The 576,716-nt window shown below is 38.6% G+C and overlaps 7 protein-coding genes across 16 annotated transcripts; 5 read left to right on the top strand and 2 right to left on the bottom strand.

Moving 5' to 3' along the window:
• Positions 1–11,647: 11,647 nt before the first annotated feature.
• On the top strand, positions 11,648–58,505 carry LOC127576748 (RNA/RNP complex-1-interacting phosphatase-like). Its single transcript, XM_052027462.1, has 12 exons — positions 11,648–11,761; positions 11,960–12,013; positions 35,522–35,597; positions 41,442–41,573; positions 41,665–41,788; positions 46,789–46,849; positions 47,573–47,619; positions 47,712–47,787; positions 49,033–49,164; positions 53,675–53,764; positions 57,019–57,135; positions 57,558–58,505. Exons 2-12 carry the CDS (start codon positions 11,985–11,987, stop codon positions 57,862–57,864), a joined length of 1,191 nt encoding a protein of 396 aa, XP_051883422.1. The 5' UTR covers positions 11,648–11,761; positions 11,960–11,984; the 3' UTR covers positions 57,865–58,505.
• Positions 58,506–61,393: 2,888 nt separating this feature from the next.
• On the top strand, positions 61,394–146,514 carry btaf1 (BTAF1 RNA polymerase II, B-TFIID transcription factor-associated). Of its 2 annotated transcripts, none has more exons than XM_052027464.1 (38): positions 61,394–61,778; positions 67,829–67,952; positions 80,750–80,864; positions 82,849–82,992; positions 86,741–86,946; positions 92,772–92,917; positions 98,131–98,260; positions 98,495–98,563; positions 99,681–99,770; positions 101,345–101,440; positions 102,649–102,825; positions 102,919–103,059; positions 106,425–106,549; positions 108,151–108,271; positions 108,397–108,501; positions 109,921–110,070; positions 111,471–111,613; positions 112,546–112,720; positions 113,344–113,547; positions 114,276–114,702; positions 115,168–115,358; positions 115,894–116,047; positions 116,137–116,246; positions 116,587–116,788; positions 118,015–118,163; positions 119,437–119,589; positions 119,814–119,935; positions 120,033–120,200; positions 120,370–120,447; positions 123,313–123,442; positions 125,648–125,789; positions 131,066–131,196; positions 132,248–132,373; positions 134,285–134,437; positions 135,198–135,409; positions 137,434–137,593; positions 142,345–142,515; positions 144,826–146,514. In XM_052027464.1, the coding sequence occupies exons 1-38, from the start codon at positions 61,765–61,767 to the stop codon at positions 144,964–144,966; spliced, it is 5,595 nt and encodes a 1,864-aa protein (XP_051883424.1). In that variant the 5' UTR covers positions 61,394–61,764; the 3' UTR covers positions 144,967–146,514. The 2 variants fall into 2 exon arrangements, with proteins under 2 accessions (XP_051883424.1, XP_051883425.1); XM_052027465.1 differs by having other exon boundaries at positions 86,741–86,904.
• Positions 146,515–150,791: 4,277 nt separating this feature from the next.
• Positions 150,792–236,731, bottom strand: cpeb3 (cytoplasmic polyadenylation element binding protein 3). 6 transcript variants are annotated; one of them, XM_052027584.1, is made up of 12 exons: positions 236,634–236,731; positions 233,991–234,760; positions 215,458–215,617; positions 208,303–208,362; positions 192,591–192,614; positions 189,305–189,472; positions 189,099–189,188; positions 172,901–173,019; positions 172,085–172,199; positions 168,406–168,459; positions 166,170–166,351; positions 150,792–154,231 (listed from the first exon to the last, which is right to left on the bottom strand). In XM_052027584.1, the coding sequence occupies exons 2-12, from the start codon at positions 234,747–234,749 to the stop codon at positions 154,004–154,006; spliced, it is 1,959 nt and encodes a 652-aa protein (XP_051883544.1). In that variant the 5' UTR covers positions 234,750–234,760; positions 236,634–236,731; the 3' UTR covers positions 150,792–154,003. The 6 variants fall into 6 exon arrangements, with proteins under 6 accessions (XP_051883544.1, XP_051883543.1, XP_051883546.1 ...); XM_052027583.1 differs by lacking the exon at positions 236,634–236,731 and adding an exon at positions 234,955–235,046; XM_052027586.1 differs by lacking the exon at positions 236,634–236,731 and adding an exon at positions 235,016–235,045.
• A 194-nt stretch (positions 236,732–236,925) lies between these two features.
• marchf5 (membrane-associated ring finger (C3HC4) 5) lies at positions 236,926–292,466 on the top strand. The gene is made up of 6 exons (XM_052027845.1): positions 236,926–237,375; positions 252,333–252,535; positions 281,494–281,624; positions 282,139–282,322; positions 286,781–286,947; positions 290,183–292,466. Exons 1-6 carry the CDS (start codon positions 237,326–237,328, stop codon positions 290,294–290,296), a joined length of 849 nt encoding a protein of 282 aa, XP_051883805.1. The 5' UTR covers positions 236,926–237,325; the 3' UTR covers positions 290,297–292,466.
• Positions 292,467–312,600: 20,134 nt separating this feature from the next.
• Positions 312,601–408,703, bottom strand: ide (insulin-degrading enzyme). Of its 2 annotated transcripts, none has more exons than XM_052026896.1 (25): positions 408,342–408,703; positions 403,241–403,425; positions 398,570–398,777; positions 397,320–397,489; positions 389,338–389,460; positions 380,028–380,140; positions 373,783–373,945; positions 372,816–372,908; positions 371,766–371,857; positions 370,587–370,667; positions 368,565–368,668; positions 362,546–362,648; positions 357,790–357,912; positions 353,845–353,927; positions 351,043–351,187; positions 345,035–345,145; positions 341,835–341,955; positions 336,772–336,863; positions 335,422–335,533; positions 333,162–333,329; positions 329,820–330,092; positions 328,825–328,886; positions 321,563–321,635; positions 319,567–319,634; positions 312,601–315,703 (listed from the first exon to the last, which is right to left on the bottom strand). In XM_052026896.1, the coding sequence occupies exons 2-25, from the start codon at positions 403,398–403,400 to the stop codon at positions 315,608–315,610; spliced, it is 2,937 nt and encodes a 978-aa protein (XP_051882856.1). In that variant the 5' UTR covers positions 403,401–403,425; positions 408,342–408,703; the 3' UTR covers positions 312,601–315,607. The 2 variants fall into 2 exon arrangements, with proteins under 2 accessions (XP_051882856.1, XP_051882855.1); XM_052026895.1 differs by lacking the exon at positions 408,342–408,703 and adding an exon at positions 408,189–408,322.
• kif11 (kinesin family member 11) lies at positions 408,182–449,588 on the top strand. 3 transcript variants are annotated; one of them, XM_052026893.1, is made up of 24 exons: positions 408,182–408,317; positions 422,447–422,541; positions 423,935–424,067; positions 424,151–424,248; positions 425,083–425,161; positions 426,454–426,639; positions 426,764–426,888; positions 427,333–427,423; positions 428,706–428,851; positions 428,951–429,047; positions 429,252–429,347; positions 429,978–430,066; positions 430,646–430,733; positions 432,541–432,729; positions 435,291–435,498; positions 437,980–438,152; positions 439,352–439,477; positions 439,883–440,041; positions 440,136–440,275; positions 440,513–440,792; positions 441,144–441,366; positions 443,749–443,906; positions 446,865–446,969; positions 448,997–449,588. In XM_052026893.1, the coding sequence occupies exons 2-24, from the start codon at positions 422,471–422,473 to the stop codon at positions 449,123–449,125; spliced, it is 3,189 nt and encodes a 1,062-aa protein (XP_051882853.1). In that variant the 5' UTR covers positions 408,182–408,317; positions 422,447–422,470; the 3' UTR covers positions 449,126–449,588. The 3 variants fall into 3 exon arrangements, with proteins under 3 accessions (XP_051882853.1, XP_051882851.1, XP_051882854.1); XM_052026891.1 differs by lacking the exon at positions 408,182–408,317 and adding an exon at positions 417,336–417,590; XM_052026894.1 differs by lacking the exon at positions 408,182–408,317 and adding an exon at positions 417,695–417,824.
• Positions 449,589–457,404: 7,816 nt separating this feature from the next.
• On the top strand, positions 457,405–462,776 carry hhex (hematopoietically expressed homeobox). Its single transcript, XM_052027471.1, has 4 exons — positions 457,405–457,925; positions 459,957–460,135; positions 460,671–460,721; positions 461,894–462,776. Exons 1-4 carry the CDS (start codon positions 457,568–457,570, stop codon positions 462,134–462,136), a joined length of 831 nt encoding a protein of 276 aa, XP_051883431.1. The 5' UTR covers positions 457,405–457,567; the 3' UTR covers positions 462,137–462,776.
• Positions 462,777–576,716: the final 113,940 nt, after the last annotated feature.

A 576,716-nucleotide genomic window follows, 5' to 3' on the forward strand; every position in this document is an offset into this window, starting at 1 on the left:
TTTTTGTCCCCTTACCCACCCTCTCTCCCTCACCAATCATCATTCCCCCTCCTCTCTTGGTTCAATCCAACCACCACACACACATAGTTCATCCACAGGTTTTCACTACTACCCGCACCAATCTGGTTCTAGTTCCATATGCCATTCCTAATGGTTCCTGTTATCACCTCCTTTACTTATCAAGTTCCAGCATTGGTAGCCATTTGTGTTGCTACTTATTACCCTCCAGCAACTGTCTCCAACCTTCAATCTCCCCTCCCCCCCCCCCCACCTTGCATTTTTATTTTTCCTCTTTCTTCATCTGTCTCCATCTATCATCCTCCTGCCACTGTCTCCCAATTCCACTCCCTTACCTGGTGCAACCTACCCATCATCTTTCACCCCCTCCTCAGTCCACCAATCCTGGCCATCTACCCTCTCCACTTTCAGCCCTGATGCAGGGTTTCAACCCAAAACATGTACAATTCCTTTCACTCCACAGATGCTACTCAACCCACGGAGTTCCCCTGACAGATTTTGTGTTGCTCCAGATTCCATTGTCTGCAGTCTCTTGTGTCTCTAATTTTACTTTCTATAGTCTGAAATTTTCATTGTATTCCATACTCCTCACAAGTGCAGTTCTTGGATTCTTTATGTAACTTTGTAGTTGAGAAACTGAACAGACGCACAATCACCAAGATCTCAGCACAGCATCATAGTTTATTCCAAGGGCACTTTCAGATAAATTGGGCAAGCATTGGCAGATAATTGCAACAACCCTGAGAATAGTCAAAAATAATTCCATGCTTGTTACATGGACAAGTGGGGCTGAAGGGCCTGTTTCTGTGCTGTATTAATTTATGACTTAATGAGGTCTTAATGCCACAGTCCCCATTTAACTGGGAGGCAACAGTCCTAGTGGCTGCGCCACTCCGCCATTTCATTTGGGTAGTGTCGCCGGTTACAAGAGGATAGGGGCCGAAGTGGGGGGGAACAGGGGCCGAAGGGGGGGCCGAAAAGGGGGAGGGGGACAGGGGCCGAAGGGGGGAGGGTACAAAGACCGACCTGAAAGCAAAAGCGGAATCGCCTAGTGTTCAAAAGCTCAAGTGTCCAAATTTAACTCCCAAATAAATGCGTGGTTCCAAGTGGCCTCATGTCAAGACGCCGTAAAGGGAAGTTGGAGCCAGCGGCCAGGTTCACAACGACCTCGGCAGACCGAGCGAGAAGCCAGACTGTGCTCTGGCCGGCAGCGCTCCCGCCCCGGCCACGTGCAGTGCCAACGGCCACCGCGCGGGCTCAGCCGCCCGCCCGCCCGCAGATTTAACTTCGTGGTGATGGGTTGGCAAGTGCAGCAGAGGCCACGTCTGTCCCGCACGCAGGAACACACCAATTACTGGCCCGATCCGATGAGATCCACGTCTAAACGGTAAAGTCAATTCTTCACCAATTGGCGAATATCCAAAACGGCAGGAAAAACAAAACCGTTGGAACTGTAAAATTATCGCAATAACAAATAATAGAATATCGATTTATTTTTCAGGTTTTAATCACTAGATATTCCACCGCCGTTTTCTACCTGGCTTTCTCTCTTGCAACCAAGTCAAGGTCAATAGTCACGCCCCTTAAATCCAATAACAATATCGCAACACCTTGAAAAAAAACTGTAGACGCTGGGATTTAAAATAAAAACAAAAGATGCTAACTCAGTGCAGTCCTGGCACAGGGTTTCGAGCCAAAACGTAGACAATTCCTTTCCTCTCACAGATGCTGCTTGACCCGGCGAATTCCTCCAGCAGATTGTTGCTACACTTTCCTGATTGTTTACTACTGTACCATCATATCTGTTGGGTATGTCCTGACGGTGGAACAGAACATACAGAGTGAAAATCAAGAAATTACATATGGTGAAAAATAAATCCAGAAAATGCTGGAAGCACCAGGCATCTGAAGCAAGGGTCTCCCAAGTGATTCCAAAGTTTATGGAGCTGTTTGATTAATAGATTAATGGGGGCAGTTAAAGCAAGACAAGGCAACAATGGGTTGTGTCCAAGCTCTGAAATAAAGATCAGAGCTGTTGCAGAACCTGAAACAAAAAGAGAAATGTTGGAAATGCCCAGCAGGTCATGGAGTGAGAAAAACTGAGTTAATACTACAAATGATAACCTTGCAACAGAACTGACCAATTCTGATATAAACAGAAGAGGCAAGCTATCTAAATTTGTTGGATTCAATATTATGCCCTGAAGGCTGTAGTGTACCAAGAAAGAAGATGAGGTCCTGTTCATCAAGCTTCTGTTGGGCCTCATTGGACCAGTGCAGGAGGCCACTGACAGGTCAGAGTGGGGTGAAAAATTAAAATAAGAAGCTCAGGTACTTGCAGACTAAATAGAGGTGCTCTGCAAAGCAGACACCCAATCTTTGTTTGGTCTCTCCATTGTAGATAATACATTATCATCACTGAATCCCATTCACCAGTTTGGAAGTGTAAGTGAAACGTTGTTTCAAATGAAAGGACTATTTTGGTAGGAGAGACAAGTGTCAAAGTGGCATTGGATATAAGAAGTGTTATGGATGAAAATGGAAGAGAATAAACAAGGGGTGAAAAACTAGTCATGATAGAAAAAAATGAGATTCTTGGGGCAAAACGAGGCAGAAATAATGGATTAACTGATGCAATCATGCTTATAAATCTAAGGAGGTAGAAGGGAGTTAGGCTTGGATGGGGAACCATGAGGTTTGAGACAGTGGAAGGAAGATCTCTAGACAAAATTAGGTCAGTGACTGTCTGGGAAATGATAGCCTGATGTTAAGTGGCACGGTCATGATACAGAGGAAGGTATGAAGAAGTGACAGAGAACTAGCATTCAGACTCTGTAAAAAAGAGGTCAGTTTGCCCAACAATAGTACTGCCTTTGTCACAGGTTTATTAAAAATGTTGGGTTAGTTCTTAGTGAACAAAGAGCTACAAGTTTAGAGTACGGTTGGTTAGAGTGGGTGAGTGGAGTAAAAAATTGAGATGGTTGATGTCACAACTGAAGTTTGTGGTGAAAAGATCTAGAGGGTAAGAGGGCAAAGACTGAAATCCATGTAGATCAGGGAATCTGAAGATGAGAGAAAAGGTCCACTCTAGGATGAAGACTCCTAGCCAAGTAAGTAGGCACAAAAAAAATGGTGGAGGGAAAGCTGAATATCACATCAAGCTCAAAAATTATTGAGATGAGGATATAAAGAATTGAAGTCAAGTGTTCTGCTGAAGATATTGTTGAGAGTCAGAAAGGGGGATGTCAGAATGAATAGTGAAAATCGCTAGGGACCAAATTGGGAGCAGAGATGGGGGTCAGAAGAAAGTGACATTTGGAGAAGCATGTTGAAGTTTGTGATTTTTGACAACTGAAAAATGTTTTTTCAAAAGTGCAGAGGTGGTAAAAGATGAAATGTAACTGTGATATTCTGCAATCGTACAGATGAAAAGGGAGGTCAGGTGTATGCACGTGGCAGAGCATGGTGATATGCTTAAATCTCAGAATTTGAGAAACACTGAATATCTTAAAAATATCTGTAATTGTGGGTGGATCCAAAATATGAAGAATAGAATTTCAGGTAGAATACACTTGGAACAGATCTGAACCAGAGACATTCACTGAGGTTGCATCTGTGGAGAGAGAAACAATTAGCTTTCCAGCTCAATTTCCATTGGTTCTACTTGTTACAGTCCAACAGGATGAGCAAAATCTCATGCAGGTTACTGCCCTCATTCATGTTTTTCCAAACTCAACAGCTTCTAAGAAAGTTTTCCTGCGCAGTACCATTTCATGATTTTGGATGAGTAGTTCCATTCTTCAGATAAAGCAAGATTGCTGCTAACAGCATGGTCCCAAGCTGAACATCATGATTTAGACTCTTACATTTTAATGCCTTCATTTTTGACTCTTCTGCAGTTGATATCTTGGTCTTATCAATGCTATATAGCAGTATTTTTTATCGTTAAGCTTTTGCCTTCTCCAAATGTTCCTCCATGAAGAAATATAGATACCCCAACTTTTTAATCAGACCCATTTAGTGGAAACATCACAACAAGTCCTTTGTTCCAAAAGATAGCTTTCGATGCTTTAAACCCTTGAACTTTTTTCTTTCCTCCAGATTCCCAATCAGCATTGGTAAACTCAACCATCATTTCTGTTTTCCCTTGTGACAATATTGCTTTAGATTGCATATCTTTATCAACTGCCCCTCGTAGCCTTCTTGAACAAGTGAGCTATCCTTTCTGAAGTTGTGTGCCTCAAGGCTTACACATTACCCATTTTGTTTTTCACTTTATCTGTGCTGTGCACCTTTCCTTTGGCAAGCCTTTTCCTGGTGTTGATTTACGGTTTTGCTTACAACCTTCCCATGCAAACTCCATCTCAGCATTGGTTCACTTGAGTGTCTGTCTCTTTTCTCCATTATGCCAAATCAGAGTTGGAGCAAGTGGTTCTGGAGGGAAAAGAGATTTGACTGGGTCTTCCTCATCATCTTCTCCAATGAGCACAGAGCTTAAAAAGAATATGGTGTTGCTAATGCTCTTATGCAGTCCCTGCTTAACACAGTTGGATTCAGTGAGTAATCTGCCACATTTATGGTGAAGGGTCTAGATCCATAATATCGACCATCCATCTCCCTCTACATATACTGCCTGGCCCGCTGAATTCCTCCAGCGGTTTTTTGTCCCAGATTCCAGCATCTGCAGTCTCTTGTGTCTACATTTATCAGCAGCTTGTTTTCTGTGTTTTCTTAAGCCACAATGCACTGCATCTCTCCTAGTTTTCTCACACTTCTCCAGAGTATGTGCACAGTAGATCATTGTTCTTGGTTGGAATTGGAATTGGTTTATTATTGTCACATGTACTGAGGTACAGTGAAAAACTTTGTTTTGCATTCCATCCATATAGTTCATTTCATTACAATAGTGCATTGAGGTAGTACAAGGGAAAACAAGAAAAGAATGCAGAATTAAGTGTTACATTTACTGAGAAAGTGCAGTGCAGGAAGATAAGAAGGTGCAAGGTCATAACAAGGTAGATAACAAATGGGATAGAAGCTGTCCTTGAGCCTTGTGGTACGTGCTTTCAAGCTTTTGTATCTTCTGCCTGATGATGGCTGGGGAGGTGGGGAGAAGAGAGAATATCTGGGGTGGGTGGAGTCTTTGATTATGTTGGCTGCTTTACTGAGGCAGCGAGAAGTATAGACAAGAGTCCATGGAGGGGAGGCCAGTTTCCATGATGTACTGAGCTGTGTCAACAACTCTCTGCAGTTTCTTGCAGTCATGGGCAGAGCAGTTGCCATACCAAGCCATGATGCAATCAGATAGGATGCTTTCTATGGTTCATTGATAAAAATTGGTGAGGGTCAAATGGGACATGCCAAATTTCTTTAGCCTCCTGAGGAAGTAGAGGCACTAGTGAGCTTTCTTGGGCATGGTATATACGTGGTTGGACCAGGACAGGTTATTGTGTTATGGTTAGACTGATGGTTAAAGTTGTGCCTTTGGGTGCCTTGTCCCATTGCTGAGTGATCTTCTCTGGTGTCACTATTCATTATTATATGCTAACCGTTTATTCTATTGGGTGTTTTACATTCACTACAGTCATCTCCTACATCATCTGTGGAATAAATATCATGCACTCTTCTTTATCCTTATTAACAAATGATATTTCAGAAATCTCTGCCATTTACACTTCTTTTTTTTCCTGCCTATGAGACATATGCATATTATGGCTTTATTCTGCCTGCTTATGCAATCTAGGGTGAGATGCTCTGTTTTATTCCAATAGTGACTATTTTGAATGGACAGATTAAGGCTGCATGATTTCACCACCATTGAAAACAGGACCTACAACCTTTTAGAATCATATGACCCACAGGTTTTCTATCTTTTTGATCCCCATGGTTTAATATTTTCCCACTGAAACCACCTTTTCATTTCACAAACCCAGATCCTGTTGAAGAAGAGTCATTGCGCCATTATGGCCCATAACATTGTACAATGCTCACATAACTGGCTCTTGAGCTGACCAAAACTCTCTCACATTATTTAATACCATTTCCATTGCAATGACACTCCTACTTGCCTTTTCAAACATAAGGTCTGGAATATGAAAGAGGTTAACTGATATTTGCTCATTAGCTAATCCATATACCAAACTGTCCAAGAACATTCTGAAATTTGTGGTGACTCACGGGCTGCTTTAAGTTCACCATGTGACCACCAGTTACCTTTTCCAGCATCCGATTACATGTACTGATTTCGTAGCTTTGAAGTATTTCACATGGCGGTGGGTTCACTTTAATCAAATGGGACACAAGGTGCTTACAAGTTAACTAGAGTCATGTAAATGCTAAAGTCCACTTCCTCTATTAGTATGGATTTCTTACATTCATGGATTACTGTATTTGTTTTTTGGATTTTATGCCTGTGTCTTTTACAGTAGTATTCGATCAAATTATTCAAGTTAAATGTTAAATGCTTTTTATAGTCTGCCATACTTAGCCAGTTTCCTGATGCCAGATTTAACCAAATCCACCTTGACTCAATCCAGCAAGGTGTCCATTTTCATTGTCAGTGAAGTGTTGTGAATTCTGTTTGTAAGTGTTACAAAGCAAAGCTCAAATGCACTTGGAAACAAAAACAGAAGATGCTGGAAATACTCAGCAGATCAAGCAGAATAAGTGGTGAGAGAAACAGAGTTGGTGCTTTAGGTTAAGCACTCTCCATAAGAACTGGAAAAGTAAGAAAACAATTATGTGCTAAGTTGCAGAGCGGCAAAGGGAAGGGTGGAGAGAACAGAGACAATGTCTGTGATAGGATGCAGACCAAAGTTGGCAATGTAACAATTACTTTGAAAAACAACAATTAGTGACAGAAGAGAAAATAGATTCAAATTTATACAGAAAAGTACAGCCACATCCATTGAAAGAAAACAAAAAAGGGTGGTTATCTGGAATTGTTAAATTTAATATTAACTCCTGAGAGCTGCAACTTGCCCACATGTTGGATGAAGTGTTGTTCCTCAAGCTTACATTGGACACACTTGAAAGAATGTAGAAGGCTGAAGTGGTAAAGGATTGGAGGTCCAAGTGTTAATAGAATGGAGAATTAAAGCTCAAGGACACTATTGTGGACTAAATAGAAGTGTTCTACAAATTGGTCACACGATGAACATTTGATTTTGCCAATGTAGAGGAAGCACAATATGAGCATTGAATGCATACACTAAATCGGAAAAAAAATGAAAAGAGATCGCTGCTTTACTAGAAGGATTTGAATTCCTTGGATTATAGAGAAGGAAGATGTAAAGGGACAAGGTTACTTCTTTAGCAACTGTATGGGAAAGTACTGTGAAAAGGGGAGTGGTTGGTGGAGATAGAATGGACAAGGGAGTTGCAGGGGGAACAGTTTCTTCAGAATGCTGATGGGTGAAGAGAGAGGATAACTGTGGAAGTCAGTGGTGGATTCCCATTGAAGGTGATGAAAAGTTATAGAGAATGATTTGTTGAATGTGGAGGTTGATGCAGTGGAATGTAAGGATAAAAAGAATATTTTTATGTCTTGCACTGTCCTGCTGCTGGAAAACAACAAATTTCACGACATATGTCAGTGATAATAAACCTGATTCTGATTCTGATGACAGAAGTTAAGGAAAAGTTAAGAGTCAGAGTTAAGGAAAAGGCAGATATCTTAAAGGTGCTGGTGTGGATAGTCCTGTCATTAGAGCAAATAGTTCAGATACAAAGAAACTGGGAGAATGAAATGGAGTCCTTATGGGAAGCAAAGTGAAAGAAGATGAGAAAAAGATGGGGATAACAAAGTCAAGAAAGGGAAGAAACAGATATGGATCTGTTCAAGTGTGAGGCAAGTGGAAATTCACAGCAAAGGTAATGAAATTTTTGAGTTCTGTATGAATGCAGGACGCAGCATCATTACGGTCATCAATGTGACAGAAACGTACTGTATTTGAGGGAAGGGGCTGAATAGGATTAAAACAAGGACTGTTCCAAGTATCAAAAGAAGAGACAGACATAGCTTGTCCCATATGAGTTCCCATTGTTCCACTTTTGACTTGGAGAAAGTGAGTAGAGTTGAAGGAGGGTGTGTTCAGTATAAGAATGAGTTCAGACAGGATAAGCAGACTGGCTGACCCTCTGTTCAGAGAAGAAGTGAAAGGCCTGATGGAGGGATTAGCAGTCAATTATGAAGATGAGCTGGCTGGAACCAGAGTACTGGAAACTGTCAAAGAAGCAGAAGTCATCAGAGGTGTTATGTATCTAAATGGGAAGGGACTGGACAAGGGCAGAAATAAAAGAGTCAACATAGGAGGAAGTAAGTTTTATGTGGGAAGACCAGGATGAAGCAATGGTCAGACAGCCTGCTTTTGGATCTGTAAAGGTAGATAGAAGTGGGCAGTCTAGCATTGGGGGACCATAAGGCTGTGGAGAGATTGTCTCCTTAGGAAATGAGATCAGAATCAGGTTTATAATCACTGTCTTATATGACGTGAAATTTGTTGTTTTGCAGCAGCAGTACAGTGCTAAGACATAAAAACTATAAATTACAAAATAAATAAATAGTGCAATAAAAAGGAACAATGAGGTAGTGTTCATGGGTTCATGGACCATTCAGATGACAGAGGGGAAGAAGCTACTGCTGAATCATTGAGTGTGGGTTTTCAGGCTCCTGTACCTCCTCCCTGATGGTAGTAACAAGAAGAGGGCATGTCCCGGATGGTGAGGGTCCTTAATGATGGATGCCGCCTTCTTGAGGCACCGCCCCTTGAATATATCCTCGATGGTGGAGAGGATTATGCCCGTGATGAAGCTGGCTGAGTCTACAACCCTCTGCAGTCTCTTGTGATCCTGTACATTGGAGCCTCCATACCAGTCAGAATGGTCTCCCCCATACATCTATAAAAATTTGCAAGAGTCTTTGGTGGCATACAAATCTCCTCAGACTCCTGACGAAATAGAGCTGCTGGTGTGCCTTCTTCATGATTGCATCAATGTATCCTTGGAGATGTTGACACCTAGGAACTTAAAGCTGCTCACCCTTTCCACCACTGACTCCTCAATGAGGACTAGTGTGTGTTCTCCTGACTTCCCCTTCCTGAAGTCCACAATCAGTTCCTTGGGCATGCTCCAGTGGGAGGTGTAAGAAGGTGCCTGAGAGCTGACGTTTGGCTTCTGTGAGGTAATTTTCCAAACCACAACTACACCACCCTTGTAACCATGTCATGGTTGGTTCTTAGTGAGTGAATTTAAAATGCTGCAAGTTTACAGAGGGTAAGTAGAGTGAGTAAGAATAGAAAAATTGAGATGGAATATGTCACATTGGCAGTTATTGATTAATAGATTGAGAGGTGGTAAGAAGCCAGACGAAGGGGTCCAGCTGGATTGGGAATCCTAGAGATGGAAAGAAGTGTCCACAATCTATGGTGAAGACTTCTGGCCAAAAAAAAAGGACACAGAGCCAAAGGCATCAAAAAAAGATTGCAACATTATGTTGGGCTTGGAATTCATTAAGTTGGGGACATATGGGATGAATATGAGGCTGCTGCTGAGAACTGATTGTTCAGAATCAGAAGCGGGGGGGCGGAATCAGAAGTGATAATGAAAACACAGCAAAGGGTGGGATTGGGGGGAAGAGATGGGATCAGAGGAAAGTGAAGGGAGAAAATTCTAATATGACTCTGAGCCTTCTCCCTCTGCAATGAACATCAGGCCATATCTCCCAGACAGTCATGGATCTGATTTCCTCAGATATTCTCTGTACAGCTTCCAGCCTCATGGTCACCCAACCCCACAAAGCCTCATTCCTCCTTCCTCCAATCCACAAGTAGGATTGTCCTGGTAGATCTATTGTTTCACCCTGCTCTTGGGCCACAGATCATATTTCTTCCTAATTTTACTCTTTTCTTTCTTAATATGTCCTGTCCCTTCTGGCCTACATCCGTGCACCTCTCATGACCTCTGCTAGTTCAACATTTTTCATGTTCATGGTCCCAACTGGCTCATGTTTACTATGAATGTCCATTTCCCCCTGCACCCACATCCCACATTAAAATGGTCTGAGTGCTTCTTTCCTGAACAGAGGTCCAACGTCCCCTTACATCACTCTCTCTTTTGCCTGGCTTAACTCAGTTTTCTCTGTCTTCATCATATCTCTTTGATAAAGAGACTATCAACACCAGTACCTTTAAGATGGCCTTCTTTTCCCTTGACCATACTTGGTAGGGCTCTCAACCATTTCTCCTCTACTTTCTGCCCTCCTGCCCACTAGCCCACTGCTCCCAGCCAGAATAAAGTCCAGGCTCCCCTTGCATTTACCTTCTACCCTGCCAGCCTCCACATTCAATGGGACTTCTGTCACCTGATCTTCTGCCCCTCTTGCCTTTCAACATTCTGAGGGGACCATTCCCCCTGTAACTCCCTGGTCCACTCTTCCACCTTCAACTCCTTCTGATAGCATTTTCCCATGCAAATGATGGAAAAACAACACATACCACTTACATTGCCCATCCTCCAGGGACCCAAAGCATTCCAGGTGAGACAGTGACTCACTTGTACTTCTTTCATCTCATGCATTGCATTCATGTGGTCTCCTCTACATTGGAGAAACCAAACACAGATTGCATGACCATTTTGCAGAGTACCTCTGTTCAGTCCACAAGGGTTACTCTGAACTTCCAGTTGCCTGTCAATTCTCTGTCCCACTATCATTATGTACTTTCTTCTTTCATCCTCCTGCATTACTCAACAATGCCAATGCAAGCTTTAGGAACAGCACTGCATCTTCCTTCTGGGCATGTTGCAGCCCTTTGAACTTAATATTGAATTTAACAATTTCAGGTAACTGTCCCTTTTTTTGTTCTTTCTCCAGATGTGGCGGTACCTTTCTGTATCAATCTATTTCTTTTTTCCTTCTTCTGTCACTAACTGCCAATATGTAAAATAATTGCTTTGGTCTGCAGTTTGTCAAATTCCCTCTATAACTCAAAACATATTTGTGTTCTCACTTTTCAATTCCAATGAAGTGTCCTTTATCTGAAACATCAAATCTGTTTATCTGCCCAAAGATGCTGCTTGATCTAAGTGCTTTTATCAGTATCTGTTTTTATTTTGTATTTCATGCATCTGCAGTTTTTTGCTTCAATAAACTCGTTTGGATTAGAATATCAATGAAACGAATCTTTATTATAGTCGTCGATTCTCAGAACGGAACCTAAATTAACCACAACGTAACTTCTTCAGGTAATACCAACCCCATTAATCTTAACATCAAACAATAAATGTAATATACTAAAGAAACAGACACAAACTAGAGTGCCACTAAAAACATTTTGTTTGTTTGAATCCGTATTACTTCCATTGTCTTTAGAGAAAGTTACCCATTATTTAATTTCCTCATTTGCCTTGAAGCTTGGCCATAAGCCTTTATTGAAAGTTTTTTTTTGTGTTCTTATCTTTCTAAGATAACCGGCCACTTTTTTGTGATTTGGCATATGTGAAGCAAGCAATTTAGTATTTTGTTTTGCATCGTGTAGACGTTGCCTATTACAACAACAATCCAACCCCCTCGACTTAATTTACTGAGTCTGCGCGTTTATTTAAAGCCAATGGTTGATTTTATAGCGTCATCGTGTGCATGCGCGCTACTATGTTCTGGAAATTTCTATGCTGGGGTGTTGGTTGTAGGGAATAGATCAGGACGAATAGTTGTTTATTACTTCAAACATTCTATTAAAAAGCTGGGGTAGGTTTTCTATCATACTTCCGCTAATTAAAAGATACTAAATTGCTGCATAAAAATCCTACTTTTGAACTTTGGAGGTTAAGCGCAGTCACGCAGATGATTTTAGTATGAAAGGATCGAGGCCTGGTCTGTGGTGCCTGTTGACTGAATCAAATCGAAGTTAAAACGTTAACAGCGCGATTTTTCTATTTGCTGCAGTGACTTCCATCGGCTCCTATAAGCCATGGTGAAGAAGAATACGGTTCCCGATGGGTAAGTATGATCAGACTGATTTTAGACGGATTTAGTTACAGGACTAAATATTAGGTGAGTCAATATCTAAAATGTCGGCCAACGGGTAAGTAGGAGAGAATCCGCAGCCATGTTAAGCAGCGCTTTAGTACATCTTTTGGTAAGTAAACAATCCCTTCACAACTGTAAGTATCACGCTTGCGAGTTTCACGTTTTTGGAGGATAAAATCGTACAAGGTGGTATATTTACGTGTGTGTGTGCATTCGTGGTTTGTACGTTCTGTGCGCAGAAGAGTGGACTGCTGATCCTTACATGATGCCTAGAAACCTTCAGGTGTCAAGAAGTAGCACAAATATAGGGACTCTGGCTCTACAAGAAATGTTGAATGTAACAAGTTCTAGATCTTGCACATGTTAAGATTTAATTCTTGTATCATCAGGGGGGAAATGACGCCTAAATGAGCTATCAAATAAATTAACATGCAAGCCGTGGTAGGTCAGACTCATCTGCAAAACATGATATTTTAAAAAATTCCTGATGCAACTTTCTTTTTTCAGGAGTTTTGTTTTTTCTATGCCCACCTAGGTGAGATAAAACTTAAGATTAGATTATGGTGTAGTTTAGAATCAATAAATCTCAAAGGCTTAAGAACTAAGAAATGATGCAATTAAAACATCAGTCTTTGTCTCTATCTTGCTGTCCATTGTATTATGTCCTGGGACAGTGATGGCAGAATTGGATTTGCATTCTATTGATTTGACAAGTTATATCTAGGAGTGTCAATAACTGATTATCTAGAGCCTGTAGTCAATGACAGTCTTCATAAAAAAAACATGTATACTAAATACTGATGAATATTGAAGACTAGGAAATACCTTTTGAAAGTAGGGAAAAAATTCTAAATAGTAATAAATCAATTACTATGAATTGAACAGTAATAGTGCAAGGAAATTGAGGGTTATAGACTACATGGGGAAATGGGGGATTGAGGAAATTTGTACAAGAACATGGAACTGAAACCAAAAAAAATTAGATCAGCCCAGAACGTTTTTGGTGTGATAGGCTCTGGATGGGAATGAGCTGTAAAACCATCTACTCCTGCGTCTTATGTGATGCTTGCTTATGCTGTTATGACAGCACAAACAATGCTGAAGGTTCGCCATTTCCTTAAATATCATGGGTACAAAATAAAAGCTTTAATTACCAGGATTTATTCTCAATTCATTGTCATATGCCCTAGCTATTAATCTCTTGTTATGCTGAAATCTTTACTGGAAAATACACAGACCGCCTATTCTGTTTTCAATTTCAAAGTGAAAATTTACTTCCACATACAGGCCAGTGTTATTTGCACATAAACTTGTGAGAATAAAAACATACACAGGATTAATCAGGCTAATAATTAATAATAGAAATAAGTTGATCTAAAAGAGTTGTTCGAGAGGTGTTTTTGCACTCTCTGATTAGCAAAAGATTGGGTTTACGTGCCCAATGAACATCGGATTCACTCACCAAATTTGCTCTTGGTTCAGTAGTCGGTGCTGTGGTTTTATGCCATTGAAATTTTTTTCATAATGCAGTTTTATTTCAAAGCTTTCTTTTACAAAAGAAATCTTTCATAATGTGAATTGTTCGTTGAAGATTTTTTTTATCCCAAATCTGATTGGCAGAACATTTAGTAACTTTATCAATTCCTCTAAATATACTGGCTCTGTATCTTTAAAATCTGATAGTCATGTAGCACGCTTGCACATGAGTGAAACAACTTAGCATGGACGTGAATGTAGAAATCAGTGAAAAGAAGCCTTGATGTTTGGTCATATCCAAAATAGAGATCTTCAAAATTTCACGTTTTCGATAAGCTATAATCTGAAATTCTGAGTTGCTGTCATTAACTCCTGAACATGAATCATTATGCCTCAGTACTGAATAACATAACCAAAGATTCAGTCTTTCCAGTTCTTGATTATTGAAAATGCATCTCTGATATGCAAAAAGCAATGCAGACTGCTTGTATATACTGTCACATTTGCTATTTTGGCACATCACAACTTTCATCAGCTTTAATTACGGATGAGAAATGCTCTTTGACCTCCTGCAATTAAGTGCGGGGTGGAAGTTTAGGAAAACAAACATATCGCATGATTTCAAGCCAGATAAGTTGAATGAGTGCTGCAACCTGTCAGGTAGGCTGAACTATCTATGCCAAAGAATTAGATTGAGGTATATTTTGTCTGTAAATAGTTTCACAAAACAATATTTAAAAATAAATATCGTCACTCAACCATTATTCAACCAGAATAATGCCAAATGACCCAATGGAGGTCACTGAACTCCTAAAATTGACTTGGAAATTACAAATAAATGAGGCTGAGCTTTCCCCTTAATGTGCTTTTGTAAATTATTCCCAGTGAAAGCAACAAAGTATCCAGAACTTGCATGGAAATTCATTAATACCAACAAGAATACAGATCTTGATATTGTCTGTGACCCATCTTAAAATACTGACATTAGGTATTCTAAAGATAACTTGATTTTCTGAATGTGACAAGGGGGCTAGTTTAAAATTTTTATCCTCTGATTTTTTTTTTGTCAGTGTGATAGCCATGTGATCCACTGCTTCCATTGGAATTATTGTGCATATAATGAAAATTTTATATATATATATGAAAATAGTTTGGTTGGAAGACTCATTGGACTTTGCACAGCTTTGGATCTCTGGATATAATTGTCAAATGAATAAGTTCTGAAATTTGCCTGACAGCCAAAAGCACTCAACACCAGAATTACATGTTCCAGGTTTATTAGTACAAGCATTAGTGTTTTTCTTGCATTCATGACAACATTGTTGCTATTTATAATACTCATAAAACAATGTAAACTTGATGGTATACAGTGCAGAATTAGTGTGTAGTTCCTTTAATACACTTAGATTTGAAATTGGTGACTCCTAGTTTTGCTTTTTTTTAAAATAGATTGCATTTTGATTGCAGCAAATTCAACATTTTTGTTCTGAGTAATAAACTGTATAGCATTTATTGCAAATGGAAAAAACTTCGTGCTGGATGCTGCTGAGCTGAGTTTTAAGCTGCCAGTGCATTCCAATCTGAAGTTGTTGGACTAAACAATGAGCAATGATGTTTCTTTGCTATGAATATCACATTTATTGTTACGTTGTATAACATTGGAATAGGATAACATGATCTCCACGAGAGAATTGTTTTTCATATGGCTTTGAAATGTATCACTGTTGTACAGGCACATTTGTCCTATTTAAGTACTCACTTCCTGCTGATCTCTAATTGTAGGTTAGTATCTTTGGATAGTTGTCTCTTTCCAAAGGCAGGTTCTTGTGGGCACAGAGGTCCAAACCACCTTTCCACAACAGATGAACTTCAACTGATGAATTTGGTATTCCAATTCTGTCCTTACAAAATATATCTTCTATTTTAGTTCCAAATACTGCAGGTGTTTATTCAAAAAGTTAACAAAAGGCGTAAGAAAGGGGAATAGACTATTATACAGCAATTTTAGACTTGGTTTTTATAGTTTTCAGAAAGCTTTTCTGATAAAACTTTGCTAACATTGTTAGCATTGTTTTAATAATTGCTGTAAATGTGCTTGGGCATCCAGGCATATGCTTTTGAATCAATAAAAGTTGGTGCTCAGAAGTGTGGTTGTTCTATGTCTGAATGCATTCTTATACAGAAGCAATTTTAATTAGATCTTGATGTTGAGCAGTACTGTTACCTGCATGTAATAGTAAGCATCATTGGATTCAGTTGGCTCATGCCGCACATTTTAGACTTGTTTGGAATTTGGAATCTTGAGTAGATTGTGTGAGTGAGATTCAATGTTACTGAGACACATTAGATTTTCCACAGCTACATCCTGTTTAATCAAATTATTGCCCGTGTGCAAATTTGTGCATCTTATTCATTACAGCAATCACTATACTTAAAAAAAAAACCACTTCGATTTTGAAGCACTTTGAAATAGCATGAAATGGACATGCAAGTCCTTTCAATATGTATTATTTACAACTATCTTGTAGAATAAGGACATCCATTAAAATAACTTGAGTTCAAGTTCTTCCACTGGCTCTTCCAGCTGTTAATTTGATTCTTCATATTTGATTTTGTCGAATTTATTTGTGCACAAAATAAAAAGTGTGTAGTTTTCTCAGGATGTGAAGTATTACATTTGAGCTTTGGTGCCTAATTTTTTTTTAGTAAACTTGGAATGTATATCATCTGGTACCCATTTATGCTTTGCTTGATCCCAATTGGAAATTGATCACATGCAAAGGAACACTTACTGATGTACAAAATCGCTATCCTAAACAATAAAATGATTAACTTTTGAGTTGCCTGGTTCCATCTGCATCAGTGTGCTCTTGTATCAAGTCAAATTTGAATTTAAGCAAGCTTTAAAAAGCTGGCATTTTTGCTCCCTGTAGCCAGTGAAGTCCAAATTAAATGTATCAAGAAGAACGTTGTTTAAAATTATACAAGAAATTTTCATTTGTGACCTTTGGAAAAGGTGAATGGGGGAGGGGAGAAAAATGATTTAAAGCAGAGCAAAAGTTCCCAGATCTCTTCAATTTGGAATATTGCTTGCATTGCAGTAATAAAAGTACTTCTCATATCCAAATATAATTGTCATTAATTCTGCGAGATCAACAGGTTACAATCTTAATTAAGAATTTAACTGTGTTCTTATTTCTGGATTTGCATTACCTAAGTAGCTAGCTGTTGATAATCTCATGAAACAGAACAGATTGATCTTAACACTTCTCATATTAAGGTTAGGTTTTGTAAAAAAAAAATCAATCACTACACTCTTCAGGTAATACTGCTTTAAGTTATCAATTCTCAAACAATTTGAATTGAGCCTAAAGTGAAATGTTGAGCTGCTTTGTTCTGGCAGCTAGTCAGCATATCTATGGAAAACATTGGCTGCCTGGAGTTTATATTTTCTGGATTTCAGTGCCTGCACACTGTATCGTGGAAGTGTGCAATGTGCTGGAATCCAGGGACATTCTGTAACTTAGCTGAGGAGTTGGATGTACTCCGTATTTGGCTGGCATAAAACTGAGTGGCTAAATCTGCCGTATCTAACATGATACAGTTGATCCAAAGAGGGTTTCTGACCCTTTTTTTTCGGGGGGTGGGGGGGGCGCGGATTAAGGTAAGTATAGCTAAGTGATTTATTTTATCATTTCACTGTGTTTTTGTTTTTAATGGCAGTTTAACATTTAAATCAATTTCAGTTTAAATGTCCTGATTAACAGACATTTGGAAGTGGTGAAGCAGACCTTTTTATCAGCAACAGCAAGTAGCTGTAGGGCCAAGGCCTTGATTGGAAACCCCATGGCCATAAAAGGTTATTGTGGCCACTGAAGGACTTGCTTGGTCAGTGGATCATCAAGCATGATCTGACCCATTATTATTGATATTCGTGCAGCTTACAGCTACAAAAGCCAAAACTATCTGAAGACCAGATACAAGAATCAAATTTGTTTAATGATGAAGATTGCCACATTGAGTAATGATGTCAGATTTGTTTGGGACAGATATATATTTAGAGGAAGTAATTTTCAGACTGTTAGTGCCTTCAATTTTTCTTGGGCAAACTCTGTATCACCTTCTACTATTTTCTCATCAGCAACGTCCAACATACCACGACAGTCATTCCCAAGACATACATCTTGCCAAAGTCCTCTTGAATGGCACCAAAATTTACTTGCTTTTTAGTTTCAAATGCTTATCAGTAGAGGCTTGCATGCCACCTGTTGTCTTGATTTAGGGTACCAGATTGCTAATGTTCTTTGGCTTGAGAGGAAGGATTTCTCCCTCTTTTCTTCCCCCCCCCCCAACATCTGAATATCAACATTTAGTAGTCTCTTACCTTTATGGAAAATATCATTTTATCCATTCTTCTAGTTACAATGGATTACTACACTGGATAATAATAAACTAATATAGGTTGATTATAGCCTCTTTGTGCTCTTGCAGCTCTACCATCTTTGTATTGCAGACAAACCTAGACATGCTTGGGTAGCTGAAATCTGAGTACTGATGCCTGACTGTCATAGAATTTGGAGAATTTTTGAAGATCTTAATAAATCAGTCAGTGGTGGGCAGCTGCCATGTCAAAGCTGTTGGATTTGCAAGGTTTTAGTCTCATTAATTTTTCTGATATTTTAAATTCCTCACTCATTACTCCTTTGGATATCCACAATTTCCTGTAAATGGTCTTCCAGTAAACACAAATAGGAAATATTTAATGTCTCTGACAGTTCAATATTCCTTATTATTTCTAAGAACTAACATTTATTTTCTGTAATTGCTTGTTTAAACAAATGCAAATTTTCTTTTTAGAATATGTGCCAATCCTCTGACCTAATGTTCCTTGACAAATTTGAAGGCTTTTTCAACAGAATTTTTCACTTGCAGTTAGTCATGGTTTAGGATCTTGGTTCACCCTGCTTGAATCTACCAAAAAGCAAAAAAAAAATGCTGCATGCACTCAACCAGTTAAGCAGCATGTGTGGGGAGAGAAACATTTGACTTTCCAGATCAAGGACCCTTCCCCAGAACTGGAAAACTGGGGGAAAAAATGAGTATGTTTTAAGTTTGTGTGTGAGAACAGAGATGTCTGTGATAGTGTGTAGACCCAAGATGCCTAATTATCCGTAACTTAAAAAAAATAACGGGGGGGGGGGGGGAATATTGAAACAAAGATACAGTCTCCTATGTGGAAAGAAACTGAGGGGGATGGTAGTAGTGCGTTGGGGGGGTGGAGTGGAGGAGAACATGAAGAGTTGTTGTTAGCTGAAATTGTTAAATTTAATATTATGTCCTGAGGGCTTCATTGTGCCCAGCCAGAAGATGAGGTGCTGTTCCTCAGGCTTGCCTTGGGCATTGTTGGAGCAAAGTAGGCTGAACATATGAGTGGAACAGAGAATTAAAGTTATAGGTGTCTGGAAGCTCAGTCAAGCTTGTGGACTGAACTGTGATATTAGAGGTTAATTGTATCTAAGCATGAAGCAATAATACGTCCCAATCCCTGGAAAAAAAAACAAATGAGGTGCTCACGTGGTTACCACTTGCCTTGTAAATTTATGACTGCATGTGTTTCAAATATTTATCTTGGAAAATCTGAAGTAAGAAAAAAATCCTCAATTGGATTTGAAGGATAAGTTTGTGCCAGACATCCTTGTTGTACTATGTTGATTTTAAAAAAAAAATTGTAGACTGATTCATTGAAGGCTATGGCTTTGAAGATAATGTGATGCTGTTCAAGGAGTTGAATTTATTGCTGTAGTCTGCAATGGAGGAGAGCAAACCAGCTATAAGTACATTCTAGCTGTCTGATTGGATGTTATGTTAACCTTTAAATTTTGGGGGGTAAAATTTCAATTAGGCATCAAGTAGATTATACTTTGAAACTTTCAAACAGCAACAGTAGAGCTTCAGGAACCTTTGCTACCATCGTGTCAAATTTTCATCTTTACATAGTATGTATTTTGGCCTTTTACAGAAGGATTTTATACCAGGAGAATCTTTTCCAGGCACAGGATCTCTGCCAAGGTCAATGGAAAGAAGGAGAACCTGGAAAAGATCTACGACTTTTTTTAACCTTGCACTGACTTTGGGTCGGTGCCACTTCCTTGTTCTGCTGGAAGATGTATGCAAATAGAATTGTTTTATTTTGATGTCAATGACAGATTTGCAAGGCAAGTTACTTTAAGTATATTGTCCTGAATTTTAGTGTAATAAATTAATTTGCCTCCTTGGAAAGCATTGCACACAATGAGTTCTTATTTCCTCAGATGAAAATAATGCCAATAAATGGGTCATTTTGAATCTCAAACATAAAATGTCTAACTGGATCTTAATAAAACAAGTCAAGGAGACATGAATGTACTTACAAACTAATAGCAGGCATAGGCTATCCTGCCCTTTGATCCTGCTTTGCCATTCAGTAGATCATGACTGATTTGATTGTAACCTTGCCTCTACATTTTTTCTTAACTCCAGTAACCTTTCTCCTCTTAATTCACAAGAATCTATCCACGTATCTCTTAAAGATATTTAGAGATTCTGCTTCTTCTCCTGTGAGGAAGAGTTTCAAAGAGAAAATTTCACCTTGCCTTTCTTAAATGTTCGAACTTATTTTTAAACTATGACCCTTAGCTCTGGATTCTTCACAGCAAAGTATCCTCTCCACATCCACAGTCATGCGTCTTCAGGACCTTGTATATCTCGAAGTATGCTGGTAGTGATATTGCCTGCTGTTTGATTTAAGACACAGTATGTGACTTCAAGCTAAAAATCTACTACAACCATTGGAGGAAAAAGGAATGTGAATTTTCAGTTCCATAATTGCACTTATTCCATCACAAGCCAACTGAAATTTAGTCTGATATGTAAACCATAAAATCCAATGCAGTCATTTTCAAACTGTGGTTCTTGCCTTTGAGCATTGAATAAAAGTAGACTTAGATAGTGAAGCAGAACAGTTCATTCTATCACTTTTGTTAAAATCATAGCCCACACAAAGATGTTTGAGGGATTTTTGATAATGGTCACACAGAATCTTACTGTTCAAAATTGCATTGGTGATCAGATTGCAGCTCAAGTAGCATCTCTGTTCTGGTTGCCAGGAAATCGGGGGAAAAGTTCAAGTGCTGGGCCATTATTGAGAAGATCCGAGGGCTAATCTGTCTTACCTTGAATAATATTTTGGCTTTTCTGGTTCAAAAGGCAATACCTGCAAAATAAAACTTTTTGTAGGTGAACAGGGGCATCTGGATTCAAATCATCATGGCAAACCTGGAACCACTATCAAGAGAATGTAATACCAATCAGCTATCAAACAACCAGAAAGAACTTCTATTAAGGGGAGTGAAGCTAAAACCTTGGAATTTAAGAAACGACCAGGTTCAGTGGCATTCTTGGATGAGATGGGAAGAAAATTTCAGCCACATATGAAAGTAAATTTTAATCCAAGAATATCGATTTAATTTCACATACTTTGGCAAACAAAAAGCAAAGAAAATTTTTGAGAAATTATTATTAAAGATATGTTGATGTCTAGAAGAATTCAACTATTTTGTGGATTGGTAAATTCTTTTCCTCAATTCGTTTATTGTGTTCAACTCTTATTAAGCTTAAATTGCTAAATGGTGAGCAACAGTATGCTAAGGGAATAAAAGGGCAGTTGCCAATTTTTGGTGTACTTCGCAGAACTTGATTTTTTTTTAAACAAAGGGAGGAGCTTTGCAGACAACTTAAATTTGCAAATAGGAGAAAGTACAATTTTAGTCGTCTTGAGTATTGGACAAAAATGGTAAAACTTGTCAAAATGAATATTGCTTTTCAGGATGCAGTCAAAACTACATTCTATATCAGTGATTTTCTACTTCAATGAAGAAGGAAGCATTTGTTCAGAATTTAGTGGCAAATTTTACTTGCTCTGACATCAAGAGTTGCACATGAAGATGAAGTAACTTGTAGCAAGAGCAACCTATTTTCTGATGCCTGAAACTATCAAGTTGGTCGATCAACTGGTCACATTAAAGAATTCAAACAAAACAGCAATTTTTAACTTGCAATCCACATGCAGAATGCTAAATGCTGGAGGGTACACAAGTATAAATTTGAAACACAAAACATTTTAAAATATTGTTAGGAAATTACAGTACACAATATCCAAAGTGGCCCTGAATTTCTTGCCAGCAGTGAGCCACTTGTGATTGCTTATCCACGAAGCCCCATTTAATAGATCTCCCAGTGCCTACTTCCTCGCTAGAGCTTCATCGATGAAGCCATGTGCAGTCTTAATATCTGAACCGTGGTGGTGGAGGCAGATACTCACACAACATTGAAGAACCATCAAGACAAGTATTTAATCACCTGAGGTATACAAGGCTCTGAACCTATTGCAGATAAATGAGATTATTGATGGGTGCAATGGGCGTGGTGGGCTGAAGGATCTGTTTTCGTGCTGTACAACTCTGACAACTTTTGGGCGGGTGGGGGACAGTGGGGAAACTTGAGCTGAACTGTGGATTAGTTGACTGACAAAGCGCAAAACACTGAACATTGACATTTGGAAGCATATTGGAGGTATTAAAGAACAGCTGCCATTTTCTTAAAAATACCTTCACCTCGCTTCGATTTTTAGATTGAATTCTGTTTCTTGTCCTTCATAGACATTCCTCTGCATTGAAATCATTGGAGACTTTGATGCAGATTTATCAACCCAAGTGCTGGGTAATTCTGCAAACTTTGGGCTCCCTTGTTGAACTTAAGTATTTGAGATCAATGAACAATGGTTCTGAAATTCAGGACTTCAAATGCATGCATATGCAGAAATCCCAAATTTGCTGAGGAGTGGTGAGCAATTGCTAGTGGAACTACCAGTGTTTTTCAGGAGAAGGCAGCTCAGCCACTTGGTAAACAAGCCAGCCCTGTAAAACTAAGCAATAATTCTGGCAAAAATGTCAGACTTAGTATAACTAAACTTAAGCTTTTCAGAGCACTTTATGTCTGTAGGCAAAAACTTAGACGATGGTTGAAGCTTGAAAACAGTGGCAATGTTTGCAAGGAGCACAACCTGCAAAGATGTGATTAAATCCCTTATTTCCTTTATAAACCTTTCTGGTTTATGCAAGGGTTAACTCTAGTGGTTTACTTTTCATTCCACAAATTTGGTCCCTTTGGATATAATGATAGGGAAATATCAACTTCAACTTGGGCTTGACATGAAGTTGACTCATCCTATCTGTGTGGGTGGTTATTGTGGAACTCCTTGACACACGCATCAGATAGTGGAGAATGTTCAAATATTAACTGGACAAACATGTTCTTAATGAAAGAAAATTATAGTGTTAATAGACTAAATTGGGAGCTAGAAATGAAGAAACAAAGTATCTTACTGGATTCCAGTGGAGGGAGAAGACCAAGCTATGAATTTTTTTAAAAAAAGGATGGGAATTTTACATCTTGGATTGCTGCTTAATCAGGAGCCAAAGTTGTTTTGATACTTTGTGTAGTAAAAGGAAAGCCCTAATGGTGATAACGATGGATCCTGAACTAAATATCATTTGAATTGAGTCAAATGATAGTCTGAAGTTTATATACCAAGTTTGCAAACAATCTGAAGTCAGTTTTAAATAGTCCCCAGGAGAGGGGTGGAATTGATGGCTAGGAAACGGTTTGTTACGGAAGCTGAAAGCAGTGGCCTTTATCTTCCCAATTTTTTTTTCAGTATTCTGCTCATCCTCTACCGAATGTGGATGTTAAGTTTGACCATTTGAAGATAAATTGTGGTGTTAGGTATGGCTGACTATGTCTGGAAATACACACTTCTTTCAATCTTGTGGGCAACATTTAGATGAGAAATGAAAGGTGGCTGGGGGGGGGAGAGTAGCAGAATGGATTCTATTTTGCAGGAAGAGATTTTCTAAGTTCTTTGTGCACTATGTTAGGTTATGAGTGGAAACTTGTAAGCGTGGATCCAGCTAATTGATTTTTGAGGTATTAAAGGATAGTGTAATTGTTTAAATGAAAAACTGCAAGTGGGTTAGGTTGGGAGATGAGGGATATTACCCTGTCACAGCCTAGGATATCATGGATTACTTTAGGAGCTGTTCTTGTACGAGAGCTTGATTGGAGGAACAGTGGTGTAGTGGTAGTGCTGCTGTTGCACAGTTCCAGTCTCCAGTGTCCCAGGTTAGATTCTGACCTCTGCCCTTAGTTTGAAGCTTGTATGTTCTCCTTCTGACAGCATGTGTGTTCCCCTGGGTGTTTTGGTTTCATCCCAGATGAGAGAAATCTGGTTAGGTTAATTGCCCCTGGTTTAGGTGGTGGTAGGAGAATATGGGTGAAGTTGATGGACAGGAGAGACAGAATAGGTTACGGGGAAATGGGATTGCCCTGAAGTCAGCACAGTCTTCATGGACTATGTGGCCATCTTATATGTTATAAGAAAACGTGATTCGAATGAATTCTGGAAAAGTTGGAGATGAGGATGGGAGGCACAAGGATTTTGCAGAGAGAAGTTCAATGGCAGTTTGCAAATTCAACCATGGAGGAGCGAATGACATCTGAAAGGGGAAGAACAATAATTTGAGAGAAAATAACCATTAACGATGTCAATGGGATCAGGAAGGCAAGTTGGGAAGTTAGCAGTTTAGCAAAATCATTTTAAAGGCAGCAGTTTTGTCTGGAGGAAATAATGTGAAGTTTTGTATAAAGCTGAGTTTTGTTCTTGAGCGGCAGTCAAGGACAAGGAAGGAAGCAGCAGAGGTAGTTGATTGGATACTTTCCATCTTGGTGACAAAGGGTCTTTAAAGTATTGGGATGACAGAAGAAGGGTTACAAGTAACAGTTTGCACTTTTAAACATAAGACAGTATTTGCATTCCAGTGAACTGGAACAGTGAAGTTTCTGCAAATGAGAGCAGGGTCTGATAATCTGCAGTTCAGCCAGGTAAGGCAGTGGCTAAACTGAATCATTTGTCCACCATTTGTGTTTTCTGTGGATTTAAGGAAGCAGAGATGAATGACATATCAGGGTAAAATGGTACTGTTTAAATGGAGATCAAAACATCAAGGTATTGGTTTGGTTGAGCAGAATTGGTGACAAGGACCAAAGTTTCCATAGAATGGTCATTTTCATCAGCTGATGCCCTTCTATACTCAAAGTATGAATAGCATTGATTGTCAAAATGAATAAATTGGAGATGGTACCTAAAATCCCATTTGTTGACACAGGTTTACATTTCATAAGGTTTTTTTCAGTCCTCTATTACTTGGGGGGGAGGGGCACACTGGAAAAAAAAATGGATACCAGTTAGATCCTGTTTTAGATTTAAGTTTCCAGTCAAATTAACTTTGAAGAAGTTGGGTATTATATGTACAAAAAATAGATTTTTTTAAGAAAAGGATTTATTGCAAATAGGATTAAATGTATTGCACAACACTAACTGAATTGCCAAGATAATTTGATCCTTAATTATCAAATAGTTAAGGAAAAACCTTTAAGCATTAGACTAGAGCTAATACTGTTTACATTGGATTAACCATTTAACCAATTTTTACAGAAGCAGAAGTCTGGGTAAAGTACTTTTATTAAAAGGACACCATTACTGTCACACAGCTCTAAGGGTTGTGGAGCGATGTGGCAATTGCACTACCTGCTGCATCACTGTGCTGCCCACTTCTAGACATTCTTTCTTATAAATAAAATAAAAATTGTGGTTTGGTATTACATAAGTGTCTAGCTAGTAACCATGATATTAAAATTACAATAATCGTCAGGCTTTTTGAATATTTTAACCTGGAGCAAATTTACATTTTTAAAAATGTGGTAACATCTCATACAAAATGGATCTTCTATGACCTTTTAATTTTGCCATTTGTTTAAAACAATGTTTGTGTTTCCATCTAATTTTGAAAATCATTGAACACAAAAACCTTTTTTTTGTGTTTTGGAATCCCTTTTTTCCATTTTGCCAAGATAATCGACTCCACTGGTCCAAAATCTTAACCATAATCTTTTCAAGCAGTTTGAATTGCTTTGGTATCGCTTTTCCTTTTGACTTCATGTGACTTTTATTTAAAGCTGTGCCTCATAAATTCTTTTCAGAGTGATGTTGTTGTCTTGTGTATGTTGCTAACAATTTTCTGAATAGTTTATAGTTCAAAATCCTGTAAAATTCCATGAAATAAATCATAAGGTGGTTTTGGAGTGTTTAGTGAAACTCTTGCAAAGGATTGAAATTTGGCTTTGTTTTTTGAACAGTGATGCATATGTGTTCATATGGATTTGCAGCATATCCAGTTTTGTTTAATTATTCTTTTTATTTAAGTTTGCAGTTTAATTGTTGGATTATATTCCATTGTGAAACAAAATTTGCCATGCAAATGTAACACATTATTCCAGGCCTTCTAAACTCTCAATTTATCTTTTTTACTTCAATTATCACCAGTGATAGTAAAAGAATGGAGGAGAAACCATGACTGACTTCTCTTTGGCTAAATAAGAGGTTGAAATGTAACTTCACTTTTTAGGTGTTTGGATGAATATTAAAACATTTAACAAATTAAATAGAATGAATTGTTATTTGTCCTTAATGTGAAGGGAAGACTTTTTTTTTTACTTTGTAAACCATCTTATCATTGTCCCCATTCCTCTTCATACCATATCTCACAACTGATCAGAGTTACTAAATGACAGGAGGACTTCATTAAAATTTGAGAAAAAAGTATATTGAATACCTGACAATTTGGCTTTAAGGGGGTTAAGGTTGCTTCTTCTATGTGGCTGATTGAGGGCAATTTAAGGGAAATAACATGCCTGCTCATCATTTTTTTATGGTTGAAATATTTTGAGAGAAGTTTTAAATAGATCGACTCCATAAATGAAGAACTTTTTTTTAACTTGAAAATGAAGAGCCTGAAGAGAGAATTGGTGCATTGAAGTGAAGCCTGCAAGTAGTTTGTTGAATTGCTGTGCCAAGATGCATTTTGACAGCTTTTAATACAAGATCAAAGTGAATAAATTTCCTTTATTGGGTAAATGATGTAAAAGGATGTAACCTACTGTGATCATTTATATTTATCTTTATGGAAAGCATGTCTGTAATATTATTGGGTCTGATATGTTTACTATCCAATGATTTTTACACAGAACAAAGTTGTGACTGTCTCATTCTTAAAATAAAGCTTTTTTACCACAACCTTAAGGTTTGTAAAGTTGCTATATTTAGATCACTATATAGTACAGAGATATCATTAAGATGGTACATCTAATGTAATAAATCTGGAGCCCATGCTGGGTGGAGGAAAATTGACCGGAGATTTTAAGCAAGCCATTGGAAGTGAAGCAGAAATCAACATAATCACATGCTATAAAGTATTGGCTTTCAAATTGGATTATCCAAGCCAGAGAAAGTCTAATCATTTTCTAGTGTACTATTCCTGTGTTATTTGACAGTAAAAGAACTGTATGTAGTATCTGGTTTCCTCAGGATAGGTGATCCCAGGGATGCATCAGTATCTTATTGATACAATCGGTTTGTAATGTGCCTGACCTGGAGAAGAATGAGAAAACTCGGCGCGGTTAAAGGATTTGCAGAAAGTCTCGTCACATTTAAAATCTATCTGGAGGAGTGTAACTTTGCTTGATAGGGATATGGATCAAAAGTTGTCATCCAATGCCATAAGCCTAATTTTGATTTGTATAAATAGAGAAATGTCATAAAATTCCTTCATGCAAAGCATTTACTGTTGAATGGGGGGGGGGGGGGGGGAACAAGTTGTGTGTCAGCAGTATAATGATGGAACTATAGGAATACCTTAATTCATGGGAGATAGCCCTAAACTGGCTTCTAACTGAAGCAATTGTAATTTTTTTAAAAATTTGCCATTTTGGTTTGGTTTGGTTTGGTTTTGCTCTCTTCTGAAGGTGTTAATAATTTCCTGGAGATTATTCTTTGGGTGATTGTCTTTTTCCAGTATCATTTAATTTGTACTAGGATTGAAACAAAAGGAACATGGGTGTGAAATATTGGTAGCCAGGGTAATGGTTAAAACATTAATAGGAGTCTCAGAAGCAGTTTAATTTTCAACAAGATGTAGCCAAGAGTTTAAATGGGTTTAGAGAGTAAAGAATTGACATGCTTAATTGTTTGTTATGTATTTAAAGACCAAGGAAGACAAGCAGATTGAAAGTACCTTTTAATTAGGAAAGAAAATATCACTGGCATTTAAGTGTGTTATTTCCATTTTTCTTCAGCCTTATAAAAGTAGTAGAATTAAATTTGCAGAATTCTTTAAAATCCTGGCATTTTGCCAAAGAATGGGAACTAACCATCATTTGAGTACTTATTTTAAAAAGTAAGCTAGGGAAAACTTGGTTTGAAAAAGGAATGACAACAAGCTTCATGTTCACAGTATGAAACTAATGTCTACAAATGGCTGAAACTAATATCTACAAATGCCTAAAACTATGGGTATTAGAGAGCAGTCCCATGTATTTGTAAAAGATGTGTCTTTTTGCTTAATCAGATTATCCACAAAATTACCAAGCAATTATATATTTGGACATTTGAGACTTGAAGATTAAGACATTTGGCATTGAAAGCAGTGGTGACAGCATAAGGAACAGCTGGAGAAGTAAAAACTAGCAGTTAAATGTATAGATGATTCTTGGACTGGTGGAATTAGATTATACAAAGGATCTGTGGTGGATTCATTCAAATTTGCCTAGTTTTGATTTTTTTTTAAAGTGGGGTAAATGTACCAATGACAAATTAGGGTTAATGACCAGCAAAGCACCAAGAGGATATACAGTGTTTGGGGAAGGAGACAAAGCCTTGTATAGGGAAATGTGAAATCAAACATGACAGAAAAGTGGAGATTGGGAATGACCCTTAAGTCATACAATTTTCTGTAAACAGGAGGCCCAGGTGCCTGTGCTGTTTGTTTTCTAGTTTGTGCCAGGTCCTGGTTTTCAAGCTTATTGGCACCCAATCCAGCAAAGCCTGGTATGTGACATTTTCACATTTGTGTCTAAAATCCTCCATTGCTTCTCTTCCCATTCTATGATTCCAAAAGCTTTGCAACACTCCAAATTTTCTGTTATTTTTGCCCCATCCCCACTTGCCTCTTTACTCTTTAGCAACAATAGTTTCATTTTCATTGGTCATGGACTCCAGAAGTCCATTTGTAAATCTTCTATGTGTTGCTCTTTAAAATTTACTTATGTAAAACTTGTCTAATGATCCTCTGAAATGGCTTAGGAAGTTTTTACTATATTAAGGGGACTTTTGTAAATGCAAGTTTGTGTGCAAGATCTTTAAAAGCAGGATTTGTAGTTGGTAAAAGCATAAATATAAGTGGAATACTGGATTTTATGGAGAGAAATTAAATCAGTGATTTGGCACAAGAATTGTCAGTCTACATTTCCAGTGAAACAGCTATTTTAGGTCATTGTGAAATGCACCCACTAGAAAATTGAAGGAATTATAGATGCAGAAAAATTGCACTTTTGAAAGATTTTCTGAAAGATTATTTCTACTGTTCATTGAATCAATAAGGCATAAATTTAGGAATGGAATACAAAAATGTAAAGGGATTCCTGCAATGATGAACTTTGTATCATTCTAGCCTCCCTTCATGGATTGAAACTGCCATTTCTATCAATTAGTTGGGCAATGATGGGAAGCTTGGATGTTTTTGAATTCTTTTTCCCATTCTAATTTGACAAGTCAGGGTAGTTGAGAGGCTGTGACTGCCTGAACGAGTAATTCGGCCCAAATTTGAAAATGCATCCAGTGTCTTTCTACTCCGTTTGACACTGTTGCCTTATGGGAAAAATCTGACCCTTTTCAAAGTGTTTTATTTTGGTCTTCTATTATTTGTTATACATCATGAGCAATCATTGCTTATTTTTGAAACATAACTGATTTTGATGTTACCTTTTAACACTACCCCATTAATTTTAAGGTTTTGAAGGTAGGGCTGCTTGCTTCACCTTTAGTGCATCTCACATGGATGGATGGATGAATGAAAGAAAATATTTACAAATTTGCTCCTGCCAGGTGCTATGGATGCTCAATTGTTTTATCCTAAGAATCCTGTTGTTTGGGGACTGGATCAGAAAGTGAACGTTACAGGATCAATTGTATTAAATAGTAAAAAAATTGCTCCTCATCAATGAATATTCTTTAATAATGTTCTTTATAAATTACAAGGATTTAAATACAGAAGAGTTAATTAGGTGTGGCACAAGCAGAGTCTGAAATCCACATTGCAGTATTGAAGTTGTAAATGGATGCATTAGAGAAAAAGTGCAAACATTGAAAGCAAAAGACAAATTATAATGACACCTATTGCAAATCAAGGAAATGGTCTCTCTAATCACTTTTGGCAACACCAAAGCTATTATTCTACTGAATATGTTATAGGAATGGCAATTAAAAACCAGCCAGAAAAAAGCTTCCTAAAATTGTTCCATGCAACCACTAAATATTTATTGACTGAGCATTTTACAAAACACATGGCTGACAGTTGAGACCAGTAATCTAGTAACTATAAACCTTCGAACAAAGGAGAGTTTCTTTCGCACATTGATTGTCGGCAGCAATAACTTGTGTAGTTTATGAGAAAACTAGATAAATTATAATCCAGTTTACAAACGCCCAACTTGTGTACTGCCCAGACATCTGAACAAGCAATTGGGAGACTGGCAATATGGATATGCTGGCTGCTGTGGGGCTGCTGGCATTTTCTACTGCCTGGGAACTTGGTTGGCAACCACATTTCTGACTTGTGAACTGTTTGGATTATGAGCAGTTTGCAAGAAATGAACCCTGCCATAACTGGGGGATGACCTGCACATTGAACGTTTGTATTGTACCAGTGTAAAAAAAAAATCATAATTTCACTATCATGCTTATATTTTGTTGTGCTAGTTACAATTTGCTTTCTTCAATCAGCATCTGGATAAATTTGAGTGGTTTATTAAAGCATATGCAAAATTTCTTAAATCTTTCAGAAAGGGTCTACTGGAGATGTATATGATAGTGTATCTTGTTCCGAGATTTCTTCATCAGTAATCCAATAATTTACAAGGTTAATGTATTGACCAACGTTGAAAATATTCAATTTCACGGCTACATTGTTTTCTTATTCATAATACATATTTGTAGTTCTTTAAGACATCATTCATCAAAATGACACCCTAGACCTCGAACTACAGCAAATGTTAAAATTCCAGAACAGCAACACAATTTCAGAGCATATAATATCTCAAATCATATTTAAATGCCAAAATGTATAGGTTGGCAGTCAACTAAATGCACTTTTATCTGTTAATCATTATAAAAATTCTTGATCCCTTAGTGGCACATTGTCACAGGGAGAAAGTATTGAGGCAAATCGAAATTTAGGATTGTTTCAGTAGCTTGCTTAGACTCTTGGTGCTGTGCCCTTAGCTATAGAAAACCTATTGAGACCTTTTAAAATTCCTACAGGCCTGCTCAAAGATGGGTTATATGGGCTTAACTGTTGCACAACTAATAGAGCCACTGCCTCACAGCACCAGAGATTCTGACCTTTAATGCCGTATGTGTGGCGTTTCCCTGTGACCCCATGGGTTTCCTCTGGGTGCTCTGGTTTCCTCCCACATCCTAAAGATATGGGATGTTTGGTTAATTGGGTACTGTAAAATGCCCAGTGTGGAGGTGACTAGTAGAATCTGGGGGGAGTTGTAGGGAATGTAGGGAGAATAAAAATAAATGGGATTAATGTAGGAATAGTGTAAAATGAGCGGTTTATGGTCTGTGGATTAATTGTGCAGAAGGGCCTGTTTCTGTGTTCTTCAGACTCTATAACTAAATTCCCGTATCCTTGATGTTCCTTGTGGATCATGCACTAGGGCATGTGAAAATAGCCTTGAGTTGCTTGAGTTAAAGGAGCATGAAACATTGCAAATAACTAGTTTTGCAAAACTATTCACAGCAGGAAAGATTATACAGGAGATATTCCCACTCAACTAATTCAAAGAATTTAAGATACTATGGTTACCAAAAAGCTGCAATGTGCTTGTAGATCTTCGTGGGGGCAAGTGGTAAAATTTCAGCAGGAAGAACATCCAGCTGACAACTAAGGTTTGCTTTAAGCGTACTACTCTCTGGATTTCCTATCTCAAATTGGAATTTGAAGTCGACAAATTCAAAACTACAAATACCAATATTCATGGCCAGATTGTCTTTGATACCTCTTGTGGCACAAATGGGTAATTCAGCTGATCAAGATTGTGGAGGAAAAGTACAATTTACGGTCAATGAGAAAAAAAATCTCAGCTGTGTTCTTTGCTGGGCTCTAGTTTTTGATAATTTATAGGAACACTTTTAAGCAGAATATCAATATTCATTTAGACTGTTCCTGTTGATCTTGGGCCTGTAGGTGTTTTTGCTGTGCCAATCAAAAGGACTGTTGAAGATAACAATATCTGATAGCTGAATCTGTATGTTTTAAACTAATATACCACATAGGTGTGAAATAAAAATGCTGGAAAGACTCAGTGGGTCAGGCAGGGTTGCCCAACCTGCTGAGTGTTACCAGCATAACCTGTTCTTATTTCAGATTACTAGCATCTGCACCTTTTTGGTTTTAATTTTCTTTTATAATTGATTTTATGGTTGTTCAATTTTAAACATAATGAGAGAAGTAAGAGCCAAAATTTAAATGGTAACCTCTTGGTACAATTTTGTTAATTCTAAACAGGACTAGATATAAGGAATCTTATACTGAAGTACTGATGAAAATGTTCCATTCGTTTAATGGAATTCCAAATGCAAGGTTACACTTTGATTACTGCATGTTGAAAAGCAATACTGAATCATGCAGATGCATAGTAACATTTTTTTCTACAAGTTGCATAGAAAATATAATATGGCTATTAATGCATAGCACAAATTATCATGTGCCAGCTTTCTGAAAGCATGTCCACTTAATTCTGTTCCACTGATCTTTTCCCTACATAAAATGTCTTCTCAAATATTTGCCCTCTTTTTTTTAAATTTAATTTATTTTTGTTCTAACATTCCATGTTCTAACAAGCGCTAATACAAATGGGATCTCTCCATTCTTAAAATAATTTTGTTCTGCAATTACTAATTCACCAATGGTGTAAGTAGCCTTTTCCCTTATTTGCCTCATTAGAATTTTAAAATTTTCTATTTGAAATCTCATAATTTTGATACCAAACAACTGTTTAAAACCTGGAAGTGCATTTGTGTGGGTAAATGGCATGATCAGGATTGATGTAGGATTAGTGTAAAATGGGTGGATGTCAGTGCTGTCTCAATGGGCAGACGGGCCTGTTTCCATGCTATATTTCTCTGTACTAAATTCCCATATTCTTGATACTTCTTGTGGATCAGGCACTAGGAAATGTGAAGATTTGCTTGAATTGAAGGAGCATGAAACATTAAAACTATTTTTCTTTCTTTTTCCCTACCCCCTCCCCCCAACCAAACACACAACACTTACCCTTGAGACTCGTGCAAATAAAAGGGCAGTGTTAGTACTAATGACTGTCCATGGTAAGGGTATCAAAAACTAGATAGCATAGGTTTAAGGTGAGAGGAAGGAGATTTGGGGGTCAAGTTTTGTTTTACACAGTGGCTGATATCTGGGAATCACTGCTAAAGGAGGCGGTGGTCAGATACAATGGCTATGTTTGAGAGATATTTAGGAAAGCACTTAAATAGGCAAGGCATTAAAGGATACAGACCTAACGTGAGCAAATGGGATCAGTGCAGATGGGTAAGAAGGTCAGTATAGAAGTGAGTAGCTGCTGGGCATGTTTCTGTGCTGTACTATTCCATGACACAAAAAACTAAAATAGTTTTTAAGGAGATGAGCTGATATTATAAATTAGAAACTTTTTATGGAAATAGAATATCCCTTCAGTTTGTATTCATGAGAAAGCAAAATGCTATAGATTACAAAACCTCCTAGAAGTAACCTAAACTTGAAACAGCTGCAAGACCATTCAGCCCTTCAAGACTATTCTATTGTTTAATGAGATTGTTGGTAATCTGTTATAATTTGATATACCTACCTTACATCATATCCTTTTTAATACCTTCTTAACTAATATCAGCTTCTGATTTGAAATTCATAATTATCCCAACATTAATTGCCATTTGCAGTAGTATTCACAAGAAAGGAGGAGCAGGCCACCATGCTCCTCGAGTCATTCCATATGATCATGCCTGATCTATACTGGCCTCAACTCCTCAGTTCACTCTAATTCTCAATTCCTTGATCTTTCAAATATATATCTATCTCCACCTTAAATATATCTAATGATCTGTTCTCCACTACCCTCTGGGCAGAGAATTCCTGAAATTCAGTACCTCTTAGGAGAAGAAATTGCTACACATCTGTTTTAAATGACCAGCCCCTTATTTTGTAGCTATTCCCCTTGTACATAACTCTCCCGCTGATGTACTCCAAATTTTTACCACATTTGGGGAAGTACATTCTAACATTAGTCCTGAAAGGCATTGCTCTAATTTTATAGCTATGCTCTTGATCTTAAGCTTCCAAGCCAGTCGAAATAGTTTCTTTCAATCCAGGTTTAACTATTCTCCTCAATGTCTTAAACTCTTTGACTGAATTATTCCTTTAGCGTCCAAGTTTAGGGAAAACTATTGTAGTAAGTGCAGTCTCCCCTCATAATTGTCCTCAGAAGTCCATTATCATGCTAGAATATCTGACCTGTACACCCTGCAAGGCCAAAATCAGTCCTCTGTGTGGTCGACCAGGGTCTTGTATAACTGTAGACAACTTCATATTTGTATTCTACTGCCAGCATCCATTCATTTTTTTGATATTGTACACACCCATAACACACTTTTCCAGATGGGTGAAGGGTCATTGATTGAAACTTTGACTGTGTGTCTCTTCCCACTGGTGCCGTCGGACTTGCTGAATTGCTTCCATCATTTTTCTGTTTCTGTTTTGCATTTCCAACATCAGCCATTTTTTTTGCTGCTCGCACCAATATTATGTTGTTTCATTGTAGTAAATGTATAATTTGGTGAGCTGCAAGCAAACGGTTACTTAGTGTTCAAGTAAACTTTGGAATATGCTAATAATAAAACAGAAAAATGGTCTAATCATTCAGCAGGTCACGCAGCATCTGGAAAGAAACATTTAATGTTTCAAGTTGAGGACCCTTCATCAGAACTAGATAAGCAGGAAGAAAATTCAGATTTAGGTTATAGAGAGGGTGGGGCAGTGGTGGATTGGACAAAGAATATCTTTGATTAGGCAAGGCCAGGATTTCCATGGTGATAAGCTGTATGCAGCATTTTCTGATTTTAAGATTTCCAGAATCTGCAGTTTTTTAAAGAAACTTTCATTTAGAAATTGTCACATAGTTGTAACAGAAACTCTTGTAATCACTCCATGGTCTTGTCTATACAATCTGCAACCTCCTCCTGGCTTGTATTCTCCTCCTCCAGAGCCCTTTCATCTTCGATGACTTTGGGTTTATTATCTTTCTAACTCTTCCACCTCTCCCATTAGTGATGGAGCTTTTGCTCAAGCACCACAGCACCATTTTTTTCTTTTGTGGAACTTATTAACAAAGATTGCTTCAACCAGGCTTGTTTTCCATTTCCCCTGTATATTTCTACCTATGTAAGTTGCTCCAAGATGCTTCATTTAATATATTGTAAGGATCAGCTATGGTATATTTTAGTGAAATGAAAATGAGGCAAAAATTTTGTACACAAATGCCACATACAATTTACAGTGCAGTTTTAGTTTAATACTTCAGAAACTTGACTGGGATTCAATAAAAGTGATAAACCACAACAAAATAGTGTCATGTTTCTTAAATTTCATTTCTAAATATTGCATATGACAACTTAAACACTGATCTGGTATCATTATTTACTAAAACTTTTTTTCCATCTATTTAATATAGATGGAGAGGCATTATACCCGTTGGCCGACGTATACCAAGAACGAGATTCATTGCTTTCAAAGTCCCTTTGAAAGGAGTAAGCACATTCTTGGGGGTTATTTTATATGCATTTTCGATATGGATCAACTTGAATTTGTAAATTCCTACACACAAATAAAACTATTCCAGCCTGTTTAACCCTGAGTGTTGGAGATTTGTGAGAGGTATGAATGGTGAAAATATAACCTAACAGCTGGACAACTTGTTGGGGGAAAAATGCTTAAACTGTTTTAAACTTTGGTTGCTTCCTTTGTCTTATGATAAATCTCACACTGCGCATTGAAGAAAATCTGAAGTAGCAAAGAAATTTGTGCTTTCATTACCCTGCCCAAGTTAGAAAGCATTGTGCGAAAGACTAATGCACTAAACCTACAGAAAGCTAAACATTATATTCCAATGACAGCCTAACTAGTGATTTATGAGGTTACTGCTAACTCCTTGTTTTGTATTCTATCCCTTATTTTATGAAAACAGATTTTCTAGTATTTTTAAAAATAGCTTTTTCTGCTGGCCCTCCCACTTTCATTTGTGCATTTGAATTTACATTATTTTTTTCTGCCAAATTACATAGTTTTGCACTTATGCATTGAATGTCCTCTTAACTCTCCCTTCATTCCTTCAACCTGCATAAAAAGATTTGTTTTATTTCATTTTTTTCTATCTTTAGCTATCATTTTCTGTCCGTAAAATACTTCTCTATTTCACTTTGCTAAATGCCAATCATTCTTAACAATCTTAGTGGTTTAATCTTTCATTTCCCCTCAATTTTCTCTACACTTTTTATTTCCATTGGTGCTAATAGCCCTAAATCTGTTGTCACTAGAAGTTTTGATTTTATTTGAGAAATGCCAGCAGTTCTACAAAACACACTTGAAGGAAGGATGTACTCAAGCTAGAGAGGGTGTAGAAAAGATTCACAAGAACATTGCCTGGATTGGAGGAGTTGAGTTGTATGGGAGAGATTGGATAGATCGGGTCTGTTTTCCCTGCAATAAAGGAGACTGAGAGGTGGCATGATAGAGAGGTATAAAAAATTCTGAAAGGCATGGATAGGGTAGATAGCCAGTGTGTCTCCCTGATGGGGGTGTCTAAAACTAGAGGGCATGGGTTTAAGTTGAGAGGAGGATTAAAGGAGATCTGAGGGGTAAATTTTTCATATAAAGAGTAGTTGGTATCCAGAATGAGTTGCTAGAGGAGGTGATGGAGGCAGGAACAGTAACAACATTTAAGAGGCATCTGGGCAGGTACTTGACTGAGCAAGGCATAGTGGGATATGGAATTAATGCAGGCAAATAGGATTAGTGTAGATTGGCATGATGGTCAGCCTAGATGCAGTGGGTCAAAGGGCCTTTTTCTATGCTGTATAATTCTGACTGATTCTAAACGAGCTTTTCTCTGTGATCAACAATGAATGTGGGATACCCATGTAAGCGTATGTGAACATGAAAGTTCCATACTTGAAGTGCTTGCGTTGATTTCCCAACCATACTTCACTCCCAGACTTTTAACCAAATCCATTAGTGGAGTACACACAGTTCTTAAAGCTTGATAGTGGTGAATTTGTTTTGTAATCTATTCCTGGTTGGACATGACTAGGTTCAGCAATTCCATCCATTTCAATGGAGGGAAATAGCTGCAAAGGAGAGGCATGTATTTGGTTATTTGTATTTTCAAATTAATTGAGTTAAATGTGTTTTATTGTGTCTTTCAATTATTTTAAACAGAAACATCCACATTATTTAGCAGCTAGTTAACTGGCTGTCATAGTACTTATGCTGGTGAAGCTTGTTTAAGCTATGTCATGTGATGTTACTTATGACTGAAGTCCCTGTGTTACCAGCCAAGTTGTAGCAAGGTTCTATAAGGAAGTTGTTGCCAAAAGATCTAAATCAGATAACTATGAACCTGATGGGTAGATACGTGGGCAAGCCTGGGCTGCTCACAGCTGCCATAAATTCTTGATCAATGAAATTTTTTCATTTGCACGGCATCCTTATTTATTGAAGATTTTGTTTAGTCATTTCCACTTTTATCTGCCAGTCTTGCTTCTCTTAACAACTTATTTATCTGAATTAGTTCCCTGGTTGATTTCCTTTCCAGTCAAGTATCTTTTTTTTTAAACTTCCTTTGCTTTTAACTTTCTAACCACTGAAACCTTATCCTGCTTTCTTGGAAGTTCCTTAATTTATCAACTCGTCTTGCTACAGTTAAACCATAGAACCATACAGCACAAAACAGGCCCTTCGGCCCACCATGTTGTGCCGTCCATCAGACCACCCTCACACTACCTAACCCCTTCCTCCCGCATATCCCTCTATCTCACGTTCCTCCATATGCCTATCCAACAAGCTCTTGAACCTGTTCAATGTATCTGCCTCCACCACCACCCCAGGCAGTGCATTCCATGCACCAACCACTCTCTGGGTGAAAAACCTCCCTCTGACATCTCCCCTGAACCTCCCACCCATAACCTTAAAGCCATGACCTCTCGTCTTGAGCATTGGTGCCCTGGGAAGGAGGCGCTGACTGTCTACTCTATCTATTCCTCTCAATATTTTATATACCTCTATCATGTCTCCTCTCATCCTCCTCCTTTCCAGTGAATAAAGCCCTAGCACCTTAAGCCTCTCCTCATATTCAATACCCTCCAATCCAGGCAGCATCCTGGTAAATCTCCTCTGCACCCTTTCCAACGCCTCCACATCCTTCCTATAATGAGGCGACCAGAACTGAACACAGTACTCTAAATGTGGCCTAACTAGAGTTTTGTAAAGCTGCATCATAACCTCGCGGCTCTTAAACTCAATCCCGCGACTTATGAAAGCCAACATCCCATTGGCCTTCTTAACTGCTCTTTCCACCTGTGAGGCAACTTTCAACGAACTGTGAATATGAACCCCCAGATCCCTCTGCTCCTCCACACTGCCAAGTACCTTGCCGTTTACCCTGTACTCTGCCCTGGAGTTTGTCCTTCCAAAGTGTACCACCTCACACTTCTCCGGATTGAACTCCATCTGCCACTTGTCAGCCCAGCTCTACATCCTATCAATATCCCTCTGTAAGCTCCGACAGCCCTCCACACTATCCACAACACCGCCTATCTTGGTGTCGTCCGCAAACTTACTAACCCAGCCCTCCACCCCCTCATCTAAGTCATCTATAAATATCACAAAAAGTAGAGGTCCCAGAACCGATCCCTGTGGGACACCACTAGTCACTGCCTTCCAATCCGAGGGCACTCCTTCCACCACAACCCTCTGCTTTCTACATGCAAGCCAATTCCTAATCCACACAGCCAAGCTTCCTTGGATCCCTTGGCGTCTGACCTTCTGAAGAAGCCTACCATGAGGAACCTTATCAAACGCCTTACTAAAATCCATGTAAACCACATCCACCACACTGCCCTCATCAATCTTTCTGGTCACCTCCTCAAAGAACTCTATCAGGCTTGTGAGGCAAGATCTTCCCTTCACAAAGCCATGCTGGCTGTCCCTAATCAGTCCATGATTCTCTAGGTGTTCATAAATCCTATCCCTTAGAATCCTTTCTAACAGCTTACCCACCACAGACATGAGACTTACCGGTCTATAATTCCCTGGCCTATCCCTATTACCTTTTTTGAACAAGGGGACCACATTCGCAATCCTCCAATCCTCCGGCACCACCCCCGTGGACAACGAGGACTCAAAGATCCTTACCAGTGGTTCAGCAATCTCCTCCCTAGCCTCTCGAAGCAGCCTGGGGAAAATCCCGTCAGGCCCCGGAGATTTATCTGTCTTAATATTATTTAACAACTTCAACACATCCTCTCTCTTGATATCAACAACCTCGAGAACATTACCCCTACCAGCACTCCCTTCCGCATCATCAAGACCCCTCTCCCTGGTGAATACCGAAGAGAAGTACTCATTCAGAACTTCTCCCACTTCCACCGCCTCCAGGCAAATTCTCCCACCTTTGTCCTTAATCGGACCTACCTTCACCCTAGCCATCCTCCTACCCTTCACGTACTTGAAAAAGGCCTTGGGATTTTCCTTAACCCTACTAGCCAAAGCCTTTTCATGTCCCCTTCTAGCTCTCCTCAGCCCTTTCTTAAGTTCCTTTCTCGCTACCCTATATTCCTCACGGGCCCTGTCTGAACCTTGCTGCTTATACCTCACGTATGTTACCTTCTTCTCCCTAACAAGTCATTCCACCTCTCTCGTCACCCACGGTTCCTTCACCCTGCCATTCCTTCTCTGCCTCACCGGGACATATTTATCCCTAACATCCTGCATAAGATCCCTGAATATCGACCACATCCCCATGGTACATTTTCCTTCAAAAAGGACATCCCAATTTACACTCCCAAGTTCTCTCCTTATAGCCTCGTAGTTAGCCCTTCCCCAATTGAAAAACCTCTTGTCCTCTCTGCACCTGTCCCTGTCCATGACAATTTTAAAGGTTATGGAGCAATGGTCACTGTCCCCCAAATGCTCACCCACCAATAGATCCTTCGCCTGTCCCAGTTCATTTCCTAAAACTAGATCTAACATGGCATTCCCTCTAGTCGGCCCGTCAACATACTGCGTCAGGAATCCCTCCTGGACACATTTAACAAATTCTGTCCCATCTAAACCTTTGGCACTAAGCAGGTTCCAGTCTATATTTGGGAAGTTGAAATCTCCCATTATAACAACCCTGTTATTTCTGCTTCTCTCCAAACACTGCCTGCCAATCTGCTCCTCTATATCTCTACTGCTACCGGGGGGCCTATAGAATACTCCTAGTAGAGTAACTGCTCCTTTCTTGTTCCTTAACTCCACCCATACGGACTCTAGAGATGATCCTTCTACAACATCCATCTTTTCCACAGCCGTAACAGTGTCCCTGACCAGTATCGCCACCCCTCCACCTCTTCTCCCCCCTTCCCTATCCCTCTTAAAACACCGAAAACCAGGAATATTCAATACCCACTCCTCTCCTGACGTCAGCCACGTCTCAGTAATAGCCACGATATCAGAGTCCCCCATACTTATCCAAGCCCTCAATTCATCCCCCTTATTCCTGACACTTCTTGCATTTAAGTAAACACACTTCAGTCCATCTACCTTACTACTTTTACAGCCTGTATTCTGCTTCTCCTTCCCCAAAGCCTCTCTACCTGTTTGATCTAACTTTTCCCCATTCCCTTCTTCCTCTGACCTACTCCTCCGGTTCCCTTCCCCCTCACAAACTAGTTTAAACCCTCCTGTACCACCTTAGCAAATCTCGCCGCAAGGATATTGGCCCCCTTCTGGTTCGGGTGTAACCCGTCCTCTCTGTACAGGTCCCACCTTCCCGAGAAGAGATCCCAATGATCCAGAAATCTAAAACCCTCCCTCCTGCACCAACTTCTCAGCCACACATTTATCTGCCACCTCCTTCTATTCCTACCTTCACTATCACGTGGCACTGGCAGCAATCCCGAGATTGCTACCCTTGAGGTCCTGTTCCTCAATTTTCTGCCTAGCTCCCTGAACTCACTCTTCAGGACCTCATCCCCCTTCCTACCTATGTCATTGGTGCCAATATGGACCACAACTTCTGGCTGCTCTCCCTCCCACTCAAGAATTCTGTGGACCCGATCAGTGACATCCCAGACCCTGGCACCTGGGAGGCAACATACCATCCGGGATTCATGCTCACTGCCACAGAACCTCCTGTCTGTTTCCCTGACTATCGAGTCCCCTATCACTACCGCATGTCTCTTTCCCACCCTTCCCTTCTGAGCAGCAGTACCAGCCCCAGTTCCTAGAACTAAATTTAGGACTGTTTCATCTTTCCTTGTAGGACATAAGTGTCTTTCTCTCCCTAATACACAAAAACTAAAGTAAATATGTTTATATTTTTCTCTTTACAGGCAATAAGTCAAAGGCTTACAGCTAATCAGAAGTTTTCTCCAAAAGATCTTATAGCAAAAATCAAAGAGCAAAATGAAGAACTTGGGTTAATAATTGACTTAACATACACAACTCGCTATTATACTGAAAAGGTATAAATAATCTCCAATTTAACTTTAATTTTGGCTTTCATTGGAATTGAATGGTCAACCTGTGTATCCACATATGCTTTACCTTTTTTAGGATTTGCCAAAAAGCGTCCAGTATCAAAAGCTGTATACAGTTGGGCATGAGGTACCAGATGATGCTACCATTCTTCAGTTTAAACGAAGAGTCAGAAAATTTTTATGGGAAAATGCTGACAATGGTAAGTATTAAGCTATTCTTGTTAACCATGGTTATTTAGCTGATATGGTAATTTATACTCTGAGGAAGGTGGTGTGGATTGGGGTAGTGTTCAATCAGTTTATTTTATTTAGTTTCTGAGATTCTTATAGAATTCATTTGGTGGATTGGATTATTTCTTTTCTCAGAAAGCAAACCTATTGTACCTTTTTTTAAATAGATAGTTTTCTGAGACTGAATCTGTGTAGAGTCATAGAGTCTTACAGCATGGAAACAAGCCCTTCAGCCCAACTTGTTCATGCCAACTGTGTTGCCCAGCGAGCTAATCCCATCTGCCCACGTTTGGCCCTTAGCCCTCCAAACCTCTCCTATCCATGTACTTACCTGGATGGTTTTTAAATGTTGCTAATGTGCCTGCCTCAACCACTAGTTCTGGCAACTCATTCCAAATGCACACCACCCTTTGCAAAAAGAAGCAACCCTGATGTCCCTTTTAAATCTCTTGCCTCTGTTCTTAAACCTATTTTAAACCTCTTGTTGTTAGCACCTCCTCCCTGGGAAAAAGACTGCTTTCACCCTGTCAATGCCCCTCATGATCTTGTATACCTCTATCAGGTCGCCCCTCAATCTTCTGCATGCAAGGGAATAAAGTCCTAGTCTATGCAACCTTGTAACTCAGGCCCCCAAGTCCAGGCAACATCCTGGTAAATGGCTGGGTACTCGTGAGGAGCAACCTGTTAGTCACCCCCTTATGCATTTGTGGGATATTAATAGACTGTGGATGAGAAATATGTTGAGAATAATGATTGGAGAGCAATGGGTCATTGAATAATATTAGCACATTTGTCACAAACCAGCAACAAAAGAAACACACTGAGCATGATTCAGTGTTAAAAACTATTTTATTAATCACTACTTATGATAATACGTAAAATAAAAGTTAAAATGTTAGTATGTTAGAATTCAGGAATGTTAAACCTCGAACGTTAAACCCCAAACCTAAACTCTTCGTGTGTGTGTGTGTGACAACGTCCAAAACTCCCAGTTCCGGAATGGTTCTTAAAGTTCAGTTCCGCAAGCCATAAGGTGAAACATGAGCAAGGGCTTCTTCAACAACCACCGTTGTCTGAAGATAAGATGTAGATGTAGAAAAACAGAGAGAGTACATACGAAATCCAAATGTTCCACGATGGAACCCAAACGACACTCCAGTGTTTACTCGGTAGTGACTTCCTCACCCCGAAAAGCATCCGAACCGTGGTCGTCCACACACAAATACCTGTTTCCTTCTACAGGTCAGCAACAAAGTGAACTCCACCGGATTACTTCCAACTTCCATACATGGATTTCAGTGGCAAACACAGTTATTGTTTCTCATCCATCGATAGAGAAAACAAGCAGGCTGGTGTCTCTCTCCCTTCTCTCTCTCTCTCCTTCTCTCTTCTTCAACAACGTCATTACGTCCTTTATCTTCTATTGACGTAAGCACGCCCCACACACACATACACACACACTCTCTATCTTAAAGGGACTTTCACTGAGTCCGTAACACCTCCCACCTAAAAAAAAATTTTCCCAAGAAAATTTTAACCGCGCATAGTTAGTAATGTTAATAATTATCATGCTTCACAACTACAGACTATCAGATTAGTACAGATACATGTTTCCCATTTAACATCGGGAAAGACAATCAGCAATCACATTATCTTTGCCTTTAATGTGAGTTATCATGAAATCAAACTCTTGCAAAATCTAACAGTTCCATCAGGTTTAGGTACAATAACACAGGGCGTCTCTCTCCCTTCTCTCTCTCTCTCCTTCTTCTCTCTTCTTCAACAACGTCATTACGTCCTTTATCTTCTATTGACGTAAGCACGCCCCACACACACATACACACACACTCTCTATCTTAAAGGGACTTTCACTGAGTCCGTAACACATTGGAAAGTTAGTTCTAGTGCATCAACATTAATTTGTGCTGGAACATTCTGATTACTGCTGCCCCTCCTGATTACAATCTACCCCTTGCCTGGTACTTCCTCAATTGGAGTAATATTTCATCACAAGTTTAACATCACATGCAGATTTCCTAGCATCCAGCATCTGGGCACCAAAAGCAATAGATGAAATACAATGGAAACTGAGGGAGAATTATAACTCGCGAGGTACTGCAGTAGGTTGATTACTTTTATGCAGTGAGTTTTAAACTATTCACTAACTACGTGAAACATTTTGTTCACATTAATCTTGCTGCAAGTTTACTTTCCCACAATGGAGATTTTGTGAATCATCAGGTGGAAACGTAAATATCTGTTTAACCAGTCCAACCAAATTTTAGGTATCTGAGCTGATTCATGCAAAGACACAGTTCCTGTGACAGTGCAAGCATGGAAAGAATCATCTGAGAATTCATTATTCACATGTTTCATGAGATTCTGTTGTACATGTGAAGATAAACTAATCATTACGAAAATCATATTTCAGTCCCTGCAGAAGTCCTCAGCATGACTGCGTATTGTATGATCTGTGTGTATATTTGATTCTGTCACCAGATTCCTATGGAATGCCCACTGTAATGGCTTCCAATGCAGGCAGCCCCCAGGCTATGACAGAGTTCCATTCCTGAGAATTGTGCATAAGTTGGAAATGAACAAAAACAGTGTGTGGGAGAGGATCACAGAAACTGCTGTGGCAGGAAGGGTGGCCGCCAGCCAGATCACTGACTCAATGAGCAAGTCTGCTCAGTTCTCCCAGCTTTGCTCAGCGCATCTCAGCTCCTGATTGCCATGACTCAGGGGGTGGGGTGGGGTGAAAATGCAGGTGGAAAAGCCATGTTCTCACCTGGTAGGAGATGCCTGCAGCATCTGGAAAATCTATCCCCATCCATCCCACCAGTCTCCCAAACACTCATCCGTGGTTAACTATATGGTGGGTGTTCATAACCTGGGGAGGACCTGTCTGTCTCTGATACTAGAGTAGTAATTTGTGGAAGTCCACTTCCAGTTCCTGCACTTTCCCTTCTATTTTGCATTCTTATCAAAGGGAGGAAGGCTAGATCACTGCTAGATCTGATGGATGGAGTACATTTGTTGAGGGTGACTAAGTGAAAAACATTGAATTGCATTTAAAATTAAAGTGATAATGTACATTTGGTTAAACTGGCATGTGAGCAAGAAGCTAAGAGAAGAATAAACGGACTTACAAAGTCAATGTTGCGAAGTGTAATGTGATGAAGTAACCCTCAAAATGCAAAATAGAATTGAGATTTTACAGTACTACGCACGACAAAATATAAGTGTGTGTGTGAGTGAGAAACTCTATTTGCCTTTCCTGATCTATTTAGGGCATTAAAGGGCTGCCTGTACAGAATCCAAAGTTCTATCACAGCACTGCTCCTGTTGACTTTTTGAGCTGCTCCTTTTTGTGGCAGCAGTTTCCTTCCTATCGCTGGGGAAGAATGGTTCCTCACTTTTTAATTTGGCATCATGCTCAGCACAGACATTGTGGGCCGAATGGCCTGTTCCTGTGCTGTACTGTTCTATATTCTACTTTCTTCTTCATACAGTAATAAAGTGGGGCATATGATTTGACTTTTCTGAATTAATTCCTGCCATTCAATGTCCTCTTCTAACAATCAACTCTTCCGAATTCCTTCTCTGTATTGATTTGTTTAAATAATGAAGTTAATCTTGCATCTTACAAATCTTCATAGATTTCACAAAGCCACTTTCATGCAAGTAATGCCAAAACTGGAACTAAATTGAAATAGGTTTCACATTGATATGCTAGTAGATATTGCTAAACTTCCAGGTTTCCCATTCGAGAATTGACCTCCTGCACCCATAATGTCCTGTGTTGAAATCAGGTCTATTATTTTCTCAGATGTATAATTTATTTTTTAGTTTCCAGTTATAAAGATGTACACATTGTGCTAAAAATATTAGAAAGCTGTGGACTTCAACTGTATTGGTAAAGATAGTTATCAGTCTTAATAGTTTCAGGAACATTGTCCCATTGAACTGTTAATAATAGCTTGTTCAAATAGCGTAACTAAAGATATTATAAATAAGTTAGTTATAGTAAAGCTCAGTTAATTTGGCATGCCCTGGACTTGGGTGTTGCCAGACTGGCCGATTTGGATGTTATTCCAATTAATACTCCAACAGACTTTTATTTTTAGAAGTTTAAAAGGAGTTTGGGAAACATGGTCCCTGTGAGTTATGAGGGAGTACGAGAAACAGCCATATAAATTTCAAGGCAGCGTGGAACTGGGGTCCTAAGTGAGTTTCAAGGGAATCAAGGCTCCAGGGTGATAGTGAGAGTGTAGGAAATGGCACTTGGTGAGCCAAGTGCCAAACCATCAGGATTTCTGAATAATCAGGTAGCAGATTTTTTGGAGCTTTGCAGTACTTGAAAAATACAAAGCCATTTCTGTTAGTCATTGTGTGGCAGAGTAGTATTGGCGAGAAATCATGTTTAATTTCTGAGCGCTGTCAATTCTTAAGCTGGTGTGGAGTAGTAGCAAGGCAGTTGCCCTTGCTGTGTTCATGACGTTTGCTGGGGAAAATGGGGAAGTTTTGATCATCTATATAGATCCATACTACAGAGTATTGTGTATGCTGACAACAAGGAGTCTCGTGTGCCTTTTTCCTGTTTGTGTCTAGCCCATCATCTCATGGTGAAACAGTTTGTTGCCTATTGTCTACAGTCATGTATGAATGGCCATTTGGGCGAATTGCATGGAGCAATTATGAACACATATCGCAACAGGATCTGTTTTTGCAATAGGAGAAAATAGTTGATGACAAAAATCACAAGTCAAGATGAAAATGACATGTTATATCCCTAGATTGAAGTTAATAGAGACCCGGCTTTCAAATGTATAAGTTGAAAAATAAACATTTTGACTACTGTCTTATGACCCCTGCAAGCACTGTAGAATGTGACGGTACCTTTGCCTTAAATTATTTTGTATTTTTTTGCACTTCACTAAAGTTTCAATCTATTTCATTTTATCTTTAGATAAAATCATTGGAGTTCACTGTACAGGTGGGATTAATAGAACTGGATACCTTATCTGCAGGTAAATATTGTTTAAATTATTTCACTAAGTCTTTAATTTTCCTGAGATTCTCTTTCATGAGGAACTTACTACAAATATTGGATTGTCATTGTTGTGTTTGCCTATATTGAAGTGCCTACTTGATAATTATTCAGTATGAATGAAATATGTTAATTACTTCTATCTGTACAAAGTAATTAGGCTAAAATGTAGGTCTGCTCTTTTAAATCAAGTTATAATAATACAGTGAGGAGTGAGGTCACACAATCATTGAATAATACTGCACATAATGGAGCTATTTTGGCCCATTGCATCTGCACAGGCTCTTTGAAAATCCATCTCATTGGTCCCATTTCCTGCAATTTCTCTAAAGCCTGCATGTGTGTTTACCCCTTCAATTTCTTGTCCAATTCTCCTTTTATAACTTGAATCTGCTTACATAACCCTTCAAGGCACCATGTTCCAGAACTAAGCAACTTACTGCATTTTATTAAGATCTCCCATCTTTTTGCTACTTTTGCCATTTACCTTAAATCTGTATTTTATTATTAACTTGAGGGGGAGCAGATCTCTGATTTTCTGCAAACATTGAAAATACTGCACATGTAAGGAACTTGCAGGAATCTGCAGTAAATACTTTAAAATAGTTTTTAGGTGGTGCCCAGGCTGTTAAATAAAATTTTTATTGAAACATGCAGCTAAAAATAAACTACTTTGCATTAATATGTTTTGTTTACAAATCAGATACCTAATTGATGTAGAAGAAGTGGACCCTGAGACAACAATTGAACGTATGTGTCTTATTTATCTGGAGGACCTTCATTTCCCTTTTAAAAGTGGACCATTCTTAATTACCATTTTTCCATGCTTTTTAAATTTAAAGTTTTCAATGCTGCTCGGGGTCACAAAATGGATGGAGCTGTATATCTGGCTGACCTTCGATGTGGACCAATGAGAAGGTGACTTCTTTTTTCAAAAAATTGCTTTATTATGAAATTATAAAAGCAGTTTAGCATATTATTTGATTGTTATGTCGGCTGATGTGGTGAAACGAGTACCTGAGCTAGTCACGTCAAGAAATTTCAAATTCAGTTCACAGTCAGTTGTGCCACAGGAAATATATTTGGATTTAATATCCTCTCGAAAGGAGGGATATAACTGACTAAATACTTTCCAGTAATTCCTACCAAAGTGCGGCTCTTGGGATTAGAAATTAGAATTTGGTTCACAAATATGCTCGACATTTTCTAAGCATTCCTACCACTAATGATCACTTGATATGTTACCAAATGGCAGTGACTGGCTCTGGAACACATCTCAGTAATGCAGCAGAATCTTATTTTTACAAGTAGCATTGCATTTATTTAGTTTTGTTTTTGAAGAACTTCACAAGTATAGGGAAAACACTAGGCAGCATAACTGAAATTTGGTTGAAAGCAACTAGGTATCTAAAGACTGGGGTACCAATGACAAACTGGAGAGAGGAGAGGCTATGTGAATGATTAGAGTCAGAGGAGTAGATTTTCCAGTTTGAGACATTTTAGAATCTCTAGAATAAAGAATGGTTAGAGTTTCAGCCTATATGTTTGTACTCCAGTCCCTGGTGTGGAAACTAAACCTACTGCTTGCTATTTGTACTAGAATGCTTCTAACTTATTTGCATTTCACAGCAGTATTAGTGTTGTTCAGTCCAACCTTTCTGGATGGTCTACTCCCTATACAGGTCATTGCTTCTGGTGTTGGTATTGCAAAACTTTATGGAGTGCGTTGTAGCAGGGCACTTAAGGAAATTACCATTTATTGCTTTACTAAATACACAGAATTATTATCAGCTGCACAATGACTCCTTGGTTCCACATTTGCATCTGCTGAGTCCCACTCAATCTTTTTCAGACTCCACGTGGACCATCTATAATTAGATTGAAAGGCTAACCCACAGAGGATAATTCCTTGCCAGCTCCATTCTATAGCTTTGTCACCTAATTTTTAACCATTTTTGCCTTGGAATAGTTCTGGCTGATTCAGATGTAGTTAGTAATACAGTGAAGGACAAAAGCTGTTTCTTCATGAAAACCAAATGAGTAATAGAAAGACAACAGTGAATCATGTAGTAAACTAAATACATTCTGTACAATTCAAACTACCAGAATTACCATTTCATATTTGCGTAAAATTTGTTTTATTTGACTTCTTTTGTTTTACAGTAATTTGGGAATTGATGTGTTTGATGCAGAGCCGGAGCCAGAGCCAGAGCCAGAACCAGAACGATTGGAACCTTACCCATCATACTCTTTAAGACCACATGGCCCTAGGCCTATGCTTGATGATTTTCCAGAGTAAGGAACCAACTTATTTTTCCATATGGTTTACTGAACTAGTACAGATGCAGATGAAATACTTCAATATATTATTGGTATTATAATTGGAGAATCATCACAAACTTGAGATGCAGGGCCATTTAGTCCATTGTCTTGGTGCCGGTTGAAAAAGAGCTATCCAGGTTAATCTTTCCTTCCGACATTAGCTCTGTATCGTTGTAGGCTACTGCCTATCCAAGTATTGATTTAAATATACTACGCTTTTTGCCTCTACCATCCTTTCAGGCAATGAGTTCCAAACTCTTTGCTACCCTCCAAGTGAAACTTTTTTTCTTCTCTCCTTGATCCTATTACCATTTACTTTAACCATATGAACCCTCTGCTAAGGAAAATAGATCCTTCCTATTTACTGTATCTAGGTTCCTTATAATTTTATGCACTTCAATTAATTCTCCCCTCAGCCAAAGGAAACAACCACAATCTGTCCAATCTTTTCTTGTAATTAAAAGGTTGCATCCCTGCCAGCATCCTTATTAATCTCCTCTGCACCTTGTATCTTTCCTGTATTCCAATGGCCAGAAGAGTGTGCAGTAACTGAACCTTAATAATGTCGCATGCAGCTCTGGCAGACCCTCCCTGCTTTTGTATTCTGTGCTTTGTATAATAACAGAAAGCATTTTGTTTGCATTTCTAACCATCATATTGACCTTTTAAGCATCCTAGATACCTTTTCCACACACCTTGCTATCCTCCCATTGCATATTTCCTTACCTTGTTACATATCTGCAAATTACCTTGCACTTCTCTGAATTAAATTTCATATGCCATTCTACCTCCCAACTGACCCACCCTTCTGTAGTCACAAGCCATGATCCCCCTCACTGTCAACCACACATAAAAATTTTGCATAACTATATTAAAGCTGAATGATGATCACTTGGTATACTTTTTAAACAAGGAGAAGTTCTATAAAGCTTAAATATCTATTGCAATAAATGAGACAATAATTTTTACATGCATTTAAAAACAGGAGGGAGATTAGGGAGAGGGTAGGACCACTCAAGGATAAAGAAGGGAATTTATGCTTGGAGTCAGAGGATGTCAGCAAAGTACTAAACAGGTATTCACTGAGGAGAAGGACAAGGAGGATAGTGAGATTGGTGTGGGATATTCTAATATGCTAGTGCATTTTGACATCAAGAAGGAGATGGTGTTGGGTCTCTTGAAGAGCATTAAGCTGGATAAATCCCCAGGGCCTGATGGGATCTGTTCCAAATTATTGAGAGAGGCAAGAGAGGAGATTGCTGGGGTTTTGACAAAGATCTTTGTATCCTCTCTAGCCACAGGCAAGGTCCTGGAGGACTGGAGAGTAGCCAATGTTGTTCCTTTGTTTAAAACAGGAAATAGGGATAATCCAGGAAATTATAGGCTGGTGAGACTCTCATCAGTGGTAGGTAAACTATTGCAGAGGATTTTTAGGGATAAGATTTATTCACATTTGAAAGAACATTGGCTAATCAGCATGGCTTTGTGCAGAGCGGGTCACATCTTACCAAGTTGATTGAATTTTTTGAGGAGGTGACCAAGGTGATTGATGAGGGTAGGATAGTGGATGTTGTCTACATGGATTTTAATAAGGCATTTAATAGGGTCCCTCATAGTAGATTAAGATACATGAGATCCATGGTGACTTGATAGTTTGGATTCAGAGTTGGCTTGCCCATAGAAGACAAGGTACTGGTGGAAGGGTGTTATTCTGGCTGGAGGTCTGTGACAAGTGGTGTACCACAGGGATCGGTGCTGGGACCTCTGTAATTTGTGATGTATATGATGTGGACAAAAATGTAAGTTAGTAAGTTTGCAGATGACACAAGAATTGATGGAGTTGTAAACAGTGAAGAAGGTCATCAAAGGATACAGCAGGATATAGATCAGTTACAGTTATGGGTGGAGAAACAGCACATAGTTTAATCAGGGTAAGTGTGAGGTGTTGCACTTTGGGAGGTCAAATGTAAGAGGAAAGTATACAGTTAATGGCAGGACCCTTAACAGTATTGATGTACAGGGGGATCTTGGGGCCCAAGTCCATACCTCTCTGAAAGTGGCAACGCTAGCAGAGAAAGTAGTAAAGAAGGCATGTGGCATAATTGCCTTCATCACTAGGGGCACAGAGTATGAGTCAGGAAGTCATGATACAGTTGTGTAAAACCTTACTTAGGCTGCACTTGGGGAATTGTGTGCATTTTGGGTGCCCCAGTTCAGGAAAGATGTGAAGGCTTTAGAGAGGGTGGAGAAGAGGTTTACCAGGATGCTGCCTGGATTAGAGGGTATTAGCTGTAAGGAGGGTTGGACAAACTTGGATTGTTTTCTCTGTAGCGATGGAGGCTGAAGGGAGACCTGATAGAGTTTATAAGATTATGAGAGGCATAGATAGGGTAGACAGCCAGAATTCTTTTTCCCCAGGGTAGAAATGTCAGATACTAAAGGGCATAGTTTTAAGGTGAGAGGGGGAAAGTTTAAAGGGGATATGCAGGGCAAGTTTTTATACAGAGAGTATATACAGTGGAACACACTGCCAGGGGTGGTAGTGGAAGCAGATACGATAGTGGTGTTCAAAAGGCTTTTAGATAGGCGCATGAATATGCAGGGAATGTAGGGATATGGATCATCTGCAGGCGGAAAGGATTAGTTTAATTTGACATCATGCTCAGCACAGATGTTGTGGGCCAAAGGGCCTGTTCCTGTGCTGCACTGTTCTATGTTCTATGCAATGAGAGGAATGGTGAAACTTTGGAACCTTGGACTGTATGTCCATAATAGGCATACAGAATATTTTCCTTTATTAGCCAATGATCAGAATATAAGAGCAGGGAGGTTACACTAGGTTGTAAATAAGGCTAGGCCGCAGCTTAAGTACTGCATATGTTTCTGGGCTTTGCATGACAGGGAAGATGTGATTTTGCTGGAGAAGGTGTTGTGGAGGTTTACAAGGATTTTGTTGGGACTCGAAATGTTTGACTTTTGAAGCAAAATGGAACAGGCTGGGGTTGTATTCTTTGAATAGAGAGGCTGAGAAAGAAATAATTGAGGTGTTTAAAACTGAGGAGCATAGATCGAGAAAATAAGAAGGACCAGTTTCCCTTGCAGTGAAGTCAGAAAACGTGGAGCATAATCGGTAGAAGGATTAGGAGAGAGATGAGGAAAAAAAACTTTCTACCCATGGGGCAATGGAGGCCTAGAACTTGCTGCCTAAAAGAGAGCATCATTAAGCTTAAAATACGTTAGTGTTTACTTGAAGAGCCTTGACCTGGAGGGCTATGGATCTGGTGTTGAAAAGTGAGATTAGATTGGTTATCTACTTTTTAACGCACAAATATATTGGGCTAAATGGCCTCCTTTTGCATATAGAGCTAAATAGCTTTATATGCAAAAGGCTTGTTGGAAAAAAAATAAAAGTTTATTCCTGTGGTCCTGCACCAAACATCTACTTTACATGTAATTGTATAGTATGGAAGTTTTGTATGTTTTAGCTGAGTGTATTGTGTACTAGATTTGTTTGCAAGGTCTCACCAAAGCCTTCTCAATTTTAACAAATGAATGTTTCAAACTTGACTATTTACTCACTATGACTTTGACTTTGTTAGCAATTCTTCTAAATTCAAAACAAATTGTATTTGAATCTTTGTCCTGTCACGAACCAGCAACAAAAGAAACACACTGAGCATGATTCAGTGTTAAAAACTATTTTATTAATCACTACTTATGATAATACGTAAAATAAAAGTAAAAATGTTAGTATGTTAGAATTCAAAAATGTTAAACTTTGAACGTTAACCCCAAAACTAAACTCTTCGTGTGTGTGTGTGTGGCAAAGTCCAAAACTCCCAGTTCCGGAATGGTTCTTAAAGTTCAGTTCCGCAAGCCATAAGTTGAAACATGAGCAAGGGCTTCTTCAACAACCACTGTTGTCTGAAGATAAGACGTAGACATAGAGAAACATAGAGAGAGTAAATACGAAATCCAAATGTTCCACGATGGAACCCAAGCGACACTCCAGTGTTTACTCGGTAGTGACTTCCTCACCCCGAAAAGCATCCGAATCGTGGTCGTCCACACACAAGTACCTGTTTCCTTCTACAGGTCAGCAACAAAAAGTGAACTCCATGGATTTCAGTGGCAAACACAGTTATTGTTTCTCATCCATCGATAGAGAAAACAAGCAGGCTGGTGTCTCTCTCCCTTCTCTCTCTCTCTATCTCCTTCTAACTTCTTCAACAACGTCATTACGTCCTTTATCTTCTATTGACGTAAGCACGCCCCACACACACATACACACACACTCTCTATCTTAAAGGGACTTTCACTGAGTCCGTAACAGTCCCAACCTCTCTTGTGGATTATTTTCTATTACACATCTCTGAAGATTAGTTTTCTAAAATGACATTTGATGCATTTGGTGGGTTTGATACTTGTATAATATAAATAATGCTGTGTTTCTCATCTCTCTGTCACCTCCATCCAAAAATAGGCCTGATTCAAGACATGGACCATCGTATGGAGCATTGCCTCTTTCTGCTAGAGACTTTGACGTTCCCCCATATAATAGATGGCACGACAGGTAAATTACTATTTTTAATATTCTTTAAAGTGCAATGTTTGCAGTGATTTAAACTTGTCACTCACTATAGGCCTCGAATTACCTTCCAGAAAGATTCATTCTGGCAAAGCTCTGCATGTCAAAAGAGTCTTCTACATCATAAAAGCTATAGCACAAACAGACCAAAATGTGTCCTGTCCGGAATGAGTTTAAAAAAAGAATGGTCAAATCATCTACGTCACATTCCCAGGTTTATCCAGAACTGAGACTGTTTTAAAAATTCAAAAACATAATACCTATATTCAAAAATACTTAAATCAGAAAAAGCTTGAAAACACCTAAATATGATTTTACAAGCCAGTTGTATTTTGAAAGCCATTATCGAAGATTTGCTTATTTATAAACCAATAACTTGTCTAAAAGTTTTTAAATGACTAGACTCCAATCTGAGGTTCTCCTAGCCAGTTCCTTTTATTCAAATCAGGATCCTTCTGTCTAGGTCAGATTTTTAAGGCAAATGTGACATGTTTGTAGGGCATGTTTCTTCTCGAAGTCCAGCGTTGAAGTATAGTCTGCTTAATGTTGTTGAATTTTTGGCAGCACTTTTGCATTTACCCTGCTTTTTACTAACTTGCAGAAGTGCCAAAGTTTCTCAGATATGCAAGGAAATTGTGGCAAATGTAGACAGGTTTGCTGTCATCAACCTGAAAAATTGGGTCTGGAGAGTTTTGTTGAACAGCACAACCTTGACTTTTGTTCAATGATTTGATTTTTTTGGGGTACTAGATTGTATTTTCCATGGACCAATTTCTAGTTCAACCATCCATGTTACATCTTTCAATGTATACACGAGCAAATATTAAGTAACAGCTACATTAATTTTCATTAATGTTAAAAATTACTTGTGTATGTATTTTTTTGAACAGATCGATTTTATTGACACTGTGTCTGACATACCTCTTTTATCTTAACATCTGAATTTTCTTGAAACTAACTGATCCTCAAATGCTTATTACTGCTGCTTCAGGTTTTAGGTTCTGCAGATAAATGCTTGTAGTCTATGTAATTGTCCTTTGACTAGAACTGATACTTGCACATAATGTTAGTTTAGTTTCTGTTATTTGGATCTTGTAGCAAAACCTAGGCCTGATACTGAAAAGCCTTTAATAGAGATTTGGGGGGAGGGGGTGGGCAGGATGGAGAAGAAGAGGAGGAAATTGTTTTCCCAAATGGTCACAAAATTAATGTAATATTTCCTTGGATGTCTTTCTGTATTGGACAAATCTTGATTATGTACTTGAATTACTTTAAAGGAATGAGGTAAATAATGAGATTTTTTTTCTTACCCATTTATCGGTTCTGCACAGTATTGATAGCTAGCTAGTGGTTCCGTGGAGAAATGCTGGCTAGTTGTAGCACGTTTCTGACTATTGTGTCTGTGCATTGCAATGCGGACATCAGGAATGTACTGGAGGTCAGATGCTAGCATATGGTAATCGGGAACATTAAAAGTCAATCAGGGAAGTCTGGAGGTGGAGCCTTGGTCTGCTAACTGAGGCTTTGTTGCCACTCATGAACTGCTTTGCATTGCAGGATTACCACTGCAGCAAAGCAGTTAAGTTTGACTCAAGTGGCTAACAATGTATTAAGTCACAGCAATAGCACAGGGGTAAGCAAGATGAGCAGTCTGAATCAAATATGACCTGGCCTAGTTTGTTTTTGTTTGTTCATTCCTGTCAAGTCTTTTTCTTCCTACCAATCATTCTGTGGAAGTGCAGCTCTGCATCTAGCTCCAATCTCAAATGTGTAATGCTTGATCACTGCTTTATTACTGCTATTTGAGCTGAACCAAATAATGTCTTGCTTCTAATATTGCTGTTCCAATTTCCAGCATTTTATTCAGGTAGATCACTGAGATCATGGGGTGGATTTCCTGCTAAACCAATCTGCAAAGATATGCCAGCTTCTGCAAATCCATAAGATGCTGTCCATATTCTTGCATACATTGCCCCATTCACCCATCACTCTTGACTTGCATTGACTCCCCTCCTTCATGGGAACCTCCAGTCCAGAAAACCACTCTAGCACGGTCCCAAGTTAAGTCATTCAACCATAAATAACTATATTTTCAGCTACCATGGCTCTGAGCTTCAGAATTCCCTCCCTTAACTTTTGCACCACTCTTAAGATTTTCTCACAAAAACTACCTTCTTGGACCAAGCTTTTGGTTATTTCCCCAAAAATCTGCAGCCCGGTGTCATGTTTGGTTGGACAGAATTCCATGAAAGGCCTTACAATATTTAAAGTGCGTTTAAATACCAGTTGTTTTGTTATCAGATAGAGTTCTATGAAAGAATTGCACGTTTAAAGTGCAACATGGTGTGTGGTGTCAGTTCAGGTCATTAACCCAGGCCAGGGCAGACCCAACCCCCCCCCCCCACCCCCCCAAAGACCTTACAGGATATTTTGTCTGATTAACAGTGGATCGGATACCAATTAAATTTCTCCATCGGGAATCCATCAGTGTCATTTATTGCATCCAGTGCTCCTGGTGCAGCCTCTATATTAGTGAGACTCAACTCAGATTGGAGGATTGCTTCATTGAGCACCTTCGCTCCATCCGCCGTAACAGCTAGGATCTCCTGGTGGCCAGCCATTTTAATCCCACTTCCCATTCCCACACTGACATCTCTATCCATGGCCTCCTCTACTGCCAAGTTGAGGCTAGACGCAGAGTAGAGGAACAGCACCTCATATTCTGCCTTGGTAGTCTCCAACCTGACGGCATGAACATCGATTTGTCTAACTTCCGGTATTCAGCCCCCCCCACCAGTTTTCCCTTATCCCACCAGCCCCATCACCCCTTCTCTTTCCCCTCCCCACCCTTTCGATCTGCCCATCCACCTCCTTGAAACCTTTCTGGAATTATGACTATACAACACTACACACTTTCTTTTGATCCACTAATTAGCACAACAGCCCTTAAAGGATTCTGCTAGGTTAGTGAGAAAGGATCTCCATTTTCTAAAGTGCTGCTTGAACAGTTTCTAGCTTTAAAGATAGAAATTTTCTTTTAATCATCTGTCAATTTACTTTAGGTACACATGATCTATGTTTGCCACATACTGAGGATATTGCTAGATCAATTATTCAGTATTGTTTCACTGAGTTTTAAGTTTAGGCAAGGAAATAAGATTGGATTAATTAAATGTACTGGATTTGTAAGGAAGAAATTATGGCCAGTATAATGATACATACAAAATCTTTTTGTTTAGACCTCGACCTCTTCCTCCTCCTCTTCCTCCACCACCACCTTCACTTCTTTACGGTGAACACAGACCTCTTCCCCGTTTTGATGACTATGGTCCAGAGGAATACATTGGACGTTCAAGGTAATTAACTATTTCCATGTCAAAAAGTAATGATAGATACTCAAAATTACACAAAAATGAATTGTTGTCAATAGATCAAGGCTTTGGTTCTGAATTCCCAATCTCCCAGAACTGTTACATGTTGAGAGAATGTCTAAAACATTTTCTGAACTTGCCTGTATATTATTGACAGATGTATGTTGTTAGTCATGGAGGGCTGTGTATATCTGTACAAAATGTATAAACATACAAGTGTACAACCTTTTGCATCAATTTGCTTGGGACTGATAAAGCTCAAGTGAGAATTGGAAGAAAACAGACCCATTCATTAAATGAAAGTACTTCAGTTTTGGGGGCTTATCCTAATTCATTTAATTTAATGAATACTAAAAAGATGTATTCTCACAAGCAAATTTGACTGACATGTGTTCTTTTAAATTTAGGTTTAACCATTTCAATGAGCACAGAGCGATACGTAGTCTGGAAGAAAATTCACGTCTACATAGTAGATATGCTCCGTATTCTACAAGACTGCCAGTGCCTCAAGATCGCTACAGGGAGGATTTTGAAAGAAAACCTTATTCCATAACAGGCAGAAGAGAATTAGAACCACAGAGTTCTGCCCCAAACACTATTTTTACACGTGATTATAATCATGGTCAGCCGCCAGAACGTGGTCCTAGTCTGAGTAAATTAGGTGGTGGATTCTATGACAATTTTGATAGTTTCCGTGACTATGAGTGGAACTAAATAACCACTATCTTTAATGTATATTCATTTGTTTTTACTTTTGGGGTGGTAAGCAAGCGCTTGTATTTTTCATTAGAAGTTTACTTTTTCCAAAATTTTTAATACTGAGGGACCACAAATCTCTCCCCTTCCCCACTCCAGGCCTTTTAATATTTCTGTTGACTTGGCACCATATACTTAAAGAATGCTGCTAGCTTTAGCAGTCTGTAATATGATGCAAACAGAAATAGTTGGTCAATTTCTTTCTATATAAATATGAAAATATGCATATTGTCTTGGTTCAAAGTTTTTTTTAAGATGAATTTCTGAGCACAACAGATTGTAGATAACTTTTTAAAATGAAGTTGGAGACCTTAAATGTATCCTAAAAGTGTGAATTGCACAGGTTGCCTCACATATAATTTACCACCAGAAATGTTTTTTTTAATGTTCTGCACATGTTTAAAAATGCGAAACGCATCACAAAATCAGTTTTTTAAAATCTTGGTCACTTCTTGATCCAAATAAGCTAACTTCTATGATGGAACATGCCGACTAAGTTGTGCAATTCAGTGAGGCTGCCCAGGTTGTACCTGCTGAGTTCACAGAACCATATTCAGTCAAGTGGTACTAAAAATAAATGTTTTGTGTTTTAAAATAAACGTGTTGAGATGTTTCTTTTTTTACTCTTCTACGAAATGTCAATTTTACAGAAGTTTTTTTGCAATTATTTAGCAGCATGTCATATTAACTTGCACATGGAATTCAGCTGGCATGCAGATTCATCAAACCTTTTACATGTTTATCATAGTTTTTGAGCATATTTGGGGTTTGACTACTGACATTTTCTTAACATGTCCAATGGAAGAGCTGAGAATACGATGTGGGTATGTACAAAAATGAGAACAGTGAAGCAAAAATAATCAAAATTGTGGCTCAGTGAGGCAACCATAGAGTTTAAAGTCTTTAAGTCATGGAAGGAGGACAGACTAAAGATATTCTACCAGAGATTAGATATTTGTGGTAGGTGAGGTGGATCAGCAACTTTGATTCTGGGCAGGAAAAAAATTGAGACTGAATGTCTACTTTGTATTTTTAGTTTTACACATGGTTATATTAATATGATTTTAATGGAATTTGTAACATTACAGCTTTGCACAAAAATGATTTGTTGGGATAATGTTGAATAAAGTTCAGCAAAGTTGCTTTTATAGGCTTAAGATGTAAAACATTGAAAGTTTTTAATATTTGACTGCTGAGAAAGAAGCAACACGTATCAATTGGAGTAATATCAAATCAGGGAGATGTATTAGCTGGTATATTGCAAAGGAAGATAATGATCCTGTAAAGAGAAGCAATTAATATTACATGGCAGTGATATTATTGTTCTGAAACATTAATTTGTTTTTCTGTCTCTCCAGAACTAGCATTTCCAGGACTTTCTACGTTTAAGATTTCCTGCATTTGCACTGTTTTGCCTTTGGATTCATGATGTTCCTATTGCATTCAATTGACAAAACTGGCAGAGATACAGAAACTAGCTGAGAATTGAGGAATCCAAATGCAGAAGTCAAGAAATCAAATGTACTTAGAAAAATTAAATTTTGAAATTTGAATAAGTGCAATGGTCTGGATAAGTTTTGTAAAAGAAAACTTAATACTTTGTCTGTATACAAAGGTCCTTAAGAACTGACTTAGATCAAGAAAACTATGAATAATTTCAAAATTGGCAAAACAAAGGAATTGAGATCATTTAGAAATAATGGAATCAATTTGTTCAACTTTTGCTGCCTAATGGATGGGAAGTTAATATCAGTAATCAGTCAATACTTCAAACTGATTTTGTGAATTTTGGTAAGACATTTGATGCTGAGTTTGGAGCCATGTGTTAGACGTATAGGGTAACGTTAACCTATTTTTCATTCACTCTCCCCTCACCAGCTTGATTTCCTTATCCTCCTGCCCCACTCTGCCTCTTCTCCCTCTATCCTTCCCCTCAATTCCCCAGTTGGTACTGCTGAACTTACCCTTGGATCTGTGGCTATTATGCAGTAGTTCTAAAACTCCACTCCTGTTGTGTCTGAGAATTCAATCAATTTGTTACAAAATCTTTTACAGTAACAAACACATTATTAGGGCAGGCAGTATTCAACTCTGGAAAACTATTTAATATATTGAAGTCCTGCAAATTGGACACTCAGAATCAATAGATGTAGTTGGTACTAATGCTTCACACCTGCTCTGGGGGGTGTCATCACCTGAGGCCTGTAGCTTTTATTTTATGCCTATAAAGATATTAAAAGATGCAAAAAGGGGTAAATTTAATTATTGTTTGGTGTTTTTTTTAAACTATTACTTTGGGTGGTTGATAAATGACATCTTTGATACACCTTTTTTTGATGGTTTTTCCTGACTACTCATTGAAATTTGTTTCTATTAAATTCCGATGTAGTTTCTCTTTGCAATTTTCTTCCTGGTTTCCTCTTGATTACAATTTGCTGAAGTTTATAGTTGGTTGGTGTTTGACTTTGTTGACTAGCAAAAGGGAAAGTTTGACAGAAAGTAAATTAAACTTGCAGTAGGCAAGTACCATACGAGTTTGGTTAGGTACATAATCGTACATGTGTACTCTTCAGATCTAGTAAGATTAGAGGCCAAGATATTATGGGATGCAATCTAATCCATCAAAAAAAAATGCTTTTGTTCTTGCCTTTAATTTGCCCTTAAATCGTGTATGCTCTTTCCTCAGAGCAGGGGAAATTGACCTGAAGTGTCAACTCTCTCTCAACAAATACCACCCAGCCTACGAGCATTTCCAGCATCTTGTTTAGAGGTATCAGCAAATCTTTTAAAATCAAACTGTTCTCTTGATGTTAATTTTATAAATTTCTCACTACCGTCATTATGAAGATTGATCACAAAAATTCGGCATGTTACTGAACAAGGTTGCCACTGGAGGTGCTGCAATGCCGCTACCGTCACGAAGATGTAAATGTATTAAAACGGCTATGTAAATATGGAAGTTTAAACTGGGGATCAGGAAGTACACAGAAAATAAAACTTGCATTTGGAAAGTACATCCAGATGCAAATGTTATTTTCTGCACATCACCACTGAGGTTTTGCACTGGAAGTCGTGACTAAATATAGTCCAAGTGAAGCGGCGACGGAGAATAACTCGATCAGAAAATGCAGACTTCAATCAAGTCTTAATATTTCTACCGAAATTGCTCACAGCGGATGCTTCCGCTAATTTTATCAGTGGTTGAAATGTCTTTTTTTTTGGCGGTACGTTCCATCATTGAGAACAATTTCTCAACCACACCGTCTAATGAAGTCGGTGTCCCCTTTGGCCCAGCGCTGTGTGGATAAGGCCCAAGCAGGTACTTGTTCCTCCTCTGCCAGTAACCGCACCGACTCCCGCTGCAGGAAGCGCCTCTCCACCCGCATCGACAGGCTGCTTTCTCAAAGACCCCGACTGGGATTGGCCGTCGGAAGCCACTGCAGCCAATCAGACGGGGGGATACATGGGGATGACAATAAATGCAAGATGGCTCCTCATATAAATCCACGCGCTGAGAGCGGCTTCCCTGTTCGCAAAAAACTCGTTTTTCTTCACATTTTTACGCGATCCGATTCTCGACCGTGTCCTGAGGGCTAGTCGGTAGTTGCATGTTATCGAGCAATCAATCAGAGGTCACAGGGCAGTCGGTGCTGTGCGGGATTTAAGCGTTTTGATCTTCTGCGTCGAGGAGATGAATTAAAGCCCTTCTGCCGGCTGAAGTTGACTGCGCTGCGGCCTCCCGGCTTTGCTGCTGGGACGAGCCCTGCCTGGGCCGCCGGTTGCTGACAAATGCTGGAATAAAGCTGCGAATATTGTGCAAAAGCGAGACGGCGACTTATTTTGTGCTGCAGATCCTTAATGGCGGTTTCGAGGTTGGTGTTTTTCAGTCCCTCCACTAAAATAAAACGAGAAGAGTATGGAAGGGAAGGCCTCTTTGATCCGATCCAAGCCAAAGGGGATAGTTGGAGCGCCATGGCGTCCGCTTTTCGATAGTAAATTATAAATCTGGCATTAAACTGAGCTAGAGCTAGCGAATGACTCTGAAACTTTTTTGTATGTCCGTTCTTAGTGTGGTTGTAAATACTAACGTTGTGTATTAAGGCCTATCCCAGAAATAATGACAAACGATGGTTGGGCCAGCGAGGTCAAAGTTAGTCTTCTGGACGGGGTAAATGTCTTGGGGTGGTTTTTAAATTGCTGATTATATGTAGAAATTCTTGTTTGTTAGATAGCCACACTAGATTAATCTGGGTGCAGGTTTTCATTCACTCGTACTCAATCACCAATAGCCTTCTATTATTCACATACAGTTTACAGTGCATTCCAAAAGTTACATTCATAACCTAATATTATGGCTTCTAATGAAGGATCTTGTAACATATTATTTTCTAAATTTAAAATACAATTATCCTGTGAACAGTCCGGGAATATATTTGGTCTATCTTACTTCAAACTCTAAGAATGCCTCTAAAATGTGGTCTTTGAAGGATTTCCAAGTAACTCTGACACAGCGAATAACCTTATTACTTCCCCGTCTACGTGAGTAGAATGAGCCACAGCCCTCAAAGTAAGAAATAAAATAACAATGCTGGAAGCAATCAGCAGATCAAGTGGCATCTAGGGAAGCTGATCTTTCATCAGAACTCGAGGTGTGATGACCATGTGTTTGATCATGACATCCTCTGAATTCTGCTCTTTTTGGCTGTCTTGCAGCTCGCTATTGGTTGGATAGGTTGAGCTGCTAAAATTCTGTAGTCTCTATCAATATTTTTTAACACCGCAGTCATGTGTCACAAATTTTTCCTTTGTTCATTATCTTAAATGTTATGTATATGTTTACATAAATGGTATGAAACTTAATTTGGTACATCATTTCCATTTCCTCTCTCCTATCCTATAGATTGGATTTAAGTGTTAGAGTGCAAACTATAGGTGAAAATTGAAAACAATAGTAATCTCAACATACATCCTTGTTGTTTATCTCTTCCCTGTACTCCATACACACTAATCATTTAAAAAAAACTTGGACTTATGGTCATGGACTTGAAACCTTACTGTTATTTTTTCAGAAGATGCTGCCTGATCTATAAGAGTATTTCTGCCACTTTAAGTTATTTCATATTTCCAGCATTTTGGTACCATCCATGGCAAGAAATGAGTTAACTTCTAATGTCCACCCCCAACGATTTATTCATTCTTATGATTGGTTCTAAATTCTAGCGGCTTTCAGAATAGTTTTTCCTGACTTTTTCTGCAATGGGTGGCTTGGAGAAAGGTGGGTGGGGGGTGTGTTTGGGTGGGAGAGGGGATGGAGACATATTTTGCATGAGTAAATTTTAAGCTGTTTAGTATGGAAGTTTTTGTTTTGTTTTAATGTTGAGAAGTACAAATGAAACTCCAAATCAACAGTCAAACACTTGTTCTGTACTTACCCGGTTTTAGCCATAGCTCTTACCAGTGGAGTTATTTTAAATTGCACAAAATTTAATTGAAAATCTTTATTCTTTGGATACCTATTCACATTCCTAAAACCAAAAAAAAATCACAATGTGACTGAAGTTACAATCTGCTGCCAAAAGTTATTGGAAAAGTATTTTGGTCATTACAATATTGGGCCTACACCCACTCCATTGCAAAGAAATAATATCATTATGTTGAGCCTTGTGCTTCTGTAAAGTAACCCACAGATGAATGAGTTTTGTACAATTATTACCATTTCTAAGCTGAATGTGACAGCCAATTTAAGCACTAGAAAATCCCACAAATTACAATTTGGTAGTTATCCCAATGTGCTTTGGAAATGTTCGTTGAGTAATTAAATGCTGACTAGAACAGAGATCCGTGGGATCTTCCAGCCTTCTGACCAAGCAAACAGGGACCTGGCTTTGACATCTCATGTGAAAAGTGTCAAAACTGAAATATTGCATTTGCTTTACTTAACTGAAATGTTGGTCTATATTATTTCCTCGTTTGGATTTAAGCCCCACTCCAGATTTGAGCAGAAAATGTAGGCCAACTATTCATCATTCTGAAATAATAATTTGCTTCCTTCAGTTTCTGCTGCTTGTCTACAGCTTGGTCCTGTGTTCAATCCTGACCTCAGGTCCTGTCTGTGCAGAATTGGTACATTCTGTGACTGGATGGGTGTCCTCTGGGGTTTTCGGTTACCTTCAAAGTCCCAATAATATTGAGGCTCTGGTCAGGGAAAAGGAGGAGGTATAGGCAGATTGGATCAAGCAAATCCCTTGAGAAATATAAGGTATCTAGGAGTACACTTAAGAAGGAGATCAGGAGGGTGGGGGAAAAAAAAGGATACAAGATATTCTTGACAGAGAAGGCAAAGGAGAATCCTAAAAGATTTATAAATATATGAAGAGCAAAGGGGTAACTAGGGAGAGAAGCGGTTCCCTTGAGGATCATTGTGGTCATCCATGTGTGAAACGACAGGAGAATTTGAAATCTTAAATGAATATTTCTTGTCTGTATTTACTGTGGAGAAGGTCATGGAAGCTAGGGAGTTCAGGGAAGAGAACAGTAACGTCCTGAAACACATAAACATTATGAAAGAGGTGTTGGTGGTGTTGTGGCATATAAAGGTGGGTAAATCCCCAGGGTCTGACCAAGTGTACCCCAGGACATTGTGCGAAGCAAGGGAAGAATTTGCTAGGGGCCTTACAAAGATTTTTGTATGTTCTTTAGCCACAGGTGAGGTACTGCAAGATTGGAGGGTGGCTAATGATGTGCCCTTGTTTATGCAAAGACAAACCAGGGAACTGTAGGCTGCTGAGCCCAACGTCAGTGGTGGGAAAGTTACTAGAGGAGATTCTGAGAGACTGGATCTATCTGCATTTGGAAAGGCAAAGGCATTTCAGAGCTAGCATGGCTTTATGCATGGGAAATCTAAAATTTAATTGAATTTTGTCAAGAGGTGATCAAGAGGATTGACGACGGCATCAGGGACAATGTTGTCTACATGGATTTTAGCAAGGCTTTTGACAAGGTCTTCCATGGTAGACTGGTTCAGAAGGTTAAATCACATAGGATCCATGGTGAGCTAGCCAATTGGATACAAAATAGACTTGGTTAAGGAGTCAGTGGGCAATAGTGGAGGGTGGTTTTTCAGATTGGCGACCTGTGATCAGTGGTGTGCTGCAGGGATTGGTGCTGGCTCCCCTGTCATATATCAATGATTTGGATGAGAACGTAGCATATGGTAAGTTTACAGATGACATCAAAATTGGTGGTGTAGTGGATAGTGAAGGTTGTCTAAGCTTACAACAGGATTCAGATCAAGTCAAGACAAGTTTATTGTCATGTGCACAAGTGCAGTGGGGTACAGGTACAATGAAAAACTTGCAACAGCATCACAGGCACGTAGGTTCAGACAACTGGGAAAGTGGGCAAAGGAATGGCAGATGGAATTTAACTTGCACAGTGTGAAGTGATGCATTTTGGGAAGATAAACCATGGCAGGGCCCTGGCAAGTGTTGTAGAACAGGGAGACCCAAAGGTACAAGTACATACTTCCTGAAGGTGGTAGACAGAATGGTGAAGAAGGCGTAAGGCACACTGCGTTAATCAGAGTGGAAACTGAGTAAAAGTTATGAGGAGCATAAATAAGGTGGATGGTGATCGTTTTTTTTCCCAGGATAGAGAAATCTAAACCTAAAGGTGAGGGGCAAGTTTTCCACACAAGGTGGTGGGTATATGGAACAAGCTACCAAAGGAAGTGGTAGAGGTGGGTACAATTACAACATTTAGATCATTTGGTCAGGTATGTGGACAGGAAAGCTTTAGAGGGATATAGGCCAAACACAGGCAAATGGGATTAGCTCAAGTAGGCACCTTGGTTGGCGTGGGCATGTTGGACTGAAGAGCTTGTTTCCGTGATGTATAATACTATAACATGCTGGTAGCTTAATTGACAAATGTAAATTACCCTTTGGTGTAGGTTAATGAGGAAAAGAATCAAAGGGGGATTGATGGGCATGTGTGAGAGAAAGTAAGTTGCAGTGTACTGAAAAATAAAGAGAACTAAATGTTTTCTCCAGTGGCCCTATGAGTCACTGTACATATAAGATAAGGTGGAGTGACACCATGGAATATAAAGCTGTCTTGTATTTAAATGAAAGCTTTGCTTTGCTGCAGATAATGCTTGCTCAGAGTTAGACAGGAATAGCATTACCTCAATCCCAGGGATTGTATACAGTTATGTCTGTGACGTTTAACATAGTTGAAATGCTGTGTGTTTATCACCTTTGTAACAAAGGGGACTCCTATTGTATGAAACATTTTTTTATAGATGGCACTCATTTGGATCCTTCATAATAATTTTATTCAAGCTGATGGTGAAGGATTGTTGCCCTGATTGAGACTATCTTTAGTTAATGTAGTCCCAAAAATTGGAACCCAGTGGGCATAAATGGGGTGAAAAATTGTTCAATGTGGGATCAAGGAATCTATTTCTGGCTGGCTTTTTTATTTTATTACTGAATTATAATTTTCTTTCATATTTATATTATTTAAATCAAATGAATTGAACAACTTCAATCTAAATGATGATTTGACAAGCCAAGGTCACCAGTAGGTATCTTTAGGGAAGCCTTGGGAACTGAGAGGATTATTATGACCTTGGATTGGAGAAAAATTATCACTGTACATTGCCTCAAAATTATGAAAGTGATCTGTTGTTGATAAATCTGATATTTATTGTAGGGTGACCTGATGCAATGAATAGACTCCCTGGATAAATGTTAAATCTATGGAGAAAGTTAAATATGGAAGGAAACCAGCATTGTTTATACAAGGGAAAAATTTAATCGAATTCTAATGAGGATCCAATAAATCTTTTGGATGGTGTTGGATAAAGGAGAACTCTGGATGATTATTTTGGTTTTAGCAAAGCTTTTGTCTAGTGCCACCTGGGAAATTAACCCTGCAAGACTGGAAAGCATGGCATGGATGAACTGGTTCTCAACTGGAAAACTTAGTTGAGAACTTAGCACAGCACATGCTGTTTGATCAAAATGTGAAGAAGTAACTAGTAGACTTATTTGTGGTCGTTACTGGTTCTGCTCCTATTTGGATTTGAGACGAACATTGAGGTAGATTTTCCATCGTGCTGGGTGAATGGACTGCAAAGCACTGTTCTCTATATATTCTCACGTAAATATATTTGGGGAACAATGGGTTGTGAATGCATTTTTAACAATGCTAATGCACTAAATAATGCACATTTATGTGGTAGATAAAGTTGCTTGTTTCTAAAATTGCATGATTGCTAACAACTAGCACATCTGTGGGGGATAGTGCTTGTATATACAGTTATCTAACAAAATGTATTTATTACATTACTAAATGGGTTAGCTACGGTGTATCACATTGGGGGGGGAATAGCTCTTCGGATGTGTTTGTTTAATTGAAAGCAATGACATTTGAGCCTCAACATTTTGAGCTAGCTATGGGCTTGAAGTCCCCACTACTGCCTGGTAAACCACACTTGGGAATTGCTTCAGCAATTTCTAATTGCAAGTTTAAGTTGAAAGATATAACTAGTATCCTCATAAATAGCTGCAGCTAATATAGGTGCCTAATTGTGTTCTTTTTCTTTGCCATTACTGTGGTAGAATTTTGCTTTGTGGTGAAAGAGTGGTTAGCAGACTCTAGTTGTTTGGGTCTACAAGACCTATTTAAGTATTGCCACAAAGGCAAGGAAAATAACTGGCCAACTCATCTCCATTAAAACTGGTCTTTCGGAACTTCCACAGAGTTTGTACAATGCTATCATTTTTTAAAATAAGTGATGTAAACAGATTAAAATGTTTAGTTTTAGAATTAGTTCAAATGTTTTGCAGTAAATAATTTTCATGTACAATAGTGTTGCATTAAAATGCTAAAAGCCATTTTTGTTCCTTTTCAATAGGCTTGATCGTCTCTTTATTTTACTTGATACTGGGACTACACCAGTAACTAGAAAAGCAGCAGCTCAACAATTGGGTGAAGTTGTTAAGCTCCATCCTCATGAACTGCATAACCTGTTATCCAGAGTAAGTAGATAAATTAAAACTAACTTGATTAGTATGTATGTACGCACCTACTTTAGCAATTGCAACTTTTTAAAATGTATTTGGCTGACCTGCAATGAGTAAGAAGCATACTTCTACAAAATAAGATAATTTTATAACATTTAGTCATCACTGATAATTGTATCTAATGGTAAATGACACAGATTTTCAATGGCCCAGATTTTGTGGTGATTTTGACAGTGTTTCAGTACTTGGCAAACCTAGGATATTTGCACGTCTCACTTGATGCAGAAGTCCCATCAGTGATCCAGTTTGTCATCACGCATTGTGTTATTTGTAGCTCTCTCCCTGAAGTCAAGCTGAAATCGTATGAGCTGATGTGAATAAATGCTTTTTTTTAATTGAGTCCCTCTGGAATTGTGTACTTATTTTGTGTGCTTGAGTTTTACATGAATTTCTAAGCATTAATAAGCTTTAAGTACTACCTAGCAAAAAAATGGGGCTGATAATCTAATTTTAAGAATTGCAATCTGTTTTATGAAAAGTTCCTTCCTTTCTGAGGATTCTTTAATGTGATTGGCTGCTTCTCCAACTCGATTACGTTATATTGTTGGATGCCAGGAATGTTGTTGAACTGATGACAATGAGTGTCAGAAAAGTGGAAATACTGCCACATTACTAGACCTTCCTGGAGGACTTTTTTCTAAGGCCGATGGGAATTGCAGTCACTTCATTGACTACAGATTCTGGGCTGATGGTTTTGAGAAAATTTGAACTGAATTGGTAGTTGCACAAAGTTGGTAATAGGAGGCAGACAGTGGTGGAGGAGGGTCACTTTTCTGATTGGAAGTCTAGCCCGTGGTATACCACCAGGATTAGTATTGGGATCCTTGATGTTTGTGATGTACCGAAGGGCCTCTTACTGTACTGTTAGACACTGACTGTATGGCAATGAATCTGTGAAGAATCAGAATCGGGTTTATTGTCACTGACATGTGTAGTAAAATTTGTTGTTTTGCAGTACAGTGCAAGACATTAAAAATTACTATAAGTTACAAAAATAAATAGTGCAAAAGAGGAATAACAGTGGTGTTCATGGACTATTCAGAAATCTGATGGCGGAGGGAAAGAAGCTGTTCCTAAAACATTGAATCTGGGTCTTCAGGCTCCTCTACCTCCTCCCCGATGATTGAGATGTGCTATACAGTGCAATTCATATTTAGTGAAATTATTAAACATTTTGTATAATAATTTACTTTTGTATATATTAATTAGGAGCAGACGTTGGCCACTCAACCCCTCGAACTTCTTCCCCCATTTAATAAAATGGCTTAACTGACTAATCTAAATTCTGTAATCCTGCCTACCCTTGGAACCTTTCACATCCTTGTGTATTGTGAGTACATCTAATCTGTCTAACAAATATTCAAAGACTCCGCTTCAACCACCCATTCAGGAAGAAAGTTCCAATGACTTGTGCTTTGAGAGAAAATAAAAATCGCTTCCTTTATCGTAAATGGGCAATCTCTTATTTTTGAGCCTTGACAGCTTGTTTTAATTCTCCCGCAAGAGGAAATGTCCTCTTTACATCCACCCTGTCAGGGCTTCTCAGGATCACATATTTCAAACTTCATTTGGTGCCAATTGGAGTCAGTATTTCATGGTGAAAGTAGATGTCCTCATACCATATAAAAGCAGTATACTTTTCTATGAATGGGATCCTAGATCATGCTTTAATATCAAATAAGAGGAAGAAGTTTTGGGTTGTTTCTCTTTCTGTTATGTGAGAAAATGATAATTGTATATCGCTTGAAGCTTTGACCAGGATTTTGTGGAATGAGTGCATCAGATAGCATCTTATAGAGTCTACTCTTGCAAATAAATGTGGAAATTGGGAAGTTGCTGTCTGATGGACCTACTTCCCCTCAAGCACTTGGCATGTAGTGTGTGCATTTTGCAGTTGACCTTGCTTGGTACAGAGACGTCAGTTTTACAAAAATGTAGTTTTATAACACTTATTGTTAACTTTTCCTTTGTTTCTGCTCTTCATTTGACCTTTCCTTAATTCATTGTTAAATCACTTAGAATGCAAAGTGAAGGAAGAATTCTGATTTCCTAGTTTAGGCAAAATGTTGCTCAATAAGTATTCTTTATCAGGATTGGTTCAAGAGATGCTTGTCTGATTCACATGCGTTCCAGGTCCCCAGCAGAAGGTTCTGTTTCATTCTCCGACCTTAATTTGTAACTAATACTGTAAGAAATCTAAGTATAATTAATGATAAATGCTGTTCGTTTGCCACCCACTACAAAATCACGGCTCATATGCTTTCTCACTTTTAATTCAAACTGAATGTCATTCAAAAATATTGTACCATTATATACAGTTTAATGTGTATCTAATTTAGTAAATGCAAGTTGGCTGCAGAGCACAGTGAAGAATGGCTTTTTTTAAATTCATGGGCTACTAAAGCTGCTGGTATTTCCTGATGAACTCAATGATCATCATAAACAATTATGAAATAAAAATAGAAAATTCTGGAAAAACACAACCCGTCAGCCAGCAACTGTGGAACAAGAAACAGAGTTTATGCTTCAGGTTGAAGACCCTTCATGAACGTTGTTTCTCTTTTCACAGATGGTTCCTGATCTGCTGAGTGTTTTCAACATTTGTTACTTTAGATGGAAATCTGATTTTTGTTTAAATGAACTGTTAAGAGACAACCACATTTCTGTGGTTGATTTGCACATAGGTCACACCAGATAGGATAGAAGTTTTCCTTTCCTGAAGGGACATTTAATGAACCAGATAAGTTTTGCCAATAATCTGGTAGTTTTACGACCACTGTTACTGACAGTAGGTTTTTAATCCAGTGGATTGGTTTAGAGTAAATGGAGGGAAGCTGTTCCCAATGACAAATGCTTCCAGAATCAGAGTACGCGGGTTTAAAATATTGGACAAAAATATATGGAATGCAAGGAAAAGTTTTTCTTATTCAGGGAGTAGTTATGATCTGAAATTTCTTGCTTCTAAGGGTGATGAAAAGGGAATCCATCAATGCCCCCAAAATGTAATTGGTATGTACTTGAGAAAAATTTGTATGGTTGTGAAGAATGAGTGGGGAGAGAGTGGAACTGAGGGGATTTCTGTGCAAGGAACCAGCATAGGCACAATGAGTTAAATGGCCTCCTTTGCTATTATGATTTGGAATTATTTAATTACTTGAATTCCTATTTTGGACTTGACTTTCTTATTTGAGTGTTCATCCTATTTAAATCTTGTGGCTCAGTGGTTTGTTTTGATATGATATTTTTGATGCTATTCCCTCCCTTCTGTGGATAAATACTGAATCAAGATGCTGAAATCTGTAGGGTGTCAGTGTTATCCACAAATTAATAGGAACATAGATTTGGACAAGTCTCCAAAGCATTAGAATGCATGCTTCCAGCAGCTTAAGACAATATAAACCTTCCAATGCACCTTTGGGAGATAATCGAAAACAAATTGGATGCTAAAGCAGAGGTAACAAAGGGCAGTCTTGGAAGAGGAAGCTGGAAAGGGCTCAGGGAAGGAATCCTAGGATCCAGAAAACAAAAGTACAAAAATGAATAGAAGTGGAAGGTAGATGAAGAAGAATTTGAATTTAAATGCTTCATGACCTGACAGATGCTAAGTGTTTTGCAGCCAATAAAGTATTTCTTGAAGTGCTATGAAAAAGTGTGCCAGCTAGCAAACATATGCATAGGAGAGTTCCACAGAATAACATAAATGACCAGATAATGTAATTTTGACTGTGATTATATGAATAGTTTTGAATTAGAAAGTCAAGCTATCTCTCTTCAAATTATTCTAAATGGATCGTTATGTCTACATGAGTAACTGGGTAGGGCTTTTTTTTTAGTTTCTCATTTGATATAAAGTATTTGCGACAAAGCTGTGCTTGCTCAGTACCACACTGTACTGTCACCTAGATTGTTTTCACATTTTAATGTATGCAGTTGTGATAGCTTTAGAGAGATGAAGTGAGAACATCTTCCCACTGTTGCTGCAAATTACACTGAAGATCTTGCTTCATTTGGAAAAGATTGTCTTGGAAAGCTCAGTTGATGAGGTCTTATGGAGAATTAAAAAATATTTAAATATAGCTGTGGTGAATTAAAAGAAATTTTAAAGGAAATTTGATTTTTAAATTGATATCTAGAAGAAAGTTAGCTGGTCTCTCAAATTTACTCTGATATCATGTATTTAACAATTATTCTGTGTTCAGTTTCTTGAAAACAAAAAATAGTTTAGTCCTTTTTGGTTTTAACTTTTGTATAATCTGGTGTATTTTTGTAAGTTTGTTGGAAGTGGCTTTGTCGACCTATAACCGAGTGCTCGAGGTGAGTTGTCCATTTAGCAGCTTCAGAGCTCTAGCAAATGGACTCTTGAACACCAGACAGCCTACTGCAATTATGGCAAATTTCCTTTGTTGCTTTTTGATTTTTTTGGAATTCTTGGACTTGGAGATTGAAACAGATTTTATTTTACTTTTGCAAGGTTAAATTGGAATATCAAAACCATTTTGTATCAGCAATTTGACTTGCCTCAAAGGTTGCACTTTATTGTCCTTGGGACATATGGCCCACAAAGAGAAATGATTGGGTACTTCCAATAACAGATTTTATTTTACTTTTGCAAGGTTAAATTGGAATATCAAAACCATTTTGTATCAGCAATTTGACTTGCCTCAAAGGTTGCACTTTATTGTCCTTGGGACATATGGCCCACAAAGAGAAATGATTGGGTACTTCCAATATTACTTGTCAAAAGTTTCACTTTTTTGGTATTTCTATCAGGGAATGAATTAGACGCAAAATGGGGAGGGAAAGCAGGAAGGAGGAATTCAAAATCAGGAATGTCTCTTAACCTCAAAATTGCCTGTTTTGCTAAAATGTTAATATATAATTGTATCATTCTTACTTTTCTTTTGGGGAAATGATATCTTTAGCTCTGGTGCATGTACTTTTCTTTCAAATGTGCAGAAGTTCAATGTATGCTGTGAATTTCTTTCCAAGCTCTTTGCTTGGTCTCTATTGAATATCATCTAATATTGGATATTTTTTTTATTTTCAAAACTTGCATCAGGTGCAAATTATTTTTGGTTAAAAGTTCAAAAATAGATTAATGAAATGTATGATACAGTTTGGTCAAATGAAAATGTGCATTATACAGTTGAAAGGACCATGTTTGTTTATTGAATGCAACCCAAAAAGATCTTGTTTAAGCCACTGTTTGCTGGAATACTAAGTGTGTGCAGAAGGGAAATTTTTCTCTTCACCTGAACCTGTTTTGCCTCAGTTGTTTTCCTAGAGGTGTACAGAGGAAGGAGCAATTTTGTACTTCTGAATTCATGAACCAAATTTATGTGTATAAAATATTTTTCCTTTTGACTTCCATAACAAATGTTTGATTATGTTTTTGTATTTAAGATGAACAATACAGCTGCCACATGGTAATATATTACAGCAGTAGAAAGTTAACCATTACAGAATTTTTAAACTAGGTAGAAAGCAGGAGATCAAACATCAATGTTGGGATGTTCCAGGGGGAATACTAAGTCAAACTCAAAACCTGCGATAGTACATGCACATGTAGCTCTGGTTTCACAGATTTTCGCATTGCCCCAAAACCAAATTGTGCAGGCATCCCTTTTGCCATGTGTATGGATTTGAGAGTCTGAAATTTAGAAGTTTAATTAAACTTATTATTATTTCATCAATTTTTATCCATCATTGAACAAGTTTAAATTCTCTTGTTATGAAATGCAGGGATGGTCATATAACTAATTAATCTTTATAAGATCTTCATCTTTTGAATATCAAAAGTTTCACTTCATTGTTTGCTGATAGAGCTGACTTTTTTTAATGCCATACTTAGAGGTACTATATGTTGCAGTTTTGAAAAATCCATTAATTGGTTTCTCCTCAGACTTTCTTTTTCTCTGCCCAATGGATTGTAGTAGAATTGTAATTGCATTACTATACTGGTAATGGAGCAACCTGCAGTAAAAATCTAGTGAACAAGTCCAACTGTGCATTTGGGGAATGAAATTGGTATGGTTTGGCCTATATGGGGCTCCAACACCACACTAAGTGGGTCAGGAATGAGGTCCATCATCACCATCTTAGCTTCTAGGTACAATAAATTGTTGGACCTGCTAGCGATCCCAAGAATTGATTTTAAAATCTATTTCTTTAATAGCTTTTCATCTTCATTTTCTACCAATTTTCTCTTGGCTCTCACCATTCCTTTAGCCCATCCTCTCACTCACTTCTTCATGACCTTCCATATTCCATGTGAGCTCTTTGCTATTTTAGCCATGTAGGTTGAGATTTTTTTTAAAACTTCCTTACAGATACTATCTGGCTTGCTGTGTGTTTTCATCGCTTAGAATACAATTGCTTGCAAATAATACTCATGCTAGAGAGATACCTTAAAATGACAATATTAGCTATTGTGAATTTCAGTAATTTGTATATACTGCTGTTACAAGTATAATGATATTTGAAGGGTACAACAAAATACTTCACTGTTTTCCAAGGTTCAAACTGAAAATAAGCTGGAAATTTCTTGTACATTCATTGGAGTTTGTTTTTTTTTAAAGTCATTAAGTTTGAAAGTCATCAATTTTTATAGCAATTTCTAACAATTAAGAGATATCAGCACTGGAGTCATAATCAACTTAAGTTGACTGTAGGCATTTCTTGAACATCCAAAATTTGATAGTTTGCAGAACAGAACTCTACCTTCTCATCAATCTTCATCACAGGAAATGAGTAATAAACTTGAAAACAAAACAATACAGAATGCATTAGATCACTTTTGTGCATTGCTAAATATTGAACCATTTAAAAAGTTTACAGAAGTTTTTATAAAAAGAACTGTGTAGCACAGGAATTTGCAAACTTTGAAACTTTGTTCAACAGTGAACAGTGCAGAAAAGTAGAACTGAAGTGAATGGTTTCTACCGCCTACTAGGTGTCATGGAGTCATTAAGTTGGTCCAGGTGGGAGCTTTGTATGGGCCATATGTGACTGCCTGGTTGTCATGTTGTACATCACAGAATTGGGCACTGACTTCAGTACTCAGTTGTTGGCTATGACTTACTGGGTCACTTGCCTCTAAGACAAAAGGTTGATTAAGTCCCACTCCAGAGATTTGAGCTCAAATCTAAGCTGATATTTCCATAAGACCATAAAACATAGGAGCAGATTTAGTCCATTCAGCCCATCGAGTCTGCTCCACCATTTGATCATGGCTGATTTTTTTTCCCTCTCAACCCCATTCTCCTGCCTTCTCCCCATAATCTTTGACGCTCTTGCTAACCAAGAACCTATCAACCTCCGCTTTAAATATACGCAATGAATTGGCCTCCACAGCTGTCTGTGGCAATGAATTCCACAGATTCACCAACCTCTGGTGAAAGAAATTCCTCCTCATCTCTGTTCTAAAGGGATGACATTCTATTTTGAGGCTGTGTCGTCTGGTCTTAGACTCTCCCACTACTGGAAACTTTCTCTCCATGTACACTCTATCAAGGCCTTTCAATATTCGGTAGGTTTCATTGAGATCCCCCTCATCCTTCTAAAGTCCAGCGAATACAGGCCCAGAACGATCAAACGCTCCTCATACATTAACCTTTTCATTCCTGGGAACATTCCTGTAAACCTCCTCTGGACTGTCTCCCATGCCAACACATCCATCGTTAGATATGGGGCCCAAAACTGCTCATGATACTCCAAATGTGGTCTGACCTACACTTTATAAGGCCTCAGTATTACATCCTTGTTTTTATATTCTAGTCCTCTGGAAATGCTAACATTGCATTTGCCTTCCTTACTACCGACTCAACCTGCAAGTTAACCTTCAGGGAATCCTAAACTAGGACTCCCAAGTCCCTCTGCACCTCTGATTCGCTCCCTGTTTAGAAACTAGTCTATGCCTTTATATCTTCAACCAAGGTGCATGACCATACACTTCCCTATGCTGTATTCCATCTGCCACTTCTTTGCCCATTCTCCCAACCTGTCCAAGTCCTTGCAGACTCCCTGCTTCCTCAACACTACCTGCCCCTCCACCTATCTTTGTATCATCTGCAAATCTGGCCACAAAGCTATCAATTCCATCATCCATATCATTAACATATAACATGAAAAATAGTGGACCCAACACCAACCCCTTTTGCAACACCACTAGTCACTGGTAGCCAACCAGAAAAGATCCCCTTTATTCCCACTCTCTACCTTCTGCCAGTCAGCCAATCTTCTATCCACACTAGTAATACTAGTATTACTTTCCTGTAATACCATGGCCTCCTATCTTGTTTAGCAGCCTCGTGTGTGGCGCCTTCAGAATCAGGTTTATTATCACTAACGTATGTCGTGAAATGTTGTTGCTTTGCGGCAGCAGTACAGTGCAGGACATAAAGATGTAAAAATTACTATAAGCTTCAAAAATAAATAACTAGTGCAAAAGAGGAATAGCAAGGTAATGTTCATGGACCATTCAGAAATCTGATGGCAGAGGGGAAGAAGCTGTTCCTGAAACATTGAGTTTGGGTCTTCAGGCTCCTGTACCACCTCTCTGATGGTAGTAACATGAAGTGGGCATGTCCCAGGTGGTAAGGGCCTTCTTGAGGCACCACCTCTTGAAGATGTCCTTGATGGTAGGGAGGGTTGTGCCCGTGCTGGAGCTGGATGAGTCTACAACCTTCTGCAGCCTCTTTTCATCCTGTACATTGGAGCCTCCATATCAGGCAGTGTGGTAACCAGTTAGAATGCTCTCCACTGTACATCTAAAAATTCAAGTAAACAACATTCACTGACTCTCGTTTGTCTATCCTGCCTCTTCCTCAAATAATTCCAACAGTTGGTCAGGCAAGATCTCCCCTTAGGAAACCATGCTGACTTTGGCCTATTTTATCATGTGCTTCCAAGTACCCTGAAGCCTCATCCTTAGTAATGGACTCTAACATCTTACCAACCACTGAAGTCGGGCTAACTGGCCTATAACTTCCTGTTTTTTGCCTCCCTCCCGACTTAGAGTGGAGTGACATTAGTGATTTTTCCAGTCCTCTGGAACCATTGCTGAATCTAGTGATTCTTGTAAGATTACTACCAGTGCCTCCACAGTCTTTTCAGCTACCTCTTTCAGAACCCTGGGGTGTAGTCCATCTGGTCCAGGTGACTTATCTACCTTTAGACCTTTTAGCCTCCCAACCACCTTCTCCTTGGTAATAGCAACTACACTCACTTCTGCCCTCTGATTCTCTTGAATTGCTGGCATGTTGCTGGTGTCTTCCACAGTGAAGACTGATGCTAAATACTTATTCAATTCATTCGCCATTTCTTTGTTCCCCATTACTACCTCTACAGCGTCATTTCCAGCGGTCTGATGTCCACTCTTGCTTCTCTTTTACTCTCTTCCTCTTTTATCCTCTTATTATTGGCTAGTTTACCTTCATATTTCATCTTTACACCCCTTATTGCTTTTTTTAGTTGCCTTCTGTTGGTTTTCAAAGGCTTACCAATCCTCTAGCTTCCCACTAATTTTTGCAATATTGTATGTCCTCTCTTGCTTTTATGCTGTCTTTGACTTTCCTTGTCAGCCACAGTTGCCTCATTCTCCCTTTTGAATGCTGCTGCTTCTTTGGGATGAACTGATTCTTCGTCTTCCGAATTACTCCCAGAAACTCCTGTCATCCCTGCTAGGGTCCCCTTCCAGTCAACTTTGGCCAGCTCCTCTCTTGTGCTTTTGTAGTTACCTTTACTCAACTGTAATACCGACACATCGGATTTTAGCTTCTCTCTCTCTCAAACTGCAAGGTGAATGCTATCATATTATGATCACTACCTCTTAAGGGTTCCCTTACCTTGAGCTCCTTCATCAAACCTGGTTCATTGCACAACACCAAATCCAGAATTGCCTTTTCCCTAGTGGGTTTGACCACAAGCTGCTCTTAAGAAGCCATCTCGTAGGCATTCTACAAATTCCTTCTCTTGGGATCCAGTGCCAACCTTATTTTCCCAGTCTACCTGCATTTTGAAATCCCCCATGACCACCGTAACATTGCCCTTTTTACATGCCTTTTCTATCTCCTGTTGTAATTTGTACCCCACATCCTGGCTACTATTTGGAGGCCTGTATGTAACTCCCATCAGGGTCTTTTTACCCCTTGCAGTTCCTAAACTCTACCCACCAGGATTCTACATCTTCTGATCCCATGTCATTTCTTGCTAAGGATTTGATTTCATTTTTTACCAATAGAGCCACCACACCCCTTCTTCCCACTTGCATGTCTTTTTGAAAGGATGTGTATCCTTGGATGTTTAGCTCCCAGCTGTGATCTTCTTTCAACCATGACTCTGTGATGCCGACAACATCATACCTGCCAATTTGTAACTACACTATAAGCTCATCTAGCTTATTTCATACAAATATAATTGAATATTCATTCAAATATAACACCTTCACCACCCTTTTCAAATTTTTATCCATGTTTCCTGAAGTTAAATTCTTATCCATTTCTCAACTTTCTGTCTTGCTCTTTATTCTGGAGACTTCAGTAACCTCTCCTGCACTCTCCTTCCCTTTTACTTTATCGAACTTTGCCAATCTGTTGAACCCGCCCCCCCTAATATTTAGTTTAAAGCCCTATCCACAGCCCTAGTTATGTGATTTGCCAGGACCCTGGTCCCAGTGTGGTTTAGGTAAAGCCCCTCCCATCAAAACACCTCCCTCCTTCCCCAATACTGGTGCCATTGTCCCACGAATTCAGACCCATTTCTCCCAAACCAGTCTTTGAGTGATGCATTTAACTCTCTGATCTTATTGACCCTGTGCCAATTTGCACATGGCTCAGGTAGCAATCCAGAGGTTATTACCTTTTTGGTTCTGCTTTTTAATGTATTGGTTTATTATTGTCACTTGTACTGAGGTACAGTGAAAAGCTTGTCTTAAAAACCGATCATACAAGTCAATTCATTACACAGTGCAGTTACATTGAGTCAGTACAGAGTGCATTGATGTAGTACAGGTAAGAGCAATAACAGTACAGAGTAAAGTGTCACAGCTACAGAGAAAGTGCAGTGCAATAAGGTGCAAGGTCACAACAAGGTAGATCGTGAGGTCATAGTCCATCTCATTGTATAAGGGAAGTGTTCAATAGTCTTATCACAGAGGGGTAGAAGCTGTCCTTAAGTCTGTTGGTACGTGCTTTCAGGCTCCTGTATCTTTTCCCTGATAGAAGAGGAGAGACGAGAGAATGTCCCAGGTGGGTGGGGTCTTTGATTATGCTGGCTGCTTCACCAAGACAGAGTCCAAGGAGGGGAGGCTGGTGTCCGTAATGCGTTGGGCTGTGTCCATAACTCTCTGCAGTTTCTTGCGGTCCTGGGCAGAGCAGTTGCCGTACCAAGCCGTGATACATCTAGATAGGATGCTTTCTATGGTGCATCGGTAAAAGTTGGTGAGAATCAAAGGGGACAAATCAAATTTCTTTAGCCTCCTGAGGAAATAGAGGCACTGGTGAGCTTTCTTGGCCGTGGCTTCTATGCGATTTGACTGGGACAGGCTGTGGGTGATGTTCACTCCCAGGAACTTGAAGCTCTCAACCCCCTTGACCTCAGCACCATTGATGTAAACAGGTGCATGTACACCACCCCCTTTCCTGAAGTCAATGACCAGCTCTTTTGTTTTGTTGACGTTGAGGGAAAGGTTGTTGTCATGACACCATTCCACCAAGCTCTCTATCTCCTTCCTGTACTCCAACTCATTGCTGTTTGAGATACAGCCTACAACAGTGGTATCATCTGCAGACTTGTAGATGGATATGAGCAGAATCTGGCCACACAGTCATGAGTGTATAGGGAGTAGAGTAGAGGGCTGAGGGTGCAGCCTTGTGGGGCACCAGTGTTGAGAATAATCGTGCCAGAGGTATTGCTGCCTATCCTCATTGATTGAGGTCTGTTTGTTAGAAAGTCAAGGATCCAGTTTCAGAGGGAAGTGTTGAGTCCTAGGTCTCGGAGTTTGGTGACAAGCTTACTTGGGATTATTGTATTGAAGGCAGAGCTGTAGTCAATAAACAATAGTCTAACGTAGGTGTCTTTACTGTCCAGATGTTCCAGAGCTGAGTGTAGGGCCAGGGAGATGGCATCCGCTGTAGACCTGTTTCGGCGATAGGCGAATTGCAATGGGTCCAGGTTGTCTGGTAGGCTAGAGCTGATGCGTGCCATGACCAACCTCTCAAAGCACTTCATGGTGGTGGATGTCAGAGCCACTGGTCGGTAGTCATTGAGGCATGTTACCTTTAGTCCCTAGCTGCTCAATTTCAATAGAATTATGTTTTACTTTTTGGTATAGTCTTCTGGATAAGATGTTAAAACCATGATTTTGTCTTATCTCACACAAATATGGTTCTGTAGTGCTATTTCAAAGAAAAGCAGCAGAGTTTTCTTGGGTCTCCTGGCCAAGATTTATCCTTTGCTTGCCATCACTAAAGAAAATTAAATAATCATCTTCATGTTTGTGGGACTCTTTGTGTGCCAATTGGCCCCCAAATTTCTTTGACTATGCTTTGGAAATACTTATTTGGCTATAGATGTTTTGTGATGCCCTGAGGTGTGTTGGATCTATAAATGCAGATTCTCCTTGTTTCTTATTACTGTGTTGTTAGTGAATTACTTGATATGTTCGGTTATTGAAATCAAACTAGCCTTCATGTTAACTAAATTTTGTAAATATGTATAAATGGAAATTTTCTTTTTTTTTAAACAAAACTTAGGTGTTAACATATTTACGCAGTCCTAATTGGGACACTCGCATTGCAGCTGGCCAAGCAGTAGAAGCTATTGTGAAGAATGTATCTGAATGGAACCCTACTCCAAAGCTAAAGCAAGGTATTGGGTTTATGTGCGTAATTCCAATAACCACTTCTATCCAGATTAATCATTTTGAGTCGAGACTAATGCAATACAAAAATGAAACAATTATAAGTAATCTTTTGAAATAATTCCAAGTGTATGAAGACTTTTTTGGTACACTTTTAATGTTTCTTGCGTTAAATGGTTGATTGCCAAATAGATTTTAAAATTATAAAATTCTTCATTGTGTCTAACTGTGATGGAAGTACAGATATGTACTAGTAACATTCTGGGAGGTACAGCTGTTCTGTTAGTCTTTGCAGCACTGTATGATTTAAATAACAGTTCTTCTTTCTGAGGTCATACATACTCACTTTTGAAATGATACTAGTTTGTTAACGGTACGTCATCATAACTTATCCCATACCATGCTGTATCCTTAATGATTTTCTTACCTTACCAGATGTTTCTTTGCTTTGCAGTTCCTCATCAATCTTTCTAGTTTTCTAATGCCTTTGTGTCACAGCAAATAGGGCAAACCATTTATTATCAACCTACACAATAAATTTAGGCAAGGCAGAGTTGCTCCCAGACTAGTCCTCCACATAAACATTGGGGTACTGGTCTCCAATTTGGGGGAGAGATCCCATAGATAAGTCAAGCAGTGGCCTGACATAGGCATACTCACAAAATCATAACTTATAGACAACATGCCAGATTCCTCTATTATAATGAACAGTTATATCCTGTTCTGGCAGCAGGTCAGATCCACTGGAGAAGACAGTGTACTGGTATGTAGGTGTGAAGGAGTGTCTTCAATATTGATTCCAGGATCCTACAGAGTCCCAAGGCATCAGATCAAACATGGGTAAGGAGTACTAACAACTGTCATCCCTCAGCTGATGACTTGGTGCTCCTCTGTGTTAAATAGAACATGGAAGAAGCACTAAAAGTAGCAAGAGCACAGAATGTGCCCTGGTTGGGGAACTTCATTTTCTATCACCAAGGTTGGCTTGATGGTATTACCACTGACTGAACCAAGTGAGCCCTTAAGGACATTACTATCAGACCTTGTGGCAGGGAGTGAACCAATCATCATGAGAATGAAACCTACTTGGCCTTGACTAATTGCCAATAAGGAGTTTGGCAGACTGCTGAAGACAAGTTTTCATGTGAAGGGCACCATCCATCATGTTGTGTGACAGACACTATCGTCAGACTAAATGGGATAGACTCGGAACATCTGACAGATCAAAATTGGCATCTGCGAAGTGCTCTGGACAGCAGCAATGCATTCCATCACAAATTGTAACCTCAAGGCCTGGCATAACCTCGCTCTGCTGCTACAGTCAAGCCAGGAGAACAACCCTAGTTCGTAAGTGCAGAAGAGCAAACTGGGAACAGGATCAAATGTATTAGATGCCATTATGACCAAGATGTAACAGAATGTTAAACAACAAAAAACGACATACAGTAGACACAGCCAAGTCCACAGATCAGGTAAAGCTGTGCAATCAACCATCAACATTCTAGAGGTTCCAGTGATGAGAGGTTCAACTGAACCAGCCACAGGTACTGGAGGCCAGAAGCTTGGTACCTTACAGTGAGGGACTCTCCTCTTCACACCCCAAAGCATACGAGGTACAAGTTAAGGAAGAGGCTTGCCATCATTCCCAACAAAGTGATCTGGTTGATTGGTATCTCGTCTGCCCTACGTAATAATTCCCTATCCCACTTGCGCCCCATGACCACAGAGCATGCTCATCACAAAAAATGAATGAATTAAATCAGATGGAAAGCTTGCATTACATAAAATTCATTTTGTGAAATTCAAGCTTGCTTATTCTTTGGATTTAGTTTATTTGATTGCATTTGCATCGATTTGTGCTCCAAGTCTAGAGCTAATTATAGGAAAGTAAATTGTCAAATATAGAATTGTCAGATGTTTCAGAAGTCAAAATGTGCAAATCCAGAATGAATTTTTATAATTATGACTAATTGCTGTTGAATTTAATTTTAGAGTTGGTTTCAGAAATTCCAACAGATGAGACGTCTTTGGATCGTTTGAGCTTTGATAGATTTGACATATCACGCCTTTTGAAACATGGAGCATCTCTGCTTGGCTCTGCTGGTGCAGAGTTTGAAATCCAACAGGAAAAATCAGGTATATGACTATTTCAGTTTATGTAATTAGAAAATCAGCTTTATTTGAATAATGTGTTCGTTGATTTGAAATTTATGTCAGTTACAACCACTTGTTTTTACTCTATCCTTGGAACATGCTGTTTTTGCTCTCATGATCTTCAGCAATTTTTATTATTCATTCATGAAACATGGACATTGTTAGCATATGTCCTTCCACCCTTGAGAAGGTGGTAATGAGCCAGTCATTATCCACATGCAATCCATGTGTGATGCTTAAATGCTGTTAGAAAAGAGTCCATGATGTTGAATGGATGACTGGAGGAACTGCGATCTATTTTCGGGTCATAATGATGTGCAACTTGGAGATAGCTATAAGGGAACATCATCAATTCCCTTGGATGGTAAATGCCATGGTTTTGGGTGACACTACACAAGCAATCGTTGTATTGGTGGAGAAAGTGAATGTTTAAAGTGGTGGAGAATGGGATGCTAATTAGGCTAGATGAGTGTTGTAGCTATAATCATTTATGCAAGTGAGAAGTATTTGTACACACTCCTGTGACTTGTAAATTGTAGAAAGGTTTTGAGGAGTCAATCAGCTTCTGATCTGTTGTTGTAGCCATAGTATTTATGTAGATGGTTGAGTAAACTTATGGCTAATGGTACTCACCAGAAGGATATTGATATGAGATGTGCTAACACTAATGGCTAAGCTCTTATTTTTGGCTATCACCTCTACTTGTGTATAACCTGCCACTTACCAGCACCTGATTTATTATTGGGATACTGCCACATGTGAGTGTATATACTGTTTCTTTACTGGGATTTTGTGAATAGATTTGAACATTGCAGCCAATAGCAAACATCCCCACTTCTGATGGAGGCAAAGTGAAGCAGCTGAAGCTATTTGTGGTTATGATGCTGCCCCAAGCTGAATTGACACTGAAATTGGCCTTCAATAACCACAACCATGCCAAAGCAAAATAGGTCGGGATGCAAGTATACCTGGTGGAACTCAAGCAAATGCTGCTTGATAGTACTCTTGACAGTGCCTCCCATGATTGAGCATAATCTGGCCAGTTGGATTGATTATCTTGCAGGCCTCCCAATGGTACCAAACTGTTATGACAAGGTGTAATAAAATAAAACTGGACGTACTACCCAGCATGAAACTTAGCATTGGATGGATTCAGGCATGTTAAAAGCACAGCCAGTCCAGATCACTCTCCAAAGTGATCCTTATAGCCTTTGGAGATGTGTCTAAATTGGCAGAGCTGTCCCAGAGACTAGTCCAAGTACAGCCTTGCATTGTCATACTGGCATAATCCACTATTTTATTAGCAAATATCAGAGACTGTTCCATCATTATCCTGTACTAGCAACAGGTCAGGAATTTGTAGACCAGCATTAGAAACACAGTGATATGCAATCAGGACAGCAAGACCCTGGGAATCCTAAACATCATTGTAGATCAGGTGAAGTCTTAAAACATCTGGTCAAATACAGGCATGGAAACCTGGTACTAATTATCAGCTACTTTTTGCTCGTGAATAATCAACGCTGCTCCATGTTGGACATCCTTTGGAAGAAACACAGTGGATAGTAGAAGCATGGTATGTGTGTTGGTGGGGTATCATCAAGAGGCTTGGCAGAACAACTACTGATGGAGCTAATCAAGTTATAAAGTACTTGGATGCCAGCCTGGGCTTGCAGTTGGTTGTTAAGAGCCACCATAACTGCTTCCTGTTTCGGTGAGTATTCTGATCAATACACTTGTTGCAGATACATTATCCATGGTAATACAGTAAAACTCTGATAATGTGACATCCAATTATTTGGAAATCCTGATGGTCTAACATCTGGCTTGCTTGTTAGTCCAGAAGTTCAGAGGCCAAGTGGGGTATGCAGAGAAGTGGAGAAGAAGGCAATTGAGCAAGTTTTCCATCATTCTAAAGTAAATTATGTACACATAGTTTCGGATGTCTCCCAGTCTTGAGTTTTACCTCTTGCCCAATTGCGGACTGATCAATATTTCTCCCAGTCTTTTTTGGGAACTGAGTGGTATCTACTATTCCTGTGCCACCCTCCCCATCTCCACTCAAATAAATCTGATGGGGACAAAAGTCCCATCCATTACCAAATGACAATGGTAAACAACCTCCAGAAAATAGAAAGGATGACTAACAGGCTGGGTGAATTTGTTTTTTCCTGACCTCGGTAGATCCAGGAATCCAAGGACAAATTGCTTTAAACCCAATAAATTATTATTTTCAGCATAAGCACATGCCTCGATCTATTGTAGCAATAGGCTCTTATTCAATTTATTTTTAATTATTACTGGCAGGTGCTTATTATAATTTGTTCCTCTAATAATCTAACTTAAAATAAAGCTTTTTCCTTTATTCAGTGAATTCTTGGTGTGTAAATTGGAGTTTTTGTTGATTAGTGAAATATCCTATGGTGATATCATGCACATTATTAATTGGACAGAATGGATCACAGCTTTGTTCCATTTATGAATCTGATCTTTGTTAGAAAATAAACAAAACTGCCAAAACTGATTTAATTTATTCCTGACTAGCCACATCTGGTTTCATGAAGTGATGTGCAGTAACAGGACTCAGGGTCAGTGGTGTTATCTGCAACCTGAGCAGCAACTGAGAAAATGCAAGGCTCTTAAGTTATTAAGAATAAGGAATGTTCTTCAAAATATTTAGCTATATTCATGACATCAACAGTAAATTTTAAAAGCAGTATTGTTAATACGTTTTTAAGATTAGTGTGCTTCCTACTCTTCATTTCATCCAAAAGGTGCTGAACTCCTCCGTGTTCCTTGACAGTGAAAGCAAACATTCAGTTAGGCTTCTGCATTTCAGCATGTGTGACAGCCTGCGTCCTGTTAAAGTTCTTGTCTGAGAACTTTGGCATCATTTGTCATCCATTCTCCTAGTCCCTATTTTAAATGCAGATTTAGTATCTGAGCTGGTGCCTTTGAGTGTGAAATTGGGAATTAGCTGTTGCCTTCCTGTGCTGCCTAATCGGATTGCTGTTTTTTTTATCTGAAATAAAAATGCCTGAATGTTGTAGAGCAAGGAACAGTGGTAAAAAGTGCATGCTTGTACTTTCTGCAGCTTGTAAATCAGTATATGTCAGGGGTGAAACGGGAGTAGAAGGATTCGATTATGAAGTTGTCATATTTTTTGTCTGCTGCCTTGGTGATACAGTTTCCTTCAAGGCTGCAACATGCAGTCATACCCAACTCCCTTCAGTTACTTGCTGCTGCACCGAATTATATTCAAACTTCTGCAATGGAAAAAGAACATTGCAGGTGAGTTTTCCAGTGTTTGATGTGGCCATAATGGTCAAACTGCTGGCAGTCTGCAGGCTATGAAAAATGTGAATATGTAATGAATGTGGGTAATCAGTAAATTGAGCAGTGCTTGATATTAAGCGCAGTTGATAAGATAACTGCAGACCATTGAACTTCCTGCAGCACTGCACCTGGGTGAACCATCCCTTGTCGCAATCTATTAAACTAAACTTCCTATCCCTTGTAACTTGTTCTGTTTTCTTTAGTATTTGTAGAGTGCCAGAAAGCACAGACAGAAATGTCTGTGATGAATAACACATGTTCGTTGATTACTGAGACTGTGAAAATCAAATAAGAGGCCCCATGATGTTACAGTGTATCAGACCTGGGATTTGTATTTTTTCCCATGCAGTTGTTAATCAACTTACTAATTAATTCCCTTTGTGCTTTGTTCCAGGTGAAATTGATCATAAAGAAAGAATAGCTCATCAGAGAAAGTTGTTGCAAAAGAAATTGGGCCTTGACATGGGAGCGGCTCTAGGAATGAACACTGAAGAGCTATTTAATGATGAAGATCTCATTTATAATCCCTCTCCAACTCCAACAGTACTGAAACAGCCTGTAGGTAGAACCTCAGGTTGTTTGACTTCAAGGAATCATGCAGTGGGTTTGGCTTCTTTTGTGCTTCTTGTAGCTTAGCCTGCATGTTTGTACCATTGTTTTTCTTGGCAAAGTATGTTTTTCATTGTGCATCCATTAAAATGAAACAAAGCTTCTGGCTCATGATTTGGAATTTGTGCAGGTTAATAATCTTGTCAAGTTAGTGGGATCTCCATCTGGAAAGCTGGTATTTAGTGCAAGGGGGATGCTACAACTGCACAAAATGGTCTCCTTATTTAATGAGGGATGTTCTTGCATTGAAGGCAGTCAGAGAGGATTCACTAGGTTGATTCCAGGGATGAAGATTTTGAGGAACAACTGAGAAGATTGGGCCTTTGTTCACTGGCATTCAGAAAAACCTGAAGTGACCATGCTGTTACACCAGATTCTGAGGGGGTTGGCAGAATGGAAGGATGTTTTCCCTTGTGGAAAATCCAGAACTCTGAATGGTCTTTCATAATGAGATTGCCCTTCTAAGATAGATTGAAGGTGAAATTTCTTTTCCTGAGATTTGCAAATATTTTAAATTTTCTAATGCAGAGAACTGTGGATGCTGAGTCATTAAATATGTTCCAGTCTGAAGCAGACTCATTGCTAGTGTTTTGGGGAGCTGAGGTTTATGTTGAATAGGCAGGAAAGTAGAGTTATGATCAAAATCCAGCATGACCTTTTTGAAAATGGAGCAGGCTAGAGTTGCTCCATGGTGTTCTTGAGGAAAGGAAATTATTTGGAAGGTAATCATTATTTTCTAATGAAATCTAAGAGTTTTCATTTTAAACTTTAAATATTCTGTGATTACCTGGGTCAGGTATTTTTTAGTGCAAAGTGAAGCATCTCTTTATTCACTTCAAGCACTTAGTATCTTCATGGAGCATCCCAGCAAATCTTGCACTGATTCTGTCACCCTGCCCTGGCAAATACCAATGGTTTCAAGTGAAACTACTACCATATCCATTTTAATAAAGTGCAAGATATCTGCAAATTTATTGGCAAATGTGAAAATCCCAAACTTACAAATTTAGAACAGAAATTGTTTCCATTTGTTCCATGACTGGGCATGATATCAAGTCCATTGACTCAATCGTGACTCATTGACTCATCTGTCTTGCTGAGATTCACCAGCATTTGTCAGAGGATCTAATACCCTTTTGATTTCAGTGGGTTTAGATGATTGCAGATAACAAGCAAAGGAGAAGCTAATATGAAAACAGAAAAAGGTGAAAATACTAGTAGGCCATGAGAGGAGCAGAGTTAACCTTTCTGATTGATGACCCTTAGTCAGAATTAGGAAAAACATTAGAAAAGATGTGTTTTAAGTTGTACAAGAGGGATAGGAGTGGGGAGGACAAATTGAATGTCTGATGGGGTAAACCAAGAGAAAGTGGATGACAGAAAATGGTTGACTGAGAGAGAGTGAAGAAGTATTTAAAAAGCTGCTTTTGCCCCCTCTGTCAAACATTTTTTGTCAACCACTTTCTCTTGGTCTTTATCATAACACAGGCCTTCCCTTTGTTCTCATCATCTCTTGTCCTCAGCAACTAAAAACATGCCACTTCTAACTTTTCTGAATGCTGGTGAATCTGAAACAAAGGGCCATCTACCAGAAATGTTAATTCCTTCTCCACAGTTGCTATTTGACCTGGTGAATATTGCCAGTACTTTGTTTTCAAGTTTTTTTTGGTAGCTCATTTGTGAATAAGCTTGGGGATGGGATCTCTTTGTCTGCCAGTGGAGGCCCTTCTGCTACACAGGCCACACTGCATGAGGCCAGGGTGCTTAGTGGTAACAAGATAAGCCTCTGCATCTGGACAAAGTCAATTTGGATATGGGAACAGAAATTATGGGTGGCAGGCCCAATTCAGTGAAATTCAACCCATTGTGGTTTTGATCTGAACTGAGGTTTCCAAATTGACTTTGCACAATTTCCTAATAGGGTTTCTTTAATTGATGAGCTGAAGTCAGGATAGCATTAGGCGTTATTACTGAGGTGGAAATAGGTGGTTTTGGTGATTGTGCTGACTGCTGGCTCAAAGCTAATCTGTGAGTCAAGTATGATGCGAAGGTTGCAAATAATCTGTAGTCAATGGCACAGGACTTTTTTTTGAGTGAAGATGATGACTTTGGTCTTCCAAACTTTTAATTGAAGGAGATCTAGGCTCTTAATCAAGAACTCTTAATTTCGAAAGAGCAAGAAAAGTAGCCATGAGGCAGAGGTGGGTGTGTTTTGGGCATGTGCAAAACTGCTGGTTTTTTTTCGCCCCCAAGTGTAAACAGTCTGCAAGACAAAAAGATTCACATTCAAACAAGTCTGGCTTTTCTGTTGTCCCCATAGATGCTCCTGACTGGTTCTGAATTTTTAGTATTTTCTGTTCAGATTTTTAATATCTGCAGTATTTTGTATTTAGGGCAATTAAAGTATTTTTCAAAATGTTTTCAGTTGCTGTCTCATTTTCACTGTGCTAGTAGGCTTTGACAAAACCATAAATTCATATTATAAATTTATAACCTAATCGGTACACTTAACAATTGGGTCACCTTGCTTTATTTAAAATTCAGAACTATATCCCTCTCCTGTCATAATCCTCCCCAAATTTTGGTGGACTGTGTTTATCTTCTAAACTGATCTTTTAGACATTTGTGACTTTCCTTCCCACTTTTCTAACAAATGGAATTAGCCCACTGCCCTCTTTTATTGAAAAAGAGTCACTGTAGAAATTTCATTTTATTTCTACTCTCCGTAATTTGTATGAGCAGTTCTAATTTTTATTTATTTTACAAGGTGCCCCCATTTTGCATTGTACATGCTCTTGCCATCATAAACGGCATATATTCAAACTTGAAAATCCAAAAAAAACTGCACATACTGGAAATCTGAAACAAAAATAGAAAATGCTAGAAGTACACAGCAGCCGAGGCAACATCAGTGGAAAGGAGAACCGAGTTAATGTTTCAGGTTGAAGGCCATGAGAACTTCGCCCTTCTAATGAAGACTCTCTCATCTGAAGCATTAACTCTGTTTCTCTTTCCACCACTGTTGCCTCACCTGCAGAAATCTGTTTTTATATATTCTAACTTTTGCAAACTTCAGAATTATTCTGGTACTTTAAATGTTGCAAGCTGGACATTAGAAAAATGCAGCATCGTTGCTGAACGTGGCTTAGCATTAGGGATTAGCCCGCATCCTGTGTGATTTTTTTTTTCCAATTTGAGAATACCTCCTATTTGCCATTCATTTGGATGCTCCATATGTGTTAAACTGCTAAGTGACTATTTTCTATTTCCCTTGCTCAGTGTGATGGCACTTAGCCCTTAATATATTCATCAAGAGAATGAACACAGATTTATTCCAGCATTCTGCTCTAAAGGTTTATTAGTTTTCTTATGCCATGCAGTCTGTTCTTGAATGCTGATTAATACAACTATTTATTTAATACTCAAAAATCTTCCACAACAGTCTTCAAATAATTGAGAGCAGTAGGATTATTAGGTAGATGTGCATTTGCCTGCCTTTCTTCCAGTTACTAATTCAAGGCAAAATGTTCTGAACTAAACTAAAGTGCCATTAAGCATATTTTAGGTTGGCGGATTGGTCCATCTAGATGTGGAACCACAGTTTATAACCTGATTGCTAAGAGTGATTGTGACTGTGTGCAAGATATTTCCACTGCTGTAGTGGGAATAGGATTTGTAAATGTTCTTAAACCAATAAAAGTCCTAAGTTTTCTTTTGTGGTGTGTCTATTATCTGATCTCAAATTGTTCATTTAATTATAGATTTTAAAAAAGGGACATTTGCCCAAAGTAATTTCTGTAAGCAGTTTAAAGATCGATGGAAATTAACTTAGTAGAAATGTAAGAAATTTGAGAACACCAGTAGTGTTTCCAATATTGTTTTCCAACAATAATCACAGTCTACAAGTGTACAGTTTGAAAGTTCTGGCGCGTTAAGGTATTTGATAGCTACTCATAAATCCAGAAGGTTGCTGCCAATGCCACATGTTGCTACCAAAACGCTTGTGTTTGTAGCCTTGTTTCTACCCAGAACTTTCACCAAATGGTCACTGGTGATGTTGAATCTAATTATAGATGTACACAAGTATCCAGTTACTGAGATCATCCTTGATGGTGGGCACTTCAATTTCCATGTTTTTCTGGTTTTGGAAACTGTGCTTAATTGCCTCCAACCGTGAACTCCTGTTCTTGGAATATTATTCTGCTTCAACCAAGAGACTTAATCTAGCAGATGGGGACCAAAAAAATTGAAGGTAAGGATCCACATGAGACTAAATGTCTTATATGGATCCTTGCCTTTCTACCTTCGATTGTTACATTCCCACTGGAATATAGCTTTAACAATTGAAATACCTGAGCATCAGCAATTGGGATCAGTTAACTTGAGTGCGATTTTTATATCTCTATCTATCTATATATATATATATATATATATATATATATATAGACATCACAAAATATGAGAATTTTGTCAAATTAAGTTTTCATTTTCAACTTCATAATCAGGCTATATAACCATCATCACGTCATGGGTAGTTATATTGTGCAAGGTCTCTACCAGTGCTGATGTGAGCTGTTGCTAGAAAATGGATAGTTTGGGGTAACATTTCCTTTTCTTCAGGAAGGTATAGGTATAGCATTCAATGTCTCTGTACTCTTGGCTGAGATTGCACATAGACTGTGCACAGCATGCCTTGAGGTACAAAAATGTGGTTTACTTGCCCTTATTCCATTCTGATGCCTTTGGGTTGAAAAAATTAATTTTGATGACATGAGATCACAATACTAATTTCCAGGAGTTCTATTAAAGTTCTCCCATACAAATCTTACTCTGTTTTATACAAATGAGAAGGAATTTGGTTTCTGTTCTTTTGCATTTGTAGGCACCTCTACAATAAAGGAGTAAATTTTAATTAGGAAATTATCATATCAATCAGAGGTAGAATTGAAGCATTATAAATCAAAAAAACTTGGATTTGCTGTTCTTTCTAATCTATTAAAGAAGTAAACTTTTGAAGGTTCCTGGAGGGCACCTGCAGAACAACATCTAATCGATTTGCTAGAAGTCTCTAATGTTAAAAGAATGTAATTCGTCAACTACTTTAAATTTCTTTCTTGTTTTCTTTTACTTTCTGGAGTGTTATGGAACTTAAAATAATGCAAATATGAAATAATGGAATCTGTTCATTCATAATTAGATCTTGCATATGGATTTGGGAGGGCTTGTTATTCAACTCTGAATTGTTGAGCAAGAAAAACATGTTCTACTCGAAATCCATGCAGAACAGTCTACAGTTGTAACTTATTATTGTTGCATAGTAGTTGTGAGGCAAGATACTCAATTGATATTTATTCTCTTTAGCTCAAGCACTGCAAAACCTACTTACCACTGCTCTCACAGAGAAATTAAATTCACATTGACCATGATTGAAACTATAGACTTCATAGGCTGTGAGACTTAACTGCACATCAAACAGTGTGCCACTTGCATTTCTGCAGCCATTTTCAATCAGTGTTGCAATTGGGGTAATTTTATTACCAGATTGTTTAATTTTCTTTGGCCATATGTAGGCAAATCAGATTGTATGTTGACATCAGAATTTTACACTGCCCTGGCAAAACAGCCTTTGGTTTCTTTTTTGAAAAAGATGAAAACTATCAATTTGAAATTTTAAAGATAAAATAAAACTAGACTAAAAATTGTTTGTTGTACAACATAATTATGACTAATTATATAAAATGCTTTGTTTGCCAGCACTGTATATATTGTGATCATGACTGTCATGCTGGTTAACATGTTTCCCTCACTTTTTGTAGCTTGTTCAGGCTGCTGATCTAATAGAAGCTGAATTTCAACCAGGAATGAGCAGTAGGCAGAAAAATAAAGCAAAGAGGATGGCTAAGCTGTTTGCTAAGCAGCGATCCAGAGATACCACAGAAGGAAATGCAAACAGTGAAAAATGGTATGTGCAATATTTCCTTGCAATGTTTTAAATTGTGGTGAATAATGCTAATAGTTAATAATAAATGACAAAGCCGTAGATTGATCTTATAACATGGCATTGTAGTTTAAGATTTAATTTTGTAACATCTGTGCTGGCAAAATTCCATTGCAGAATTTTCAATTTTTAGCAGTACTTTTTTGTTCACTATAGAAACTAGAATCAATTTTCAAATACTGAAATGTTAACTGATTATATTTTGAACTCTGTTTCATTATGGAAGACATGAAATATAATTAGTATTTCTTTGCACCAATTTATATGCCATGCTGGAAATTTCTTGCTTTACTCTGAGATGTGCCATTTGAGCCAAACACAATAGTTATCTGAACACACTGTTCCAAAGGAACTGAATTTTTTAACACTATTTTAGGTATTCTTTAAATTAAACCTACAGCTTTAGAAACTATAATGCACTACAGCTTATGATGCATCTAGCTTGTTATACCTAAAAGTTGTTTTTGGAGGCGGGGCTTAATTTACTCAGTAAATGGGAAAAGCTAATGGGAGATTTTGTTTAAATGGGATTTGTACTTGTAAACTTTCATTCAGAAACAGGAAGAACTGAACCTAGGATATCTGTGTTTCGCTTAATAAGAAGCTAGCATTTATATGAAGAACACAGATTCAGATGGGTTTGATTTCATCTATACTGAGTTTAGCTCATGTTAGCAACTATTCTGACATTAGACGAAAAAATTAGCCAAAATTACCCAATCAGTGAAAGCCAAAATTAACTTGTGACTTTTTGCATTGATTCCAGCTGCAAAGAACATATGCACCTAATTTGTGAGAGGTCAGAATTGCAGTTGTTGGTAGTTGCAGTTTTTCCAGCACCCAAGCCATTCAAATAGACCACCAACAGTCACTGTCAGGATTTATATGGAGTGCAATTTTGGTAAATGTGAGGTCGTCCACTTTGCAAGGAAAAATAGAAGATCAGAATATTAATTAAATAATGAAAGATTGCAGCATGCTTTTGTGCAAAGGGACTTGGGAGTGCTTGTGCATGAATTGCAAAAGTTTGGTTTGCAGCTGCAACAGGTTATCAAGAAAGCAAATGGCTGCCTTCATTGCTAGAGGGATTGAATTTAAGAGCAGGGAAGTTATGCTACAACTATAAGATAAGATATCTTTATTAGTCACATGTACGTCGAAACACACAGTGAAATGATCCTTTGCGTAGAGTGTTCTCGGGGCAGCCCAGAAGTGTCGCCACCATAGCATAGCCACAACTTCCTAACCCATACGTCTTTATTTGGAATGTGGGAGGAAACTGGAGCACCCGGAGGAAACCCACGCAGACACAGGGAGAACATACGAACTCCTTACAGACAGTGGCGGGAATTGAACCCGGGTCTCTGGCGCTGTAATAGCGTTACGCTAACTGCTACACTACCATGCTGGATGTGCCGAGAGACAGTATTTCACTGTATCTCGGCACATGCGACAATAATAAACCAATTACCAATTAGTTCAAATTGGCATCATGGTCAGTACAGACGTTGTGGGCCGAAGGTCCTGTACTGTACATCACAGTTACATCAAGCAATATTTGTGGCATTTTATTGTTCCTACAAGTAGACAGGGTAATGTGCTTGTCTTCATGGGTCAGGACATAGAATGTAAAAGTTGGGAGATTATATTGCAATTTTATTGGTATTGGTTTATTATTGTCACTTGTACTGAGGTACAGTGAAAAACTTGTCTTGCATACTGATCGTACAGGTCAATTCATTACACAGTGCAGTTACATTGAGGTAGTACAGGTAAAAACAATAACAGTACAGAGCAACGTGTCACAGCTACAGAGAAAGTGCAGTGCAATAAGGTGCAAGGTCACAACAAGGTAGATTGTGAGGTCATTGTCCATCTCACCGCATAAGGGAACTGTTCAATAGTCTTATCACAGTGTACCGGTGAGGCCATACCTGAACTACCACGTGCAGTTCTGGTCTCCTTACTTGAGGAAAGATATACTGGCTTTGGAGGCAGTGCAGAGGAGGTTCACCAGGTTGGTTCCGGAGACAAGGGGATTAGCCTATGAGGAGAGATCAAGTTGCCTGGGATTATACTCGCTGCAATTCAGAAGAATGAGAGGGAACCTTAAAGAAACATATAAAATTATGAAAGGGGTAGATAAACTCAAGGCAGGAAGGTTGTTTCCACTGGTAGGTGAGATTAGAACTAGGGGACATAGCCTCAAGATTTGGGGGAATAGATTTAGGACAGAGATGAGGAGAAACTGCTTTTCCCAGAGAGTAGTGAATCTGTGGAATTCTCTGCCCAGGGAAGCAATGGAGGCTACCTCTTTAAATATATTTAAGACACAGATTTTTGCATAGTAGGGGAGTTAAGGGTTATGCGGAAAAGGCAGGTAGGTGGATCTGATTCCACAGCGAGATCAGCCATGATGTTATTGAATGGCGGAGCAGGCTCAACGGGCCAGATGGCCTACTCCTACATCTTATGTTCTTACTATAAAGAATGGCCATGCGAGTATGAAAGGTTGTTGTGGAGCCATTATAAACAGTTGATGCCTTCTGGCAAAGAAGAGGGATATTTGGAGAGGACCAATTTGAAGAAGGGTTTATAAAGCTCTGCTAACTGTGAGGGAAAATGGTAACAGTAGTTCAGCCAAACAGAATTTTTTTTAGCTTTCACTATGTTATAAGTATTGTGAACAGAGATATTTCTGTGGTACAAGGGAGGATGTGTCAATATTGATTGCAAGCGATTCAAAAGTGGTAGATTGGGAAGAAAAGCTGAAGGTGAATGTGTTTATACATGATCTAATTGAGCAATTGAATGTGTATTTAAAGTATTGTAAGTAGGTAAAATTATATCTGGTAAAAAGCTAGACAATGAGAATTAATTTTAACTGCCATTTTAATTCTAGGGGAGTAGTCACGGAAGGTTCTTGTAGACCAACAGATCTTGCTTACAGCTGCATAACCTATTATTCCAAATTTAATTACTATATTACTTTGCTATCGGTGAGAGCATCGAAGAGAAAAGATGACTTGTTTTACAACCAGATTGCCACCTGTGTTTGCAGTATTAAGAAGCATTCAAAAGCTCATTTAAATTAAGTAAATGATTTAAAAGTGAAATAAATGAACATTTTTTTAAAATCACCTGAAATAATGGTTTTAGTTACTTACAATAAATAAATAGGTGGAACAGGCCTTTCTTTCTCACAGATACCCCAGAGTAATTGCTGGGAAATCTCAGCAAGCTTATGAGCAGAATAGCTGACAAAATTCAGTCAACAAAAGTATGAATTTTGCCTGTAAATATATACATACTGAAGTGCCAATTTTGCTTACATTTACAAAGGTCAGTGCTGGTAGTTCACAAAACTTGATGGCATTGTGAGGAACTGCTGGTTTACCCAGGATATGGCCCAGACATTTCAGCCTAGTGTGACTTTTCTGGGAATGATTAGAGCTAAGCAAGTTGTAAAATGCAAAGAAAAGTGTAAGGGGAGTAAAGGGACAGGTCTGTGATAAGATAAATTGCAGGAAAAGTTATGTGACCAAGAGGATAACAGTGCAAAGTGAGAGGGTAGTAATAGGATAAGAAACAAAGAATCCTTGAGGTGATATGAATTGGAGAAGAATCATTAACAGAAATTTAAGGAGCAAAATATGGAGCAAATTGAAAATCTGAAATGAAACACAAATGTTGAAGATCTACATAAACTGAAATGGTTGACTCAGCTGAAAAGGTGAGTGCAAAAGGCTGCAGAGTCCTCAATCTGAAGATGAGGTGCTTTTTCTTGAACTTGTGTCACTCTTCTTTGGAAAAGAGTAGCAGCCAGAAGTTGCAGAGGTCGGAGTTGGGAGTGCAATGGAGAACGTAAGGAATAGGCAGCCAAAAGCTCAGTCACACTTGTGGACCAAATGGAGTGCTCCATAAAGAATTTACCCTATCCATTGTGGAGACAATTGTGCAAATTGCTTTTTCAGCTGGAAAGTGTGTTTGGGGTCTAGAATGGTGGAAAGTGAAAATGTAAAATGGCAGATGTGGCACCTTCTGCAGCAGCACAGGAAGTGCTTTCCATGAAACAAGTTAGCCTTGCATTTTGACTTTTTCAGTGAATCTTTAAAACCAGAAATTTTTTAACCCACCAACTTCTGATTTGGTCACTGATTGTTCCAGGAATTGGACACATTGTTGTTTATGCATGATATTGCCTGTTTGTTTCAACTGATTATATTTGCAGGCTTGCCATAATTATACAGATTGGCACATTTTGTTTGTTGCAAGTTACAATTTCTTAAACAGGAATGATGGTAGCTGGTATCAAAATAAATAGATTTAAACTTGTGTAACGGCCAAGAAATTTGCAACTTTGATACTTAAGCAATAAAGTCTAATATAGCCAAAATTATTTTTAGAATGGCAAGAGTGAGGTCACGACCACTTTTAAAAATTTAAGAAATTTTAGCTTTTAGATTTGGTGGGCTAACTTTGATACTGATGTGGGATTAACCTACTTCATTGATTCCAGTGTAGGAACAGGGAGTTTCATGTTGAATGAAATTGGTAATTAGTTTATTATTGCCACGTGTAGACTGAAAAGCTTTGTTTTGCATCCCTTCCATACAGATCCTCTCCTTGTTCTTCACCCCTGCCTCCACCAACCGCCACCCCCCCCCCCCCCCGCCCCAAAAAAACAAGCTCACAGCAGTTTGCCCTCTGATACTTAATGTATATGTGCAACATTTTGGAACCAACATGGCACCCATAGTGCCTAATGAATGCATTCTGCTGATCCAGTTCACACTGCATATCCATTAAGTATTGTATTTCAGAATTTTCATAAACAATTATGCAAGTAATATTTCCTTAATTTTTTTTCTGGTGTTATCCAGTTTGCCTCATATCTATACACTTATGAAGACTGAATCCATTTACTCAACATTTCCAAATCTATATTAGAACAAAAGATTGTTTCATGAGTGCAGCATATTTTCTAGGCTAACTTATAAAACACTATCCGTAAGCAAAATCTCTCAACAAGAGTAGTAGGGAAAGATTTTGTACTACTAAAAACGCCTTTGTTTGCTCTAACTTAACTTCAAATAATTGCATACAAAATTAATGAATATGCCTAACTGAAATGAGAAAATGCAACTAAAATAGCTTTGCCGATCTTTATTTTACAGCAATGATAATGTTGATGGGGAGCCAGAAGAAAAACGCAGAAAACTTGCAAATGTTGTTATTGAACAAGCAGCGACTGAATCAAAAGTGTTGATAGACAATATTCTTGACAATTCTTCCTTGTTTGATGAGGTGAGATGAAAATATTTGTGATATTTAGAATTATGTGCAGTGATTGAACAGTGGGTAAAATTTTCTAATTTGGTGTTTCCAATTCATAATGCTAGAATAAAAGGAAGGATTTTAAAACCCCTTATTCGCTGAATCTGCTTAAATAATTGTTAAGATATTTCACAAATGATTGATTCATTTAATGATTTACCAATCATGATAGAATGTGTATTAACAAACAATGTTTCCACTCAGTCAAATGAATGGCCATTGGAAAGCTTTTGTGAAGAACTTTGCAATGATCTTTTCAACCCTTCATGGGAGGTAAGATAATTCTTGTTATAAGTCCTGTAGATTTATTCACAGTCAAATGCTGCACTACTTTATCTGCATAATATTACTTTAAACTCAAATCAGAACTATTATTCTAATTTACCATCAAATAGTATGTTACTGTTTTTTTTTGTTGGTTACAGGAAGTAATACCGCCAAGATCACAAGTAATAAATTCCCCATGAAGCAGGTGCACCAGCCAAAATTGGGTTGGGAAAAATGCTGTTTACATGTTTGTGTACCTCTTGAGATATCGAGATTGTTTGTGCAGTGTCAGTTCAAGTGCAGATGTCCCTGTCTATACAGCTAACACGATGTTAGGTTAAGTTACTCAAGTATCATATTTTGAAATTAATGTCCAATGGGACTTAAGAATGGATAATGCAAGAAATTATGCTTGCCAGATTTTTAGGTCTAGGTTTTCTTTTTGTAGAGTTCTTTTGTAAAGTTTGAACTTCTTACTCGCATTTCCATCACGTTCTCTCCTTTCAGTAGTTTAATGCAAACAAGTCAATGGTGTATGTGGGAATAAGGAATTGATCTATGTTGAAAGTAGGATTTTCCAACTGCATGCATGAATTTAAAATGCAGTTTTAAAGTTGAATGTTGAAGTAATTTGATTCAAATAAAATTTTAAATACATGCAGTTTGAAATTTTAGAATTTTTAAATAATGATGCTTCATGTTTGTAGTAGGCATATCACAAGCAAAAAATATTAGGATGAAGGATTTTTGAATATATTCGTTTAGTTCTCTACCTTGTCTTTTCAGTGGACCCTAACTCAACTTTAGAGTGCAAATACCCAGCTCCATTTTTGTCGCTATATTTCACTTACTTTGTGTCATGACTTAATGGCTCATGGGAGCTAAAATCATTAACGATGTCCAAGAGCATTTTAAAAAGCCAAAGTCGTCATCTTTTCTCACTTTGGAATAATTTGCATTGGGTTCCAGAGATCACAGAACAGCCATTTGTGTTTAACTGCTACCTAGTTATGTTAGAGACCTGTAAGTAATCTATTCCAACAGCATTAAATATGTGCTATAAATTGAAAAATGAATCATTGGATCATGTTACATCTGTTTACTTGTTTTTTTTTGCTATCAGGTTCGTCATGGTGCAGGAACTGGGCTGAGAGAGATATTGAAGGCACATGGGAAAAGTGGAGGTAAAATTGGAGACAGCACTTTAGAAGAGGTAAGAAAATGTGGAACAAAAAACAAAATGCTGGAGGAACTCAGTGGGTTGAGTAGCATCCTTGGAAATGATTTGTAGATGTTTTGGCTCTAGATGCTGTATCAGGGTCCAACAGATGCTGCTCAACTTGCTGAGTTTCTTCAGCAGCTTGTTTTTTGCTCTAGATCCCAGCATTTGCAGTCTCTTGTGTCTCTCAGAAAATGTGGGTATGACTTGCACACTTTGTTAACTTTCATTTTTTTTGATGGACCATGATTTCAAAGTTTGTGCATGCAATTACAATATTATAAATCTATTAAAGACTTTCTGTGTCACATGCTCAATACTTGAGGATACGTAAGATTGTTATTTAAAATAAAATATTATCAATACAGATAATTCATTATTTATTTCATTGGCATTTTGGGATTTTGCTTTGTGCAAGTTGCTTATATTAATTATCTTTTTAACAGCGACTGCATTCCAGAAGTAATTCATCAGAATTAAAACTGAGCCTTAATGTGACCATTCAAAATGCATGGGTCATAATACTATTAGATTGTGCTGAAGTAGTCTAATGCTGGTAGTTTTATGTTAGTACCCAATTTGAAGGGTTCAGTTTGTTATGTATCATTGTAGGAAAGATGTTTTGGAATCTGCTGCAGAAGAAAGAATTCTTAATCAGCACTAAGGCTAAGGAGAGCTTTGCATATCCTTAAAAACATAATGATTGACGTGAAAGCAAAGTCTAAATGAATAAAAAGAATATTCCTAGAAGTGAACCTTTTAAATTATGGAATTCAACAGTGTCATTAGAGTTAAATAAAACTATTGGAAATCCTGTGGCTATACTCATGGTCACTAATCTAAAATATTAGTGAAAGAACTGCAGAAGAATTTTTTCTCGCAGGATTGTTAATGTCTGGTTAAATTATAATCTCCCTTACTTGTGCTTATCTTCTGTCCTCTTCTGTACATTTATATTGTTTATTGCTTTTGCTCTTTCTCCATATTTCTGCCTCTCATCTTGGTAGGTGGTTGTGGGTAGTAAGTTATTAAAGGTATTTAATGTGGTTGTGTAGTTGCCGTGTTACCATTACTGAGAGTCCAGGGGCCTTGTTAATAATTTCTATTTTGGCAGTTTAAAAATGTGATTTTTATTTTAAAATTTAGAATATTTTTTAAAAATTTAAAGCTGCTAGAATGTCACAAATGCCTGACTGGTTCACTTGTGTTTTCAAGGTAATAAAAGCCAGTGCATAATTGTATTAAATCACTACTAGTGGTTCAAGAACATTGTTCACGTTCTGAATGTGATTCTAGGAAAACCCCTGAAAGCAAAATTATCATCTTATTATGGCAGCATGTTTGGAAATATTGGTGAATAAATCTTAATTTATGGTATCAAGAATTTTTTTCTCCTAATAATGCCAGACTTGTGGTGGTTGATAAAAGATCTATTTCAATTCTACATAGGCCTCTATGTACATCATCCAGGCTAATAAATGGTTTTTAGCAGTCCTACTGCTTATCTATGAAATAGTATTTTGTTACTTGTCTATGAAACAGTATTTTTAATATGTATTTTTTTTAAGATCGAACAACAGCACCAGGAATGGCTAGAGGACTTGGCTATTCGTCTGCTTTGTGTGTTTGCACTGGACAGATTTGGAGATTTTGTATCTGATGAGGTAGGTGGTGTATAATTTCAGAAGGCAAGGAATAAATATATATCAAAATAATTTACACCTATGATTAGTTTCTGTTGCTATTCTAAAAGACTTGTAGTATGGCCTCTATTATTTTAAGTAATTGCTGAAGCAGCTATTTATTGGTCAGATCTCTGATTAAAAGCCATTGTCCAAAATAGTTATTGTATGCTTTATGGTCCAGGAATATTGACTTGGAAGAAGATTTTCATCTTAAATTATGTACATTGTCTTTGTTCAAATTATTAAATTTTTTCAGTGGGATGTTTTAACTTCGCACACATTCCTGTTCAAGGTAAACTATTTTAACTCTATGACTAACCATTACAAATCCTGATCATGCTTCCAGTGTGATTAGAATACTCAAAGTAAGAAAGGCATCCTAAACTCAAAGTAAATTTCTCAGTTAAGTCATTTGTGCTTTTCACTTTACGTAGAATTTCTGTGTCTGGATGTAAGGCAACATATTGGTGATTGAAAATCAAAATAAATGCAGATGCTGGAAATCTGAAACAAAAACAGAAAATGCTGGGAAAACACAGCAGGTCAGGCAGCATCTGTGGAAAGAGTCAATGTGTTGGGTCTGTAACCCTTTATCATAACAATTATCAGGATATTGGTTACTGAATTAGTATACAGGCACCTGAATTAATAATACGGAAACTTGAATTCAAATTTAAATTGTTCCTTAAGAAAATCTGCAATAAAAAGCTGCTATCAAGGGTTATGGTGATCATGAAACTACCAGAATGTCCTAAAAACCCATTGGGTTCACTAGTGTCTGTCAGAGAAAGAAATGTGTCATTCCTGCTAGCAGTGGCCTAAAATGAGACCCATGGCTATGTGGCTGATTCTTAAGTGTCTTCTAATATTGTCCAACGAGCCACTTGGTTCAGGGGAATAAATGATAACATTGAGAATGATGCCTACATCTCATCTTGTGAATTAATCTGAAAGAAAGAAAAAAAATTGGGAAAAGGAAAGGAACTTGACCAGAGAGGGATCTATTCCCTTTTTGATCAAGTATATCATATGAAAAAATTAGGAGTAATAACATTTTTATCCGTGGTCATATCCTTGGGCTTGATCATTTCTCTGCCTGCATTAGTGGTGGATATGAGTGGGTAGGTAGTATGGTGACAAAGAAATCTCCACAACATGTAGGAATTGATTAATATTTTCCTTTAAAGGTCGTGGCTCCTGTACGGGAAACCTGTGCTCAAACTCTTGGAGTTGTGTTAAAGTACATGAATGAGAGAGGTGTACATGGAACAGTGGTTGTTTTATTAAAATTGCTGGCACAAGAACAGTGGGAAGTGAGACATGGTGGACTTCTGGGAATAAAGTATGCTTTGGCAATCCGGCAAGTAAGTTGCAATATTCTTTAATTACTATAACACTTGTAGTAATTTAGAAGTTTTGACTCGTGTAGTAATAAAATTATTTGTAATTTGCTCCAGGACTTGATTGATACATTGCTACCAAAAGTCCTTCCCACTATAATTGATGGCCTGCAGGACTTGGATGATGATGTTCGTGCAGTAGCAGCAGCTGCTCTTGTACCAGTTGTGGAAAATCTTGTACAACTTCAGGCATCTGAGGTTAGTTCCAAATCTTTCAAGTGTCAAGTGAATATTAAGATAGAAACGGCCAAGAATTGCATTTAGTTGTTTTTAAAAGCAATATGAAGCTGTGTGACTTCTAAAAAAAAATGTTCAGATCTAGTCTAGGTTATAATGTGACATTTGGAGAGGCCACCAGTCTTTTAAATTTTCATTCATTACATGCAAGCTTTGATTGTGAGGACCTTTTTTAAAAAAAAGCCATAGATGCTTCAGATTATAGTTGCCTTTGAAAATTCAATGTTACTACAGTTGATTTAATGCAAGTAAACCAGAGGTCCAGTTTCTACATTCTTCATTGGCTGTTACTTCAGAAGGATGTTCTACAATTAATTCACTGTACTACCTACCCATCATGAGGTGATGAGAGTGGTTGAATCTACCCATGAAGAGAGTGGATCTATCAAATCTCAGACTAAGTATAAGTGCATCTGTCGATGCAATAACACAAATCGCTTTCCATCAGAAACTTTCAGTTGTCCTGTTTTAGTCACACGTCTTTTACTTTCCTATGTTCTTATGCTTCTGTTAATTTATTATTTTGTAAATTCATCTTCCTACCAGTGGTGGTAATATATCACCTCAATTTCATATATAGCAGCTGTTCAAGTTTTATCTTGCAAAGAAACAAGGTTGTATTGCAAATCATAGAATGTTTACATTGTAGGAGGCCATTCAACCTATAGTGTCTGTGTCAGCTCTCTACCAGAGCAACTCTTTGGTTCTATCTGCTAACCCTTCCAAAATGGCCTTGTAAATTTTCCTCCACTGTATATTTAGCCAATTCTCTTGAATTCCACAATGGAACCAACCTCCACCACATGTTGACACATTGTATTCCAGATTCCAACCCCACCTTCTGTTTTTAAAAAAAGTTTTTCCTCTTGTCATTCTTAATTCTCTTGCCTCTTATTTTATACTTATAACCTCTGGTCTTTGGCCCTTCACCAAAGGGATCAGCCCTACGGTCCATTCTACCCAGAACACCTCATCATTTTGTATACTTCCATCAAATTTCCCTCAGATATAGTTCCAGTCTCTCAGAAAGGAGAGAGACAAAGCAGGAAGAGAAATCAGAAAAATAATAACTGAAATAAATGCGCAGCATAAACAAAGTTGTGGAATGATAAAGGTTGAAGTACAGAAAAATGCTAAAAAGATAAAATTTAGGGCCTTGTAACTGAATGCTAAATTAATCACTCAAATAGAAGTAAACAGGCATGATCTCATTGCTGTTGTGGAAACATAGTTGCAGGGTGACTGAATAGGAACTAAATTTTCCACGGTAATTGACATTTTGGAAGGACAGACAAAAAGCTAAAGCTTTTTCCTATGTTCTTATGCTCAATTCATATATAGCAGCTGTTTCTCTTCCTGCTTTGTGTCTCTCCTTCCTGAAAGACCGGAACTATATTTGAGGGAAATTTGATGGAAGTATACAAAATGATGAGGGGTTCTGGGTAGAATGAACTGTAGGGCTGATCCCTTTGGTGAAGGACTAAAGACCAGAGCTTTTAAACTAAACTAATTAGCACCACTAAAGGGGCAGAGATTAGTACAGTGGTAACAAATGATCTTGAGCTAAGGAATAGCGAAGGGCAGAAAACATGGTGGGAGTTATTTATAGGCCACCAAATAATAGTTGTAATGTTGAGTTTGTCAAAAATCAGGAAATCAGAGATGCATTTAACTGTAATTTTAGGAGCTTTTCGTCTAGACGTACACTGGACAAATCAAATTTACTTTAATAAAGTGGAAGGTGAATTCATGAAATTTATTCAAGGCATTTTCCAACAAGGGAAAAGGCTATTTTGGATCCCATTTTGTGCTATGAGAGGTGGTTGATTGATAATCTTATTGTCAAGGGGACTTTTGGAGAGTGACTATAATATGATAAAATTTCACATTGGATTTGAAAGTGATATAGTCCAATGCAAAATTAAGGCCTTAAATCTAAACAAAGGAAACTGTGAAGGTATGAGTGGAGAGCTGTGAATGGTTGGGAGAATGCACAGGCAGGCAATGATGAGCATTTAAAGAAATAATGCACAAATAACAAAAAAAAATTAAGACACGAAAGCCCAGAGGGAAAAGTGGCTGACCAGAGAAATTAAGGATAATATTAAACCAAAAGAGAAGGCTTATAAAGTTGCCAGAAATAGCAGTGCACCTGAGGACTGGCAACATTTGAGAATTCCTAGGGGAGAATTAAGAAATTGATAAAGAGAGACAAGACGGAATATGAATATTGACTGACGAGAAACACAAGAGCTTGTACAGTCTTAAAGAGGAAAAGATTAGAGAGGGCAAATGTGGGCACATTATAGAGACAAGAGAATTTATAACGGGGAAGAAAGAAATAGCGGGGGAATTAAACTATTAGTCTGCATCCTGCTCCCTGCCAGGTGTATTAGGAAATCGAAGGTCCAGTGGGAATGAGGAACTGAAAAAACTAAGTAGCATCCACTATATCCTAAAAATAGTACTAGAGAAGTTGATGACCTTAAAAGCTGATAAATCCTAGGGACATGGTGATCTGCATCCCAAAGTTTTGAATGGCTTCAGAGATAGTGAATGCTCTTGTTATCATCCAAGGTTCTGTACATACTGGAATTTTTCCTGTGGATTGAAAGATGGCAAATGTGACCCCATTATGTAAGAAAGGTGGGTGACCACAAACGGAAAAGTACCAATCTGTTAGCCTAACATCAGTAGTTGTAAAAATGCTGTAAACCACAATGAATGATTTAATAGCAACTTGAAAAGAATAATAGAATTGCAGAATTAACATGTACTTATGAAGGGAAAATTGTGTTTGACTAATCTGTTCTTTAAGAATCTGACCAGTAGAATAGATAAGATAAAACAAATGGAGACAGTGTACATAAGGTTCCAGAAGGCTTTCCATAAAGTCCCACACAGGAGGTGGGTTAACAAAGTTGGAGCACAAGGAAATGGGGATAATGTATAGAGATGGACCGAGAATCGGTTATTGGACAGAAAACAAAGAGTGGGAATAAATGGATCCTCCTTGGGTTGGCAGATTTTGACTAGTGTGGTACCAAAGGTATCAGTGCTTGGGCCCAGCTGTTCATGATATATATCAATGATTTTGATGAGGGGACTAAGTGTCTTACTTCCAAGTTTGCTGACACAGCTAAACTAAGTGGGATTGTGAGTATGAAGAAAGGTATAAGGCTTGAAGGAGATACTCACAAGCTGAGTAACTGGGCAAGAACATAGATGATGGAATATAATGTAGAAAAATTACTTAACAGAAGAGTGTTGGTTAAATGATGAGAGTGGGTTATTTTAATGCTCACCTTTTTGTTTCATTTTTCTAGGTGCCATTTATTGTCAATACTTTATGGGATGCTCTTCTAGACTTGGATGATCTTACAGCTTCTACTAATAGCATTATGACCCTGCTTGCATCACTATTGACATATCGTCAAATTCAACAGTACAGGTGACTGTTTAAAAGATCTTAATGCCTTCAGTGGTATAACCTTGAAATATCTTGTGTAAAAGGATTTTTGTGTTAGATGTGCTGTCTAACTTTATTTGATCCTTTTTAGTTTTGATTTATTTCTTCCTCCTTGTTTACCATCTACTGTTCCTATTTATGATATTTTGGCATTGACAAAAAATATTTACAGCCCATTATTAGACAATTTAGCCCACTGTGCTTTCTCCAAATTTTAGGACTTAATCCAGTTCTGCTATGCTTTTGCAACATTAATTTGATACCTTTTTTTTCCCAAATGGTTATTTACTTTCTGCTAAAGCCGTTATAAATTCTGCTCTAAAAAAAATTATGATCAGACATTTCAAATCCTGATGGCTTCAGCAATTAACTAAACCCTCCGAGTATGAAGAAGATATTGAAATAATATGAGAGGAATAAGAGTATTTGGTTGTGAGAAGATTCTGAAGAGTAGTTGGAACTATGTTAATCATGAGAAAATATCACTACTGAAGGCTACAATTGAGGTATTCAAGAATTTTAGAATAGACTTCCTTTTTTTCTTATAGCAAAGATCCTTGGAGGCCAAGTTCAGGAATTACCATAGGCCAAATCATAAATATAAACCTCAGTCTCTTCAACTTGAACTGCAGCACAATGGAATATCAATTTTTTTATAGCTTTTAGGAATATCTTGTATAATCCTAAAAATGCAAATTCTGCAGCAAACATTCACAGTTCTTTATAAAATGACATTTTAAAGAACGAGAGACAATATAGACTAAATGGCAAAGTTCTATAGGATGTCAGGGGCAGGGGGACCTGGGCATATATATCCATAAATCCATGAAGTTAGAAGGGCATGTTGAGAATGTGGTTAGTAAAGCATATGGGATCCAGACATTCAGAAGTAGAGGTATGGAGCACAAAAGCAGGGAAATTATGCTGAACCTGTGGAAAATACTGGATGGGCATTGCTGAAGTATTGCATCCAATTGTGGACACTACACATTTGAAAGGATATAAAGACCTTAGGATACAGAAGAATTGCACTTGAGTGGTTCATGGGTTGAAAGATTTCAACTCTGATGCTTGACATGAGAACTTGAGATTGTTCTCTTTGGAACAAAGAAGGTTGAGAAAATATTTAATACAAGATGACTCATTTAGAAAGGGGGAAGCTCCTATTATTAAGAGGTGGTTCAAGGACCACTTGGTACAGGTTTTAAATTTTGGGCAAAAGTTCTTTCTAGTAGTTATGATCTGAAATTCACTGCCTTGCAGTGTGGTAGAAAAGGAATCAGTCAATGTCTTAAAAATGGATTTGGAGAGGCACTTGAGAGAGAATAATTTGTAGGACTTTGAGAAAAGAACTGCAGAATGGAATTGCTGTATTAGGAGCTGTACTATTGCTTTGAGCCAGCATGCACTGGATGGGCCAAACAGGCTGCTTTCTGCCATAACAGGTTAATAATTCCATGACCGATACTGCCATTACCTGCTCAATATTGTATCTATTTAGGTCTTAAGTACATTAAATGTCTCGTGGAATACTACACAATTTTTCTATACTCTTGTATAAAACTACATATTTTAATCAACAGTATCCAGCAATCACTCTCAGTTCTGGTGCCTCGCGTTTGGCCATTTTTACGCCATACTATTTCTTCTGTTCGGAAAGCAGCTTTGGAAACCTTATTCACTCTTCTGTCTACACAAGATCAAGTACGTACTTTTACTTTGAAATATAGATTGTGCAACTGATTACCTGATCTGCAATGTTTTTTAATATTTTCATAGTGTGAATATATTTACACAGAACATTTGTAATGTAATTATTTTCTTTTCAGAGCTGTGTAATGTGGTTAACTCCAATTCTACAAGATGTGTTAAGACATATATATCAATCGTGCATCTTGGAAAGCAATCAAGAAATTTTGGAACTTATTCAAAAGGTAACTTTTTTCTTCTATTTAATATCATAAAGCAAAAGAATTGACTAAATATTAAATGATTATTTCAATAGATTAATGTTTTAAGTACTTTTGTTATTGAATCTTTTGCATTTGATTAAGTAATTTCATCTTTTATTAATTGTAAAATCAAGTGGCCATTTAGTGTGTAATTGGTAATTGTGATGCTACAAGTTTTTGACAGCAGCCTATTTCAAATAGTATTTTTGTTTAAACTTAGGGATGCCATATGTGAGGAGCAAATTCCACAGGAGCAGCAAATAGTTGAGGGAATGCATTGAATAGCTTTTCTATATTTGTTAATTTTGTATATGCTTGTATCAGTTTGACATTGATTTGCTGTTGCCTGCAATTTAACATATAATCAGCAATTTGAAAAATTTTCATTGAAAAGTTACAAGCTCAACTTAGGGGAAACAACAACCCTGTTACAGTAAGCAACTTGCCCGAGTTGCTAGTTAAGATGTATTAACTAAGAAATATTGCTGTGCAACTATTGGTATACATGTGTTTCTTTACTTAACCACTGTTTGGTTAGTTACTTTAATAGGAACCTTAACTATTTTTAATCAAATTGTATAAATTTTGCCCATCCTAATGCATATTCATGGCAGTAGTTAGCATTTGTAGAGATATTGCAGGCCAGGCGCAATCAAGTCCTTAAAAGGGATATTAAGGGACACATATTATAATCCTAATAGACAAAAAACAATGAAAGATTGTGGAGCACCTTATCTACTTAGGGTAATTTAAACTCTTTGGATGGTATGCAAGATGTACTGTGAACAGACTTTTTTTAAAGATAGTCTTTTTGAAGTTTAATGGGATTCAGTGCAAATGTTGATCTTCTAAATTGCCCATATGTGTATGCAATAACATATCCAAAACCATTTGTTTTCTGTTCAATTATATGTAGAACATTTATAACGCAGGGAACCCATTTGGTCCAGTATATCCATGTTTCTTCAACTACACGTGCATGCACTTTTTAAATGTGGTATGGGATTCTATGTCCACTATCCATTCAAGCAGTGTGTTCCAGCTGTCTGTCATCTTCCAGGTGTAAGGAATTTTCCCATGTCACCTTCAGTCCTCCTACCAATTACTTCAAATCAATGCCCTTTGGTTTTTGATCTTTCAGCTAATGGAAATACAGTACTTCCTATTTAACCGAGCCCCCCAAAAATTTTACATTTCATTTGTCTTTCTTCAGCCTTCTCTATTCCAAAGGAAGCAACTACAGCCCATTCAATCTTTCCTCATAGCTAAGATTTTCCAGTCCTGGCAAATCCTTTTAAAGTTTCTGTGTACCCTCTTCAGTGCATGATCGTCATATTTTTATTTTTGATGTAGACTAGTCTTCATGCATCAACAAAGTATTTTTTTTCCTCTTGTATTTAGGTGTGGTTAGAATTGTTAAATAAAGCCCCTCTTCAGTACGTGGTTGCTGCTGCTTGCCCTTGGATGGGAGCTTGGTTATGTTTAATGATGCAGCCTTCTCATTTGCCAATTGATTCAAATATGCTGCTAGAGATTAAAGCCAAATCAAAGGTAATTTTTCTCGGTATTATTTTGAAGGTGCTTGCACTGCAATGCAAGTGTGCACACTTGGAAGCTGAGCTTCATGTCATTGTTGAATCCTTCTCTGAAGCATAAAAGACCATGAGCCTTACACTAAATGTCTGCAAAACAAAGATCCTCTACCAGCCAGTCCCTGCTGCACAAAGCTGTTCCCAGCAGTTAGGGTCCACAACAAGACTCTGGAAAACATGAAGCAATTTCCCATATCTCATGAGTACCTCACAGTGATGATGAAATTCACCACAACCTCCAGTGCACCAGCACAGCCTTTGGTCATCTGAGAAAAAATATGTTCAAGGATGAAGATTTCAAACTCAGCACAAAGCTCATGGTCTACTGGTCAGCAATGATCCCTGCACCACCCTCCACATCTAGTTCAGATATATGCACATTAGAGAGACCACCAACAGCGTCTCTGAAAAATTCTCCTAATTCAGTGTCGGGAGAAGCGAACTATTGTCAGGCCAGTGTTGGCAGTGAGAGGACTCTTGATGCACTTGGTATTGGTTTATTATTGTCACTTGTACCAAGGTACAGTGAAAAGCTTGTCTTACAAACTGATCATACAGGTCAATTCATTACAGAGTGCATTGATGTAGTACAGGTAAAAACAGTAACAGTACAAAGTGTCACAGCTGCAGAGAAAGTGCAGTGCAATAAGGTGCGAGGTCACAACAAGGTAGATCATGAGGTCATAGACCATCTCGTATAAGGGAACTGTTCAATATTTAAAAGAACATTATTAGTGATAGTTAGTGACATAGAGTTTAAATTTAAAAATGTAGAACGATTATAGTAAAGGTAATGAGTAGATCTGTAGGGAGCAGCTTGCAATGTGTCGCCACGCTCTGGCTCCGGCGCTGTCTTGCATCAATCGTAGCCAGAATCTCTAGGTCAAGCGCACAAGCCCAGTGATAACATCAGAATGAGCCTAGAGGGACCGACTCAGAAAAAGAAAAATCACAGAATGGTGAGAGAGAACCAGGAGTGGAGGGTGGAGATGCAGGGGTTGAGGAAAGTAAAACTGCCTTTTCACTTGAAGTTGGAGGGGAAGCTGTGATATTAAAAGGAGATTTTGTAATGATGTTAGTTTTAAATCTGGGTGATAGTTTCAAAATAATGTTTCACTAAAGCAACCAATGAAAATGAATAAGTGAACATAGTCCCGTACCTTTGCAGTCCAGGTATAACTAGATTCATCCAGGTTTGCAAGGAATACTTGTTATTGAACTGAAAAGTGCCTACAAATTGATTCATAATTTTGTCCGGTTTCTTAGGTAGGAATATAGTTATAACTTTAAAATTTGAGGTATGAAGCTTTATGCACTCATCCTGTCCAACTATATGTAACCATTCTTATTTTGATGTAGGAAAAATCTTGCAGTAAGCACCGGCAAGGGCAAGCTCCAACAAAAGAAGTGAGGCAAGAATATATTGCTGGTTCAGACACCATTAATGAGGATCAAGCTACCAGAGATTATGTAGTGACTCGAACACGCCTAAAGGCAGCTAGGTAAGATAACTTGATTTGTATTTTAAAATGATTTGTATTGAGGTTCACAAAATGTTTAGCAGTATGTATATAAAAAAAATTAGAAATGTTAGGAATCAAAGTACCAAAAGCAAACAGAGTGGTTTGATTGCATAGTATGGTTTTAAAAATAATTCTGTCATCCCAATTCAATAAAGGATGGGAATGTTCCTGGAAGAAATTCCAGCTTTTGCTTTGGTCATAATGGTAATTTCATGGTTGTGTTAATTTGCTTATCTCTGCAAAAGTTTAGCAAACTTCCACAATACTCATCTCATCCTTGGAAAAAAAAAAGAACTGGTACCCCACTGAGTGCTGATGGGTTACAGGTTCTCATTGGCCTGTCAACACATGTAGCAGGTGCTGCAATTGTCCAACAGTAGCTGGCAGGATGCAACCCTGAGTCCTGCATCTTGGTGCTGACCAGCTGCTCCTCTCCCACAGGCCCCCCAATACCAACCCTCACACTGAGCCATGGACGCTTTATTGCTGCAAGGGCACCAGAGGAAAAAAGGGATTCATACCAGATTCTTGGGACAAGTGCATTGGAGTTGGGAAGATTTTAATTTTAACCTGTTTAGAAGTTAGAATAAGAAAACAAACACATGCTTAAATGGTGGAAACTATTTTGTAAGCCTTTGCATGCCACATTTATATTTCCATTCGTAACTCAAGTGATTGCCATGCTAGTAATTTTTAAGTTTTGTGCTGGGAATTGGTACTTTTGGGTAACTAGTTGACTTCCACTGAGTTAATAACGTAATTATTATTTCACTCAGAGAAAGCTGGAATATTTCCAAAGCAAGGGTTCCTCTGAACATGTGATAATTCAACCTAAATTGAACTGTTCTACTGTTGTTTGTGAACATGCATTTAATTGAGACAAAGTAAAATTTATATCTTCTTGTTCAAAGGTTGCTAGGAGCACTCTGTTGTTCCATGTGTGAGCCAAGTGTTAACTCCATCAATCAAGAAGTAAAACCAGCTGAGTCTCTAGCTCAACTTTTACTGTTCCATTTAAACTCAAAGTCTGCACTGCAGAGAATTGCTGTTGCATTAGTTATTTCTGAATGGGCTAACCTCAGGAAGGTATGGAGTTTGTCAGAATTTTAAGTTGTTTTAATTTCTGCATTTGTTGCTTGACCAATTTAAGAAAACATTGGAATTTAAGTATACATCTTAAATGATTTCTGTTACAATGCACTGTTAAATATATAACCAAGCTGTCTGAGTCTCCCTGAGCAAATTGTTAAGAAGTGATTGTCATGCTAGTAATTTGTTTTGGATTGTATCTGATTAAGAATATATACTTGAAATATTAACTTGTCTCAGTTTCATTGTATTTTTGCCAAATATAACAGGATTTTTTGTCATAAGACACTTTCATTTAATAATCTTGATCTCTCACACCATTGGATTTTAACCAACTATGCTTATTTGTGTAACAGAGGTTTTATATTGTGTCTGTTTACTAAAGTTAAGAAAAACTTGCACATTAGCAAAAAATCCAGAATTTGTAGGAAGCATGTTTTCGTTTGGAATGTTTGCCTTTTTGGCTTGCAGAGGAGCCTGGATACATATTAGTTAGTGACATTTAAATTACCAGGATCATTTATACAATATTCAAATTGAAGCATTTTGCATGTTGGACATTTTGTAAGCAATTTTAACTTAATGATAATGTTTGAATCTCGGCCTTGATTTAATTCTAGGATTGCGTGGTTGTATCTAGTGCTGTACAGCCACGATTGATGGCTATATTGTCAGAACATCTTTATTACGATGAGATAGCTATTCCATTTACGCGAATGCAGAATGAATGTAAGCAACTGATTGCATCATTAGTTGAAGCCAGCTGTGATGTTGGGAGCAGTGTGAACAACAGTGTATTTACCATAGATCAAGCAAATGAACTGGTAAGTAAATCTGACAATGAGAAGTTCTGCAAACTAGACTGAAAAACATATTTGTCGAGGAATGCATAGTTGTTCATCTCTGTCAAGCTTGTAAGGTTAATTTAAATAAATTCTGAGCATGATGGTTGTCCAGCAGTTAGCTAATTATTTTTTTACCAAAAGGTGGCATTTTAAATAAAATACCTTATTTTAAGAATGTCTAGGATATTTGTTTACCTGCACATCATCATGATGTTTTGTCTTCATTGTATCAAGATTTTTGAAGTAACTCCTATATAAATTTTCTCTAAAACCAGACTTAAGAAAGATGCAAGTTTTATTTAATGTACTTGGAACCTTTCGGTGGCTTTGATTTTCTTTTTTAAAATGTGCTTGTTCTCAAGTGATCATATTGGAGGCGCGTATATTAAAGTACATAGGAAGATCACAAGCTAACTGCTTAACCAAACAGGATTTCCTTATGTAAGATAACCTAAGTAAGTAGAGGCAGAGAGAGAAAATTGCACTATGACACTTCGAAAATCGAAAATAGTACTTGCTAAAAAAACATCTTGTCAGGCCTGGCTTTCATTGCATTGAGAATATTCAAAAGGAAGTATCTTAAATGCCAGATCAGTAAAGGAAAGATTTACAAATTTGATCAAGGGCTATTTTGTATATTATTTTAATGCTCATTCTATTTAATGTAAAATATAAACTAATGTCCTTAATTCTTTCTTTAATTGAAGATCACAACAACATTCAATGAAGTGACATCATCCTATGGTTTGAAGCCCAACATTATCCAGCAATTGGATAGCAAGCGCCAGCAGGTCCAAATGACTGTGGCAGAAACAAATCAAGAATGGCAAACTCTTCATCTGAGGGTTCACATGTTTTCTGCTTGTGCGGTTATTAACTTGCAGCAGCTTCCAGAAAAACTGAATCCTGTCATTAAACCGTTAATGGAAGGAGTGAAAAAGGAGGAAAATGTACTTGTGCAGAATTATGCAGCTTCTTGCATTGCTAAATTGCTCCAACAATGTACAGCAAGATGTCCTTGTCCCAATCCCAAAATTGTGAAAAATCTTTGCAACTCTGTCTGTGTGGATTGCACAGTAACTCCTTCAGCAACCTCTCCAGTACCCACATCTAACAGTGTGGATAACTCTAAAGGTAATAGTATATAAGAGGAAGGTCACATTGTGTTAATGTGTAGAGATATTTCAAATTGAATTAGTTAAGTGTTAACATTTAGCAACCGTTCATTTTACCATTTTCACTTACACGATGTTCTAACTCTCCCTGTGAATGTGGATGATAAAAAGATACCCTACAGCTTTGTACAGTTTTGTGCATTAAATACGTGGTGTCAGTCTTGATGCAACATTTTTTTGTATTCTTCTGCATGAATTAAAGTCATTCTAATAGGAATCTGCTCTTGATTGATATGTTCTGTGCTGAAATGAATAAGTTTAATAATATAATTTAAAAATGGATGCTTAGATATCAATTACACTGGTGTTTGATATCCTAAAGGGATTAATAGTATTTATACTGGTAATTTAGATGTAGTCATTCAATGTTTAAAATCTCATTAAAAAATAATACTTGCTAATCAATTGTATATTTTCATCTAAGGACCAAATTCTGAAAAAGATGGAATGCATCATGCTGTAAATAAGACCAGGGGAATCATCACACTTTACAGGCATCAGCAAGCTGCTTTTGCTTTAACTAGTAGACGAGGGCCAACGCCTAAAGCTCTCAAGGGCTCATCTGCAGACATACCTCAAGGGAGTGCAGGGATTAGTTTGTGCGAACATGATGAGGTAAATGACTAATTACGGATGAAATGTAATACAGTTCAAATTAGTGAAGTATATATTTCTTGGTTGATTACATGCCAACAGGGCAAATAATTAGATATTCTTTTCCAGGTTCTTGGCGTTGTATTAATTGATAGAAATTGTATTCTTGATGCATCTGTGTCCTTTCATTGTTAAATCTAAGAGATGTACATCATTGATAACAGTTTTCTTTAATGGATCAGTGGTCTAGACTTTCTCTCATTAACATTGAGTAGGTGGAAAATTGCCCCTTAGTGTATTTATCCATTGAGTAACTAAAACTTGTAGAGCAGAAAAGTTTCTGGATTAATCTATTCATTAAATTAATCGATAACAGTAAGCAAACATTATCTGGATAGGAGAGGAGCAACACATCGTGCATAGCTGCTTCTTGCACTGTCATTTCAGAATTTTAAGTCAACCTTAGAGAACCATGACTTTTGAATGCAGACGCCCAAAAAAAGTAAGTTGGAAATTTTTTTCAATACTTAAGGAACAACACTTATCTATGTTGCAGACCCAGAAGTCAAACTTAATTCAGAGAAGAGGAGCTGAGTATGCACTTACCACAATTGGAAGGCACTTTGGTGCAGAAATGGCTACAGCTCTGCCTTATCTCTGGGACTCTATGGTTGGACTCCTAAGGACTCATGTAGATGTCCAGAATTTCAGTATGTAGTTGTTCCCAATATCTTTACTGTTTTTTGTTATATAATTCTGTTTTATATATAGAAAATAGCTTACTTATGTTTTCTTACAGATGGAAATGTGGTACTTGAAAAGGGAGATGTTGCTGCCCAGGAATTAGTTAACTCATTACAGGTGCTGGAAATTACAGCAGCAGCAATGGGCTCTGACATCCATGCCCAGGTTTGTCAAACATGAAATATAACATAATATTTTAATGTATTTACAATAACTTTTATCAAACTGATCTCAAAATACTCAACCTTGCACTTCTAGAATTCATTTTTAATTGCTGGGAAAGTTAATTAAAGATGTGTACATTGATGAAATGGATAGTTTACAAGCATATTTGCTTAAAGAATTAATAAGTTGCCTAGTTCAACAAATAATTTGCCCTACACTTTTCAATTCTGAAGTTGAATTCCTATTGCCAATTTATGATTTTATGACCCTATCTATGTTTTTGATGGCTTTAAATTATAATCTGAAAATATTGAAAACTAATTTAAATCTTTTTTTTCAGCTATTGCAACATCTTCCACATCTTTGCACTTGTTTGCGGCACCCGTACACTGCAGTCAGACATATGGCTGCTAGATGTGTTGGTGTAATGAGCAAAATAGCTACAATGGAAACAATGAGCATCTTCCTGGAGAAAGTCCTTCCTTGGTTAGGAGCCATTGATGATAATACAAAGCAAGAGGGAGCAATTGAAGCTCTAGCCTGTATCCTTAATATTCAAATCTAAATCTTGTATTCTAATTGTGAGTCTTTTGCATCAATATTATTCAACCTCCTCATGCACATGATTTTTTTAAAAAAAGTTCAGTTGACTTGTATTTTCACAAAAACTGAGGCTTTCTCAAAACCAGTTGCAGTTACATGTTTAAAATAGTACAAAGTGCTGGGTCACTTTAATGATGTGGAAGCAAGGTCATCAAGATGTCCCAAGAGAAAGAGGGCTGCCTGGTGATTTTTTAAAAATGAATAAATCATGCAATTTATATAAAACTAACTTAATCTATTTTATTTGCACTGTTAACTAATCATAGAATATTTTTGGTTCCACAGAAATATTTTGTAAGTTTGAATGGTACAATGGAAAACCATAGTGAGAATTTTAAATTACATTGTTAGTGTGCAAATTCTTTGGTGGGCTTATCCTTCCTTATTTCTGTAAGCAGTTAGTATTCTTACTGGTTAAGTTAATTTGATAGTGCTTTTCTTATTTTGCTCAATGTAAAGCAAGTTTTGTTTGTAGCAAGATTCTTATTTGAGAAAAGTCAACCTAACCAAAACTCTTATATCTTCTGGTAGAGCAATCCTGTAAAATTTGCATAAATGTTCAAAATTGTTGTCCAAGTATAGTGGGATAATTTGTATTTCCAGCCTCTTCTAGCTTTAAGCTTGTAACAAATTCTGTTGGATGTGCATCAAATATATTATTATTTTTAATTGTTTGTCCAAGGTGGCATCTTTCCCAAAACGCCTACTTTTGTCATTCAGAAACAGAACTGAAAGATTGGTACATGAAATGGACATAAATGGACAAAGTTGCTGTTCTGTGGTTAAGACATGTTGGAAGCACCCCGATCCTACTCTTGATGTGGGGCTACCTGATGTTGATGCTAGCTTCTGTGCGCAAAACTCTAGAAGGGAAATAAAAGCTTCCCTGATTAGTTGGATGGATATAAAATCCATTAAAACTATTGCCACCTATAGGGGAGAAAATCTACAAAGTTTTAACTAGGTAATCTCCACATTTCATAATTGGGGTTTAAAATAAAAATGATTGCTTTTGTAGGTCCTCTGGGTCTTAAAATTGCAGTGGAATGATTTAATATATATAACTAGCTACACAGAATTTGTTATCTTGAGATGTGTTTTTACTTTTCAAAAATATTTTCAATGAGAGCAATCACAAAAATAATTCCTTAACAGCAATATACAGGTATTATGGAGCAACTTGATGTAGATATCATCCCGTATATTGTCCTGTTGGTAGTCCCTGTACTGGGCAGGATGAGTGACCAAACAGATAGTGTACGATTTATGGCTACCCAGTGCTTTGCAACATTGATTAGATTAATGCCACTAGAGGTAAGTTTTGAAAGGTTATATTTTGGTAGCTATCTATGTAGCTCTCTACTGAATACAGAAAATCCTTTGGTCCATTGTGGTCTGACCATCCATTCAACTTTTATTAACTTATCTAATTGTGATGAACTTCACTAATCTACTTTAAAATTGAAATTGCTTTATTGAACATTCCTATCTACTGAGTTGTGAGGTATTTGAAGATTATGTTCTGAATGTGTTGCATTTAAAGGTGAGAAAACCTGAATTATGAACACAGAATTGTGAAGCTGTGTAGTGGAGACATCAGCATGTGTAAAGAATAAAGTTAGTTAGATGCTTTGGGTATAATTAGTGTATTTTTATTTTACTATTAAGTTTTGTATATTCCTGAAATCTTTTGTTTTGGAGTCTTAGAATGAAAGAAAATGGAGGACATTTGACCACTCCAAGTCTTTAATGTAGCTTTCCAATGAAGAAAGCAGGAGAAGCAATATGAACTTAATGGTACAACCCTTTAAAATTGTACCATTTAGGCCATTTTGCTTCTCATTCTTCTGGCTTAAATGTTGTTTTCACATTTGTCTGATTTTCCTTCATAGCTCGTTTTTTTTCTATTAGAAATATATCTTTTTTAAATTTTTTATAGAGACTACATCCACTGCACCAGATCCTAAGGCAATGTGTTTCTGATTGCATGTTGCAGTATATTTTTTTTTAAATGATATTGTCCTGGTCCCTTTACTAATCATCTTAAATCCAACTCTTTTAAGAATTGAATTTTTTCCACAAGAAAACATCTCTATTTAAACCATCAACATCTTCACGATTTTTAACATCTGAAAATAACTGTTTTATACACAATTTACAAAATGTTTCCTCTTGTTCTTGAGAGGCTGGTGGAGAAATAATGAAAAATACAGTTTACAATTCACAGTTTAATGTAGGAAAATGTGAACAGTAACGTCCCACAAACCACCTGGGAGGTAATAGCCTGTGAAGGTGCCCAGCACATCCTCAGGACTATACTGATGATTTGACTCAGGTGTCTTTTAACTCAAAGGCGAGTCTACTACCACTGAGCCACACACTTATAGGATTGTTTCAGCCAACAAACATTAGAGTCTTTTACTTAATATTTGATGGATGATAGGTCCCAGAGAGGATTCAGGATCTAATCCATTGCATTGTTCAGTTCCCCAGACCTTCCCTATGTAACTAAAGGAATGATAGATTTGCATTTTCAGTTCCACAATGGAATACGTGATACAAATCCTAAATACAGTCAATTTTACAGGCTGGCATTCCAGATCCACCAAATATGTCAGAAGAATTGATTAAACAAAAAGCCAGAGAGCGGCATTTTTTGGAACAGTTATTAGATGGGACAAAGTTGGAAAATTACAAAATTCCTGTTTCTATCAAAGCGGAACTCAGGAAATATCAGCAGGTAGGAATTCCCTATATTCTAGTAATCATTCTTGAGAATAAAGTTATTTGTGATTCTTTTTTTGAACAGGTATAGTAATGGTATTTCTGGAGGCAAGTTAATTGTCATATACAATATTTTGGTTTGTGAACTTATGTTAGCTAACATCATTGACCTCTAGTTTGGTATGTCAGTAAGAGAAGTTGTATATTAATAAACATTTTCTTATACATTTCTCATTTAAGGATGGTGTAAACTGGTTGGCATTTCTGAACAAATATAAGCTTCATGGAATTCTGTGTGATGATATGGGACTGGGAAAGACATTGCAATCAATTTGCATTCTTGCAGGGGATCATTACCTCAGGTAATTTGAAGAAAATAATTCACTTTTTTTGATTAAAATCGCATTATTGAAAGTGGAAAAGCTACTAGAATAACAGCCAACTTCTCTGTTTCCACAGAGCTCAGGAGTATACAAAAGCTCAGGCAGAAGATTATTCACCTCTACCATCATTAGTAGTGTGTCCTCCAACGCTAACAGGCCATTGGATAGATGAAGTAGGAAAGTTCTGTTCTAAAGAAATATTACATCCATTGCACTATACTGGACCTCCCACTGAGCGGGCTAGGTAAATTCTAATTTATTATACCGTGACCTCTGTAATTCATAGATGCAGTAGTTTTGTGGCATGTGTTATGTATATAAATCAGCGGTTTTGTGCTATTAATCAATTACACATTTAAAATTTGATGTGAGACATTTTACATCTGATGTTTTTATGTTGCATTTGGTTTCAGGTTACAGCACCTTGTGAAAAAACACAACCTTGTTGTGGCATCATATGATGTTGTTCGAAATGACATTGATTTTTTCAAGTAGGTGTACATTTCTGCTTGCTCATAACAACAGGTGTCCTGTTCTGCTGACCATTAAGAATATACCTTAGAACAATACAGCACAATACAGACCCTTTGGCCCACCATGTTGTGCCAACCTTTAAACCACGCCTAAGGCTATCTAACCCCTTCCTCCCACATATCCCCTTATTTTAAATTCCTCCATATGCTTATCTAACAATCTCTTGAACTCAACCAATGTAACTGCCTCCACCACTACCCCAGGCAGTGCATTCCATGCACCAACCACTCTCTGGGTGAAAAACGTCCCTCTGATAGCTCCCTTGAACTTCCCACCCATTACTTTAAAGCCATGCCCTCTTGTATTGAGCACTGGTGCCCTGGGAAAGAGGTGCTGGCTGTCTATCTGTTTCTCTTAATATTTTGTATACCTCTATCATGTCTCCCACCTCCTCCTCCTCCTCTCCAAAGAGTAAAGCCCTAGCTCCCTTAGTCTCTCCTCATAATCCGTACTCTCCAAACCAGGCAGCATCCTGGTAAATCTCCTCTGCACCCTTTCCAGCACTTCCACATCCTTCCTATAATGAGGTGACCAGAACTGGACAGAGTACTCCAAGTGTGATCTAACCAGAGTTTTACAGAGCTGCATCATTACCTTGCGGCTCTTAAACTCGATCCCACGACTTATGAAAGCTAACATCCTATAAGCTTTCTTAACTACCCTATCTACCTGTGAGGCAACTTTCAGGGATCTGTGGATATGAACCCCCCAGATCCCTCTGCTCCTCCACACTACCCAGAATCCTGCCACTAACCTTGTACTCCGCCTTGGAGTTTGTCCTTCCAAAGTGTACCACCTCACCCTTCTCAGGATTGAACTCCATCTGCCACTTGTCAGCCCAGCTCTGCATCCTATTAATATCCCTCTGCAATCTTCAACATTCCTCCACACTATTCACAACACCACTGACCTTTGTGTTGTCTGCAAACTTGCCAACCCACCCTCTGCCCCCTCATCCGAGTCATTAATAAATATCACAAAAAGTAGAAGTCCCAGAACCGATCTTTGTGGGACACACTAGTCACAGCCCTCCAATCTGAATGCACTCCCTCCACCACAACCCTCTGCTTCCTACAGGCAAGCCAATTCTGAATCCACACGGCCAAGCCTCCTTGGATCCCATACCCTCTGACCTTCTGAAGAAGCCTACCATGTGGAACCTTGTCAAACGACATACTAAAATCCATGTCGACCACATCTACTGCACTACCCTCATCAATCTTCCTGGTCACCTCCTCAAAGAACCCTATCAGGCTTGTGAGGCAAGATCTTCCCTTCACAAAGCCATGCTGGCTGTCCCTAATCAGTCCATGATTCTCTAAATGCCCATTGATCCTATCTCTAAGAGTCCTTTCCAACAGCTTGCCCACCACAGACTTAAGGCTCACTGGTCTATAATTCCCTGGACTATCCCTACTACCTTTTTGTAATAAGAGGACAACATTTGCTATCCTCTGGTACCATTCCCGTGGCCAACGAGGACTCAAAGATCCTAGCCAATGGTTCAGCAATCTCCTCCCTCGCCTCACGGAGCAGCCTGGGGAATATTCCATCAGGCCCCGGGGACTTATCTGTCCTAATATTTTCTAACAGCTCCAACGTGCCCTCTCTCTTGATAGCTGCATGCTGTAGAACATTACCATTACCAACACTGTCCTCAGCGTCATCAAGGCCCCTCTCTTTGGTGAATACTGAAGAGAAGTATTCATTGAGAACCTCACCCACTTTCACAGCTTCCATGCACACCTTCCCACCTTTATCTTTAATCGGTCCAACCTTTACTCTCATCAGCCTTCTGCTTTTCACATCTGTGAGAAAAGCCTTGGGATTCTCCAAGGCCTTTTCATTTCCCCTTCTTGCTCTCCTCAGCCCCTTCTTAAGTTCCTTCCTTGCTACCCTATATTCCTCATGAGCCCTATCTGATCCTTGCTGCCTACACCTTATGTATGCTGCCCTTCCTCCTAACTAGTTGTTCCACCTCTCTTGTCACCCATGGTTCCTTCACCCTGCCATTCTTTCTCTGCCTCACCGGGACAAATTTATCCCTAACATCCTGCAAGAGATCCCTGAACAATGACCACATCTCTGCAGTACATTTCCCTTCAAAAATGTCATCCCAGTTTACTCTTGCAAGTTCTAGCCTTATAGCCTCATAATTTGCCCTTCCCCAATTAAACATCTTCCTGTCCTCTTTGCTCCTATCCTTGTCCATGACAATGTTGAAGGTTAGGGAGCAGTGGTCACTGTCCCCCAAATGCTCACCCACTGAGAGATCTGTCACCTGACCTGGTTCATTACCTAATACTAAATCTAACATGGCATTCCCTCCAGTCGGCCTATCAACATACTGTGTCAGGAATCCCTCCTGGACACACTTAACAAACTCTGCCCCGTCTAAACCTTTGGTACTAAGCAGATGCCAATCAATATTTGGGAAGTTGAAGTCTCCTATGGTAACAACCCTGTTATTCTTGCACCTTTCCAAAATCTGCCTCCCAATCTTCTCAGTATCCTTGCTGCTACTGGGGGGCCTGTAGAATACTCCCAGTAGAGTAACTGCTCCTTTCTTGTTCCTAAGTTCCACCCATACTGACTCTAGAGAGGATCCTTCTACATTATCCACACTTTCTGCAGCTGTAATAGTATCTCTGACCAGTAACGCCACCCCTCCTCCTCTTCTCCCCCCTCCCTATCCCTTTTAAAACACTGAAATCCAGGATATGTTCTGTCTTAATTAGCAATTCAGATTGGTTTTCATTAATTTATATTCTAGTGGGCATGTTCAGTTAGCGTGAAAAATTGAAATTTCCTTCTGTTTTCAGAAACATTAAGTGGAACTATTGTATTCTTGATGAAGGACACGTCATCAAGAATGGTAAGACAAAACTTTCAAAGGCAGTTAAACAGCTAACTGCAAGCTACAGGTTGATACTTTCTGGGACACCAATACAGGTATTTATCTTTGTAGTTGAATAATGGCACAATCCATTGAATTGGTTAAAAAAAATAAAACACCAAATGTATGATGTAAAATGAAAAGGAATTCGTCACCGGAGCCACTTGATGGCAGTTGCAAATGATGCACTGGCCAGGTAGCATGAAGTAGATATATGTAGAGTTATGTCTTCAATGAACAGAGGTATTGTGTGTTTTTTGATTATAGGCGGAAAATTGGCACATTCTGGAAACGTATCTTTTTTCCTAGAATGACCGATCTAAGATGTGAAAGGATCTGGCAGCTACTGTTTTGGGAACAGTGATTCCTTAAGGCACCAGAAACTTGGGCACCCTACTATAAAAAAAATATATTTGTACACAAATATACAGAGATGAGCTATGTTGGACCTTGGGGGATAATACTCTAGTCATTAATAGAAGCAATTGTTTAAGAGCTCAGGTGTAATACTGTACATCCCATTCTAAGTATTTTTCTGATTGCACGGAGCTTTACTCCCTCAAGTTTCCATTTTACAAAGGTCAGGCATGGCTCATCACTGGCTATAGTTCAAAGTATTAACCTTGCCAAAAGCAGTTAATTATGATCAGGATGAAACATGTTAGTGTTGTGTATCCCTACAAAGTGATGCAGAAACTACTTCAAATTGGAGTCATTTTAAATATTAATTAGAATCGCTTTCAAATGGTTGAAAAATTAGAAGTTCCACCCCTTTGAAGTAAGAAATCTGCTTTTTTGATAGATGTGATGATTTTGGCACATTTGGGTCAGGTTAAAAAAAAGTTAAGAAATTACTTTTGCGAATAAGAAACAAAATAAATGTCAGAATTCCAAGAACAAAGCCAGAGTGGATTAAGCAAATGGAGGTACAGGCTAAAACTTTAAAAGGTCTGATGCAGACAAAATTTTTATAAGGCAAATGAAAGAAACAAAAGGGTTGAAGCAGATCAATAATAATGACTTAAGGAACAGTATAAAATAAAGTAGGACTTTTTAACCTAGAAAGGATGTACCATCTGTAATGGAAAAACTGACATCCTCTTTGTTTAATGCCAGGTGAATTTTCATACAGTTGTAGAATTATGAATTAGAAATAAAAAAGTACTTCAAGGCATTCTTCAAATAAATGTAGGCAAATATTACAAAGCCTCGTCTCATTATTGCCTTTTTTATATTTTGTTCTCAATTATTCTTCTATGTTTTTATTTTTTTCTTTGCAGCCATATTATTATAGGAATAATGACCATTTTTTATTTTTAAGGCTACTTGAGAATAGAAGTAGGGAGGCTTGCCTGCAACATTGAATTGCAAATAGTATTCTAATTCAGACGAACCAGGGATTTCATGTGACCTGATGTCTATATTAATCAAAGTATACCCAGAGCATTTCTGCTAGAATAAAATGCTAGAAATAATTACATGAGTGTAAGAAGTAAATGAAAGGGAATGATGTTTTGCAGCCTTTCATTATTTACTATGGTCGCTGCTCTTAATTAGAGGAGATCTTTAATGAAAGAATTATTAATTATTTCATATAAGTAGGAGTGATTACCTTACTTGAATGATTAAAAAGTACAAAGCCATCCTTGATTAGTATAATTAGGAAGAAAGAGTTTTTAAAAATACAAGAATTTGAGAAGAGAACAAATATCAATTATGTTTTAGATTGTAGACTCTGACTATTGAAATGCTGCAAGTTATCCATGAACCCATTTTCATGCTACAGATGCTAAAATGGTGAGAGTATTAAATGGAAAAAAAAAATGACTTATTCAAGATAACCCAAATAATAGGATATTGTTTTATTATAACAAAAACATTTGGTTATAACAAGAAATGCAAAGCCTCAAGAAAATGAGGTAAGATTATTCTATAAAAATGAATTTAGAAGATGGATGTCCATAATAAAAATGATTCAGAAGTCTTTTTATCCAGCTTTCCAAGTGCAATAAAACCTAAGAGCCTCAAATTTAAATCTCTTTCTCCATAGCACATGGACTTCAAATACTTATGTGCTTCATCATTACATCTTAAATATGCTAATCACTAGATAATATATTGTCACTGTGAATTAGAATATATTATTTAATCTCAAATCATTAGATGAATTGGAAGTAAACACTTCAAAAGATTTGATCTGCTGGAAGTTTCCTATAAGCACTTTGGATGTTTAATTTGAAATTCATTTTGTGTCAATGCAGAACAATGTCTTGGAACTCTGGTCATTGTTTGACTTCTTGATGCCAGGATTTTTGGGTACTGAGCGGCAGTTTGCAGCTCGTTATGGAAAGCCGATATTAGCTAGCAGAGATGCTAGGAGTTCTTCAAAGGAGCAGGAAGCAGGTAAGATAATATTTTGAATCTGATATATTGTCTGTAGGGTATGATTTTGTGAGTGTGACTATATCAGGCTGTTGCTTGACCAGTCTGTGGGACTGCTCTTTCAGTTTAGACTCCATTCCCAAAACTGATCTGATTATTTAATTTATAATTGTAGTGCTTTACTGTCAAGGGAAACTTAGGAAGGTAAAAAAAAAATCTCAAAGATCTTCATGCGTGCAACTTCAACCTATATATCCATTTTGTATAATCCTATGATATACCCATGAAATCTGAGCTCATAACATGCATTCTTCATTAAAACAAAAAAAAAATACATGTTGGTCATCCACCTTGAAAATATAAGATTATCAATTTGAGTGATTTGGAACAGGGTGCATATAGGGAAAAAAAGAACCAAAATCGAAAATAGCTTTATTATCCAAGTTGGGAAAAGAAGAATTATTTCACAACTCAGGTGAATAAAATTGACGTAGCATGAATATTGATTTTCTTAGGAATATTTCAAGTAAAATTCAAAATATCATCCAAACTAGAGCAGGAGTAAGCTACATGGCCCTCAAGTCAGCTCCAACATTTAACAAGCTCATGGGTGATCTGACTGTAACTTCGCATTCCTATCTCCCCACAGTATCAAGAATCTATCTACCTCTGCCTTAAAAGTATTTGAAGAATCTGCTTTCATCGTTCCTTGATGAAAAGAGTTCTAAAGACTCTTGGCCTCCTGAGAGAAAAGAAATTTTGTTTCACCTTCATCTGAAATAGACAACTCTACTTTTTAAGTACCCCCTAATTCTTGATTCTTCTACAAGAGGAAACATCCTCTCCACATCTACCCTCTCGACACTCAGGCCCTTTTATGTTCACAAATGATGTTGCAGAGTACAGTGGTGATGCAGTGGTTAAATTACTGAAATAGTAATCCAGATGCCTGGATTAACAATCCAGAGACCAAAATTCAAATCTACTATGGCTGGTAAGGAATTCATATTCAGTCATTACTTTTTTTATTTGGAACAACTACCACTAATCCACAAAACCTACTAGATTGTTTTAAAAGTGATTTGCTGGTGGGGAGGAAATCTGCCACCTTATTGGCCTGGCCTATATGTGACTTTAAACCCGCTCTGAGTGGTTGATTCTTAAAATTCCTAGCAAACCACTCAGTTGTACAGTTACCGTTAGTCCAAATGAAATAATACAACTGGATGGACCTATGCAACAAATTCAGACACAGCAAAGTCATTTCCAGCCCAGTCGATTTTGCAAAGTCCTCCTCACAAGGCAGAGGTAGATAGATTCTTGATACTGTGGGGAGACAGGAGTGCAAAGTTACAGTCAGATCACCCATGACCTTGTTAAATGTTGGAGCTGACTTGAGGGCCATGTAGCTTACTCCTCCTAGTTTGGGTAATATTTTGAATTTTACTTGAAATATTCCTAAGAAAATCAATATTCGTGCTACGGCAATTTTATTCGCCTGAGTTGTGAAATAATTTTTTTCAACTTGGATAATAAAGCTATTTTTGATTTTGGTTCTTTTTTCCTATATGCACCCTGTTCCAAATCACTCAAGTTGATAGATCTTATAATTTCAAGGTGGATGACCAACATGTATTATTTTTTGTTTTGATGAAGAATGCATGTTATGAGCTCAGATTTCATGGGTGAAGAACAGGACCGCAAAGATAGTAATCTCGGGATTACTGCCTGTGCCACGCGAAAGTGAGTATAGGAATAGAATGAGGTGGAGGATAAATGCGTGGCTGAGGGATTGGAGCAGGGGGCAGGGATTCAGGTTTCTGGATCATTAAGATCTCTTTTGGAACAGGTGTGACCTGTACAAAAAGGACAGGTTGCACTTGAATCCCAGGGGGACCAACGTCCTGGCGGAGAGGTTTGCTAAGGCTACTGGGGAGAATTTAAACTAGAATATGTTGGGGGGTGGGAACTGAACTGAAGAGACTGGGGAAGAGGCGGTTGGCTCTCAAATAGAGAAAGCTTGTAGACAGTACGGAGAGGGAGGATAGGCAGGTGATAGAGAAGGGAAGCACTCAGACCAACAGTTTGAGATGTGTCTGTTTTAACACATGGAGTATTGTGAACGAAGTGGATGAGCTTAGAGCGTGGATCAGTACTTTGGAGCTATGATGTGGTGGCCATTACGGAGACTTGGATGGCTCATGGACAGGAATGGTTACTTCAAGTGCCAGATTTTAGATGTTTCAGAAAGGACAGGGAGCGAGGCAAAAGAGGTGGGGGTGTGGTACTGTTGATCAGAGATAGTGTCACGGCTGCAGAAAAGGTGGACGTCCTGGAGGGATTGTTTACAGAGTCTCTGTGGGTAGAAGTTAGGAACAGGAAGGGGTTAATAACTTGGTGTTTTTTTATAGGCCGCCCAATAGTAACAGGGATATCAAGGAGCAGATAGGGAAACAGATCCTGGAAAGGTGTAATAATAACAGAGTTGTCGTGATGGGAGATTTTAATTTTCCAAATATCGTTTGGCATCTCCCTAGAGCAAGGGGTTTAGATGGGGTGGAGTTTGTTAGGTGTGTTCAGGAAGGTTTCTTGACACAATATGTAGATAAGCCTACAAGAGGAGAGACTGTACTTGATTTGGTATTGGGAAATGAACCTGATCAGGCGTCAGATCTCTCAGTGGGAGAGCATTTTGGAGAGGGTGATCAGAATTCTATCTCCTTTACAGTAGCATTGGAGAGAGATAGGAACAGACAAGTTAGAAAAGTGTTTAATTGGAGTAAGGGGAATTATGAGGCTCTCGGGCAGGAAATTGGAAGCTTAAGTTGGGAACAGATGTTCTCAAGGAAAACTACGGATGAAATGTGGCAAATGTTCAGGGGATATTTGTGTGGAGTTCTGCATAGGTACATTCCAATGAGACAGGGAAATTATGATAGGGTACTGGAACCATGGTGTACGAAGGCTGTAATAAATCTGGTCAAGAAGAAAAGAAAAGCTTACAAAAGGTTCAGAGAGCTAGGTAATGTTAGAGATCTGGAAGATTATAAGGCTAACAGGAAGGAGCTTAAGAAGAAGATTACGAGAGCCAGAAGGGGCCATGAGAAGACCTTGGCAGGCAGGATCAAGGAAAACCCCAAGGCATTCTACAAGTATGTGAAGAGCAAGAAGATAATACGTGAAAGAATAGGACCTATCAAGTGTAACAGTAGGAAAGTGTATATGGATCAGGAGGAAATAGCAGAGGTACTTAATGAATACTTTACTTCAGTATTCACTGTGGAAAAGGATCTTGATGATTGTAGTGATGACTTGCAGCAGACTGAAAAGCTTGAGCATGTAGATATTAAGAAAGAGGATGTGCTGGAGCTTTTGGAAAGCATCAAGTTGAATAAGTTGCCGGGACCGGATGAGACATACCCCAGGCTACTGTGCGAGGTGAGGGAGGAGATTGCTGAGCCTCTGACGATGGTCTTTGCATCATCAATGGGGACGGGGGAGGTTCCGGAGGATTGGAGGGTTGCGGATGTTGTTCCTTTATTCAAGAAAGGGAGTAGAGATAGCCCAGGAAATTATAGACCAGTGAGTCTTACTTCAGTGGTTGGTAAGTTGATGGAGAAGATCCTGAGAGGCAGGATTTATGAACATTTGGAGAGGTATAATATGATTAGAAATAGTCAGCATGGCTTTGTCAAGGGTGGGTTCTGCCTTACGAGCCTGATTGAATTTTTTGAGGATGTGACTAAACACATCGATGAAGGAAGAGCAGTAGATGTAGTGTATATAGATTTCAGCAAGGCATTTGATGAGGTACCCCATGCAAGGTTTATTGAGAAAGTAAGGAGGCATGGGATCCAAGGGGACATTGCTTTGTGGATACAGAACTGGTTGGCCCACAGAAGACAAAGAGTGATTGTTGACGGGTCATATTCTGCATAGAGGTCAGTGACCAGTGGTGTGCCGCAGGGATCTGTTCTGGGACCTTACTCTTTGTAATTTTTATAAACGACCTGGATTGACGAAGTGGAGGGATGGGTTAGTAAGTTTGCTGATGATACAAAGGTTGGAGATGTTGTGGATAGTGTGGAGGGCAGTCAGAGGTTACAGCGGGACATAGGATGCAAAACTGGGCTGAGAAGTGCCAGATGGAGTTCAACCCAGATAAGTGTGAAGTGATTCATTTTGGTAGGTCAAATATGATGGCAGAATATAGTATTAATGATAAGACTCTTGGCAGTGTGGAGGATCAGAGGGACCTTGGGGTCCGAGTCCATAGGATGCTCAAAGCAGCTGCACAGGTTGACTCTGTGGTTAAGAAGGCATACGGTGTATTGTCCTTCATCAATTGTGGAAGTGAATTTAGGAGCCAAGAGGTAATGTTGCAGCTATGTAGGACCCTGGTCAGACCCCACTTGGAGTACTGTGCTCAGTTCTGGTCACCTCACTACAGGAAGGATGTGGAAGGTATAGAAAGGGTGCAGAGGAGATTTACAAGGATGTTGCCTGGATGGGGAGGCATGCCTTATGAAAACAGGTTGTGTGAACTCGGCCTTTTCTCCTTGGAGCATGGAGGATGAGAGGTGACCTGATAGAGGTGTATAAGATGATAAGAGGCATTGATCGTGTGGATAGTCAGAGGCTTTTTCTCAGGGCTGAAATGGTTGCCACAAGAGGACACTGGGGTGTAGGTACAGAGGAGATGACAGGGGTAAGTTTTTTACTCAGAGTAGTGAGTGCATGGAATGGGCTGCCAGCAACGGTGGTAGAGGCAGATACAATAGAGTCTTTTAAGAGACTTTTGGATAGGTACGTGGAGCTTAGAAGAATAGAGGGGCTATGGGTAAGCCTAGTAATTTCTAAGGTAGGGACATGTTCGGCACAACTTTGTGGGCAGAAGGGCCTGAATTGTGCTGTAGGTTTTCTATGTTTCTATATCATAGGATTATATGAAGCAGATATATAGGTTGAAGTTGCACTCATGAAGATATTTGAGTTTTACTTTCCTAAATTTCCCTTGACAGTAGAGCAATACAATTATAAACTAAATATTCAGATCAGTCAGCATGCTTTCTTAACCAAACTTTAGAAGGCAAGGTGGTGTACTTGTTGGGTGCGACTGCCTCGGTTGATAGTCGTCATTCAATTATTTTCATATTGATACAGTTGTAAAAGTATGTAATTGTGAATCAAAGTTTTGATACAAAAATATATTCAAAATATGTCAGTGTAATGAAGTTTTAGTTGCAATTTTCTTATTAAGGTAAAATTCAGAATAAACATTGTCCATAATTCCATAGGTGTTCTTGCAATGGAAGCATTACATCGACAAGTGCTTCCTTTCTTGCTACGCAGAATGAAGGAAGATGTCCTTCAGGATCTTCCACCCAAGATAATACAAGACTATTACTGCAATCTCAGTACTTTACAGGTATGTTGTAATATCATGAAGAAAGCTCCAACAAGATCCCTGAGCCTAAAAACTTGTGCAATTATTTTTGTGTGCTGTGTGATTGTAACTTACAGAAATGCAGTTGCTAAATCTGTTCAGATACTTAGAATGGAAGTAGTGTATTTACAATATTTTTTTTACAATATACATGCATGGAGGGCAATGGGAACACATAGTGATACGAAGTGAAGTTGCAACAACACTTAGGCATCACTTGCACAAAATTTTTCCACAAACATCAATTTTCTCACAAAACAAACCAAGCTTAACTGGAATTATTTGAATGGGGCCTGACTGAACCTATCTACTACCAGGAAATCCTACAGTCTTCCACATAGCTTCTGTTTTGTGGTTTGTAGCATAATGAGGGTAGTGGTATTCAACATTTACCCGGGGAAGGCAGTTTGGCCGAATGAGAGATTGGTGTCTTCGCTCCACCATCCTCTTTTCTGCCCTTCCCAGCTTCCACTCTCTTTCCCCCGAACAAACCAAGCTATCCCCGTACCATAGCTGATGTGATCAGGGGCCCCTATTTGCCTCTATGTTTGCTGCTCTTTCCCCTAATCCTCCCCCAAACTCTACTGCCTCTTGGGCCTTTCTTCACCCCTTCCCCTATGGTTTGCATCTTGACTGACTTCCTCTACTGCAGAGGAAGAAACGCCTTTGTACACAATGTCAGTGGCCTGTTCTATAATTGCTCAGAGGATTGCACAAGTTTGGCATAGGCATGCAAATTTAGCATGCAGAGTTGTTTTAATGCTCCTTTGTAGGCATTGCGTAATTTATAACTTCTAATTTTCTTGCTTTGGCAATTTTAATATTAATCAACTTTAATCAAATAAACAGTGGAAAGTTTATGAAATTCAATATTTTAGAAAATAAAGTATTATAAATAATTCTATTTTAGAAAAAAATATTTCCTTGAAATGACCTTCTGACTGGGAATGTTCCGATGGACAAATAAATTTGATAGATGAATGATTTTGTTCCTTATTATGAGCATTGAGATGGTTGAACATTTTATTTATAGGTACAGCTATATGAAGATTTTGCCAAATCTCGTGCTAAGTGTGATGTTGACGAAACAATATCTTCAAGTGCAGTCACAGAAGAAAATGAGAAACCTAAACTGAAAGCCACTGGGCATGTATTTCAGGTAAATATTGTTTTTCTGAGATCCTGTAAAGCTCTTGACACCAGTTGTGCTTGAGATTAATATATTGCTCCAGTTCTGAAAGCAAGAAAGCTAAATGCTTTACATATAGTTTGCTAATTCTTTTTATCAGTTCTGCGTTACTAAATCACTGATGAAAGTTGCAGATGGAAGGTTTGAAATTACAAGTGGAAGATTTTTCATCCTATCTTAATAACCACAGGGTATTCAGTTCCTGATGTGGTGAATTCATGATTTAAAAAGTGTGGCATTAGATTTTGTCAGGCTGTTTAATTTTAAATCGTGAATTTGCACATTGGAAGTTTATTTCATTTTTAATAAATACGCGTCATGTGACTTTATTGCCAGACAAGCTTGGATTTAAGGTAAGAAATGTAACACACAATGAAGGAAATGATTATTGGACATATACCCAGGAAAAGATTAGTTTGCTAAAGGGAAGGCTAAGTATGATGGTAAAACACTACACTCAGAATGATTGAGGTTAGACATGTTGAAGTCAAGAGACAGAAACTGAGCAGATGTGTTCAACAGGTTTAGACAGGATCAGATACATTTTTAGGGCTGAACCCAATATCAATAATGTTGGCGTTTAACCTTAATTCTGATGATTTTGGCAAAATAAATCACTGCACTCACAAGTCATTCTCTAGCTAAATAAGACATCACTACTTCAGAATCCTATTCAAAGCCAATCCTGGTCTCTGGCTTCATCTCCTCTCATCAGAAGAATTGGCTTCTATTTCCATAGCACTGTCTGTCTCCATCCCACTCTCTGCCCATCTGCTGCTGACACTTTCATCCATTCCTTTATCATCTATGGATTCTGCTGTTTCATTGTCTTGGCTGGCCTCTGATCCTCCATCATTTGTAAGCTCAGTAGAATCTTTGCTAAAATTTCAACTTGTGCATTGTCTTCACTGAATTATATGGGCTGATACTCCCTCAAATTTAAAGTTCTCCTTCTATTTAAATCAAAATATAGTCTAGTCCCTCCTCATCTCTGTAACCACCTCTGGTGCCAAAGTTCATATCCCCATACTCACCATTCTTATGACTCTTGTTGTACACTCTTCCACTTTTGGCAGACGCTTAACCATGATACAGAAGTTCCTTCCTAAACACCTGCATTTTTCTGCTCCTTTGAGATTGTCCTGTAAACATGACTCTTTGACCAAGCTTTTTGTTTTCTCAACATGATCCATTTGTTTTCTTGCTTATTTGCAAAGTGATCAGGGTCATTTTTACTTACCAAAGGTGATGTAAAAGTGCTTTGAATCTCAGTTTAATAGAGAGGAAATAGAAATTGAAGGTTTGGGCATGGTAATTGTTTCTGGCTGAATAAAACTCGTGCACAATGGGAGCATTACATGAGGAAAACATAACATTTTCTATTTTGTCCCAGCATCAGTCCTGGGAAATTCAATTGCTAAAGGCCTGGGAAGCAAGATTTATAGTTTGACTGTCTTCAAAACACCCAAGAATAGGGGCCAGCAGGTCTATGGGTGGCAGGGGGATTGAGGCAATGAACGTGAATTGTCCAAGGGAAAAGGCAGTATGAACTACTGATAACGTGAGGACAAGCAGGTGAAGTTGCATGTAAACATTGGGAGCCGTGTGGAGAGATTGATGAGGTTAGTGGTGCCTAAAAGTATAATGCTTTAATATCACCTAATTTATAAACTGAAAGGAAAGCATGAACTCGATATATTTTACAGTTTAGAAATTGTTCATAATATTGTATCACCACCTTATAAGCAGAGGAAATAACTTCCATTAGAGAGAAAATATTTTCCAGATGCCAAAGACAAACTAGTGCATGAAGATTTTGATCATTAACAATCAATGGAAAATCAAGTGGATGTTTTTTTTTTGTTATTCCTTTGTTTCTAGGCTTTACAGTATTTGAGGAAACTTTGCAATCATCCTGCACTAGTACTGACTCCACAACATCCAGAATTTCAGCATATTAAGGAGCAGCTCACTGCTCAAAATTCATCTCTGCATGATATCCAGCATGCTCCAAAGCTCTCTGCCTTAAAGCAGGTACTCTTTCAACTTTAGTACATTTTTCCTTTGTGTTCATTTCATTGTTCTTAGAGACAATTATTGGTCTACACCAATTTGAATTATGTTGCATTACATTTAGTAATTTTAGTATATATTTTAGTAATATTTATTGATTTTAAAAGCTTGAGCATGTGCAAGTGGTTCTAAAAATTGTATAACTATGGCTGCATACAAGACCTGTTCCTCCCCTGGCAGGTTGATTGTGTTGCTGGGGGGTGAGGGGGACTTGGACACCAAGAGGAGGGTAAAGTGTACAGAGAATACAGTTTCCTGTTGAGTACCTGATGTTAACAATGACTATAGACTAAATTACCTTTTAAGAGGAGGAATAACATAGCCTCCTTGATTATAAAAACATTTTTACTAAAATTTTATGTAGTGAATTGGAAAATTTGATTACTTTCCATATTTTTCCTCAAGTTGAATACAAGCAACTACCCACCATCCCTCCCGCCTCCCAACCTAAGTTAGTTGTGAAATTGGTATTAGGTGATACAATATTGTTATTTTGATTAATCAGTCAGGTACTCCCTCTATAAGTAGCACCAAGCTTGCCAGGATTTCATGGCAGCATGCATCTTATTACTGCAAAAGCAAACCAAGAAACAGAACTGTAAGATTTTACTGCCCAAGTCAAATGAATTTAAAAGAATAAAGGTTGAAGATTTCTGAAGATATTGATAACTTTCTGTGGCCAAGTTAAAGTAAAAAAAAATCTTCCTTTCTTTCCCTCAAGCTGCTTCTTGACTGTGGACTTGGGAACAGTGCAGCCTCAGAAAATGGCACTGAATCTGTTGTAGCTCAACACAGAGTTCTTATTTTCTGTCAACTGAAGAGCATGTTGGACATTGTAGAACATGACTTGCTGAAACCTCAGATCCCAAGTATCACTTACTTAAGGTTGGATGGCAGTGTTCCTGCAGGCCAACGACACTCCATTGTGGCAAGGTAGGCGAGATATCTAATAGCTAATGATTGCACTAATAGTCTGTCCAAGAGCTCCCATAGCTTAGTGATTAAGTGCCATGTGCCCTGCAGGAGACAACATTGATTAGAAGACTTTGCCACCTGGTCTATGAAAGATTTTGGCCATGATCTTGACCTAGATTACTACATTTGGTTTCAGCAGAGGAAGAAAATGATTAAATGAAAATATTCACCATAGCCTCTGGTTCCTGTGTGGGGGGATAAAAGTGTGTGTCTCTCAGTAGCAAGACACAGCATTCTTGAGCCTCGTGCACAAAAAAAGTCTACTTGTGTCTGGTATCAAAGGACTGCTGGAGCTTTTAGAGGCATTCACCAGCAAATGTCACCACTTTGACAAGTGAGGAAAGAATCACTGAATAAGTGTTTTGAAACAATTCACCTTTAGCAGTCTGGAATACCATTTAATTACATCAGCAATGTTACCTGTGTGGAGTGTCTTTTCCAAACTTATAGACTATATCTCCTGCTGGATACATGAAACAAAGTGTTTTCATACAAAAGTTTGCACAGTGGTACCAGTGGTAGTTTTGGGCACTCTGTGTGTCACAAACTGCCACTCAAACTAAAATTATTTAAAAAATCAATTTGTTCACAGGCATTATCATTACACAGCAAAAGTATGAGCAAATATTTACAAAATGTTGAATCTATTAACATGGCAACCAATTAGGGACACTAAGATAACAGTGGCTGTGCTGGTAATGCTCCTGTCTTAGCTTCACTGACTCAGGTTTGATTGTGACTTTGGGTGCTTTCTGTGTGGAGTTTGCAAGTTTCTCCTTGTGATCATGTGGGTTTCTGCTGGTTGCTCCAGTTTCTCATATCCTAAAGATGATGTGGTGGTCACGTTACTTAGCTGCTGTAAAATATCCCTAGTGTAGGTGACTATTGGGAGTATGGTGCGGTGGTAGTAGGCATATGAGAGAATAGGTTGCAAGGAAAATCAATTGAAGGAATGGGTTTGACAGAAAATATGATATGAAAAAAGAGAAAATAACCCAAAATTTTCTGCGGGCAGCAACCTGCTTGTTGGCTAATTATGCAATAAGTTCACATTTTTAGCAGATTCCTGGGGCTATATCCTGCAAAGTACAAGTCCAATCCTAAATAAAGCAGCCTTGCACGGTGACAAGGTTTGCTTATGCAAATCTTGAGATGTGAGTTTTTGGAATTGTCTTCTCTAAAGGACAGTGGAAGCAGAGTCTTTGCGTATTTTTAAGGTAGAGGTAGGTTAACACCAGTGGAAGGGAATATGGAGTCAAGGTTGCAATCAGATTAACCACGATCTTATTAAATGGCAGAGCAGGCTTGAGGGGCTGAGTGACCTATTCCTCCTAATTCACGTGTATAAATCTTTTCATGTCGAGGGTTGCAGGAGTGATGTTTGGAACAAACTCTCTCCATGAAGCAGCTGAAGAAAGTTCTGACAGCAGCTGGCTTAAATGACTAAGAACTGTCAAGAAAAGTGAATTTTTCTGAATGTCTGGCATTTGAAAATGTTTAAAACATTTTGTTAAATCAACTAAAAATATTATATAAATTAAAAACTAAAGCAGTTAACATGAAGCACTAATAAATATTTAACTAAACTCATTTGTGTTTTATTTTAATCTGAACTACTAGTACTTGATCCTCACAGTTGATCCTTTTCATTCAACTAACTATTGGAGCTCACTGAGTAAAAACTGATAAATAGCTGTGAACCGCTTCGGCCATTCAGATTCACACATGCTGGCATTCGTATGGAAAAGTCCTGGCAATCCCATATGGAACTGTCAGCACTTTCCCCTAAAATCAGAGCCAATGCATTCCTAAAATTGTATTACATTTTGCCTGTTAACCAAAAATTATGTGAAGTTATTGTGATTTTGCTTTTAAATAAAATATTTCAGCATTGGTTGTGAATATAGAATGTTGAATATAGCATATAACACATTCAACGCTATGTTGAATTATATATTAATTGAGTATTTGCATTTTGTTAGGTTTAATAATGACCCTTCAATAGATGTCTTGCTGTTAACCACTCATGTGGGTGGCCTTGGTCTTAATCTTACTGGAGCAGATACAGTGGTGTTTGTTGAACATGACTGGAACCCAATGCGAGACCTGCAAGCAATGGATCGAGCTCATCGTATTGGACAGGTAAAGCACATTTTAATCTATTTGAAAATGGTTGGAATATTCAACACAACAGAGTTTTAAGGCTTGACAATTAATTTTTATGTGCAGGTTAAGAATAATTAATTCTCAGGACCACATTTTGAAGGGATGTCAATACGATTGATGTGTAACCTATTCTAGTAAACAAGAATGTATTTACCTACTTTATTTTACTTGAAATGCCTTCATATATTGTCCTTTTAAGAATTGGAGTGATTTACCATTTTGAATTTGTGCAGTCTTGTGAAGGAAGTCTTTCTAAACAAATGTAGAGATTTTCATTACTTTGTTGTTGTCCAACATAATACTAAGTCAGAAGTGTATAACTTGAAGGGAAAATTGCAGATTATGATTCCATGCTTCTGCTATCCTTGTGCCTCTGGTGGTATGTGTATATTTGGAATGCACTTTGCAGCTGCTATGCATTCAACAATGGTGTCCCAATGAAGGAAGGAATGAACATTTAAGGTATAGTTGCATCACACAAGTCCTAAACCAAGCACACTTCTACAACTCTGATGTGGGAAGTGATTACCAGAGAACACACAGAAAATACCTCCAGGGTATACTCAAAGCCTCTTTGGGGGGGGAAAAAAATGTCACATCCTCATTGACTTGTGGGAATCGCTGGCCCATGATAGCTCAGAATGGAGGAGGAACACCAGAAATGCACCTGAGTACATTGAGTCTCTTTGCTAGAGGAAAGGAAACCTAGCAGAAAGAGCATTGCACCTACCAACCTACCCACCCACGCACTGTGAAAGAGCCTGAGAGACGTGCTTCACTAGCCAATTCGCAACCCACATAGCTGGAGTTTGAAGGCAAGTCATCCTCAAGACCAAGGAACTGCTTAAGAAGGAGGAGGTCATGATGGTTGCTGAGCATTCACAGGGAAATACAACAATCAAGCCACATTTCTACAGCATGTACAAGATCTGCAACAAATGGGATATGTAGGATTTACATGTGTCAATTTTTGCATATTCTTCATCTTCTGGGTTGAATATGTGAATACATATCTGTAACCTTCAGTTATGCATTTTTGTTTTGGATTATTTTAGGGGAAATCATAACCCCTCTTGCGCCCTCGTTGCACATTCCCCTGCCATATGTAGATTGAAGAGCAGAGGCCCATAGTTTGGGTGACCCTAATTTACACACACTAATTATTATTAAGACAAAAGAGACTGCAGTAATTCAGGCAGAATCTTTAGAGGGACAGTTGAAGTTTCAGGTAAAGACCCTTCATCTGAACTGGGAGAGTAGAGGGGAGGTAGCCAGTATAAAGAAGGGAGAGGTGGGGCAACCCTCCCTCTCACCTCTACTCTCTTTGGAACTCTTCCCTAAAGGCTGGTGGAAGCAGGGTTTTTGATTTTTTTTATATAAGGCAGTGGTTGGTATATTTTTGATTTTTTTTTTTGTAATGCACTGTGCTGCTTGTAATGCACTGTGCATCTGCTGCAAAAAGCTAATTCTCATGGCATTTATACCCTGGGTATGTTTGCCCATGACAATAAACTTGAAATTAACTTGATCAGCCAGGACCTGAAAGGTTATTGGTGGTAAATGGAAATGCAAAGCTGAGGTTACAATTAGATTATCCACAAAGCTGAGCAAGCTCAATGGGCTGAGTTGCCTGCTCCTGCTCCTATGTTTGTAACCTCAGTGACACTGCCCTGAATTTTGTAGATGTGTATATTGTGGCCATGGTGCTCTAAGGACGTAGGGAGTGAAGGATTAGGATGGTGCCAACCAATCTGGTGTCTTTATCCTGGATGGTGTCTAGCTTCTTGAGGGTTGTTGAGGTTGACACTTCGGACATGTGGAATAGATTCCATCGCACTGAAGACATGAATCTTGTAAATGGCAGTTTCTAGGGAGACAGTTTCTAGGGAGGCAGGAGGTGAAACTCTCACTCCAGAATATGCATCCACTGACCTGTTGGAGGTATTATGTAGTTCATCTAGTTATTTTCTAGTTAGTTTTAACTCCCGGGGGTTGATTTATTTGTGGCAATATTGCTGAATGAGGTAGTTAAGCTTGCTGACATTTTCATTGCCTGGCACTTATGTGGCACAAATATCATTTGCAACCAAGTAGTCTGTGATTGAATGTTGTCCAGCCAGTCCTGCATGCAGGCACAAACAACCTTGTTATCTAAGCAATTACAAATGGAGCAGAAAGTTCTGCAGCTATCACTTAACAGAATCACTTGCAACATACAATGGAGAACATCTCATTGAAGCAGTGTATGATTGGACTTAAAAGCTACCAGATGACTTCGAGATAATTGGCTTCCCATAGCCACCACTACCCTATTTTGTGTTAGGTGTGACTCAAAGCAGTGGAGAATTTCCTAAATGTTTTATTTTATTAGGGCTCCTTGCTCACTTTCTATCTTCATGACAAAGACAATCACTCTTCCTCATTACTTGAACTTGGAACTTCTGTCCACGTTTGGACTAAGTCTGTAATTAAGGCCAGAGCAGAGTGGTCCTAGTGAAACTGAAACTGAACATTAATGAGCAAATTATTGGCAAATGCCAATTGGTAGCAATGTCATTGACACCTTCCATCACTGCTGATAGACTTGAGTAGACTGGGGTGGTAATTAGCTAGATTGACTATAACCTGGTTTTTTTTGGGCACAATGTACCTGGACAACTTTTCAAGTTTTCTGGTAGACACCTGTGTTGAAACTCTGCTGGATCAACTTGTCTGGGGGTACAGCACAAGCATTCGCCAACATAGGATCTTGTTAGGGTTCATAGAACACAGAACAGAACAATTACAGCACAATTCAGGCCCTTCGGCCCACAAAGCTGTGCCGAACATGTCCCTACTCTAGAAATTACTAGGCTTACCCATAGCCCTCTATTTTACTCAGCTCCATATACTGATCTAACAGTCTCTTGAAAGACCCTATCGTATCAGCCTCCACCACCATTTCCGGCAGCCCATTCCACGCACTCACCACTCTCTGAGTAAAAAAAAAACTTACCCCTGACATCTCCTCTATATCTACTCCCCAGCACCTTAAACCTATGTCCTCTTGTGGCCACCAATTCAGCCCTAGGGAAAAGGAATTCCCAAGCACCCATGTTTTTTTTGATATATACACTCAAAGTGTGTTGACTGAAAACTGGAAAAATGGAGGTGACCTCATGATATGAAAGATTCACACAGTATTTTTGGTTAAAGACCTGAAATACTTGCAATTGTACAACATTAAAGATAAAAACATTTGCTTCTGGTACTTATAGTACTTTTCTATCTGAATGTATTGCCCTCAAGAGGTAGAGTTAATCCATGAATTTTCTCTTGTTTCCAAATATGATCATTGGCCAATATGGATGAACTTTACTTGACATTTCAATGAGTTTCCATGATGGTTTGCCCTTCATTTTTTTCAACGAAAGAATATTTGCATTCTTGCAGTTGGTCAACTAATTGTAGTCAAAATTCTTCTAATTCCACCCTAGTGTACCCTGAGTTACAAGGTGTCACTTGCATTAGCTACTGATAATTCTGTTGTATGAAATTTGCCTTGTTAGCATGTTAACTGAGCAAATCACATCACAGTGCTCCATCTTATAGGTTTCATTTGTAATATTTCAGGAATTTAAAAGGATTTCTTCCATACTTATTTTTAAGTACTGAAGGTACTGTATTATGTTTTATTAATAAGATCTGTCTGTATTGGTTTGTAATTTCCCTCCCTAAATTTAAACAGGGAAGCACTGACATCATCAGCCTCTTTTGCTGTGCTATGTTGAGTCCAGACTGTTGTAGAACCAGGTACCCTTGATCAGATGAAAGTTAATTGCAAGAAGAGTTTGAAGAGCATACAGAAGTTTTTTTGAAGAACAATTCCAAAGGTTCAGTTATTAAAATAAATTTTGACTGACTAAAAACTGCTCTGGGTTACGATGAGTCGTTAGTTCTATCCATCAAGGCTGGATTCCAACTCAACTCAAAAGTTGTAGGTCAGAACAGAAAATTAATCACAGTTCCTTCCTCAATATGAAGTCAACTGGCACTAAGATTCCCCATAATTTTTGCAATTTAACATAAATTTTAATGTTCTTAACTCCAGAACCAATATTTTACATTGGAAAGTTGGCAAAGTAATATGCAGTTTTTCAGAAGACTTGTTGATTTGGCTTCAGCCTATGGTCTTTTGTTACAAGCATCAGTGTGGCCTACTTCTGCCTAAGTATCCTTGGCTGATTCAGACTTAAGTGATTTGTTTTGTTCTTTGTGACTTGCATGTTAATTTGAATGTGTTGACTTTGCCCTGTTTTGACAGATTTCTAACATATAAAAAGATTTTAAAAAAACACTCAAATCATTCTGATCTATGTAGTTAGTATTTCAGGTGCAGCCTCTTTAATATTTTAAGATATTTCAGATGACCAACGTAAAAACAAATAGAGGAGGAGAGAAGTAACAGTCAAGTTGAGTACATATGAGGGAAGCAACTGAAGTACTTGTAAAAGTGCTCAGATGGAAAACAGGGTTGGCTTAATTGTTGGTGATGTATACGAGACAGTACAAACATAAAGAGAAATTCAACATCTGCAAGACACTAGTTTTGAATAGGCAGGTTAGCATGGGGAAATGAGCATGTCAAGTAAATGGAAGCATTGAAGACTGCCAATCTGGTGCATGCCAGCCTAGAATGAAAAGGTGTTGTGTTGATTATTTAACCATTTTTTTCTTTATCTCCCCAGAAACGTGTTGTTAATATTTACCGATTAATAACAAGAGGAACCTTAGAAGAGAAAATCATGGGATTGCAGAAGTTTAAAATGAGCATTGCAAATACCATTATTAGTCAAGAGAATGCAAGTTTGCAGAGCATGGGGACAGATCAGCTTCTGGATTTATTCACTCTCGATAAGGTAATGTGGAAAATTATTAAATTCTTTTCTCCAAACATATGTTTTCCATGTACTTATTAGTTTAAAGGCAAAAGAGAACATTTACAAAATATATTATTCACAATATACACCAGTCTTTCTTTGCGTCAAAATGAATTTTACCACTTGCATGGAGATCTGTCAAATTAGTTTGCTTTGTGCATCCATTAGAGTGCTTATCTGATGTTCCCTGTGTATCATGAAGCAGTCCAAGAAGTGCAAGCACTAATAAACCATTCAGTTGAAAGTATGAATTTCCAAAACAAAATCACTTAATATTTAAGATATCCTTTAAGCCACTGATGTTATCTACATACTAGTTTAATGCCTTCCTTTGATGTTTGTGTGCTCAGTGAATTCAAATGAAACAAACATTAAATCTTTCAATTTAGTTAAATGCTTTATTAATGTTTTGTGCATACACTGACCTGGCTGGAGTCCATGTATGTTGAGGTGTGGACCAACCTTCATCCATAAATATTTCCATTCATGACATCACTAAAGATCATTACATTGAGGAGCCTGTAGATTCTTGGATGAGCAGTATTTATGCTGTGGGGTTTTTTCCCCAACTGGTATACAGACTACATGTTGAATGAAAAGAATATCTAGGTTTTCCTTTTCCATCAAGCTGTATGTTGTGAATTTGGAAAGGAGTTAAAACCCATAATATTAAATGTACTACCGCACGAATACGCAGAACCTCCGTCAAGGCAGTTAACCATGGCTTTTTGAGTGTTCTTGTATCTTAGCACCATTTTCAGCAAAACTACAGTAGCAACTTTTCCAAAATATTCACCACCTAGAAGGGTTAAAGCCAATAAGAGTTTATAATTTAAAAATCATGTACTTATTTATTCCATCTCAAATGAGCATGAATAGAAATGTCAGTAATGGTATGTGTTCAGAAAAAATATATTGGTTTATTGTGAGGGGGGAAAAACTTTAACTTTAATGCTTGTTTTAATGGGATCATTGTACCTCCACTGAGTTCATTTTGAAAACTGATCTGTAGTCATTGCTATCCCATGAAATAGTGTGACGTGAGCAGAAAGCATCAGTCCTGATGCAAGGATTTCAACCCAAAACATCAACAATTCCTATCTCCCTCCTCCACCACCACCCCACCCACCCCCCCCAACAGATGCTGCTTGACTCGCTGAGTTCCTCCGGCAAATTGTTTGTTGCTCCAGAAAGCACCTTTTTGTTTTTGGAAAACTGATGTGCTTGAGGGGAAGTACATAACACACATGAAAATGTGTGTTTGTAATTTTGGGTATCTAGTGATTAGAACACTGATAACTGTAACAACTATAACTGGGGTTATATTTGGTGAAAATGTGAAAACATGAAAACAGCACTAAATGAGTGCTATGCTAATGAGGCACCTTCATTTAAAAGTCTGGTTTTTACTTGCACTTTTGATCATAATTCAGAATGACATTTTAATTTGCCTGCAGAGGACTGATAAAAGGTTACTTAAAAGTTTAGCATTCCATCATTGTTAGGCACAATTTTCATGGAGAAGTACACATGGCCTCCACTCTGTCACTCTCACTGAATATTTAGAGAAAGCTGGTGGACAGAAATGTCCTACCCCAAGGAGGAACAGAGTGGAAAAACTGTCCAGGTTCTAGGATGCATCATTGGAGGTTCTGGTGTGGGCACTTCAAATAGGGAAGGGTATCCTGTATTCACGGGGGAAAGGATTCCACTTCTTTCCCTCCTGCCATAGTTATTGCTTCTGGACATAGCCTTCCTTTTCTCCTACAGTCCAAGGGCCAATCACTAAGCTGCAACTGACCAAACATTCCCTTCTCTCCTGGTGATTCCTATTAGATGAGCAATAAAAAGCTGGTGTACTTTTATGTAGAAAGTCTTTAGTAATAAAAAAATCTTGTCAGTTGCTCGTTGCTCAAAGAGGGTATAATGGACATACTAGCTATCAGACTAGCTTCCTTAATGACTGCCACTTAAATTGCCTACTAATGATCAGCCTACTGTTTGTAGCACATGCTTCAGCTCAAGCCAAGGTGTGTTATGGAACACAATTTAAGTCACCACTTCTGCTTATAATTTCACCACCTCAGGCTATTTGGGGAAATATCTTTCTGCAGTCAACGGAACTCTGAAGGTAAAACTGCAATGTACTTTTCATACATGGAACCATGGCTCATTGCTAGCTCATTAAGGGACTGGGCTACTTACAGGTCATTGCTTATGTTAGAGCTGATGTGTGATTTTGATTGTGCAAAATGCTTCTTTCTGATTACACTTTTTTTTTACTTTAAGGATGGCCAAGAAAACAAGGGATCTGGTTCCACAGAGAAGTCATCTGTAAAGGCAATCTTGGAAAACCTTGGAGAACTTTGGGATCAACAACAATATGACACAGAATATAATTTGGATAGTTTCATGCATTCATTAAAATAAAATTACTTGGATAATTGCAGCTAAGCCATGAGCCTTTCACAAGATTTTTCTGCTGATATTCAGCAAGTTTTGGAGACAATGAAATGTTGAGAGTAATGTGTAAATACAGGCAGTTGATAAGATGGATATTTTGGAAACCAGTGGTTCAGAAAAGGTAGAGCAAATAGTTACCCCAGCTTAGTTTGCACAGTTTTACATTAGACATTTATTCAGCGCAGTTATACTTGAAGCAACATTCTTAAATGTCTTAGGAAACAGAAAAATTGTTCTTAAGGAAAATATTTTCCTGTAGTTAAGGAAATATGCCATTATGTGACATAGTATGATAATTTGCTGTACACAAGTGCACAACCAGAATTGATTTAAAACGTAGACCACCTCCACTTTTTCCATAGTGGAAATTGACTGATTTTTTGCTGCCTATTAGTGATGGCTTTCAGTTTACTTGCAAATCTATGATAATTGTAGGTGTTACATAGAAATAACTTTGTATTTGAGTTGAAATAAAATTTCTGAAACCTCTACAATCCATGGCATTCCTTGGATCAAAAATAAAATTCAGGTGGAAGATTTAATTCTTTGAATTTTCTATGTGCTGATCACACTTTAGTGTTTAAGTCATTTACATTTATTACTTAGAGATTGCCTTGGGGGGGAATAAGCGTGCTGCCATTGATCATCCAGTGAGGAATATTATGACACAGACTTAAAGGTTACAAAAATAAAATGCTGGAAATAGCAGCATCTGTGGAGAGAGAAACAGCATTTCAAGTTAAGGATCTTATCAGGAAGATCTTGTTTCATGAGCTTTGTTATAACAGGGCAATAGGCTAACAACAGAGTCAAAATGTCAGTTGCATCTAAACTGAATGTTGCATATACCATGGTAAAGGAGATGACAGACTGGAAGTAATACAAGCAAACGTTTCACTCAAATAACTTGAGTTTTTCCAGCATTTTCTGTTTTCATTACAACTGTTTTGCATTCTGGAGAGTGAAGGTGCTACTGTATCTACTGCTTGAGAATGTGAGCAGATATGGGGAGTGTTAATGGAGGTCTTAAATAAAAAACAAAGTGCCAATATTCAGGCAACATCTCTGAAGAGAAATTTGTAGTTAAAGACTGATGAATCCTAAAAAAGATAAAATGCAGTGCTTGTGGTTTTGCTTTGGAAGTAGCAGAAGTGGCATGGGAAAAGAAAACTCTGAGGTTCTGGAAGAGAACACAAGGAATCGGGGTAGAAGTGTGGGAAATGGGACTGGCAATGATTAAGAGCATTGATTAGTGTGGTGCAGGGAGTATCCAGCTGAGGATAAAGCATTTCAGAAGCTGCGGTGTGGAGACTTGCATTAGAGTTGAATGTACTTGAAGAAGTGGCCTATATTCATGATATTCTAGATCTGAATGTTACATTTTTCAATGTTTTCCAAAAAATATTTAGATATATTCCTTTTGATAGCTATTGTTTTCAAATTCCTTTAAACTTAATACTTGGACGATCCAATGTAATTCTATTGTTAATTCATTCAAACAAAATTAAAAGGAGGCTGCTATTAATGCTTGCAGACATGTTCTTATGTGAAGTATTTCTAATGACTTATTTTAGATTGCTCTTTTAGATATTTTCATTGCCTTCATCCACATCCAAAGATATTGACTTGGTTTGGGGGGGTATTATTCTGGTATCTCCCCCCAACTGGGCACCTTCAAGAGCAAGTGGTAAGTATTTACAATGGGAACAATATCAAGTTAAAACTCAATCTGATGTCTGCATTCAGAGGTCACAAATGTTAAAGAGCAAAGCTTGGTTGACAATGTCAATTGCCCACCATCTTCCCCCACCACCACCACTGCCCTCATGCAGATGAGACATTTATAACAGCTCTAATGCAGTTCTGTTTCCATATTAACTAGTTAGAATTTTTTTTTAAAAAGGTGCTATACTTGGTAAAATATGCCATATAACAGTAGACCCCATGTATTTTTCAGCATTAATGTTTTGTATTTATAAAAGCTCAACTTTCCTGTGGCCTTGGCATCATTATACACATTGTCAAGGGGTTAAACAGCCACTTTACAGAAGCAAAAATTACAATTACATAACATGAGTATGCATATCATTAAAAATAAACAAGAGCATGCCTGTTTAATGAAAAAAAGGTTTGGATAGATGTTGTTCAAAAATCAAATTCCACAAAAGAGGAAAAGACTAGTCCCATTAAGTGCTTTAGCACAGATCAGTATGTTTGTTTTAAGCAATGAATGCACAGCTGTAACTTTGTTCTTTCAGCAAGAATTAAATTGCCTGTTCTCTCTGTGATGTGTGACAGAAACACAATTGATTGGGTATTTGCCATAACTTCAATTTAAATTTTACTGCAAGTAATATGCCAAAAAGAAAAATACTTTTAATTAGTACCTGTGAATTTTAAAAGCAAACTGCCTTTAATAAACCCTTGTGCGTTTGGGTTAGAGAACATACACTAGTGCGAGTGACAGATAAACTGGTATTTTCTGTTTACTTGGTGGGCAATTTGTGGAAATGTTGATGGGCTCAAAGTCCATCCTAAAGTATGGTAGAGAAATCTACTGTAATTTATATAAACAAATCTTCAATGGATTAGAATTACCTATATGTTGAAAGATTTACACTAAATTACTATTTATTGTTGAAATATCACCATGAATGACACAGGATGTCAACTAAATAAAGTCTAATCAACCCCTCCTCACGTGGATCCACCTATCGCTTGCCAGCTCTTGCCCCACCCCTTACCCCTCTTTATACTGGCCACCTTCCCCCCACCTACCCACTCAGTCCAGATGAAGGGTCTCGACCTGAAATGTGGACTGTTTCCCTCCACAGAAAAGTAACTAATATGGAATCACAAAGCAAAGCATTGGATGCTATTCAAAAGTACTGGACCTGTGCCAGCTCTGGAAAAATTATTGGAATTGTAATGGTATTTTGGAAGAGGAAGATTAAGGGCCATAATGTGTGGAATTTGATTTGATAGACAAATGGCTTCCTCTACTATTGCAATATTCAATGATCGTGCAACTAAAAAATGAAGGGTAGCAATAATGGTTTTGGAAAATGTACAATATTCGCTATTCTTACCTCATTCTGGCAGCTTGCAGTTACACACTGTCTTGACATATTTGTATTCCATCTTCAGCTGCATGCATGCAGATCCTTGCAGGGGAGCCTAGTCCCTGGAAGTCCAAGGTATTGAGGCCATACTTCTACCACTTATTATTCTTCAAGTTTATCCCAGAATGTTCTGAAATTATGTGGGTAGATGGTATACCAATTTAATACAAAGGCACCAATTTGTGAACATAAGTTCTTCAAATTGGGGAAGTGCAAAATTGAGGCCTGAATGTGCAAGTCTAATTGCATTGTGTTAACATATCAATTAATTGAATAATTAACTATATTTGGAAGATGGGAGATAGTTGGCAGAAATGCAGACAAGAGAATTGGTAAGGGGAACCAAGGATAAAAGGGGAATTAAAAAAAATCAGGATTGAGAGTGAACTGTATTATTTTTAAGTATTTTGGGCTGTAACATCTGTTCAGAAGTTATTGGATAGCAGTTAGTGCTTCCTAATCATTGATATTGTCAAGCCCAAATACCTAATGACTCTAATTGGGAAATAACAGCTTAGCAGTTTCATGCTTCTTACATGTATACGACTACAAAACTAAGGAAATCAAAAATAGCAAAATAATCATCGAGAGGTATAGGAATCTAATATTAATCTCAACTTTGCATTTAATGAAGGGGAACTGTTCAAAACATCAAAAGGGAATTTACAATGAGTTATTGATTGAAGGAAATGACCACAGCTCAAGTCCTTCAGGTGGACTTTTATTATGAATGTCTGAATACAGTACAGTTCAGTACAGGCAAAGTACATTTGTGCTATTCAATCACACGCAGACATAATCAACTTTTAACATTCTTATTTTTCATTTGATGTTGGAATTGCTTACTCAAAAGTGCCAGCCTTGGATGGAAGTATTTTGTACTGATGCTCACAGTTCAGTGGTTTTATTTGAGGTAGGGAGGGCAGAGAAATTAGAGAAGAAAAGTGAAGGAAGTAATCCAATCCAACAAGCTTTGACTGGATTATTTGTATGGTCTCTATACCACGGCCTCACTCCAGTAGACCTACCTCTAACTAATTCACATTATGGATTAAATGTGCCCTTCAAGTTTGAAAGTGATTGACCAATAAAAGCATTGCGCTCTGCATTAGTATGATGAAACAACTTTCCTTGCTTCCTACTCCTTATTGCTCAGTAGACTAAGTGCCTTTTAGGCATAATTCTAACAATACAGTACAGCAGAAATATGCAGTTACAGTGTAATTTTTAAAACAATTATATTGACAGCTTCTATTCCTTAGTGTGCAAACTTCATTGTGTGAATTCTTACAATTGCTACATGACAGTTCTTAACTACATTTGAAGATATAAAGATAGCAGGACATCTACTTTCTCTCAAGGACTGGGTATTGTGCAAGTTTGTTCAAATTCACAACTTTATGGTCTTCAGGGAGTTGGTTAATTTGAACAAAAACCTTGCACAAGGGAAGAATGATTTTGTGCAGAGCCAATTAAACCACTAGCATTCACCGGAACTGAAAACATTTTTCAGTAATATAGTCAATCACTTCCTTTGTGAAAAAATTAGAATTTTGCCATTGTGCTTAGTCAGATAGTTTATTAATAATTGTCTATTGAACTGGCTAGTTTTTAAAATTTGATGTTCTGAGTAAATTCCAGGCAGTAAGCACAGCAGACCTATAATCAGATGCAGAGAATGCAATAGATGAGTATTGCCTGTAGATGGTGCTGCTTTGCAAGTTCAATGTTCACGGACCCAAGATCTTTTGCACACAAGAGCTTTCAGCCAATTAAACTACTAGAGGCTTCTGTGGTTTTAATAACAGCTGCAGATCATTCCAACACTCGTCAATGATCATGCAAAATCATGACAAATGTTACTGCTTCATACAACTAAGTTTAATAATGTTTACTTGTTAGTACAGAAAAATTAAAGTCCAAACTACAAACTTAAGCATTGGTAAGCAGTAGCAGCATTGATTGAGCTCCATGTTTAGTCACAGTACTGCAGTTCCGTACAAGCATTAGTCCAAGCCAAAATGTATATGCTGTGTTAAGAGTACTAGCTAAACAATCTAGGAGAACAGTAAAAGATACATTTAAAATTAGTAGTTTGTTTAGAAACAAACAGACATCCTAGCTTTGAACACTCTAAAAATGTTTTCCATTATTTAACAGCAAAGTTACAAATACTTGTACTGTATACCCCAATACAACTACATCCAGAAAAGTTTGGCTATATTTTTAGTAGTAGCACCTTAATGTTAAGTGAACGTACTCAATACCAAAAGTGGTGCATTAGCTATGAATTTTGTGCAAAAACAATTGCAGAATTCTCACATTTACCTACAATTTCCGGCTAGCTACCCATTTGGGGTATATAGTAATCGCTTGCATTTATAAATACTTGGTGGCATATTTTCAACACTGTAGCAACTAACTGAGACTGAGAGGAAAAGATAGGTTAGTAACAGAAAGAGATCAAGTGGATGTACAAAGCAGTACAAAAAGTGGTTGCTGCAAACAATCCAGCCTTCACAAAATAAAAGGCATTTCCCATCTCCAAAAATCCATGCCTTATCACTCAGCAAGACAGATAGACTCCCCACATACAACTAAGGTTTCGCACACCACCACCGACGTCCGCACTCCCCCCTCCCCACCCCCTCCCCCAGCCTCCTTCGACAATAGCACAACATTTTGTCTGCTCCATTCTGATCATTTTATTGCCCATTCATTCAATTACATCAATCACTCTACATTGTCAGCCGTTTGTCATTACCACACTACTGTAAACCACTTCAGCAAGTTAATACATGAAGCTTTGCATTTCAAAACTAGACACTTTAGTAACAATATTACAAATGTTTCAGCTCCAAAAAATAACAAAACTGAAAATAAAACTTTAAAGAATTAGCATCATAAAATTAATTTATTCCAAGTAAAAATACAAAATAATATTGGACATTGACCAGATATGAAAGTCTCTCCCAGAAATGACTATTATGGTGAGAAAAGCAGTCTGTAAAGAAAAATAACTAAAATAAAAATGAAAAATATGCAAATATGTTTAAATCCTCTGGTTTTAGCAAAAATCTCTCTAAAAATAACAATGAATATTTGTATCAGTACAAAGGCTACATTACTATTGAAAAAATACTAGCATGAAGAAAAGTTACACATTTGACAGTAGAAAAATGATTTAGTGAATCGCAATGTCTAAAGTTTGCAATGAAAATAAATCTTCAATAAAGATTTATGCTTTTGATTTTTTTTTACAAACAGTACAAACAGTATTGCACATTACAACAAAGAGTTGAGGTTAAGTTAGCCTTCAAAATTGACTAATTCAAGTCTCCAATATCAAGAGAAGGCCGCATATGGACCTGTTGCACCAAGGGGCTCTTAATCAAGTTACAATTTGAACACCTTAGAAATAACATTCTCAATCTGAAGGACCTCATTTATATTCATTAACAAGTAAACAAATTGGGGCATGTTATAACTTAACATAAAAAGATATTCATACAAAAATAACATGAACAGAAGAATTCTTTCACAATTCTGGTCAGTCGTACTTAAAGGGTTAATGATAAATATACAAATTAAGTGATTTTTTTTATTTCACTTTCTTCTAACAGCTTCCAGCACCAATGGAGATGTGTCTATTCTAAGCCATTTTTTTTAAACTATTTCTTTACATTCCAGCTTTCAAATTCATACATTAAATTATATTAAGAAGGGGAAAACGGTTTATAAATGTTCACTTTTCCACATTTAGGTAGATTTTCTTTAAAGTCTTGTACTGTAGCTAACTACAATTCTCCATATTAAAGTTATAAAGCTCTAGCTCCTTCAGTTTCCAAAAAAGCAAATAAGCATGAAAAAAATAAAATTACCCATCTGTTAAATCATTTCCTTGCAGAATTAAATTAATATATATTTTTAGAATAAACTTACTTAGAAAATATCAATTTCTTTCCTATATTTCAAAATTGAGGTATTGCAAAAGATCATGTCAGTCAGAAAGCACGCCTTAAAAAATCAGCTGACTGTTGAAAACTGTCCAGATACAAAAAGTAGTGCATAACAAATGTCTTATACAGATAATGAAAAAACATATAGAAAAACATACCTGGGCAAGAAAGCAATATCACAAAAAGCCCAGAAGTTAACCTCCAAAGGGATAATAAGCAATTTACCAGTAAAAAAGTAATTTCTTCTTTTTTGAAAAAAAATCAATTTCAATGCCAATACTTGCAACTAAACACTGAAAAAAAACAAACTAAAAAAAGAAAGTAAAGACTTACTGGACACAAACAGACATCACAACACACAAATGACTCAACAATTAGTATCAAATCTACTATGCGGTGTCATATCCAGTCAGATTGTCCCCAGAGCTGCTGAAGGTCACTGTGTACAAACCCCCACTATTGGTACACTTAGCCTGTGTTTGGTTGAAATCTGCAGCCCCACTGTACATGCTAAAAAATGTCCACTAATTAGCAGATCTTATTAGAATTCAAGCTTTGCAGGATATACTCAGGGATTTGGGGAGTTTATTCTGAACCAGAAAGCAGACATCTCCATTTTGACTTTTGTGCAGACAATTCTTTAGCATTAGTTTCCTTTCCCAATGTGCCTACTTGTCAGTCTGACAAATATATTGGTAGTGTATGAGCTCTTTGGTTTTCTGGACAAGGTCTGAAGCTATGTAAATGGTGCAAGCAGCAGAATTCTTTTTTTAAACTGAGCTCACTTTGTTTAATACACTGGTTATGAAGCATCACTTCTATGTCAGACATTACAACGGTTACTTTTAAATCACAGTACTATACATAATCACCTTACTATATAAAAATTGCACTATAAGTGATCACCGCAGAGTACTTCACCTACCATCAACATAACTTCAAGATATCCTACATCTATAAGTATTTGTGATATCCTTAATGCTTTAATGGACACAGATTCAAACTCCATAAGCATTTACATTGAGGCATGCCTTCCTCCAGTTATTAGCCAATTCTCTCATATCGAAATTTCTTTCTTTGTAGCCTACATTATTATTTTGTGCACTGGTGGGCAGGTTGTCAGCAGATATAAGAGACATGATACACAAAATTTATTGCATGCAGCAACCTGGTTAAGTAAACATGCAGTCAAAACTACTGACCTTCCTTTGGAGCTTTCTCCATGCTATACTGCATTTTTCCTGACAGCATTATGCTCCACAATTATTTATAACCCTAGCCTGATAAAGTACTATGATATCTGCAATACCATTTATTTAGCAGCAAAAGCTATTGCAGCATACATTTACATAACACTAAGAAAGACCTAACCAAAAACCCCCAGCAAAATCAAATTGAGCTTATGAGGTATTATTCTTGCAAGTCAAAATGGAGAGCAAAAAAAGGCTTGTTTTAGGGTAACTAGTATACTAAATGATCCAAAATGTATAATTGCTGAATATTTGAGAAGAATGCTTTGCTACATATGCCACCTACAGTGTGTTACCTTTGGTAAGTCTTCTAGGGGCAAGTCTAAGTTTCTGAAAATAAGTGCATGCTCCTGTCATGGGAAACAGTTACGTGAGCGTCAACCTGGCAGTGGCTGATGTCGTATCAGCTACAACTCCTAAATCACAATGCAAAGTTCAATACAAAACAAAAAAGGTACCAAGCAAATGTTTGAGAGCCAAAGTGCAGATTCAGTACAGATACTCTGAAATTTTTATATACCAGACAATCTTGGACAAGTTCAGTAATGTGACTTCAAAAAAAAACAAAAACAAACATTCTTTATCCGAGGAAGAATGCACCAATTTCCAGAACCCTCTCAGCCCTGAGGCAGCGCTCTCCTCTCCGGTACGTGTTCGTAGACTTTAAGACGCTTCAGCTCCAGCGGAATGGGACGTGACGTGGGCGATCGCCTCCTTCCTTCACAAGAGGCTTGTGAAATTCCCTGCCAGCACGTGAATGTATGCTTGCCCAGCAGTATTCACAGTAATACTGCAAACAGGTAACATTGGCACAGAAGAAAGGAGCAAACTTTCCTCCACAACGGGCACCCTGGCATTCATCACACATCTGATCATCCAGGACATATGGCTTGACTTCCACCTGTAACAGTAGGATTGAGGGAATGTTTTCATTTACTAAATAATATAGCAAACTTTAAAAATCTGAATGTGAACATATTTAATTATTTATATGTAACGCAGCTGATACCACGTACATTTTAAATCTACAATCAGAAAATAAAAGTGGAAGTCCCTAAATATTTATGGAAGTCAATTTCCCCACAAGCTCCCAGAATATTTTTGTTTTGTGCAATAATTAAAAGCAGTTTCTCTCCCTGTTCTATTTAAGACCCAAATTCTTTGCTGGGTATCATGTTCTAAGATGTGCTGCATCACATATGATATCTAAATGAGCACCACATGCATATGTACCATTTTCTGTCATAATTGCATTTTACATGCAACTCTGGGCTCAACTTTGAGAGGAACAATAAAGCTATTTGCCATTATTTTTCCCATAGGTGTTAAACTTTACCATCTGCCCTTGCTTCCTCCAAGCCAAGTTTAATGTAACAGAATACGGATTTGTCCCGGGGACATTCACACCATTGTTGTTCCCCCAATTTTTGTCAGTCTGCCCTGAGAATGAATCAAAACAAAAGCAGACGTGCCGGCAGAAGAAATAAATTTTTGGATAATAGATACAAGTTCAGCGTCAGTCAAATGTTCCTTGACTAGTCCATGGGGCAGCTCAGCCAATCTAGCAACTTAAACATTACTGAATGTTGGCTTTGTGGTGTTGAGAAGATTCATGTGTTGTCCCTTCAATGGTGCCAGAGTTGTTGTTGATAAATCAACAAAATCAGGAAAATGGACACAAATTTTTAGACTTAAGCACATCTACAAATTACATCATGACCTTTATAAATATTTTTAAAATCCATGGGTAATTGAGACCTCATTCTGATTTGTGTAGCTTTCAATGATAAATGTACTAATCATTGGATGTATGTGTATACATAGAGTTTTACATATCAATAAGTTTCATACAGTTTTAGTTTTAACAAAAAAAGCAGGTCCATGCAAAGATCCAATTTGCTCAATGCCCAGAGGACAAAGTACTAGAACACTCAGCTTGTATTCTACCACCAATCCATTGTTTTGCATTCAGATAACCAGGTTTCTCAAGAGTTTAACTAATCTGTTCAAACACACATATACCCAAAATCTGGATGGATAGCCCACTAAATTCTGAGTTGTTTGAATGATTTGTTTTACTGCTTGCAATGCAATTAATTCATTCAATGATTAGAGGCAGAATTTCAAAACACTACATTTTAAGGATCAAACTAAAATACAAGTAACCTGACACCACAAGAACCAATACATCAGATAGGATGTAGAATGTCCTCTAGCCAGGCTCCCAAGAAACGAGGCTGAGGTTTACTGGATGCAATTTCAGCAGCTACAGGAACATAGCTGGATTAATGGCAAGCAACAACCTGATACAGCTCAATAGTCTACTACCATTCAGGAACTATTTAGTTGTAGTCTTGGAAGAGTGGCAAATAAATTTAGAATGGCTAGTTAAATATTAATCTGCTTTTACTGCTTTAATATGGACAATTATTTATTGGTTAGAGTAAAATGATGGTTAACTTCCATAGATAGGATATGTGGCCTGTTTAAGGGGAACAATACGTGCATTTTTAAAAAAACTCAGTTTTCCATGGCAGAATACCCCAACTGCTGAAAATAGGGCCCGATCCAAACAGATAGCTAGCCCAATCAACAGGCTGTAATAGCAGCTTCCTCCATTTCAAGTCTCTTTCCATTGATGTGAACAGATGAAATTGATGAACAGGGAAAGACTGGTTAGCAATCAAACCCACCCTCCTCTTCCTGGTGCCGGAACATGTCTCGTATAACTGTAAAGTCCAGAAGGGCCAATCCTTGCAATTGGTGCCCAGGAGATCTTGTAGCATTGAAGCTAAATGTTAATCTTCACAGTCATGCTGTTAATCACTAGGTTGGCTGTAAGTCACCTTACATCAAGTGGCACAGCACAATCACCAACTCTGCTGGGAACCATAGGTTTAAAACATCTCCACAAACAAATCTACAGCATTGTTCTATCATCCCCATCTATTTGATGCAACACAGTTGACAATGTGAATTTTGATAGATGCCAATTACAATGAGTCACTAACCAAAAACATGTCCATGCACACCTTTCTTGATTTACACATTTAAGCACAAAATCACATAAAATATTCAGAACAAAAGTAGCTAAAAAGTTTGACATTTAGAATAAAACTAAGGATTAAAAACATAACAAAATGCTACAGGGAAGAAAATTCTGGTCACACGAGGGTAAAGCACATGAAATTATCTGTGTTAACAAAAAAATCATTTGTTAATTGAATCAACTTAAAAATTAACACGAATGGGAATCACTGGGGAGAAACTACATGTGAAAGCACCAGAAGTTATCTAGAACATTTAAGGAATTAATGCATAGTTTACAACAAATATATATCCCTGCACAAAAACCCAACAGAAACAGTGGTCCACCCTCACTAATAAGGTAGCATTAGATCAAAGGAAAAGACTTAGAAATGTTGTCAAAAGAGCAATAGGCCTGACGACTGTGAAAATGTCAGAGTTCAGCAAAGTAGATCAAGAAGCTGATAAGAAAAAATAGGAAAGAAATCATACAAAAAACAAAGACAGACTAAAAATTTACATAGGTAGGCGCAGATGAAAAAGAGTTAGCAAAGGCTAATGTGGGCCCTTAGAGACTGGAAAAATTACATTGAATTATATTAATTAAAAAATTAAACATAAGGAAATGGCAGAGAGATTATCTTGTGCCGATCTTCATGAAACACAAGACAGAGCAACTCTTGGAAATAATGGAGATCAACAGATCTTAGAGCAGATGAAGAATTGAAAGGAAGTAGCAATAACAACAGAAAAACAAGGTACTGGTAAAATTAACACCAATTATGCAGTTCAGATCAATGACAGAAAACCAGCAAGTCCTCAGAAACAGATGACCTGCATCCCAATTGGTTTTAAGAGAAGTGGCTATAGTAACTGGTTCAGGATCAGTGGTTGTGCTAGTTCACATCTTGCAAACATCTATTGATTTCAAGGTAGCCAATGTAACCCCACTATGCAAGGAATGAAGGAGTAAAAAAACAATGAACTATACATCGGTTAGCCTGACATCAGTGGTAGGGCAATTACTTGAATCTACTATTGAGGAAGTGGTAACTGAGCATGACAAAATTTTAAAAATTAGGCAGAATCAACATGGATTCGTGAAAGGGAAATCATGTTGAGAAATCTGTTAGCATTCTTCAGGTTGTAACTAGCAAGATAGACAAGGAGGTGGTAGTGGGTGTGTTATATTTGTACTTTCAGGAGGCCGTCAATTAGAGCTTATTAAAATTAGAGCTCATGGGTCTGGGAGCAATATATTGACTTAGCCAGAGGATGAATTAACAGGTCATCTTTGGGTGGGAGGCTGGCAAGTGGGATGTCACAGACGTCAATGCTTCCCAACTGCTCACAATCTATATCAATGATCTGTATGAGGGAACAAGAATAATGTAGTTTGCTGATAATACAAAAGCAGGTGGCACAGAGTATGCAAAGAGAAGGCTGGGACATGCTAACAGAATGGGGGAGGTCATGGGAATGTAATTGGAAAGATTAGGTCATGGCAAAAAAACTGGAAAAGTGGAATATTTTTCATCTAGTGAAAGGTTAAAAGATTTTGTGTTCACAGACAGATGGGTGTCCTTGGATACTAATCACTGAAAGTCAATGTGCGGGTAGAACAAAGTATGCTGGCCTTTACTGTGAGAGGATTTGAATACAAGCATGAAGATATGATGTTGCAATTTAATATGGTAGATGCAAAGATAATGCTTCCCACAGCTGAGGTGTGCAAAGTCAGGGATCAGTCTTAAAATGGAGTCAGCCATTCAGTACTGAAGACAGTTCTTCATCCAGAGGGCAGTGAATCTTTGCAAATTTCTACCCAGGAGGGTTGCAGAAGCTCTGTTATCAAGCATGTGTCAAGTTAGAGATCGGATATTAAGGGTATCAAGGGGTATGGGGTTGGTATAGGAAAGTGGTGGTGTGGCAAAAGATATTTCTCATGTCCTTGTAAGCATGAATGCAAGGATGAGAATAGCAAAAGCTAGCTGCTAGGAATTTATTAACTGATCCAGCCTATCAATCATCTGGACATCATGAGAGAGCTAAAGACCACGCCCCCCCCACCAAAAGAAAAGTGAAGGAGTGAAGACATTAGGAGGAGCTCACCAGACATTTAATCCAGCTACAGAAAATAATCTGGGAGCAGGGTAATAATTTGTGACAATTTGCTAATCTCTCATTGCCTTAAGTATACAATGCCTTCAACACCTTAACTGTATTAAAATGGGCAGGGTAGATCCCTGCTGAAGGGACATCTTGTTAATGTGTCAAATGTGGAAAGAGCTTCAGAGAAAACCATTGAAATATTCACACCACAGGACTAGTGACTGTCAGTTAATAGCAGTCGGTCATTTTTCATCATTAATGTTATTTTGTTTGTTACCTTAAGAGTGCTCATATAGATGTGATACATTTTCTGATTTCCTCTTTGATGATTAGGCAATGAGACTACCTTAGTCACATAATATATATTAGTCCATCATAAAATGATTAGCTCAACTATTAATGCAATTTGGTATGATAGATGTAAGGTGATTCAAATGCAATACAATTTAGGTATTCAATAAGCACTAGATGTGAACAGCAAGCCTCCAGATGCTTCTCTGATGAGCAGTTAAGGTGAATGGGTTAAAGATCCACCTGGTACCTTTTAATTAATATTCCCCACAATTTTTATGGGTTTACAATCACAGGATTTGTGCATTCCCATAAGCAGAGGGATATACTTAATAATATTCACAATTAGTTAATCTGCAAAAAAAAAATCACACTTTATGAATTGCACCAAAATTCTAACACTTCTATTCACTTAAGATAGATTTTTCAATGTTTTAGAAAGTTATGAGAAGCAACACAAAGGAAACGTTAAATTAAAAATGGTTTGACAGTAATTTAATGATTACAGGATACTATTTGTTAAATGTTAGCATCAAGTTTTGTTCCAAAAGGTAACCATTATGGCTTGTGCAGATTCTTCAAACCTATTAATTATAACAGAATAAATGGGAGGCATATTAAACATTCTTGCAGATCGTGCAAAAGATTATTTGAATATCACATATATTCAATGCTTAAAAGGTATGATTTTACCATTGTGTAGAAAGAATAATTTTGTTAATTTTATAATATGGATGACTAAAATATACATCACAGTGGATATTAAAATACTTTCCTTGTTTATCACAGAACAAAAAGCTAGAAAATATTTTGTGAGATCCTATCCTAATAAGGTATTCACACAATAGCCACAAATGGGAGTCCTGCGGTTCAAAGAACAGAGAGCAGATGCCCTGAAAATGAAAGCAGCCACTTGAAAACTGCATTTCCTCAGCCACACACATTTCTGCAATCTGCACGATGCTCCAAATCTGCAATATTAATTAGTCACATTTGGTTGAAATATCCACATCAAGAAAAGTTGTCAAGAACTCTGACTACATTTTTATCACAAATTCATTTCAAATGGAAGTAATTTCTCAAAACTTTGCTCCATCTATACATAATAGCAAACAGACTGCTCCTTCTCAGCCTTTAACACCTTGCCCATTTCCTCTGAGCATTAATCAGGATCAAACATGCAAAACAAAAATTAGACTGATACTTCCAAAATGTCCTAATTAATTACTGAAATGGCTACCATACCATCTTTCCCGATAAATGGGCTTCAATTAGTTTTGTATCTGGATTAAAATGGAAATTTAAAAAAAGTTGTCATATGTAATAAACTGGGCGGAGAATTTTTTTTATATACAAACAAAAGCAGAACAACTTGAAATTATCTGTGTTCCCAGCACTGCATTAGCCATGGTACAAATCGCCGTATAATTTGCAACACACAGCACCTGGAAGTTCAATCACATAATGCTGCCTTTATTAAGCACCATGCAATTTAAAATTAATTTGCCCACACACCTCACCCCTGAGTGTGGAACAACATAATGACCATTTCCAGTTTTTGTTTACAGTCACGCTGAAAATTCAACCAGATACCTTCAGGCATGAGGCACCATTTTGCCAACAGGAGGGGCACACAGGATAATGTCATTCCCCATACAATGCTCCTTTTGGACCACCATGTTGGAAGTAACACAAAGTTTTCCCAGGTGTATCCACTATTGGTCAACTAGGTCCTCCCAAATTACACCACACCTCGATTAGTATCTTCAAACATAATTCTTGACACCCTGCCCCATCACCCAGTGATGTTGCTTCCTGACTCCCGAACACAACAATCCATCTAGACCCCCAGTGAAGGCCTTGATCGCCAGCACCACACTTCTACCCATTTCCTCACTGCAGCCCTGCATCCTCAAACACAATCCTGCACTGTCCTCCATGACCTTTAGTCAATCATTACCTTTTGCTCAAGCAGCACTCCCCACCCTAAGGCACAAGGCACTAATCCAAGGCACAAGATCAGATCCTTCTCTCCAGCACCCTCCAACCTTCCACCCTGATTCTTCCTGCATCCCACTGCACTGAAAGCCCAAAGCATAGACTCCAATCTCTCCTTTCCAGCCTACCCACCTAACAAAGAGACTCTTATCCCTCTTCCAAACTTTAAGCCTTTCAAACCACAGTACAGACCTGATATGTCTCCTAACCCCAGCATGGGGTCAATTCACTCTTTCCCCCATCCCTTACCTAAAGCTCGGGTACCAATCCCTCTCCATCTCCCCAAACCATCACAACCCCTGGGACCTGGCCTCTTACATGACTTGGATAGACTAGAATGTTTAGGCTAGTGTCTCTCTTCCACTGATCAGATGGATATTAAAAATGCCTCCTACCCTCATCTGCAAGATTAATATGAAGTTATTTTGGAGTACTTAATGCAAAAGTTTTACCAACAAAAGAAAAAAACTAACTTTTCCTGAACTAATTGGGTAAAGGTGACAAAAAACCAAGAGCAAAGTAGAGAACTGTAGAGCAAACAAAATATTGAAATAAATGCGGGATCAAGTCAAAGGTGATTTATCAAAATTATATAACACCCTGTGTACTGGTCGCAGCTCAAATACCACATTAGTTCCTGATCACTGAGACCGAGGCAAAATATCTTGGCAACAGTACAGAGGGGCTTATTATGTTGATCCATCATGCAATGTGATGCGAATTACAGGGAAAGGTCAGTAAAATTTGGACTTTTGATTAAAAATAATCTTGGAGGAATGTAGGGCATTAACTTAAATAGAAAATATTAATTCTTAGCATTATTCAAGTCATTAAGTGCAAGTACAGAGATGAGTATAAACTGACAAGGTTGGAAAAAAGAAACTGGGACAAATGCAAGAAGGAACATGTTCAGGCAGAGAGCAATTAATACATGAAATTATCTGCCAAGTGGAGTGCAGTACAGCCAAAAGCTCTGATATCAGAGGGCAGGTAGGTGTTACAATTAGCTTGTGCATTGGGAATCATGGAAAAGATCACAGGTTCCCATAGAAGGAAGACAGGCCAGTAAATTCTGAATATGGGTTAAAATTCAGGGGCAATGGATTTAAAGTAATCGGCAGAAGGAATAGAGGGCGGATGAGGAAACCTTTTTTTTTCAACCAGAGGATGGTAGAAATCTAGAATTCACTGCCTAAAAGGATTGAAGGTCACATTTAAAAAGTACTTCAAAAAGCAGAGACCTGCAGGCCTACAGACTTGATATTGGAAGGTGGGATTTGGTGGGCAGTCTTTATTAATTGTCATGGACTTAATGGGGTGAATGGTCTCCGGTGTCATAAATTTTCTAAATCATTACATTATTGCTTGTGTGTACAAGCATTTTATCTCCTAATGTACACAGTCTTTTTCCCAGGGTTATGAAATCAAGAGCTAGAGGGCATAGGTTTAAGGTGAGAGGGAAGAGATTTAATAGGAACCCAAGGGGCAACTTTTTCACCCAGAGGGTGGTGGTCAGTATATGGAATGAGCTGCTAGAAGAGATGGTTGAGGCAGGTACATGAACAGATACATGGATAGGGAAGGTTGAGAGGGATGTGAGCCAAATGCAGGCAAAATGGGACTAGTTTAGATGGGAATCGTGGTGAGCATTGGCCAGTTGGGCCAAAGGGCCCATTTCTGTGCTATACAACTCTATGACTCTATGTGCCTGCAAAATATTCACTGTATTTCAAACTAACTAATTTTATATGCAACAGATTTGAAGATGTGTGATAAAGTATGGCATGTATTGAACAAAGCACTTGGAAAATTAGGTAGCCAAAATTAACACCCCTCCACCCCACCCCACCCCCAAAAAAAACAAGCTACTTTAAGCCCAGTGTGTAAGCAAGCAATACACTCTTCCTCAATGACCACTGCAGGACACCCATCCTCTGACCCGCCACATACATGGCTGGACTAGTTATGATTTTGGTAAACAGTGACCTCCAGTGTGTTGTTGATGGGGGATTTGGTGATGGTAATGCCTTAGATTTTCCTTTTTGTCGGAGATGGTCATTAGCTGGAAATTATGTGACCTGAATGTTATTTTCCACTTTCAGCCCATGCCTGAATGTGTTCTTGGGCTTAATACGTACAGCCAGGGACTGCTGCTTTACCTGAAGGATTGCAAGTAGAATCAATTGGCGAACGTCCCCACTTCTGAAGTGAGGATGTTGGGAAGGTCATTAGTGAAGCTGAAGAATGTTCAGCCCAGGAGATTGCCTCAAGGAACCCCTTCCGTGATGTCCTGGAGCCAAGGTGATCAGCCAACGACAACCAGAACCATCTTCCTTGGTGGAAATCGTTTCCACTTGATTTCCATTTTTTTTCCAAATTTTACTAGAGTTCATTAATGCCACACTTGGTCAAACGTTGCTTTAATGCCAAGGGCAATTGCTTTCACTTTATTCCTGGAATAACTCTTCTGTTGATGTTGGGATCAAGGCTGTTGATCCAGGTGTGGAGCTGGACTGCCTCTGGCAAAATTCGGTGACCATTAATGAGCAACTTATTTTGTGAGCAAATACCACAAGTTACCATGGTGAATGATAATCAACAACAACATAATGGCAGTAGATGGATGGGGCTGCAGCTAGTCAGATTGGATTTGTCACATTGGATGTCTGGTGAGAGTGGGAAGAGATTGGGGCTAGGTAGCCAGTTTTGTTTGGACACATTTCTGGATTCAATGTTGTTCAACCATAACTATTTCAGATAATCAGCTCTTTCCATTAATACCTCCTCCAGATCCATTTTTGTTTCCTTACTTGCTCCATTGCCATTTTGCTTTTGTCCAATTAGTTCTTTCATCATCTCATCTCACCTCATCCACCTTCCACCCTTTTGTTCTTTCTTCTCACTGCTTTCCCTTACTCTTGTTGAAAAATGGTTGTACCCTTAACGCATTCTGATGAAAGGTCAATGACCCAAAATGTTAATTCTATTTCTCACTCCACTGATGCCATCAAACCTATTGGATATTTCCAGCAAAACCAATTTTCATCTCACATAAATTACAGAATGGGGAAGGCAGAGAAGAACGAACATCAGATTTCTGTGGCCAGAAGGAGCAGAAGACAGAAAAACCCACGTTCAAGGTCAGTAGGTCAAGAACGATCATGAGCAAAAGACCAGGTATGGTTATCCGATCCCATTTAAGCTTGGACCTTTATGTTAGCCTAACCAAACCCAGTTATTAATCAGTGTGCTGCCAGTGGCAAAGCCTTGGTTTATTATCTTCTTTACTGAAGAAAGTGAGAATTTGACTGAAACAGTAGGTTTGCCTGCTGCCCATAAAGTGAAAAAAAATATCAGAACGATCCAAATTTGTCTTGTTCAGAGTCTGTGGGCTGAAGGACTGGGGAAATGTGCACGAAGATATGTGAAAGTCAGTCAAGATCACAAGGATCCTGTTTACCTCCGAATTACCTCATCACATAATTAGATGTTGGGCAAGATGAACTCAGTGGATTGGTACTGAAGTACTGGAAATCATCAAGGACATTCCAAAAACTTTGTGACTATTAATATTCAATTCAATTCTGAATTCAATCCAAAAATGCCTACAATCAAGGTTGTTTGAAAGCACAATGAAAGAAAAAATATTGAGATGCGGCATCAGCTTGCCAGGAAATAAGAGAAATTACGTCTGCATGTGCATTCAACGATGAGAAAATTTCAGGAGATCAGCTCCAAACATGACCCATTGTAATTAAGAACTCTCCTAGGATACAGCTGTTGTCTCTTCATTAGTGATGTCTTTGATGGTAAGGAAAATGGATATGAATCACCACATGGGCAAATCATATTTATTTTTAACAGAGAGAACTGTAGCACAGATTTCTTTTCAAATTATAACATTGCTTTGAATGCGAGGGGATTAGAAGGATTAATGTATTAACGTAGGATTAGTGTAAATGGGTGGTTAATGGTTGGCACGGATTCGGTGGGCCGAAGGACCTGATTCTGTGCTGTATCTCTCTATACAATGAACAATAAAAAGTTCAGCTACTCATTGGTATAGGAAATAGAACAAGCAAAATAACCTCTTAAATTAGAATAATATTAGAACCTTGTTTAACTGAACAAGGTTCTGGTATATTCTATCAATGTCATTTATTTCTGGATGGCAATTGAAAGAGGGAGATAAAGCCCAAATTGAAAGAAAAACAAGCAACTTAAATCAGCTTTTAATCTTCAACAATTAAAATTTGAAGGAGCAAGCCCCAGACTTGTAATAAAAAATTCTGTGGCAAAGCAGACCTTCAGCAGTAATTAAAATTTACGCTGTTCAAAATACTATAACCTGAAATAGCCAAGCTCTAATTTTTTTTGGCATGTTTAATCCATACTTATGAGACAAGTAAAGGAACTTCAAGCTCTTCAATTAATTTGAGCTGGGACTCATCGCAGGATGCAATTTTCATGCAATCTGCTGCAGAGCAGCATTTCATAGGTGGCAAACTCCAAATTTCTTTAACTGCCATTGCCAGAAGTTGTCTTTAGATTTGCATATTAATGGCACCGTGCACCATTAGCCTCATTTTTGTTTTTGGAGGAAATTCGGTTTATGTGATATGATGGAGGCTTAGATTTACAAGAATGGAACTAGATTCCCAGGGTTAACTTTTGAGGAGAGATTATATATACTTGGGTTGGACTACAGAAGTTAACAACATCTTGAAATCTTCAGTTAAATTAAAGGCAAATGATGAGGTGGATAACCGGAAACTATATTTCCACTGACTGAGAAATTTTTGGAACAGGGAGCATTGTATAAAAATGAAAAACAGGCCTTTCATGGAGTGAAGTTAGGAAACTTTCTTTCCTTTTCCCAACTAAAAATTTGGAACTCTCTTTTGCAAGCTACGATTGACGTTAGGTCAACTGTTCATTTTAAATCCATTATCATCATCAACCAAAAGTATTAAGGGATGATGGGGTAGAATGAATATGTGGAATTAGTTCACAGACATTTCTTTTTCTTATTGAACAGTAGAAAAGAACCAGGATCTCAAATGACCTACTGCTCACATTCCAGCATTCATAAAATAGGCCATGCTCTGAATTATTAGAAATCTACTAATGCACACAAAAAAAAGTTTGAGATCCCAGTTTGCAAATTAGCAGCTTTCCGTACAACTAAAATATTCCTGCAAGATAACAAACAGATATCCCGAAACAGAATTCGTTAACAGATACTGTTGTACTAATCATCACTAGAATGGAGCAGTTACCTATAAGACATTTACCAGCAGATGCAGTAACGTTGTTCAATTTCACTCCTCCGAGATCTCTCCCACATTGATATCGATCGCAGTAAAGAGCTAAATATGTCTACGATGAAGACAACTCAGCATTTCACTCACCCGTTTATCAATGTCTCCATGCTGGAGCTGTACAAAGCGAGCACTAATAGCAGCAATGTAGCTCTGCTGATTGGAGAAAGCCACTCTACCAGCACCTTTTGGATACTTCAACTCAGGATCTGTATCAATGCCCGCATAGCAGACTCCTCCATACAACCGATCCATGATCATAGCCAGCTCAACTGCAAGGAGGAAACAAAAGCCTGTGCTTAGAAACCACTTTCTCCCCATTACAAAAATATTATTAAATAATGCTGTTCTCCCAGTTCAAGTGGACCAACAAATTAATTTATACAATTAAAATTCTCTCATTTATTTAATACAGCTAGTTATTACTTTAATTGAACATTCTCTTCCTGATGTTATATTGGACTAATAATCAGTCAAAATGTATGCCAGAATGAAATTGAAAAGGTGATACAAAATTGTAAACAACCATTATTTTGAAAAAAAATGTTTGTGTGCCCCCAAATAGTTTCATAAAAATTCGTTGAGCACCAGAAATTAATGGATTCAAATTCAAGGCATGGGTTTGCTCATCTCAACTTGGGAAGGTTTGTCAGGCCTTAACTTTGCTACTCTGCTGTAATGCAACAAAAGCACCATCAACAAAAAGGTCTCAAGGTCCAATTTGTAGTCTTGTTTCAATAAAAAGGTCTCAAAGTCCAATTCTTAGTCTTGTTTATTCTGTACATTTGCCTTCCCTCAGGACATAAGTTCAGCTGGGTCTATGGAAAGAAAATAGTGAATGGAAAAAATATTTGGTCGGGAATCATTACCCACACTGTCCAAACAAGCATCCTGAAAAATTGGATCAGTATCAACATGAATAAACTGATGGAGGTATCTGCAGACTAGACTATTTTCTCTAGTTTCCTGAATGACTACAGCACACAAATGTTGGTATTTAATGTTTTGAGATTGGGTAATGGAGGCCAGAGGGAAAGGAATAAGTAAAAAAAAAACCACCCTGGCTAATGATCATTTTCAATTTGTTAAAACTAAATGTCACTTGCACTTTGCACACATTTATCCTTAATTATAAAAGTAAATATTATTGAAGTTAAACTGAAAGTATGCATTTACACATACGTGCACTGCTTTGACCATTCGGTACAAGGGAAAAATTCTGAAAATTACAAATCCATTATAAAGAATACTTCTAAAAAGGACTCAGATGGGAGTTACGTGCAAAATTTATACTTCAGCAGATGCTAGTACTTTGCTGTGAAATACACTGTACTTTACTATACACACGTGGAAACCTGTTTCTAAAACTAGCACATTTATTAATTGATTAAACTGATGCATAGGAAAGATATCAGGGTTACTTTGTTGAAAATGGAAAACAAAGATGTTATGCGAATCATTATAAATAACTTGTTTACAACAGGATGGCATACTCCAATAAATCAGTTATGTGTTTTTACTAGTGTGCACCTTTTAATCATTGTAACAAATAGCAGAATGTGCAATTTTCTGAATCCAAATACATTCAGTCTACAGGAATCGTTATTTCTCTGCAGAGCAAATTTGGAGTCCATCCAGACTACAGACTATTTTTTAATGAATTTATGATGGAGTGACTTCTATGGAGTGACATTTGACTTCTATCGTCAAGTGTCACTGACTATAGAAGTTGGAGTGGCCGTAATCAACAGTTCATCATTTTCATCTCAGGAACTGATTCTGGGATTCCCAGCATTTCATTCCACCCTAATCTTCCCTCTTCCAGCAACCACAGCAACAAGTAGGATCCACTGTTGGTCTGTGCTGAATATAAGATTCAGATCCCAAGTCAGCACAACTTCTGGGGTTGGATTCCAAAAGCAACAGACTGATTGCGTTTACAAACTACATTTATTTTCATATTAGATTTGTCCACGGGTCTTCCAATTTTGGATTGAAAACAAAATCATAATATACTCCAAAATGCAACAGGAACAATCAAAGTATCAATGTAAAGTCATAATGTGTGGTGTGACTCATTCCTAGATTCTCTCACAGAAAATAAACAATATGTTATCAGCCATGGGTGATGGACTGTTGCATGGACTTGATGGGCCAAAGGGCCTGTTTCCATGCTGTATGACTCTGCCTAATCCCCTTTTAATAATTTCTACATTTTTCCCCAGCTACAAACAAGTACTTTTGTATTTTAGATTTGGCTTAGTAAATATTACTGAAGGCCTGGTTTTATCGTTTCTCTGCTATCTTTTGTTTTCCTCTTCCCTACCATTCCCAAAATTCTCTTCTTCCACTTCATCCCTGCGAAGGGAAGAACTGCATTCTGTAAATAAAGATAAAACCTATTAAGTATCTTCTAGTGAGGTGCTGGAAGATTGGAGCATAACAAACGTTGTGCCTTTATTTACAAAGCACTGCAAGGATAGACCTGGTAATTATAGACCCATTAGCCCAATATCTGTGGTAGGTAAGTTGCTGGAAAGCATTCTGGAGGGACAAGGTATACTTACATTTATCATAGAATCATAGAAAGTACAGCACAATACAGGCCCTTCGGCCCACAATGTTGTGCTGACCTTCAAAACTCATCTAAAAACTATCTAAATACTTCCCCCCATATATCCCTCTATTTTAACTTCCTCCATATGTTTATCTAGCAATCTCTTGAATTTGACCAAAGTACCTACCTCCACCACCACCCCAGGCAGCGCATAACATGCCCCAACCACTCTCTGGGTAAAAAATCTCCCTTGAACATCCCCCCCATTATTTTAAAGCCATGCCCTCTTGTATTGAGCCTTGGTGCCTGGGAAAGAAGTGCTGGCTGTCTACTCTATCTATTCCTCTTAATATTTTGTATACTTCTATCATGTCTCCTCTCATCCTCCTCCTCCTTCTCTCCAAAGAGTAAAGCCCCAGCTCCCTTAGTCTCTCCTCATAATGCATACTCTCTAAACCAGGCAGCATCCTAGTAAATCTCCTCTGCACCCTTTCCAACACTTCCACATCCTTCCTATAATGAGGTGACCAGAACTGGGCACATTATTCTAAGTGTGGTCTAACTAGAGTTTTGTAGAGCTGCATCATTACCTCACAGCTCTTAAACTCGATCCCATGACTTAAGAAAGCTAACATTCCATAAGCTTTCTTAACTACCCTATCCACCTGTGAGGCAACTTTCAGGGATCTGTGGATATGAACCCGCAGATCCCTCTGCTCCTCCACACTACCCAGAATCCTGCCATTAACTTTGTACTCTGCCTTAGAGTTTATCCTTCCAAAGTGTACCACCTCACACTTCTCCAGATTGAACACCATCTGCCACCTCTCAGCCCAGCTCTGCATGCTATCAATGTCCCTCTGCAATCTTCGACAGTCCTCCACGCTATCCACAACACCACCGATCTTTGCGTCGTCTGCAAACTTGCCAACCCACCCTTCTACCCCCTCATCCAGGTCATTAATAAAAATCATGAAAAGTAAAGGTCCCAGAACCAATGCTTGTGGGACACCGCTAGTCACAGCCCTCCAATCTGAATGCACTCCCTCCACCACAACCCTCTGCTTTCTACAGGCAAGCCAATTCTGAATCCATACAGCCAAGCCTCCCTGGATCCCATGCCCTCTGACCTTCTGAAGAAGCCTACCGTGTGGAACCTTGTCAAATGCCTTATTAAAATCCATGTAGACCACATCTACTGCACTATCCTCATCAATCTTCCTGGTCACCTCCTCAACGAACCCTATCAGGCTTGTGAGACATGATCTGCCCTTCACAAGGCCATGCTGGCTGTCCCTGATCAGACCATGATTCTCTAAATGCCCGTAGATCCTATCTCTAAGAATCTTTTCCAAAGATTTAGAAAGGCAGGGGTTGATTAGGGGCAGCCAGCATGGCTTCATGTGTGGGTGATCGTGTCTTACGAATTTGATTGAGTTTTTTTTGATGAAGTGATGAGGAAGGTTGATGAGGGGAGGGTTTTAGACCTAGTATGTATGGATTTCAGTAAGGCAAGGTTCCGGTGGTAGGCTGCCCTAGAAGGTTAGATCGCAAGGCATCCAAGGAGAGCTAGCAAGCTGCAAACTGGACACAAAATTGGCTGGATGGTAAGAAACAGATGGTGGAAGGATGTTTCTCAGACTGGAGGTCTGTGACTCATGGTGTGCCCCATGGGTCGGTGCTGGGCCCATTGTTATTTGTCATCTATATTAACGATTTGCATGAGAATATACAAGGAATAATTAGCAAGTTTGCAGATGAGACCAAAATAGGTGGTGTCGTAGAGAGTGAAGAGAAGTATCAAGAATTGCAGCAGGATCTTGATCAGCCTGGTAGGTGGGGGTGAGGAATGGCAAATGGAATTTAATTTAGATAAGTGTGAATTATTACATTTTGGAAGGACAAATCAAGGTAGGACTTTTACACTGCACGGAAGAGCCTAGGTACTGCTGTGGAACAGAGGGACTTTGGAGTACAGGTGCATAGTTCCCTTAAAGTGGAGTCACAGGTAGATAGAATGGTGAAGGCGGCTTTTGGCACACTGGCCTTCATCAGTCAGGGCATTGAGTATAGAAGCTGGGAGGTTAAGTTGCAATTGTACAAGACATTGGTGAGGCCACACTTGGAGTACTGTATTCAGTTTTGGTCACCCTGTTATAGGAAGGACGTGATTAAATGGGAAAGAGTGCAAAAAAGATTTACAAGGATGTTGCCAGGATTCGAGGAACTGAGTTATAGGGAGAGGTTAGACAGGCTGGGCCTTTACTCCTTGGACCATAGAAGACGGAGGGGTGATCTCATAGAGGTGTATAAAATCATGAAGGGCATAGATAGGGTGAGCGGTCTTTTTCCAGGGTTAAGGAATCAAAAACTAGAGGGCATAGTTTTAAGGTTAGAGGTGAAAGGTTTAATAAGAATCTGAGGGGCAACTTTATTTTACACAGCAGGTGCCAGATATATGGAACCAGCTGCCAGAGGAAGTGGTTGAGGCTGGAACATTAGATACATTTAAGAAGTATGTGGACAGGTACATGGATGACAAGCGTTTAGAGGGATATGGACCAAGTGCTGGGAAATGGGGTTAGTTTGACTATACATCTTGGTCAGCACGGATACTTATGGGCTTAAGGGCCTTTTGCCGTGCTGTACAACTCTATGACTATGACTCTAAGCAGGATTAACAGCACTATCTAAATTGTGTACCCTCAGATATTCTTGAGCCAAAATCTTTGCTCCAGCACTTGTAAAATATCATTCATATTTATTGCTTTGAAATGCAACACCTCATTATCTTATGACTGATTTCAGCTCAAGTATGAACGATGCTGGCTCTGATACAATAACAGAAGGATCACTAGCATGCATGTATAAAATGGAAAATAGCTTTCAGACTTGAAGAATACAACAGGAACTCACAATTCATCCATTGTACAAATCATAGTGAATGCAATATTAAAATTATAAATATGGTAACTTTAAGTAAACAGTCACTTTTCCAATGAAATTCTCTATTCTGATCAAAATCTAGCTAATAAAATGTATCTAGTAAATACATTCAGAAGCAGGAACAACATTATTATCTCAAGAGTGGCTGCAAGCTGTTTTGAAGAAAATAAACCTTCATACGAGGCAAGAGAGCTGATAGATCCTTTAAGGAAACAAATGAATTGTATTTTCAGCAGTTCATATTCATTGAAGAACAAATACTAAATGTGACCAATGGTACAATATCTTTAAGCACTCCTACCTCAGGCTAGGAAATCCAATATTGGCATTTGTATGTAACCAGGTTCTGAAATAGCTCACCCTATGTCTAGAGGCATCTATATACAGTTGAACTCCACTCTATAAATTCTACTTGCACGTGCTCAAACCAGCTTTTGAAAATTGCTTCACATTCTCATTTAACATAATCAGTTCACTGGGCACTCACTTCAACTATACTCACCAGCTCGGAGAGGTCTGGGTACTCCTCCCACAAAGATAGTCTTCCTTGGGTCCAGAGGCTGAGAACCATCCATCACAAAATCACTGTCACTCAGGTTCCAGGGTCGGATTTGTACCTTTTAAAAAAAAACAGGGTTTTGCTAAATGAACTTTGGAAGTGATGCAAAAACCGTTTTAACTACAGGAATTTCAAACATCTCAAACAACTATGATGTGTGGTATAGCATATTCCAATTTTAACATAGTTTTGCTGCATACACAATGAAGTCAGTCAACAGAAATCGACATCTGCCTAGCCCTTCAAAAGAATAGTCATAATACAACAAAAAATGTAAACTTTCATTACATAATTTTAAATTGCTAGATTCACTCTTCTACAAAGCTGAGAGATTCCAAACTGTTAGAAAATTGCTGGGGTAGTGACTAACTAACAGAGTTCACTGTGCACTTCCTTTTATTTTGTAAAAAGCCAGAGATTAGGATACAATTAGACAACAACAAAAAAAAGTGCTGATACTATGATCACCTACAGGGAACAAATGCTAGGCAGCTTTTTGTATGCTTATTGTTCTGGAAGCTTCACAACAAAGGCTTAATTATGCAGCTCAACATTTATTAATAAATTCCTAAGACCTAGTCTTCGAATTTTACTGAAAATAAAGTCCCCCGTCAGTAAATGGATAATCAAAATAATACAGTGCGAATTTTCATTCATCAGGGATGAGCAGCAGACAGCCAAATAATTCCCAGGTTAAGTGGCTCATCAAACGACAAAGAGAACAGATGGTGAGCAGAACTAAGCTGGAGATCCATTTACCGGTTTGTCCTTGATAGTGGGGCTTGAAACACACAGGTATAACTTTCCATCTTCCTCGATACACGCATCTATCAGAGCTTGTACAGAGCTTTCCTCTTGAAATAGCAGGAAGGCATAACCTTAGGGAATTAAAAAAAAATTACAAGTAAAACATAAGGCTATTGTAGAAGTCAGAAAATTGCAGCAACTTTCGTTTACAGTGTCCTTAACATAAAACCAGCCCCAAGGGCTTTAACTGGGAGAGATGGTGAGAGGTGACAAACTTAATGTGTGGCACAGTTCAGCACATTGGGTTTGATATGACAGGAGATAGAGGGCCAGAGAGATTTAAGGTGGTATTATTAACATCAAAACTGCAGATGCTGGAAATGTGTAATAAAAACTGAGAGTGCTAGAAACACTCAGCAGATCAGATAGCATTAGTGGGAAGTGAAACAGAGTTAACATTTCATCTTGAAGACCTGATGGGTATTTCCAGCATTTTATTTTTGCATTTTTCAGGTGACATGTAGTGTGGGTAAAAGCAGCAAAAGCTCTTTCATTATGACTAAAACCAGGAGGGAAAGATTCACAAGAGCCTAGTCACCAAAGATTGTGGGGCAAGGGGTGTGATGCAGAGTTGCAGAAAATGGCAGAGGTCAGATGAGGCAAGGACACAAACAGATCCATAGGATTTGCTTTGGGAGGAGTAGAGGTTAGCAAGGACAAGGACGATGGCTGAATGAGGCAAGTGTGGATCAGGAGTTTGTTCTGTTCTCACTGAGGAAAACATCAAGACATCTAAATCATTCCAATAACCAATCAAGTGGCTAACACCTAGAATGTTCACAACTGTTAAAAAGACCTAAAACTGATGTACAGAATTTGACCAAATTAACAAATAATAGATTTGGATTTAAAAAGCACCCCTCACGATCTCAGAATCTCCCAGTGTGCTCTACAGCTAAGGAATTACTTTTGAAGTGTGCACTCTCAGAAAAACAGCAGTGCAATGAATGACAAGTACCCTTGCCGGATAGATGGATAAGTATTGGGCAGAAGACCACAGACAACCCTTCAAAACAATCCTTCAGGATCTTTTAGGTAAACCTGAGAAGAGGACTGGGCTTCTCAACCAAATATCAGCACCTCCAATGCTGCAATACTCTCTCTTGCAGCAAAGGAGCGGCAGACTCCAAAGCTGTGGAGTGGAACTTAGGGATGGGGGTGGGGCAAGTGCGTCACCAACAGAGCCACGGTTGACACAATGATGAAGTGTTCTCCAAATTTTAATGCACACTTGCAACTGCTTAATAACAGCTTGACAAATAGCAAATCACTTAATTAAAAGCGACTTTTCAAATTACACAAGCAGAGATGAAGCAGGCCATCTGGCTGTTCGCTCCATAAATAGGAGTACCAGTGTTCTTAATAAATATTTGAAATGCCTTAAATTAATTTTCAGCCACCACAGGAAGAGATGACTTTGCAAAATTTTCTTCTCATTCTACAGCAGACACCAACAGTTAAAGTTAATGCACTGAAACTCCTGAGAGAGGCAAGTAGCTGGGAAGGAGAAGGACACTGATCCAGGTGCAGGGTCGTCATGGCAAAGTATTACTTTACCTACTTGAGCCTCAGGGGCTCATCCAACCTTTCTGCAAACAAGCTTTCTGCTTATTCCACACCTATTTCAACTTATCCCTCCACCTCACACTCTATCTGACATACAATAAGGCTCTCACCTCACATCTTCACCCACCACATCATTTGGGTTTCAGAGAGGCTGAGGAACACCCTGGGCAAAATAGAAAATAAAGGGATCTGGGAGAGGGAGGGAGAGGGGTTGAGTCCAAGTTCAAGAATCCTACAATAAAAGTGTGAATGCTTGCTGAGTATCTGTGATAACTGCCTGTCACCCTCAATTTCCAATCCACCCACAGTGTTTTTCTACAACTTCATATCGTCACTGATCAAAAATGCATCAAGTAATCAAGAATCTTTAACAGAAAAAAAAACAGCATACTTCAGGGGCCTGGAAGAACTATTGAAATAAAATGAGATATGCTGGTGCTTTAAAACAAAAGTGTCTTAAGGGGTGGGGAACTGGACAGGTAAAAGCTCTGGAACAGGGAACACAAAATATATTGACCACTGGTAGCCTAATTTGAGTGGGTACACAAATGAACGGAAAATGATTACTTTAAAGAAACATTATATCCAACTCCAGATTTGAGAGAATTAGTTACCATAAGATACAACATTACACACAGAAAAGTTAAGACCATTAACCTACAATTTCCTAGTACTTTGGGTTCATGATCTGCTAAATGTTCAACACTCTTAATGCCACATAATAATTTGTACATCTTGAGATCACTTTTGCCTATTTCTCATTAGACTGCAGAGCATGACCTTCACACATTTTTACAACTCATTCCCTTGCAATTATAATTAATATTTTATTGCTCATTGTGAAATACTACCAAGGACAGTTTTTTTTAATTAATTACTTTTCGGGATTTGTGTATTGCTGATAAAGCCAGCATATGACAAAGCCATACCTCACTGCTTGCAAGAAGGTGGTGGTGAGCCACCTTCTTGAACCACTGTACTCCTTCTGGTAAAGGTAGCAAGCTCCAAGCTTAAGACCTTGCAACGATGAAGAACCTGCACTAAATTTCCAAATCGGCACAGTGTGCAACTTGGAGAGGAGCCTGCAGGTGGTGGCATTCCCATATAACTGGTGCCCTTGCTCTTGGTGGTAGAGGCTGTGGGGCTGGGGAGCTGGTATCAGAGTAGTCCGGACAAGCAACTGTGGTACATTTTGTAGATGATGCCTGCTGTAGCCTGTGTGCACTGGTGGTGGAGAGAATGAATGCTTAGGGTGGTGCCAGTCGTGTGGCAGCATCCACTAACCTACCAGTGCTGTTGGAGCTGCATCCACCCAGACAAGTGGACAGCATTCCACCAAAGCTCCTGACTTATGTCTCACAGATGGTGGAAAGGCTTTAGTGCGTCTTCCTCTTGATATTCATTGACTTCAGTCTCACCAGGGCTCCTTGATGCCACAATCAATCAAATGCTGCCTTGATGTCTGAAATTCAGCTCTTTTGTCCATGATTAGAGCAAGGCTGATGAGGTTTGATGTAGACTGGTCCTGGCAAAACTCAAACTGGGCATTGGTAAGAGCGGTTAGCATGATGCTATTACAGCGCCAGTGACCCAGGTTCAATTCCTGCCGCTGTAAGGAGTTTGTACGTTCTCCCCATGTCTGCGTGGGTTTCCCCCGGGTGCTCCAGTTTCCTCCCACATTCCAAAGACGTACAGGTTAGGAGCTGTAGGCATGCTATCTTGGTGCCAGAAGAGTGGCGACACTTGCAGGTTGCCCCCAGCACATTCTCAGTAACACAAAAAGACACATTTCACTGTGTGTTTAGATGTACATGTGACTAATAAACATCTTATCTTAAATACACCTCGACGTACACGACATTTTGATAAGTTTTGATCTAAGCATTATAAAACTTCCATAGACTTGCATTTTATTGCTTTGAACAAACTACCTACTTGGGACTTTAAAGAATTTTCTGACGTGATGCAAACATAACTACTGGGATTTACTGCATATGTCTGGGCAAGTCCCTCTTTCTGGGCTGCCTTGGGAAGCCTGCCTGCTGAGCCAGCACCCTGTTAAACCAGGTGCAAGAACTGCAGTCCTGTTCACATGAATGGAAGAAATGGAAAAACAGCTGGGAGAACTGGGCAAGTGTGTCAAGGACAACATCAGCAAGAGAGGTAGGGATGGAGCAATTAGTGCTGATTGCAAAGTTAAATGCAATAGTCTGGAGGAAGGTGGATACTTTGGACTCTCCAACTTTGGTCCAGGAGGGATTGAGACCTGTAATTAATAGAGCAAGCCTCACCCTTTTCACTTAAGAACTGCTTCAGTGGTCTTACAGCCATAGTATAATTTAGCACAAAAGGCATCATGTGAACATTGTACACGACTCAGTCTGCCAGTGCACCAGGATGTCATGCAAATAGCAAAGTCCTGAATAACTTCAGACTTTAGTCTCTTGTTTCAATCTAATAAGGACCCTCTAAGCCTAAAGGTTTGAGCACCTCTGGTTTAAACATTTAATGTGGTATCTACTATTATTTTGGTATCCCTTCCAGGTCTCCCCTAAATAATGCTACAACTATTACTAATATTTCTCAATGTTAAGTACCATTTTCTACACATTTACTGAACTGATCTAAATTCTTCTACAAATAGAACTCTATGAACTTGTATTACGTGATATTTGATTGACTGTGTCTGCTCGAACTGCCCTACATACTCCCCATAACTTTATTTTTGTTCCGCTGATTCAATGTTTTGCATAAGTAATTTAATGGCCTCTGTCTCAGCTATTTAAATTAAACTTTTAAAAATTAAATTATATTTACAGCATGGTAACAGGCCCTTCCGGCCCAACGAGTCCGCACCACCCATTTTAAACCCAAATTAACCTACCCGTACGTCTTTGCAATGTGGGAGGAAACCGGAGCACCCGGAGGAAACCCACGCAGACACGGGAGAACGTACAAACTCCTTACAGACAGCGACAGGAATCGAACCCCGATCGCTGACGCTGTAATAGCGTCGTGCTAACCGCTACACTACCGTGCCCATTCTCTGTAGAATACTATTCTCTGTAGCAAATCATTGAACGTTCTAACAAATCCCATTGTAAAGATATTTCATCTAATCTCCATCAATAAATGACAAATTAATAACCTCTCATCCCCCATTCCTCTGAGCAAATGCTATTTCTTATTTACATCATAAATTTATAAAACTCATTTTTGGTCACATTTTACTCTTTTCTCCTGTGGAAGTAGATCCGACAGTAAAAATCTCTGTACCCTCCACATTCTTCTTTCCTAGTATTATCCTCCATCGTTTTCATGTCTTTTCTATAATAGTGAGCAAAACCGAACTTTGGTTTGTCCTAACATAACTGAACTTTGATTTGCTTTGTGCAGATGCAAAACTGGCTTGTGGCGTTTGTACTGTATAATCATAGGTAGGAAAAGGGAGGAGTTCCTGCTGAAAGACTCCAAGAAGGTAGGCTGAAGAGACTGCAGATGCTGGAATCTGGAGCAACAAACCACCTGCTGGAGGAACTCCTTATTAAAGAGTAGAACCAAACATAACAATCTCTGGAATCTTGACAAATCAGGATAAGAAACATATGGCTAAAGGGCCAGTCTAGGAAATGGACTCCTTTTCAGAGACTGTGGCACCAGTTCTGGGAGAGGGAAGAGTTACGTCAATGGGATAACCTTCACCTGAAATGGGAGGCAACACATGTTCAGCAGAAAGACTAAATGGGGAGGCGACAAAGACTTTAATATTTAGCTGGGAGTAAGAATAGGGTGGACATGAAATTGGATGAAAAGAAGAAGAATGAGGTAAATGCATTTCAAACAGAAAGGGGAGATGTAATTAAATACATTAATCAAACTCGAGGATAACAGAGCCACACATTTCAGAAGAATCAAGTGAAGAAACAGCAGAGGTATGACTGCACATGGGTAATTGTTCATTAGCAAGAGATGCAATGCCAGAGAACCAGTGGATAGCTCTGCAGCCAGTTTTGTCAAGGGAGGAATTAGATAGATGTGTTTAAAAACTCCTTGAAGGTTTTGGGTCAGAGAATGCAGGAAACAAGAAACGGAATGGATTAACAGCTGCCTTCAGGACTGAAAGAGGGTAGGGTGGAGGCAGGTGGGCAGTAATGTTCCACAAGGATTAGCGCAGGGACCATTGCTGTTCACAATTCACATTAATGATTTACATATGATACCAAATTGGGGAAGCTGTCAATATGAATGTGAACAAATTACAGGAAGACATCAACAAACTTGCAGAACGGGCAAATGAAGTTCATTACGAGGTAGTGCATTTTGACAGAAAGAACAGGGAAGCCACTTATTACCAGCAAGGTGCCATTTTAGGTGGGACAGAGGAACAAAGGAAACATCGAACACAATCATGAGAAGTTGTGTCACTCTCTAGCAAGGCAATTATAAAGGCAAATGTCAAGGTTTATTTCTGAAATGACTGAATTGGAAAGTAGGGTAATTATGCTAAAATTGTATTGAACCTTGGTAAGTTCAGGTGTACAGCACTGTACATAGTTCTAGCTGCTACATTATGAAAAGGATACAGAGGAGAGGGTGCAAAGAAAAGTTACATTGATGATGTCAGCAATGGAAGAGTACATATCTCAGGAGAGAACAAAGAGGTTGGGTCTCTTTTCACTTGTGAGGAGGTGGATGAGGGATGACCTAATAGAAGTCTCTAAAGTTATTAAAAATTTGAAAGGGTAGATACAAAACATTTCCATTTGTGAATAAGAAAGGAGTACAGTGGCGCAGCCAGTAAAGCTGCTGCCTCATAGCGCTAGCGTCCCAGGTTTGATCCTGACCTCTGATGCTGCATGATGTAGAGTTTGTATATTCTCCCTTTGACCACATGGTTCTCCCCTGGGTTTTTTTTTTATTTTCTCCCAGATCCACTGTCCACTGTAAATTGTCCCTGGTGCATGGAGAGTGTAGAGTCTGGGATCACAGTTTAAAAAGAAAAGGGGTCACCCATTTATGATCGGCAAGGCAATTTTTTTTTTTCGGAGCATTATGAGACTTTGGAATTCCCTTCCTCAAAGGGTGGTGAAAGCAGAGCCTTTGTACATTTTTAAAGCAGAGTTAAACAGGTTCTTGTCAAGCGAGAGGGTGAAAGATTACAGGGCGCCATCCACAGATCTCCCTGATGGTCTTGTGATATCTGCTGTCATGCTCATGCTGTCAGAAGCCTTTCCACCATTTCCAAATGACTTTGATGATCAGAGGCATTTGCAACAGTTGAAAAAATTTAATTAAAACAAATATAAAAGTTTTGAAAACTAATTAATTACATTTGCAATTTTAAAACATACATAGTGCAATAAAAATCTTTTAAAAAAACTTAATGAAACTTTTTCATTCATAGATGCAAGAGTTTTGGCTGGCAGAAGACAGAGGGCTCAGGTAAGTATAACCAGCTCTGCGGCTCAGCTACTCACAGATGCTCCTGGATTTAGTGCTGAGCCCAGGACAGAGCAAGTACAGGTCCTCCCTAGCTTAGAAACACCCAACTTATGTACAATACATACATACGAAGGATTGTTTGGGAGACCGGTGGGATGGATTTGCTGATGGCTGCAGTCACCTTCTGCCATGTGGAAACTCGGTTCGTGGCCACATTTCCAACCTGTGAACTGTTTGGGTTACCATTGGAATTGCTGTAGAAGGCTGCCTACCGCCACCACCACCACTTGAAGGGTAGTAAAGGGATGACTTTGTGAGCACCACCCAGGTCTCAAGAGTAATTATTTTATAACGTCTAACTAGCGATTAGGATTTATCTTCTCCTGGATATACTGCCTTGCCTTCACATCATTCAGATGACCAACTGAAACAGAATGTATTTTATAAGGAAATTGCAAAGGTGCACTGGTGTCCTTTCACTACCTGGTTCAATAATGAATCCCGATATGGAATTGCCTTGTTCTAAAAAAACTCTAAATAAATCTAACCCCACAAGTATCTTTGCTTCCCTCTTCCCTGAAACATCTGATACACAGGAAATATGCTGACTTCTAATACTTAATCAGATTTGAACATGTCCACCGCCTTAATGAAAATTAATTTAACAAAGTATGTAATGAACAACGAGCAAGACCAATAGAAGAAGAGGCATTAGCAAATAACCTCCTATCAAAGATTTTGCAGACAAAAAAGATAATTTTCTTGGGAATTTATCACAAACATGAGGTGAATCATACAAAGAAACTAAAATGAGACTCTTTTCCTGCTCATGTTCATAAGTTGGCTGAAAAGGTGGTTCTAAACCAATGCACATGAAAGACAAAAGTTCATCAACACATCCCAAGGCAAGTGTATGGTGGAGGGACAGGATCTGTCAACTTGACAATCAGACCAAAGGCCTGGGAAATACTTCGTTTAATACAAAATCTTAATTGGTCAACTGATGACCAAGCAGTCTAGAAAATACTCAGAGGATATCAATAAAAGACTTTTTTAGGTTAACAAAAGAAACAAATCTTTGGTGAATCATATTCAATGTGGGTATAGCTAGAGCTTTTAAGTCATTCACTAAAAAGTGAATTAACTAAACAAAATTTCACAGTGAGTAATAGATGAAATTCACCCGTTTCCAAAAAGCCAATGGTCAATTCAATCATCCTCAATAACAGCACTTCTGCATAGCTTTCCATCATTATAAGGGTTAGGAAATGCAGCAACCTACTCTCTCTCCATTCATGAATAGGAGGACAATGCTGCATCAATGTTGAAAAGAAACAAGCAATCTGACATCATCCAGCCAAGCTCATATTTCAATGGAAATTTGGTAACCTGTTATATCAGACAGCAAGAGTAAGGCAACTTCCTCTGGAGATGACACACTTACTGCTTATCACAAAAAAAACCTTCCTTCCACAGTCAGCAAGCCTATTCAAGATGCACAGGTATATGAAAAATAAAATAAGCATTTGTTTCTGCCCCTCACCTTACTATTTCCCATATCTGTTCCTCCACGTTATACAGTTAATAACTAATTTTTTTTATATATGCAAAGTCTAAAGCATTTTGGGCAGCTGCCACATTGATCTACTGGGTGATTGAAGCACAAAGCAGGAAGATCAAAGGAGAAGAAAAAACTACAGATGCCGAGCTTCAAAAAAAAACACTCAAAATGCTGGAGATTCAGAAGGGGTCAAGTAGCATTATGAAGAAAGAAACACATTAACATTTCAGAAATGGGCTCTTCCAACAAATCTCCATCAGCTTTTTTGTTTCCATTTACAGATGCTGCTTGGCCTAATGAGGGTTATCAGTTTCATTTTCATTTGAGGATGATCCAGCTAGGACCCCGAAATTGTGCTCAGGTTGCCACTCTCAGCTTTTATGATAGCAGGGCTGTAACAGTGTATTTCACCATCATAACATTTAAGAGGGGTAATAAAAACAATTGCAACTCTTCATGCAAAAGGAGGTATTAATACAAACTGGAATTAGAGTACAGCAGCCAAATTGCCTTGTGGCTGCCACTGTTGAGGTTCATCCACAAGCTGCAACGACTTAGAATATGTTACGGTCAGAAAATCATGCAAACATAGAGTAAAGGGAAGAAAGTTATGTTAATGCAAGACTCAACTCTGGCCTCACTGAGCTTGCTTTAAGTGACACAGAACAGTGAAAGTAAAGGAATACACACCATCTCCAAACTTGATGTGAGAAAGGAATAGAAATTCAAACTAGACTATTCTTGTGCACTGCACAGCAGGTGGTTCCAACCGGTAAAACCCTAGAAACATGCCAACTTTAAACACTTTTCCCTTCTTCTTGCCCCATCCACAGTGAACACAAGAACCCAAAAATGGATGTTGGAATTTCTTATGGCAGAGTTTCCATTTAGTGATATAATTTACTACAAGTCCTTGAAAATATTTTGCAACAATCTTTTGCTTTAAATGCACTTTTGTAATTCAGCTGTGCACAATAGAAATCACTCACCACGAGCATCTCTTTCAAATTCATCCTGATTCTTCATAAAATTCATGCTACCTGCTTAAACCTAAAATTGTGGCCTTTCAAGTAGTACAAATACTTCACCTTTGGCACCAGACTGACAGAAAGGAATAAAAGTCATCCGTAAAGGCTGCAGTAAATATTTTAGTAGAAATGATCAGATGCCATGACAGATCTGCTTTACCTGCTTGATTAGAGGATTTGATTTAAAATATCTGCCATTGGATCTTTGCATCAATGCGCAGAAAATGAGGCAGTGGCCCTTACTGAATTTTAAAATCTGTCAAGAAATCACATGATGCAGTTGTGTTTGTCAGGAATGGAGATTAGCCCAGCAGGACCCCAGAAAGCAGCCATGTCTGCATCTTAATGTTGGTTATCGTGTGTATTTGGCTCAAGTTGCTGATCCATCACATGGAAATTAAATCTAGAACCTTGACTGAGATTTAAACTGATGTCACAACTTGCATTTTTAAACCAAATTTTCTCTCATTTACATGGTCATTTGAGGAAAATAATATTTTAACTGTGACTGGGTTTCCACTGTGATGGTCATGAACCAGCATCAAACATTGAAGTCAAAGTTTGGGTTGTCCAATTCCATCTCTTTGTATTCCACAACCAACACTGAAAATGAAGAATTCACAGGTCAAAGTACAACAATGAGGGTCAAAATGTTACCAACAATTTACACAAATCAACATGACTCCAACAAGCTGACAACTCAGGAACAAAGGACCGTAAAGAACCAGAAAAGTTCAGTGGTCTGTGTGTCTGTCCAGCCTCGAGGATATGGCGCCCCATAATTTTTTTTCTTCCCCTGGCCCCACTCCAATCATTTTTCCTTGTTGAGCTTTTACAAATTTACTGTTACGCTTTTTCAAATCAGTTTCTGTTGCCCCCTTTGGTAAGTTAACATAAATGGACATCATTCTCACATTAAGCAGATAAATCTGAACCATCATTTCACCTTCTTGCATCTAACACTCTTATCGTAAAGTCTTTGACTAAGTTAAACATATCTACTTAGAAAGCCACATCAGTGAGTACCATTAAATGCTCTACAAACAAGAGACAGTAGATTGTATTCTGCCTCCAGAAATTTAATTTCCTTTTTTAACTTGAACTTCATTTTGAAGGCAGAACACAACATGCTACACTACGATATAGGAAGTTTAGTGCTACCAACCAGGGATGAAACCAAGGAAAATAATTTTATAAGTTCATCACTGAGCTTTCTTTTTCTATTGTAAAATTTCCACTGCACTGTGGTGTTCAGCCTCTCCTCATAACTTTGACCACTTTGCACTACAATGGATTTTGGGTTTTTTTTGTCCTAATTGTGTTCTCTCGTTTAATTTTGTATAATTTATGTTGTTAATTTATGGTTTTCTTGTGAATGTTGTATATCTGATGCTACATGCCTGTGAGGATGCTGCAAGTAAGCTTTTCATTGCACCTGTGAACACATGTACTTGTGTATATGACAATAAACTCAACTTTGACTTTGCTACTTAACAAAATTATCAATATCCAAAATGGGGTATTTGTAACAAAGTTACAGCTTCAACCTATTCAACCATATTAGTGAACAAAAGTACATCATAACCTGATGGGAAATCCAGATGTTAAACGCACAACATTGGTGGTACAATTCTGGGGGTTCAAGATTAATTTTTAAACTAAAACCTGTAATTCTACATCAAATTTCACTTTATAAATTAATTCCATGTTTAATACTTTACACTGAAACACTGGTTAAATTTTAAACATCATCATTGGTTTACTTTTCTTCATTTATGGTGGAGGATAAAAGTAAATTGACCCTGGGATTTTCAACAATTTCACAAAAAGATGCCTTAAATCATTCCACTCTATTCAGTTCAGAAGCCACCTAATCTCTCCAACACTGGTCTCCAAAGACATTGAAACCTATCCACAATGTTTTATTTTCCCCATGCAACACTTTTCCTTCAGGTTTCTTAGTTCATTCTAGCAATCTACTCCCTTGGTTTAACCAGAGACTTCTCTCTCTCCTGACTGCCCCTCAGTCAATATTGGAACATTCCTTTTTCTCCCACCCGAAAGAACTGTTTCTAGTTCTGTCTATTTACTTCTACTGTCGTTACCATGCACTTCCTCCTTCCCTGCAGTGGGCCAGATCATCTGGGAGGTGGAACCTATTAGCCATCATTCAACAAATGGGCACTCCACCAGGATTCTATGGTGCAAGTGGACAGCTAAATGGAACAAAGCTTGCAGATGAGTGAGACACCAGGATTTCTGGGTTCATTCTGGACCTCTAGGGTTATGGGTGAGGGTAGCAAATTTGACTGACATTGTCCATGTAAGTTGTCTGGTTTGAAATACCAGCCAACAAGACAGATATTTTGGTCAACAATTAAATGAATACAGGAACTGATCCTAAAAGTTCTTTTGTTTAAATTTTTCAATTTCTTACCTTCAACCCAGATGATCTGGGAAAACAGTTGGCTAATATACAGGCCCAGCAAATAAGACCTTCTCCTGATGTGCCCAAACAAGACTTAATAAAACCAGGCTTTTGTACTCCTCAGCATTAAAGTAGTATTCCAATAATGGTGTCTATCAAACACGTTCTTTACAGATCTCACCATCTTGGAACAAATGGTGCATTCCTGTTTCTAGCCAGCAGACCACTAAAACTGCTACGTGCATGCTCCATAAACTAATTGTTAAATAAGTACATTCGTTATTGATGCAAATCAGAGTTAAAACAGTAAGTGTATTTTCTCTAGCCTGCATCTAACCAAAACCTCCAACCTGCAAACTTCTTTAGGCAGTGGGAATACTCTAGGCGGGTAAATCCAAATTAATAATCTTTAAATTTTACAATTCTAATTTTGAAAACAATTTTATACTTAGCAATGAAACCTAGCAAATAACCACCTCCTCCTCTCAGGATCCTGTTTTTAGACTCTACCCCACTAACCTCCAGATCTCTTAGGATCCCAACCAGTTGGTCTATTGGCTGACCCAATACTACTCAGCCAAATTCCTTCCAAATTCCAGCATGGAACTGGAAAGCTGCTGTTAATGCTTTAAGTTAGCGAATTTTACAAGACTTAGTAATATGCAATAAAAGTACACAAGACACTAATTAATTAACAGCTGATTCCCAGCTCACAGTTGTAAATCCAGCTTTTAATGATTATTAATCATGATAGGAAAGAAGGTGCTGAGGGGGTGGAATAGGTAATAAAGTCTCAGTTCTACTATTCTCCTCCCTCTCAACTCTGACTCCCACTTTGAATTCCAATCATCTTTGATTTACAAGGCATAACACCTGCATTCAATAATGGGCCCCATCTCGCAATGTATAGCAACCACTCCACACTTTTCTCAAATGCTGCCCCTTCCTCCATGGCAGTACCATTCTCTGAGCATATACCAACCTGTGCATTGCTAATGCAACACATTGTATTCCCAGACACATGCCCCTTCTCCAAAGCTGCCTCACTGCATTACTCTGCTATAACCCAGTTTGCCCTTCCGGTTTAATTCACACCTTCTCTGTATATAGAATCCTTCTCTATAGAATGGAATCATTATAGCACAGGAGGTGACCATTCAGTCCATTAACACTGTATCAACTAGTCAGCCCCATTCTGCCATCATTTGTCCATGGCCTTGAAAATTATTCTCCTTCCTGTGCCATCCAATTCTCCTTTGATTACTTTGACATTTTTTTTTAAAAGAATATTTAAAAACAGAAGGTGCCTTGATTGGTTAGATGTCCCCCATCTTCAGCTATTTTCTGTGCATTTTTGGATTTAAAACATAGCTTAGGTGCCAAACATTCATATCATCCAACACTGAACAATGAGTGGGCATTCTAAAATCTCACTTAACACAGTCATACTATGTTTCTTTCTTATTACACTGCAAGATCATGGTTTAAAAAAAACTATGAACAAACTTCAATCTCTCTAATATCAAATGCTGGAGCCAGGATGTCTTCAGCCTCTGAATTGACGTACTTATGCACTCACCCAGTGTTAATAGTAGCAACCCCTTAATTGACATATGATCCCAGTGATTATTTAATAGCCTTAAATGGAACACAGAGCTACACGTTACATGCTATAAATGTTCTTGCCCTTATTAAACTGCACATCATCTTATTTACTGTGGTCAGTGTTACAGATTTCATTACTTTCTTAAAAAAAAGGAAATACTTTAAGTCTGCTATTTTGCAATTTAGTTTACAGAATCTTAAAAATCACCTTGGTTTTTCAGCTATCTGGAAGGGTCAAGGTTGGCAGAACCAAACCTTTCCGACATAAATGGACACTGTAACTAACACTATCTGAACATTTATGCAAAAAAATTACAGTGGATTAGAGGTTATTTGCTGGTCATATCTGTGGCAGCTCTTTAACAGAACATCCACGACTACTGGGGCTTTGCTCTCCCAAAATCTATATAAGGATTTAATCCCCTTTATAAAGTTGATTGGGTTCCATTCTAAGATGAGATGACAAAGCAGCAAATAATTACATGTGGTAACATCAGAAGCGACAATCAAATTTGGGGAACTAATTAAGAACCATTTGGTCTTCTTGCATTAATAAAACAACCATCTTATCACTTAAATAATCTGGTGCATGACACTTTGTAAACGATCCATTTCTATTCAAAAATTTCTACTGTTTTGAAAAAGAGTTTGTTCTTCAGCTGGTAACTTGGGTGCCGACATTGCAATTTATAGGCATGTGACTTGACAGAAGCTTCAAAGCTCAAGTCCTTTTGACATGATGTATCAAATATGGTTGTAAGCAATTCTGCTCTCTCCAGCCATATTGAAATCCTATGAATAGTTTGTACTCCTCCACAAATAACCCAAGGCAGTGACATAACTCGACTACAGTGCTGATGCTGTGTTAACATAAAATCAAAATAAATTTTGTGCATATTCAACACAAATTTCAATAACAGATCCAAAAGCCATTCCTTAAATTTGTTACCCATGGTAGATGAAAGATTACTCCTCCATGAGATTCTTACTTAAAGACACTGGTATACTGGAATTTGTTACATTTGCATATTGGAATAGATACATAACCAGTCAAATATCTACTGGAAACTTATAAATATTGTAAATTATAGTCTATTACAATATTTATGCAATAGTCTAAATATTAAATAACTATACAATAGTCTATTACAGTTTATACAATAGCATTTATTAATTTTAAAGCCAGATTTGGGAGAGGGAAGAGCATTTAAACTACTGCTGCCACTTTGCCTAAAAAAAACAGCATCACTGTCAATAACTTTTAAAATCTCCAGCACCAGTATTCATTGAGTAGAATTGCTGAAGTTTGTAATAATATATTCCCTATACTGGTCATCATTTTTTGAAATATTACTCTTGATCAGTGAGCTTTCTGAATGAATGCATGTAACTGTGCTAATAAAACACTGAGCGCAAACCACTGAATCTTTTAATGGACTCCAACAGCAACTGAACCTGGTTATAAATAATCCAGATCATTTATGACTGTCTATTCATACATTCTATTTTAAATTAGCAGCACTAGCAACTGGTAACTGTGGTGGAAATTGCTTTCCACATCACATTCATCACCAGAATAACATACCACAATGTAATTCAATCTCAGATTGCTAAATGTAAATCCTTATCCAAAGCTTTCCATGTCCAAGAATATTTTGCAATGAGTTCAAATCATCTACTGGAAATGCTCACAAGCAAATAATTACTCTGCTCTATTACAAATGATTTACATCCAATTCCCCATCATATATCAAGACCTGAACACATGATAAAGGCCAAATTGCAGTGGTCAACAGATAAATCTTATTTAGAAGTGGTTCCCAAGCAACTGTCACCATTTCGGAATTCAGAACATTGTGGAAAAAAGAATAAACATCATTAAAACTGTCAACCCATCTCACATTTGTACTTTCTGCTGCTTTTCCTCCTCCACCAGGCTAATGTTGATAAATGTAGAAAAGAATGTGACCTGCACAACTGCCATCTTTCATGAATAAACAATGGTTCTCATCAGGCTACTTGACAAATGGAGGAAACAAAAATAGAATGAGAGAGCGAGAGCGAGAAGATAATGAGAGAGCCTGAGAGACACAGAAAAGAGAAAAATAAAAAGCAGAAGAAAAATAGAAAAAGCAAGGAGGGGATAGTGTGCACGCATTGAAGAGAATATGAGAGACATAGGTCAACACACAAAAACACACATCTAAAACACTGTACACAAATTTACATCTGGAAACACCTGCCATTACCATAATGGCTTTAACTCTCAGCACAAAGGGTGACACATGGTACCTTGACAGACACGAAGCACACAGCAAAATGCATTTCCCCAATAAAACACCAGAAATATATCTTTCCTTCCATAAATATTGTAACAGACTATAATTTACAATATTTATAAGTTTCCAGTAGATATTTGACTGGTTATGTATCTATTCCAATATGCAAATGTAACAAATTCCGATATACGAGTCTCAAATGCAAATCCATGTCTCTTCAAGAGTTCAATTAGTTCATTACCTTTAGGTGGGAAATATGATTTGCTTTCAGCTTTATGAGGCCAATCCACCACCAGAGGTCCAAATCGACGAAAACTAGCTGTGATTTCATCTACAAGAGACATCACGAACAGGGTTTTATTAAAAATTAAAGCCACCAAAGTTACTTCCACACAATAACACTGAGTGTTAAAAGGAATTCAGAAGATTTTGATTTACAAGATGTACCTTCATCAATGTCTGGAGGCAGACCTCCCACAAAGACTTTTCGTGAATAACGTTCCACCCTTTCACCATTCTGACAGCGGGTTGGAGAGTTTAAACCTGATGTCAGAGACTGATCACCATGACCATCATCAAGAAAACCATCTTCAATAGGAAAAAGCGAAGAACGACCTGAAAAACAGTTTACACTTCGATCTAGTGAAAACAAACCTGAAAATTATTCTGAAACTTCAATTGATGTTTCCCATTTCTCCCACGGGCCTGAACTTTGCATTGTCACCAATTTGTTAATGCTCAGCATGAAGATGTAACTGTGGAAGAATATATTTACTTTTAATTACAGGCCATATTAATACACTGTTTTCTCAATGTTTAAAAAAGTGACATTAGTAAAGCTTAAAAGCAAGTTTATCATTTCCATCAAAATGTTTCTTTTAAAAATATCACAGCTGTTTGTCACACACAAAAGAGGAAGCAAACAAAACCTAAGATGGACCTAAACTTTTAGCTGAATAATGCTAGAAACTATATGCCATCTTTGGTGCTGTATGAAAGATTAATTGGAAATTTCTGGATTCAGCAGTCTGGTTAAAGTCCAACGTCAATTCAAGGAGGGGTCCTTTGTAACAAACTCTTTGGAAGGAAAAAAGGGAGAAGACAAGTACTTTTCCTTGTAACAATACGTATTTATGAATTTCTCGATTCCAACTCACTGTTGGATAAATACTGAAAGAATATTAAGATATACTGTAAGTACATTAAAATGGCCATTAGAAGCTTATTGGCATGATGTTTACACAAAAGTAATAAAGAACTGCTGACAAGTGTTCTCCAGATATCCATGTAAATCTGTTCTAAAGTTATGAAATAAAAGCTCCACTTGCCAACGTCAAGTAAACCGCTTCAGCATTCATGTAATTGAATGGTGATACAGCAATAAACTATAGACTTCAGCCAGCTCCATCATGGGCACAACCCTCCCCGCCATCAAGGGCATCTTCAAGAGGCAGTGCCTCAAGAAAACAGCATCCATCATTAAAGACCCTCACCATCCGGGACATGCCCTCTTCACGTTACTACCATCGGGGAGGAGGTACAGGAGCCCGAAGACCCACACTCACCATTTCAGGAACAGCTTCTTCCCCTCCGCCATCACATTTCTGAACGGTCCATGAACACTACCTTGTTATTTCTCTTTTGCACTTTTTTTTTAAACTTACAGTAACTTTATGTCTTGCATTGTACTGCTGCCACAAAGCAACAAATTTCATGACATATGTCAGTGATAATAAACCCTATTCTGATGCAACAGTTTCTCCCCTTTTAATTCCAACCACCCCATGTAATTTTAGAAGCTATATTCAAAAACTTTCTCCTAAATTCACTGCAGGAATTTGGGAAAAATTAATGAGAAGAATTCACAATTAATTGAGGGAGGAAAGAAATATTCCTCCAATTACTTCCCTTTGCACCATTTTTGATGGTCACATATCACTGCAGTGCAAGGTTCCACAAGCAGCAGTTGTTGCATCTCCAGCATCTCATTCAAGGTACCATAGGCAAATTGTGTTAACAAGCACTTGGTAACTTTACAGAGATTTAGCAGGCCTTCGCAGCCATTCCCAACTTTGTTCTGATTTTCAAAACTTAAAGTATTAACCCCAGGAACCACCTGAGGCCAGAAACTAGACAGCTGTGATAACCAGACTGCTAACGTGATATAAGCATTAGAGATCCAAAAGTTCCAATGGGGGCTTTTTAAGAACCTTCCCTAAGCAAAAACTTGTTCTTAATTAATTCTTTATGGAAATTGCTAGAAGATGCAGAAAATTTTTTTAAAACAATTGAATAAAACTCACCAAATATATAAAGTTCAAAAATGCAGACCATCTATTGATCTACCAACAGAGGAACATAGGGAACAGGTATTGTTTGTTCAGCCCATTCACTAAGATCTTAGCTGTTGTGCGACCTAATAACATATCCCTATGACTTTGGTTAACAAAAATTTCTTTCAGATTTAAATTTAACAATTGACCCAGAATCAGTTATTGCTTTTGGTGGTTTTCCAAACTTCTATGACCCTGTGCGTTTGGAAGTGTTTCCTAACTTTGCTTCTGGAAGTTCTGCTTCTTATGTTTATGCCCTATAGTCCCAAAGCCAAACCAGAAGATTAATAAAAACCTTTATTTCTGACACAACAACTGAGCAAAAAGACCCAATTAAATCATTAACTTACCATGATCATTGGCAAAGATATGTTTATCCTTTTATAAATAGAGCATCAAGCACAGGTTCTTGACCCAAGTTACATGCCTTAATGCATTCTACAGTCTAAGTATGACTTAAAAAAATTATATTAGTATATATTTTAATGTATAGTTTACATACAACTATTAAGATAAACATACTGAAGACACAGCAGAGTTAAGTAACTCAATTAAATCATTTGGGCAAGTGTATTAAAGCAGCAGCACATAAAAAGGTAGTCAATTAGGTGGTTTGGCCTGAATAACCTATTCTGGAGTATGTGTAGCCTCATGGACTACTGAGGCAAAGAAGGAATATGTTCCTGAATAGTTATGGCTACTTAAGTGCATCTTGCAAACCATCAAGCCACCCAACTGAATGGAAATCAAGGGGAATTCATGAGGAAATACTGGGAACATTTATATTGGTTCCTCCCCAGGTTTAAAATGTCCTTTTTCCGGTTTCCTTCTGCCACTCACACTGTCCAGATGGAGGTGGTGAGCAGGCATTAAAGCCCCTAGCAAATACACAGGAGACATGGGATATTCTATAATAGATCCGGTCTCTCTTCTACGGGGAAGCACTTGATTTGCACTCAAACACTCCCTCTGGACACCATGACTGGAATCTTTAAAAAAAACACTTAAACAACAAAATCAAGTACATTTACGTCAAACAAAATACTAGACTCAAAGGAGATCTCATAATTGTTTCCAAACTAACTGCTGATGAATAATATTTCTTGAGCCACAATTAAAAACCCATTCGATTCCACAATCTTAAAAAGAAACACAAATTAATTTTGTCTAAACTTATGAAAGAATTTTCAGAGCAACAAACTGGAACCAACCAATTTCAGACCACTTGATGTTCACTTTAGCATTTAGGGTAATCCCAAAAGGGCGTGAAAGTAAATTAAAATTGTGGTAATTAACCAGAAGTTAATAAAAGCAACTGGAAAATGTTAATCACTCCAGTATAGTATTGAAATGTTATTTGATTGGAAAAGCAAACACTTGAATATTAAAAGTTACTTTACCTCTTCGTCGCCCAAATGTCCTTGCTGCATGTAAACAAAGAAAAATTGGGTAGTCCTGTCACCTATTAAACATTGTAATCTTTTTATGAAATGTGCACAAAATTCACATGATATGAAGCAATTCATTGTCAAATCTACCTGTGGAGGTGTTTCAGAGATACAGAAAAATATAATTTTACCTATTTTTTTTTAAACTATTCTCACCAAACTAGTTTTGAAGCTTTTCACTACTATCACCATTGCTTTGTCAAATTCAACAAATAAACTGGGTTGGAAGAGGCTGCCAACAGGTTCCCATTAAAAAAAATTCACTCATGCTTCCTCCAGATAGCCTAAAGTTGATCTAGTATGTAACTAAACAGAGAAATTGTATTATATTTGTGCAATCAGTATTTCTGACTGAGGAACTAACTTTTAACCCTACAACAGAATTAAACCAGCTTGATTTACTGGTTGGGGGGGGGGGGGGGGTGGGATGGGGAGTCAGAAAATAAAATTATGAGCATGTACTTTGATTGATCTGTTTTGTAACCATTCATAACCACACTACGTTAAAAATGGGCAAAAGCACATTTAAAAAATAGTTTAAATGCTCCCCAACATCACTAGTATCTTCCTGTGACGATATCAATCCCAGTTGCACGTCCATACTTGTACAGGTCCTACGTCCCCAGCAATCTAAAGTTATGTTTCCTGCACCATCATTTAAAGTACATATTCATCTGCTCGATCCTCCTCTTTGTACATCCGTGCAATGAGGAATCTGGACATTATTATCTTTAAGGTCCTGCGAGTCCATTTGTTCCTTAAATTAAAATTTGGTTATAAGTCAAAGTTGTTGATACCTATATGAACCACAAACCTTGTTGTTCACCTTTCCATCTCCAAATGTTTAAAGTACACTTATTTAAATAGAAAATTTTCATTTTGTGAACAACGTTGTCAAATCTTTAAAGGTAATCCAGAAAGGGTTTCACCGATGCGAAAAATACATTCTTTTTTATAGAAAGGAATTAAAATCTTATAATTCATCACGGAAACACATGAACAGTTTACTAAATGAGAACCTGCAACACTTGAGTTCACACATTTAAATGTGATCCATCACAATAATCCAAGTTAGCTCAAATCAAACAAGTCCTGAGTGATGATAAAAATAAAAAAATGTGCTTTGGATTATTCTTGATTACAAAGTACATTCAAAGATAAACTTACAATATTATTAAATATTTAAAATGCAATTAGCAGTGATCTGTGGAAAAGGTTAACGTGCAGTGCCTAAACCCGATTCTTCCCTGCAGGTTTCTGCTTTGCAGAAAATACAACTTAATTCAATCTCATGCTCATTATATAGGACTTCCTTGGACTATAAACTTTGTACTGACTTAACTCTGTACTCAACATAAAAGCAGAATTGTGGCTCACCTATAAATTGATTTATCAGCCTTGATCACCTGGCTGCTAAAGGAGACAACACTAATGAATGCAGGAACATCAGAGACCAATCTGGGTAGTTCACAAACAAAAAAAAAAGAATTCATTGCTTAAAATAAAACAGTTAATTTACATAATTTCATTTCACTGAAGTCTAAATAGGGGTAATGGAATTATCAAGTTGTTAAATAGAAACTTATGATTCTGCTATCTCCATTAACCCTACCTCTGCATCTCCCTATTTTCTCTTTACTTGCCTCATCATTAACCCATTTTACCTTGCACTAATATCCCTTTTGTCACATAATCCCAAGTTCCAGCCATCACAGACACCTGAAAGCAGAAATTGTTGTTTCTGTGGATTTAGCTGCACGGATCATGTACTAACCTCTGTTCACCATGACATTGCAGATGAATATTGCCAAAACAACTTTTATTTGGATTAATAACATTCAAAACAAACCTCAACTTCCTTCATATTCAAATTTTGTATCTGAGCAAACCTGGCTGTGATGAGATGCTGCCTCCAGTGGGGTCGTCCATAGGGAGCAGACAAAAACAAGTTGAGTCAACAAAGCATCATCAATTCAGTAAAGTGTCCCAAATACTTCAACAATGAAAAGGAACTGTGCCCAATATTTCACGGGTAGATTTGCAGAGGCATTGAAAGCATGACTGCCAAAGATGGTTTTTAAAGAAGCAATAAACAACACCTCATATTCTGCCTTGGGAGCCTCCAACATTGATGTGGCCTCAAACATCAATTTCTCCAACTTCTGGTAATCCCACCCTTTCTTTTTCTTCCCCCCACCCCACCCCCCACCTCTTTGTCTTCCCTTATTCCTGTGGTTCCCTTCCCCCACCTTGATAACCTGCCCATCTCCTCTCCATCCTTTATTCCATGGTCCACTGCCCTCTCTTACCAGCTTCCTTCTTCTCCAGCCCTTTGCCTCTTCTACCTATCGCCTCTCAGCTTCTTACATCTTCTCCCCCTCCCCCACCCACCTACATTCCCCGTTCTCAGCTGGACTCACCTATCCCCTGCCTGCATGTGCTCCTCCGCGCCCGCCCCCCCCCCCCCCCCCCCCGCCCCGCCACCTTCTTATTCTGGCTTCTGCCCTCTTCCTTTCCAGTCCTGACGGGTCTCGTCCCAAAACATCGACTGTTTATTTCCCTCCATGGACGCTGCCTGATCTTCCGAGTTCCTCCAGCACTTTTTGTGTATTGCAATAAATTATGCAAATGGGATTCAGGAGAGATTGAAAAGAATAGAGTTGAAGCCCTTGCCACCAAAGATAGAACTGAAGGTGGCAAGATACATAACAGTTCAGGCCCAATGACTGCAAATATTGGAAGGGTATAAGGATGTTGATGGTTATCGAGGAGAATGCAAAGAAATTTGTATTTGAAGATAAAAAAAATTATATCCATTGGGAAGTGTGAAACCAAGATGTACAACCAGGTGGGAGTATCAACAAACAGGGATTAGAGCGTAAAAGGTATATAATGATTTTGCAGGTTGGGAGGACTTGGAAGCTACATCTGGATACAAAGAAAGAGAATAAGGATTTCAACAGCAATAGGACAGGGCAAGTATAGAAGTGAAAAAATATTGTTGAAATTAACTTTGTTTATTTGATGTTCTAAGTTGAGCACAAAATGCCAAGTTTTCACGCTAATTGGTACAGCTTGATTGAGCATCCAAAGATAAATTATATGGTACGGATGCAATGGCTCAAATTTTGCAAAGGAACATCAGCATTTACCACTACAATTGCCTCACTTTAGAGTCAGTCATACAATGCAGTGGAAAGGTCCTCTGACTCATCATGTCCATACCAACTATTAAGTAGCTATTTACCTACCCTTAGTCCATAGCTTTCTATGCCTTGCTGGTCTAAGCTCTCACTTAGATACCAGTTGTGAGAGTACCTACTTGACTCTCTGCATAACTACAACTTTGGTATTTTAAACATAAATACTGCTCTCAAAGTTGGGTTCAGCAGTTCGCTAGTTTTTCTGAATGCACTCTGCTGCTGGAATTCGGTGCAAGAGAGTGAAGCTGCAGTAATCCTCATGATTTATGGCTGGGAATCCATGCAAACATTCTGTACAGATTTGGACCCAATGAAAAATGTGCTTCATCATTCATTTTAAATGGAGAGCAACAGTTACAAGGGACTAAGATTAAATTAACTTCAATTTACAAGCACCAAAAAATTCCCATTTTAGCATTTTGACCATCTTAGTCACCCCCCACACAACAATTCTTTGATGTTTGAGATATTCAAACATTTCTACTGTTTTAAATATTTGATGGCCTTCACAGTTTTTTTCGATATGAGCCATGGCTTACACAACCAAAATGTTTGTCTCCTTTATGTACAGTTTATTCAGGCTACCAGCATAATGGCACTACTTCCTGAACACCCCCATCAACAAGCAATACTTCGGTGCTGAGGATTGGATTGGATTGGATTGGATTCACCAAACAGGTGCCAACAGAGTAATGGGTAGGAAATGCACTCTGTTGAGTCTGAAATTTCCTCCAAAGTTAGTAGAGAGGCACAAATTTTGTGCCACAAGATCTTGGCTAAAGGATTGGCTGACCCTTAACATCTAACAGAAGAGGTTTTTGGCAGCCACCCTCCAGCTCTGATACAAATTGAAAAATAGTTTTGTTCAGTCACTTCTCTGTTCCACCATAGGATGTTTGGATTCATCTACAGGTCATCATCATCAGACAAGGAGAAGCTTAATGTTGGCAGCATCCTTGTGGAAGCTCAGTTTATCTTACAGATGCTATCAGCACAAGGAGTCACACAGATGAGAAAAGTGATTTAAGATGAATCCTAGGTAGACTTTGGAGATGATTATGTGAAAACTAGAGGCAAGCCAATTGCTGAATTGTGTTGACTGCACCTGACCAATAGGGGTAAAACCACTTACATGACCATGGGGAATAGAGAAAAAGGTATGAGCATCATTATGTCAACCATTGCAGAGAACGTCAATGACAATGGAGACAATAGTGGAAACCAGTCTGGACAAACTTGAATACTGAACTGAGGGAGAGGGGAATCTTCTCGCAGCTACCATCAGGTAGGAGGTAAAGAAGCCTGAAGTCCCACACTAATCAGGTTCAGGAACAGCTACTTCCCTTCAATTATTTGCTTCTTGAACCAACCGGTGCAACTTTAATCACTACGGTTTAGCAACACCACGACCACTTTGCACTAAAATGGACTTGGTTTTGTTCTAATTGTGCTCTTTCTTGTTAAAAAAAATTGTGTTTCATTTAGGTTTTTCTTGTGAACACTGCTTATATTGACGCTATGTGCCTGGGATGCTGCTGCAAGTTTTTCATTGCACCTGTACTTGTGCATATGATAATAAACTTGACTTTGACAATGACAACCTTCAATAGTTTTGGAAAAGAATCAGAGGATAGTGATTGGCAAGAATAGGCAGATTACATATGGATATTTTGAAGACAGGGTAATGATCCTTATTATTCAACATTATATTTCAAAGAGAGATGTTACCTGAACAGAAGAAAGTAACGCACCATGTGCCCTGAAGGTTGCTCAGAAGTTATGGACAAGGAAAATTATGGTCTGGACATAATGGCTACAACTTTCAATTCTTGGATGCATGGGGCAAGAGATTAGCCAAGGTAACACCACTGACCAAGAAGGAAGAGAGGGATAACTTAATTATAGATCAGTCAGATAATACCATTTGTGAGCAAACTCAATCTAGCATTCAAATTAATGCATACTGATGTTTAGGAAATCAGCACAGATCTGCTGACATTTAGTCATTTAAATGGGCAGAGGATCAGGACACAAAAGTGCCGACTGAAGTTCCAGCCTTCCACTCCAGTTAAGTGTTGGCCACAGGTGTCAGCTGCACCAGTGGATTCCAATGGAAAATATCCCAGCTCTTAAGGTTAATACAAGTGAAGCAAGTCTATTGAAATCCCTGGAAAGAAACAACTGGCCACTGAATGAGTTGTTGATCTTCTCACTTGATTTATTTCCATTAATTGTTTTCAAGTGTGTACCAGTGTTTGTTTTTTCCATCTTTATTAAAAATTCAAAGTAATGTTAAATTATAAAGTACCCTAGAATTTTTGAATGTTTGTGAAAGTCACAGGATTGATAGTCGGTAAGACTGGGGACAGCGTCTCACTCACTGTCAAAATCATTCTGGACACTCAGTGACAACTTGTGCTGATCGAGACTCCGGGCTGCACAGTGCCTCACCAACCTGCTGGATGCTGGGTTCCTAATGTAAAATTGCAAATGGGACTACGCTGATCCCATGGACAGGTAACTGCTAATATTTGGCGACTCACTGGAAGATCTGGCTCCAATCATTTGAATAAAAATCAATTGGTTAGAAAAATGGAATGCAGTGGAATATAATGCATACAGATTTTCATAAATCTTAAGAGAGTTCCTATGAGATTTGGTAGAAATATTGGGACACACAATATATGGAAATGCTGCAGTTTGAAAAATAAGTTGTTTGACAAAGGAGATGTAGAAGAGTTATAGTAAATGGACACAGTTGGAACTGGAAAGACGTGTTGAAAGTAGGTTATTTCTGGGCTTAGTGCTGGATCTAACTCTCATCTGTAAAAATACAGCCAACTATTGACCTCCATGGTATCTATTTCCACATATACGTGAAATTTGCTGATGACACTAAAGCAGAAAGTTGGCAAACAAGGAGTGTAAAGGATTTCAAATTAATGGAATGGCTAGAGAGGTGGCAGAGGTAATTGTATGTACATAGGATGTGGGGTAATGCCCTTTGGGAGAACAGAAAAACACTAAAAGCAATGAAGAAAGGAAGGTTTAGGTGGCAGGTAGAATAGAACGACAAAATTGGGCAAACTGACATTAGGGTTGAAGTACATCATTCACTTAATCCACAAGAGCAAAGCTTTTGGCTAAAAAAGATAATGGAATTTTTTGGTTTACGGGGACAGATATATTAAGTGAAGCAGTAATGATTGATTTGTACAAAGCAGTAGTCATGCCACAATTACAGTTTATCCAGGGTCAGTAATTAGTGACCCACTAAAGAAAGGAGATTAAAGTTACAGAGAGCACACAATACAAATTCAGCAGAGTATTGCCAAGGAAGAGTAACATATAGAAGACGGAAATCTCAGGAAGGTGGCTCCATAGCGCCCACATTATAGCTGATTGGATCATGTACAAAACACATGATAGGAATATTAAATTTGCTGTTAAGAATTCGATAGCCATAAGTGGTAGTGCTTCCTGATACCAAAATCAAAGCTAAACAAAAAAACAAGATCTATATATAATGCATCAACAAAATACTGACAAACAGAAACAGCACTTCAATTAAAAGAAGAAATGAAAACATAACAGAAAATTTCAAGGGCCAAATGAATGAATCAAATCACAGTGAGTACTCAATTTATCCTTGGGATAAACGCAAAATATAGGAAAAGTTTCTAGCCACAAGTGTCTACAGTAAACAACCACAAAACCATACGTTATTGCAGCATAAAAGGAGGGCAGTCAGCCCAGTGTTTGTGTTGCCTCTTAGCAATACTAAGTAAATCTCATTGTAAAAGCCACTCTGTGGTAAAGAGCATTCTATGCTGCAAAACCCTCTTCCTTTCCAAACTTTGCCTTACTCTCAATAACTTTAAACTGATAGTCTCTTCTCAAGGACTCCCAAACTAAGGAAATATATTTTCCCATATAATCAACCAGAATTCTTTTTGAGTACATTAAATATGCTTTAATGGACACTGTCACAGAACTATTGTAGTTATTCCCACCCTTAGTACCATCTTCTTGAATGTAATTTATACAGCATCGGTAGCTTTAATTGGCCAAATCTCATCTGTGAATCCCTTCTCAGAAACACCTTCCACAGTCACCCCCACATACTAGGGAATTATGGATTATGCACGGTGGTAGGAAGAATGGAAGTGTAGACTATTTTCTAAACAAGGAGATAATTTAGAAATCAGAGAAGCAAAGGGACTTGAGAGTCCTAGTTCAGGATTCCCTTATGGTTAACTTGCAGGTTGAGTCAGTAAGTAAGGAAGGCAAATGCAACGTTAGCATTCATTTCGAGAGGACTAGAATATAAAAGGAAGGATGTACTGCTGAGGCTTTATAAAGTATTTGTCAGACTGCATTTGGAATACTGAGAGCAATTTTGGGCCTGTATCCAAGGAAAGATATGCTGGCCCTGCAGAGGGTCCAGAGGAGGTTCACAAGAATGATCCTGGGAATAAAAGGCTAAACATATGAGCAGCATCAACATATGACAGTTCTGGGTCTGTACCCAATGGAGTTCAGAAGGATGGGGGGGGGGGGGGGGGGGTGGGTGTGTGAAGAGGGGGATCTCATTGAAACCTACTGAATACTGAAAGGCCTGGATAGAGCAAATGTGGAGAGGATATTTATATTAGTAGGAGAGTCTATGATCCAAGGACCCAGCCTCAGAATAAAGGGACATCCCTTTAGAACTGAGCTGAGAGTTTTTTTTCAGCCAGAGAGTGGTGAATCTGTGAGAGTCATCGCCACAGAGGGTGGTGGAGGCCAAGTCATTGGGTGTACTTAAGGCAGAAATTGATAGGTTTTGATTGGTAAAGCAGCTATGGGGAGAAGGCGGTTAAAAAAAAAATCAACCATGATTGAATGGTAGAGCAGACTCAATGGACGAAATGGCCTAATTCTGCTCCTATATCTTATGACACATCTGCACTTACCTGATCTGGACACAGAGGGCCAATCCTACTGGTCCTCCCTGTCTCAAAGCCCAGTGCCAAGTCCGGAGAGGCAAGGGGCTATCAGACAGTGGAGAGAGGATTTCCCACTTCTGAAAACATTCTGCCAACTAACAAAGGTGGGAACCAGCCTATACCACTTACAAATGCTGTAACTGATTTTTTAAACAACTTTCAAATGTACCTAACATTCAGTCCAGCATCAGAGCCAGATTTGGTGTTCCTAATCTGCTAGCAAGACGTAGGCTTTCATGTTTGACGGGGCACAAGCTTCCAGTCAGAACCACCAGTAATAGCCAGCAAGATCAGCCCAATATTTATTCTACAATGGAACATTTGAAATTTATCATTGCTACTTTATTTTACTCTATGGCTGTATAAGACCCTAAAATAAACTTGCAATTTTAGCTATCCGCGCATGTACTCGAGGGAATTGTGTACTTAAACCCCTAGGTTCATGTGCATTCTTTCCTAGCTTACCATTAAGTATACTTTTCTATTTCATGTTTTCCTCCCAAGCTACAATATTTCACACTTCTTCACTGCAGATTGCAACTTTCACTGTTTCATTCCCTGAATGTGCCCTTTGCAGGAACTACACTTTGACAAGTTTTATTTCATTAGGAAATTTTGATACTTAATACTCAATCTAATAAAGCTCAAATTTATCTTCAAGCAACAGAAAGTTTAAATAAAAAGTCAGGAGTCAAATATATCCAAAATATAAATGCAAAATGAAGGGCATGTATTGAAGCTGCTCAATGAGATTTTCAGATTGCAGGGCCAAATGATGTTTGCGCTGTACATATTAAATAAACTAGTACATCTTTAACTACAGAACATCAATACACCGAGCCTGCCACTTATCTGAAAATAAGTGTATATTACTATATGCCAAAATGATTGTATAAACACATTTGTACACTACATGTACATTTCCTAATCTAATGATGCAAACAAATGACCACTAATTATTTTATACTTTGCATCTTTTATTTCTCAGCCACACTGGTTTGAGGCACTGTCTCTTGATACTTATGCAAATAAAGATTTTTATTTCAATAGATAGAGAACTGAAGAAAATTAACATGCAACTAAATTTCAGAGAGAATGCATGCAAGCTTTCCACTGACATAGCATAAAGATAACTAGCAACAGGAACTTAATTTTTGCAATTCCAGCAGGACTGACGTAGATTAGTGCAAGACTCAAATGGGTCATTTCTATTTTGCTTGGCTCAATGTCATACCATCTCAGTGATGGCGGGGTGGGGTGTGAAGACAGGGATATCGTGATGATGGTGGGAAAAATATCTCAATTTATTCTAAACATTTTGTAGACAGCATCTGGAAGTTTTCTTCATTATTTTATTATTTAATTATATTCTGCTAAAAATTACATTAAATAAAATTTAAGGATAGTCATCTCTGTAACAGTGCTTTCTAATCACACTGAATCGCTAACAAGCATTTAAACCTTTATCATAGCCTATGATTATTTAAAGGAGGTTATTTCAAAGACCAAGGGAATTGAAGGATATTGAAGGATTCTATCAGCAGCAGTCTATAATCAGACCTGGCAAACAGTAACTCATTAATGAGGAGTTGCTGAATTATTTATAATACTTTCCTCCTTCATTAATTATGATTCAAGGATCACATATATAAGGACATTCAATTCCCTGCTTTATCTGCTGGAGCATTTTTTTATGTTTGAAATGACTCAGAGTTAGATTTGAGGTCTTTTAATTTCATTGGATAATCAGTTAATGCCTTGTTTTAGGGTTCAGTATTGCCAATTTCCAAAATCACAAGTCCTTTCAAAAAACACAAATTGGGTCAGGGAAAACAAGTGACCCCCAAACTAAGAGAGCCGAGACATGTTCATTGTTACATTAAATACAATGGAAGATGGTCTCCACAACATCTGCAATGTAATGCAATTGTTGTGGACTTCTATAAAATGAATGAACTCTATCATTCAAAGACAGTCAAAGCAACACAGCAAGTAAACAATATTCCAAAGGTTAGAAGTTGTGGATTATCTTAGTCATCCCCTGAAAGATCAAACTTCATAAATAAAGTCTTATTCAAAAAGTTACAAAATGGAAAATAAAATGAAGTGGGAAGAAACTAAGCAAAAGGACAGACCAAAAGCAAATGCAAGAAACTAAGTTGATGCCAGAGAGGTACAGGCATGTATGAATAACAGAACTGTTGATAGCCTCCATACAAGGATCACAATGCTCAGTCTCCTCCTGCTGTTTGGCTATATAGAAGAAATTCAGTTATTCTAAAGATCAGAACAAAAGAAAACTTCAATCATACAAATGAAGTTAAAACTTGCAAAAACTTTACTCAAGACAGCCAAAAGTTTAAAAGTCTTCCAAGTGGTTATGGTGAACATAAAATAGTCCCTATCACGGAACTGAATATCTAAGATTCCAAATCAAAAGGCAGAACGAGAAATAAAATAATTTTTTCCTATTTTAACACTTCAGGCAAAGTGCAACACCAGAGACCCAAAATATTCTTAAACAATTGAAGTCTGTATAAATCACAACAGCTTCATATTATCATGTCCCAATCTGTTGTTGTTTGGCCACTGATAGAGCCACAATACAAATAGAATCAGCTGGAGTAACTCACCCCAGTCCAGTGAATAGCTAGTTATTCTATAATCTAGTTTACTGGATTTTTTAAAAAAGCTTTGTTCTGAATCAAAACATCTAGATTGGCAATTGTCTTTCGTTGTATTCAAACAGAATTTGAAGCAATAATGTGACTTAAGATAAATTTCAGTGTTGCAATATCTGCAAAAACAAAATGCAGTTTTAAGCAGAAATTTCAGACTTGGATACAGATATCAAATTTTATTTACAGCGTGGTAACAGGCCCTTCCGGCCCAATGAGTCCACGCCACCCATTTCAAACCCAAATTAACCTACCCGTACGTCTTTGGAATGTGGGAGGAAACCAAAGCACCCAGAGGAAACCCACGCAGACACGGGAGAACATACAAACTCCTTACAGACAGCGGCCGGAATCGAACCCTAATCGCTGGCACTGTAATAGCATCGCGCTAACCGCTATGCTACCGTGCTACCCCATTATATGAGATATGGTCTCTGGTAAACTAAATATGCCAATGTGGGTGGATCAAGCCTCTGCTCAAACTGTATTACATTGTTGAGGTACTGTGCAAATAAGATAGCATACCTCAGATCATAGCACAGGAATTCAAGACAGATAAATAAGGATCCAAATAGTTAGTACTAATTTGCTTCTGGTCTGATTCTCACCAATTTAGCCATATTTCTTGGAGCTCAAGATAATATTTGTATGCTAAAATGGGAATGTGCACACCTTTCCCAGGTATAATGACTATAAATTAATAATTAATAAAACAGTATCAGGTCAATGACACTAATCAATGATTTTGTCCGAATTGTACTGTTTCCAATTTTATTGAACAATATTGGAGCTATCCACGAAAACATCAAAAGATGGTTTGGATGCAGGTTTAACGTCAAAGGAGGTTCAACCGATGGTTCAAGCGGTTTCATCAAGAGACCTAATTCCCAAAGTATGACTTAAGGTTTGCCCCATTTCCAATCCCAAGCTTGCAAGTATAATAAAAACTGAATCTGACTCTTGAACTTGGGAAGGAAACTACATTTAAATTGATTTATCACGGAGTGAAGTAGACCATAAGTGAAGATGCTTAACTTGTTTGGCACCCTTTTCCTTTCGGTTAATGAATCACAATTTCAGAGATAAGCTTTGAATTTCCAAGTCTGAAATATGTAAATATCTTCAGGAGTAATAAATCAATTTTGGAATTAATAGTTAAAAGATTATATCCTGAGAAAGGCTGACAACTTTATTTACAACGATGTAAGATACATCCTAGAGGCATATTCAGACAAACGTACACAATGAGTCAGAGAAAAGGTTAATAGGAGGGGTAACCACAAATTTAACTCAATGGTGTAAACATTGAGAAGATCCCTGAAGGAGATGTTAAAGCAGAGTAATTTAAAAAGACAAGAGCATGGAGCCTAAATGGCTAAGGATACAGCCACTAATGGGAGGGTGAAAGCATCACAACGAGAATGACACGATGAGTCAGGACTTTAAGACTGGTTCCAAGCTCCAGGCCAAATGGGAAGACACTATTGGCGAGGCTTAAGCTCATTGTGGAATCAGTCTATTTGTTGGGGAATATTATTTTTCCAAAGAACAGAAGTTTTGTAATAGCCAGACTTCAAAGAATATAATTTGAGTGGAAGTGTTACAATTTTAATACTTTTCCTTGAGAAGGAATTTCACTCACAGGAATACAAGATGGATTTAAAGCTTTCCCTTCTTCAACACAAGACATTCTTCATCTAAATCAAATAACCTTGTCACAATTACCTTTGCAAATTGTCCAAGAAAAAAAGTTCTCTCAAATCCCATCATTTCTGTGGAACAAAGTGGCCTCCATGAACAGTTTATTTCACTGAACTATCCATTCACCAATAAAGTGCAAGAAATCCCATTAAGCACTGTAGATGATTCGTTTTCTTTTTGAGCAGTTGCAGTCAACTTGATGTACGTTTGAAGTGAAAGATGAAAAGTCCTATTACTTTAAAAGAAATTAACTTCTATCAGAAAGAAAGTAGAAGATGAGTCTAAAATCAAGATACATTCCCTTGGGACAGACCAGAAATTGTTACGTGCAGTTTTAATTTAAATTTCTCAGCATGGTTTCTAATCATTTTTTCAACATATTCTTCTGAAGAAAATAAAGTTCCAATGTAGGCTGAAATATTAAACCAGGTAAGAATAAGAAAAAAACCCGATGCAAATATAATTATATTTTCCCCAAGTATTTTAAATGAGCAATTAGATTGACTTCAGGAAAACTTGAGGAATTAAGATCCACCTAGCCCAGTACAATGTTCACTGGGATGTTCAAAATCATTTCAGAGATTGTACTGCAAGCAAGCAGAATGCATTTTATTAGGCCAGGATAGAGAAAGGATTGTTTTTATGATTCTCAATGCCACACGTTATGGACTCGGTGAAAGTCCCTTTAAGATTGTGTGTGTGTGTGTGTGTGTGTGTGTGTGTGTGTGTGTGTGGGTGTGTGTGTGGTGTGCTTACGTCAACAGAAGATAAAGGACGTAATGACGTTGTTGAAGAGGTCAGAAGAAAGGGAGAGAGAGAGAAAAGGGAGAGAGACACTAGCCTGCTAGTTTCTCTATCAATGGATGAGAAACAATAACTGTGTCTGCCACTGAAATCCATGTATGGAAATTGGAAGTAATCCGGTGGAGTTCACTTTGTTGCTGACCTGTAGAAGGAAACAGGTATATTTGTGTGGACAACCACGATTCGGATGCTTTTCGGGGTGAGGAAGTCACTACAGAGTAAACACTGAGGTGTTGTCTGGGTTCCATCGTGGAACATTTGGACTTTGTAATTACTCTCTCTATGTTTCTCTACGTCTACGTCTTATCTTCAGACAACGGTGGTTGTTGAAGAAGCCTTTGCTCATGTTTCACCTTATGGCTTGCGGAACTGAACTTTAAGAACCATTCCTGAACTTGGAGTTTGGGACTTTGCCACACACATGAAGAGTTTAGTTTTTGGGGTTAACGTTCCAGGTTTAACATTTTTGAATTCTAACATACTAACATTTTTACTTTTATTTTACGTATTATCATAAGTAGTAATTAATAAAATAGTTTTTAACACTGAGTCATGCTCAGTGTGTTTCTTTTGTTGCTGGTTTGTGACACTCAAAAGATACTAGTTAGTTGCTTCAGCTAGAATAATGGGCCCAGGCAAATAAGCAAGTTTATGAATCATGAAGTTGAAGGTGTTATCCTGGGAATCTTAATCAGTGCCAGAGTATAATCACTGAAAATAAAAAGTCTGAAAGACACCGATAGGTAGATCATAAGAGATTATTTCCTCCGAGTCTCAAGTATCGTCTCAGGATAAAGGGATGAGGAGAATTTCTTCAGTGAGTTGTGAAGCTTTGCATTTCTCTCAAAGGGCTCACTGGTTGAATATATTCAGGGCAAATATAGATCTTTGGATCCAAAAGGAGTCAAGAAATAAAGGGAAACAGAATTAGAAAATGGATGGGAGGTAGAGAACTACACACGATCTTACTAAATGATACAGCAAACTTAAAGGACATTATAGCTTCCTCCTCCTTCTAGTTATTAAAGTCTCAAACACTGCTATTAATAACTAGGAGTCAGATGGTTTCTGTTACAAGCAAATCCAAAACCAAACCTGCAACGGTTGTGGATAAGTATGACTGATATTAATCAGAATTGTTGTGGGCCTGGTTAGCTCTCAGACTTGTATGGAATAAAAGCTAGTTAAGTACAATTGGTAAAATGATTCCTGCAACACTGATTGACCACCATTCACGCCTGAAACTGCAGTTGCTCATATGGGACTTGATTTATTGCATCAGATGACAGATTGCATTGGCTGACATATTAAATCACTGTAGCAACTTTTGCTCTGTTGCAGTTTCCACCAGAAAAACAAGAACCTTAAGATTTCATATCACACTAACTCCTACAGCACTTTGAGGGGACACTGGCATGACCAGTGCTGCTTTGGTTAATAGATGTGACAAAAATGATTAAATTTTTGCACAGTGTCATCATGGGGCAGAAAGCAACAAATGATTTCTTATGTTTACAACTCATTAATGCAAGCTGTTATCATTATTTGTAACATTTAAATACTAGTTGAAAGGAAAAATGTAAAACACACCTTTGAGGGTCAATTGCATATGGTCTGGTTAATAACAATTTGCTTTTTTGTATGTTTTAATAACCTTTCTACCAGTTATGAAAAAGTACATATGCATTCATGATGTACACATCCACACAAAGACCACTGCAAGAACATAGACAATGTCCAAGTCACTTTCCTCAACCAACTTCACCCAGCCACCACCCTTGCTTTGGTGGTAAGCTACTTATTTACGTACATAACGCTGTTAAAGCTGCAAACACAAATACTTGTGCGGATAAAAATACAGTAGCTACTAATCAAATCTATTAACCTACAAATGGATTTGCACCTACCAGTCACAAGCAACTTAAAACAAAAGTTTCTTATTCATATCCACAACTTGCTGTACAAAATTGTTCAATTGAAATGGACTGTACATTTAATACAGAACAGGACATTGCACTTGTTCCTTGCCAAAATTAGTCTCATGGCTAATGTTTAAGTCAAACTAGCTTAATTTATCATGTATCACATGATGCAATAATCACACATATTAAAATATACTTGTATATTAAATATCAGAGAATATACCTTTGCCTGCAATAAATCAGCACTCTTGGTGCCAAGAGATTTACTTGCTTTACTATTTGTATTATTTAAAACCTTTTGAGTAAAGATAAATGCTTCATACCCCACAACACAAGAAATTACTACAGGAAAGAATAATAGTACTTACTATTATTTAGTGCCACAAGATTATCTGTTCCAGGATGAGGAAAATTAAGGCCCAAGCGTCCTGTAAAATAAAACAGCTACTGAGATGTTGCTAGTAAATTTCTGAAAACTATTTTCCCTCAGAAATTTAAATTACCGTTCTTCTCACTAAGCAATTAAAAGACCTTAGTTAAAAGGCCAAGAAACATGTCAGTTATCCTGACAACGTTCAATTAAATTCAAGTTGAAAAATAGTTGGTTAATGTTAAATTAAGAGTCAAAGAATCTATATAGCCATAATCCAAAAATCTGCATGGAAATGAAAATCTGCTTGAAAAAAATTCTAGCCCAATATTAAAGCAACTGTATATAGTCAGGCTCTAGAGACATTACTGCACAACACCTCAATGTCAATAAAATAAAATGTTTAGATAATAGTCCCATCCATGCCTAACTTACGATGCAAAATATTGATTTATCATCTTGCAGCTATTTTATTTTCAAACCTACTAGAACTGCCAAAAACAATACAAACTCAAAATTCCAACGATGTCTCTAGAAGCTAAGCAGCCAAAAATAACACTTAAAGTCACAGAGTAAACAAAAAAAATCAGTTTTTATCAATGTATGCTCTACAAAATTATCTGTTAAAAATCTACTGCTAATGCAAGATAGAGAAATTTATCAGATGCTCCAAATGAAGAAATTTTAACTTTACTGATTTTGCAGACAAATGCAAAGCAATGACCTTTAACTCTAATCTCAAAAAAAGCTTTCCACAAAGTTTTAATCGAGCTCTAGAGCGCAGACTTCTATTTCAAGGTCAGTTTAGATTCAATGCTTTCTATAGGGGATCTTTGACATTCAGCAATTGGTTCTACAGCAGCCAGACTGATCTGCCAACTATACTAAAGAATTCTCAGAGCCAACCTGGAAATAAAAACAAAATGATGCAAGTAGGATTTACATCCCATTGTGTGATTTTAAAAAGGGTCAACAGAAGCGATTTAAAGAGTATTAAGATGTTTTATTTTAAATAATCTGCATTTTTTTAAACATTATCTTAGGGATTGAGACTCCACACATGCAAAATTAGATTTTCAGGGCCAGTGAAATTGTTCAACAGTAGATGTGATTTAGTATGCATTCAAAAGCTTGAACTGATCAATACAACTTTTCCATGGCTCCTTATAGAGAAAAAAAGTGGAAAACTTGTTTAAGTTCACAAGAAGTTGATGATTTCTATTTAGGTATCACAGACAGCAGCTTCTTAGCTTTGGTTGAATTGCACAAGTGTGGACATCAGAAGATACTGTTAGAGACATTCTGGGCCAATATGTTTTTAGTTAAAGTATAATTTATGATTAAACTTTAGCTAACTGTAGTTAATACAGTTGCCTTGTTCTGTGTTAGGATTGAGAGAATACTCAGAGCTGTCTAAATATATCCTGTTTCCAAACGTGGCCATTCTTTATTGTCAGTTCCACTGACTACATGCAAACTTATCAGGTCAAAGTGTACAAGTCAAGGAAGTATACAAAATGTATTATATTTAATAGATAGCCTATCAAGCATGCTTTCTTCTGGCAAATCTTTCAGTGTTGCTTAAATGCAGCACGAGACAAATGCAGTTCCTATTCTTATTGCGTGTCAAATGTTCATGAAAAAGGGTTATTGTTTACACTCTTTGTTATTAAATGGTAATATCTCAATTGACTGACCACTAGAAATAAGATGTTATCAAAATCTCCATTTCAACAAAGTATCAAATTTCCCTATTCTCTTTTTTGAACTTCGGCTACAAAAAGTAGCTAAAGGCAATCCCATGTCATCCACTTAATAAAAACAGAAATTATGGAAGTGCTCAGCAGGCCAGGCAGTGTCTGCAGAAAGAGAAACAGATTTAATGTTTCAGGTCAAGGAACGATCATCAAAACCAAGAAAGAAAGAAAAACAAGTTAGTTTTTCCCCAGTTCAGATGAAGGGTCTTTGACCTGAAACATTAACTCTGTCTCTCTTTCTATAGATGCTAACCAACTCAGAGGGTCTCTAGCAACTTACATTTTTATTTCGGATTTGCAGCATCTGCAGTTTTTTTTAATTTTCAAGCTATCAGAGATACAACTACCACTAAAAATCAGTGCTAATATTTTGGACTTTTTAAAAAAAAACAATATTCCCCATGTCAAATAATAATCGAACTTCTTGCTGTGCACACTTCTGCTTCTATGTATAATGCAACTGACGTATAATATTGCCAAGACAATGGTTGGACATCACTGTATGCTTAAAATTGGAGTGGGCAAAAGAACCTGGTGGATATCCCATCTGTTTTCCAGTGTATTTTACCACAAATGGAGACAACACAATTCCATTCACAGTAATATTGAAGCATACCTGTTTCAGTTCACAGAGATACAATAATATTTACCTTAAAAGCTACAATTTAAAATTAATAAATCAACAAGGATCAGCAGATGGTACGCACAAGTGCTGGAGGGCCAATTTAACAATAAGAATATAATGGCTTCTGACAAGATGCTGGAAGTTTATTTGAACTACAGGAAGCATTTTAAGTTATTGATATTAAAAATATTCAAATAATTTCCTCGCCCCTTTCATTTTGATTTGAAAATAAACTTTATGTAGTTCACCCAACTTTATCAATTATGATAATATTTGCCTAACCCCAAAAAATGGAAGTTTAGAGATAAAGAAGCAATTTATTCTATGGCACTCATGGAATAGCACTTCCAAGATTTAAAAAAAAGTAGTAATAGAAGCCAAGACATATGACACAGAGGCTTCACCGTCTAAACGTTTTCCAACTAAGACAAGCTACCAAACTTTGATGGTTTTCATTTTCACAGTATTTTTTAATGTTTGCGCACTACATGCAAGAACTCTTGAATGCTGCAACTTTCAAACCTGCTAATGCAAAGTGACTTGAACAAGCTTGATAGGAAATAGAATTGCTATTTAGTGCACATAATACAAGAACAGTATGCAAATATTCTTACACTAACTTAAAATCCCTCAGCTTTGTCGTCTATGGTTTAGTGACATTTTTTTCGCTTTGGGCAAACACAAGATTTGCATCACTAAACCATAGACAACAATGGTCATGGGCTGAAGCATTCAACCTCAATTTTGCGTGCAGTGAGTATTTGCAATATGGTACTGGGAGCTACTTTGTAAACTTGCATTGGTTTCTCAGTACATAGAACTGTTTGCTTTTCCAGCTGGAATTTCAGTTTTGCCAAAAGCATTACAGTTTGCAGCCCAAACTATAATACTATAGGTGACTTCAGCTGATTAAGTGGCAGTCCATTTTGATTCCTTCACAAAAATCCACTCATCACCAATATCTTAAATGAAAATAGCATTCATGATGCCCAAGTTAATTAAAGATAAGTCAGTACATTTTAAAGTCAAGTATCTTGGCCATTCTTCAAAAAGGTTAGTCCATTAAAATTATATTTCATGTCAATTTATTTGTAATTAGCCAATGCTAATCTCTATCCCACTTTCTGGAATTTTATCTCAAATGCCTCCTTCCTGCTCCATCTTTTGAATAAAACGCCACACAGCTCATTTTCATTGATTAAGCTTGCACCCACATAGTCTAATTGTCTCACTACACTACTTACTCAACACCAATTACTTCATTTTCTTCTCCCTATCTTCAACTGTGAAAAGGTTTGGAATATTTCCTGTGTTAGAGATGCTAAATGAAAGCAGACAATCACAACTGAGTATTGAAAAATAAACACAAATAGCTCCCACTATGTTTTGCACATACTCTCTGGTTTGGTGGAAGAGGCAGATACGAGAGTCTGATAACTTTTTTGACAAAAATCTCCCAGATGAAGTATGGAAAGCTTCAGAGATGTGGTATTACCAAATATAATTAGAAAAAAAAAGTGAATCTAATCCTCACAGTGAAAGGAAAAAAGGCTGGACTCCATGTGGAGAATTCAAGGATATTGAAAAATAGTGTCATGCATCTGAGGAAACAATGGGGAATTTAGACATTTTCAGCCACACTAAAGATGAACTTAAATGCAAAACAGCAAATTGTACAAGATAACTATTTTTCAGATCTGCTGCCTTGCATTTGCAGAGGTACATAAATTCATGACAATTTCAGTTTAAGTTACAGGGGTATATATTTAAAGAACATGCATCTTGTACTGTTTAGCAGCTGTAATATAGAAAGAATTTTACATATTCATTGTGTCTGCAAGAGAAAAATATTGTGGACTGGTCAATTGTTTACTTTGTGAGGAAATTAATTTCCTTCTCTATGACTGGAAGAAGAAATTCAAATCCAACCTTCTGCCCATCAATTATGTTCATAAGAGAACACACTGAAAGGAGGACCGAAAGAGACCAAAGCTCAGGAGTATCACTCTCACCTCCACATCAGAAGGTTGCAAGTTCAAGACTCACTCCATGGACTTCAGCACATCATCTAGGCTGATACCTCAGAGTAACGTAGATTGGATGCTGCATGGATGAAGGTTTTTGTTTAGGTAAACCCAGCCCCCTTGTATTCTCTCAAGTGGGCATAGAGAATCTCATGACATTATTCAGAAAGCCATCACCTGGCTAATAATAATCCCTCAGCCAACACATTGCAACATATGATCTATTTTCTATTTGTGGGACCTTGCAGTGTGCAAATTGCCTTTCACACTTCCCCATCATTACAGGAGTACCCTTCAAAAGTACTTAGCTTTACAGTCAATAACAGAAATATCCTGAAGTCAGCAAAAGTGATGAATAAATGCATATTATTTTTTGACCCTGGGGAAATTTTTAGCAAGAGTTACAGAGGAAGAAAAGGAAGTTCCACAGTACAAACTGTTTGATGGTCAAAAGCCCAGCATTGGGGAGAAGGAATTAAATCAGGCCAATCTGTGATGCTGACGGTCCAAGCTTGCTCAGAGAGAGAGAGAGAAAATGTTGCACGGTGTCCGTGAGCCCATTGGATACGCCAATAAGACTGAAATTAGCACATTGTATGATAGGTGGCCACCAGAAGGGAGCAGGACAAGGGGAATCCTGAGGGAAACCTTTGAAAGGTCAACGAAAACCAACAATTGAAGTTCATGTGTGGAATTGTAATGGCCCCGAGGACAAAGTTGGAAGTATTAGGGGTGGCTGAAGTGAAGTGTAAAGATACAATTAACAGGAGGCTAGACAAGCATGAGAGAGAAGGATTCAGAGAGCTGTCAAATATAGAGGCGGCTCAAGTGGAGCATAAATGCTAGCAAGGACTGGTTAGGTCAAATGGCCTGATTCTGTATAGAGTATCCTATGTCAAAGCAAGAGCTGGCAAAGGCATGGATGGAACTTTCAGCTGTATATTTAATTTAAAAGTTCTTCAATTAATGTTTTTCTAAAATGCTTCCTTCTAGAAAACAACAACTGCATCCCCCCAACCCACCACCACCTCATCCTTGTGTTGATTCAGGGACTTAATAAACTTCTAATTATTTTTTGATCCGTAAGTAATGTTATGGTGTCAAGGGCAAACCTCCAACATACGGGTTCATCTTTTTCCACCCTCATTGAAATTAATCAGAATTCCCAAGCCTGTCATAAGTAGTGAAATTTATGACTCAAAATTCAGAGACCAAAAATTGAGATGTGGTCATTTTTAATCCACTGAATTTGACATGTATTCTTAAAACCACTATGGACCTAATGATAGTAGTTGTACTTTCCCCAAAACAGTGATGCTTTTCTGCAGCTCCATTCAGTCCTTCACACAATAAACTGTAGTGTTTAAACAGCAGAAAATGTTTTAAAAGCAATTGTTATTGGATCCCTTAGAGCATACTTAAATGCAACCAAGTAAATCTTGAATAATTGAATCATTCCAGTTTTATCCTTTCAATAACTGATGACATTTCACTCAGTCATGTCTTTTCTACAGTCTTATCTTTGGTATTGCTCAAAAGACCTTTAAACTGTGTTGGCAACACTTGTGCTAGTCCTTTGTCAATATTTTTTTTTAAAAAGACAGCAGCAAATACAAATTTTGACTGGTAACCATTTACAATTGCAGCTTGAGCAACAAACTGATTTCATCAACAGGATAGATAGGGTAGTTGTTTGTTAACTAAGTTTTACCAACAAATACTTTAAGTTTTACCAAGATGAAATGCCATCTTCTGAGAACTGAATGCAAACTGCATGTGTCAAGTCAATTATATTCAGTGAAAATTATGAATTTCATCAACTACAATATTTAACTTTTGCATAGTTAAAAATTGTTTAGATAAAGTTTCCTTAAAAATCAACTGCTGTGTCAGTTCTTCTGAAAGCAAAATAATTGTTTTTTTGAACCAGAATAACCTTAAAACCTTGCATACATGTACTTACACATATGTCAATAAACTCCATTTTTGATTTTGAAAAGTGGTGGTCCAAATAGATTTAATCAGAACTCGGCAAGAAAGTACTTAGAAAAGAAAAATAGCTTGCTTTTACACATTAGCTTTTAAGAACCCTGATGTCCCCAAGCAATTCATAAACAATGCTGTATTCACTGTTGAAGTGTTGGGAAAATATTCTTGCATTCAACAGCCAGAGTTCATCTATAACTAATAGGAGAGTAAAATAGAGTAACAAAAAGATAACTGGCAAAATGTAAACCAGAAATAACATGCTGTTATTCCAAAAATGTTTTTAAAGTTACTCAAGAAATGAATTTAATTTAAAAAGAATTTGCAGCTGAAAACTGACTTACATTTGGGTTTTTACTCACTCATTGATCATCTGAACCAGAAATCTAAGAATGAATATATGGGAGGGAGGAAATCTCTAAATTTTAAAAGCACAATATTTTTGATCCATGAAAAGTATGAAAATGTTAATAGCTATCCTAAAACAAGCATTTTGTCAACACACAAAAATTGTTTTATTAAGAAACATATATGGATTAATCAAAATAAATTAGCAGTTATGAAGATTGTTTTAAAAATATTCTCAAAAATCAACTGGGAAGACTTCCCCATTTTGCAATTAGAAACAAAAAAATGTGGAATCTGAAACAACAGCAAATTACTTCGACAATTAACCAAAGACATACATTTAACATGCAAAACCAAAGCATCACTTAAAAATTTTATATAGTATCCATATTAAAAATAAGAAATTTGCTAACCTGCAAAGTGATTCCTCCACATTATGTCAGCAATAGTCATTGGTGGGCCACTGGGGGGATAGTGTTTACCTTTCATAGGTTCATGGTCACTCCTCATAATATCCATTAAGGAATTCTCCAAAGAGTGCAAGTTAAATGCATCATAGGGCCGATTCCGGTCCTGTAATTGAAAAGAGAGAGGCTGTTGGAAGTGCTTGGTATCAAATAGTTTCCAATACATCACTGAATTATGACAGCCTTGGAAACCTACTGTGGTATCTCTGAAAGGCTGCAGAACATCAATCAACAACTTTTTTTTTAAAAAAAAGATTTTAGTATATACAACTTTGTTAACAACTGCTGAACCTCCCAATGACAAGTTATTTTATTTCCCTCCAAGATTTATCCAAGCATAGGTTCAACAATTTTCATTATTCAGAAGGGACTTAACTAGCTTTATTCCAATGCTTCCAAATGTGTTGTATTTGAGCAGACTCAAAGGCAGGAGCTTGGCAATTCAACATGAATGTCCTGCATGATTTAATCCTTCATTTTCATTGGCTGTTTACTTTATTATGCCCAAGTAATATTTGGAAAGACCAAAATGAACATTAATTTTAGATGTTGCCAGAGAAGTAAAAGAGCATGTTGTCTAGCCTTAAAATCTTTATACCATGACCTGAGACAGCCCAACTCAACTTTTTCTTTACCTTTCATCAACTATTGTTGCTTATTTTCACATTTAAGATATTTTAATTTAATCATTTTCTATTTATAATCAGGTCGGCAGGAAAGGACCATTCACTCTTTCAAATGAATGGGTCCTTATTAGTTACAGATGCATTAAAAGCTGGAATTGACCAGGGAAATGAATATCCTGAGGATTTTAAAAAATAATACTGCTCATTATGTTGAAGTAGAAAACTGCATAAACCAGAGAAATTTATCACCTGGAAAGATAAATGATAGAATGTTTCAAGAAAATTGTCTGGATAATTGTTATATTTGGATTGGTCCCACTTTACTACAATTGGGCTAACTTATCAAGCGGATTGTGGTGGATTTTAGTATTCTGTACTTAAAAATATCACCCAATTTAACTGAGTGGAAGAACTGGTGGTTTTTGAGAAAAGGATGGATTTAGTAGCTTCATATTTTAAGAAATCTTTACGTAAACTGATTCAGTCCACCTTGGATTCTTTTCCAATTTGCTTGGCAGAAGACATTTCGCATGAGAAATCTACTTTTAAAACATAGGCCATGCATAATGAAATATCAACTGGTTTATATATATATATTGGCCAAACAATTTGCAAACATCTTTCTCTGATCTTATCTAAATTATTGCCATGAATAATAATCCATTTTGGTTTACTTGTCATAACAGATTTCTATCAGGTTCCCACAAAATCAAAATGTTGAATTCTATTCAGAGTGCTATTTTAAAGACAAGTTTATATAAATGCATCACAGAAACAAATTAAGGATATGAAGAGAAGATCATCCATCTCTGACTACTGTGAAGACCGAGGAAATTAAAAGTTACAGAAAGGACTTCTGTAACTGTTACAAGATTTCCAATGACAACTTCTTCATTTGTACATATTCATTTCTTTAAGCACTTTTTATAGTCTCAACTCTATGCCACATATATGTTGCAGTGGAAATAGAGTAACCAAATAAACTTCCTCTTGGTGACTGAGTGACATGCAAATTTACATGGCCTGATCTTGCTAGCCCAGCCCACCCACTCAGAGTTGACATTGGTAGTAGCCCCTACCACCACCCCACACCCCATTCATACTTTGTCTGGAAATGGAGAGCCAATCCCACTGACACCTCACATCAGACATTCAGAGATATTTAAAAGCTATTTAAAACTTAATAAAATATAAAAGCCATACATCTTTAAAAAGGATGAAGTTAACTAAAAAAACATTTATAAATATTAAGCTAAAAACAAAATATTTAAGAACCAGCCTCTTAGTCCTTTGCAATCGCCATTCAAATCAATGCTTTCTGGATCAAACACCAAGCAGAATTGAATTGTACCAGAGAATGCCAAGAAATTGGGCTCAGCGGCTGTATTCCCAGACAACCACATTTGTCAGTGCTTATACTGAATCTGGGACTGGCTGCTGTTTGAACAGCTAAATGCCAATGGTTCTGTTTGGAACCACCAGCAAAAGCCAGTGAGATCTGGTGCAATTAGTACAAACAGCAAGCCGGAAGCAAAGGAAGAAAGGAGCAGCATTTATGCAGTTACCTTGTCACAGTCTTGGATGTCCCAGTCTTTTTAAGATATCTTTTATTAGTCACATGTACAACAAAACACACAGTAAAATGCATCTTTTGCGTAGTGTGTTCTGGGGGCAACCCACAAGCGTCGCCACGCTTCCGGCACCAAAATAGCATGCCAATTAATAAATCATTTTTCCAGTGCCATCATTGCCTTTATGTTAGCAAATGTGGATTCAATCTACACATAGCAGCAACCCACAAAAGCAAATGAACAAAAACCAGAATTTGGTGATCATGGTTATTGGGAGAAACTTTTGGCCAGGAAATCACAACTTTTGAAAACATGCCACAGGATCCTTAAGCAGGCAAACTGAAAGACAACATCTTTGACAATTCAATGTTCTCTGTATATATTCTTTTGTCAGAGATAAAATTTCAATCCACACAAAATCCATTCAAAAGTGCAACTTCTGAAACATTTAAAAAAGTTATCCCATACCTTTCAGCAATTGCACTTCTCCATGCAAATAAAATGCCTAATAAGCCGAAGTGGCCTTTCAAAGTAAATTAGAAATCTCTATTGTTTTTTTCTTCTAGATTCTTTATCATTGAGATTTTTTAAAAATTTGCAGCTTTTGTGTGAAACAGCAATACAAAAGTTGATCTTAGAATAGAAGTAGCTGCCAACAACAAGCACCTATGCTTGCTGCTGTCCTCTGGTATGGCAAATAAATTGGAAGTATAAATTAAAATAAATTCTTCTAAGATAACCTGATAAAGCAACCAACTTACACCAAGACTTACTACCCTGAACATGGCGGAAACAAGTTACAAAATACACTTAGAACATTTTTTTTCCAAAGAGAAACACAAAGAATTTACTGAACCAACTGGACTTTGTTTCTAATCAAACAATTATTGTTTATCCAACATACTGTGAAACCACATCTTTACTCAGGTGCAAATACTAGTTTTTCCATATTATGTTAAAACAAGGACTGGAACTTGCAGAGAAGTGCTGGTAATTCCTTGACAAGCTGGCATTTATACCCATAAATGCCAGGGAAGTTCAGGATCCCCGTGCAAATACAGAGCCCCAAGCTTCCTGTCTGCTCTGCATTGGGGATTTCCTGACAAGAGCTCCAGATCTTGTTTCCTCATGGAGTCACACAACATAATATGAACTTATTGCAATATCCCAGCAGTCATGCCGAGGAAGCTGACCATTGAACCTGTCTCCAGTGAGATCAGCCATGGGGTCAGTAAGTCTACTCCATTAAAATGCTGTGAAGATGGGTTAAATATTAGTAAATCAAACATTTTGTTTTAACTGAGTTTATTTGAACATCTATAATGGGTTGTCCTTTACAAAATTAATTGATTCATAATTAGTTTTTTTAATATAATTTAGTTTTGAATACTTCTGACCATCAGGTGCATTTGAAGTCCTTGACAGCTGCAACAAGGAATATGGATTTGTTAGGTGTCAGGTGTTCTTCAGCCATTCCATGGGTGCAGCTTGTCCTGGCCTGCTCACATAACACCATTACATTGTGCTGGGTCATCCATTCCACAAGGACTCGACAGCTAAGATTGGGATGGCTTTGGAGAGCAGGTCAGCATTGGCAGATTCAGAAAAGATCAAGTTCTTATTCTCAGAGGAGCAGCAAACATGGGTGCTTGCTGCTGACAGCAACTCCATGTCCAAGATTAATTTCTGAACTGCTGTTTCACAACAAAGCTGCAAATTACTTTTTAATCCCAATGAAAAAGAATCAAGCACAAAAAGCAAGGCAGAAGGAGACAGAGGCAAACACAAAGAAAAAATAATTAGAACACCTGCCAATTTAGGACTTGGACTTGCTGTTCAATTAACAACTGTTTATTCACCTGTTGCTGCTAAGAGAAACATTAATTGCAGTTTTATTTGCTCTTGTATTCTCTTCCTGTAAGAACCAAATCAAAAAACACAATTTGTTATCTCTGGGAGGTCTCATATGACCTTCTCTTTTCCCCTTGCCATCCTACCATGCAGCACATTGACACTAGTTTCGCCAACGCCAATCTACATTGATTTAAACCATAACTCAGCCAATTTCTGGGAATTTTAAACCCCAAAAATTCCATGCAACAATCTGCTGGAGGAACTCAGCAGGTCAAGCAGCATCTGTGAGGGTAAAGGAACTGTTGATGTTTTGGGTCAAAAATCTCCATCAGGACCCGAAGCATTGACAATCCTTCCCGCAGGCCCCACAGATGCTGCTCGACCCATTGAGTTCCTCCAGCAGATCGTTTGATGCACCAGATTCCAGCATCTGCAGTCTCGTGTCCTGCTGGATTTGCTCCCGAGACAGAGATAAGTAAGATTCCTCCTTCATGGATAATTATTACAGTGCCCCAAAAGCTCAGCAATCCCCCAACCTGCAGAGTCTAGTCCCAAACCATGGACTCCCAAGTTCCAAGATGGCCACCCTGGTGTTACCAAACCCTGATTTTTAACGGTGCTGTGCTATCAAGTTCACAAACATCATCATTTGACACCTACTCAGTATTCCTAAGCAACAGCCACCTCCACCTTCCGTAGAATATTAGAATATTTAAAAAGTTCTGCCAAACAGCAGAAACCCTCTGCTTCCCACAAACCCCAAAAACTCCACCCCACCTTCTAAATATTAACAATTCCTTAATGTTCCTATGTCCAACATGAACTCCCTCTCCAAGGTAACAAAGCATGACACATGTCAATCACGCAACTGATTTAATGCAAATCAGCCCCTGATAAAACATTGCATAATACTCTTATTGTTGTAAAACAGTGCAACTTCTAGTTCACTCTGAACAATGCCAGGAGAAATTCTGACTATTAAACACTACAGCCTGTGTAGTAACCATTCTTTGTTATACTTGTGTCCAAATTTATTCCAGTTGATTGGCTGAAAATCAAATTTGCAGTCATTCAGAAATATCCTAATCAAGTGAATGGCACAATTAACCTTAACATTTGTTGAAGGTATTGTTGTTCATTGTTCCTTTCATATCAATCTGACTGCAGGCTAAAACCTTAGATAAATGGGTATTTCACTGTACAAATATTCATTTATTTGGAACAGCCTACCTTAATTAAGGTTTTTGAGCTTGGGTTAAAATTGCTCCTGTATTCCTGAATTTGTTCAAATTTGTTATGTTACCAGCTGTTGGGACGTAACCTGGTCTAAGCAGTTGCACATTGCTCATGTGTGTGCATTGTCCCCATTATTTGCAAGTGGAAGGTTCTTTTACTTCATGTAACAATTCTTGTACTCTTTATATAACAAGCTTACTGTTATTTGTTCCAATGAAGAGACTTAGATGAGAGTGCATCTTCTCTATAAAGAGATTTCATAGTTGTTTGAATAAAAGAGAGAGATAAAGGAGCATGTAACAATATATGGACATACGGGATAATGGCTTTTGCCCATGTGGGAAACAAACAAGGATTAATCAACATTGCAATGTTTGCATAATTGGACGCAATAGTAAACATTAATTTTGGGGTTGTTATCTCAGGTTTCTCTTCCAAGGTAAAAATTAGAAAGATATAAATAAGTTAGCCTGGCACACTGCTCACATTCTTGCCTGTGAGTCACATCTGCTGTGTGTTCAGGGCCCACACACCAGGTCGTGAGCATGCATTCCAGACTGAAAGTTCACTAGGCCTTGTGACATTTTGAACGAGAAGATAAAATTGTAGAATCAGAATGATACATCACACAGATGGAGACCCTTAGCTATTCTATCTTTGCCAATCGTTTAAGAGAAAGTGGAAGGCTGCTTTACCCTTGAAGCCAGCATGGACTCAAAGGACCAAATGGTTACCTGTGCTTTTCCAATTCCAACATTGGTGCTTTGCTATTGAAACTCCTCTCCTTCCTGTTCAATAAAACCCTCAAAAACATCTGAAAATTGAATGTAAATGTAAAAATAAGTTAATGTAAAATTAGCTCATCTGGAGATTTTTATGCAAAAATGAATGAGTAGAACTTTAATCAAAGACAATGAACTCAGGAGGTGAATACAGGGAAGGGTTTTTTTAAAAAATAGTAATTCTGACATTCATAGAGTGTTACTGCCCCATTCACAGCAGATGCAAAATTGGTGAAAGTAGTTTGCTGACTCAAAAATTAAGATTTTCTTAAAATACAACATGAACTTCTTAGTCTCTGGTAATTTTTAAATGCCGTATAATCGCATTTTTAAAGTTCTCCAATTTGTTACTAAAGCAATTGTATGCTTTTTTGCCATACTGCAGAAACAGTGACAAAGTGGGGGGTTTTAATAGGGATCCCGGGAAATGATTATTACATTTTCCTGAACCAAAGGTCATTTAATTCATTAACTCAAAAGGTAATTCTGTGTATTTACAAAGTTGAGTCTCTAGATTGACTTCCCACTGCTGAAAGATCTTAGGAATCTTTCAGCAGTCAAACCACATATTGTACTCCCTTGCCAAATCCTGAATCCCCTCTGTGTAGTGTTGCAACTTGAAACTACTCCTTCTTTGCCACTATAAAGGGAGAAAATAAACTAAACCTCAGCTGTCCTGAACGTCAGGACTACTTCTTATGCTTCCAAAGTTTGGCACTTTTACCTAGTGCTTCACCATGACGATTGTCCTCAGCTTCCACCATGCAAAAGAAAAACACAAACTCCAATTCTCTTTTGCATAGCTCTGTTTAGCAACAGCATTTCCAGCTTTGTGTATTTTATGCAAAATGTATTCCTGGCTTTAAAAAAAAATGTTAAATGCCCAACCTGATTTGGACAGCACTGCAGAACATGATACACAAAACACAGGTAAAAATTCCCAGAATACCATATTGTGCATTTGCATTACTAATTCAACATCCTGATAAAGAATTGTTCATTGAACTTCATATCTTCATCCACCATAAGAATCACCATGAAATAAATGAGACATAACTACACTTAGCCCCTTGCATATTTTTAAATTCACAAAAGTCTTCACACACAAAAAAATGACAAATGAATGGGACTGTGGCTTAAAATAGCATGGAGAAAGCAAACAAACTCCAGTGCTAGGCCTGCTGATTAAGGGACCAGCAATGACTAAACAGGGAGAAAACAGAATACGAGTAAATTAACAGGGTCTGTTCTTGCTCTTATGTTTTTGTGTTCAGTGAAAACTTGGCTCATATATCTGTCCCAAAGACAAGATGCAAAAACCAAACATCTTACAAAAATGGTCCTGATCTGGAGCCCACGGATTGATTGGCCTCAGTAGTTTAAGGAACTGCAAATTACCTGGATTTGTGAATTTAGGAAAAGGTCATTCTGGCATCAAACATCCCAAATATTCTCTCATCTATTCTCAGGTACCACCACAAACGATTCATTAACTACTAAGCACAAATGATTTCCCCATGCCACTAGTCACATCCTCGGTAAGTAGAGGGAGAGAACATGGGAAGGACAATGGAAAATAGATAATATTTTAACATGCGACTTACTGCAAGAATTGCACTAGGATCACCTTCATTCAGAACCAGAAATCTGGAACACTTGCTAAAAGATTACATGTTCAGAATTATTTGCTTTTTTTTTTAAAAAAATGCACATGCATGAGGATATTTATATTTGTCCAACTTAAACCAACCTGAATACACTGCTAATGATGGTGATTCCTGTTTCAACAAACAAATGATGCACATTAGAGTTTCTTGCTAGACCAACCACATTATGAGAATTTTATACCTAGACCACTAAAAGGGCAAACAACAATGTGGGCTTAGAGTTTAGTTGATTACCCACATCCATAATATTATACAATTGTTGTTGCTTAAAAGGTCCATTTAAGAATGATTAAATTCAGACATTTGTTCAGAACCTCTCTCCAAGTCAAAATACCTACTATTCTTTATACATAACATATTGCAAATGAGGACTTTCTTCCTCCCCCCCACCCCAACACTCAAGGAAATATTAACTAATGACGTATGGTCCAAAATGCACATAAGCAACAGCGGAAAATGCCAAGACAGAGATAAAACAGCAACAAAACTAAGCAGATGTTAATAGAATTAAAAGATGATAATGCTTACTCAGATTTAATCATTGAATGCTGTCCTCTAAATGATTCACAGCAATACATAATGGCTGAACAATTCCAGACAAAGATGAAAAAGGAATCTAAAAGATTTCAAAAGTGCAATACAGATATTATGCAACAGTCACACACTATGCTCTTGAGCTTCACATAAACCAGTTTCATTAAAACTCATCCTAAATTGTTTTGCTCCTCATGTTCTCCATTGTACAGTATATGCAATTAAACTATTTAAAGACAACTCTTCCTGATAGAATTAGACCCAGGTCATCTGACATTCCAATACATCAAAAATTCTGCGCAAATCATTAAACACTTTCTTTCCAAGCCCTGATGATCAATATAAGACTTTGCTTTGCTACTCTCTCACTGCTGATGCTGTTTACCATGTAATAACTTCATGGCTGTTGATTCGCCCAAACCCATTTTAGAAAATGATCAATTAAATTAAATCTACAATTAAAATATGTCGGTTTGTCAGCCAAAATTACTTGAATCAGAATCTTCTTGTAAGATATGTACAGTAATTTCATCCCATTCCCTATACTGTCAATGGAACAAACTGTACAGTGTTTATCAAATTGCTTACAATCTTTCTTTTAAAAAAAATGTTTGGTAATGCACTGGCCTAAATCACTTGCACCATACAAAGAATGGACGAACGTACAATCAAGAGGAGTATTCAAAAGAAGAATACAAAGTAGAAGGGCACATGCACGACTGGAAGAGAGAGAAAGAGCAAATAGCAATAACTGCAAAATTTGCATGCATATGCCCATGGGTGCTACAGCTGCAGATTTGTGTCCTATTTGACATGCAACGCACATGTAAATGTTTCTAGCATAAATCATGCCATCTGCCATTTTGGGAAGCATAGGACTGTGCAAGCAGCTCTGGCTTGCTGGAAACATGCAGCATAGAGAGATTGTAACAGCAATCAGCAGGTAACAGTAACATCGAGCCTGCAATGACAAAATGGGCCTCGACAATGTAACTAACATCACATGCAGTACACCTGCCTAAGATCAAGCTTTCAGCAGAAAGGATTTTACTTGTGCTGTTTTACAGGGATCATATCAGTTGTTGCTGCCATTGATTTTGTTTTAAAGAGTTTTCAATTAGTTCTTGGTGCTTCTAAATTTCTATTCAAATTGCAGGTAGTGCAGGAAGAGCTGTGTCTGTGCTGAACTCTGATTTCAAGGCTTCTGTAATACCATGTTGCTCTAGGACTCCTGTGCTTTAACGACCATTCTTTGCAGACTGCAATGTAACACAGAATATGGAAGAAGGTGAGGATTGTAAAAGCTTCTAGAAGGAGGGAGAGAAGGATCTTAAGAGAAGAGAATAACCACTAAGTCTACCTCAGCAAAGAACAATGCATTAAATACCAGAGATTCAGCAAAGAGAATAATATGCGCCATATGGCCCAACCGGAACTAAAACTGCATTGACATGAACATTGCTTCGCCAGTGACGACCAAGATCACATTAACCATGAACTTCTTCACATCCAGCTCCTTCCAAACTGGAGTTGGAGATGTCTGTAACATTGTGGTTTTCTGTACACTGTTGCTTCAGAAAAGTCTCATATCCTCTCTGAATCAAGTTAGTTGAATGCACCTTATTCTTCCTTGCAAAAGGCCAGTAGGCAAAGGCGAGCAAACATTGTGGACTTCCTGATACAACATGCCGTCATTGACTGAAAGCTAATCATTTTGTGGATGCTGCATCTCAACCCAGTTTTTGTGGATGCCGCATCTCAACCCAGCACTGCATTCAGTTTAACCCCCAAAATGTCCTGTTAGTGTATGACCATGCCCACCAAAAAAATGCTAGTCAATGGCCAGTATCCAGTCAGCAGTCAAAATCCTTTCATATTCAGGCAATCCACCACATCAATGATATTTGAATCTCTATGGCTAACCAATGAGGGGCTTCTGGGAAACAAGGGCTTTTGCTTGACCCAACTCTGATGTGCACACATGTGAGAGTATATGGATGATACACAGGAGGACATTTAGTATAAATTGGAATCGAGATCGGCACAACATCGTGGGCCAAATGGCCTGTCCGGTGCTGCACTATGTTCTACGAAAGACATGCTGCCACACCCACACACAATGTCCTTCGAAACCAAAGATTCACTCCTTGGATTGCCCAGTAGCTCTATAGAACTAGCCAGTAGTTTACTATATGGTGCACAGCCTCACCGTCATGAGGGCACAGCCTCAATCATGAACTGAACAAAGAGGAGATAGAGGAAAAGACAAACAGCCCTTTAATTTGGCTGTACCAACAAGGACCATTAACCCAATTCCGCATGTTTGTTCCTTTCTGTTGCTGACCATCACAGTACAATATCCAGAATTCAAAAAATATAAACCAAAACCAAATTAAACACCTTAAACCAAAACAATTTTGTCCATTAAGATTTGTGAAACACCCAGGACAGCTTCAACTAAAAAGCCTTATGTATATTCGAAGCTTATATTCTCTGTACCTTTTCCTTACCTAGTGCTCCTAACCAGTGCTACCCCAATAACTGCAGCATAGCTAGCAGAAGGATGGTGATGCAGTGGAGACTGCAGATGGATTTGTCAGATGACTCGGACAGCCATTGGCCCAGTGAGACAGCCTCATGTAGTGCCTTCTTGATGTGAATAGTAGAAGCTGGGTTGGCTGCTTACCTGCAAACAGCAAGAGAATTGATGCTGGAATGACAAATGCTGATTGCTTTTAATCTCTTGCAAGGAAGGCAAATGCTGTCAACCCGAGGGAGAATAGCCAGTTTGTGCTGTGGCCCAGAGCCATTGTCACACCCTGGGTAGCATCTCAGCAATCCTAGTACTTGGTTGTAACACAGGTTGTAGGACTACAAAGCCACGTTAGACCCTCAAAACCCTTTGGACGTTGCCCGAATTTTCACTGCAGCAGATGCATTGTGCGACTATGGCTGATAATGCATTGTTTTATGGCCGTCTCCACAAGTATGCTTGTAAAATTATTCACTGCTCCCATTCTGAAAAAGTGAGGTCCAAGCTCCCTGCAAAGCATTGTTTTATGGCCGTCTCCACAAGTATGCTTGTAAAATTATTCACTGCTCCCATTCTGAAAAAGTGAAGTCCAAGCTCCCTGCAAAGCTCCATGCAAGGTTGCTGCCTGCTTTCAGGCAGCCGTGCCTGTGCCCCAAGTATTTCATCATAGGTGTTCATCAGTCTTTTTCTGCAGATTGTCCCATTGAAATCCTTACAGGAGTCCTTTGTTGCAGAACTCATCTGTGACCCCACTCTTCTATGCTACATTTCTTTTTCTCTGCCCAGACTGCAGGCCATTAGTGCCACGCTGAACTTTGAGCGAAATTTTCTGAGCTGCTGGGTGAGATGCCAGATCAACTGGTGGTGTTTCTGCACCTTCATTCTCTTCTTGCAGCTGCATCACCACACACCAGCTTTTTACCTGGCTATGTAAATAGATAAAGAAGCAAGATTATGGTGAGGGGATGTGCACGTTTATGTCACGTGCAGCTAGTAGGTAAGAGATTGTAGGATAAGTGGGATGTAGCAAGAGATGGAGGAGAAGTTTCAATTGCTTCACTGTCTGTGGCCTTCGTTACAACCATTCTAATTTTGGACAGTATCATCTCCTTGAGGTGACTTAGCCACATCTGATGCCAGTTGATTGGCTATTCATGCCAGTGATAATGCACCACTTTGTTCTGCAAAAGGGGGAAATATGTTGGTGAACATTGCATAATGTACTTGGGTACGTGGCAGTCATTGTTGAGTAACTAGGAGTGTGCACCACCTGGGAAAATGGGTGTGAGGTTTGCAGCTGTACTAGTTGTTGAGGGTGTGGTACACTAAGTGAACATTAGGTATGAAGTGTTATTCATACAGGTTGTTGGTATATAAATGATTGGGGTGCGGTCCATGGAACACTATGCAAAGCTATACAATGGCAGAATATCACATTCACAGATGAACTAATGTGTAAGAAGTCGTTGAAGTTGTTATGGTACTACATTCAGGTTCTCAGTGCTTGGCTCCAGGGAATTACATTCTAAGCTATGTCCTCCCATTGCCTTTGCAGTTCTGTGCTAGCAGGACCTCCCATAGATCAATCATTTCACCTGTCTTTTCTCTCTCCTCCACCAAAGCCACCCTTAAAAAGTGTGGATCCCACATCTTCATTTGCATTATGTCCATTTGACAAAGTTGTATTTGCCTACACAACCTTCAAAGGGTCTTAAAGGATGCAAGCATCTGTCCTAATGGAGACCCAGACTAGATTAGGTTTGTGCAGGCTACTTAAAATTTGTGGCACCCATTCACAAATTGTGCTCTCTGCTACATTAATTAACTAAAGAACATAATCAATATTGACCCAATACTTTGATCACATCAATCAGCAGACAGCATAAAGTTTGCACACTACTTGCAATAAGTGCTCATTGCAATATCCACGTCCGTTTTCCTGTAGTACTCAATGTAATCTCCAGAGAGTATGCATGCAAGGTAGCAAGAGAGATATAACCGAGAAGTTGTACAACTAAAAATATAGAAGGGAGGGAAAGCAAAGGGTCCACAAGGGTGAATAAGACAAGGGGTATGGGAGTGAAGCAGGAGAGAACCAAAGGCCGTCAAAATGAGAAAATGATACACAGAAGGGAGAGAGAGCAAGGAAATAAACACATGAAAATGTTAGCGAAGAAAAGGATTGCAGATGAAAAATTGATGGACGAGACTGGGACTGAGTAGAGAGTAAAGAATACGGAAAATAGAATTTCAGAAACACAAGAATGTTTTTACATGTGAGAGAAAGAGACAGAGTGCACACAGAGGGCAGGAAATAGAGGCACCTGTGCAGCAAAATAATGGAAAATGTATCAGCACATTTGGATGGCATGAGCAGAGCCTGCAACCAGAGCGAATTCTTCAGGAAGAGAACAAGCAGACACATGGAGGAAAGGGTGTCAGAAGCAAACTGGGAGACTGAGTATTGTCTGCCCATCAAGAAAAACAGAACAAGGAGAAAGAAGGGAAGAGTGCAAGTTTTCACAGAGGACAAATCAAGTCCACAAGAGATCACACAAGTAAGATTAAAAGCACAGGGAAATGTAGGAAGATAGGTATTAAAAGACTGCAAGCATAGGTATTAAAAGACTAAGTGTGACAAGGGGACAAGAGGGAAGAAGAGCAAGGGTAAGATGCAGGTGCCAAGTATGAGGGGAAAGAACAGGTAATGTAAAAGCAAGAACAGATAACAATATCTGAGAATCACTGCCAATAGACTAGGAAGGAGGGCAGAGAGGTGTACAGTGAGGAGAAAGATGAGCTGTAACAGCAAGGGTACAACAGAGATGAAAGAAGGGGTATGGCAGGAAAAGCAGAAGCCTAGAATTTAGGAAGATGGACAGAAAAAGGAGAGGGGTGAAGAAATAAAAGTGGGGAAAGATTAGAAAGGAGTCAGCAAAGAATTAGGGATGGAAATTATAACTGAGGGTTTGTGTTCTGCACAGGGAGAGGAACTTAAAGACAGGAAAATAATAGTGTCTAGGACAGGATTTTAAATTAATGGTTCAAAATAATGTAAAAAGGCCCACTGAGGAACTTAGTTTCAAGTATTCCTTCATGGTTACAGAGAGAATATTAGGAAAAATTGATAGTGTACTTTTTTTTTTACTATATTCAGTATTTACTTCTTAGGCAGCCCGCCTCAAGTCATTACAATCCACCAGCCAGGCAACACTTCCCATTTTATTTTAGTGGTATCCTATATGAACACAAACATGTATTAAGTTTACAAAGAGAGCATCCAGACAAATTGTAAAGGAAGAGATTAAACATAGGAAAGCTTTAGTAAGGGATCCCTTGGGGTCAAAAGGGGACTGTGGGTGGATCAGGAACTCTTTGATGTTGGAGCTTAATAAGCAAAAGCTGACGCTTTTTCCATCCTGTTTTTTCAGCTCTTGCAGCACCTAATCTTTCATCGTCATCTACTTATCAGTGATAGCATCCACCTCTCAACTAAATTCAGTTGTTTGAAATGAGCCCCATTTACGCTCATGCCCTTTCCTCTTTGCACCATTTTCCACCGTGCCCTCCTCCAAGACCTTGAAGCAGCTCTGTTCCTTTCTTTAATAGTATTTCCTTCTAACTCTTTTAGCTGGCTCACCCTTTGTTTCTCTTGTTTTTGTTACCAACATTCACTTCCACAACCACATCTCTTTCCTACACAAATGTTTCCAGCTCTCTCAGATGGCACCAAGGGCAATTTGATCACCAAGACAACCTTGGTTCCACCCTACCACAGACATTCCTTTTGTTCACTCCACCCTGCCTCCTCCCTGCAACTCAACTTTCTCACTTTTGCAGTTCTGATGAATGATCAACAACCTGAAATATTAACTCAGTTTCTCTTCTCACAAATGCTGCTTAACCTGCTGAGCATCACCAGCATTTTTTGTTTTTATTTCAGATTTCCAGCATAATTAACATTACCAATAGCCTGTCCTGGTCCAACCACGTAGACTCTATGGCCAAGAAAGCACACCAGTGCCTCTGCTTCCTCAGGAGGCTAAAGAAATATGGCATGTCCCCTTTGACCCTTACCAATTTCTATTGATACACCATAGAAAGCATCCTATCCAGACGCATCACAGCTTGGTATGGCAACTGCTCTGCCCGTGACTGCAAGAAACTGCAGGGAGTTGTGGACACAGCTCAGAATATCACAGAAACCAGCCCCCCCTCCATGGACTCTGTCTACACTTCTCACTGCCTCAGTAAAGCAGCCAGCATAATCAAAGACCCCACCCACCCCAGACATTCTCTCTTCTCCCCCTCCCATTGGGCAGAAGTTACAAAAGCTGAAAGCAGATATCATCAGCCTCTAGGACAGCTTCTATCCCACTGTTATAAGAGTATTAAATGGTCCCCTAGTACAATAAATGGACTCTTGACCTCACAATCTACCTTGTTACGGTCTTGCACCTTATTGTCTACCTGCACTTTCTCTAACTGTAACACTATTCTGCATTCTACTGTTGTTTTCCCTTGCACTACCTCATTGTACTGTTGTAATAAAATGCTCTGTGTGGACAGCATGTAAAACAAGTTTTTCACTGTACCTCGGTACATGTGACAATATTAAACCCATTTACCTATTTATTTTGCTTTTCAAATCCACCATCTATACGATGGCTGATTCTGCAACCCCACACTTACTAAATGCTTGGAATCTTCATTTGAGCCAAACTTTTTCTTCCCCAACCAAGTTCCCAATTCCCCTCCTTGGCCCTGCTGGATCCAAGTATCTTCCTTCCTCAGATCTTCCCTCAATTGTAAGATTCCCTTGGATCCCTCAGATATCCTACATCCCAGAATTGGCACTGTGTTTCAAAAGTCTCTATGTAGTGCAATTAAGTGCACCAAAATGCATTCTACTTCAGACTGCAAATTATTACTTTCTAATCCTTACTCCCTTTTCTGGGTTTGTAGCCAATGTAAGTTAATGCACCGAGTAATAGTAATAAACATAAATTAGCTGTACCTCCAAGTCATTGTGACCAGAGGCAAAGACCAGCTGATACACAAGTGCCCATAAACGATCGATGGTGCAGCAAAATTGAGTTTGTGCCCAGATGTCTAGGGCATGCATCTCTCATCCTCTAACTACTTACTATAGTCACCTGTTTTGGTCATAATTCAATGTCAATGGCTTTACATTGGGAAATTTTGACATTGCAATTTACATTCAATTTTACTGTAACCTGCTCTAATGTTGCTACAGTCTACAGTTGCTAACTGAATTAATGAAGCAGGTTTTTGAATCTAGCTTACTAAAGACCTTTATAATGAATTGATTGAGCGCACACACACACACACTCCATCTTCTCTCAACTGACATTTATATACATTCACAAAAGATATTCATACACTCTCAGATGTATATTACTTGAAGTTTTCAAAACATTTACATTTTCCATGGATGCACAAGCACATAATTACAAAGCAAAGTATTTATGACTTGCATCTGATTGCTAACCTCAAAGCTTATCAGATATATCAAGGATAACCAATTACTGCATCTGCAAACAGACATAGGCTGGGCTAATTCAAACACAGTCTACTAAACCCAGGGCAAGGTTAACCTCGATCAGTGTATTAGAGCAAAACACCACATTTAGTCTTGCTATTCCAGTCCTGTTCCAAGAGAAAACCAGTTGCAGTCAATACCCTCAATTACACAATCTTTTGAGTAAAAGTGTTCTGTATTGACATAAAACAATCACAGTTACTTTAAGTTATTTCCATATCTAGGATATTAAACAAATCAAGTTGTATAAAACTTAATAAATGTGCATTTTTGTTTGCCTCATTAATAAATGAACTCAAATAAAAGCTGTCTGGAAACAGTCTTAGTTTTGCACATTATATATGTATTTCAATACATACAATGTTCAATTACGTAGGCTTTTAATTGGAGCACAGATTACCATAGGTAAATTAAAAACAGTAAACCAGACCTTGCACTGCATTTAATTATAAAAATTAATCAGCATCTGGTAAACTTCTCTGCTACTGTAACACTGATACATGGTCTCCATTTCCTCATCCTCCATTTCACATCACTGAGCAGAACTGGGTTTGTATATCAACACATACAATTTAACACTACTTACTAGTGTACCGTTCTCAGTAAAAATGCAGTTTTGTATAAGATTACCCTGACAGAATACAGTGAAAGTGATGATAATCATCAAAATAATTTATCATGGTCAGATATACAGCAAACTCCATTGCTACAATCAAACTGAACTGTAATGTCATTTTTTTTTAGGGTCAGCTTGCTATTCCAAACTGAGCATTCACAACCCGCAAACTGAAGGTTTTGGATTCATTTTAAAATGGAAAAAATATTGTAATTTGAAATCTATGAAAATAATGGGTTTGACATTGTCAGCTCACAAAGATCAAATGCAAGCTATGAAACATACACCAGCACCTAGGAATTGGATGCGTCTTGTCAACAGATAATACTTTATCACAAAACATCATAACAAGCCATAGTTGATACCACCCAGGTATACAATATTACATTCTTCAGACCAGCTAAGTTGTCCTTTTCCTTCTGCACGCTCCATTAACAAGTAAATGCAATGCAGAATTTGACATGTTTGTTTAGGTTCTGCGCAACAGTGCACAGTATCACTCTCTCCCATTTTGTAATTAATTTCTACTCTTCTTACAGTAAAGGATATTCTCCCAGCAAAATTTCAAACTTCTGACCCAATTGTTGTACCTTCTCTTTTTTAAATTGTATGGAAATATGTAAATGGATGTAATATATATCCAAGGACATCAGTGATACAAGAAACCCAACCACAGTAATATAGGATAAAAAAAAAGCACCTTGGTATTATTTTATTGAAAAAGATAAATGTAATGCTTAACATTCTCTTTGCATGCTGCAAACACTACAGCAAATACGTGAGAATATCACAGAAACTACCGTTCCTTTGCTTTATACAACTGGAATACTTTATGATCAAGGATTTTGCTCCACCTCTAAATGTTTGACGTCAAAACAATTGTCCAAACAAAGCGGCCTTAAAAAAAGGGTCAGCAGTCGCCATAATGCCAAAATGAATTAGAGAAAATTAAACACGTACAGGATTCTTCAAAAATTGTAATCTTCGCTGACCGCAATGGGGGGCCTACCGGATGATAGTGTTGTCTACAGCTAATGCTTCCAAACAGTACGGCCGCTGAATTTTTCCTAAACTAACATATATTTTACTATATTTAAAATTTCTCTCTTATACTTTAGACAGTCAGTGAACAATGATAACGATAGTCTCAATTTTAAATAAGCAGCAAAAATTATTGGCAACATAGTGAAAACGCTGCATAAATTAAACAAGTGTTGAAGGCATCTGGGCCCATTGCTTTTCAGCCAAGATTTTTTGGGAGTAGGGGTTCACAAAGAACCTTGGTGTTAGACGGTGACAAGAGCATGATCATAGCAACCGAGGATGTATTTGGGCTGATCTTTGTAACTGACCGGCTGTAAAGAACAGATGCGGTATTTTCACTGCAATGTCACGTCCCTTAAATATGGCACTACAATATGGCTGTGAAGGTCATGTCCTAACGCGTCTTTTGTACATCTGGTTATGAAGAAAATATTCGAGAACGCATTACTGTACCTGAAATTGCAACATGCCGTTGTTGTTGTCCGTCCTAAAGGCGTTGTCGTCCATCCAAGACTTGGGGTTCAATGTGGGTGCAGTTCGAGGGAACTTAGGAGGGGCGATCACATTGCTGGAGAAGGGTTTCTTGAGCGGAGAGATGGGATTGAGAGGGGACGGCACCCCAACGGCTCGCCGGGGATCCCTGGCTTGTAGCCCGCTCCAAGGGTTGGGGGCAGTGCTCCAGGTCGTGTTCTGGTGGTTGTTCCAAGCCGAAGAGGGCTTGCTTGTCATGATGGGCTGGTGGCTGTAGGCGCTGCGTTGGGCGAAGGGAGCCTGCGGGCTGACCGGCGACCTCCTCTGCTGCTGTTGCTGTTGGGCGGCTTGGTGGTGCTGTGTCTGTTGAGCCAGACCGATCTGCGGCGAGAAAGTGCCACCGAAAACCGGGTTGACGTGAGTGAAATTTTGGAACAGCATCGTCCCATTCACTGGCGGGATCCCTTGGAAAAAGCTATCATCTACGGTGTTGGTGGTACCGGTGGACCACGTACTGAACGAAGGGGACAAGGAGGTACCAGGCTCCTGGGGTTGAAAGCTCAAACCGGGCAAAATTGGCGATTCCATCTGCGCCTTCTCTTTATTCTGGCCAGAAACCGGGGCGTTTATACTCACGGAGCTCTCTTCTGATTTGGGGGTTTCTGCGGCTTCGGTGCTTTGCTCTGACCTTGGTGAAAGCTGCTGGGGTTTGCTTTTGTCCATCAGTAAATCATCCTGCATGGTTTGCGGAGCTGAAACAGGAAAAAACAAAGACGCATTATTATTAGCTGTGTTCTGGTACTCCGGCGCCGGCGAAAATCCTGTATTATTGCTAGGTGACTGTAAAGCAAATCTGTAATCCCCCATTTAGCAGAGGGGCGGTGGGGGGAGGGGGTGGGGAGCAATATTAATAGTTCTCTTTTGAAAGAAGGAGGAGCGGCTTCACCCTTTCGTGTTCTGGTTTGCCCTCGGAATGAGAGATTTGGGATGCGGGCACAGATATTCACCAATTTCGCCACGTCTTTCTTTACACCGGAACTTCAGCTCTCACCCGCAATGTGAAACTGATTCTTGTTCCTGTTCAAGAGCTTTCAAAGCCCTTCGCTAATTTACATACGTCAATAAATAGTCCTGCGTCCTTCAGAAGGTTAAAATGCATTTTAAAATTTAAATCACCCGATCACTTTCAAGATCTAACATTAAATTTACAGTCCAGCGAAGTCCAATGTGTGTATTTTTGTCACTGGCGTACAGGCAATCTAAAATAAATATCTGGTGTTGCAGCTGTGGGCACCATACTGCATTTTATTTAAACTCCCTGACCAACTGGAAGGGGGTGGGGAGAAGGAGATGCAGAAAGAGAAACCTGCCTAAATCGAGTAAACAACAGCCTGTTTTGCACCAAAATTATCTCCCAACGTTAAATGAATAGGCGATTCGTTGAAAATACGACTTCATATAACAAACTAAATGAAACAACCCGCCCTTAAAGCAGCAAAAGCTCATTTGACACGTAACTTATGACCTTGTCCATTTTATTCATGTCTGCATATTATTGACAAGAATTAGATTTCCAGCCCCAAGCACAATGAGATTTTACAATGTCCCAAAATCTCCTGCGTATTGTCATTTCTCGTGCAGCATATTTACGCCATTTATCCACACTAACAAATGTTTTATATATATATATATATATATATATAAAATGGCTCCTTGGTTTGCACGCCAAACAACGATTGGACAACTCCTAATTCTACTTTCTGAAGGACAAATCATATAAATAAAAAGACTGATATCAAAATGACGAGCTACAAAATACTCTTCCACATTTTATAATGGCATTATTCAATTGAAATTTTAATCTGACAACTATGCAAATCAGCAATCAAATCAAAACGTCGCTAAATTAACATGTTTAAAATGCACGTGTATTTTAATCAGAATAATTATTTATCGTCAGCAGCACCAGACCCTCAAGGTCATTGTCAACTCGTATCCACATCCATGTCAAATGTTGCCAGTTTCATTTTAATTGGTTACGTACAGAGCTTAAAAAAAAATGGCATTTCCCAAAAAATTCAATATTAGATACAGTCATTGTTCTAAATACAAAACGCGAGAAGAATAAAAATGAGTTATCTCCAGCAGGGCGTAAATGACAAGCGCTCTATTAAATAAATTGTTCTCTTAAACATAGGTAATCCTTCGTTTCTAACAACAAAAGGTCAGCTTTACAAATAAAATATTCATCCAAGTTAACCGACGAACTATATAAAACAGTATATTAGAAGGAAAATATGACATTGATGGAAACACGTTCCCTTATTTACCCGATTCACAGCCTGTTATGCAGCATTGTTTTATAACTTAAAAAGGCCGATTTGGACACTTGTAATGGTCAAGGTCACAAGAATTGTATCTTATCATTAAAACACATGATTGGATTTATTGTTTGGACAATGGAGAACTAACAAACAATATCACAACCCTCAAATCATTGCACTATAATTAACATTTAGTCATAACATGCTTATATTTTATGTTACATCCTTAAAAGTAATTCTGGATTTAGCAGCTGATTTCTTGTAGATTTCCATTCTTCTCTTGACAACTAATACGAGTTACCTTAGTATGAAACTTTGAACTAGTTTGTAAGGAAAATTGTGCCAATTCTGTTCTGGTGCGCAGCGCAAACTTCCAAACGGTTTACCCAACTAACCATGGACCCAGCAAACCCAGACTGTCGGATCCCATTCGTACGCCTGAATGGGCGAAGCAGTGCATTGCGGCAAATGCAGTCCTGGCCCCGCCAGACTCGGGCGGCTACGTACGGCGCTCTGGTGACGGTGAAACTACATCTCCCAGCATGCGCGGCGACACGGACTCCTCCGCTGTGGTGGGTGGCGGAGCGCGCACTTCCGGTTGGCTCAGTGCTATTATTTCCTCACAGTCAGTGAATGGAGGCCGCGGCTTGGAAGTGGAGGTTTCTGTTTTGAAAATAACAGGCGTCTGTAATTAAAAAAAAAGCATAATAATCGGGTGCTTTTCAGACGAGGGAGTTTTAAAGCTAGGTTGGTGCGCGTTAGGCTGTAGGCCGGGAGCAGTGCGGCTGAGGCGGGCGTTCAGCCACCCCCCTCCCGGTTTGTGGGGACCGAGGGCTTTTGTTGTTGTTGTTGTTGTTCTTCGGCCTGAAAACATTCCCGGCGGATCGCGGTGAGGTTGAGGCCGGACGCGAGGCCCAGTGCAAAGCCTTCACATGAATCGCCTCAGATGAGCGAAGGCGGGGTGGAGGGGAAGCGGTAACGGATTTCTGGAAGATGTCTGGCGGCGTGGATCTCACGGCGGCCTCGTCGCAGCCGCTCGATAGGTGAGTGATTCGGGCAGTTTGTGTCCGCCTGCCGACGGCCTCCGAAAACTCGCTCACCTTCGCTGGGTTTTCGCTTTAGAAACCTTTTTTTTTGTTGTTGTTGTTCCCGATCTCGTCCGTTAATCGTTCTTGCATTCGAAAAGGTGGTTGTATAGTTTGTGTCAAGAGGCCCCTTTAGTCTTGGAAGGGCACGTTTGTGTTGCTGCTTGATCGCTTGTGTCTTTGCTCACGGGCATAAACAAAATGTATTCATGGAAAAACTTGCTATTATTTGGTACATTTGAAATGTTGGTGCTTATTTGATTTTATTATTACCGTAAAACTTTAAATTTTATTATCTTCCTATTATATAATCAGTATATTATATATTACCCGGGTAGTATTACATAGGAGTTTTCATCTTTAAGAATTTATAAACATTTACCAATGTCAGTATCGTTTTCCATTTATTTTTAATGATTTTTGTTATGTAATACTTAATATAATTGATGGAAGAAGTTAAAATGAGCGATCTTGTCTTAAATTTCAGTAATCACATTTCTATTGATAACTTTTTTTTTATTGTCCAATACTTTGAATATTATTTATATGTTTAAAAAAAAGTCCCCTCTAATCTACTTTTAAAATATGGAGTGCTGCCTTTCTTGTCTGTTTGATGTCACTAAGGAATGTGTACAATTCCATAAGATCATTTAACACTTAAATGGAATCTTATCAGTGAGTTTATGAAATCATGCCAATTTCTTTAGGTGAAGTTCATGCTAATTTTCATTGAGTTTCATTGATATTTAACAATATCCAATTAAAACATTCCAAAAGTAGATTTTGTAGAGAGGGAATTGTCAACTTTCTCTTTCCACTGATGCTGCTTGACCTGCTGAGTGTTTCCAGCATTTTTTGTTTTTATTTCAGATGTACAATATGTCTGATTTTTTTTAATTTTGTTTTCATATGGATAGATTTTGGTTTAATGCTAATTATGCGTGATCATTCTAAAGAAGTCTTTGCATTTCATTTATGGGGGTTTCTGTCTCCAAAGGTTTTTTTTGAGAGCAAAGAAATCTTGCTTGTTGATTAGTTAATAACTAAACAGGGAAAAAAAATCCAACTTTAAGTTGACTACAAGTATTATATTCATGTAGTTTTGTTTGCAAGTTGGTTACAGTGTTTCCTATTTAACAAGAGTAACTATTCATCAGAAGGATATTCTGTGGGTGAGGAAAGCACTATGTAAATACAATCTTGTATTTCTATTTTCATTGTATCCAGACTATCAGATCCTGTTTTCTGGCCAGACACCTGTGAATTTCAGATTATTAACAAGAAATAGCATGAAAGGATATTACACATCATTGGTATCAATTTCCTATGTGACTAGTTTTTATGGTGATCTTAGAAGCCAGGGCTTCACTAGGAGTTACCCAACAAAACTATCCTTTTAATGAGAAAGTTTGGCACTTCACAGCTTTTTATTTCAAGTGATGTCTTCAATATGCAAAACTAATGCTTACAAGTGGACACAATATCAGCACAGAATGATTTTAATGGCTGAAAAATTAACACCAAAATTATATCCACATTGCTTTTACAAGCTCCCACCCTAATTTGACTGGCTGTTCCTCTTATTATTGCAAAATAGGTGTATTGCATGACTCCCTCATTCAATAAAAGTCCAGTATACGTCTCCCATCATTAGCAAACATTCACTTAAATCTTCATCACAACAAATTGTTTTATTTAGTTTAATTTGTGGCTTAAAAGTTTTGTTTCCCACAATGAAGGGTAAGGAACATGTTTGGTAACATGCCTTTCAAATATAGACCTGTGGAAAGCAGTAATAGTCATGTCTTTTTTGATCAGGTTAGTGGGAAAGAGTCTGAAATAAACAAACTGTTTAAAATGGGGGTGGGGGGATTGGGGAACTCTCTGGAGCACCTGCTCTCTTCCATCTGGCAACAATGGTGATTAGATAAGTGAGTTGTAAATTTTAGCTTGTTAAAACAAGGGTACTTTGGTTTTGATACACTGCGTCCTTACTGGGAGGAGATTGACTAGCTTCTGACTTATTACCATCCATAGTAACTGGTATCCCAGAATGGTTTACAGTACCTTACATATTTAAATTTTCCCCACAACAAAGGGTTTGTTAATCTAGGGAAGTCTATATGTATATGCAACATGTTAAGAGGGTATTCAGTTTTTTAACTGCTAGTTCTTCACCCATAGCTTTTCCATATTAGGCATTAATTTTAAGATTATCAGTAGAAAAAGGGGAAAATTAGAAGACTTTTTTTGTGTAGTTTGGAATGCTCAACAAGAAGTGTAGTGGCAGACTCAATAAAAGATGCGTATTAGAAATATTTGAGAATAGGGTAAAATAAAAGGTGGATTACTCTTTCTGAGCATCAGAATATGTCCATGGATCAAATGTCCTCTTCTTTTCGTGCTATGATCTTGCCCTCTCAATTTAAATAATTATTATAAACACCAATGGATTCCTGAATGGTTAAATCATTTATTTGTTTGGACAGAGATTCTGAACTGATTTTGAAATGACATTTAGAAACTTAACGTTGCAGAAAGTAGTGCAAAGTATTTTTTAATAGCAAGTTTAATTAAGTGAATTTTTATAAATGGAACATTGTGACAACAGCATCTGCTAGTATTTGAGGGTAAAGGTTTCTGAAAAGTTTTAGAAAATACTTAATCACAGCTCTTCTTCAATGCCTTGTATACCTTATGGTTTTTTCACCACATCAGGTTACTTGGAGATGCACAATGATATAAGGTTAATTAATTCTATTTGTCCCATCTGTTCCTTCCTTCCTGGTTACGCCATGGTGAAATATCCTGCTAACTGGTGAAGAGGAATGTCTCCAGTAGAAATCCTCCATCATTGGGGACTTTGAATAGAGAGTGTGGGACAGAACTGCGCATGTCCTTCTGAGATACTTTATAGACCAGGCTGTGGGTATGCATTCTGCAGCTTGGGAAATAATTTTCATGTTTCTTTATGGCGTCAGAAGTCACAACATCTCACTCAGTATTTTACTCCTCAACCAGTGGTTGAATTTAGTTCATCTCGTGGTAATCTTTGATCTGGATTATGCTCATGCATTCACAACCTGAGGAATCCATGTAGAAGGCTACACCAATGAGCTTTTCACTCATTTTGCAGCCTATCTGTTCTGGTCACCTTGAAATGAGATTACAGAATGCCCACTGAGACCTCTGAATTTCTTTGCAATTGATAGACATCACAGAACTTAAACCAGATTTTGATGTAGGATTTTTCTTTTGAGTATCTGTATGTTGTAAAAGTTACAGAATGGGTGACCACCTACCTAAGGTGAGCAGTTGAAGTGCTAGAGAAATAAAGAACTGCAGATACTGGAATCTAGATGAAAAACACGATGATGCTGGAGGAATTCAGCAGGCCAGGTAGCATCCGTGGAGAAAAGCAGGTGGTCAATGTTTCGGGTGCTTTATTTGTTCTGATGGCATTGGGCTGGGCCAGTGAGTGCTTTTCTAACAATTGACTCTGAATACTCCACGTACTGCCCTAAATAACTGATTCCAAAGTTGTCATCAACTTGCATCCCACTGCACCTAGCTGCGAGTGGTTTACTGAAATACTACTTTAACAGGGAATTAATATAATTTGTTAATATATGGTGAGATGTAGGATAATGTAAACGTTAATTATGGGAGAGGATTTCTAGTAAATGGAACTTGGTCTGGAATTTTCTTCCTGATGTGAGTGTATTTCTAAATTTGTGAGAGTCCTTCATGTAAATTATGGGAACTGTATTCCATGATAGATTATCATTGTCTAATCACTGCTAATTTTTTATATCATTACTGGCTAGTCAATAAATGTTTACTAAACATTTATACCAACAGTTCTTTCACTAGATGAAGTTGTGGAGTGTATTGTATTTGCTGAAACTTGAATTTCCATGTTTGTCAATATCCCAAGTAATCTGTTATATTTTCTAAAATGTTGCAAGAGCACATAACAGTACACAGAGTACTCGTGCTGATCACTTTCACTTCCCTGTAAATGTAGTGCTTTTTATTGACCAATGTGAATTTCCTAAAGAATGAAAGTATTTATGAGTGGATTAAACTAGTAGTTTGTGCATTCATTCCCAGAAACTGAGAATGAATTAATCTGTTTGAGATAGTGAAATCATATCTGGAATATGAAGAGTGACCAAGCGATTTCTCTATTATGAGGCGTCTAGAAGTTTTTGTTTTAAATGAAAGTTCAAGGAAAATATTCCGCTTCCTGAAGAGGTGCTGACACACTGACAAATTGAAACATTATTATTAGAATAATATTCTATGCAGAGGATAGCAAATTTATGAGAGGCAATGGACACAAATGGAATTGAGGGAGAATTTTATAGGTATTAAGAGAGTGGATGGTGATTTTAGTCTTTGAGACCAGCCATGTGTGTGGCACAGTATTTTCTGCTCCTGTTCTTGTACAGCGCACTGTTTATTCTAGACATTTGTTTTCATATACTTTGTCTTTAATTTCAGTTTGTAGCTACTTTTGTAATTTCATCCCTAACTTTGTGCTTCCTAAATAATTCTAGTTGAAACAGACCAGAGAAAATTGTTTCCTTAGGTTGCAGTTGTACTGCTTCTCTATGTAAATGCAATGACTTCTTGAGTAGCAGCACAAAAAACAGGCCTTTTGGCCCAAGTTGTCTATTTGGGCTAGGCCTATCTTGCCGTGTTTGGCCCGTGTCCCTCTAAATCTTTCCTATCCATGTACCTGTCTAAATGCATTTTAAATGTTATAATTATACCCACCTCTACCACTTCCTCTGGCAGCTTGTTCCATATGCCCACCACTTTCTGTGGTTTTGCCCCTTGGATCCATTTTAAATCTTTCCCCTGTCACCTTAAATCTGTACCCTCTGGTATGCAAAATGAAAAGGTAAATGAAGTTTGATCTTGGGCGGGCCAACCTTTTTTCATCAACATATCCCTGCAGTCTATTGTAGCAGGTGGGCAGAGGAAAAGATTCACAATATTCTCAAAGCTTCTTTGTAGGATGCAGGGGATTGGGGAGAGTATTACATCCCCATGAACGCATGAGAATCTCCACCTCTTGACCACTCAAAATGGAGGAGAAGTATCAAGGAAGTAATAGAGAACCTCTAGTCCATTCATCAAGAGTCCAGGGAAAGGACTGCACCTTCTCCCAAACTAGCTGCCTGTCCCATCAAGCACCTCCTGGCTCATCTATCACTTTTTATCAAAGAACTGGAATGGAAATAAATAATCCTCAACCCCAAGGGATTTGTTAAGAAGAATGAACAATTTGCAAATGTGGTGTAACAATTATTGTGGCAGTTTTTGTCGTTTTTTTTTCCATGGAATGTAAAATAAGTTTATGGTTAAATGTCAATTTGAAATAGGTCCTAATCTCTCTAGTATTCACAATGGATGCACAGTTCTTTCTGGAAGGTCATCTCAAACACTTTAGAAATTTACTGCATTTTTATTAATATAGTGGGGGGGGGGGAAGCAAATACTGCCCATATTTCTTTAATGAACTAGTTGTGCAATATAGAGCCAAAACAACCATCAAATATTTCATGGTGTTTACTCATTGCTTGTTTATCTGGTGGGGTGGGATGCAATTAATTTTTAACATTTCTGTTTTGGGTTTTTGCACCATTATGGTGTGATATGTACTTTTATTGAAGCACAAGGGAAGGATACAACAATTGATCTCCCAAAGAGAAAGTAGATTCTAATCACTTGGTGACTAAAGCAGGCGTTTTTTTAGGCCACATATTCTTGCTAAAATTAACTTGTGAAAATTGCAATATATGTATGTTTGCTGATCAATTTAAAAACTAAATCTTTCTTGTTGGTTTGCTTCACCACCTTGTGCATACATTGAATCTTTATATTGTGGGTCCACAGATGCAACTGTCCATTAATTGGCTATTATTCAAGTGTGAGCATTAAGAGCTGGCATACTATTCATTAGTGGGAGGCACCCCAGCAAAGTCTGATACTGTGTTCACCAGATGTCTACAAGTGCAACCCCAAACTGGAAGGCAAATAGGAGTAAGAACTTTCCTGGCACTGAGCTCAACTGTTGCCCTTGTCCAGCTGAGATTAAGCTAATTTGGTACAGACTGACAATAGCACCTGGGACTTCCTAGTATGGTTCATTTAGTGTGGGTAAGTATTTTGATTAAAATAGAATGATATGCATTTGTTCTTTGTATCAAAAATGAAGTGGTTTTGACTAACCTTAGATTCTTAGTTGTTGTATAATGGTCAGAAAGAAAACAAACAAAGTTATGATTAGATCATCCTGTTTTGCAACTGTTTAATAAGTCTGCAAAAGTTAGAAGAAAGGCCAAGCAGCTCTTGAGCAAATGGGTACATTGTGATTTCCTGAACTACAATTAAGGTTAGTAAGTGTTTTTGAATGTAGTTATTTAAATCTATATGCGCTATTTTCCATTTTTGGGTATGATTTAATGAGTTGAAGCAGTTCAACAAATTGAGTTGAGTTAGTTCAGCAATTGGCTTTAGAAACAGGTTGGGCTATTTAGTTACAGTTGAAATGACTTGGAATTTGATTAACTACAGAGTAATTTGTGGCTATTTATTCATTTGACAAAATGGTTAGTGTAAATATTACATGGTCAGAGACTGGTTAGGGAGGCTGTAATGTCTGGCCTAGAGAGCTACAGCAAGATGCTGGTAGCTGGGTTAGTAGAGTAATAGGAGGATGGCAATCAGGATGTATATGAGTAACAGTGAGCTTAATCTGGGGTAAAGGGTTTTCTGGGGCTTTGAGTAAGTACATTTTGTTTCTTTATACAGGGGAATATTCTGCATCTACCTTCTTGAACCATCTAAAAGTATTGTTGATGTCAATGAGATCATGCTTGTTCTTTTAAACTCCAGAAAATACAAGCCTCAAATACTCGATTTCTCCTTGTCTGATGGGCTTGCCTGGATCTGGTGTGGTAACTCTTCTCTATATTCTATAGGAAATACGGATGACCCCCACATTACGGCCATTTGGGCAACAGAAATTCGTCCTCACAGAATTTACAAATCACTGCCTTAAAATTTGAGTTATGGAATAAAATTTGCACTCACAGAATTTACATGATTTAAAAGCGAAATAAATACAATTTTTTTTCAACTGACATTTCTTGAGGCGTGTGCAGATGACATATCAGTTAATGAAGGCCAACATGCTGTTTTCCTTCCTACCTGTGAGTTGTGCCTTCCTTGCTGCCTGTTGCATCTTCATGTTAGCTTTGAATTGTGTACAAGAATACCCAGGTACCTTTTAAACATCAACATTTCTCAAACTGTCTCCATTTTTAAAAAAATGCTCAGCACTTGTCTTGCATACAGATCAGTTCATTCCACAGTGCATCGAGGTAGTATAAGGGAAAACAATAACAGAATGCAGAGTAAAGTGTCACAGCTACAGAGAAGGTGCAAGGTCATAATGAGGTAGATTAGGGGAATAGGGGAAAGATTTAAAAGGGACCTGAGGGGCCACTTTTTCACGCAGAGGGTGGTGAGTGTATGGAACGAGCTGCCAGAGGAAGTGGGTGAGGCAGGTACAACAGTATCATTTAAGAAGCACTTGGACAGGTACACGTAGGGGCGGGGCTTGGAGGGATATGGGCTGAATGCAGGAAATTGGGGCTAGCTGGGTGGGCACCGTGGTCAGCATGGACTGGTTGGGCCGAAGGGCCTGTATCCGTGCTGTATTGCTCTGTGACTTGTGCTTTTTCTGGTTGGGGGGGGGGGGGGGGTTCATTTTTTTACCCAGCAATAATGAAGGAATGATAATTGCATGTCCAAGTCAGGATTGGTGCATGGCTTGAAGATAATGTTCAGATACACCTGCAGCTTTTTGTCATTACTGGTGACAGATTTTGCATATTCAAGTGGCACTGCCAAACAAATTGCCTCCCTGCAGTTCCTGCAGTGAATTATGTACTGGGAAGAGGGTATAGTTATGTAGTAGTGGGTGAGTTCTTGATGAAACAGACTGCCCTCTCCTAGATTCTATTGAATTTATTGGGTACTTGTATAATCAATGAACATCAATCAATGCAAGATGACTGCTGGTTTTTAAAATATCCTATTACATTTGACTGATGACATAATCTATCTCTTTAATCAACTAAATTTTAAGGACTTGGGGAAAAAGGTTAGCAAGGTAGGGGTAGGAGATTGGACATCTGATTATTTAAATGACTTGCTGCCAAAACATTTGTTGTTTATTATATAAGATATTTGAGACAGAGACCTGTTAGTCTAATACCTATTAGAAGCTGATAGGATCTATAATCGAGAACTAGCTGAAAATGCTCACTCAAGTCAGTGTGGAGTCATTGATTCTAGATTGTGTTGGCTATGTACAAGATTCCTGGAATTCATGGTTAGGTTGTATAAGGTGAGGAATGGAGAATTCTACTCTGATTGGAAGGGACTTGTATTGTCCTACAAGGGTCTGTGCGTGAGTCTCAATTGTTTACTATATTTCTTTATAGAAATGCATGTAACCAAATCATTATCTTATCTAAATTTTCTGATGATTCAACTGTGGATTTTTTATTGTATGGTGTAGATGGGAGCATAAAATTGCAACATCACATTGATTAATTATCATTTAATTACTAACTAGTTCAAATTGGAAGGCCATTGAAAATATCATTTATTCTATTAATGGGGTCCTTGCGCAGTTAAACAGCAGTCCTAAATTGTGTGAAGCTGAGAGAACCTTGGTGCCATGTTTGATTTAGAGATGGGCATTTGCTTATATTTCATCCTTCCCCTCAATTGAAGATGACTTGCTTCCATTCCAGTTCTGTGGTGCTTGCAGACTCCCATGGCTGGAGCAGAAGATGCCTGATGGTGTGTGTAGATAGGTAGTTTGGGAGGTGGTTGCTCTTTTCACTGTTTGCATTTGCTCCTGACAACTCAATCCCAAATCCAACAGCTATGGACCAGGGTTTTCCATGTGATGATGTTACATTTATTTTTCAGGAAGGCTTTGAGAATCCCATGAATTGTTTTCTTTTTTCACCTGATAATTTCATCGTGGTAGAGCTTGGACTAGAGTGCGGTTTCAGATATCTGGTGTCAGGCATGCAAGCGATGTGGCCTGCCCATTGAAGCGGGCTGTGTGTAATTAGGACCTCTGTGCTGGGGATGTTGGGTTGGGAGAGGTGCACAATTTGATTTGCTTATCATGCTAGTGAATTTGGAAGATCTTGGAGGGGTTGTCTTGGTAGTATCTGTGCTTTGAGGTGCCTGCTGCAGAGAGCTCATGTCTCAGAAGTATAAACATGAGCTCTGTTGCCTGTTAGAGCAGTTCAACCCCATATCTGTATTTTTTTTCTACCGTTTTTTTACCTATTTCAATGTTCTTCTGGCTACCCTTGCACCCTTTCCCAACCTCTTGTGTTGTTTTTTTTTCCCTTCTTCCCCCCTCCCCATACCAGCTTCCCACGTCCAATCTTCTACCCAATGTTGAATTGTCATCTTAAATCTGCTGCTCAAATCTTTAATTTATTCTGTCTTATTCATCCATCATGTAAGTCCTTGTGGCATTTACTCTGACAGTGCTTCAGTTTTGATATCCATGCCTTAGTCTTATTTTCAAGACTAACCATTGTATTAGCTTCACTCCCCCATTTAAACCTCATCTTTCCACCTTTCCCTGCCTGCAATCTATTGGACCCTTTCTTGCTTTCTAGACCTGTGCTCTCAGACCTGGATTTTATTATGCTCCTTTTTGATGGGTCCATGCTTTTAGCTACCTTGGCACCAAGCTCTGAAATCTTTCCTTCTCTGCCCTGCCAAACTCACTCCTTTTTTGGGATACTCATTAAAATGGAACTCTATGATCTAGCATTTGGTCATCTGTCACATCTTTTATGTGCCTCTGTCAATTTTTGTTTGATATCACTCTTAAAGTGTCTTGAGAAAGTTTATGATATTGGTAGTGTAAATTAATTTCCATTAATCTCATGATACCATTGTGGGAAGGACAGTTCTCAACTGCTTTCTGCCTTGGAGACTATATTTTTAAGAAAAACACTTGGATGTGCATCTTCTGGTGTCAGCCATGCATTTGCTTTCAAAATATGGATATAATGCATAGACAACTGATCAATAGGATATGTTTGTGGGTGTGTAATAGAATGCCATTCAGTGACGTGACTGGGTAATGCGGGCAAGGTATAAAGGTCATAGCTGGGTTAGTGAAACTGCAGGTGACAATGGATTTGAATTCACATTATTTATTGTCAATACCTTTTTTAGTTGTCATTTTACTGTCAAAGCAGAAAGTTTAAATTGTTTTCCTGAAAATGTACCTGTTGTTTGCTAACCAATGGTAATAATCAAGGGGGGGAAACCTTCCCCACAAGAAATAAAAACAAATTTTGAGCCCTAATGATAATCGGTTTTGATGAATTGTTTCCTGTTTACAAAGGTATGTTTTTTTAAGTTAGTGTACAATAGTAAAATTATAGCTGTATGCAAGAGGAATAAACATTCCCAGGGAATATTACTTACTGTTGCTTTAGTGATAGTTGTGGTAGTTCTTGTTAGAATATCCATTTTTTGGAGTTATTTCCCAATAAGAGCAAAAACAATTTGCATCAACAAAAGCAAATATTTTATTAATCAGAAGGGGATGGCACTAGTACATGAATCAACCAGAGAAATGCAGGAAAATGAGATTAAAGTATGGAATAACAATAACGTAGAGAGGATTTAATAACTTCATTGTTTTTTCCCCCCATAATTGAATTTTAGTCTTTAAAGAAATAATCATTGTATAACCTGCTTAACCACAACCATAGAATTACTATGGCATGGAAGGAGATCACTCAGCTGATGGCTCTCTATCGAACTATTCAGCTCTATCCCATTTCCACTCTCGTCCCTCCACAGCCCTGCAAATTATTTTCCTTGGTTTCTATTCAATTCTCTTCAAAAAAAAACTTCTATAATTCTGATTTTGTTTTCACCACCATTGTGGACAGTAGATTTCAGACCATTATCACTGCATTTTAAAAAAAAATCTCTCCTTCCCACCATTCATTGCCTGTTCCCCATCACTTTGAATCTGTATCCATTGGTACTTGAATCATCCATTAGTCATTAGTTTCTATTTGTCCAATCTAAACCCATAATGATCTTGCACACTGCTATCAGATATCCTCTGAACCATAAGAATTGAAGTTGGGTGATAGTATAATTTTTATTTGAGCATACTCTTTTTGGAATCTGTGAGAGATGATAGCTAAATTTAATACTAATTTTAGCAAACTTGCTCCATAATAGCTGAGTGCTTTGTGTAAACACTTTTTGTTGATGTTGCCCGTGGGGTATGGTGAATTTGTATGGTCATGTTTTTTGTTTGTAAACTTTTGGTAATCTTCAGTGCAATTTATAATTTACTAATTTGATTATCTTCAAATTATCTTTAACAACAACATTTTAAATTGATTTATTATTGTCATGTACTGAGGTACAGTGGAAAAACTCGTTTTGCATGCTGTCCATACAGATCATTTCATTACAACAGTGCATTGAGGTAGAACAAAGGAAAACGATAACAGAATAAATTGTTACAGTTACAGAGAAAGTACAGTGAAGGTAGACAATAAAGTGCAAGGCCATAATAAAGTAGATTGTGAGGCCAAGAGTCCATCTTATCGTACTGGGGACTGTTCAATAGTCTTATAATAATGGGATAGAAGCTGTCCTTGAGCCTGGTGGTACATGCTTTCAGGCTTTTGTATCTTCTGCCCAATGGGAGGTGGGAGAAGAGAGAATGTCTGGGGTGGGTGGAGTCTTTTATTATGTTGCCTGCTTTACTGAGGCAGTGTGAAGTAGAGACAGAGTCCATGGGGAGGAGGCTGATTTCTGTGGTGTGCTGAGCTGTGTTCACGATTCTTTGCCGTTTCTGGCGGTCACGGGCAGAGCAGTTGCCATATCAAGCTGTGATGCATCCAGATAGGATGCTTTCTAAGTCTTGAGTTTTTAAAAATTGTGTTATGATCAAGAACCAAGTAACTTGATAAAGCTTAAAAAGTCTTAAAAGAATTATTACAATGAACGCAGTAAAGTTTGGAATTTGTCACAAGCTTTTTTCACATTAAGGAACAGAATCCTCTACTCGATCCAATTTAATGCTTTTACCCAGGGAGTGTGATTGGTTAATGAGGTTATTTTTCACAGTCAAGATAATTTAACAAAGCTTATTTATCCCATTGTTCTTGTTCTACTTTTCTGCTTTTAATTGACAAGTTTGGTATATTAGTTTTGCTACTTTAATGTGATAAATAATATTACTTCTAGCACATAAAATTGGATCTGAGAATAGTAGCTGCAAGCAGTTTTGTTTGATTAATCAGCATGTATTTAAATAGACTTTTGTGTTGCAACCCTAATACAGAATAGTAAGGTTGTGGGTTCAAATCCCATTCATGAGTCTTCAGCACAAAATTGAGGTTGACAGTGATGAATACTTTTGAAGGTGATGACTTTCAGATGAGATGTTAAGTCAGTGCTCTGTCTGTCCTCTCAGATAAATATAAATGATCACATGCTGGTATGGAAAGAAGTTCTATCCTGTGTCCTGGATAGAATTTGTCCTTAATGTATTATCTTGTCATAATTTCATTGCTATTTGTGAGAATTCATCTTTGTACAAATTGGAAACCACTAATCATATTTCAAAATGTTTGGGGAATGTCCAGAGACCAGAAATAGTACTATATAAATTATTTTTTGTGGTCTTACTAATTTTTTTTGTCTTTGCAATTGCAGGTGTGCATTTTAAGAACCCATTAGCTGTTCATGCTTGTATTGGCAGTGCATTTTAATAGCTATTCTGAATGCCTATGCAGTGTTGAAGCACTGTGGAGCTTTAAGTACAAAAACCATTTTTTCAGTGTATATATACATGGAGAGTTGGGATTTGTATCACTATAGTCTGCAAACAGTACTGTTGTAATTGTTGAAAAGAATTGTAATGCCCATTATGTCTGACATTGTAGCACATAGTAAATTTGAACATTTCTGTTGCCTACAGCAGTGTAACTCCTACAGTCATTAGTTATTTGTTTTTCCTTGTGTACTCTTGTGCTTCAACATGAGGGACCAGTTTCTTGTCAAACACATATTATTTAGATAGGTTAATAAACAAGACAATATTCTGTGTATTGGTAGCACCGTCAAATATTTAATTGAAATTTCCATTACTTTATCAAGGTCAGAGATATAGTGACGCGTCCTGTATCTGAATATTTTTCTCTTGAAAACCAACACGAGAATCTGCTTTAGGGTGATTTGAGAAGTATTTAACCATAAATTTAAGTTTTCCACTAGGCATCCTGCAAAAATGGGATGAACTGCATAAATACTGTCTTTTTGTTCTCCATGCATGTGAATGTACAGCAGAGAAATATACATTAGCAATATTGATTGCTACTTGTGAACCTGTCTAGAAAAGAGGCTCAAGTTACCATATTTTTTAAAAAAAAGTTTTGTTTTCACAAGAGGTTTCACCTAGTGGGGTTTTTCCTGTTTCAGTTTATCTGACTACTGACCTAATTCACTGTTTTATCAAGGTCATGTTTTATTCAATTGCAAGAAAATGGAAATTTAGCAAGAAGCAGAGATCTTGGGTTGAAATGGCATCATATAGCGCACATGCAAGTGATTTGTCTTTTTCTTTCTGCAACAGCACCAGACTGTCTGAAAACAGGAGATGACCATGGTGAAGCATTATCACAATATTTTTTCATTACTTGGATCTTTCTGGAATTAGTTTTGCTTGTGGCACTATGGGACTTAATTGGGACCTTTCCCACACATTGCCTTCAGGAATATTCAGAATGATGAATTTCTAATTTAGTAAACCTGCTGAATCCATCACAACTTGTAGTATGAACAGAGTCACGAGAGAGTCTGCAAGTACTGGAAGAACTCAGTGGGTCAAGCAGCATCTGTGGAGGCAAAAAGATAGTTGACATTTTGGGTTGAACCCTGCATCAGGGCTGAGAGTGTAGAGATGAGATGAGGGGGTTGGGTGAGGCAGGGGCTGGCAGGCAATAGGTGGAGCCAGGTGGGGGAGAAGGAGCTGTGGAGTTGGGAGACTGTGGCTAATGGATAATAGTTAGAGACAGGAAAGGAGGCAGATGGAACCATTTGGGGAAAGGAAGAACAGTACCTCCTATTCCACCTGTGTAATCTCCCAATGGTATGAGTACTGAACTTTCCAATTTCTGGTATTCTTGCATTTCCCTCTTCTACTGTGCTCTTTTCTCTCTCCTTCTGTTTTCTCTCCCTCGTCCCCTTGTCAACCAATTTCATTCCCTTCCTCCACCTGGTTATCACCCACACACTACACCTGGTTCTCCTATCTCTTCTCCCTATCACCTGCCAACCCCTGCCTCATCCTTCCCTCTCACCTCTTTATACTGGTTATCTAACCTCTACACTCAGTCCCGATGCAGGTTCTCAACCCAAATCATCAACTTTTGCCTCCACAGATGCTGCTGGACCCACTGAGTTCCTCCAGCTGTTTTTTTTGTAGTATGAACATTTTATGCAGCTTGTTTAAAGTCTTATTTTATAACAAACAGTTGCCTATAGACAAACCTATGAACCAAATGATGAACACAAGTCCATTCTGTACATAATGGTGTAAAAAAAGATAAATGAATGAGAGGAAATAAAAATCAAGATTATTAAATTTTGTCAGCCACTCCCCTTTTTTAGCTTTGATTTTGAAGATTGTGGTTTTACTTTTTGATCATCTATTTCCATGCTTTACAATCACTTCAGACTGTTGCTGTTAGAAAGCTATTGTATTCTGCTTCAGTTTGGTGATACTGGAATTTTTATTTTTGTTTTAGGAGTTGTTGGGTGTGTTTTGCCACAGATGAAGATGATCGAACAGCAGAATGGGTGCGGCCCTGCAAGTGCAGGGGATCCACTAAATGGGTTCATCAAGCTTGTCTACAACGATGGGTAGATGAGAAGCAAAGGGGCAACAGTACAGCCAGAGTGGCATGTCCACAGTGCAATGCTGAATATTTAATTGTCTTTCCAAAACTAGGTAAGGGAAATAAAGACAATAAATCCCCACCGCAAACTAAGGATCAGAGTTAATGTATTATTTGTTCCTTTATGCATCATTATATGGAATGTGCATGAACAAAGTTTCAAGATGATGTTGGGGAAAAATTAGATTTAATTAAAAGAAAGACTTAATCTACTACAAGTTTTAAATAAAATTGGTAATTGTCACCCACTCCTCTGTCATTTCCACCAAATTCCAACTTCTCCTTAAGTAAGAATTATTGAATAACTTGCTGTTTGCATGCTTTGTGCTCTAATTGGATAATGTAAATATAACTACCCAGTCAATTCTTTTAAACCCAAGAAGTTTCCAAACTGATGTTTTTAAACCTACACCACTTTGAACTACTTGAAGAATAGTGATGCCTCCTACTCTTCCCAGGTGAACATATTCCAAAATTACAAATAAAAATAGAAAATGCTGGAAAAACTCAGCAGGTCAGACAGCATCAGTGCCAGGAGAAACAGTTAACATTTCAGGTTGCAGATCCTTCATCAGAACTCATGTTCTGATGAAAGGTCTGCGACCTGAAATGTTAACTGTCTTTCTTGCCACAGATGCTACCTGACCTGCTGAGTTTTTCCAGCAATTCTTGTTATTATTTTGGATTTCCAGTATCTGCAGATATAATTTTAGAAATAAAAAACAAACTTGGTTTAAGGACTATGTGAATTGCTTAAGAAACAAAAGCAGGAGTAGTCCATATAACCTACAATAACATTGTAGCTGATTTTCAACTTTATAGCAACTTGCTACCACAATCAGTGGATCTTTTTGATTCCATGGTTGAAAATCAGTCATAATTAGCACTGGAATTACTCAGTAACCATCCACGTTCCTCAGGAATGGAGAATTCCAAAGGTTCTCAACTCCGAATTATGTCCCAGTCCAAAGTTGGCCCAAGAGCATAAATTTGAGCAGGAGGAGTTGCATGGCCCCTCAAGCCTATTCTGCCATCTGTTAAGACCACAGCTGCACTTGTCTGTTTTCCCAACTCCATCTCAGAGGGCTGTGGATGCTCATTTCACCTTTGAATATGCTCAGACTGAGGATCCACAGAGCTCAAAATTGGAGAATTCCAAAGAATTCTCTGGTAAATCAGGAAATTACCAAAACAAAATTGTGGGAACAGAAAGGTCTGCAACCCAGAGCGTCAGATGCACACCAGGCATCAAGTTAGCAGCCTGAGGTTATGGTGTCAACTAAGTTCTGCAGTAGACTCCCCATTGCAGGACTTAAACCTTCCATTTTCACAACTAAAAATAAATGTGGTTTGTGGGCTTGATTTGGCTGTTGGTAATATCTCTGTGATCACATTTATTTAACCATGATGCACAAACTAAATAAGAAGTACTGCTAGATTTGTTTTGGAGTCTTCAAGTGCCCTTTGATAAATCAACAGTCATTTAATGTCTCTTCAATCTTTTGGAAGTCTTCCTTTCGGATTAAAATTCATCCATCTCCTAGCTGACTGTAATAAGAAAGCTAGACATTAATTTGGATTGTGTTTTTTTTTTGTGTGTCATTACATTTGTGACTATTGCATGCACTTTCTAATTCTTGGGTATCATTCTGTCTGAAGGAATATTGTTGCTCATTATTTATTGCAATTTAATGATCTCTCAATAACTTAAGATTTGATTACCTGTTGCTTTTGTCTGACAGTTAATTTCTGTCAATATTACTGTTTCAGAGCTTGCTGGTTAATGTTAGCTATTATTAGGGTTCTTTTAGTTTGGTATATTGCTCACAGTTACAATCTCTTCTATACATTGCTTTTCTTTTAAACATCTAGTAAACTTACAGTGGACCATCTTTTTTGACAATAATATTTTTTGTGTAAGGAGACTAATACTGTATATGACACTCCAGATATGATCTCAGCAAAGCACCATACAATCAAGTAAAACTTCCTGCGTCTTGTATGGCGATCCCTTTGGAGTAAAGATCAACAGAGCACTTATTTTCCTAATTGCTTGCTGAACTTTCATGGTAGCTTTCTGAATTTCATGCACAATCATATCCAAATCGCTCAGTATCCCAGAACTTTGTCATTTAAAACAAAAAGTTCTGCTCTTTTTTTTTGTCTAGTTGAATAACTTCATATTTTTCCACAGTATCGTCTATCTGCCCTGCTTCCCCGCCTCTCTCCCCTTGCACGTTCTTAGATCCTCGGTCTCTACATGTAGGTCAATTATGGGCTATGAATAGCATCTTCTAACCTGAAAATCCATTTATTTCTTTTACTGTTTTGTCCTTTTACTCATGTTTAATATAAATACTACTTGTGCCTTTACTTTGTGTAACAGTCTTTTAGGTGGCATCTTGCAGAATAACTTTTGAAGATCACAATATAGTGCATCTACCCTACTAGTTTCATCCTCAAAAAAAATTAATGAGATTTGTCAGTCAGAAATTATTATTCAAGGAGAGGAATTATATGTTTAGTAGAGTAATAATTATGTTAATGGCCTAGTAATCCAGAAACCCAGATTAATGACTTGCTAGATTTTACATTTGCCAGAAATCTTCACATTTCTTCATGATTTCTTTTAGTAACTGCCCATGTTTTAACATCTGTTTTATCCATCAGGTATTAGATTAGCAGGCAAATATTTATTTCCATATTTACAGCAGAGTTTTATCCAACAGCCCATTCTTCATCTGATAGAACAATGCAAAACTTGTCCCATCGCTCTTCTCCTGAGTAGGAGGATCTGTCCTTTTTGTTTTCCCCAATTTTTTTTGCTTAAAAGATGAAGTTATGGCAGCATTCTATTCCTGAGAACTGGTCATAACCCAAACAGTTCGCAAGTCAGAAATACGGCTGACTGGCAATGTATTTAAATAGAAGAGTAGGCCAACCAAGGGCAACTTGTAGTTAAACCAGGGTGTTTAACTCAACCAGTCAGATATTGCCATTAACTGAGTTCCCACAAGACAAAAGATGTCTGCAGCCCTACAGCAGCCAGCAAATCCATCCTACTGGACTCCCAAATGCTTGTCCATGTGTTCGGGTTGTACATAAATTGGACATTCGTGACTGGGGAGGACTTTTATTTTTCAGCCATTATTCCAATCTTATCTAATTTTCCTCATTTATATTTGTGTTTGGTTTTATTATCGCTTATTCCTATTGACCTTGATCACAACCTTTAACTTGCCCAAATTGTCCCATAATAAGTGTAGAAAATGCCAAAAAGTTCTCCTGTACCCATTTCAGTTTTTCTTGTTCTGCATGCAGATCTTCATCAGTAACCTCCACCATTTCTCATACTATTGCCAATTTATGACAGACTGGTTAATGCAAGGTGGGACCTTCCTAAATTTCACTACATGAACTTTATTATAATTTAAAAATACAGCAACATTTCGGTACTGCATGTAGCTATTTGAATACTGAGCAGTTTCTTAACTTCCAAATACCTGTTTTATCAGCTTTTATTAATAGTCAACCTACAACTTGTGTATTTCACTCCAGCTGGTACTATTACAGGTTGGAATGTAATTTTATAAAATAACCAACTGCAATTTCTATACTCATAAAAGAAAAATGATTTTTACAATCATTTATTTTTGCTATTCAAGTGTACCGTAATAAATTTATCTTCTAGATACTTTCAGTTTCCTTCTATTTTCCATACTTTTTTTTCGGGTAGTCCTAAAGATCAGTCATCTTTTCTGTAAATTGCATTTAGTATCTGATTAAATGTAGCTTTTGTGCTATTTGTCTTTGGTGTACTTGCTTAGCTTAGCTCCATCTGAAATGGTTAAATGACATGATTTGTCACGTAATAAGTAGCTATAAGCAAGCGTTTCTACAAAATTGTTTTGCTTTTGCACAATAGCCAAAAGATGAAAAGAAAAATTTGTTTTTTGTTCTTGACAGCACTGTTCAAATTCACTTTTGCTGCCCTTCCTCCCTTCTTGTGAGATCAGAACTGCACTTTTTCAACAATGGCAGGCAATATCATTTTCAATATGGATGTGGAGATGTCTTGAAATGCTTTGCATTCTGAGAAATTTTGCTTTTAAAGGTATTGATGTAAACCTTAATACGGTTTATCTATAATATTCAAAGATTTTATTTGGTTGTACTTTAAAGAACACAAAAGACCTTTTCTGGTTTATGCTGTTCCAAACCAGTTTGTCAGTTGCATAATTTTCAAGGTCAAAGATGCAAAGCTTTGTTCTGTAAATACCTTGATTGTATCTGCTGCAGGCAAGTCATTGTGACTTGTAAAAGGCGATGATTATACTTGTTACATTAAGTAACTTAAGAAAATAATGAATTTAAAATTATTTGCGTGTTTAGGTAATCATTGATGCAATGAAATGCTTTTATTATAATAGTAGATCTTCCACTAACTGCAAAGTCTTTTTAAAAATGTAGAGGTATTGCAGATATTTTGGAACAAAAATAGACTATGGTTCTGATATTTTAGAAACGTAGACCAGAACCATTTGTGTTCACACTTCTTGAAGAGCTAACTTTGTTTTGGAGTTGGCTTGACTGAGATTATTTATTTACTTGGCAATTGAAAGCCATCAGGTCCCCATATGCAAGCAGAACCCACATCCTTTGCTCCAGGCAGAAGGAAGCCAGTATGTGTAAATCTCCTTGTGTTTCAAGCAATTGAAGTGTATTTAAATTGCTACATCTTGTATGTTCTTTCCTAACATTTGTTGGCTTGTGCTTTAAAGATCAACTATGTTGCATTCTTAACATTCCTCTTCCATTATCACAGTCATTGCTGAGAATGGACCTTGTCCTCCGATATTGGAAACTACACCTTTTTTTTACATAGTCTAGCCAAGTAGTTCCTCTGGTTTACAGTTGCCCCTAGTTGCAGTATCTACATAGTAGTCTCTGGGGGAAAGTCTGTGTGTGTATGTAAGGTAAAAAATGGTCACCAATTAGTTAGTGTAGATTAAAGCAAAAATATATTAAGATTAGAGGGCTTGAGTTTGGGGAGAGATTGGATAGGCTACATCTGTTTTCTTCTGAAGCAAAGGAGGCTGAGATGTGACGTGATAGAGTTTCATAAAATTATGGGACGCATAGATAGGGTAGGTAGCCAGAGGCCATTTCCCATGGTAGAGGTGTCTAAAACTAGAAGGCATGGGTTTAAGGTGAGAAGAAAGAGATTTAAAGGGGATCTGAAGGGTAATCTTTTTGCTGAAATTTGGAATGAGCTGTGAGAGGTGGTGGAGGCAGGAGCAGTAATATTTTAAGAGTCATCTGGACAGGTATTTGAATGAGCAAGGCATAGGGGGTTATGGAATTAATGCAGATAAATGGGATTGGTATAAATAGGAAGATGATCAGCATAGATGCAGTGGGCCAAAGGGCCTGCTTCTGCATTGTACAACTCTATGACTCTGATAGGTTAAGGAAATGGGTAAACTTTGGAAAATGAGTTTTGATGTGAGATCAGTTACAATGAACCTAGAAAGAATAGAAAAGTGAAAGGTTAGAAGCAGTGTGGTGTTGAAATTTGAAACAGCAATTGATGCTAGGTTAGTTAATTTTAAATCTGAGATTGCTAAATGTTTGTTAACCAAAGGTTTTGAGGGATTGGGAAAGAGTTGGTCACAGATTTGCCTCAATCTGATGGAATGGCAGAAGTGACTCTAGGGACCTCTTGTATCTCATCTGGTTTAGATACATTCATGTCTTGGTGTGGGGGGGAAAAAAAGACAACAATTCCTTACCAACAGTCCACCACCACCTTTTGGTCTTACTAATGATACCGCATCCCCCAAAACCAATAAATTGAAAAAGAAAAAAAAGTGGATCAATATTTTAGTTAATATCTGTGATGTATTTCATACAATTTACACTTTAGATAATAGTAATTTTCAACATAGACCACCTCAAATTTGTGAACAATAGAATGAAGGATATATTCATTGACAGGATATGTTTTGACTGAGTTTTATGCCTATTTTCCACAAATAATTTGGCAAAATGTTTATACTTATTCAAGAGTTTTAAGACAATGTGGCATCTATATTCTTGGGTAAAACATGAACTCAGTTCCTTAAATATTTAAATGATGAGGCTAACACAGTTAAGCCCTCCCCAATGGCACTTTGCACTGTGAGCTGGCCTACACAGCAAAATTTTTAAGGTCCTAGAAGCTGCTAACCAATGATCTGTTTCCTCGTTGTTCCTGGAGTTCCCCATACAGTCCCTGCGTATGAAGTTAAAATGTCCCTTCCTGTTGATCTTTGCCTGAAGCTAGATTCAAAGGGACGATTTGGGATAGCAGCTTTGAGCTCCAAATAAGAGATCAGCAACCAACTTCAAATTCAGGTGGCGATAGAAAATAAGCGAAAAGGACCCTAAAGATGGATATTCAGGTTTTTTTAAGCTTAGTTAGCAAATTGAGTATTCTGGAGGAGTGATAAAACTAAAGGACAGAATCAGAATGGTGTAATAATAGAAATTGCCTGCAAAAGTTTGCACAGAGGTCTATGGAAAAATCGATGGAGGGTTGAGGAGGATATCAGCATTGTAAGTTTGGTATATCAATGCACCAGGAAAACAATCTAAATTGGAGAGGACAAGAGTAATGAATACGCAAAATCTGCATGCTACGATAGCAGGCAGTGTAGCTTTTGAACAATCTGGAAACTGCGTTGGGTATTACTTGAAATGATCATCTTTGTTCATCACTGACTGGAAGTGGAAGCTGCTTTTACACTGTGTTCAACTGCTAAGTGCTGTAGTAGGCCTTGTGCAGCTATAAGGTGGTGTTGGGCCTCTTGAAAAATGTTACGGTGGATAAGTCCCCAGGGCCTGATGGGATCTATCCCAGGTTATTTGAGAGGCGAGAGAAGATGTTGCGGGGGCCTTGACAGAGATCTTTGTATCCTCTCTATCCACAGGTGGTCTCAGAGGACTGAGGAGCCAGTGTTGTTCCTTGTTTAAGAAGGGCAGCAGGGATAATTCAGCAAATTATAGGCTGCTGAGCCTTGCATAAGTAGTAGGGAAACTATTGGAGAGGATTCTTAGGGATAGGATTTGCTTGCATTTAGAAAAGCATGGGCTTATTAGGGATAGTAGGCATGGCTTTGTGTGGAGCAGGTCATGTCTTACAATCTTGAGTTTTTTGAGGAGGTGATGAAGATGATTGAGGGTAGGGCAGTGGATGTTGTTTACTTTTAGTAACGCACTTGTCAAGATCCCTCGTGGTAGGCTGATCCAGAAGATTAAGACGCATGGGATCCACAGAGACGTGATAGATTGGATTCAAAATTGGAGGGTAATGATAGAGGAGTGTTTCTCAGACTGGAGGTTTGTGGCCAGTGGTGTTCCACAGGGATCAGTGCTGGAACCTCTGTTGTTTGTGATATATGTAGTGATTTGGATGAAAATGTAGATGGCCAGATGACACCAAAAATTGGTAGAGTTGTGGCTGGTGAGGGAGGTTTTCAAAGGATTCAGGAGGATATAGATCAGGTGGAAATGTGAACAGAGAAATGGCAGATGGAGTTTAATCTGTTCAAGTGTGAGCTATTGCACTTTGGGAGGTCAACTGTAAGGGTAACATTAAGTAAATGGCAGGATCCTTGGTGTGCAGAGGGATCTTGGAGTGCTGGCCCATAGCTCCCTGTAAGAGGCCACACAAGTAGATAGGGTGGTAAAGAAGGTATATGGCATGCTTGGCTTCATCAGTCAGGGCACAGAGTATAAAAGTTGGCAAGTCATGTTGCAGCTGTATGAAATTTTGGTTAGGTCACATTTGGAGTTGTGTGCAGTTCTGATCACCACATTACAGGAGGATATGGAGAGTGAAGAAGAGGTTCACCAGGATGTTGTTGCCCGAGTTAGAGAGCATTAGCTGTAGGGAGAGGTTGGCCAAACTTGTATTGTTTTCTCTTGAGTGTCGGAGGCTGAGGGGAGACCTGATGGTTTATAGAATTATGAAAAATAGGGTTGATAGTCAAAGACTCTTTTTCCCTGTGGTGGAAATGTTAAATACTAGAGGGCAAAGCTTTAAGGTGAGAGGCAGAAAATGTAAAGGAGATGCGCAAGGCAAGTTTTTTTTACATTGAGTGATAGATGCCTGGGACACGCTGCTAGGGGAGTGGTGGAAGCAGATACATTGGTGATGTTCGAGAGGCATTTAGGCACATGAAGATGCAGAGAATTGAAGTGTATGGCTCATGTGCAGGCACTTAAGATTAGCTTAAATTGGTATTCGTGGTCAGCACATCCATTGGGCTGAAGGACCTGTTCCTGTGTTGTACTGTTCTATATTCTATGTTCTTTGTAAGATAGACTTGACCAATTTCTGGAAGACATGTTGTTTGTTGGTGCTTATTCCTGGTTGATTTTACTGAGACTAACAAGTACCCTGTTCTACCGGTATATTTGGTGGTGATGTTCTGAAGGCAATACATTCGCACATTTGATCTAGCCAAATGTCAGTCAATCTGTGACTGTTTGGAATGAAGAGCTGTACAATTCAGCTAATTTGCAAAGAGGGAATAACAAGGTGATGTTCTCCCAAAAAGCAGGGTGTAATATGAAATAATTTTAAGAGATTTTTTTATCCTTTTTCTATGGAAACAAAGGAACAAATGTTTAAGTTCCCTGTGGAGAGGCAACATGAGTAACGGTTTATTTTCTTGCTGTTTACTGCATCTTCTGCATACTTTCTAGTGTGTTGATTTGCTTCCATTCATAGCATCTTTCAGCATATCTTCACTGTAGGTTGGTTGATTAATATAAAAATAATAATTCTTCACACAACACCATCAGTTGAGTTAACCCTATGTATTCTGCAGCATTTTTGCTCCCTGCTCATATATATCTATCTTTCTACAGATATGGTCATCTGGTGTTTTAGTACTATGATATTTATCTGTGCACCTGGCTGATCATGTATAAGTTTCATTACAGTTGAACCCAACTGTTGCCCAAAGCCACATTTGTTTTCCAGAAGGTGTTATTGAATTAGCCAAAGAATGTTCTGTTATTTACTGCTAAATTCATTTCATTGATGTCAGTTCTCATGGGTGGGATGATCACAATGTTGTAAAGAACAAGCACCAAGTTTTAATGGAAATGTAACTCAAATTCTTAATTTATTTCCTTCAAATTGAGATGGAAGAAAAGTTACTATATTTGCTTCAATTAAAGTTAGTGAGAGCAGGTTTTGAAATGGATCTCTTTTTATGATACTATTTGGTACAGTTGCTCTAACTTCTAATTTCCACAAATGAAAACAAGGAAGACATCCTTGGATTCTCAAGTAATATAATCAGATGTACTTGTTATGATAAAATTATCATTGTTCTACTGAAAACTAGGAAGCTGCTGTTTAAACACCTTGTATTATTTTTCTGCAAGTTGTAATAGGGTGAGCCATTTTAGCTTCATTTTGTGTAATTGTGGAAACAAAATTGAGTAAGAAATGTAAATATAAAACAATTGCTAAAGAATTAGTATCTAAGCAGTCTAGTTAGAATTTCTAAATTTCTTGCATCATTCTTCAACTGTTAATTATACTTGGCAATTTATCAGAAAGAGTAGCCAAGATTGAAATGACCTTTGTTCCTTGCTTTGCTAGAAAATGGTGTTAATAATTGTTCTGCCTAATTGGGAACTGATTTGAGCTCATTGTAACGGTATGTAAACAGGCAGCAAACCCCAAGTGGTTTTACTCCAGGATGCATATACAGCCTCTGAACATCTTGGAAAGAAATAGGCTTTATAGGATTTGGACCACAAAATGTGATGTCTTGCTATCTGTTGCAAACAGGTCTGCAGTTATTGTGCTTCATTAGTAGGTGAGTCTAGTAATAGAAAAGTTTAGCAAAACCATGAAAATTATTTACAGCTCTTCAGCAGACATGCTGCATTACTATAGTGGATATGGTGCTGCTTAGGGCAGAGGATCACCTTCCACATCAGCTCCTGCAGTACAAGCTTCACTTAAGTAACCATCATACAGCAGAAGATATTAGGTTTGCCTGATAGTTATGACTACACTTCTTGTTTTCCTTTATTTTTACCTGTGGCCTCTTCATTCTCCTCTATCTTCATTCTTGGTTGAAGAATGGAATGCTGATTGTTAATCTCTTGCCTACATAACAAATTTGCAGTATTGTAATAGTTAGAGCTCAGACCTTTATCGAAGCTGAAGGACTTTATAACTATCCCATGGTTTAACATGTTTGGATCTTCAGCCATTTTTTTTCTCAGCCAACTTCCGGCATTAAGATATTTGGGCAGAGTAAAATGGTATTAATTATAGTGTGTTAGCCTGGCCTCATCTCTAAAAACTTGGGCTGTCCGGAGGCCTCATGAAGAAGTTGGCTAACCGTTTTAAAGGGAGATTTTTATATGCTGTACTTTTCCAGTCATGTTATTTTGCCAACATATTAAGATATTCAGTGGTTTTTGATGTTCAATGATGTTTTTTCTGACCTGACCTGTTATATTTACATAGGCACTCCTGTGTAAAAACACAAAACCAGAAAGCAGGCAGCATGGAATGAGAAGTTAATTACTGTGCCATATTTTGGCAAAAATTACTGTTGGTGTTGTACTTGGTATTCTAGTAGTTGTCAAATTGGTGTTACCCACTTAAAACAATTGGATTCTGCTTGCCATTTGAAGTTGTTAACAAAGGGACTTGATGCCCTTTGATGTGATCTAGGAGCATCACAATACGTTCCCTTGTGCATATTGCATGTTGTAATTTTGAAAATGCTCCCACTTGCATTCTCCTGGAGGCAGAATAATAAAAACTCTAGTAAAGTGAAGCCAATTAAAAACAAGAAGCTAGTGTATTTTGGATAAATGAACAAAGACGATGCAGTTTTCAGTTGGATTTCTTATTTCTGTTACTCATTGTAACATACAAAAAATGGTGTGCAAACTTAGCTTCACTTTTTACATCTGTTTTTGTTGATTTGATATTTTAGAAAGGTAGGAAACTTACATTGTTGTATCTCCACAAAACAGGTAATTTCTAACTACTCTATCTCCCACTCTATGCCAGAAGTCTGTTAATTAAGCTGCGTCTGCCTCGGTGGATATAGGTATTCTTGTACTTCTCATCATCCCAGCATTACATGTTTGAATGTCACCAGTGTGTACCAATGAAGCTTGTTGTCTCAAACTGTTAAATGAGCAAAATACAATTTTATCTATTTCCACCTATTGTCCTCACCTACCTACTGATTTGTCTCAGATTAGCTATATATATCAAGACAAAAAAAAATTCTACTGCTGATTGTCATAGGCATACATACACAGGGTATATATGCCATAAAAATTAGATTTTTGCAGCACAGTACCCTACAAATAAATTACATAAACTTAAATTAACATAAATTATACATAACTTGCATGACAAAAAGAATAACAATACTAGTTTTTGTGCATTTAATTTTATTTGGTACTTAATATAAATTGATCCAAATTTTCACCTAGGCTATATTTTGGTTTGAGATCAGCAGTAGAATTTTTTATTTTTGTAACCTGTGTGCTGAGGCAGGTGGATGCAGTTAAATTGAGCATGCTTCATAAAAAAAATAGAGGTTCATGAAGATATTTCATCCTAGCAGACATCAGGCATGCAATATAATTTGACTTTGACAATTTTGTATAATGTTTTAAGCATATTTTACTTTTGGTAAATTTATTTTATTCCTAATACAGTCATTGTATTTTTATTTGGAACTGAATCGTTGATGAAGTTAACAATTCAAGCCTTGATATTAAATGTGCTGTGAATTGTATAATGGCCTATTTTTTTTCTTCTGTCAGTTTTTTCAGGTGTGTTTTGTGGTGAGTTGGGCAACTACTTTTTCAAGGTAGTCAAGTAGTAAATACTAACTTTGCCAGAACAAAGAATTTTAGTTGTATACTCTAGTTTAATATTGGCATGATAAATCCATCTTCAGCAGTTGATCTCCTGCAGGTTTTACATGCCAAGTCAGCAAGTGCATTTCTTGTTGCTAATCCTTGTTCAATCTCCCTTAATTTTTATTCTTTGGTATTGAATGAGGGGCAAGGAAGCAAGCCTTCATGTGATTGAGCTAAGTTCCCATTCACTAGTGCTTCTCTCTTCTATTGTCCCCTATTCCACCCCCATTCTGCAGCCTGGTTCCCTTCCTAACATGCCCTTATTCGCACTACTAACTATTGTGCTTACCACTTTAGTCCTTCACCATCCCTTATCATTTTGGCAATCAGGTTCTCTAATGATTTATTTTCCTGTGGTCATTAAAAAAAATTAAAATGCAAATTAGAGCTACTGATCGCTGAACCAAATCCTCCGATGTACACTGTCATTGAAATACCTGCATTGAGCAAAGCCTTTAAAACAATGGTGTTAGGAAGATTTTCTATAATTATTTCCCCAATATGGCAGGTTTTTTTCCACATTCAATAACCTGGTAAGGTAGCAATTATACTGATCCTAAAATGTGGTAGTGCAGTAGGAAAACCAAATTTGCCTTGTGTATCTTTTCTTGCTTCCCCTCCTCACTCTATACAGGTGCAATCTAATTGTTCTCTGCCCACATTGAGCACCAATACACAAAGGGCATGTTGCAATTTTGTCTTGCCTTCGCTGTTATGGTTTTACTTGTCCTTGGTAGTACTTTTTTGGTTTCAAAAGCTAGGCTTCACCTGACTGCATCCAGTGAAATCTTGTACTGTCTAAGTAGACTGGCCTTGGGGTATCAGTGAGACTGCATTATTTAACTTGCATTGCATTGCATTGCTGATACTAGTTTTCACTAATAGAAAGAAGGCATAAGGAATTAAATTAAGAATTACCCACTTCTGTGGGTAATCAAATTTTCCCATTTGTCATTCTCCATGTCACCAGAGTGTGGGTCAGAAATGTGCTCCCAACATCTGACAATGCCACACCTTTAGAAGTCTGATCTGTTGATAAGCATGCAGATTCACCTGTGCTGGTCCAAAACCTTAAATGTTTGCAATCTTCTATGATTTATTATCTTTTTGGGTATTGCAACAGGGAAGATGACAAATGATTCTGAGAGTCCCGAGGTGGATGATGAGGCCAGTGAGGGGCCTACAGACTGTGCCATGGATGGGGCAGGAGGCTTGTGAAGGGGTGGGAGGGTGTGTAGTTCAGGAAATGATGTGCCCTTTCCACCATTTTCACTGGGTTCTGTGTGCTCCTGATGCACGGACTCTGTTCTCAATGCTCCATTTTGATTGTCATGGGATTCTAATGAGTTGGTGGAGATGCTGTACTTTTTCTAATGAGGCATTGAGAACATTTTTCAGTCTCTTCCATTCTACATTTAGTCATCTCTTACTGTGACAGAACTCAGACAGGAGTATCTATTTCAGGACCAGGCATGGAAGCGACATGGCCTGCCTATCAGAGACGACTGAGTGTAATTAAGGCCTTGGTGCTGCAGATTTTAGCCTGATTTTGGTTTGCTTATCCCACCAGTGGATTTGGAAGATTTTGCATACACATCACTGGTGGCATTTATCCAGTGCTTTGAACTGCTTGCAGTAGATAATCCTTGTCCTGAGCAATATGAGGTTTAAGTGCTGCAAAAACTGACGTCCACCCACAATGCCTGATCTTTTGTGGGCAGCTTTCTCTACAGTCAGCAGGTAAAACCTTTCCTTTGCTGGTGACTACAAAACCTAAGTCATGTTGCCAAACAGCTGAAGATACTGTATACTTGTGGGTTTCTGTTACAGAAGAAAATGTTGAGACAATCTATCAATCTCTCAGTATATCTTAGAATCTTTTAAGTGATTTGTTTGCAAAATTCCAGCATTAATGCTTAACAGGTTACTGTTTTGAATATCATTCGGTCTCCAAATATTGAATCAAGATATGAAGGAAGTAGGGATATTGTCTAGATGTTTTGAGTATAATCCCTACTGTTGCCACTGCCGCCGCCTCCTCCTCCTCCTACCCCCCCCCCAAGCATAATTAAAGTACAAAAGCGCTTCCCAATGTTAGTCTCTTTGAAAAGGATTAATTAAACACCGTTTAATGTTAGACTGTTTTTGTATGTGGCATTAAACATTGGTCAGTTTAACCAACTTCCTGTAATTATTCAAAATTATATGCTGTGCAATATATGATATAGCATGCCTATCATTAGGTGGGTTGTATTTCTAGATGAAATGTATAGAGGCACAGTGCATGTGACCTTCAACAATTCAAAGATTTAGGAAGCACACTGGCCACTATACGGAGGCTTTTTCAACCTCACTAAAAGCTTTGCTTTCATCATTTGAGGGCCTGTGGAGCAATTATCTTAAGTTCAACTGCACACACACATTCTCCTTACATTTGCTCCACAGTGACATGAATGTCATGATACAAGACCATAAGATATAGGAGCAGAATCAGACCATTTTGCCCGTTTGAGTCTGCTCTGCCGTTCTATCAGGCTGACCTTTTCTTTCTCTTACCCCGATTCTTAGACCTTGTCCCCGTAACCCTTAACCCCCTTAACAGCCAAGAGCTTATCAATTTCTGCCTTAAATACACCCAATGACACAGCCCTCTGTGTCAATGAATTCCACAGATTCACCACCTCTGGCTGAAGAAATTCCTCCTCATCTTGGTTCTAAAGGGATGTTCCTTTATTCTGAGGCTGTGCCCTTGGATCCTAGGCTTTCCGACTAACAGAAACATCCTCTCCACGTCCACTCTATCCAGGCCTTTCAGATTTCACTAGGTTTCAATGAGATCCCACCTCATCTTTCTGAACTCCATAGAGTACAGGCCCAGAGCCATATTACCCAAGGAGTGTACAATGGGGTCAATCTTGGTTAAGATTTGTCTGAAACAAGGCTGTGTCATTGTCCCAGCACTCTTAATCTTTCTCTCTGCAGTGTTGCATCTCTCCTCTGGATCTAAATTGAGCCAGGACATCTAATGGGAGATACCTTTTGTACAGTAGTACTAACTGAAATGTTGATTCCCTGACATGAAGTTGTTTTTTGTCTGAAAGCTCTTGGCTCTTTTGTTTAATAATGGTATAAAGTCGTAAACAAAAATAATTCAAAGATTTTTCCATTCATTGCTAGCCTTGCTCTAAATTTGATAAGGTATTGGGACCAATGAAATTACTTTTGGAGGCTCCTGTAAGAGATTTAATCTAGAAAGTAGAAGCCAAAGACAATTGTTTTCTTATAAAGAAAAAATCATTTCAAAATGCAGTGTTCTCTAGTGCATGACTTTCTAATAGAACGCAAAACTGGGAGCAGAAATAACCCATACAGCCCTTCAGGTGTGCTCCACTATTCATAATGATAATGGCTGGTCATCCACTTCAGTATCCTGTTCCTTTTTTCTCCCCCATATCCCTTGATCCCTTTGGCATGGAAACTTGGCCTCCACTGTCTTCTGTGGTAAAGAAATTCACTGATTCACTCCTGGGTGAAGAAATTTTTCCTGATCTCAGTTTTAAATGGCATGTTCTGAATCATGAGTTTGTGACCCTTACTTCTGGGCTCTTCAGCCATTGGCAACATCCTCCCTCTATCTAGTCTGTCTAGTCCTGTTAGAATTGTACTATTTCTATGAGAGCTCTTTTTTTGTATCTGTGCGATGTGGATATCATGAGCAATAGCAGCATTTAAGTCCCTCTGTATCATTTTCATGAATTGCTGCTGCAATTTGTGGTAAAGGCACCCTCACTCTTTTGTTAGGTAGGGAGTTATTTTGAACCAGCAATAATGAAGAATAGGTAATGTATTTCCTGGTCAAAATATTACAGCATTTGGAGGAGGACTTTCTGATAGTGATGGGGTTCCCATGTGCCTGATGATCATGCCCGAGGTGATAGAAGGTGCCAGAGGCTTTGGCAAGAAAGCTTTGTCAGGCTGCTACAGTGCAAGTTATAGTTGATACTAGATCATGGTTAGAATAGTAAAAACAGTTTAAGGAAATTGTGAATTAATCTGAAGTAGCAACACTATTTAGACTTTAAGTCCGATCCAATAACAAGGTTCTTTTTACTGTTTCCTTACAGAACACATTCGTATATGTTATTCAATCACTTTGTGTTGTGCATTAAGTGTGTATCAGGGGAAAGTATGCAAGTGGCTTTGCCCTAAGTACTCCCTTTTGTAAATGCCTGGGATGCATAGCAAGAACAGGAGCAGAACACTTCTGTTCTTGGATATACGCCCATTAATTTTGCACCTCCTCACACTGGCATGACTGGAATTAGAAACTCGCCAGACTAGTAAATCGGTCATCTGCAAAATTCAACTTTACATCTAGAGTTCTAAAATATTCCATAATGTAATTTGATCCTTTGGAGGCTGAGTTTTTTTTTCCAAAACTAGAGAAACTGTGGACTTCTGGCAAATTATTTTTCCACACATCTTTGTAATCTTTCATCTAAATGACTGGAAAGTTATTGATGTCTTTTGGCTTCCTGAAACTGAACAACAATTGAAGAAAAGCCAACAATGGGGCCAGCTTTCTCCCCTCTCCCTCTTGGAGTTTCTCCTCTGTTTAATTTGTATTTTCAATTTGTTTGTTTTTTTTTGAGATAGATGCTGTCGTTTTATCATTAGTGTCCAAGGTGTAAGTAAAATTTAAAAAATCCATTTATCACATTTTAAAATGTTGCAGTTATGTAGTAAAATAAGGTTACCATTCCTCACTTGTTTGTACAATAAAAGAATACACGTTCTTTTTTGCTATAGCATCTGTATTCAATCTCTAGTCTAAACAATGAATGGGAATCTTTTCCATCTGGTGATTTATGATACTCTCAACTAGCAATTGGCATTTGCTTTGCAATAAGTTACCAATAACCTATTGATTTTATTCTGAGTGGTGGATAAAAATAGGAAAAGAAAACATTGTGATGATGCAGCAACTATTCTGCATTAAGTTTGTGCTAAATTTAGGAGCCATTGCATTCCTAAATTGAAAAATAATGTTTGCAAAGAATAGATGATGGGCTGGGCACTGGGGAAATGTCACCCTATCTTAAAATAATTCCCTAAGTTTGTTTTTTATAGATCTCTACCTGGTTTAGTATCTTTGGTGCTGCAGCCTAAATTGAGTGCTCACAGCTCTGAATTAGAATTTCAACTTTTGACCTTCTGCCTCAGAAGGTGTGCGTAGTATGATTAAGCCAAGGCTTCAGCTTTAAGAAGACTAAATGATTAAGAAAAGAATAAATTTTCTATACCCATACTTGATGCATTTCTTAATCAACTCGAATGATGCATGTAATTTGGTGCAGTGACACGTACAATGACCTCGTGTATTATCTGGGAGATTAACATCAAAGCTGTGACCTGCAAATTTAATTTAATTTAGAAAATGCTTGTGTGTTTGGATACATTATTTGTTATAGTTACAGTACTTCAGGCATGCACTTTCATGACTATGATGCATTTGGAAAAATTTAAGTTGCTCTAATTGTATCCACATAATATTTGCGCAGAAAAAATAGTTTTAAGAGACACTTTTGGCTCCTGCTATATATGTATAGATCAAATGAGGTTGGGTCACTATCAGGAAATGATGACTAATGATTTCTGCTATCATCTTTTGAATAATACATTGTTTAGTTTTTCCATCAATGGACCATTTTTAAATAGTCAATTGTCATTCTCCATACATATTGCTTCGGCTTGTATATTTCCATTTCAATGACAACCTATCTTTTAGTCAAGACCTCAGCTGTGTACCTCACTACTCATTCAAATCCTCAACTCTGTTCTGACAATGTGCTAACCCCATTCAAAAATTTAACTGAAATTCAGAAGGATGCTGATAAATGGGATGGAGCAATGTGGGCTAGAAATTGCTTTACTGCCATTTCAATGGCATTTTGTTGCCCTAATATTTGAAGGAATTGCATGAAAATCAAGATCTTGAGTGGCAAAGTTCATAGATCTGTGTTGTTGGGATCCTGTATAATGCTGCACTGAAACTATCAGTTTCATTGTGATGTTCTGCATTAATTTATTGCAACTTCTCACAATTGCTGGCATTTAGCCTTGCAGGTGTAATCACGGCAGCCAGCAATAAAGGCACATACAAGCAACGTTCTTCCAGCCAAGAAGTAACACAGTTGGTGGGCAATAAATGTTGGCATATTCCCTGCTCTCTGCTAGTTTAGCCAAGGAGTTGAAATATTCCCTGCAGATGCAACATTGGCCCAGAATGTGTAATTGATCAAGATGTTAAATGCTACAAGCAGAAATTTTACATGATACTCAGTAGTGGACATGGATGTAAATGAAGGAGACAAAAGTATGGAAAGTTCCATGCTACTTTTTTGAGAAAAGATATGTTACTTCACTAGCATAAGCTCAGTGGATGAGAGCTGCAATTAAACCAGGTGTTATGATTTTGAAGAAAGTTTTTCTTTACTTGATTTTGAATTGGTTGTATCTTTAGGTGGATAATTCCTTTCAATCCATCTGAGAATAAATTTGGAAGTGATCTTGGACTTCTATTTCTGGAATGTTGGTGGCAGGGACTTGGTGTGAATATATTGGCACAATCATCTCATACTGGAGAAGTATGTCAGTTCTTTTAGTTAATGTTATGTGTTTTCATTAAGTATGTTCTTTGAACCAAAGACACTTTTATACCTGCTTGGATTGTATTTGACATTTTCTGACAGTGATTTCAACTTGCTTGGCTTAAGTCCAGATGATATCTCAATATTTTGTTTTGAAATGTAGGTTGCTGAATATCACCCTGTGAATAGTCTGTTCATTTAATCTCATCAAAGTGCCAAATAAAGGAAAGAAGCCTTTACAAAGCCCTTGCATAGCATGCATTTTAAGTGGTAAAACAAGTGACCCTAGATGGTGGATCTTCATAACAACTACATATGTTTTGAAAACATTGTCAAGTAACGTCAGTCGATTTTTAAATTGGCTGCAATATTCCATCTCAGTGACGCACTGCAGCAATTTGCCAAAGCCTCTTCAGCAGCATATCACAAACCTATGACTTCAACCGATGAGAATGATAAGGACAGCAAGTGCCTGGGAACATCACTACCCCCAAAGTTCCCTTTCAAGTTGCACACCATCCTGATTTCTGGGTGTATCAGTATTCCTTCATTACTGGGTCAAAATTCTGGAGTTTGCTCTATTCTTTAGAGGATGATGCAGATTTGGGAGGATAGACCAAGTAAGTGCAGAGTTTTAATAGAGTATGAAGAATAGAAAATCAGTGCATGGAAAGATTTGGATGAAAGAGGTGGTTTGTGAGAAAACCTTTTGACTGGGACTTCATGTGAGAAAGGATGTGTGGGTGGCTAAGATTTGAACTATTTGGTGTTTTGATACAGCAGATTTTTAAAAGTCTGCCAAGGCAAATTGAATCTTTTGAGATAGTGATGTCTTAGTACAATTTCAAGCTCAGTTGTGGAACACTCGGGACCCTGAAAATGTGATTTCATTGGCTTCCAATATGGAAAGCAGCAGAATGGAATAAGACTGGGACACCATTTCCAGAAGGAACTAAAGAGCTGCTTCATAATGTTTCTGTTTGCATAAGTTTTGTAGTTATCTTAACGTGATGCCACTGATCTAATCTCTTGTCATCTTTTTTTCCCTACTCCCACATCCTCAAAATGGAGGCAGCAGCAAACAGTACTTTGTCATTAGGAGCACATAAAGCAAATTGCAACTACTGCAAGATTATATACAGTGCTTTATTGAGTTGCAACTAGCCTTGTGTAGATGGATTGTATTATAAAGCTAACTGCTTCTCTTTTCCAACTATTTTGTGAAAGAATGTGCAGAGTGCATCTTTGAATACAAATTCTACTCAAAATAAACAACGCAACTTTGATTCTCGATAACAATAAAACTTGCGCAAACAAACATTACGAAGCAGCTCTCTCAAGTTCCTTCAGGAAATAGTGTCCCAAAGTCTTATTCCATTCTGCTGCTTTCTATATTGGAAGCCAATGAAACCACATTACATCCTCCTCATGGCTAAATAACCCAAATTAAGATTTGTCATTTTCTTGCCTTTCCTGTTTTCATTCTTTGTATGTAGTTAAATGACTCCCATCCCAACTCAACCCCCCTTCACAAAATTCCTAATAGGGTAGTGCTAGCAGTCTGTTTACTAATATTAATAAATAAAATTCCAAAATGTTGGTAATATTCAATAGGTCAGTCAGGGTCTATGGAGAGAAAAATAGTTGATGTGTCAAGTCAAAAACATCAGGATTTTTATAAATATTGTGATTGTGTTTATATAGTATTTTTGAAAAATTTTGTTTGAGAAGTGTGTTTATATTTAATAAAATTCTTTATGTAAAGTTAGCTTAGAGTAACGAATGTTCGACAAAGTACTGGTAAAAGGGATGTTGTTAAAATGGAAGGATGGTTTGGTAGGTGGCAATATAGTTCTGAGTAGGGCTCAGGAATCAGTGCTAGAATCCCCATTTCAATCAATAATTTAGATTTAAAAGCTCAAATCATATTGGGGTAAATAGCATGAAATGAGGACAGTGGTATCATCAGTGAATGGGGAAAGATTTGAAACTAAAGGCATTTAAATGGATGGTTAAATGCTAATTGCAAGAGCAGTGGTAGATGCCATTTTGATAATGTAATTGGAGGTTAGAAATTGCAAGGTGTTCATTTTCAATTTGGTCGTTGGGATAGCTACCAGTTATCCTTTGGAACATTTATGTCACTACTTGCAGAAATTATGTTTAAATATATGCACAGTGAGTTGAGATTCATGTAATGTCCCTGAAAGTGAGTCCATGACGTGTCAACTGGGAATGAAATAATTATAGTTTTGCAAAACACCAAGAGACCATACATGACAACAGAAACACTGCTGCAAGAAAAACAATATCGAAAGTCTAGGACCTCACAAAGAAAGCTCTTCTCATTCAGTACCGCAGAAAAAACCTGATGACTCCAGAGGAACTGGATCCGCAAAGGATCCTCAGTGCCTAGTCAGTCCTGAAGTCTGCATAATTAACACCTGTGAAGGAACTCTTGGCTTCTCTACCAGAAAATACCAGGACTAGTTTGAGAATGACCAATTAACTTCAAACATGAGTATTTGTAGTTTAGAAATTCCATCATGCTTCAAGGAGTGAAATAAAGTTCTACAGGCACGTAAAAACCTCCTGACCTAAAGAATAGATGGTAGGTAGGTAGAACACAGGAGATATAGCAACTACATCGTAATAGCAACATGTCAATTCCTCGGCATTCTCAAGACCATCTATTGCCCAGACACATAAGAGCTCACCTCCTGAAAACCAAGAGTGGCAAAAAAGCTTCTCTGGGACAGAGGGGCCTTTAGTACCCGCTAGAATGATCACCTCAACCAAAACACAGCCTTTGATACAAATCTCCTTGACACCATTCCACAATACAGCATCTGTTCCAGTCTCCCTGCTACCCAAGATCAAAAAGAAGTTGAAAAGGCCACATGCTAAATGAAAAAGGAAGGGGTCTCCTGGAGCAGATAGTATTCCTACTGAAATTCTAACATTTGCTGGAAAGAACCTTCTGACATAAATTCACAGTCATGTCTTGGACTTCTGGGAATAAGAGCTTACGCCAAGAGAGCTCAGAGCCCCCATAATCAAACCATCTTCAAGAAAGGAGACATGTCTGATTTACAGCGATTGCAGAGAGTCTTCCTAATACCTGAGGAAAGATGTTGAAAATTTGAGATCTCAAACCTGGGAGAGATTGGGATCTGCCAGGTAACAATAATTCCCATCCTTCCATATACTTCAGAGACATGACCTATGTATGCTAACACTAGATTCCCAAAATGTGCATTCTACTGTGAATGTGAGGTACTGCACTTTGGGAGGTCAAATGTAAAGGAAAAGTATCAAGTTAATGGCAGGACCCTTAACAGCATTGATGTACATAGGGACCTTGGGGTCCAAATCCATACCTCCCTGAAAGTGGCCACACAAGTAGATAGGATGGTAAAGAAGGCATGTGGCAAGCTTGCCTTCATTGGTTGAGGCACTGAGTATAAGAGTAAGGAAATCACGTTTCAGTTGTATCAAACTTTGGTCAGGCTGCACTTGGAGTATTGCATGCAGTTCTGGTCGCCCCATTACAGGAAGGCTTTGGAAAAGGTACAGAGGAGGTTTACCAGGATACTGCCTGGATTAGAGGGCATGAGCTATAAGAAGAGGTTGAACAAACTTGGTTTGTTTTCTCTGGAGCATCGGAGGCTGAGGGGAGACCTGATTGAAGTTTATAACATCATGAGAGGCATATTTAAGGTAGACGGTCAGAATCTTTTTTCCCCCAGGGTAGAAATATCCAGTACTAGAGGACATGCATTTAAGGTGAGAGGGGGAAAGCTTAAAGCAGATGTGCAGGGCAAGTTTTTTTTAAACACCATGGTAGGTGCCTGGAACAGTCTACCTGGGGTAGAGGTAGCAGCAGATACAATAGATGCGTTTAAGAGACTGTTAGACACATGAATATGGAGGGATATGGATCATGTACAGGCAGGAGAGATTTAGTTCAATTTGGCATCCTGTTCAGCACAGGTATTGTGGGCTGAAGGGCCCATTTCTGTCCTGTACTGTTCTATGTGCTCCATGCTCCATTGTGGTAAGAGCTTACCAGGAGGATAAAAAGTGGGTTGTAACACCCTTACCAACTCATTGGGTTCTTTGTTCTGTGAGTGATCAAAATAGAGAAGGAATAACCAGGAAGGCATATCCTCTAATTCCTTTATGAACAGGTGGAGAACCAGAAAAACAGCAGAGGAATGCTGCATTTCCCCCATTACCCTCCCATCCATGTCAAGAACCTCCTGCCCTGCCTGTGGCAGTGTCTGCAGACCTCACATAGGCCTCATCCACACCAGATCTCTGGGTCTGGAAGTAGTTTAAGTGCCATCCTTGACTGTTGGGGACAGTTAGATTTGCTCACAGATTTACAATGGGAAATTCTACGCCTTGGCCGTTGAAAATCTGCTTGCTACCCCATCTCAGTTTGTACCTGCAATCTTTTAAGTATGAAAAGGCCTAAGGAAATTATCCTTTTCCTCTTCATAGACCTGTGTTAAATATTAAGTGACATTGGTCACACAAATCTAAGGCATGCCATAAAAATAGAGCATGGAACGCCAGTTCAAGCTGGTGAAAGGAAATGTATGTCAGGAATTTTTATTCCTGTGAAGAAAGAGCAACAATTGGATGGATTCCAGGTAGGTAGAGGAGACTAAAATCTTTAGTATAATGAAGCAACATAGGTAAAGATAAGATAAGTTGAATTCCATACATATTTATTTCCAATATCCATCTACTACCCTGCAATAAACTGCTGTTTGTACAGAAGTAAAATCTATATAGCAAATTAATAACCATATTCTTAAAACATTACTTAATATTTGCAACCTCCGAAAAACTGGTACTGAGCCAATAGTTCTGTTGTATGGTGCTATACAAGTGATTTTTTTTTTCCCTCTTTCCACTTTTTCTAATGAAAACTTAGTGGTTCAGGATGTGTTTACAATTTTGCCAGAACTACTCAAGTATTTTTTTTGCAAATATATTTACAATGTGGCTGCATTTAGCATTCAGGGTATACCTTTGAAATGTTTACTTGCTTTTCTGAATGCTGAAAAGCAGAAAACATTCAATATTAGCTTTGCCTGCTCTTTCTGACCCTTGCTGGATTGAGCTAAATCATTAATACAGCATGCAATTTCAAAATGCCCTTTTATATGGAAAGAGGTTATATTTAGTTCCTTAAAGTTCAACTGTACATGTGACTTCTTCGATGTTGTGCTGAAAAGCCAGTGTAACATCCAATGGAACAAGAATTGTAAGCTTTTTAATTTCATGTTTCTTCAGAGCTCTTTGTTTTGCTCTTCCCCCTCGCTCTTAACTCACACCAGGAATATCAACCTTTATAATGTGACCAAATTTTTAAGTAAATGAATATTAGGGTGGTGAATCTCCAGAAGCAATCAATGTAACACGACCCCTTGTTCCTTGTTTATTTGCTTTTTAAAAAATAATTAACTTGCACTCTGCTGTTTGAGTAGAAGAAATGTGACCTTAACCAGTATAAGTATAGTTGAATCGTTAATGTTCCTCCGTAGCTAGCTTGATTTTGAGACACTTAATATTATCAGTTACTTTTTCAACATATTATTACCTGTGTCCGTTTAATCATTGCTTAGTGAATGAATCTTCAATATAACATGTGTATATTTACTTGTATCCAACATTCTGAGAGCTTTCAGCCGACATGGTGTTTCTCATTCCACAGCTCAGAACATAGCCAGTCTGGTTCTAACCATTTGCCATTAGATGGGTGGTTTGACTTGCCTTCTGTTTTTTCCCCTATGTGGAAAATAGCAGCTGACTCCAAAGGGCTCTGCTGAGATCAAAAGCTCAGTGTTGGCGCTTCTGTTGCGTAGCTTGTTAGTGCTCTTAAATCCTGTGCCATATGCCTGTCTTAAAGTAGACTCTTTTTTTCCTGCACCTTTTTGATTGTTCTGCAAATGTTTCTTTTGAGCAGAATATATGAACATATTTACATGCAAAAATTAGGCAAATGATTTCAGCGCTATTGAATGTCCTTGGCATTGAAAGCAAAGGTCAGGTTACCAAGATCGAGCTTGGGTGTTTCGATCAGCTGCTAGCAGAAGTTGTGAACTTCTATGTTGCTGCTTTGCCTTTAAGGTTTTGTTCAAACTTGAGTACTTGCCCAGCTGTATTTTCATATTTTTAGAATGTAATTCATAAGGTGAAAATTTTCATTTACTGTCCATTTTGGTTGCCTTCTCCTTAAATAACAAAGGGTGCTCTCAAAAATATGCTTGCACCTTGCTCAAGTGGACCTGCAGTGCAATGAATAGTTTTAGCACCTTGGCATTTCGGTTGATAGGACAGTCAGGTTACTGCATTGAGTTTGGATGTTCCTTCATCTTAAAAGTTAATCTGCGATCTCTGATTTTGCTCATAATATTTGTCTTCTTTTCAGTTTCACCTTTTCAAATGATTCTCCAATTCCTAATATAGCCTCTCACAGATTTTCTTTTGTTGTAGTAAGTTAGCTGACACAAATGACAGAACATGCATAAATATAGCATCTTGGTGTTGATTGAAGCATTTGCTGAAACCTGGTTCGTGTACATGGTCTAAAGCCTGGCAAAAGGAGGATTTTTTTTCAATACAGCAGTTTCAGAATTCTCCACCATGTTGAGCATTATTCTGTTGAAAAACTCTTTTTCCTAGTGCATAAACAATGTTATTTACTTTGCCAGTCACTTTTAGTTCTGATGTAAAGCAGTTTTGTCCTCCTGCTTCTGAACCTGGATTAGGCAGCCTCACAAGTTCCAAATTTAGCTCTGAAGGCTCAAGATAACAAAATAGTTGGCAAATATGTGATGGGATACAATGGTGTAAACACGCAGACATGTTTTTTTTGTGTAATAGACAAGCTTTGCCGATAAATACTACAAATTCAGAATTCTGCAAAAGCTTGATTTTTGTTTTTTTTAAACTAAGAACATAAGAAATAGGAACAATAGTAAGCCATCTGTCTCCTTCAGCCATTCATCAAGATCATGACTGATGTACTTCAGTGCCATTTTCCTGCACAATTCCAGTTATCCTTTGAATCCCTAATTATTTAGAAATCTATTAATTTCTGCTTTGAATGAACTCAACAACTAAGCTTTCATAGACCTCAATCTAGAGAATTCCAAAAATCCACCACATGCTGCATGAACTCCTCAGTTCAGTCTTTCATGGCTTACTCATTCTGAAAGTGTGACCCCAATTCTGCATTCTTTAGCCAGGGGTAACATCCTCCCAGCATCTTGCCTTTTGAAACGTGAGAATTTGCTAAGTTTCAATGATATCTTTTCTCATTCTTAAACTCTAGAGATTACTTGCCTGGTTACTCAACCTTTCTTCATTTGGAAAACCCACCATCCCTGGAACCAGACCAGTGAATCTTTGTTGCACTCCCTCTATGGTAGGGGTATATTGAAATGAAGGCCAACGAATGACTTGCCTAATCACTTGGTGCACTTGCACATTGGCTTTCAGTGACTTGTGTGTATGATCACCTGGATCTCTTTGAACTTCACCCAGTCTCTAAGTTTGTGAAGCTTTAGCCTTTTACTTTCAAAGCTATTTCAATGCTCCTTTTAGTTACCTAATGGGAAATTAATTCCTCTTATGGATCCCACACTGGAATGAAATAGTTGTACAGCACAGGAACGGGCCTTTTGGCCCAACTTGCCAACCATGATGCCTATCTTTGCTAATTTCTTTTGCCCACATTAGGTCCGTATCCCTCCTTCCTCATCCAAGTGCTCATTCAAATACCTTTTTAAATTAATTGTTTCTGCCTCTAGCACTTCCTCTGGCAGCTTGTTCCATAAACTTACCCCTCAGATCTCCTTTAAATCTCTCCCTTCTCCCCTTAAACCTGTGCCCTCTAGTTTCAGATTCCCCCACCCTAGGAAAAAGATTCTGACTATCTGCTCCCTCATAATTTCACCACTCAGCCTCCCATGTTCCAGTGAGAACAAACCCAGCCTATTCAATCTCTCCTTATAAGGTAAAGCCCTCTATTCTAGGCAACATCCTGGTTAATCTCTTCTGTACTCTTTTTAATGCTACCACATCCTTCCTGTAGTGTGATGACCAGAACTGTACACAGTACTCCAAGTACTGCTGTACAAAACATTGGTCAGGCTGCAATATAACATCCTAATTCTTGTATTCATCCCTTGGCCTATGAAGGCAAGTTGCCAAATGCTTTCTTCACTACCCCCCCCCCCCCCCCCATCCATCTATGTCACCATTTTCAGAGAGCTATGAACTTGCACCCCAAGGTCCTACTGTACATCAACATTCCTAAGGTCCCTGGCATTTACTGCATTTGTCCTGTTCGTATTTGATGTCCCAAAGTGTATCCCCTCATGCTGGTCTGGATTAATTTCCATCTGCCACCACTCGACCAAACTTTCCAACTGATTTATGTCCCTATGTGTCCTTTCACAACCACCTTCACTGTCTACTGCTCTGATCAGAAAACCTGCTAATGAGTCCACCTACATTCTCATCTAAGTCACCTACATGACAAACAGCAATGGTCTCTGCACCAATCCCCGCAGTGCACTACTGGTTACAGACTTCCAGTCAGAAAAACAACCCTTGATCACTACCCTCTGACGTCTGTCACCAAGTCAATTTTGGATCCAGTTGGCCAACACGGCTTGGATCCATGTGCCCTAATCTTCTGGACCAGCCTACCATGTGGAACTTCGTCAAAGGCCTTGCCAAAGTCATGTAAACTACATCTATCATCATGCCTTCATCAGTTTTCTTAAGTATACTACTACTAATATTCTAGTTCTGCCTGTTTTGTTGAGTCTGGTAAATGATTAGATTTACCTAGCTGAAAGTTGGGTAGTAGAATATTGTGCCTACTAAAGCTAATGATTTTATTTTAATTATCCATCATGGGATAAAAAGTATAAAGTGTTTTATGACTGAATCTGTTTCTTTCCATATCAATTAAAATAAAATAATAGTCTTTCTTGCCTTTTGAAATAAGCTTAAGGTTTGGCTTGAATCCTAGCAAATTTGCACATTCAGTGATATTTTGGAGGACTGATTCTGACCCGATCTCTTTACCTGTGTACTTGTGTCCTTGTGAGGTCTCAGTTTCCATGTGTGAAAGGAGTTCCCAGTGGGATCTCCAGTCACACACTGCACCATACTGGGGGGGGGGGAAGAAATTTAGTTGATGTTATGCCTATTCTGAAATAACTTTGTTATCACTATTATGGAAGAGTACAGAGTATACTCCCAACCATTGCCCCTTCCAGTTTGCTTTTGGTGGTGAAGTGGCTAAAAAAAGGAGGGCATTTGATGAAAAAAGCCATGAGAAAATGGCCCGGAGATTGTATTTACCAGCAAAACAACATCACTTGCCTTTGGCTTCAAATAAAACATCCATGATGATCTGGTGACCTCTATCGTAAGAACTTCCCTTTTTCTGACATCTCTTACTATCTAACATTACTTTAGGAGGATTCTTAATGCCCAGCAGCTGTGATATCATCAAGATGGTTATGTGGACAGCCCATAGAGTTCTCAAACTAAGTAAAAACCACAATTTTGGTTCAACTATTTAGACATTACACAGGGTGCTGAATAAAGCAACGCACAGGATCCTGGAGGAACTCAAAGGGTCAGACATTATCTCTGAAGGGAAATGGACAGTCAACATCTCAGGTTGAGAACCTTCATTTTGAACACTGCTGAATAAAGTTTGGACATTGCACGGTAATTTGAGCAGAAGCTGAAAGATTTTTTTTAATGCTCCTTATTTTGAGATACTTGATGTGAGAGAATAAAGCAAGACTAGTTTAAATAATTTTAATTTGAATCTGTTCTAGTGTTCTCTCTTAGTTGGCGAATGGTGCATTCAGTGCAGCAAGTGAAGGAGCACTGACTCACCAACATCAGCTTCAAGATTTCCATGTTAAATAATGTTTGTGCAGAAATCTGGAGAATGCTGACAGGTTGAAAGTAGGTGATGGCAAATACTGATAGTCATGCTGTTATTACAACCACAGAATCTGGATCATGATGTTTACAAGTTTGCCTCTAGTTGATTCATTGCTCTTTCAATTATTGCACTTTACCAATTGAATCAGGGCAAATCATCTTTGATTACAGTGGGAAATTTTCTACAAGCCTGTTCAATCTTTATTAATTATCAACAGCTATGCTTTTAACAGTTGGGCTAAAATGAGTAAACTTAAAACAACTGCCTTTTCATTTGGCCAGAATAAGTGTCACACGGAACATAATTTAGGAACATAAAGATTTGATTAACTTTTATTTAATTCAAAATAAAATTCTGTGTACTTTCTCAGTTTGTTTTTTTTTGTGCCTTGTTTTAGGTCCAGTTGTTTATGTATTGGATCTTGCAGACCGTCTAATCTCAAAAGCATGTCCATTTGCTGCAGCTGGAATCATGGTGGGTTCTATCTACTGGACAGCTGTCACCTATGGAGCTGTGACTGTTATGCAGGTAAAATGCAGTCAATTGTAAGTAACCAAAAAAAAATACCCTTTGGCTAATCACATGTGAATAATCACTGGTAATTTATTGCAAAATAAATTTGAAATCAAGATAAATCATTCTTTTAGGCACAGTTATTGTCTGCCAAAAGTTTCATCTCATACTGCCTTAATACATATGGAAAATACAGCATTGATCTTCCATCTATATGGTGAATCATAACATGTTTTCCAGAAGTTCTACACACATTCAAACAAAAAGCCACTGTTAGCGTTGCCCATAAGTCACTTACACATGCTGTCAGCTCTTTAATTCTTGAATTTACTTTTATTTTCATGTGGATGCAGTTATGTAAAATTGAAACTTTGAGTGACTTCTGTAATATAAAGTGATGATATATGTAAATGATTAAAGATTACTGATGTAGACCTTTTGAATTGTCACCTAATCAATATCAGCAATGTCAACTTTTGTAATTATCGACTAAATTATCATAATGGATGCTGTGGGCTTTTACATTCAGGTTGTAGGACATAAAGAAGGCCTAGATGTCATGGAGAGAGCTGACCCACTATTCCTCTTAATTGGACTTCCAACCATTCCAGTTATGCTTATTTTGGGCAAGATGATTCGTTGGGAGGACTACGTGCTGAGACTCTGGCGAAAATACTCCAATAAGTTGCAGATTTTAAATAGTATATTTCCAGGTAATCTAAAAACATTTAGCAGTATGTTTCCAAGCAATGTGATTAAGCTTTGTAACTACCTAAAGCATAAATTACTCATCTCTCTTATAAAAGAAATTCTCTCCTTATCAAGTCTTACTTAGAAATATTGTTAACATAAATTCCCAGTACTTACCTGTTTGTTGAGGATGTAAACACTAACCCTTCAGTCCTTTCCCTTCTGGTAGTTGTGAAGATAATAGCTAGAAAACCAGCTCCAAAATTAATGCAGTTTTGAACTGAATACAGTATACTCCAGTGTATCATTCATACTCTTCACAAATATGTGCAAAAACAAAATAATGTGCATATATATTTCTATTAAATTGTAATTCTTTTGTGATGTGGCTACAAATTGTGTAGCTCCATTATCAGAAAATGTGACTGATCCTTTTACTTTGCTGCTTAGATAAAGAATTCTCATTCACATTATTGAAATCCTTTGGTTGCATAGTCACAGTTAATATCATTGTTTTGTCTGGCCACAAGTATTTTCTACCAAAGGTGAGATATCGGCAAGCTGCTGCTTCTTAGGAGGTCCTTGGGATCAAAGGGATGATTTGCAGCCACTTGGGTTTTGTGGGTTCTGAGATGGCTAAAGACTCTTCTACAGATGGGGAAGGAGTTGGTTGAAAGGGCAAGCAGTGGGTAGTTTGTGAGCTGGTCTAATCCTTCTGCCACTTGCACAGGACTCTGTGCTCTTAATGCATGATCCTCAATATGATCCTAAATGTTCAGCTGCAGTTGGACTCTAATGAAGCCATGTCTTGTGATGCACTTACCCTGGTGGTTATTTGATCCACAAAGTTTGGGTGAAAGTCTACTGGATAACCAACGTTCAATTCACAAATTTCTCAGCAGAGAGAGCATTTTCCAGCTATTCTATCTAGTTAATATTCTACATACTGTGGACTGAATTACTTTGCATCATTTGGTATGAAAGAAAAACTGATAGACTGCTATAATTTGACTATCACAGCTGTTAGACTGCATCTGCAAGCAAGGGGTATTAACATAAGCACTAGAAATTTGTTATTCTGTTGATGTTCCATTCATAATTTTGTATCTGACATTGTAATCTATTCTAAGGCTCACAGTTGTGCTTGACTTTTAACTTAGTGCCTTGTCTAATGGTCTAATTTGGACTATTTTTAAGCTTGCAGCTAACTATTCTACTTTCAGATCACCTTATTTGATGCTTCATCCTTTGGCCCCTTTGGGTTGTCCTGGTTTTCTATATTGCTTTTTCTAGAATCTTGGGTATGATGTTGGCTGGCTTGAAACTTCCAAGAAATGGTAGTTCAGAAACCTCCATTGTTATTGGAAAGCTCTACAAAGATGCTTTTTTTTGGTAATCTTTGCATTGTTGAATCTTTTAATAGTTTATCTCAATGTGAAGATACTTTTACTTCATTTCCTTATATTTGCCCATTGTCAGTTTTGTCCATACCTATCTGTGTTGCCATAATGTGGTGATGATTGCAGAGATCCCACCATCTTTCAGATACAAGTCTACCATTTTGTTGAAGTCCAAAACCAAATTCTTTCTGGAATACTTCACTGGAATCTCTCTACTGATGTCATAACAAAAAATGGCTTTTCATGAATTTCATGGTGGTTTGCATGTTGAGGATGTTGTATACCGAGTTCCAGTAGTTTAGTGGAGACTTCCTAAGAGACTTGCAATGGAATATCTCGCATGGTGCTCTTGAAATGCTGATGATTTACACTGTAGCTTCCTTGAACTGCATGATATTAAATATTACCATTCTGTGAAAGTATCTGGAGTATGGAGAGTCACCACAGAAATTTTTCGGGCAGCTGATATGTTTGTGAGAACATCGGGTGGAAAAAGTAATGCTGACTCTTTTAAGCTAGCTTGAAAAGGATTTGTCCTTTTGAAATAGCTGAGCATCAATGTGAGTTAGAATGGTGGAAGTTTTCATTATTATGCAGGCTGTTTATATGCAATATACAAATTATTCATGCTGATGGAATCCAAAATTGAAGCAGAATTTAAATGGGAGTAAAATGAGAATGCAGAGATATTTTTCCTCAAAGTTGAGTTTAGTGTCATATGCACAGGTGCAATGAAAAGCTCGTTTGTAGATTCATCCAAATAAACGTATGTATGGGATGGCATCACATACAACTAGATCTAAAATATAGTTCAGATGTTCTCATGAAATGCAGAGGGAACAAGATACATTGGTGATTAACTGTGACATGTTGCACACTAAAATTTACTACATCCTTTTTAAACAAAAACTTCAATTTTCCTCTGCTGAAGGCAAAATCAGAACAGTTAGCTTGTGATTAATGGGGGGTAAGCTGTTATGAAAAGTGTCTTTTTAATGACCTTTAAGACGTTCCCTTGTAGCCAATAAAGTACAAGAGTGACTACCTTTTGAAAAATAATGTATAATTGATTCATTGTAATTGACTTGCTAAACCTTTTGGGATTACGCAAAATTAACAATAATTCATGCTTTAAGGTATCTGCAGGATTTGGCAGCAGGGAGAAAAGAGAAAATGACACCTGCATTATATGGTCTTTCATTACACATGATATGTCAAAGTGCTTTATAACAATGCTTCCACGCCTTTTGAATTGTAGCCACCAGCAAATGTCCACACATTGAGATAAATGACCAGATAATCATTGTATTGATTTTGGTTGAAAAATAAAGCTAACAGATGACCATCACTTCCTTCCTTTGAATATTACTGTGGGATCTTTCACAATAAATAAGCAGATCCTCAATTCAGTGACTTCCAAAAGATGTGACCTCCAAGGCAGCATTCCTTCAGTACTGCACTAAAATGTTACATGGATTACCTACCCAAATCTCTGGAGTGAAGTTTGTAATTGCATCTTTGAGGTGGGTGTTCTACCCCTGATTAGAGTCCAGTGCTGCATTAACAATAATGACCAATTGCAACTACATAGCACATTTAAAACACCAACCCCACTTCACAAAGGTGTATGAATAGTAAACTAGAGAAAGAGTGCAAAAGCTTGATCATAGTTGGGATTTAAAGGCAGTAGTCATTGGTTAAGTGAAGAGAGCAGTTGATATACAAGAGGCCAGGGGCGATAAAGGGAATGCACATCAAGGTAGGGTATGGACGGCAGGTTGAGAAGCTCATTCTCTTTATAAATGCATCCTTATTGCTAATGTTGACAGCTAGCATTTGCCTCACTGCAAACATGAAAATGTGAAGTGAGTGGTTATTGCTAAGGGTCTTTTAAATCTGGCAGCTGTCTAACAAAATCTTAAATGTATTCTGAATGTCCGTGCCACTGCAGATAGGAATGAAGTGAAATTAGTTTGTGATCATAGTTGGTTAATGGTATCAGGTAAACACAGATGTCAAGCGAAACGCTAGTTCAGACCTGAGCACGTGGCCCTGACAAACTCTGCAGTGCATAATGTTGGATTGTGCAAAGTGCAACCTTCCAGACCAAACATTAAACTGACCTCCTGATGGCCTGCTACGTTAGATGTGAAGGAACTTAAAACTCTAACAGAAAATAATGTGCTCCTATGCCTTGTCAGCATTATTCTCAACAAACATTAGGTGCCACATTTGCCTACGCAATAATAGTAAGCAAGCTTCAAAAACAATTATTCTCGAAACTCTTTATAATATCTGAGGGCTTATACAAGTTTTGCTTCTTTTCAGCATGGGTCGTGGGAACAAAATAAGAATCCATTTAGCCTCAATAGCTTGTTTCATCATTCAGTGTGGCTCATTCATTGCAGAATTCTTAGCTTTGCTTCATGTTGCTTTAGATTTTTGTTAAGAAAAGTTAAAGCTTTAAAGTTAACAACTGATTATAGATCACTTACAATTTTCTGGACAAGCTTCAAACTTCACAGCACTGTGTAGAGGTTTATCCAAAGTTTGCCATTGAAAAGCCTGTCCCGAATTTTTTTTTTGACATTCTCCCAAATGGTCTTGGAGCTCCCAACTAACACACACAGTTTCTAGCCCCCTCTTGGTTCCCTTTTTAATATCCTGAATTTTTTTTCTTCAAATCATCCCTTAACCTCCTAAATTCCAGGAATTATAGCTGTAAGCTGTGATCTTCGTTTGTATTGAAACCTCAGATCAAGTTTTGACCATCTTTTATAGGCATGAAGGATTTGTCTCTGTATTTGGAAAATGGAGACTAAGTGGACAGCCTGCAGTGCAATAGAGACAGAGGAAGGTGGTGAATTATCATGTCTACTTTTAGTGAAATATGAATACGCTGCTTTGGCTTTTAGTCGTACTTTTTAATCTAGTGCATAGCCATATGGATAACATTCTTACAGTAATATTTCCAGTAACGTAGCCAGTGGATATTTTCAGTCCTCTCTTGTCAAAACAAAACGGAAATGTTTTACTTTTTTTTTGCCTTTGTTCATCCTTTTTCCTCTTTTATTCTCGCAGGAATAGGTTGCCCAGTTCCTCGTGTTCCTGCCGAGGCCAGCCCCCTAGCGGATCATGTGTCAGCAACTCGCATCCTTTGTGGGGCTTTGGTTTTTCCTACAATTGCTACAATAGTTGGTAAATTAATGTTCAGCAGTGTCAACTCAAACTTGCAAAGGACAATTTTGGTGAGCAGTACTCTTAAACATAGTTTAAGCTTGCTTTGAAGCATACTCTCACTCTAAACTATTATGCACAACTTTTAGACCATGTTTGTTTGTTGTTATCTGTTCAAAGTTCTTCAAGGTATTTTTTACTGATGGAGTGACTTCAGTCATTAATATGAACATCAGAAAAGGATGTTTCTAAACCTAAAATATCTACACTTGGCTTGGTGGCTAGCTCAGGGTCAGAAAGCTGTGGAATGCATTTCCACTTTAGAGCTGTGCCTGGAATCTGGGCTGATACTTCAGGGCTATTCTAAGAAAGTCCTGCACTGGCAGAGAGGCAAACCTCTGGATAAGACATTAAATATAGGTCATATCTGTCTTTCAAGGTGGATGTAGAAGGTAACAAGGTGTTTTACTTGATGGAAAGCAAAGCATTCCTTCCAGTATCCTGATCAACACGTATCTCTCTATGACTAAAACAGTATTTGGTGATCATCTTGTTGCTTTTCTTAGGATTCTACTATGTGCAAATTGACAGCTTCACTTAACTGCATTGTGACTAAAAGTTAAATTCACTGCACAGCCATTAAGGCACTTTGAGATGTCCTAAGATCATAAATTCATAGCTCACTTTTCAATTCTTTTCTGTCTGTCATATGGGCACAACAAATTACTCAGTGCCAATGTGTTGAATATGAATGTTCTCTAGTGACTAAAGGAAACTTCAGTAATCCATAAACCAGTGAGGTCAAATAATCCAGAGTGTGGTAAACTCAGTTGAGACTAAATCCAGTATTTAGTGTAGCAGTAATGGTTGAAACATAAATTATTTTGGTTTGGAACCAAGAAAATAGTTTTATGACCCTAGTTTTATTTTCTGGATGTACATCATTTTGTGTCATAGATCAGTCCAGAATGGCATATACTTTATTACTAACCAGAATAAAGTTCTGGTTTATTTATATTATAAATTTAATTTTATTTTTATAATTTCAAAAATGTTCTCCATTCATTATCAATATCTAGAAAGAGGTAGAGATTTGGCTGTGTATGTTTAGTTATAAATTTTGCAATCAAAAAGGAATACATTAATTTGCAAGTAGTGTCAACAAGATTATGAACGTTTAAGCATGTTACAGTTGCTGCCTAATTTTAATGAGAAATAAGGGAGGATCATGTCATACAATATAATATATGGTAATTAAGTGACTATTTAATCGATGTGGATCTAAAGTGAGTAGAAATCATTGATCTACATGATTCTTATTTGCAACCCTGACTTCAAAAGTCCTTTAAGAGAAAAGTTGGGTAAAGTGGAAGATCATGAAATGGATATATTTGATGTGGACTTATTTGCTAATATTTTGCAGGCCTTTTAAAGAAGAATCCAGTTCATGAAATAAATTGTAAAATAGAAAATTAGATTGAAAAGGGTCTTGGACAGTTAAACCCAAAATTACTAGTAAATGAGCAAGGTTTTATCTGGAGGGCAAGGCTTTGGGAATCTGCTGTAGTGTATTCTAGATTTCTTGCTGTTTGCACTATTCATGAATATCATAGAAAAATGAACTTTTCTGTGATAGTTTGCAGATGATGCCGAGCTGAGCATCCAGGTAGGATGACCAGTATAAGTGAAAGGAATGCAGATTTAATTTATGGATTGAATAAGGAATGTCCATATTAATCTTAATAGGTTAAGGAGTGTTAATTATACAATGAATAAATGGCTCTTCATTGGAAAAGGAATGGTAGAACTCCAGAGACAACATTTCAAAATGATTAGGGATTTAGATTTTCTCATGTAATTTTTTTGAATGGATTGGTGAAGTATTAATTTTAAAAATATTATGAACAAGTATCTTGTTACAAATAGAATTAAGATTTATATTGAGTATGGACCCATATTCAGATGCTTGGTGTCCTGATTGGCACTAAAATTTCTACCTTTTGGATTGAACCTGGATAACAATGAAGAACTTGGCTTGAAATGTTAAAATTAATCTTCAACTTAATGTTAAAATTAATACCACCTTCAAGTTCATATTTCCATACACCATAAGAGGAGTCCATCCAGCCAATGAGTCTCTGCCATTCTCGGAATAATCTCATTTATTTTGCTGTAACCTACTCTCCAATTAACATTCCACCTGCCACCTGCAGTAGGACTAATTTGGCTTAGCTGCCTAACTTAACCAGCACGTCTTTGGAATGTGGAAGGACATTGGAGCATCTGAGGGAGACCTGTGTGTTGGCGGGGAAAACTTTCTGGACAGTACCAAAAGCTGGAATAGAAAGTGTATTGCCGGAGCTGAGATAACTGCAATACCTGTAGTGGCACTGTGCCACCCACTGAAAGTTCCCTTCAGTTATTTAGGGAGGGTAGCTAGGAGGAACATTCAGAGAGCTGTTGCTCCTCAAAGTTTGTGTGTGACTTTCTTTGGAAAGTTAAATGGATTGAAGTCCATAGATCTGTGTTTTATAGACTTCTTCAATCCCAACAATATAAAAAGAGTTGAACTTCCTAAAGTCACATTCAGCAGATTCAGCTTCATCCTTCAAGGACACATCCTTAACCCCAAACTGCTGTTGCTTCTGGAACTGACGCACTATAGGTTTTCTAGATGGGTAGATTTATTCAAAATGGTGCTGTGTTGGTAGCAATCTATTGGAATGAAGAAATGTTAGGCCAGGAAACATCTGACTTGAGAACATTTGTCTCTGAGTTGGGGTGAAGGAGTAAGTCTGTTCTCATGCTTCCCTTTTGATGATTATTTCCTTTTGATTAGCATAAAATTCACCAAAAAGAAAACAAATGTGCTTTTTGGATGGTATTATAAATGATGGGGTTCTGACTCACCAAAAATATATAAACCACCAAATTGACTGAATATTTGACTGAAGCGGGTAACACCAAGCCCACTGTTGTACCCTATGGAAGAGGTCATCTAGTTCAGTATTTAAAATTTTGTATCAAAGCACAGATTCAGTATTTTTTTCTTATTGATAAAGATTTGGAACTTTTTTTGTCCCTTGAGTTATTTTGAACTTTTTTTTTCTGCATGCAACCCTTATTCCATGGTTAACTTAAATTAAAATAATAACCTAAACAATGAAAATTCAAAATGAACATGGTCCTCTTGCTTTTACAGATTATAAACCGAATTATAAAGCATCAGAAATGGAGAGAGCTAGTTGGAATGTGATGATAATACTTTGACTCTGAATTAAATATTCTTGTCTGTTCATTTAACAGGGTGGCATTGCCTTTGTAGCTATCAAAGGGGCCTTTAAAGTGTACTTCAAGCAGCAACAGTATTTGCGTCAGGCCCACCGCAAGATATTGAATTTTCCAGAAGAGGAAGCATGAGAAGTCTGACTGCAGTCTGGTTAATGTGCTATCCTTCTTACCTAGCAGTTGAGCATTATTAGTTAAATTCTGTTGTTTTATGGTATTGTGGGTATGCTGCTGGTGCAGACAAATGTACACATTTTTAGGAGCAAAATAAAGCACTTTCATTTGGCTAAAACTGGCAGCAAATGCTATCAGTGATCATTGAACCCAAGAATGTGATTTGCTTTGGTTGCTTTGTAAGCACTTTCTTTACAGTGATCTAGCAGCATAATATTTAATTAGTATTGCATCTAAGACTAACCTTTCAGCAAAGCAGCAAATGTTTCAGAACCTTGCATTTTAACTTTTGCTGACTATACAGTTTATTTTCAGAAATTGTAAGATGTCTGTTGTACTACTTCTGCATCACTTTCTTTTAATAAACCCTAGCTGTACTTTTTTGCAACTTTTCTTTTATTAAATCCCAGCTAAGTAATGTTTCTCTTATTTTATACAGTGATTACACTACATTCTATCTACACTAAGTACATTATTTGGTGGCTGTTTCAAATAATTTATTCAACTTTGTACCAGATAACTGAAGGACTATTTTAAGGTAGTTACTGGTTCTAAAGATCTCCTAGATATTTTGTGTTGTTACTATTGAGTCCATTTGTTGAAAATTTGTAAGATTTTTTTCTTTAGCATATTATATTATTGATGAAACAAATTAAACTGGGTTCCAACTCCCTGCTCCAAACCTTTCCCCTAAATTCAACTGCTACCACCAAAAATATGCTGCATCTTTCAACATTTTCTTTGCTGTCTTTGACCGTGGCAAAGCAGTTAAATCTCTTTGTAAACTTAGCATATCAATAATCTTGTTTGAACATGTATTGATTGTACAGTATTCCCTATTGATCTGTAGACTTCATTGGCCAAAATGTATGATAAATAAAATATTTATATAAAAAAAACTATGTTTTCTCTTCCGTAGTAACATACAGTTTTATAGATCATATTTTTGTTTCAATATCACTTTTATTTAGGTTTTTAACATAATTATGATGCACAGTTGAGGATTAGACAGGAGCAGGAATTAAAATATAATAATACAGCACAGAAACGTTCAGTTCGTTCTGTGTGTATCTCTATTTTATGTAAACAACTTAATCTAAGTCCTTTCTCCCCCGATCTTCAGGAATTATTAAAGAGTTAGCTATGATGAAAGGTAATTAAACTGAAACCTTAACTCTATATTTCTGCCTCCACTGATGCCACCAGACCTGCTAAATATTTCCAATATTTTTGTGTATGAATTGGGCAAATACAGGATGAAAGAGTAGTTTGAGAATTTTTAGGATGGGGAGATGTAATAAGGAAGAGTAGTTCAGGAACAAATAAATGTAAAACAATACCACTACTGATAAAATGTGGAGAGAACAGTGAAGGATGGAGGATACAAAAGCAGAATTAAGCTTGTACAAGGCAGAACAAGGAGAAATTTCCAAGTGCTGAGGCATGGAGAACTAAGAATGATTAGTTCAGGGCTGATAGAGGAATGGGATTTAGTGTAAGACAGAACGATGGTATCTAGTTCTATACAAGGTGAAACTATTTGACATGGTGTATTGCAAGTGAGCTCAAAATGATAAATTGGGGATAATGAAGTAAACAAAGATTTCTGCATCTGTTAATGGAGCAGAAAGATAAAGCAGCTAAAGAAAGAGGTGAAGTCCAGTAAAAATTAGGATTTCAAATTTGGGTTTTAAAATCTAGAAGAATATAGTCTGGTTGAAGTAGGTAAGAAATTTCAGTTTTTGGGATATGGAAGGCTTAACATACAAGTAAGAGACTTTTTAGAAAAAAAACACCTCAATGCAGTTTGTGGAGGAGGAGGGAGTAAGCCCAAGACTAGTTATATGACAAGAAATAGGTATTTGGGTAGATTAAAGCTGGCAATTATTCCAAGACATTGGAATAGTTTAAGAGAATGGGGCTCATAATGTACACTCATGGAATCTAAGATGATCTCCCCCATATTTCAGTGTAAAATTTATTCCTTTTTTGGTCTAATATATTTTACTAAGAGATTGTTTCTCCTTTGTGTATTAACACCTGTATAGTATCAATTACTAGTTGCAAATTTTCATTTGTTATCTTGATGTAGAGCTACTTGATGTAATAAAACATTGTGTTGAACTGCTTTTTGTCCCTGTTTATGGAATGGTAATTTGACAATACACAAACCATTTGACTGCACAAGCATCAGTTCCCTTTAAGATAAAAATACCTTAACCTTGATGTAAATTATTGCTTCACCTTTCAGTAACTGGTAACTTACACCTTTTTTTCTATTCAAATCATAGAGATTTATTACAAAAAGCAGGCCATTTGATCTATCATCTCTGTAATGGTCAAAATAGAGCTTTCCAATCAAATACCAACATGAAGTAGTGGGTCTGCAGCCCTGCAGGACATGGATATTTGACTAACACAAATTCCAGACCTCCACTGCCCTCTGGGTGGAAGAAGAACTCTCCTTTTCTCCTCTAATCCTTCTGCCAATTACCTCAAACCTTTGCTCCCCTGCTAAGGAGAATGGTCTTTTCTAGTCGTATAGGGCCCTCAAAATTTTATACATCTCAAGTAATTTTTTTCTCTTCCAAAGAAAATGAGACTTACCCAATCTTTCCTCAAAGCTACGTCCTTGTGTAGGAGATTTAATGCAACTTCACTAATGTAATCACACCTTTTCTATAATATGGTGACCAATACAGTTCTCAATGGAATACATGTGTATATAGTCCTAGTATAACATCCTTGGCCTTTTATTCAGTGCCTTTGCTGATAAAGCATCCTGTAAAGATTCTAACCAGCTAATTGGCCTTTCTTTCTACCTTTTTAAGGATCTGCAGATATACACTCCAAGATTCCTTTGTTCTTCCCCACCAATAAATATTGTGTCACATTGTATATTCTCCTGCTTCCTTGTGCCTTCTCGTTTGCATTATCTCTCAATCTCCTGCATTAAATTCCACATGTTGCTTTAAATACTGAACTTGCCTGGATCACCTATGTCTTCTTGTCGTGTAATGCTTTCCTCCCCATGGCCCATGAAGTGGCAAGTTATTGTACCATCTCCAGACTAGTTTGTCCTATACCTTTAGGTCTAAGTGAGACTGAATACTGGATCCTGCGAGTCCTCAGTGGTAAAATCCTTCTGGTCACAAAAACACCCATCAGTCATTACACTTAGCTTCCTGCCAGAGTCAATTTGCCACTCTTCCTTCGATCCTGGGTACACTTTAGTTTATGACCAGCCTGCCATGTGGGATCTTGGGCTTGCTATGTGGATGACATAAAACATCCTACCCAAAAGAACCTCTTTATCACCTCAAACATTCAATGATTAGTTGGTCATGACCTTCTGTTTATTACAGCCATACTAACTATCCCTAGTTAATATGTGCCTTTTAAAATGAAGGTTTAAACTGTCCTTTTGAATGAATTTCAAAAATTTGGCTGTTACCAATTAAACTACCTGGCCTCTAATTACTTGCTTCGTTCATCCCTTTTTCTTCCTTTTTAAATGACATAAAGTTAGCAGTCCTCCAATCTTCTGGCACCCTCCTATGAGGATTGAAAAATGACCAGAACCTTTGTAATTTTTTAACAATCTTGTACATGTTTTGTATAATCCTGGTGATATATCCATTTTCCAAGATGCTAGAGCCCTTAATGTATTTTTTATTCCATTCAATATTTCACACTTACGCATCTTAACTGTGACTGAAGGCAGCTGCAAAATATTCATTAAGAATCTTAAAATATTCACAAATGTTCAAGATTTACTGCACTTTATTGTCAAGGCAGTCTATTTGGTGGTAAAATGATGTCTGCATTGTTTACTTTGTAATTCAAGGGCACAAGTTCCAATACAAACTATTTTTGGTGTAAAGTATTTGATGTTATAAATGGGGACCTTGATTACCAAAACAAGGAAGCCATAAAAAATCTTTGCAAATCACTTCTTAAACACCAGCTGGAGTATTGTGCTCCAATCTGGGTAGCAGAATTTAGGAGGGATGTTAACTTAAGAAAACAGGAACAGGTTGGAGGCTATTTGGCCTCTTGAGTCTGCTCTGCCACTCAATTATGGCTGATCTCTCCCAGGCCTCCTCTTCTGTGCCAGTTCCTCAAAGCCCTCAATTCCGGACCTTTCAACAAAGAATCCCTTGTCGTGATGTCATCAACCTGACACAACAGCTAATCACTTAGGAAATCTTACAAGAGCAAACTAGGAATGAAAGAGCTAAATTTTTAGTAGTTTCTTGATATTTTGAACATTCTACAAAGTGCAAAATAAAGAGTACATCATGCATACAAGATGGTAGAAGCCAAATAATCTTAATACAAAATAAATTGAAATATTATGAGAATTATTGTTCCTTAATATTTGTTTTGGGTTTGGTTTTCAAAGCTGTAATTATAGCGTTGTATGAATTTAAAACCTTACTTCTACTTCATGCAACAAATCATAACAGCCTAGATTATCTAATTCCCATGCTGGCTGTCACTGGCTCCATTAGTCATCGCCGTTGATCAGAGTTTGGTGAGGTTCCGTCAGTGAGGCTGATCTGACTGCCATTTTGCCTTGGAAGCTAGTCATTCACCTCAACACTGGGAGCTAAACCTGCTGGCCCTTCCTTCAGCAGGCAGCGTTCTATTCCAGCATCCCAAGCTCCACCAAGAATTTCTGGTGCACCAGAGCCACTGAATGGTGAGAATTCCAACTTCCACCTCCACCACCCGCGCCCCCCCCCCCCCCCAACTAAGTGTGAGCCCAGGAAAGAATGGGGTCTCAGCCTTTGACACTCAGGCGAACAAGAAAGATGGGGAAGAGTAAAGGTCAGGGTAAGAAGTTACTTGAGGAAGAGTTTTATCACAAAAGTGAATTAACAAGTCATATATACAACCTCATAACAGGAAATCCTACAATCTTCACTTTTGGTTAAGAAATGATCAAAACATTTAAAAATGGGATGACGGATGCTCACAAAACCAGAAAATGCTGGAAACTCTCAGCAGGTCAGGCAGCTTCTATGGAAAGAAACACAGGTTCCAGACCCTTCGCAGAACTGAGAAAGAGAGAAGGTAGTTTTAAGATGCAGAGAAGGTGGGGGAAGAATGAAAAGGACAGAGGGAATAACTTTGATAAGTTAGGGCTGGGGTTGTTACTGTGGACTATTAGAGAGTGACAAAGAAGTGTAATGTGTTACAAAGAACAGGCAGGGAATATTTGGGTCAGTGGATGGTCATTCCAGGGGAAGCAGCAATTCACTTGCACTTCTGCCAATCCAGTGCACTGCATTTGGCGTTCACTACATTGAAGAAACAGATTGAGCGACTGCAGAGCACTTATACGTATGGAGCAGTGACCCTAAGCTTCCTGTTGCTTGGCACTTTAATTGTTCATGTCACTCCCATTGACCTATCTGTCTGTGGCCTCCTGCATTGCAACAATGAGGCACAATGCAAGCTTGAGGAACGACACCTCATCTTTGTGTCTGGGCACATTAAAGCCTTCTGAACTCAATATCAAGTTCTCCTGCTACCGACAACTCGCTTTTCCTGTCCATATCGGAATTAGTCATTTTTGCCGTATGTCAGTTGCCCATGATATTGGCTCAGTTTTTCCTCCTCTCTCCATTAGCACATCCTGACCTTCATTTACTCATGAATGCCCAAGCCTGTTACTTAATTTTATACATCTGTAGTCCTTCTGAATGGGTGAGAAGGCATATTAGCATAATTTGTTACTGGCTTTGGGTACCGTTAGCACCACAATGGACATTGATGCAGAAGTTTTAAAGTGATGTCTCTCTTAGTGCAAATATATTGTTAGAAATAAACACGATAAAACTAAGGGAGCCAATGGAAAGGACACAATGGAAACAGAAATGCTAATCAAGTTTGGCTGGAAGTGAGATGCTGGTTAATCGCAGTGTAGCGGTTAGCGTAAAGCTATTGCAGCGCCACCCACCTGGGCTCAATTCCTGCCACTGTCTGTAAGGAGCTTGTACATTCTCCCCTTGTCTGTGTGGGTTTCCTCCGGGTGCTCCAGTTTCCTCCCACATTCCAAAAAAATACAGATTAGGAGCTGTGGGCATGCTATGTTGGCGCCGGAAGAGTAGCGACACTTGTGGGCTGTCCCCCCCCACCACATTCTCAGTAACGCAAAAAGATGCATTTCACTGTGTGTTTCGATGTACATGTGACTAATAAATAGATATCTTAAATTGTACAAAAATATCTTACTTCCCATGCAAGAGCACTAAAGATGTGAAATTAAAAAAGTGTGGGCATTCATCATCCTATTTCTTAACTATACTGATGAAATAAGGATTGTGGTGCATGAATTAACAAATGGAAATCTTATTTGTTGGGCACATACACACAATTGGACAATTGTGCACCCAGAACCAAATTCATGATATTGAAAGTCGTTGATATCCACATGAGAAAGAAGCCGCACATTCAGTAATGGATGGGCAGGGTTGGCTTCACCACTGAGACCATCAGTGTACACGCAAGTTTGGTCACTTGACCTCCCCTGTGAGTTGATGGTCACCAAGCGGTATGGAATCCACCAGCGGGTCAGCAGCAGAATTCAATCAGGAGTTCAGCATAATCACTAAACAGCATACATCGCGGTCACAAATAAACAGTGGATGTCGGGTTGGACAATCAGGCCCAATATTTTAAGCATACTTTATTTGAGATTAGTCTGTCAATGGCATTAATTTTCATTAAATCTTTTTTTTCTTGGTTACAGTAGAGAAAGCTGCAAAACAGTCCAGACTGTGGTGACGTGCTGAATAACTGTCAACAGCTTTTGGATTTCTGTGTTGAACTGTGCACCCAGTGAAATCCCAAAGTTGCTGTCACTTCTACTGTGTGCCAATGGTAAATGCTGTAGTTACAACAGCAAAATCTAGGCCATAAACTCCCAACTGAATCAGCAGTTGCAATATGTTGTTTATGGAGTCATATTAAGTTGTGCAAATGCTCTTTTATAATTTAAAGTGCACTTTAAATATTTACATAAAATACAACAGGAAGATGGTCATCAGGAGTCTTCTGTTTCAAGCTTGTCTTTATTTTAAGATCAGGTGAAGTGATGGGTATATTTGATGTTTTGAGCATGAAAATAATTCATTACTTGTAACCTTTTTTTTAATTTCTGAATCCTTTTCTCATGTGAAGAAGGCAAATTCCAAAATATTACAATGACCATGCATGTAAAGGTGTTTCCATTTTAGAAATGGCATGTTTTATAACACATTTTCCTTGATATATTGTGAAGTAATATCAACATTAAACAGACACAACAAATCTTCTCAAAGTTAGTCTTTTTAGTATATTTTTGCCTCCACTTTATCTTTTGACATTCGTCATAATTACTCACTGAATTTGCTTTGGGACTGGAAAATGTGTGAAATTTATCCATCTCCATCAATATATTTTTGTAATTGTTTCCTGTGTTTGTTCAGTAAATAGAATTTTAGCAATATTTTTGTCATTAATGCCAAATTCATTTCATTAAAGTAACAGTTATCACAGGTAAAAGTTTCTCAATTCATCTTTTCCTTCAATTCTCCACTCTTAGCCTCAGAAACACACCTCAGTAATCCTGCACACTGACTATTTCATACCTTTGTTTGAAAGAAGTAAATAATCATTGAAACAAACTGTGCAAAATTGTTTTATCAGCCTTCAGATAGATCATAACAATTCCGTAGCAGTTAACAGTTTTCAAGACACTCTGGAGTACATCCATATAGTTCCTCTGAATTGTTAACTGCTTTGTAAAATTGGCAGTCTGCACCTGAGTTGCTCCAGTAACTGAAGAAAGTAAGAAGGATAAATACAAGGAAGTTCTGTTGCCCTCCAAGAGCAAAATATTACAGATGTTGAAATTCTGAAATGAAAGCAGAAACTGCTGGAAATGTTTAACAAATCAGACAGCATCAATGTTTCATATCAATGACATTTCATTTGAACTGGGAAAAGTTAGAGATTAAAAAGTTAGAGATTACTGTTTTTAATTCACTGATGTTAAAGAGAAATCTAATCCAACCTGTAGCACTTTAACAGTGGCTTAAATGTGTGAATATATTTCTGCAGGTCAGGCCACATCCAAACACCCCAGGGCCCATTGCATCAGGAAGGTATCTTTTAAACTTCTTTTGATTATTACTTTGAAAACCTTTCTAAGCAAGTGTTTAGTATGTCAAACTTTTCCATCCTCATGCATATTATATAAGCAAACGAAATGTGATCCATTGTCACTCTAGAATCAGACTGAATTACTAATCAGCTTTCTACATTATTGGATGGATTCCTTTTGTTTCAATCATCTTTAACTGGTGCTAATCTTATCCTGTAAAATGTTTACCTTCTGTGTTCACACTGCTTATTGTTTCTACTAAGCCTTTGTGTAATTTAAATGCCTTAAACTTTTAAAAATTCATACATCTAAGCTCTAAAATGGTGCTTATTTTTCATATCCTTTTGTGCTGCCTCGAGTTATTACAGTAATATTACACATTATTTAAAGGTAGTTTAAACTAAGGTAAACACGTACCAATGATATGCTCAAGCAGAATTTGTCATGGTTATCAATAATTAGGTAACATTACAGTAACAGATTCTTAATAAATATGTAACTATTGTAGTATAATATATTACTAAATTGCTTAATAAATTTGTAGTGTGATTTAAGTATGAGTCGTAGATCTTTTTTCTTCAAAAGAACCAATTTGCATCTTTTTTATAATGAAAATATTAAGGTCAAATTTTAGAATTTTACCAACAATCTCTATATAACGCACCAATATGGAAATATATCTCTCAGTGAAAACCCAGGTTTCATTGTCAGCCTGAGTTGATGTTCTTTATTTTAGTCAGGGAGCGAAGGAGCTGTTACAATTGCTTTCTGCATTCTTGGATCTGGAGGGCAAAAAGTTCAGCTGGCATTCTCATTCCTGCTTGTTGCCAAGTCACATCTGCTGGGAAATGTGGTTGGTGGCTAAAGACAAGATTGGACTCAGTACATAAGCACATGGAGGAGGTGTAAACCATATATTACCTCCTGCCAGTTCCAGGATTTATTTGAGTCATGGCCAACTTTTATATCCAACCCTTTCCTATCCAGTCCCTTTTTATCTTAAATAAATAGTTACTCTTGAGTAAACGTATGGGCAATTCTAGAATCAAACTGAAATAGTAATCAGAAGACAAAAACAACTTTAGAAGCAGAATTGGAAATTTTTAAAAAAACATAATACTGAACAAATTCAGCAAGTCAAGCAGCATCTTTGGAGGCAAAAGGTATAAATCAACATTTTGGGTTGAGACCCTGTATCGAGACTGGGAAGGAAGAAGAATGATTGCCAGAGTATAGCAGCGTGAGGTAGTGGTGTGGCAGAGGCTGGTGGATGATGGACCAGATGAAGGGGGTGGGGGATGGTGGGCGAATAGAACCAGGTGGGGGAGGGAGAGGAGGTGGGAAAGATGAGCGAAGGAAGAAGAAATTTAGGTGGGTACATGTGTGTGGGAGGAGAGCACTGAGGGTGTGGGATATCAGAAAATGGAGAATTTGGTCTTCATATACAGTATTTGAGTTGTAAGCTACCCAAGTGGAATATGAGATGCTGTTCTCCAATTTGTGCTTGGCCTCACTGTACCAATGTAGAGGGTCAAGGACAGATAGGTCGCTGTGGAAGTGGGAAGGAGAATTAAAATGACATGGTACCATAAGCTTGAGATGGCTGTCGCAAACAGAGTGCAGGTGCACAAAATGATCGTCTAATCTACGCCAGTGAGCACCGAATGCAGTAGGCGAGGTTGGAAGAGGTGCAGGTGAACATCTACCTCACCTGGAAGGGCTGTTTAGGTCCCTGGATAGTGCTGAGGGAGGAGGTGAAGGGACAGGTGTTACACTCCTGCAGTGGCAGGGGCATGTGCCAGGGGACGGGGAGGAGTGGGTGGGGAGGGATGAGCAGACCAGGGAGCCACAGAGAGAGTGGTCACAGTTAAAAGCAGAAAGTGGGGGGGGGGGGGGGGGGAGAGAGGGGAAGATGTGACTGGTGGTAGGAGGTGTAACACAGTGTACTCTAAGACGTAAGTGAGGCAGAGATTCACCTGTACCCTTCCCACCTGATCTGCTGCATTTGATTCTCACAATGTGGCCTCCTCTACAGTGGAGATGCCGATGTAGACTGGGCAACCATTTTGCGGAGCACCTGCTTCCTGTCCGCAACAGCTATCTCAAGCTTCTGAATGCATGTCACTTTAACTTCCCTTCCCACTCCCACACTGACCTGTCTGTCCTTGGCCTTTTGCATTGCTACAGAGAGGCCAAACGCAAATTGGAAGAACAACATCTCATATTCTGCCTGGGTAGCTTACAACCCAATGGGAGGAACATCGAATTTTCCAATTTCAGGTAACCCACACTCCCAATGTTCTTCTCCCACATACACACACCTTTTCTAGTTTCCTCTGTTCTCCTATCCTATCTTATCCCCTCCTCCTCCTCCCCCACTTGGTTCCTTCTGCCCATCAGCCCCCCCATCTGGTTTCACCTATCACCTACCAGCCTCTATCCTGCCCCTCCCTCATCCCACTATACAATGGCAATAATTCCTCTTCCTTCTCAATCCTGATGCAAGGTTTCAACCTGAAATATCAACATACACCTTTTGCCTTGATGCTGCTTGATCTGCTGAGTTCTTCCAACATTCTGTGTTTTGAATTACTTATCAGTTTTCAACATTATTGGTTGCATTTGTTTTGGTTCAATCACCTTTAACTGGTATTAATCTTATCCAGTAAAATATTTACTATTTGCTCTCACACTGCTTATTGTTCCAACTTTATGAGTGAAGGAATTTCACATTTTAGTCTTAAATAGGCAAGGCCTTAGAATGAAACTATGTCCCATAAGTCTAAAAGCTCAACAAGTGCTACCCTCTAAAAATTTTGTTTGGATGATTTGGTATGTCACCAAAGACTCTTACAAATTTCTATAGATGTATAGTACAGAGCATCCTGACTGGTTGCATCACAGCCTGGGATGGAGCCCCAATGCACAGGATCTCAAGAGGCTGTAGAGGGTTGTAGACTCAGCCAGCTCCATCACGGACACAACCCTCCCCACCATCGAGGATATCTTCAAGAGGCGGTGCCTCAAGAAGACAGCATCTATCATTAAGAACCCTCACCATCCGGGACATGCCCTCTTCTCATTACAACTGTCAGGGAGGAGGTACAGGAGCCTGAAGACCCAAACTCAACAATCCAGGAACAGCTTCTTCCCCTCTGCCGTCAGATTTCTGAATGATTCATGAATCCATGAACACTACCTCATTATTCTTTTTTTTTGCACTATTTATTTATTTTTGTAATTTATAGATTTTTATGTCTTTCCACTGTACTGCTGCTGCAGGACAACAAATTTCACATCATATGTGAAATTAAAATAATAAATCTGATTCTAATTCTGAGATCAGCACCTAAACTCCAGGATAGGAGTTCACTGCCTCCTAATGAAACAAACACACATCCCAGCAATCTGTCCAGTCGCTAACAGTTACACTCTCTTGAGGGCAGGTATATTCTTCCTTAGGTAAGGAGACTAAATCTGTGCAAGGTATTCCAGGCATGGCTTCACCAAAACCCTGTATAATTGCAGGAAGTTGTCCCTACTTTATTCATCAAGCCCTTTGCAATATAGGCTAACTTATCACTTACCTACCCATGTTAACTTTCAATGATTCAATTTCAAAAGAACCCAACATTTATCAGACAAATAACCTTCTAAAACATTGCTTTTGCATTCCCATCAAAGTGGATAATTTCACTTTCCACACTATATCCCATCTGCTTGCCCAAGTCCACATCTCTTTGCAGCCCTGCTGTGTCATGCTCATGGCTACCTTTGCCATCACTTGTGCTGATTCAACAGGTGAACAGCTCACAGAACAGCCCATTCTCTACTGGGGCACCAGCATGAGTTTGACTGAGATAAGGAAAGAGATTATAGCACATGTGGGAAAACTTTAGTTATGAAGGGAAGAGTAAAGTGAAGAGTAAAGTGTGTCGATTAGTCATTTGATTACTAGGTTTTTGACTATTTTTCGAAGAACAGTTCCATTTAAAACTTACATTTATAGTATATACAGGATGCACTGCCTCAAAAAGGCAACATCCATCATCAAGGAACCCCCACCATCTGGGCCATGCCATCTTTTCGCAGCTACCATCAGGCAGAAGGTACAGAAACCTGAAGTCCCACACCACCAGGTTCAAGAACAGCTACTTCCCTTCAACCATTTTGTTCTTGAACCAACCAGCAAAACCTTAATCATTACAGTTCAGCAACATATGACCACTTTGACCACTTTCCATTAAACTGGACTTTGTTTCCTTTTGTTCTGTGTTCTTTCTTGTAAAAATTGTGTATACTTTATGTTTAATTTATGTTTTCTTGTGAATGCTGCTTACATGATACCATGTGCCTGTGACACTGCTGCAGGTAAGTTTTTCATTGCATCTGTGCAGACTTGTACTTGTGCATATGACAATAAACTCAACTTTGACTTTGTGCTTAATATACATTTTTTAGCCTCTGTTTTCATCTGTTTCCTTGTAATCGATTGATCCTGGAATGTATAACAGTTGAAAATAAAGTAAGCCACCTGTTGATTTTGTGAGTCTGTCTGGAGTGCTTCTTGCCTTTTATAGCTATTAATATTTTGAAATTTATTAAGTATTGGATCCAGACCATTCACCACTAATCAAAAAGAAAAAAATACAAATTCTGTAAATCTTAAATAAAAATTTAAAAATGCTGGAGGGTAAGGCATCATATCTGAAGATAGAAACAATAACCTTTCAAGTCAATGATCTGTCATTAATAATAAAGACAATCATTGGCCTGAACCATTTACTCTGCTTCTCTCTCCACAAATGCTACCTGACCTCCTGAATATCTCCAACATTTTCCATTTGCCACTAATGTCTGGGCCTTTACAATTAATGTTCATACAAATCCAATAATTCTCTTCCATAATTGCATCTAACTTTTGTAGTCTCAAGCAGGAACTATAATTTCCTGCAAAGCCTTTTTTTAAATTACATAACCTATTGTCTATGTCTTATGAAGACCTAGTGTAAGAACGGAAACTGTGACCCCCCCCCCCATTGTATTTCTATTAGTTTTGAATGAGCTTCATTGAATTTAATGAACCATTAGCAGCCCTTACATATGTAGAACCAAATACTGAGAAAAATCATATCATACAATAGTAGAGCAATTACTACAGGTTTTAATGTGAAATATGAATAATTCCCATTGTATCCTCATAATGTGAAATGTCAAGTTAATTTCTGGCAAAATTGCTGTTGATGCAGGAAACCATTATGGAATCACTCAACTTTAGAGATACTAACTTTCGAGATCTGTGCAGATAACTAAATGACTATGTTAATTTAAATAGAGGAAGATAATTTAGATCAAAATGAGAAGATTTAACTTTATGACTCCAGCAGGTACCCTATTAATATACAATAATGGACGTCTCAACCTACTAAGGAATATATTAGCAGGTAAACAATTTCACTTGTTGAGAAATACATTCCGGGCAGATTAGCCAAACAAAATAATTTCACTTGGAAGGCTGCAGTAGTTTATAAAAGTGTTATGGCCCAATCCAACGTAAGGCCTTTGATAATGACATATAGTAGAAAGTAATTGGCCTATACTTGATATTTTCTATTTTCTGAATTTATACCATTATCCACAGGCAAACTATTGTATCAGAATTTGGTTATGACATTAGCAGTTAATTGTGAATTTTGTTTGATTTCCACTTCAAAATAAATGAGGTATATCTCCTATGAATAAAGCCCACGTAGCTCCTATAAACTGGACGTGTTGCTATTATTGTCTGTAAAAAAAATTAGACTGTGTGAAATATGATCTTCAGGGGGAAAACAGATCTGGCAAAGAATACCAGGTAAAGAAATGTTATCCGGCTGTCTCATTATCCAGAACACTAGAATGAGAAGAAGGGTTTCTATTTCCCCTCTGCTATAGATAACTTGAAATCTAAATCCATCACTACAAGACCTTTAACTTTTCTATGTGTACTCTTCATTAACTTTGAACACAAGCCCATGTATTTTGGAGTCTCTCTAACCTTTTCATTCAAGAAATTGTGTACTTCCAGTATGAAGGCTATAAATACAAGAGCCAGGGAAATCTATCATGGAAAGGGAGAATCTCATTGTTAACAGTGTTTTCCAGATATATGTGACAGGTATCAATTGGCACACATGGAAGTCATGAAAAAATTCAGATTCTCCTTTGTTTCCATACAGAGAGTGCGTATCAATGTAAACTTGTGAAACTATGTGCCTGTGGTTCTGCTGCAAGTAAGTTTTTCATTGCACCTTTGCAAACCTGTGCACGTGCATATGACAATAAACTCAACTTTGACTTTGAAGACATTAAATACCCATACTTTTGATCCTTGGTTTCACTCCAAATACAGAGTAACTTACTCGCCTTTATCCTGAGGACAATTGCAGGATGATATAGACTAAAGTTTTCACCTGTATTTAACCACTGTCAATCTTTTATTCCATCTCAGTCTTCCCACCTACAGTGGTCAAGGCATTGGTCTTCAGTTATTGAAACTGGCAACAATGTTAGATCCAATAGCTCTGAATTGTGTTATATCTTCAAGTGGACTGTAAGAGAGGGGCATAATATCTATATAGTTTAGCATTTAACATAAAATAGTAAACCAGGACAAATCTCAAGGTTAAAATCTCAGGTTAAAGCAAGAAATTTGGTAAGTATTCACACACTAAATCTAGTAGACTGAATAAGATAATGTAAAAGTCGCACGTCAAAGATTCCTTCTTTGCAAACAGCAGCATGGGAGGTACCAAGGACAATCCATCTTCCTCTATTAATTGTTGACTTCAGTTACCACATGCCAAGTGGGCAATTATTTCTTTGACACAGGGGTATCATATGTCCTACGACACTTGTAGGACATGTGATACCCCTGTGCTTGGTGTGTCTTAGGCCCTGGATTTTATACAAATATTTAAACAAATACTTCATTCAATTCCATACTGTGACTTTACTATTTTTTTAATTCTAACACAATAAAAGCAAATCACTTAAGCTCCAGGTACAAGCTCTTAAAGGGTAATTACTTTGTGCGCTTTTGCAATCTCCTTTTAAATTTTTCCATGATATTTTTCCTTATATTTTGCCTTGCCAAAAAAATCAAATAATTTATGAATTTTAAATGCAATTATTTTTAAATTGAATCATACTGGTGGCATAAGATGAGACCAGACCTACTGATGATATCACTCTGGCCAAAGGTACAGCTGAGGATGTCACACATACCTGAGACTTGGAAGTACCTGCTTGCTCTTTGCCATACATCCTTCCCTCACAGCAACAAATGTGTATATATCTCTGCATGTATGATCACCATTCCACCCCATTGCAGTCACCATTACTAGGCTGTAACTTTATTATTGCAGACTTTCAGGAGATGCCTCCCCACTTCTATGCAGGGGCATCCTCATTCTGCAGAAGCAGGAGACAGGTGAAAATTAGTGTGATGATATTGAATGTACCATCTGAGAGCTCTAAACTTAAGTCAAGACTTTAAGTTCTATCTGGCATAAGTATCTATGAGTACCCTCACTATAGGGAGATTATACTGTATCAACCTGCACTTTAAGGACTAGTTTGCTTCACTACTTTAGACTCTATGGAAAGGTCTAGCTGTCAATAATCACTATTTTGAGCAGTGGGTCCCTCCTACTGTCCAGGGAGAAGATACATCCAGTTAATGAAGCTGTTTAAACACAGTTTATTTTAAGTGAGACACATTTAATTCCAATAAGCAATGCTTAACAATGATTAATAACTTACAAAGGATTTCCAAACACAAGTACAATCCTTACAAACTAAAAAGTCATACCAACAAGTTGCAGACGAACAAGTTGTCCATCGCAAAAACCAAAGGTTGAGGAATGAATTCTAGGTCTTCTTTCTGTAACCCCTTCTCTCTGTCACTCCCCCTACCCTGACTGCTTCCTAACATTTATGCTGTTTTTTTCACTTTGTTGATATCATTGATGTTTTTTCAAACACAGTTTCAGTCCAGGTGACTGGACGGTTTAATTAAGTAAGTATGGATCCCATTGTTCTCTTGTTTCTGTTAAGAGGCTGAGCAGGGAATATTGGTTCGAAGTTTAACTTAGCAAACAACAAACATCTTGAGCCTTGGACAATTTCTGCTGTTTTTGTAAAAGGGATTTTAGCTTAATGAACAACCACTTCTTGACCTTTGGACAGGTCATGCTGCTGTGCTAAACAGCAGAATTTACCAATAAGCCTTTCTGGGATCTGGAAAGTGAAGATCCATCACACTAGGAAGATGCTATCTCATTGAACTTAACACCACATAACACCCTCTCAGATACTAGCACCGCAGGTGCTGAACAAGCTTCCTCAGAGTCCTGTGTGTTATATGGAGAGACACCAGACTTTGTTGGGCTGTGGTTAGGCCAAAGGCATACAGGGGTCTGAGCGTACCTACTGCCCAGGAGAGATTGTTCACCAGTACTGCTCCAGAGGACTCTGCTGAGGGCTATAATGGAGGAGCAGATGTGGAAAGCCTGATGTAGATGCATGTCAAAATACTTGGTACACTGGCCTGCCAGACAAGATGCAATGCATAGTAAGCAACATGGAGGAATCCATCTCCAACTTCTTGCAAGAGTTCGTGGAAAGCCAGGAGGATATTATTTACAGCCTGAACATAGTGGGAATCTCACTGCCAGGTGCTGTTGTGCAGTAGAAGTGCCTGCTTACATGGAGTACAGAGCCCTTGTATCTCAGTGGATCGTCAAATGCTGTACAGAACCTGTCACCCAAGAGTTCATTACTGTTCTACAAGCGTAAAGAGCTGAGAGCGAAGAGCAGGTGGCTGCCATGTGAAGGTTGATCATCTATCTTGGTACAAATTATATTAATTGCATCATAGCAGGTATGCAGCCAACTCTGCTTTGTCCCGGGGAAGTTCTGTCCCTTCTTAGGATGTAAGGATTTCGGCTCCCATTATAGGTACCAATGCCCCCTCATGCCTTGATGTTACAATCTCCAGGCTCAGGGATTCTTGTGCTCATTCATCTTCACCATCTGCATTACAACCTATTCAGAGGGGGCAGCTTTTCACCAGCCTGGCAACAGCCACAGTTGGGGGCACCAGGCAGCAGAAGGAAGTCTAGCAAGCCTTAGTTGTAAGCCATTCATAAAGTGTGGCAGTCAGGTGTTTACTTCATGTTAATAAGTAACTTGTAAATTTCCCTTGTCATTTTTGTTTTAACATTATTAATTTTAAAAGTTATTTAAATTATTGTAGCATAAGGAGTACATAAAGTGACAATTTGATGAGAGTTTTTGTGCTGTAATAGTCTGTTGTAATGCAGCCATGTGTCATTTAACAATTGCTTTCTAAGTTTCAATAATGATGTTGGAAATTCTGTTTCAATTATGGAATTCTTAGCTGTACAAACTTTAATCATCACTCTTTTCTGCTAAGATGCTTAATGGATCTGTATGAATGTCTCTTTGTTTGTTAAGAAATCCTTATGAGTACAAATCCTTCTGATGGAACTGAACTTCTTTGTAGCAATGAGCAATTGAGCAAACCTACAAAGGAAATGACTTGTTGTTTGGCTGGAATCAGAAATGTATTATTAGACCCCTATTACTTAATTCACACTATGTAGGTGGCAGAGGAATGTTCTGTCCCTCAGAAGGAGCATCAGACAATAATCTCTCCCAATCAGAAACTCAGCAACTGAATGTTAAAAATTGGGTGTTGTGGAGATGGCCCAACATTTCCACATTTATTTCTTGCCTAGGTCTGGAGCCTGTGGATTGGTCCTCAAAGGAATATCCAGGTAATCAGTTTAGCCCAGACAGTACATCCAGAGAGAGTGTCTCTGCTCACTCCATCTGCCAAGACTCTCCACCTTTGCCATTTACTGTCCTTTTCTCCTCCAGCTCCTACTTTTGGACGGACCCAAGCAAAGGCTGAATGCTCCCTCGTCAAGAATCATTTCACCCATTTTTGCCGTATGTTTGCTGTACGCACTCGCTCCCAATCAGAGACCCCACAAAAAATCATGACTTTGGCCAAAATGGTGGTTTACATCCAGAAATGTGTGCTAAAAAGGAACTGTACCATTCCCAAATGGCAACAGACTAAAATGAACATAACTTCCAACAATTTGTTGCACATTAGTGTTAGGAGGAGATACTTCCCATGACAACCAGACACCAGCACCTCACACATTTTTGGATGCCGTGGCAAGAGAGGCAGACAGCTCCCAGTTTCACTCAAAAGGATATGGGGGCCCTCAGTAGAGAATCATGGTGGAAGTTCATTTGTGTAAGGCTGGGGAGATCACCAGGAGACCCATTTGGTCTACTAGAAAGAGTCTGTCAGGTTGTGGCTCCAGGTTTGAGAATCCCTCACGTGTTTGATCAATGGAGCGATATATTTTATGTCCTCACAAGAGAATAAGCTGCAGACCACTGAAGTCATTCATGGTGAACCATTTCAGTAAATGGATTAGGAATGCATTTATTAATGTTTTATGATCAGTGCAAGTGGTTCTGTAAAGGAGGATGTGTGGGATACTTCTATGCTCTCTGGACTCTGTCAACTGATTACTGGTGAACTATGTTAGTTCTAAGCATTTTAGTGTGGTGTACATTGAGGACTATGATGTAGCTGGCTCCCTATGAATAAGTTTCCAATGATATCAGCTCACCCAGTCAATGTCTTCCTCCTCTGCTCTGCTGGGATTTCACCCAGTAGTCTTCCTCACCCTCTTGCTGTTCTTCAGGCTCTGGGTCTGCAAACTGCTCTTTGTCTAGGCCCAGCTGCTGTGTTGGTTGGCTAGGCTGTGCAACGTACACACACCTCAATGAGGTCTCCTACTGAGTGCATACTGCAGGAATGAGCTAGAATCTCATTTTTAGAAGACCAGTAGCATTTTCAATAATTCTTGTATTTGCATAGTTCTTGTGGCAGTGCTCAGCTGTTGTGGTAAATCTACAAAGTGTATGAGGAGCCAGGGAATTAGGGTTTCACCCTTCTTTCCCAGAATTTATCCTTCCAGGCAACATGGTTGTGGAAAATGGCGATTATTTTGTTCTCTCTGGTGACAAAGGTGATGTGTGCTTCCCTGAAATATGCCATTGACCATCAGGTAACCCTTCCGATGATCCACAATTAAGAGAGTGGACACCTATTCTGCTGAGAAAAAGACTGGGATATTTTGTACTAATGGGAAGCCAGCAATGTTGGCAAATCCCAATGCCCTAGATGCCAGCTTGGTTCATCCCTGAAATCAAAGTAGATGGAAGTGTTACTCTGTGGCCACAAAGACAACGTGATTTTCCTGATGCAGTGGTGAGCATCAACTAATGGCAGGGATCTGCTGTGGCAGCTTGGAAAGATCTTGAGGTGAAGAAGTTGAAAGTCGACATGGCCTTGACCCCATGCACTGAGCAGGGGTCAGGAGAGCATGTCACATATCTCAGGCTTGAAACATGAGCCTGCAAATACATTTTCAGAGAAGTATAGGTATGATGTGGCTTCTCTGAGGACTCTGTGGGAGAAGACTCGTTGAAGATGGGCATTGCTTTGCCATCTGCTCTGTGTCCCAACCCACCATGCGTAGCCAGTCATTGCCACACACATGCCTACAGTAATGACTTCTCAGTGGTGTCAGCACTGAGGACCCATTGATTGTTTCAGCAGCTAAATGGGGGAGAAAGGACCATTAGTTATAGCACTCTGTGGACTTTGGAAGATGATTAAACAGCCTGCAACCAGTTCTGAAACTACCCAATCAAGTCTCCTGATGTCAGTAGAGCATCCTTTTAAGTGACAATATTTGCAACAGGTTATACCTAAATATGTTTTATTTGAGTAGGGGGAAAATGGGCTCTCTGTAAATAGTGCTGTTACTCAGTAAGCACTTGATAGGAGAAAAACTCAGGTGTACTGATATGAATAGTGCATCTAGTTGCCCAGTAATTTCTTAGTGGGGATGATTTCACCTGGAAATGATTGCTAGTGGACTCTAACCCAGGTTAAATCCCTTGTGAAGTTTGCACATAAACACAGGCACAGATTTCTAATTTCTCAGCTCTGATGTCTCTACAGGAGGCAGCACAAAATGACTAAATGTGAAACTCTATCTGAATGAATATTGAAGGGAACCTCTAGTGAGCAAACACTAGTCATATCGTGAAGATCCTATTGATGTTCTCCACCAGACTTCAGATGGTTATGTGACACTTGCTATCGTGGAACCCTGGTGATGAATGAGGGCATTCCTCTCACCTCCCTGCCTGCCCCCCAAGTCCAGCTCTTGGAGGGCATGCCATATCTCTGAGATACTGAGATATAGCAAGCAATATGGACTGCCTAAAGAGCTTTGCAAACACCTCAGGAACACTGCATTCACCGCGTGAAATTTGTTTTTGCTGTCAACCACGAGTTGGATTTTCAAGCAGTGATGACTCTTGCTAATCAGGCAGAGTTAGAGTTCTCAAGGGGAGGCCCAGGTGACACAAGTGCAGTCCATAATCCCTTGAACCTAAGGGTAAAACCCACAGATCAACATGCCCTTTAGTCTGAGAAATTTACTTTTCCTTGAGTACAAGGTATCACTGGCCAGCTTAATGCTGCAGTGCAGAGCAAGCCGTGGAATATAGCATAAATCAACCATTTGTCTGGATGATCTATAGGCTAGCAAGTTTAGGGAGGCTATGATCTAGACCTCAGTGGCAATGTAGTGCAGGCATGGGTATTTACCGATAACTCTGCTCACATGTTGTAAATCTGTCACTGCTGCCAGCTTCAGATGCATCGCTCTTTGGAGAACTGGAAATGAGAGCTTGGTTCTTAGGAGATCTCACTCACTGTCACCATGGCGAACTGCAGCAGCCTGCTGCATGGGCAGGCAGCCTCCAGAATGCCCTGCAGCAAAGTACATGATTAATGGCAGGGACACATTAAATCGCACAGCTGCAACAGAGGACTATGAAAACGTGCTTCCCGGGAATAGGCAATTTGTCAGACATGACCCATTTCCTCCTGGCAATAACTTAAATAAGCATCGCGTCACAATGTCACTCTGTGTGTATCATACACATTTGATATGCACTGGTGTGCATCATGTTAAGTGACAAAGCCGTGAAGGCAGCCAGGTTTGCCTGGCGCCCCACATTCACTCTCTTCCAGCGACAGACTGGAACAGCAGCAAAATGCGCTTCAGTTACTCATCTCAGATTTCCTTACAGTCCATCCCAAAACTACCTCCAGCATCGAGGAGGATGAGGGCAGCAAGCACATGGGGAGAGCATCCATCTCTCCAAGCCACCTACTCACCTGACTTCAAAGCACATTGCTGTTCTATCATTGTTGATGTGTTTAGATCCTGTCACTCTACCCATTAAATGAGACCCTTCACAAGACTGCAGTAGTTCAAAGATGGTGGTGGAACGCCTCCGCCTTCAAGGAAAATAAGGCATGGGCATTAAGTGCTTGCCTTTTTATTAGTGGCCACATTTCAAAGAAAAGCATAATAAATCAAGCAATGGCTGGGAATTCAAGATTTGCCTGAAGAAACATCAATGTTCAAATACATGTCATTTGGAATAGCAGTGCTATGTGATCCGATCTCAAGGTCATAATCCTCAGACTTAAAATGAGGGTGCAATGACAGCCAAAGTTAACAAACTTTTACTGTTAACACATTTAAGAATTTAAACTTGCTCAGTTTCAAACTGAATCCGGATGAACTTGGGAAGATAACTATTTTGAAGTTGGCAGATAATTTACTTCTGATTGGCAGTTCTCAGCATCTTGGCTTCCAATATACAATTCAAGTTGGTTATGTCCATCACTTATAAAGGCAGATAATTAGTATTTATGTACTGGGATGGTGAATGTAGTGTTTGCAGAACCCTATCTGATTGGCAGCTTTTTAAAAAATATATAAAAAGGGGAGTCTGACTTTGAAATCCCATGTATAAAGGGACAAAATATTGTCAAGAAATAGCAGGTTCATACTTAAATGCCAGGTAATGTTTTCAATTGTGTAGCAAGTCTTTCTATTTGGGAAACTGGACAGTTAACAAATAATGACAGAGAAGGATCATGAGTTTATTTTATTGCAAACAGTAACATTCTTTTCAGTACAGTAGCTATGCTTTTTGCATCCAGTTCCACAAATACTCCAAAATCCTCAAAATTAAGCTGGTTTAAGTAATTTATGTCATTTTCAACAAAAATTGATACATCTATTCACAAGCCATAAAAACAGACTGAATATTTGTAGATACTCTGTTGGCTGTTATTGCTTGAAAAAAGCTGCATCTTTGGATTCCTCTTAATGGATATCCATGGATATGCCTGAGTCAAACTGCACTGCTACACACACGTCAGTAAAATGTTGGAAACATGGTAGAGAACACTGTATCACTGCAGCAAAGGATCTGAGCCTGCTAGAAAACATCTGTCACACCAAAATATATTCTCTTTCAACTATTATCTTTTTATCTAATTCTCTGGTCTATATATTGCACTGTATTAATTCTAAAACTGCCAAAAACTTTGTAATAGATATTTAGTATGTACAATGCAAAAATTGTTGCTGGCCTTAACAATATTGCTTATGTACAACTATTGTTGAATTGGAAGAAAGTATGATATATATTTTATCTAGCTCACCAGCAGAGTGAAATTAGTGGAAGAATTGTATGAAGTTTGTATGCTAATATTTTTTTAATTATTTAAAAATCAGGGTTGTTATTTCTAACTTTATCTAATATTGTAAACCTGAAATGTCAAAACTATATCCTTTACCTTAGGATTGCTGCTAGATTGAATGTGACGCAAAGATATCATTTAATTTAAAAGGGTTTCCCCAATGTGTCAGCCATGATCTCACAGGAGATTCATTTATTTGCTGAACACCCTTTGAAATTCTGCAGGATCACAACTCCAAGGTGATAAGCACTTCTGAAATATTACATCACTATTCTCTGCAAACCAAAACATTTCTGCAAGTTACTTGCTGTTGGAAAAAGCAGAAGGAAGGATGGGTGGGTGCTCAGAGGCAACACTCACGTCAAAGGCATCCATCCTGAAAGTATTTGCTAAAAATTAATGACCACGATATGGTTAGTTTCACCACAGTGTGCTCATCTAGTGTTACCATGGTCAACTATTTTTTTCCCCCTTTGCTGACTACACACCTGTTACAAATAGATGCTTAAACCTCCTGAAATAATTGTACTTTTGCATGGTAAGCTGCTAAACTGGGTGACAAGGATAAGAGTCAGCTCAGTGTTACAGCAAAGTTGAATTGAATAGGAAATGGGTCATAACAAAGCTTGTTAAAAGGTCTTTACATGATTTAGAACAAGGGCACCTTGTATAAAACTGACTTTGCACTAAACATCATGTTCAACAGCAACACATGAATTTATTTAGGAACTGTGATCTTACAAACTTGATCAAATTATCTTCACAAGTAAAATTGGAAACAACTGACAGGACTTCATGAATAACTATTGCCAAATGTTAAAGAGGAGACTCCAGTAGTTATTCTGCTCCCAATAGTACAAAATGCAGCAACAATTATTTCAACTTGCCCTTCAGTGCAATTCATTTGACTATAGTGCCTTGACACCTTGTTTTTTTTTGTTTCATGAATTCTGCTTTTGATTCCTGGTATTTTAATCACTATCATGCAATATATAATATGCATAATCAGTTATCTTACTACTACAAAGACATATTGTAAATCTCTTTTGTTGATCTCACAGCTGATACCTTTGTTGACATCACAGAGATGCTAATGCAGTTCCATCACACATGCAAGAGATTACAACAATCCTCATACTCTGATTATATTCAAATGATTTATTTATGTAACTTTTACTGTCACTGTTCTGCTTTAAGCTGTCAGCTAAATCCCCAGTCTATAATACTATAATTCTATAGTTGCTACTGTGGCTTCAAATGTCACTTAATTGAGTGTTAAGCACCGGTACACAAGAGAGGTCTTATGATCAAAAAGCAAAACACTGCAGATGCTGGAAATCAAAAGCTAAAAAAATACCCAGCAGGTCTGCCAGCATATGTGCAGAGATAAAGAGTTTACGTTTCAGGTCAATAATCTTTCATCAGAACTGAGATCTTTTGACGTTTTCAGATTATGGGGTCTTTTTTAGATGCTAAACAATATTTAAGTTATAAGAAGTTCACAAAAGAGGGGAAACAACAAATCTATTGAATGGGGTCCAATTTTTTGTGCTTTTTCTTCATAATTCCTTTATTACTTTAACAAAAATATCTACAAGTGTTAATTGCTCTAATAGAATTTAGTAGTGCAAAGGAGTGATTTGTAAAATTTAACAGTTTTGCTGGATAAACCCAAACTATTAATGCTTTTCTTCAGACTATTTTAAAATCAGTCTTGCAACAAGTTCTCAGAATAAATGCGTCACCTGGTCTGACTTCCTATCAACAGATTCTCTATTTGCTCTGCTTTAGCAGCACTGTGTAAACATACTCATCCCATTTCTTGAAAACATGCTTAACTGCAGAAGTCATCTTGTTTCATGTAAATACAGATCCAAATTCACTCAAAGTCACTTTTACAGGATTTAATATCTGAATTTACTGCAGGTTGGCATATTAACATTACAGAAGTAGTTTGAGACAAAAAAAGTTTCCATCATTTTACTACTAGTTGTATGAGCACAAAAATTTAAAACTACAAAACTTGTGTACAAGGTAAAAACATGGTACGGGTTTCAATTATAAGGCTCTATCACAAAAGAAATTTGATTTGTATTATACAGTGTTATTTCACTGCTTTGTACATTAGTGTTTTGTAGAATTCCAATCCTGTGTGTGAAGTGTCTATGGACAAGTAATTTAAAACACCACTTGGGTAGCTGAACCTTTAACAGGCAGAAGTATGCAGATCAACTAAATAGCTTTGTACTCTCCTAATTGCAAAGAGTTCATTTAAAAGTGATGATCTCCTATGAAAGTTTCCCCAATTCCCAGCAGAATGAATACTGTCACTTATGTTCTTCATTCACATCTTCCTTCCTTTGGATCAGTATTCCATATCTCAGAGTTTTGCAGCCATGAAATTGATGTGAGGCTTTGCCAGCGGAAAGAGTGGCAAACTGCGCTTGAATATTGTCATATCCTCAATTATGCTTGGCTAGAAAACAAAAATTACCATCAGGTTGTTAAAGTTAGATTTAAAACAAAGTAACAACAAGGCCACCATGAGGTCACCTGTGCCGGTTCAATAGCTGGAATAAGTCAAAGCTCATCCTGCTAATTGTCCTGCTCTTTTCCCCATAACCCTGAGTCTATTTCCACCTCCTTCAACTTATCTGATTTTCCCTTAAAAGTTTTAACGATCTTTCCTTCAACCACTGAGGTAAAGCATTCCAAGCTATACCAACTCTCAACATGAGAATTCCTTTCTCAGAACATCCCCAAGCTCTAAAATAGCTAAAATTAATAAATTATGTTTTGAATGAGACGAAACAAATGTTTTTCAAGTAATTTGCAGTATTGTAGGACTATTTATTTCTTATCTCAATGAGGGGTTAGGTGAAATGTGCATGTTTTTTGACCATAACAGAAAAAATAGGTTTCACAAAAACTGGCTACATCTTCTATTGTTGTCCCTACTTTTTTTCAATTATATACATTAGTAATTTCCTGAGACTAGATATTAACCTAACTAATGTATAATTTTCTATTTTTTCATCATCTCCAATTGTAAACACTGATGCAAAGCAATTATTTAACAAGTCTATTTCCTTATTTACATTATCAATAGCACCATTACTGATCTTCAAAGGGCTTACGTTGTTCCTGATCATCCTGCCCTTTTCCTGTTTCTCAGAAATGCCAGTAGGTTTTGAGGCCTGAAGCAATTGGCCAAATTCTGCTGGCAATTTCCCAGTTGTATTCTGCTAATATACTTGGTATAAAGTCTGAAAATGGAGTAAAGACCATCTCAAGATTCCCTTGCAGTTACACTGGGATATTGCCTCTTGGATCCTATGTCATATTAATCTTAGTGCAGAATTCATGAGCTCTTATTTGAATGGAGATAACAAAGCCATTAGGTATAAAGCAAATTGCCTTTATTATATAAATTATTTATGATTGGTTTTTAATGTCTTTAGTTACTTAAAAAAGGTTAATAACTTGAGTTACATTATTTTTAAGAACTTAATAACTTGTTTTAAGATTATTTCTATTTTAATAATTTGTAATTGTTATTGAACATTAAAAACAAAAGGGTATTGAAAAATTAGCTGTTCCAACATTTAACTGTAGGCATGGTTTGTTCTGGCTCTCTGGATGTCATGCAAGTACATTGTCCAAGGCTTTATTACCATAAGAGGTTTTTCCACTCAGTTCCAGGAGCATCTCAACCAACAAGACTGGCCTTCTAAATCAAGAGAAACCAAATATGGGGGAATGGGGAACATGTGGCAAATGTGGGCAATGGGCCCCAGTCAGGAAAATACTGACAAAAAATGGGTGATGGATTGCTGTATTGTCAAATGTGATGCCTCTCCTATGAGACGTTAACCTGAAGCACCATCTGCTCTGGAAGGCTGTTGTAAAAGATAATATACAATTTCAAAGAGAGGGGCCATTATCTCCAGTGCACAGCCAGTATTTATCCTTCGCTGAACATGACAAAAGCAGATATGCAAATTGGTTGTTGCATTTTCTACATTACACGAGAATCTACAGACCAAAATCACTTGACTGGCTGGAATCAACAAAGGGAAGGCAATGTCAGAACTGTACACGGCCACTTAGAAGACTGCAAAAGCTAAACTGAAATAACATTTGGGGATTAATAACAGTAGTTACACCAAGGATTAAAGAAAAACATAAAAATGCAGTTTAGGAGGTTAGATTTTGGGGGAATTATATTATTTGCTTTGTGCAGCATTTAAGACTTATTAGAGAAGGATTTAGAAAGAAAACACAGAAAAGTTACAATGATTTTTAAAAACTACTGACAGATAACTTATCCTGAAATAACTTAAGAATGAAACTGATGGGGAGATACAAGTAGCAGTGGGGTAAGGGTTAAACAAAATGTACAGAAAAGAAAGATGACAGAGACAACTGTCAGAACAGGTAAAGATCAACAAACTGCAAACAGCAGGAAGAAACTTGACATACATATGGCAAAAAAAAAATCATTAAAAATTGAGAGCCCATTCCTTAAATACATCAGAGCAAAGAACATAGAGTTTGGCTCTTCATCATATGAATATGAGGAGGACAGTGGTGGGTGCTTAAAATAAAATAGCAGTTCCAGGGAGAAAGCAAAGTTGAAAGCCTTGGTATCGCTGGCACGTCAATGGCAATCAGCATTCCACTCTTTGGCAATTTCCTTCAAAGTGTACTAGCTGAGTCATTCAAGAGGATTAAATATCTTCTCAATAGTTTTCAAAGCAAAATGCAGTTAAAAAAAATTCAATAAATTGGATAGCAAATGTCACTAACAAAAAAATAGCAACAAGAGCTCTTGAATTACACACCTGTGAGTGGTACATAAATTAAGGGAGAAGTATTTGAGAACTTGGAGAGCAATCATGTGGAAAGGCATGAGCCAAATAAGGAGAGCCAACAAAAGATTAGAAGGCAGATAATGTCTGATCAATTTACTGATTTGAGGAGATTAGGTAACAGCTGCAGGTGTTTTAGGCAGACCCAAAGGGTTTTTTTCAATGAATTGATGGGTCTTCCAGCAGCAGCCGATAATTGTGTTGATGTGCATCCTTCGGAACAGCCCATAGAACATATGCTGCAACTTTATAAAACATTGGTCAGACATCAGCTGGAGTACTGCAGTACACTGGTCACTGCAGTATACTATAGGAAAGATGTGATAGCTCTGGAGATGGTGCAGAGGAGATTCACCAAGATGTTGCCTGGAATGGAACATTTCAGTTTATGAGGAGAAACTGGAGAGGCTAGCTCTGCTTTCCTTGGAGAAGAGATGGTTAAGAGAGGATAAGATTGAGGAACATAAAATTACGAGGGGTATAGATAGGGTAGACTGCAGGAAACTTTTGACCTTATCAGAGGTGAATAAAACTAGAGGACATAGATTTAGGGTAAGGTCTAAGAGATCTAGAGGGATCTGAGGGCATACTTTTTCACCCAGTACCTAAAATACACTGCTGATGGCACTTAAGAAGTGTCTAGACAAGCACTTGAGTTGCCTAGGCATTGAAGGCTACAGGCCAAGTGCTGGAACATGGGATTAATATAGATCGGTGTGGATATGGTGGGCCTATTTCCATACTGTATGACTTGACTGATGGGGAAAAGATAGAACAAGGAGGCATAAAATTGCATCTAGACAAGTTAGAAATCAGGAAGCAATCTTTCCACAAACAGAAATCTCAAAGCTTCTCCCCCTGATCAACTGTGGATGCCGAGTCAATTGAAATGTTTCATTGTTATGTTTTGTGTGGCAAGGATTTGGAGATTTAGAGAACGAGAGAGTTAATGAAGTTGAGTATCAATAACCACCACCAATTTCTGTGTCACCTGCAAACTTACTAATCATATCTCTTACATTCATATCCAAATTATTAATGTTTATAACAAACAGCAAGTGTCCCAGAATCTTTCTCTGTGGTACACAACTGGTCAAAGGCTTCCAATCGCAAAAATAACCCATGGACTCTAACCTTTTGGGCCAGACTCTCAAGTGGGACCTTGCTAAAGGCCTTACTGAAATCCATGTAGACTACTTCAACTGCACTGCTCTCATCAACACATTTTGTTACCTCTTCAAAAGAATTCAATCAAATTGGTCAGATAGGATCTCCCCTAACAAAGGCATTTCCAAGTGTAGATTAATTCTGACCCTCAGGATCTTTTTTCATTATCTTCTCTACCACTAATATTAGATTTGCAGGATGGTAGTTACCAAGCTTACACCTGCTGTTGTCGTAACCTTCAAGGTATTTTCAATACCGTGATAGTATGGAAAAGCATAAATGAGATCAAAAAATTACTCACCTGGGGCAAAGGTGGTGCAGGACTCAAGTTGACATCATTTTGACAGGGAGCATGTTCAATAACAGGGCCTAGAATTACATTTGTGATCACATGTTAATGACTAGTGCCTAGCAGATTATTTTAAAATATACTGTATAAAAAGAATGATCATTGTTTATGTTATAAATGAACCAATTGCTTTAGTACAGAATGGAGATGTAGAATTACATCTTTAATGAGTGTTTAGTCAAAATTCTATGTTTCAAAGCAATGGAAAAACAATGTGTATTTATGATTAAGAAAATATAACTTTCAATTCCCAACCACTCAATTGCTGAAAAATGTTATTAGCTTTCATTTGGAATTAAATTGATTAGAAAAATTCTGCATTTTCAGAACTTTATTTTAAAATGAAAACTGGAGGAGGATTTGGACAGGTCAGCAAACTTTCACTTAAACTTCAATTTATTCATATTATTAAGTAATCATAATGGCGAAAAATACTTGGTTATTGTGGTTTGCCCCTGTAAACCACAACAACCAAGGATTCTTCCTGGACAAGTTAACTGGCAGTAAATAAAACACAGCCATATGAATAATATGTCCTGCAGACAGGAGTTAGTAAGCAGGGAGTGATGTGTTGTTATTCCCCTATGAATTGTGCCAGAATTGGCTTTATTTACCAAAGAAGAGTTTGGAAGTTTTGTAACACCTTGTTAGTGGAAGACTTCAGGAGGATGGTCAGGCTAGTAGAGTAAGCAAATAGGTGGCACATGCAATTACAGAAATGCCAAGGACAATTTGCAAACATAAAAAAGGCAAGTATACATCAAGTGGTAACATTCTTTAAAATTCTGCGGCAATAAAACATAGGGAATTAGGCATGCAAATTCTTTAAAATGTGGGAAGAAAATACTCAAAGGAATACTGTCTTTTATAATAAAGAGCACCAAATATAAAACATTGATTTGGGCATAGCTGAATACTGCAAACATTATTAAAGATGCAAACATTTCTAGGATGTATTATACACTTCCTTTGTCTTAAGCCGATAGGGTTCTTGGGAAAACACTTAGTATTTTGGCAGGTGATTCTATTCACACCCAGACAGCTGGTGTGTCTCCAGGAGTTAACTCTCCTGTGAACAGACTCAATTTTTATTCATAACATAATAGAAAGGCAAAAATTCTTTCCAGGCAAAAAGGGTAAAAATGTTACACCCTAATCGAGTCAAAATCAAAATACGATTAGATGGTGAACTAGACAATGTATTTCAGTTACTTACTGCACAGATTTCTTTATTGAATCAGATTTTGCTTTAAACCAACATGTAACCATAGGTGAGCTACTACAAAAAACTCAATATTTCATATTAAAGGACATGCATCTTGCACAACGTGTAATTTTATTCATGAACATACTCATTGTTTGTGTTAATGTTTGGTAACAAAGGACAAATAGGAACTAAACGGACATCTTATTTTTCATATTTTCTTTTCTGGAAATAAGTGATAATTTTCTGAACTGTTTTCATCATTACTTGAAGGCCAGATTAGGAGTTATGGAATGGCATTAACAACAAAGCCAATCGGATATTTTCTTCAAAATACATAAACATTTTTGTATTGGTTTCTTTGATACGAAATGTTAACTGGCTTTCTTTCTAAAGATGCTGTCAGAAGTTCCTGGGATATTTTCTTTATTTAACCTTCTTTAATGATTTTTTTCAGCATAATACAATGAGCAACAGCAGCACTACCGGAGGAACACTTTGAATTTGCAAAGTATTCCCTCCAATAGTGCTGCTGTTGATCACTGTTGAGCACTCCCATAACATTGCCAAATCTAGACAAAAATATAATATAGGTAAGTATTTTGCTTTCAGATGCTACTGTTACACATAAAAAACAAATCTGAATGTTGTAGATGATTATGTAGGAAGTTCTTACATTTGTGATGGTTTCTTATGGAATCCAGTTTCTATGAGTCAGTAAGTAAAAGAGTTACAAATACTCACAAGAATCCATGTCTCGGGAGAGAACATGCACAGAGACCTTGCGCCTTCTGGAACCGTCGACTGCCAGGAGCTCCTGCAAATGAAGAACAATTGGCCATTACATTGTAATAAAATAGGAATTTTCATTTTGTCAAAAGGATTTTCATTTTTTATGAAAGGGAACGTCAGACAAATTTTCTATTTTGTGCTTTGAACTGTTTATAGATTATTTCTTTGACTTAATTTATATGTGATTTTCTAACAAGATTTCTGCCAACACTGCTTGTTTGCTTGCAAGTGCCCAGTAAATACCTCCCAAGTGTTTTTTAAAATTTATTCATTCATAATTGTGGGCACCACTGGCAAAATTTGATGCAGCATCTCCTATTAATCTCCAATGAAGCCACAAGAATTTGCAGTCTGGGAAATAAGCATTGGTAGAAATAGAAGTTGTTTTTCTAAGTTTTGTTTTGGGAATTATAAAATGGATTGTATGGATCAAAGTGGGTAAACGAGGACTTTTTATATAAACAACATTTTACTTACTGCTTTTAAATTTAACCTTGCGTGAATTCTGCCACCTCTGTATCACATTAATTTGGGGCGGCACAATGGCGTGGCAGGGAGTGTTGCTGCTTCATGGCTCCAGTGATCAAGGTTAGATTCTGACCTCTGGTTCTGTCTGTGTGGAGTTTCCACATTCTCCCTGTGCTGGGTAGGTTTCGCCCGGTGCTCTACCTTCCTCCAACATCCCAAAGATGTACTGATAAGTTAACTAGGTACTGTAAATAGCCCCTAGAGACATGTGAATTGGAGAGGGTGGGATGTGTGGGGAAATGTGAGAGAGAATAGATTACAGAAAAATAAGTGGAGGAATGGGACTGATGGGAATGCTTTGAGAGATGGTATAGATTCAATGGGCCGAATGACTTTCGCTTGTCATAAGAAAGTACAGGTCCTCCCCAGCTTACGAACGCTCAACTTATGTAAAGCCTGTACATACGAACGAGCATTTGGGAGACTAGTGGGATGGAGTTGCTGGCTGCTGTGGGCTGCAGGCACCTTCTGCCAGGTGAGAACTTGATTCGCAGCCGTTTTCCCAACTTGTGAACTATTTGGGTTACGACCAGTTCACAGGAACAGAACCTTGGCATAGCCTGAGGAGGACCGGTTTTCAAAATAAAGTCTGATGTATCACCTTTTTTGTGAAAAAGAATTATGGTCCTAGAACAAGGTTCCTCAAACACTAGCAGAAGGTAAGAGGACATAAAAGGCAGTTTAAGTATTATGGTAAATTTCACAATTCCAGACTTCAAGGCAAGCAGTATGCAAGCCACTAGTGCAGTACTGGAGAAACCTCCGTCTTTGTCTATGTGGCTTTAGCTGAAACAGCAGGAAAAGTGTGCAGAGTAACAGTCAAACTAATAATAGCAACAAGCTAGAGAAACCCAATCAAATGGATGAACAAAGAAGTTTGGCAATAAAGGACGCTATCGTCAGAGGGAAATAGTGTTAGCTGCAGCTGGGACCTGGAATTTCAAGAATTGTCGAGGTTGGAGAAGATTTTAAAGTGGGAAGGCAAGGATAAATTTATCAGGGTCCACATAAGGCCCTATGTCCAATACAAGACCAGAAATAACGTTCTGCCAAGAATGTTTGAAAAGATAGTGTTGAGGTTAAAAGAATAACATGGAAAATTGCCAGATTATTACTTAAATCAAGCAAAGACTCGTATAGGGACATCGAAGACTAATTTTATAGCTGATTATAGTGGGAAGTAGGGGGTCTCAATTCCTGGGGAGTTGGCACCAGTACATGTGAAAGAGAGTCGTTCCTTCTGGACAAATTCCATTTAAATCAGCAAGGCACCACAGTTCTGATGAATAGAATAACATGTGGTAGGCAGTGCTTTAAAATAATGAGGGTACACAGGGTGGGGGTCAGAGGTGATAAAAAGCAAGAAGGATATTTTAATAACAATGAAAGAAAGAGTAAAAGCTGCAGAACACAGTTGCAACTTGGTTGCAAAAGTGCACAGTAGATTTGGAAAAGATGGAAATGACATCAGGAAAATAAAATAAGAGCAGGTGCAAGCCATTCAGACATTGGAACATATTCCACCATTCAGTATAATCCTGGCTGATCATATCTTTCAATACCATACTCCTGCACCTTCCCCATACCCCTTTATGCCCTTTACTATGGCCCTCTGCGGTAGCTAATTCCACAGATTCACCCGTCTGATCTAAGAGATTGCTCCTCATTTCAGTTCTAATTGTCTTGCCCTATATTCCAAGACTGTGAATCCTCCTTCGCCAGGGGAAACATCTTCTTCTCTTGTCTGTCTGTTCCTGTCAGGACTTTTTTTTAAATATAGAAAGAGTTTCAATAGATCCCCTATCATTCTTCTAAACTCAAACCAAGATGACCTTGAAGGACAGTTCCACCAAGTCTGGTGAACTTGTGCACTCCCTGTATGGCAATTATATATTTTCTTAATATGGAGACCAAAATTCTCACAATACTCTATTGGTCTCATTAAGGTCCTGTATAATTATAGTTCTTGCTCCTGTATTCTTGCTATGAAGAACAACAAAGCATTTGCCTTCTTAACTGCTTGCTGCACCTGCATATTTGCTTTTAGTAACTGGTGTTCTTGAACACTCAAATCTCTTTGTACATCAACACTTCTCAATCTATCACCACTTAAATAACATAATGCCTTTCTGTTTTTCCTACTAAATTGAGTAACTTCACATTTACCCACAATGCCCTACACCTGCCAAGTTTTTGCCCACTTGCTCAATCTAAGTCACCTTGAGGCCATCTTGCATCCTCCTCATAATTCACAATCCAACCCAGTTTAATGGCATTGGCAAACATTGAAATATTGTGTTTTGGTCCCTCATCCAAATGATTAATGTATAGGATAAATAGCTGAGGATCAAGTATTGATTTCTGCAGTGTCCCATCTTTTACTACCTGCTATCCCGAAAATGAACCATTTGTTTCTGTTTCCTGGCTGTCAGCCAATTTTCAATCCTTGCCATTACTCCAATGCCATGCACTTCGCTTTACACATAAACTTTTACGTGGGACTTCCAAAGGCCATCTGAAAATCCAAGTGAACCATGTCCACTAGTTTTCCCTTATCTATTCTACCAGTTATTTCCTCAAAATAAATCTCCAGTAAGTTCACTCCATGTTTACTTTGTCCAATCCTGGTAACAGATTTGCTACTCTCCAATCTGCAGGAACTATTCCATAATCTACAGGATACTGCATGATTATAACCATTATTTCCATGCCTATCTTCTTTAGTACTCTGGGATACAAAGCATCAAGCTTTAGAGATTTTTGTGTTCTTTTCCGTGCCATTAATTTTCTTTAATTAGATCCCTGGTTCTCCAACACTTCTGGGAAGTTTCTTCTGTTTTCTTCCATGAAGATGCAACCAAAGTAATGCTCCACCATTTTCCTATATTCGAGTACAAATTCCCCTGTTTCTGACTGTGGAGACCTATATTTAATTCTACTAATTTCTTTTTTTCATATATTTCTAGAGAAAGCTTTTACAGTTCACTTTTATGTTTAGTTTCATACTCTATTTTTGCTCATGTTCTCAATTTCTTTATCCTCTACTGAAATCTACACCATTCCTAATCTGTGAATTTGCTACTTTGACAATCTTACAAGACTCTTTTTTGAAGCTAATACTATCTTTAACTTCTTTTGTTAGCTGCGCGGGTCACTTCTCCTTCCGTATTTTTGTTCCACCCTGGAATTTATAACTCCTGTGGTTCCCGCATCACAAACGTTCCCTATTTTCTCTCTACCTCTTCCCTTTTTCTTAAAACATGCTCAATTTCTAATTTATCCCATTCTGACCAAAGGTTATATTCTGAAAAGTTTCAACAGATGCGTCCTTGCCTGGTGCCTATTTCCAGAATTTTTTGATTTCATTTCAGATTTCCAGCATCTGTGGTGTTTTATTGTGTGAATCTTTCTTGCAGAATTGACTACTTATAATCGTCATGCTCCATTTCTATGCTTTTTCGGCACTGTTCCATTGTAATTTCCCCAAATCATAATTAACTGCATTTTATCTGCCTCCAAAGCCTGTACTTCTGTTCCTGTGCCTCAAGGATTATTTCAGAAATGCATTAGCTTTTGGGTACCTTCAACTAAACAAAGCTGGCAATGATTAAAAACCATAGGCCTTCTGTGAAAGCCAAGATTCAAAATGACAACTACTGTGGATGTGGCAAACAGTAGATTTTGAATCCTTGCTTATGGCAGCTGCTCTGCTGCAGTGATGAGATCTGGCAAAGATCACCAAGGATGCATATAAACTACTGAACTATGCCAGTGCTGTGCTGTGAATCTCTAAATAGCAAACATTAAGTTAGTATTTCTTCTATAATTCTGATGAATGCCCAAAGGACAGCAGCTCTATGGGTGGATTTCTGCAGTGGTCTACCGAACAGCAGCATTATCCTGGGATGGAGACAAATAAGGAACTTAGAAAGAAAAGATGAAGCATTTAGAATGAAAATATGGTACATGAATTAAAAGAACAATGATAACATTCCCAGATTCACAATTACAATTCCTCAGCCTGCATGCATTTTCTGCAAGATACTGTGGAATTTAATGCTTTCAAAATAATTGACCAAAGCAATTTGATACTATTCACTGATGACACAAGGCAAACAATTACATTCAAGGACAATCTTATTTCTCTCTGTGGATAATGAGCTCCATGATGTGAACATGTACATTAGGACAGAATTTGCGCCAAGGATCCCTGCAGTTGCTAGGTAACGGCTTGAGTCACATTTATATTTTCATCTTTCTTTAATGTGCAATCTGTTACATTTGCATATGAATACTGAATACATATTAAACCATTTCCTGCAAAGAATAAATTGGAAACCATATCGTTTGGGGAAAATATTGCTTTGTGGCACAATGTACAAAAAAAACTGACATGATAACTATATCTAGCTTAGGTATCAAATAAACTGCAAAGGTTATTTCCTGAATTAATAATTGTTGAGGTTTTTTTGAACTAGTAATTACTAAATATCAGTTGTTGCAGCTAGGATAGTCATACTTTAAAATGGCAGATCTCATCCACCATTTGAAGCATTAACCACAATTCACCTTTTGTGTTATGAAAGCCTTTCAATCTAACCAAGTGCAATTATCAAATGAAAACAGAGTTTATTTTTGAAAACTCCAATTTGGTACAGGGTAACCTACACATTGTGGCTTCGCATGGAGTAAAGTTTTTAAATGCAACATGGATCTCCCACAGTTTGCCTCACAATGAGACAGATCACTGATTTGTGGCAATTCAATGTATTTTATTACAAACTAGCGGCAGGCATGGTAGTGTAGCAGTTAGCATAAGGCTATTACAGTGCCAGCGACCCAGGTTCAATTCTGGCTGCTGTCTGCAAGGAGTTTGTACGTTCTCCCCGTGTCTGCGTGGGTTTCCTCCGGGTGCTCCAGTTTCCTCCCACATTTCAAAGACGGACGGGTTAGGAAGTTGTGGGTATGCTATGTTGGCGCTGGCAGTGTGGTGACATTTGTGGGCTGCCCCCAGAACACTCTACGCAAAAAGATGCATTTCACTGTGTGTTTCGATGTACATGTGACTAATAAAGATCTTATTTTATAAAATTGGTGATATTTTCATAGACATTGGAAGTTATAATTATCCTGTCAAACTACATTTTTAACCTTATCCCTACCTTTTACTTTCAAAGCGCTGGCCACTCAAAAATGATTGATAGGAGAAATAAAAGGAACATGTACAAGTGAGGTTGGGGGTGAGAATGAAAATGGGAGAGAATGATTGGACAGTGTTGAAAGGGGTCTTGTAAGGTATGGAATCACTAGAAGGGTGGTGGTGTGGCAAATACACTGTGGGGAGAAAAAAAGAACAAGTTTTATGCAATGTCTTTACCATTGCAAAAATCTCCCTAGGTACTGTCTCAGAATTGATATTGGTTTCTGTTGCCAGATTGTGCTCAAAGATAATTCTTCAAAAAGACTGCCCAAGCAATGGGAAAATGTGAAATATATTTATTTTTGGTAAATAATCATCTGAGAATTTGTACAGATTTTGTGCTCTGAACCAAAATTAAGGAACTATTCCCTTTACACCTCAGGATACGATCTACAAGCTCAAAATGTTGCTGGGAAGCTGGAAAGTTGATGTGCCAATCCTAATAAGGAGCAATTTGCATTTAATTGCCATCACAAACCTCTTCTTTTGCCCTCTCCACCCATCTCCTTCACTCTGCAACTTGAAACTAATTTTATTAATTTTCCTAGTTCTGATGAAAGGTCAATCATTGAAACATCGGCTCTTTACACAGATGCTGCCTCACCTGCAAGAATTTCTATCATTTACTGCGGTTATTTTAGAATTACAGCATCTGAAGTAATTTGCTTTTAGCTTAAGTCTCAAACATTTCTACAAGACTTGATTATCTTATTATTAGGTCACCTTTCAAGGAATGCATAGTACCAGAATCATAGTTTACAGCATGGAAGCAGGCTCTTTAGCCCACTGAGTCCACGTTGACCATCAACCCATTTACACTGACCTTGCATTAATCTAATTTTTTATTCTCATCAACTCTTCCCAGATTCTGCCACTCACCTACATACTAGGGATGATTACAGTGCCCAATTAACCTACCAACCTGCATGTCTGTAAGATGTGGAGGGAAACTAGAGCACCTGGAGGAAACCCATGCAGTCACTGGGGGATCATGCAGTCTGCCTGGACAGCACCTGAGGTCAGGATTGAACCTGGGTCTGTGGGGTTTGCAAGGCTGTGGCTCTACTAGTTGCGCCACTGTGCTGCCCTGTGGCCATGCCAACATTTTCGCCCATCTACACTAATCTCATTTGCCTGCATTAGCAAAAAATATAAACAATAGTTGAAAGAAAAAATGAGAAGAGGAGAAACTAAATTTTACACCCGTATCTAAAGCCAGGTTTACTAGGTGTGAGATTACTTTTTGAACAAAGATAATGTTATGGCAGGATAAATCAAACAGACATCCAGGGTCGATGAAGGCTTTTTTTGTTTATATAGAAGTAGCCATAGTAGCCAGCTTCTGCACAAATATTATAAAAGATCTTCAAGTTGACCTAGCAATTCATAGGACAACAGAATTTCATGAAACATATGATAAAAACAATAAAGAATTTATAATTACTCAATTTTCTGCCATTATATGGTGATAGGAATGGCACCTTACCTTGCAGAAATTTATTATGTCCTCTTTAGTCAGCGTCTTCAGGTGTGCTACTTCAATGTTATCTGCAGTCAAAATAAAAGTACCCTTTTATCATATCATTAAATTGCAAATGGATTGTCATTCCAGTCTGTTAGTTTAATTGCTTTGTCACAATAACCAAGAGTTATATAGATGCTTCAAATGAACAGTGCCTCTCCAATTAGAGACATATAATGCAGCTTAACCAAATAGTGATAAATTCATGTAAAGGAGCACAACAAACCAAATGTGTTTTGGGTACAGGCGTTCTACACTTTATACCAGTATGATGTTCCAAGATATAATGTGTTGTATCTAATTTTACATCAATAATTTGAAAATTTGCTAAAATTATATTGTAACTATTTTATATTAAACTATTCAGTCAGGGTACCTGTATATTAGCTGGTGCCCTGAATATAGCCAGAAACTTGAGAAAACAAACTTCAGTGATTCTTAATTGCTCAAAGACTGCAGGGTGTGTGCACTTTTTACAGACCACATAACAGTGTAGTCCAGGATTGAGAAGACATCTGGAGGAATCATGGCTCAAGCTTGTACGAATTCAGCTAGTGGTGTGGCAATAGCTATGTTTCGGTAGTACTGATTATTACAATTTGCTCCAATGTCTCAACACCTTCCCAATATTGTCACTTATTCCCCCCTCCCCCCAAAAAGAGCATCACCATCACCAAGTCAGAATAAACCTGGGTATTGGCATTCTACCATATTTGTATTTTCTATTAGCCAGTTACAAAGTATTAGCAAAGGCTTGAGGGGAAAGGATATCTCCCTTCTCTCGTCTGCAGATCAAATCCAATAGTTGGCACATTTAAACAAAAACTACAGTGATCTTCTATTTGTGCAAATCAGTTTTATATTCTGTAATCCTTTGAGTCCAATAAACCACACTGGACTTCAATTCTGGCAACGTTATTAGCAACCAGAAACTGCAAGCAATATTTATTTTATAATACCTCGATCAAAGTTGTACTGTTGAGAAATAATTTCACTCCAGTGCTTAGCGCACTCAGCCGAGAGTTTCTTTGGTTTGTCAAGTCGTCTTATAGCCAGAGCCTGAACATGCTTCTGAAAAGCCTCCTCCGTCATCTCCTCTATATGCTTTTCCATAGTCTTTAGAAAAGCCTCGACCCTACTTTCCAGGTAGCTAGGAGGTCTTTCTGACTGGATGATAAAACGCAGTCCTTGAACGCCATTTGCTCGTCGTGGACCACTGAATACAATGTAACCTGCAACAAAGGAAAGACAACTTCCAGTAAGCATAATTGTTAAAATAACTTGTATAGATCTAATGGCAATTAGTTACTGTTTACATAATGTAGAAGCTTGCATAGGTTAACACTGTAGGTTGCACAACTACAAAACATTTAGCACATTCAACAGAAATACTGAAACAGTCCCGGGTAGTTGCATTCATAAATTTAAATACTTGTTCCCAGAGGGAACAAACTAGATCTAGTTGCAAAGGACAATGTGATCTGGAATACAAAAGAAACAAGAGTTAGCCACTCAGCACCTCAACCCACATCCTTATCCTAATAAAGTGGCAGATAAACCACGTGTAGTCCTAATTCATTTATCTGATAGATACGCTTCAATCTCAGTCATGAAAATTTCAATTGACCTTGCACCCACACCCTTTTGACAAAGTGTTTCAGATGCCTGCTACACAGTGGCAAAAAAAATTCATTCTGATATTACTCCTAAATTGTCCACAGGAAATCACTACTCTATCAAAAACCTACCAACACTTTAATTTGATTAATTTTAAAATCACTCCTCAGTCTTCTAAACTCAACAGAATGCAAACCAGTTTTATGCAACTTGTCTTCAGAATGCAGTGCTTTAAACCCTGGCAGCATTCTGGTAAATTTGTATTGCAGTTTGTCCAAGATCAATATTTCCTTTCTTAGGTGTAGTGCCCAACACTGAGCACTTTAATCAAAATGGGGTTAGCCCAAGGCTCAATAGATCTATTCAGAGGAACGAAACCAATATTTCAATGTTCCACTGTATACAGCTTTTGTACGTGATTACTTATACCTGTGCAGTAGCTTTTGGTGACTTCTCTTCCTGAACAATCATTTTGCTCCTGATCTTGTGTCATTAACAAAATATTCTAGTTTCTTGGATCAAAAATAGATAACATTACTCTTTCCTCCCCACTCCATTTCCCAGTTTTGACCACGTGTAATCTGTCTAAATGTTTCCTCCTTCTGCTTCTAACATGCTTCCTCCTTTCTCCCTTCCTTTTCAACTTCCTGCTCTCATTTGTGCTACTTCCTAGTACATTACCATAATCTACAAGGCATGTGATGTTATGGAATACAATCTGCTTTCATGGGTGACTACAGCTGCAATTACACTAAAGAAACTTGATATCAGCCAGGACAAAGGTGCACCGTTGATCAATAATACAATCACTCCTTAAAACACTGAATTATTGCAGAAACTCTCTACAGAATCATTAACTGCATCTTCCCAATTCATCTGAAACAAGGGCAGCATGTGCATGGGAATAGTGTCATGTGCAAATTCCTCTCTAAATTATCTTTTATTAGTAAACTTCTTAAATGGAGTAGTGTGGAAAGCGGGGACTGCAAGAGTTCCAGACAGCTACTCAATGCTGCTTCAAGGACAATTAAGGATGGACAATAAATTCTTGCCCTGCCATCAATATACACCTCACACAATTAAAAAAACTCTTCGTCTACCGTGAAAATGTAACAAATTTATTGAAAGCGCTACCTTTCACCTACCTGCATTGCGATGGTTATAATTACCATTTAAAATCTCAGGATTTTTTCTATCATGCTTGGTAAATGAGGATGAGGGACTGTGCTAACGTTGATATGCCTAGGGATGGGCAGGATCCACATACTTTGCGTGTATAACTCTTGTTCAGCTCTACATGGAAGACTCACAGAAATTCTGAGGTACTGAAATTATTAAGAGCTTTTAGTTACAGTACAGTCAAAGTTAATAATAAAGGGTTTTAGGAATGTCAGTGGTGACTGTCAAATAAATTGGACTTGCAAGTTGAAACAAAATATTCATCTTATGAAGTGTAAACAGTGAATTGTATGCAAGATATAATAAAGTGTGCAGGGAGGAACCTATAGCAATGGGATCTTTGAATGTTTTGGGGTATATTTATGGCACACACCACCCATTCCTTCTACTTCCTTCTCATTCACCCCTCCACCCATGAAGGGTCAAAGCTTTGATCACACTTTGGGAGAACCACAAAATGGTTCACCAAAGGCTGATATGCCTCCTTTGACTAAGCATTCCTGCTCTCCCAAATTTTGTGAGGATGCCATGAATTCAAAGGGAGAACACCCAGCACTAAGCCCACAGCTTCTTCTTCTTCCAAGTCTATTATCTTCTTCTAGAGAGCAAATGGTAGATCTAACTGTTCTGAACACCTTGCCAAATTGTTGACCAGCTCTGAAGCCAAATAAATAAAATTTTGCTGTCTCTACATGAAAAGACCTTTTATAGCTTCTCTCCCAGAAGGCTGGAAATTCTGAGCTAAGAAAATATTAAGCTCCCTTAAGCCTGTTCCCTTCCTTTTTGACATCCATTGGCAAATGAAAATCTCACAATCCCATTTTAGGAATTTCAGGGTCTAGGAGAAAGTGTTAACCTCAACAGGCTGAGAAAATGTTTGTGTCTTTGTTTACCTGCTACTGCTTCCTTGCTCCAATGCCTTGACTAAGCGCTTAAGAATTATATTATAACAGTAATTCTAACATAACGTTGAGTGCTGCAGAAATAAATAAGGTTTGCAGATCCCTTACTTATAATTGTTTAGTTGTTTTCCAATTCATTATTTAATCATTAAATCAATTACGTGGATTAAAGATATATGAATGTTTATTCTGAATATATACTTATTGCTTGGCTCTTGAATCACATTCAAATTAGGAACAGAATTATCACTTCCAATATAAAAAATAACCTTAAAAGGCTTTTAGTGAAAACAGATAGCACCACTAATATTGACAGTACTGATAAGCTAAAATAAGAAATTTTAGAAGCATGAATGTCAAAACAACAGCAGAAAGTGTTTGGCATTCATTCAAAATCAACTTTGAAAACTACTCCTGATATGTCCAAACATACTGAAAATACAATGGAATTTCCTTATTACCGAAAGATTCAGCTTCAAAGTTAACTGCCAAAATTTTTCTAAGATTTTCAGATAAATTGTCAGACAAACTCATACAACATAAATATCATACTCATTGAGCCAGTTATTAGTTCAATCTTATAACTCAAGTTATTTGACCCACCTAACTGTTCTTTGGTCCGCAGTGTGTTGAAACATGGTTCTGATATAATTTGACAAAAAAGCTCCAACAGCATATTTTCATGGGTGTTTTGCATGTCTGTCTGGTAGTAGATTTCAATCCCACAGTTGTTGTGCACCTCATTTCTCTGCTGGTACACAAACCATCCTCCTATACATGGTGCATGGGATAAAGCAAACTTGGAGTTAGTCAGCAGAAACACTTCTATTCCCTCAGCATCCTAGTAATGGGAAATTACTTCATTACAACCCTGATAAGTAGATCCACACCTAATTCAAACTGTCATTAGCAATCTTTCTCAAGGAGTACCACCATTTAACAGACTGATAACAACACATCCCTTTTAATCAATTTTTTCTAACAACAGAAGTAATCATGTTTTTTTTCCCAATGATATTGAAACTTTGCTGATATTTTAAAACATTCATACTTTGTAACATTATTAATTACAGAACCAGAGTTTTAGCATTAAAATAGGAGTTCTTAAGAATTTGACTGCAAGTTTCATTTTCCGAATGCTCCCTATCACATGTTTTCTCAAAACCACTAGCAGCAAAAGCACTTAACATTAATGTGTTTAATTGTAAGACAAAGCAGAAGTTGTATAAACTAGATTAGAAAAGCCAAAAATAAGCTTAGATGGTCTAGTTGACTTTGTGCAATTATATATGTATAATTAATGCACAAATCTCAATTTGCATTGGTACAATAACATTGCATGTGCTTAAATACTAAGATCTTCGTACATTTTGTGGTTGAAGTGAAGTATCCAACTCCAAAGTCTGGTTATCCCTAAATGAAATTATCATTTCATTTATCGTTTCATTTATGGCCAAGTCAAAAGGTTTTGGTTCAATTACTCCTCTAGAAACCTGAGCACAGAAATCTAGCTTGATGATTCAATGTATATGTACAGCATTCCCTCAGTGTCAGAGGGGTCATAAATCCAAGGTCCCACCTCTGGCTTAGGGTAAAAGGTCCCATGGTACTATTTTCAAGAGCAAGGGAGTTATCCCCAGTGAGCTGGACAATATTAACCTCTCAATTACATCACTAACATATATTATCAGGTCATTACCACACTGTTAATTGTGGGACCTTGCTGTGTTCAAATTGCTGATATGTTGCCTACATTATAACAGTGACTAAATTTCAAAAGTACTTCATTGGGTAAAAGCACTTCAGGGCATTCAGAGGTCATGAAACGGGCCAAACAAGCCATATAAATGAACTACTCTTTGTTCCTTCTTAATTTCAAACTAACACACTCAGAATTCTTAACAGGGGGAATACACATGTAAAAATGAATTTTATGACAGCAAATTAAGGTCTATCAAGGAAGTAACGACCAGTCCTTGGACCAAAGACTTTTTCCGTCTTAAAAATTATATACTAGGATCCTAACTTGATTCTTTAATACCACTTTGATACTTTAACATGTTTTAATTTTAAACATTATTTCATTTTTTTTAAAAAGGAGTGGTTAATGAATTACAGGATCACTAAATAAGCAATTCTCCTTTGGCAATCAATCCAGAAATGTTGAGCTGCCAGTCATGTCCTTCCTTCAACCAAGTCTCTGTAATGGCTACATCTTTGTAGTTCCATGTACTAATCCAGGCCCTTGGTTTGTCTGCTTTAGCTGTAATACTCCTTGCATTAAAATAAATACACTTCAGCCCATCACCATGTTCATTAACCTGGCCCTGCTGGTCCTTCCTTTCAGACTTACTTGACCTAACCTCTACCTTCCCCTCAACCTCTCCACTCACTGACCTACTGCTCTGGTTCCCACCCCACGCCACGCTAGTTTAGACCCTCCTGAATTTGCTCTAGCAAACCTCCCTGCAGGAATAGGAGATGATAATTCAGAAATTACTTTTAGAAGAAATGACAGGAAGCATATTGCTAAATGTAGTGTAGGTAGGCCAAGCAGAACTTTTTGTTATAGCCTTCATGGTGACTAATTATATTGAAAATTAATAAAAGAATGAAAACTGGCTTAGAATTGTGTTGGTTGTGAGTCTACTGGTGTGGCTAGCATAAGATTATTTACAAAGCCTCATCCTGCAAAAGTCCTTTAAATTGTGTATTATTCTGAAGCCTGACTTGCTAACTTAAAGCTATTGCAATCAATGTAACTTTGAATTCAACTATCATGAATAAATAAACATAGGATAGAATTTCAGGACATATAAATGGTCAGGCCAAGAGATATGAAAAGATTGCAAACTTAGCGTACGGTCAGGAAGCTGCACTTCTCTGTATCGGGTAAGTTGACTGGGAAGAAGAGGCTTCGTATGAGCATGCTGAATCAGGGTGTCTTCAACCATTTGTACAATATTCAGAGAAGTCTAGAATGAGGAGAGATTTTACATTTAAGTTAAAACATTAAAATGATGAATGTGCATTTATTTTAAATTGTACACAGCTTATTGCAGTTGATGTTCAATGGAAGTGATCTGAGCAAAACTACCATTGCAACTGGAGATACCACAGTGGGCGAGTTGACAATTTGGCTCAGCCACACTTAAGGAGCCAACTAGACAGTTAACAAGAAACTATAGATTGCTTAATTCAGAGCAAAAGATATCTAGGTTGAAACTATTAACTTCTTTACACTGATAGATTAAAAATCTGTTGAGGCACAGATTAGCATTTACTGGATTGTAGATTACAGGTACGAATAAGAACAGAAAGTTAGCAAAATCTCCACAGTATGCATGTCATATTTATTGCAATGAGAAGGAGAAGAGACAAAATACCATTTGAAGAACACAAGGTCAAAGGTGATTAGTGGAGAAATGAGTAAGAGAAGGAGAGAAAAATAATTAGAGTAATGGCAGATTTAAGCAAAAGCCTTACTTTTGAACTACTCCTACAGCAAAATAATATTTCATTCAAAGGTTGTTCTAATTGTAGAATTATGATGACAAGTGTTCAATTAATGTAAAAAAACTTTCATGATGCTTCTCTACTTTCATTATTGCAGGTTTACATTCATTAATAATGTCCTTTCTACAATAAGTTAGAAATGAGTATCGCAGAGGAGAAGAGAAATAACTTGCTAGACATGTGAACTACTTTCAATGCATAGTTGATCTTCTGTAGCTTTGTACATAAGAAAAAGGATTGCAATCCTCAGATAAAGGAAGATCTTTCAGCAAAAGGCAGGAGAGCAAACTGCTTCAGCTATATTGAAACTTACACTATATATTCAAATATGTTTTTTAGGCTTTTGATAAGCCTGATGATCAAGTCTGTGGAAGTTTTATTTTAGTAGGTTTTAGTAGAAGGTTTGTTCCTAAAAATTACAGACTCTTGTAAATGATCCAAAACAAAGTATTGCATAATCACAAATTTAATTTTATCCTTGTGTATTTAAATTTTGTTTTCATGAAGGGGTACTGCAAATCTCTTGCTGTTAAATATTCAGCAAAGTTAACTTTTGTTTTAAGATTGCAAATTTTCAAAATTATGAAAAGGACAGTGGATTTTAGTAACAATTTTTTCCCATAAGACCCAAGAACATTAATAATTTAGCATCAATTGGTTGCATCTTTTAGTACACTTGACAAAGTGACTGACTAACCTGTTTGGTTATATTGCCATGGAGAAGAGCTTCAATGTGCAGCCTTGATAATAGTTGAGGTATAAATGCCTTGAGGCGAAGGAGAGTGACATCTAGAACAGAATTATAGATAATTAAATCAATTGCACTATTAAAAATTTATACACATTATTGCTGCAGAGAACTAATCTAGCATCACAAGACAAAGAAGCAGAAGTAGGCCATTTGGCCCATCGAGTCTGCTCCGCTACATCACCATGAGCTAAACTATTCCCATCTAGCCCCAATTTCCGGCCTTTTCCCCATATCCCTTGATACCTTGACTAATAGGATACCTATCAATCTCCTCCTTAAACACCCCCAGTGATCGGGCCTCCACAGCTGTATGTGGCAATGAATTCCACAAATCCACAACTCTCTGGCTAAAGAAATTTCTTCTCATTTCTGTTCTAAATGGGTACCCTCTAATCCTAAGACTGTGCCCTCTAGTCCTGGACTCACCTACCAAGGGAAACAACTTAGCAACATCTACTCTGTCCAGTCCTTTCAACATTCGAAATGTTTCTATGAGGTCCCCTCTCATTCTTCTGTACTCCAGTGAGTACAGTCCAAGAGCCAACAAACGCTCATCATATGTTAGCCCTTTCATTCTGGGAATCATCCTCGTAAATCTTTTCTGAACCCTCTCCAACATCAGTACATCCTTCCTAAGATAAGGGGCCCAAAACTGCACACAGTATTCCAAATGAGGTCTCATCAGTGCCCCATAGAGCCTCATCAACACTTCCTTACTTTTATACGTTATAACGCTTGAAATGAATGCCAACATAGCATTCGCTTTTTCCTACCGCCGATCCAACCTGATGGTTAACCTTCAGGGTGCCCTGCACAAGGACCCCCAAGTCCCTTTGCACTTCTGTACTTTGAACTTTCTCCCCATCTAAATAATAATCTGCCCGCTTATCTTTTCTTCCAAAGTGTACAACGGCACATTTCTCAACATTGAATCTCATCTGCCATTTCTTTGCCCATGCTCCTAAACTATCTAAGTCTATCTGCAACCTTCCCATTTCTTCAATACTCCCTACTCCTCCCCCTATCTTGGTGTCGTCTGCAAACTTAGCCACAAAACCATTTACACCACAATACAAATCATCGATATACAGTGTAAAAAGAAGCGGCCCCAACACCGACCCCTGCGGAACACCGCTGGTAACCGGCAGCCAACCAGAACAGGATTCCTTTATTCCCACCCTTTGCTTTCTGCCTATCAGCCAATGCTCCACCCATTCCAATATCCTACCTGTAATTCCACGAGCTCTCATCTTATTAATCAGCCTCTTGTGCGGCACCTTGTCGAAGGCCTTCTGAAAGTCTAAATACACAGCATCCACAGCCTCTCCCTCATCCACCCTACTTGAGATTTCCTCAACAAACTCCAATAGGTTGGTCAGGCAGGATCTTCCCTTCATGAAACCATGCTGGCTTGGACCTATCTCGTCATGCACCTCTAGGTATTTCATAACCTCATCCTTGAGGATCGACTCCAATAATTTTCCAACCACCAATGTCAGACTAATAGGTCTGTAATTTCCTTTATGCTGCCTCCCACCTTTCTTATAGAGCGGAACCACATTTGCGACCTTCCAGTCCTCCGGAACCATGCCAGAGTCTATTGGTGCCTGGAAAATTATCACCAATGCCTCCACAATCTCTAAAGCCACTTCCTTCAGAACCCGAGGGTGCACTTCATCTGGTCTGGGAGACTTATCTGTTCTTAGCCCATTTAGCTTCTCTCTAGTAATCTCGACTTAACTCAGTTCTATCCCCTGACACCCCTGACTATCAGGTATATTGCTGATGTCCTCCACAGTGAAGAATGATGCAAAATACTCTTAGTTCTTCTGCCATCTCTTTGTTATCCATTATAATCTCTTCTGCACCATTTTCAATTGGTCCTATATCTACTCTTGTCTCTCTTTTACTCTTCATATATTTAAAAAAAACTCTTAGTATCCTTTTGTATATTATCTGCCAACTTCCTTTCCTAATGACCTTCTTAGTTTCTTTATGTAAGTTTTTAAAAGTTTCCCAGTCTTCTGTTTTCCCACTAATTTTTGCTTCCTTGTATGCCCTCCCTTTCGCTTTTATTTTAGCTTTAACCTCTCTCGTTATCCACATTTGTGCCATTTTTCCATTCATAACCTTTTTTCTTGGAATATATCTGTTCTGCACTTTCCTTATTTCTTGTAGAAATTTCATCCACTTCTGCTCTGCTGTCCCTCCAACTAGCTTACATTTCCAATCAATTTGGGCCAGTTCCTCTCTCATGCCACTGTAATTTCCTTAGTTCCACTGAAATATTGATACACCTGATATCAGCTTCTCCTTTTCAAATTTGAAACTGAACTCAATCATATTGTGATCACTACTTCCTAATGGTTCCTTTACCTTTAGTTTCCTAATCACCTCAGGTTCGTTACACAGCACCCAATCCAAAACAGCCGATCCCCTGGTGGGCTCATCAACAAGCTGCTCCAAAAAGCCATCCCGTAGACATCCCACAAACTCTCTCTCCTGAGATCCACTACCTTCCTGGCTTTCCCAATCCACCTTCATGTTAAAATCCCCCATAATTATCTCGACATTGTCTCTCTGACAAGCCTTTTCTATTTCCAACTGTCCACATCCCGGCTGCTGTTAGGGGGCCTATACATAACTGCTATTAGTGTCCTTTTACCCTTGCCATTTCTTAACTCAACCCATAAGGATTCTACTTCTTCTAACCCTATGTCCCTTCTTTCTACTGATTTTAAATCATTGCTAACCATCAGGGCCACACCACCCCCTCTGCCTACCCACCTATCTTTCCTATACACTGTGTACCCTTGGACATTCAGTTCCCAATCACATCTGTCATTAAGCCATGACTTGGTGATTGCCACAATGTCATACTTTTTAATCTGTAGCTGTACTACTAGGTCCTCCACTTTATTTCTAATGCTATGTGCATTTAAATACAGTACATTTAGACCAGTATCTGCTACCGATTTCTCTGTATTTCTATTGCTCAGCAAATTATCTTGTCCTTTCACCTTCCTGTCCCTCTTACCTTCTTTGCTGCACACTGTCTTGGACTTGTTTCTATATAACTCTTCCTCTATCCTAACATCCTGGTTTCCTTCCCCCTGCCAAATTAGTTTAAACCCTCCCTAACAGCTATATTAAACATTCTCGCCAGGATATTGGTCCCCTTGGAGTTCAGGTGTAACCCATCATTTTTGAATATGTCATACCTCCCCCAAAATAGGTCCCAATGATCCAAGAATTTGAAGCCCTGCCCCCTGCACCAGTTACTCAGCCACGCATTCATCTGCCTGATCCTGCTATTCTTACCTTCATTAGCATGTGGCACAGGCAGTAATCCTGAGATTACTACCTTGGAGGTCCTGCTTCTCAACCTTCTTCCTAACTCCCTGTAATCTTCCTTCAGGACCTCCTCTCTTTTTCTATCTATGTCATTGGTACCAACATGTACCAAGACTTCTGGCTGCTCACCCTCTCCCCTCAGAATACTCTGGACCCAATCTGAGATATCAAGTACCCTTTAAGTACTCTACAAGGGAAATGAGAATATGTAAATATTGTGAACCCAAGTAGATTTATGTTACATAAATTTACTTGTCTTTTGTCTTCCATTCACATGGTCTTGGATTCATACATCATCTCAGCCAGATTCAACAGAGGCAGCACAGAACATCAAGCCCAACCAGCAAACAAAATAAATAAGTTAACAAAATAAATAAATCTAACAAAATAATACTTCAGATGAGGCATTGGTACTGAAGGTCTCAAACAAAAGCAGAACTAAATAAAAAAGCGATTTTCTTCAAACAGAAATTAAGTGGTTTAAGCTACTGATGATTTATTACGACTTCACTCTTTAGTACAAGAAAATATATTTTTATTAGAGACACACAGGAAACTACATCATAAATTACACATATGTTTGAATATCTGTAAAAATATATGCTCCATGGCAGGTAGGGATCAGAGATCATGAAAGGACAATTGGTGGAGCATAATCCAAGACATGGTAATTTAACTATAAGGTTACTGCCAGAACAAAAAACTAATGAAACAGTTGAAATAGTAAACTCTGCCAACTTGATAGGTGTCAAGAATCACATCTGACAAAAATAAAAATGGCCAAGTTTGTTGGAAGTCAGTGATGGCAGGTCAAGGACAGGAGATCCTTACAGCACCACTTGATCAAATCACACTCGGCTGCTTCATCAACAATATTTCCTCTGTCACAAGGTCAGGAATCTTGTCGCACTAAAGTCCTAACATGATTTTCCAAGGTATTCTTCACGTAAAGGGAGCCTCCTCATCATCATTCATTCCAAAGAGGCATGGTGTCCTGGAATATTGCTCATGCATTTTACCTTGGGACAGGTGTATAATTTAAACACAAATTAGGGGTTCATAAGTCCCTTTGTGTCCACTGCCCATGTGGGCAATGACCTTAATTTTTTAACTATTGTTTAGTACTGCATTCAATGCCTCTTTTCCAGAGTGTTACCTGTCAAATAAACAATTGAGGAATAGAGCAGTACAAGACTGGTATTTCACCTCTTTCACTCAAGATTAAATAAACACAAGTTGATTGAAAATTGGCAGTATAAGTAGTCTGGTAGGCAACAGTGTCAAATTTGACCACCTTATTCATACTTCATAGTGGGCAAGTAGATAACTGATGGGGGTGGGGGAGAAAGAGAAGTCATACCAGTGCAACACGGAGCACTCTTCTGAAATTGCTGTTAGGGTGTGTTGGTGGGGCAAAGTACAGCTTTACTCTGCATCTGGCCTGTTACACTTAAAAGCCAGAGTGCTTGCATTCAGATGTTGGGTACTTGAAATGGGTGCAGTTATTTTTGTCCTTGTGAGCGCACAAACTTAATTAAAATGGCTACCCATTAATTATATTGCACAATACTGTATATGCTGAAAGTGAACTTAATTCCAACAGGTAATCTTTTGTTTCCCATTTCTGTATAGTATTCACATTACCAAGCACCTACCTTCCAATGCTTCTTTGAGCTCCTCTTTGGTCCATGCCACCTCAGTCATGAGCAGTCTGAGATAATACATGGCATGCTGGTGAGGCTGCTCTGCTCTAAAATTATTCAGAGATCGCATATACTAAAAGAAATAAAGAACAGTCATTGATCCCCAATCAACCCAGAAAGAGATTCAAGTTTTAATGTGGTCACCATTTCTGAGCAGAACGCCATACTCAGCAGTTAAATACTTACTGTGTTATCAAAATTAATTGAGAAACCACATTTCAAACAAACAGTATATTCTACAAATAGGATGTAGCATACCATCAGATGCTACATGTTATACCGTCACTGGAACATTTTTGTTGAAATGGAAGTACAGCCAGTTTAATAGCAACTCTAAAAGTAACAAAATCCTTCAAACAAGTTACAATATTAAACCATACTGGATTAGTGTTAAAAGAAATTATCTTTGATTCACCTTAACCCCTTCTAACTAGTGTGTAGATATAATCACACTGTTGAGTCTGAGAGATGGTCACAGAATGAGTGGTGATTGACAAGACGAAATCAAATGTTTTTCTATTTTAAGGAACCAAAAGTTATAGATGAGGTTGAACTTCACAGTTAAAGTAATAGGGAAAGATAAAAAATTGTCATTTTGGTAAATTTCCGTTGCTTATTATCCAATGCTAATATATCACAAGATGTGGTGCTCAAAACCATAGACTCAATAAAAACTTATTTTAAAAAAAAGGGTTGTCATCCTCTACATTATTCCGTCTCCTTATGATAACGATTAAACATTTCATTAAAATTTTCTTTTTTTTTGTAAATGTTTAAGCTTTTAATGATTTATGCTCTTGGGCCGCTAGACATCTTTGTTCCTCAGCAGTTCCTAATTATTCAAAAATTCAGTTCTTCCTTGGGGCCAAGACAGATGACCCCATATTTTCTCCACTTAATCAGCTCATACCTCTTTGTATACTCCTGCTTCCTCCTACTTACAGTCTCCCTTTATTTTGTGTTATGACAAGAATGATTATGCATCTCTATTCCTCGAAACCAGTTAGCTTTTCCAACCCAAATCACAAGACTGTCTCCAATTTTGTGCATTCTTGTTTTTGCTAATAATCTGTATAGAATCTTATTGTATCCGTTCTGAAAAATCATACAGAAAGCACTTACAGGAGTTCTCTTACCTACCTTTTAATGATCTCTTAAACATTTCAATTAATCAGATATAATTTTTCCGTAAACAAAACTAATCTGGCTCTCTTTTAGCTTACTCATTCACTATCCCAAATGACAAGTGCTAGCAGCAGCTTAACCAAACATGAATTAAATTGATAGGCCTGAACTTGCCTTGTTTCTCTCTCCCATTCTTAAATAGTGGAAGTGCACTAGCAAACTTCCAAACTAATCAAACAATTCATTAATCAAGAGTCCATTAAAAGGTTTAGTGCATCTGTAACTTCTTTATTTCCAAATTTTAATACTGAGGTCATAACTATTGAATCTTGAATATCTGTCTACTCAAGTTGTATTTTCCTCATCATCCCTATTTTAAAAAATAATTTTTTCTGTGATAAGCATAGATACAAATACATGTTTTTGTATCATGTCTTCAATGGACCCATATTTCCCAAAGCTCTAACAATAAAATTCATAAACCCTTTATAATTGGCCTTTATATCACTTGCAAGGAAGGAAACCAAAATATACAACTGGGCTACACATAAATAATTCAATATTCTGAAAACAGGTGTGTGATTTATCAAAATCTTTAAAGGTCTGCATTGACTAAACACCTCTTCTGTTTTAAAAAGTTGTGGTGCTGTTTTTCCATCTTTAATTACAAAAAAAATACTTAATTTGGAATTGAAAGAGTCAGCAGGTGAAGGCATTACAAATAAAGAGATACAGTCACTTTTGTACATAAAATAGCACCACACAAAATACCTTACAAAAAACAAATAATGTGGATGCTGGAAAACTGAAATAGGAAAGCAGAAAATGCTGAAAAAATTCAGCATCTGTGGATAGAGAAACAAAGTCAACATTATTTCATTTAATGTGTATGACTTGATGCGAAAGGCTATGGGCATAAAACAATGACTTTGTTTTCTTTCCATAACTATCAACTAGCTACCGTGTATTTGCAACCATTTCCACTTTAATTTCAGTGTTGTCTGTGGTATAGTCCAGTCTGACCCAGAAAGTAGCCAGAAGGACACAAGGCAGAAAATATAGTCAATGTCAAAAGGAGAATTCTCACAATTTGCAACTACTGACTATGTTAAAGGTTCTACAAAAGCAAGAAATATCCAGCTCTTATACAAAAATACAACATGGAAACAGGCCCTTCTGCCCACCAAGTCCAAGCCGACCATCAACTGCCCATTTACACCAATCCCACATTAAACCCATTTTTTATACTGCCTACATTACCATCAACTCCCCTCTCCCTTCCCTTTCAGATTCTGACTCACCTCTATACTAGGGGCAATTTACAGTGGCCAATTAACCTATCAACCCACATCTTTAGGATGTCACATATCATAAACTCACACAATTGAAGGGAGAACATGCACACTCCACATAGACAGCACCCAAGGTCAGGAATGAACATGGGTCTCTGGCACTTTGAGGCAGCCACTGTGCCAGCCTCTGCACTGAATTTTTGCATATTCTGACTTTGATTTAAGAAAGAGAGAGAAACAGAAGACATCCATTATGAATGTCATTATATACCTAGTTATTTTAGAATAAACTTTCTTCTTACAACTTATAAACTTAGATGTCATCTAGGATGATACTCTTTCACTATTCCATTCTTCCACATTACAGTTCACATTTCTTATAAAATAACTCCAGATGATTATGATCAACCAGTAAACAGCATCTCTGATTCAGTGTCTGTGTATTTTGTTCTTCTTGACTGAACTGAAATCGGGGATGAAATCAAATTTCATTACACAGATTCTCCATTACTCTTTCAATTCACCCTAATACAATGTACCTAAAACTTTAAGTAAATCTTCCATGCAAATGCTCCCTTTTGGCTGTTCTACATCACTTTAAGTATAAAACTGAGAATCTCTTAATTTGTCTGATGCCATTTTAAATTTAATTTTTTAAACAAGTATTACAAAAAATGGAGGAATGATTTGATTTGTTTACCATAATGAGAAGATATTTGATGAATGACAACTTACTGCTTCCTTGATTATTTCAAATCGCTTCTCATCAATGTCAAAGGTGGCCATCTTCTCTATTATCTTCTTAAGAATTATGTGCTGCTTGTCATTATAACCTTTCACAGACAGCTGTTGAGATTTTTCAAGAAAGAAATAACAAACAGCTAAAATTCAAAAGACATTCAAAAAGTTCTACATTAAATTTAGTGTACACCCAGCAAATTTTCCAGTTATTTGTACAACATATTTAAATACATTCTCACTTATATAATTACAGAAAATGTTGGAGAAAAGGTCATTAATTATGGCTTGAAATGTATTTGTAACCATATTAGATTCTTAAAAACACAAAATTTCTTTAAATGGCCAAACTAAATAGAGCAAAAGCTTTGCTTTCTTTTAATAGAGTTGAACAGCACAGGAACAAGCCTTTCAGCCCATCGAGTCTATGCCAACCATTTACACTAATACTATTTTATTTTCTCCTCATTCTAACTGACTCCCTCTAGATTCTATCACTCACCTTCAAACTTAAGGATAACTTACAGTGGCCAATTGATGTACCAGCCGGCACATCTCTGAAACATAGGAGGAAACAGCAGCACCCAGAGGAATTCCACACAGTCACAGACAGAACGTGCAGATGCCACACATTTGTCACCAGAGATCAGGATTGAACCCGAGCTGCTGGAGATGCGAGGTAGTGGCTCTACCAGATGTGCTTCTATGCCACGCGTTATCTCAGCTCCAAAAAAAAATCACATTGTAGGGCAATTTGCAACTAATCATATTAAACAATGCTGATCTCCTTCACCCCTTATTGCTTTACCCAATCCCTTGAATAACAAATTCTCCTTGCAGATTCCTCTTGAATAGTTATCAATATTACAAATGCCAACTGAAGATACTCTAAGCAATTTCATCAGCCCCTAGAGTACCACAAGAGAATTGCAACACAGATGTTGTATTTCAAGCAATGTTTTGCAAATTTTTCTTACACATTTCCCTGTTCTAAGAAGGATCCCTTGATAAATGAGGCAGAATTGCATCAGGATTGTCCCTTCAGGAAAACTGAAAACATCACAAAATCAAATTAGATGACTACGCCTGAGGTGTACAAAATTGCACAAAATATCAAAGTGAGTTACTCAAAGATGAAAGGAAAAAAAAAATTGGTAACTCTGAATCACAAAATATCTAGGAAAAATCAGAAACTTTATCCATTTCAAGACAAAAGGAAGTATTTAAACTATAAAGTATACTATGTTAGCCAAAGACACTTTTTGAATGGGCCATTTGGAAATCACCACTGAGACCAAAATCCTCAGTTGTTGCGAACGCAAACCACACATTTTGAATTTCCTCCATCTATATTAACATAAAGTTCCAGTTACTACATGGGTGTTGGAAAGAAAGATCAGCAGCCTTCATGCCTGTGTCAGTTATGATAACAATAAAACTATTGGTTTATCCTAAAAAAACAGCAGAGGGGAACTATTCAATATTTACCCAGTCTAATTTCTACTTGACTTCAGGCCTTGAGCAACGTGATTGATTTTCAAATGCCCTCTGAAGTGATTCATCAATTCGCTCAATAATACCAAACAATTAGAACTATCCATCCCTGACCTAGATAGTGGACTCAAAAGCAACAAAGACACAATTTGTATATTGAACCTCAAAAATTCCACCTCCTTAACAGATAAAAACATGCTTAAGTTGGGAGTACTATGCCACAGACTCCTCAAAAAAAACACCAACAAAATTGTGCTATTCAGTCAATATACTAGTCTCCTCCATCACAATCCTTGGCTATCTATGTTTGTCCCAGGGCAGACCCACAATGAATGTTCTTGGAATTCAACCATCCCAGTGCCAGGACACCAATTCAAGAGTTCCTCAAGGTAATGTTATAAGGCCAACCATTTTAAGCTGCTTCATTGATTACCTTAATCCTATCAAAAGGTCAAAAATGAAGACGTTCACTAATAAATACATAATGCCAGTCCCATCTTTAATTCCTCAGATAAAGCAGTTTTATTCATGCATAAAACAAACCTGGCCAACATTCAGGCTTGACTGTAAAGTGGCAGGAAATATTCACTTCAGACAAGTGGCAGTTGATGACCATCTCCACATTGAGACATACACGTATGCTAAATATCAGAAACAGAATTCGACAGACAGAGCTAAACAACCCCACATCCAAACTATCATATCAAAACTGGATTTCTACAATCCCAGTGGCAGCAAACAATTAAGCAGCTAATGGGAAAATTAGGCTCCAAGAAGGCTTCTCATCCTTAATATAATGGGAGAGCACATAATTGCCAAAGCCAGGGCTGAAGACTTACAGCCACCTTCAACCAGAATTATTGAGTGTATGATCAAGCTCAGCTTCCCTCTGGGATTTCCACCATAACAAAAGTTGGACTTCAGTCAATTCAATTCATTCTTCTTGAAAGGAGGAAAATGCTAAGAGAACTAGATACAGCTAGGGCTACAGGATAACATTCCAGCTGTAGTGCTGAAGGCTTGTGCAGTAAGATATAGCCATGCCTCTAGCCAAGCTGCATCAAGGCAAAATGTCCTGGTATATCCTGTACACAAAAATGAGGACTACTTGCTACAAGATCAATCTACTCTTAAAATCAAGCACTCACTCACCAATTCCCAGTTTGGGAGTCATCTAGACCACTCAGCTCCATTTCAGCCATGGTCAAATATATAGTGAACAGCAGAATTATAAAGGCAAAGTGAGAATGACTGTCCTCGACTTCAAGGCAGCATTTGAGCATGGTGTCAAGGTGGTCTGGGAAAACTGAAGTCAATGGGAATCGAGAGGAAACTGCTCCACTGGCTGGATTCATAACCCCCACAATTGAGTTCTCAGGATAGTGTCAGATGCCCAACCATTTTCAGCTATTTTATCAAAGACCCATCACAAGCACAGAAATAGGAATCACATTCAGATTCACAGGTTACTCCTCAGAAAATGAAGCAATTCATGCTTGCATATAACAAGACCCATTTCATCCTCAAGTATGGGCTGACAAGTTATTCACAATGAAAATGGTCTTGACATTCAAAGACATTATGATCATTGGCTCCTCTGTAAGCAACAGCCTTTGGGTCACCAATGACAAGAAGCAGCCACATAAATGCTACATGAGTGGGTCAGAGACTCAGTATCCCGTGGCAAGTGATTCATTACCTATGCAACAAGATCTTTCCATCATCTACAAGGCACAAGTCAAGAGTATCATGACTTGCAGGACCCGTGTCACACACAATCCCCATTTAGAAATACATCATAGTTCCTTCATAGTCCTGGAACTCCCAATGCAAACACTTAACAAAAAGAACCAAGTCAATTAGAAATGACAATTCCCACATCACACGAGTAGAAGAAATCTCTTAAATTCCCCCATTAACAACATACTTTGAATAACAACTGACTAGAAAATACAGTGGATTTGATATTCTGTAATTCATGATTTGCCCCCCAACGTCCAAAACCATCTTTGGTGCACAAATCAGGAACGTTTAAGAATATTGTCCATTTGCCTAGATGCAGCTCCAATAACATTCAAGAAACTTCATGTTATCGAGTACAAAGCAGGCTGCATAAGTGGCACCCTAAACATTTTATCTATAAGGTGCATTGTAGTAATTCTCCAGTTTCATTAACATCATCCCTCAAGCTATGATTTCCTCACATGGACAAGGGCAGCATGGAAATACTACCTGCAATTTCTCCATGGAGTTTGGAAATTCATCTATATTTCTTCATTGTCACTGATTCAAAATTCAGGAATTTCATTTTTGATATGACAGTGTCAGCCTTCAACCCAAGGATGAGAAAATGGACAAATACTAATGAGCAATATTTATTACAGTCATCCTACTACTGGCAGTGCAGTTGAAACTCTTGTATGTCAACTCTCAACAATTTATTAAAGCAGCAAATGTAGTTGATGGAATTTCAAAAAAAATTTGGAAAAATGCAATTTGATCATATGAGGGATCAATGAGTATATAATAAGGATTAAACATCAGAGTAACCAAACGACAAAAATTCCCTCTCCAAATCCACCACTCAGGAAAAAGAAAACTTGATTTCTAAAGAGTACAAAAATATCTATCACGCAATCTTTGTTAGCAGTTTGTGAATGACAAAAAAAAATCACATAACAGCAAAAGCTTTAACTGGTCAATTTGAATAATATACACAGCAGTGAACACAAACAATACACAGTCACGATTTAAGGGAGGTAAACCATGATTACCTTCCAATCCTCTGGTGCAGTTCACCTTACTGTGATACCACAGTTCAAGATGGAAGAAAGTATTTATAAACCAATATGTTTAGTGTGACAAATTGTCAAGGATTAAATTGAGCATTAACAGACATGGATGAACATGGACAAGTTGTATATTTGACTTTTCTTTTTAAAACACCAAGTGATTGGGTTGATAAAAGAAATGAACAACATAAAAAGAGAAATAAAAAGGAGGAAAACAATTGAGCAAAAGATGGAGGATTAGTCTTTATAAACATTGAAAGTGGTGTGTTCAAGTATTAGTGCTGTATCCTCAACTCCCCAGATTTGTTTTTTGACAAATAGGTCTGGAGGATATATCAAAATGTGTTTAAAATACTGAAGGAAGCACAGAAAACAAAATGAGAATTGTAAACAGTAGCAAGTCGACATGATAAGGGCCAGGTATAGCATTTTAGGAAGAACCACAAGAACAGAAGCATAAATGGAAAGCCACTGTAACTTCTGGAGGAGTAAGAACATCTAGTCATACTACTAGAATGTTTTAAAAAGAGTTTAAAGAGGTCAAAGTATCCCAACTAGCAAAAGTAAAAAAGCATGGAAACCAGACAAAAAGATGATAACCATCCATAGCTGAGTGGCTCATTTCTACATAAGAACTTAGACGTTGAGACACTTCATGCCTTCCTGTAAGAAATATTGCAAGGCAGTTCAAATTAAATAAAGCTTGAAGAGCAGAGGTGAATGCTGAATGTTAATATTCCTACCCATGTGGTTTCAGTACCCATTGTAGCTGAACAGTACAAATATGGGGCACATTTCTCTCAAAAGATGATCTGGAGAGCTGAAGCTAGTCACTTCAGCCCTTGGAAACACACTTCACTGATCTGTTGAAAACTGGATGTAGCTTAGAATAAAGTCATACAACTAGGGAGCTAAAAGTGATCACACCAAGCTTGCAAACTGGGTTATAGTGTTTGCATGTTTCTCAGTCATTTAATGTAGGTATAGATAGGAAGTCTAACACTATTGTGTGTCAATGCAGAATAAGCCCATTTTAAAACATAAAAATAATTTGGAATATCAAAATTTACCAAAGATATAAAGTTACATGCAAAGAGAGTTGAATTAATAAAGCACACAGTTTTGTGGCATGAATTATATTAATGAATTCCACCTTTTTCACACGCTGGATATTTGCGGATCCACCACAAATCCAACTTTCATGCATGGTAATTAAGTTTAAGCATGCAATTAAAAACTCACGCATAAACTGCAAGCAGCTTGGTTAATCTCAAGCAGGAACCTCTTTCTGCTCTACTTACAAGAATTGAGTTCATTGCTGGAACTAGCGTATATACCAAGCCTGTGAGGCGTGCTGCATATGTATACTCTTTTAAATCATCCCTCAATAACCTGATATATAGGTATGTCAGGTTGCAATGAAGAGGGTCAGCATAAATGTAGGGACTAACAAGAAGAAAACAAAAAGATAAATGTGGCAATAATCTCCATGTTCGCAGACTGATATTCAACAACGACACTACAACAGGTCAAGCAAAATGATTGAAGAGTATGTATATGCAGCCCCATGGCTAAACAATGTTCTACTTAATGGAAGAGTAATTATCAATAGTGGGGAGGTAAGGTTGCAGTGAGGTAACAAAAAAGGTACACACAAAAGTAAAAATTTAAGGATGATAAGTATAGAGCTTTGCTGTTTCACTGAATTTGGGTACTTACATACATTCCATAGATTGTATTTTGTAGGTCATAGTTCAAGCCAGCAAGCTCTGCTGCATATGCATACTCATTGAGGGAATCTTTCAGCAGTTCAAGATACAAGTAGGCCATATTACAATGTAATGGATCCACATAAGCAAATGGGCTGAAAGAGAATATGCCAAATATTAAAATCTGTTTCTAAAAATTTAACTATTACAAGTCAAATTTACTATGACCTGAAAATATAGCTATGTAAATGATGAGTGAAACATTTGATTCTTCCTCCATCCCATTAAATAGCTAAATCTTTGTATAAGTATTATGCAAATCCTGAACCATATTACATAAATTAACTGAAAACATTTTCAATGCATGAATTCTTCCAACTCACAAATGTTGGAAATAGCATAACTTAAAAGAACTGATGTTCCAATCTTCATCATTTCAATAACCTTGGATTTTAAATTGCAACATCTTATTTTGTGCAATAAACTTAAAGTAGGAGATAATTGGTTTATGGAATGCCAGTGTTGTCCTGAGAAAATTTACAGGACCAGTGAAAATATGCTTCACTAAGAAATCACTCTATAGTTTTAAAGCTTTCTCTAATGCCTGTGCAGTTCCACCCGAATGATGCAACTTCTTTGCTGGGAATGGTTGGTTGTGGTTGACCTGCTTGTCATTTATTTTTCTCTCCCTTTCTGGTCAGCCATGAAAATTTATTTTAACTACATGGGCTCAAGTATTAGCTCCAAGTTGGACAGCAATAGAGGACAGGTTTAATTGTTTTAGAATGCACATCATCAATTATCTGCGACCTCAATGAAGTAAGCAGTTCAATGAATCACGGGTAGGCACAATAAAGTTGATTAGCTAACAGCTGGTAAGAAAAAAATACAAATGGTACTCCTCCCTGTGATATGTACAGTTCAACGCATTGTCTCCTTTTGCACGTACAGTGGATCCAAAATGTGATAACTGCTAAAGTACTTAAAAACCAACGTGTCAATGTCAAATGTGACCATCACTTGAGAGCAAATTAAAAATAAAACCTGCTCTTTGATATAGATGAAAAATAGAGCTGCTTAAACTCTGTAATAAAAAGTAACAGGAAGCACACCAATGGCACAGGCAATTAACTGAATAAATGTGAAACGCATGTCAAAACATTTCATATAATCTATTAATTTGTTCATATGATAGAATTTTATATAATTGTGACTGCCACATTTATTCAAGTATCCTCTCAATGTTTGCAAAAATGTCAAAACTAAAACGTGCAAATTAAACTCTATTCTGAAGGCAAAAAAAATTGCACATCTCAATTCCTTTTTCTTTTACTAAAGATCTTTAAACCTCCACATCAACATATTGTGCTTTGATCGTCTTTTCCTGTCACTTCTTTTAGGACTTCTTAAAACAATGGTATGAACTCAAAAGCATTGGAATTTTTTCTCTTCTCAGTTCATTAGGCTTCATCAGTGAACTATACTTCAGCAGCATTTCACTGTCTGAAAATCACTTTGGATGTTTTGAACTTGCGAAGGACACAAAACAAATGCAATTCAGCAATTTACTTTTGACCATCATTAGATGTACAGTAGGACCACAACTACCATCCTACTTGAATCAAATGTTGAAATTAACAAGTTCCAACATACGTTGACATTTGAGGTTGAGACCCTACATCAGTCCAGATGAAGGGTCTCAACCCACAATGTCGAATGCCCATTTCCCTCCACAAATGCTGCCTGACCCACTGAGTTCCTCGCAGTTTGCCTTCTTTTTTTTGAGTCCTGTTTCAGTTAATGCAACTGTGTCATATTCCAAGTGGCCACTAATACTTGCATTTTACCATACTATGTTTACATACATTGATTTCAAATCCAATTTTTAATTCCTCAGCATCTTTTAATCTTCTATCTGGTACCACTTGTTCTATTTTGTTCTATTTAAACATCCTCAACCTCTAGGAACAATGGTCCCGGTCCTGCAGAAGTACAACCTATTCATCCAGAACTGATTCCAATGCAGATGGCCACTTCCTGGAACCTATGATACAGGAATCTCTGACTCCATAATGCTCCACAGTGAATCCACATGCCCTCAAACTCAGAAATCCTGGCTTAAGTTCAGTCATTTTCTACATTCTTGGTCCCCAAGACATGTGGAGCATCCTGATGTTCCTACATGACATGGGAATTATAGCCAATAAGTCTTAACTACCCAGCTGCCATGTGAGAAACTTTCTATTTCTTTTCTGTTCCTTTCTTAGGTATGCCTGTTATCAATTTGCTATCCTGAATGAACATTTTTTTTTACAAAACCATGGTATAGTAACTGAATTCTTGCCAATGGACTTGGTATAGGAACTGAAACTGTACAAACTTACGCACCCATCATTTTGAATTGCTGCACATCTGTGATTTAGAGTTCTGTATATTTTGAGGCAATCATTTACTTTTCTTTTGTATTCTCTGCAAAAGACTATAATTTTCACTCAATGGAGGATACATATTTTAAAAACTCATCTTCCACATAGCATACACACTCTTGAGACTGTGCTGGATATTACACATACTCTGAAATTTATGCACTTGAGTCACAAAGCTCTTGGCTCAAATATGCTGAATGACAAACCATACTGGCATTCAATGGCAAATACCTATAAATGATAAGTGTTGCATTAATGTACAATATCATTTCTCAGCAACTGACTGATTGATTTATAATTTCAACATAGTTTCCTTACTGATATTTAAAAATTACACTGAATTATTACTTCTGCTGTTAGAATTTATCACCATTTGAAGAACATACCTAAAAAACTCGAAGTTTAAACATGCTTTTGGCAGAAAGAACTTGTCGTCCTGTTTGAACCACACTTTGCTCACGGCAGTATCCTGCGATAAAAAGATTATCAAATCAGAAAATATGACACTGCAACTTCATTATTTAAAAAATAAGCATTCTAACATCTGGTTTAAAGCCTCACCTGGCATAGTATCTAACAAAAATATAATGAAAGCTAAAATGTCAAGTGAACAGATGACCAAATAAGCTGTAGACATTAGTCAGCCACTCGATTAGAGTTTGTTTTCTTTTGAAATTAATATTAAACCTCTTCCAAGTATCATTTGGGCCACAGCTAAAATATTTTGCCAAATTTTGGGTGTATTTAATGAAAATGCAAAATGCTGCAGGTACTGGAAATCTAAAAACAGAAAATGCTGGAGACAGTCAGCAAGCAGGCAGGCAGCATCTGTGGAAACAGGAACAGAATATTGAAACATTTGGTTTTTATTTTGGGTATATTTACTTCAGGAAGTGCAACATAACTGAAGAAATGGAGAAGAGATTCACACATCCTAATCAGGAATGAGAGGACTCAAGTGCAACCAGAGATTTGGTGTAAATACAGGCATTTTTAAAAATTAGACAAAGGAGATCAAAAGAGAGATTGAGTGCTTGAAATTTTGAGGGTGTTTGATGAGGTAAATGTGGCAAATAATTCCAGTGATTCTAACAAAAAATTTCAAAATGACCATATGAAATAAAACGGAGAACTTCAAAGATATTTTTATTACACATTGGCTTGTTGGTACACTAGTATCTTGCTTAGCACTCAGGATGCATATTCAGAAACAACAATGGTAAAGAAATCAACACAAAATGGGATCATTATAACATTATATGAAGATGTGTTATTGAGTGTGCTGTGCCAGGAACCTGATGCGAATCCCTACCCTCTACTTGTACACCCATACCAATGAATTGCCCACAACTGCTGGTGTTGGGCAGTTGGGGCAAGCAGTACAGTCACTGAACACTGAGGTGTGGGCTCAGCAAGATGCTGTAACCTGTCCAGATATGTGAATGCAGACCATGCTAGGGTTATAGCAGTGGCTGCTCGCTGTGCTGTGAGGCCACCTGGATCCTAGACTATCTCACCACCTCCTGTAGGATATGATGGAAGCTGTTCTCTTCCCCCTCTCTTTGTTTGGCTGCTCAGCTCTCCACAGCACTCGGATTTCTCTATAGTAACAAGCTTACTGACCAGTGACCATTATTTGTTCCAGGATCCTCGTACAGAACACACAAGCCCAGGGAACGCCTTTTTAAATTACAGGCAGATACTTACCCATGAGTGCTCTGACAGTAGGACCAAGAGCTCTATAACATACCAGAACTCAGTGGGGTAGTAGTAACTGGGGTGCTAGTGTACATAAGAAACCATTCAGGAATTAACCCATACAAAATTTAAAACAGATTTAACCCTTGGCATCTTTACCAGCATTTCATGAGCTTTGTTAGATTTAAGGAACCTCAATAGAGTTCATCAGTCATTTACTGTAGTGCTTGAGCAGACAAATGACCATCCCTTTTTTCAATGTAAACAACTGCAACTAAGAGAGATTACCTTTCTTCACATAACAGTTTATCAATAAGTGGCTTATACCATGGGAATAGTGTAAAATAATAATTATTCCAAAATATTATTGATTTTATTTCAATTTAAATCTTTTTAAACATAGAGGGTACCAAACACCAATTTCTTTCATGTCATTAGTTTTACATTTTACAACATTTTAAAACTCCTTTCTTAAGGGCAATAAAATTTGATTAGGCATAATCCTAGCAATGTGGATTATAAACATTGGCATGGAGTTGGCTTAAACTTTTAGCTCAGTTGATACTTTTCATCAAAAGTATGATGATATTCAAATGATGCAATGGAAGAAGCCTTGCATTAAGATATAATAAAAATGTAAATGTATCATATTATAACAACAAAAATTATATTGGATAAACCTGCTGCAGTTCCTTGAGAATGTCACTAGTAGAATAAATAAGAGGGACCCAGTGGTTGTCATGTATTTTGGTTTCTGAAAGGCCTTTGATAAGGTCTCACACAGAGGTCAGCAAGACTACAGCATATGAAATTGGAATAATACACTGAGATGGATGGAGAACCGGTTATTGCACAGAAACGAGTGGGAATGACTGGCTCTTTCTTGGGTTGGCACGCATTGACTAATGGATGCCACAGGGATCACTGAGGACCTAGTAATCTATGTCAGTAATTTGGGACCAAATATCCCATTTCCAAGTTTGTTGATGATACTACACTACATGGGAATTGAGAGTACAGAGATGAATGTATAAAGACTTCAAGGGGATATGGATGAGATATGTGAATGTGCGAAAACATGGCAAGTGGAATCTAATATAGAAAAGTAAGAGGCCATTCACTTTGGTGCACATAACTGAGGAGTCCAACATAAATTATTTTTTAAACAATGAGAAATAGGGGAGTGTTGATGCTGAAAGGACTAAGGTTACTTGAACACAAGTCATTGAAAACCAACATGCAGGTAAAACAAGTGATTAGGAAGGCAAATGGTATATTAGTCTAATCAAAAAAAGATTTGAACATAGGAGAATGGAAGTCCTACTGCAATTATATAGGGCCTTGAAACCAAATCTGGATTACTGTGTACAGATTTGATCTCCTTATCCAAGGAACGATGTACTTGTCATGGAGGGAATCCAGCAGATTCACTAGGCTGGTTTCAGGAACTGTGAGGATTTGCTGTATGAGGAGAGATGGAGCAGACTAGGCCCTTGTTCTGAGTTCAGAAGTGGAGATCTCATTGAAACTTAAAATTCTTACAGGGCTTGGCAGGTAGAATGCAAGGAGATTCTTCCTCTAGCTGAGGAGTTTAGAACCAGCAAGTACAGTCACTGTCTCAGAAGGGGTAGACTGTTTAGGACCAAGATGAGGAGAAATTTCTTCAAAGGGTAGAGTCTTTGGAATTCTCTACTCTGCAGAGCTGTAGCAGTCACTGAGCTCTTTAAAATACAGATCAATAGATATCTGGAAATTAAAGGAATCAAGACATATGGCACTGGGGTACAAAACACATCCTTGATGAATGGTAAAGTAGGCTCAAAGTGCAGGACAGCCTACTACTGCTCCTATTTCTAAAGTCTTACATAACTGACTATAAACTGACAACTATCCATAGTCTATGCAATGAAGAACAAATACAAATCACGAATATATCCATGTGATACGTTGCCACACACTAGATCTCTTTTTTAAAATTATACCAATTCAGCCAAATTAATTATATTTATTAATTTATCCTTGGTGTCATGTATACTGATTGAGCAATTCATGCAGCTATGGTGGGTTTATGTGTTTGTTGCCATGACATCATCAGAAGAAGCAAGACACAAGGCTTTGGGTGTATTATTTGAGTATTGCAGATACTTTCTCAATAATCCTGTTGTAGCAATTGGTATTAATGCAGTGCAGGAAATTCAAAGTACCTTGCAAACATGGTCACAAACTCAAAAGCAAAATATTGCAGATGCATAGTTATAAAACTGTTCTGGATTTGGGGCCATGGCAATAAATGATGCATTTATTCACATCAACATTAATTTAATAAAAAACCTTCTAACTCCCCACCTCCCCCCCAAAAAATTTAAATTCCCAACATGAGTCCATTAAATCTGATTAAATTTTATTATCAATTTTTTTTTATTGACCATTATTGACCTAACCACATTTTTCCAACAAAAGGCTAAGCAAATCTAAACTATAACATTCATCAACTGTTTCAGCAAACTTTGGAAAGATGGTTTTTAAAATAACACTGACTATATTTATGGAAATAAAAAATGCATTATCACATCAACGTCATATTTTTTCAACTCTAATAACCCATTCATGTTTCTAGGGATTGAGTAGTTTACCTTAATCAGAGATGGAAATGCTGCAGCATCATTTTCCAAAGGGAAAATCTCAAAATTCGTAGGAATGAACTCATTTTTAACAGGCAATTTGAACTTCCCATTTAAGTCTGCATTCAGCCATTTCTGTAAGAATAAATAGAAATCCTGTTACTGCCTTGAACATGGATTAGGATTTAACTGTTTTCTGTAGTGAAGGAATCTTTCTTCTATAAAATATCAGTTAAAACATATTAAAAATTTTCTACAGATTTTATAATAGATATAATCCAATGGCTCCTCTCACCATTCCTGAATTCACAGCTAAACTGTACAATAAGTCAAGAAAATAACTAAATAACCGTGGTGGTGATCTGGAAACCTTACCTTTGGTGGCCAAAATGTAGGGGCATCAAAACAGAGATGATATTTAATCTACCACTGACTTTTTAATAACCACAAAATAAGATATTAGGTAGACTCAGATGGTCCCGGGAAAACAAATATAAAACTACCTGAAATTGGGAACATAAAACAAAAGGACATGATAAACCATCTCAAACCTGTTTTATGATGCAGTTAGAGCATGGCTCATCTGTGACCTTTTTCCACATATGTGCCATTGCTCTTCTTATACCTTTGGGTATCACACACCTAACCAATTTCAGATTTAGATTTAGACCATATTTGGTGACAACACTATAATCAGCTAGAGTGGAGAAAATGGCATAACTCCTATCTATCGAGCTCAATATGCACAATTCTGCACAGACAGATTATGTAGCTATCTTTCATTCACTATTTTTCTGCAGTTATTATCCTGCTTCTACTGGGAGAGGGTGCTGTAGTTTGTTCTCTCTGCTTTATAAAAAGGCTGTTTAATGAGTAAATAGGCTTTGTCTTCTGTGCAATAGACTCGTCGCTAGTCATACACACCATCCTCCTCCAATTCATTGGCTGACAGTGCAGGTCATAAGTATGATAAAATTAACAAATGTTGCCATTTTCAGAAGAGTTCCAAACATTCAGCTTCTTTTGCATGTTAATGTTTTTCCTACATCTAAAAAGCCTGGCTCTTTTAGACTGTCTCACAGGTCCTAATCTATCCAATTAGCAAAAATAGTTTCTCTCCATCTACCTTAATTGGTTCCCTTTAACATCTTGAAAACATCAATCAAACCACATCTAAATATGTGGGAATAAAAAAAGTTGTGGAATTTCTCCTTGTAAGTTAGCCCGTAATAACTTTTTGGTAAATCTATTATACTCCCCCAAATTTAGTGCATCCTTCCTTAGATATGGTGCCTAAATCTGCTCACACTAGTTGAAGTGTTATATAAGCACAGCTACATGGTATAACCTCTATCCCCCTAAATTCTAGACCTTTAAGTGTAAAGATGAGCATTCATCTTTTTTTATTACGTGCATTTTTGAAAATGTAATAGTCTACCTACATGGACTTCCAAATCTGTCAAGCTCCTTTGCTTCTAGCTTTTCACAATTTGGAAAGTAAGCCAGTCTAATCTTTTTTGGATCCAATGTAGATGGCCTCACACATAAATGCAAAACTTTTTGTCACAGTTCTTCCCATATAGTTAATCTATTGATAAATTTGTAATTTAATGCATCTACTTTGCCTACCGTGTCACCTGCATGTCACATACAAATTGTTATACCAACATTTAAGTCTTTCATAACTTTGGCGAATGGTAGCCAAACCAACACTGGAACGTCACAATACCAATGATGCTAACTGGAGTACTTGCACATTATTTCTACTCTGTTGCTGCAACCCAGTGATTTTCTAATCAGGTCAATAATTTGTTTTAGTTTGATGAGTTTCAAATTTAGCTAACGACTTCACAAGAAAAATTATATAACATTTTCTGGAAATCCATGCAAGAACACATAAATATTCCCCTATCCACAACTTTGTTCACTTCTTCAACAACAAGAATCTAAGGGGTTATGACACTGTTTTCTCTAATGGAAGAATCTAGAACCTAGAATCAAGAGGTCACTGTTCAAAAATAAGGAGTGACCCCTTAAAGTCTGAGATGCAGCCAAAATTTTTCTCCCAAAGTGTTTAGTTTTTGGAACTCTCTTCCTCAAACGGTGGTGCAAGTAGAGTATTTGAATGTTTTTAAACACAGAAGCAAATAGATAATAAGAGGTTGAAGGGTAACCATTGGTACATGGGAATGTGGAGTTCAGGCAACAATATAATCTGCCATGATCTTATTAAAACGGTGGAACAGGCTTGATGCTGACTTATCTTTTACAATTTATGATTGTTCCCTCTGATCAGTTCAAATTTTTCAAATGTTAACCCACTTTATCCTTAATTACACACTTGAGCAATTACCTCACAACAGATGTTTGGCACTACCAGTTCCTATTTTTCTGGTTTGTTTCTCTCACTTTTAACTAAACAAGAGACATGCAAACTTTCTCATCTGAAGGACTGGTTATTGAATCAAGGGAACTTATAAATTTATACTCTATTATCTCCCAAATCCTTTGGAACCCTAGGATGCAAATCATCTAGTATAGAGGATTTGTCACTCTCTAGTACCATTATTTTCATCACTGTTATTTTGCCAACACCAGATTTAGTGATCTCTGATAAACTAACCCTGCTGTGAATATCGAAGCAAAATTGTTATTCAGTATTTCCACAATTTCCTTAGTTTTATAGTATCACATCATCACTTTCAAGAGGCATCATTCCTGAAAATTCTACGTATCAAAACAAAATAGTAAAGATTCTCAGTGTGGAAAGTGATTTCTTTTACATTCCCTATTCATGTCTTAGTTTTTGTTTCACCTTTCAACCTTCTTTGTACATTTTCCCTGACCGATTTCAATTCTATGACTGCATTTTTGGCAAGTAAAGCTCTTGCCTCCTGCCTATACCACCATTGGCCTTCTGACAGTTTAAACATTTTAACCATAGATTTGTCCAGTCTACCACAGATGATCTTTGTCACACCCCATGGAAGTCACCCCTTACTTAAATACAAAATCTTTGTATCTGCATTATGATTTCCATTTTTGAATGCTATAATACATTTGATCACACTGTAATGAGTATTAATTTAATTAATTAATTTGTGCACTCTTATGTCGTAACTAAATCTGATTCAATGAACATTGTTAAATCTTATATGGCTTGCTCTGCCTTGCTGATCTTAAAATAATATGTTGCAGAAAATGATCCAGGAATGCAGGGGAATTTCAGTAGTTCTTATACGAGCTAGTCTGTTTGTCCCATTCTAAATCAAAGTTAAAAATTACCACTGAAACTACTGCCTCCGCAATGTTACCATCCAATGTCGACATTTATATGTTCTTCCAGCAGGGGGCCATGTACAATTCCCACTACATTATTTTTTTCTCTAGGCAATCTGGAACTTCAATATCAGGTAGACAAAGAAGATAAATTGTCACAAAGGAGAATGAAAGAGCACCTAACTGCCTTGCTTCCTTGACATCTGAAAAGATGCAGTAGGTTCTTCTTTGCTGAAATGGCAAGAGCCGGATTTTGAAGTTGAAAAAGTAAATTCCATAAAGTCTCTCTATCTCCCAAGATCTGAAGCTAAGGCTTTGTTTAATTGTGATTTGGCCCCAGAAGCAGAAAACCAAGATGATTACAGCCAGGTGTACTTTTACAAGAACTCCTGTTGCAGAACAATCTTGAATTCTTGCCCATTTCAGAATATCATATCATGTACTGGATTTCACATCTCGTGTTTGTATGGGCAAGCATAAAATGTGAACAGGCAAGCATCATTATTATTGATTTCTTCATCATATATCATTTATTTTTCTAGTTTCATCCTGCATATAGATTTCATTCTCAATTTTTTTTAAGTGAGACTCCAGTGAACTAACAATTTCTAACATTTATGAAGCGCAATGCTTGGTGAAGATTAGGGTACTATTGGGAATATACATAATGGAAACTCCAGTGTCATTTTGGCAGAAGAAATAAAAAAAGATAGGACCATACCATGCTACCACTCACTCATTTACCAAACTGCTCCTCTCAGAACTCAACAGTTCCCACAACATCATAACATTGCATAAAGTTAAAGCAATGCAAAACTCACATCACAAGTGCTATAAATTATGGGCTCTATAATTGTTCTTGATAGGATAGAACCTAAAAAAGTAACTGTCTGCAAATTACAAGACAAAAGAAACCGCAGATGCTGGAATCTAGAACAAAAACAGAACAATGGAAGAACTCAGCAGGTCAAGCAACAGCTGTGGAGGCAAAAGGTGCAAGTCAATGACTCCGGTTGAGACCCTGCATCAGGACTGAAATTATTGAACACATGATTTGCAATTATCATTAAACACTTCTTCAAGATGACAAAAAGTTTAAATTAAAACATTTGTCTTTTCTTCCAAGAACTGTACATTTTGGAAGTTGACCGAATGTACCATTATCCAATAGCAAATGATAGACTGGCAATAAAGGCAGCACTTTAATAACAGTAAATTTATACAATCTGAAAGAGCACACAAAGTCCGTCCTTCATTTGTGCTTCAGACACTTACAAACTGCTCACAAATGGAAAAAACATTCAACATACTATGATTTTCCACCTATGTGATCTCATTTATTGTACCCAATTTTCTTGTGCAAAAAAAATGGATAATGTAAAATAAATAGCACAAATCAGTGCATGTCAAATAATAACTTCTTATAAAGGAATCAGAGTTCAATTAAAACAGTTTATGTTAACTCAGTTTTAGGAGACATTTTGCCCACCTGGATGACATCAGCGCCAATAGCTTCTTGCTTGTACTGTGTGCCATACCATTTTTCAGTTCTGTCTGTTTGTCCTTCAAATGATTTAGAAACTACAGCTACCCTGCAAGACAAAAGCACAAAGGAAATGAAGGGATTTGTGAATGGCAACATTGATTGTGGATATTATATACCATGACATTTGAGGATACTAATCAATGTCTATGATATAAAACCACTCATGCACTGAGCAATCTTGAAGCATTAGATACTGTAATTTGATTAAACCATTTCTATGTGTGTCTACTGGCAGCAATCCGTGCTTTTACTTCCTTCTGTACAAGGTAATAACGTGTCAGGGAAGGAAATTTCTACAATCTCAAAATGCAGCATTGGATATGGCAAACAAGTGGCTTATTTTATATACAGAGTTTTGCTTTATACTTAAGTGATAGTCAACTATCAAACAGACATGGCTGGGGTGAGCATACAAAGGAACACAAGGAGGTAAATAAAATAATTAAATCTTACTGCATTTTCACTGCTTCTGCAGTTTTCAGTAGAGTTTTCTCGTAATCCTGAGTCCACTTCAGTACACTGTCCACCATAAAGGATCGGTGATGTGTACTGAAGTGGACTCAGGACTATCAGTCTGAGCAACTGAAGTTCTTCAATCAATTAGTTTGAAGATTCCTCATGAGCACACAGAACCAAAATTGTATAAAAATGGAAACAAAATTTAAACAATATACCAGACCAAAATAAAGGCTGCAATAAACAGAAGGGATGAGGGTTTGAGATAGACGATAATATAAAAAATTAAGGGTAAAAACTATATTTTAGTTTTAAATTTCCAACATTAATTTTCTTTGAATGACTGAGACCTGATGGCTGCAAAACAATTTTTAAGTGCTAAAAGGGATTCTCAATAGCAATTATTACTTAGCTGGTTTTAATGGGAAACAAGTGAAAATATAAGGCCAGTTCACACATTTCAAACATTTCAATGTTGAGTCCAACAGTGTAGACTACAACAGCAATTGATTTCTTCAATTAAGGGTGCTGTGATGCCAGTTGCTGCTAAATTTATCCTGTACTAACAGTGACACCAAATGGACTCATCTTTATTATTGCAACAAAGTCTGAACCAAGGCAGTCAGATCGATTAGGAGTACATATCCCCATGTAATATGCATGCACGTCTGTGAAGAGTTGTGCTGTTAATCATGTTGGTGAGAGCACCTGTGCAATATTAATTTAATACTAGAGTTGCAATGCTAGAGCTCAGAAGTTCATTTAATGGTACATTTCTTGCTGAGAAGCAAGAAAGACCCCAATCAGGGCTGATTGAAGGGATCAAAAAACAAACTGCTGGAAGAACTCAGCAGGTCGAGCAGCATCTGTAGTGGCGAAAGGAATTTTTGACATTTCGGGTCGAGACCCTGCATCAGGATGGAGCGGAGAAAGAAGATAGCTAGTATAAAGTGGTGATGTGGTGGGGGGAGGCGGGGGGGGGGGGGGGGGGGGGGGGGGGGAAGGGGGTGAGACATTCTGGGGCTATATGTAACTTCAGATGCATTGTAATATGATTGATTCTTAATTACCATCCAAAATGACCAAACAAATCTTAGTGTATTGAACAATAAATGTTGGAAGACATGTTCGGCACAGCTTTGTGGGCCGAAGGGCCTGAATTGTGCTGCAGTTTTTCTATGTTCTATGTCCATTTGCAATGATTGCACGACCCCTTTGGAGACTTGTTTCCTCTAATAATTTAACAGAAGGAACATACAGTATCTTCCACCTTCGAATGTTGCTTTTTGGTTGCCGTATTATTATTGAATATTGGATTTTTAAATTAGCTACCATTTAATAGCAAAGGCTCTGTTCAATTACACATGCATTTTATAAAACCCCTTAAACATTTCTAAAGTAAATGTAGGTGAATAATTTTAAAACATGGATATTGAGGGGAACAAAGATTTGACTATCAATAAGAATAACTGCAGTTACAGATATTCTTAACCCAGATTACTTAAAGAAGTTCCATTCTTTTTGCAGGATAATACTGTTTATAAAAAAGTACTAATTCCTCTGCATAAGTTGTGATTCCTTCTATTCACAAATGCCAGTACCAAACTGATCCAAGATATTTTCATAAAATGGCATATCTAAGAAGTTAAAAGCTGGGGGGAAATTAAGCTGCGCCAAATTCCATGTTATGGCATTTTAACAATTTAAAAATTCATCTAACCATATTCACTTTTACTAAAAAATCAAGTCAACTGACAAAGAAATTGGCAGAATTAAAAAATTTAAATATTCCTTACCAAAATTCTATTTGAGTCAATTGCTAAAATGTATGCAGGATAAAAAGAAAAATGCCAGAAGCTATTATTTTTAGCTATTAACACATGTTAAACCTGTGCCTTTATTTAAATTATTTCTGTAGATTCTGTCTTGCACGTTAGCACTTAAGATAGGACCATCACTTTTAAGTTCACAGATGAGATGTAGACGTTCTATCAGGTCTAACATTTGATTATCATTTACAATTGCTCTTAAGAAGTTGCTGGTGAATGTGACCTTGAACCAGTGTAGTACTCATGATGAAGACATCCCACATAACAGTGAGTGCCAGCTTTTTTGCCATAGCAGATAAGAAACTGGCAATTTCCATGTCAGAATGCTGTGCAAATTGAAGGGGAACTAGCAGATGCTGATGATCACTCTTGGTTTAGATGATGAAGACTGCAGATTTGTGACACGCTGAAGAAGTCTTAGAGGAAGAGAGAGGGCATGAATGTTGTTCACGGCATGAATGCTTCTTCATGAATGACATAGAGCTTCTTCATTGCTATTGGAGCTATAGTTAAGTCAGAAGTATTCCAAAAGTATACTTCTGACTTGTACCTTGTTGATACGGGAAAGGCTTTACAGATGTCAGGAGGCAAATCCCTTGTTGCAAAACAAAAACAGCTTCTGACCTACCTTTTGTATTCACAGTATTTATATGTGCTGGCCTAGTTAAGTTTTTGATCTACAGTATTAGCCAAATGTTGAACTGGTTGAGAAAAAAACTGTGGATACTTGGCATCTTATACTGCCTGTAGGAGGAAGTGGTAGAAATAGTATTAGTGCCTTCAAAAGGGAATTGGACAATTACCCAAGACAGAGTAATTTGCAGGACCAGGGAGAAAAAGCAGAGGAATGGGACTGAAAGATTGCCCTAAGAGGAGCCAGGACAGACTCAAGGGATCACTCCTCCTGTACCTGTAACAATTCTATGAAGGTCACAATAAACAACTTTATTTTTGTATTGTTTTTGAAGAATTTATATCAATCCTTTACTTTTCACAAATCCAACAGCAGCTTATTTGATGTGTTCAAATATTTGCCCCTCCACAGTCAGTTTCAAAATGTTCTATTAAGGACAGATAGCACAGACAATTTGGTCCAAATAGTCCATACCTGCCTTTCTGTTCTGCTCAAATCTCCTTTGGGCTTTCTTTATCAAAACTCAGCATAAATCTCCGTTCCATTCTCCATTATGTACTTGTCCAGCACCCCCTTAACTGCATCTATAATCATCACACTGATCACTCCTAGAAACGAGTTCTACACCTTCACTACCCTTTGTGTAAAGTTTCCTCTGAATTTCCTTTTGGATTTTTGGAGATTGTCTTTTATATATTCTTGGAAATATTTTTCTTCCTCAGCTTGGTATTGGTATTGGTTTATTACTGTCACTTGTACCGAGGTACAGTGAAAAACTTGTCTTGCATAGCGATCATACAGGTCAATTCGTTACACAGTGCAGTTACATTGGGTTAGTACAGAACGCATTGAGGTAGTACAGATAAAAACAGTAATAGTAGAGTAAAGTGTCACAGCTACAGAGAAAGTGCAGTGCAATAAGGTGCAAGGTCACAACAAGGTAGATCGTGAGGTCATAGTCCATCTCATTGTATAAGGGAACCGTTCTATAGTCTTATCACAGTGGGGTAGAAGCTGTCCTTAAGTCTGGTGGTACGTGCCCTCAGGCTCCTGTATCTTCTACCTGATGGAAGAGGAGAGAAGAGAGAATGTCCTGTCTTTGATTATGCTGGCTGCTTCACCAAGACAGCGAGAAGTAAAGACAGAGTCCAAGGAGGGGAGGCTGGTGTCCGTGATGCGCTGGGCTATGTCCACAACTCTCTGCAGTTTCTTGTGGCCCTGGCCAGAACAGTTGCCGTACCAAGCCGTGATGCATCCAGATAGGATGCTTTCTATGGTGCATTGATAAAAGTTGGTGAGTGTCATAGGGGACAAACCGAATTTCTTTAGCCTCCTGAGGAAGTAGAGGCACTGGTGAGCTTTCTTGGCTGTGGCATCTACATGATTTGATCAGGACAGGCTGTTGGTGATGTTCACTCCCAGGAACTTGAAGCTCTCAACCTCAGCATCATTGATGTCGACAGGTGCATGTACACCGCCCCCTTTCCTGAAGTCAATGACCAGCTCTTTTTTTTTTGTTGACATTGAGGGAAAGGTTGTTGTCATGACACCTTTGCACTAAGTTTTCTATCTCCTTCCTGTACTCTGACTCATCACTGTTTGAGATATGGCCTACAACGGCGGCATCATCCGCAAACTTGCCGACGGAGTTAGAGCAGAATCTGGCCACACCGTCATGAGTGTATAGGGAGTAGAGGGCTTAGGATGCAGCCTTGTGGGGCACCAATGTTGAGAGTAATCGTGCCGGAGGTATTGCTGCCTATCCTCACTGATTGCGGTCTGTTGGTTAGAATGTCAAGGATCTAGTTACAGAGGGAGGTGTTGAGTCCTAGGTCTTGGAGTTTGGTGACAAGTTTGCTTGGGATTATTGTATTAAAGGCAGAGCTGTAGTCTAGCAAAACCCTTAATTTTAAGGACCGACTTGGTCACCACACAGCATCCTTCTCTTGAGTAAAGGCATCTTGTTCATCCCTTCTCATTATTTGTATTTTTATTATCTTCTCCACATCATCTGCTGTCTCTCTCTATCCTTTTTATATAATGCTAACCAGAACATTTTTTTTTTGTATTTATTCATTTTTCAGGATCTGGACAGAGCTGGCAAGGTCATTAATTATTGCCCAGGTCCAATTGCCCTTGAAGTTCTTGGTTAGCCACCATCTTGAATTACTGCAGTCATTCTGGTGGATGTACTCTCACAGTGCAATTGGGTAGGGAGTTCCAGGATTTGGATCCAGTGACAATGAAGCACCGGTGATACATTTCCATGTCAGGATGGTATGCACTTTCGGGGCAAACTTCAGATGGTGACGTTGTGCCTGCTGCCATTTGAGATACTTAGTGGTAGAGATCATGGGTTTCAGAGGTGCTGCTAGAGTAGCCTAGGTGAATAATTGCTGTGCATTTTGTAAATGGCACATACTGGAGCCATTATGTGCCAGAGTTGGAGGGAATGAGTATCTAGGGTGATTGATGGGGTACCAGTTAAGCAGGTTACTTTGTCCTGGATGGCATGAAGCATCTTGAGCACTGCACTGCAGTTATGGAGTATATTTCCTCATACTCCTGACATGTGTCTTGTAGGTGGTAGAAATGCTTTGGGTCACTTGGAGGTGCATCACTCACCACAGGAAACCCAGCTTCTGACTCTTGCAGCCATGGTATTTATGCAGTATTTCCAGTGTGGTCTAACTAAGGTGCAATACCCATTAAATATTTCCTTACCTGGGATCTATATGATGTTTTCTGAATAGTTGGCTAACAAGAACTTACTATGCAAAATAATATTAAAATTCTATTGGGAAGTGCAAGCATAATGCATAGCTTGCAGCAGTCATCTGACACTAACCTCAAAATCTAGACTAATAAAATATGAATTGTAACTGTTAATAAATGAATTGAAAACTAACAAGACATCTTTAACTTCTGTCCAGATCAATACAAATAACCATGACTGGATGATTTACTATAATAAAGAAGTAACTTTACATTTCAGTATGAAAAAATTTGTAAGTCAGCCACTAATAACACAAAAATAACTTACCGCACAGTCTCTGGTGTCAATTTTTCCAGCACCATCTCGATTAGGTCTGCCCTGAACTCCTCCAATAGATATTCAGCTGCTAAAACTTCTTCAATGGGATAGTACTGGGAAAGAATAGGAAAAAAGTAATGAACAATGGAAATGATCATGGATTACATACACTATGTTCCAAGCCAGTCAAATGCACTTTACACAGCACCAAGGAGACAAAATTACAATGTGACCTCTAAAAATTCCAGATTATCATCCAGTTTAATGTGTGCAGGGGACTTCGTGCTGCTTGTACATCTTATCAAAAAGATGTTGAAAAGAATTATTCAACATTATGAAGGGCAGCATTAGTATTGTGATGCATCAGCTTTAATAGAAAATTTTTTGATGGATCAAATAAAGCTGCATGTGGTACCTGAAGAATAGGCAGTTTAATTAACATTCATGTTTAGCACTCAGTTTTCAATTGTGAGCACATTAATAGGAATTGAATGAGAAAACAAAAGTTCTCCTCTTAATTTTTCCATTTTTTCAGTGTCTTCTCTTAATCCTGCTTGAACATGGGAGTGGCTATGTTAGCATAAGAATATTTGTCTCCCTCCCCCCAGCCATGTCTATTCCTCTATTCAATAAGATCATGGCTGATCTTATATCTCGGTGCCACTTTTCCTCCATTAATAAAATAAAGGGATATTGGGTTAGTGTCTAAAAATCTATCAATCTACTCTGCACTCTTTGGTTGAGAATTCCAAAGATTCACTATCCTCTGAGAGTGTCGACATTTCTTCTCATCTCCTGAATGGCCTATCCCTTATTTTGAGACAAAACTAGTTTCAGAAACTCCAGCCAGGGAAAACACCATTCCAGCATCTGCAATGTCAAGTCCCTAAAGAATTTTTTCATGTTATGTAGCAATGGACAGGCCCTGCACACCATGACCCATGACTACACTTACTGTGTGCAGTGCTTAGCTTCTGTTCTTTGGCTGCTCCTGGCAAAAATCAAAGTGAAAAACTTTGCACATGAGAATCCATTCAGCCACATCACAAAACTTGCCTCTTACCACAAGATTTGTGCTTTAAAGGGAACAGATGCAACTTCAGTTTTACTTTCTCAGTTCCTCTTCTCTTTGTATTTATTGCTCCTCCTTAATTGCCTTTGACAGCGTGGTGAGAAGCTGTATTCTTGAACAGCAGCAGTCCAGTTAGTGAAGGTACTCACACCTTGGTTGAAGAGTACCAGAATTTATATCCAGTGATAATGAGGAATGACAAAAATTTCCAAGTCAGAATGGTATGCCACTTGGAGGAAAACTGTTGGTAGGGACATTCTCAAACCTGCCCTACTGGGTGATGGAGGATGCATTTTTGGAAAATTATGTCAAAGAAACCCAAGCAAATTGCTACAGTGCACTTAGTAGCCATTACAAGCAAAGCAAGTCAGGCACAATGAATTGCATTCAACTGATCCAATGAAAGTGCTCTTCTGAATTCCCAAAATAGGCTATTCTGGATACAACTCATATGCTGGACACAACAAATGTCCATCTGGACAAAGGTGTATGAGGACTAGACAACCTACTTTCCTACTAATCATTTGAGTTTTTGAGATTATGACCACAACAATTTAGTTTCTGTTAAGTAAAATTAACAGTTTTATTCAACTTGCAATTCAAGGCAAAACTACACCAGACAGTGCTAAATTATTACCTTGAAAGTAAAATACTTTTTAAGTAAAATACTTAACCCTAATTACCAACTCCTTCTAAAAATACTTGCCTCAAAAGGTTTCCACTGAATTTATTTCTACACTAGGACTCGAATTTATTTCAATCTGTACTGCAAATCAATACTCAGGAAAATTTGTTTTGCACTTTGCAACTAGCTTTTCTTTTCCTCACTCTCGCCAATCTTTTATAACACATTTCCTTCACACTTGCTTTTTTATCTCATTTGCCTGCATGCAAGTTTTACATAACAATAAAGGGAATACTGTTAAAATAGAGTACATGACAAAAATATATTTACATACATGTAATGATCCAGCCAGTTTTGAAGTGTATCCTCGTGGTCGTTCTTTATCTTTGAACCTAAATGCCATAGCATTTAAATCCTGAATTTGAAAGAATGAAAAGCTTTTAATAGTCTCGTACTAAAGAAATTAAGTTATTCATGGGTTCCTATTACTCCAATTTCTGTAAAGAATTTCAAGGATTCTTAGCTCTGAATTCCTGCAAGCACTGAAAGGAGACACAGAACAATAGAAAATGCCACTTCAATTAGCTGGATTTGAGCATCCCAAGTAATAAAAATTCAGGCACATGTTCCAATGGCCAAGTTGAATAATATGTCTAATCACCTATAAAAACCTAAACAAGTCTGTGTTAAGCCATCTGATCTTGGGTGGGATAACAGAAGGGTCCTGTGGCTAGCATCAGGATAGAGAAGAAACAAAATCTTACATGTTTTGCATTACTGCTGCCACTGAACAATGCCATCTAGAAATAAATGAACTGACATCAGGCTTAATGTCAAATACCAATGTAGAATAGCCCACCAATACTCACTGCCTAAACTCATGGAAGTGAATTAACAGGGCACTCTGCAACTTTAGAACCATGTTCCAGCAAAAGACAGGACCTTCAGGAATTGTGGGGAACATTGCAAACCAAATTAAATCAATGCAAACTTGCCTTCATAAATGTAGCTTCATTCCACTTCATTTTTATTATATACACTTCTTTACCATTTAATCCCAATCTTGCTAGAAGTCTGGTGAACACTTTGCTTTGCCATCCAGTAATGTGCAATTTATTTCCCTCCTCTCATAACTATGAAGTGATATATACATACATAACACACATATGTCTAAAATTCTTGTTTCTTGAATAAATATACACCAAATTCTTTTCACACCTGGTTAATTCAAGGTTCTGAACCAACCTTAAAGTCTGAGCAACAGATGTACCTGCAGTACTATAAAAGCATATCCCTAGATCTATAGAGGCCTCTGAACTTGGCTTAAGCTGTTAACAAATCTTCTAAACAAACTAAGTAACTTAATGACAATACAAAGAATGCAAAGACAATTCATATGTATAATGTGAATCTACAGCTTTTCCTTCAAGTTACTTTCTGCGAAAATCTACAGATCAATTATTAGTCTAATTTCCAAAAGACTGCAAGGATCAAAGTCATATTTCACTCATACCTTACATTCCTGGAAAACCCATTCCTGAGGCCCCTCAGTACGCAGCTTGGCAATATATTGGAACATGTGTAGAATAATATCTTCAACATGCACTGTGTAAAAAAAAAGGGATGGGGAAAGAAAAATGTACACGTCATTTGCAACAGACGAATTAAGAAACCAAAGACTTCACTTTTATTTCCTAGTATACATGGATTGCATTCTTTCCTCGTAAGTTAGTAAACAGGGGCGGCACGGTAACATAGCGGTTAGTGCGACGCTATTACAGCACCAGCGATCGGGGTTCGATTCCCGTCGCTGTCTGTAAGGAGTTTGTACGTTCTCCCGTGTCTGCGTGGATTTCCTCTGGGTGCTCTGGCTTCCTCCCACATTGCAAAGACGTACAGGTAGGTTAATTTGGGTTTAAAAGGGGCAGCGCGGACTCGTTGGGCTGGAAGGGCCTGTTACTACGCTGTAAATAAAATCTAAAAAAAAGATCTTCCAGCTTGGAAGTTCAATGCTTCAATTCAATCATGATTCTACTTTTAGTAAGTTAGCCCTTTGCTTGCCGTACAATACTGTCCTGGCATTGCAAGCCCAACAAACACTGCCTATTTACACTGTAAACCAATAAATTAGCAGAAGTCTACCATGTTGAAAAGTTATTAAGTACAACTTGGGCATTGGTACGATGAAAAAATTGCAGATGCTGGAAATCTGAAGTAAAAGCAGAAAATGCAGAAACGTTCATCAGGTCCAGCAACTGATGAAGGCTTTTCCATCTGAAAGATTAACCCTTTTTCTTTCCATAAATGCTTTCTGACTTCAGGCATTTCCAGCATTTTGTTTTTATTTCAGACATCTCCTTTGCCAGTAATGATATCATCTGCACTTCAAGGTGTTTTTGTCTTGTAACATGCTTTGTTTTCCTGCAATATTTAAAAAGTCTGGAATATCTGTGTGCTAAAACTTTGACATGTATTAATCAATTATAATAAATTTTGCCCAGCTCAATACAAATTTATAGAGCACAAGATCTATGTCTTTGCAAGAAATTTTTACTATACTTACCTAGTCCTTCTTCAGTAAGATCTACGTTAATGATGAAAAACATAAAACCTTTCGCTCCTTCTTTTTGTCCACCAACAAGAGTATTCACCCAACCTAATAGCAAATATGGAAAGTGTTTGGTTATGCATTTTGATTTTGAAAAGCTAACAATTTCTAAAATGTTTTGAAAATATGGTTATTATTTATTGAGTCATTATAATAAAACAATACTAGATATTTGAAGGACTGAAAGATTAGTATTTGGCTTCAATATTTGGAAACTAATAACAAGATTGTGCAATGGAACTACCACAATCCATGCTTCATTAAATACATGATAATGTTACAGCACAGAGTACTGATACTCTACTCTCAAGTGTCAAGCTATGGTTCACAGCCACGGCACAGCACTTGTATTATAAAATATTACACAAGAGAATATATTCAAAGATGCTAACATGTCACATTACAGTGAAATGGGGCTTGTGCACAAATCCAGTCACATGGCTAGATCTTGATCTCACCAAAGCTTTTAAAAAAAGAGGATAAGGAGCCAGGCCTCCATACTCAGTGCAGCAACAAATAACCAGGTAAGAATAATATTCAGTACCAAGAATTGCCATGTGCCTTTTTGGTTTTGGGGTGCTGGAAGTGAGAAGTGAGCACTGATAAAAGGAACCAGATGGAAACAAACGTTAAAATACGAGAGACATGGAGATCATCATAATTTGCATATTCCTTCCACTACCTAAATAGGCAAGCATTCTCAACATATGCAAAATGCCACCTTGAGGCCATGTGTCTTTTTGCCAAAGGGAACGATGGGAAAAGATAAGGAAAAAGGAGAAATAAGTATTGGACACAATGTTATCACCCTCACAAGGGACTGAACGTTAATCAAAGGAGCCAGTGAAGTTGACAAAGAACGTCACTTACAAAGATAAACCTAAAATATGAAAGCTAAAAAGTAAAATATCCCAGCCATCACCTTTAGACTTGAGTTCCGACAGAAGACTCCCTGGACCTTCATGGCCAATCAAGTGTCCTAGGTAATGGCCTGGATTTGACTTGTAATATTTCTGTAGATCTGGTATCGGAAAAGTGACATAAAGATTTCGGATATCCTTAATAGGCACCACCTTATAGATTTGCTGTAAAACAAATCATGTGGTTTTATTACAGCAATCTTATAAATTCAAACATAATTTTATACATATATTTATACACTTTGCTAACAATGTTCAGTTTTTCCAAAAGGCTTTGAATCTATACGATTTCTGCAAAAACAGTGAAAAACCAAGTCAAGAGTGCATACACAATTTTCCTAAATCAATTGTATTCCAGTAACTTTAGCAATCTTTTGATCTAACATACTAGCAAGAAAATTTCTGGTAAATGCAAGGTTATGCAACAGCTGACCAAAACATCAAAACATTTTGAGTAGCCTTTTTGCAACATACTCCTGTTCTGCACATGAACACAATCTCAGCATGATGACAACAAAATACAGTACAATTATTTATATTTGCTATTCTGCTTTATGATGTTAGACCATTACAGCATCTCCACATATTTCTCTTGCCTTGAAATTATGAAATGAATTGGAAAAATTAAGAAACAAAAGTGGAAAGGGGTTTGTATGAGTTTCACCTTGCAGAGTCGGGAGTTGGAGCAAGATTTGGAGTGGGTGCTTTGAAAAGAGGTGAGTCTGTATGCATGTGCTGTGAGTTTCACCTTGCAAGAATCTAAGAGGCACATTTGCAAATTGTTATGAGTTGATTGGCTCATTAACAGCAGTGAATAAAAGGAAGGTAGGTATTAACAGAGCAGCCATTATGTGAGTGGACCAGTGTTAGAGTGGAGACCTGAGGCTTTGGCGAGAGGTGGCAGAGGCCAAGGTAAGTCTCTGTTAAGTTTCTTTCTCTGATTTCTCATTTAGTGCCAGGCTGGTGTAGTTAGAATGGCTCTAGGGTCAGTGGTGTGTTTGTCTTGTGAGATGTGGGAGTTCTTGGTGACCTCCAATCTCCCTGATAGCTACATCTGCTTGAGCTGCATCCAACTGCAGCTCCTTAGACTGTGTTAGGGAACTGGAGATGTAGCTGGATGACCTTTAGCTCCTACAGGAGAATGAGTTCCTAGATGAGAGCTACAGGGAGGCAGTGACTTCTAAGCTCCAGGAGGCAGGTTATTGGGTGACTATCAGGAGAAGGAAGCAGAATAGGCAGGTTGTGCAGAGTGCACCCCCCCCCCCCCCGTGGCCATTCCCCTCAATAACATTTTAGATACTGTTGGGGGGACAACCTACCAGAAGAAAGCAGCAGTGACCAGATCTCTGGCACTGAGCCTGGTTGTGTGGTGCAGAAGGGGAAGAAGAGAGTGGTAGTGATAGGGGATTTGATAAGGGGGCAGACAGGAGAATCTGTGGATGTGAAAGAGACTCCCAGATGGTATGTTGCTTTCTGGGTGCCAGGGTCAGGGATGTCTCAGATCGTGTCCACAGCATCCTGAAGGGGAAGTGAAAAGCAAGAGGTCGTGGTATATATTCCTACCAATGATGTAGGTAGGAAAAAGGAGGAGGTCCTGAAAAGTGAATATTGGGAACTGGGTAGGAAGCTGAAAAGCAGGACCTCAAGGGTGGTAATCTCTGGATTGCTGTGTGTGCCAGTGAGGGTAAGAATAGGATGATTTGGCAGATGAATGCATAGCTGAGCAGTTGGTGCAGGGGGCAAGGTTTCAGATTTGTTGATTATTGGGATCTCTTCTGGGGAAGGTATGACCTGTACAAAGGGGATGGGTTACACCTGAACTGGAGGGGGACCAATATTCTTGAGGCAGATTTGCTAGAGCTATTAGGGAGGGTTTAAACTAGTTTGGCAGGAGGATGGGAGCCTGAGTGATAGGTCAGAGGTTGGTGCATTTAGTGTACTAGTAGATGCAACATATAGAAAGACTAAGGATAGACAGTTGGAAGGGCAAAATTGCAGTCAGTTGGATGTGCTGAAGTGTCTACTTTAATATAAGAAGTATCAGGAACAAGGGTGATGAACTTAAGAGCGTGGTTAAGTACATGGAATTATGATGCTATGGCCATTAGAGACTTGACTGTCAACAAGGCAGGAACACCTGCTGGATATTCTGGGGTTTAGATGTTTCAAAAGGGACAGGGATGGAGATAAGAGGTGGAGGAGTGGCTTTGTTGATCAGGGACAGTATCACAGCTGTAGAAAGGGAGGATGTCCTGGAGGGATTGTCTACTAACCCAGTGTGGGTGGAAGTCAGGAACAGGAAGGCAGTGATTACTCTATTGGGAGTACTCTACAGATCCATCCACCCTGCCCCCCCCACCCCCAATAGCAACAGACACTGAGGAACAGATTTGAGAGGTGTGAAAAATAACAAGGTCATGGGTGATTTCAACTTCCCTAATATGGATTAACACCTCCTTAGTGTAAAGGGTACAGAAGGGGCAGAGTCCACATACTGTGTCCAGAATGGATTCCTGACACAGTATGTGGACAGGCTAACTGGAGGAGAAGCCATACTGGACTTGGTGCTAGGCAATGAGCCTGATCAGGTTTCAGATCTCAGTGGGAGAGAATTTGAGACAGTGACCATAACTCCTTGACCTTTACCACAGCCTTATAGGGATAGGTGTGGGCTATATGGGAAAGTATTTAATTAGGGGAGGGGAATTATGATGCTATTAGGCAGGAACTTGAGAATGTAAATTGGGAAACAGATGTTCTTGGAAGTGCACAGCAGAAATGTGCAGGTTGTTTAGGGAGTATTTGCTTGGGCTTCTGGACAGGTTTGTCCCACTGAGACACAGTAAGGATGGTAGCGTGAAGGAACCATGGTTGACAAGGGACTTAGAATATCTTTTCAAGAGGAAGAAAGAAGTTTACCTATGGCTTAGAAAGCAAGGATCAGACAGGGCTCTGTAAAGTTATAAGGTAGCAGGAGGGAGTTTAAGAATGGACTTGGAAGAGCTAGAAGAGGACATGAGAAAGCCTTGGTGGATAGGATTAAGAAAAACCCCCAAGGCATTCTACACGAATGTGAGGAATAGGAGGATGACGAGAGTGAGGGTAGGACTGATCAGGGACAAGAGGAAACGTATGCCTGGAGTCGGAAGAGGTAGGGGAGGTCATTCATTAATACTTTGCTTCAGTATTCACCAGTGAGAGAGACCTTGACGTTTGTGAGGATGGTGTACAACTGGCTGATATACTAGGGCATATCAATGTGAGGAAAGAGGATGTGCTGGAACTTCTGGAAAAACACTAGGATGGATAAGCCTCTGGGGCTGGATGGGATATATCCAAGGTTATTAAGGGAAGCAAGAAGAGATTGCTGCACCTTTGGCAGTGATCTTTGCATCCTCACTGGCCACAACAGTAGTGCCAGATGATTGGAGGGTGACAAATGCTGTTCCTTTGCTCAAGAAAAGGGAGTAGGGACAACCATGAACTACCAGCCAGTGAGTCTTGCTTCAGTGGTGGGTAAGTTACTGGAGAAGATTCTCAGACAGGATTTATGGGCATTTGGAGAAGCATAGGCTGATTAGGAAGAGTGAACATAGCTTTGTGGGGAGCAGGTCATGCCTCATGAGCCTGAATTAATTCTTTGAGGATGTGACACAGCATTGATGAAGGTAGAGCAGTTGATATGGTGTACATGGATTTCAGTAAGGTGCTTGATAAGGTTCCTCATGGAAGGCTCATTCAGAAAGTCAGGAGGCATGGGATCCAGGGAAACTTGGCTGTGCAGATTCAGAATTGGCTCACCCATAGAAGACAAGGTGGTTGTAGATGGAGTGTATTCTGTCTGGAGGTCAGTGACTAGTGGTGTTCTGCAGTGACCTGTTCTGGGACCCTTGCTCTTTGTGATTTTTGAGACTTCCACAAGGATGTGGAAGGGTGGGTTAGTAAGTTTGCAATTGACATGAAGGTTGGTGGTGTTGTGGATAGTGCAGAAGGTTGCTGTAGATTACAACAGGACATTGATAGGATGCAGAGCTGGGCTGAGAAGGGGCAGATGGAATCCAACCCAGAAAAGTGTGAAGTGATAACCTTTGGAAGATCAAATTTGAAGGCAGAATACAAGGTTAATAGCATAGCTCTTAGCCCTGTGGAGGAACAGGGATCTTAAGGTCCACATCCATAGATCCCTCAAGGTTACTGCACAGATTGATAGTTTTAAGAAGGCGCATGGGGTGTTGGCCTTCATTAGGGTACTGAGTTCAAGAGCCATGAGGTAATGTTGCAGCTCTAGAAAACTCTGATTACTCCACACTTGGGAGTATCATATTCAGTTCTGATTGCCTCATTATAGGAAGGACTTGGCAGCTTTAGAGGGGGTGCAGAGGAGATTTACCAGGATGCTACCTGGATTGGAGAGCATGTCTTATGAGGATAGGTTGAGTGAGCTAGGGCTGTTCCCTTTAGAGCAAAGGAGGATGAGAGGTGACTTGATAGAAGTGTACAAGATGATGAGACAGATCGAGTTGACACTTTTTTCCAGAGCAAAAATGGCTAACGTGTGGGCACTGTTTTAAGGTGATTGGAGGAAGGTTTCGGGGAATGTCAGACGTAAGTTTTTTTTGAGTGGTGGATGTGTGGAATGCACTGCCAGCAGAGCTGGTGGAGGCAGATACATTTGGGGCATTTAAGAGACTCTTGGATAGGCACATGAATGATAGAAAAATGGAGAGTTATGTGGGAGAGAAGGGTTAGATAGAGCAGGATAAAATGTTGGCACAACATTGTGGGCTGAAGGGCCTGTACTGTACTGATGTTCAATATTCTAAATGTCTCATGTGGATCACTTTTGAATACAGTAGATTTACATTTTGAGCTGAAAGTTTCCATTATTAAGTAAACTGTGTTCATTATGAATGTATCTTTAAGAAGAAAAAGCTTCCAGTTGAGTTCACACATTCAAGTGAATAAAGTTACCATGTGATGAATAAAGCATTTGTACAAGTTCAGTAGTTTCATAGCTGCAGCACTGGGGCACCAACCCAGAAGTCACAAGTTGAATACTACCATGGCCTAGATTTTACAGTGAGTGGTTCTTGCTTTGCAAGCTGACAGCATGCCTACAAAATGTGTAGACTTTTGAGAGGTTTGTGTTAATTGAGCATTTTAACCAGCATATCACCTCCCACCTCATCAATAGCATCTGGAATAGCAAGCAGAGCAAGAGAAAGCAAGACACTCCAACCAAATCATCATGGAAACTGGAATGTTTTGTTTAAAAAAAAAACTCCATAGATAAATCTCATCAGTAGGAGTGAGAAACCACAAAATAATGAGCAACATTGAGGGCAGTTGCACAATAGGTCACAGGAATGGAGGGGGATTGCTGCAAAGTGGACAGATGTTGGTGTGGGAATGGGAAGTGGAATTAAAATAGCTGGCCACTGGGAGATCCTGGTAGCCAGCCATTTTAATTCCACTTCCTATTCCCATACCAACACATTGGTCCACAGCCTCCTCCACTGCCAGATTGAGGCTAAATACAAACTTGAACAGGACCAGGACCTCATTCTGCCTGGGCAGTCTCCAACCTGGTTGTATGAACATCAAATTCTCAAACTTTTGGTAACTGCTCCCCCTCTGTCCCTTATCCCCCATGTTTTCTTTTCTCTCCTCATGGTCCAATTGGACCCCAGCACCCACACTCCTGCCACTGGTTCTCTTCCCCACCTCCCTCCCTTTATTCCATGCTCCATTGTCCTTTCCTATCAGGTCCCATCTTCAGCCCTTGTCACTTCCACCTGTCACCTCCCAGTTTCTCACATCATTCTCTCCCCCTCCCTCATTTGCATATCACCCTCCAAATGGGTCCACCTATCACCTGCCAGCTCTTAATCCACCCCTTCCTTCCACCTTTTTGTACCAGCTATCTTCTTTCTTTCCAGTCAGGATGAAGGGTCTTGACCTGAAACATTAACTGTTCATTTACCTCCATAGCTGCCTGACCTGCTGAGTTCCCCAAGCACTGAGTGTTGCTACAGATAATACTAATTTTCAAACTACAATATCAAAATCCAACTCAAGACTCCTAGCTTCAATCTATGAAAACTGGTCTGAATTCTAATCACTGAAGGAAGCCTATGTTCAAAACTTGCTAAATTGAATTGATTTTCTTAAATGTACTTGTTTAATTTATTTGTAGTGGGGACAATAAAAACCATAAGATAAAATACAACCAAAGTAATGCAGCTACCTTGAGGTGCTCTTCCTTGAAAGGATGTTCAGTGTATTCAGGGACAGGTACAGATTTGTTCTCCACCTTGGCAAATAATTTTACCACCAGGTCAGTCATCTCATCCAGGGATTCTGGAACCAATGTAGATATTTTAAACACAATAAATCACAGTCATTATTTTTAAGCTTGTAGTATTATCTAATACAAATCCAGGTCAACTACTGGTGTACTCTATTTTGAAGGTTATTTATAATTAGCAGTACAAGTAAATCTGAGCATGAGACTTAAGTAACCTGAAGATTTCTAATTTCCTAGTATCTCATAGCTAAGCTTGTCAAAAATTATAGTTCTCAGTGTTTGCTACATTGCTCTAACATACTCCCAGAGACCTCATCAGGAAATATTATTTGATCTAGGATTCTTAAGACAGCATAAGAATTGAAATTTTATGCAAACATGAAGAAAAATCTGCTTTCATGCTACTTTAAACAAGGGGGAAGGTGCTCTGAACAAAAGGTACTCTTCCTCAGCTTTTTCCAACATGGGACAACTATTGACATTTTTATTGGGGAGATGTTTTATTTTTCTACAGCACAATTGTGGATTGAAATTGTGCTGATTAAGCAAATAAAGTCTGCAAGATCAATACTTCAAACCCATATAGTATTAAAGTTTTTGTTCCAATTCAATTTCCCTCAATGATGCATGTTCTACCAGCACCCCAAAAAGTGTACATAGTTGCAGTAATTGTTTTTAGCCGGGGGAAAGGGGGATGAATAGGAAGAAGAATTTTTCCCCATTCTGTAATAAACTCAAAACAAATTATTCCTAAGTTTGATACTTTCCAAGGCAGGGTAAATAACTAGGTTAGTGTTTCATGGGTGAGTAAAAATTGATTTCTGAACCCATACTGTCCATTTTCAAGAATAAAACTGTTTAAAAACTTAGTTCAAGTAATTAGTAAGACAACTGGAAATAGCAACTTGCACCAAAATTTAAATTCAGATATTGCAAGGACAATTGTTACATTGCTACACTGACCTACAAGTAACCCTTTTCTTACAATGCTCAAATCAACTAAATTTTCTTTCAGAAGCCCTGTAAATCTCAGTTGGTACCTAAATCAAATTGGAATTTTTGTAGTTGATCTTGTGAACACAAGGAAACAAACTTCAACCATTCATTCAGATTGGTTGCAGTGTTAAAGTCTATGGTAATCTAATACCCAATGCATTAAAGCATTCAACTTTCTGCTCAGACCAATTCAAGCAAAGAAATTAAATTAACTCAAGCATCTAAAAAGATTTATTGGGCAATTGGAAATTGTGTCATGTCACATACAAGATGTTCTGCTAATTTTGCCTACCCTAAATTACATTACTACAAGGTGCCTATTAAACAATGGTCTTATACCAATATGCTAATGATCTTCAAAAATTCAGTTATCACAATTTCTGTCCATTCCACACAAACTATACATGTGCATGCATGAAGAACTTCCCAGAGCAGAAGCACATTTTGAGTCCACCTTATAGCAGGACAAGGTAGGCTATTTTGCCCATTGCACCTGTGCAAAATGAATTTTAGAGCACTTCAAACTAAAACCTTATTATTGTTTTCCTTGCTGAAACTCCTATTTCAAAATATTTATCCACTCTCCCATATATCAACCACTTCTCACAGCAAAGCATGTCATGCTTCCAACATCTATCATTGATATAATGCTTTTAACCTGTAAAACAACCCAGAGACAAGAGAATTATCAAACAAAACCAGAAACCAAGACATTTAGGACAACGGACCAAACGCCCAGTAAGAGGTAAATTGCAAAAATTAAATGGCAAAAAGTGAGGAAAAAGCCAAGAAGGCTTCGGAGTGAATTTGCAACAAAGCATAGGCAACTGAAGGCATAGATGTCAAATGTGGAGGGATTAAAAATAAAGCATGCACAAGAGGTTGATTGGGGAAAAACACAGATCTCAGAAGTATTGCTGAGATAAAATGCAGCAAAGCCATTAAGGGCTTTGAAAACAAGTATGGAATTTTAAACTTAAAATGTTGGAGCAAGCACCATATGGATCTCAAAGCAAAGAGCTGATCAATGAGCAAGACTTGCCACAAGTTTGGAATATGGGTAACAGGTTTGGATTGGGAAAAGTTCATGAAGGGTAGAAGGGACATCAGCCAAAGAAGCATTTGTCAGTGGGCTGAATTGTGAATGACCCAGGCAAACCATCCCTGTTGTTTCCTTCCTCAACACCATCCCACTCAAACCTTTGCAGCCATATTAACTATTTCTGGGAGCATAGCTCTCAAAGTCCTTCCTCAGTTGTTTCACAAGAATGGGAGGTGCATAGTGCCTAAGCCTTGGGTGGCAGGCTGGCTGGCCTTTGTACTCATAAGACAGTTGGAAAAATAATCAAATCAGTGGGGGTGCACTGTATATAAAGGTAAAGGCCCAGAGACAAACTGTATCAGGCCTCAGCTCAGCAACTTCCAGAAGCAGAATGAGGGGTCAGATACATGCATGTCAGGTTTTCAGCATGATCCCTATTTATGCACTGCAGTGCACGAGCACGATCCAGAATACACAGCAGATAGCTACAAGTTCTCTGTGAAACCACCATCTTGTCAGCAGCGCATTCCAGCCCAATGTCTTTTACAATAAGCATAAAGATATCTGTCCTGAGTTCTCCCCGCAGGTGCTATAAACCCTTCATCACTGATTCCACAATAAGAAGAAATACTCTGATCAAACATTATACATTAAAACCTCCATTAATAATCTTCTAGGTGTGGCAACTCACTGTTTAGTCGGGCGAACCAGCTCGGCAGTCGGGTCACGCGGCATCGGAGCGACGAGGCCCAAGATGGCGGCGGGTCTCATCTTTCCGAGCGACAGGGAGAACCCACGCGCGGGAAAGTCTTGATGATGTAATACTTGCGTCATTGCTGGTTTCATTGGGCAGGAACAGTCTCCCTTAAAGGGTCCGCGCAAGGCGGGAAAATAAACCAGTTCTTGTTCGGCAATCCTCCGACTAGCGTCTTGTTTTATTCCGCGGTAGCAACCGCTACATTGACCCCAACGGTCCAAACAGCTTTTGGACCCGCGCAATGGACGACAGCGCAGCAGCCAACGCAGTGGCCCTCAAGCTGCCCACCTTTTGGACACTTCGGCCCAGTGTCTGGTTTGACCAGGCTGAAGCGCAATTCCACCTTCGGCAGATCACCTCCAACTCCACGAAGTACTACCATGTGGTTAGCTCTCTGGACCAAGAGACAGCTGCCCAGGTTGGAGACTTCATCCAGTCGCCTCCGGAGGAAGATAAGCACCCGGCTTTCAAAGACCTTTTGATTAGGACCTTCGGCCTCTCCCATCATGAGCGTGCCGCCCGCCTGCTTCATCTGGATGGCCTGGGGGACAGATCCCCATCCGCCCTAATGAATGAGATACTGGCATTGGCCGAGGGACACAAGCCATGCCTGATGTTCGAACAGGCCTTCCTCGAACAACTCCCCGATGACATCCACTTGTTAGCTGACGCCGACTTCAGCAACCCCCGTGAGGTGGCCGCCCGGGCAGATGGCCTGTGGAGGGCCAAGCGCGAGAGTGGTTCGTCCGTCAGTCAAATCACCAGGCCGCAAGCCCAACGCCCGCCTCGCCCGGCCCCAGCAACCAAGCAGCCACACCCCAGGAATGCAGACGACACGGGTGACCAGCTGTGCTTCTACCATCAGAGGTGGGGTGCGGAGGCCCGTCGATGCCGCCCACCCTGCAAGTTTCAGGGAAACGCCAGGGCCAGCTGCCGCTGATGGCTACAGCGGCTGGCTGCTGACAGCCTCCTCTTCGTTCAGGACAAGAAATCTGGACGGCGTTTCCTCGTTGATACTGGAGCGGAGGTCAGTATTTTGCCCCCAACCGGCCGCGACACTCGTGCCAGGCCACCAGGTCCTCTACTCAATGCCACCAATGGTACAACGATACGATCTTTTGGCACCCGTACACTTCAATTACAATTTGGCGGCAGCCGTTTTACCTGGACCATTACCCTTGCCACGTTCGCCTGACCACTCCTAGGAGCCGATTTCCTTCAGGCCCACAACCTGTTAGTTGACCTGCGAAGGAAGCGGATAGTCCACTCTAGCACTCTCCAGACCTATCCCCTGGGAGAAATCACCCCACCATCCCTGCGCCTGGACTCCATTTCCCTTTCTGGCGACAATTTCGCCAAGCTCCTAGCCGAATTCCCATCAATTTTGGCACCTTCGTTTACAAATTCTAGGCCCAAACACGGGGTATGACACCACATCATTACTACAGGGCCACCCCTTCATGCCTGAGCACGACAACTACCTCCAGACAAGCTCCGCCTGGCAAAGGAAGAGTTCCGTCACATGGAGGAGCTGGGGATTGTTCGCAGGTCAGACAGCCCCTGGGCCTCCCCCTGCACATGGTCCCCAAAACCACCGGAGGGTGGAGGCCCTGCGGTGACTACCGCAGGCTGAATGACGCCACCACCCCGGACCGCTATCCCATCCCTCACATCCAGGACTTCGCAGCGAACTTACACAGGGCCTGCATCTTTTCCAAAGTGGACCTCGTTAGGGGAGACCACCAAATCCCGGTCCATCCGGATGACGTCCCCAAAACTGCGATTATCACCCCATTCAGCCTGTTCGAATTCCTTCGGACGCCGTTCGGCCTTAAGGACGCTGTGCAGACCTTCCAGCGGCTGATGGATGCGGTAGGCCGAGACCTGGACTTCGTGTTCATTTACTTAGACGACATACTGATCGCCAGCCGTAACCGCCAGGAACACCTTTCCCACCTCCGCCAGCTGTATTCCCGCCTCCGTGATTTCGGCCTCACGATCAACCTGTCCAAGTGCCAATTCGGACTTGACTCTATCAATTTCCTCGGCCACAAAATCACCAGCGACGGGGCAACACCTCTATCTGCCAAGGTGGACGCTATCCACCATTTTGCCCGCCCCGACACAGTCAAAGGCCTACAGGAATTCCTTGGGATGGTCAACTTTTACCATCGGTTCATCCCTGCAGCAGCCCGTATCATGCGCCCTCTTCTCGCTGCTGGCTGGTAAGGGCAAGGACATCACCTGGACTGACGAGGCTGCGGCTGCTTTCGTTAAGGCCAAAGATGCCCTGGCAGACACAACGATGCTTGTACACCCTAGGACTGACGTCCCGACTGCCCTCACGGTAGACGCGTCCAACACCGCGGTGGGGTACTGGAACAGCTACTCGAAGGCCGCTGGCAACCCTTGGCATTTTTCAGCAAGCACCTTAGACCGCCTGAACTGAAGTACAGCGCTTTTGATCGGGAACTTCTAGCACTGTATCTGGCGGTCCGGCATTTCCGATACTTTCTAGAAGGCAGGCCTTTCACCGATCATAAGCCTCTGTCCTTTGCCTTCTCCAAAGTCTCCGATCCCTGGTCAGCTCATCAGCAGAGACACTTATCCTACATTTCCAAATTCACAACTGCCATCCAACATGTCTCCGGAAAGGATAATGTCGTTGCTGATGCACTTTCCAGACCAACCATCCACAACCTATCCTTGGGTGTCGACTACACGGCCCTAGCAAGCCGACGACAAACTGCCCAGCTACAGAACCGCAGTCTCGGGTCTGCAGCTCCGAGATTTCTTGGTTGGTCCAGGTCAGCGGACCCTACTTTGCGACGTTGCGACTGGTCAGCCCCGCCCTATAGTCCCTGCAGCCTGGCGGAGACGCGTTTTTGACTCGGTACATGGGTTGGCGCACCTGTCCATCAGATCTACCGTCCGACTGGTTGCCAGCAAGTTTGTCTGGCATGGCCTGTGCAAACAGGTCAGTGAGTGGGCCAGGACTTGTCCGCACTGCCAGACGTCAAAAATCCAGCGACACACCAAGGTCCCACCACAGCAGTTCGAGCCTACCCGTAGGAGGTTCGACCACATACACGTTGACCTCGTGGGCCCTCTGCTGGTTTCAAGAGGAGCCCGGTACCTCCTTACCATCGTGGACTGGTTCACGAGGTGGCCTGAGGCAACCCCCCCTGACTGACATCACAACTGATTCCTGCGCCCGGGCGCTGCTCACAACTTGGGTCTCACGTTTTGGTGTTCCGGCCCACATCACTTCAGACAGAGGCACCCAATTCACTTCCAGTCTCTGGGCTGCATTAGCGAACCTGCTAGGGACGCAGCTGCACACCACCACGGCCTACCATCCTCAATCAAACGGGTTAGTGGAACGTTTTCACTGCCATCTGAAATCAGCCTTGATGGCCTGCCTGAAGGGTCCTAACTGGGTTGACAAGCTGCCTTGGGTCCTGCTCGGCATATGCACTGCCCCCAAAGAAGACCTCCGCACTTTGTCAGCTGAGCTTGTGTACGGGGCGCCACTAGTTGTCCCCGGGGATTTCATATCTGCCCTTCGGGACCAAGGGGAACAACCCCCAGCAGTCTTGCAAAGACTGCGAGAAGCTTGGCAACTTGGCCCCGATTCCCACCTCACGGCACAGTCAAGCCCCATCCTGCCAGCCCGAGGAACTACGGGACTGTAAGTTTGTTTTCGTTCGCAGGGGCACACCTTGGGTGCCATTGCAACGACCATATGAGGGACCATTCCGAGTCATACGGAATAATGGATCCACCTTTATTTTGGACATTGGAGGCAGGGAACAGGTTTTCACGGCAGACCGCCTCAAACTGGCCCATTTGGATCTGCAACAACCTGTCGAGGTTGCAACGCCGCGATGCAGAGGCCGACCCCCTAAGTGGCAGCTGGCACAGCCCACGGACCTTGGGGACTGTATCGCCGGTTCTGGGGGGGGGGGGGGGGGGGGGTTGTATGGCGACTCACCGTTTAGTCGGGTGAACCGGCTCGCCAGTCGGGTTGCACGGCGTCGGAGCGACGAGGCCCAAGATGGCGGCGGGCCTAGTCTTTCCGAGCGACGGGGAGAACCCGCGCACGGGAAAGTCTCTGACGTAATACTTACATCATTGCTGGTTTCATTGGGCGGGAACAGTCTCCCTTAAAGGGCCCGCGCAAGGCAGGAAAATAAACCAGTTCTTGTTCGGCAATCCTCCGACTAGCATCTTGTTTTATTCCTCGGTAGCAACCGCTACATAGGCTTCATTTAGAGGTACTTTCTGTCTGTATTTACCAAGGAGAAGGATTTGGAGGATAGTGAAAACAGTGGGGCATGCTAATGTGCTGGGACATTGAGATTAAGGAGGGGGTAGTGTTGGGTCTTCTGAAAAGCATTAAGGTGGATACGTACCCAGGGCTTGATGGCATATATCCCAGAATTTTAAAAGCAGCAAATGAAGAGATTGCTGGGGCTTTGACAAAGATCTGTGTCCTCTATAGCAATAGGCAAGGTCCCAGAGGACTGAAGAGTAGCAAATGTTGTGGCTTTGTTCAAGAAAGGAAATAGGGATAATCCAGGTAATTATAGGCCAGTGAACCTCAAGTCAGTGGTAGGGAAGCTACTGGAAAGGATACTGAGGGATAGGATTTATGCACATTTGGAAAGGCATGGCCTGCTTAGGGACAGTCAGCATGGCTTTGTGTGGCGTAGGTCATGCTTTACAAACTTGATAGTTATTTTGAGGAGGTGATGAGGGCAAGACAGTGGGCATTATTTACATGGACATTAGTAAGGCATTTAATAAGGTTCCTCATGGTCAGTTGATTCAGAAGATAAACATGCATAGGATCCAGGGTGAATTGCAAGTTTAAAATTCAGAACTGGCTTGCCCACAGAAGACAGTAGGGGTGGAAGGCTGTTATTCTGACTGGAGGTCTGTGACTAGGCATGTTTCACAAGGATTGGTGCTGGGACCTCTTGTTTGTGATATATATCAATGATTTAGATGAAAATATAGATGGGTGGATTAGCAAGCTTGTAGATGACACCAAGATTGGTGGATTTGTGAACAGTGTACAGGACTATTAAAGAATACTGGGATATAGATCAGTTACAGATATGGGCAGAGAAGTGGCAGATGTAGTTTAATCTGGGCAAGTGTGAGATGTTGCACTTTAGGAGGTCAAATGAAAGGAGAAAGTATACAGTAAGTGGTAGGGCCCTTAATACCATTGAGGTGCAGAGGGATCTTGGGGTCCAGGTCCATAGTTCACTGAAAGTAGCTACGCAAGTGGATAAGGTGATAAAGAATGCATACGGCATGCTTGCCTTCATTTGTAGGGGTACTGAATATAAGAGTAAGGAAGTCATGCTGCTGGTATATAGAACTTCAGTCAAACCGCACTTGGAGCATTATGTGCAGTTCTGGTTGCCCATTATGGGGAGGATGTGGAGAGGGTGCAGAAGAGGTTTACCAGGATGCAGCCTGGATTAGAGGGTAGGAACTATAAGGTTGGACAAACCTGGGTTGTTCTCCCTAGAGTGTTGGAGGCTGAGGAGGGACCTGAGAGGTTTTTAAAATTGAGACACATAGATAGGGTACAGTCAGAATCTTTACACCAAGGTAGAAATGTCAAACACCAGAGGACATGCTTCTAAGGTGAGGGGGAGTTTAAAGGCGATGTGAGGGACAGGTTTTTTTACTATTATGCAGAGAGTGATAGGTCCCTGGAATAGGTTGCCAGGGGTAGTAATGAAAGCAGGCAGTTTGGAGGAGTTTAAGTGGCTTTTAGATAGACACAAAAATATGAAGGGAACGGAGGGATACGGATGATACACAGGAGGACATTTAGTATAAATTGGCATCAAGATTGGCACAACATAGTGGGCCAAATGGCCTGTCCAGTGCTGTACTGTTTCATGTTCTATGTTCATCTGTTCTGACATACAAAAATCTGCTTTCATCCATCACAGATTTTGCAGACAAAAAATTAACTTTAACTGTTCAGAGAGAACATGCTGGAATCAGTTTCAGACCAAAGAATCAAAACATGCTTGCTTGCTACCTCAAAATCAGCAGTGTTAATAATTGATGATCTTCACCTTGTGCAAGAAAAAATACTTCAACCTGTCTTTTTCTCCCCCTGTGGGTTACTCAAATCAAGGCTGAATTATTGGATGAGGTATTATCTCGAAGTGTAAAAGATCTTGACCCATCTTGGCTCCAGACTCTGACAAAAGTGGAAACCAACTTTGCTGATTTAGGAATTGGGAATGATCAAGCAGCAATTAAAGAAAATGAGTTACCTAAATATCAGTTGCTGACAATTATACTGAGCAACTTAACAGCCCAATAGTGTTAGGTATTTCAGAAGATTTTCAGTGAAGCAGCTAATAATGCATTGGAAGATGAAGAATAATAGATTAAGTATTACTCAGTATAATACTTGCCTCGCCCCAGAACACAGAGAGCCATCAAGTTTGATGAATAGTTTGCAGAGTGGAATTTAAGGAGTTCTTGTCGTACATCAATGCCCATCTCAGCTGGCCTAGTTTCCAAGGTGAACTTGTTGCCTAATAATGGAAATAAAGTTAGTTTTAAGCAGATGATAAATTAGATCACAGCTCAACTGACACTGTATTTTTAATAATTTAGTGACTGTTTTCTCCATTTCACATCTTACCATTCAGTTTTTCATTTGGCTTGTATCTCAAGGGGAACAGCACAATGGTTAAATTACTAGACTGAGATAATGAGAGACACATTCAAATCCCACTATGGCCCACTAGGAAAAATTTAAGTTCAGGAAATTAAATAATTCTGGAATAACAGTGAAGTCTTCATATTGGAGACCATGAAACCACAGGATTGTCATAAGAATGGAGATTAGTTCAGTAACATCTTTTAGGGAAGAAAATCTGTCATTCTCACCCAGTCTGACCTGTATGTGACTCCAGACCCACCAATGTGGTTGGATCTCAACAGCCCTCCGACATGCCTCAGCAAGCCACTCAATTCAAGAGTTAAGTAGAGCCGATAAATGTTGGCTTAGACAGTGATCCCAAATTGTACTAATGAACAAATTTCTGTGAAATACTTGGGGGGGGGGGGGGGGGGGGGAGAAATGAAATTGCAGTTTAAGAAACCCAGTTACACAAGGAGCTGTTCTTACATAGCACTCTTTAATGAAGCATTCCCTCATAATTTACCAAAGTAGTGACATTTCTTTCCAATGGGACTTGATTTAGTTTGGTTTCTTGAAAGTGATAAATATTATTGTCTTATTGACTACAAGTCCACATTACCAAACATGAATAAAAGTTAAAATTAAAGACTTATTTCAAGTCAAATGTAGTGACAATGATAAAGTAAGCACAAGCAAAGGATTTGCAATTTCATGGAAACAATTTTACATGAAGTGCTGTGAAACTGGGTATAAATGACCCAGATTTATTTTTGCATACAATATAACTACTCATAGCTGAGCATTCATACAAGCAAGAACGTGAAAGGAAAGCAAATTATTGTACTGGTGCTGGAGTGCTTATCAGAGGTCTGATCCAATTATTCTTTGAGTGAAGCTATCCACATGTGATTTTATGTAGATTTATCCTCAAATTCAAGATATAAATATTACTGCAGTGCAAGACCATTTTCAAATGTAGAACATATTACCTTGTCACTATACCAAATAGAATTTTTTCTGGCTGTCTTAATTTTGTGGTTAAATCAACTGGATGATAATGCCAAGCTAGTCTAATTGCATCAGTTTTCTTGAACAACAGTACTTTTTGCCAGCTCTACAAAGCTAATTCATTTTCCAGTCAATGGGAAGGAAACATCACCCCCAGGATATTTATTGTGATAGATTTGACAAATAACACAAATGAATAACAGTGACGATGCCATGGAACATTTGGAAATGTGGCTATATTTCCTTTTCTTGGAGGTGCTCACTGCCTGGCCCTTGGCTAGTACAAGTGTCACTTGCCAAATCCTGAGTGTCATCTAGATCTTGTTTCATGTATGAGGAGCCACAAATGGAACTACTCCAGCACCAGTGAACATTCTGGTTTCTGACCTTGCTGGTAGCAAGAAATGCAATAACAAAAGATGGTTTGACCTAGAACATTGCCCTGAGGAATTCCAGCCCCATTATGGGGCAGGGTTGACCAGCTGTAATCATCTTCCTTATAGATCACTGCCTGAGCCATGTGCAAATTGGTACAGGGTCACTAAGAGCAGAAAGTGGAATATGTGGCTAAATGATTGGTATGGGAGAAATGGGTCTAAACTGTTAGGACAATGGCACAAGTATCAATAAAAGAACTGTCCCATTACATCAGCCTACATTTGAATTGGGTTGGAGCAGTGAGCAAATGAAATAACTAGGGCTGAAGGACTACAGATAAAGCTTTAAATCAAATGAGGGAGGGGAGGGAGTTAAATGGAAAGGACATAGCAATAGTACAAAGTAGCAAAATGTATTATCATTATTAACTGTCCTGTCAAAGGGACAAAGCATACAAAGTAACAGTTTATATCCAATAAACTCAGGCAAAAAAAAGCACAATGAACCCGAAGAATGGGTAGGAAAAAAATCATAATTCAGTAAAGGTGGACCAAGAAGTTACAGATTTCAAAAAGTTCTACAGATGAGCTAAATGGAAAATTAGCCAAAATCCACATGGTTTCCATACAGACCAAGATTGGAGAAATTATATTGGGGAACATAAACTGCTTTCAGTGATAGTGAGGACTGAAACACAGGTGAATCATTCACTTAGGACAAGATGGTTTTAAACACATCAACCAGACCTCTGCATTCACGTGCTAAGGTGTGCCATCAGTGGATAGGATGGGAGCCTTCATAATTACCACTGACTTTGGCCTGAACAGACTAGAAGATCAAAAGTGGGCATCTTTTGATTCTATGGGAAACCAGCAGAATGATACTGCATCATAATCTGTAAAACTATGGCTTGTTAATCTTCATTCTACCATCAGCATCAAGTCAGGGACCAACCTTGGTTCAATGAGGAAAGCTGAGGAAAATCCAGTCCTTTAAAAACTGCTTTACAGCACAGTAGAATGCATTCTTGGTTTGAAAATGAGACTTTGTCTCTACAAGTTACTTTCTGTGGTGGTTAGGCCTACCAATACTGTCATAAAGAGAAGCATCAGTAACAGGAAGACTGGTGAAGAGGAAGGCATGGAAGATTTTCTCAACTTGATTCTCTCACCAATCATCATAAACCCAGTTTAGCACTAGGTGTCCTAAACTTAGTCAGCTCATCAATAGCACCAAATCATTCCTTAAAGTATGATTTCTATAAGTATTTCAATGCTAGGCTATTGCTCATCTATCTTATGGGATAGTGATCTCCATTTAGTTACATTGCAAGGTGTTGATGAGAAGGAATGTGCAGGTCAAATATACTGGGTCTTTATTGCATCTAAATCCATTGCTTAGGTCAGTTCTAGGTATGCTACTTTTCTTACAGCTTATAGTTTTGGTATAACGTTGACTTTCTCAGCCAGTTCAGAGGAAAGTCAGTGGTGAATGTGGAGTCTAAAGCTGGAACAAGAGGGTCAGAGTTCCTTTCTTAAGTGACATAAGTGAACCAGATTGATTTTTGTGACAATTTCCAATTCCAGATTTATTTAATTCATTACTGAAATTAAATTCTCCAGTTCTCATGGTGGGATTTGAACTTGTGTTTCTTGATTAGACCAGGCCTCTAGATTACTACTCCAATGACAAAGCCAATTTTCTACTGCAGCTTGCCTGTAAGATGGGTTGTCATGAAACACCTGATATCATATTGTTCCAATGCAGCAAGGAAAAAATTTAAATTATTTGATGCAACTGATGCTGAAGGGAACACAATGGAGTAAACCTTGCATCCCCTTGAGGCTGCCACACCAGTCAATAAAATAATTCCTAATGTCCACAGGAACTCCACTTCTCTATCCCACATCTGCCAACTTCCTTCGTGGCCAAAATTTTTATCCACCTCAGTCATAAGTAACAAAGCATTCAGAGCCTCTGGCATAGTAAATCTGCCAGCTGATGCCACAAGTTTTTTCTGCCTGGTTATCACATTTCAGTCATTGCATTTTCAAAGCAATAAAGCCCCGAAGGAACTTATTCACAACAATTTGGAGTACCTACAGTAGGACCAACATGAAAAGTATCCAATAAATAACAGGACTGGGTGGGGGTGGGATGTGTGAAAGCATTGCTGCTGTCAAATATTAAATGACTAAGAAAAATTTAGATTCAGAATTATAAAATGGCTAGTGTTCTTTATAATACTGTACACAATAATTGAAGAAAAGAGAAATGATGGCCCAAAGGAGAAAATTATTTGATCAATTTCATCAGTTTGATCATGATTATTTCTTGCTCAATTCTTGAGCTCAAAGTTCTTGGGTGTGAAATTCAATAGCAGGTTTTTGATGTTGGTTATTACCAGCTATGTTATGTATCTTCCAAGTGTAACAAGTTAATGATAACTCTACATTCTTTCAATGGGTTATTTGAATTAATCAACATTGTTCACTTAAGAATTTAGTCAATTTATTTTGTTTTGTTTATGCAGCACGGTAGCGTAGCGGTTAGCGCAATGCTGTTACAGCGCCAGCGATCAGGGTTCAATTTCCGTCGCTGTGTAAGGAGTTTGTATGTTCTCCCGTGTCTGCTTGGGTTTTCTCCAGGTGCTCTGGTTTCCTCCCACATTCCAAAGATGTATGGGTAGGTTAATTTGGGTTCAAAAAAAAGGGTGGCGTGGACTCATTGGGCCAGAAGGGCCTGTTACCATGCTGTAAATAAAAAAAAATCAAAAATAAAACTGCAGACCATAGAAAATTTTAAAAGAAACCATTAGTGGTTTCTGTTACAAACATTAGAACATCAGCAATTGAATAACATTCTAAGCTAGAAACACAATCTAAACACTTGCATAATTAGATTTTTTTAAACAGATTATGCCATACTTCCACCTACAAAATCAGTCATCAGCAGATTCTGCGCCTTAAATAGTAAGGCTTCCTCAACATTTTCCAGTAGCTTCACAAAATCTAATGCAAAGCCACACAAGGGTAACTAAATTAAAAATCAAAGTTTGGCTGAAGAGGCAAGATTTAAATTACATTTTAAAAGGAGGAAAGAGGTGTAGAGGTTTAGGGAGGAAATTCGCAAATGTGGGGCTAAATAGCTCTAGTCGTGGCCACCAGTTGTGGACTGACTAGTTAGGTTTAGGCAAGGGATTCAATTTTAGAAACAGTGTATCGGGTAGCATAACGCTATTACAGCGTCAGCGACCCGGGTTCAATTCCCGCCACTGTCCGTAAAGGAATTTGTACATTCTCCCCATGTGTCTGCATGGGTTTTCTCCAGGTGCTCTGTTTTCTCCCACATTCCAAAGACATACAGGTTAGGAGCTGTGGGCATGCTATGTTGGCGCTGGAAGAGTGGTGACACTTGCAGGCTGCCCCCCAGCAGATTCTCAGTAATGCAAAAAGATGCCTTTCATTGTGTTTCAATGTACATGTGACTAATAAATAAATATCTTATCTCCAGAGGTTGCAAAAATGAAGATCGGAGAAATAGGGAGAGGGAAGGTAATGGAATAATATTACAGATGAACTCTCCATGATGGAGAATGGATGGGCAGAAGCTAATCACAGATGCAGTCATAACACCAGTTAAGACTAGTCTGGATTAGCCTCAGACATTTGTCAAGAAAAGGCATCAATGTGTGGTGGGGAACAAAGACAAGAGCTTCAAACTTTACAGTATTTAACTGGATGAAATTTTTGCCCATCTAGAAGGTAAGCAAATTAGAAGAGATGGAAACACATCAACTGTTAACAAATGCAGACATTTTCTTCTGCAATATATAGTTTATAAATTAATTTTTCATAGTTCAAGTTACACCACCTATTTCAGCAACAGATTAGTCATTGGGATACAAATAATTTCTCGTGGCTTGCTTGTTGCAAGATCATGATACTTATTTCCTTAAGATAAATCAACAGTATTGATAATTTGTAAAGCAAAACTCTGCTGATGTTAGAAATCTGAAATAAAAACCAACATTGCTGAAGGAATTCAGCAGGTCAGGCAGCATCTGACAGATTGAGTATCTGCAGCATTTTCTGTTTTTAATTTCAGCATCAATAAATCATTTCTGCAATTGTTTTAATTTAGTACTTGTTTAATTTACTGTTTGCCAGATAACTTGCTGAGTTGATGACTAAATGGGCTTTGTTCAAAAGTAATTACTCATACCAATTATATGAATTTTCTTCCAAGAGCTAATGTACAGCTACTTTAATTAGGAAGAAAATAATGCAGCAAAAGACATAATTCCATGGACTACTTTTAAAAGTAAAATAATGTTCTGTATTACCCATAGTCCAAAAAATGGTTCAACCCTTTATTGCCATTTGTTTTGCAGTGTTGGTAGAAAATGTCGTTAAGAAGGCATTTGGGATACTGGCCTTCATTAGTCGGGGCATTGAATAGAACAACAGTTTATGCTCCAACTTTATAAAACATAGGTCAGACTTCAGCAGGTCACCACAATACAGGAAGGATATGATAGTGATGGAGAGCGCACAGAAGAAATTCACCAGGATGTTGCCTGGAATGGACTGTTTCAGTTATGAGGAAAGACTGGAGTGGCTAGGTCTATTTTCCCTGAAGCAGAGGTGGTTAAGAGGGGACATGATTGACATATATAAAACTATGCCTGACATAGTCAGGATTGACTGAAAAAAATATTTCCACATATCAGAGGCACAAAACTAGAGAACACAGTGTTGGGATAAGGGAACGTGATTTAGAAGGGATCTGAGGGAGGACCTTTTTCACCCAGAGTGCATCCAGAATGCACCGTCAAAAGTGGAGGAAGCAGAGCCGCTGACTGCATTTAAGAAGTGTTTAGACGAGGCCTTGAATTGCCTTGGCATAGAATGCCATGGGCTAGTTGATAGAAGATGAGATTAATATGGATCAGTACCCACGAGTTAGTGTGGACATGGTGGGCTGAATGGCCCATTTCCATGCTGTATTACTCTGAAATGTAGTGACTATTACATTCAATTCTCTTTTCTATAATATTCACTGAATTGCTTCAGATCTTAAACTCCTTTCAAATTACCAGCAGAGAAGCTGCACATGATCCAACCCAGTGGATTAGCCATTCCAAATTAAATATCACATTCACTAAACACAAGAGTTTAGACCTAATCATGTTATTTTAAAATTATCCACTGCATAAATACTCTAAAGAAAAGAACATTATTCAGATGAAGTTTCTTTTAAATTTGATTTCTTCCATTTCAGACAAATGGCAAATACAAATCAACTACAGTCAACAGCAATGACAACTCAAAGGGGCACACTATCAGTACTTAAGAACAGGCTGTTAAGTACAATGTTAAGATTGTAAACTAGGTATTACTAATTTTGATCCTGAATGCAGTTCCATTAATTCAATCTAAAATACAAGAACAGTAGTCTTCATTAGGCACGAGCAGAATGCAAATAAATCACAGGGTATACATTTTAAAATGTGCAAGTTTTGTTTTGCAGCAGCTGAGTTGTTTTCATGTGATTTGATCATGTGGCTGATGAATTGATTATAATGGACAAATTAACAACCAACCTAACTGATGCACGGCAAGCAGAATTTGTCATACCCCCCTGAGAAAAATCACATAACCTTACTGACTGGAGCAGCAGGTTCAGGAGATTGTTTCGAGTACTCCCACATTAATTTCTTATGTTCTTATATTCTTTGCACATTTTAACATATGCTTTCAAATTAATTGCACTGTGCTTCCTATGCAAACAGACAATTGGATTGTGTTGAACTTGACAAGGCAACCTAAAGGGCTTCTGCACACCTCAATGCAGCAGCCAATCCTGTCCTGTGCTGGAAAGAATGAGCAAAAAATGCATCCTGAGGGCATCACATTCTTGCCACAAGTCATCATCAGCCAACATACCAACATGCATTTCATGCAATAATTATTGAACAACTGGAAATAGAACCCCAGCTTATTTTTCCAAGCAGTGGCACTATTACAAAACCACTGCAGTAGAAAGCAATTACCAGCATTGCCCATTTCCACTGCATTGAGGGTAAATGCATGCTGCAACTATTTTTTAAAATGCTGTTGGGAACCCAAACTCATTTTAGGAGTTATTAGAATGCACAACATAATGTAGTTTTAAAAACACAATTTTATTGATGCATAATGAGTCATTAATTAGATCAGTGAGCTATCTTCTATCTTTGGATAATGCCTAGTTCTCAATTATCTTTAACATATTGTGCAATTTTTCTCAAATTGTGTTTTCCAACAACTTCAAGTCATTGCTTATTAATTTGAAGGAGGAGACCATACAAACACTTACCTGTTCCAAATGAACTAAATCGATGGTCTGGGTTGCCTGTAGACTTCTCCAATTGGAACAGCCTCCAGGCATCATTCATTAGATTTTTCTCATGCTCTGAGTCAACAGCATTGACTTCTCTGTCTTTACAACTTGGGTCAAATAAAGGGCAGAGAAAAAATTGGGCAAACCTAAATTTAAAAAAAAAAGTTAGAGCAGGAGAGCACTAGTTCAAAACTTCAAATGCATTAGAAGATTAATCATCAGATCAGAAATCAATTTCCAAATGTTTTTCAATTTACCATCAGAATTACTTTGTGTTACTTTACTCCTTGATCAACATGGGAACACTGCTTAATAAAGCAACAACTACAAATCTGTACACTCACTGGGACTTCTTAGCTTGCATAAAATCACATCATCTCTCTCTTAGACTGTTCAAAACCATAGAATAAACAAACAATTCCCCATCCAAAAATCGCAGATTGCCATAGAAGTAAAAGGAGTGAAGGCTTTGATGCAAATCAAGCTGTTTGTCGTGGTTGATGTTGAGCTGCTTGAGTTTGTTGGTCAGAACTCCCCCAAGAAGCAGGAAGTATTCCAATCCACACTTGACTTGGAAATGTGGAAAAGCTTGAGTCTACCTGCCAGAATTGTTTGGAATTTTCAACCACATTATTTGTATTTGGTCCTATTATGTTTTAATCACCAAGATATTAATAGATAGGAGGGTAAATACCTGAAAGCTGGTACTGTCCTTAAGTGGCAAATAACATGTGCCATACACAGATCATGCTAGCAGACATCGCTATTTATGACGACATGATAGGAGGAAGGTCATCAATGAAACTGAAATTGGTTGACTTTGACGGATTCATGCAAGTATGGCACTAACCAGAAAAGTACTTTTCCCTTTATTTTCATTGAATTTAATTATACTAGCCTACTCCATGCTGTGCTGAATCAAATGTTATCTTGATATCATGAACAGTCATTCTCATCTCACCTCACCTGTGGAATTCAGCTCTTTACACTATACTTGAACCATAGGAAAATAGAACCAGAAAGCCTTGGAAGAACCTAAACTGTGAATGTGAGTATACAAGGTGAAACCAACTCCAAATTTATAACATGATTTCCATCTTGCAAGTTGTCCTGTACAGAAAACAGATCTCATCTTTTAAGCTTTCCAGCATTTTAATGTAAAAATCTGGGACAAGATACATGAGAATAAAAAGAAACTTTAAAATTATTAATAAACCATTATTTACCGGTTAAGTGCACCCTCCAAATGCTCATTTGATACATCAAAATAGTAGTTGGTATGTTCTCCGCTGGTGAATGCATTTGAGCTCCCTGCATGTTCACTGAGAAACTGATTATACTCATTCTCCTTTGGATACTTTTCTGTTCCCAAAAAAAGCATGTGTTCGCAGAAGTGGGCTAGCCCTGGTATCTCTTTGGGATCTGCCAAAGAGCCTGCAAATTAAAATGGAAAGTGAAAATGTAAAGCTATAGAGTCTACTGAAATTTCTGCATAATCCTGATCAATTTTCCCTTAACATATTAAAAAAAGGTATGATGATCAATTTTCTTTCCAAAATAAACAAAGAAATATGCACGTGGAATGACACTGCTAGATTGTTAAGGTGCTGCTTCTCTTAAAAACACTACAATTACACAGTACACTACAATTAGGGCAGCACAGTAGCGTAGCGGTTAGCGCAATGCTATTACAGCGCCAGCGATCAGGGTTCAATTCCCATCGCTGTCTGTAAGGAGTTTGTACGTTCTCTCGTGTCTGTGTGGGTTTCCTCCGGGTGCTCCGGTTTCCTCCCACATTGCAAAGACGTACACGTAGGTTAATTTGGGTTTAAAATGGGCGGCATTGGGCCGGAAGGGCCTGTTACCATGCTGTAAATAAAAAAAATTTTAAAAATTTTAAAATTTCAAGAAAAATTTACAAATTTCAGAAACACTACAATTACAAACTACTGATCTGTAGCAAACAATATTTTTATTCCAAGTTGCATTTTGTTCAAACAAAATAAAAATCAGCTAGATAACCTAGAAAATTTATGACCTTTGTTTTAAAATAGATGAAGTAAGAAAATTCAAACAATGGCACACTTAAGCAATGTTATATGTAATATAATTTCCATCCATTCCCCCCCCCCCCCAAAAACATCTTCCCTAGACATTTTTCTTTTGAAAAATAATGTTCTCCAAAACAATAAATTTTAGCAATTTAAATTGTAGATAGAGATTATCCATAGTTTTTGCTGAGTAGTAGACAAGGCCCTCACACGGTTTATTCTGTGGAGATTAAACTATATATGTTCAAAATCTCAGCACTACAGCAGGTAAGAACTCAAGTACAGGTGAAAAATTCAAATCCAATCACTTTGAAGGACAACATACAATCAGCTTATTCTCTTAAATATTCATGTAACTGCAAAATAATGACCACATGAAGAATATAGTTTATCAAAAAGTGGATCTAAAAGATTTTTTTTCCATTCAACTATTTAAGGGAATTAGGAAATTTATTATTTGATTTGAAATCGGCATTGTTAGGTCATACAATTGCGCTCAGTGCCCCAGGTTGGGTTAGGAAGAGAACAAAAGTATTCCAGCCCCCAGTTGCTCTCCTGGATGATTTTTGAAAGTAGAACAATACCAACAAGACAGGACTCAACTCATTTGCCCTTTTAAGTGAAATAATGTCGCCAATTCTGTGTAATCAAATGTAAAACAATTTGTGCTTTTGTAGAATAAGAATTGAAAAATGCTGGAAATACTAAGCATCTGTGGAGAGAGAAACAGTTAATATTTCCAGTCAATCACTCTTCATCAGAATCAAATCTGATCTGAAGTGACAACTGTTACTTTCTCCACAGATGCTGCTTGACCTGGTGAATACTTCCAGCATTTTCTGTTTGTATTTCAGATTGCCAGCATCTTTTTTTCAGCTTTTTGATTTGTACTTATGCAGTTCATATAAAACAAAGATTCTCACAGTGCTTCACTGAAGCAAATAATATTTAAAAAAAAGACTCCAACTATATTGAGCAAACAAGTTTAATCAGGAATGTGTTTCTTTGCTAAGTTTCTTGCAAAGAAGTCAAGACAGCATGTGGCAAGTAGATACTAAATCATCTGGTGGTGCTGCAAACCAGTTTCAAGTGTGAAGCAGCAGATGGCAGAGGTCATGTGCAGGAGAGGAGAGAGATGCACATTTGCAAACCCAGGTATAACATATTCAGGAAAAGAGGTAGAGCAGAGTTCAGAAAATTCAGTCTATTGAGAATCAGAAAAAATGTATGTTTTTATATACTTTATAGAGTTTAAGAGCATCATTATATACATTGTAATTTTGCATATAGTCCTTTATACTAACCAACTGAGAAAGCCATCTAAAACAGCATTAAAAACAATAAATAAAAAGAATAAAAGCAAATGAAGACCAAAGTTTAGCAATTAATAAAATGCAGGATTACCTGCATCCCAGCAGAAAATTCCAGCTTCCCTTATGAGGGGAGATTTTATTTGACTCATTTGACAGTGTGAAAGTGAATAAAAACTTGTTATACATTTAAGGAACTCCAGCATAGGCTACCTGGATGGTTAAGAATGGTGGGCCAAAGATAGGTGAGAAACACAAGAGGCCACAAAAAATGAAGTTGTTAAGACACAAAATGGTTAGAATATAGCGTGGAACAAGGCAAATAAAAATATTTGGTTAAGAAATTTAAGTTCTTAGTAAAAACACAAAAGGAAAGGCATGACGATGAATAGGAGTTGCTGTTGATAATTTAATACAAAATTCTGCTATCCCTATCTTTAATTTACAAAGCATAGATGATAGCAGTGTGGCCAGCAACGCACTGAATACTTGGATCTAGAAATGGAACAGACAAGGGTGAGCATTCTAATAACAAACAAATGGAAGTACGAAGTGCCTCAAAGCTTAAAGTGAGGCAATGATTGTGGTGGAAGATGTAGCATCCAAAATCAGCTTGGTCAAATGGAAAGCCAAGGTTTCTAATTGCCCAGTTCAACACATGAAAGTGATTGAGAGGAAGATGAAATTGAAGTCAAGGACTCGGACCTTTTGGTGGAGGCTAAAGATAACAGCTTAGATTTTTACTTTATATTTATCTAAGAAAAAATTATAGCTCAACTAAGACAAAAAAAACTGACAACATATGGTAACAGGAACATTAAGGTCCACAGAATTAGAGAATGTATCTTCAGCAAGACAACTGGTGGGAAAAAAAATTAAAGAGAAACAAAGGACTGCATATGCTGGAAAATCTAGATGAAAAACACTATGACGCTGCAAGAACTTAGCAGGCCAGGCAGCATCCATGGAGAAAAGCAGATGGTCAACATTTCGGATCAGGTCCCTTCTTCAGGGCTGAAGATAGGAAAAGGGGAAGCCCAATATACTGTATAGGAGGGAAAAGCAGAGCAGTGATAGGTGGACAAAGGAGGGGAGGTGTGGTGGGCACAAGGTGGTGATAGGTAGATGCAGGTAGGAGATAGTGATAAGGCAGGTACGGGGAAAGAGGGGAGAGCAGATCCACCGGAGGATGGCCCAAAGGTAAGGAGGAAAAAAGGGGGATGGGAAAAGTGAGAGGCTAGGAAAGGGAAGAAAAGTGGCATGGATGGGGGGGATTACTTAAAGTGGGAGAATTCAATGTTCATGTCGTTAGGTTGCAAGGTTCCAAGATGGAAAATGAGATGCTGTTCATCCAGTTTGCACTTGGACTTCTCCTGGCAGTGGAGGAAGCCGAGGACTGACAGATCTGTGACGGAGTGGGAGGGGGAGTTGAAGTGATTGGCAACAGCAAGATGCAGATCACAGTTACAGGTGGAGCGTAGGTGTTCTGTGAAACAGTCACCTAGTCTGCATTTAGTCTCGCCAATGTAGAGGAGCCCACACTTGGAGCACCGAAGACAGATTTACCTGCACCTCCCTTAATATCATATACTCCATTCACTTCACTTCAACTCCCCCTCCCACTCCATCACATCATTCCTCGGCCTCCTCCACTGCCAGGAGGTCCAACTGGAGGAACAGCACCTCATTTTCCATCTTGGAACCTTGCAGCCTAATGACATGAACATTGGGTTTTCCCACTTTAAGTAATCCCACTATCCATGCCTCTTCTTCCCTTTCCTAGCCTATTTTCTTCACCCCTCTTTTTTCCTCCTTACCTTTGGCCCATCCCCCAGTGGACCTGCTCTCCCCTCCTCCCCCCTTCCTGCCTATCACCACCTTGTGCCCACCCTGTCTCCCCTCCTTTGTCCACCTATCATTACTCTGCTTTTCCCTCCCATCTGTTGGGCTTCTCCTTTTCCTATCTTCAATCCTGAAGAAGGGTCCTGACCTGAAACATTGACTGCCTGCTTTTCTCTACAGATGCTGCCTGGCCTGCTGAGTTCCTCCAGCATCACAGAAGAAAAAAAAACTTCATAGGTGGCAACAACTAACTTCAGGTGACAATTTACTTCAGTTGTATATGCTCTTCCAATGATATATGAGAAAACATCATTAGTCTTAATATCACATACAGGGGTGCTAATTTGATAAACCAGTTGAAACGGTCTGCATTGGATTTAAACTTCACTTACGAATTTTTGTTTTCCAACATGCCAAATCAATTACAGATAACAGTAGTCGATTTGATCGGTTCAGTTTGAGGACATGGTGAACTTGTACACAAATGTGCATTATTTTCAACTTGCTCTAGAAATAATGTAATCTCCATTAATAATTAGCATGGAGATAAGTATAAAGAATAAGAACAATGAACACAAATGTGGTTTGATTGTTGAAAGTATAGCTTTGTTAACAATTTCAAGTTTAGCAAAATAGCAAGCACAAAAAGGAAATCATTAATTAAAATTAAGACAGAATAAAGAACTCTTAATACCAATGTGAACATCCAGAGCTGCAGAGGATTTGTCAGTAGTGGGATCATGAATAAGTAATACATGAATGCCATTGGAGAGTTCCAATCCACGATATTCACGTTTATCCTCTGGTGATTTCACAACATTGGTCACTATTCTCTTGATGGCAGCGTTAGTCATTCTCAGGTTTCTTGTTGGCTGCAGGCTGCAAACAGGAAACAGTCCATCACAAATATTGAATTACTGTATTTCTACTGCAAGAATAGTACTGAAGGAAAGGCAAACATGTTTATATCATGAATAGCATCTCACAATAAAAGTTCCATTGTCTGCAGACAGATTACTTGATGCATTCCTTCCAGGACAATTTTGATATAATTACAAGAATTTTTCATTCTATGGCAACTTTACTGAAATAATAAACCAGATCAATCCGAAACAAATATCAATCAATACATTGTTGCAATAATGAATGCTCATAGTCAACCAAGAATTATTCACAAACTAACTTGCATTTTCCAAGTTCTAAAGGAAGGAAGGAATCCAATCAGACAGCATGAGCTGAAACATCCAATTCAAGTTTGTGAAAGCAACATGCAACTTAACCCTACAAACCACAAGGTCCCAGATCTTTTAACCAAATTGATTCCTGAGAGAGACGTTAAGCAGAGTGGGCCATATTCTCCTGGATGCACAAAAATGAGCGGCTATTGCAACAAAATAAGCAGAATTTCCATTGTGACACAAGAGACTGCAGATGCTGGAAATCTGGAGCAACACACAAAAAGCTGGAGGAACTCAACAGGTCAGGCAGCATCTATAGAGGGAAATGGACAGTCAACATTTTGGGTCGAAATCCTTCGTCTAAATATAAGAATGAAGTTTCCGCTGGCTGGGGTGTCCAGAACTTTCTCAAATTTAGGGGTCAGCCATTCAGGACAGAGCATAAGAAGAAATTTCTTCACCAAAAGGATAATAAATCTTTGGAATTTTCTACTTACGAGGGCTGTGGAGGCTTAAGTCACTGAGTATATTCAAGGAAAAGTATTTAAGCTATTAAAGGGAATCAGGGAGTTTTTTTTCATTCAAGGGATTATGGGTTTTCCAGCTAAGACAACATTTAATTGCATGTCCATAATTGCCCTTAAGAAGGTAGTGGTGAGCTGCCTTCTTGAACTGCTGCAGTCCCTGAGGTGTGAGTTGCTGTGGGGGAGAAGAGTTCCAGGATATTGACCCAGCTCTGATGGAGGAACACGATACATTTCCAAGTCAGGAAATTAAGTGACTGCAGAAAAGTGGAGCTGAGGTAAAAGATCAACCATGATTTTACTGAATAGCAGAGCAGGCACAGGGGCCCAAATGGCCCATTCCCATTTCTATTCCTCGACGTTATAGGCTTAAGGTTCTCAGTTAATACTGATCACATCTTATCCTGGCCCACGAACTGGAGGAGACAGCACAACTGATATCACCACTCTAGGGCTGGCGATGGAAAAGTCAAGATTTCACAACTATTCATTATCCCAGTAACAGCAGCTGGAATGCATCAATTTATGGGGTTCAAGTGAGGTAGCATCTGATTTGATGCAATACTCCCATTTTGAATAATTCTCGACACCCATGTCTAGGTTCACTTTGTACAAGGATTGGATCCCTGCCCATGACAATCAACACCTCTGACATGGACTATTTTAAGGTACCAAACAGACTAATCGGTATTGCTCATTTCAGCCTCAAAGTGAAAAAATACTTTTAGAGCTTCACAAGAGCAAGAAGTTCATTGCACCAATGACAATAAACCAATCTGAATCTAGTATCCAACATAATTTAAAGAAAATGCTTTAAGTACTCATGATCAGTGAACTTTTGCCTAAACTGTAATACGTTACAGATTTAATATGTTTCAAACAAGTACAGGTGTAAGGAAATGAGATGAAGAAAGGAAAGAAAAAAAAGTTAGGTCCATCACAAGACAAGAGTGACTAAACAACAAAAGGAATGACAGCCAAAGACAAAATAGTGTTACTGAGTCAAATAAAGAATCGAAAAGGTAAGTCCAGAGCAAATTTAAATGACAGAATCCTTACCAAAGTCAACTGTCCAAGGACCTGTAATTGCTGAATTTGTGATTGAGTTCTAGAGCTTCACGGGAATAGATTGAAGCCAAGGACAGGGAATGGAGCATAGAATTATTTTAGGCAAATGTCCTGAATGGTATCATCAAATGGGTTGAATAGAGGCTTTCAGTAAAGCATTCACCCAATCTTGCACTTCGTCTCCCCAGATAAGAGGGCACCTCATCACATCTTGGTAATGTGAATAATGCTATTTTTTTGTTTTTTTTTAACTTGCCCATCATTATATTTTGCTTGTGCTATGATTCCTCCCCCTTGCTGCCCCGTCTTCAGAGTAGAGGCTGTTTTCCTGCCCCCTCTCTACTTTTTCCCTGCCTGTTCCTTCATGAAGCTTACTACAAAGGTAACAATGTCCAGTTGTGATCAAAAATCACTAACCTGAAATGTTAACTCTGTTTCTTTCTACAGAGATGCTGCCTGATCTGCTGAGTTTTCTCAGATTTTTTTTCTTTAGTTTAGATTACCAACATCCTCAATCTTGCAGCTTGTACAGAAGTGAGAATTAAGATTACCCTCCAAGTATTAAGCATCTCAAAGCAGTCCACATTAGGGCAAAGTTGCAATATCAACATTACACCCCTAATTAGAAATAAGATGCAAGAATAAAATAATTCCGGGAAAGCTCTCTGCATTAGTCAAACAAACTACATTAACTCAGTGAAATAGTGTGATAAAAATGCTTTCACCGTGTAAACGTGGCTGACAATGCCAACATTTATTGCCCGTTGAGAAAATGGTGTGGCATGAAAAGCCTTTACTTTAAAAATAATGCTGCAAAGAATAATTATTTCCTATGGTTTCAATAACATAATACCAGATTCAGATTGCAATTTCTTAACAAAAACAAATAATGGTGGAAAGACTCAACCACATCAAGCAGCATGTGGAAGGAAAAAGAAGTTAAAGTACTCTTTTGAAAAGAACTGGGAAAGAGAAAAACAAGTTAGTTTTCAGTGGGAGAGAAGGTAGAGGAGGAATGTTTCAAACGAGGGAAATGTCTGATAGGATAAATCCAAATGGCTTCATGGGTGGAGGGCAGTTATCAGCTTCTTTGTCTGTGTAATGTGTTTTAATTGGCAAAGTGATGGGACATGGCTAGCAGGCTAGACAATGTGGAAAAAATAAGGAAAACCAAGCCAACATGATGACAAGCAGAAATGGCCAGTTCTGATATAGGGGGAAAAAAAAGCTTCCCAATGTTTGTTATCAAGTCCTAAATGCTGCAATAGGCCCTAATGGAAATGAGGTGTTGTTCGTCAAGCTTACACTGGGCTTTGCTATTAAAAGTGCAGAGGGTGACAGACAGAAAAGTCAAAGTGGATAGTTTCTCTCTTTCCCAGTTCTGACAAAGAGTGCTGAACTATAATTCAGATATTTACTTTGTTCAAGTGTATTGTTGGTGCAGATCCAAAACTGCTTCATCCTAACAGAAATTGTAAATTTGTGCATCCATTATCAGTACAAGTACTTTATCAACTTCAATGTTAAGTCTAAATCAAGTCCTAATTCAATGAGCAGGAACAAAGAGGGTAAAAGAAAACAGCCAACAGGAGGATATTTATTTTCTTTCATCAAAGTGAAATATAATCACTGAGATGTCACGTTTTTGCTTCTTATGTGTCCAAATCGAACCACATGCACAAGGCTAGGACAGATAGCCGAACGTGGAAGCTGGTGGCTCTCATCTGTTGCAAATTTTTACGAGGCATCTTATAAATCTGGGGAGGGATGATGACAAATCTCTCACAAAAACCTGAAGACACCAAAAGTGTGATTTTTTTGCTCCATCATTACTTGTCGTTTCTCAGCTTGTACAGGATACACAATGCAAACAAGCATTCCAAATATCACATATGAAGAATTATGCAGAAGATTAAATCAGCAAATACTATTCCCACATTTGGACAATCAATTTAATTTTGATAAAAAGAAACTTCCCAAAACAATATTGATAAAGTATACAAGGCTTGGTCACAGGAAGCATTTAATGAAGAAATGATCACATCATAATGGAATAAAAGATAAACATTTTAAGTGACGATCACCAAATCCATGGAGAGCCTTCAAGACAGGACGATGAATTAGCCTTGCGTAGGACTGACAAGTGCAATGAGCTTTAAATTCCCTTTTTTTTGCAAACTGCACCTCCGTTAGCCACGTGTCATTGGATCCTATCGCTACACTGCAGTGGAAGTGAAAGCACTTGAGTAGGGACTTGGTGGTTGCAAACTACTGTTCGTCTTCGCGTAGCTCAATTACACTAAAACATGTCAGACACAAGAGGTGCCCGTTTTGTGCACTTTCACACTACGAAATTGATCAGAAATGCAAGAAAACGTAGACAGTTAAAAACAAAGACTTACTTCCTTGGAAAGGTTTGCGCATTAATGGCTCAGAGTGTGCAAACTTCTTAAAGTCCCCCACTCCAGAGGGAGCAACAATCACTCTCTAGATCGTTCAAACCTGTTGCACGTTCAGCTCAAGTTACCCCCCGGAAAACCTTGATTCCACCTGCAGCCAACCCTAACGTGACCCGGTGACCAGTCACTTCCCCGGGATAAGACCCCAGTGGCTGGTTATCCCAACGACAGAGCCTGGGGGGCTTCGCGGGAACCGGCCGTACGACATATCCGACCCAATGGATGACCTTCACCCCTCGGTTCGCCGCCACATGGCGGACGGAGGCCTGCGTCCCAACCTGCGGCCGCTGTCGAACTGCTGGATGGCGGGAGGGCCAAGCTCCCGCGATCCAACACAGCGGCCGCCCTTCTCCTTCAACCCTCCGCCATGCTTCTCACACAAACCCGGCCGGGGCCTGCAGCCCCGCACTTACCGCCGAGGCCGGCAGGAGAGCTGCAGGAGACGCCGCGCCAGCTGCATGTCCGCCCGCAACACAGCGCCGTGAGCCGGGGCCTCCGCCACCCCGCCCGAGTCGATCCACCGAGACCCGGGGAGGGGGAAGGTACCGTCGCCGCAATCTACTCACTTCAACCCCGCCGGCGAGCGTCCTTCTCCCACACCGCGTGTCCTGCCGAGCGGAGCGGCCCTCCTTCCGTCTGCGGCTCCTCACCGCCTGCGAGTGAGCGAGCACCGTGCGCGCCGCTCAGACGGCAGCCTGGGGCGCACTGGCTTTGCGGGTCGGGTCGGGCTAGGGGCCAGGCCGGGCCGGGCCTCCACCCACAGCCCCGCTGGTGTTAAAGGCAGAGCCCGCCTTGGGGGGGATTTATAACATCGTGCGGTGACATCACAATCCCTCTGATACCACACCGCACCTGCTGATGTCATCTCCATGGAACCTTGTTGCTCCACTCCCAGGGAGTTCACGGTCAGCACCAACAGGGCAGGTTCCTTCCCTCCCCACCCATCCCACCACACTTGGGACAATATCTGATAATGATGGTCCATGCACCGTGGGGGGGGGGGGAGGAAGAAGAAACTTTGCACTTGAGCCAACGTTGGTCTTATGCCTCCTCCTCGTTCTTTTCCATGGGCAACGGAAAGGGAAAAGGGCATAGTTAAGGTAAGGGCAGGACTGAGGGACGTTGTGAACCAGAAGAGATTGAAGGGATGAGGCAGGGGTGAAATCTGGGGAGGAGGATTACCTAACCAACAGCTACTAGGGTCTCTGTTCCACTGAATTGTAAGCAAGGTTACTGTTGCAGTGAATGGTTGTTCACCATCCTCTCCTGCAAAACGTGAGTGTTAATATGTTGCAATGTGTGTGACGTACCTTTAGTGTCCATAAACAGCTGTCAGGAATGTGTGTGTTAAGAGTTATAATCGTCTAATTATGTGATAGTGCACAAGAACGTTACTGTATATTTTGTTTGGTGAGCTTGGAACATGGGTGCATATGTGTGCACATTCAGTTGTACATTTGTAGAATTAAGGCACAAGAAAATGCAGATGCTGGAATCTGGAGCAATCTGACATCTTGTGTGTCGGTACATTTGTAGAAGATAGGGCTTGTTGGCCATGACATTAAAATACATCCTGAGCCAGGATATATAACATAATTAAGTGCAGAAGTAGCCCATTTGGCCCTTCAGATGTACTCTGTTATGGCTGATTGCCTCTGCTTCATTATTCCCATAATGTTTAATATTAATAAATCTATCAATCTCTGTTTTGAATGCAATCAATGACTGAACTTGCATAGTGCAGAGTTCAAAAGATTCTGTGAAGAAATTCTTCTTTATCTGAGTCCAACTTGTTGACTGTGACCACATGTGAGATTATTAAAATGCTTCCAGAAGCACGACCAGGTCCTTTAAACATTGTTACTGGTGCTATGCTCCCTTGGTCAACTGAAAGCAGAAAGGGATAAAGTCAGTGTGAGGGAAGGGTGCCTATATGAGGGACATGTTAGCCATCAAAGATTGTGGAAAGAAGAAAGGAAGAATACCTGGACCAGCAGATTCTTGCACTCTGCAAGGAAGAGGGTGGTTTATATTTTCATATTTATACTATTTCATATTTTCTTATGACACATCTCCTGGTTTTCAGAACAATGCCAGCAATTCCATATTCCTTATTTCCTTGTAACTTATTTTCTTTCACATGACCACCCTGATTCGCCGACCATCCACCTATGCCTACCAGCCAGCACATCTTTAGAATGTGGGAGGAAACCAGGTAATTATAGACCAGTGAGCCTCGCGTCAGTGCTAGGGAAGCTATTGGAGAGGATACTGAGAGATAGGATTTATGCACATTTGGAATAGCGTAGCCTGCTTAGGGACAGTCAGCATAGTTTCGTGCAGGGCAGGTCATGCCTTACAAATTGATTTTGTTTTTGAGGAGGTGACAAAGGTGCTTGATGAGGGTAAGGCAGTGGATGTTATCTACATGGACTTCAGTAAAGCATTTGACAAGGTGACTCATGGTAGGTTGATTCAGGAGATAAAAGTGAACCAGGGTGAATTGCAAGACTGGATTCGGAACTGGCTTGCCCACAGAAGATGGAGAGTAGGGGTGGAAGGCTGTTATTCTGGTTGGAGGTCTGTGACCAATTGTGTTCCACAAGGATCAGTGCTGGGACCTCTGTTGTTTGTGATATATATCAACGACTTGGATGAAAATGTAGATGAGTGGATTGGCAAGTTTGCAGATGACATCAAGATTGCTGGAGTTATGGACAGTATAAAGGACTATCAAAGAATACAGCGGGATATAGATCAGTTACAGATATGGGCGGAGAAGTGGCAGATGGAGTTTAATCCAGGCAAGTGTGAGGTGTTGCACTTTGGGAAGTCAAATTAAACAAGAAAGTATACAGTTAATGGCAGGCCCCTTAATAGTACTGAGGTACAGAGAGATCTTGGGGTCCAGGCCCATAGTTCACTGGAAGTGGCTACGCAAGAGGATAAGGTGGTAAAGAATGTCTGTGGCATGCTTGCCTTCATTGGTAGGGGTGTTGAGTATAAGAGTAAGGAAGTCATGCTGCAGCTGTATAAAACTTTAGTCAGAGCACACTTGGAATTGCAATTGGTTTATTATTGTCACTTGTACCAAGGTACAGTGGAAAAACTTGTCTTGCATACCGTTCATACCGATCAATTCATTATGCAGTGCATTGAGGTAGTACAAGGTAAAATAATACAGAATGCAGAGTAAAGTGTCACAGCTACAGAGAGAGTGCAGTGCAGGTAGACAATAAGGTGCAAAGTCATAAATGAGGTGGATTGTGAGGTCAAGGGTGGAGTATTGTGTGCAGTTTAGGTCACCCCATTATAGGAAGGATGTGGAGACTGTGGAAAGGGTGCAGAAGTGGTTTACCTGGATGCTGCCTGGATTAGAGTGTATGAGCTATAAGGAAAGGTTGGACAAACTTGGGTTGTTCTCCCTAGAGCGTTGGAGGCTGAAAGGAAATATAATTGACGTTTTTAAAAATGATGAGAGGCATAGACAGACAGTCAGAACCCTTTATAGTAGTATAAAGGCGATGTCAACAATGGTGCAGCACCAAAAATAAGTCTCCAGTGCAATTTTCAAACTCATTGTTCTGGGGGAAAAAAACGTTTTATTTATTCGTAGAACATCGGGCTTTTACTAACCCTGCTTCTGCTGAAATCATGATATTTAAACATCAACATTTAAATCATATTTGCTGTCCTTACAGAAATTTGTAACCTCCTGAAACCTTAAATACAGGCTTACGTCCCTGGATTGCTTTGTCCATGTGGTTACTCTCAGCTTCCAAGTCTCAGAATCATTCTAGCCACTGCCCATGATATCTACCAAATTTTACCAGGACCATTCAACTCCAGATTACCATGACTTTGGTCCAAACATGGACCAAAAGGTAGAATTGCAGAAATGGGATTAGAATGACTCACTTCTACGTCAAGGCAGCATTTGACTGAGTGTAGAATCAAGGAACTTTGGTAAAACTGCAATTAATTAGCAGCAAGGGAAAAATACTACAATGGGTGGAGTTGTACCTCATACAAAGGAAGATAGCTGTGGTTGTTGGAGGTCAATCCCCTTGCCCCAGCCCCAGATCATCATTGGATCAGTTCCTCAGGGCAGTATCCTACACTCAACCATCTTCAGCTGCTTCTTCAATGACCATTCTTCCATCATAAGGTCAGAAGTGGGAATGTTCACTGATGATTGCACAATATTCAATTTCATTTACAACTCCTGTACAAATGAAGCAGTCTATGCTTGCATACAGCAAGGGGTAGATAACATTCAGACATGAGCTGATAAGTGGCAAGTAACACTGTGTCAGAAAAGCACCATGCAATGACCATCTCCAACAAGACAATGCCTAACCACCTAGCCCTGACATTCAATAGCATTACTATCACCCGGTCACCCACCAACAATATCCTGCGGGTCACCACTGACCAGAAACTCAATTGGACCAACCAAATAAATATTGTAGCCACAAGAATGAGATCACAGGTTGGATATCCTGCAATGAGCAGCTTCCCTCCCAACACCCCAAAGGCCCTCCACTATCTATGAATCACAACGCAGGAGCATGTTGGAATATTCTCTATTTGTCTGGATAAGTACAGCTCCAACAACTAAAGAAGGTTGACACCACCCATGACAAACCAGCCCACTTGATAGGCACCCTTTCAACCATCCTAAACATTCAATCCTGCCACCACCAATGCACAGTGGCTTTAGTGTGTGCCATCAAGAAAATGCATTGCAGTTACTTGTCCAAGTTACTCTTCAGCATTTCCCATATCTAAGATCTCTGTCATCAAGGAAAGGGCACTAGGTTCATGGGACCACCACCACCTGCAGATTCTCCTTCAAGTTACATACTATCCTGACTTGGAAATATGTGGCCAGTCCTTCAACATCACTGGATCTAAATCCTGAAACTCCTGACCCAACAGCATTGTCAGGGTAGCTTCGCCAGAAGGACTCCAGCAGTTCAAAAAGGCGGCTAATTGCTACCTTTTCAAGAGAAAATAGGGATGGGCAATGAATGCTGACCTAACCAGCTGGGCCCAGATCCCAGAAAATGAACAAATAATACAAATGTCCTGAAGAGTAAGAGTCGATTTCTTTGAAGGATACAAAGCTTTTATGAGGTTTGATAGGGTAGATTCAGAGATGATGTTTTCTCTGGCTCATGTGTCATCTCATCTCATCTTAAGGACTCAGATGAAAGATCACCCACAGTGCAGTGAATCTTTGGAATTGTCTACCCAAAAATCAATGGATTTTTGGATATTAAGGGAATCAAGTGATACCAAGTTACTGGAGGTAAGTGGACCTGTGGTAAATGATCAGTAATTACCTTATTTAATGGAGGAGCAGGTGTATGGGGCCAAATGGCCTATTCCTTACATTCTTATTGGAGCTTCCAACATTTGCACAAATGCAATAGGGAAATCATTGTGTTTCTCTGCAAGTTAACCTGTTTCTTCCACAGTTTCATTTAAACAGTACTCAAATATATATCATCATGAAGTGCTGTTCTTACCCATTTGAGAGACACTCAACAAGACAGAAATATTGAGGACTGTGCTTTGATTTTATTAATTTTTAATTGTTCAAAAGGGTAATTATTACCATATAACTTTCTGGACATTAAAACTACTTCTACAAATATGGAGTTACAATGATTCAGAGTATGATGCAGTATATTTTCCTAAACTTAAAGTCAGCACTTTGTGTTGTTTACCTCCTCTTTATCTCATCTTCCTTGCACTTTATTTTGATGTCTGTACATGATTTGGCATTGAATTATATATTCTAACATGCACTTTGCTCTCTGTACATGATTTGGCATTGAATTACATATTCTAATATGTACTTACTGGTTTAGACTCAGCATGGTTCAGGAAGGATTCTTCAGTCTAATTAGTTAAGGAGAAACATTACTGCTGGTTTTGTTCACGCAGGTCTCATGCACCCTGTTGGGGGCACGTATCCTTTTGGTTCCCATATTACCACTGAAAAGTGTAGTGAAAAGGATCATAGACAAGAGTAAGACCCAATTATGTGGTCACTGATGATCCAATTACTCTTGTGAATGAAAGAGGGCTTTAACTTCAGCAATCTTCTCCTCATAAAACATTGAGGAAACACTGAGAAAACATTGGGAAGATTTCCCAAAGCAGTGGCTAACATGCCATCCTCTTCCCTGGACAGAAAAAGGGCATCAAACAGGACACCTAAACAAGCTTACCCACGGCTTTAAGAAGGCATGGGAAAATCTTTTTTAAATGAGCAAAGTATGAGTCTAGTCTCACAGCAGTTGTTCCCTTCCATTGAAATCAATGGGGAAACACTACTTTCATCTCCTGAGACAGCATAGAATCAGGTGAGCGCTCAATAAGTAGTGGATAATTAATATGACTTCTGACTCTTGTTAAAGTCTTTCAGCTCAGTGGTGGAGCCACAGCCTAGAGATGTGCAAAATTTGACATACATAGAAGTGTAAACATTACTGTCATTTGTGCAGATTAATATCAGTGAACACCCCAGTCTTGCTATCGTTATTTGCACAAAATCCAAGCTTAAAAATAATGAGCATTGAATGCTGTTGCTGATGATCACTAAATACAGACCATATTCTTTTCATTTGCAATTACGATGACACTAATGTCATTAAACAGATTTAAGTTTTTTAAATGACAAAAAAAAACAAAGTTTTTTTATTTTGTATTACACCATGGTTATGTATAAACTATGCTGTTTGTGAATTATCGGCGATATTTATTGGAGATAATGAGTTGGTTGTTCCTTGTTAATCACTTTGCAACAGGATATGCAAAATGTCTTGCATTTGAGTCAGCATTTTTCAAAGGGTTAAAAAACAACAACAAAGTGGCAAGACCAGACAATTTTCTTTCTTTACCTCAGTTTACAGCCTTTGAATAAGGAAACTTTTCCTTATCTCTTCCCTTGGTATCTTGCTGCTGATTTTAAATTGATAACTGCTTATCATTAAGTGGCCAAGTAGTGGAAATAGCCTTCAGAATTTCAAAACAATTACACCTCTTAACCATCCTTATTTCAAGATCATTATTCTTTGTATCCTAAATATCTCCCATGTATGCATGTGCTGCTCATTCATCATCTCAACCCTTATTGAACTACAATAGCCTGGAATTTACTGAGTATAGATCACCACCTGTACACGCAATTAAGTTATGCAATTGACCTGCACTTATCTTGTGCATATTCATAAGGAGGTAGTCTGAAGCACCTGGGTCTTGCCTGGGTCTGTAAAAAGGAAACAAGGATAAAATTATCCTGAACACTCTTGCACATATCCTGCTCTTTCTCACCCCAAGCACAAGTCAAGTCATATTCACAAGTACGGTGAGATACAGGTACGATGAAAAACTTGCTTGCAGCAGCATCACAGGCACAAGGTGCAGACAACACACAGAACATAAATTATACCAGACAATTTAAAAAACGGCTGTGCAAAACAAGACATAACGCAAAAAAAAGTCAGAGACAACTTCACAGTAGTGCAAGAGGTGGTTCAATGTGTTCCATTGCTGAGGTAGGGTTAGGGTTGTGCCGGTTGGTTCATGAACCTGATGGTTGGAGGAAAGTAGCTGTTCCTGAACCTGGTGGTGTGGGACTTCAGGCTTCTGCACCTCCTGCCTGATGGTAGCAGCGAGAGGAGGGCAGACCTGGATAGTGGGGATCCTTGATGATAGATGCTGCCATCTTGAGGCAGTGCTTCCTGTAGATGCTTTCAATAGTGGGGAAGGCTGTGCCTGTGATGGACCAGGCTGTGTCCACTACTCTCTGCAGCCTCTTGCATTGAAATTGCCATACCAGGCCATGATGCAGCCTGTCAGGATACTTTCAACAGTGCATCTGTATAAGTTTGTTAGAGTATTTGGTGATATGCCAAATCTCCTTAACCTTCTAAGAAAGTATAGGTGCTGGCATGCCTTCTTTGTGATTGCATCTATGTGCTGGGCCCAGGACAGATCATCCGAGATGGTAACACCCAGGAATTTGAAGCTGCAAACTATCTCCACCTATGACCCACCAATGAGAACTGGTACATGGTCTCCCAACCTCACCTTTAAGAAGTCAATGATTAGCTCCTTGGTTTTGGCTTTGTTTTATTGCAGCACCACACTCCTGTATGCTGACTTATCACCACCCATGGTTCAGCCAACCACAGTGGTGGTGCTGGCGAATTTGTAGATTGTATTGGAGCTGTGCTTAGCCACACAGTCGTGGGTGTAAAGAGTAGAGCAGGGGGCTAAGCATGCAGCCTTGAGGTGCACGTGTTGATGGTCAGTGAGAAGGAGATGATGTTACCGATCCAGACTGATTGTTGTCTGCCAATGAGGAAGTCAAGGATCCAGTTGCAAAAGGAGGTACAGAGGCCCAGGTTTTGGAGCTTGGTAATAAATTTGGAGGGGATGATTGTATTCAAGGCTGAGCTGTTGTCAATAAACAGCAGCCTGATGTATGGTCCAGAACAGAGTGGAGAGCCAATGAAATAGCATCTGCTGTTGACCTGTTGCAGCGATAGGCAAATTGAAGGGGATTTAGGTCATTGCTGAGGCAGGAGTTGATTCATGTCATAACCAAATTCTCAAAGAACTTCCTTATGCTGGTTGTAAGTTGTACCAGATGGTAGTTATTGAGCCAGGTCACCATGCTTTTCTTGGACACAGGTACTATAGGTGCCTTTCTGAAGCAGGTGGGAACCTCAGGCCGTAGAAGCAAGAGACTGAAGATGTCCTTGAATACACCAGCAAGTTGGGCTGCACAGATCTTCAGCACTTGGCCAGGTATGGGCCAGACCCTTTTCATGAGTTCACCTTCTTGAAGGATGCTGTGATGTCAGCCTTGGATATTGAGACCACAGGGTCATCAGGAGCTGTGGGGGCTTGTATAGGTGTCATGATTCTCCCTCTCAAAGCGTGCATAGAAGGCATTCTCCAGCAGTGATGTGTCATTGCCATTTATGCTACGCAGTTTCACTTTGAGTTTAAATGAGGAAGAGCAACCTCTTCTTCCTCATTTAAGACCTTTCAAGCCACTCTTAACGATATTTTTAAAACTAACCCTCATTAACTTTTATTTTGAATTCCTTATTGTCATATGACACTTAATTTAGCAATTGTAAATATTTTTCAATTTTAAAAAATGCTTTGTATATGCAAGATGTTTACTCTTTGCTAATGTTCTTAGGTGGACTAATGTCACATACACGAGTTTGTAAAGCTTAAAAAGCATTCCTTCACGTACAAATACAAACCTCAACTGAATGCAGATTTAAACAGAATCTTCCTTTACATCTCAAGGTGTTGTTTATAAAATGTTTCCCCAAAAGGAAATAAAGGTTGCACAACGGCTAAAAATATGACAGTTAAAGTGAATTACCACATCTCATGGTCCGGCAGCATTATTTAGACTCGTTTTTTCATTTTAAAAATCTATATAAGTTGTAGGTACATGTTACAAGCTACTTCCGGGTAAATACTCCCTTATCAATATGGCTACCAGAAGACCCCGACTTGATTCCTGCTGCATGGCAGCAACACCAAGACCTCCCGGCATGCTTCATGACCAAAGGCAATACCGACCAATCCTAAGGGAAGCAGACCTCGGTAAACTCTGATTGGACGAGGCTCACGGAAGCGCAATTTTTGAATGTGCGGCTCAGCTTGGCCGCGGGATGATCGATAGGTCGGAATTACTTCGTGTGAATTTTCGGCGGCTGGGAAATAATTTCTGCAGATTTTATTCAAGAGATCTGATAACTTCAGTTTTGGTAAGCTTAATTCTGGTTATGTGCTCGAAACAACCAATAGGGAGTCTCCCGGTCTGACTAGCGATCTGGAGTTTGCGACCGCCTTTCGTGTGTTTAAATCATTGGTAAACTTGTACAAAGTCTGAGACCAACGGTGTGAGTTTCATAAATTGTAAGGTGGTCTCTGTCCTGTCTTCTTCCCCATTTTAAGATAATGTGACAGTATTGTGGCCACGCGTCTTCAACTTTTTAAAGGTACAAGTTTGTTTATTTAAGAAAAATAAGTCTTATTCCGGGGCGAGAGAGCAAGTGTTCAATAGACCCGACTTTCTACTGCGTGGCCGCCCGCCTTCGTTCCATATTACAGATTGTTGAACTATACCTTGTTCATAGGTAGCATTTGCAATGGTGTAAAAAGTCCGTCAACATAATCCAAGGATCTGTAACTTGAATCTGAGGATTTTAAATTTGGCAGTCGTAACTTTTCAATTCCCCAATGACGGTAAACGTCCATTTTAGAAAAAGACCACACTTTGGTGAGGTGTTAAATGCCTTTTTTTGGCAGCTTGCGAACCGTTTTGTTTATGCTCTGCTCTTTTCTGCCTAAACGTTGTAGAAATATTACAGAGTGCCCACATGATATAGAATATATATTTAAATCAGATCAAAAAAAATCTAAACAAAACTTTTATTTAAATCACCTGAAAAAAACGAGGTTCCCGTTTTTTGAGAAATGCATTACTTCTTTCAATCGAGCGTTTAGTTTTAATTTGTTACTTTGTGAAAGCACCAACTTGACTAGCAAAAGATTTCTTTATAACGGGGCTAAGTGTAATCCTTGCTTAAATTTATTTAGCAATCACTGGACATCTTGTTCAAAGAAAACTTTTTTCTGCGATGCGCATGTCATTTTTTTTTAATTTTCCTCATCTTCGGTCTTGGAACCTTGCAGCCTAACGGCATGACATTGAATTCTCCCACTTTAAGTAATCCCCAGCCCACCATGCTTCTTCTGTTCTTCCCTTTAGTAGCCTATCTTTTTTTCTCCCCTTTTTTTCCTTTCTCTCCTTACCTTTAACCCATCCCCCGGTGGATCTGCTGTCCTCTCCTCCCCCGCATCTGCCTATCACTATCTCTTACCTGCAGCTACCTATCACCACCTTGTGCCCACCCCACCTCCCCTCTTTTGTCTGTTTTTTCCCTCCTAAATATTGGGCTTCCCCTTTTCCTATCTTCAGTCCTGAAGAAGGGTCCTGATCCAAAACGTTGACCACCTGCTTTTCTCCACGGATGCTGCCTGGCCTGCTGAGTTCCTTCAGTGTCATAGTGTTTTTCATCTAGATTCCAGCGTCTGCAGTCCTTTGTTTCTCATTTTTAAAAAAATTTCTGCGTAGTGTTTTGAAATCGTGGTCACTTATGCACTAGGCGATATTGAGCAAATGTTCATTGACCACTGAAAGTACCATCGGCTGTTAAGTGGTCGATCAAGGATGTTTTTGGGAGAGATTCAGAAAATTCTGCAACAGTGCTGATCGTCACAAATTATCAGGCTTCTCAGAACTTCAATAAAAGGAGACAGTAAATAAAAGCATAAGTACTGAATTGCCCAGCCTTGCACATGGGATTAAATGTGTAAATTAAGGGGTTCTCTATGCACATTAAATATAGGTACTTACTGTAAACTTTTTCTACTGTAAGGAGAAGAGCCCTAGGTTCTCTCATCTCTACGGTGTTGCATCTTTGGTATCATTCTGGTAATCTTTGATATCTCCCTATTTTGACTACATTACTGTGTGGCACATAAAAAGGGACATGATATTCCAGCTGGAGCCCACCCACTGGTTTTCTTTTAAGACTCAGCATAATTTACATGTTTTGCAGCTCTGTGCATAAGGCTAGTTTTTTTTAACTATCTTCTTAATGTGTCCTTTGATCTTCAAATATTCATCAGTACCTTTTGTGCCATTCAGCCTCTCTTGGTCTCCACCCTATCACAGAGGTTCCCTTTGTTTTCTCCACCCCTCCTCTGAAACTCTACATGTTCATTTCTAGCTCAACAAACTATTTGCTGGAGGAACTCAGCTGGTTGAGCAGCATCGCGGGGGGGGGGGGGGGGGTGTTGGAATTGTCAATATCTTGAGTTGAACCCCTGCTTGGGGCTGATGAAAGGTTTCAACTGGAAACATTGATGATTTCTTCTCCCACACCCCCCCCCCCCCCCACCATGCTTCTCGACCCGCCGAGTTCCTCCAGCAGATTGTTTGTTGCTCCAGGTTCCAGCATCTACTGTCTCTTGTGTCTCTATATTTTTCTCACTGCCTTGCTCTGAAGAAAGTCATCCTGAAGCATTACCCTGTACTTCCCTCTCAGCAGAGGTTGAGTATGATCTGCTGAGTATTTGCTCTTTGATCAAACACAACTTTTCATCTGTCAGATTAGTGCTGGCCATTATTTTATGAATCCAGATTTTGCAATCCTTCAATCTGAGGAGGTTTTCAAAAGTATAGTCTTAGCCTGAACTATCTCCATACATCCTTCAATGGCCAAAGAATACAAGAAATAAATACAAGAACTAATTGTGTCATTCAACAAAGTTGTGAATTGTGATTTTCTTTGACTTTACATTTTCCACCTGATTTTTTTTTTCCCTATATTCCCTGGATTCCAGATCATTCTCAGCCTTGAATGTACTCAAAAAGTGAACATGCACATTTTTCTGGAGCAAGAAATTACAATAACCCTGAGTAAGGACGTTCCTCAATCCATGTTCAACCCTTTGGCATGAGACTGTGCCCTCCAATCCTGGTCTCTCCAGCCAAGGCAGACATCTCCCTCTCTGCATTAACATGGCCAAGCTTCTTCAGGGTCTAGTATTTCAATGCAATCACATCTCATTCTGTGAACTCCAGAAATGTGGACCTATTCTGTTCACTTTCTTCATGTCAATCCACTCATCCCAGGAGCAATCCTGTAAGTCTTCATTGCATTGTTTCCAAAGCATGTTAATTTTTCTTGCTATAAAGGAGCTTATGATATCCATCCAGAATGGGTGATTTTTCTGCTTTTCATTTTTATTACCTACTCTCCATCAATTTTTATCTTGTCCAATTTCTTTACTACATCCTCTTTTACTGTAACACTGATAGCAGCCTCTCCTTTACTGCAGACTGATGCACTTTCTCCTCCTATTAAACTGAGGCATAAACAACTCCAGATGTTTGGTATCAAGTTTGTGCATGGAAGGTGGCCCTTTGGCTTACAGCGCAAGAAGTCATCACAGATATCCTAACCTTAGCTGGTATCAACAGTGGTGAGGGTATAAATGAAAAAGATTTATTGTTGCCAGCAGTAGTAATTTTTGAAAACCAAGTCTGGGACCCAGTTAAGTAGAAATTCCTTGTTTGATCAGGAATGTGTCATCCTGCATTTCAGAAAAATCCAACATTTTTAGCCCTTTGTATCCATAGTGTTTGGAGTGTGATGTCCACACATGGAAGAAGTAATGTTTAGTGTTGTTATTACTGATTTGCATATATTTGCATTTTCCATCTAAAATCTTACCTTTTGTCAACTTGTTCCATTTTAAAAATTCCTTTGCCCACAAATGGCTATTGTATCCCCAAGCTGTGCCAAGGTCTAGTTTTTTAACAATGTGTCCTGACCTATTAATTTTTCTTATGACTGATGTGGATAATGACTTCCAATGATTCATGAAACATAAATACCTGTAAACAGTTTTAACATTACAGTAATAAGCCAGTTTGCGTGATATATATGTGCTTGGCGTTAAATCAGGTTAATGGCATCAACCTGCAGCCATCCACATTGAAATGCATATATCTACAAAACTTTTTTCCCCTAACATATCGAGGTCAACCTTTCAGTCTATTCAGTTCCACTGAAGTCCTAATTACTGTATACTCCTATCTGCAAATATAAGTATTTCCACAAGGCTCTCATTCAAATCAATATTAGTGAAGAGCAGCAGTCAGATTGTGGATTTCTGTGAGGTTCCACAGATGACAAGAATCTATAATTAATAACCAACCTCTGACAATATAAAGGTAGCCACTGATGTTTATGCTTTCTGTTCATAATATGCATTGGTTCATTTATAAGATAAGATGTCTTTATTAGTCACATGAACATTGAAACACACAGTGAAATGCATCTTTTGCATAGTGTGTTCTGGGCACAGCCCGCAAGTGTTGCCACGCTTCCGGCGCCAACATAGCGTGCCCGCAACTTCCTAACCCGTATGTCTTTTTTTTGGAATGTGGGAGGAAACCGGAGCACCCAGAGAAAACCCACGCAGACGTGGGGAGAACGTACAAACTCCTCATAAACAATGGACGGAATTGAACCCGGTTCACTGGCGCTGTAATAGCATTGTGCTAACTACTACACTACCATGTCTGCCATTAGCTGATTTATAGTTCACGTCTAATTCCTTGCTTTTGCTCCATATCCTCACAATGTCCTGTTCTAAACAAATCTATCAATCTTGACAGCCCCAGTATTCCTGGAACCTACTGCCTTCTGTGGAAATGATTTCTGGATTTCTACTGTAATTCATGCAGAAAGGTTTTTCTGTAAATAGCCCAAGGCTTAAGTTTACATCCTTTCATTCTTGATTTTGTTTCCTGTTCCCCATTATATTTTAAAAAAAATGCTTATTTGAGTCCTATCACTCTAAATACAAAAGAGAATTGTATAAGCAAGCATCTTTAACTCACTAAGAGACATCTAGCTTACAGTTAACAAAAAAAGTATCTATGCTTGGGGATTGACCAACATTTGTAATATCAACAAACTGTGAATTTGTGAAATGTGAGAACTTGCAAATATGTTCTTTAATACATTTCTCTCTTGCACAGGTATTGTTCTAAACCAAGACCAACATGTCATCCCAAATCTCTTTGAGTAAAAAAGAAGAAAAGGCCAAGAATATACAAGTGGTTGTACGATGCAGGTAAGTCTTGTTATACCCTTCTGCCGGTCATGAGAGAAACAAATCTTAATTGTGTTTAACAATTGCTGCAATTAGTCGTGCCCAAATTGCAGTGTGTCATTGAGTTGTGTTAGATTATGGCAAGCCTGTTTTACAGAGTTTGGTTGTAAGGACAAAAATTGATGGCAAGTTCAGATCAGCCATGAGTTTAGTGCCAGAGCGATCTCAGAATCACTTGGCCTACTCGCACCCTTGTTTAATTTTTTATTTTTTATTAAGGGAAATAATGGCTTTGAGGCAGGATGTTTTAGGGGCAAAAAAGCCACAAAAAAAATGTTTTTCGTTTAAAACTCCTAAGAAAGGCATAATGGATTTGCTACTCAAGGTGAATTTGTGGTACAGCCATATGAGCAAGAAGGTACCAAGCTTGATTCTTGGCTTGTGCTGAATTTGTTGTTCCTCGTGGGTCTCCAATCCATGAAGCCTCATTGTGCTCTATCTACATTGTACTCCATCATTACATGTACCCTTCCTGATTAGAAGAACTGTTAATAATCAACAATATTCTGTTTCTGGCTGAGCTATGGACAGCACTGGAGACCAAGGTCTATGGAGCCACATTGTAATACAAGTCAATCATGCACATCTCCTTGATCTAGTGCTAGGGGTAATGTGTTTAAAATTAACATTTGAAAATCCCAGGTCAGTGTCTTTTGCAGAGGAGAGAAGAGAAATTTTCATTTGGAGGGGAAATGAAGAAGTTAATTGAGTTTTGCTTATGAAGGCTGTGAGATGCCTATTTGCTGCTACTGATCTGTAACCATCAGTGTGGTATTCTACATGTCATCATGTAGAAATCAATCCACATTTAAGATGGGGTTTTGTCTTTTCTGGGTTGTATGGCATATTGCCACAGAATTTCAAGAGCTATGTTTTTTCTTAAAAAGTAAATGTGCGTCTCTATTTATTTGTATAAATTACTGTTTTCTGATGTAAGTTTTTCTATTGTAATGTGCAGTTTATCCACATGTAAAATATTTTATCATGCAGTTTTAAGGCATGACAATATATTATCCAACTTGAATCTCTTTATTTTTGCTTTCTTATTTCTTCTGCTTTCCAAAGCCAAGTTTTAAAATCCTAACACTTGTGTGGGCATAAAGTTTGAGTACATTTGTTTTCAGAAGTGGATAACTGGAGAAGGACTTGAGTGTTCTATTATGTTTTGCTTCAGCAGTCACCGTTTACTATCTGTTTCACAATGTTCTATTGTGTGACTGGGCTTCTGTCTTCCATGAGTCTAGACAGCATTGGAAATGAACACAGCTTTTTTTTTAAGATGTCAAATTTCTTAGAAGAAATACATACCAATGCAAATGCTGAAGTGCCATTCAACACATGCTGTTCTCCACAGGCCCCTCAGTTTATCAGAACGCAAGTCAAATGCCACCAATGTGGTTGATTGTGACCCAATCAAACGAGAAGTTGCAGTGCGTAACTCTGCACTGGGAAATGAGAAGAGTGCCAAAAAATACACGTTTGACATGGTATGAACCTTCATGTTTGTCTCATACAGAAATCAAAGGAATGTCTAAAGGTGAATGCTGAATATATTTTGTTTTTAATTCAGGTGTTTGGACCTGCAGCTAAGCAAATTGATGTCTACAAAAGTGTGGTGTACCCCATCCTGGATGAAGTAATCATGGGGTACAACTGTACTATTTTTGCGTAAGTTGAGAAAGTTTCCATCATCTAGAAATGGTTAAATGAAATTTCCCTGCTTCAGTTGTTTCCTTTTAATCTTTTTTTAAAAAATGGGATTCTTTAATTTCTTTTAATCAATCATCCCACAGTCAGTGCTCTTAAATTTTTTTATTAAAGAAAATTGTTATCTTGTTGATCTACCTGCATCCAAATTAAAATAATTCAAACTTTGCATTGAGTGTCCCTACACATTCTTAAATCTTTACTGTTGCACCTCAAGAGACCACCAGAAAGCAGGAGAATGTGATTAATCAGAAGGGGTCTTGTCTGCTGCATTGCTGACCGACTGAAAGAAACATCAAGGAAGAAGCAATTTCCTTCAGTTTGTTCCTAATAATGGGAGAGCAGCAGAAAATTGACCAACAAAAGTTCTTGTTTGTTTTTCCAAAGCCAATCACAAAATAGCTGAACAGGAATTGCTTAACTAATGTCTGTTTTCATCTGCCATTTTCTTCATTGTGTCGAGAGTACAACTGCTAGGCTTGATCCAGTCTTCGCCAAGAGTATGCAAATGCTTTTTTTCAAGTGGAACTCATTCTGTTCAGGATCAAAGATCCTTACTAACCATCCACTCGTTTGGAAGGGAGGGTAATGGGTAGGTGAAGGGAGGGATGGGGAGAATTGGATTTGGGATCCATTGTAGTTTTTCTACTGCTGCTGCAAATGTGGTCAGCCAGCTTAACACAAACCATGGATCTCATATGGGCTGTGTGGTCCAGTGACCAGTTGCTGTTTACATTTGTGTTAAATGGATTGTCATCAGGCTTCGTAAATTTCTCCTTTTTGAATTTGACTTAGATATGGACAAACTGGTACTGGGAAGACCTTTACAATGGAAGGTGAAAGGTCGCAAAATGAACAATTCACTTGGGAAGAAGTAAGTGACAGACTTGAATTTATTCCTCTGCTCCTTCTAAATGTAGAAAAACTAAGTTTAAAATTGTTAAGCTAGTTATGATTTTTGTAAGCTAGTCCTTTCTTTGTGTCTGCTAAATTGTGATGTCGTGATTGAAGTAATTCATGTTGCCATTGTATCTATTTAGAACTGGTTACATATGAACAGCATGGTTAATAGAAAGTTAATTAATTTGTTAGTTTATATTTAATTATACAATGCTTGTCCATCCATTGGAGCAAAAAATAACATATTGAAGTATTCATGGAACTTACAAACTCCTAAGTGAAATAGTTGGGTGGAGTTATGTATGAAATCTTGCACAAAGGCAAGAGTTTGTATTTTTCATGAATTTGGTCACTCTGAGTACTTTACAGCCATTGAAATACTTATGCAATGTACTTGCTAGCATGATGTAGTAAAAGTGATTGTTGTTTTCCGAACTTAAAGGACAAAATATCAAGTGGTCATGTAGCATGGAAGCTATTCAAGTGCAGAGTAGAAATGAAGATTTAAATTGTGAAAGCTGCCTTTTGTGGGACAAAGAAACGGAGAAACATTTGAACCAATTTCAAGATATTGGGGCCGGAGAACCTACTGTGGCATTTCCAAACAGTTCACACTGCCCTGTGACATGGGTTGGACAGACCTGAATAAATGATAACTGACCTTCTTGGTATTAAGGATTAAATGATACCATGTTAATTTATTATTGCATAACCCTGGTCAAAGCAAAAGGATAAAATTTGTCCACTGTTAAGGTTTGCTCCCTTTTTTCTAAAAATTGGTAGCAAAGGAAATTTGACTTTTAACCTCATGCCAGTATGCGCAATTGACTCCTTTAGAGTGTGTAATCTGTTGAGGGAGTTTCTGTCTTTTCCATAGAAGGGAGTGGCTAATGTGTTAATCCATGTGGTCCATAAATTAAAATAATATGAATTAAAGCTTCGTAAAAATTGAAATCAATCAAGGTATTAAGGTTGAAAGCTGCTGATGAGTAATAAGTATTATTCACCCTATTGGGTCACAGACACTGGCTTCTCGTTTCATGGACTCACTTGAGAGAAAGGGATCCTTGATTTGTCACGGTATGATTCTATGGGAATATTTGGCTGCCTAGAATGACTTCATTTCAATAATACTTCAGTGTCTGTAAGAGCTCTCTGTTGGGCCTGAAATTATGAAAGGTGCTATATACATGCAAGTCTTTTTTCTTAAATGACTTTTTAACCCTCTGCTGTTAACAACTGATCTGATTTTCTTGCTCTCCACAGGATCCTTTGGCAGGCATCATTCCTCGTACTCTGCATCAGATTTTCGAGCGGCTGGCAGCTCAAGGTGCTGAGTTCTCTGTGAAAGTTTCTTTGTTGGAAATCTATAACGAGGAGCTCTTTGACCTTCTGAGCCCCTCGACTGATGTTGGTGAGAGGCTGCAAATGTTTGATGATCCTCGTAATAAGGTAAGATTATTGGAAAAAAGTGCAGTTATCCTGTGCTGTTTAAGCAGACTACTTTTTTTGTTCTCTTTCTGGCATGAAGAACTCTTAAAATACTGTTTTGCTTTCTTTTTGTGTTGCATTGCAGAGAGGAGTTATAATTAAAGGACTTGAAGAGATTTCTGTCCATAATAAAGATGAAGTTTATCAGATTCTGGAGAGGGGAGCAGCAAGAAGGACAACAGCAGCAACTTTGATGAATGCATACTCAAGGTATGGCTAGCTGTGTCTTGTCTAAAACTTATAAAACTTAAGTCCAAAATAAACTATGAGCACAAGAGATTGAGTTAAATGTCCCGGGGTGAGGCTTTGCAATAAATATGTCTTTGGATACTCTTTAACAAAATAGAACCTGACATTTTAACAGTTTTTGTTTTAGATGGCATTAGTTAATGTTACTGAATCATGGCATTTGAGCATTTAGAGAGTCCTTTCAGTGCTATTTCTATAATGTGCATCTCCTGTGCCATTAAAACAATTTAAATGTTGTTCCTCAAAACAAACTCTTAAGTATTATTAACAACCCAATTGAATAAATGGAGATCACCTTTTCTGTTGAATTTCACGGTAACAAAAGTTGTAGATACTTGCTCAAAACTAAACCTTGTATTAGAAGCTTTTATTGACATGTAGTGTTTTGTATTTTTTTTTCCCTAGTCGTTCGCATTCAGTCTTTTCCATTACAATACATATGAAGGAGACAACTCTTGATGGGGAAGAGCTTGTAAAAATTGGCAAACTGAACTTAGTAAGTATCATTTTATGTAAATTTGTTTTAAATAAGAGATAAAACATATGATTTTTGCTAGACCTAGATCTGGTGTTGGAGCTGTAAATTCTATCCCCATACATTGACTTTGTATAAACCATAACAGATCAAACCCTCAGGAGAGATAGAGCCCCAGAAAGCAACCTGTCAGAGGAAGGCCTCTTATTTTTAATTCTATCTGTAGAATAGATAACCTATAAAACTATGAGAGCATAGACAGGGTAGGCAGTCAGAATCCATTTACCTGGGTAGAAATGTCAAGTACTATAGGACGTGCATTTAAGGTGAGAAGAGGAAAGTTCAAAGGAAATGTGCGGGGCAAGTTTTATTTTACAGAGGGCGGTAGGTGTTTGGAGCAGGTTCCCGGGGTAGTGGTGGAAGAGATGCAATAGAGGTGTTCAAGAGGCTGTTACATAGACACATGTATATGGAGGGATATGGATCATGTACAGGCACAAGAGACCAAGAGACTTAGTTTAATTTGGCATCATGTTTGATGCAGACATTGGGCTGAAGGGCCTGATCCTGTGCTGTACTGTTCTTTGTTGGGAAATATTGTCCTCTTTATGCTTTGTAAATTTAAGTCCCATTTGTGCTTCCTTTTCCTTAAGTTTCATCCCTGATTCTTGTCAAGTTGTTTGAAGTTCAATGGGTCAGCACATTCCTGTTACAGCTTCTAAAGTAGGGAGTGTATAATACTAGAAACTTTCTATTTGATCAGCATCTTATGACTCCAAGGCTAGTAATGTATCCATCATTTAGAAATGAATTCAGCTTGCTTGTGATGACTTCTTGGATCAAATAACCTAAATGCTCGTTGCAGCTTTCATTCTTAAAAAAACAACTTTGCTTGGGTGAGTTGCTGAAGGCTACTAATGGAATTTTTTAAAAAAACTATAAATGTTAGGAAAAATTTGTTTTGTGACAAAACATTTTTTTGCAAACTGGATTGCGGAATATCTCGATAATTTAATTGAAAAATCTTGACAAATGTTTGATGTTTCAAAGCCACTTAACGCAATGTAAGTCCCAGTTAAAAACAAATAATTTGCAGGATTGTGTGAATGGTTTGCTTTATTTAAAGGAAATGTATTTGGTGGGGGTTGAAGCAGTTGAAAACATTGTTCCTTAAGATACTATAAAATATGCTCCATCTAGTTTAAGAACAGATAACTGGTGGCTCAGAACCTGCTGTCCAGTTATAGTTGGTGAGAGTGGACTTTGTTTTAACTGCATCCGTTTACTTTCCAATTCCATAAAGGTGGATCTTGCTGGGAGTGAAAATATTGGCCGTTCTGGAGCTGTGGATAAACGAGCTCGTGAGGCTGGCAATATAAATCAGTCACTACTTACTCTGGGAAGAGTAATCACAGCATTGGTTGAGAGAACCCCTCATGTACCATACAGGTAAAATGGAATTGATATTCAACAACTTTTTACTTCCTTTGCTTAAGGCTCATTATTTGGGAACATGGTCAACATACATTTTTTTCTGTATGTTTTTAGAGAATCGAAGCTTACCAGGATTCTTCAGGACTCGCTTGGAGGACGGACTAAAACCTCCATCATTGCCACCATTTCCCCTGCTTCCATGAATCTTGAAGTTAGTATGATCTAGTTTGAGGCAGTGAAGTATCTGTTATACCAGAGAGGCCAGAATAGCAGTTCTGTTGTTCAATTGTCTTGTTTGCTACTCAAAGTAGTTTTGAAAGCCTATTTATGAAATGATTATATGATTGCTCATTTAAGTAAAGCTGCCACATTTGCTTGGAGTTCATTAATCCAGTTCAATATCTCCTAACAACAGGAAACCATGAGCACTCTGGATTATGCCTATCGTGCAAAGAACATATTGAATAAACCTGAAGTGAATCAGAAGCTTACTAAGAGGGCCTTGATTAAGGTATTTAATATGATGCTTCATTCAAAGTTTAAAAAAAAATATAGACCTAGTCTATGAATTTGTGAAACTAGCCATATAAACAAAATATTTAGCAATTCATGAGTCATTATTTAGAAGTGACATTTTGGCAGTTTGGTGTAGCCTCTTCTGTTTTGCAAGACTATAAAAGCACCCTGAATGAGTTATACCAGCTTCCGTCTGCAAAACACATGTTACCATTTAGAGTTACTGATTATCTCTCTCCCTACCTTTCATTTTTTTTTAACCTATGATTCAACTATTGACCTTCTTGTGTATTCACACCAGACACTGTGTGGATGCATTGCAGAACTAAATACATGAAATAAACTGCAGCAGTAGCAATTTGTTTCCGACAAGATGCTTGAGGCAAGACATGTATAGTAATGAAAGTGCAGGTGTTTTCTTCCGAGATTTTATTTTTGAATGCATACGGAGAAATATGACCATGATTTTCCTAAAAGTTGTAGTATTACAGCACTACATTCCAGCTGGCCATTTTCTGAGTGTGAATGGAATGTAACAAATCATTTTCTTTAATGTACTTCTAACTGCTCATAGTTTGTCCAGATTATTGAATCTGGTCCTACTGAATAACTGATTTGATTGCAGGAGTACACAGAGGAGATTGAGAGACTGAAGCGGGATCTTGCTGCAGCACGTGAGAAAAATGGGGTATACATGTCTGTAGAAAACTATGAGTAAGTTTACATTTTATGTACAAGTGTTGTACTAAATTGCTATTGAAACCATGGGGTGATTTCAGCTTAAACTTTGAGCTGTTTCTTTTTTGCTCTTTTGTTCATAAACTTAAGAACTTTTGGACAGTGAGGCTCCCAGTGTAGAGCTTTACTTGGTATGGAGGTCTACACTCTCCATTTATAGTGGCCTGCAGCTTTCTGGCCCCACCTGCCTTGGTTTTCAATGTGGAAGGGGCTACTTGAACAAGATATGATGGTTCCAGACTCCAAATGTTTTTGTGTTGAATATGCTTTATGGCTTATCTCATACCACCGGTACCTAGATAATGTGTGTTAAAATCTGGCCTGTAGGAGATATGTTTGTACATCTGATAAATGTTCTAGCAGTTTTTGCCAAGAACTAAAATACTGAGCATGGTCTTAAGATGGGATTGAGTCACTTTATCGCACTGTTCATATTAAATATTTTAAAAGTGGTTGCATACTGTAACAAGGGAAATGTGGCATTGGTGCAAAATTTAGATATGTGATGTTGAACTCTATAATATGACAATACAACTACATTTTTTTTCTTTTTAGATTCATGCAGAGTAAAGTGACTGTTCAGGAAGAGACAATTAATGACTATGTAGAAAAGATCGCTGCTATGGAGGAGGAGCTGAAACGGGTAGGAAGTCACCATAAGAAAACCCTAGAATGACAACGTGTATTTATATTGCAACTTTGACACGGCAAAATATCCCATGGCATTTCACAAGTACCACATAAATTGAAATTTGAAGTTCAGCCACAGAAGGTGTTATCAGGACAAAAGTTTGTTAAACCAGTTTTAAGGGGTACCTTTAGACTTTGAGGGAGGGAATTCCAGACCAGGATAAAGGAAGCTGGAGGCCTAGCTACCCTCAGTGAGGCAAATAAATTTGTATAATATGTCAAAATGGTGGTAATATCAAAGATTTATAAGACTGGAAGAGGTAGGAGGATGAGGCCATAGAAGGATTTAAAGTTGAGATGTCATTGGACTGGGAACACCATGAAAGTCTACAAGCACATGGGTGCTGACGTTAGAGAGGTTGACAGCAGGGTGCTGTGAGAAGACACATTTTATGGAGGTGGAAGATGGGATGTTGGATGTTAGCACTGGAGTAGTCAAATCTATTGGTAACAAGGACATGGATAATTGCTTCATTAGCAGCTGAATTGAGGCAGGGCCAAACTGGATGATATTGCAGAATTGGATGATATTGCAGAATTGGAAACGGGTCTTGTTATGGAGTGCATCTGTTTGAGCCAAGCTCAATACCAAGGCTGTGAACAGTCTGGCCTCAACCTCAGATGGTTGCTAAAGAGAAGGATGAACTTAATGTCCAGCCAATGACCAGTCTACCTATTACACAGTTGGAGGAACTGTTCATGTAGATCGGGGTAAGTAGACTACCGTGTATTTGCAAAGCAATTAATTTCTGGAGTGGGTACAGAGTAGGTTTCTGCAGAAATGTATCCAAGAACTCAGAAAGGGTGTGGGCCATATCAGATTTGGTAATGAGACTGAATGGCATATGAATATTTTTCTAATACCAATCATAATATTAAATTCAATGTGGTATTTTGAAAGGGAGAAACACAAAGTGGCAACTGAGATTCTAAATTTGAGAACAGTTGACTTTCATGTGTTGAGAGAGAAAGAGACTGTCCTCAGTAAACTAGACAAGTCTACAGTTGGGACTACTGCAGCAGAGTGCTGGAATATTTTCAAAAAGGGGTTAATGTAACACAACTAGTGTGTACTCCTAAGGGATAGGAGCTTCATTTGCCAAAGTAAATCACTGTGGGACCACCTAAAGTAATGGCGTACTAAAAAGGCTAGATTTACCACACATCCTGGTAACTGGAGTGGGATAACAAAAAAGCAAAAGGTGAGATAACAGTAGGAATTATAAAGAATTGAGATGCATGTTGTATGATCATGTTAGGAGATGGATTGTAGTTGGGACAAAATAACACACTTTTTTAATATTATAAAACAATAGTAATGGTGATATGTAAATAAAGAAAATGATTGAGAGTATGAGTACTTTGCATCACTATTTAAATTGGAGGAAAAGCTGGTATCCCAAGGAAACTGTTGTTGTTTTCAGGGCTGGGTCTTGCCAAAGCTAATGTAGTTAATGATGATAAAAAGCAAAAGTGAGTCACAGATACCCTGAAATGGGCTTCTATCCCAGGATTTTAAAGGAAAATGCTGAAAAAATTATAGATGCCCTGACTTTAATTTTCCTGTATGGAAGTAAAATGCCACAGAATTTGAAATCTGAAATCAAAATGCCAAGTGCTGAAAGCAAACAGCAGATCAGTCACCAGCTATGGGCATGACTTTGGTATCATAGAGCTAGCCCTTTATTTGACCATTTTACCTGATCCTAAGTGGAATTCATCTGACAGTTCCCCTTTTGTTTCTCCCTGTATCCCCTCAGGTTAATGAGCTATTTCTGGATGGCAAGAAAGAGCTTGAGCAGTGTATGTCTGAACTGCAACAGCGAGAGCAGGTGCTTCAGGAGACTTGGCAAGATTTGGAGCTGACCAAAGGAAAGCTGTCTGAAGAAGAATTTGTCTGCGATGCCCACGCTCATACTGAACAAAAGCTCTACAGTACAGCCAGTGAGGTAGGAAGTTGCTTGATTTCTGACTGTCTAGGGTGTATCCGTCCCTCCTTATCAGATCCAGACCTGCTGTACCCTTGCTGCTAACTCACCCAACAGGAGAATTAAGTGACCTTCTATAGTGTGGTGGGTGGCAATGGAGTTTCTTGCTTCCTATGGTCATTGGGCTTTCTACTCATTATCCTAATTCTACTCCTAACTAACAATGCAGAATTTGTTGAAATAGTCTTGCATTTGAGGTAATTAATTGTGTTTGTTTCTAAAGATTCCTTGTACTGACTTCCTTCACTGTTTTTATCTGTCTATCTTTGAATCAAACCCAATGTGCTATAGCTATGTTTTTACTGTCACAGAAGCCTCTGGTTTAAAATCTATTAGTTCTAAATCAAAAGTATATGGTTTATTTAATTACTAGATATCTTGTGTATCATTGATTCTGACAAATATAGGCAGAATGACTTAAGAAGTTTGCAAATGATGCAAATGTTTTCCATGCAGTTGAAAATGACGGCAGCTATAGACGACAGGAAGATTTCATTTTATTTCTCAGGTGTGCAGAAAGAAGGCAATGGAATTTGGATTGAGATTAGTATGAGATGAATATGTGGGTGAGGTGGGAGGATTGTTAGAGTAAATTCGACAAATGAATACATAATAAAAAGGTTTGAGAAATGCAGGACCAAGATTTTGGAGTGCATGTTCACAGTTCTAGTTACTTTATAGAAGGAATATGGTCACACTAGAGAAAATTTCTAGGATTGTTGCCAGGACAACATTGTTGTTCAAATTGTTGCCAGGAGAGGCTGGATTAGTTTCTTTAGAACACAGGTAGGCAAGGGAAGATTTAACTGAGGTGTATACAATTACGGACAATCAGATAAGGTAGACCTAGTCCATAAGCAGAAGAATAGTTTTAAAGCAATTGGTGCACAAATAAAAGAGACTTGGAGATTTGGTGTGGGAATGGCTGGTGGGGAGAAGAGGTGCAGTTGCAGGGTTGAGTCTGGTACTAAATGTCCAAAAGGGTGGAAGACCCAGAAATTCTCAACATGCAGAAAGTACTTAGAAGAGCCCTTGACGGTCTGTTCCCCCTCAAGTTACAGATCATGTGTCTGAAAGTAGAATTGGGTCTGTTCAGCGAGCATCAATAGAATTGGCCCAATACAACCAACCCCACGCCCTAAATTTCTGACTTTTGTTGCAGTCTATTGGTTCTTTTGAAGGGCATTGTTCAATTCTATTTAAACTGTGATTTTCTGAAAGTGGCTGAGATAGATTCCTCTGAATTTTAAACTTTTTTTTTCTTGCTACAAGTAGCATGTGTGAGATTTAAAATCCAATAATTCTAAGCTTTCCCTTTGAGAAGCACCGTGAACCTGAAGACTAAGCTGGGCATCTGCAGTGCAGTGTAAGTTGACTAGGTAGCTGCAATGGAAAGACCAAGATATCAATTTTCTTACAAGAACACAGTTTTAGAAGCTCTGCAAATCAGAAGGATCTTTAGCTCATGGAACAATATCTTTCAAATTGGTGAGGTTTTATTAGAATTTCATTCACCATTTTGTAAAATGAGAATCCATTTAGCATTGACAAATCCATATGATGATTCCCATACAATGACTATGCCTTGAATGGTGATGGGGATAAGCATGCCCTTTGACATACTGTGAAGCTCTCCTCAAACAACATGACAGCTTTGACTAGTTTTCAGTTTTTCTTCCTGCAGTGTTCAGTGTTTGAATCGCGTGCTGTTTATAAGAGATGCTCACCCTGCTTGAAACTAGAATGTTCCACGGTGTCAGCAATGAGCTTCTGTTTTAAATTCTGTGCAGGAAGAAAGTGAAACGTGCACTTCACTGCTCACTGTGTTGCACTATATACTGTTCTCCTACACATTCTCTCTCTAAACACAGGTTCACATTCTGAGCCTCAATCTTTTTGTGTGCATTTGATCTGAATTTCAATGACAAGAGAAACTTAATACAGCACAAAGCATTCCAGGTGCTGCTGTTCGGGGTGCAGGTTCTCTCCTCTGATATCTGAGTCCTGATGTTATTCTAGTGATTCAATGAACAGGATTAATTTCGTGTCATAGAAGCTGGACTACACCCCTAATTGAGTAAGGCCTTGTGTGTTTTATAAACATTCTAAATATGGCAATGAATTTGATATACATTTTTAATAACAATTTTAAAATGCACATGCAGGTATTCTTGCATGGTATGCATAATATTACTGTTTGCCATGTTGAGGGAGTTGCAATTCAATATTAAAATCTTAAGCCGTTAATGTTTTATCCATTTGCTCCAGGCACTGGATTTCCATCCTTAAACTTAACCTTTCTCTCGGGGCTCGTCTTAAAACCTCTAAGCTTTTGATCACCTGCCCTGATATCATATTTGGCTTGTGTCAATTATTGTCTGATCTATAGTCTAGTTAAGCACTGTGAAACAAGTTTAATGTTAAATGTTTTATAAATGGAAGGTGTGTTTTTGTTACCCAGTTCACTTTTTTTTTCCCCCCCAGGTGTTTCATTATTGTTGTAATGTGTTCATTTATTTCAGTTGCTGCAAGTGGTTGAAGTGAGTACAAGAGATGTGTCTGGTCTCCACGCTAAGCTTGACCGTAAAACAAATGTTGAATTTCATAACCGTAAAGCTCAGAAGGCCTTCCTGAAACACATGAATGACCTGTTCACTGAAATGCAGACAAAAACTGATGAAACCCGTGTTAAGCAGTGGGGAATGCTAGATTTCTATGCAAAGTCAATAGGTAAGTTTTGGATCAAATCTGTTTTGATATTTAATTTGCAAATTCACTTTAACTAATAGGAATTTTTTGATGTGACTGAATTTAAACGTTTTTTTAATATTTGCTCGGAGGTTTATTCAATCCTCTGCTCTAATGATTTCAGTTTAAAACAATGGAACTATAATTGGAGTTGACTAAACACCAGTATTTGTTTTACCTAAAACAAAAATGATATATCAAACCCATGAGAGCAGTGTGTTTAAATAAAAGATTGCTGCTTTGTGCATTTCTACCAAGTAAAACTGATGAGACATTACCAACTCCAGTGGTAACTTCAGGTTGGAAGCCTATTGCAGCTGAATTACTTTGGATGTGGAAGCAAAATGGCTCATCTCAATAACAAAAACGTCGTACTAGTGGATTCCATAAGCAGACACTTGGTCACTTACAGGCACAAAAGTAATACTGTGGAATTTTATTTTGCAAATGGCAATGCATTTTCAGTTCACAGACATGCTCAGTTGGGAGCACTTGAGGTAGCATGTTATGCATTTGAGTTCCCACTCTGGTCTTGACCATGCAAATCTATTAATTGTGTGTGGGTGCCAATTTTTACAAGAGTTATCATGGCACCACCAAGGGTACTGCTCTGCCAATTTGTTCCTCAATCATCCAGCTGAAACAACTTATGTATTTGTAATCATGTTGCTGTTTGTTGGATCTTCCTGTAATTGACAGCTCTGTTTTTTATATTGCAACAATGACTGGACTTCAAATGTAGCTCACTGACTGCAAAGTGATTTGAGATGACCCGAGGCTATGAAAGTGCTATATAAATGTATTTCTGCCCGTCTTGATTGCTAGGAGATGCTATTATATTGGTTTTGTAATTGACCAAGAAACATTCAGGGTAGGATTCAGGTCAGAGGAAATACTAATCAAGCCAAACAACCACAAGCCTTCTTCCACCAGCTGTACGAAAATGAACTAATCAAATCTGTAATCTATCTAAAATCTGAAAAAGTCTGCAGGATCTTTGATACCATGAATGAAATCTGTACAGTTAGCTGTCTGGTTACAGAGTTTAAGGATAGTGTTGGGAGACTTGAATCCTTGAATCAGTCTGGTGGTTGGTGATGAAGAAAGAAAGGTTTGCCATCTGGGAGGTGCCCTGAAGAAGATGAGTGGCAGCAGTCACCTGGCAGTCTTGCCCTAGGTCACATAGGTCATAAGCAAACAGCCAGCAGCTGGAGAATTGAGAAGAATAAATGGGAGGGGGGGTGGGTGGTGAGGAGAACCTGAGGAGGGGATAGCCTGATAGACTGTGGAAGACAGATGGACATTCTCACCCTTGGACTATATCCTTTCTCTGTCAAGACCACGCAGTGGCTTGTGTGCAACAACTACCTTGTGTTAAAAGAATTCTGACATGGGCATCATCCGCTGTTTGGAGACACAAGAAAGACTGAAGATGCTGGAAATCTGGAGCAGCACACAAGATGCTGGAGGAACTCAGCGGGTCAGGCAGTATCTATGGAGGGAAATGGACAGTCGACGTTTCAGGTCGAGACCCTTCATCAGGATTGGAAAGAAAGAGGAAGATATCAGTACAAAAAAGTTGGGGGGTGGGGGGGGGGGGGGAAGGCTGGAGCAAGAGTTGGCGGGTGGTAAGTGAGTCCAGGTGAGGGAGGGGGATGATAGGCAGGTGATGGAGGGGAAGAGCAGGAATGATATAAGAAGCTGGGAGGTGATAGGTGGAAGAGGCAAAGGGCTGAAGAAGGTGGAATCTGATAGGAGAGGACAGTGGGCTGTGGAATAAAGGGAAAGAGGTGAGGAGGGGTGATGGGGCTGGTGGGATAAGGGAAAACAAAGGGGCGACAGGTTACTGGAAGTTAGAGAAATCGATGTTGATGCCATCAGGTTGGAGACTCCCAAGGCGGAATATGAGGTACTGTTCCTCTAATCTGCGTCAAGCCTCAACCTGGCAGTAGAAGAGGCCATGGACAGACATGTCGGTGTGGGAATGAGAAGTGGAATTAAAATGGCTGGCCACCGGGAGATCCCAGCTGTTAGAGCAGATGGAGCAAACATGCTTGATGAAGTGATCCGCCAATCTGCATTGGGTCTTACCAATCCACTCTTTGGAACTTTAATATATGTAGGTCATCTTTGATCCCAAGAGATTGCCAAAGTAGTAGTTGGAGAAAGTGGGAAACAAACACCCCTGTAGATCACTGAGGCACTCCAGGGGAAAATATTACCACCTGTGATGCTGAGGTAGTCATCCATGAAAATTTCAGAGCTGAAGATGAATTTTACCAAGACAGCCTCTAATATCATAAAGCTCCTGGTCAAGAGTGGTCCTGAAAGAATGGTCCTGACCCGAAATGTTGACTGCCTGCTTTTCTCCACAGATGCTGCCTGGCCTGCTGAGTTCCTCCAGCATCATAGTGTTTTTCAAATCTTCTGGTCTTTTGGCTTAAGTAATCTTTTGTTTTTCAGGTGACCTTGTGGGTGCAAATGCCTCTGCATTAAGTTCTGCCATGTCATCAATGGCTACAGCATATTCATCAATGAAGAATGTGATATCTTCTGAGGTATCGCAAGGTCTTCAGGAATTGCTAAAACAAGAGAGTATGACTGAGCAGTCGCTAGATTGCTTACAGAAGGCCCTGGTAAGTTCCTAAGAGGAGTTGGGGGGGGAGGACGAGGAAGTACTTAGTTACGGACTTCGTATGTTTCACAGTCTTCCTTTTTCTGCCTCTTTTAATTCTCCTTTCTACTTTTCTCCTGAACAGACTTCTTGTCCCATAGCTGCTGGGCACTCCTTGTTGTCTCGCTCGAATGCCTACTGTACATGAGTCTAACAACGAGTGTTGGCAGACTGTTGAATCATGCCATCAAGTAAAATATAGTCTTGGCTGCACCAGCCTCCTTAATGTGGTTCCACCGACAGTCATTAGACAGTGTTCAGGAGTCTGAGCCACCGCTAACTAGATAGGAAAGGACCAAATCACTATGAGAGAATGTAAACTTATGTTATTGGTATAAAAAGTCGGACTGTGTCAATGTTGGAGCCCTCTTTCCAACACGTTAAAACACAAATCAAAGTTCTTTTCACTCACCTCGCTGTTTGTGTCTGAAACTTGATAATGCCCTCTTTGAACACTCTAAATCGGGGTTATCCAAGCATTGTATCCTAGCACGTAATTAGATTTGCCACTATTAAAACAGAGGTACTAAATTCAGTCCCTTTCAAGCCATTAGACCAGCAAAAGTTGAGGTACACATTTGCTGAATAAGGAAGTTTTGGGCAACATTGGCCTGAACTTTCCAGGATGAGGTTAGATTACCAGGGCTTGTGGGTGTCGGTGACATGAGTTGTCAACTGAACATGCTGCTCTTGTTCCAAGCTTCCTTTAGTTTGAGTTGTAGATCATTCATGGCCATACATTGGTGGGAGTTTAATAAAAGTCCTATTTAAACAGTTTTCTTCTTTAGATTAAGTCTTTTTTTTGTGTAAGGGATATTCTGCATAGGAATACTATATACAAATGTTGTGAGGCTGCCTCTGAACTGGAAACAAATTCCAACTTGTGCTTGCTACAATGAATGAATTTGTGTTATTGTAGGGCAAGTATAGTAGAACGGTGTGTCTTGATTGTAACTCAGTTTCCCTACAGATTTGTCTGAATGATGTTACTTGGCTTAGTGGTGCAAGCCATTTGTCTGAATAAACATGTTTTTGGTAATTATTGATTTATTATTTTTTTTTAAAAAAAGCTATTGCTACTACATGTGGGGTGGGTTGTTAATGGAGCTATGACTACTGATTTTATGGTTCATAGAGTTTCTCGAGTCTCTTTATTTTCAGGCTGACCACAAGCGAGAAACAGAAAAGATGTTCAAGAAGAATTTACAGCCCATGGTTGCCAGCATATTAGAACTGAACAATTGTCTCAAACTGAACTTTGAGACCTATTCTGGCATGGCAGAGAAGGTGACTGGTACTTTGTTCTGCGTCTGTTAACTGACATGAGATTTTCCCCATCCTTTCGCTTATCTCCATCTGTCCCTAAAAAATATTTTTGCAGATACTGAAAGTTTACCATTTTGGAAGTATTCTGGCTGCTAACCCACATGGATATTAATGATAAATTATTTGCTATAAAACTAGCATTGTGTAGGACACCTTTTGAGTCAATGGATTAAGATTCAAAGCAAGACTAGTGCTTCATGCTGCTTTGTATTTTTAATGCACCAGAATTGCAGGTTAATGCAAGCCAAAATGAAGCCAGATCATGCCAGTGAATTTATTGTTTTTTGCTGTGATGATGCTTTTAGCTGTGGTGTTACTTCTTGTATATTGACTACTTTGGTTTCTAATTGTTTTCATTTGTTTCAGATGGAAGTTATGAAAATGGAAACCGATGCATTCTTTGGTCAACACAGTAAAAGACTTAATAAATTACAGGAGAGCATTTGCAGTGCTCTGGATGTGATTCAAAATGAGAATGGGGAACTGAGGCAAGAACTAGAGAAAATGCAGCAAGAACAGATGGAGGTTTCTGTGAAAATTTAATAGCTCTTTAACAACAAAATTATCCTTTTTATTGACTGATTTCAGTGACGATTCAACTCTGGCTTTTTGTAAATAGGGTATTTCAAACGTCATCTCAAATCTACAGAGTCAGCTTGGTATGCTAGTTCATCAGACCCAGAAGAGTTTTGATAGTCTTCTAACTCAGAATGGAAATGTACAACATTCATTGACTATGCTTCAGGAAAAGGTGCATTTGTAAGTATCTAGGTTGTACTAATCACTGTTCAGTATTTCATTATTATTAACCTTGGAAAAATATACAAGTTTGACACATTGTTTGGATTATGACAACAGCTTTCATGCCTGTTTTAAATGTTGGAAAATTTTAAAATTCCTTGGAGTTTTGCTTTTTGACAATTCAAAGCACAATTGCATTACCATTTGATTTACAACAAAACTCTCACTTCATAAAATCATCTGTTTATCTTCTAGTCAATCTGCAGAAGTTATGGAGGGTGCTACATCTCATCAAGAGAATCTTGCCACCTCTTTAGCTGGTTTTGCAAATGAAATTAGAAATGCATCCTATGAGGGGATAAAGACTGCAGATCAGTTGAACGTTAATTGCCAGCAGCTCGGCTCCAGCATGCTGGTCCTTTGCCAGGAAAGCAGCCAGTGGTGTGAATCAACAGAGGGCACTGTTGACATGTTACGTCAGGATCAAGTATCTTCTTTTGACATTAACAAAAGGCAGCTGAGGAACGTCGAGCAGGTAGGTGTTTATGCTGTTGCTGTGATTCCTTCCTGGCCTGTGTATCTGTGCCTGATCTCAATGATTATTCCAATTCCCTATTATTTAGAGTAGTATTTTGGAATGAAACTTTAAATAAAATATATGTACTTTTAAAGTATTGGCATTTGGAATAGAATTTTTAAAAAGTTTCATTTTTTCAAATTCTGAGAAACTCTGAATATTACAGCAGTTTTTGATGTACTATTCAGCATTTCATTGTAACTAAACTTGTAAAGAATGGGTTGACCTTTCTCTAAATTCGTATACACGTTGACCTGTTCTTGATTATTGCAAACGAGTCAAAATATATTGTGCTTTTCTTTTGCATAGACTGTGAATGAGAATTGTGACCCCCTCATCACCAAGATCACAGAACAATTGAAAGAACAGTGTGATGCAGAGGAATCAGTACTCTCCACCATACTTGCACAAGTTAATGATGATAAAAGGGAAGTGACACAATACTTAGAAGAGCTAACTGTACAAGCTCAGGCAGGATTAGATGGTGTCTTTAACTTTTTAAAAGAAGAACTCCGACAGGACATTCCCACAGGTGAGACCAAATCCTTTTACTGAATAAATGCAAATACTTAAAGTTATTAAAAAGAGTGATGGAGGTAATCTACACGTCAACCAATTAAGGAGCAAATATAACACTCTTCAATGAACTTGGAATATTTTGGTAGAAGTAAGTTCTAACAATTATTAAAGGGAATAAAATGGAAAATGCTGAAAACATTCAGCAGGTCAGGTAGTATCTGGAATTTGGAAAAAGAGTTAAAGATTCAGATTCAAGATCCTTCATAGACCTAGGAAAGAAGGTCATTTTAAGTTGCAAGAAGAGTTGAGGAGCGTAGGATAAAAGGGATATTTCTAAAGGGATGAGGTCAGGGTTGCCATGGGAATTAGCTGTAGATGAAGACATCCAGTTAGTAAGTTAATAAGAGAGAGAATAAAGGAACATAAAAGCTATTAAATGAGGGCCTTTGAAGAACGAGAAGACACATTGGAATTGGTTTATTATTGTCACGTACTGAGGCACAGTGAAAAACTTGTCTTGCGTACTGTTCCTACAGATCATTACACAGAGCATTGAGGTAGTACAAGGTAAAACAATAACAATGCAGAATAAAATGTAACAGCTACAGTGGAAGTACAGTGCAGGTAGACAATAAGGTGCAAGGTCATAACAAGGTAGATTGTGAGGTCAAGAGTCCATCTTAGTGCACTAGGGTACTGTTCAACAGTCATAACAGCGGGATAGAAGCTGTCCCTGAGCCTGGTGGTATGTGCTTTCAGGCTTACAAAATGCAGAGCTGTGGGAAATGCCCAGCTCATGTAATGCTAATGGGGAGAGAAAAGCTGAGCCAAAATTACAGATTGATGACTTGAGCAGGACTGGCTAGTTATGATACAAACACAGAAAGTGAGTTAGCTAATGTTGTAGAATTCAATGTTGAGTGTGGAAAGCTGCAACATTCTCAGAAGGAAGATGAGGTGCTATTACTCTAGCATATATTGAGCCTTATTATAATAGTGCAGGAGGCCACAGATGAGTCAGAAGGGGAGCGGTTAGAGAATTAAGGTGGCAGGCAACAGGGAGCTGAGGGTTGGCCCTGCAGATTGAACATGGGTGCTTCACAAAGTGGTCACCCCCAATCTGTGTTTGGTTTCTCCAATGTAAAGGAGGCTACGTCGTGAACACCAAATGCAGTACACTAAATTACAAGTGCAGGTATATGGCTGCTTCACCCAGGAAGACTGTTTGGGTCCTTGAAAAGTGGGAAGAGGAGATGTAAAAGGACAGACGTTGCATCTCCTGCAGTAACATGGGGAAGTGCTGCAAGAAGGGGAGCATTTGGTGGAGGTGGAAAAGCGGATGAAGGAGTCGCAAAGGTAATGGTCCCTGAGGAATTCTGAAAGGGGAGGAGTGGGCAAGATGTCTCCAGTGATGGAATCTCATTGAAGACTGGGGAAATTCCGTTGGTTCTGGATTCCAGCTCTTAAAAAGAAATGGGGAAGTACAGGGCAGCTAAATTACCCTCCCCAGCCATCATCATACTAATAAAGTAGTTTTTACAATTGTGCTGATGGTTATCTGCAAAAGTAAGATGCAGATAACCTTCCTGCCTCTATCTTATCTATCCCTTTCATAGTTTTATGTTTCTATAAAATCCCTTCTCATTCTTCTGCATTCCAGCGTGTATAAGCCCAGGTGACTCAATCTCTCCTCATAGATGCAGATAAGATGTTCACTAAAACAACTTTTCTCAGCTGAATATTATTTATGTTACTGTATGTTGGAGTTAACAATTGAATTGGAGGTCACTGAAAAGCCAATAGTCTAGAAATGATAAAATCTTGCACACATATGGTGCCTTATCTTGGTATTAATTACTTTGAATTCAGTAACATATTTCTGGCACAAATGTTTGAGATGAATGCCCAGCTGCACTGCTTACAGTGACTTTGGCAGAGGAGAACCTCCTCTTTTATGTTTTTGCTTTTGTATTTTTTTTACATCCTTTTAATATTTGGCTTTTTTTTTAATTTAAAAGCCAGCCACTCCTGACAAAGTAGTACCATACTGGAATATACCCTTGATTATATATTACAGATTGGGAAGATGTCAATCTTTGACTTGGGTTTTGTTATACCAATGTTATGCTGCAGGTGACCAGTGGTCCCTGGGCTTAATGAAGGAGAAACTAGCTGTGCTGCCATTTCTTCTGACAATGTAGCAAGGAATACTGGAAGTACATCAGGATCAGCAGTAGATAGAATCGTGCTGCAATGAGTTAACCAGCAGGATTATCTGCTGGTTTTGTGAATTGTTTGGCAGTAAGGAAATGTGTGTGGGTGGGGTGGGGACAATTTCATTCAGACAGAGCTAGTATGATTCTACCCATTGGTGATAATTGCATTTTGATTTTAGGTACCACTCCACAGAGGAAAGATTATCCATACCCACACGTCCTCTCCAGAACAGAGCCACGTGACGTCTTGGTTGCTGAATACAAGTTACAGCAGCAGGAACTGCAGAGTTCTCTGGCTGCTGCCATGCATCTCCAAGAGGAAACCATTCCTGAGCAGGTAAGTGTTATTATAAAATAGCTTTTTGGCAGCGATAGCGCAGTCATTTCATTGCACTTCCAGCACGTTGTGATTAATGATGAATAGAGTTTCAGAATAAAATTCTTCTTTAGTTTGCACATATTTATTCACTGATGTAATAAGAGTAATGGCCTCACAAGAAATGGGTGTGTTCCCAATTTGTGGCATCATGATTTGGCCTTATGATCTCACTGAATTAGATCCTCTTGCATTTTCTGCATTTAGTACTCTTTCTATTATCTTATTAGTAGGGCTCTAGTCTCACCTACCAGTGGAAACAACCTTCCTGCCTCTATCTTATCTATCCCTTTCATAATTTTATGTTTCTATAAGATCCTCTCTCATTCTTTTGCATTCCAGTGGGTATAGTCCCAGGCGACTCAATCTCTCCTCATAGGCTAACCCCCTCATCTCCAGAATCAACTTGGTGAGCCTCCTGCACCGCCTCCAAAGGCAGAGCTGCATGCAGTACTCCAGGTGCAGCCTCACCAGTACACTGTACAGTTGCAACATAACCTCCCTGCTCTTAAATTCAATCCATCTAGCAATGAAGGCCAACATTCCATATGCCTTCTTGATAACCTGTTGCACCTGTAATCCAATCTTTTGCGATTCATGCACAAGCACTCCCAAGTCCCTCTGCACAACAGCATGCTGCAATCTTTCACCACTTAAATAATCTGATCTTCAATTTCTTTCCTTCCAAAGTGGATGACCTCATATTTACCATCATTGTACTACTTCAGCAAGACCCTTGCCCACTTACTTAACCTATCTATATCTCTCTGCAGGCTCTCCGCATCCTCTGCACAATTTGCTTTTCCACTCAATTTAGTGTCATCAGCAAACGGATACGCTACACTCTGTCCCCTCTTTGAAATCGTTAATGTATGTCATGAACAGTTGTGGGCCCAGCAGCAACCCCTGCGGCACCCTGCTCACCACTGCCAACCAGAGAAACACCCGTTTATCCCAACTATTGGTTAACCAATCCTCTATCCATGCTAATACATTACCCTCAACTCCATTCACCCTTATCTTATAGATAAGTCTTTTATGTGCAACCTTATCAAACACCTTCTGGAAATCCAAGTATACAACATCCACCTGTTCCCCTATATCCACTGCACTCATTATATCCTCAAAGAACTCCAGTAAGTTTGTCAAACAGGACCTGCCCTTCCTGAATCCATGCTGTGTCTGCCTGATGGAACCACTTCAATCCAGATGTCTTGCTATTTCTTCCTTCTATATATTTTTTTAAAAAATATCCTTGCCAATCTTATCGCTTGTCTATTCTTGAAGTGCTAATTCCTTGCTGGGTACAATTCTTTGGTTGCTGAGTGCCTTTCAGCACCTTGCCCAAGTTAGCAGGATTTTTGACCAAGTGGGTATTATAGTACAGTCTTTATCTAATGTAGGACTAGATTAGAGGCCAGAGGTCCACAATGTCTTCCCTCCTCCTCAACATAATTGAATAGAATTTGGATGCGGGACATCTCAAACTATATCATGTTTAAACTTGGAAAAAATTAGGAGTGGTACTGTTGATCCTTCACTTAAATTTGAGGAAGTTTGGAGTCCATTTATTCAATATTTTCACATGATATAGATCCCCTTATAATAACCTTTCAATTTAGAGGAACGGAGTTGATGACATAATATTGCTCTGTTTCTATTGAGAAATTTTAGTCCAGTTTTTTTTTGGTTTTTTTTTTAATTTTTTTTTCTTTAGCTTAGTTTGGTTTGATATATTGTTTACAATTTTTCTTATTGTTTTGGGTTTTTTTCTTATTTTATAATAAATCTTTTTCTTTTATGTTATATTCATTCACTAACTGATCATTGGATCTACAGATTTTTTTTATACTCTATTGTTCTTTATGATTATCCATGTCATGATTGTTCTCCTGATCTCTTTGTATTATATGGATAAACATTGATATATTAATCTGTATTAATTTGAAAACTAATAAAAAGATTGAAAAAGAAAGAAAGAATTTGGATGCGGGAGGTTGGCTAATTCCCAATCCCACCACCTCCACCCCATAAACATCTGCACAGCCAAAAGTAATGCTCCATTAGCCACATTGGTTGGCTAAGATCTTGCTACTCAGTCCTAGAATCACAATGGCTCAGAAGGTGACCATTTGGCCTTGCTGACTCTCTGAAAAGCAATCTAAATTTATTAACTCTCTTCCTAAGAAGAGTGAAAACTGATGCATTCTTACAATAAGAATGGTAAACCACTAATGAATTAGCAATTTATTTTGATTTTATTTTCATATATAATGCTCCAGACTGTTATAGTCTTTGGAGTTTTTTTTTAGGTGCTTGTCCCTACATTATCACTTTTATGACCCTTACCTCTTCTATATAGTCCAATCGTTAGATCAAACCTGTTAACCACCTGGGCAGTGTTCTATCCATGTCAGGCCAAGAGAGAAAATAAATAATTTTCGTACATCTGTTCGTTTATAAAAAGATTCAAACTTTTCAATTTTCCACTTCAAAACATTGCAAAAAGATTTCAGCTATCATCCCAATAAACTTAGCTGCTGCAATTTTAACTTTCATTCCATTGCACTTCTGAATAGTGGTGATGACAGCAGGCCTGAAGGCTTACTTGACTTGTTTGAACAAAATACTTTTTCCATTGTTGCATCCTTGAACAAATAGAAAGCTAAATTTCAAATTTTAAAAAATTGCTCAGTAGATTTAACTAATCTTGCAAGGACATGGGTTCAATTGCTGTTGTGTCCTGTGCCTGATAATGTTAGCTGGGATGTAGCCTGGTTTAAGAATTGGCATTTTTTTGTTTGCCAGGCACTAATTTGGAAGTGCTTTAGTGTATACTGACTATGTTTTTAAAAAATTGTAATAAAAATTCAAGCATTAAACTTTGTTATTTGGACATCAAATTGTGGTTGATTTCAGGACACTGTGGAAGATGAACAAATGAGCACAAGTAATGACAGCTTTGCCAGTGAGAAAATGAGTACTGAGGATTTCTGCCATAGTGGTGGTGCCCCATTCTTCCAGGTAATTCATTCAACTTGTTGTTGCTGGGTTCATTTTCTTTATTCAGAAGAAAAGTAACAGGAAAAGCCCATTTGTCTCTTATAGCTTACTCTATCATTCATTAAGATCCAAGTTGTCCATGAACCTGAACTACACCTTCTCATGCTATCTTGTGAGCCCTTAATATCCAAAAATTTGACCCCTTCCTTGACTGCACTCCAACTAACCAGCAGCAGTGTTCTGATGTACAAAATTCCAAATGTTCTTCATGCGTTTTGAGTGAAGAAATGTATGATTCTATGTATGACTGATCTCTTACTGTCAGACTGACCCCCTCAGCTGTGGTTTTCGAGCCGAGGGAATCATTGTTGAGTAAATATCCTATTATACCAATTTTTTAAAAAAAACGATGTTTCAGGCTGAACTCCTCTTAATCTTCTAAGTTTAAGGAATATTGGCTTATTTTACCCAATCAATCATTAGACAAAGCTCCATTTCAGAAATCAGTCCAATGAAACTTTGTTGAAATCCCTTCTAAGGCAGGTATATCATTTAATAAGGAAAAATTGTATGCAGTACTCCATATGTAGTCTTACTAATTAACATCCAACTCCCATTGCAGCCATTTTGCATCCTCCTTGCAGCTTGTTTCCCAGCCTAGCTTTGAGGAAATTTGTGCTTGGTCCACAAATCTAAGCTAATGATATGGAATTTTTTAACTAAAGACCAAAGACTGATCTATGCCCTGCCAAATTAAATGATCCATTTATCTCTTCTGAATACTGATTATTATCACAAATTGAGGATTTATTAACACTTTACCTTCCTTCTCCCTCACCCCACCCATCCAGTACACTCTAATTGAAATAACCTCTCAGGTGACACTTAATTAACTGCAGTTTGGAAATTTGAATCCAAATGCATTAAATGCATCCAAATGTGGTTCCCTCCATGTCTATTTCAGAAATGTCAACGTTGAGTTTATTGTGACATGCACAAATACATGTGTGCACAGGTGCAATGAAAATTTTACTTGCAGCGGCATCACAGGCACATAACATCGTATAAGCAGCATTCACAAGAAAAACATAAGAATAAATTAAACAATTTTTACAAGAAAGAACACAATTTGAACAAAAAAAAAGTCAATTTTAGTGCAAAGTGGTCATAGTTTTGCTAAACTTTAGTGATTAGGGTTGTTTGGGTTGATTCAAGAACCGAATGGTTGAAGGGAGGTAGCTGTTCCTGAACCTGGTGGTGTGGGACTTCAGGCTTCTGTACCTCCTGCCTGATGGTAGTTGTGAGAAGATGGCACGGTGGGGATCTTAGATGATCGATGTTGCCTTCTAGAGGACATAGCTATAAAATAGCAGATCCTTTGGATTTAATGAAATGTTCGTGTTGATAGCCCAAAGCACCCAGCCCCTAATAATAATAATAATAATAATAATAGATCATAATGTTTTCCCAACTACATATTTGAGATTAGCTGGCCCATTGTTCCCTTTTTCCAGCAAATTCTGGATGATCAGAACCAATGAATTCACCTCTTAAAATCCAAAGAATGTGTCATTAAGTCCTGGGAATCTGTTGCCCTCAGTCCTTTTAATTTCTGCAGTAATATATCTTTGTTAATTTCTCCATTGCAGATGCTTGTGAGTTTACTAACATTCATTCCTCTTTTTCATAAGATACTTGGTTCCCATCTATTTCTGAAATGTTCTTTGTCTTCAGCTGGAAGGACAAAAAGTATCTGTTTAATATTTCTGCTGTTTCCTTTATTCCTGGTTACTCTTTTATGCTAATCTTTCCATTTTGCATATCTATAGATGCTCTTCATAACGGGTTGATTTAATGCCTGATATTTAATTATCATGTGTTATGCCTTAATGCTGTAAATTAATGAGATACTGAACTTCATTAGCTACAAAGAAGCAAAATTATCTTAATTTTTGTAGCAAATCTGTTAAACAACTTGTTATTTTAAAATCAAAGCATTTTGTTTGTGCACAACAGATTGATAACTGTTTTTATTTTGCCTTTTACAGCACAAGAAAAGCCACAAAAAAGACAAGGAAAATAAACATACTGCCAATTCTGACCAGTCAAAATCCATGGAGGACAATTCAGTCCTATCAGTAGCAAAATCGAAATTACCGCTTCGGGTGCATAATTAATATTGCTACATGGCTCTAATTTTAATTGCATCTTCAACATCAGGGTTTGCTGTGTTCCTATGGTTTTTGCTGTCTATTTTGTTTTTCAGTGCTTTGAAATACTAATATCCTAAGATACTGCATCACCCAATCCTTGCCTCATTCTTGTACATTCTATCATTTTAAATGTTCTTTTAATATTCTGTACTATTTTCCTTTAATTGTTTAAACACTTCCTGCTTCCTGTCACAATACAACTTCTACTGGGTTATCCAATTTTTATATCAATTTTCGATTAATTTTGTATCTTAATACCAATGTATTTTGTTGTGTATATACTTGTTTCTAATTAGGAAAAGAAATAAATGCTCCAATATTGTTTCAAACAATCGTCTGTGTAAACGCAGTAGACTATGTGCAGTGAAAGTTCACGTTGTTGTTGGTGTTCTTTTTAAACAAAAACGAATAAAGTAATAGGACCAGAGTTTCATTGTCTGTATTTCTACTCCCTACCTCGGCCAAAAGGAGAAGGTCCATGCAAAGGAGATCTCAAAGGAGCATGGCAGTCTTGCCCAGCTACTCCCCTTGTCTCTGGAAGTGCCTGGAATTGTTCCAGGTTACAATTCTGCATTTTGAAAATTATGTGAATAAAACTAGAGGACATAGATTTAGGGTAAGGGGCAAGAGGTTTTGAGGGGGATCTTTTTCACCCATAGAATGGTGAGTACCTGGAATACACTTCCACAGAGACTGGTGGAAGTATGCTGACAGCATCTAAGAGGTGTCCTGATGAACAGCTGAATCGCTGAGGCATTGAAGACTATGAGCCAACTGCTGGAAAATGGGATTAATATGAATAGGTACCCACTGGTCATGTGGACATGGTGGGCTGAATGGCCTGTTTCAGTGCTGTATGCGTCTGTCCATATTGTAGGGAGGGTAAGGTATTGGTGTGCAAGAGGAGCAGTGGGGTTTGGGAGGTACCAGTGAAGCTGGGAAGGTTCTCCTCGGAGTTGAGAAAATTGAAGGAAAATTTGGTTAAGACAGTTTGATACAGTAAGTTAGGAGAAACTTGTTGAAAGCAAAAATGTTAGTAACCAGAAGCCACCAGATTTAAAGTAATTGGCAAGAGTTGGAGACCTGATGATAGAGCACTTTGTATTGCATTTTTATCAGAATGTATTGCCAATTTAAAAAAAAACAAAGATGGCAAAAATAAATTCATTGGTAACCTGCCAAAGGGAATTGGACGAATACTTGGAAATTAATTTAATGTTCTAGGGAAAGAGGGGAGTGGGATTCACTGAATATTTTCAAATAACTGGGACAAACATGGATCTGCCTTATGCATCATTCAATGATTTCATGTACACTAGGGAAATGCATATTAAGGAGAGGGGCGAATTAGGTTTGAGTTCTAGGGGGCATTGCTTCAGGTATTCTGCATTAATAGTGTTCCTTAAAAAAGCAGAAAGATGCATTTAGCGGTCAACAAATCTTAGAACAATTGCAAAGCATTTAGTCTCAAACTATGGAGCTGGGGTTATCTCTATGGCATACGTATTGCCTATTTTCTGTGAACTTGGCATCCATGTAGGGTTGGGTCATTTAGTGCTCTTTCACGTCGACTCCCGTTGATTCTTTTTTTCCCAGATTCTTGGGTACTCTTCCATTAATTCCCTGATCCCAAGTTCTAAGCTCTCCAGACAGTGTAGTTCGCGAATTTCCAAAAGTCTGTTGAATTTCCTGAGAGTTTATGTCCCGTAGTTTCACCGTTTTATGATACACCTGAATAATGCATTCAGTGATCGAGACTCTTGTCCTTCCACATTTGTTTGCCAACTAATAGTAAATGCCCTGCAGTGCCGTTCAAGTATTTTATTTTTCTTGCTGCCATCGGTCAATCTAGGTAGATTATCTTTCAGGATTGGCTAAGTCAAAGTTTACAAACTGCATTCAACTCTTTCTCAGTTTATGTGCAGCTCCGGGAGACTCACGGTAAATGCTCCATTTCCAATTTCAATAACTGCTTTTCAGGGGCTCTTACATCCAGACCACATTATCCTCTGAATTTAGCCCCACCTGCTGGTATGTGTCTGCCATGAGGTCCTGCAATGTTTTCCTTTCTACAGACTACCCATAAATCACACAGTGTATAAAGAAAGACGCAGCACCACAATATCAGATTGTGGAGAATATAGATGGTATGCATCTAAACTCTTCGCAGAATACCTTGCCTGTGTAATACAGAACTACTAGCACAAATTATTTTGGGGTGAAGTATTCAAGACATTGATACTTGAGAAATGGAAGTACAAAAAAAACTGAAGTTTTAGACCAGAGCAGGAAAATCTTTCATCCAGTGCTAAAGATGGCAAACCACTATGCTTAATTTTAAAAACAATCAAACTGAAATGTCACCACCAAGTGAATCACAAGAAGTTTTCTTAATATTGACATAGAGTTGAGGAAAAACAAGGTAACTGCAATAAAATCATTCCAGACAGCCAACAGACCTGGTTTTTGTTAATTTCGTGGAATGTCATTCATGCTGAACGTTGTCATTTTAACGGAGATTTCGTAAGGAATACTGCAAAAGTGGCTGCGATAATAGATCCCGGTAACACAAAACTAAGGCAAGTAATAAAGCAAATTGCCATCCCCACACATTGTTAAATATATTATTGACTGATGCCACATTTGAGAGATTGATAAATTGAACTTAGTCCTTACGGAAGCTGTTGCAATGTGATATATTTTTCAAATGAGAAGATAAAATTGAGGGGAAAAAATGATCGAACCCCTGTGTGTTAAATAATAATGAATAAAATCATTCTCAAAATCAGTGTGCAATATGTAAGCAACCTCAAATAACAGATCTTAAAATTTTATTCGTCTTATGATTATCCACCCCACCCCTTCCCACTCACCCTCCCATTCCACCAGGTAAGGGTAAAATAACATAATACCAGAATATTTATATATTTGCTCGAAACACGCCGCCAACGAGACAGACGCCACCCACGCGATTTCCTTGCTCGGATCCCTGATTAACTCATCGATCTGCTGTTTGTAAATATTGGTTATTTGACTTTTATCTCTCTAAATTAAACGTTTACATGCTGGTCTCTCCACTTGACAGCCTTGTGCTGCTATCCGTCAAATAGCCCAAGTCTTCGTTTCGTCAAATACAATGTTTATCATCTATTTATTATCTAATAATTGCACTGTTGGAGGAGTGGTGCTACATGAATTACAGATATAAAGGGGTACCTTCTATCAGCTGATTCAGTCTATTTTTCGATTAATTTTCAAATTCTCAATATGTTCTGGAGAAGAATACAAGTATTGATAGCAATGCCATAAAAAGTTTCATTTCATATTTAAAATGATTCAGGGGATATTAACAAATGTAAATCAATTTCACTCGTGGTCTGATGATTTTTTTCAGGGTTATAGGAAGTATTCAATTAATTAGGATTTTATTTTAACTGCCTCTTTTGAATGGAACGTTGGTGGCTTAGAGCTTCAATTATTCTTGATGAATCAGTTTATGGAAAATATTGAAGCGATGCCACTTAAAATAATTAGTCATTCTACAATGATAAACTGTGCAAATTAACGCTTCTTCTGTGTAGGGTCCTAGTGGCATTGGACTGTGGATGAAACTCAATTAAGCAGTTTTGTTTGGAAGCATATTTTAATCCTAGGTATAATAGGCGAGTTAATTCTAGATATGGTTCAATCTGTTTAAAATATGTTTGTTTTACTGTTCACTGGCATCCAACATCATCGAAAGTTTGTCGTTAAGTGCACCACAGTCATATCCCGGGAACAACTGACACATAATAGGGACATCTTTTCAGCTATAAATATAAATCCCAAGTATTTAAACTTCAAGGGGGGATTTTAACGATTACACTATTATACACAGGGGCATTTCAGTCAAATTGCACTGCACTGCATTCATTTCTGGAATTAATTCATAGAAAGCTGACTTCCTGAATGGTTAACACCTTGTGATTATTATTCCTTCCCGACCTTCTAAATGAATTTTCATTTTCGTTTCCAGTCTTCCTACTCCGTTCGCAAACGTATTTAATCAAGTATGTATCCCATGGAAAGCTATGGTCCAAAAATGAGTACTTAAAACAATTTCTCGCCCTGTCCTAATTTACAATTATACAACCTCCCTCCATCTACCGCCCTCTTCCCCCTCCTTCGACGGCCATTGCATTCCAATTAGACCTCAGGGTCGGTGTCAAACCAAATAATTTGTTCCTATCGTGAGTTCGCCTAAGGTTTCTAACAAGAGCAACGATTCAAATTTAAACTATTCATCTGCTTGTGTGTTTTCAAGGACAACCGTGCACGCATTTTGATATAAATCCAATGAAAGAAGTTGTTGGCTTCACTCTAGTCACAGGAACTGGCCTTTCGGCCCGTCGAGTCCACGCTGATCACCAAATACCCAGTTTCACTGCTCCTACACTAGTTCCATTTTATTTTCCCACATTTCCGCCACTATACCACCCGATCGTCTCCACTCAATTTGTCGCCCTCAAGCCAAAGGGCGCCGATTGCACGCAAATCGCAGCAATTCGGCCTCAGAAGTGCACACACCAATCACTCTTCATTGTACTGATTTTTTTTGTTACGGTGGAGTTTTGGGGGTCCGCGACTTGGAAAGATTTATCTTTACCTCTGCTCTTAGCGGTAAGCATTAACCCAAACACTTAGATGTTGTTATGTATCAGCACTTTGGGGCTTGAGCACTTTCTACGGAACAATGCTTATTGTAATTAAAAGGGCATCAGTAATAATAATTAAGGAATCCACGTGGATCTATTAGGTTTTAAACAAATAGCCTAAGATTGAAGTTCGTATTTATAGGTTTGCGTGAATGGTTGCTTCGGTAAAATACTTCATGAAGTTACTACTCCAAGTTTTTTTTAGGGTACTGAAACCTGATTAAGTGTTGACAATGTATAACCGTGGCCTCTCTACATTTTACAATGCTTCACATGTTATATGGCCCCCAGCACTCTTCCATTGAGAATAGATTACAGTTATCTTTAAGAGGCTGATACAACCTCACTTAAACACCGGCGTGTTTTACCAGTGGCGCCATCCTGACCATCCATCGTACTGCCGACTTGGAATCTTCATCACGAATATTCTCAGGTCTTTGATTTGGAAAGACTTCAATATAATTTATTTTATCTGTCAAGAGTTGTTCTAACGGCAGGTGCCTATGACGGCGCCAACAGGCGGAATTATTGAACAGTAAGAGTGTAATAGAGTTTTTAAAGAGCTTTTCTTCAAAGTGATTCCCATTTCCAAATCTGACATTCGAAACAATATGCATTGCCCAGTTTTTTTTATGAGCATCAATTGACGCAAAGTGACTAATGATGGAAAGGTCTGGTGTTTACTACAAGACGTGTACGTTGTTCAGGTGAACGCTCACAGTATGGAACCAGTCCAATGTCCCGATTCATTCGAGGTGACTAATACAAAAATCGTGCATCAAGTCCTGGTCAGTTCGCTACTTTTCCCCAGCTCAAATAAAATGTTAAAACAGTTCTGATAATTCAGGTGTCCATATGCATCGGCCAAAAGAGTATCAAATGCAGGTTACAAATTTCAGAAATAAATCAACAGTTAAAATCTGTTAGGGTTACTTGAGGATAGAGTACACTCAATGGCTATTGGGAAGGCTCACTGCCTGGCAATTTGTCGCAACAGCCTGATTGCTTTGAAGTTAACCATATGTTTTTAGTGTCTTCAAATTTTCCATAATCAATACCTTCTAGGTGTTATAGCTTCTCAAGTTACCAAAATGAAATCGATTGAACATATAATCGATTTTACTGCAAGTACCAGTCGGAAATCAATGGAATGGGGCGGGGGCGAGGGAAGAGGCTCAATAATACTATAACAAGCTCGTTTATAATTTATCCTATAAGAGAACTATCGTTTCACCGGCATTATTGTTCTCTGTGAACAAGAGTGATAATGTCAGAGGTACTTTTTTAAAAAAAAATCAATCTTCTGATCCGTCATCAAACATGTTCAGCAAATGTGATATTCCTGGATTTCTGTCGCCGTGTTTCGCTCGGGTAGCACGTGCGAATGAGGAGCCGCCACAGCAATTCGGTTTTGTTTCCAATCTACTAAAATGTGCAATTTGTTAAAAAACATCTCCATCATCACAAGACGAGCAATGAGCCTAGAGGCAAATGTGGTCCGATGTACGAGTTGAGTCATTTAACTAATTAAGTGATTTGATTGCATTTATCAATGTATTGTCTGATATAATATAATCACTATTGAAAGCACGCAATGAGACCAACAGCCATCTGTGATAATCGCCAGATTAGGCAGTTACTATTAACTACATCAAACCCAAAACAATGGCCTGGTTAAAAGAATTTCAACGCTTATTTTCGTCACTTTAATGAGGGTCCGAACAGACGATGCAATGTTGAACAAGATTAGTTTTATACCTTTCAAGTTGCTTTGTTTCTTATAATCTACAAATTACAATTTACAAGGAGATCCATGATTATAAAACAATATAAAGGGTTGCAATATGGGTCAATTAATTTGTTCTTAAAACGTTTAAATAATCATTTTAAAGAAAAAGATTAGTAATATCCAAAGATTGTGTCATTTTTTCGTCAATATTTACTTCAATTCTTTTTCTGCACTGCTTTCTGCCTTACACGAGAAACCAAAGTATTGATATCACTAAAGAGCAAAATTGAGTGATATCAACTAAGTAGCTCCAATAATATCCCTATAGAACGTGCACTAAAGCCTATTGACTATAAAGTACCTTTACATTTTGAACAAAACCAACGAGCTGAGTAGATGGAATTAGTTCTGCGCGCTCTTACTCAGAAATAATCTTCAATTATAAAATGTGGTGGTATAATGGAAATCAGGTTCCATTTGGGCAGAGCTGTGGTAATACTTGAAATAATACTTGGTAAATTTCCTTCCACGTTTTACTTATTTCTTATCATAGTTCGGTCGATATATTGTACAAGAAGTGATTAAACTAAATAAACCAACTAGTTTTTTTTAAATAAAAACAGTAAATCACATATCTGATCTTTTAATATTACCCGTTGTCCATTCCTACAAGTGATATTCAACATGTTTCCTCAACAAATTAAGAATATTTTGCGTTTTCAGGTTCCTAGCATGAAATAAGCAAATACGAAAAGGAAAAGAAACCACGTCCATGGTGTTAAAACTACTTGATTATACATTTAACGCGATTTCACAACCATTCCTTGTAATACACATTCCCCTTGAAGTATTGCCATCCATTAATAGAGAAGTGCGAACACTGATTTAACATGTTGATTGGTTTGTGGATGTCTCAGTCCCTCAACCAATTTGTTAGAGGGTGCTGTAAGGCCGTTCATCATCCAGCAGCTGAACGTTAACGTGACAACAATCCTTGAAAAATCTCTATGGTAAACAGTAAGCAATGCTGATTCGAAGCTTTGGTCTGACCCAGCCGGGTTATTTCCCCTATTAGATGGAATGATTAGCTCTATTAATGAACATAATTTGTATTAAAACTTCGGTAATTGATTCCTTAAACGATAAGAAACAAATGCTTTTAATTTCTAATGTTTTATTGAAATTTTCTCTTGGTCAGTGCTGTACTTCGTTTATTTTCCTTCCTATAGTTTCAAAAGAAATCTTAGCCGGATCTGTCAAAGTTTTAGATAGAAAAAGAATGTGCCAGCGGCAACACCAATTCAAATCCTGATGATGGTTGCAGTTCCTACTTCTAGAGGTGCCGAATTTTTTTTGTAACAGTTGCTTTTGCACAACAGCTGCCGCCACCTGCAGGGGTAACGGATGCTGGAACATGACCGGGCGAACCGGCGAGCTGGAAGGCCTTTTTTTGTTTTCTGTAAACGTGACCCTTTTTGTAGAGCAAACATTTGTCAGGTACAAGTACTGAAAGTTACCAATTTTCGCGTATTTAATAACATAAACAGCACTTCCAGTGAATAAACAATCGTGGTACTCGTTGCACTAAAATCTGCTCTTGTCTTCATACATGTCTGCACGGCTCACTCTTGCAGCGTTTACCTGGGACAATACGTTCACCTTCCTGCTCTGTCATCTGAAGGTGGGACCCCTCAACGCGGCTGCGCAATGGGAGCAGGGGGCGGGTCAGCAACTTTAGCAAGAAGCCCCGATCCTGCAGCCAATCACCAAGCGACTAATGAAGGGAAATTGACACGCGTCCCTTGGCCCCGCCTACGCCCTAAGAAATCAGTGGCTGGCCGGAGTTTTGATAAGTTTAAGGAAGTTCACAGTGGGAATATCCCGGCCGCTCCAGCAGCTCTGACCCGCAGCCAAGCTACCAATACCAAGCGGAGCTGTGCTGAAGGAACCCTCCGTCCCAGTGATCACTGGACAGCGGCCGCCATGCAGTACCAGCACCCCAGCTCCTCCGCCATGAGTGTGAATCTACCGCTGTACGCGCCGACCCCGATGCAACCGGTGCATCCAACCCCATTCTACATCGACGACATCTTGGGTCGCAACGGGACTCCTCACACGACCCCGGTGACCCCCGGACCGGCCCTGCCCTCCCCAAATTCGTCCTTCACCAGCATAGCTTCCCCGTACCGGACTCCGATCTACGAACCGACTCCAATCCACCCCGCCTTTCACCACCCAGCCCTGACACCGTATGGCAGCAGCGCCTTCTCCGGACCCTTGTACCCCTTTGCCAGGACAGTTAACGACTACACTCATGCATTCCTCAGACAGGACACCCTGGGTAAGAACCACTTTAGTTCTGATCTCTCCTCGTTGCGGTGTTTCTGATGTAAAACGAAGTTCTCTGAAAGTCGATGCTGCTTTAGTTAAGTTGCAGCAAGTAGGGAAATTCTGCAGCAGGAGCGGGTTGTTTCCTATTCCGTTTATATATACTGGGTGTCGAGAAACCACAGTCATCGAGTAAATTCATTTTACTGCTGTAGCTAATCTGAATTTCAGGGATACAAGGGCGGACAATCGAATGCATATTTTCATTCGAAGATTTAAGGAGATTGAATCCAGTTTGCAATTCCATTGCAGTGCTAATTCCAATCTGTTCTGGGTTTATAGAATGATAGGTTCAACTACAAATTTCCAAACTACCGGGTATCTCTGATGCATTGTAGAAATCGTCCCGTGATGTGATTACAGATTTCAATGCTTTCCGTTGATGTAAAATACATTATGTTTCTGCCTTAGTTAACAACCAATATCAAATACTGTTTTAAGGTGAAGAGTCGAAAATGAAAGAGCTATATTTGTATTTTATTATTTTACACAAACATTCTACCAGCAAGCTCCCTTGGGAGAAGTAGATTGTCAGAAATCTTCACCGTACCCAAAACTGGTTGCAAATATTTTACTTGATTTTCAAGTTGTTGCCAAATCTTATTTTTAAATAACATTTAACATAATAAAGTGCCTAAGCCGATACATGTAGAGGAGATCTGCTTTTTTAAAAAAAAATCCTTTTGCTGATGGTTCATCCTCTGTTGAAATAGCACCTTGAGCTGGTTTAACAGTCTGTGCTCCGAAAGGCTGACCTTTTTCCGTTCATACAGGAAATCTTGAGTTCTCGATAGGAGTAAATCTGGTTACAGAGCTGTTAAATGTTTTCCTCTCAGTCAGAAGCAGACTCTTCCCCGGGAGTCGTGCACATTGCTGATTATTTTATCGACATCCTCAATACAGACATATACAGGAAACACTCGAGTTCTGATAGCCGGGATACGTTTTTCTGATATTGTTCATTTCCTCTGTGCGGGATATGACTTTATGGCAGCTAAAATAACCAGTTGCTTCCTATTTTTGTGGCTGTTTTGTAGCAATTGAAGTGGAGACTGACGCAAGCGAAAATCGCAGAAAATAATAGCTCCATTGAATTTAGGAAGATGTAGTTGTGTTTTGAATCTTGCCGAAGTCCATCTTAAAACGTGCATTAGTTTAACACTCTAGCTGTGGGAATGATCTTAGAAAAGTGAACGATACTTCAGATTTAATGGGCAATTTTGGGTGATGAAATCGGAATAATCAATGTAAAATAATTTGATATGCATTGTGAAGTTAACTGAAATGTTAGTTATATTGCGATCCTCCCTAGTTTATATTCAATCAGACATCACAGTAGGTAGCTAGTTAATGGCCCAACCCGTCTTTACACAAAATCTTTTAATGCACTCCATGTTTACAAAAATGAACTGCTACATAGAAACCATAAGTGGCCTATCTCGGCTTCCTTAACTCATTTATGTCAAGAAGCAGAAGGAAATAACAGCCCTTTAACAAGATAGACCAACAGGAAACAGATTGACGGAAATGTTGCCATGGTCCTGAAATGGTAGGTTTCACACAAGCCTCTTGGCTTGTATGAAATCAATGTTGCATTGTGAGACAGAAAAAGAGACCCCGGTCCATTTTTCCGGGTCCTTGTCCTAACTTGCTGAGTAGCTTTTATGATACTCCTAACCAATGACAACAAAAATAAATCAGGACAAGTTTAAGATTGTATAATTGGGAAACAGGTCAAGTTGTGCTCAATTTAACCTTCTGCGGATATATAATTCTATTTTAATCTGATTGAAAGAAATCAGAATTTTCTTTTTTAATGCAGATCTTTTATTTAATATTACGAATACAATACAAGCGGCCTGATTTTATGACTGTGAACTGGTGAAATAGGATTCAAATGTGATTTTAATTCATTGATATAATTAGAACTTTATGATATGATCCAAGTTTAGCATTCCTATTGTTTCGGTTGATTTTCTAATAGGAAAGCCGTTGATATGGAGCCATTTTATTCAAAGGCCGCCGCACAAAAGAAAAGGAGGACAAGTTCGATTCTCAAACGATCAGACCATTGAACTGGAAAAGAAATTTGAGACCCAGAAATATCTTTCACCACCTGAACGTAAAAGACTCGCCAAAATGTTGCAACTCAGCGAGCGACAGGTACATGAAAACTATACAGTAAACAATTGAAAGAATTATGTTTAAATAGTCTCCATACCTGTGTGTTGTTTTCTCTCATAGGCAAATACAACTACAGCATGACTGCATATGCGTTAATCCTACCAATATAAATATTTTGATAATGAATCTGTTTAGTGACTGTAGGTTTAATATTTTTTAACATTTAAAATACGATTTTAAAATTTCACGCAGAGGCATAATAAGATAATTTAGATAAATGTTTCAGAATATTTTACTGATTTTTTTTGTTTATAGTGACAAATTGTTTATATGTCCCTGTCGCATTTTCTCAGCTTTTCAATCGATAAAGATTTATTTATCTCCCATGTTTAATGTTCTCTTCTCGTTCTTGCGTTAACTCTGGACAGGAAGACGTTTATTAAAATAATTTCAAATACTTTCCACTTTATGGGCCCCAACGCCGGTGTTTGCACTAGGTTTTTTTTGCAAATATTCCCATTGGAAATCTTCGCAAGGTTGTGAACCGAAACTAAGGATGATTTTTTTTCCCCAGGTAAAGACTTGGTTTCAGAATCGCAGAGCTAAATGGCGGCGATTGAAACAGGTAGGGAGATTCTGCTCCCATCTAATCTCTGTGGAGCCCGAGGTTCCCGTTGTTATGGAAATGAGGGATCTTAAATGCCAGAGCCTATTATATTTTGTGTGCGAAAGTAATTTGAAACGTTATTTAACCTCTTTACCTTGATTGAAAAGACAAATAGTCATGTTGGAATTCAGGATGAACCACTGGAGCTGCACAAATGTTAAAAGCGTCTAATGTAGTTCCTATATCAATTATTTTGGCCGTTTCGCTCTCTCCCCATTAGGAATCTTTTAATTTTTCAGCTATCCCATATGTTGTTTGCGCAATTAACACTTGTCGATCAAGGTAACAATCGCCGAATTATCCATATTATTCAAAGAATATTTGTTGCTTCATCGTTGGGCGATTATATGAGTAAACGCATTTATTAAGCTATTGACACGCAGTACTTAAAACACCTGGCAAATTATATTTTCATCTTTAAAAATTATGCCCTTCCTAACGATTTAAACTGGATCCTGTGAGCGGCAGCCCATGCAGGTACAAAACTAATCTAACATGTCGTTTAGGAAGTTTAATCACTGAGTTAACTAGTGTAATGCGTTCGCTACAAATCCATTCATTGCCAGTGGAAATTTTCTTTATTAGCCACTGTTTAATATTTTTGCTTTGTACAGTTTAGAAGGGAGCCCGATCAATATTTCAGAACGACTTCTTTAAAAAAATTCAGAAGAATCTAGATGGCGAAACCAAAGCATTAATTGTCAAACTTGCCAGCAAACTCTTGATTCTCAGGACTTGTCGGACTTAAATTAAATATTAAAGCGAAATGGGGTGCACTTAAATTGGGGAGAGGGAGTGCACGCTGAAGAGTTCTCGGACTTAAATATTAAAACGAAATGGGGTGCACTTAAGGGGGGGGGGGGACGGGGAGAGAGGGAGTGCACACTGCTATCAGCTCAGCTACTGCCTACATCACGTAGAGCAGGTTACAGTTCCAGAGAGTTCTCCGTTTATTTTTAGAACAATAATGTATCGCTAAGGACATTTAAAATGACAAACCACGAGCTTTTAGCCACAGACGTGCAATATGTTCCTGCCGCGGATTGCCTGCGGCTGCAAGCTCGTGGTCTTGCCTATCTTACTCCTGCTACTTCTGAGGTAATAATAGGAAAGGCTTTATGTTTTAACAGGAAAATCCTCAAGGAACGAAAAGGGAAGAATCAGACAATTCGGATCAGTCCGTGGAGAACCAGTGTGAGAAGGGCCGGGAGAGACGCTTGAGTCTCGATCAGAATAAAGCAGTTTTACTAAATGGGTCGCATTGCTCGACGCCCCCGGCTTTTCGGCAAAACGAATCGGAAGTGTCAGACGACAGTGAGGAAGAGGTGGATATAGATGACGATAGGAGTACTTACCCTGCAAATGCACAATAAAAAACATATAGCGACACAAGTCGGTTGGAGAATGGAAGGATAGTGGTTTATCCTTGCACTTTACTGGGAACCGGACTGGTAGGTAGGATCTATTTCCTAAAACCACAAGAATGTATAAGGTGCGATGCCCAGAACCTTTTTTATATATAAATGGGTCAATGTTCAATGAACGGCCCAATATACTATCGGCCTTTAAACGCGATTGAATGCAGGGTTGTGTTGAAGTCAAAATAGCACGCTGTTATATTTATGTACAGGACATAATTTTTGAAATTCGAATATTTTAATACTTGTGTATAGAACGTGCCTTTGTCGTAATATTCCATTTTATAAGAAATTTGTGAGAATAGACAAAGAGTCGAGTAATTTATACAACCACACAAGGCTATGGCATCCTTGTATTTGACCGGTAGCTTTCAGTAAAACTTCGTCCATGGTTATATACCTCATATCCCAAGAGTATTGTGTAGATTATGATTATGTAAATACATGTTTGGTTGAAACGCTCTCGTTAATAAATGCAGAAAGTAACACGAAATACTTATCAACTCGAATGTGTACTTTATTATCGCAAATATACATATTTACTACCGGTGTCAATCACCAGATATTCAACATTTGATCTTGTGTTTATCTTATACCTTGCAATAAACTTATATGAATATTGTACAGTCTTTACATTAGTTCACGCACTCTTGCACTATCACGCGTGCATTTTTGTTGAGAGACGTACAGGTACACATAGAGAGAACCCACGGTAATTTTACCAGAATCAGCGGGGAAGTGGTACTGAGTCACGAGTTTATGAATCAATACACACATAATTTTAGAAAAGGCCCCAAACATAATGTTTGCTGTGTTTATTAACAAGGTGTATAAGATTTATGGCGTAAATAAGCTGGATCCCTGCAATTAAGTAGATGAAAATCATCCTTATTTTACCATGTAAGTACAACGAGGTTTTGTTGTTGGCATCAGATATTGGCAAGTTTTTGACTAATGAGATATATGTTGAATGAAACAAATAAGGCTTATGATGCGAAGGAATGCATTGTATTACTTTAATTCTAACCATGTAACATAATTGATTTTTTTTTCTGTTGATATGGGATACATTAAGATTAGAGTTTCAAGAAATACTAATTTGTTTTCAGTGTAGGTTGGCCTCACTAAGGATGCTTTGGAAAACTGGACGACCTGTCTATTTTCTTGGTTTGTCCAATATGAATATCAATGGTTGTTTTAAAAATGGTTGTTGTAAATAATATTTCACATAAGCCTTTTATAATGAAAACAGTCAAAGACATATTAAGAGCTTTCTATTTCCAAATTTTCATTATCAAGATGTAGTCCAAGCATCCAGATGGCAAAAGAATGAAATACTCATCCCCTTGCTGAAATAGAATCCAAACAGTAGAAATAGCACTGTGCTGACTGTTAATTTTATCAACAGCAAAATATCAGTCTCTATATCAAATTATTCCTTCCTTAGATAAGAAATTATCTGATTTTGTTTAATTTATTTAAATTGAAAAGTGTGTTCCATTCAATTTAAGCAGTATTGATTCAACTCTTCTCTGATATCTTAGGGCATTATAACATATATTAAAATCCATATTTATCAGAACATGATGTCGATGTTCATTACATTTTCCTGATTGTGCCATCCTCCAATATCTTTCCATCAATGTCCAGTTGGGTTAGACAATAATTAGCTGGTTCCATTCTTATTTATCCAATCACAAACCTTCTCTTCCCACTCTTGCTCCATTGCTCCCCTCCTAAGCTCATCTGTCCTTGGTTACATCATCCAAAAATACACCACCATTGACACCCAGCTATACTTTCTCATCACCTTTCCCTATCCTTCCACAATGTTTCAGTCGTCACATTGCTTGTTTAACGTCCAGCACTGCATAAACTGGAAATTCCTCCAAATAAATATTGGAACAAGAAAAGTTATTGTCTTCTGGCCCTGCTACAAATTCCATTTTCTAGCCATTTTTTTTTCTGCCTCAGGCCGTTTGCAACCTTTGTATTTAATCCTGTGTTGGATTTGTGAACATATATCTGTGCCCTCACTAATACTATCTACCCTACCTCAAATGTAATCCCCACAACTCATGTTGCTTTAATCTGCATCTATGGCTTTGTTGCCTCTGATCTGAATTATTCATATGTACACCTACTCAGCTTCTCATCTTCACTCCCATAAATTTAAGACAGTCTAATATATTGTGCCTACATCCTAACTCTCACCCTCTCACACAATTATTTGCTGACTAACATTGGTTCCTGGTGAAGTAACATCTTCATCACTAATTTTATATCCCTCACAGTTCTGCCCTTCCCTATAACTTTCTGAGATACTTGCAATCCTGCATTTCCATCATTTTATTTGCTCTGTTTTGTGACCATTGCTTTGCTTGTCAAGGCCTTAAACTCAGGAAATTCCTCCCAAATCTTTGTAATTTGGTCTCTCTCTCTCTCTCTCTCTCTCTTCTTTTCTAAAGACAACTTAAACTTGCCACTTTGATGAACCTTCTGGCCATCTGCTCTAGTAGTGTATTTTGGTTAATACTGCTTTTGTCTATCACACTATTAATAGATTTTGTTGTAATTCTTTCTTTTAACCCATTTCTATTTTGCAGATAGTCATTGGCATTTTATGTGCAGAGGACACTTCAGGTTGCAATTAAAACAGAAAAGTCTGGAAATACTCAGCAGGTCGGATAGCACCTGGGGAGAGAAAAACAATGTTAATATTTCAGATCATTAACCTTTCCATAGAAATAGTACTGTTGAAGTAGTGATGTTTTGTGAGGCTAGTTTTGCAGACAAATTATTTTGCAGCTAGAATGGCTACTTTATCCTACTTCGCGGAAAAGGATGGGAAGGAACATGGAATGTTGCCTAAATTATAAGATATGAGAGAACATAACCATGTGCAGTCCCTTGGTTAATGAGAAATTCATGAGTAAGCTACACTTTCCAAGAATCAGCAAGAGCCTGTCTGTACTGGCTTGACCTGCAGTCAGTCACAAGGTTGCCTACTGCAATCAATGTCTGAACCTTTTTGTCTCTGATACATTAAAGGCTACTTATATTAAAAAAAGTAAACAGTGGTAGCATGAATGAATCTCAGTTCGTATAGATTTCCTGCAGGTGACAGATGGACACCCTGTAACAACAAACGCAGTACCATTTTCATAGAAGCAACCTGAGAGAGTTTTGTAGGATTCCTTAAGGTCATAGTGTCTTAAGATGACTGGGCTCTCCCTTGTGCTCTTAAGTCCAAGACTTAATTGTCATTTATCAAAATTCATCTATTCCTATCACCATCTTCATAGAGCTTCACTTACTGCTGCCTGCTTTCATGACAGTGGCCACGTGCCTTTCCTTTATGATAGTCCTTCATTCTCCCATTTTCTTATCCTGGAAAATAAGTACAAGTCTGGCTTCTTGTGGACCGAGCTAGCTGACTGCAGTCCTAATTAAGATAATGCACCTAATTAACAGGGGTACAGTGAAATCTATGTTTCTCTCAGAACTCAGTTAACTCCACAGATGCTAGCTAACTTGTAAGTTTCCAACATCTTCTCAATTGTGATGTCCATTAGGTCTAAAACACTTCTCCAATACATGCTAGACAGACTGCCATATATCATCATAACTTGGTGTTTGCACAGAGCTTTTCTGTGGAACTGGGTTTCTATACAGCTGGCAGGAGAACAGATAAACATAAATCCAAGGACATCAAGAATGCTTGTGGTCAACAGCCAGAAATGTACAGCAAGATCTGATTAATGAAAGAGTCCATCTAAAATGACTCCTTAGCAATAACAATCTAGATTACTACCCTCCCAGTTGCTTCACCTACCAAGTTACACCCACAGTCCACTCCACAACTTCAGAGATCTTTTTGCCTTTGCTTTCAATTTATGTAGACAATACAGGAAAATTCTCCAAACATAATGCAATTGAAATGCCAGCTCACTTTATTGTTCTGTAATTCTGACTTGCTGTTGACTTCTACTCTTGGTTGCCTTGCTGTATTGCCCAACCTGAAGTATCTACAAGTGCTCTTTCAGTTGGAGCATAAGAGGCAATTGGTTACTTTGTCTCCTGAGATGGTGAGAGTGAAGGTGTAACTGCCAGCATAAGTGTAAAATATTTTAGCAACAGGTACTCTTCTTTGGATAGCTTTGCATTTGTCTGGAACTTCTACAGATGTGGGTGATGCATAGAATTTTTTTGTCATCCGGAGAAATAATAATATTATTCAAACCCCAGTTATTCATAGCCCTTGCTATTAATAACTGATCAAAGTGTTCTTAAAGATGTCTTCCCCCATTCTACATCCATCAAAAGTCTGTCTGCTGGATGTAGAGAGGGAGACGATATGTTTTAGAAAACATTGAGCATTTGCTCCTTGCATACAGATCTCTGGTTGGCCAACATCAATAGGATGGTGATGTAGAGCAGCCAGGGAAGGAATGGCATTTTTTCAATAGGTTCAGGCACTTCAAGCCAGCCCCAAAGAAGATATAATTCTTCATCAACAAATACATTAACCACAAGAAGAAACATAGGAGTGCTGTGAGCATGGAAACTGTGAAGGAGCAAGTGCTGGAATATATGGAGTACAGCTCTCTAGTGGATAGCTAACCAGACCAATGACTGTGAGTAGCCCACCTAGCCTATGCTGGATATGATGGTCTGCATCCCAGACTCTTCAAGGAAGTGACTGTGGAAATACTGGATGCATAGTTTGTAATTTACCAAAACTCCATGGATTATGAAAAGGTCCCAGAGGATTGGAAAGCTGCTAAGCTCATGCCACTATTGAAGAAAATAAGTTAGAAAGCAGGAAATAATAGGACAGTTCGCCTTGCTTCTGTTATTGGGAAAATGTTGGAATCCATTTTCAGTTTCAGTAAACTTGGTTGAACACAACCTCCAATGACCAATCCAAAAGCAAAGATATGCTGCCACTCTACTGACTGTTCTTTGGTTACTGGCAACCTCAGAGTGACACTTGTTCCTACTCTTGGTACAAAGTGCAAGTACCTTTACATACCTGCACTCATTTTGACAATAGAGCAGTGACAAATAGGAATCTCTTATTTCCAACTATGCAGTCTCCTGGGAAAGTTAAAGATACTTCAACCCATTTAAAAAAAAACCTTTAGGTAATTCTTCTGTAACCCTCCTCTCCTCCAACCCAAAAACACACAACTCTTCATGGTAAGCTCCAGGAAAATTGTTGAATGAGCAGCCAATTGCTCATTATCATCTTATAGGACTAAATGTGCTCCTCCATAACTGAAGATTGTCATAAGACTGCACATTGAAATGAGCCTTCTGCTTTTTGAAAAGTTTGTCTTTTTAAAATGTGCAGACAGCAATATACATTTCTGCATGTAATCTCTCACATAAAAATGGGAATCAGAGAGATTTGCTGGGTGCAGAAACACTTTGAAAAAAAATCTGGTTTATATTTACATATACAGTGGCACGCAAAAGTTTGGGCATCCCTGGTCAAAATTTCTGTTACTGTGAATAGCTAAGCGAGTAAAAGATGACCTGATTTCCAAAAGGCATAATGTTAAAGATGACACATTTCTTTAATATTTTAAGCAAGATTACTTTTTTATTTCCATCTTTTACCGTTTCAAAATAACAAAAGAGGAAAAAGGCCCAAAGCAAAAGTTTGGGCACCCTGCATGGTCAGTACTTAGTAACACCCCCTTTGGCAAGTATCACAGCTTGTAAATGCTTTCTGCAGCCAGCTAAGAGTCTTTCAATTCTTGTTTGGGGGATTTTTGCCCATTCTTCCTTGCAAAAGGCTTCTAGTTCTGTGAGATTCTTGGGCCGTCTTACATGCAGTGCTCTCTTGAGGTCTATCCACAGATTTTCGATGATGTTTAGGTTGGGGGACTGTGAGGTCCATGGCAAAACCTTCAGCTTGTGCCTCTTGAGGTAGTCCATTGTGGATTTTGAGGTGTTTAGGATCGTTATCCTGTTGCAGAAGCATCTTCTTTTCATCTTCAGCTTTTTTACAGATGGTGTGATGTTTGCTTCTAGAATTTGCTGGTATTTAATTGAATTCATTCTTCCCTCTACCAGTGAAATGCTCCCCATGCTACTGGCTGCAACACAAGCCCAAAGCATGATCAATCCACCCCCATGCTTAACAGTTGGAGAGGTGTTCTTTTCATGAAATTCTGCACGCTTTTTTCTCCAAACTTTCCTGCATCCTCACCACAAAATTCAGCATCAGAAGTTTGCAAAGGAACATCTAAACAAGCCTGATGCATTTTGGAAACAAACCCCGTGGACTGATGAAGTTAAAACAGAAGTTCTTGGCTGCAATGAGCAAAGGTATCCACAATGGACTACCTCAAGAGGCACAAGCTGAAGGTTTTGCCATGGCCCTCACAGTCCCCCAACCTAAACATCATCGAAAATCTGTGGACAGACCTCAAGAGAGCACTGCATGCAAGACGGCCCAAGAATCTCACAGATCTAGAAGCCTTTTGCAAGGAAGAATGGACAAAAATCCCCCAAACGAGAATTGAAAGACTCTTAGCTGGCTACAGAAAGCGTTTACAAGCTGTGATACTTGCCAAAGGGGGTATTACTAAGTACTGACCATTCAGGGTGCCCAAACTTTTGCTTCGGGCCCTTTTCCTTTTTTGTTATTTTGAAACGGTAAAAGATGGAAATAAAAAAGTACTCTTGCTTAAAATATTAAAGAAATGTGTCATCTTTAACGTTATGCCTTTTGGAAATCAGGTCATCTTTTACTCACTTAGCTATTCACAGTAACAGAAATTTTGACCGGAGTGCCCAAACTTTTGCATGCCATTGTATATTACATATTGCATGAGTTCAGCAGCGATATTTTTCAGAATCTATTGTTGCTTGTAATCAATAAGAAAACAAAACTGCAATTGCTGGAAATCTGAAAAAGAAACAGGAAATGCTGGTATTATCCATTGAGTTGAAACGTTAACTCTGATTCTTTCTCCACAGATGGTGCCTGATCTGCTGAATATTTCCACCACATTCTGTTTTCATTCTATTTTTGCGTGTACTTTTCAAACCGACGCGCCAAATACTAACGTTTCCCGAATTACAAATGCAAACAGATCAATTTATATTGGAGTTTGAAACAAAACAATAGCTACAGTGCAGAGATTGCTATTACTGTTAATATCTACGTTTATTTGAGTTATATTTTTTCTAGCAATCTGTATCGAACAGACGTCAATGGACCGATCCACTTAAAACTTAGTAAAGAGCAAACATGTTTAGCATTCGTTGAAGATAATTAGTAGCAAAATGTTTCATTTTTTACTTTTGTTTTGTTGACGTCCGCGTGTGTGTTCTGTCTTTGTTTTCGCAAGGACTCTATTTGTAAGAGGTTAGTTTTGCTTGAAGTTCGAAGCTTCAATGTCACTGCAGAAGGACCAAGTTATGCCGGGTTAAGTAATTCACAGACATCTCGTCCGGATAGTAAAAGTACTTAGCATTCTTACCAGTTTAAAATTACTTAAAATTCTTACCAGTTTTGCTTTAACCGAATGCTACCATGAAGTCTAACAATGTCACTTCTTACAGCAATAACCGCATTATGCTCTAAAATGGCAGCGTTTTGACAGTGACTTTAACATGCATGCCATAACGAGGAAAGGTTCTCTATAAATCAACTTTAAGAATTAATGCAGAAATTTGTTGAGACTGTGGCTTGCAGAAATAAATCTGTTCATAGAAATTTTTAAAAAGTTCCACAATCTAAGAAATATTTCATTCAACATTAATGTAGATGCAGAGCAGCACGGGACACAATCTACAGAAAATAAAGGATATTCCGGATATTCTACTCTGTACGAATTACAGATTACCACGGATGTTCGACAGTCTGAGCTATTGATGAATTTACATCACATTACATTACAAGCGATAGATACGAATGGATATTTTATTGAATATATTTTGTAGTACTAAAGACAATTTCATACAGAACGAATTGCATGAGATGGTTACCGGTAGCATTGGCGATGGTGTGCAGAACAGAGCGTACAAATGCGAACATTGCAGTGCAAAATGATAATCGAATTCAACAGAATTACCATTCACAGGCGATCCTAAACAGTGGGATCTTATTGTACTTTTGTTTGGTGTTATATAATATAGATGCCAAGTTATGAAATGGGTTTGGAAAGGAATAAGTAATGCATTTTTAAATGAAGGAAATGCTTGGCAATGTAAGGATATGGATTGCACTATCCATTGGATGTTTCCTAGCACCTGACGTTATTAAATGGGATTATTTGAAATGAAGACGAATTGATGGAAGATAAATCCATGATATTGGTCTACTTACCACGGCAGTAAAATGTAAATAGCTTTATATATACAGCAGTCTGCCAATATTTCAACAATCAATTCTGTTTCGCTTTCTGTAAAGCAACGGAAGCTTGTCATAATCTTATTTTTTTCTCGTGCGAATTGAAATCAAGCACCTATCCCGATGTCCCACACGGTAATCAGCTACTTTATTGTTTTTAGTTTCTCTATAACATGCACTACCTGTAAAACACACGATGCTGGAAGTCTGAAATAGAAACAAACCCATAAACCTTGAAAAGCTCAACAGGTCAGGCCATGCCTACCGAAAAATACAAGGGAAGTTAATGCGCCTGATGCATGTTTTTTTTACTGTTGTGGTAGCAGTTCAGGCAAATTTGTATGGAGTGAAGTGAGTCTGCCAATGATTGTCACTTTCACTGCAATAGAAACATATTTACGTTTTGGCAATCCAAAATCATCTCTCTCTTTCGCTGAGATAAATTATAATAATCTTGGTCTCGGGAGTTGGGTTATCACATGTCGAAATTAGATGAAAAATCCAGAAATCATTCCAACAAATCTGCAGGATGGGAAAACAAAGGAAAATAAAAATGCAAACGTCAATTGGGTAATTAGTGATTTGGTGAAATCATTTAATTTCTCACAGCATGTTGATAGTTGGCTGTTGTGTTCACTGCAAGGACCATACAGGTTGTACAAAGATGTGTTGAATTGGCTTACTGTTATCGACCCCTGCCATTACTCTCACTGTCATCGAACTTGAACAATTGCACTTCTATTAACTATTCAGTCGATCTGATTACATTCTGAGAAAAAAGAATGATCTAACTGGGGAAATATGTTGGATCATCCTTTACAACAGAGATTGTTCCATGTATTAACGTTTTCGATTGCTGTTGGACTGCGATGTTTCGGAAAGATTAGAATAAATACAAGCAAGTACACCGTTGTTGGTTAAAAATTAATAGAATTACATATGTTATCTAATACAAAATGTTAGATTACTGATTAGCAGTGAGTTGTTGGACTTCATAATGCCCATTACTAATGTTGCGCCTGACGCTCCTGTGTGCAGACATCGGGAGCTGTTTGTTTAAACACTATCCTTGAAAAGCGCCGTGCTCAATAGCAATGAAAGCCCAACGAAAGAATTATCTAAAACAAAATCAATGCATTACAATTCCAAGATTTATGATTTTGAGCGGGTATAGGCACATTTCTTTACAAAGCACAAAGGTGGGCAGATTGATAATACACAGAAAGTAAATTATAGAAATTGAATTAAAGGATATTAGTGAGACATATGAACTTCATCTGGTTTACATACAGCATAAGGACATTCCATTGTTAAGATCTATTCTCATTGATCCATTGTTGCTGAATGGTCAATAAATTGAAGATTGTCCTTTTTTTTGCTTTAGGATTATTAAATATTTCTTTACAACTAGGGGTAAACACCTGGTTCTGACAATGGGTAAAAATGCATTTGCTAACTGCTTTGCTGCTGCATCGGCAGGATGTAGAACATCTACTTCCACAATATACCTTTCACATTTATGGCTGCTGGTGATTTGCTAAACTAACCATTGTTGCAACTAATCATCAGCTCCATAACGCTACCCATTTGGTTCCTTGCTAAAATGTTCATTTGTAATTTATGTCAACCTTCCTTTCCCACACTTTTTTCACCCCATTCATGAATTCTTGGCTTTCTAAAGGCAAGTGGATTTAATTTTGTTCACTTTTCTACTCCAAGGTTGGTCATTAAGGTTAAAAAAAAAACTCTCAATTGCTCAGTTGTAATTAACCATTTGCATCAACATAAAGTGTTAAACCTGCTAGATATGTCAGATCTTCTTCTTCCCTGTATTCCATATGAACATATGTATCAACATATGATTTAGGAAATGAGTAGACCACATGCCCTTTAAACTTTTTCTACCAATTGTTACGGATTAGGTTGCTATTTGGTGAATGTCCCTTTAAGACATAGTACAGTAGTGTGTGTGTGAGAGTGAGAGAGAGAGAGAGAGAGAGTGTGTGTGTGTGTGTGTGTGTGTGTGTGTGTGTGTGTGTGTGTGTGTGTGTGTGTGTGTGTGTGTGTGTGTGTGTGGCGTCATTATGACAACAGGAGATAACGACGTGCTGACGTTTTGGCATTCAGAAAAGAGGGAGAGGAAGAGAGAGACACTGCCTGCTGGTCTCTGTATCGATGGATGAAAAACAATGACTGCATCTGTCACTACAATCCACTTATGGATTTTTGGAATAATCCAGTGGAGTCCACTTGGTTGTTAACCTGTAGAAAGAAACAGGTATTTCTGTGGATGGCCATGTCGCGAATGCCTTTCGGGGTGGCAAATACTTCAGAACAAAGCTGTGGAGATTATCAGTGTCATATGGGTTCCATTGTAGAACATTTGGATTTTGTAATTTCTCTCTCTACATTTTTCTCTTCAGTCAATGGTGGTTTTGCAAAAGCCTTTGCTCACGTTTCACCTTATGGCTTGCTGAACTGAAATTTGAGAACTATTCCTGGACTTGGAGTTTGGGAATTTGCCACACACACACACTTCGGGTTCAGTTTTAGTGGTTAATGTTTAATATCTAACATTTTTATTTATTTTTCTTTCTTATTATCATAAGTAGTTACTAATAATATAGTTTCTAACACTTATACATGACTCGGTGTGTTTCTTTTGTTGCTGGTACATAACACAATCCATAATATCATGGCTGATCTCATAGGAATCTCAATTCTATACTTCTATCTGCTTGCGGTAGTCTTTGCAGTCTTTCACCTCCAGCTCACTGGTTCTAGTGATATTTTTCCTATCTTCCTCTCGATAAAAGTACCTGTGTTGTCTTTTCTTCCTCTCTTTCAGTCTACATTATCTTCCTGAATATACACTCATGCTCATGTTATCCCTATGAAAGGTGATTTGTTTTTACCCTTATAACTGCTCACTGAAGATCATTATTTTCTAAAATTATGGAAGCTTCAATTAGCTGTCAACATATATATGGACTTTGATAAAGTCAAAGACCTCTTCCACTACCTTGCCTATATTGACTCAGCTCTTGATTTCCAGTGAATTATCTCGCATTTATTGTATCTCACATTTCATTTGACAGTGGAGATTTTCAAAATATTTATATTCATATTCATATGGCCTTTTACCAATTACACTGATGCCCATTGGAAGTTTCATTCCAAGCATTCTATTGGCATTACAGTTTATAGTTCATCCTGTAAATTCAATTGTTTGTCATTCCTTTACAATATTAATAGATTCAGATTACATGCTCTTAATTCATTATCTCTGGTTTTCATATGTGCAATTACTAAATCACTATCTGCTGCATTTTTTTTTATTCTTGGAATGTGAATCTTACTTCTTTCAGTTGTTCAAAGATGGTTCTTGGTGCCTCTTTCTGACCTGCCTGTTGCATATATCTTTTATCATTGATGGGTCACTCTAGTTCTGCCACCATTTATTGGCTTTCTTGAAATCATTATCTCCTCTGACCTCAAATGGAACTCTCACACATCCCCAATTGCTAAATTTTTGTCCATAAAGCTTAATTTCCTCTTTTGTCCCAAACATTTACTTTCAACTCTCTGTAACCTTCAAGCCTGTCCAACCTTTATTTGTCAGAAAGCAAAATGAGCCTTCTTTAACTCTGTCAATGAATCATGGCTCTCTCACATTTCTCTCTTTTGCAAATTTTCTTGAACGTTGACCATATTAATATTTACAAAACAGTGCTTAACAAAACCATTATATCTTTCTAAGCTAAAATATAACTTCCTATAAGCTCTTCCTCTTTTCTACATCCTCATTATGTTGAAATCAAGGCTTGTTAAACAGTCTCTCCCTTGAACATGTTCTTTCTCTTAAAACCGTGGTTGTTTTTCCCTCCCTCAGTCTTTCCTTCCGCTTGCAGTCTTCAGATTTTTGAAACTAAACTTTGGCTTCACCAGATCTAGACTTCCTTATTTGTCTCATCTCCTTTGCTTTTTTTTGCCACAGAGACACAGTCTTTTACTACTTGGTCCTCAAGCTGCATGTCAAATCAGTGGAATAAAAGCAAACTGGAGTAAAAATGAATAAAGTAAAAGGAAATTACATAGTTACCATGATTTTCAATCACCCATGATTTTCAAATGCATTTTGCACTTGCAGAAATTGAATAGATGGACTTTTTAAAATTTCTGAGCATAGCAATAACCTGACTTTTCTTTATTGCTTTGGGGAAAAGAAACTTCTGCAATCTTTCCTCTTCACCCCATATCTCCCAGAAGAAGGCATAATAGGAAGCTAACCAGCAGATGTTTCCAGGAAACCTATTGAATTAGATTACACAGATAGCAAAAGCAGCTCCATTGAACTTACTAACTGAGACTCACATAAATCAATGACGTTGTTACCTCTTTTGCTCCTACATGCACAAAGGGATAGATTCTGAAATGATCTGAAATTATATGTGTAAGTTGAAAAGCATTTTTTTCAGAGAAGTAGATTTGAAAGTGAGTCCCAACTTTCCTACAGGGTAAAAATTATATTTTTTCAGTTTTGAATATATTCAATGGTAAATCTGTGATAAAATGGTAAAATTCTAAATATGCATAACCCTCTAGGAGAATAATTTATTCCTCATCTCCATTTTAAATGAGTGACCCTTTCAATGAGTGACACCTCCATCTCCCCGTCCCACCCCCACCTTCCCACAATGAAACCATGTTCTCTCATTCTAGAAGAAAACTAAGAAAACTTCAGATGCTGAAAATCTACCTTGTTTTTGAATATATTCAATGACTCTGCTTTCACAGCTGTAGATAGAGAATTCAGTTCACAGCCCTCTGAGAGAATTTTTAACCATTGTAGCTGATTATGGAATAAATACTGACTTGTTTACCAGGGTTATCTCCCCATTTCTTAAAATACTGCTATGGGGTTTTTTACACCTCATCGATAAGATGGCACTTTGACAGTGCAGCACTGGGGCATAAGACTAGATTTTTGTCTCAAGTCTCTGAAGTAGAACTTGAACCTGAGCCCTTCTGCAAACATGTGTAGCAGTATGCGGAGAACGTATGTTATACGTCATATACGGAAAGTCCATGATGCACTTGCACTTGATTGGCTCAAATAAACATGATAATTTAAGGTAATCAAATTGAATCATAAATAATCTGCAGTAATTTTACCAATCATGAATTATTAAACTGTTTCATTTTAATCATTAATTAGCCATGCATACAACACCAATTAACCAGATCACATAGAAATTAACTGTACATTTATTGTGCCTAACTTGACACTTAGATGCAACTTATTGCATGAAAATAAGAAGTTAAATGTTTTCTAAAATCTGAATAGAACTATCCAAAATTAATTTCTATCTGGAGCTGGTGTCCATCCATCCAGGTCCTGGGGCTTGTATTTTGCTCTGTTTGCAGAGCTGATTCATTTTTACTTCTGAATTTTTCATGGGTTCAACACAGACACAAAATTAGTAACACTGCTCCCTGTCCAAATTTCTGTTTTGGATCCCTAACCAAGCATGAGGTATTAGCACCTTTCATAACTACTTTATATGACTCAGCTCTGGGTCATCTCATTCTTAAACCATTCTAAGTCTGATTCCTGGCAGTTGCCTCTCCATACTTAAATTTTATGAAGCTTCTGTATCGCCAGTGATCTTACTGAAATGATAGCTCTTAGTAAATAATGGTGGAATGTTGGAATGAAAAACCAATGGAAAATTGATCAAGTTACCTGAGCATTTCTGTCCCTAAAAAATGGCAAGCAAAATTCAGCTTGTTAAAATCTATTAACAAACATCCCTTGTAGCGAGAAAATGAATAGTGTACTTTATTTTGGGCCACGTTCTGAAAGGAGAGAAGTATATCAAAGTATCAGCACAGCAAAAAGGAAGTGAAAAATAGATTTTTTTTGTTTGAGGGCCTGGAGGATTGTTGAGTCTTATGTAACACAGAAGGAAGTCATTCTATCTATTTCACTCATACTGGTTCCTTACAAAAGCCATTCGTTTAGTTCTGATGAAAGATCAGTGGCCTGAAACTTTGCTTCTGTTCCTGTCTCCAGAGATGTTGCCTGACTTACTGAGTACCTCCAGTATCTTTTCTTTTTATTTCATTTTAATTTAGTTCCCAGTAGCTTCTTAAATTTTTCTTTTCAAAATATTTATTCAATTCTCTATTAAGGATTCAGCTTCCATTATTGAAAAGATTGCCCAACCGGCTGCTTCATAAATAACCTTCCTTCCATTGTAACGTTAGAAATAGGGATGATTGCACAATGTTCAATTCCATTTGCACTCCTCAGGAAATGGAGTAGCCCATGCCTGCATGCAGCACGACCGAGACAACATTCAGGAACGCACCTGCCTGACAACAAGAAGAATGAATCTAACTACCTACCCTTGACATTCAATGGCATTACCATCACCAAGTCTCCCACAGTCAACTCCCTTCTGGTCAACATTGACCAGAAGCTCAAATGGCCTAAAGACTGTGCTTACAAGAACAAGTCAGAGCCTAGATGTCCTGTGGAAGGTGATTCACCTCCTAACACCCCAAAGTTTTTCCACCACCTACAATTCAGGAGGTGACTGCCCTCTCTTCCCAGCTCTGTCATGGAAAACAATTAACAGATTCAAGAACGTTCTCAAAGCCTCCTTGAAAAAAAATGAAATATCCCCACAGACTGTTCAGACACCCTGGCCTACGACAGAGCCTTTGGGTTGGTATTGAGAATCATTGCACACAGACGCCCAGCATAATTGGTGGAAGGAGCGCGCCAACTCACAAACTACAACCCACCCCCACCCCCTGCCAGGCCCCATCCGTGGAGGAGTCTGTGGTTCCCACATTGGCCTCATCGGTGACCTCAAAAGCCACAAACCAGAGTGGAAGTAAATCATTCTCATTCCCAAAGGATAAGAGGAAAAGAGCAAAAGCCTCCTCTTCCCTGGATGAGTGCAGCTCCAACAACCCTGAAGGAGCTCATCACCATTAAAGGCAAAGCAAATTGTTTACTGGAACCCCATTCATTCCCTCTGCCATGGTAGTGTGTACCATCAATAAAAAGCACTCACCTAGGCACTCACCTTTCAAACCTGCAATTGCAACCATAAAGAAGTAGAAGCACATAGGAATGCCACTCCCTGCAGGTATCTTGACTTGGAAATATAACCTTCCTTGTCATGGAGCCTGAATTTTGGCTCCTGCCCAACAACACCTTCACCGAAAGAACTGCGAGAGCTCAGGAGGGTGACTCACCATTATCTCCTTGAGAATGGACTATAAACACTGGCCTTGCCAGTAGTGTGCACATGCTGAAAAAAATGAATAAATAAAACAAAACTCCCAAGTTGTCATGCTTCCCTTGAACTTAGTGGCCTCACTCTATACCTTCCTCTGCCTCTCACTGGTCAGGAAATTGGTTAACACCTTGTTGGTCATTGCTAGCTGTCAATGATCCTTAGTGCACTGATGGTGAGTCAACAGTTCCATAGGGAAACATTGGCAAGCTCCAACACACATAGCAGCGTGGTTCTTACTTCCCTGCCTGTGCATCACAAAAGTGGGCACAAATGAACTCTTGCTGAAGTCCTGGACTCAGCACTGAACCCATTGTGCAGGCCTCCCATTGTTGTTCATCTTGATACACTAGTGAACTAGAATTCCCACCTCCTTTAATACTGGAACTCTGAGCTTTTCCCTAAATACATCTTGAGACAGGTATTTACATCACTGACTCTCGTTTCATCATCTGACCTCCTGCCTTTTCATATCTGCATCTTTATTGTCTGTTTAAATGATCCCTAATTATTCTTCAAACAGCCTTTTGTGCTTGATCTCCATTATTTTAATAACTAATAAATGTGTCTAAATAAGAAGGAAAATGCAAATATTTCTTATCATGCTTCTATGATCTTTTCCCTTCTTTTTTATTCATAACAGTATTCTGGTCATTCATCTTCACCTCCTGGAAAATCCAGGTTACTGCTATGTGTGACAGTTATTTAAAATTTATAACATTGCTGTGTTTATTTTAGTTTTAGAAAGCAGCCAAAGAAGGCACAGCAACAGTAGGTGAAGTAAGGAATATGAATCAGTAATAGGTGGGCCCGAGCAGATTCAATAATGGATTAAGTGTTTCCTGCTTTAATGAACTTCTCCTGAGAAAAACAGGACAACTCCCTGCAGCAGACACTGGCTTCAAAACTGAGCTTGGATAACAAATCCGTACAAAAAATGAAGTTTTAAAACCATGTTGAAATTCACTTCTGATTCCTCAATTAGGCTAGCCTGCTTTTGATTTTAAACAGAAATGAATAGTAAGGTTTTTTAGCTGGATGAGAGATTAAATGGACTCTGCCTAGTATGTAATGTGATGCTGCCATCAGATAACATTCATAAGATAATTTAGGAATTTGATATATAAAACTTACAATGGGTACAATAATATGAAAAAAATGATGCTGATGTGGCAATGAAACTATAGTATTAACTTTATCGTAAGCTTTGCTGCAAGAAATTGGCTTGCTTCCAAGATAGTAATTACCAAAGCACCAGTATGATTAGCAGGTAATAGATTTTAAATTTTAAGCCATATGTTGATGTTTACCGGTTATTTAACACATATGAAAAATAAACAGTGTTTTAAGTACATGGTAACAACATAATAGCATTAACTACTTGTTAAAGGCTTTTGCTTTGCATCTTATCAAAACTTTAACTCATTAACTTCTGGTTCTTGTTGATGTACTGAAATAAAGTTTGCAATAATTTTGACTCAGGATCTTTGTAACTGGGAACAAATTAATCTTGGGTAAATGCACATGTTGACGATGTTACAAAGTAACGCTGTTTACTTGAATCATGCATTGAGACCACTGATGGAAATCACTTTGAGCAAAATGCCGAGCAGTTTCCCTCATGATAGAAGGATCTCTGGAAAGCTCTTCCAGACAGTTCTGAACACATTGCAAGTGTAGTGTAGGCTACAGTCAGGACAGGGTCGGTGTCTGTGCCCTAGGCAGTGAAAGGTCTGTAGGAGCAAGGATATTTGAAATTGGAACATAGATGTACTCTAAATCTATACAAGAAGAACCAGAGATGTTCTCCAACCTACGTTCTTTACTAAATTTTCTTGAAAGCAGCCCTTATACTTTGGGTTGCACACTGTAGGGCTTGTCAATTCATGTTTTTATTTATCATCAACAATTTATTGTAATGGAGAATTTTTACATGAATCATAAAATTGCTGCTCAGTGACAAAGGGAGAAAAAATCTTTTTGTCATTTGCTTTCTGATTCTCTCTCTCCCTCTCCCTCTCCCTCTCCCTCTCCCTCTCCCTCTCCCTCTCCCTCTCCCTCTCTCTCTCCCTCTCCCTCTCCCTCTCCCTCTCCCTCTCCCTCTCCCTCTCCCTCTCCCTCTCCCTCCCGAACCCCAATCCACAATTGGTTAGTTACTTTGCTTCTCATCTCCATCGATTACATGGGGTAGGATACTGGTACTTGTCTTCCTGGCATATCACAGTCCGACTTACCATCAGCAGTTCCACTTGGATATTACACCTGCAGTCAGTAATGGAAGTTACAATGTTCAACCTCTCTTGTTCATGTACTTAATACTATTGCCATCTAATCATATATTAAGCAACTGATTATGTTTCATGATCTCTGTCCATGTATGGTAGCCATAAAATCAATTTATTTTGGGGACAATTCTGCAAGACAACATGATAGCAGAATAGATTTAAAGAAGAGTGGGAATTTCTTCAGACATAAAATGGAAAGTGTTGTCCTGCAGGGATCTCTGTTGGGACGACACCTAGACTCAGAAAATGGAACCAAGTTGTCAAAATGTGCCAGTGATATGAAGAAATTGCTTCAGTCTGTGGGCTGAGTTCAGAACAAAGGTTTGTAAATTGAAAATAATCACCAACAAATAAAATCGCTCATTTAGAAGGTATTACTACACATGATTATTAGCATTCTCTACTGCAATGGGCTCTGGATGCACAGTCAATGTTTATGTTCAATTCAGAGATCCATACATCTTTGGATATGAAGGGAATCAAGGCATGGTGTCGGGGTGGAAAAGGCAATTAATGTGAAGGATCAGGCATAATCTTACTGAATTGTGCAGCAGACTCAAACAGCTGTATAACCTTTTCCTTCTGATCTTCTAATGTTTTTATATAACAACGCTATAGGTCATTCAACCCAGCTGCTATGTGCTGATCTTTGCATTCCCACAAGCCTTTTGTTGTTCTAATTTCTCTTTGCACCATATCACTATAGTCCTCTATTCTCAAGTATGCATCAAGTCTCCCATTAAATTCATATGTATCTATTTTAACCATTCCATATTATACTGAGTTCTACATTCTTATCACTGTTGAAACCATCAAGGGAAGATTTCTCCTCACCTCAGACTCCTTATCTGGAAACCATAACTTCTAGATATACATAGAACATAGAACAATACAGCACAGGAACAAGCCCTTTGGCCCACGACGTTGTGCTGAACTAATTAAACTAGCAACTAAATGCCTAACTAAACTAATCTCTTCTGCCTACAAAATGTCCATATCCCTCCATTCTTTGCATATTCATGTGCCTATCTAAGAACCCCTTAAATGCCTCTATCATATTTGCCTCCACCACCACCCCTGGCAATGCATTCCAGGCACCACCACTCTCTGTGTAAAACACTTGCCCAGCACATCTCCTTTGAACTTACCCCCTCTTGTCTTAAATTTATGTCCACTAGTATTAGACATTTTGACCCTGGGAAAAAGATACCAGCTGTCTACTCTATCTACATCTCTCATGATCTTATAAAGTTCCATCAGGTCTCCCCTCAGCCTCTGCCACTCCAGAGGAAACAACCCAAGTTTGTCCAACCTCTCCTTATCGAACATGCCCTCTAAATGCAGGCAGCATCCTGGTAATCCTCTTCTCCACCTTCTCCGGAGCCTCCATATCCTTCCTATAATGGGGCGACCAGAATTGAATGCAATACTCCAGATGCTGCCTAACTAGAGTTTTATAAAGCTGCAACATAACTTCACAACACTTGAACTCAATGCCTGGACAAATAAAGGCAAGTGTGCCATACGCCTCCTTTACCACTCTATCAACCTGTGCAGCCACTTTCAGGGAGCTATGGACTTGAACTTCAAGATCCTTCTGTACATTAACACCATTAAGGGTCTTGCCATTAACTGTGTACTGTCTCTTTACATTTGATCTCCCAAGGTACAACACTTCACATTTCACTGGGTTGAACTCCATCTGCCATTTCTCTGCCCATACCTGCAGCTGATCCATATCCCACTGTATCCTTTTCCAGTCTTCTACGCTATCCACAACACCACCAATCTTTGTATCATCTGCAAATTTACTAACCCACCCATCTACATTTTCATCCAGGTCATTATATATATCACAAACAGCAGAGGTCCCAGTATGGATCCCTGCGGAACACCACTAGTCACAGACCTGCAGCTAGAATAAGGCCCATTGACCACTCATGCTGTTGGAAACAGCTGTTAGTATCTATTCTATTAAGTTCTTTAAGCATTTTATATGTTACAATGCTGAGGAGAACTCTCACAGCTTATCATCAGTTGGTTGCCATTAGTCCAAACTTTCTGGTGGACTTTCACGCTCTACTTTTAATAGAGTGAGTGGTTCTGTGGAACTTGCAGAGATCTTGGGCATTGGGGAAAATTTGGTGGAATGTAATCCATAATCTGTTGCCACTTGTATTTTCCAGATGTGTGAGAGTTACTGACAAAATAATGACTCAGAATTTTCTGTCAATAATGAGGTTCCTGCACTTACCACTGGCTTCCAAATAAATTTCAGATTTACCTAATGTGGGTCATCTAGTGGGCACTTACAGCCAGAGCTAGCTCCTCTCTCAATGAAGCCCTGCAAATTAACAGGGTCTTCCATGATGTAATGGTATCGTGTTGGGGTGGGGTGGATGACTGAGGAGTTAAGTATGAACCTTGCTTGCCAGACAGCTGAAAGGTTCTTGACACCACCTGGCTTAGCCAGCTGTCAAATCTTGCAAAGCTTCACACATAAAGTAACATCCAAACTATTAAAAGCTATTAAAGCAAATAAAAACATTCAACATTTTCAGTTGAGCCGGCTGAGTCCTAAAGGTGACGAGAAAGCCTACATAACAGATAAATCTACAAGACCTCCACCTCCCCAGTCTGCCTGTGGCAGATGCATTTGGTTGTATGGTTAATTGACTACTGTAAGTTACTTGTAGTGCTGGTGAGTGGTAATCAGGATAATCAGGGTGCAAATGATGGGTGTATGAGAGAGAATAGGTTCAGGGTTACCTGACTAATGGGAATGTCCTGAGAACTAGTATAGACTTGATGGACTGAAGGACCTCCTCTGTTGTAAGAAGAAACATGAGACATCTGATTGCAACTGGAAAAAAGGAATCTCCATGCCACAGAAATTGCTAGATCTCTGTGGACAGAGTAATTAAATACATACTTTGGTTCTGTCTTCATAAAAGAGGCCACAAATAACTACAGAAATACTAGGGAACCAAGATTCTAATGAAAAGGAGGAAGTAAAGGAAATCAGTATTAGCAAAAAATAGAGCTAGAGAAATAAATTGTACTGGAAGCTGATAAATCCCCAGGGCCACATACTCTGCATTCCAGAGTATCAAAAGAGGTAGCCATGGAAATAGAGGAAGCATTGATTGTCATCTTCCAAAATTCTTTAGATTATGGAACAGTTGTTGTAGATGGAGGATGTCAAATGTAATCGACTATTTATATAAAGGAGGGAGAGAGAAAACAGGGAACTACATATTGGTTAGCCTTGCGTTAGTAGGAGGGGAATGTTAGAGTCTATCATAAAGAATGTGATAACAGAACACTTAGAAAACATCAATGGGATTATATGGAGTCAATATGGATAATGAAGGGGAAATCTTGTTTGACAAACCAACTCAGGATGTTTAGATTGTAATTGGCAAAATAAAACCATAGAACTATACAGCATGGAAACAGGCCCTTTGGCCCAACTGGTCCATGCTGACCAAGATTCCCATCTAAACTAGTCCCATTTGCTCATGTTTGGCCTATATTCCTCTAAACCTTTCTATCCATGTACCTGCCAAGTTCCTTTTATAGATAAGGGAGAACCAGTGGAAGGGGTGCATTTGGACTTTAGGAAAGCAAGTAAGCAAATCCCGTGTAAGAGATTTTGATGCAAAAATGTTAATATATTTGGATGCATTGAAAATTTGTTGATAGAAGAGCACAGGAATAAATGGGTCATTTTACGAATGGAAGGCAGTGACTAGTGGTGTAATGCAGGGATCAGCTATTCACAATATATATCAAAGATGAGTGAACAAAATGTTAAATTTGCAAGTTTACCAATGACATAAAAGTGGATGGGATTGTGAGTTGTGAGGAGGTTGCAAAGATGCTTCAGTGTGATTTAGGCGTTGAGTGAGTGGCCAAATACATTGCAGATGCAGTATTACACAAATAAATATGAAGCTATCCACTTTGGCAGGAAAAACAGAAAGGCCGGATATTATTTAAAAGGTGATAGATTCTGAAATATTGATGTAACGACAAATCTGGGTCCTTGTATAGCAGTCACTGGAAGTAAACATGCAGATGAAGCAAGCAGTTAAGAAGTCAAACGTCATATTGACCTTCGTTTCAAGAGGATCTGAGTAGAGGAGCAAGGATGTCTTACCTCAATTATACATGGCCTTTTGAGACCACACCTGGTGTATTGCGTACAATTTTTGTACAAGTTGGTTCCACATTTTGCTGTGCACATTCAGCACCTCTGGGGCATTAGGAATGGGTCCTGAATGATGCAGGGAACCCAAATTTAAATACTCTATAATTTAAGTGTTCCCAACAGGTGCTCAAATCACTAAAGGGTTCGACATTTTTCAATATGATGGATGGAGCATTTCCAAGCAGAATATCATGCATGCTTCCTGCCTGCTTTAAAGACTTAGAATGCTGTTTAGAACCCAAAGCACAGGCACAACATAGCCCCTTTTTTTAGGCTAAGACTATAGTATCATTTGAACACTATGTTTATTTTATGATTAGGAAACAAAGAATGATTCTGACAGAGTTAGTTTTGGAAATAATAGTTGCTCATCACCTCTTCCTGGAACTTCCTGACACAGATTTTGTTTGTGTAACGATTGGCAGAACAAGTGAGTTTGCATTGGGACTTCAAGCGAAAAAACACTAACATTTCTCTGTAAACCAGTTCTTTTCCTTTATTTGCTTGTTGGTTATTTACTGTTGAATCAGCATCTATATGACCTTTACAACACAACTTTGCTCTTGTCTTCAGCTCTTTTATCAGAAATTTAACTTGAAAAAGGTTATCATTTAGCAGAAAAGTAAACACAGGAGAGCTTTTTGTAAAGCAAAATGTTAATGATTGGAAGACCCACACTGAAGCAAGTTTGAGAATGTGTAAGTAATCCATTATTTTATGCAGCACTATTTTGAGTCATTCAGTTTATGGCCTTTGATAGTGAGGGCAACCTGTGAATTATAATCAAGTGATTTCATTTTTGATTATGCATTAACTTTTAATTATTAAGTTATTTTAAATGAAGTTCCTAGAATTATTCAAAACAAGTGAGCTATCCAAATAATTGATCATGTTCTGTCCTAAAAAGAAAATGCCTTAATCTGAATTGCTACATACATTTATAGCCTGAAAATTACACTTTGCAATATTCCTGCAATGCATTGTTCAATCTAATATAATCACCTATCTGAAAAGTTAATACTCTATTTATAATGGGTAGAAATTCTTCAGAGTTCTGCTAAACTGGTACCGCACAGGAAACCACACCTGTTTAACTCAGTCCCACTCTTGCCTGCTTTTTAACTGCACTCCTAGTGCAAAATTGTGGCTGCTCATTTTGAAGGCACAGCATATTGTTTCCCTGATGAATGCATGGTAAGCCCTCATTCATAAAACAATACCTTATATTGGAAGACCACCAAGTTTCGGGCAGACCAAAGTGCACCATTCAGCAATTAATGAACTTCCAAAAGCAGTTGATGTTCATCTTATTTTGTGCTCTTGGAACAGCTCATGGAGCACAGAGTCCAGGGTTACACAACTGTTTGAAAGGATCTCAACAAAGAGCACTGCATCCCTTTCAAGCCCTTTTTGGCAAACACACACACTAGAAGTTGTATATAAAAGCAAAATACTGCAGGTGTTGGAAATCTTAAAGAAAAGCGGAAAATCCTGGAAATACAAGAAGGCCAAGCAGTATCTGCAGAGACAGAAACTGCAACTGCATTTAATATTTCAGGCTGACGGTCTTTCATTGGAACTTGGAAAAACTAAAAATAAAACAAGTTTTAATCTGCGGGGAAAGGGAGAGAGGTGGATAGAACAAAAGTAAAGATTTGCATGAAGGGGAAGGGTGGAGGCAAGGAGGAATGGAATGGTATGTTGGGTAAAAGAGAGTGGTAGAGGCTGGTGAATTATAGAAGCCACATCTGCAGAAGGTGTAAATAAAAGGAGATGGAAATCTGAAAGAACCGAAGTGGAGCGACCAATAAACTGAATGGTGGAAATGTGAGTGGAATGGCTGATTTTATGAAATTGTTGAATTCAATTCTGAGTCCTGAGCCTGTAATATGCTCTCAGAAACTAAGATATTGTTACCTGAGTTTACGTTGAGCTTCAGTGGTGGCCAAAGTCAGAGAGATCAGATTGGGGGTGAAATAGAAAAAGTGACAGGCAACTGAAAGCTAAGAGTTGCATTTGCTCACTGAGTGGAGGTCTTCTGCAAAATCATCACTCCAACGATCTCTCCAATGTAGAGGAGACCACACCAGGAGCACCAGGTACAGTACGCTGCACTGGAAGAAGTACAGATAAATCACAGCTTCGCTTGGAAGGACTGCTTAGGTCCCTGGATGATGGGAAGGCAGGGTGTAACAGGGGAGGTGTTGCATCTCCTGAGCTTGGATGGGAAGATGTCATGAGAGTGGGCTTGAGTGGTGATGGAGAGGGATGGGTGGTCCTGAATAGAATAGGGCACTAAGATGTGCCAGGTGACGGCATTATGTTGGAAACATCTTATCCCCGCTCTTTGTTCGGTATGCGTGACCATAGTTGATGTAAATAACTGCTCACTGATTCCTTAAATAGCACCCTGTCCACACCCTACTCTTTCATCTTCATCACTGCAGATCCACCTGCCCAGTTTCCTCACCCCGAAGAGGAAGAGTTACATGGATAGGAAAGGTTTAGAGGGACATGGGCCAAAAGCAAGCAAATGGGATTAGCTTTGATGAGCATCTTGGTCAGCATGGAGGAGTTGAGCTGAATGGCCTGTTTCTGTGCTATATTACTCTATGATTCTATGATTCTAGTTATGAAGAGGAGGCTACTCCTTCATGGCATCAATGCTTCTGAGTATCAGCTCATTTGCTGGCATAGTGCAGTTTTGTGGATGATGAGTTTGAAGGTAGTGTTTCACATGATGAGGCAGCTAACGTTAATGGACTACTGTGTTACCACAGAGGACTGGGGAAGTTACTGATTCCATAGATTCTGGAACCGTTCTTGTAGAACGTAGGATAGCAAATATGACCCTCCTATTGAAGAAAGGAAGGAGAAACAGGGAACTACCAACCTGTTACCCAAACATCAATAGTAGGAAAATGCTGGAGTCGATAATGAAGGATGTAATAACAAAATAGAATAATAGGATTGAGTAGAGTCAATATAGATTTATGAAAGGAAAATCATATTTGACTAAAGCTAATCCAGACTCTTAATAGTGGCGGATTGGGCCTCCAGTTATTTACAATCCACGTTAATGGCAGCAGAAGAGACTAATTGTAGTGTATCCAGCTTCACTGGTGAATCAAAGCTTAGTAGGGAAAGTAAGGAGGAAGCAAACAGATGTCAAAGAGATATAGACAAGTCAAATAAATCAGCAAGAAAGTGGCAGATGAGCTATAAAGTGGTAAAAGTAGTTATGGGCTTTTATGGAAAGAATAAAATCAAAGAATACTTCTTAATTGTTAGTGTAGGGAAGGATCTTAGCTTGATGACTTATTCAGAAAGTAAACTGGCAGGTTCAGTAAGCAACTAAGAAGACAAGTTGTTATCAGCCTATGTTGAAAGAGGGTTGGAGTACAGAAGAAGGGGAGTTTTGCTGAGACTGTACAGAGCTTTCGTGAAATCTCAAACAATCCGCTAGAGGAACTCAGTGGGTCGAACAGCATCTGTTGGAGGAAAGGAATTGTAGATATTTCAGCAATTGATGCTGTCCAACCTGCTACGTTCCTCCAGCAGATTTTATTTCTTGCTCCAGATTCTAGCATCTGCAGTATCTTGACTCTCTCTTTTGTGAAATCTCCTTTGGCGTATGCTTGCAATTTTGGTCTCTTCACCTAAAATACTTTGCCTTGAAGTCGGTGAGGCATAGATTTACTAGATTAGTTCATGGGATGAGATATTGTTCCATGAGGCCAAAATGAGTTAGGTTGGCCATTACTCCATGGAATTTAGAAGAATGTCAGTGATTGATAGAGGAGATGTCAAAGTCAAAGTCCAGTTTATTGTCATACATGTATGTACAGGTGCAATGAAAAACTTACTTGCAGCAGCATCACAGGCACATAGCTTCAGATAAGCAGCATTGACAAGAAAAACATAAATTAAACATAATTTTAACAAGAAAGAACACAATTAGAATTTAAAAAACCCGAAGTACATTGTAGTGTAAAGTGATCGAAGTAGTCATAATGTTGCTATACTGAGGTAGTGAGTAGGGTTGTGCCGGTTGGTTCAAGACCAAAGTGATTGAGGGGAAGTAGCTGTTCTTGAACCTGGTGGTGTAGGACTTCAGGCTTCTGTACCTCCTGCGCAATGATAGCTGCAAGTAGATGGCATGGCCTGGATGGTGGGGACCCTTGATGATAGATGTTGCCTTCTTGAGGCAGCACCTCATGTAAGTACTACTGATGGTGGGGAGGGATGTACCTATGATGTAGTGGGCTGAGTCCACTACTCTCTGAAGCTTCTTACGTTCCTGTTGCATTGAGAGCGTGTCAAGAGACTGTTTCCACTAGCTGCAGAGTCCAGAACAAGAGGACATTATCTCGGGATTACTTTATCAGGAGAAGATTGAAGCCTCCATCAGTACTGATCTTGAAAGCCTTAGCCTCTGGATAGATTGCTCTTTGAAGAGCGGGAAGTAGGAATTTATACACTCGCAAGATGGGGTCTGTGGCATGCTCCTTCTTGCCCTATGGTCCTCTTGTATACCTGCACCATCCAGGACCCCTTTCTACTTCTGGCTCTGTAACACAGCCAATAGGGCCAACGCAGAAATATCCACAGCAAAGAGGTAATGTGTCAAGAAATGACTCATCCAAAGTAGTTTTAGTAGTTTGGACTCAACTACCGTGGCCCCTGGCAGCCTCCAAGTTCCTGTATAACACATTGCCCACTGACATGAAAAAGTCACTGAGCAGCCTTATAAATAGGGTAGCTGCTATAAATGATTATGAAAAACTCTCTTCAGTGAACATGTCCAATCATTCTTTTTTAAAGAAATGTGGCCCAGTTTTAGTGAAGCAGCATTCAAAACAAGCATTGTATGAAGATTGCTATCCTGTGTGTGCAATATAACCACCATCCTGTGAAGTACACACAATAATATCAAAATTCACCCAATTACAAAAATGTTGCACCACAAAAGAATATCCATCTCCAAAAAATTTTTTAAAATCTTTATTAAAATTGTGCACAAAGGGACTTGTTAAAAATGTTTTGGATAGTCATATCATAATATCAGATGGTAGAATTTCCAGTTTAAACATAAACGTAAATATTCAAGTACAGTTCTCAGTACTTGTTTACAAACTGGTCAGGGACATCCCAAGATTGAGGTCTCTGAATAAATACACTGCTAGTAATGCCATAAATGGGAGCTACAATTCAAAAGTCAAAGTGAACTCAAAGAGGCATAACATTAAAGCATCAATGAAGAAGACATGGCCTAAGCTGCAGACCTCATAGAAAGCTGCCCACAAACACTAGTAACTGGTGTTATATGGACTTCCTGTCTTATCTGGATGGCTGACAATCTTCAGTTCATGGAGATCACTGGAAAAATGCCAGCAAGTTGGCTTAGTATTGAAGAATCCTCACTGATATAGCAAACCAGGAAGACAGAAGCAGAATATTTAACTAACCAGAGCATGAAATAAAGATAAAACATAATTTATGATTAAGGTCGATGCTGAGGTGTCAGAAATAAACTTTAAAATATAAGGTACTTATTAAAAATCAATATATTTTGAAATTTTGGCTGAAAGCATTGCAATCCATATACATTTTTTAATGTTAGAGAATTTGCTGAGCAGCCTTGTACATGATTTAAAGTTCACTTATACAGAATGGGCTGGATCTCATTGCTCAATGCTAGTGTTTGTGAATGGAACTACTGGTGTTTGATGACTTAAATGGGAGAACATAAGCTGTCAAAACTGGAAGTTCTGGGCTTACTGGAATATTCAGAGCACTGAATCTGTAACTTTGCTATGCTGGTGGTCATCAAGCTGCAGAACACACTTCTGCTGAGATTCCCCAAGACCGTTGTGGGGAATCACCCCTTGGATCCTGCATCAAGTCAGAACTGGTGCAGGAGCTAGTTCCCCATTCATCTCAATGGCAATTTTAGGACTGTGGAGTAATGGTCAAATAAGTTGCTTTTTTGTAGTTATTTCATTTCAATATTTACTAGTGTTTTTTTTTGGGTTTTAAATAAGCAGGATCTCAACCTGAAACATTGACTATGTTTTCATGTCCACAGGTGCTGCCTCACCCACTGAGTTCCTCTACCAGTTTATTTTTGGCTTAATTTTACTTTTAAGTATTTTAATATTGAATTCCTCAGATTATTTATTTCAATTTTAATCATTTTTAATGTTTCTGAATATCAGAGAAGTTTTAAATATCACATGGCTATTATAGCTGTTAAAGAAAGGCTGACACAAAGAATCAGAGAATCTAAACTGACGGCACAGACTTTCCAATTCTTGGGTCAGTAGTCTTTCAGTCATGGAACAAGCACTCACTCAGATATTTTTAAATGTGATTAGAGCTTCTACCTCAACCAAGCTTTCAGGCAATCAACAGTCTTCAGATGAGCAAATATTTCTTCAACTCCCCTCCAATCACTTATTAACTTAAATCTATGTCTCCTAGTTATTAACCTCTTTGCTGAGAGAAATAGGTCTATTACCCTATCACCCTATTACTCCTATTACCCTATCTTGGTTTATCATAATTTTATGCATCTTGATCAAATTTCCCCTCAGCCTTCCTTGTTCCAAAGAACTTTACCTCTTCATAATTTTTTTCTGAACCCACTCTAGTGTTATCACATCCTTCCTTAAATGTGGTGACCAGAAATCTATGAAGTACTCTAAATGGTGCTTTACACAGTTCTCATATTTCATAGGATGGAGAAAGCCATTCAGCCCATCAGGCCTCAGGGCAGTCCTGTCCATCTCATTCCCCCATTTTATTCCCCTGTAACCCATTCTCTCGCTCATGCCCATCAACTTCACCCTGATTCTCCTCACACCAGTTAACAATGGAGGCAATTTAGAGAAACCAACTAACATACCAACCACCAGTTCTAGATGACCTCTTTGCTCTTGTATTCTGTACCTTAGTTAATAATGGAAAAGTACCCAAAATGCCTTCTTTATCACCTAATTGATCTGTATGACTACCTAGAGGAATCTATGGACATCTATTCCAGTGTCCCTCTGCTCCACTGTGCTTTTCTCTATACTGTCAATAATTATGTATTCTCGCCTTGTTTACCTTCCCCTAATGCATTACACAAATTCTCATCTGTGTTCCATTTTTCTCTTTTCAGTCTGCCTAAACATTCTATTGATGTATTCCTTTAGCTTTCTTCTTTATGTTCAAGCACACAACCAATATTTGGTGTATTTGGGACCTTGAAGTGGCTTCCCACAAGAGCTCCATCATGTCTATTTGGCAATGAAGAAGGGATATGGAGAGATATGAATAAAAAGTTTAACAAAGACATGAAATCTGCCAAAACGAAGCAAGCCAATTGCAGGTAGATCAATTCGATAGGCTGATTATACAGTCACACAGAGCTTCTCCCATTCTATTAAACCATAACTCAAGATCCAAACTGAACTCTTGCAGAACAGCTATTTCTAGGCTTTATTTGCATAGCAATACTTTGCAGTAGGGTACACTTCAGTTACTGTTATATTGCCCGGTTGAAAAGCGAACCTACAGACAAATTTACAGCATTGTCTTTCCTGTCTGATCATGTTCAGTTACTCCTGAGTAACTCGGAATATACACTTCAAACAATTAACATCTCAACTCACACCTCTTCCTGCAAAACAAGGCAGCATATAACAGGAAGGAACAAACACGAGTTTGTAAATGCCACTTTAAATATTCACCAGGCCATAACCAAGCTGTTATTGTCTGAGAAAGTGCGAGTCAGGTTCAAGCTCAAGACTTACGTGAAGCTTGGAAGAGAACCATTCTTTGCCTATTGCCTTCTTGCCCAGTTTTGTGGACACTATCTTCACACATATAAAAAGTTACATAGGTCTTGTTTGAAGGATTAGCATGTGACAGCATTCTTATATATTTTCTTCTTTTTCTGTTAAAGAGCTAAATGAGCCAACCCATATACTGGTGGTGCCCAAGAAGACAGCAACTCACGCTTATATTAAGCACCACATGGATCGATGCTGCAACCTTTGATGTTTGTGATCTACATTAACAGCATGGATGTGAACATAGTGGGATGATAAGTAAATCTGCACGTGATACAAGATTTGTGGAATCATAGATAGTGAGGAATGTTGTCTAAGGTCACAGAGTGACATAGTTTAGCTGGAGAGTTGGGTGGATCAATGACCAATGGAATTTATATCTGACAAGTACAAGGTGATGCATTTTGCGAGGGCAAACAAGGGTAGCATACACAGTTAATAATAGAAGGCCGAGGGAGTGTTGATGGACACAAGGATCTTGGGGTACAAGTTCATGGACACCTGAAAGTGGGAGAACTGGTGGATAAGGTGCCGAAGAAGGCACATAGAATGTTTGCCTTCATTGGCCGTGACATTGAATACAAGAGCAGGGATGTTATTTTGCAACTTTACAAAATGTTGGTTAGGTCACATGTACAGTATTGTGTGCAGCTCTGGTTGAGAAATTATAGGAAGAATGTGATTGTGCTGGAGAGGGTGCAGAGCAGATTCACCAGGATTTTACCGGAATTGAAACATTTCAGTTATTGGAGAAACTGCATAAGTTTGGTTCATTTTCCCTGGAGCAGAGGAGGTTGAAGGATGACCCGACAGAGGTACATAAAATTATGAGGAGGATAGATAGACAGTAAAAACCATTTTCCTATGGTGGGTGTGTCTGAGACAAGAGGTTTAGATAATAACCTGCCTTTTGATTTCCTTTACCTTACACTTACCCACATTAAACTACATAGGTCAAGTTTTTGAAAACTCACTCAATCTAGCTATTCCATTGCAGAGTCATAATATCCTCATCGTAACATGCCCTTCCAAGTACTTTTGCTGACTGCATTTAAGAGAAGGATGCTGCCAGAATGTTGATATTTGTTTTATGCATTGGCATATTAAACATCCAGATAAATCTGGTTTGGATTTTGGAGTAACCTATTAACGACAACTGTACAGTTTGACAGAACTATATATAGAACTGCAATTTAACATGGATACATGGCATCCATAAGGATGTATCTATCGGAACTCTTATTCTGAACATGCTAATCCCAGTCAGAATAACTACTGCGAACTCTCACACTACTGCCACAGAGGTCTTGGGTTCCAGTCTACATTCCACCATCAAGTCTAATTTCAAAAGGCCAGTTGCTCAGGTGGATGAAATCATTCTGCAGAATTTCAGCACTGTTACTCTCCTATTTAGATCAATGTACAAAATGAGGGACTGCTCAGCAATATGGAGAATGACTGGAGAGTCACAGGTAGAGGATGTGTTGGAGTTGTTAGAAAATATGAGGACAGATAAGTCCCTGGGGCCTGACAGGATATTCCCCAGGCTGCTCCGCGAGGTGAGGGAGGAGATTGCTGAACTGTTGGCTAGGATCTTTGAGTCCTCGTTGTCCACGGGAATGGTACCAGAGGATTGGAGGGTGGCAAATGTTGTCCCCTTATTCAAAAAAGGTAGTAGGGATAGTCCAGGGAATTACAGGCCAGTGAGCCTTACCTCTGTGGTGGGCAAGCTGTTGGAAAGGATTCTAAGAGATAGGATCTATGAGCATTTAGAGAATCATGGACTGATTAGGGACAGCCAGCATGGCTTTGTGAAGGCAAGGTCATGTCTCACAAGCGTGATAGGGTTCTTTAAGGAGGTTACCAGGAAGATTGATGAGGGTAGTGTAGTAGATGTGGTCTACATGGATTTTAGTAAGGCATTTGACAAGGTTCCACATGGTAGGCTTCTTCAGAAGGTCAGAGGGCATGGGATCCAGGGAATCTTGGCCGTGTGGATTCAGAATTGGCTTGCCTGTAGAAAGCAGAGGGTTGTGGTGGAGGGAGTGCATTCAGATTGGAGGGCTGTGACTAGCGGTGTCCCACAAGGATCGGTTCTGGGACCTCTACTTTTCGTGATATTTATTAATGACTTGGATGAGGGAGTAGAAGGGTGGGTTAGCAATTTTGCAGATGACACAAAGATCAGTGGTGTCGTGGATAGTGTGGAGGACTGTCGAAGCTTGCAGAGGGATATTGATAGGATGCAGAGCTGGGCTGACAAGTGGCAAATGGAGTTCAATCTGGAGAAGTGTGAGGTGGTACACTTTGGAAGGACAAACTCCAAGGAGGAGTACAAGGTTAATGACAGGATTCTGGGTAGTGTGGAGGAGTAAAGGGATCTGGGGGTTCATATCCACAGATCACTGAGAGTTGCCTCACAGGTGGATAGGGTAGTTAAGAAAGCTTATGGGATGTTAGCTATCATAAGTCATGGGATCACGTTTAAGAGCTGCGAGGTAATGATGCAGCTCTACAAAACTTTGGTTAGACCACACTTGGAGTACTGTGTCCAGTTCTGGTCGCCTCATTATAGGAAGGATGTGGAAGCGTTGGAAAGGGTGCAGAGGAGATTTACCAGGATGCTGCCTGGATTGGAGAGTACGGATTATGAGCAGAGACTAAGGGAGCTGGGGCTTTACTCATTGGAGAGAAGGAGGATGAGGGGAGACATGATAGAGGTATACAAAATATTAAGAGGAATAGATAGAGTAGACAGCCAGCGCCTCTTTTTCCAGGGCACCAAGGCTCAATACAAGAGGGCATGGCTTTAAGGTAATGGGTGGGAAGTTCAAGGGAGATATCAGAGGGAGGTTTCTCACCCAGAGAGTGGTTGGTGCATGGAATGTGCTGCCTGGGGTAGTGGTGGAGGCAGATACGTTGGTCAAGTTCAAGAGGTTGTTAGATAAGCATATGGAGGAATTTAAAATAGGGGGATATGTGGGAGGAAGGGGTTAGATAGTCTTAGGTGTGGTTTAAGGGTCGGCACAACATGGTGGGCCGAAGGGCCTGTATTGTGCTGTGTTGTTCTGTGGTTCTATGTAACTACAGCTTCTCATAATGACCTCACACTTGGCTCATTCAGTTTCCTATCAGAATGTACAAGTCAAAATTAGACAGGCACCAGGCGCAAACTAGGTGACTGCTTTGCCGAGCACCTGCGCTCCGTCTGCCATGGCCGATTGGATCTCTCAGTTGCTAGCCAGTTTAATTCTCCTCCCCTCTTGCCCGTCCTCAGCCTCCTCAACTGCCATGATGAGGCTAAACGTAAACTAAAGGAACAGAACCTCATATTCTGCCTGCACTGTCTACAACCCAATGGCATTTAACATTGAATTCCCCAATTTCAAGTAAACTGCTCCCCCTCTGTCCCTTTTCTCTCTCCTCCTGATCTACCCTATTCTTCCTACACCCACCCACGCCATCTGCCCATCACTCTTTCCACTGGTTTCTCTCCACTCGCTGTTCCCACCTGCCCTCCCCACCCCCCTCACGATTCCATGCTCCACCTTCCTCTCCTATCAGAGTCCATCATCTTCAGCCCTTTGTCCCCTCCATCTATCACCTCCCAGCCTCTGTCACTATTTCCACCTTCTTTCCTCCATCTGCCTCTCACCCCTCCTCACCAGGATCGACCTATCGCTTGTCAGCTTTTGCCCCTTCCCTTCATCTTTTTATTCTGGCTATCTCCCCTCTATCATTAAGTCCAGATGAAGGGCCTCAACCCAAAACATTGACTGTCCATTTCCCTCCACAGATGCTGCCTGACCCGCTGAGTTCCTGCAGCATCTTGTTCATTGCTACAGGTTCCAGTATCTTCAGTCTCTTGTGACTCTTATTCGAATGAGTTGCCAGATATTTCATGACCTAGCACTGGAGTTAGAGTCCCAAGAGCTTCCCACTGATGTCCAGAAACTGGCCACATCAGTAACTCCTGTCTCTAGACAAATGTTGAGAAGGTTAGGACACAGAATTCACAAAGCACATTCCATCAGCAGAGTGGAATACTGGACATAAAATGTTGGCTACTTGCATTCATTATTTGCATTGAAGTAAATTTGAATGCATTTCATTTCAACTGTACTAGCAATTTTCTTCTGAGAGTATAGATTAAGTTTTAAAGATGAACTATTATAATCCATGAAAATTAAGTTAGTGCATGAGTCAATGTGACTGCAAATGTTTGGGCCACTTCACATGCAGGTAGGGTGGATGCGATATTTAGCTAAAGGGCTTCTCTGTAATAGCCTACTCTTTGTCTCTTGTTATCCTGCAATGATATTTTAGCAAACATTTATTCTGGCTGATCCTGTATGGCCGGACACCTGTAAAGAAAAGAGAAACTATTGTGGATGCTCGGTAGGTCAGGGACACCAGTAAAAAAAGTTAATTTTTCAGGTCAGTGACTGTCCATCAGAACTGGAAGGAGAAGGAGGCAAGGCTTGTTTTAAGTCACAGAAAGGGGGTGGGATGGAGATAACAAAATGAGTGGACTCCTTCTGTGCCTGTGCAGGTAGATGCAGATAGGTAGGTGGGAGGATAACGATGGATATAGACAATTTAATGGAATTAAATCTGCTTCAAGCACCCATCTCCCTCACACCCAAACAGCACATAATTTTGTGTTTCCATGAACTTTTCATCAGCTGTATTGAATTTTGTTGTTAAATTATGGAGCAAAACCTCCAAAACATAAACAAAATGCCAAAAGGTATAAACACTGAATCATTTGGCTATCACCAGCCCAGCTCCTCAATTACACTTTTGTATAAAATTCAAATAAACAGTTAACAACTTGTACATGGAATTCTGCCCTAAAAATGCCTGACAACTTTTATTGGGTGATCTGAAAGAACAGTACGTTCCCCACGAGTACATTAGGAAATTGTTCCTACAATGACTCCAAATTGTTTGTAATATTAATGTTAAGCCTTCATCTAGTTTTGTTAATTGCACCATTGATCTTTCTGAAGAAAAATGATTGGTGTTTGACAATTAATGCAGATCCTGTTCAGCTGGTTACCTCCCAGTTTCCTAGCACCTATTGATGACACACCTCCACCAAAGAATACTCTCGGAATGTGTCATTTCTGTGTGGCATTTGAAGCACTCCCACTTCCCTCATGTATCTTTCAGCATCAGTCAGCTGTGTGGAGCTTTCCCAACAACTGGGGAATTGGTTAGGGAACTGGAGCAAATATGTATATGTTTCATATTTATAGTTCATAACAGATTTTAAAATAACTTTGTACAGGAAATCAGCAGATGCTTGGGCATATGCAATCATTCTCCAAAGAAACACATTTTAAAACATGTCTTGCATTTGCTTCAACAGTTTCCTTGATTGCTGGGGAGTCTCCAAATGCATGACCAATGCTGAGATTTGCTGTATGTGGTTGGTTGGGAAAATTTCATCCATTCAGACTGCTGGGCTGTTGCCTTTCTTTAGCACTGGCTTTTCAGTGTCACTTCTTTGCACATGCAGAAAAGCAGAACCTGTGCTGATGTTCTGTATCCTTAGAGTTGACACAGTGAAACTAGCCTCAAACACTCTACCTTTAAATTAGAAGCAGATTTTTGTCAGGGTTGAATGTCAGGTAGCATTAGTCAAAATGAATACTCACTCTTCAATGACATTTTTAATTCATCACATAAAATATTGTTTCAATATATAGCATACTTGAAGTATTGTGCATTCTAAAACAAAACAGAATGAATGTGCTTGGGTACTTCCACTTAATTTGTCACCTTTATGTACTTCTTTGAATTAAGTAAAGATTCAACTGAAAATAATACCATATAAGTTAACAGCGGCCTGCCCATGTTCTACATTTCCCAGAAGACATGCATCAAAGAGGTGCTAAGTAGCCAACAATTTGTTGATCCAGCAGTAAATGCTCAAAATAAATGTCACTGTAATACAACAATTTAAATTTAAATGCACCTTTAGCAAAGAAGATTGCCTAAAGGGTGGGCAGATTTATACTTTTCTACAGAGGTCCCAGACAAATCCTGGACTCTCCATTTAGCTATTTGATTTGAAGTAAGTATATTAAGAATTGATTTACTTTATTGTTAAGACAGTGTGTAGGTGGTATAGCTTATTTCAACTTTCATTTTACTACATGTTTAATTATTGAGTGGGTAGAGTAGAAGGACCAAATATTTTCCCGTTTCTCAGGAGTGCGAGATTTCTTAATCTAGTTCCAGTCTAAATGCAATGCATGCAAAATGTTGGAGGAACCCAGCAGGTCAGGCAGCATCTACGCAGGGAAATGAACAGTCGGCGTTTCGGGCCGAGACCCTTCATCAGGACTCCAGTCTTGTGTTTCCAGTCTGAATGCACTGGACAGATGTGCAATCAAATTACAAGAGAGAATTTGGAGGTCAAAGTGATGCATTTCAAAGAGGTGCTTGATGGAGAAGAGTGAGATCAGGAGGCAAAGGGTTTAAGATGGGGATTTTAGAAGCGAGGCTCCAGGAAGATAATAGATAAGGGTTACAATGTAGAGGATGGGTGGGAGAGGGGATAGGTTGGGATTGAGCAATAGATCAGTGTCAGAGAAAGAGAGTTGAGAAACTTGTATTACTAAAGGATGTAACAGAGAAGAGGAAGGGTGTACAGGGATTTGCAGATCGATGAGGATTTAAGATAAAGAGGGACTGGGAGCCAAGCTAAGTCCAATGGAAATGCTGGAAAGGGAACTGGGTTGAAATGACATACAGGAGGTAAAATTTCAGATCTACTGAATCTTATGGCTGGTCAGGATAGAACTGGAATGGTCAAGGTCAAAGTTCTCTTTGATTACCTTCCCTTCTTCCCAATGCTCATCACTTTCCCTGTCAACCCACCCAGGAGAATGCATTATATTGTGCAAGTACTAACTAAATGAAGTTCTCATTTACTTTGCATTCAGATTTCCAGTCAATGATTACATCAAATTAAAGCATATAAAACATTTTGCAAGCTGAAAAGTCTCTTCCTGAGGTGTCAAGGGAGCTATCAAGGAACTGTCAATGTTGTAACTAAATAATGGCAATGTTAAGTAGTAGAAGGAAAAATATCACTCACCTAATGTATCCAGCCACAGAAAACATCCCCAAGAGCTGTTTATATGTTATTCTGATCTATGCTTTTCTAATTCAGCCTTGTTTGCAGTTTTCATAAGAGGGAATTCAAGCAGAAAATTTGGTAATTTTTTTAAGTGACAGAGGAGCACTGATGGTTCATCACATCACCAGTGGAAGTTGTCTAATTGCAAGATAAATAACAATGTTAAGTGCACAGTGAATGGAAGCCTCACTTTTCCTTAGCTGTTTGTGGAATCTACTTTAGTGAAGGAGTTCCATTATTTGCAAATTACACCAGACTAATTGAATTAATGAGATAGAAAGTAGGGCTTGATTGCTAGTCCAGGAGTGTAGAGGAAATGGTTTCCCTGACAACAGTTAATCAAATATTGACTTGATAGCTGGAATAGAAGCATGTAAGGATGACTGTTTAACGCTTGACTGTGTTGATTGCTTAATTGAAGGTAAAACTTTGTGCTTCACTGGTCAATTACCTGATCTAATTTCACCTTACATTGTTGAATTTAATGATCACCAATCACAGTCCAGGGAGAGCACGATTTTGCTGCAAGTGATTTTCAGATAGCCAAAATGATTAGCAGACAGAAAGGAAACCTAATAAACAGTGATGGATGGAATAACACTTCTTTCACACTTCTCCAGTAGCTGCAGTCATATAACCAACATTAATTGAAGAGCAGTTTTACAATTTGGCTCTGTATAGCCTGTGATTCTAGGCTTCATGAAAATTTACAGAGTGTCAATTTATGTACAAATGCTGGTGCCTGGGGACAATTCAGCGTCACCCCTGATTGTCCAGTGAAATTGATCGAGAATAGTAGTCTTCCATAGCTAATATACTCCAGACACTGTAATAACATTCTACTTAAGTTGGTAAGGTTGTTTTTGGCTTCCATTCTATGTAAGTATCTTGGTTTAAGCAAACTATTTTTTCTATATTAGTGATGGTCTTTATGGGGTCATTTGCTGATACCTGATTGAACCATTAAAATAGGTGCATGAAAAGAAAATCCTAGATCCACAAGAATTTATGATCTTTCAGTTTTAATTTTTAATTAACCCATAATTGGTTGCAACACTGGCTTTATACCTAGCACAATTTTACTTTCTGTTGAAATCAGTAGGAAGCATTAGTGTTGGCTATAGTATAAAACCAATGTTACACAACACTGCAGGGTTTTTTTCTCCAGCAGGTTAGGTTAGTTATTCCTTTACCTGTAACTTTCATGCAATGACTGCAACCTACAGTTTAATTTCTATTTACTTGGCTTTTTAATGACTGAAATCAAAGTGAAATTCTATGATTTCCCTTTTAAACATGGGTATGTAATAGCTGGGTTAGTTTGTAAGAAGCATCTTCCATGCAGTGTATCCTTTACCAAAAACTGCAGTGTGTGCTCTAACCAAGTTTTTTTCCCTATAGCAGAACACAAATGGAGAGATACAATGGCCAGATCTTCCTGGCACTGACCTGCTACCTGCAATCATTGTCCACAGTTGGCCTGCATCTATTTTACTGGCCCAGATGTAGAGAGCCTACCTAGCTGGCAAGAAACATCTCAGCCCCCTGCCCTGGAAACAACCTTGAAAGCTTTGACAGCTGGCAAAGCCTTGCCTCAGCTTGGAAAGTGTCAGAACTGCATGTTTATGTATGTCTGTGAATGTCATTTGAAAATGAAGTTGAAAAATTTAATCTTTGGATTTAATTTTTAAATCTAAAAAAAATTAGTCAATGGCACTTAAAACACAAAAAATTAAAATTATCGAACAAAACAAAAATGAAGTAACAAAATGGATGTAGCATTTTCTAATGGTTTCTTCTCTGAAGCTCTACATGTCTCTAACCTGCTGGAGGATTTGAGAGAGGCAGAGACCCGGGTTCAATCCTGACTTCGAGAGTTGTCTGTGTGAAGTTTGCACATTCTCCCAATGACTGTGTGAAATTTCTCTGGGCACTCTGGCTTCCTCCCACATCCCAAAGATGTGTGGGTTGGTAGGTTAATTGGCCACTGTAAATTGCCCCTCGAGTGTAGGTGAGTGTAGAATCTGGGGGGAGTTGATGAGAAAGTGGAGTGAACAAAAATAGGATTAACCTAGGATTAGTGTAAATGGGTGGTGGATGGTCAGTGTGGACTCAGTGGGCAGAAAGGCCTGTTTCTGTGTTGTATCTCTCTGTGACTATATAACAACTGACAAGTAGGTATTGGAGTTATGTATTTGACTACAAATGCACAAAGACCTGTACTTGGCCCCCCTTTGTATGGGAAATGTCAGCAGCTCCATTTGGAACTTTTGGCATTTACCAGCAAAATCTGGGCCTTTGGCTGATATTTTTCTGAATGAATGAGAGTACATGCTGCTCGAAGCACCCGAGGATACCTTCTGAGCAGAAGTTAAATCAGCAACAACAACTGATACCTATTATAGAAAATTAATGCCAAAAGCAGAAAATCAGCATGCAAAGCAGAATTGTCATCCGTAGGGAAATGGAATGCTGCAAGAGACTGAAGCCAAATACTCTTTAATGTCTTCTTCAAAGTCTGTAATGGTAGATCAGGATGTGTGATCTTGTAGTGTTTGATTTGTTTCAACAATATTGCATTTCACTGATTGCTTGTGAAATCTAATAGGAACCTCCTGGGGCACAACTCAGTGAAATTTAAATTTACTTTTGGAAGTAGAAACCTTTTATTCTGGGCTGCATTTCAAACAAATTAGAATAAACAATCCAGCACTAAGAACATTGTGAAATTTGTTGCAAATGAGTTGTAAATTTGTTAAACAAATGTACAGCTTTGGTGTAAATTAGATGGCAGACTGTGGGACAAAATACAATTTCTGAAGGCTGTAAATGCAACACATGTTATTGAATCAATGACACAGCATAGTTCAGCTTGTGTACTATGTCTGTGGTGGGTATGATTTCAGATTAACTAACGTCACCTACCAAAGAGTAAAGTGAAGTATAGACAATGCACTGAATGATTAAAAAGGAGAACGCAAAGTACTTTAACATTGATCCTGTACTTTCCAATGCATCAGATTTTCCAGGAAGAGGCCAAGAACATAAAACATGCAAGTTGTTTGTCGCAGAAAGTCCACTCTTTTAGCAGCTAAGTATAGCACTGGCACCATCATGTCTTACAGAATCATTTACATTTTTTTGCTATCCCAATAGTTTCATGTCCAGCTATTTATCTTCCTTTTTTGAAGAAGTTAATCTGTACACCATGAAGTGTTTTGTGTAAAAAAAATTAATGATGTGCTTCCAAGATGATACATTTAGAGAATATAAACCAATGGAATATTCTCAATTAATATTTGTGTTTGTGAATATAATGACTTCTATTGCAATGATACTTTGAACTAGAAGCAGACGGTAAAATAATATAAGTTTATCTGGTTTGCCATTACTGTTCAAGGATTATGAGGAAGATGATTGGCAGCTTTCAGTTAACTATTGTCAAAAGCAACCACTAACAAATTGAAACTGTTAAACTGAGGAAAGCAAACACAACTAACAGCAATAGGGTTGCAGACATGGTAAACTGGTGGGAGCACAGGAGGTAGTCTGTTTCAACAGTAATTCATGAAGTTGAGCAGCAATAGCCATTGTCTAGAACTATCATTTCTAATGTAAAATAAAAGTTTCTTGAAGTATCAATCTCCTGATTAGAGATGGGAATTTATCCATCTAATAATTGTACTAATAAAGGGACTTAAGGTGAGATGGGAAGGATTTAAAAGGGACCTGGGGTGGGGGGGATCTTCTTCATGCAGAGGATGATGCGTATATGGATTGAGCTGCTAGAGAAAGTAGTTGAGGTAGGAACAATAACAATATTTAGAAGACGTTTGGATAAGTACATGGATTGGAAAGGTTTAGAGGGATATGGAACAAATGCGGGCAAATGGGATTAGCTTAAGTGGGCACCTTGGTTGGCATGGATGAGTTGAGCCGAAGGAACTGTTTTTGTGCTGTGTTACTCAATGACTCTGTGACTCTGTCTGAATCAGATGAAGGGACTCGACCTGAAGCTTTCCATTTCCCTCCACAGATGCTACCTGACCCAATGAGCAGTTTGTTCTTTGCTCCAGAGTCCAGCATCTGCAGTCTCTTGTGTCTCCATCCTTCTTATTGGTAACTGAATTACAAAAACACAATCAGAGTCTTGTCATGTTTCACCCAGAATTGGGTTTCAGACCTTATATCAGTGTCATGCCTAATGACACATTTTCCCACCTTTGTAATTGGATTCTCCCTGGACTCAGTTAATCTTTCAGATGAAACCCTTCTCCATATTTCTGTTCCCTATAGCGTATATTGCAACATGCTTTGGACCAGACTCCCTCATAAACAGTCAGACAAACCTCTGCTCCCAGTGTCCTGATCTCACCAAGTCCTGTTCATACAGCCCCTCTTGAGACTGCTGACTTACACTAACATCCGGTTAAACAATTCCTCACAGTCACTTCAATTTTCTTCAACCTCTAGTCCTTATGAGATAGCTGTGCTCCTCTAATTCTGATATCTTGCCCTCCCCCAAACTCAATTGTTTTACTATTAGTAACTGTGCCTTCAGCTGATAAGATCCTAAGGTCTGGAATTCTCTCCCTCTCCATTTCTCTTTCCACCTTTAAGACACCCAGATAACCAAACATTTGATTATATCCCCTAAAGCTGTTCATGGTCAATTTAACAATCCCCTCCCCCTCCCACTTGTTCCTTCCATAAAGCACCTTGGGCTATTTTTGCTACATTAAAAGCACTATATAATTTTGTTGTAGTTGTGGTACAACCTAATAGAATAGAGCATAATTTCCTAAAACTATACTTTTGTAGGAATAATTATAATTGGTCATATCATGGGTTAATTTTCTCCCTGCTAATCTGTAAAACGTTCCTATGGTATAATAGATGGGAATTTACCAATCAAACTAAGATAATACAACAAATTTATATCTACTTTTTATGTCAACACGATTCCCTAGAAATTCAGCTGCATACATTAGTGAGTCTGAGGCCGAAAGGATGGGGTCAGAGTTTTGGACCTTGCAATCTTGCATTTGATTCCTGGGGATGGAAGGACGCAGCCAGTGGATTGCCGTATTGCTGTATTGGAGAGGTGATGAGGTGGTTTTGGATGGAGTTGCAGGATGACTCAAATGAAAAACATAGGTAACTAATTTACTTACCTTGCAGGCCCCCTGTCTGGTGCTGTGTGAGTAAGACTACATGGTCCTGGGAGTGCCCAACTTCTGGTGCTGCCTGTACAACCTAATCCAGTTTCCCCTACAATGCAGCAAAAGACGTGTTGCAGAGACACATATTCCTGACACAGAAATTGCATTGGAGTTGCAAGAGTAATTCATGCCAAGAGGTGTCTGAATTTTCTGAGTAGTGCGCCATGACTTGGAAATGGTGGCCCAGCTAGTAGGGCTGTTGCCTCACAGCTCCTGTAACCTGTGCTCATGTGCTGTCTGTGTGGACTTCACACATTCTCCCTGTGACTTCATGGATTTCCTCCGGATGCTACAATTTCCTCCCAAGTTGCAAAGGCTTGTGGGTTGGTCGGTTAATTGGCTGCTATAAGTTGCTAGGTGAGTGGTAGAATCTGGGGGGAGTTGATGGAAACGTGGAGACAATAAAATGATATTAGGGTAGCATTAGTGTAAGTGGATGCTTGATGGTTGGAGTGGACTCAGAATGCCAAAGGGCCAGTTTCTGTGCTGTATGACCCAATGAATCTCTGTGACTGAGAAATGATTGACATCTTGCATCACTCATGATAAAAGAAGTTTCCCAATTGCATTACACTCTTTAAAAAAAACTAATATAATGTTACTAAACTTTCAGACACATATACAGTATCATGCTGTTCTGCATTAGGCTATCCAATCTATTGCTGTTGGATGTAGGATTCATGTTATTGATAAATGATTGTAACTCTGATAACTCTTCATTTACTTTGGAATAATTTTATCTCCATTTTTTTAAATGCACGAAATAAATCCTTTTAATTCTGCGGTTATTAAAATACATGTCTCAATTTACGAGACAATTCAACTAGCATCTTCACTAATTACATTTTGCATTTATCATGCTCTTACTTTAACCCTGAGTGAAAATAAATACAGAAGCCATAATCTATAATGTACAAATATAAATCCTGACTCTTCCATTCACAGTTACTTGCCAGCATTCTGTTCTACAAATGTGAAACAAACAAGGAAATTTTAATGGTTTATTCATGCTTAGCATGTATATAATCTATAGCTGAACACGTGTAATTTTACCATTTTTAACTCTTTCCTAACAAATTTTTAATATGCAGATTGATCCCATTTTTTATGAGCTACTTATACATGCAACATACTCCCTTCCAATTTTGCTCTGTTCCTCTAGGGAGCTTTTACATTTATATAACACATTTGATTCCAATAGGTGAATTATCTCCTTTTATTTAATAATTAAATTATTAATTAATGTTTATATCACTTTAAACTAATTTGGAGGATTGTTAGAGTGAGGATAATTGTTCATAAATAGCTGGCAATTTGTTTGGTTTCTCAAGACCATGCCCATAAGAAATTACTTAATTGTGCTAATAATTAAATACCAGGTATAGTTCAAATATATTTCCATATATTTCCGCTGTTAGTTGGACCTCTGTTAGAAAGGAGAGTTATGTGGCGTGCTTGCTTCTCAACAAGCCAACTGCTTTAAGTTCCAACATGTAATTAGTTTAAGTGATAATTTAGTTGTGCTGCCTTGTTATTAAGTCTCTACTTCCCCGGGTTAAGAACATCCAACTTATGGACACCCCTACATGCAAACGTGCTCCCATGATATTAAATTCAGAAGTCCAACGTACGCACATACGTTCGTTCCTATGAATAGCAGAACTAGTTTCCTCTCTCTCCACTTCTAGTAATCATTCTTTCTCATCAGTCTTATGTACTTTTGATGCCATTGATACTGTGGGGGTATGGTTACCATATTGAGTGATTTTTGTGCATTTTCCAACTTGTGGACAAAATCGACTTGTGGATGTCTGTAAAAACAGAACTTGTTCCTTACTTGGGACACCCTGTAAATACCAGGCACTTATTTAACAGCACTGTACATAAAAGAAAGATGCAACATTTTAGTGGGAATTCTTGGTTGGAGGGGGTGAAGAATTTCACCGCTGAAATTATTTGTTTAGTAAAAGGGAGCATTTTCACCTCCAAAGAAGGAGTTAGTGAAGGTAAGTTCCACCCCCACCTGCCCCCCCCCGGATTACTTAGACCATATGCAGACAATCTGCATTTATACAGGCGCTACAGCTATCAGGTAGTTTCAGCCTTAAGCTCACACATAGGCTTCTTGGAGCTGCAGCCCATCAATTTGTCAGTGTTGGGAGAAAGGAGCAATGCTGGGACTTGTTTCTTTTGGTGTGTTTTATTTACAGTCTTTCTGGTGTCTTTGAAATATTGGCCATAAAAGACATCAGGGTAACCAATTGGAAAGGCACCAAGACATCACAATATGTTGTGAATCCCAACAGTGTCTAATGACAGGTTGTATGGGGCTGCAAGGAAAGGGTTTTTTTCTCACAGCCCTTACTTCATTAGTGTGGAAATCTGGCCTGTGCCAGTTTTAACAGACATGGATAATGTCAGCCATTGGTTACGTGTGTATCCTGAGTGGGTTGATGGAACCTGAAGGCTGTCATGCTTTCTCCATAGGACAGAAAGTTGCTTTTAAACTGAAGTTAAAAGAAAATTCCAGGTCATTCAAGTGATTAAAAAAAATCATTGTGATTAATTGTAGTTTCACTCATTCTGAATGCTTCGGTGGGCATTCCCCTGTCCCTGCAACCTCCTCCAGTCCTGCAGATATTTACGTTCCTCTGCTGACAGCCAATGAGCATCTTCAATTTCCTTTCCCCAGCTTTGTGGCCCAGTATCAATTTGTTTTGTTACACTCACACTCTTAAGGATAGTTTTTATTTATATAGATGACATTTTGTAAGGGGAGAGCAGCAAGGAGAGCAGAGTATAAGCAAGAAGTCTGGGTAGATGGATTGGGGTGTGGTTCAGGTTTGACCACTTGCCACAACACTCTCTCTGTCTCTCTCTGTCTCTCTCTGTCTCAGGTTTACAGGTAGAAACGGTCTAGTCTCTTATTATTTTGTTAGAAGGATAGTGCACTTTCACCAAGAAGTTCTTCCACTCATACCCAGCACAGTTTACCACAACAATTTGGTGCTCAGCAAATAAACTTTTGATAAATTATTTCCTCTTCATACTTTATATAATCACATTAGTGATCAGTTGTTTTCTATTACAATTTAGCTTTTAATGGAAGGGCTGCTGGAGGTTAATAGCTCAGTGATCAAATATTCAATTGCCAGTGTAACTCACTCCTGGATAAAAGGTCGTCTCGAGCTATTAATGTTCCCGTCAGTTAGGACAGACATGATTTACAATACCTTTAACAAAAATATTTTCATTTGTTAGCTCTAGTGTAGTTGGCAATGGTTCTGTTCTGTTGACTCATTTCCACAATGAGTATACTAAGACTGCCAAAAATTTCTGCTGCTGTTTATCCTTAACAGGCATCAGTGAGGTAAAGTCTTTAATGCCAATCCCAGGTTGGATTTTAACTCAGTGTCTCTAGAAGTGATTATTGCAATAAAGTCTTTGAGCCCTTATCATACTTATTTAGTGGTTTCCATCAAAGGCAAGCAAAGCTCAGTAGCAAACTGAAATGGACTCACAAAAGCAGAGTAAAACCTCTTACAGGCGAATAGAGCTCATAGACACCTGTGATCTCTTTGTAACCTTGGCAATAAAAGTGGTTATCTTTTGCAAATGCACACAAACAGAAAAGCACATCATGTGTGATTCAGCCAATTAATTTCTCAAGTGTTTGTTAATACATTTGTGATGTCAGAGAGGGAGGCAGAAATGCAGACATGACCTGAAGGTTACCAGTGAAGCATAAAGTCAGAGCACAGACTTTAATCCAATAAGTGACAGAAGTTGTTTTCTGTAGTGGTGAATATAAATTAAATGAAAAATTAAATATTTGATTCTATGTATGCCACACTACCAGATTAGCCAACATTTGCTGTCTTATTTTAAGGGTAATTGCTCTGTGCTTTAATTCACATGGTGTTCTCACTCAGAGATAGTGAATAGATAAAGATAGATTTATCATGTAACAGTTGGAGAATTTACAGAACCAGGTTCTACTGTACTTGATCAGTGTTTCCCCCGTTTGCCACATGTGACATTAGAGTCATTGACAGGGCTTTGAAAAACAGTAAAAGATACTGTATCAAGGTAAACATTCCCTTTCATCAATTTATCAAACTAACACTACATAATGGTGCTTGGTTACTCAAGGTCAACAGCTAGTGCAGTTGCATTCCTCAGTTGTTCGATTATTGCAACACATTAACAAATGGTCATTAAAACCATCTGAATTAATCACTCTAAACTGTTCCCTCCAAGCCATTTGTTTAGTGAGAATGTATTGCCTGCCATGCATGCCTATTTTTGTAGTTAACCAATAAATGCTAGCTTTTAATGTGTTTTGATTTAGGATACTTAAGAAGTGAAGATGTTGCAGACACAATTAACCTACAAATCTGGTAAAGTATTTTTATAATCAATACGTATTTTCATAAACTTTATTTTGATGAACAGGAAACATAGAAGAAAAATTACTGTTGAATGAGGGTTGTATGTGATATGTTTGCCTGAAAAAAAATCTAATGGCAAATGTAAAGACATCATTGCAATTTAACCATTTTTTAATGTCTAGTGACCACTTATGCTGATTTCTGAAAATGAGTGTTTTGGATTACCAGTTACTTCCTTCTTCACAAAGTACAACAAAAGAATGACCATATGTTCCAACCCAACTCATTCATTTTGAACGAAACTATAAACTCCATCATAATATCCAGCTGTCACACGTATAGGGTTTGCTTTTTGCCTTTGGTGCCTTACTTAATGTTCACTTCATATTTTGAGCATTTTCTGTGTGTGTGTTGGACTTTTTAGATTAGTTCTAATTTAATAGCCTTTTGTTTTCCTCCATTAACGCAGTTGCTGTGTCAGCAACAGTGTCTCGCTAACAAGTGTCTTACTGAAAGAAATTTGACTGGAGAGCTTTCCCATTGGGGAATGCTAATTATATAATTTAATATAATGCAACTTAACTTTGTTGCAGAGGTGTATGACCTCCTGTCTCACGTATAATATTATTAAATCTAAACATAGGAAGAACATTGATAAAATAACAATAACATTTAAAGGAAACAGTAAAGGAAAAGAGCTGCAACATTTTAAAATTATTAACTCGAAAATGTTCCATTACATTTCAGTGAAGGTTAGAAGGCCACTTCTCAATGGAAACTATTGGAAGTTTGAGGAACTATATCAATTGTATTCACTGATAACTTTGTAATTTGTCCAGATTACGAATTGGGAAATTTTAGTACTGTTCCAATATGTGCTGATAACATTAGGCAATATGGAACCTCTCCCAAAGATAATAAATATTCAATATAACAGATTTCCCAAGCACTTAATAATGATAATTGAATTATGATAAAGGTAAATTGATGATTATTTTTTGTTCAATCCAAAAATATACTTCCTAATTTGTTTTATCTATTAATGTCTGCCCAACAGAAGTAGATTAATGTAAAATATAGCTTTTATGGTAAGATTTCAATCTGGTTTGCATTAATGAATTGTAACGTTAATTGAATAACCAATAGATACAATATACTAAGCCATACTCTGCTGTAAATGCTCTGTATAAATGCATGAATATTTCTGCCGATTAGTGCAAACCAAAATCAATATTTAGAAAAATTTATTGATTTCGGTAATGTAATCTTCCAGCATGAAATGCTGGAATAGATATTCCTTCTATTAAATTGACAATTTCAATGACTTTAATTTGTTAACAGTCCAGCAATTAAGTGCAGATTTATTGGTAATTATTGACAAGAGGATTTCCAACACTTTTTGAGCCACAATGTCTGGAATGGCAATTGGATTAAATAATAATTATTTATTATTTCTTTTACCTATACTAATACAATTTTCTTACGTAGATTGCAAATCAGTTGAAAACTGCTATACAGGCTCTCCCTGGGTCACAAACAGATACTATTTTTACAGATGTCCATAAGTCCATTTTGTCCCTAAGTCAGAAACTACATAAAGAACACTTGATATGGTAACCACACCTTCAAAGTTTTATAATGAATGGCATCAAAAGCACATAAGACTGATAAGAAAGAACAACTATAAAGTGGAGAGAGAGAGGAAATTAGTTCTTCCATTTGTAGGAATGAACATATGTACATATGTCGGATTTTGAATTTAATAATATGATGGGAGCTCTTTCATACATAGGGATATCCATAATTTGGGTGTTCGTATCCTGGGGATGGCTTGCATTGCACCTTCTTTGGAAATTCCTTTGTTATAATCCATTCAATTATTTTTTCTTACTTTTAATGCCTTCTTTAAACTTTCAATCTGAAAGATTCACCCTCTCAAAGTATATGCTTGGACTTGATCAATTTGTCTGATGCTGCAATTGACTTCATTTAAGTATGCACAGTGTATCCCATTTCCAAAGATTTATCTTTAACATTTGAGCTCCTTCCATACTTTAGGTTTCAATAAGTTGTGCTTAATTGTTTGAAAATTCATTGAAGTCAGGCTGGAGAATATTTTTTGAAAACTTTAATTAGAATGTTTAGCTGAAATGTCTCTTTAATCAAAAGTTTTGTATATAAAATACTGATTACACAACTGCTTGCACATTTGCCTGGTGTTACTTAAAGCATTTTAAGATGATAGAAGGAACAAATGAGAGTTGGTAAGAGACAGAGTGGATTCTTCTCAATAGAAAATCACAAGCTATTGAAAAGAGAATGGAAATATTTTCCTTTGCATAATCTCCTATCCTTAATTGATTATATAAAAATTACTAAACAATAGACAGCCACAAATTCTCAATATCTTTAACAGGGAGTATAACTATTTTTGTTAGCGGCTCATGTATATCTTTTTGTGGAATGGAGAGTTTTATGAGAGATACGCAAAGCTAGAAGCTAATCTTGTTTTGCACCTCCTGATAACCTGATTTTCCTACCCGACTTCCAATTCATATCCAGTTACTCCTCTTAGGTGATAATACAGCTGAGTGGCTTGGTAGGAGACTTCAGCAGGCAGTTAATATCAACCATACTGGTGTATAATTGGAGTTATAAATAGTTTAGACTTGGTAAGGGAAATAGGGTATTATAATGGCTTTTGGCTGTCTGGAACACTAGATATGTGGTAAAGACCATCTTTGTCAAAGATATACACTAGTTGTTTTTGCCAGAATACCTCAGATTGTAGGCTATTGCAGTTTGTGACAGTAATGTATCTTTTATTTTCTTTTGGCATAGATTAAACCGACAGAGTCTTAACCCCGTCCATCAAAAAAAGGTTCATACCTCAAACTGTGAGGCAAAGTAACATAACTTTGAAATAAACACAAATAATTATGCTCAAAACAAACAACTGAAGCTGATTGATCAACCATGTAAAATGAAAAATATCACCATATTTTCCAATGTTCTTCCTTTTCTTGAAGGTGGTGTTTAACACCAGGATTTCTTTACATGGCAGCAATCTTCACCAAATGACCATACTTCATGTGAAAGTACAAAGAATGAATGTCCATTGACTACTTAACTAAGTCAAGATAGTTTGATAGATTTTTTTTGTTAAGCAAAGCTATTTAGGATGTGGAATCAAGTGGATGGAGTTAATATACCGAAGAGATTTGATCTAGCTGACTGACGGAACTGATTCAAGAGGCTGAATGGCCTAATCCTGTTCCTACTTTAACACGTCTTCCCAAGTTTCAACAGATGCTTTCTAGTATGATTTACCAAAGAGCAATCGATTGTAATCCATGGTTTGGGGGTGTTGAGGTAAATAGAAACACATCATCATTGACCCACCTATAATCAGATTACTCATCTCCACCCCAAAATTGGGCCTGGACTAAGGATTTGAGCTCATAGAAAAACTAGTCAAATTTTATCTAATTGAATATTGGGCATACCTGACTATTCAAACTAACATCATTTACAAGAAAATTTAAGCCTAATTTGAATTTCATCCTAACCAAAAATATACTGTAATAATGTGATAATACTTTTCTGGTCCTAAGTATTAATTAAAAAACAAGTTTATTCATGTTAGCCATTGTGTTTATATATAATCAGTTTGTAGCATGAAGGTATGACCTGACAATGTTAGTTTGCAGGACAAAAGAAAGTAGTTGAAGTTTGTGATATATTCATGATTTAAATGTGAATGGTGGAGGTATGATTAGCATGTTTGCAGATAACGCAAAAGATGGTGGTGTTGTGGATAGCGAGGAAGGTTGTCTAAGGCTACAGCAGGATATAGACCAGGTGGAAAGTTTGGTGGAGTATTGGCAGTTGGAATTTCATCTTGACAATGCAAGGTGATCTATTTTGGGATGTCAAATAGTGCTGTCACGAACCAGCAACAAAAGAAACACACTGAGCATGATTCAGTGTTAAAAACTATTTTATTAATCACTACTTATGATAATACGTAAAATAAAAGTAAAAATGTTAGTATGTTAGAATTCAAAAATGTTAAACCTTGAACGTTAACCCCAAAACTAAACTCTTCGTGTGTGTGTGTGACAAAGTCCAAAACTCCCAGTTCCGGAATGGTTCTTAAAGTTCAGTTCCGCAAGCCATAAGGTGAAACATGAGCAAGGGCTTCTTCAACAACCACCGTTGTCTGAAGATAAGACGTAGACGTAGAGAAACATAGAGAGAGTAAATACAAAATCCAAATGTTCCACGATGGAACCCAAACAACACTTCAGTGTTTACTCGGTAGTGACTTCCTCACCCCGAAAAGCATCCGAATCGTGGTCGTCCACACACAAATACCTGTTTCCTTCTACAGGTCAGCAACAAAGTGAACTCCACCGCATTACTTCCAACTTCCATACATGGATTTCTGTGGCAAACACAGTTATTGTTTCTCATCCAACGATAGAGAAAACAAGCAGGCTGGTGTCTCTCTCCCTTCTCTCTCTCTCTCCTTCTTCTTCTTCTAACTTCTTCAACAACGTCATTACGTCCTTTATCTTCTATTGACGTAAGCACGCCCCACACACACATACATACACACACTCTATCTTAAAGGGACTTTCACTGAGTCCGTAACAGTGGTAAGACATATACAGTAAATGGTAGGCCACTAAGGAATGTTGATGTACAGAGGAATCTTGAGGTTCAAGTCCACAGTTTCCTGAAAGCGGCAACACAGGCAGATAGGGTAGATATTTAATACCCTGACCTATGAAGAAGACATATGGCATGCCTGCATTCATAGGTCGGGGTATTGAATATAAAAGTTGTGACATGAAGTTGCAACTTTACAAATCATTGGTTAGACCACACTTGGAGTATTGTGTGCAGTTTTGGTTGTCACACTATAGGAAGGATGTGGTTGTGCCGGAGAGGAGATTCACCAGAATGTTGCCTGGATTGGAGGACTTTGGTTATGGGGAGTGATTGGATAGGTGTGGGTTGCTTTTCCAGGAGTGAAGGCCTGATAGAGATATATAAAACTATAAAAGGCATAGATAATATAGATAGTCAGAATCTTTTACCCTTGGTAGAGATATCAAAAACAAGAGGGCATGGTGAAAGGAAAGAGTTTCAAAGAGGATTTGAGGGGTAAGTTTTTTTTTACGAAGAGAGTGGTTGATATCAGGAACTCACTGACAGATGAGGTGGTGGAATCAGATACGGTCTCTATGTTTAAGAGACATTTAGACACACATTTAAATAGACAACGTATAGAAAGATACAGACCTAATGTGGGCAAATAGAATTAGTGTAGATGGGCAAAAAGGTCAGTGTGGACGTGGTGGGCTGAAAGGCCTGTATCAGTGCTGTACAAATCCATGGCTATAATTTTAGGTTCAAATCATATATTCAATAGTGCATTAATTATGCAGTAAAACAAGACAAGAGAACAAATCTATTGCTTGAGATGTCAGATTTCCTATATCACAATCTGGGGCCACGCCTTATGGTCACTCCAAATAAAAAGAACAGCTCCCAACTATGTAAATATGGGCAGCTGGGAAAAGTTACAGTAAGAGTAAAATAGAAGCTGGATCAAATGTCAGCATGTTAAGAAAATCTATCATTAAAAGCAAAATGCTTCAATTATGCTCTTTTAATGTGCTCCTCCATTTTCTGTCTCAGAAATGTATCTGAACTTAAAAGAAAGCTCTTTAATGATAAGAACATAAACATATTCTGTATAATAGATTTTAAGTGTTAGCCAGATGTAAAACTGTGGTTAACAATAGCTGCTACTAATGAAACCACTTTCATTCTGATATGATGCCGCACATAGCTAAATGGAGAGGCAGTTAGTGCTGTCCCGCTGGTGAATTCCATCAGGCCTCAGCAAAGTATTTGGGATGCCAATACTTTTCTTTTCACTCACTACTGTCATGACATGCTAACTATTAAGTGGTAGTGAAAGTCATAGGTCAGGAGACAAGATTTAACAGTCCTATGATGTGATCAATGTCTCTTATGTTTATCTCAGTCACCAATGGTGACCAAAGTCTTATCAAAGCTACCCGTGCTACATGGAGTTTACTTCCACTGTGAGGTCAGCAGACATTTCTTAATAATTACCACGGTACTTCATAGACCCACTTATCTGGCCTTCAGTAAAATACACTGAGAACTGAAGCCAGACTTCAGCTAAAACTTGTTCAGAGTGGATCGATTGTGTGACTGCAATGCAATGTTAACAAGCCAGTTATGATTAATACCATCAGAATTGAGAGGTCAATACTATTGATTGCTATAAAGGCTAAAGTATGGAGTTTGTTCCAGGAAAAATCACTAATGACTAACTTAAATTTGTATTTGACTGGGAACTATTTTTAAAACATTTTTATTAAAATGTAGATGCCGTCATTATGGGCTATAAAAAGACCAACTCATTGGACAAAAAGCCTGGTTCTCCAAGTTTCTGCAAGGTTGGGGATAGAACCCAAAGAGTATGTATGAAGTAAGTTAGAGGAAATTATCAGTACATAGCCAAAAAGATGAGTTTGAGAAGGCTTTTGAAAGAGGAGGATCTGGTAAAAGGGTGAAGAGTCTTTGAAAGGGAACTTGAGGGTGGGTTATAGTTGTTGAATGCTCAACCACAAGGATGGAGGCTGCAGGGGGTGGTTTGTTTGGGGGAACAGTAGTCCTGAGTCAGTAGAGTGGAAGGCATACACCGAGAAGCTCTGTTTGGTGGGGGGGGGGGGGGGAGCTCAGACATCAAGACATGAATGAGGGCTTCAGATTCAGTGCACTAGAGGATAGGAAGCTTCGCAGTCCATTGAGGGTGGGCAATAATGAAAAAAAGACCAGTATCTAAAAATCATCTTTCATGTCCACAGGATATGCCAAAGTGTTCCACAGCTAATAAAATATTTTTGACATGGGGTCACTGTTGCATTACAGGAGTTCTCCCAGCCAAATTGAGTGTGACAATAGTTCACTAAAAGAAATAGGGTAATGATCAGATCTATTACTTTAGACATGTTAGTTGAGGGGTAAATATTGGCCCAGCTATAGGATAGAGCAGCCCAGCTCTTCTTTCATTTCCAGCTTATGGAAAAGATGGGGCCTTGGTATAACTTCACATTTGAAAGATTGTATGTCTAACAACACAGCTCGACCTCAGTATCTGTAACTGTAACACTTTATTCTGCACTCTGTTGTTGTTTTACCTAGTACTGCTTCAGTCCACTGTTGTAATGAATTGATCTGTATGAACAGTATGCAAGACAAGTTTTTCACTATACCTTGGTACGTGTGACAATAATAATGGAGAAAAGCAGGCGGTCAATGTTTCGGGTCAGGACCCTTCTTCAGGACTTTTTTCATCTTTTTTCATCTAGATTCCAGCATCTGCAGTCCTTTGTTTCAATTGTAATTTTGATTTGTTATTACTGAGTTCCCACCTGAGTTAAAATTGAGCCCAATGATTTTTGCAATTGTCAAAAGCCAACAACTGAATCACTGATTACACGTTGAGCTGAGTAACTTGCTGAACCATTTCAGAAATGTAGTGGGTAAGGGTGGCAGATTTCACTCTCAAAGGACCTTGTAATAAACTATTTGGTTTTTATCACAATCCTGGCGATTCATGTTTGTCATTACTGATACTGGTATTATTCCAGATTTATTAAATAGTTTGAATTTAAATTTGCTAGTGGCTATGGTGAGACTAAAAACATCTCCAGATCAGCAGCCCAAGCCTCTGAATACTAGTTCAGTAACTGGTCCCGTAACATGATGAATTCTGGTTTCCCTTCTCCACTTTATTTCTGAATTATCGAACTGGATATTGGTCCATAAGTGCTAAATGGACAAGGCAGAAAGGCACTGACGACAGCTTCAGTCACAGGCTCAGTAGCATTATTCCAGGTTGCAACCAGGTTTTGGGGGTTGGGAGGGAGAGAAGACCAGTGGCCAGAGGACAAGGATTGGCAGGCCTGGAGTTACCGGCATCATGAGGAAGATCAGGAATAATAATAAAGTGAAGAGGATAGACTTTGGTGATGCTGGTTTTTCAGCATTATGTGATTGGAAATTCACTTAGTCCAAAGTGATCTTGATCATGATGCCACCTGGAGCTCATGGTCTCTGTCAGGGACTTTGGGGATCAGTGACTGGGGGTCTGGGGTTTGGGAACATCAGGAGATTTGGACTCTCATGGGGTTTGGGGATTGGGGTATCAAGTCCTGGACCGTGTGGTATCAGGATCAAGATTGGGAAGTGGCGGTCGTATGGGGAGGTAGATGATTGGGCAAGGTTTGGTAAGGGAGCGTGAAACGTAAATGAAGGGCTTCCTTACATGGGTCTCAGCCCAATGTGGTGTTACTAAAACATGGTGACCAATGAAGGTTGGTCTCGAGACAACTTAGTCTAACTTGTCCTGCAATGCTCCAAAAGGAATGTGCTGGAAGAAGGATGCCATTCTTCAGTGTGACTGTTGCAGAGCTTGTGTCAATTGCACAAGAGTGACTTATGGCAGGAAGTAACTGGTTAAGTTTCTGGGGTGGAGGCAAGACTATCCAGTAATGGTTGTTCGTGTGTTTCATTTTCGACAAAGTCAATTTCCAATCACATAATACTGAAAAATAAAACAGCACCTTGTGGTTAAATTTCTAGGCACAGTCTATAAAGAAGATACAGTTGTCACATCTTCTCAGCTCAGTATGAGTTTCTGTATTAAATCCCCAAATTGCATGTACATAAGATATGGGTATAGGAAATGGTGATTCAGGCACTTGTGCCTGCTCTGCCATTCAATGAGATCTTGCCTGATCCTTTGCCTCACCACCACTTTCCTGCACTAACCCCATTTCCCTTGATTGCCTTAATATCTATGACACATTTGTTGAGTGGGTGGTGATTACACATTTGTTGAGTGGGTAGTGATTAGTTGGAGTGGAGGGCTGGGGTTGGACGTGGTAAATGATAATTTGTGGTAGTAAGGGCCAAGAAGAAAGCTTTTTCCCTGACATCTCACAGTTTCCCTACTTTTATCTATACATTCATGATTGTGGGTTTCGCTTATTGCCCATCCCTAATTGTCCCTGAACTGGGTGTCTTGCCAGGGCATTTCTGAGGTAGTTAAGAATCAACCACAGTGCTTTGGGTCGAGGTCACACATAGAACAGACTGTGTAAGATCTCCTCTGAAGGACATTAATAAACTAGATGGATTTTTATGACAATCCAGAAGTTTAATGGTTACCATTAGTGATACTAGCATTTTATGCCAGATTAATTGAATTCAAATTGCTCAACTCTATGGTTTTCCATTGCTCAAAACCATGTCTCCAGATCAATAATCCCAGCCTCTCTATACTATTCTAGAAATGTAACCTCTATACCATCTCGTTCTGGTAACATAATTCTAATTCTGCATTCAATTTATCTCTTGTTAAGTTTAGTATTTGTACTGTTTTAATGCATTAGGTGCCTGAATGATAAAGGACACACTTCCACTTTAACAATCATGATTCCATGAAACACAAGCATCCGTGATCAACAATTAGATAAAGGACTGTATTGTAAAATGATTTTATGGGTGTCGTTTGTTATTGTAAACTTGACCTAGACAAACTTGAGTTTCTCCTCATAGAGGGTGGTGATTGAAAAAACAAAGAGAACAAGAATGGAAAAACAACTACGATATGAATTTTTCTTCTACAGTGTGTTTTCTTTTAAATGAAGACTTGTTACATGAATGTACAATAGAATTACTTCTATAAACAGTGTAATCCGTGATCCAATGATCACAAGATTGGAAAACCTCATAACAAATAAATGACACAGAAATGTCCTGGCGTGATAAAGCACAGTTCATAGATAATGATGTTGACATAATTAATCCTTCAGTTACTGATATGTATGGGAAGCTTTTATTGATCTTGGGAGTACTTTATTTTATATAATAGGAACATTAAATGACAAACGGCTCTGTTTTGAGGTTCTTATTAATTTAACATATCCTTGAACAAATCTATGATAACAGCTGATTTCTTATATACAGCAGCTGAAAAATGTCTTGCCATCACTACATTTGACTTTAAGTATAGTTAGGGCTTGAGTTTATCCTGTTTTAATCAATTAGAAAAACAATAAAAAACTCTAAAGGCTTGCTTGGAAAAATTGTTACTGTTTTCTCATCGATGAAACTGACAATAAATGGCACCCCCCGAAGCAATTACATTTTGCTTTCAAAATGTTGCACATGGTTTTCGAAGCATGCATATAGATTTGATCAATCCCATTTAATCTTTTCACTGTTGGTGGTGTTGAAAACTGTAAAGTAAAAGCATTGGTGAAAACTGGGTGAAAAACGAAGCAGTAGGTGATTATGTGAAAGAAAATGAAGATTTTGCTGATGTTGTTCAATCTGAGGGCTTTTACTCCAGATCTATGTCTCGTTTAAACTCCCATGCATATCTAAATAAGGAAGCAGCATGAACGATGAAAAAAAAGCAGCATTAAAACCATTCTTTTAGAACAGTTTTTATCGCTGTACCTGTATCACTCCCTGTATCGCTGGGAGGGACCAAGGAAAATTGTAGATAATTTACATTTTTTGAATCTTAAGTGTTGACTTAAATCTTTTAAATTGTCCATCAAAGTTTAAATTTATTAACAAGTATTTTTAATTTTTAATTTATTTTTGTCAATTAATTTTTAATAATTTTTGCATGTTTTGACCGTTTTTGACAACTGGCTAAGCCAATGGCATGTCTAGCTGGCTGTCAAAGAGTTCTCGGCATGTTTATGGGTAAAGCTTCTTTGGACCTCACCATGTAAGACTGTAAGATCATAACAATTGGGGATGGGAGAAGGCCATTCAGCCCATCTAGCCTGCTCTGCTGGTTCAATAGGATTATAGCTGATCTGAAACTCCTTAAGTTCACTTTCCTACCTTTTGCCATAACTCCTCATTCTATCACTGATTAGAAATCTACCTCGGCCTTAAATATACATAAGAACTCTGCTCCCACACCTCTCTGTGGCAGGGAATTCTAGAGATTCACAACACCCTGAGAGAAGAAATTCTTCCTCCTCTAAGCATTTATCTTATCTAGCCTCATAAGAATCTGATAGGCTTAAAAAAGACTGCTTCTCATTCTTCTAAACAATGAGAGTCCCAATTCATTTAACCTTTCCTCATAGGACAATCCCTTCATAGCTGGGTTTATCCCAATGTATCTTCTCTGAACTGTTTCCAATGTTAATATATCTTTTCTTTAATAGGGGGACTAAAATTGTTTGAACTGTAGATGTGGTCTCATTAGTGCTTTGTTCAGTTGCAGTAAGACTTTCCTACTTTTATACTCTGACCCCCTTGAAATAATGGCCCACATTCCATTAGCTTTCCCTATTACACGATGCACTTTAGTGCTAGCTTTCTGTTCTTCATGCATTAAGATACAAAGCCATTAAGCTTGCCATTTTTCCATTTTTAACCATCTTATCTTTTTCTGTGATAGGATTTATGTCTAGAAGGACCTGAGCTCGGCAGAACTTTGCTGATGTAGATCAGGATAGCTTCTGAAAATTAAGTTCCCTATGGGGGATCAACATAAGGTACCTGTAAGGTTAGTGGTAGGTGAGAAGCAAGCATGGGTGCTCTGATGAAATGCAAGGTCATTATCTTTGGATGACCCATTAACCAACTTTGTCTTTTTAATGGTTCATTTAGGTGTTAAAGATCCAGTAGCAATTATGGAGCAAAACATTTTAGTAAGTTATCATTTCATTAATATTTGTAGGATTTTTGCTGTGTTTAAAATGAATGCTGCATTTGCTCATAGAACCAATAACTATATTTCAAGTTCTATGATTCTTTCCTGAAAGATATAATGTGCTATATAAACAAAAGACATTCTTTTCTCATTCAGCTTTGAACACCAAAGATCTGTTAACCTATTCATATTATTTGTTAGCTACTCTAATTCAAACAAAATGACTTAATTCAAGAACAGAATTGCAATGAAATTATATTTCTGCATGGAAATTTGCATATATACCAAATTTTTGTTTAATTATTATTGTGCAGATCAATAAATACCTAGTTCAGCAATACTTCTAGAAATGTCAGCTGTAAGTTGGTTATTTTTGTTAGCATGAGATTCTATTGATCATAGTACCATATTTAGAAGTAAAGTAACTTGTAAGGATATGAATATTTCCATTTTCCTTATGCAATATTTTGGGATATAAACAAGATTAAAACATTCAGGGGAATTCAGAAAAAAAGGCAGATAATTTGTTTTAGAAAAGTGCTATTTTCAATTTCAGAAAAATATTCAAAATTGAATATTATTGTTGTCAGTAAACATTTCTTCTTTGAATCATCTGAAGAAAGACGAAACTAAATTTATGATAAGACTAGCTCAGAATTAGTTTGAGTTTGTTTTTCTAAAATGCATAAGCAATGGATTAAAATGACCAAATAGCAAAACTGTAAGTAAGCTTTATACACTTTTTGCTTTTGCTTGGCTGTGCAGAATCTTGATTTAATGTTCATAGAAACATAGAAAATCTAAGGCACAGAAGAAGGTCAGTCATCCTGTTGTGTCCATGCCAGTTGAGAAAGAACCACTCAGCCTTATCCTAGTTCCCAGCAATGGGTCTTACGGTCCTGCAGATCATGATTCAAGCACTTTCTAAGTGCAATGAGGGCTCTTCAGGCTGTGAATTCCAGCTCCCTATCACACTCTGTGTTATATTTTTTTCCAATCTCCTCTCTAATCCTTCTTTAACAATTACTGTAAATCTGCACCACTTGGCTGTTGAGCCCTCTGCTGAGGGAAATAGATCCTTCCTGTTTACTCTACCTAGGTCCCTCATAATCTTATACATATCAATTAAGTAGCCTCACAATCTCCACTGTTTCAAAGAAAACAACCTTGACTTATCCAATCTTTCCTTATGGTTACAATTTGCTAGTCCTAGGAACATCCTCATAAATTTCCTTTGCACTCTCTTCAATGCGAGCACACCTTTCCTGTAAAGTGGTGTCCAGAAATGTGTTCAAGCTATGGCGTAAGTACTGTATGTATGGTTCTAGTATAAAGTCCCTATTCTTTTGTCTCAGCTAATAATGGAGAGCATCCTGTATGTCTCTATAAATGCCTTGGTAGCCTATACTGCTTCCTGTAAAAGCCTGTGGATATGCATCGCAATGTCTCCATGTTTCTTCACACCACTATATATATCCTGCCCTTTATTGTACAATCTGTTGCCTTGTTGCACCTCCACAAAGTCATTGTCTCACCCTTCTCTGAATTAAATTCCACTTGCCATAATTCTGCCCAATTGATTTATATCTTCCCAGAGGCTAAACCTTTTCCCTTCACTGTCAACTGCACAGCTACTTTTTGTATCATTTGCGAGCTTCTTTCTTGGGTATCCTAGATTTAAGTTGAAATCATGAAGCTATATACCACAAGACATGCGGGACTGAGTACTTAACCCCATGGAAGTTGGCTGATAATATCCTTCCAGTCACAGAAACACCAGTGCACCTTTATGCCTTGCTTTCTGCCACTAAACCAGTTTTGGATCTAGTTCGCGCCTCTCCCTTGCATACCATGAGCTATTTCTTTTCTGATCAGCCTGTCAAGTGATTACCATCATAAACTGAAACAGAGGGAAGGAAGTAGGAGTAAATGTTTCAAATAACTATGAGTTATGGGCAATAATTATCAATCCCAATTGTGCTGGAAATTTGTTAATCAGTGTATAAAAATATTATGGCATGATTCAGTGGTCAGTAGCTAAAGAATAGCTTGCATTTCTGACCACAAAGGAGGCTGCTTACAAAGAGGTTCAATAACATCTATTTCTGCTTTTCCAATGTCATTTTCAATTTTGCATTGTTAAGAGAGGATCCATGGCTTCTTGGAGCAGTGAAATTAGGTACCTCTCTCTGCAATTGGATCCTCGATTTCCTCATCGGGAGACCACAATCAGTGTGGATCGGTAATAACATCTCCTTCTCACTGATGATCAACACAGATGCACCTCAAGGATGCTGCGTGCTTAGCCCACTGCTCTACTCTCTCTACACTTATGACTGTGTGGCTAGGCACAGCTCACCATGTATAAATTCGCCAACAACACCACTGTTGTTGATGGAATCTCAGACAGCATTGAGGAGCTGAACAGGAGTGAGATAGATCGGTTGGTTGAGTGGTGTCACAACAACAACCTTGCAGCCAATGTCAGCAAGACCAAGGAATTGATTGTGAACTTTCAGGAAGGGGAAGTCGGGAGAACACACACCAGTCCTCATTGAGGGGTCAGTGGTGGAAAGGGTGAACAGCTTCAAGTTCCTGGACATCAACATCTTGGAGGATTTATCCTGGATCCAACACATTGATGCAATCACGAAGAAGGCACGCCAGTGGCTCTCCTTCATTAGGAGTTTGAGGAGATTCAGTATGTCACCAAGGACTCTTAGAAATTCCTATAGATGTATGGTAGAGAGCATTCTGACCGTTCGCAGCACAGCCTGGTATGGAGGCTCCAATGCACAGGATCGCAAGAGGCTGCAGAGGATTACAGACTCAACCAGCTCCATCATGGGCACAACCCTCTCCACTATCAAGGACATCTTCAAGATGCAGTGCCTCAAGAAGGCTGCATTCATCACTAAGGACGCTTGCCATCTGGGACATGCCCTCTTCACATTACTACCATCGGGGAGGAGGTACAAGGGCCTGAAGGCTCATATTCAATGTTTCAGGAACAGCTTCTTCCCCTCCGCCATCAGATTTCTGAATGGTCCATGAATCCACGAACACTATTTTGTTATTCCCTTTTCCGCACTATTTATTTATTTATGTTCTAAAGTAATTTTATATCTTTGCACTGTACCTGCTGCCACAAAACAACACATTTTACATCATATAAGTCAGTGATAATAAATCTTATTCTGATCAAACAGATCAAGCATCCAATCAAATTGAAGAATTATTGTAGACATCAAATCAGGAAATTAGAAAGCTTTGATTATATTTAATGCTTTAATCATTTTACCAAAAATTAAATAAAAGTGGGGATGTACTCATCCGAATAAGGTAGAAGTTGAAATATCGTAAAGAAACTTAAATGATTTTTATTATGTTTATTTATTTCATTGAAAAGAGGGAATAATAGATTCAAACTTTTAAAATTATTTTATCAGTGACAGTGACATTCTTCAGTAGTAATTATGTTGAACTTGCCTTCATAAACATGGTTACACCTCATTCAGAGGGGCTTAATAGTTTCAAAATCTTTACAGCATGAATAGTACATAAAAATATGAAGTTTAGGTTATGTCACCAATTCTGTGTTGATTGCATGGACAAAGGCTGGACTTCTGGAAGAACAGGACATGACTGGCAGCAACGTAGCTATTGAGGGATTCCCACATTTCGGTGCCCAAGTGTGGATGTCAAGAGCCTTTGTCAATGCAGTGATGATAAAAGCTCTGACAATTTCATTGTCATTATAAGCACAAATTCAGACCATTAATTTCAAGAACTTGCCACAGGACAGTCAAAAAATTATTATTTTGACGGTACACTGTGTGTCTGCTACCTTAGGGGCGCAACTAAATACAATGCTTAGAATGGCAGTAAAACTCGTGTAATGATAATATGTTATGGGGAAAAAATAAGGTGTAGTCTGCAACCCTGCTTAGGACTCTGAGTTCATATTTATTATCATTTGCGTCCTAATTTCCAGAAATGCTCTTGATTTGTGATAGATTTTAAATTTCAATTTTACCACTTTGAAGTAACAGCCTTGCAAAAATATTCCACAGGAGAATGCTTCACAGCATCATTTATAACTAGTTCTTATCATGCACTAATTTTGAATGCAGCTGACTTACGTTGATCAGTTAAGAGGACAATTATGTATAGAAGTTAGATATTCCCTAAGTGGGCACTACAAGTAATGTTAAAGCTAAATCAGAAGTCACCAGAAAATTCATGGCATGGGACAGCCTCCCTTTAAGAAATCATTGTTGTAATTTACTTCCTTTTAAGAGGCATTAAAATCTGACCTGTGTGCTGCCCAACTACTGCCGTTTGTTGGGCAGGAAGCAGAACCAGCAATTGCAAGTTGACCCATGATAAATAGAGAGGAGGTCAAATGCTGGCAGGGGAATGGGGAAACTACAAGAAGCAAGGGAGGGAGGGAGGGATGAATGAATGAATGCAGTTGTGTGTATGCGCACGTGCGAGTGGGGTGAGTTAATGCTACATGTGATTCCTAGGAAGACCCAAGGGAGACATGATGGTCCTGATCCCCTGTAATCATTGGTGGCATCAGCTCATAGATCAAGGGACCTGACGTGAATGAAAATTACAGGGCATGATTTTTAACAAATAAAAATGATATCCTGGGAAGATGCTTCAAATCAAGTGTAATTTACTACTTTCAGCATTGTTTACTCCTTTTTGAGCTGTGAGTTAATTACAAAGGTCATAAGATCTAATTTCTCTCAGTACATGATTGGTGGTTTCCTGCACATTGATGATGTGCAAAATATGACAAGGGAAAGGACATCAATGGTAAGGTGAATTATGAAATGTTCAGCTCAGTTTCTCAATGGGCAGGGTAGGAGATGAGAGTTCAAAACTTACAAAATTTGGTTTTTTTAAAATAATCCAATTTTTAAACTAACATCTCCATATTTTGTCTGGAATTTCCCATCTAATAGTTTCTGCATTTGTGACCCAGACTCTGCTGAGCGCGCCCACAGCTCAAATAAGTGTTGTCAGTTTAAAATCAGAAAAGAAAATGCAGGGAGTATGGAAACAACAGGTCAGGCATCACCACTGGAGAGAGAAACAGTTAATATTTCAGTTCGATGACAATTCATCAGAACCAAGCTTTTGGATTCATTCAAGTGAAACTTGAAAGAAGAATTTACTGGACAAATGTTTGTGCCCATTCAGCAATGCTGTGTTTGGCACGAGGGCCTCTTGTGAATAATCAAGTCATGTGGATGGATGGATGGATCAGAGCTTTGGCCATAAACTGCCAGAGAAAACCTTGGCAAAATTGTGCTCCAGCTTTGCCATCCATCAAAGCTGTCAAGTTTTTTTCAATTTCTCTTAATGAAGTAAATACATTACTACAAACACTTTGAATAAAAAAAGTCAATGACTTTATTCTTGCCTTTCTTTCTCATACTGGTAAAATGGCCATCAAACAAATGGGCTTATGATCCTGTGCAGACTTAACTTGAGCAGACTTCCCAGCTTAAATGGTGACACGGTAAGGAACTAGTGACAAAGGCCAGAACTTGGTTTTGCTGGCTATATAAGTTGTAATTAACTTTCAGTAACATCTTTGGCATTCAGAGATATTTACAAATCATTAAAATTGAACACATTAAAAAAAATTGAAATGATAAAGTGAACTAAAATGCACAAAAATAAATAAACAATTTAAAGGATTAAAGCAGGGCAAAATACTTTCAAAAAGTAACATAGCTTCCCCACAAATTTCTGATAATCTCCATTGTATCAGTGGAGCTTTGGATTCTGCAACATCTTTGACTTGGCACTGGAGGATCCAAGAGGGAATTCCCTAGTGGAGGAATGTACTTTCTGACACTGTCAGGAAGACTTGGACATCTGCAGTTGACAGTGTCTGCATAGAGCTCTCTGACACGTTGCCATGGAAGATTTTAAGTATCCAGGCAAAGCAGTATTTCTATTTATGTATGAGGAAAGAAAAAGCAGTCAACTACTGTCATAGCAAAACACAATGTATACGTATAGTATGTGTAAAAACTGCGTATGGATTTGTTTTCATGGAAATGCGTACAATGTGCATGTAAGCAGTTATAATTATCTAACTATAGCATGGCAATAGTAGGTTTAGGTGGAAGCCGTTTTCTAAACAACTGAAATCTTTATTAATCCTGTTTAACTTAAACAAAGGCACTCGCTAAAGCTCACTTATAATTTCATCAGAGGGACATCTCATTGCTTGGAGAGATTTGTTGGAGGAAAAGTCAGGATGCATGTGGCTTGGCTGGAATCAAACAATTTCCTACTCCTATTGCATCATTTCTGGCTTAAGATTATATGGCAGGAAGTTGGCTGGCTTCTGCTTTTGATACTTTCTACTCCCATTTTTTGTATGACAGCTTTCTAACATTCTAGAATCCTGTCCAAGATCATAGTATAAATCTTAATGAAAGATAGAAATGCCAGTCTGTCTTGGCCCTGGTAGGGCTCCGTTCATGTATATGCATATCAAACTGATCACATGGTGACCACATCATGGTACCAACGAGGATATTAAACGATAATGCTTCACAGGCAGTTACTGATTCATATCAGTAGGCAGTCCTTTGTTTACAGCGTAAAAGCTTGACTATTTACAATAGAATAATACGCAGAAATGATTTTGAAGATGGTAGAATCAAAGGATAGTAGGAAATGAGTAATGTAACACCAAATTGCATTTACATAGAAGCCAATATAATGGGAATTCAGTGGGATAAACTTGATTTATTCATTTAGCTATAAAAGAAGTAAAGTGATTCCTATGACCATCTTGAATATTCCCCAAAACTGGATGCAGGAATTGTGATGGCCAATTAATTCAGTATTCTTCAAACAGGAAATGTGCTAGCTGCTCATTTTCATGATTTCGGCTTGCAGACAGTTGCTGTACTCTTGCTTGCTTTATTGCATTAGTAGGAATTGAATGACTAATGCCGACTCAACCCAGTTTGACCACTGCTTCAAGCCAGTGTGGACTTCTTAAAGGGGAGGTCAATTATGGCTATAGAAAATGGTGAACATCATGGTGATAATGATTGTGACTTGTCAGAAGAAATTGGTAATCACAGGAGAGGGGAGGTGTCATGATTTCTAGGCACTGCACTGGAGGCATTGATGGAGGACCAGAGATACCCTGCACAAGCAGATGGCCAGGATGCCCTCTGTACACACAAAATGTAGAGGGAGGAAACAGCATTGAAACCAGAGCAGGAGTTAAGTACAAAGGATATGGATGCAGTGTTATAAGATGTCAATGACATCACATGTGTGGTCAAGGTCAGTGAATGGATCTTCAAATGCCACAGACTGCCCAATTGCGCCACCAGTTTCAGAAATTGCCTTGTGCACCACATGCTCATCACTCATTTACCAGTAATCTCTATCATACAAGCCTTGGATCTGGCATTCCTGTGCTCTACCACAGCCTCACACACATACCTAATGCAAGTCTTGAATCCACATCTCACAAATGTGCATACAGTACAAGCCACAGCTATCCTGGCATGGCACACACATTCACTAACACATTTCGTCTGTCTTGCATAATAACTTGGCGCACAACTAATGGGACTAGCCGCTACAAACAATGTGCTGAAGGAACTCAGCGGGTCAAGCAGCATCTACGGGAGGAAAAGAATTATCGATGTTTCGGGTCGAAACCCTGCATCGTGACTAGCAGCTAGCCTGGGATATGAGTGGTTGAAGGTGGGGAAAACACATGCTGCATCATCTTCCCCCACCCTTGGGAGACAGAATGTTTACCTTCATCTGAACCGGTAGCCCAAAGAAAATGATGGTCCCTAATCCTCTCTGCCATATCCCTCATCCCACCCACCATCCTATAACCTCTTCTGATTTATGAACTGCAGGGAGTGTAACCATGCAAATCCAATTTCCTTCACCCACCTTCCCCACCACCACTCCCCCCACCCCACCTCACCACAAGCCTACAGTTATGCCTTTCTCCTTTCAGGTTGCCCAAACTGGCGACTAGGTCCAGTTGGTTGTGCAAGGGCCAGAAGAGAGTGAAGAAGGCAGCACACAGTGACCCCATTTGATACTTGCAGCAACCAACTTAGATAATCGCACTGTGTATTGTAGATGTTAGCTTAGAAGCAGGATCTGCATGTAGTGAACTACTGGGCATGAAATGCCTGAAGTTAGAGCAGGGGGAAAGGACACAAGAGCAACCATTTTCCTGGAGGGGAAAGTCACACACAAGTTGTGCTAACCAGGAGTTCAGGTGAGGATGTTAATGAGGATTGCCATGCACAGTGAAACTGCCATAAAATCTGCAAGTGATATGAAGAAAGAGGAACCCGGAACCAACAATGTTCGGGGCATTGCCCAGAGTTTGGAACTTATTCTCTCCATCACAGCAATGCTGGGTACTCCATTGTCCCACTTGAAAACCCACCCAAGATACAGTGTCTGATGACCAATGATGCAGTGTCTGAATACCAATGATTCATCCTCCTGCCATGCAACCTCAGGCTGCTGACATCATGGGCTATGATACTAATTTTTAAAGGGGATTGCATAGCATCATAGCATTTCAGCAAGATGTCCTTCAAATATTGCTAGGATTGCTGAGGTGTTGCCCCAGGGAATTTTGGCAGATGGCCCATTGCATTGTTCCTTGCTGGTGTCCTGAGTGCAGAAATGCTTCCTGCAAACCCCAGCAGATAAGACCTTCTGCAGAGAGAATTTTCACCACCTCCTCCTTGTCCCCTTTTCTGACAAATTGTCCTGCTGTGTTTTCTCATTGTGATGTACTACAAAAGCTGCTAAAACACTCATGTTTGGGTGCAACCCATTTTTCCTACCTGAATTGCTGAGTTCCAATGGGCAAACTTTGATATTCATTACATGCTGACTGACATGGTGATTATCTATTCAGCATACTTTGAGTAGGTGTTGGCTATGCGCATGTTAACCACCAATGTGGCAGCTGGTATGACTTGTGCAGCAAATCTGCACCAGTGCTCAAATAAAGATACAGCACAGCCAATTTTTTATGGTCTTAATCCTTACTGCACCCTTAGAATCATTTAACAAAGCACAATAAGATGAAAGTACGTTATGTATTATTTTATTTGTGAAGTGAGCTAATTATGATGTTTAATAAGCAAATTCACTGCGTATTTATATGTGTTACAAAGAAGGCCATTTGAGTAGCATTAATCCTTATAAATTTTAAAGGACAACTCTGTTACTAACTTATTGCATTTATCAAGTCAATATAATATAAAATCAGGAATAAATAATGACATTCTCTTTGCAAATAAATTTAAATGAAATATGCTGGTAACAAAGTAATATGCACATAACATTTTATCATTTTCCTGTCTTGTTTATAAGATAAACAAAGCTTAATGCTTGGGAAAAAAACAGGATACAGAAAACTCTGACTTAAATTGATTAACCAAATAATTAACATTCAGCAACATCTGCTGTATTTGACAGAATATGCACCATACCTAGCAAGAAAAGAATTGAGTTTCCAAATTCCATTTAATCTTTCTCACTCAGGAAGCTATTCTTGTGTGTATGTTTCCACAAATATTATCAGAAAAACTTGAGAGTTTGAACAATGCCATTTAATTTGACTTGTTTCCTTTCTGCAATACCAAAGTCTGAAAAAACAAAGATGAAAATGTTAAGGGAACTCCCTCGATTGGAACCTATGCAGTGCTGACAGAGATTCCTGATGTGATGTTCAGTAATGTTATGGTCCCTTCTGTATCAGAAGTAACACTGTTATTGTAAGGGAAGAAGCATTTTGTGAAATTGTTTAGTTTTCTTCATTAGATCAGAGAAGTTGCTGGTTGCCTGGATACCAGAGTTAAAAGTCGATTGACTGGTTACTGTTTTCAGTAACACCCAAAATTCATAAACAGTTTTGAATGGGTATAAATTAGAAGATGCTGGAAAATATTGATGGTGTTTGCAAAAATTATCATCATTATACTTTGTTTAACAATGTAATATACAAAACATATAATTACAGTTCCTGCCAAGGAGAAGTTCTGCTTGAATAATCCTGTTTAATTTATATGTTGATTGCAGTTTATTGCAGAGGTATTGAGTACAAGAAAACTCAAAATGAATTGTTTTATTGGAATTATTGTGAATTATTATTGGTTCATTCCCAATATGGACCGCAACAGTGTTCAAGTGTCACGTTGGCTGCAATTCTCAGTCCATATACAGGGAATATCAGTTGATTTTACTTTAATACAAGTTGGAATTATCATGTCTACTTCCTTGACAACACTTCCCATTGGACTACTGCTCCTCCTGCAACACTTTATAGACGATGAATATTGGTGGGCTGAGGCTGATCTTGCCCATGCCAATACATTTGGATCTTGATGTAATTTTACTTCCAGGGTATTTTCAGCAGATTGCTGGTTTAAAAAATATCACTTCTCCATCAGCACTTCTCCCTCCTCATCAAAGTTATTTCTATTCACTTATTTTCTGACTGTCTATGCTTGTGATCAGTTTTCTTATTGACTGGAGTTATAGCTGGTCAGTCAATGCAGACTATATATCACTTTCAGTATCAGAGCCTGGGAGATAATTTTCCTCATCCCTCCCCATTCCAGTCGACATCTAGCCAGGGCAATTGTTAAACAATGTGGTCAGGCATTGAGTGAAGCCAGATGTCTTTTCTTTCTCATGTTCAATGACCAAGCTATGCATGAGAGTTGTGCAGAGCAAGAAACCTGCATTTACGTCAGAAAGCTGCAGGAGGTTGCATGGTGCAGCCTGAAGCAGTGTAAAGGTGCTATGCCATTTTGTTTCAGCAGAATCTTCATCCACCTGGTGCCTGTAGTGGGTGCCACGGACCCCAGCAATGTCATAACCTCTCCTTATCTCTGCCCCTCTGCTCCAACTTGGAGGATGTTTGCATAGAAATTATTTGGTAGTGGGTGTGGGGGTCCTTTGTACATGGGGCCCCACACCCACTACCAAATCAATATTCTGTAGAGCATGAGGTCCAAGGTCTTGCATGGAAAGCATGCACAAAGGCAGTTCTTCTGCTGACTCCAGAATTGCAGTACTGGCTGAAGCACTCAGGGAAGTTGCAGATTGTGAGCCATGAGGGGGTCTTGTTGTGGTTGAATGCTTGGAGATGATTATGACATAAACCATTGTATTGGGCCTTTGAGGGGTGAAGGTTGTAGTGGGACTGAGGATCAGTGGTGAGGATCCTGAAAGTGTGGAGTTGTAGGAGTGAGACTTGGATATGAATTTTACGAGGTCCTACTTGTAAGAGGGTCAATGCGCCAGACTCCACAGCCATGGACATTGTCTACTGGGCTCCATTTAAGCTGTGCAGAAGCAGTCCTGATGAGAAACGGATCCATCTATGGGCAAGTTAAACCCAACCTGTGTCTGAGAGTTCATATTTTATACCCATGCAGACCCAAATCCAACACAAATAGTTGAGCACCTTGGAGATTGGGTTGAGTAGCCAGGCTCCACTTGCTTATTCGGATCAATCAGTTCAGTAGCATTCAGTGCATTTTGCTGCATCTTCTTTCTCTGTGAACCCTGTGCCCAGGGTCCTCTCCTCACCCAATTGTTCAGTTCAGAGCTGCCCTTCAGCCTTAGTTTCATGGTGTTCCCTCCCAGCTTGTCTTTGCATGGAGTCCCCTTCCCTGGATACTGCTGGAACCACCCAGCAATCTCAGTATGCTAATATTCCACATTCAGATTCTAGGGCACCTGGTTCATGATGCAGTTCCAACACTAGAACCCAGGATCTTGAATGTGTAAGATTGGAACCCATCCTGAGGGCAGTTAATGCCAGAGCATCCAGATACTCGCTCATCAGTCGTAGAACCTGACACTTCACCATCTCTAGCCTTGACTGCACAGTGATGGGAATTGGCTTGGCCCTTCTGTGCCAATCCATGATCCAGTGGACCAAGCTAGAGGGAGGCAGGTCCTGTGTCTATTCAAAGTTGGGTTGCATGGTAGCTTCTCACTCCAGAGGAAGAGAGATCACAAACAGGTGGCCAGTGGGATTGCCAGTTCAATTTGAGGTTATTTTTGTATTTGCATTTTGTTTTGCAAAGGATCAACATTCTAGAATGAAGTCAAGCAGCAAATATTGTGTACTTATTTATAAAGAATCAGTTCAGTCCAACGCAACCCAAACTGTCCCAACCCAAACTCAACACACATGCTGTGATGGAGTCCTGTTGGGTTAGGGTTAGATACCCAGGCTCTAACCACAGTGTTTGTGGGTCACACATATGAATGAATTTTGTGCAAGTGACAGCAAGTGAGCCTCTGGCATTCTAAGCTCCCCATTATACTTAGTGACTGGGTTTTTGATGAACTTCCTTTGCTGAGCACACACTTCTATTCCTATATAAAGAGGCACTTCCAAAATCTTAGTTTACCATCTGATGGTACAGGCCAATGTCTTCATCACTCAAGCATTCCATTTCTGGATGTCAGATTTGTTAGGTGGTGAAAACACCACAAACATTGTCATATTGTTTAAACAGCTTCTTTCCAACGATGTGTGTCATACCCTACGACAAGGAGTTCTTCCTTTGAGGTAGCTGATGAATACAATCCCCAGAATAGCACCCCTGGAGGCAGTACCTATGTTATTTTCATGGTTGTTAAATGTTCCTACCTGTTTGTGATGGAACTGTTGTCTGCATTATCCTGGCCATTGGAAGCACATTGTAATATATATGCTTTATACATACATTCCCTGCTTTCAATCTGGGCAAAGCAGACAATATAAGGAAACACAAAGAACTTCAGCAAGCAGCCAGAATATGTACAGCTGAGTTACTCACACAGCACATGCTCCACGCAGGGTCAACAGTTACACTCTTTTCCCCTTTTTGAACGGAAAGAATGATTCATGTAGTCACATAGATTTGACCAGTTCACCAGTTTTCACTTTGATCTTTTCAAAGGAATACGTTGGTCCCACTGTATCCACTGCTTGACTTGAGGAAAGTGTCACTTCTAGACTGAATTCAGTGGAATTTTGTGTAATTTCTTCCACCGTCTCCATTGGGTCAATTTTTGGGAAACATCCACAATCATATAACACTTCCGTAATCTCTTGTACATCTCTTGCTGGAAGTAATGTACATTGTACACTTCTAATTTTATATCCTGTTTTCATGAACTATCTCTTTCTACAGCATACAAAAACTATCATTCCAACATCCCATCTCTGAATGTTAGGCTTGCTGTGTAATGATGTCATAAATCATGGCGTGAGTCACAATTTCATTTCTGTATCTGTGACCTCTCTTCCATTTTCCCCTCAAGATTTAGCTGTACGAAATGAGATTATGTTCTGAGTCTTAAAAAAAATTTACACAGCATGGTAACAGGCCCTCCGGCCCGACGAGTCCGCACCGCACAATTACACCCATGTTAACCTACTAACCCGTACATCTTTGGAATGTGGGAGGAAACCGGAGCACCCGGAGGAAACCCACACAGTCACGGGGAGAACGCACAAACTCCTTACATACAGTGGCAGGAATTGAACCCAATCGCTGGCGCTGTCATAGCGTTACACTAACCGTTACATTACCGTGCCACCCCTGTCTTCTACACTTTGGTAAGTCAGAAGCAGCATAACATGTGAAATACAGCATTGTTCTGTAGTTTAGCAAGAAGTTTGCTAATCTATATCTTGTGGTTAAATTTGAGTACCCTTCTAACATTTGCTTCATCAATGACAGTTCTAATCTCTCTGCTGCACCCGAATGCTTAAGTGTATGCTTAATACCTTTTTATTTAAAAATGTGCTCAAATAGAAATAAGTAAAATGATGACAGTTATCTGAAATTCATTCTACTGGTAAGCTATGACATAGAGTCATAGAGCGATACAGCACAGATATAGGCCACTCGACCCAACGAGTCCATGCTGACCACATTGTCCACATAGTTAGTCCCAATTTCCTGAGTTCGGCTCATATGCCTCGGGGCCCCTCCCCTCCATGTACCTATCCAAGTGCTTCTTACATGCTACTATTGTACCAGCCTCAACCACTTCCTCTGGCAACTCATTCCATAAAGTGACAAAATAAAATGACATGTGAAAATGAATCTCAATTCTTCGATTACTACTGTGTTGTAGTGCAGGATGCAAGATATATCGCCTTGATCTATTTTGAGTGACTATGAGTACTGAGGAGTTATCAATGTCTTTCTTACAATAGTCAGCAGTAGGGTCTCACTGCCTGTTTCCAAATCTGTATTGATGTTTTCTCTTGTTTTGATCTATCATCTTGATAGATAGTACACATATCTCCAACTCTTCAAGATCTTTACTTAAACCTAGTAAACAAGATTTCTAGAACTGTTGAAACATTTTCAGTCAAGAAATTCCCAAATGCCTCTTTCTCAAGTTGTGCAGAATTCCTCTCACTCTTTGATAATGTATCTGATGTAAATGTCATAGGACTTTCTTGACTATCATTCATTGCATGACTTATTGCAATTCCTAATCCATAATTTGAAGCATTGCATTCAAATTTCAAAGTATGTGTTGTGTTGTAAATCAGCAAAGACTCATTTCTCAGACTCTTCCAACCTAACTCATATGTCATTGGTTGTTCTTTTCCCCAATTCCATTTTTTTGTCCTTTAGTTACTGATGTAATGTTGTCAGTACTTTTGGAAGATAGACAAAAATCCAGCATAGTACAGTTCAATTCCTAAGAACGATATGAGTTCTGTAATGCTTTCAGATTTGCTTTCCTTCTAAATTACTTTAAATTTTTCTTTGGTTGCAACCATTTGAAGCTACTTTTAACCTAGGAGAAACTATTTCTTTTTGAACAAATGCACATTTTTGAATTATGCATTGTGTTTGTGTTGCTGCCTGAATACTTCATATATTCAAAGGTTTTCTTCATTGGTATTTGTGGCTTTTAGTACATCACCTTGATTTTATAGATCACAAGATCACAAGACAAGGGAGCAGAAGCAGGCCATTCGGCCCATCGAGTCCGCTCCAAGGAAAGGGAAATAGAAATGAGAAATGGGGAATGGGGGAAGAAGAAGAAAAAAAAACTATTCTAATCCCAATTACCGGCCTTATCCCCATATCCCTTGATATCCTGACTATTTAGATATCTATCTATCTCCTCCTTGAACGCCCCCACTGATCTGGCTTCCACTGCTGTATGTGGCAAGGAGTTCCACAAATTCACCACCCTCTGGCTAAAGAAATTTTTCCTCATCTCTGTTTTGAAACTGTACCCTCTAATTCTAAGATTGTGCCCTCTGGTCCTGGACTCACCCACCAAGGGAAACAGCCTAGCCACATTTACTCTGTCCTTTCCTATCAATATTTTAAATGTCGCTATGAGGTCCCCTCTCATTCTTCTGTACTCCAGTGAGTACAGTCCAGGAGCCGACAAACGCTTCTCATACGTAAGCCCTTTCATTCCTGGAATCATCCTCGTAAATCTCCTCTGAACCCTCTCCAACGTCAACACATCCTTCCTAAGATGTGGGGCCCAAAACGGTGCACAGTATTCCAAATGAGGCCTCACTAGTGCCCCGTACAGCCTCATTAACACTTCCTTACTTTTATACACTATACCTCTCGAAATGAATGCCAACATAGCATTCGCTTTCTTTACCACCGATCCGACCTGGTGGTTAACCTTTAAGGTATCCTGCACGAGTACCCCCAAGTCCCTTTGTACTTCCGTGCTTTGGATTTTCTCTCCTCCTAGATAATAATCTGCCTGCTTATTTCTGCTTCCAAAGTGTACAACTGCTCATTTCCCTACATTGAATCTCATCTGCCATTTCCTTGCCCATTCTCCTAAACTGTCTAGGTCCCTCTGCAACCTTCCTATCTCTTCAATACTCCCTACTCCTCCCCCTATCTTGGTGTCATCCACAAACTTAGCCACGAAACCATTTATTCCATCATCCAAATCATTAATGTACAAGGTAAAAAGGAGCGGTCCCAACACCGACCCCTGCGGCACACCACTAGTAACGGGTAACCAACCAGAACGAGATCCTTTTATTTCCACCCTTTGCTTCCTGTCAACCAGCCAATGCTCCACCCATTCTGTTATCCTACCCGTAATTCCATGACCTCTCATCTTATTAATCAGTCTCTTGTGAGGCACCTTATCAAAGGCCTTTTAAAAGTCTAAATACACAACATCTACCGCCTCTCCCTTATCCACCTTACCTGTGATTTCTTCAAAAAACTCCAATAGGTTGGTCAGGCAGGATCTTCCCTTCACAAAACCATGTTGGCTAGGACCTATCCTACCCTGCGCCTCTAGGTATTCCGTAACCCCGTCTTTGAGGATAGATTCCAATAACTTTCCCACCACTGACGTCAGACTAATAGGTCTGTAATTTCCTTTATGCTGCCTCCCACCTTCCTTATACAACGGAACTACATTTGCGACCCTCCAGTCCTCTGGAACCACACCGGAATCTATCGATTTCTGGAAAATAATCGCCAATGCCTCCGCTATCTCTAAAGCCACCTCCTTCAGAACCCGGGGATGCACCTCATCCGGTCCGGGAGACTTATCAGTCTTTAGTCCATTTAGTTTTCCTAGCACCTTCTCCCTAGTAATCTTAACTGAACTCAATTCCATTTTGTGAGACTCCTGACTAACCGGCACATTGCTGATGTCCTCCACGGTGAAGACCGATGCAAAATATTCATTCAATTCCTCTGCCATCTCTCTATCGTCCATTATAATAGCTCCTGCACCATTATCAATATGTCCTATATCAACCCATGTCTCTCTTTTACACCTTACATATTTAAAAAAACTCTCAGTATCCTTTTGAATGTTATCCGCCAACTTCCTTTCATAATTCATCTTTTCTTTCCTAATGACCTTCTTAGTTTCTCTCTGCAGGTTTTTAAAAGCTTCCCAGTCTTCTGTTTTCCCACTAGACAATGATTTATACCTTGTAGTATCTTGTCCATAGTGGCTTGAAGGGTCTTTAGTAATGATTTCCCTCCAAACTGTAGCTTTGTGTACAATTAAAGGTCTTTATGGTTATTAAATAGAGTTAACTCACCTTATCCACATTTGGCTGAGCACAAGCATGTGACTGATCTGGTTTGGTGAAAACTTTGGCTCCTGCAGATAAACCCTACTGCTCATCAATTGCCTGGTTCAATATCACCTTCCAATCACTACATGGTTGAGCAGTTTTGTCCACCGTAAATGCCACTACAATTGACTTTGCCCAGTCGGCCATTCTTATCTTCACTAGTACTTTATTTCCTTCTAATCTATTTAACTCCCTCCTCCTGGTATTTCAATGCATATGAAACAGGTTGAGGCTTAGATTGTTTTTGCACTAGACTTGATATGGATGTGAGATTATAACCTATAATATCTGTTCAGCATTCTTAAACATTTCTCCATATTTTTACCAACAGTATGTTTAAGCCTGATTTTGAAACATTCATTTTGGACACTTCTTTTCAGCCTAGCTTCAATTTTCTTAATCAATCTTTGCCCACCAATATTGGTCAATTAGTACTAGCAGCTACCCCCATTAGTTCTATTTACTGACTGTTGTAATGCACTAAATCTACTTTTCCTCCAGCCCACAGAAGCAAGCAGAAGGATTTTGAGCAATCTAGTTTTCCCAGAGTGTAGAGCTGAGCTCACGTAGTATTAGTCCCCACAGAGACCACCTTGGCAATCTCCTCCCATGCGTGCCGGAATGTAGCCCTCAAGTGTCTCCAATGCCTCCTTGGCTAAAGAGCACATCTTCTGTGGGCTTGTTCTCCACCAGCCCATCCAGGTTTTATATTGATATTTCTGACTTTGAGATCCCTTCAACTGAGTCCCACTGGTTACCTCTTCTCTGTCAGGATCCCACCCATTGTGGTAATAACCCACCCCACCCACCAACCACACACCCAATCCCCTCATGAGTACCATCTCCAACCCCAACAAATGGTCTGACTCACTGATTCCTGGAAGCTTGGTGACAGAGGTTGCAGGTTTGAGAGGAGTTGCTGGAGAAGCCTGGGTGAGTGAAGGCAGTGCAACATTTAGGTAGTGTTGTCAGGGTAGCCTGGGTGAGTAACTGCAGTGCATTTTGTGGTAGGTATATACTGCAGCCGCTGTGCCCCAGTGGTAGAGAGGTGAATGCTCAGGGCAGTTAATGGGGTACCAGTCCAGTGGAGTCCTATGATCCGGATGATGTTGAGCTTTTTGAGAGTTGTTGGAGCTGACCTCATCCAGGCAAGCAAACAGTATTCCATCATGATGCTGTCTTGTAGATTGTAGCTGGTGGAAAGATCTTGATTTATCAGGAGTTGAGTCATTCATTGCAGGATATCCAGCTTCTGACCTACGTAAAATGTTTACTTATATTTTAATGGGATGTTCATTAGCAAACCCCCATGATGGCTATCCAATTTTTAGAGGTGTTTTTGTGTTCTCCTTCCACATCAAAACAGCTTCTCACTGCAATATTAGAAAAACTATTAAATACAAGTTTGCTCTGCATGGCAAAGCCTTTGAAAGTTTGTTAAGCTGTTGATTAACAATACAGTTAACAATCAAGAAAACTAAACTGCATCTAGGCTCAGATGAAGCAGAATGTACCCAGTGCTGCAGAGTGTCAGGTCCCATTAAAGCAATTATCTATTGGTATGGGTTTAAACACAGAAACACTGAAATATTGGCCAAAACTTTGCTTTAGTACATGGATAAACAGGTAACCAATGTGAACTGAATTCCCATGATCCTTTTAAAGGCTAACATTAAGCTGTTCTCTGTCCCATATTTCAAAATTGTAGTTAGGATGCTATTATGCATTTTCAATCAGTCTCTTGCCCACAATAGGAAAATGTAAAAGCTGAATCTGATGGGCCTTGGGCAGCTCAGAGCTAGTTAGGAATTTCTTCCCCACATTTTCCTCTTTTAGCATCCCAATTTCACACAAGACAGCAATGTGCAACAGTTGAAGATTGCCTGTCATGTTGCCAAAGAGACAATGTCAAGATTAATTGTAAGTTAGGTGCTTTTGGCTCCTAGGAAACCAACCACTCCACTTACTCAGCTGTTGTATTTTCCTGTCAACCAGTTTTATCTTATGTGGTTTAAAGTGAAGATTGTGCCTACTTAAGCAAGAGGAATATAATACTATCAAATGGGATTTATGATTTTACCTGTGGTCCTATACTCCGATGAATGGCCAACATCCCATATAAAAGATATGATGTGAACAAACTAATATAGTCTGATAAGGAGGATAGACCAACAGGCTGACAGTGATGTACTGTATTTAAGTGGATGAGCAGGTGACATCAGTGTTCAAGAACACAAACACACTTAGAATTAATATCAAGGTCTTACAGAGAATTTCAGGATACACTCTTTGTCTTTCCACACCCTACATGACTCTGCTATGGAACTGTTCTGTCCATTTTGAAGATCAAAAGGTCACTGATGTACTGGCATCTGCATATCCTTGATGAGACCTCCAAAGTCACAGCAGCTTACTGCACATTGTACCCAAACCAATGTAGCCAGGAAAACACAGGAAAGTGATTTGTTGTGTGACTGGGCATTCAACACATTTCACTCTCCCTGTGTTTGCCACAAGATCTCACCTCTAGCCACATCTTCTCCTCCCTACCCCTTTCTGCCTTCCACAGCTACCATTCTCTCCATGATTTCCTGATCCACTCATCCTTCCCTACCTAACCCTCCCTGACCCTTGGCACTTTCCCCAGCAAACACAGGAGGCTCAACACTTGTTCTTGCACCTCCTCCCTCATCGTCATCCAGAGACCTAAACAGCCCTTCCAGGTGGGGCAAAGATTCACATGCACCTCCTCCAACCTCATCTACTGCACTCATCGGGTGCTCCCGATGTGGCCTCCTCTACATCAGCGAGACCAAACGCAGACTGGGTGACGGAGTTGCAGAGCACCTGCACTTCACTCTGTCCACATTGACTATCCCGAGCTCCCAGCTGCATGCCACTTCTACTCCCCTTCTCATCCCACACCTGTCCGTCCTTGGCCTTCTCCACTGCTGAGGCCCAACACACACGAGAGGAACAACACCTCATATTCGGCCTGGGTGGTCTACAACCCAATGGTACGGACAATGAATTTTCCAATTTCAGTTAACCCTTACCTCCCGTTCCTCCTCCCCCCCACCCCCCACTCCATCTCCCCACCTGTCTCCTTCTGATCCACCTCTGATCCTCCCATTTTTGTTTCCTTTCCTATACCCCCTCTCCAGCCACCCATAACCCATTTTCATCCCCCTCCTGGTTCCATCCACCTGCAACCCACACCGGATCCCCTCTTCCCCACCCCCACCCCATCTGGTTCTGGTTCCATCAGCTCTTCACCTCTCCCCTAATGGTTCCCATTACCACCTTGCTGATATCAGATTTCAACGCTGGTAACCTTTGTGTTCCCACTTATCACCCTCCCAGCTGTCCCCACCTTCACCCTCTCTTCCCTCCCTCCCTCCACCAGGCTCCGTTTGCCCTTTTCGTTTTCTGTCTCCACCCATCATCCACCTGCCTCTTGTCTCCCAACTCTTCCCCTCCCCCTCCCCTACCTGGCTCCATCTGCCCGTCACCAATCATCCACTGGCTCCTGTCTCACCACTTCCCCTCTCCACTTTATACTGGCTATCTTCCATCTCAACCCTCAGTCCTGATGCAGGGTTTCAACCTGAAACGTTGACAATTCCTCGCCCCCCCCCCCCCCCCACCGCAGATGCTGCCCGACCCATTGAGTTCCTCCAGAAGATTGCTCGTTGCTCCAGGTTCCAGCATCTGCAGTCTTGTGTCACCATGTTTGTTCTTGTGAGTGGTTACACTTACTGATTCCATTCATCTTTATCTCCACTAAAACATACAGAAATTTGAATAAACTACTTCAACGTATCAGGTTTTGCTTTACACACTACACCTATTGAAACAGCAAAGCATTCTATTGCCAAAGTGAAACTGTGTTTGAAGTGACCAATTCAGTAGCTGAAGCAGAGCTAAAATCTAATTTACTCTCTGCTCATCTTAGAGCGCTTTAATTAGTTACTAACTGCAGAGGAGCATAGATTTTGTTAAGGGATATTTAATCTCCAATTTATTTTCAGCATAAAAATAATCCTCTCTTTGCCTTGGGAAATGAGTGGGTTACAAAGTCAGCAGTAGGAAACACCTGGTTTCTTTTCCTTTTATTTTCCAACCAATTGTGATTTTTTCTATTCTGTGATTTAATATACCAGGCCTTATAGTGTAGTTTCCCCACCCCTACCAACCCCTACCCAAGACTTATCCAGAGTCCCAGTCCGAGCCAGAGGCCCCGCTCCTTCCCAAGGCCTCACTCAACTGGAGGTCTCCTGCCTTTCGGTGGCCCAGGTGCATTGACAATTTTCAGTAGAGCTGGATCATTGCCAGCAGAGGTTTTCTGCCAACGTGTGAGCCAGTAGATTGAGCTCCTTGCAGCTCACCAAGGAACTAATGGGTGAGGTTGGAAGTTGCTGACTCAGTGAGTGATGAGCAACTCCACTGGTCTGCCCACCGTTCGACCTGAAAAGGAGGTAAGTGTGGGAAGTGTGGCAGTGATTACCATCAGCAGGTTGGACATTCTAACCCAACGCAGGAAATGGACCAACCATCAACTCTCCAAGATGTGGACAAAGCTATAAATGGATGGCACCCAGGGAAGTAACATGCAACAGCCAGATCTCTCCAGAAATCCTAACTGCAGAGGGAAAGAATTTGGCAAACAACATCCATGCACATCTCTAACCCCACTGAGAATAAAAACATTTCCTTCAGGATCTAAAAGACTGCAAAGGTAATCATCTTATACAAAACTACAGGAGAGCAAGGAATACCAAGAACTATCTTGGCTGTGTATGCCCAGCAACATTTTAGCACAGGAGTTGTTGGAACAGAATTTCAGTGTATCACATCATGATTTCTATTATGTGCTGTTGATCACACTGTTAGTTTCTTTTGGCACAGTTTGCATTAATAATCTACTTGCTTCCAATTTTGTGTGGGTTACATATTGAATCCTGATGTTCCATGTCTGCCTCTTGCCTCCTATGGAGCCTTGGCTTCACTGGAAGGTGAGAGAGAAGAAATACTCTCAGAGCTTTGCTGTAACATGGCAAGTAGAGTCACCCTGATGTGTCACAGTTTAGGCGTAACACTTTTAAAAGTCATGACATGACACATGTACTTTAAAATAAATGTATAGATACTTACTTGTATAAAAAACATTGTTATCTGTCCCAGGCCAAGAGCAATATGGATAATAAAGTATCACATCACATTTCTATATCTCCACCTGGTTTTCTTCAGGCATCTAATAAAATGCCATCTGACAGTATTGTTAACCTTTGCCATTTTGTGGATTGTGAACACATTTACAGCTCTTCCTCCACCTCAACGGAATTTTCAGGATGATTCATGGTAACTCCTGGTAACCCTGGTGTGGTACAATTGTACCTTGCATCCTTAGCATCTGATGATTTGCCTTGCAGTTCTTTTTTTTTAATTTATTCATTGGATGTGTATTTTTATTCCAGATTAAGTTGAAATGAAATTGTTGGATCATTAGTCCATGTATTGGATTAATTATCCAGTAACATAACCACTATTAAAATCAACTAAGACATGGGAGAAGATTGGGAGCTTCCTGGAACATGGAGTTCAGCACTACATCAGGTTGTGTTTTCAGGCATGGTGCTATTGGGGAAATTCTGGCCTAGTTTAACATTTAACTGGGTAACCACCAAAAGCAGAGATATAAAATTTAATTCTAATGCTTTTCCAGAGGACCATTTGGTTAAATCAATATTGTTAAAGGCACACAGACCAGAAGGCCCCCGTTTCAGTTCCAATCAAGTTGGTTGATCTAAAGCAAGATGGCAACAAGGTGTTACAATTGGTCTCAAGAGTCCTGACTAGGCAGGTGTGAAATCATCATTATTTTGCACCCTTGAATGGTTTCTGGTGACTGTTGCTGGGAAGTGAGTCGGTGTGGACATGGAGCGAAGATGAGGTGCCACCAAAGGTAAAATGTCCAACTTGCAGTCATTGTTTCAGCTAACATAAAAAGTAACCACGAGTGAGAAACGGAGAGAATGGAATCCACACCCAACCCTAATTCACTGCCTTCAGGAAAGAAAGGATACATTTAAAATAAATACATTTCAAAATGAAAGTTTCCAATGTCCAGTCAGACAAAACTTTAATGTTTCATTCAACCCATCAAAGGAAATTTTAATGTAGTGGTTTAAAAACCTTAGAAAATATTTAAATGCAAAGTCTGTAATTTTTACCTGACATGAAGTTAATCTTCATGGTTATAATCAGTTGGAAGATACATCAGCATCTTTTCTCTGCATTGATTCACACTACACACAAAGAGTTTTTGTTCTGCATCCTTTGCTACATGTCAATGTTTGCACAGATATACCCAGCTGTATGGCCAACAACATCAGAATCTGTCAAAAGATTATGATCACAATGAACAAACAGTTTCAGAGCTCACTGTTAGTTATTAGGTGTGGAGATTGCTGTGATATCATTGTTTTAATAATGTTGTATCTGGTATAGGAGATTACTACAGTCATTATTTCACCTTGTTGTGCATAATGGGTCTATTATGAGCAGCCTCCACCCACACTAAAGAGTTCTATACTGTGTAACTATTCCCTGTACTTTTATACCTCTTCTGTACTTTATATGGCAGTAACTCCTTCAGATTACACTGAAAGAGCTGCACCTGGTGTCCTTCAACTTCCTGGAAGATTAAAAATTAAAAAAGAACAAGAGTCAATAGGTTTTTTGAGCTGCTGATTTGAAGACAGAATAAAAGGGCTAGTTGACAAGATTAACTTACTTAGATAGCAAGTAAAAGATAAAGCATATCAGTTAGTGTTGGAAAAAATTTTGCTTCCATCAATTGTAGGGGGCAGCAAATTCATAAAAATAATATTCCTTCTAGATGGTAAAGTTCAATTTTTCCACTAAGCGCTTACATGTGCTGCAGTGTGAAAATATAGGGCAGAAACAACGTAATGAAAATTCTGAACTGTGTGGAAACAAGTCAAACCTCTTACCTGTCAGCCACAGAAAACTAGGTTATGCAGTGTGCTGGTCATGGACGTTCTGCAAAAAGATAGTTAATTTTTGATTTTTAGTTTATTTGAAAATGTTTACTTCATATTTTGCAGTAAAATAGGCAAGTTAAATGCTTTCAGTTTGTTTATCTGTACACTCGCTTTTTAAAATATATATCCTTATAACCAAAAGCCAACATACCTATTTATTTTCATTCTCTAAGCAATATACGTAACATAATTTAGCACTGATGTTTTAAATACTAATGGAACATAATTTTTCAATCTACAGTTAAATGCTCGGTTTAGGACAGACCGCAAGCCCTAATTGTTGATCTAATAGAGCTTTATCAGTTAATAACTTCACAAAAGACATCAACATTCTGTGTGTTGTGAAAAAAGTAACAGTTAATTGCAACACTTCAAACGTTTAAAATTGATTATCTCAACAGATATATAGGGCTTGCTATTTCCTGAAAATACTGTGTTGAAAATATTGTTTAGATTCTAGTGACTTAGAGTTTCACAATAGTTGCTCAAATGTTTGAAGGCCCACTGCATTGTAAAGTAATAACACTTTCTTATAGGTTTGTAGTGTGTTCTTCATGTAACCAATTATCAGCTGTAGGTCAGTGGTGGTCCTCTTACTTCTCAGTCAGAGGTTGTGAGTTCACAGTGCACTCTGAGGAGTTGAGCATAAAATCAAAACAACTAATTAAACACAGTAGTAGGGGTACACAACCTTGTCAAAGTTGCTGTCTTTTGGATGAAAAGTTGAACTGAACCAGATAAAAAATGATCCTTGACAATGTTTTGAAGAATATGGGAGTTCACCACAGTGTCTTGTGTCATTATTTATCCCTCAACAAACATCACTAAGAATGGAATATGAGGACATTAGTGGGGCAGCATAAGGATGCAGCTGGTAGAGCTGCTGCCTCATAGCTCCAGTGACCTCGGTTCAATCCTGACCTTGGGTGCTGTCTATGTGGAGTTTGCCTGCCCTCCCTGTGAATGCATGGGTTTTCTATAGGATGCTCTGGTTTCCTCCCACATTCCAAAGATGCATGGGTTGTTAAGTTAATGGACCAATGTAAAATTGTACCGAATGTGGGTGAGTGGTAGGATTCATGGGAGAATAGGTTACAGGAAAAATTAATGGGGAAATGAGATTACGCTTGGGCTGGCATTGACTCAATGGGCTGAATGGTCTCCTTCTCTGTCATAAGGAAACATAAAAAACAGCTATTTAGCCTGACCAATACATTCACCATTATTATATAATCTCCACACAAATAATTTCCAATTCCATTTGCCGGTCTTATCTTCATATTCTTTCTGAACTGCAGGTTAAGACAAAGGGGTCCTTAGTAACATATGCGAACTGATGTCCTCAAATGTTTTTGGGCAGAGATTGTTATTTTTGTGAACACCAACATGAGTGGCTGCTTCAGATTTTTCAGTGTTAAGAGAGAAATGGATCTGGAACCCAGAAGGGGCCATTTACATTTCATTTTAATTTTACTGTGGGCTAGGTGGAGAGGGGTACTGAGTCTCACCTATATATTTGAGTATAGCTGGTATTACTTTCAGGTTTGACTCATGAGTTGAATGATATCAATTAGTCCCAAAAGCTTTCCTTAGACTTCCATAAAATCTACACTTATCAGTGTACCTCCGCTGCCTGATATCTTACCATATAATGACATAATCTAGGGCCACAATGAAAGCAGTACCTTGTCTTCTGAGCAGGATATCTGACCTTGTGTGCTTATCTGTCCATTCGATAGGCTGGAAGCTCTATAGTGAGATGAGGGATGATTGGATTCAATAGGCTAAACATAAGGAATAGAAGCAGGACCAGGGCACCCCACCCCTCACGTCATCCCATGAAGTCATGGCTGACCTTTTACCTCAGTGCAACTTTCCTCCAATAACCTAATGTTCATTGTTCAGCGACACTTAAATAAAAAACTTACTTCATCTACCTTCAAATTTTTCTGTGAACAAGGCAGGGAACGAAACAGCTCCACAGTACCCCACACTGATGATTAATGTAATTTTTATTTATGAGCTTCGTGTTCCTAACCTGCACTGTGCCAAAGATTAGTTAGTTTTATTGAACCTGACCCAGCTCCTCCACCAGCCCAAACAGACCTGAATCATTAGCAAGAATTGTTTATTGTCCATAATATTCATTACAACTTATGCAATACTTTGGAAAATGGTTTAATGAGAACAGCTGAAATAGTCTGTTCTGTCTTAATGAATTTGAGACTGAACTTTTATAAACAATGACAATTTTGTCAGTTATGCAAACCAGTGCTGGTTTAAAAAAAATATATTGAAATAATGTCAGATGTTGAAGGGTTATACCTGGGAAAACATAGCCAGATCACCCTCTATTTTCTTGCCTGAAACCCAAGCACTTTCATGTTATTCTCAGTTTTTATTGATATTGTTATGACCTTTGCTCCTTTGAATCTTTTTTTTCCTGCTCCTCCCAAGCTACAAATACAGGACCATGCAATACAGTGGTAATCTGGGACACACTGAGCTCATCCCAGTGTCAGGAGCCTGCACAGAATACATTCACTAGAATTATTACCTCACTGACTTACATTTAATTTAGGACATACAGTAAAACTCAGAAAATGGTCAGCATGGCTTTGTGCATGGCATGTCATATCTTACTAACTTGACTGAGTTTTTCAAGATGGTGACAAAGGTGATCAATGAAGGCAGAGCAGTGGATGTTGTCTACATGGAAAATAGTAAGGCATTCAGCAAGGTCTGTCAAGGCTCATCCAGAAGATTAAGATGCATGGGATCCACTGTGACTTAGCTGTTTGCATTCAGAATTGGCTAGCCCAGAGAAGAGAGAGAGTAGTGGTCGATGGGATTTATTCTGGCTGGAGGTCTGTGACTAGTGGTGTTCCACAGGGATCTGTACTAGGACCTCTGCTGTTTGTGGGTTAGTAAGTTTGTAGACAACACAAAGATTAGCATTGTGGATAGTATAGAAGATTGACACAGTGGGATATAGTTGAGTTGCAGATGTGGGCAGAGAAATGGCAGATGGAGTTTAATCCGGACAAGTGTGAGCATTGACCTATGGGATACCAAATGTAAAGGGAATGTACACAGTTAATGGCAGGACCCTTAACAGCTTTGATGTATAGAGGGATCTTGGGATTCAAGTCCGTAGCTCCCTGAAAGTGGCCACACAAGTCCAAAGGGTGATAAAGAAGGCATATGGCATGCTTGCCTTTATAAGTTGAGGCATTGAGTTCAAGAGTCAGGAAGTTATGTTGCAGCTTTATAAAACTCTGGTTAGGCTGCATCTGGAGTATTGCATTCAATTCTGGTCGCCCCATCATAGGAAGGATGTGGAGGCTTTGCAGAGGGTGCAAATGAAGTTTACCAGGATGTTGCCTGGATCAGAGGGCATGTTCTATAAGGAGTGGTTGGAGAAACTAGGGCTGTTTTTTTTGGACCGGCAGAGGATGATCTGATAGAAATTTATAAAATTATGAGAGGCATAGATAGACAGCTGGTATCTCTTCCCACAGTTGAAATGTCTAATACTAGACAGCATGCATTCAAAGTGAGAGGGGGTAAGTTCAAAGGAGATGTGTGGGGCAGATTTCTTTTACACACAGAGAGTGATGGGTGCCTTGAATGTGCTGCCAGGGGTGGTGGTGGAGGCAGATATGATGGAGGTGTTTAAGAGGCTCTTAAATAGGCACATGAATATGCAGAAAATGGAGGGATATGGACCATGTGCAGGCAGAAGGGATTAGAGTAATGAGGTGTCATTAGTTTAATTAGTTCAGCACAATATCATGGGCCGAAGGGCCTGTTCTTGTGCTGTCCTGTTCTATGTTCTAATCTACTGTCTGACTATTTAGAAATCCTGGTGGTTTGGCATCTGGCTCACCAGATGATGTTTCCCATGCTCCTTTTAAACTCACTAGGGCCCTGGTTCCCACACCCCCTTGACACTCATTGGGCCTAAAGGTTGCTATTCTCCTTTAAAATGCACAGGGACACTGGTTCCCATGCTCCCTTCAAGTTCCCCTGGGCCCTGCTTCCCACACTTCCTTTAAGCTTACTGAGTTCACCAGAAAATTTATTATAATACGGTGTAACATTTAAAAAAGGGAACTATAAGTCTGTTGTGGTATTATTAGAAATGACAACAAATAGTCCAGAAAATCTGCCAGTCCAGCAGCACTAAAGTCCTGAGTGTGCCGGATTATCAGAGTTTTATTATAGTCCTAACATGCAATTGCTTTGCCTCAACATGGCTACAGTTCCTCTGCACTATTTGGAACAAATACTCGAAGGGAGTCTGTGACTTTTAAAAATAAAATTCCTGATACTTTTATCCCCTTGCTCAGTGTTTGTCTTTCCCGCAGGCCACTGCTCCAAATCCACTGCCCAGTGTCCCATACCCTCCACTGGAAACTTAGCTGGTCCACAAGCTATTTGCTGGGTAGTAATGCCCAACCATGCAAGCTCATCTGCCAGTCATCGTAAGATAACTGAATGCTCAAAGGTGATGTAAGTGAACAGATATGACCTTGCTGGCCTGCTCAGCTTATGGAAATGTCTGTTCATGCAGTAGCCTGCATAATATCATATCCATAGGGTGTAGGACACTTTAATGGCCCCATGCCATTATATACACACTTTTTTCTTCTCTGTATGCTCATGCCGCTGAATCCAACACAATACCCATCTCCCATTCTGAGCTGTTCTTTCACAGACCCTCAATTCTTCTTTCAGTCTAACCAGTTCTTCCCGATAAATCTCCTCCTCACTGACAATCAACACAGGCGCACCTGAAGGATGCATGCTTAGCCTGCTGCTCTACTCTCTACACTCATGAATCTGTGGCTCGGTGCAGCTCAAACAACATCTATAAATTCGCCGATGACACCACTGTTGTTGACAGAATCTCAGATGGTGATGAGGAGGCGTACAGGAGTGAGATAGGTCGGTTGGTTGAGTGGTGTTGCAACAACAATCTCGCACAATGTCAGCAAGACCAAGGAATTGATTGTGGACTTCAGGAAGTGGAAGTTAGGAGAACACACACCAGACTTCATTGAGTGGTCAGCGGTAGAAAGTATGAGCAGCTTCAAGTTCCTGGGTGTCAACATCTTAGAGGATCTATCTTGGGCCCAGCACATTGATGCAATCATGAAGAAGGCACACCAGTGGCTCTACTTCATTAGGAGTTTGACAAGATTTGGTATGTCACCAAAGACTCTTTCAAATTTCTAAAGATGTACGGTAGAGAGCATTCTGACCTCTGGAATGGAGGGTCTAACTTGCAGGATCAAAAGAGGCTGCAGAGGGTTGTAGGTTCAGCCAGCTCCATCACAGGCACAACCCTCCCCGCCATTGAGGACATCTTCAAGAGGTGGTGCCTCAAGAAGGCAGCATCCATCATTAAGGACCCTCAGCATCCGGGACAAGCCCTCTTCATGTTATTACCATCAGGGAGGAGGTACAGGAGCCTGAAGACCCTCACTCAATGTTTCGGAACAGTTTCTTCCCCTCAGCCATGAGGTTTCTGAATGGTCCATGAACCCATGAACACTACCTCATTATTTCTCTTTTGCACTCTATTCATTTTTGTAACTTACAGTAATTTTATATCTTTATGTCTTGCATTGTACTGCTGCCACAAAACAGCAAATTTCACGGCATTTGTCAGTGATAATAAACCTGATTCTGATTCTGATCCACCTTCCCTTCTTCTGTTTTTAACAGTAATGTTGGTCTGCAAGGCCAAATAAATTTGCTGAAGTCTCATTAAAATTATCACTAAAAGGTTTTTTCCTCTCTCTATTAGTTAGTAGCATTCTTGCCTCAAAATCAGGGGATTCTAGGTTCAAGTACCACTCCAGAAACTTAAGTACAAAAATCGAGGTTGAGTCTTCAGTGTGGTACTTGGGAACAGCTGCACTATCAGAAGTGTCATCTTTCGGATGAGATATTAAAATGAGGCTCTTCACATCGCTAAAGACTGCAACACCGCACCTTGTGGAATAGCAGCATATCACTAATGGTAGCTTCTGGATTGCAATGTTTTAATGCACATGTGCTGATGTCAGGAGCTGCTCTCAGTTCTATAGACTAATGTTGGAGAATCTGACTGCAGTCCCAGAAACCTGGCACAATGTGCCCTCAAATACACAGCACTGAACTTTTAAAACCAAGGATTGTGATCTATTGCGTACTTTCTTGCGAACATTCTCTCCTTTAAGTAATACCAACTGTCGAGTTATGGTGTCTGCATAACTTGATAATCTACAGTGTGTTGCCTTTCAAACTGCACTTCATGTGAAAGACTTATGTTCCTTCCCGTAAATTTCCACTAGCACTTTGTTTTGGGTTGAACTTCACTTTCAATAAAATTATTTTTCTTTATTTCAATCCAAAGGGAATGGGAGAGCTTGGTGTTATTTATTAAGTTTCGGTAACTTTTTTTGAATTCATTAACAGGAAAGACTTTCAATGTGTGATTTGGTAATCTAATTTTCTTCAATTAAAATGTCTTGAATACTGTGCAATTTTTCTATGTAAATTTCTCTTGTAAATTTCAAAAATAAACTTCATTCATAATAAAAAAAATATACAAAGGAAGAAACAGTGTAAAAGCAAAACCTTAACATTCATAGTTGTTTCAGTAGTGAAAATTTAAAAAAGACTCACAAATAAACATGGCACCATTACCACATGTGGCTCCCAGAGGTGATACCCCTTTCATTGTTTAAGGGGCTTCCCTACCCAACTCTGCCCCTCTATGCATGGTAGCAGAAGGAGCCCAGACTGTGGTCCTTCCCCACAGAGCCTTAGCATTGGCTGCACTGAGCTTCAGTGCGTCCCTCAGCACGTACTCCTGTAGCCTGGACTGTGCCAGTCTGTGGCATTTCCTCACGGACATCCCGCTGTGTAATTTCAACTGTCAGTACCAATGACCTTGTTACTTCATCAGAATGAGTCTTTTAGAGACACAATGGGTTAATCAGGTCATCACTCCACATTCTCATGGTGGTGGGAGATGGGTGGCTGGTAAGGAGGCCATTAAAAACAAAGAGGTTAGAATGAAGCAGAGGAAACTGTGCTAAGCGTAAAGTTCGTAATTCAGTAGACAACGAAGCTGGATACTGAAAATACAGAGCAGATGTGATAAAGGAAATAAGAAACACAAATAAGGTTTAAATAATTAGTTTAGCAAGTAACATAAAGAAGAAGTATAATGGGTCCATTCACTTATGTCTATGACTCACAGCTTTGGATCATCAACAAACAGGAATACACTATCCTCATCTAAACCATTATAAACCATAAATGTTACAGGTAGCCCAGACTACACATGTCCTCATGGCATACTCCTTCTTCTTCTTCTGTTTCTTCTTCTTAGTAGGCCTTCGGGATCAAGGATGACTTGTTTCCACTCTGGTTTGTGGGCTCTGAGGTGGCTGATGAGGCATTTGTGGGAACTGCAGACTCTTCCACAGATGTAGGATATGTCTTACAGGGTGGCCAGACAGGTGGTTTGTGAGTTGACGTGTTCCTTAAGCATGTGCCCTCTAGTTTTAGATTCCACTGCCCTGCAAAAAAGACCTTGACTATCTATGACCCTCATAATCTTATAAACGTCTATAAGGTCACCTCTTAGCCTCCTAAATTCCAGTGAGAATAAACCCATTTTATCTAATCTCTCCCTATAATTACATCCCTCCATTCCGGGCAACGCCCTGGTGAATTTCTTCTGAACTCTCTCTATTGCTACCACATCTTTCCTTTAGTGTGGTGACCAGAACTGTACACAGTACTCCAAATGGGATTTAACTAATGTTTTGTACAGCTGCAACATGACGTCCTAACCCTTGTACTCAATGCCTTGGCCTATGAAGACGAGCTTATCAAATGCCTTCCTCACCACCCTATCCACCTGTGTTGCCACTTTCAGGGAACTGTGGACTTGCTGGGAAATGTCCTCCCCACATACAATCTATCTCAACCTTTCAGAATTTTGTATGTTTCAACAAGATACTCCCTGATTGTTCGAAACACAGACCTGGTCAACCCAATTTCTCCTCATATGTCAGCCCTATCGTCTCAGGAATCAGTCTAGTAAATCTTTGCTGCCATCCATCTATGGGATGCAGGCTCCTCCTTAGGTAAGGAGGCAAATGTTGAATATAATGCACCAAGGCCCTGTATAATTGTAGCAAGACACCTTGGGTCCTGTACTCAAAATCTCTTGCATGCATCTTCATGTTTGCTTTCGTAACTGCCATACAAGAACACCTAGGTCCCTTTGAACAACAACCATCTCTCAGTCTCACGCTATTTAGATAATACTCTGCCTTTCTGTTTCTAATACCAAAGTGGATAACTTTGCATTTATCCACATTATCTTGCATCTCCCATGAATTTGCCCATTCATTCAACATGTCTAAATTTCCTTGAATCCTCTTTGCATCCTCTTCACAACTCACAACCCCACCCTGTTCTGTACTGTTAGCAAACTTAGAATTACATTTGGTTTCCTCATCCAGATCATTGATGTATATTGTAAATAGCTGGGGCCCTAGCACCTATCTCAGCAGTATTGCACTAGTCACTGTCTGCTATCCCAAGAAAGTTCTATTTATTCTTACTTTCTATTTCTTATCTGTCAACTAATTTTCAATCTATGCCACAGTATTACGCCCAGTATCAAGTACTTCAGCTTTAGAGACTTAGCTCTTATATAGGACTTTATCAAAATCCAACATCCACTGGTTCTACTAGTTATATCCTCTAAAAAAAACTCCAAAAGATTTGCCAAACACAATTTTCCTTTCATAAATCCGTGTTGACTTTGTCTAATCCTATTTATATTTTCAAAGTCCTCTGTTAACATATCCTTTATAAGAGACATCCCTTAAAATAGCATTTTCCTTACCACTAATGTTCAGTTAACCAATCTATAGTTCCCATCTTTTTCTAAATTATGGAGTTATGTTTTGCTACCCTCCAATCTGCAGAAACTGTTCCATAATCTATAGATCCAATATTTCATGGCTACCTCTTTTAGTACTCTGGGATGCAGAATATCAGGCCCTGGGGATTTTTTGGTTCTTAGTATCATAAATTTCTCCAGATTTTTTTTAACCAATAGTAATTTCTTTTTTTTTATTCCTTCTTTTCATTAGTCCCTGATTTCCCAGAATTAGTTGTGTTCTCTTCTGTGAGGACCGAACAAGAGTACTTGTTTAATTGCTCAACCATTTCTTAGTTCCTCATTGTACATTCTGCTTCTGACTCTAAGGGACCTATGTTTGACTGCACTATTTTTACATACTTGCAGAAGTTTTTACAGTCCGATTGTACGTTCTTTGCAAGTTTGCTCTCATTTGCTGTTTTTTTTCTCGTCATCAAACCCTTGGTCCTTTTTTGAACAGCTCCCAATTCTCAGGCCTACTAACTTTTTTGGCAACTTTATATGTTTCCTCTTTGGATATAATACTATCCTTAATTTATTTTGGAAGATGGTGTCCTTACATAACAGTTGACCTGATGCCATGAGACTTCAGTCAATATTGATGACTCCAAAGACTAATTTCAAATGAATGCATCCACTACCTATGTAGCCACCTCTTGTAAAACTGTAGGGTGTGCATAAGAAATAAGAAGTAGAAACCTGAGCCATTTAGTCACTCGTACTGCTCTGCCAATCAATGTTATGGCTTATCTTTTTCTCTTGGCATAATTTTCCTGCACAAGCTCCATATTCCTTAATTCCCTTAATATCTAAAGAATGATCAATACCTTGCTCAGTATCTGAGTCTCCATAGCCCCCCTTGTGTAGTGAAATGCAAAGATTCGCCACCCCCTGGGTAAAGACATTTCTGTTCATCTCTGCCTTGAATGGTTAACTCTGTGTTTTGAGATTATAACCCTCCACATCTTTTCTTTCCATGGTATATTTTTGTACGGTATATTTTTCATGGATAATTTATATATACTTTATATTCTGTGTGTTGTCTGTACCTATGTGCCTGTGCTGCTGCTGCAAGCAAGTTTTTCATTGTATTGTATCGCACTGTACTTGTGTATGTGACAATAAACTCGGCTTGACTTGATCTTATTTAATTTTTTGAGGAGGTAACAAAATGGGTCCATGAAAATAGCTCATTTAATGTTGTCTGGGTGGATTTTAGCAATGCATTTGACATTGTCTTATGTGGTAGGCTGATCAGGAAACTGAAAAAGAACAATGGGATCCACGGGAAACTGGCAAGTGGATTAAAATTAGTGCAGTGACACAAGGTTAAGATTTCAGTGATTGGCAGGTTATTTCCAGTGGGGTTTTGTAAGGTTTAGCACAAGGGCAATTTCAGTGAATTGGTTTTAAACTCTGGAGCTATAATTAAGCAATTATCCATGCAGTTGTTGATGAAACGAGAAAACTGTAGACTGCAGGAAGATATTGGTACATTAGTCAGGGGAGCAGAAAATTGACAGTAAAGTGAGTTTGAGGCAATGCATTTTGAGAGGGCAAGTAAGTTCAGGAAATACACAATAAGTGGTCAGATACTGAGAAGTGTAGAGGAAGAGAGGGACCTTAATATCTACAAATCTTTACTTCAGTTCATAAACCATAAAGAATACTTCCCTTTAATGGATGAGGTATAGAACGTGAGAGCCTGCTGGAACTGTATGAAGTGTTTTTTAGACACAGGTAGAGTATCACACTACAAAAAGGATACAATAACAAAACGGTTGCAGGGGACATTTATGAGAATGCTGTCAGCACTGGGAAATATTGATTATTTGGAGAATTTGGCTCAGTTTAGACAGTTTATTTTGGAACAAACGAGACTCTGATGAGATTTAAATGAGGTGTATAAATTTATGTTAGGCCTAAGTAGAATGAACAGGGAAGACCTGTTTCACTAAGCAGTGTGATCAAAAACAAGGTGACGTAGATTTAAGCTAATTGGTCGAAAGGAAGTTGAACATAGAACAGTACAGAATGGGACAGGCCATTTGGCCCACAATCATGTGTCATTCTTGATGTCAATTCATACTAAATGTCCTCCTCCTGTGTATCATCCGTATCCTTCCATTCCCTTCATATTTATGTGTGTATCTAAAAGCCTCAAACTCCACCAAACTGCCTGCTTCCACTACTACCCCTGGTAATCTATTCCAGGCACCTACCACTCTCTGCATAAAAAAGCTTGCCCCTCACGTTGCCTTTAAATTCCCCCCCCCCCAACCTTAAAAGCATGTCCCCTGGTATTTGACATTTCTACCCTGGGGAAAAGATTCTGACTGTCTGCCCTATCTATGCCTCTCATAATTTTAACAACCTCCATGAGGTCTCCCCTGAGCCTCAGGTGCTCTAGGGAGAACAACCCAACTTTGTCCAACCTTTCCTTATAGCTCATACCCTCTAATCCAGGCAGCATCCTGGTAAACTTCTTCTGTACCCTCTCCACAGTCTCCACATCCTTCCTGGGTGACCAGAACTGCATGCAATATTCCAAGTGTGGTCTGAGTAAAGCTTTATATTGTTGCAGTATAACTTCCCTATTCTTATACTCAACACCCCTACCAATGAAGGCAAGTGTGCCATACGCATTCTTTACCACCTTATCCTCTTGCGTAGCCACTTTCAGTGAACTGTGGACCTGGACCCCAAGATCCCTCTGTACCTTGATGCTATTAAGTGGTCTACCATTAATTGTATACTTTCTCCTTTCATTTGACCTCCCAAAGTGCAACACCTCACACTTGCCCAGATTAAACCCCATCTGCCACTTCTCTGCCCATATCTGTAACTGATCTATATCTCACCGTATTCTTTGATAGTCCTTTACACTGTCCACAAATCCATCAATCTTGATGTCATCTGCAGACTTGCAACTCCACCCATCTACATTTTCATCCAAGTCATTGATATATATCACAAACAACAGAGGTCCCAGCACTGATCCTTGTGGAACACCACTGGTCAGGGACCTCCAGCCAGAATAACAGCCTTCCACCCCTACTCTCTGTCTTCTATGGGCAAGCCAGTTCTGAATCCAAACTTTCAATTCACCCTGGATCCCATGCACCCTTACCTTCTGAACGAACCTACCATGAGGGACCTTACCACTGCCTTACTAAAGTCCATGTAGATAATGTCCACTGCCCTCCCCTCATCAAGCTCCTTTGTCATCTCCTCAAAAAACTCTATCAAGTTTGTAAGACATGACCTACCCCACACAAAGCCATGTTGACTGTCCCTAAGCAGGCCACACCTTTCCAAATGTGCATAAATCCTATCCCTCAGTATCCTCTCCAATAGCTTGAGGACAAAAGCTTTCACCCTAAAATTGCTGAAGACAGAAACTCTTATCATATTAAAACCCTTCACTATAAGCACCTGATGTGCTATGGGGTGATGAATAGACAGCTGAGAAATGGAATAAGAGTAAGTATTTTTCAGCCACATAAACACAATGGGTCCAAAAGCCTCCTCTGAATCATAAGTTTCTACAACCGTATGATTCACTATGTCTACAAACTCTCCTTTGCTCAAACTCTCCTTTTCTATGCTTCTGTCTTTTTGCATATTCCCCTATGCTTTCCCTGTAGTTTGCAATCACGCTTTTCCTGAACCATTCACTCTCTTTGCTTACCCTCTTCCTTCATGATCTTCTGTAAAATCATTCTCTGTAACATCATTTTTCGCTTTTCATAATAAGTTCTTCCTCGTATTTTTTTTCCTGTTATGCTCCTGTAAAACTCTTGAGACATTTTTCTACATTAAAGATATTTTATGGATGTTTGTTACCAAAAGATAGGTGACGTGTATGGCTTCTTTAGTGCTTTACAATGTAATATCATGTTAATTAAAAGGAACTGAAAGATATATAGCTGGGCCTGTGGTAGAACCATTTATTGATTCTTTAGTCACTTATTATCTTTTTTAGCAGACAGTTTATGTTGGCAAGAATTCTGCTGTCCTTTTCCTGTGAATGATAAACACTGAGAGAAACCTGTTGTATTTCACAAATTACTAACCCATTCAGCTCTTGGCAGGAAGCACTGGTAGCTTAAAGGCCAAAAAACTTCAAAGAAGAGCAACTTTGAGAAATCTTTATTGTTACATGGCAGGCATTTTGTGAATACTGTATGTGTATTACTGAGGTGAACTGAAGCGATTTTGTATGTTTTTCACACCAACTATTGAATGTTTGTTTCCTGATTAAAGAAAAAAAGCTAATATATCACAATAATTTGTACACAGAATTGATGACCTACATTCATAGGCTGAAAATAAAAGCTTTTTCTAAATGAAGAGTTGCCAGAGCCAGTTCAGCTTAACCAACTTAGACAACTATCTTGACTGAGACAAGAGTGAAAGAATTGCTTGTTTCCTTTGTCATTTACAACCTGCTAACAAACTATGTGAATGTGATTTGAAATATGTAGTTGCAAAAAAAAGCACCTAATTACAACATACCCTTATTTAAAGCCTAAATGTGCTGCCACTTTACACCACTATTCTACTGGATTATTGAAAGGAATTCACCACATCCCAACTTTCTTGTATTGTTTGAGACTCTCAACCAGCATCGGCTATTTCTCTGATAGCTTTTTAAATATGCTGCTCTGAGAAAGAGTGGGATACTTAGTGTGGTGGTTAAATTACTGGGATAGTATGAAGAGATGTGAGTTTGAATCCCAGAATGGAAACTGATGAATTTAAATTCAAGTGATTAATTCTGGACGTTAAAAGTTTGCATCCCCAGTGATGACTATAAAACAACCAGAAAGTCATTAAAAACCCATTCACGTCACTAACTGCTGCCCCTAATCAGTCTGGCTCACATACAACTCCTAATTATCCTCAGCTGAGACATTCAGTTCTAGGAGCAATTAGGGTTGGGCCAGTGACACCTCCATAGTATGAATGAATACAAATAACAAATGAAATAATAATTGTCACTATTGATAGCTCTGTGTCAGCCAATGAGTTGAAGGCAGGGTGAGGTATATATCTGGGTTTACAGCAAACATTTGATTATGCACCCAACAATGTCAGTTTATTCAGAACACCATCTATTTGAACTGCAGAAGAAACTGAACATATGAAAGAAATAAAAAAGACTTGTCTCAATCTAACCAGATTAACTTTGTTAGTAAAACTATGATTTGAGAATTGTTACAGACAAATTATGTGCATCATTTCAATCCTTGTCACTTGTGGTCACCAGGCCTGATTACCATGGAATTACCCAGCTAAGCTTCCTTTGTCTTGCAATAGCATCTTCACTCTGTGCAGTTTTTAATTAAACGCCTCCTTACCAAAACTGTTGTCCCTGGCAACCAAATCTTGTTTAATATTTCATTGGACCAAATTTGAATATCTCCTGTGGTGGCTTGAAAGGATCTGGTGACATAAACTTCCACTGGCACAATGAATTCCACAGCAAATGTTTCATTACGACAACTTATTTACAAGTGATGAATTTGAAACGGACATACGCAATGGTTGCAATTTCACAAGCCACCTTCATACTAATAGCTGTAAGATTGCCTGGTTATACAGATATGCATATTCGCCACATTGCACGTGACTGTAGATAATCAAAGCCCTTGGTGGAGAAATCAGAGACCTTTTTAGTTCTAGGCTGTGTTACAGGAATGTTATAAAGCAAAATATATCTCCTGAGCAATAGACTGTGTTCTACTGACTAATTATGATAATAACAGCTGAGTACTATTTGGTGTAGTCTCATCCTCCAACCTTCTTGTGGTTCTCTGTATGTAAAGCAGCATTGCTCTATTAAATCCAGAAATATCAGGCAAGCAATCAAACTGAAAAGTATAGGAAATGCCAAATAAGGAATAAATGTGATCTTGCTCATGCCCAATGGTTTCATTCTTACTTGGATCACAGATATTTGGAAGCTACTATTAGTGTTTGGCAGTGGTACCATATAATTTCAAGTTGTTTTATATATTAAATAAAGATTACCCCAAAGAAATCAATAAATAAAAGGATGCAAGATTGTTTAGATCATCAGGAGCATTTGGTTTGGAAATTTTTTTGGTGCGGAATGCATAAAAATTGTAATGTTTGAATGCTCCATTTAATAAAACAGACTAGTTCCTTTTAAGCATTGCAGCAATCACGATTTTAGTTGCAGCTACTAGGATGTGTTATCATAGGCAGCCTGTACAGGAAATTCTGTTTATCATTTCCTCCCAGTTGCAGTTTCTTTGGGACACAAACAAGCACCATCAGATTATTATCTGAAAACATACCTCTATGCAGGCAGCTCATCAAAACTCCTTTCTCCTATTAGAGACAGAACATGGGATTGCTTCCACATTATTACATTTCCTATCAGAAACAACTGTGATCACTGTGGCCTACAGAATAATCCACCAAGAGACAAAAAATAAGCCATCAAATAACAGTTCACTCAGCATCTGTACTATTCAAACATTTGTTAGCTGCAGAGTTTCATGCCTATAGTTTTGCAAATTTCACCAATTAGCTATTTAAAATATTCCTAGATAAAGATAAAAACAAAGAATATATTAGACCTGCTTACATAGATCAGGGAAGTAAAACAAATGGCATCTGATTTCAAAAATGCAACTTTTTAGTGACCCAGAAATAAATTCAAATTTACGACACAATTAAAAATTCAGTGCTGTATTTTCACCTGAAGGGTAAAGCACTGAAATGTTGATTAGATATGGGAAATATCCTTTGATGATAAATCATGGCCACTCGTTCAAATTTCTTGTTGACTAAGATCATCTAATCAGGAAGGGTGTTCTGTGGGAAAAAAATCCATATTAAAAATCGCATTTACTAAAGAGAAACTAAAACAACAAACAGCAGCCTTGATAAGTGTAACAACTAAAGCTTGTTTTTTTTCTCAGACATAATTCAGTAAATAATCCAAAACATAAAAGTTCTAACATGAAAAAAATTAACAATTCAAACACCACTGCAAAACTTACTAATGAGCTCATTCATTCCATCTCTAACACTTCCAACAACATTCACCCTCATAGGATTCCTAAGGACCCCAGTGACAAATTTTGCTTCATTCCAAGAGATTGGGGTCATGATATTTTCCAGGTTAATACCAACAGATGGCAAGCTGGACCCAGCCTGATCTGGCCCATTGAAGACTTTGGAACCCCGTGAATTTACTGTTGCAACAGAGACTTGTCATGAACTAAGTGGAAGTAGAGCTTGCATGGCTCTAACAAGCATTTCCAGAAGTTAGAAAATAGGTAAAAACCCTTGTGATATTATGTTTTACACAACTTATATTTAATACAATATACATAATATGTACAATACACATATGTTAACAAGTTATTATAAAGTATACAGTAACACTTGATAGTTCCCATTTTCTATATTTAATAGAATGTATAATAAGTTATTAAATATATTCTGTTTCAAATTCCTCAATGATTTTGTTAGACTCCTGATATAACTTCAGTGGGAAACTAGGGAAGCCCTATAGGAAAGCAGCAGGGTTCCTAGTCTAAAACTTCATTCTTACAACACTGAAAAATATAATCCCATGCAGGTAAAAATAGGTTTAATCCAGAGTAGAACAAGATGGTGTCTCTTAGTGCCACGTGGGAAATTTGACCCCTGACTTTCTGATGGGATGTTTATTAGCGCTAGAAATGCAACTCCAGCTTCAACCTGGCCCCTACGACACCACCAAAAGGTCAATCCTCAACTTTTGCCTTCCTGTATGACTTTCAGTATTACTGGTCTGAAAGACAACAGTCACTGCTTATTCACAAAATAACTAGCTTTTGCTGATGCTGTTTCACTGAAATTGTGCTAATCACATTCAAACTACTTTCTTTGCCACGTGCTTCACAGCACCCTGCATCTTGATTGCTTATTTTTCACACTGCTCACACTTAACATTGAGCCTTCAGTGGACCTTCGAATAACTTTTGCAATCAAAACTGACTGGGTAATTGAAATATATGCAGAAACTACTGAAAATGCTCAGCAGCTCAAGAAGTGCTACAAAGAGGGAGACAGTTAATGTTTCAGTGTGATAGGTTGACTGTTTATTTCCCTCCATAGATGCTGCCTGGCCCGCTGAGTCCCTCCAGCATTTCAGCTCTTCCAGTGACATTCCTAATCTTTCCTTTGTCAACTACATCAAGTTACCACCAAAAGCTGTTCTTGAATGAAACATGTGATTTTACAGAACAACTTGTCACTCACTAATTTCCCTTTATTATTCCAAAATAAATGTTATTTGCCATAAAAAACAAACTATATACAACAATAAAACAGTGCAATCCTTTACATCCATGTCCGGATCAATCATTAGTGTTACCTTTTTATAAAAAAAACCACAGCACTGATGCCACTTGTGTGGCTCCTTGGGGTGCTACCCTAATCCCATATTTACAATATTTAAGAAGCTTTCCCTCCTGACCCCACCCTTCCCTCTCCAGTGGCAGAAGAACCCTAAACTGTAGTCCTTCCCCACTGAGCCCTTGTGTTGGCTGCACCCAGCTTCAGTGCGTCCCTCAGCACGTACTCCTGCAGCCTGGAATGTGCCAGTCGGCAGCATTCCCCTACGGACATCTCGCAGTGCTGGGAGACCAACAAGTTTCGGGCAGACCAAAGGTCATCTTTCACCGAGTTGATGACCTTCCAGCAGCAGTTGTTGTCCGTCTCCATGTGTGTCCCCGGGAACAGCCCGTAGATCAGAGGATCCTCTGTTACACAGCTGCTGGGGATGAACCGTGACAAGGACCCTTGCATCTTTCGCCACACCCTCCTCGCAAACCCACAGCCCGCAAAGAAGTGGGCGACCATCTTGTCTCCAGCACAGTCCTTGTCACTCACTAATGGTGAGTGTTTTTAAAAAAATCCCAAGCAACTGGCCTAAAGTCTTTGTCTTCACACTCTTTTAAGGTAATTATCCAACTACAAGGTGTGAAAGTTTGTTGTATAATAATCTTATCAAATTGAAAGAGGCACCTACTTTGACATTCTGAGTGGAGGCCAATTTCAACCATTGAAGAACATAACAAAACACAATAACCTCACTGAATTGAACAGATTACAAATATAACACAAAAAGAATGACAAGAAAATTCCATTATTGCAAACCATTAGCACATCATTGATATATATGCTGCAAGGACTCCAAGGATAGTCTGCTGAGAAGTACAATTGAATAAGCAAACAGCAAGATAAACTGCTAAACTAAAGATGCCTACTTCTCCAGCTGAGGGAAGAATATCCCTTCTAAGTTGTTCTCTCGGGATTTCAAAGTTCACCAAGAATAAATACTTGGCACGTCGTGTTAAAAAATTTTGAAACTTGTACTTTGAATATAGACCTTTAATCAGTAGTGTGGATCCTATGGGTTGAAAATGGCCCCAGAGGTGAAATTACTTAATGCTAGATTTAATTCAAATTGCAGATTTTGGCAATTTACTGTCAATTATATGCTGAATGAGACTAAGTTGAGTGTATCAGTATAAGTTTCTATCATATGTTCTGAATTCTGTCATAATGTATAATTAAACTTGATTGAATATATTATTTCTTATTGATTGTTAAGCACTCTGTTACCCAATAAAGCCTGCCATCAAATTGCTTACATAGTTAATGGCTTTTTATTTGTATTTACTGTACTTAAACTGTGAAATACCTGAAAAAAATCGTTGTACTTTTGAAAAGAAGCTCACCAGTAGGAACTGCATGAATGAGTTTGGACATTTCACCCACTGACTCTTGCTTCTCCATCAATCTGTCTCATCCTTGCTTGCTTGCTGCTGCGTCTCTAATACAGCTGTAATCCTACCACCCTATTAAACACCAGGTCAGAAAAGCTGCCAGATAAAAGTTTGAGAAAAGCATAACTCCTGATTATTTTTCAATTTACCTGTGCATTACAATATACAGTAATATTAAAACCAGAATGTATCCAAATAAAATATAACATCATGGATAAAGAATTAAAGTTCACAATTTGCTACTAACTGTTACTAAGCTGTATCTAAAGGTTAATTTTATTCTAATGCATTTTATGAATCCCTGATAAAACACTCATTCTAGACATGGGGGGGAAAGGACCAGCCACTTTTAACTCTCTAATAACTGATGTCTTTGTTTAGAGGCAGGGATATGGAATAAATTGCTGCACATTTAGCGCTATGATTAAGTCTGTGTGAGATAGTGAAGTCTCATATAAATCTCAGAAGGCTTTCCTTCAGTATGTTTAAAAGCTTATTTTTGACATAGCCTAGCTATAAAATGAGTCTTTTAAGTAATCAATGCATTGTAGCAGAAAATCCCTCAATTACCATAACTCAATTAAAGTAAAGTTAAACATTTTAGCTAGGAACCAACCCCTAATCCAGTGAAACCTATTCCTGAGTTAATGCAATTCTATTGCCAACAAACAGATGTTTGAGAACTCACTAAAGCAGGAAAAGTATTGTATAACTATCCGTAAGGGCCCATAAATATTCTCTGGATAGCATTAGCACTTTGAATGATTTTATGGTTAAATATTTGTTAGGTGCTTCCTTGTACAGCAAAGCAATTAAGATGATTGAATTCTCTGATTCCCGTCCAACTCCTCTTTCAGCCTTATTGTTTTCCTTTATGCACATGTCATCTATAATTTGAAACAAAAACTATTTTCCTAGTTTCTTCTGAATGGATTTGACAGTTCACATTGATGCAGTAAATTGAGGGAGGCAATGAGAAGCTTTTAAGTATAGTGAAGGAAAGCCTTTTGAGATTTACATGAGACTTCTCTATTTCACCATAGACTTAATCATTTTAGCGTTTGCTTCAAATGCATTAAGTGGCCTTGAATGTTGATTTTTTAAAATTGGATTGGTGTCATATCCATTAAGCTTTTTTAAAACAAAAATTAAGTTTTAGAGAATGCAAGTTTTATACTGTATAGTATTTTAACAAGAAAGATGGCAAAATCATTGGAAATGTTCAGTTAAAACTCCCCAATTAGTTCATCATGTTAGAATCTGAGGACTGGTTTAGAAATGTTTTTGATGCAGGACAAGGTTTTGCAGATATATACTTACAAGTCTGTCTGATTAGTCAATTCACAACCAAAAAGTCACTGTTTGAATCTTGAGGGATGTTAATCACTCAAGGGTATTGGCCTCTATTGGGTGAATCCCATCAGTTCCTCATTAATGCAGAAACAAAGCTTTGCAGGAAGAGGAAGAAGAACTGACATTAACTCAACTGACAAGTATGAATCACACTCCTGCTAGCCAAATATATAACTTTGACAGCAGTTTAGAGAAAGCTGTGGTTTACTCTAGGTCTTCCACCTCAGTGGCGGAGGATGTATGACATTATATGACAAATGGCAGACAGCTTACAACATAAAAGTGCATAAGAATCTCCAAGTATAATGTTTCACCTACAATGTGGTATGTGACAAGGAAATTACAACAATCTGTGTTTATGTAAATCAAGCATCATTTCCCAATGTATTTTCTTGGAATGTAGCCTACAACATGACACCAGTTATGCCATCAAATTACCCAAGTAATGATCCAAGGAATGTTGCAATAATTATACATCTAATATTATTGAAGGGATATACCATGAAACGTGATTCTGCTGAACACACTTTTCTATTACAAGAAGAAAACATCTCACGATTGTCAGCTTTGTTCAGTTGGTGGCAATCTGGCCTCTGAATCAAAAGATTGTGGATTCAGGCTTCATTCCCAAACTTTTGTCCAGTCCTGAGATAATATTCCTGATGCAGGGTTTTGACCCAAAATGCCAACAACTCCTTTCCTCCCACAGATGCCGTTCGACCTGCTGAGTTCTTCCAGCAAATTGTTTGTTGCTCCATATTCCAGCATCTGCAGTCTCTTGTGTCTCTCTGAGATAATGTTTGTCTATCAGAGCTGCTGTTTTTTAAGATGTTTTACTGAAGTCCTGGCTTTCTGTTCAACTGATAATAAAAAATTCCAATCCACTTTCTTAAAGAAGCATAAGGAATTCTCCCATTACCAATAGCAGTAAGTACAAAAAACTGACCATTAAACTCAATGCCTTTGTAAGATCTTCCTTTTGAAAATTATCACCCATATATATATGCTACTTCCAACAATGCTGCTCTGCTTCATCATTACACTGAAGTGCAGGCCCAAGTCATGTAGTTAAGTGCTGGACTGGGTCTTGAACCAACAACTCAGGCAACTGATAAAATTGATACTAATTTAATGCATGCAAGCAATGAAGAGGGATTGAAGGGCCTTGGATTATTTAGTCTGATAAAGAATTTGTATCAAAGGAGATATCATTAAAGTATTATTAATTAAAATATTTAAGATTTTTAAGTGAATAGATAAATTGAACCCTAAAAAATATATTTGAGATTGCCACAAAATTGAGAATCAGGGAACAAGAACTGGAACCATTTTATGCAGACAGTGATGAATACATGTTGTTATTTACACAAGGAAGCAGTAAAGCAGATACTGTAAAAAATTCATAAGAGATGTCCAAGGTATTGAGCAATAGAGGGCTATTCGTTTTCAGATACAGTTTATTTCTTTTTTGATCTAGTATTTTCCAAAGTTCATATATAACTGTGACTTTTGTCTGTGCTGGAGTTGGAAAGGCGCATGGCTGAAAACTTTCACATTTTCCTTCTCAAAATAGTGAATCTTATGAGCTTCAATAAAACAAATTATTTGGCCAATATTGTCGACATCTTTTTGGGAACTTGGTTTGCACAAATCGGTTGCCTTTCTTCTGACATTAATCAGTGGCAACTTATTTTCTTGGTTCCAAAGCAGTTTGGTACATTCTGAGATTGTGAAAGTGGTCATTTAAATGTAAAAGTCCCATTAATATATTAGTAAAGAGAAAATAGCTACCAGTGAATCCATGTTGGGTTTTTAAAATTCTCCAGTTCTCAATATTTCATTACAGCGCCATCTGCTGTAAAAGACAGAAGAATGTCACAGAAATGTTGCCAGTTAATGGAATTACAAATTTTCACTAAGGTTGTGGGACTTATCAGAAACACAAAAATATTGAGTTCCTTGTTTGCAAGGTGCCAATTAGTTTGTGTGTTTGATAATGACTCCAGACATATATAAATATACAGGATTTGTTACACAGCGAGGGGGGAGCCAGATCAAACTTCCTAATCTTTGCAGTGACAAGGAACACAATGAGCTCTGCTTTAAACCCATTCAAGTACGACAGGAGCCGCTCAATACTATTCTGATAATCAAACGTCTTTCATTCAGTTTTGATCATAGCCGAAGATTTGTGAAGCAGAGGCTTTTAGTAAGCACAGAGTGGCTCCAACATACCTGTGTTTACATAACTAGCGCACCAAAGTTTGGTTAGTCCAAGGATTTTGTTAGACAAGTAAAACCTGTTAGAGACAGCAAATAAACATTATGGCTATTCTTTCTTTGTTTGGTAAGTAATAGTGTTTTATGCTGTGTTAAGTAGACTTTTAACTGCCAATTAAAGGTCAGCTGATCATGACTTTGTTGCAGTTTTGATACCAGGAAAGACAGAATTATAATTCTCAATAATAATTCTCTACTTCTGAAATGTAAATGGAATAAAAATAAATACTCTAATCATTGAACTGTAAGGGGTGCAAAAATGATCAAAACTTTATGGTTTTGTCTCACTGCTCTACTTATGAAGCAACAGACAATGCTTTAAGTGCATAAATTACTATTTTTGTTGCCACAAAATGGTCATGATATAATAACGATGGAGTAGATAACAGGCCAGATGAAAGCAACAACAAATACAGCCATAACCTGGAAGGAACTTCACAACATGAGAAAGATCACCAAGAAAATACTTTATTGTCATGAAATATTTGTAAAATATGTACTTCTGTATGACAGAACACTAGATTCTTCTAGTTCTGTGAAGAGAGGATGGGTGACATTCCAAATGCATAACACATTTATGTATTTAAATACTGTATTGTCACAGAGTGAATTAGGAATTATCTTTGGACAATGGGCTGAACGTTACTAGCTTTGACCAGGACCTCGGGTTGAAACAGTGGAACTTCAGATTGAAGTCCCTTGCCTGCACTCTTGAACGTGAAAGTCTGTGACTTACTGACAGATTTCTGGGGCCAAATCTGAGTCCAACAGCGGAGCCCAGTCTTGCTGGGAATCCTCAGCATTATTTGGGCAATTGTCACTCACATCTTGCACCCTAGGTTAGGATTTAAGTCACTTTTTAAAAATTATTTGGCTTTATTTTAATGTTTTAATTAGTTCTACATGTTATATGCGGTTTTAGTTAAGTTTATATATTTATTTTTTAATTTTGTAAAAAAAAATTACTTACTACAGTTTTACTAGTTTTAAGATGACTTTGAATATCAGACATTTAAAAACTGTCAAGGGCAATTTGCATAGCTAGCATTGCTTTCCGTCGCAGACTGTCAGGGTGTTTCAGTGGTAGGGTCCCCACAGGTAAACGTGAGGTCTTTGGGTAATGATTATGGGTTGGCGGAAATGGGTCAGCATGATCCAGTCCATGGTGTTCAGATTTGCTTTTATTAATGTCACTGGCAAGGCAAACTGTAATGAGACAGAGAGCCTACTACAGTCCATCTGATGAAGTTATTCCCATGGTGCTGCTTGGTAGGAAGTTCCAGGATTTTGACTGTGATGATGATAGAATGTTGGATTATTATGGTACTTATTATTTGGTCTGAGTACATGCATTTCCAACCTCATCAAGGTTAATGTTTTTGGAAACAATTTCCTAATTAATTGACCAGGTCTGTTGCACGTAACAATGGTTTCCTCTTAGATATTCCACCTCCTATTGCTATCTCTATCCTCTAATTTTATTCTGCTTTTGTATGTAAGATTAAGAAAAGGTCAAAGACAATTTGGACATCAGATGTTATCCTCTGTTAGTAAAAACCAGCTTTTTAAACTTCGCTGCTAATTTATCAATAATAATCATAATCAAAGAAAGTATTTTGGCACAATGAGATTGATCAACAAGCATAAACTTTTAAGTTTAGGCTCTATGTACATTGTTGCCAATTCAGCAAAGCCTCAGCACCCCTGACATTTGCCACTCCTTTATCACCACTGACCATCTTAGCATTACTGACTGGGATGTGCCACATAGATCTTTAATTTGCATTTAACAATACAACAATATGAATGCTCAAAATTTAGTCATTTTGACATCCACTGCAAAGTTTTCATAATCATGGAAAATATGTGAAGGTTTGGGTGAATAAGTTATTTCACATTATTGGCAGATCTCATCAGATGTGTCCAACTAGTAGGAATTTTGTTTATGAAATGAATGGTTAGTTTTGAGTTGATGTAATCATTCTGCTTTTAGTATAATAAGATAGTTTCTCTCCTGCTTCATCTTCCAAAAAATCCAGAAGAAATGTATCCAATAGGATGTCCATCATCTGATGCGTGGTTGGAGCAATTGCAGATGACAATGATACAGAGAGGAAAGTGGAAAATATAAAATAAATGCAGAAATGTAGGCCAAAAAATGAAGACAGAGGCAAAAAGTAGCAAAAGTACAAATTCAAGAATTGGCATTGTAGCAACACAAAGCTTTAAAGGAGCACTTTAAATAGTGCATCTTTTTAATGGATTCTGTTGATAAAATCAGCTCCCAAATGTATTTGTATATGTAGGTTTTTAAAGCGTATTCCAATTGTGATCAACCACAGCAGATGAAGCATAGTAGGGCTGGAAAATAGCATATTAAGTAGGCAAATGCTCTAATGCTGTCTTACCCAATTTAATGATTCCTACTTGTTAGATCAGGTCTGTGATACCAGTGCACCACATGTGGGAACTGAAACATAACAGCATTGAGGAAGTGCCTCATCCACCACAATACTATGGGTCTTGGTCAGCTTTAGACATAGATGTTTACTTTAGATTTATAACTTTCAAAGTTAATTTCAGACTTATTTCTCTGGTGAGCCAATAGCTGCTCCTTTCAGTAATGTGCTACAAAGCTAGGAATCTTGTCATCTTCCTTGCCAGATCTTCCCCATTAACCAAAGCATTTTTGCTACATTTCATTTGCCTTTAATTAAAATAGGGCTGGCTGCCAATGCTTTGATGAATTATGGCACTTTACAAAACTAGATATGATCTGCTTGGTTAGAAGCCAGATGAAATCTGGACTCCTTGATGGCACAAGCTTTCCAATATGTGTAATACAGTAATCCTTGTGGTTGGTACTTCTTTCATGGTACTAATGAAATGTTATTTGAATGTAGACTAAGTGGTTTTCATAATGACAAACTGTTGCCTTATTAATTTACGGGACCAAGGAATTGAACTGAATTTAAGTAGACAGTACCAAATGCTATAGAGGACTGTGATTAAAGCTATAATGGTCCATTTGCTATTCTTATGGTGAAGTAACCAAATAGATATGTATTTGATTTTGGTATAGACTATACAAAAACATTAAAAATTAGAATCATAGCAAATAAGAGGCAGTAAACTACTGGACAATTAAAGTAATATTTCTGTATTGAAGAGTTCTCTGGGCAAGAGGCTTCAAGGATGTTCAATAGTCATGATGGTCTGTTTTTCCCACTTGGTCATTTTTATGGGAAAATAACTAATTAGATACTTAATCGAATGTGATTCATAGTATTGAACACAAGTACCAGTGCACCAGATCTGGTAATTGAATCATGAGACATTGAACATGTCTGTTTCATCTACCATAGTATGGCATTTATCTACATCTTTCCCAGAGTAAATAAGGTGAGGTGGCTATTTTCCTGCTTTGGACATTGGGTAATCTTTCCTTTGTGGAACTTTGGGCAATCTTTGTGATATTTGTCTGTTCCCTCAGGTATGGGTTTCATTCATTACAGAATTATCATTGATTAATGATTTGGATCATATAAGATTTGCATGACTCAGTTCAACTTAATCAACTTAAGGGTGATTACCCACAAAAAGGCCAGTTAAAACATTAAATGTTTATCATGTTCATTTATTGGATGTGAACATCACCAGCAATGCCAACATTTAGTACCCATTTCTAATTCAATTGATTGAAAAACAATATTTTCCAAATCAGATGGAACTTACAGGTTTGGGAATTCCTATGACCCTGTTGCTTATCTCCATCTGCATTATGAAGTCTGCAGATTTGACAGAGATGCTGTTGGCAAAGCTTTGGTAAGTTGCTGCAATGTATTTTGTTGATAATACACAATGCAACCACAGTGCACCAGTAGTGAATGGAGTGAATATTTAGTGTGAATGGGATGCCAATCAAGCTGGCTGCTTTGTGCTAGACGACACTGATGAAGTATCAGTGAAGACTAATGATATTAATTTTTTGGAAATATGATGATCATGAAAATTGCTGGACTGCACTCATCCAGGCAAGTGGTGAATATTGAGAGTATTCCCTCACATTCCTTGCAAATGGTGGATAAACTCTGGCAAGACATGAGGTGAGTTACTCGTCACATGGCATGCTGTCTCTGACATGTTCTTGTAACTGCAGTATTTATGTGGTTGATCCAGTTAAGTTTCAGGTCACAGCCCCCCAACCCCCCAGCACATTGATGGTGAGGAACTCAGTGATGCTGATGTCATTGATTGCTGGGGTGATTGATCAGATTCTTATATTGGGAAAGGCTCTTGCTTGTTACTGTGTGGTGCAAGTATTATTTGCCTTTAATTGGTCCATCCCTAAATGTTATTTGAGGTCTTGTGGCATGTATGAGCTGCTTCATTACTTGAGGAGATGCAAAAAGAACTGAATGTTGTTCAATCGTCAGTAAGTGCTCCTATTACTGATCTTATGATGGAGGGAACATCATTGTTGAAGCATTGATCAAGAATTCTAATATTATGTTTTTAAAAAATGTGAGTATATAGTATGACATTACATATTACAACAAGGCCTGTTTTTCATAAATTAGCATCCTTTAACTCCAAGTAAACATAAAATCTTGAATTGAAAATGGGTCATATTTTATTACCTACTTCATAATAAAGTCTCTTACATGCGCATATTTAAAATAGGACGTTGGTGCTGCAAACAGTTAGTTTTTTGAGAATTGATTTAAAAACATTATGCAACTTCACTGCCGCGTTGTTTTTACTTGCGTTGCAGATACATAATCTTTCATGCAATTTAACCCCCACCAAATTTTTGAAATTATTTCTGAGTTTACGCACTGAATAGAGCAGTCTGATAAAATGCTAAGCTGTGTCTCTGATGCTGGGGGCAAAAGTGACTGGGGTCACTCTTGCAGTATGTGCTATCATGCTTGTCAATGTCCTCTAGTACTGATCCGGTCGAAGTCTACAGGGTCAATGGGAGGGCAGTTCACATGCATGGTCCAGCTGGTGCCCAAAGCATTATGGGTAGACCATGGTTACTTACTCCACACTAGTTACTGAAGATTTAAGATTAAGAATTTTTTTAAAGATTTCTTTATTAGTCACATGTACATCAAAACACACAGTGAAATGCATCTTTTGCGTAGAAAGTTCTGGGGGCAGCCTGCAAGTGTCGCCATGCTTCCGGCACCAACGTAGCATGCCCACAACTTCCTAACCCGTACGACTTTTGGAATGTGGGAGGAAACTGGAGCACCCGGAGGAAACCCACGCAGTCACGGGTAGTGAAAAAAGAGCAAATAAGTTGCGCACTCCATAATTCTACTGACAGCAATATGATGGTAAGTAGATTGTCAATATGGGATATTTATGCATCTGTCTGAGAGAGATTCTATTATCTGCCAAACATCTACTGATCTTTACCATCCAAATTCTGATGATTCACAACACATCGAATAAAAAAAAAATCCACATACTCCTGGATGTCTGATGCTTTATTCTGAGACTTTGACCTCTTGTTTACACATCAAAGAAAAATATCCTCCCAGCTATTATCCTGACAAGCACCTTTGAAATTTTACATGTTTCATTGAGAATGGCTCTCATTCTTGGACATTATAAGCCTAGTCTACTCAATCTCTATTTAAAGGGGAATCTCCTCATCCAAGAAATTAGTCCAGTAAACATTTGTTGCACACCCCTCTACAGCAAGTGTAGGTAAGAAGACCAAAACTATGCACAGCACTCCAGATGTTGTCTCATCATAACTCTATATGATTGCAGTAAGATTTTATAATCATACTACTTTCCTCTTGAAATAACACCTAATTAACAACCTGCTGTCCTAATTACTTGCTTTACCTGCATTTTATCTTCTTGTGATTAATGAATAAGGTTCCCAGGCCTCTCGGAATACCAACAATTTTTTCACTCACTCATAATTTTAAAAAAATTCTCCTGTCCAATTGGGACCATTTAAAGAAGTGCAGGACAAACTTGTAAAGTACATTTCTCTGCTAATGTCAAAACTAAATCAAACAATATATACTATTTGTGGAGCTTACTTATATACTAGAACTCAGAAAATTCCAAGCCAACTCCCAGGAGAGCAATCCTAACAATTTCATCCCCATTCTCCTTACTTCCCTGTAGGGCTACAACTTATTATCTCATCCCAACTCCCCTTTGATTCTTTTGCCACTTACCTACACTACCAATACATCTTTGGGATGTGGGAGAAAACTAGAGCAGCATGCAGTCACAGGGTGAATGCGTTAACTCCAAAAAGACAGTAAACAAGATTGGGATTGAACCCAGGTCCCTGGAGCTGTGAGGAAGCTGCTCTAACTAATACACCACCATGCCACCCATTTCAAAGGCTGATTCTGAATTTCTAAAGACACCAGACCGGAACATTAGATGTTGGTAGATGGTTTGAAGGGGGCTTTCCACTGGTAGCTGATAGTGATCGATGGTGTACTGGGTGGAGGCCAGGGATGGTAGCCAGTACTGCAGGATTATTGAGTGTCATGTTTCTTTCTCCTTCTTCTTAGGTGGTCCCTTGGGTTCTAGGATGACTTGCTCCGACTCCAATTCTGAAGTGACTGATGAGGATTGCAGACTCTTCCACAGATGGGTAGGAGGTGCCTGACAGGGTTGGTGGATGTGTTGTTTATGAGCTGATGTGCTCCTTCTGGCAGTTATGCTGGGCTTCTCTGTGCTTCTGATGCATGGCCTTGAGGTTCTAAATACCATCCCATAAGTTCCTTCTTCACTTTGAGCGATCATAGTCAGAGATACCCAGAAGTCAGTGGAGATGAAGTTTCAGGAATCTGGAATCAGGCATGCAAACATTGTGGCCTTCCCATCACAGCAGACAGTGTAATAAGGGCCTCAATGTTGGGGATGTACGCTTGGTGGAGGTTGCTGATGTTGGGAAAACATTGCGGACAGAGTATTGGTGGTGTCTTTCCAGTGTCTAGAAGTGTCTAGAGGCTCCTGATTCATGTAGTTCAAGTCTCAGAGGCACTCAGGAGGGAAGGGAATTCTGTTGTCCAGAACACTGTGCATTTTGTATTGGATCTGTGACCTTGATCTTGAAACCCAATTTCCTCAAATGACAAAAGACTGTGCTGGCGCATCGAAGGCCGTGGCGAATTTCATCATCAACATCAGTCTTCATGAAAGTGGCTCCTGAGATATGGAAAGTGGTTCACATTTCCCATGGTCTCACCATTGACCTTTATTACCAGAAAGTGGTGTTGTACAGCATGGGCAGCTTGGTAGAGCACCTTTGTCTTGTGAATGTTGAGTTTAAGGCCCATCCTCTAGTCTGCTTCAGTGAACATGTTGATGCTGGCTTGGAGCTCAGCTTCCAACTGCACAAAAATACAAGTGTCATCGGCAATCAGCAAATTGGCTACTGACGTTTGAATGATCTTGGTTCCGGAGTTTAGTCCCTGTAGATTGAACGGTTTCCTGTTAGTTCTGAAGATTAGCTCCATTCCCAAGGGAAGTTTGTTCGAAGTGGACTGCAGCAATGTGGTGATAAGGTTTAAAAAAGTGAGGGGCAGAGGGGCAGCTATGTTTGACACTGAGAAGAGATTGTCTCTCTCGGTATCATGTCATTGTTAGCAAACATATGAAAGAAGCAAATTTCTGTGAGTAGCTGAATTTGAAGAGAGTGCATCTCCATCCCTCCAAGAAGAGATAAGATATCCTTACTCGACACATGTACATCAAAACACACAGTGAAATGCATCTTTTGAGTAGAGTGTTTTGGGGGCAGCCCGCAAGTGTCGCCAAACTTACGGCGCCAACATAACATTCCCACAACTTCCTGACCTGTATGTCTTTGGAATGTGGGAGGAAACCCACACAGACACACGGGGAGAATGTACAAATTCCTTACAGACAGCGACTGGAATTGAACCCAGGTCGCTGGCACTGTAATAGCGTTACGCTAACTGCTACACTACTGTGCCTGCCAGTTGTTGGAATCAAAGGCTTTTGTAAGGTCATGTTTAGCGGCTGATTGTGTTCCTTGCATTTCTCTTGAAGTTGTTGCACTGTAAAGATAATGAAGGTTGTTTCTCAGAATGGAGGCTGGTGACTAGTGGTGTGCTGCAGGGGGTCAGTGTTGGGACCCTTGTTATTCGTTATTTATATAAATGATTTGGATATGAATGCACAAGGCTTGGTCAGTAAGTTTGCGGATGACACGAAATTAGGAGGTGTTGTTCATAGTGAAGAATGTTATCATAGATTACAAGGGGATCTTGATCAGTTAAGGAAGTGGGCCAAGGAGTGGCAAATGGATTTCAATACAGATAGATGTGAGGTGACACATTTTAGGATGTCAAACCAGTGTAGGACTTATACTATGAATGGTAGGGCACCAGGAAGTGTAATGGACAGAGGAACCTAGGAGTACAAGTACATAGTTTGTTGAAAGTGGCATCACAGGTAGACAGGATGGTAATAAAGATGTTTAGCACACTGGCCGTCATCTGTTAAGGCATTGCGTATAGGAGTTGGGACATTATATTGCAGTTGTATAAGTCATTGTTGAGGCCGCTCTTGGAGTACTGTGTACAGCTTTGGTCACCCTGTTACAGGAAAGACATGGCTAAACTTGAAAGAGTGCAGAGAAGATTTACGAGGATGTTGCCAGGACTAAAGGGCCTGAGTTATAGGAATAGGTTGGTCAGGCTAGGTCTTTATTCCTTGGAACGTAGGAGAATGAGGGGCGACCTTATAGAAGTGTTTAAAATTATGAGAGGCAAAGATGAAGGTGAATGGTAACAGTTTTTTCCCCAGGGTGGGGGAGTCTAAAACTAGGGGGCATAGGTTTAGGGTGAGAGGGGAAAGATTTAAAAGGGACCTGAGGGGCAACACCTTCATGCAGAGGGTGACATGTCATTTTCACATGTCATTGTATTTTCTTAGTTTATGGAATGAGCTGCCAGAGGAAGTGGTTGAGGCAGGTACAGTGGTATCATTTAAGAAGTGCTTGGATAGGTACATGCAGGGATGGGGCTTAGAGGGATGTGGGCCAAGTGCAAGAAATTGGGACTAGCTGGGTGAGCAATGTAGCCGGCATGGACTGTTTGGACCAAAGGGCCTGCCTCCTTGTATTGCTCTATGACTCTATGACTTTATGTCCGCAGTATCCACACCGTGATTTGGGGAACGATTCTTCAGTGTCTGGGGGAGGAGGCTGGTGATGATGCTGGTGATGATTTTCTCTGTAGGACTTGTTTCTTTTTACTTGAAGGTGGCCATGATTACAG

The sequence above is a fragment of the Pristis pectinata genome, chromosome 12, assembly GCF_009764475.1.
Source record: "Pristis pectinata isolate sPriPec2 chromosome 12, sPriPec2.1.pri, whole genome shotgun sequence".
Classification (NCBI taxonomy): Eukaryota; Metazoa; Chordata; class Chondrichthyes; order Rhinopristiformes; family Pristidae; genus Pristis; species Pristis pectinata.

Excerpts from the sequence above, each read along its gene's own strand:
- cpeb3 (XM_052027584.1), bottom strand. The coding sequence starts at position 234,749 with ATGCAGGATGATTTACTGATGGACAAAAGCAAACCCCAGCAGCTTTCA. Across the intron at positions 215,618-233,990 it reads ACGGCATGTTGCAATTTCAG|GACCGGAATCGGCCCTATGA; the intron begins GTACAGTAATGC and ends TTTCAATTACAG. Across the intron at positions 172,200-172,900 it reads CCACTATCAAGGACAAACCG|GTACAAATCCGACCCTGGAA; the intron begins GTAAATGGATCT and ends TTTTTTTAAAAG.
- kif11 (XM_052026893.1), top strand. The coding sequence starts at position 422,471 with ATGTCATCCCAAATCTCTTTGAGTAAAAAAGAAGAAAAGGCCAAGAAT. Across the intron at positions 438,153-439,351 it reads ATTGCTTACAGAAGGCCCTG|GCTGACCACAAGCGAGAAAC; the intron begins GTAAGTTCCTAA and ends CTTTATTTTCAG. Across the intron at positions 446,970-448,996 it reads GTGGTGCCCCATTCTTCCAG|CACAAGAAAAGCCACAAAAA; the intron begins GTAATTCATTCA and ends TGCCTTTTACAG.
- hhex (XM_052027471.1), top strand. The coding sequence starts at position 457,568 with ATGCAGTACCAGCACCCCAGCTCCTCCGCCATGAGTGTGAATCTACCG. Across the intron at positions 457,926-459,956 it reads CCTCAGACAGGACACCCTGG|GAAAGCCGTTGATATGGAGC; the intron begins GTAAGAACCACT and ends ATTTTCTAATAG. Across the intron at positions 460,722-461,893 it reads AATGGCGGCGATTGAAACAG|GAAAATCCTCAAGGAACGAA; the intron begins GTAGGGAGATTC and ends ATGTTTTAACAG.
- LOC127576748 (XM_052027462.1), top strand. The coding sequence starts at position 11,985 with ATGGTGAAGAAGAATACGGTTCCCGATGG. Across the intron at positions 41,789-46,788 it reads ATGGGAAAATGCTGACAATG|ATAAAATCATTGGAGTTCAC; the intron begins GTAAGTATTAAG and ends TTTTATCTTTAG. Across the intron at positions 57,136-57,557 it reads GAATACATTGGACGTTCAAG|GTTTAACCATTTCAATGAGC; the intron begins GTAATTAACTAT and ends TTTTAAATTTAG.
- ide (XM_052026895.1), bottom strand. The coding sequence starts at position 408,235 with ATGCAGCTGGCGCGGCGTCTCCTGCAGCTCTCCTGCCGGCCTCGGCG. Across the intron at positions 398,778-403,240 it reads AGCTCTGGATGTTCACATTG|GCTCTTTGGCAGATCCCAAA; the intron begins GTATTAAGAGTT and ends TTTAATTTGCAG. Across the intron at positions 335,534-336,771 it reads ATGGCAATATAACCAAACAG|ACTTCTCTGAATATTGTACA; the intron begins GTTAGTCAGTCA and ends TCCTCATTCTAG.
- marchf5 (XM_052027845.1), top strand. The coding sequence starts at position 237,326 with ATGTCTGGCGGCGTGGATCTCACGGCGGCCTCGTCGCAGCCGCTCGAT. Across the intron at positions 252,536-281,493 it reads AATTGTCTTTCCAAAACTAG|GTCCAGTTGTTTATGTATTG; the intron begins GTAAGGGAAATA and ends GCCTTGTTTTAG. Across the intron at positions 282,323-286,780 it reads TTTAAATAGTATATTTCCAG|GAATAGGTTGCCCAGTTCCT; the intron begins GTAATCTAAAAA and ends TTATTCTCGCAG.
- btaf1 (XM_052027464.1), top strand. Across the intron at positions 98,564-99,680 it reads TTTTCAACCCTTCATGGGAG|GTTCGTCATGGTGCAGGAAC; the intron begins GTAAGATAATTC and ends TTTTGCTATCAG. Across the intron at positions 102,826-102,918 it reads ATGCTTTGGCAATCCGGCAA|GACTTGATTGATACATTGCT; the intron begins GTAAGTTGCAAT and ends AATTTGCTCCAG.